The sequence below is a fragment of the Peromyscus maniculatus genome, chromosome 7, assembly GCF_049852395.1.
Source record: "Peromyscus maniculatus bairdii isolate BWxNUB_F1_BW_parent chromosome 7, HU_Pman_BW_mat_3.1, whole genome shotgun sequence".
NCBI classification, from domain to species: domain Eukaryota; kingdom Metazoa; phylum Chordata; class Mammalia; order Rodentia; family Cricetidae; genus Peromyscus; species Peromyscus maniculatus.
The window spans coordinates 113,177,393-113,754,108 of record NC_134858.1 but is presented as its reverse complement, the minus strand read 5'-3'; the positions used below and the strand labels follow the sequence as shown (position 1 = coordinate 113,754,108).

Below are 576,716 nucleotides of genomic sequence, written 5' to 3'. Positions count from 1 at the left end.
GGCTTGGTCATCAGACAACATCAAACAACACTTCAGCCCCCACCGCTCTGCATTCCCTCCCAGAATAGCCCTCTCTAGGGACCATGGCTCCCAGTGGAGCAGCGCTAAGCATTCTGGGTGTAACTTCCCAGGGCAAGCCTGACTGTTCACCACAGCCAGAAAGCAGACGCATCGCCCAGCCACACAAATACAAGTTCTATGTTATGCAACCAAGGGCTCTCCTCAAATAGTTCCAGAACATGTCTGCTATGAAACTATTGCCAGAGCAGGGGCTCTATCACTCAGCAGCAGGCCTACTTCATGAAAGCCGTATATCCTTCTGATACTTCTCAAAGGGTGTGTGTTGGGGGTGGGGGTATGGCCTCACCATATAACTCTGGCTTGCTTGGAACTCACTTGTATGACTTCTTAGCCTGTGTAATCTGTTGGGGTCCCAGCTCACCACATGCCTGCTCCATCCTCAATGCAGAATCCCAGGTATCTTAGTTACTTTTCTGTTGCTAGGATAGAACTCCATCACCAAAAGCGACTTGGTGATGAAAGGTTTTCTTTCATATGGGGGCTTCTAGTCCATCATCCAGGGAAGTCAGAGTGGGAAATCAAGGTGGGGATTGGAGGCAGGAACTGCAGCTGAAGCGTGGAGGATGCTGCTCACTGCCTTGCTCCCCAGGGTTCCTCAGACTGCTTTCTTATAGAACCCAGGACCACCAGCCCAGGCATGGCACCGCCCACATAGACTGAGCCCTCCCACGTCAATTTTCAGCCGAGAAAACGAACCACAAGCTTGTTCTCAGGCCAGTCTGGTGGGAGTATTTACTCAATTGAAATTCCCCATTTCTAGATGACTCTAGCTTGTATCAACTTGACATAAAATCAGCCAGCACATCGAGCAAAGCCTCAATTTTGAGTTCAAGTACAAAGCCAGTTAGCACATAGACGTAAAGGGCATTCTGATGGCATCTATGATCCTTCTCTGTCCTCACCTCCTTAGTCCTGTAACCCTTCCCTAGTTATTGCTATTGCCTTGGTCAGGGTTGTCTAGAGTAATAGAACTTATGGAATGATGCTCTCTCTCTCAAATTTTTCATGGCAGTGTCCTCCATTTCTGGACTGTGGTTCATTACAGTCAAGTTGACAACCAAAAATAGTCATCACAACTATTTTGCTTTCAAGTCTTTTTTTTTTTCTTTTGGTTTCCGTGTATAAGAGATGATATATACTTCTGACCTTTCTGACTCTGGTGTGCTTTGGGTCTCATCATTCAACTGCAAATAGCAAGATTCCATTCTTGTTCATGGTGAATAATAGTCTATTATGTACACCTCAAATTCCTCTTTCCATTCATCTGTGCATGTGCACTTAGACTGATCCCCATAGCTCGGTTATTGTGACTAATACAACAATATCACATACATTTCAGGTGCCTCTTCTGTGTGTGAACTTCACTTTCTGTGCATGCATTCCCGTGGTTGGGATGGTTGAATCATGTGGAAAGCATCCTCTGATGTTTGACAAAGAGCCCGTATACATTCTGCCTCTAGCAGGGCTGCAATGTGACCAACTCTGGGGGGCAGCAAGAATGATCCTGAGTGTTAGGGGAGAGCTTTCTCTCCCAGCACTTGTGCTAGCCGGGGTAAGAGTAAGATAGCCACAATAAACTTTAGTGAGAGTGGGTAAGTAAAATCATAAAAATATAGATTCCCATTATATAATACAGTACAAAAATAGTCTGTTGTTAAAAATAGCCATAGAAAATATCCCTAATTTCCCAGGACTTCTGGGAGGTCTACATCAGCTTTAGCTTCCTCCTTGGCCCACTTCCTTAGCATTTGATGAAATCATGCTTTTTTTAGCTTGAATTAGATTGATAGGCAGCATTATATAGGAATCTTTGTGTTGTTTTCAAAGTTCACATCATAATTAGAACATTAAAATGTCCATGCTGCTGGGTGGTGATGGCACGTACCTTTAATTCCAGCATTCGGGAGGCAGAAGCAGGCAAATCTTTGTGAGTTCGAGGCCAGCCTGGTCTACAGAGCCAGTTCCAGGACAGCCAGGACTGTTATATAGAGAAATCTTGTCTTGGAAAATAAAATATGTCTGTGCTATGGGAACCATGCTCACATTTACTCTGTACAATGGCAGGCAATGTCAGTCTGGTTGCTGACTTCTCGAATCAGAACTTTGTGTTACTCACCTGACAAAAGGCCCCTCCACTGAACTAGGTCAGAACCAGCAATCATTTAGAAGGGAATGTGCCCAGTGGCTGGTTGGAAGCCTGAGATGAGGCAGGATTTCCATGGGGTTGCAGGTTTTCCTGGAGCCAGAAAAATAAAAGTGGGGGAGTGAAGGAGACAAGAAGTGGGGAGATTTGGGGGAAAGGTGTAGCTTTCCACCCTAGAGGGTCCTGGCACTGGGTAGTTGAAGCTGTAGTCTGGGACTCAATAAGAGGACCTGTGGCTTCAGAGGGCATTGGAGTGAGCAGGTCCGTGCCAATGAACAGAGATCTCTCCAGTAGGCACTCTCCTGGCAGCCATGACCTGCAACAAGGGGTACAATTTAGCCTCAAGTGGAGGCTGAATTCCTGTGATTATTCTCCCTCCCCACTCAGCACACACCACAGAACACACACACACACACACACACACACACACACACACACACACCCTGATAAGCGCCATGCATGCAGAGGGAGGTGTACGAAGGCCAAAGTTAATCCTCCTATTGGGTGTGTTGGTCTCAGAGTGTGGACTCATGTGAGCAGGTGGGGGGTGCTGAGACCCTGACAGACAGACAGGAGTCCCATTGCATGTGTTGGTCTCTAAAATGGTCCTTTAATCCCACCAACAATCCTGAGACAAGAAACACTGGTTCTTCTTTTATTGAATTGGAAGACCTCCTTCCTCATGAGTGTAGTGCTTGACTTATGTGTGCCCGGTGTTCAGAACTCAGCGGTGTGTTCAGCCCTAGAAAAGGGACTATTGGGCCCTGAAGTGCCTGATTTACGTTTTCCAAACCCTTCATTGCTGAAGTGTGTAATTCTATTACTATAAGTATAGGTGATTAATATCATTGCTGTACATAAAACAACGCATGGCAGGAAGAATTCTTTGGTTTTCTGTCCTTTTTTTGTGGTACTGGGGATCAAACACAAGGTCTTGAACGTGCAAGACAAACGCTCTAATCACTGAGCCCCATTCATTTCCTGTATGGCAGTGTGTATGTGTATAGCTGTTGACATCAAATGTCTTCTTCGACCCTCAGTCCCTCTCTACTTTCGCTTTTTAAGACAGGGTCTCTCACTGAACCACTGGTTCAGCTGGGCTGGCTGAGCAGCAAGCTTCAGGGGGCTGCCTGCTTTTTGGGGCTCAGTTACTATGTGCTGCCATGCCTGGCTTTGATGTGGGTACTGGGGATCTGAACTCCGGTGCTCATGTTTGCATGGTAAACACTTTGTCCACTGAGCCATCCTTAGTCCCTACAGGGCAATGTCAATAGTTGTTACACTCATGGAGAAGACTTTCTGGTCAACCCAAACACAGGCAGAGTCCAAAGCTTGGGACTCTGAAGAAAGTCGAAGGCTGAGTCTGGGTCTCTAGAGGTCTACTTTGAATGAATTAATTAAGCCAAGCTGCTAAGCTTCCAAGCATTTATTATTATAAAAAGACAACAGCTGCATTTTATTAGATAATTTGCTGGCTCCCAGACATATTCTAGAGTGCTGAAACTGATGTGTGGGAAATGATACAGACATTTCCATGGGGCTAGGTCACAAGGTTCACCATGACATTGGGAAATAGATCTAGGATGTTCAGGGGCAGATGAGGTCAAGTGAACATTTCAGAGCCATAAGTTGGCAATCAGTATCATCTGGTCTTCTTATCACGACTCCAGCATGCTCTCCACCATTGTCTGTGTTAATGTCCTGCTCTCTGACCCTCCACCCAGAACTGATGCTTACTCATTCTTCCCATAGACTCGGGGTGTCCCCGGCCTGTGTCTTCACCTGTGTTTCTTCATCTCAGTTCCCAAGGCAACACAATGACAAACACACTCAGAAGGCTAAGACTCACTTACAATTGTAACTCCACCTTTAGTGGAGAGGAAGCCAGAATTTTGCCTGTATCCTAGCAAGGATGCTATTTTCTTTTCTTGCAGAGATATATGCTCCAATACTCACTACTTGCGGTTTCTCTCGATCTCTCAGTAAGGATTTTTTAAAATTATTTGTGTGTTCTTATTTATTCTATGTTATGTATGTGAATGTTTTGCCTGAATGTATGTATGTGCACCTTGTGTGACTGGTACTCAAGGAGGATAGAAGAGGTCATTGGATCCCTGGGAACTGGAGTTACAGAGGGTTGTGAGCTTCTGTGTGGGTGCTGAGAATGGAACCTGGGTCCTCTGCAAAAGCAGCCAGTGATCTTAGCCACTGAGTCATCTCTCCAGCCCATTTTAAAAATGTTTTGTTATACGTATATGTGTGTATCTTAGCATGGGTTTGTGCATATGAGTATAGTGTCCCCAGAGGCCAGAAGAGGACATCAGATCCCCTGGAGCTGGAGCTACAGGTAGTTGTGAGCCTCTTGATGTGGATGTAGGGAACTGAACTTAGATTCTCTGCAAGACAGTATGAGCTCCCAGACACTGAGCCATCACTGCAGGCCTCAGCCTTATGGATTTATAAACTTCTCACTGTTAGCCACTGTCCTACGCATGTGTTATCCTGGACACTAGAGACATGGTAGAAAACTGGTGCTGAACCGTGTTCCTCATAAACAATCCGAAACAGACCTCATACTCCGGAAGGCTGAGAAATGATTCTAGTTTCCCAGTGGGGACTTCTTTTTAAAACTTAGAATCACAGCCGGGCGTTGGTGGCGCACGCCTTTAATCCCAGCACTCGGGAGGCAGAGCCAGGCGGATCTCTGTGAGTTCAAGGCCAGCCTGGGCTACCAAGTGAGCTCCAGGAAAGGCGCAAAGCTACACAGAGAAACCCTGTCTCGAAAAACCAAAAAAAAAAAAAAACTTAGAATCACATTGTTAACTCCCTGTCCCATTACTCAGCTGATACTCAGGAACTATTTGGAGATGTCCTTCCATCCATGACTTCTTCAGTAAGGGGAGTATTTGTAGGGCAGTATCTCAAGTTCTAGTTCAATACTTAACCGTGACTGCTATTGTCTGTAGGATACATGGGAACATTATCTTTAATTCTGAAATGCAGTTTGTGGCTGGCTCAGCACTTGCTGCTCTCCCAGAGGACCCAGCTATGGTTTCTAGCAGCCATATATATTGGCTCACAACCACTTATAACTCTAGCTCCAGGAGATCCAGCACTGTCTTCTGACATGCACAGGTGCCCACACACACGTGTGGAGTATACACAGACACCTAAACATCATTTTCTTAAAGGAAGTTTTATATTACTTGTGAACATTAAATTTTAAAGGTTCATTTATATTATTTTATGTGTATTACTAAGATTTCTTGCATGTATGTATATGCACTATATGTATGCCTGGTACCAGCATAGGTCCGAAGAAGGTATCAAGTCCTTTGACACTGGAGTTACAGGATGTTGTGGGCCAACATGTGGATGCTGGGACATGGGTTCACGTCTTCTGTAAGAATAATAAGACTCTTAACCACTGAGCCATCTCTCTAGCAAACTTAACTCTTATATAGTAATAATAAGAGTTGAGAAATGGAACTGGAGAGATGGCTCATTGGTTAAAAGCTGTTACTGCTCTTGCAGAGGACCTGGGTTCAATTCCCTGTACCCATATGGTGGCTCACAACCATTATAATTCTAGCTCCAGACTATCTGATGCCCCCTCTGGCTTCTGTTGCCACTGTATGTACATGGTGCACATACATACTCTCAGAAACACACTTACACATAAAATAAAATATCAAAAAGAAAGTTGAGAAGTCTATTAGCAATTACAGGAACGTACAAAAATCTAAAAATAGAGTAACAAAAACATATTATTTAACTAGAATTTTCAAAATATTCTAAATATTTGTTACCATTGCTGCTGGTTTGTTTTTGATATGATTTTATGTAGCCCAAGGTGGTCTCAAACTTACTATGTAGCCAAGGATGATTATACAATTAATTTTCTGATATTTGAATTATATTTCATATCAATTGTTATAAAGTATTAATTATCACTATATTAATAGAAAATGAAAAAATAAGTATGTAATTACCTTACACATGAATAAGAAGTATTTAACAACATTTATCCCTGACTCAAAATCTCACCAAAAAGTACATTTGAAAGAATATTCAGTCATCCCAGCATTTGGGAGATGGAGCAGGAGGAGCAGGAGTTCAAGGCCATCGTCAGCTCTACAGGAAGGGGACCAAGCTGGGCTACATGAGAACTCGTCCATATGAAAATGAAAAGAAGAATGGAAAAAGAGCACCCAAGCAAGGAGGAAAAATCTAACACAGGAATTACAGATGGGGTCAGAGTGAAGGTAAAAGGTAAGAGCCTTTCTCCCGAAATCAAGAACAAAGAAAGGCTGGTCACTCAGCCATTTCCATTCATCATTGTTTTCAAGATAACAGATAAAGCAAGGAAGTAAATGAAAGGAAGAAATAATACTGCCTTTATTCACAGACAATATGATAGTCTTTGCAGAATGAACATACACACACACACACACACACACACACACACACACACACACACACACAGAGTGAGCACTGGAACTCGAAATTAAAAAATAAAATGATTCCTTTTACAATAGCAGTGATTTCCACTTTCCTCCAAGGTGGGGGCGACAGTGATTTGCCCTGTCTCAAACAACAGGGATAAGAACATGAAACAAAAGTTCTTCAGATATGAAGTGTAGGAACAAGAGGAAGGAATTCCCAAGACAGGAATGGAAAACAGATGACACCTTTGCATACGGCTAATCTTCCTTCCCTGAGGAAAATTCTGTCTGCGTTGGGGAAGGGAATCCAGCATTATTCTGCCTGAAGTTCACAGCGACACATTTCATTTTGCATAGTGATACCATGGCACTTTTTGTGTTTGTTTGTTTGCTTGCTTCTCTTTTTTCGTTTTTGAGGCAGGGTCTCGGTAGCTCAGACTGGCCTTGAACTTGAGAGGATGAACTTGAACCCCTGGTCCTCTTGCTTCTACTTCCCATAGGCTAGGATGACAAGCTTTTACCACCATGCCTGATCCACTTTAAAAAATCCCTGTGTCTTTATATAGAAAGAGGTTTCCTTGTATAAATATTCAGTTGACCCCAAGGTGTACATGATTTCCTACATCTTTAATTACATTACCATTTGAACAAATCATTTCCTAGACCAATTAAGAAAAGGATAAATACATGCTTTTATTTTCCTTTCACTTAGTATTTATTTTGGTATGTCTCCTTTCTCTAAATCACTGGGTACTTCTGACAGTTAGCATCCTCCTTCTCTCTAAAGAAACTGTCTTACTGAATCTAGAAAGACAACAGGTCAGTCACAAATTCTGTCCATGTCTTGGGGTAATTTGGCAGCATATAGAATTCTAGATTAGCATTTTTTTCTCCCTCAAAATTCTATTTTTCTGGCTTGCATGGTTTCTTCAGAAAAGCTAGATATCATTTCCCTCTATTGGTCTTCAGTTAAGAATTGTTTTATGTTTTTCTTTTAGTACACACACACACACACACACACACACACACACACACACACACACACACATACACACACACACATTGACCTTTGATTTGCCATCATTTTTAAGGATCAGATAACTGAGAAGGGTGATGTGGTTGAGACTGGGAATTTTAGCCAGTTAACCTTAGGGCTGGAATGGCAGAAGGAGGAAGGAATTGGAGGGTAGAACTTTGGGCGTGGCTGGGGTTTCCTGTGGAGAACTGGGACTCCTAGGAAAGGCTGTTCTAGAGCTAAGGGAACCAGCTCTAGACACTTATCTTCCACACCTCCTGCTTCAGTGGCCTCCTTAGCTACTGCTGTCTGATCATAATTATCAGGAGGTGACAGGGAAGCCAGCTACGGCAGAGAGAAGGATGTGCCAGGGTAGTTCTTGGTATAGCAGGAAATGTATCTGACAAAAAACAGGAAATGGCCACCTACTCCATGGCAGCCCTTTGCCTTCGGCTGTGGAGACTGCGGAGAAAAACTGACACTTGTGGAAGGTTGGAAGATCCAAACCTTTGCCTTAGTTTAACTTTCTTTGAGCAGGGCAAAAAGGAGTTAAATCACCTTATTTCAAAACATTTCCCTGAACATTTGCAAAAATTGAAAATATGCCAAGAACACGTCACAGAACCAGGGCCAGGTTGGCACCGTAGACATTCTTTGCTTCCGACCCTTCTGGAGGAGGGTCACTGAGTGTGGAAGAAACCATGAAGTGACTCACCAATGAGAGATGAAGAATCTTCACATCTGATTGTTCCTCTTTGGAAAGCTAAATAGAGCAGAAAAGCCAGCAGACATGCAGCCAAGGCGTTTATCTCTAAGTTATTGCTAAACAAATAATCAGCCAGAGAAAGCAAACATTCATTTTTCCGGCCATTCTGGGGTGTGATCCTAATTCCTCCCATTCAGCATATTTATGAAATGCCATGCCCTCTTTCTGAGTCCCCCTCCCCTCTCTTCTCCTTCCCGAGCTCCACCCTTCCTCACACGCTGTTCTTGCTTAATAAAGTAATAGCTGATGCACTCTCCCCTCTCCCTGGAATAATTACATCAGCCTGTTGTTATTGATTTTGTTGCTAAGGCCTATGAATCTGCTCACGTCCCGCCTCGGGAGTGGTGGGAAGAGCAAGCATGTCCTTAAGATTTTCTCATAAACCAGATGTTTTCTTCAACTCTTACATCTTCAAAACAGTTTCTCTGAAGAACGATTAGCAAGAATGCTGAAAGCTGGATCTTGTTTTCTTGGCATACCGTGAGTCCACACCCAAATGTCTGGCAGTTCCTGCTTGTGAGCAAGCATGTTTTCAAGACTCATTTTTTAAGAAACACATACAATGCTCCTGCAACTTGCTTCTTCAATAAGCAATGTTCGGCCATCTTCTCAGTGATTCCTTTGCAGTGACGGCCGGAAACGTGAAACAGCACCATGGAAGCCCTCTCCACTCAACACCCCCAACACCAGTGTGTAGTGGAATAAGACACATTTATTAATCTCTCAAATGCTACAGCTTTGCGAATTTGTCTAGGACTTCTCTGAAGCAGTCAGCTAGATCTGATCAGCTGGGATTTCTTCTCAGACTATGTACCATGGTCTACCCTGCCTGGCAACTCAGGAGAGCTCCATGCCTGTCCCAACTGGTATCTCCAGGGACCAGGCAGATGCTGAGTGGCGTGGTCATCAACTGCAGAAGTTATGGGACCTGATGGCAACCATTTGCTGTCACAGCCATTCTCAGCCAGGGCCAAGTTTATTCCCCATGCCCTGCCAGGGAACACTTGGCAAAGTCTCAATGTACTTTTGGTTTGTGCAACTACAAGCAGTGGGTACTGTTGACCTCCCAGGGCTGAGCCCAGGAATGCTTCTAAGTTTTTACATTGCACAGGAGACTCTCCATAACAAAGAATTCAGTGGCCCACAATGCCAATAGAACCTCCCCCAATGGCTGAGGCAGACTTGAGGGCAGTAACACAATCACAAACCTTCTGTAAATTCATTTATTTAATTATTCATGAAATCATCGTGTGTGTGTGTGTGTGTGTGTGTGTGTGTGTGTGTGTGTGTGTGTGTGTGTACCTGTGCATACACCCACGAGCACATGTGGAAATCAGAGGATGATAGAGGCCCTTGTTCCATCACTTTCAGCCTTCTTCTCCTCACAGGGTCTCTCACTGAGCCTGGAACTTGCCATTTGAGCTAGGCTATCTGGCCAGTGAGCTTCCAGGGTCTGCCTAAGCCTCTCCCCCAGAATGCTGGGGTTACAGGCACACGTGGTCATGCCTGGCTTTTATGTGGGTTCTGGGGATTTGAACTCAGGTCTTCCTGCTTATGCCAGTGATCTTACCCACTGAGTCATCTCCCCAGCCCTTGATCACAGTTCCTGACTGAACACCACACTCTGAAATGCTACGTCAAGGCCCAGTCACCCATAGTTAGCCTAGGCCATCGGTCCTGTTATCTGTAGTTTACATTATTTTTGGTCTTCTTCCTCATGTTTCTCCCTCTTTCCCACATTGCCCATCTCTAAAAAGATGTAATTTTTAGAAATCTGGTGAGACTATATTTAAAAATAATTTTCAAAAATGCTTACCTGAAGTCTAGAACACATTTTTAAAGTCTTGAAATTTGAAGGAATGGAAAACGGCATCATTGGAAGGATAGGGCAGTGACCTGTGCCTGGTGCTATGTCCTCAGCCTCAGTCAGCCACGGAGCTGAGGCTGTTGGAGTTGGATGTCCATCTCTTTCTCCCAAATAAAGCTCTTAGTAAGATGCAGGACCCAAGAAAGTGGGTCCTCATTGGAGTTATTAGAGGTGTGGAGCATCATTGAGGAAGCCGACTTCCATTCCAGTACAGCAAATAGAACTGTGAAACAGCTCGTTTCAGAAATACCTCTTTTCTGAGTTGTTTTTGTAAGTCTGTATTCCTATCCCTTTAGTTGTTCTAATGCTCTTTCCTACCATCTTCACATGTGGTGTCTGGCCTTACCCTCTGCCACTTCTCCAGGGGACCAGAGGGGGAGATGATTGGGTGAATGCAACAGGGTGGTAGTTTCTGCTTCTCTTCTACAGTTTCATTGTCTTTTGAAACAACTCTCTCATTTCATCTGTCTTAATTTTTCTTGATTTTTGGAGAAGCTTGATTTAGATGATTAAGTTACTACAAATAATAATGCTGTTGTTTGCCTCTCTGTACTATGACGTGCATTTGGCTATTTAATTGGATAGAGTCTCCAAACCCTCAAAGGATGCACAAGTTTCCCAATCAGACATTCCTGGAAAAGACTGAATTCTGAAGGGTGGAATGCTCAACCAGACAGTGCTGAGTCCCCAACAGACCTACAGGGTGACCTGCCCTCATAGATTCTAGTGGGAGGAAGCCCAACTGAACAGCTAGAAAGAGTATATGAGTTACAAATAAGAAAAGATATGACCTGGTCCTACAAAGCCAGGTCTTCACAGAGTCAGTGGCTGGATTGTTAATCAGCTTTCCATTACTGTAACAAATCCTTGAGCTAATCAACTAATCAACTTACAAAGCACAAAACTGTATGTTTTCCTATGGTCTCAGAGATCCCAGGCTGATCCAATGGCCTCATTGCTTTCAGACTTTGACTTGAGGCCATACAACATGAAGGGAGAATGTGTTAGAACAAAATTAGTCACCCCGTGATCCTAAAGCAATACAGAGAGAAAGAGAGTGGCTGGCTCCCATGATCCTTTTGGAAGTTACATCCCCAGTGACCTAATGAATGCCCACCAAACCCCACCTCTTAGAGACTCCATCACCTCCCTAAGTACCAAGTTAAAGATAATGCCATCAACACAGGGGCCTTGGAGGGACATTGAGGTCCCAATGACAGCAACATTGAAACTGAGGTGGGAATTAGATGAAAACAGCTGGTGTGTAGCAAAGGGGGAGGGCTTCCGAGCCGAGTGCTGTGTGGCTATTCTTTCCAGATGGAACATTCTTTCTGGAGGAAAACGCCTTTCAGCTAAGTACACACTTTATTTACACAAACCCAATCCCCCATCGATACTCCACAGGGGACCAACCAGTAAAAAACCCTATTTCAAAGAATAAGTAAAATAAACATTAAAAAGAACAAACATCTACACTCCCACTTTATGTCATAGCTTCAAAACTATAACTTCAGCCTAAATCCTTCTTTTCTACGTTCTCTAAATGTAATTCTCTCCTTCAATATTAGAGTTTTTTATCCTGATTTTGCCCCTTGGCAATTGCAAATCTTAATCTTTAGAAATTGTGTTTGCTTTCTTTTTCTTGATGACAGATACTCCTGATACAGTCTGTGCACTTATTTTCTTCCTTGAGATTTTCATGCCCAACAGTAGTGTCTCAACGTCAACCTGATGGTGTCCTTCATTGGGTACAACTCTAACCTGGGTGTAGACAAGTTGATTGCTTTTTGCCTGGTGAATTTTAATGATGTGGCAGGACTTGATTAAAACACTCCTCCCAGCCGGGCGGTGGTGGCGCACGCCTTTAATCCCAGCACTTGGGAGGCAGAGCCAGGCGGATCTCTGTGAGTTCGAGGCCAGCCTGGGCTACCAAGTTAGCTCCAGGAAAGGCGCAAAGCTACGCAGAGAAACCCTGTCTCGAAAAACCAAAAAAAAAAAAAAAAATAAAAAAAAAAAAAAAACACTCCTCCCATTATACTCTTATAAAGACCTTGGTCAGAAAACCTTCCTTCTATTCTCTTAATTTTCAAATTGAGTGTACCTTAACTCTCCCATATGAATTTTAAAATTGTCTTGTCATTTCCTTAAAGGTCTTTCTGTATTTTTTGATTTATAGACTAATTATTGAAAGTCAAGTCTTTGTACTATTAAGTCTTTGCAAATACATTTTAAAATATACAACTCCACATTTTTCCCACCCCTTGTCAGTACTCTGTGGCAGAACGTTAAGTCGTTTCTCCTGTCCTGCAGCAGGTAAATTTAATCCCAAACAGAATGTAGTTTTGTAAGTGCATGGCCCTGTTTTTGTGAGTAACATAATTTTTGTTTATAATTTCCCACTTACTATACTGAAAAGGAAGATTAATTTCTGTTTACCTCATCTCCTGCAAACTTATTTAATTCTGTCTCTTAAAAATTCTGGTATGACCTCTAATCATTTCATGACTTTCTTGAGTTGGGAGAACCTTGACGTGGGTGATGAAGTTGCTGCAAGTAATCCCACCTTTGCCATTCGCCTCCGTATGCTTCGGTGTATACTCCCTTCTTTAATTGGGTAGAGCCTCCAAGCCCATGTTGCACCATGTAGGGATGAAAGAACTCCCCATCACTTTTTGGATTCTAAGAGAAAATAGATCAGAAGTGTCTCATTGTGTTTGATGTTTGCCTGAGTTTCTGGAGAAAGCTTTTCTGAGGTGGAGCTATTCCTCTTCTGATCACAATTTTCTAAGAGTCTCTCAAATCAATAGGTGTTGAATTTTAAGGCATTTTTATAGCAGATGAGATGCACATGGAGATCCTTTCCCTTCAATCTATACTGTGATGACCAGGATCAGTACTAAAGCAAGCCAAGAGGGTATACAGGGCACCAAAACCAGGAAGGGCTTGTCATGAAGACACTGACCGCATAGATAGTTCCTTGAGGATACCACACACCTCACCCTAGTCCCTATCCAGGGATAATTAACACACATCATCTAATATTGAACATTAAACTTCCTCCCCATTCTCTGAAAAAGCTTTTATTGATTGTGGGATATTCTAATTTTCAGTATGACTCTGTTCCTTTTTTTTTTTTAACATTTAATGAAGGGGAACATGCATGCCACACTACACATGTGACAGGTAGAGAGCACCTTGGGTGGAGTTGGTTCTCTCCCTCCACTATAAGGCTTCCGGGAATTGAACTCAGGTCTTTATGCTTAGTGTCAAGTGCCTTCACTGGCTGAGCCCTCTTACCAGCCCCAATTCCCATTTTATTTAGACTATTTGTGGCACTTTTCATAAGTGAAGGGTACTGATAATTTTCTTTTCTCTGTGGTACTTATCAATTCTGGAATCCTAGCAATTAAAATAAGGAGAGAATTCCTGTTTCCTTTCTGACTTTTTGGAATTGTGTGCATTACAGGCATTAATCACTTCCTCTGTGACTTTCCAGGTCCAGGAAAAGGTGGCGGAGGATTGGTAAGTCTTTTCTGTCTCCCTAACCTCAGTTTCCCCCATTTTGAGCATATGTACTGACATGTATCACTTGTGTATTTGGTTTTTGTTTGCTCTACTTTATTTTTTATCAAGTCTCAAAAGAACACATTATTATCTCTTGAAGACACTGAGTCAGGCCAAAGAACTTTTTATTTAACAGTCATTTTTGTCCTGACCTAGTAAACATTGCAATCCTCCCCTAACTTCCAGACCTTTTTGGATTCTATATTTGACCTTCTATTGAGTTTTATTGCTAGTGGCTAAATGTTGCTTTATGATAAAGTTTACTCTTGAAAACTATGATAGAGGTTTTTGTCACCCTTGTTCAATGAAATGGGCCTAGTTTTTGTTGTTTATTTGTATGTTTGTTTGGGGAGTTAAAATATTTAAAAATTAGCCCAAACCTGACCCGAAGTTGATGCTTCATTGACAGAATCGCCTACAAAGCTTGGGTTTGGTTGGCTATCTGCCATTTTATTTTCCTCTCTCCTCAAATTCTCTAGGATTATATTATGCCATTGACCATAGTCTTGAGCCCACTTTCATTCCATCTGTGTTCTCATCTATGGCTTCTCTTAATTGAGAAATAAGTTCAATCCCTGCTCCTACTGGCTATATTAGGATGGGACAGGAAAAAAAAAGTAGTTATGTAAATAAATATAATCAATTTGGGAAAAATTTTTATCTTATGGTAATAAGAAGAATGCAATGTTTTCACAAAAATGCATAATTTCAATGAGATGAGAGTGAAAACTGAGGGTTCACAGTGGTAGGGGTAGGTATCATGATGGGGGTTTAGGTATGGGAAACTGGGATTCCTGCTGCACTAGAACCTGCCACTCTAAGAGCAACTTGACTACAAGACACACCAGAGAAACCTTAGGTCATGCAAATTTGAATGCAGGGGTATTACGGTTTGAATGTGAAATATCTGCCATAAGCCCATGTGTTTGAACAGTTGGTCTCAGCTGGTGTCACTGTTTTAGAAGCTCATAAAACCTTTAGGACAGTGGTTCTTAATCTGTGGGTCATGACACTTAGGGGGGCAAATTACCCTTTCACAGGAGTTGCATATCAGATCTCCTGCATGTCAGATATTTACATTATGATTCAAAACAGTAGCAAAATTACGGTTATGAAGTAACAATGAAAAAATTTAGTGGTTGGGGTTCACCACAACATGAGGAATTTGTATTAAAAGATCACAGCATTATGAAGGTTGAGAGCCACTGCTTTAGGCAGTAGCGCCTCACTGGAGGACCTCTGGGGGTGGGCCTTGAGGTTAAAGAGCCTGGCACTACTACCTGTTTATACTCCGTTTCTGAAGTGTGTATATCATGTGACCTGACACTACACACTTGCCACTGTGATGGACTGTATCCCCTCAAACTGTAAGCCAAAATAAAAATCTTTCTTCTTGAAGTCATTCTTGTCATAAATTTTATCCTAGCAACTGGAAAACAACTGTTGCGAGGCTAATCTCTGTTCTCCTTTTCAGCAATCATCCAGAGAACTAGAAAAGTACAGAATAGAAAGGACAGTGTCAGTCAGATGGTACTCAAATGCTTTCACAGTTTAGGATGATGGAACATCAGAAGTGAGCTCACATCAAGATGGGCAGAGAGATGTAAAGAGTCCAAGCTGACTCTCGTTCCTTTGCACAGTGTGGTCCAGTGGAACAAGTCTTTTTCCTGTCAGCCAGCTCCCAAATAACTACAGGGAGACTTATTAATTATGAAAGCTTGGCCTTAGCTTAGGCTTGTCCCATTAGCTCTTATAACTATAAACCCATTTATTTTAACCTATGTTTTACATCATGTTTTTTTTTTTTTACCTTTGTTTCATTTTGTATGTCTGACTTCCTCCATGTCTTGTTGGCATCTGATGCACACTTAGATTCATCCCCTACTTCCTTTCTCTCTGCCTAGAATTCCCTAGACCTCCTGCCTAACTATTGGCCATTCAGCTCTTTATTAAGCCAACCACAGGAATACATCTTCACAGAATGTACAAACATCCCCCAACAGTCCAGATTTGGAGAATGAGTAGGACTCTGGCTAAGTTGGGGACCTGTCACTGGTGACATATGAAGGACTTGTATCAGCTCCTAAAGAAAGGCAAGAATGAGAACAGGTCAATGGGTGTTAGCATGGATATCTAATGACCCATCCTATATGTTTCCCTTAGAGACTTCATGTTGCTGTGGAAACCTATCACAACTTAGAAACCACACTAAGCAACAGGAAGAGGGAGGAAGCAACTGAGCTGAGGTTTCTAGAGGCCAGATGGAGATAGCTCATAATGATCCTGTTTTGTATGGAAAACTGAAGTTGTATATTTTCTACACCTGAGTCTGTGAAATGAAAATTCTCATTTCCTACAATATTGCTGTCTCTCCTCATTGCTAACAGTGCCTGTCAGGGATTCAGCAATGTGTTCCAACATGACAAAACTTATGCCCATTCTTACCTCCGAACACTTAGACTCCCCTTTGCTTAGCAAGAATTCGGGTTTTCTTTGACTTGTTTAATAAGACCATGGGATATCATTTCACCATGCCTCGTATATAATTGGTCTTTGAATTTTACTGTGTAATTTCCCAACTCTGACGTCACAGAGAAAAAAGACAGAAATTAAAAGGAAAGCAAAGAGCTTGGAGAAGGTGTTTGCTGCAGGATGTGTAATGCTGTTCCTCATGGCTATGAGGCTTGGTGGTGCAGTTCTAAAGTGGGGCTATAATCAGAAGGATTTGAAGTTGATGATACCTATAATTTGCCAGATCAGGCCCATTGATTAGCCACAACTCCAAATTATTGTCAGTCTTTTTAATTTTCATCTTCACTCAGACCATCTCAGGCATTACTTGTGTAAAATGAGTATCACCACAACTTTTGAAAAGACATATACAGTGTTTGAAAAAAAAAATGTGGTTTTTATTTTATTTTGTTTTATCCTAGGGACAAGGGCCTTACGTTTAAGGTCGTTCCATGGCTAGCCACAAGAAGACAAGAACTGGTTTTGTGAAGTGTTCTTTCAGGCTAAGATTTTGAACAAAATTTCTTGGGAAATCAGGTTGAGTTTCTTTTCTTCATTTACCATGTGGAATTCATCATTCACTAATGTGCTTGTAGTTAAATGATGTGTACGTCCTCCTTACTTTGTACCTGGGTTTTTAGCATTAGAGGTGGAATTCCCTCTGACCTGTTGTCCAGTTCCCTCCCGCAATGGGGAAGAAAGCTTTATTCTTTTAATTTCCTAATACCGTGTAAGAATTGGTGAAGGCCAGTGTGGGGTCTACTCTAGAACTGCTTGAGGACTTTGGTTCATTTCATCCGCACAAGGAAGGGAGAAGCTAAGTCGCCTCTGGTTACATGGAATGTATTTAATGCTTTGCTGGGGACAGACTCAATTCCAAACATTCTCTATCTGCCTTTCCTCCAACCCTTTCTGGCCAGACATCTCAAAAAGCAGCTCAACACACTTCCAAGATCAGCTAAATTTCTCACTGTCTGACAGTTTCCTAATTTATATGATAAATTTTCATCTCCTCATTCCCTTCTCTCGCCCCCACTCTCTCCTCCCACCTATTTCCACATTTTCATTTCATGTGTGGCTCACTGATTTTAACAGATGTTTCTTTCCAAGCATAAGTGAGAAGAAACTTATTGGAGCAAGAGCAACTTATCAGGGCTACACCACCGAAGAAACTTACTCCCTTCCCCCAAACAACCATTAGTTGTCAATTATCACCGCTTAAAGTTTATATAAATTCCTTTTTAAATTGTTTTAAGTATATGAGTACTTTGTTTACATTTATGTATGTGTACCACATGCATGCATGATGCCTGCAGAGGTCAAAAGAGGTCATCAGATTCCCTATAAGTAGAGTTACAAATGTTTGCAAGCTGCCATGTAGGTGCTGGGCAATGAACCAGGGTCCTCTGAGAGAGCAGTTAGTGCTCTTAACTGCTGAGCGATCTCTCCAGCTCCTCTGGAATTCTTTTAGAGAGAAAATGGAGTATAAGTCTGTTAAAGATAAAGGAGGTATTAAGAAAATCGATTCATGAGGAAAGATGACTTCTGAGCAGCAACAGCGGTGCCACAACATCACTTAGACTTTCTGGTTACTCGGCACAGGCATGGGCACACAATCCTTTCTTCCTTCCCATTAATTATCTTTTTAAGTTAAATAGGAAATCTTTGTGCAGTGGTTAGGAGCACTCACTGCTTTTGCAGAGAAGCTGCTTTCAGTTTAGAGCTTCCTGTGACTCCAGTTCCAGGGGAGCAGACAAGCCCTCTGCCTTCCAGGGGCACCTGCATGCAAGTGGCATACATAAACTCTCTCTCTCACACACAAATTTATTATTTAAAAAGAAACAATGGTAAGTTTTAAGTATGGCAAGCAAAGTACACTATCCATCCATCCATCCATCCGTCTGTCCTGTCTGTCTGTCCAGCCATCTATCTATATATTCATCCATTCCAAGTATAAAATCCCCTGTCATATATTACATACTGGGCTGGTTCTGTTCCAGAGGATCTTGAAGTCTACAGGAAGAAAAAGTCACATGACTAAATAAAATAGGAATATAAGTAACAATAAAAGACATCTCAGAGAAGAACATCATGTGAAGGAGAAAAGATAGAAGTTTCTTGGGTAAAGGGGTAGCTAAGCTGAATTCTAAAGATGAATGAGAATCTACCAGAGCAAAGGAAAAGGTCTTGCAGAAGTATAAGTGTGTGTGTGTGTGTGTGTGTGTGTGTGTGTGTGTGTGTGTGTGTGCTTCTCTGTGTGTATGAGTACCTTTGTGTATGTGCATGTATGTATGTATATGTATGTGTCTGTCTGTGTGTATGTGTGTGTATGTCTATGTGTGTGCAGTTAAAACATAATGCAGAAGCTGTGTTTACCCCAATGAATCATGAGAGGGTTGGCTGTAGAAAGCGGGAGTCAGAAAAAAGATGCAGGTTAGATCATAATGTATAAGAATGTTCTGTAAATCATGTGTTTGCATTGCAATGCCCCTGAGCAGAAAGTGGACACATGAGGCAGTCTACACAATGTGAATAGCTTAGCTAACAGGTTCAAAATTGGACAGAAGGCTAAAATGAGGGATCCTTAGACTAGGGGAGATGATTTTAAGGTCATCAACAGTACAATGAAGAAGCAAAGTCTTGTCTAAGATGGTAGCAATGTAAATAAAAATACTGAAGCTTCTGAAAATTTCTTAGAGAATAACGAAATGAGTGAAAGAACAATTTTATAAGTTGTATGATCCAGGTATGGTAGTGTCAGTCTACATACAGACACCCTGTCATGAGAAGACTGAAAGAGAAAGAATTATACACCCAGTTTGTGTGAATTAATAAGATTAGCAGAAAATAAATGCATTTCATGGATTAAAGTCTGTTTTACCTCTTTGAAAAGACTCTTGAGTTGGTGACTTCTCATGGTTGTGACCAAACACCTCCCAAGCAACAGTTTAAAGGAGGATGGACTTGTTCTGGCTCACAGTCTGAAGAGAAACAGCCCACCGTGGTGGGGAAGGCTTACTGAGGAGTGTGTATGGCTGTGGGGATGTTAGGTGTTTATGCCTCTGAGAACCAAGAACCAGAGAGAGGTGAATACTGTCATTTACCTGGCTTTCTGCTCTTCAATTTTATTCCCTGCAAGATCCCAGCCCTTAAGATGGATGGCACAACCCACATTCAGGATGGGTTGTTCACCCTCACAGACACATCCAGGTTGTTTCTCACTGATTAGAGCCAGTCAAGTTGAGATTGAAGTTTACAGCTTGTCTGCTAAATAGAAAGTGTTCTCAGGTCAGCTAGAATAGAGAAGCCAGAAGACTTTAGGGGTGCAAATATTGCTTCTGAATTTCCTTCACTGTTCCCCATCCCCTCAGTCTCCTTTTGAACTTCATTCTTCCTGGGTTGAGGTGGGGAAAGAGCAACATTTAGGTTAGAATTGGAAAAGATTGAGGAAAGAAAAATTATCATACAAAATTAGTCTATATTTTCTTTGTCTTACCAAAGAAGAGGTAAGAAATCAACACAAGAAATGCAAAACATTTGGTCCACACAGGAAAACGGGTCTGTGTGTATACCTGCATATGTGTACACAAGAGGTCAACCTCCTTCGTCCATGTCATATCATAAATGCCATCTTTTTCTTTTGAGACAGGGTCTCTATAGGCCTGGAGTTCACCTACCAGTGAGCCCCAAGGATCTGCCTGTATCTGCCTCACCAACACTGGCATTACAAGTGTGGGCCACCACACTTTTTCGTGTAGATTCTGGGAATTTAACTTGGGTCCTCATAATTGTGAGGCAAGGACATCCCAACTAAACTGTCTCCATAGCCTAGTACCAGAAGTTTTCATTTCTTGACAAAGAGCAAAAAGAGGCCAACACTCCAAGCACATATGACAATAGGTAGTACAGAATGTTTTGTTTGCACTTGACTATCTGCCTTGAGAATATTTTTCTTCCTCAGGGTTTTATAGACTGGCAGCCTATTGAAAATCTCTCTGTAAATGAAATCAACATTCATTAAACTCACTGAGAGATTTAGTTAGCAAAATAGCCTAGGTATTTTATTGCATTTTACAACAGGGAGCACTCTGAGCATTTAAACATCAAGGCAGGAAGCAACTAACTACAGAAATTACTCTGCGGAGGGAAGGCACTTTGGGTGACTGTGCCTCTCTGGAGAGAAAACATAGTCAGCAGAAGACTAAAGGCAGACAGATGTTTTGTTTGCTTTGGATCCCAAAGCAATAACCCTAGTGAGCTCTCTTTCACCACGGCTCGATTATCTCTCTCCCTCTGGCACAAGTCCCCCGGCCTCCACCTGGCTCCCCTTTGATGCCATAGCTCTTCCAAGATGGCTTCTGGGACCTTCCATTCCCTGTGGGCCAAGGGTGATGATGAATACAGCACCATGCACTCAGAAGTAATGAGCAGTACAGAGCCGTCATTGAGCACAGGGCAGAAACAACTCCCTTCCTGAAGCAACACTTAAAACAGTCACTTGAAACTTGAATTTTGACTAGAAATTCACCTCAATGGCTTGTAAAATCCTTCCAGAAAAAAAGATAACATTCCTCCAAAGTAAATCTCAACTTCTTTTCAAGACATTAAACGTGCAAGCACATTCCAGGCCCCAGGAGTCACACCTGGTAAGTAGTGGGGAGGGCCTGGGCATGGCAGTGTGTGTTATAGTCCCAGTTCCCAGGAGGAGGAGAGCCACTTGAGGCTGAAGTCAACCTGAGTTATATAGTGAGTTTAAGGGCAGCATGCGCTACATATAGTAATACCCTGTCTCAAAGAGAACAGGAGGAGGAGGAGGGTGAGAAGGAGGAGATGAGGGAGAGGAAGAGGGAGAGGGAAGGGGAGGAGGGAAGAAGACCTCACCTCCCTAGTAATGGAGTTATAGACACATCACTATGTCCCAGTTTTTATTCTGTGCTGGCGATGGCACCCAGGACCCATGCCTGCTAGGCAAGCACTCGACCAACTGAGCTTTAATCCCCGGAGAGAGAGATTCTTTAATGAGCCCTCCCACCTCCATCCCATCCCCACTGTGTTCCTGATGGTTGCCTTGGTTTTCTGGGAGATGACAAGGGTGTCACAGATAATGTTGCTTCTGGGAAGGCAAGGGAGAGAGGTCAGTCAAAAGTTCCTCAAATTTTCCTGTGTGTGTGTGTGTGTGTGTGTGTGTGTGTGTAAGAGTGTATATGTGTGACAGACAGACAGAGAGAAACAGACTGACAGAGAGACCTGAGACCTACACAGCAGCTGAAGGCTTGAGTGAGGTTGCAAAGACTCAGGTGGATATTTACTAGAAATTCACCTTAATGGAATCAGGGAGGCAGGTTGGACTCTTGAAATAAGGACGATGCTTCTGTATGCAAAGACATGCCTACCTTTCCCAGAGGAAACTCACTGGCCAGACTTCAGCTCCGTGAGAGGAAACTCTCAAGTCCTGGAGGGACTAAAGCGCATTTTACCATCTTAACCAGTTACCTCCCCAAGCCTGGTATACTCCAGATGTTGCTCATGTCTGAGCAAAGCAGGAAAGTCAGCACGGGCAGGTGAACTTTAACTGGCAGGCAAGCATATTCTAGTTCCTCCAAACCAGAGGATACTGGAGTATCACCAGGCAAGTCACTGGTACTGTCTAGAATGTTCTCATTCAACCCTCAGTAAGAAGAAAGCTTATACAAAATTTAATGATGATTGATATATATATATATATATATATATATATATATATATATATATATATATATATTAAATTTTTCAATGAATTCCAGTACTGATCTAGCATGACATTTTTGGGAGCATAAACTGGGGGACTCAGTGTAGTGTAACTTAACCCTCCTGGTTAGGGGTACAGTAACCCACATAGAAACTCACAAGCAATGTGTCTTAGTCCTTGTTCGATTGCTGTGAAGACACATTATGACCACTGCAACTCCTTTTTTTGGTGTTTCAAGACAGGGTTTCTCTGTGTAGTTTTGATGGCTGTCCTGGATCTCGCTCTGTAGACCAGGCTTGCCTTCAACTCACAGAGATCCACCTAGCTGCCTCCCAAGTGCTGGGATTAAAGGTGTGTGCCACCACCGCCTGACTGACCACTGCAACTCTTATAAAAGAAAGCATTTAATTGGGACTTGCTTACATTCAGAGGTTTAGTCCATTATCATCATGGCAGGAAGCATGGGGGCATGGGGGCAGACCTGCTAGTTCTACATCTGGATAGACAGGCAGCAAGAAGAGACATTGGACCTGGCTTAAGCATTTGAAACCCCAAAGCCCACTCCCACTGACACACTTCATCCAACAAAGCCACACCTACTCCAACAAGATCACATCTCTTCATCCCTCTCAAGTAGTGCTACTCCCTGGTGATCAAGTGTTCAGATATTTGAGCCTATAGAGGCCATTCCTTTCAAAACCACCACACTGACTTGTAGTGGGTAGCTGTTCTGTCTATGATGCAGCAGGTAGCTGCTCCACCTGCCTATGACCTTGAAGAACATGCCCCTGGAGTGTGGCCTCTTGGAACCTTAAGACCTGTGATGCACATAGGCAGCTTCTCTCTCTCTCTCTCTCTCTCTCTCTCTCTCTCTCTCTCTCTCTCTCTCTCTCCCCTCTCTCTCTCTCTTTCTCTCTGTCTCTCATAGTTTTGGATGCTGAGATGGACCAGGCAGAAGAACAATGTGGACCATAGCTTGGTTTTCCAGGAGCCTACAATAAATCTCTCATGCTGTAGTGAGTTTTTATCCCCTAATAAATTCCTTGCCCATAAAACAGACTCTGTAGATTTCTCATTATACTGAGTATATTTGGCTGTTCCTAAAGACAAGCACATTATTTTGCATATTAGATATTTTCTCACTGCTGTGACTCCATAGTCAACAGGAAGCAAGTTGAGAAAGGAAGGATTTATTTTGTCTTCTGGTTTGAAGAGGTACAGTCCATCATGGTGAGGAAGGCATGGTAGCAGAAACAAGAAGTAGCTGGTTACATTGCATCCACAGTTAGGAAACAGAGCGAAGGATTTGGGTGCTCAGTTTATTTTCACCCTTTTATTCAGTCATGAAATCCCTTCCACAGAATGGAATCCTACAAATTTCAAATGGATGGTCCCACCTCAATTAACCCTGACCTTGGAACTCCTTCACAGACAAGCCCAGTAGTTTGTGACTCTGAATCCCATCAAGTTGGCCACCAAGATGAACCATCACATACTGTAACAAACAGCTTGAGGGCATCTGCTGAATGATTAATCTTTGCATTGTGGCAAAAAGGAAATGTTTTATATATGCTTTCATCCAGGAATCCATGGGAAACTTACAATATCTTTAAAAAACAAAACAAAACAAAAAAACCCACATGCTTTTGTTTGATACAGCTTCCCAGATAAAATAATGAGGACATGGGCAGGTCAAGAGAGTTCTACAGCTTGAAAATTGAGGACCATTTTAATTGTACCTAATCTTTATTGTTTCATATTTATAATGGGAAGTACTCTGGACAAACCATTCATCAGCAAGATGTCACAGCTCACTACTCAGCAGAATTAAATTCTCCAATGTGAGCTCCTTTTCTAGGCGGGTCACATGCTAATCAATCATGTCCTACAACTTGGTCCTTTTAAATCATTCAACTGTATTTTCAGGCCTCCTGTGCTGTGTGAGCAGAACAATGGGGTCTTTAATGAGAGAATTTCATGCCTGAGTGTTCATATCTTTAGAGGAAAGAAAGCCAGTGTTTTGGAGGGAATGATGAAAATATCAAAGTGTTCCCTAGGGTAAAAGGAAAGACCATACCCTCTGTGTTTTTCCTCATCTAGATTGAGCCCAGATTCTCTGAAAATCCATTAATATTTAACAAAATAAGTACCTTCCAATCCCTTTCCAAATCTCCTATACCATGAAACTGAATAAATTGGAAACGATAGTATAGCTCATTAAAGAATTGGGTCACAGATTTGGCCAATGAAAGAATGATAGGCCATCAGTAAACGCAGGTGTTAGAGTGAATTGTGCTGGGCTCCTGACACACATATGAAAGTCTACCCCCCAACAAAATTGTATTTGGACATAAGGGGTTGATGGCTACTAATTATTATCAATTTGACAAGATCTAGACTCACCAACCAGGCAACATCTGTGAGGAAATTTGTAGACTGGGTTAGTTGAAGTCGAAAGACTCACCTTAAATGTGGGTGTCAGGAGTCCTGGACAGAATGAAAAGAACAAAGCGAGCTTGGCACCAACATTCATCTCTCTTTGTTTCCCAACTGTGAATACAATGTAAGCAGCTGCCTCAAAACTCCTGCCCCATGCCTTCCCCACCACGGTGGACTACACCACCCAACCGTGAGCCAAAATAAATCGTGCCTTCCTTATGTCACTCATATGTTGTCACAGCACCGAGAAAAATAATTCACGATGTTGACGTCATATTTAAGGCTAAGTGAAGTGAGATCCAATGTGTCAGGGACTTTACCCGAATAGACAGAAGGAAGTTGTGCACACAGAGAAGACCACATGATGCCATTGGAAGATGGCAGCTGCTTGTAAGCCAAGAGGAAAGGATCTGGAAAACAGCCCTGTCCACCCCTCAGCCTTTGACTTCAAGGCTTCAGAACTTTGAACTTTGGTGAAAATGAATTTGTTGTTGTCTACAAGTGCTGCTGTGTGCACTGTGCTCCAACAGTCCCAGAGCTGAACAGAGCCACCCTTAAAACTGAGAACATCGTTCTGTTTGAATTTTGTCACCAGGATCACTTTATTCAATCCATTTGTTTTCTTTTTCTGATTAATCCACTCTTTCAGCCAATGCTAATGTAGTAGTTACTTTCCTTACTCCTTTAATAACAAAGGCAATTCAGGGAAGAAATTTGGCCCATAGTTCAAAAGCATAGTCCATCATTGTGGGCCAGGCATTACGGCAGAAACATGAGGTATCTGGTCACGCTGCATCCATGATCCAGAAGCAGAGAGAAATGAATGCTGGCACTCGGCTTGCTTTCTCCTCATTTATTCAGTCCAAGACATCATCTCATGGATTGGAGCCACCCACATTTCAGATGATTATTTCCACATTGACTAGCTTAGTCTAGAAAATCCTTATAGAAATCCACAGAAGTTTGTCCCCTAGATGGTTCTAGACGCTGTCAAACTGACTATCAGTGTTAACTATTACAGCCAGGACCAGCTTGGTGAGCTGAGATTCCTACTGATGAGAGTGAGCTGGGTTTACTTGGGACTCTGGGGGACAAAGTGCCATTATCACTACAGCATCATGAGCAAAGCGACAGTGATAGGGCTTATCTGACAAACTTCCAAACCCATGGGCCAAAACACATGCTTGCTCTTTGAAGACCTTTGCATCGGGTCTTTGTCATGGAGACAGGAGTCTCACCGATGTGGTGATGGACATTTAATTACCTGGTAGGTTGCTTTCTGTCTCCTCTCACCGTGCTTCAAGGTGCGTAAGAGGAAGGTACAGGTATAGCTTATCCACTGTGACCTTCACATCTGTGCTGAATGAATGGTGGAGCCATCAGTATTTATAGCTAACTCTTGTCCTTGAATGGGATTCCCAGGGAGGTTTTCCACAGTATATGTGTGACGGGAATAACAGGTGAAACAGATGACTCTTCTTTCTCTTGTACCTGATGAGGTCAATGGGATCCCTAGACAGACATTTACAGGTCCTAGAATCTTGTATTGATGCCTCCTGTTTTTCATGTGCTTCTGTTTTATAAGGAATGGCTTACTGAATCGTGCTAACATCAGTAGTCCTATTCTGACTGTTTTTAAGGAGTTCACAAACCAAATAAGAAGAGGCAAAGAAACAACAAATATGATTTCCAACATCAAGTAAGAGAAAATGGATGTGACAGCACAGAGGTTGGGATGTTTATCCTCTGTCAGAGTATGACAGCCAAGACAGCACAGAGAAGTGACATCTGGGCTGGGATCTGATGGATGACCTTGGCCATCAGAGTGGAGAATGAGACATCTGTAAGGCAGCAGCTGCTTAAGTCAGCCCGTGTCCATGTACATGACCTGTTCCGAGAACCGTGAGTCATCTTGGGGGTGAGAGGGAACAATCACTTTATACAGTCAACTAAGAGACATGCTGAGGCTGAGGCTCCAACTTTGTGACCCTGGGTTCGTAAGCAGACACCATCCAAGTTCATCACTGGGTCAGAGTTCACTGGCTGAGTCTAATCAGATGTCTGTGTTTAGTCTGTAGTGCCTAAGGGACTCAGTCTGCTCACAGTATTCAAACCCCAGGAAGTTTTGGGTCTACTTTACAGGAATACCGACTTGGCTCCTTTGCCCATTTTTAAACTGGGTTTTTCTCTCTGCTGAAAGGTAGGCGTTGCTCTTGTACCCAAAGTGACCTTTCTGACAAATGGCCTGCAAGTCCTTCCTTCCTCTTGGTTTTGTTGATGAGTTCCATGTCATGAATCGTCTGTTTAGTTTGACAGACCTGTGACTGCTTGGTTTTTCTTTTGTTGTCTGAACTTTTGATATTACACCCTAAACAAGACCAATGCCAGAGAATTTTCTCCACTTCCCTCTGTGGTGTCAGGTCTTATGTTCAAGTCTTCATTCCATTCTAAGTTGGTGCTTTTGTAAGGTATTGAAATCTTCAGTGTCATTCTGTCACGTGTGGCTGGACAGTTTCTGCAATTCATTATTTTTAATTATAGCCTTTGATGAGTAGAAGTTCTTGATTTTTACAAAGCACAAGTTCATTGGCCTCTTCCTTTCTTGGCAGCGGGCTTCTGGCCTCTTTTAGATTTTATGTCTGTGCTCTTCATTGCTAATATGTATTTACTCTCATGTCCACTTGAATATGAATTGTATTTGCACACTGACTTTTACCCAATCACTGTAATGAATATACCTATTAACTATGTATTTAGTAATGACTTGTCCTATCACACAGTCTAAGACCACTTTCAATATTTCAGGTAAGTAAACTCTTCATTCATAGTTTCTAGAAATTCATTTTTTGATTTAGATGTCTCTTCTACTAAAATAGATTAAAATGTTTTTTGACAATGAATAGTTTGACTTTATCAAATAGCTTATCTTCATTTATCAAAATAATCATAATTTCCTCCTGATTTTTACAATTATGAAAATTTGCATTGATTGATGTTCTTAACAATGAACAGCCTGACTTTTTTTGATGTGGACTCTACTTGCATGTGGTGATGTGGTGCTTTAAAATCAATGTGGGTTTTATTAGAAAGCATATTTATTGTCGAAGGCTTTTTCATCAATGAAGAAAAGAAATTGATCTGCAATGTCAGTCTCAAGATCTGTCAGTCTTTCTTTGGTGTCAGTGTTAGGAAATGAACGATGTGATTCAGCGGGTGTGATTCTGTTGTCTTTAGCGATTGCTTCCTTTCCTGGAGGGGGAGGAGATGAGGGGCAGACCACCTGATGCAACCAGAAACTGGCAAGATTTGAGCCAGTTTCTGTTCTTCTGAGGTCTGAGGTCTGCTAATTTTCTGAGTTTTGTTCTCCTCCTGAGATGCCGCCTTCCACACCTCTGAATGGCATATTGATAGAGCACTCTCCTTTGAAATGCCTTGATATTAAAACTCTCTCTCATCAGCATCCCTAGGCTGCTAAAAAGCTGTGCCTAACACTTCAGCTTCCAGGCTTCTCTCTGCTTCCTTAGACACCTTCACTGTGTGCACAGCTTACAAGTCTGCGCATGCTGCCCGGGGGGACTCAGAATCTGCACAGAATTCTAGCATGGTAGTTCCCTTTCCTCTGGGACTTTAGAGCCTCATATTCTGGCTCACTCAATAATCCTCATCTCCAGTGTTTGTCACCTCAGGCTAGGAAGGCTGGGGAATGCTTGGGCTGTCACCTTTCTGCTCGGTTCCTTGACCCCACATCACCTATCATGACTTAGTCAATGTTGCAGCATGGGACACATCTCAGAAGCCTGCTTGCACTCCAGAGCTGCTTTACCAGCTACTTGTTTGCTGTTTCACCTTCTCCAGCATGTGTGGGGTTAAGGCAGGTGGCTTGCCTGTGTGAGCTATTCCATCATTACAAAAAAATCAGAAGTTACGTTCTGGAGTTGCTGAGGGCAGATTTTTTGTGAGTCTCAGGTCATCATTATGGCAGCCCTATCCTTTTCCACCCCTCCCCGTGAAACTGGATCTTACTTGATTCTATCTATCTGTATAGGATTTGGGTTGTGAAGATGGTCCAGAAGGTAAAGTACCTGTCCACCTAGCATTGAGGACCCGAGTTCAGATCTGGAGCAGCCACATAAAAAGCCTGGCACACAAGTGCTAGTGCACACCTGTGATCCCAGTAGAGGAGATGCAGAGAGAAGGCTCCCTAAAAAAATGCTGCCCAGCCAGCCTAGTTGAACCAGCAGTAAGCCCTAGACCCCAGAGAGAGATCTTGTCTCCAAAAGTTAAGGTGAATTGGAGGCTGGAAGGATGTTTCATGGTTTAAAGTACTTAGTGCTCTTGCAGAGGATCTGGCTTTGGTTTCTAAGACCCACTCATGTGGTACACAGACATACAAGGAGGCTAAACATAAACATAAAATAAAAATCATAGTAAAGAGTGATTGAAGAAGGCACAGGCCTCTGACTCGCGTGCGCGTGCGCACACACTCATGCACGTGCGTGTGCACATGGGGGAAGGATGCATCACTAAAAAAATCTTCAGTGTGGATCCTTCTCTAATTACTCTTTGAAAATACTGGTCAATGTAGCAATGTTGAGACTCAAACCTAGAGAGCTTCTTCCAGGCTGGCCTGTGTTTCTCCACCAAGATGCCTCATAGATACCACCTACGATGCATCCCTAGAGCTTATATCCTATCCTTCCACACTTTCTTGGGGAAGGGATATTTTCTCATGCTGGCTGGAGCATGAATATATTCTTAAAGCTATGCATGGATACTCTACAAATATACCCAAATGTTTAGTCAAACCAGTTGCCCAGCAGAGAACCATCATTCCTTAATCCTCCATTTTTTATCCTTAAAAAAGCCGTTCCAAGATAAATGAATGGCAGCTCCTGCAGACAGACATGTACAAGGGAGATCCAGGCATTACTGATGTTTACAAGACTGGGAAAACATTCACATGCCTTGCTGGAAGCCTTGGGAATAATGGCAGAGGAGCCTCTCCATAAAATGAAGGCTAGCACCTCAGCCTGGTTTCCTCTGTGCAGCTCCCCTGGTGGAACATTCCCTGCTGGTGCTAACTCCTCTTCTAGAAAGTTCATGTTTCCCAGGAGGTCCCAGGCTGGGAGAGGTGCCTTTAATTTAAGAACGTAGGCTCAAAGTCTCCCATTCTCTCTAGCTCTCTCTCTCTCCTCTCCTGTCTGCTCTTCATTCTTATCCTTTTCTTCCCCATCTCTTCTCACACACTCTTTCTCTTCTACACCTCTGCTCCCTCATTCTTTGTTCTCTCCTTCTTTCTTACTCCTTTTCTCACACCACCAATCCATCTGGCAAGTGCTGCCACAGGATGATGGAGTGGCATCTCTAGGTGTTGTCCACACATCCCTGACATCCACAGACTGACTGTATTAAATTCTTGCCATTCTGTCAGCACCAACTCTGCCAGTGAGCTACATTTGAGAATCTCTCCACAAACTGCCACTGAATGACTTTCAGGATTGAGGTCATGTGACCAGTCTGCTCCAAGATGTTCATGAGATGTCTAGCTTGAAAACTTCTCCAGAGCCAGCTGTAGAAACACAGAATTCTGTCCACCTACTCATGTGAAACCATTGTTCACTGGTGCTTACTCTTCTGTACATTAAGTTCACACCTCTGAAAGCTATGAAGATTTGCTAATGCAGGAAGAGTTATTTCATGGCAAAATGGTAGCTGTGATGTTTTCTGTCCAGCTTGTCTCAGGGACAGCTCTGTTCTGTGTATAAGGATGCCATTGCCCCTGAAGAAAGCAAGCCTATGGTTTCTTACTGAGTTCCTGGGCATCCTGACCATGTCTTCTCATTTGCACAGCTTCATTAATACCATCAGTGATAATTACCATCCTGAAACTCGTTAAGGCAAAGACACTGGCTACACTTGGGTTTCACACACATGATACTCTTAGTGTCTGTTAAAGAAAGTTCCCAAGATGCCATGGGTGGGTAAGGGAAAAGAGGAGTTGGTTCCAACAAACAAAAGACAGCTTACTTTGTAGGAGGTATCAGACACAGGGACTTGGAGAGAAGGCTCCTGTATTCTGGTTAGTCACCACAGCACTTGGGAACAGTTCTGAGATACCACATGGGAGAACCTGTTTTAAGAAGTGCTAGCTAGGGTGCCTGGCTATAGTCAGACTTTCTTTGAACCACTGGTTCCTGAAAAATGACATGGAAAATTTTATTAATTATGAAATCTTGGTGTTGCTGGAGAGCTTCTCTCCAGGTGCCACCAATCCCCGCAGTCCCACAACCCATGTATAAAATAATCACTCAGATGCTTATATTACTTATAAACTGTATGGCCGTGGCAGGCTTCTTGCTAACTGTTCTTATAGCTTAAATTGATCAATTTCCATAAATCTATACCTTGCCACTTGGCTTGTGGCTTACTGGCATCTTTACATGCTGCTTCTCCTGGCGGAGGCTGGCAGTGTCTCTCCCTCCTTCTTCCTGTTTCCCCAATTCTTCTCTCTCCTTGTTCCACCTATACTTCCTGCCAGTGACTGATGGCTGGTCACTGGCCATCAGTGTTTTATTTATATAGAGTGATATTCACAGCATCTTGGCCTTAACTTAGGCTTGTTTCCAACTAGCTCTTAAAACTGAAATTAATTTATATTAATCTACATATTGCCACATGGCTAGTTACCTCTCCTCAGTAGCATAAGTCCAACTTCCTCCGAGTCTGTTTGTCATATCTCCTACCTCAGATTCTTTTCCAGAGTTCCTATCTCTGCCTTGAAATCCCCTAATCCTTTCCTGCCTAGCTATTGACTGTTCAGCTCTTTATTAAACCAATCAGAAGGTGCCTTAGACAGGAAAGGTAAAACAGAGACATCTGCACACAGAGCACAAAAAGATTATCACAACACAGTCCCCTACACAGGCTATGATTATCATTATGGTTTAAATGTGAGGTGTCCCCCATGGGTTCATGCCTTTGGACACTTGTTCCCTAGCTGGTGGCTATTTGGGAGGGTTGCAGAACCTTTAGGAGGAGGTGGAGACTTGCTAATGGAAGCATATTCCTAGGGGTGGGTCTTGAGGTTTCAGAGCCCAGCCCTACGCCCTGTTCACTCTCTCCTTCCTGACAATGGATGCAATGTGGCCAGCCAGCCTCCACTCCCGGCCACCATACCTTCCCCACCATGGTGGAATGCATCTCTTAGAACTGTAAGCCAGAATAAACCTTCCGTTTCCTTAAACTGCTTGTCAGGCATTTTGTCAGAGCTGTGATAAAAGTCAGCCACACACCTGCAATTCTTCATAAGGTGCCTAAGTGCATGCATGTCATTTGTGTGGGCCACCTCATGCTCTATCCGATGACAGGGAGGCTATAAGTTATTAACGTATGCCTACCCAACCAAAGCCCCCTGAGTTGGGCAGAAATGACTCCAACATCTTTCCATTACGGAGGTCACCCTCTGAAGAACAGGTAGTTCACCAGGATTTTAGCAATGAAGTTTGCTGTCACCAATCATTACCTCCTTCGCAACAGAGAGGAAGTTCCACTTCTGGAATGATCTTCCTGCTTCTTTCTTCCCAGGGCTCTCCCCCTGCTCTCTTTTCTTCACAATGGTGACAACAACTACTGCCACTAAGGGAACAATTAAGGAGAAAATGTCAGAGCAACAGAAATGCCACTGCGAAATAAAACCTTAGGTTTATAGTGTCATTGAGCAGTGGGCAGTATTTCAAAGCTCTGTCCCACTGTATCTCAAAGGAAACCAGTTTGCTCTGATTTCCTGCCATGGCTGTAGGAAAATGGTAATGAGCCAAGTATTAAAAACTACTCTGGAGTAATTAATAAACATGTCAAAACCTGCCTTTGTTGTTCCTACATGCAGACTGTATCTCACAATAAATAATTAATACACCCTTTTCCCCAATCCACATATTACCCAAGCTACCCTCTTTCAGAATGAAAGAAAAAAAAATACAAGATGGCAATTACTTCTACAGTCACCTGTGGGATCTTTCTTTATCTTGGCTTTGCAACACAAATATCATCGTTTTAAAACCAGAAATCTGGATGCCATTCTGTTGCACAGATTCTAGACACAAAAATATACAAGAGTGGGCATTAAGTTGACCTTCCTGGGCTGGGAAGATGACTCAGAAGATCCAATCTTGCCTCAAAAGTTCAACAACCTGAAAGTGGCCCCCAGAACCTATGTTAAAACAAACAAACAAACAAACAAAATACTAGTGGCATTCACTTGTAATCCTAGCACAGGGAGAGGCAGAAACAGGAGGATTCTCGGGCTTAATGACCACTCAGCCCAGTCTGTAGGATGAGTTGCAGGCTGGTAAGTGGCCCTGTCTTGAAAACAAAACAGACAGAAACCAAAAAACGATGTGGGTTGCACCTGAGGAAGGATACTCAGTGCTGACCTTTACCTCCATATGTACATGACACACATGAACACATGAACACACACACACACACACACACACACACACACACACACACACCATACCTGTACCCCCACATGCACCCAGAAACATATGAACATGCATACAAAAAACACTATAAACACATGCACATGAAAACAAACCACAAATATTATTTTCTGTGCAGAGGGTGATTGGTTGGTTGTTTTATTGTTTTTTGCTTTGGTGTATACATTACACAGAAGGCCAGGGAGGACTCATACCAAAAGTCACAAAGGTGAGCAGGGGCTGGAGATGATTCAGTAATTAGAAACATTTACTGCTCTTGCAGAAGACCAGAGTTTAATTCCCAGCACCCACACCAGGCAGATGACAACTGCCTGTAACTCCAGCTGCAGAGGGATCCGAAACCTTAGAGGGTTCTGACAGTCACATGTGTACACACACACACACACACACACACACACACACACACACACACACACACTCACACGCTCACATGTGCACACAATTTAAAATAAATATTTTTTAAAATGTTTCCAGGCCAACAAGATCCAAATATTAAAATCCTGTCTTAAAAATAAGTTGGACAGGCCTGCTAGACCCCGGCACACCACTGAATGTTCCCTGTCCATCTGCAAATGAGTTTATTCGCTCAACTGTGTTGACTCTCACATAAGTATTTACCAGCTGTGTACCTAGAAGGATCCAGAGAGAACTTACAGAATGTTCAAATCATAAACCTGAAACAGTAAACAGAACACATGGGCAAGAGCAGCTGCCTCTAGTTTTCTTCGGGTCCCTAAGACAGAACCAAGCAAACAAATAAGAATGATATGATTTCCCCTTGAAATGGAACTCAGTGCTCAGGGTGTGACATCCATTTGAATTGATTCTGGAGCCAGACTTGGTGGTGCTTGCCTGAAATCTTAGGACTGAGGAACCTGGAGGGGAAGTAAGGCTTTGTGTCCGGGGCTAGTCTGGGCTACACAGAGAGACCCTGTGTCAAAAACAAAAACAAAAGCACGCATAAAACACACACACACACACACACACACACACACACACACACACACACACACACACACACACACACACAAAGCAAGTAAGCAAACAAACAATTGCCCTCAAGCCAAAACAAACAAGAAATAGGGAAAGAAAAGGGGAGGGATGAAGAAAGGAAGGAAGGAAGAGGAAGAAGAAATCCTGATTAGGAGCACAAGATAAGCACAAGACCTTTAAAAGTCTGGGCCTATTAACATCTTTTTTGTTTGTTTTGTTTTGTAAGCCAAAATCTCACTATAGAGCCCTGACTGTCCTGGAACTCACTCTATAGACCAGGCTGGCCTCAAACTCACAGAGATCCACTGGGATTAAAGCTGTGCACCCCTGCTGCCAGGCAACATCTCCTTTTCAAAGGAGCAGAGCCATTGGATCTCACCTGGGATTCCACACACTCCTTCCTATAACTCCCCCCACCCCCAGTTACAGAGTCTTGTATGAGGTTTTAGAAAGTACTGGAGTATAGGAGATGTGGGAATTTGACTTGGTGGGGACTGTTAGAATTCTGCCCTCACTCCAGCTACATGACTGCACATGCACAGTCCAGGAGTTAAGCAAAGGGGCTTGTGTCTTATGTCATCAGTGTGCACTGGTGACTACATGTGCCAAGCGTGGTCACGCAATGAGTGCATGTGTTGTGTAGCTCCATACCAGGAGCCCTTAAAAAGCCAGGTGCAGACCCCACCCTCTCTTTCTCCAGCTCTGCTCTCTTCTCTCCCCCACAACACCATCTCTCTCTCTCTCTTTCCTCCCCAGGCCTGGTCCTTTTATCTCTCCTCCCCTTCCTCCTAATAAAGCTCTCCACTACTAAGCAACTGGATTCTGTCATGAAAGCTCTCCACTATTAAGCAACTGAATTCTGTTGCAACTGTGACCTTTCCACGGGTAACCAATGCTGCCACCATCTAATGCCACTACCAGTGCCATTTATCATTCATTTCAGGGACTCTTGTGCCCTAAGAGTCAACGAGGCCAAGTCTATGCTTCAGACTGAACTAATGAGATAAACTGGGTACTGGGCTGTGGTGCATGCCTCTAATCTCAGTACCAATCCCTCTTCCCTCTCCCTCACCACTCCCTTCTCTCTCACCCCTCCCTTCTCTCTCCCCCCTTTCCTCTCTCTCCCCCCTTTCCTCTCTCCCTCACCCCTCCCTTCTTCCTCACCCCTCCCCTCTCCCTCTCAGAAACACTTGAGGTTTGGTGACCATCACCAGACCTTTGCCAGAAGAGAAATCTGAGCACAGCTCATTAGAGGACTTCCCTCTGCCACAGTGACAGAGAACCCAGTAAGCCTCCAAAGAGCAGGTGTGTTTGTCATGCATGAGTGCCCAGAGAGAAAGTGGATGTGTGAAGAAATGCTTGGTCACCAGAAACAAGACCCTCCAAATTGGTATTGTCTGTGGCTTCATTTTGAAGAACAAACCACAGAAACAGGGAGTATCCAGTCCTTGATGGATGGCCACTGAACATTTCCAAATGTCACTGAAGCTACACGCATTTCAGACTGGCTGCTAAAGGATTAGTCTGGTACCCAGTCTGGTTGTCCTCAGGAAAACCACCATGGTAACAGATAACAGCCATGGGTTATCTCAGACTACAGCAGTAATATGGAACTAAGGTAACCATGCATAGTTCAAAGCCATTTCTTTCTCATGTCATTAGAATGTTCTACTAAGGACACAGACATTTTAGGGCTCTGCATTAACTACTGCTTTTGTTGCTATGGACAAAACACATGACAGCCACCATAGAAGATGGTGCCATGGGAAGTAGTGGTCGTCCCTGTTCAGATAAGCCTCTCTGGAAAGACCCCCTCTGACATGCCCACAAATCTGTCTCATCAGTGATTATAAATCCCACCATATGGACAATAAGAATTAATTATCATATCCCCACCCCCTCCATTGCATTAAAACTTACTTGTAAGGGGCAGGGGAGATGAGTCTGTAAGTTCAGAGCTCAGTACCCACATCAACAGCTCACAAGTGCCTGTAACTCCAGCTCCAAGGAATCCAGGGGCTGCTGATGGCCCTCATAGGCAAACATCCATACACACACAGACACACAAACACAGACACAGACACACACAGACACACAGACACACAGACACACAGACACACACACACACACACACACACACACACGAGAGGAGGTTAAAGAGGTGTGTGTGTGTGTGTGTGTGTGTGTGTGTGTGTGTGTGTGTGTGTGAAGTAAGATAAAGACAGTGAGTTTTCCTTGCTCCAACTTCCACTTGGAGTGCCCTATGTGACCTCTAGCCACGTATCTTGGGCTCCAGGACACACACACACACACACACACACACACACACACACACAGACCATCTGGCGGCCTTGCTAGGTATGGTGATTGCAGCTCAGCAGCTTGCTGATCTATTTCTAGCAAGCTATCCAGGGCTGATGATATTACTGGTGTTCAGATGACATTCTGAGAGCCAAGGCCCTGTAGTATAAACTCTAACTGCCATTTTCCAGAGTTTACTCCATGGGCTCAAACCTGCCCTTCCACCCCCACCATCTGCCCTTCTCTTGCTCACTGACTCCTGGAGTGTATGCCCTTAGCTGGCTTAAAAACATACCTCACATTGCAACATCTGCTCTACTTGCTTATATTGACTCTTCCTAGAATATTTGGAGTCACATCTGTTGTCTTACTTGCTTGAAAGTACCTCACTCACATTGAAGAGGTCTCAACTATTGCTTTGCTCACAGAGAAGATACACGCTGGGGTGATGCACACTGGGGTGATGCACACTGGGATGATGCACACTGGGGTGATGCACACTGGGGTGAAATGAAACACACTGGAGTGATGCATAAAGAGTTGATATGCACAGAGGCAATGCATGCAGGGTGATACACACAAGGGTTATGCACACAGGGATGGTGCATACAAAGGTGATGTGCATGGTGGTATTATACACAGAAGTGATGCGTATAGAGGAAGCTATGCTTTATCCCCTGCTATCTGGTCACATTGAGACTCCTGGCATGATACAAATTGCATCACACTACATTTTGTCATTTATTTAACAGGTTATTTTACCATATGCAAATATAGACTCCATGTTAAATACCATGTCTTGTTTGTATTTAATTTTTCATGTGTGTAGGTTTTTTGTCTGCATGCACATCTGTGCACCACATGCACACCTGGTGCCTTCAGATGCTGTATGAGGATGTCTGACCTCTTGGAACTGGAGTTACAGATGGTTGAGAGTTGCCATGTGGGTGTCGGAAATCGAGCCCAGGTCCTCTGGAAGAGCAGCTAGTGGTCTTAAATGCTGAGCCATCTCTCCAGCACCTTATTTGTATTTCATCTGCAATACATCATAGTACCTGCTATATAGCACTTTTAAAATAAATGATGTCTTAGTTGAGGTTTCTAATTAACTGAACAGGTTTTCTAAAAACACCATCACCAAAAGCAATTTAGGGAGGAAAGGGTTTGTTTAATTTTACAACATGTGGTCCATCATCCAGGAGAGTCAGGGCAGGACTCAAGGCATACACCTGGAGTCAGGAACTAATGCAGAGGCCATGGAAGAGTGCTGCTTACTGGCTTGCTCGACCTTCTTTTTTATAGCACTGAGGACCACCATCCCAGGGGTGCCACCACCCACAGTAAGCTGAAGCAATCAACCACCAATGAAGAAAATGCACTACAGACTTGTCCACAGGCCAGTCTGGAGCAGGGCATTTTCTAAATTGAAGTTCCTTCTTCCCAAATGTCTCTAGCTTGTCAAGTTGACATATAACTAACCAGCACAAATGTTAGTTAAAATAACATTAAGTAATACATCACAGCTGTCCAAAACAAGAGTGGATTGGATCTTAAGGAACATACAGTGAGGCATTATATAAACCGAACGTGGTGACTAGTGGCTGTACTCTGGCCACTCAAGATGCAGAGGCAGGAGAGTAACCCCAGGTCCCAGGCCATCCTGACATATAAGATCTCACAAAGGAAAAATAGAGATAAAACAAGGACTTAATAAGTCTAGGTCTTGATTTAAATACACTGGTTAGGTGGTAAAGCAGTGAGGGAAAATCTTCAAATGGGGTAGCAATGGAAAAAGGGAAATCCTCAGCATAAAGAGGACAGGATGTAAAAGGGACCCTGTCTTAGTGTTCTGTTGCTGTGAGTTGACACCAGTTCAGGTCCTCGTCTCACACAACAAGCACTTCACCCACTAAGTAGTCTCCCCAGCCACACTCTTGTTTATTTTTGCTTTAAGTGGGAATGTTTACTAAACTGATGGAAGACCAGCAAATTGGGAAAAAAATTCTGACCATCAACCCACCTGAAAAAAAAAAGTCTCCATGAATAAGGCAGCACTTATAATTCAGTGTGAGGAGTTCATTAACTAGCTCTATAGAGGAGAGAGATGTGGAGTGTTGGTCAGTGTTCTCAGCAGGAAGATGTTTGATAGGTGTCGGATGAAGATTGCCAGCTCTGAAAATAGAAAGCAATGCTTCATGACTCCTGATGATGTTCTCATTTTAATACAGACCAGCCAAGGGTTAATATTTCTTCCAAATTGTGCTTCCCTGTCCACTCTCCTCAGAATCCTAATCTATCCCACAAAAGAAAAATGAGGCAATTTCCAAAAATCTTTATTGCAGGGCTATATGAATGGATGGAGATAATTTAGAAGGCATTACCCTCACCCCTAGGTAGCACTGAAAATCGCCTTACGATTTAGCCAGCCCTAGGATGCCTGTATATTATTATGTGATCTTGTGGTTCATGTTGGTGATTAAGCAGCGTTGGAAAACCTCCAACCAGGGCACAGCTAGAAGGGTCCCTTAGACGTCTTGAAGACTGAGGGCTTCTCGTACAGGAGAAGTCCTTCCTGCTCGACAGCTGCCAGGCATATTTAGTTATAGCTCTCCAGATAGTTCGCATTCATCTCAGGGTTTAATTACTAAATGCTGGATTTTCCAATCAGCTGCGGCTTGGAGGCCTGAGGAATTTGCTCTCGGGTTCTCTGGTAAATGTTAAGTCTTTCTTGCTGAGTGACAACTAAGCATCACTTGGGAGCCTGAGGGGCCAAGGAGATCTGCAGGAAACAAAGATGCAATGTTGGGCCTCTGAAGAACGCAGATGTCGGTGAGAGAAAGAACTGATGAGGACATCTAAGGGAGCCAGCTGCCATTTTTGTGACCCCAGCAACATGCTCTTCAGAAAGCACGCTTGTTCTGGTGCTGAAATGGCTTCTTCTCACACGCACAAAGCTGCCCGTCCCGAGCCTCCTGAATGCATTCTTTGGACTTATATATAGCACTTGTTCTCAGAATGAAATTGTGGGGTGACAATAATATCATTGTTGTTCTTCTGTATCAAAGACCTCCTTCATGAGCAAAGCCATGTTCGCAGGCTTGCATGCCTCTCTGAAGTGCTCTTTCATCAGGGTTTAATGCTACCCAAGATCATTAGAGATGAGAGGAAAGCTCCAGGATGCCTTGAGTCAGGAGGCTTTGCTCTCAGCTTCTGAAGCAGAAAGGATATTAGAAAGCCTGCTGTGCTGGGCATGGTGCTGTGTGCCTGTAATTCCAAAACTTTGGAGGCAGAGGCATGAAGATCAGGAGTTCAAGACCAGCCTGGGGAACTGTCTCAATAAAAATCAATAATGGATTAAAATAAAAGCCAGGTATAAAGTTCAAAGCCATACGTACAGCATTGGGCAAACTTCAGGAACTAAGAAGGGTCATATCTTTCTTTTATTTATATTTATTTCTTGTTTGTTTGGTGTGATTGCGTGTGTGTACTCGTGCATGCGTACACAGTATGTATGTGTGTGAGGTGTGTGTGGTATGGTCACACATCTGTATGTGTTTGGCTTCGTACATCAGTGGGCACATGTGCTGAGGTCAAATAAGGACACTGAGTGTCCTGCTCTATCACTGTCCATCTTATTCCCTTGAGGCATGGTTTCTCACTACACACAGAGCTAAGTTGGCCAACAGCAAGCCCAATCAATCCTCCTGCCTCAGCCCTCACATCATGGGGGCTATAAGCACATATGGCCACACACTGTTTTATACATGGATTCTAGGGGACTTGAACTCAGGTTCTTTGGCTTGAATTCAACTGTTGAGCATCTTCCTAGCCCTAATTTGCAGCTGTTTTATGCTCAGTGCATTTTTTATGATGATCGCATGTACCTTTACACTTTCTGCTCCATCTCCAGTTCTCTTCTGTATTTATTAGAAAGGCCCGCATACTCCTTCTGCCTGCCTCCTTCCCCAGCCCATATTCTCTCTGCTTACCTACCTTCCTGGAAACAGGTACCACCAACCTCCGCTCTCCCCTCCCTGCACTCCAGACTCATCCACACTACTGCCGACTCTCATCTTTTCTTGGCTGGGATAAAAGCACCAAAACTTGTAGCATGAATAAAACCAAACCGTTGGCTTCTTCATTTAAATTGTAAATTTTACTTCGAGACACACTAAGTTCAAGCCTATGTAAGAAGAAAGACAAATTCAGACAGAAATGGGAGTGAGAGCAGCTCATGCTCTCAGGAGAAGAAGCTACATTCACGTTGATGATATTTGTCCCTTTCGTCGATTTAACGAAGTACTCGGCAAGAAGCATCTTGAAATCAGAAGGGTTTGCTCTGCTCACATTTGAGGAGATACAGATGACCATCACCATGGGGAAGAGAGAAGGCAAAGCAGGAAGCAGAGAGCAGACAGGAAAAGTAGGACTCAGCTAGGAAGCCTCAGGCCTGCTCAGTGACATATTATATATATATATATATATATATATATATATATATAACCCTTTATGTGTTTTACTGTTTTAAATGTGAGGGTAATTCAGGCTGTGAAGATGGATCAATGGTAAACACTTGCCATACAAGTGGAATAAAGATCCCTGAGAATGCACATAAATGCCGAGTGGATGTGACAATCCAGCTACAATTCTAATCTGGGTCGGTGGAGACAGGAGAGATCCAGATATGCTGCTACCAAGACTATCCATATTGTGGACTCTGGGTTTGATTGAAAAACCCTGCTATGGTGATATTTTATTTGTACTGAAATGTGAGTTTATTTGTATGTTAATAAATAAAGTTGCCTGGGGGTCAGAGCTAATAGTAAGCCATAGCTGAGCTGGGCGTTCATGGTGCACGCCTTTAATCCCAGCACTTGGTAGGCAGAGCTAGGTAGATCTCTGTGTGGTCAAGGATACAGCCAGCATTGGAGACACACGCCTTTAATCTCAATACCAACCATAGAAGACCTGGAGGTCTGTACAGACAGGCAGTGATGAGGCAGTCATGTGGTTGGGTTTACAACCAATGAGAAGGCAGAACAGAAAGTCTATATAAAGACAAACACACAGGAAGTAGGTCTCTCTCTTGGCTGAAGAGGATTGCTGAAGCAGGAAGGGTAAGGCTCTGACCTCTTGAGCTTTTATCATTACATTGGCTCTGTGTTTCTTATTTAATAAGACAGATACTTCTACACCCTGCCACATTGAATACGGTAGAAGAATGATGTCAGGAGGATTCCTGACACTGATCTCAGGGATCCACAGGCACACCTACCACAGGGTCACATTCACCCACACGTGTGACCATGCACATGTAAAACATGCATACATACCATGTACTCCACATCCCAAAAAATGAAAGAATAAAAGCAAAATAAGCATTATTTAAATTTGGTTGCAAAGAGCAGAAAGCCATAAGACAGCTAGCAGTTGGTAATACTGATCAAAGGAATATACTACAAATGAAGCATATCACCACACACTCCATCTGTGTGCTGTTCCATCCCTGCAGTAATTTCTTAGGTGTACACTATTAGTCCGCATGTTGTAATTAATGGTGGTCTATATAATACAAACTGTGCTCCTGAACCAAGTGATTATATTATGTATACTTTACATTAAGGAACACAGGCTGTAGAAATGATATTTGTAATCAGCTTCTACTCCAGTGCTCTTGCTCTCACTGACAGGGAGGTTAGCCGTTCCATAGAGCAGCTAAATTTTGTAAGATCATCCACTATGATGAACAACTTATTCATATAAATTCAAGTGCTACTCTCACCCAATACTTTCCATCTTTGATTCAGTTCTCTGGAGTCACAGGCAAGTCTTTTTTCAGCTACACACTTGTGGTGATTTGCATGAGAATGTCCCCCATAGGATCAGGCATTTGAACATGGTCCCCAGTTGGTGGCGCTGTTTGGGGAGGTTATGGAGAGGCGCAGCCTTGCTGGAGAAAGACCATAGCTAGTGGAAGGATGTGAGAGTACAAGGCATTACTGTGCTTCCAGGTTGCTTTCGCTACTTCATGATTGTGGTCCAGCTGTGTACACTCAGCTTCCTGTCCGGGCTGCCATGCCTGCTGCTTGCTGCTCTGATTCCTTGCCACAACGGACTTGTCATCTCGGGAATCATAGTCAAAATAAACTCCTCTTGCGTAAGTTGCTTTTGGTCATGGTACATTATCATAGCAACAGAAAATAACTAATACACATATGTACAGAAATATATTTATTTAACTATTTGGGGAGTACCCGAGATCAATAAATATGTTATTCAGTCATGGAATCTTGGAGGTCCATACACTTGGCAAGTCTTCTGCCATTGAACTGTACTTCCAGCCCTCTTTTTACTTTAAGACTGGGTTCACTAAATTACTTGTAATCAAGATGTATACTAGGCAAGTTTTGAATTTGCAAATCTACTGCATCAATACCCTGAGTGACTAAGATTACAGGCCTATATTAGCAGGTCCATGTAACTCTAGTCAGTAAATACTCTTATTAAAATAGAGAATGTTGTTGCTGCCAGTGGATAACCAGAGCAATGTAAGTGCCAGACCAAGCTGAAAACTGATCTTCCTGTCTTCAGGACCCTCCCTTGCATCCTAGTTTCATGGTGATAAATGCCAGTTCTGTGTTTGTGGCTCTACCTAACCCTGACTGACATTCCTGGGGTACCTACCTATAACCACAGGCTTATATGTCAATAGCAAAGTTAACTGGGTTAGCTCCAGGCTGTTCCTCCTTTTCATTGAGATTCCACAGCCACAGGGCTGGGAAGATAGATCATTCAGTAAAGTGCTTGTTTCAGAAGTAGGAGAACCCGAGTTTAATCCTTATAACACATATAAGATCAGCCAGGACATGGTGGTATGTGCCTTTGTAATCCCAGTGTGGGGAAGGTAGGGGTAGGAAGAGTCCTGGGGTTTACTGGCTCACCAGACTAGCCTACCTGGAAAGCTCCAGATTCAGGGAGAACCCTATCTCAAATATCAAGGTAGATCACTCCTGAGGAACTACCTCCAAAGCTGTTCTATGGCCTCCCTGTGTAAGTGCTTTTACACACACACACATACACAAACATACAGAGAGAGAGAGAGAGAGAGAGAGAGAGAGAGAGAGAGAGAGAGAGAGAGAGAACACATTCAATAGCTCTAACATCTTGGAAGAGATTGTGACTTTCCCACTATGATGACCTCATCTCCATGAGAAATATTCTGTCCCTCAGCCTGACAGGCAGTTTTCTTCCCCAGGAGCTCACAACATCAGATTCATTGTTCTAACCCAGACATGCATAGGATTTCTTGTTTGTCTAACAGATTACTGAGACATGATTGACACAAATGTTTTGAAGAACACAATTTGATGTATGAGATTCTCAATATGTTACATAATTCTGAAATTCTTGCCCTACACCAGACACCAAGTACATGCATCGCTGTACCCCCTTGAAATTTACCTTTCCCATCCTCCTTTTCCTCCTGCAGAGACAAGCATTTGGTTCAGCACTATGGACCTTACAGCATTTTTAGAGTTTTAAGTATATCAAGACATATCATACACAGTCTTTTCCTCTGCTTTCTGACACTCCCATGGTTATTTACATATTGCATGTATCCTGTGGATGGGTCTTTTGATATGAGTTACCAAACAGCACTGCTTTACATGAAAACATCGTAGTATGCATCTGTTTATCTAATGATAGACCGCTGTTCTACTGCAAGCCAAAGTAAGCCAAACTCTTTCAATCTCTTTCCAGTGAGTAGCCTTGTCATTGGTCACATGTCTCTTCAGTATTCCAAAAGCTGGCTGAGGCTTCCAATTTAAAAAAAAAAAATCCCTTTGAAAAACTGAGAACAAGGCCCCTCCAGAAGCCTGTGCTTATGATAAATGCCAGGTGTCACGTCAACACACAGTGGTGTGTCAGTAGCATGCCTTCAATATTTATGTATCTTATATGTATGGGTATCTTGCCACATATATGCCTGTACACAGCTTGTGTGCTCCTGGAGGCTGGAAGAAATATCAAGTCTCCTGGAACTGGAGGTACAGATGTTTGTGGGCTGGATGTAGATGCTGAACATTTAATCCAGGTCTTCTAAAACAGCATCAAATGTTTGCTGGGGATGTCTTTCTGTATGCTGTGAATGTGTTGCTCTGATTGATTGATAAATAAAATGCTGATTGGCCAGTAGCCAGACAGGAAGTATAGTATAGGCAGGATAAGGAAAGAGGAGAATTCTAGGGAGTGGAAGGCTGAGTCAGGAGATTCAGCCAGCCACTGCTGCTGCCATGAGAAGTAAGATGTAAAGATACTGGTAAGCCATGAGCCATGTGGCAAGGTATAGATTTATAGAAATGGATAAATTTAAGATATAAGAACTAGATAGCAAGAAGCCTGCCACAGTCACACAGTTTATAAGTAATATAAGTCTCTGTGTGTTTACTTGGGTCTGAGTGGCTGCAAGAGCCTGGTGGACACAGGAAAAGTCCAGCTACGAATGTTCTTAACCACTGAGCCCTCTCTCTATTCCCAAACTGCATATCCTTTAGATTTATTATAAAAGAATGGTCTTTCTGCACAAGGTCTCAGAGTGGATCCCAACACTCCAAGAAAATAAGACAAAAATGAAGCATAAGACCATTCTAGAGCAAAGACAGCAGGGGTGAAGATTTGACATTTAAAGAAGTGGGACAGGATGCATAATGATTTCACAAGGCTCTCAGAGCACGGGGAGAAGCCAGGCCACTCTGATTTCTCAGATCAGTTGGCCAAAAAGGAAACAGAGCCCAGAACAGGTTTGGGGGAAAATAAAGAGCTCACTCTACTCTATAGAACTAAGCATTTGTTTATTAAATGGTGTAGACAGGGATCTGTTTATTTATAAATATATCAAACATTTCCCCAGCTTCCCGCACATCAGAGAGGTAAATCATTTCTTAATGAATATTTTCTCTGTGCCTGTCACAGCACGAACAGGTGGTTTTAATGCAACCAGTCCCCAGCATAACTTTTTCCCCGTTTATAATTGTCTTTGTGGCTTTCTCATTTAGATGCCTATGTGGTCTACTAGATTTCTCAAGACAGCTGGCTAGCAGTAAGCACAAACACAGTGATGGACAAGGGCCAGACCCGCCAAGGCCTGAGACCATGCAAAGAACTAGGGTGGGAAGAGGAAAAAGGTTTTGTTTGTTTGTTGTCTTGTTGGTTGGTTGGTTTTTTGTTGTTGTTTTCTTTTGTTTGTGTGAATGTGTGGGGGGAGGGTTGTTTCTTTGGTAGGTGTGTGTGTATGTAAGAGGGGGGATTGTTTTTGTTTGTTTGTTTGTTTGGCTGGTTGGTTTGTGTGTGTGTGAGAGAGGGGTTTTTGTTTTTGTTTGGTTGTTCAGTTGGTTGGTTTTGATTTTCTCCCCCCTGCTGTTAAGATTTTCTCATCTGACCTGGCTCAGCTCAAATCCCTGACGAGGGACCAGGAAGGATCCTTGGCATTGCTTCCCATGAGTAATGACAACAGAGTGTTGATAGCCTTTGGCTCCCCCATCTCCACTGGTCTTAAAGACAATAACTGATGGGAGTCAAAGGCTGCCTTGGATCGGATACTTATCATTTACTGTCTGTGATAACATGAGTGAATTTTTGATCCTCTTGAATCTTTACCACTAAAATGAATAGCTGTTACCTAACTCATCATTGCTCTAAAATGCAAGTAATATTCAAAATGCCCTCAGCACAGTGCTAAGCCAAGAATAAACACAGCAAATGAGTGCTGATATGCCCACTAATACTGCAGTTGTGAGATGTGATCTGCTACTCTCTCAGCCTCCACCCTGTCATTACACATACCAGGAATTTATCGCCAAATCCATCATCTGCCCCACCCCTCACTCTGCTTCTGCCAGGAACTAGTGTGCAGTTTGGTACAGGGAAAGTGGACGAAGACTGCAGGCCCTGCAGACCACAGTTCAGATGTGTTTTCCACCCTGTTTCAGACATGCTTGTTTTCCACCCTGTTTTGGCACATCTCAAGTGAGTGATAATAATACTTTTTCTCATCAGAGTTGTAATTAGTATTCAATAAGAGAATTATAGGTGCAGTTAGCTCAGTGAGGTTGGGGCTTTGTTGACATAGCCCAAGAATTTCACCCACAATCTGCCTTGAGTAGGCCCTCAAACTGGCATGAATTAGGTGGTTTGTGTATTTACTTATTTACCCATTCATTTATTCTGGCTTTATTTTCATTTGTTTTTCCTGTTTTCTACTGGGTCTCATGCTGTAGCTCAGGCTCGCCTGGAACTCATTATGTAGCCTTGGCTGGCCTAGAACTCAGGGAAGCCTCCCTGCCTCAGGCTCCAATGTGTGGGATTACAGACATGAGCCACCAGACATGGGAACTACTGTATTTATTAATGAAGTTATCTGAACTCGTCCTGGACCTTAGTACGTCCAGTTGGTTCTCAGCCCTGGCCTCGGCTCCTACTTCCTTCAGTTCACTGACAACCTTGGAGCCTATAGCAAGAAGATTGACTTGCCAGAGATGCTGAGTTTCTACCTGTAGCTCCAAGTCCATGGGATGCAACACCTTCTGGCCTCTACACACACACTTTAAAAATAATGAAATCCATCTTTGACAAAAATAAATATATCTTGATCACTTAAAATAAATATTTATTTGTTTCCTCCAGAAAACGGAAGATCTCACACTCCATGGCTACCTTCTTGCCAGCAATGGACTTGTTCCCTTCAGCATGAGCCTGCCTGTGTGTTCCCATTTGCCACAGTCTCTGCAGCTCCCTATTGTGTCCTAGGCACAGCAGGTGGAATGTATCCACATTGCCTGTGCTGCAGAAGATCCCACAGCAGCGGCTCTCGCCTATGCTGCCTCCCTGCCTGCTGTAGGTGCTGGAGTCGGTCAGCCTTTCTCGGTAGCCTCCCAGAGAGCCCTGAAGAATGGGTGGAGCCGTGCTGCTCCAGGCCTGCATTGCAAGTCCAGGCTGAAAGGAAAGTGAAGCATGGATGGGGAGGGGTAGTCTGCTTCTTATTGCTTTGATGCTAACCCTAAATACGACCCACAACGAGACCGCAGTGGGCGCTCCCTGTCTCTTCGCTTATACCAATAACTTTGTAAACATCGCCATGGATGAGTGCTGTGGGTGGTAGCTAACCTTCACTGTGAATTCAGTTGGATTAGTGAAGACCAGGGTAATGTGGAGGTACACCTCTGGGTGTATATGGGAGGACATAGCCAGGGAGGAGGGGAGGAAGAAGGACCCACATTGGCTTGGGTTCCACCATGGATAAATAGAGGGAATGAGGAAACCAGTTGTGCACTAACAGCATTCATCTGTTGGCTTCCCATTCTGCCCTGATGTGAGCAAGCAACCACACACTCGCTTCTGCCCAGTTGAGACCTGTTCCTGCCACTGTGCCTCTCCTGCCTTGATAGGCACGAGCCAAAACAAACCGTTTCTCCTCTAAGTATGTGGTTACAGCAATGAGAAAACAAACACTTTACATAAAATCAAATGGATCTGAGGTCTCTCGTGAGTGAGTGTTTAATAAAAACATCTGGATGTTTTCTTGCTTCAGGACATGTTTATGAACGTTAACTGTGATGGTGGCATAGAACACAATTGTATGTGATCTCCATGACGATAAGATCTGAAGAGCAGTCAGTGGCAGCCAAGGGGACAGACACTATTTGCTGTCCTGTTGGCCCAACACTGCTTTGAACGTGCTTTGAAGTCCTGCTGTGCTTTTCCTAGCCTTTGTTTACATAAATCAGTGATTCCTTGTCTCCCTAGTTTTGAGATTTATTATCCTAGGGAATGGGTGGAAATAAGGAAACAACTTTTTGGAATTAACTTTAAACATCTGGGGTTATGGACATGTGGTACAGATGAAAGCAGCTAGAAATCCACAGAGAAAGCAGATAGTAAGAGAAGAGGAAAGAAAAAGAACAGCTTCCTCTGCCTCAAGACACATATATGATTATTCCTGCAAAGGGAAGGAGGCGGGAGCTCAGGGGATGGCCAGTTCCAGGCCAACAGAGGCTCCAAGAGATCCTGACTCAAATATGTAAGTAAGTAAACAAACAAACAAATAAATAAATAAATAAATAAACCAGGGATGAGGGGGGAGGAAGGGAGGGAGGGATGGATGGAGGGAGGGAGGGAGGGAGGGAGGGAGGGAGGGAGGGAGGGAGGAAGGAAAGAAATAGGAATAAAAAGGAGAAAATCCATTGACAGAATTGATGTGTTCTATCTTTTCCCTTCTTTTGAAAACTATATAAAAGTTAAAGCAGATTAAACCATTGAGAGTTTACCGCTGTGTGATATTTGATGGAATCTTTTGGTCTGTGTCATCCTAGGGAGCTCGGGGACTTTGACTCAGGGGGACTTATTCTTAGCTGTTGATTATTCCCTTACCAAAAGCTTGCAATTAATAGAAACTACCATTATTTCCTGACCACTCTTCTAGCACAGACAGCTTCTTTCCTCAGGACTCAGTACTTGCAAGTCCTGAATTGATCCCAAGAAGTTGTGGTGGATTTTATTAATGAACAAATAAAAAGGAACAGGGGATGTATCCGGAAATCTGATTAGGGCCATGGATCTGAGCCACCTGCTTTCTGCCATAAATAAGGTTACCATGTGGATGCCTGCCTGATGAATCCATTTATCTAGTCTTTACCTCTGTGCTAGGAAAGGCAAGGAGAAATGTTATTTATTGTTTCATAAAAACTCCCAATTAGTGAATCAGCTGGGAGCCTTGATCCATAGTTGTAAACACCAGCATTCTGCCTAGGATAGTCTGCAGAGTCCATGGAGACAAAGGGTATTGGTTCATCAGGGCAGGAAGACTAGACTCACGTCTTCACAGTTTCATGGACTCAGCATGCTCCGCTTTTCCATCATGCTGATTTGTTAGTGCTTCCATGGTTGTTAGATAATATTCTCTCTGTTTTATTTCACTGTTGTTTTTTTATAACAAGCATGAGCTATGGCGTGACTCTGCTAATGGCCCTCAACCATTTTGATAGCTACAGATTGGCTTTACTGGGTATTATATAAAAATTCATTCATGCAAATACACACATCTGTAATGAGCATCTAGGAAGTGCCAAGTAGTGCTCAGAGTCTACATATATCGATGCAAAATAAAATAAAATAAAGGTAAGGAAGACAGGAATTCATAAGGTTGGAGAAGAGTCTCCTGTATAAAATGATTTAGTCAGGCTAAGCTTCACTGAAAAATATCAGGCCAGATATTGTGGCTCACATCTGTAACCCCAGAATTTGAGGGACTGAGTCAAAGAATCAGGGGTTTTCTGTAACCCTGGCTACATAGTGAATTCAAGGACAGCCTGGAAGACAGGAGACCTTTTCTCAAAAAGCAAAAAAGAGAAGTTACTGGGGTGACGGAGTGACCAGGCAGCTGCAAGGAGAGTGGGTCAGAAGAATTGTCCTGTTCATGGAACAGCTGGCAGAGAAACGGCACTGCACGGGCTGGCGTGTAGCTCAGGTGACACCTGGGGTGGATTCCCAGCACTGCGTGACCCCAGTGTCCTTGTCACTTGTATCTGTCATTCTAGCATCCGGGAGATGAAAGCTGGGGGACCTGAAATTCGAGGTTGTCTTCAGCTATTTACCAAGTTCAAGCCACTCTGGGGCCAGGGTGGGGAACCTTCAATTGGAAGCAAGGAGTTGAGGCTGAGAAGTGTCTGGAAGGAGTGAGAATAGAAGGGGGCTGCAGAAGAGGTCAGAGAGTAAAGAGGGAGAGCAAGAGTTTATATCTCTAGCTTGTAGGATAATGGATGACATAGAGTAGATGGTAGAGTTTGGATTAATTAACTAAAGGATGTAGTCCAAGAATGAGAAATATAGAACATTTTCTTTCTGGATTATGCCTTCCCATTCTCCTTGCCTGCTCCACAACAGACATTCGGATATCAATGCTAGTCTCTCTCTCTCTCTCTCTCTCTCTCTCTCTCTCTCTCTCTCTCTCTCTCTCTCATTTGAAGGAGACACAGATGTGAACTGTCATTTTGGTAAGAGATTTATTCAGTGAGCTGTTATTACTATAGACAAACCCATAGAGCATGGTGGGGGGGTTGCAGAGAGTTCGGTCCTTCAATGCAGATTGGGGGCTCCCTTCTTATAGGTTTCTGGGGAAGGTCCAATTTCATGTGAGTGATTGATGAATAACCCATGGTACATGCTTGTAGCCAGGCTATCTCAGAATCAGCTATGAAAGTGAAGAGGGCAAGAAGCTGCAAAAACTAGTCACTTTGGTTCAGGAAATCAAATGACTGTCATTTCAGGAATTATCATATTTGAACAAAAATGGAGGAATTTTACAAAATGGCATGACCCTGGCTAACACATATGTATGGAATGTATATGTGTGTCTACATGTTCACATATGTAGGGGTACATGCACATATGAAGACATTTGAGCATGCATGTAGAAGGTTGACTCTGGGAATCTTTACAGATCACTCTGTACCTTATTCAATTGAGGCAGGTTCTCATAGATGATCCTGGAACTTGAAGACATAGGCTAGTCTGGCTAGCCAGCTTCCTCCAGACATTCTGTTTCCACTTTCAAGTACTGGAATATAGGCAGGCCACCATGACCATCTAGCATTTATGTGGGTCCTGATGATCCAAACCCTGGTCCTTACGCTTGACTGACAAGCACGTTATCCAATGAGCCATCTCCCCAGTCCCTTCTGTTTTCACTGTTCTAGACTTCAATGTAAACTTTCAAAAGGATTTAATCTTGGGTAGGGCTTAGATTTCACCTCATGGGTGGGGAGGTGTAGCTTGAGTTTTCCTGCCTTGCCCACAGTCAGGACAAATCTCTGTCACCCATCAGTCCCACAGCCGCTCAGACCCAACCAAGTAAACACAGAGCCTTATATTGCTTACAAACTGTATGGCCGTGGCAGGCTTCTTGCTAACTGTTCTTATATCTTAAATTAATCCATTTCTATAAATCTATACCTTGCCACGTGGCTTGTGGCTTACTGGCGTCTTCACATGCTGCTTGTCATGGCGGCAGCTGGCAGTGTCTCCTCCCACCTTCCTGTTCTCTCAATTCTTTTGTTAGTCCCGCCTATACTTCCTGCCTGGCCACTGGCTAATCAGTGTTTTATTTATCAAACAATCAGAGCAATTTGACATACAGACCATCTCACAGCAGGGAGGGGTTGGTTATAAGAAAGAGATCATCTTACTCAAATGAGGTCCATTCTCCTCTCTGTTTCTTCTCTCTTAATTTGTGATGGTTTTGTGTTGTCTTTAGGGGCTAACAACTTTTGAGCTGTGATAGATGGTGAGGCTGGGTGCGCTTAAACAGAAAAGTAGAGCAGGGACCAATACTTCAACTCTGAAGACAGCATGATTCCAAAGCTAACTTAATAAATGTCTCCTCCTAAAACATTCTAGAAGCTTCTCTCAGGTAAAAACTAAATTGCTCACCAGGAGGTGTAGCCTGATGATGGTGAGAACAAAATCACTTCACTAAATGTTCATGGCTGTTTGCTCAAGGAATAAAGAGATCAAAGTGTAGGTGTTAGGGAGAATTCCCTCTGCAGCTTCTGTATTCCCACAAAAGAAAATGCAGGCCCAAATCATCTCCCCCTCACCCATCTCTCCCTCCTCTTTGCTGTAATCAGGTCACAGCCTCTTTAGCTTCCCAGTGTGGACTGGAGACCGCTGGTCTTCAGGAATTTCCCAAGCCTTCAGCATCAGATTGGAGTTGTTGGGGGATCCAACCCTCATGGACTGAACAGCTACCAGATGTGACAGAGACTGTGAAACTCCACAGTCCCTACAGTGTGATCTAATCTAATCTATCTCTGTTTATGATACATATCCATTATCTGTTCTTCTCCTCAAGAGAACCTAACTGACAGAGAGTCTACACACCGACACTTTGGAACTCAAATGCCCATTCAGGGAACATAGATTAATCCACACAAGGAAACCCACTCTTGAGGGGACTGTTTCAAAGTGCATGTTTTAGAAAAACTCACTGTGGCTACAATGCAAGAGGTTTCCCAAATGCAGCCTCCGTGACTGACTTCCTGACTGATTCCTGTGTGTAGTCCCCAAACACCATGAACCTGGGAGAGATAGAGAGAAATGTATTAACTGGAAAGTGGGTGAGAGACCCTTGACTTGCAGACCATAAGGATTAGGAAAGTTTTGAGAACATCTATAAGAGTGTTTCAGAGAAAGTGTTATTGTTGCCCAGTGTCCCCCTTCAAATCTGTTCTAGGGAGAACAATTTACAGGTAGAACTTCTAAATTTCACTTGTGCCATAGGTACATAAGGACCAGAGTGTAATCCCATGCTTATCCTTTTCTTGTGAGTGAAGAGCTCATGAAGCTGGGTGGAATTTCATGACAGAGAGGCAGTGTTGCTCAGATGCTTTGACCCTGAGACATCACAACACTGCTGCTGTCTTTCAGAAGAAGCTTTGAGATGTATTTTTCAGTCTTTTGCGCAGTCTGCTTTATTCTTTACTCTCGACTGGAGAAAACTATTCCAAAGATGACTGGCATTTAATGTAGAAATAATCATAGCTGACAATGTGAATAAACAGGTTGTCTATGTGGCGTGTCATTTTAGTGACTATAAATGGGCATGGCCACACTTTTAGTGACTATGAATGGGCATGGCTGTACATGGCCACACTTTCATTTAAGACAGCACTTCTCAGTGCCAAGGGGTAGGAAAAACACTTGGAACACAAGTGTGAGGATGGGATTTTCAGATCCCTAGAATTCACTTGAAATATGGGCAGGCACAGAGGACTGCTGGGAATTCCATCACTCAGAAGGTGGAGACATGGGAATCCTTGGAGCAAGCTGGCTAGCTACACCAAACAAAAGGGTAAGCTCTGGGTTCAAGTGAGAGACTATGCCTTAATAAATAAAATAGAGAGTGATAGGAGGAGACACCTAACTTCATCTTGGGGCCTCCACATGCTCACACACAGACTTTCGTGCACACACCTGTATACATATGCACATACATACATACACAATCTCTAACACCTGTACACATATGCACATACACATACATACACAATCTCTAACACCTGTACACATATGCACATACACATACATACACAGTCTCTAACACCTGTACACATATGCACATACACATGCATACACAATCTCTAACACCTGTACACATATGCACATACACATACATACACAATCTCTAACACCTGTACACATATGCACATACACATGCATACACAATCTCTAATCTCTTCTGCCCCAACCCTTCTGCCCATGCCTGGGTTTCCCCGTAAAGGAGGACTCTAACACGAGCTCTCCTGGCTGCAAATCTCCCATCCTCACTTCTAGGAAAGAACGCTGCACCCTGGCTGGCATGTTATAGCTTTTGGCTTCCCATTTCCTCATTTTTAGGTGTCCTTGACCCTAAGTCAATGCATTATTGATTCTTATCCTCCACTTAAACTGTTTAAACTTCTTGTTAATACATGGAAATGTCTTATGCCATCATCTGTTCACTCTGCTAAAACACTTCATGAGAGAAAGGATGTCACAGGCTAACCCAGAGGATTACCTAGGGAGTATGTGGCTGAATGTCCTCATGCCTAGTGAAGGACATCTGTGTTCAGGTTTCCTTCTAACAGAGTTTCACTACATAGCTTTGGCCATCTTACAACCTACTATGTAGATCAGAATGGCCTCAAACTCACAGAGATCCACCCACCTGAGCAGAGTTTCCCTAACATGTCTCAAGCTAACCTGGGACTTACCACTGTATAGCCCAGGCTGCCCTCAAACTCGCAGAAATTCTCATATCTTAGCCTCTCTGTCTGGGCTGGCGGGCAGGCACCACCATGCCCTGATTCCTGCATTCTCCTTCCTTTTGAATAACTTTTCTAAATGGAGGGATCTTCTCAGGCCTTGAACATCACACCAGATACATAACCAGGTGCCCTGGAGTTTAAAGGTAAAATGATGTCTGTCTTCTCCCATGTCAGCATCACATGGCCTCCCCCTCAGCGGATACTGCTCTGGAGAGTATCCCTGCCCTCCATCTGGCCTTTGTATCTTCTTATGTTGTTTATGGATCTTTTTGGCTAATACCTTCTCTGGAGACTAAAAGCGTGTAACACCCATACACACTGGGGAAGTTCCTGCCTGCGGGGTGTAGTCCTGCCTGCAGGGTGAAGTCCTGCCTGCAGGGTGTAGTCCTGCTGGGTGTATCTTGTTCTCTGATCCACCCAGGTTTGGTAACAGCACAGCTGGCTGATTGCTCACAGACCTTGCTACAAGAGCTGGGGAAACCCACAGCTATCAGAGTCTGAGGCTTTTGTGGTCTGAGCCGAGCTGAGCTCACTGCCTCCTTTGAGTCTCTTAAGAAACATCTCACACACTTTTAAATTATGCTCCAGGGAGCCCCAACCCAGGCAAAAGATGCGAAAGCACCACTCAGATTTGGGAAGCCTAACCCTGAGTGACATTGAGGATGAGGCCCTTCCAGATAACCAGCAGCAACTAAAGCCAAGAACAGACTTTGAGTCTTTCCATTATTGGCCAGAAAATGGCTCTGGGTTCTATCTCTGGCCTTGATGGAGATCGTAAGATTCCTAACTAGATGAACTCTTTCAGTTAAAGAAGCAGACATACACATGTTCCCTCCCTTGAAGATGAACACAGATGGCCCTGTCAATCACCTGGGCAGGAAGAATCTCTCAGGAAGTTCTCTGGGAAGTTTTAAGAAATAATCTATTACCTACCTAGAAAATGCAGCTTTCGTCAATGGTGTCTTGGGCCAGTGGCCACTCCCACCCGTGAGTGCAGCCCTTCCTGACTGCTGGTGCACTCTGCCCTTCACTTTGGTCCATTTTACTTCTGCATTGGTCTCTTTGTGTCTCCTTCGAATTCTTTCTGTGGAAATCATGAAAAGGTGGGGTCTAAAGTGAGATTCCGGCAACACTGGCAATGTCAGATGTTGGGATTTAGTGGGGACCACCTATGAACAAAAGTTCCTAGAAAGAGTGGCGGCGGCATGTGCTGAGCCTTCTCTAGTCCTGACCAACTGATTAGAACTTCAGTGCCATGGAGAGGCTGGAATGTTGCAGGTCCAGAGCCGAATTACTATTTATCTTGGGTTGTCTTTAGCTTTATTGATAGCCATTCCTTGCCCATCTCTTTGCAACATTCTTGTAACTGAAACATAAAACCTTTTGGAATGTGTTGACAGACCACCAACTCCCACCAACCAAACGGCTAGGAGCATTATCAGACTCTGAGGCCTACAGCAGGGATCCCCCACACTGTTGTAACCCACTTGCCTGATGTCTCCACTGAGGTATTTGAAGAGTGTCCCAGATTTCTGATGAGTCTTTGTTCTGTGGCCATTAAAACTCCATAAAACCATTACTATGCTGCAACACAGCATTCAGGGTCTGTGTTCCCAAGCCTCAGTCGTTCATAAATATGTAAACTACCTTTTATTGCTTTTGAGGTGAGAGTTGTGGTTTTGTGTCAACATTCCCAAAGGGGATGTTCTAGAGTCTTTTTTCCTGGAACAAGGAATTGAACAGAGCACAAGAATGATCTTAGACAGTGCAAGAGAATTTACAAGGATTTGTGAGAGCACACTTCAGAAGGAGGAGGATGGCCAAAGTCAAGAGAAAGACTATACCTTCATTGGAAAACACTGGGTGGGCGTGGTGGTTTAATGTGAGCAGTAGGGAGGGAAAGGCAGGTGGATCTCTATGAGTTCAAGACCAGCTTGGTCTCCACAGAAAGTTCTAGGCCAGCCAGGGTTCTTAGTTTGAGCCTGTCTCTGGCAACTGCCTAACAAGGGCTGGGGACAAAGTCACATTGCTTTTTCAGTCATTTGATATCAGGAGCTTTTTTTGGCCATTTGCATATACATATCTGTTACATGTAGTTCTACATACAATATCTTGTATCACATCTCATTAGCATCTTAAATTTCCACCCAGAGCTGTGAATTTTAGTATCAAAATGAGCCACTGGTCACCTTAAGACATTCTGAAGTGCCTCTGGGCCTGCCCCAGTGGCCAGCTTGTTCAAGCCCAGTGGTTCTCAACCTTCCTAATGGTGTGACCCTTTCATACAGTTCCTCATGTTCTGGTGACCCCCCAACCATAAAATTACTTTATTGCTACGTGGTAACTGTAATTTACTACTGTTATGAATTGTAATGTAAATATCTGATATGCAACCCCTGTGAAAGGGTCATTTGACCCCCCCAAGTGGTCCTAACCCACAGGTTGAGAACCACTATCTCAAGTCCATGAGCTCTGTGTATATGTGCGGCACATGTGGAGCATGTGTGTTTGAGGGAAGGGGCAGGATTTTTCAATTTTCCTCCTTGTCAATAGGTTTTTATCTTTTGCTAATATTACAACCTTTGTTCTCAGTTCTTGTGGACCTCATTCTCTGTCCCCCTGCCTCAGTGGGGCAGTTCTGAGTAAGAACAACTGGGGACAAACTTAGTAGTTTTCCTTCCTCTTCATTATTAGCTGCTTGAACTGGGCGTTAGAAATGGAAGTCCGGGGTGTCTGTTGCCTTTTGAAGAAAGCTGTCAGTGGAGCAGTTACTGGGGGGTTGTGAGTTATTCCAGGAAGAAAGTGAACATGGGTGACTGAGTGGTATTTGGGGGTGAAGAAAAACTTAAGGAAGATTAATTAGAATAAAAGAAAGCAGACAAAAAAATCAGCCACACACAAAGGAAAACCAAGAAAGAAACAAAATCCCTGAATATCTGGACATCTGATTAATGGCAAAAGTCATGAAGCATGGCTTTTTCCTTTGAGGATAACATGGTCATCTCCTTGGAAAAAAACAAGAGACAGGAAGTAGTTCAGGGTAGGGACCCCAAAAGCAGCCATTTCAGGAATGTCTTTGATTTATCAATGAAAAATGAAATGAAAGGAGGTAGACATCACTAGTCCTAAAGTATGGGGAAGATTGTTGCTGTAGATATAACAGGAAAGCAGGCAGTGGGAGGAGTCCAGGCTGAACTTGGCTACCTGACAAAACCAGACCTTGAGAAAAGAGAGGGCAAGGGAGGAGCCGCCAACCAAGAGAGGCAGCCAGGCCAAGAGCAAGTAGGGATCTGGCTGGAGGATGGGGGCGGGGTGGGGTGGGGGGGTAGCGGAATCCCCACCCCTGGGAGGGAGGAGTTTAGGTGGGGGTGGAGTGAGAAGGGCTGGGGTGGGGGGAGCTGCAGGTACTGAGGGAGACTCCTCTAGGGTTTGAGACCTAACTGTTGCTGGCCAGGGATGCCAGAGTGAGCTCTGGTTTCTATTGTCTCCTAAATGAGCACCATGGCTGGAGGCTTGAGAGTCCTCAGAAAACTCTGGTCCCAATACTAATTCAGTCTGATAAGCAGCTTTAAAATTGTACCTCTAGATTTCTGTGGCAAACACAGATTATATCTATTCCTCAATTTCAGCCATCTCCTAAGTGGCCTTAGGGTTACCTCTTCAGAGCAGGTAAAGTTAACGTGGTCTTGGAGGACATCTAGGCTTTGTAGAGGCTCCTTAGGGCAAAGCTACTTCCTCCTGGTGAAAACCAAAGGAGAATCTAAGTTCTACCCCTCAGAGTGGAACACTAATATCCTAAGGTACTGAAGCCAGTCAGTCAGTCACCTGGCCAAGGGGTGATGCCTCAGGAAGGCTGATTCACCTAAAGCCATGCTAAAGAGATGGGCAGAATAAGTATCCCTTAATGAGAAGGTTTGCTTTGACTTCCTGGAAAGCCTACCCTCAGTGCAGTGATTCGCAAAATTGCTGCTATGCAGTTAAGTCTGCCTCCTTTTTTCTTTTTCTCTCAAGGTATGACCCATAAAAGCCTCTTTCCATTTTTCTTCTTGTCTTTCTCTTGCTCCCAGATCCAGGGAATTTCTTGGACTCTGCGCTTTCTCACAGTTCTCTGAAATTATTCCCTCCCCACTCTGTGCCACGAGGCTGCTCACAAACGGCATCGTTTTCTCTCTTCCTCTTCTCCCTCTTTCTCCATAGAGTTGCTGCCAAGGTTTACAACTTCCCTACCCACCCCCTTTTTTCTAATAAAATTGTCCTTGAGTCTTATTCTTAGTCCACTCTTAACTTCTGTTGTTAAGAAGACTAAGAATCCTACAGAGGATCCTTGGTAACCCCATCTCCATCTTGGGTTAGAGATCTGTTTGGTCACGTTGCTATGGCAACAAGGACATAAGCAGAGCAACACCGTGGTAGTAGTGGTAGTAGCTAGGTCTGTGGCAGTGATAATGGAGCTGTTAACACTTCTTAGGAGAGGCTAGGTTGAGAGTCACAGTACCCGCAACTGGAATTCCAGCCATTGCTCCTTCCTGGTTCCATCCTTGAGGCAAGTGATCTCAGTAAATGCCCCCATGCTTGGCAGAGATGCCAATTGAGAGTGGGAGTCTGTGAGATTGTCTGACAGGGTGGGACATCCTGTCAGTCTACACTGTAAGTAACACTCCTCACCAGTACTACCCTAAGTAAGCCCAACAAACTCCTCATTAGTTTTTCAAATTGGACTGGTCTTATATTGGTCTTACCCTTGGTGCCCTATCTGCAGTGAAGAGACATTTATTCACATCATCCCAGGGGAAGTCACTCCACGGACAGAATCCACACTCTGCCTTGTCCTTCTCATTCACTGACAGCGAAGTGTAGCATTGCATACATACAAAGAGGTGGGTGGCGTTCCGTGTGCTCGAGAGTTACCTGAAATAAGCCCCAGTTGGCCTTTAAGTTTGACTGTTGTAGGGCCTTGAAATGGAGAATAATCCATGCCTGTGGAATTATAAATTCACTAGCATTTTAAAGTGGACAGTAAATGCTGAAGATGAGGGAAAGAAACCTCTTTCCTACCCCACCACCGTCACCATCTGTCCTGTCCTGCAGGCAGAGTGGAAAATGCCTTGCTTGTGTTGGCAATAGGCTTTCATCACACGTTATTAAAAAGTCAAATCACAGTTGCTAGATCCTGTCATTACAAAGCTAACAAACAATTGGAAATATATATTCCCACCCCTCAGAGTGTTTGCTGTGACTTCCCAGTGACAGAAAGGGCAGGGGCACTCTGTTAGGGGGGCATTTTCCTACTCAGCCCCTCCATTGATTTCTTAGCACCATTATTCAAATAAGTGAATTCAGCTAATTAACTTCTCAGACAGTGCATGCATTATTCAGTAGACAGTTCATTAAAAGTGTCTCCCCACAGCCTGGGCTGCTGTCTCCTCTCTGGCTGGGAGGGAGGCAAAGGTCCTCATAGTAGGCTCTGCATCCAGTCGATACTCCAGAGAGGAGGTCACACAGGAAGAAGGGACACGGTGACCTATATTGCAAACATGTGTGAGTTAAGAAACAGTATGCACGGGTGTGTGTTATGAAGAAGTATAAAAAAAAATCAGAGTGAAATCATGATTTGAGAGAAAAAAAATGCAATGGTTGGTTTGTGGTCTCACAGGATTTCATGTTCTGAGGAAGTTCCCTTGCTACATCCCATCTGCTTCTTTGTGACCCACTAGCCATGACTCATGGCTTTGTGACAGTGGGTTGAACATTTGGCCAAGCTTGTACACATAGAAGAGATCTCTGATCATCTCTCAGATGCCAACTGTAGCTGGGGCAGCAAGGCTGATATGTTGGTTAGATTTTTGTCAACATGACACAACCCAGAGTCATCTGGGAACCTTGAGAAAATGGCTTGGTCAGATTGTCCTGTAGGCAAGTCTATGGGGCATTTCTTTTTGATTAGTGATTGATGTGGGAGGACTCAGTCCCCAGTGGACAGATGTTCCTGGGTAGGTATAACAAAGTGAGCTGAGCAAGCCCTGGAGAGTAAGACAGTAAGTGGCACTCCTCCACAGAGTCTACCCCGTTCCCTCTTCCTGGTTCTGGCCTCAGTGTCTTTCAATAATGGATTAGAACCTGCAAGACAAACAAACCTTTCCCTCCCCTAATTTGCTTTTGGTCATGGTATTTTATCACAATAGAAAAGTAAACTAAAATACGTGGTAACTTACTTTCCATTTCACCAAGATTCTAAGGACAGCAGCCATCTAACTCTGGGTTTGGGAGTCCATCCTGGCCAGGAAGGAATGGCAGTTGGAGCACCGGGTAACTGGTAGCATGAATCGTAACAGGTCTTATTAATAAAATCAAACCTGAGGCCAGTTATTGGGGTGAATGCTGGAAGATCAGAGAAGCAGAACAAGCCACAGCCACCTCACCTTGCCAATTCTTCAGCTGATCCTGTTTCCCCAGACTGGAAACCTGTCAGTCCTCATCCAGAATGAATCTCAGCTGAACTGCTTCTCAAAAGCCTGAAGCTTAACCAGCCTCTAGTTCCTCGTCCTTACGCCTTAAATACCGTTCTGCTTTCTACCATTACTTCTTGGGATTAAAGCCTCTTGTTACCATACCTGGCTGTTTCCAGTGTGGCCTTGAACTCAGAGATCCAGGTGGATTTCTGCCTCTGAAATGCTAGGATTAAAGGTGTGAGTGCCACTATTTTCTGGCTTCTATGTCTGTCTAGTGGCTGTTCTGTTCTCTGACCCCAGATAAATTTATTAGAGTGCACAATATTTTGGGGAACACAGTACCACCACAGATACCACTGTATCTACAGTCAGGAAGCAGAAAACAGACAGGAAGTGGGGCTTGACTATAGAACATCAAGGTGTGTCTCCAGTTATGAACTTTCTCCAATAATCTCCATCTGCCAAAGGTTCCTCAACCTGTCACATCCACTACCAGCTGGAGAGAATGTGTTCAGGCATGTAAGCTTGTGGGGGACATGCCACACCTAAACCACAGCACATCTGCTTCAAAAGCAATTGGATTAGCCTGCCCCAGATCACATCATGCACCATAGCTCCTGTGTGGCTGGCTTGAAGAATATATATTCTATCAGAAGCCCCCAATTTTTACTACATCTGCATGCTCTATCTTTGCTGAGTTTGATATGGATCCTGCCACCAGTTAGCTACATTGATACCATCTTCCTGTGGCTCAGCCAATGATGCTGGATGGAGATACTGATACTCTCCATCCATTGCATCCCAGTGTAGCCAGCAGTGAACACCCAGTGTACAGAGTGAAACAGAACATGGTCCATGGAGTGCATCTTGCACTAAAGGATGTCTTGTGAAACTAGGGAGTACCAGAGTCTCGTCACACAGAACCTTCTGTGATCTGAATCTTGCTTGAGAAAAGACTCCATTTTTGTTTTGTTTTTTGAAATAGGGACTCATGTATCCCAAGCTGGTTTTGAACTCAATATATAGCCACAGGTGGCTTTGAACTCCTGATCCTCCCAAGTACTGGGATAATACTTGTGCGTTAATGTGCACCACCATACCCGGCTCTTTTTTCACATCAGTTGCTTGCATGTCACACAGATGACCAGTCTAAATGCCACTTAAGAGCATCTCATTAGTAACCCTCCATCTGGAAACCAGAAGTCACCTAAGTGCCAAAGGACAAGAAGGGAGTTTGGGGCTGGAGGTATAGTTGGGCTGGTGGAGTGCTTGCCAACAGGCAGGCAGCCCTGGGGTTGATCTCTAGCACTATGAGATATGATCCTGGGTCTCAGGAAGCAAGAGGAGGTCCAGAGAGGCTCAAGGTCATCCTGAGCTCCAAAGCAAGTTAGAGGTCATGTTTGGCTACATGATATACTGTCTCAAGATGAATAAAGACAACAAGGAAGAGAGGGCCGGAGGGGAGGAAGGAGGAAGGCAGGAAGCAAGGAAGGGATGGAGAAAAGATAAGAGAAAGGTAGTTTGAGAATAACCTGTTGGAAGAGTTCACTATACTTTCCTGTACCCTTGATAAACCATTGTTTGTTCTCTGAAAGGAGGGCACTTAAACCTTAGTTATACATTTCAGAGTGAGCTTAGGAGTGAGATCTGGGAATCCATTAACTGCTGAATATAGTTAAAGTTATCTCAGGTCCCGCCCAGCCCCATGGTCTGCATTCCTCCCTTGTGCCTGGCCCTGTGGTCCCTCAGCCACTTATAAAATAATCACTTAGAGGCTTAATATTATTTATAACTGCCCAGCCATTAGCTCAGGCTTATTACTGACTAGCTCTTACACTTAAATTAACCAATAATTCTTATCTATATTTACTCACGTGGTTTGGTACATTTTCTCAGTTCTGCCTTTTCATGTTGCTTCCTCTGTGTCTGGCAGTCTCCTCTATGGAGCAGGAACCTGAAGGACCATTTCACCTCATTTTTGGCAAATTCAGTGGTCATTTTCCTATGGGTCCTGTATGTCCAGTTTATACAACATATTATCAGCAGTCCAGGCAAGAGCAGCCTCTTGCCCAAATGGCTATTTTTGTCAAGAAGATAAACTCCATATGGAGTATCTTCAATGCTCATTATCTTCCTTGAAGTAATTGATGCTGCCAGAAGCAGACATGTCTCGTTCAGAAAAGTCAAAGTTCTTAAAAAAATTTAAATGCCATATTCTGTAGCTCTTTGAAGTGTTTGAAGATTACCTACTTAATTGAAATATATCTATGTATACCTAGAAAACTTAACTAACATGACTATAAATTTGATTATCATAGATGACTAGTTATTAATCTATATTTCTTAATTATACATTACAATTTCAAATGAGCTGCACAAACATAATACCTTAAACAAGAGCAGAAATATACATACAGTATAACAAAATCATCTTTAAATTTGTATCAATAAAATAAAATCCATAGCAATGTAAAATATTTTAAACAAGCTGTTGCTTTTTAAAAGTAGATTCGGTAATCTACCCTTTCATCCTATCCTATCTATAGCTGAAAGCAAAGGAATCTTGTTTCTTGGTCAGTGATGAGAGGGAGTAAGGCCTACAGTCATTTCAGCATTCACAGTCAGGCATTTAGAGGCAAGAGACAGTCTGTAATGTTGTCAAAGTAAGACTTGGCACAACTGTCAAGAGAACATACTACTCTTGCAGAGGACTCAAGTTCAGATCTCAGTACCCATGTCGGGCAGCTCACAACTGCCCAGAACCCAAGCTCTGGGAAATAAGACGCCTTCTTCTGGCATCCCTGTGTTGTGAGGTATCTAGCAGAGAAGAATGCTTCGGCATGGTTTTAAGCCAATAGAAAGTCTTTATTAGCTGGCTGGTGACTAGAGTTTTCCTGCCTTGCCCACAGTCAGGACAAATCTTTGTCACCCGCAGTCCCACAATCCACTTATAAAATAATCACTCAGACGCTTATATCACTTATAAAGTGTATGGCTGTGGCAGACTTCTTGCTAACTGTGCTTATAGCTTAAATTAGTCCATTTCCATAAATCTATACCTTGCCACGTGGCTGGTGGCTTTACCGGCATCTTCACATGCTGCTGGTCATGGCGGCATCTGGCAGTCAGTCCTTCTGCCTTCCTGTCCTTTTATTTCTCCTCTCTGTTAGTCCCGCCTATCCTTCCTGCCTAGCCACAGCCGATCAGGTTTTATTTATTGATCAATCAGAACAACTTGACATACAGACCATCCCCCAGCACAGCCAAGTGCAGACCATCTCAGACACCTGCACTCAGGCCCATGGTCCTAATCATCCTCTATGCGGACCTGCTGGGTAACGCCACAAAGAACCCAAGAAGGGCTCCCACAGGACATACAGGACATCCCACAGCAGGTATAGCCCAAACCTTTCTCAGGGTGAGATTTTAAGCATAAAAACCATATCCTGGGTTGACATACTTCAGTTAACAATAACAGTTAGCCAGAAATGGAACTTTAGGAGCCAAATAGCAAGGTTAGTACATTTAGAGACTTTCCCAGGGCTTTAATGGATTAGGTCTGTTTTCAGTTTGGCAGGTGGTACTGTCTATGTGTTATGGCCTGAATGTTATTTCTATCGTGGAGTCATTTATGCTAAGGTCTGGGACCCTGTTATACCTGGACACTGCATACACATGGTGCATATGGCCACACACATTCCCACCCCACATACACAATTAAAAAGAACAAAACAAATCTGAAATAAAAACAAACTAAAGAATAAGAATTTCTACCCCCCTGAATGTCTACTCCGGGGTAACAGATAAAAGAGGAGCTCATTGCTGCACACTCCCTTCCAGAAGCTCATGAGGATGAGTAATGTTCACTAACCTTCAGCTTTACACCAGATGTATCTGTAGCACTACCTCCCTGTAGGCAGGATTTTCCACATTCCACAAATGGAAGGGCTGAGGCTCTGGAGTGACTCCCTTGAGACAATGGCTGTCTGGCAGCAAACCACCACTTTCCCACTGTTCTGGACACACAGGTCTGGTTACCTCTGAGTGGGGGCCGGGGGGGCTGCAAACTGGTGCAGCCAGTTACGGAGGATGAGAGTCTGGGCCCCACTTTCCATGGTAACGACTTCTCTAACCCATTCCCCAGGACTCCCTCATCTCAGAGCCTGCGAGGAGGAGGCTGCTTCACCACTTAGAACCTCTGAGAACACGTGAACACTCTCCAGATGTTTTCCAAATCAAGATGTGTGAAATCCTGCAGCTGTGCATGAGCCCCTCTTGGAGAGCCAGGTGCCAGGTTATTTGGGGAATGCAGACTGTTTGCCAGAGAGATGCAGCAGTCGATGCTCTCTGTTCTAATGCCATTTCTCCTCTGAGAATCGTCTCGTCTGGAGGAGGTTTGCATCTCTGAACTTCCTCAGAACTTCGTTTCTGTCTGCATAGAAATTGAACAGCTGCAGTGGCCTGTCCTCATCATCGAGATTATTACCAATATTGATGGATAGCTTCTCATTCAAAGTTGACTGGAGGGTCCTGTCTAGAGGGCCTCCCTGGGGGAGGCTCAGAAAAGGGGAAGGGGACTCATCACCCATTTCCTGCTCCACAGAAACAGCAGTTCCTATCACAAGAGCAATTGTAGTTCTACATGCTTTTTCTTAAAAGAATTATTTGTGTTTGTGTGTCTCTCTGTGAATATGCACACACGTGTGCAGGTGTCTGGGGAAACCAGAAGAGGACATCTGATTCCCTAGAGCTCAGTTTTAGGTAGATGTGGGTGGGTGCTGGGAGTTAACTCAGGTCCTCTGCTAGAACAGCAAGTGTTCTTAAACACTGACTCTATACTTTCCTGAAAACTCTTGTGCTAGAGATACATGTGCCTAGCAAGAGGCCTGTGTTTCATTTGTGCGTGAAATTCATGGTTAGCAGTCAAAGGTGCCACCATTCTGTGGCCTTTCAGATGAACATCCTTACCAGCAATGGCTTCCCCTTTTTAAGACGTAGTTTTTGCTTTGTACATGTATTCTTTTTCTGTTTGCTTTCTGTGTCTCAGACAGGGTCTCATGTGGCCTGTGCTAGCCTCCAATTCACTGTGTAGCCAAGACTGGAAGGTTGGAGAGACATAGGCAGACAGAGAAAGCAGACACAGGCTCCTTGTGATTTTAGGTACTTGCTTGTAGAAGCCTTTGCAAGGAGACAGACAGGGAAGGCATGGGCCACTAGGGGCCAGGGTAGGGCCCAGGGACTTTTCACCACCCAAACCAGCACCTATTAGCTGACTCCCAGCCTGAGAGCCCCTCCCCTCCAGAGGGATAAGGCTGTTATTTTCCTGTCCAGGGAAGGAACTGGCCAATCCCCTGGATCCATCAGCTTACCTCACCCTCACAAATGCGATGATTAGCGTCTTCTCTCCTCACACCACCCCTCTTCACAGCAGCCTTCACACTGGCTTTTTGGAAAGGAAAAATTTGAAAGTGAAGCGATTAGTCCAGGGCACAAAACAAACTTTAAAATGATGGTGTACAGACGAAATGAACTGACTTTCATACAGAGGCATTCACGTCATTTAACTGTATTTTCTTTTACTTTTTTCCTGCTGTCTGAGATAGAGATCATCTATAGCCCGGCATAACCTGGAGCTGGGTGCTGGCCTCCATTCCCACTCTCCCCCTCCTTCCTTCCTGCCTCTCTGCTTTCCCTCATCCTCTCTCTCCCCCTCTCCCTCTTCCTCTCCCCATCCAGTGTCTCACACAGCCCCGAGTAGCCTGGAAGTAAACTATCTACTCTTGGGCCCTGATCTTCTTTACTCTCCTTCCCAAGCCTCAGCTTGCTGGGCCAAACCACCACATCTTGCTTGCTCTCTTTTCATTCATGAGTTTTGTTTCATTCTGCTGTGGCCATCCTATTAGAAACAACATCCTTTCACATGTACATATATGTACACATATAGCCTCACATACCCATGCACCAGTACACAAATGAACATACACATGACAATTAGTATGGGTTATTCAGTAAAGTCTACAGAACACTTGTGTATACTCACCTGGACACTAAGGGTGACAGATAAAATACTGAAGCCAATGATTATCCAATTTTTGAGTGAAACAAACTCAAGTCTTTGATTAGAAAGGGCATTAGTAAATGCCTCCCATGTGTTCATTTAAAAGCACACTTGGAACAGGCATGGTGTCTATAATCCCGACACTTGGAAGGTAGAGGCAGAAGAACTAAGGAGTTCAAGTTCAGCCTCAACTACATAAAGAGTTTGAGACCAGCCTGGGCTACTTGAACCCCTGCTTTAAAAAAGTAGCAAGTTGGGTGTGGTGATGCATGTCTTTAGTCCCAGCACTTGGAAGGCAGAGCAGGAGTTCTGTGATTCAAGGCCAGCCTGGTCTTCAGATGAAGTTCCAGGCAGGACCCCTATAGTGAGATGGGAAAGCACCAGGGAGCTTGGAGGTCATCTATCCTGCAGTGTGCAAAATGGCAGAAACCTCAAGAGAGATCCTGTGTCCGCAAAGTGAAAGAGAAAACCAACGCCCGGAAGTTGTGCCCTGACCTCTACACTTGCACTGTGGCCACACGTATATGTATGCTGTGTGCACACTAACAGACTGGTCTACAGAGCCAGTTCTAGAACAGCCAAGGCCACACAAATAATCCTGTCTCAAAACAACAAAAAGTCAATTAAAAAAAAAAAGTTGTAAAGAAGCGGACTTAGCTAAAGCCCAGTACTGGTGAGGTTATCCTACATGTGAGGATAGATCATTTAATAGTTCCATTATACAGATGTTTCCTTTCTCATATGGATTAACTTAGCTTTAAGCCTAACCAGACAGACAGTAGAGTTTATCGCAGGGTAACAGGGACTTCTTTAATTCTCTCACACAAAAGCTTACAGTGAGTCAAGCTTTCAAAGCTGCCTGAAGATGAGTGTGCGCCATTAGCAGTCACGATGGGTCATTCTGAACCTTACACAGTAGCACACTGGGTAAATAACGCAGCCTGTAACCTGTGACATAGATGGCCCAAAGGGAAAAATGCTCGCTGGCAAGTCTGATGACCCAAGCTTGGTCCGCAGGACCCACACAGTGGAGGGAGAGAACGGACTCCCACAAACTGTCCTCTGATCTCCATACAACACACCATGGCATGAACTTGCACACACACGGGTGCACACACAAAATAAATAAATGTAAAATAGAATAAGTTATATAAGTCATATCTGTGTTATGTTTACATAATAGACCATAAGGAGCCAAAGGAGTTCCCATAGGAGCTTAGTTTATACATGATGTAAATACAGTGCAAGCTGAAATTAATCAGGGGAAGCAGCCCCTGAGGGAGACAGGCTTGTCAGAGGCCCCAGGGGGTAAGATAAATGAAATGCCTTTCATAAACATTTATGCAGGCTAAGATTCCTGGCATGCAGATAGCTAGAGCCAACTAATTCCCCTAGTGAAGCTAAAGGGAAAGGCTGGGGTGGAGGCACGGAGACACAACCCCATGATGGAGCATGCGTTGGGCAGGGCAGGTGGGAGGCCTCCTGTTGGAGAGTCAGCTCCGCAGGAAGTAAACTGAGATCTAAGCAGTGAGGAACCCAGGGTGAAACTTCCATAGAAGAGTGCTTGCCTGGCATGCGGAAGGAAGTCCGCTGAGGGACTACCTGAGATGCTGTCGCCAAGAAAGGAAAAAAAGAAAGAAGGGAGGGGAGGAGGAAAGGAAGGGAGAAGAAAAGGAAGGAAGGAAGGGAGAAGAAGCTGAGATAACAAAAATATGTGTGGAGAGGGTGGCAGCCAGGAAGTTACATCATCTTTTAAAATACTTATGACGGTGTTTTCCAAAACCAAAATGTACCTAGATTTAAAATAACTAGGTGAAGAGAAGGAATTTCACAAAAACCCAGGCCTTCCTCATTTCTCTTTTCCTTCCCCTCAAAAGTTCATTCTAATTCTCTTTTTTTAAGATGTGTGTGCTTTTTTTTTTTTTTTTGACATGAGATGAAGGCCTGAGTTCAAGTTCAGCCTCCCTAGAACCTATTAAAAAACAAAAAGCTCTGGAGAGGCAGAGACAAGAGGATCACTGGCATTTGCTGGACTTCCAATCTAGCCTATAGGGTTCTAGAATATTGAGAAACATGGTCTCAAACAAAATAAAACCCAAATAAACCAACAAAAACAAGGAATAAGGTGAGCAGTGCTCAAACCTGGTGCTCACACACAAATACACACACATACGTGTGTGCCCATAGATTACAAAGTGCACTTGAACACACAGGAGCACACACAGATCCTGTTCCAGTCGTTCATCTAGGTTAAGCAATGGAGCCAGAGCATCTGTTGAGTTGCTTCTGGTCTATGAACTATGATGGCACACCCTTAGTGGTCAGGTAAAGATGGATTCCATGAAAATGCCTGCATCCTCAGCATCACCAAGTCGCTCAGTACCATATCCTCCATATATTATTTCAATTTGATACTGTTTAGCCTTAATTGTCAACTCGACACAGCCTAGGGTCATCTGAGAAGAAAGCCTAGATTGAGGAATCGTCCAGATCACCTTGGCCTGTGGCTTGTCTCTGGAGGATTGTCTTGATTATTAATTGATACAGGAGGGCCTAGCCCACTGTGGATAGCACCATCCCTAGGCAGGGTGTCTGGGAATTATAAAAAGCTAAGTAGGTAGAGTTTTCCTGCCTGGCCCACAGTCAGAACAAACCTCTCTCACCTACCAGTCCCACTGGTGCTCAGACCCAACCAAGTAAACACACAGAGACTTATATTGCTTGCAAACTGTATGGCAGTGGCAGGATTCTTGTTAACTACTTCTTCTATCTTAAACTAACCCATTTCTATTAATCTATACTTTGCCAAGTGGCTCATGGCTTACCTGTACCTTACATCTCGCTTGTCATGGCGGCAGCTGGCAGTGTCTCTCTGCCTCAGCCTTCTACTTCCCAGAATTCTCTTCTCTGCTTGTCCCACCCATACTTCCTGTCTGGCTACTGGCCAGTGAGCATTTTATTTATACAGAGCAATATCCACAGCAAAGCTAGCTAAAGATAAGCCTGTGAGTGAGCAGGCCAGAAAGCCTCCTTCCTATATGGTCCAACCACACTTCCTTGACTGTGTATGAGTTCCCTGGTTAGAGGTAATACTGCATGAAATAGCAATCAGGCCTGCCTTGAGTTCATGTCTTGACTTCTTTTAGTAATTGACTGTGACCTGGAAGTGTAACTTTAAATAAACCCTTTCCTCCCCGAAGCTGCTTGTGTTCAGAATGTTTTATCACAGCCGTAGAGCTGAAACTAGAACAGATTTGTCACGGAAGTTTGTAACTTGAAACCCATCAGAAACATCAACTGTGTGACTGCCTCTAAAAGTACACACCTCCTCAAAACTAATACAGTTGTGAAGTTACAGAATTTGTTCACCATAATCTCACTACTATGCTGGCTAATTTTATGTCAACATGGCACAGGCTAGAGTGGTCTGAGAGGAGGGAACCTCAATTGAGGAAATGCCTCCATAAAATTGAACTATAGGCAGGTATAGTACTTTCTTAGTTAGTGATTAATGTTGGAGGGCCCAGCCCATTGTGGGTGGTACCACCCTGGGCTGGTGGTTCTGAGTTCTGTAAGAAAGCAGGGGGAGCAAGCCTTGGGAAGCAAGTTAGTAAGCAGCACCCCTCCATGGCCTCTGCATCAGCTCCTGCCTCAGGTTCCTGCCCTGTTTGAGTTCCTGTCCTGATTTCCTTCAGTGATGAACAATGATGTGGATAAATCCTAAATAAACTCTTTTCTTCCCCAAGTTGCTTTGGTCATGATGTTTCATCACATCAATAAAACCCTAACTATGCCAACTACCTTGTGACATATTTTCTAAATTCCTGTTTTGCCGAGTCAAATTCATCAATATTAAATCATGCTTCACCTTGGTGATGGAGCTGGGATACATCATTCAGGGTCAGGTAAAAAAAAAAAAAAAAAAAAAACACATGGGAACTTGGTGCATGCTCAGTTTTGGCTCTGGGTGACAATGGAGATGTCCTTTTGCCCCTGGCATTCCACAGGGTACCCAGGAGACTTTCCTGACACTGGTGGAAACGGTTGGAGTGCCATAGGATTTAACCCTTAGCTGACCCTCTCACCCCTGCCAGTGTCTTTAGCTCCCCAATTCCCTCCACCTGAGGAATCTCAGCTTCCTTGCTCTCATTTAAATATGATGAATATCTGCCTTTTGCTTTCTTTCCTCTCTTCCTCAAGCTCCTCCTCCCTAGAACTCATGAAAATAGCTGGTCTGACTCAGTGAATATAATCAAGCCTGGAATTTTGTAGTTGCTTCAAAATCTTTTGATAGATATTAAATAATCAGAATGTGTGGAACAATCACAAGTCATTAGAACCAGTTCTTAGATACCAATGCTAGTATTCTTCATGATGACAGAAATTGTTACACCCTGCCAAGGTTTATCTTTTTCAACATTAGCATTTATTCATTCATTTATTTATCATGTGTGGTAGGGGAGCAGGTGTGCCATGGAGTGCACGTGGAAGTCAGAGGACCACTTGTAGGAGTCACTTGGTTCTGTCCTTCCACCCTGTGGGTCCCTGGACTTGAACTCAGGTCATCAGCAATGGTAGCCAGCACTTTCACCTCCTGAGCTATATTGATAAAACCAAGACTTACCTTTCAAGGCTTCCTTATGACATTCTCTTTTTCCAAACTTATTCTCATTTTTAAATTACGTGTGTGTGTGTGTGTGTGTGTGTGTGTGTGTGTGTGTGTGTGTGTGTATGAAGATATATGCACATGAATGCGGGTGCCCATGGAGGCCAGAAGAAGGTATTAGCTCCCCTGGAACTGGAGTTTCAGGCAGGTGTGAGCTACCTGTTATGGATGCTAGAAACTGAGCCCAGGTCCTTTTCAGAAACAGTATGTACTTTCTTGGGACATTCTTGTCATTTTGTAGTGATAGAATGAGGTACTGGTTGTCCAGGTGTTTTGTCTGTCTGTGCCACTTTAATAACTCATCTGTTCTTAACAATGAAAAATAGTGATTCCAGCAACCTTTTATCATATTTCTACTGTGTGAAAGGGTTGGGAATGAGAGGTACATACAGAGCTTCTCTTGCTGGCATATGCTTCTCACCCCAGCACTACTGCTTAAATGGATGTCATAGGTTTTACATTGAATAAAATAAATTAAACTCACATTCTTCACGGAGTGAGTTGACAGGTTAAACTCAGAAGCTTAGCAATTGGAAAGTGAAGAAGCCTAAGGGAAGCTGGTAGGTGCAAGAAGCGCCCAATCTTTGTATCGTGTCCATCTACATAAAAACCTCAAGATGGACCGTTAAGACTCTTGTATTTGGCGGGCACGATGGTGCATGGCTATAATCCCAGCATCTGGAGACTGAGGCAAGAGAGTGACAAGTTCTGTGCCACATGGCAAGACCCTTTTCTAAAAAGAAACCAAACCTAATGTGGTAGCAATGCCTACACTCCAGCACTTGGGAGGTGAAGGAAGGGATTCATGGGCAGCCTCAGCTACATAGCAAGTTCAAAGTCAGCCTGGGCCATAAGAGATTTTGTCCTGAACACACACACACACACACACACACACACACACACACACACACAAAGTATATATTTTACTATGTATATGGTATTTTTTTTTAGTGGAGACTCAAACTAGCACAAAACTTGAAACCTAAAAAATCAAGTTGTTTTTTTCTGTGTCTGTGTGTGTGTGTGTGTGTGTGTGTGTGTGTGTGTGTGTGTAGACAATGAAATAGAACCACATTTAGCCTAACTTAAGCCCCTGAGGAAATGCAGAGTCTGTCGGTACAAGAGACCTCCACCCCTATCAGCCAGCTGTCTAGATGGGCCTCTGCCTTGTTTCCTGGGCAAAACAGCTGAGCCTGTCACCCTGCAAGGAGTACTTCACTTTTCCTGTTTTGCTTCAGACACATTCTCCTAATGCAATGAGGCCCTTCCTCCTCCAGTCAGCTTTTCTCCTCACGGTCCTGTCTTCCTTCCAAGAGCTCAGGAGAAGTCCTATGCTGTTCAGCCTTGAATCATGGTTGCCAGTGAACGTGTGTATTTTATTGCTACTTGTCATTAGAATGATCTGTTGCTTTGTTTTGTAATAAGATATCATTATGTAGCTCAGGCTGCCCTTGAATTCACAGCCATTCTCTGCCTCAGCCTTCAGAGTGCACTGCTGGGGTTGCAGGCATGTGCCACCATGCCCTGCCAGAATTATCTCCCACTGAAGAGATGACAGTATTTGTGTCCTAGGATGTCCCTCAGTTAATATGGTGCTTGAAGCATGGAAGCCCGGGATTCAGTCCCCAACACTGCATTAGACTAGGTGTTTAATTACACTCCTGTAATCCCAGCACTCTGAAGGTAGAGGCAGAGGAGTTGAAAGCCATTTATACCAAGTTCAAGGCCAGCTTCAGCATGAGACCTTGTCAAAAAAAAAATTATATTTAGACCAATGAGTTATTTTTTCTTTAAAAAAAGTAACTAGTCATCAAAAAGTCAAACCATTTTTGTAAAAAGATATCTCAGACACTGTGGGTTGGGATATAGCTCACCAGGCAGAGTGTTTACTTAACATGAGCAAAGTCTTGGGCTTGATTTCCATCATTCCAAATCGACATAGTGGTGCATGATTGTAATCAGGACGGGGAGGCAGGAGAATAAGAAGTTCAAGGTCATCCTCAGCTACATAGCAAGTTTGAAGCTAGCCTGTGCTCCATGAGACCCTACATCAAAAACAAAACTGAGAGACTTCGTGGCCTATCAGTCTTTACTTAAAAAGCATAAAGCAAAACCTTCAGTGTGTGAGAAGGAACTGGAAATGTGAATCCCCTGGGAAGAGTGTTTGGTCTGAGCAGTCACAGGCAGCTAATGGTTGCTGGCAAATGGGAGTCATATTCCTCCATGGTTCAAGAAATGGCCTCCACCCATGCTCATGCAAGCACCCCTAATTAAATGCAGTGGTGCACACGAAGGGGAATAAGAAAGAGTTGTATGGGGGGCGGGGGGAGACAGGAGATCATGGGGAGGGAAGAGGACCAAAGGGCATTATGTATGTAAATGAAATTATGAGTTGATAAATAAGAAAGGAAAAATAGAGCATGTGACTGGCAGGGTGAAAGTGGGAGGGGCGATAACCCCACATGACCTTAGGGTCGGAAGAGGAAAGCACCAGATAGGTGAGCTACTGGAAGGCTTTCGTGAGACCGTCAGCTGATACCCAGTCAGAGGGGAAGCTGTGGCTGAGCGGATGGCACATCTGGGTGCCCAGGCATGCTTCCCACATGACGTCATCACCAGTCTGCGAGGCGCTGTCTCCGTCTGCAGCTGCAGCCTGTTCATGGAAAAATGAGTTTTCGGGGCTTCTTGGGCTTAGGTACACAGTCTTCTAGGCTGAGGGAACGTGGGTTATTCTTTACAAAGTGGCTCTTGTCCTCCAAAGCAAGTGTCCTGCCTCAAGCCTGGGTCTGGAATTCAGAGGCCTGGCCTATCAGTTTTCTTCATTTCCTGTGGACCCGGCCACCGCCCTGTCTCAAGGGCAGCTTTGAAAGCTAAACCTTCAGCCGGGACTCAGGCACCTCATCAGAATGAGGAAGCCGAGACACACGGGCAAAGATTACCGACTGGGAGCATGAGAAAACGCTGCAAGAAACCAGCGATTACACTGCATAACTAGCCCCTCTGGTCGTCCTTTTCACATCCGCCGCAAAGACACAGGCTTTTCCCATGTGGTTCTCTATCAGGAAAAACCAATTACTTGTTTTTGTCTTTTGTGTCTCTCAGGAGCATTCAGTCAAACCAGGACACGATGATATAAAAATTGATAAAAGCCTTTAATTATGTTTCTTTGTCCCGGCTCTCTAAGGAAAGCACGTTATTTCTGGATTTTAAATTTGATGAGCTGCTCAGAGTATTTGAACTACTGTTGGTGTCTGAGACAATAAAATAAACGGTTGGAATGTTTGGGGCATCAGGAGAGGAGGTGCAGCAGGCAGGATTCAGAATTGGGCATCAAACATACGCTATGCCCAGAGTTCCAAGTGGGCTGGGTTTCACAGTGAGTCCAGGGGAGGCGAGGCTCAAGAAAACAAAACGAAGGGGCTGGAGAAGTGGCTCAGAAGTGCTTGTTGTGTGCACATGGAGAGTCAAGATCCCCGAACCCACATAGAAGGACAGGCCTGCCTGCAAACCCAGCGCTGAAGGGCAGAGACAGGAGGTCCCCAGGGCTCCCTGGCCAGCCAGTCTAGCCATCTTGGAGAGCTCCAGGTTCAAAGAGAGACCTTGTCTCAAAGAATAAGGTAGAGGGCAGAAAGATGGTGTGGTGTTTTGAATAAGAAAGGCCTTCATAGGCTCATATATTTGAATGCTTAGTTATCAGGGAGTGACATTATTTGAGAGGGGTTAGGAGGTGTGGCCATGTTAGAGTAGGTGTGGTCTCATTGGAGTAAATGTGTCATTGGGGGTGGGCTCAGAGGTTTCAAAAGCCATGGCAGGCTGTCACTCTCTCTCACACACACTCTCACTCCCACTCTATTTATCTGTCTGTCTGTCTGTCTGTCTGTCTACCTATCCCTCTACCGTTACCTTAACCTCTATCTCTATGGCCTGTAGATCAGGATGCAGCTCTTAGCTGCTTCTCCAGCACCCAGCCTGCGGGTCTCCATGTTCCCTTGCTACTGTGCTTCCTATCATGATGCTGATGGACTGAGTCTCTGAAGCTGTAAGCCAGCCTTCCAGTTAAAAGCTCTCTCTTATAAGAGTTGCCTGGTCATGGTGTCTCTTCACAGCAATAGAACAGTGACTAACGTGGATGGATTTAGTGAGTAAAGGAACATGCCACCAAGTCTAAAAACCTGAGTTTGTTCTCTGGGATCCACAGATGGAAGCAGAGAACAGATTCCCACATGTTGTTCTCTCCCCTCCGCCCCACCACACACACACACACACACACACACACACACACACACACACACACACAAACTGAAAAGAAATAAATACACCATAGCACTGTGTGATCTCTTCTCTCCTCGTCTTAGAATTTTTTCTCTTCCTCTTTTCTTCCTTCACAGTCCCGTGGTCTGAGTATTAAGGAAAGGTTTCCTGCCTGCCCTGAGCCGCTTTGATCCCTGCTGCTTCCTAAGCAACAGGAAAGATTGCTAGGGTGGGGAATGTGAACAGTGAGAATTTTCTTTGTAGCCACAGCGAGAATCAGTGCCTTTCCTCATGACACTCTTGGTTTCAAAACCCAAGAGGCGAGTCTTATGTAAACACCTTTTCAATACTTGTAGTGCTTTGGGGGTGCTAGAGTTTCTTTTCTTTTTTAGGCTTATTTTTAGGTGTGTGTGTGTGTGTGTGTGTGTGTGTGTGTGTGTGTGTGTGTGTGTGTGTTCCACCACGGTGCTCATGTAACAATCAGAGATTTGTGGGAGTCAGGTCTAGCCTTCAGCCATTTAGGTCCCCAGCACTGAACTGAGGCCACCAGCAGAGTGGCAATCGCTCTGACCGCCTGGACCTATGCCCACCTAGAAGCTGCTCAGCACATGCCCATATGCAACGAGCAATACCTTCCCCACTCCAGTGAGGTGCCCAAGTCCCAGGCAGCTGAAAGCATGGTTTTCAAAGCTGTCCTTTAGACAGGGCAGTGCCTGTCCCACAGGAAATGATGAAAGCAGATAATCCAGGCCTCTGTGTTCCAGATCGAGACCAGAGGCAGGACACTTCTTTTGGAGAACTCAGCATTGGGCTCATGCTTCAGGTTCAAATCTACAGACCTGCCATCAATGTTTAGCATGTGATACTTAAAACTTTGGGGAAGAAAAAAGTGTGGTCATATGGAAGTAATTCATAAACCTGTCCTGCACGTTGCAAGGTCCTCACTTCCCTAAGTCTTTCCTTGCTAGTAACACATAAGTGTTGTAACAAATAGGAATATTGGCCCATGTTTCCTACCCTGGAGAGGGACTAAGTGGGAAAAGAAAATTAAAACCTTAAGACAAGGAGAGGTTGTTCAGGTAGGATTGTTTTGTTCCATATGTGAGACAATGGGTCTAGAAAGAAAGCAGGGCCATCACAGCATGGCTCTGGAGACCACGTTTGTTCTTCTCTGTTCCATTATCTTCTCTGCTCTGTTCAGAGTCAGATTTTTTTTTTTTTTTTTTGAGTCTGGATCTCATGGATCCAAGGCCTGTATTAAATTAGCTGTGTAACCAGGATGGACTTATTAAACTTCTGATCCTACTGCTTCCTTCTTACACGCATGCACTGTCACACTGGTTTAGCAGTGCTGGTACTCAACCCGAGGCCTCCGAGCCTGCTAGGCAAGCACTCTATCAACTGAGCTTTATCCTCTCAGGCCAATCCACTGTTTTCTCACAGTAAGCACCACGCTAGACACGAGCTGTCCAAGAGACAATGTGTGGTGGGTCTGGTCTTCATGAAGGTTGTGTTCAGGAGGAGACATGCATACCTAGGTACAATGAAGCTACATGTCCCAAGACCACAAAGACATTTGAGAGGGAGGAAGGCGAGAATACTGAGTCTAAGAGATACTAGTTTCTATTTGAAGCTGATTCTTGTGTCAGATATATGTTCCTTAGTGAGCTCTTAGCCTCTGTGAGCCTGTTTCCTGGCCCATCTTACACTGGAGATGAAGACATCTAACATTAGTGAAAACAGCAATGATTTGACAACTGCAGATCCACACCAGTGTAAGTGACAGCCTCAAACAGGGGAAGCCACTCAGATGAAGAAAAAGAGAATGAGAAGACAGAGAGGCTGGCTTCTTTTGAAACAGGCAAATTCCTTGATTCCTAGGAGCTTCTGTCTTCCTAGGTTATCTGGCTTCTGGCAATGTCTGGGGGAAGCTGACGGGAGACTTTGAAATGGCATCCCTGGGGTCAGCCTCCATCATCTTCCGTGAGGGTTCCTGTCTGCGGCTGCTGCAATGGATCCCAAATCCATTTGTCTTTCATGGAACAGCAGGCAGCTAAGAGGAGCAGAAATGAAGTCCAGTGGCTCCCTGGAAAGACAGAGAGGAAGCCAGAAGCGGGGGCTGGCCTCAGCCCTGCGGACTCACCCAGAAGGTGCACCTTCTGGATTAGGTCATTTTCTTTCGTTTCCCTGAGACGAATCACTGACAAAAGCAACTTCAGGTGGAAAAGATTCCTTCTGGCTCACAGTTCAGGTTATAGTCCATCATGGCCGAGAAGGCCTGGAGGCAGAAGGCGAGGCAGCTGGTCACGTGACACCTGCGGAGAGATAAACGCTGGGGCTCAGTTAGCTTCTTCCTTTCACACAGTCCAAGAGCCCAGCCTATGGCGTGGTCCTGAAATGGTTGAGGGCTGTCTTCGAACCTCTTCTAGTCCAGTCTACAAATTACTTTACAGGCTTGTCCAGAGGGTTGTTTCCAAAGTGTCTCAGACTCCAGCTGTGTCAAGTTGCTTCGAATATTAATAAGGACCCGCCTTGATAATCTTCTTCCTAGGGACCCAGAAGAGAGGCTAAGAATGGCGAGAATTATTTTCAGGAAATAAATCTATGTATACTGAGCTCTTTGTCTATCTACTTTATTCCTCTGGGAATAAAATCCTATCTACACAACTTCAGTTCTGTTCTCATGCCTAGCTCCTTTCTTGCCTGATTTCTCTCTACATTTATCTGTTGTCCCCTCTAGGTTCTATCTTAATTCCTTCATCTAGTTCTGCCCCTTCTAGGTTCGCATCCATCTAGTTCTTTCTCATATCAGCTCCTCTCCCATCCCCTTCTCTCTCATCTTGTTCTTCCCCATCTGGCTCTTCCTCATCTTCCATCTCGTTCCTCTAGTCCTCTCTTCTAGCCCTTCATCTAGTTCTTCCCCATCTCAGTTCATTCCTCTCCAGTTCTTACCCATCTAGCTCTTCCATTCACTTTTCTCTTCTCAGTCTCATCCTTGCTGAAAATAAAGTCTCATCCAGTTGAAAATAAAACTGCCCTTTATCCCTTTGGCCCTTATCTCTCCAAGCTATCTCTGCTCTCACTGTTTCTGGCAGGGCAGGGGAAAGTGTGCTCAGTCACTAGGCACTTGGCTAGGCAACTTCCATCACAGCTAGATGTATCTGTAAGGAGGAACCCTTTACTTCTGAGTTCATGGTTAAGGGTGGATCTAAAACTAGAGATAAGACTTTGAAAAGGAGAAAGTTAAGCTTAATTAGTACATTCACCAGGCCTTCTCAAACAGGTAGTCTGGATGCTTAAGTCTGTTCTTAGAGAGTACAGAGAGGTATCTCTGATAAGATATTTTCATCCATCTAGGGATAGTGCTGACTGGATGCTGCTAATGACGATAATTACAGAAAGGCCTGAAATTAGGGATCCTGACTGCGTTACTGCACAGAAGGTTATCTAAATATTCCTTTAGTAGAGGGGAAATGGTACCCAATAAATGATGGGAAAGCTACAATAACACACCAGAAATTCATAGTAGGAAACAGCTAATAATCAAAAGCCAATATCACCAAGACTCCTTGAACCTCAGCTTGCCCTCTGGAAGGCCTTTGGCGTCTTCCAAGTATTAGCTTGTCATAATCAGCTGAAATCCTACTTCGTATATTTTTGTGGCTTGCAGCAAAGTTGACATAAACTAGCCATCAGCACACAAGGTGAAGCTGAAGCCTGTAGAGCTGACTACAATATTAACCACAGCCTTGGTCCTGCATGTGTGGGATGGCACAGTGGGATGGAGGAAGACCACACCCAGGACTGGTGGGATCGGGCCATGCCTATCCTCATGCTTGACAGGTGGCTTCTCATCTGCCACAAAGGCCTGGGGACAAGGGAAAGGCTTTCTGCATTGAGAAACTGGAGTAAAAAATAGAAGTGAGAACAGCCTAGATAATTTTATGCTCCTGATTTGGAGCCCTGAACTTTTGCCTTTCCAGACCTGGACACTGTGATTAGTCTCTCTAAGACCCCCTCTGACATTTCTTTCCTAGATTATGGGGTGTTCAGTCTCTGTTCCTTCTACTCATGAAGATATAGGATATCATGAATGTCTCATGAGTATGAAAACATGCTGTGTACCAGTAACTATCAGCGGCTTCAATAGTTCATTCAAACATTTCTTAAGATTTATCTTTAATTTCCTCTCCCCCTTTGTGTGTGTGTGTGTGTGTGTGTGTGAGAGAGAGAGAGAGAGAGAGAGAGAGAGAGAGAGAGAGAGAGAGAGAGAGAGAAGCAAATACTACCAAGCTCTATGTCTCCAGCCCCTCCATAACTTTTAAAAAATTAGATTGTACTTAAATTGTCCTAAGAGCAGTGAACCTGGGACCTGGGGTGGTGACTCATGGCAAGAAATTGAGGGGGTCTTAGAAGCTGAGGTATTTCTGTTCTCCATTGCAAACACAGTGGAGGAGAGCCATGAATGACGGAGGAACTGAGCTCGACCCCTTCTTAACTGTGTCACCTCCAAAAGCTCCTCAGCCTCTGCATCTATGTTCTTCATCTGTGACATAATAGGCATTTACATTTTTATTGTACTTATTTATATTGTGTTTTCCTGTGCGTGCGTGCGTGCGTGTGTGTGTGTGTGTGTGTGTGTGTGTGTGTGTGTGTGTGTGTGTACATAAACAAGGTCAGAGGGCAACTTTCAGTAATCAGTTCTCTCCTTCCACCACACGAATCCCAGGAATTGAACTCAAGCCATCAGATTTCATGAGTACCTTTTCCTGCTGAGCCATCTTGCAGGCCCCCTGAAGAGGAAGTTAGGTTGTACCTTGTTCTCCAGAAGAACTAATATATATTGTAACAGTTTGGCTTATAGGACAGGAGTTGGAGGGTCACATTGGCTGTCTGCATGTCTGGAAGGCTGAGAACCTGGTAGCTTCTAAGTCAGTGAGGCTGGATGCCTCAGGAATCCAGGTCTGGTGCTGAAGGCCTGGAGGATCCCTGCCTGGAGAGACACTGGTCTTCAGTTACATTGGGAGGTCCAAGAAGCCAGAATCCAATGTCAGGGAACAATGACTCTAGTAGCAAGTAGTGAGGACAGGTGGGCAGCCCCACTCTTCTCTCAGACCTCGGTATCTCCCATTGCCAGAAGGTGCTCCCTAAATTGGGAATGCCTTGTCCTTTGATGAGACCTTCCAGGAAATGCCTCCACAGACCCACCCAGCAATAAGTCTCTGAGCTCACTAGAGATCCAGTCATGTTGGCATAATTAACCAATCCCCTGCTGTGGAACAATCCTTTTCTGAACTATGAATATGTATTACTCTCGTGTGCTAATAAAAAGCTGACTGATCAATAATTGGGCAGGAAGAGACTGAGTGCCAGAGCCAGACTAGGGGAATTCTGGAAAGAGGAAGGGTGGAGTCAGAGAGTTGACAGCAAATGCAGAGAAACAAGATGCGAATGTCATACTGAATAAAGGTATCAAGCCATGTGGCTAGACATAGGTAAGAATTATGGGTAAATTTAAGTGTAAGAGCTGGTTAAGAATGAGCCTGAGCTACCAACCAAGCATTTATAATTAATACAAACCTGTATGTGATAATTTGGGAAGCAGCTGCCGGGTATTTAGGAACAGGTAGTCTGGACATGGAAACATCCATTTACAACCCACTTCTCATAGCCTGTTGGAGGCTTAAAAGAGAGACAATGCTTAGCAGGTGCATAGAAAACTGGAAACATTCAACAATTAACATCATCAACATCAAAACCATTTTATCTACCTCCAGCACCAGCACTGGAGAGTCTTGGTTAGTTCAGACTGTTCTAGAAGGTCTGGTGAGAGCTCAGGATTCTGTCAAAGCTCTTTTGTTTTCTTTTTAGTGGATATTCTCACATGAGCTCTGCACCAACAATGGTCTCTACCTCAGGCACTGCTCACACTTTTATATCAAACCCAAAATTTTCTCTTGGGGGAATGTCTTTCTGTATGCTACAAGTATATCTTGCTCTGATTGGTTTATAAGTAAAGCTGTTTGGCCTATAGCAAGGCAGCTTAGAGGTAGGCAGGAAATTCAAAGAGAGAGAGACAGGAAGAAGGCAGAGGGAGATGCCAGCGAGATGCCCAAGGAACAATGTGTAACGGGACACAGGTAAAGCCACAGAATATGTGGTGATACATAGATTAATAGTTATGGGCTACTTTAAGATATAAGAGCTAGCTAGCAAAATGCTTGAGCCATGGCCATGAAGTTATAATTAATATAAGCCTCTGTGTGTTTACTTGGGGGACGTGAGTGGGAGAGATTTGTCCCGACCGCCATCAGGCTGGGACACAAAAAATCTTCTGACTACACACCACACATATAATTTCCCTTTGGAATATCCCAGAAATCCCGAAAAATCGTGGTCTAACATTTGATGTATGTTTCTTCTGAAGTTAAACCTTTCTGTTGTTTCCATTCTGATGAAGGGTCTCACCATCCAGTTGAGAGCAGCCTCAGGGTCACTCTTGACTCCTCAGTGCCCCTCTCTTCTCTCCCTCTGTCCCATAAAGAAATCATCCAGGCCTGTTCAGCTAACCTTCTAGAAATCCCTTTATCTCAGCCAGGCATGGTACCTGTAACCCCAGCCCCCAGCAGGCAGAAGCAAAAGGATCTAAGAGAGCCAAGGTTCTTAGGGAGACCTTATTCTAAAGACCCCAGATTCCAAATCCCTTAATCTCTATGCCACCTCCAGTCTGGTCCAGGCACTAGCTTGCTCTGCCCTGCCCTCTCTCTCCACTCCCTCGTTGGTTGTCCTAAGAACCTCACAACTGACTTTTCTACCACTGGTCTTCTCTCCATGAAAAAGCGAGGTGGACCTTTCTAAAATGTACATACTGCTCAGGGTGAGAACTTACTAATGGCTGTCTACTGTTCAGAGGGTAAAACCCAAGTTCCCAAACTTGACTTTCAGGATTTTTTTACCTTTGTCTAGCCATCTCCTGCCTTGTCACTCAGCTAGCTCCCAACTTCCTTTGGGAGAAATCCCCAGCTGCTCTCTGGTGAGTCCCAGTCTTGCATAGGTATTATTCCTGGTACAAAAGGCACCCCCTTTCTCTGTCTCCTTCCTTCTCTTTACCCTTCTGCCCCCCGCTGTTCCTCTTACCCTCCTCAAATATCTTTAAGTCCTGGCTTCATTGTCAAGTTCTAGGGATGTTTCCCTGCTTCCATAATACCACCACCACCATAGTCTGGAAGACTCAGTTCCTGGAGAGGGTTGGTGACCTCCTAAACTCTGTCCCCTTGATCTCAGCTCAAAGGCTTTAGGCTAAGGCACGGCCATTGACTTCCTTGTCTTCTGTAATGGATCACCTGCTCCAGAGGGAAGAGTGAGTCTGTTTCTTCTGAGCTTAGGACAATGCAGGATACTGAGTAAATACCAAGAGGTTGAATAGAGATGCTCAAGCCTTGGCCAGTGAGATGGCTCAGCAGGTAAAGACACTTGCTACCTAGCCTAAGGACCTGATTTCAGTCCTTGACACTCCCATGGTAGAAGGAAAAAATGTCTTGTTTCAGGTTGGGCTCCCTCAATGGAGAGCTTGAGGTGCAGATCATTATGTACATGATGTCCTAGTCAGCTTTAATTGTCAATTTGATATGGCCTAGGGTCACCTGAATGGGAAGCTGAAATTAAGGAATTACCTGTGGGTATGTTGATATAGGAGAGCCCAGGCCACTGTGGTTGGTGAGCCTAGATATATAAGACAAAGCTTTGGAAAGGCAATTGTACCTCCAAGTCTAGCCTACAGTAGGGTGAAGAAGCAAGGCTTCTAGATTCCGAACCCTACCCTGGTCAGTCAGTCCTCGCTTCGAGGATGCTCCTGGTGGGGACAGGAGTGTCTTGGTTGGGTTCCTATTGCTGTGATAAACACAATAACTGAAGACGACGTAGAGAAGGAAAGCATTTCTTCTACCTTCATCCACAATCCATCAAGAAGGGAAGGCAGAGCAGGAACTCAAAAAAGACCATGGAGGAGTGCTGTTTACTGGTTTGTTCCTCATGGCTTGCTCATCCTGCTTTCTTATACCACCTAGGAACACCTGCCCAGAGTGGCCCCACTGACAGCGAGCCAGGCCCACCCACATTAATCATTAATAAAGAAAATTCCACCCCTTTTTCCTGTAGTCCAGTATGATGGAGGCAATTCCTTAAGTGAAGTTCCCTCCTCCCAGATATGTCTGGATTTGTGTCAAATTGACAAAAACGAACCAGTCAGGGAGTGAAGACATAAACTATGCACTTCTGGGTCAAGCTGACCCAGTTACCCAAACACCCCTGTGGAGAAGATCCAGGTTTGAGCTGTGAGCAGTGGTCCACAGGGCTACTGGGAAAAGGAACACACACAGACCTGGGCAAGGCTTCAGACCTTGGGTGTTTGTAAACGTCTTTCTCCCTCTGGCCTTATAAGCTACAAGGCATGTGTTCTTTCCAGGAAGGTTCTGGGACATCTAGCGGTCTTCCCACTCTTCCTCCATCTGACTTCCCATCATTTCCAGGGACCTTTGTGAAGTATTCAAATCAGGACCCATGACCAACAACATTCCCTGTCACAGGCAAAACAAGAGAAATGATACCAAGTGGCTATCCTTACCATTCCCACCAAGAGCCATATGCCAAAGCATTGCCAAGTAGTTGCTCTCAGGTTCATACGTGCCAGTCAAGCAGCATGATACACGTCCCTGGCACATATGAACCTGTAGTCTGTCACCCTGCACTGCATAAAACTGAGAACACACATGGAATTCGAGCACTTGGAAGATCACAGCAGGAAGATGAGAAGAAGTCTAATATCATCCTTGGCTACACAGTGAGTTTGAGGCCAGCCTGAGCTACAAGAGACTCTGTCTTTAAAAATTAAAATATCACCACTCCTCAGGAGCCAGACACTTGGCTGTGCCTTTCACAAGGGCCTTTCCAATAGGAAGGATCTCCAGTATGACATTTAGAACTGAGGGTGGTGACCTTGGAGCTACCACCTAGACCATAGGACCAGCTCCTCATGACCCAATAGATTCCGGAGAGGAACTGGAGTGGCCCTTTCTGCACACTGCTGATACAGCAATGTGGGTAGCAGGGGATGTTACTGGGCTTAAACCCCATCCTCACAGCTCACGACTGTGATCTGCTGGGCAAGCCATTCATTTCCTGAGCCTGTGTAACCAGGGAAAATCCCTGCATTGCAAGACTGTGGGGAAAACGAACCTGGCTTGCATCAGGGATTCCAAAAGTGAAAACCACCATTCTGAAGTCATGTCCTTCCACATAAACAACAGCCAAAGGGGATTGGGGGAGGGGCTTTGGAAGGGAAAGAAACACATAGAGAACCGTGTGTACTAACATTGTTGGTCTCATTGTTTGAATATATAATATATATTATCTAATGAAACACTACAATGAATTTTATTTTAAATAGAGTATGGAGAACATATCATTTCTTTTTTGGGAAGAATTTGTAATGAAATGAAGACCAATGATATGTGTGTGTGTGTGTGTGTGTGTGTGTGTGTGTGTGTGTGTGTGCGCGTGAGAGAGAGAGAGAGAGAGAGAGAGAGAGAGAGAGAGAGAGAGAGAGAGAGAGAGAAGGCAGACAGACAGAGACAGAGAAATAGTATGCACACACATGTGCATTTGGATGTTATTCTGGAAGTATCATCCATTTGGGGTTTTCTTTTCTCTAGATTCATTTATTTTATTTTCACCTGCATGAGTGTTTTGCCTGAATATATGTAAGTGTACTATATGCCTTTCTGGTACTTATAAAGGTCAGAAGAGGACATTGGATCCTCTGAACTGGAGGTATGAATGATTGTGAGTCAATGTGTAGTTGCTGGGCACCAAACATAGCTCCTCTGTGAGAGCAGCCCATGCTCTTAAACCCTGAGCCATCACTCCAGTCCCTTCCCTCCCTCCCTCCCTCCCTCCCTCCCTCCCTCCCTCCCTCCCTCCCTCCCTTCCTCCCTCCCTCCCTCCTTCCTTTTTTTTTTTTTTGAGGCATAGTCTCTTGCTGGCCTGGAACTGGCACAGTAGTCTAGGCTAGCTGTTCAGCAAACACCAGGGATCCGCTTGCCTCCAACTCCCTCATAAGGGGATTACAAGCACACACCATCACACCTGATAGTATGTTATAGCAGTTGCTGTTAGCTTGGGTTCTGAAGACCAAACTAGATTCTTTCCAGACAAGCACTTGACTGAGCAGAGCCATCTCCCAGCTAGGGTATTAATGACAGTCTTCACTCCCTCACCACTGCATCAAAGCTAAATGAAAACCCTTCGATCCAAATTCTAGGAAAAGCTGGTATCCAAGGTTCCAACCACCTAGATCTTTGCAGAAAAGGCTAAACCAGCATAGGGTGTGAATGTCAGCTTCCCATCAGAGCACAATCAGTGTGGCCTGCTCCAGATGTTGGAGGACTCAATCCTGAGGTCTGTGCCTCCAACCCTCAGAATGCCAGGCTATCTAGCTATCTGCCTCTCAGTTCTGATACATCATAAACCAGAACACTTAACCCCAGTGACTCTAAAAACTACCCATGCCTCCTCCTCTGCATTCCTTCCCTGGGGCAGATCCTGCCTCACTAGTGATGCTCCTGCAGTATCATCTAGAAGCTGATCCTTATGCCACTTGTCACATAAACCTTCTCTGCTTCTGGGCATCATTGCTTGCTGTTGGTACCCAAGAATGTTGCTTTATCCTTCTATTTCCTAAGCCACTGAGGTTCTGAATTTGTGAATCTGAGTGATGGTTCTGGAAATTTTTGTTGATGGTCAAGTCATGCCAGGTGGATGCCCATTCGATCCATGTGCTCTTTTGTGAAGGATTCCAATAGCACACACTTTTAGAAAACTTTTTTTTTTAAGTTTGAGTATTTACTATGAGCCAGGTCCCACTGACTATTCAACAGTCTTGAGTGGAGGAATGAGGATTAAGAAATAACAGATAGGAAGAAATAGAGACGTAGATGACATAAAAGAAAAAGACAGACACAGAATAGCATTGGGAGGGATCTGGATCATTATCACAGTTGCCCTGTGCTTATTTCTCACAGCTTTTTTTAATACCCAAAGCAAGGGGGGCAAAAGACCTCTCAAGGACATGATGGTTCAAAGCACAAACAAGTGTAAACACCTCCTTAATTTTCAAGACACCTGGTAACCACACTTTTGGCAAAACACCCTGTTACCAAGCCTTGATGAGTAGCCATGCCTTTGGCCAAATATCCTGTTATACAGCTTTAAGGGGTAAAGACAAGACTGAACTCTCTGACCTTGAGTCAGGATGGAAATTAAGCCACAAACTGGAGTCTTTTGTGGGTTCCTACAACTATGTGGTCTCAGGTTTTTCTCTGTATTTTCTGGGACCAAGGTAACTTTTCTTTTTCAATCTTTGATAGTTTCATACTTGTATAAAATGAATCTGCATCATTTTTCAGCTCCCATTACCTTCTCTTATCCTCTTATCTACCCGAACCTGAATCTCTTCTTCCCAGAAGCCCCCATCCTACTTTGATATCTCTCTCTCTCTCTCTCTCTCTCTCTCTCTCTCTCTCTCTCTCTCTCTCTCTCTCATAAGCTCCTGGGGGTAGGGACAGGGGGGATAAGGAAGCCCCTAGCCTTCTGCAGGGGATTAACACAATTTGGGTATCCCCTCTACCCCAAGGTCACAGTTCCCTTCGATAACAAAATCCCACAGGAGTGGTTCTCCTGGATCCCGCTTCCTCTCCCACATCTTACTCGTTCCCATTGCCATTGGTCCTTAGGGCTTCCTGACTCCACTGGTCTTGCCGTATGCCCTGCTGGCTTCCCTCAAACCAAAGTGATCCATTTTTAGTTCCCTTCATCATCCTTTCAGAGAATTGTCCTGAAATATTTTATTACAATGTACAATGTTCCACCTCTTCCTGCCAGAACTTTAGAGAATTAAGAATCTTCTTCCTTGAATAACAGCAACACTTTGTAATATGATGTAATACGATGCTGTTTACGTGTTACAGAGGCCAGTAGAGCTGGACAGAGAGACACTTGAATCTTACCCCAGAGTTAGTCACACAGCCCCAGTCACCAGCTTTTCACTTTTTCAGGACTGCCCTTCAAGCATGTCATGTGTAACAGCACAGCCTCAGTTATCCAGAGTGGACCAGAATGTTACCACGTTTGTGCTGTGTTCGCCTCCTAGTACATTCAACTCCTAAAAGTAAAAACAATGGCAACACACTGAACAAGTGTAAGAAAACCTAGACTTTTCTTGTTTCCTACCTGCTTATTTTATTTTTGCTTATTATTAATTTTGAAACAAGGTCTCACTCTGTAGCCCTGGCTTCCCTGAAACTTGCTCTGTAGATCCGACTGTCCTGGAATTTACAGATCCTCTTGTCTTTGCCTCCCCGGTGCTAAAATTAAAGGTGTGTGCCATCACACCTGCCTGGTTTTTTGTTTTGTTTTGTTTGTTTTCTAAATAACCACATTGGGTCTCAAAAGTATTTACATATTATTTCAAATTAAAGTCATTGTCTTTCTAACTCATTGGTATAAGTATGTGCTTGGTCTGCTCATTGGCAACTCGGATTGAAACATGAGGGTCAGGTGCTGGGGTGTGGAATCAAGGCTACAAAATGAGGCAGGAGAGCAGGGGAAGGGTCCAAAGTGTGGATAAAGAGGTGGGATGGGGGGCCCTGAAAGGTCATGTGATATGAAAGTACAGAGGGAGCCACAGGGGAGGAGGGGAGACAGAGAAGAAGATGGAGGAAGAAAGCAACACAAATTTTGCTTGAAATTTTTGTTAAATGAGACCTAATTATTTGTAAGCTATTAAAAATAATAGGAAGAAATAAAGCGCCTTGGTGGTGAGTCAGTCATGGAGGTTAACCCCACCACTTTAACCCTGGCACTTGGGAAGCAAAGGCAAGAAGATGGTAAGTTCAAACAAGGCTAGCCTGGGATAAGTAGCAGGTTCTGGTCTCAAAAATAAAAAAATGAGGTTGGGAGGTGGTGCTGAGTTTGGCCTTATTTACCAGCCTGGCCTCTCTGATTGTGCCTCTGTGGGCCTGTAGATTTGCATTGATCATTGAATTAAAAATTATATGAACAAGGAAGGCAAAGTAATAGCAATTCCATGTAGAAATGAAGCACTTGTATATTTAACCTACATTGTGTACCCTCTTAGTTCTATGCTCTAAACACATAGAACCTACCCCACCCCCAACCCTCCACACACCACAAGTGCAAACCATGATTCAGCTCTTGTTTTCATAGCGTACAGGAGGCTTCCCATTCCCATACCTTAGTCACACCCACCCCCTCTTCACCAGGCTGGATCCTGCTCTTCTGTGATTCTCACTCAGCAGCTCCCCAGGCTGCCTCTTCTGAGTGCCGAGCCCTTGGCTTAGAGCCTCTCTCAGAGCATCCCACACTCGTCCCCAGCATCTTCTGCCGTTTCCCTGCACTGACAGACTAAGAGGATGGAGGGCAAAGATCATTTCTGCTTCATCTTCCTTCTCTTTGGCTTGATGAACTCAATTATTTCAAGTTCTTTACAGCAGAGCCTTTCTGGAGGTTAGAACCTGAGCAGCAGGAGCCATGCTTCAAAAATATTTGAACCTGTCAGAAAGCTCTTTGCATTCCTTCATCAGCACAGATATTTCCTAGCCACGATCCAAGTATCCCTAAGGCTGCCTCAATAGAAACTATCTTAGGGTTTCTCCAAGCTTGGTATATCCCCCATCTCAGATCTTTCTCTGTGCTCACTAAAATTGCTTCTTTCTTTATAGTTTTTACAGCAAATGCTTCAACCCAGCTCTCTGGCAGTTACTTGATGAGATAGTTAATTTCTGAGTGTGTGTACAGAAATGACTTACAGCAGTGTAGACAAGCAATCCCAGTAGCTATAATTAATTTCATTTTTATAACGCACATAACACTTTGCATATCAAACCAGTAATTTCATGCCTATTATTACTTAGGAAGACAGCAAAATTAGAAAAGTGAGTTGGTTTAATTTAAAAGTTCCTCTGGAGAGCCTTGATTCATGCCTGCAGTCTCAGCACTTAGGAGGTTAAGGCAGGAGGATTACCATGAGTGCAAGGTAACCTTGTCTTAAAAAATAATAATGTTAAATAAGAACATAGGTGGTGTCTGAAGAGATGATTCATAGTGTAAAGATGCTTACTGATCTTGCAAAGGACCTGTGTTCAGTACCTAGCACCCATATGGCAGATCGCAATTGTCTGTGTCTCCAATTACAGGGGATCTGATGCCTTCTGGCCTACTGGGGAATCTGATGCTCTCTTCTGGCCTCTGTGGGTTATTGCAATTTGTAGTGCACACAAACTCTTGCAGTCATAAGTTTTTTTTTTGTTTTTTTTTTGTTATTTTATTTTATTTTTTATTTTAAGATTATAGGCAACAAATATAGCTTAAATGAATGCAAAACCTCAAATGCCATGATCAACCTTTGTCAGTTTGGCAAGGTTTTTGTTACATGTTAAGGTTTTCCAGATGAATAGAATGACAAGAATGGATATTACCAAGGCATTTATTCAGCTGGCTTACACAATAGGGGCTGGTGGTCCAACGATGGCTGTCTGCATGCTCAAGAAGCTGAGAACCTGGCAGCTGCTTGGTCAGCAAGTTTGGATGTCTGGGGAATCTCAATTTGGTGTCAAAGGCTGGAAGATTCCTGGACAGCTTCTGGGCTTTAGTTCACATTGGAAGGGTGAAGAATCTTGGTTCTAATCTCAGCAAAAGTTGGCAGCAATAGCGGGAGAGATGGCGCCACAGAGGAGTGAAGGCAGGTTGGCTGCTCGGCTTTGTCTTCATACAACTTTATACCTGACCACCAAAAAGTGCCGCCACCCACTCTGGAGGAGGGTCTCCTCTCAGATTATTCTTCCTGGAAATGCCTGAATGGACCCATCCAGAGGCACGCCTCTTATTTGACTCCAGAGGCAATCAGATTGGCTGGCAATCAAGATACCATCACAGCTCTTGTTCCCAGTAAAGCCATCAAACCACAGTCTAATAGCTACCGTAAAGGTGTTTTAAACTCCAATTAATACAATCTATTCATTTTAAGCAAAGGAGACATTCTTCTCCCATTTGGTTAGATCTGGGTTGGCCAACAGAAAGAGCTTAATAATAAAAATGACATTTCCTTGACAAGGGGGAAATTCTTCCTGCGGACTGCAGCAATAGCTTCTGTATGGTGCACGTGGCAGACTTGTCAAGCTAGCCTCCACAATACACAAGCCAGGTCTTATGTAGACAGACAGATAGAGCTATAGAGATAGATAGATGGATAAACAGATGACTGATCAACATGCAGATCAAAAAATAGGTGATATAGGTATATAAACAAATGATAAATGATATAGATAGATAGAAAGATAGATAGATAGATAGATAGATAGATAGATAGATAGATAGATAGATAGATAGATAGATGAAATAGATACCAGATTACATAAATAAATGATGTAGATAACAGATGTTAGATGAGATATACAGAAAATAGACTGATATGTAATAAATGATATAGACAATGAAATAGATGATATAGATAATAAATGATAGATAAAATATAAATGGATAGATAATAGATGATGAAGATAGGTAAGCATGACAGGTGATACAGATAAAAAAACAAGTAATAGATGATACAGTAGAGATAGATAGTGTGGTGATTTGAATGGGAATTTCCCCCATAGCATAATAATGTTAAATAAGAATATAGGTGGGGACTTCTATACTTGGGTACTTGATCCCTAGCTGTTGGAACTGTTTGGGAAGGACTAGGAGGTGTGGCCTTGGAGGAGAGTGGTCAATGGGAGTGAACTTTGATGTTTCAAAAATCCCACACCATTTCTAGTTATTTTTCTTTGCCTCCTACTTAGAGATAAAGATGTAAGCTCTCAGCTACTACTCCAACACCATGCCTGCCTACCTGCCATCATGCTTCGCGTCATGATAGTTATGGACTCACTTTCTGAAACTGTAAGAGCCTAATAAACTCTTTCTTCTGTAAGTTGCCTTGGTCATGGTGTTTTGTCATGGCAATAAAAAAAGACAGGCAGACAGTTGGATGATCTCACTGATAGTGTTTTTCTGATGTAACCTTGAATGATTATCAAATAACTGACACTTGTTTAAGGTTTTCATGGGCTGGGATAACTGCACATCAACCCTAATCTTCAGGAAGCAATGCTAACTCAGAACTAGACTTTATTGTTTGATATTCTTGAGGAAAAGAATTGAGTTAGTAGCATTCATCTTGATAAGACTATCTCCCCCCTTGCTTTTCCTGTGTGTCTCTGTCAGCATCAATTGATGGCTGTGTTCCCCTGCCAACAGTTGTCAGCTGTGATAGCAACAGCAATTTATTCCAGCTGACATAGGAAGTTTGACTCAGTAAAAAGCCTTCGTCCTACTGATATCTGTATATGTTGTCAAAATAGAGGCACTGTTTAGAATCCTGGGATTCTAGAACATTCCATCTCCTCAGAGCTTCAGAGTCACCTAGGGTTGGATTTCCTGGAATTTCCTAGACTACCCACTCCAGTTCTACTGCATCAGATTGTGTGTGTGTGTGTGTGTGTGTGTGTGTGTGTGTGTGTGTGTGTGTGTGTGTGTGTGTATCTGCAGTGACTGGTGCCAAGGAGCTGAAGTCAAACTTGAGATTCAACAGAACCAGAGTACTCAAGGTAATGCTTCACAAGGGTCCTTTACTGGCTTTTTGTCGCACTTTTATTTTGATAGCTCAGCATACAGAATTCAAAACAGGGACAGAGAAACCATGAGAAACCTATAGGGTATTTCACATCACTGTCACCAGATGTACTCAGGAGACCAAAGTGGACGAATGCGGGTTGTTTGCACAACGCCCTCAAACATGCTAAGCTGCATTGCTAAGGAAGGGAGAAGAAACATCTTGCCCACTGCATTCCTGGGACAGGCGGAGACATTCCTCCCATGGGGGTAAACACATTCTGTGAGAGCAGAGTTCGCACACCAGATTAGTGCAGAAAAGTCTATTATAAGCATGCTATATGGTTGTGCATATGGAGTTGTGGGACAGAATACATGAAATTTTATGTATTCTTTGCCTCATTCTTCAATGCATTCATCTCTTGTAGGATCTGACAGATGATTCTTGCTTTATTTCTTTTCAAGTTTGGGGTGCTCTAGCATGTTATATTTGTAAAATATCTAGTATAGCTATAAGAACCCCAAAGTTTAGCATTCACTGAACTAGTCAGGGCATATGGAGTGTGTGTGTGTGTGTGTGTGTGTGTGTGTGTGTGTGTGTGTGTGTGTGTGTACTTGTTCCAATGTATATGCATACACCAGTGTGCAGGTGAAGGGCAGAGGTCAACACTGGAGGTCTTCCTTTGTTACTCTCCACTGTATTTTTTGAGACAGAGTCTCTCACTGAACCTAGAGCTCACTGTTGACTAGACTGACTGACCAGTGAGACCCAAGGATTCTCCTCTGCCTCCCTAGCACTGAGATTATAATACAGACCACCATGCCCAGCTTTTTATTTGGGTGCTGCAATCCAAACTTGGGTTCTCAAGTTTATGTGACAAATGCTGTATAAAGTCTCTCTTCTCTCTCTCTCTCTCTCTCTCTCTCTCTCTCTCTCTCTCTCTCTCTCTCTCTGTGTGTGTGTGTGTACAGGCATACGTGTGCATGCTCATGGTTGTGCACATATCTAAAGGCCAGAGGACAAGCTTGAATATTGCTCCTCAGGGGCCATCCCCACTGTTTTTTTAATACAGAGTCTCAACAAATAGGTCAGAAGCTAGGCTGATTGGCCAGTGAGCCACAGAGATTTGTAGATGTAACCAATCGTCTTATTAAAATAAGAAACACAGAGCCAATGTAAAAGAGAAAGCCGAGAGGTCAGAGCTCAGAGATAAAATCTTACCTCCTGCAGTGCTCCTAACTTCCCCGAGAGAGAGCTACTTCCTGTTTGTCTGTGTTTAAATAGTCTTTCTGTTCTGCCTTCTCATTGGTTCTAAACCCAACCACATGACTGCCTCATCACTGCCTGTAAGTACCGCCCTCCCTCCAGGTCTTAAAGGCATATGTCTCCAATACTGGCTGTATCCCTGAACACACAGAAATCTACCTAGCTCTTCTAACCACCATGCTCTTGCTATGGCTCTAATAGCTCTGACCCCAGGGCAACTTTATTTATTAACATAAAATTAAAATCACATTTCAGTACAAATAAAATATCACCACAGAGATTCACCTGTTCCTACCTCAGAATTGCCATTACAAGCACATGACACTGTGCCCAGCTTTATATATAGGTTGTGGTGATTAAACCTACATCCTCATATTTGTTTCATGAACACCTCACCATGTCTCACCTATGTCCTAACTCGAATTTCATAGATGGGAAAACTGACAAACTAAGAATAAGAAACAAAGTGACTTCTTGGAGGAGCCTCAACCTGAAGGAGAAACTCAGAATGTCAGGACTCTCACAGCATGCCAGAAGAATGGGCTGATAAGCAGATCTCCAACTCGAATCCTTCCAAGCCCACTAAGCAGGCAGTACGTCCAGGTGGAGACACTTTCAGAACAATGTCATGGTTCCTGTCTAGAGAAATTCATCACCCCATACTCAGCCACAGAGCCCCAGCAAACTCAGTGTGAACACCTCATCCTCAGAGAGCAGGGAGGTGGCCAGCTCAGTGTGAACACCTCATCCTCAGCGAGCAGGGAGGTGGCCAGGTCAGTGTGAACCCCTCATCCTCAGCGAGCAGGGAGGTGGCCAGCTCAGTGTGAACACCTCATCCTCAGCGAGCAGGGAGGTGGCCAGCTCAGTGTGAACACCTCATCCTCAGTGAGCAGGGAGGTAGCCAGCTCAGTGTGAACACCTCATCCTCAGTGAGCAGGGAGGTGGCCAGCTCAGTGTGAACACCTCATCCTCAGCGAGCAGGGAGGTGGTCTTCTCCCACCACTTCACTGCCTTCAACCCAGTCACTTCAAATTGCTGCACATGAGCTATTGAGAGGCCAACAAGAGCCACCAAGTCTGCTGTCTGTGTCTGAAGCATGCATTTTTCATGCCAACCAGGGTGGTTTATATAGCCAAAGTCTGTATTTACTACTCCAAGAGAGCATCTCTCCTGCTGGACAATCGTCATGAGTTCTCTGTTCAGAGGGAGATGAGAAAAGAGTTACTAGACACACTGGATGCCGTATGTGGTTGGAGTTTTCTTTGGGATGCCAGGTCACAAACAAAGACATGGAGACTTAATTATGAAAGCTTGGCCTAAGCTTAGGCTTGTCCCACTAGCTCTTATAACTAAATTAATTTGCTTCTATTAATCTACATTTTATCACGTGGCCTTTTACCTTTTTTTCATTCTGTATGTCTAACTCTTTTCATGTCTTCTTGACATCTAGCTGGCATAATATGTGAGCCTAGATTCCTCCTCCCTCTCTTTCTCTTTCTCCCCAGAAATCTTACCTATCTCTCCTGCCTAGTGTAACTCAAATTGCTAACAGTCTTTTAATAAAAACCTGGAGCCAGATATTGGGATAAATGCTGAAAGATCAGAGAGACAAAGGAACAAGCTACTGCCATGTCTCACCTCGCCAACTCCTCAGCCTGAAAAGGCTGAAAAGGACGCTTCTGCCAAAAAGCCTTTAGTTCCTGTCTCCTCACTCCTTATATAACTTTCTCTGCCCAGCCATCACTTCCTGGGATTAAAGGTGTATGTGCTTCCCAGTACTGGGATTAAATAAAGATGCATGCCACCACTGCCTGGCTCTTGTTTTCTCTCCTAGACTGAGTCAATCTCATGTAGTCCAGGGTGGCTTTGAGTTCACAGAGATCCAGACAGATCTCTGCCTCGTGAGTGCATAGGCCACCACTGCCTGGCCTCTAGGTTTAATCTAGTGGCTTGTTCTGTTCTCTGATCTTCAGGCAAGCTTTATTAGGGTACACAATGTATCACCACAGGCTAGCTATTGGCCACTCAGCTCTTTATTAAGCCAATCACAGTGACACATCTTCACACAGTGAAAACGAATATTCCTCAACAAGCTACTTTGTGTATTCGTGTCTGATCAGCACTCAAACTTGGAATCAAACTGGAAAAACATGATCATGGGCCAAGTGGGATGCCTGATTCTCTTTTGTGCAACATACTTTAAGTAGACTCCACATGCTCCTGAAAGCTGAATGTAGTGGTTCTCAACCTCCTACTGCTGTGACCCTTTATACAGTTCCTCATGTTGTGCTGACCTCAACCATAAAATTATTTTCGTTGCTACTTCATAACTGTCATTTTTCTACTGTTATGAATCATAACGTGATTATCTGTATTTTCCAATGGTCTTAGGTGACCCCTGTGAAAGGGTTATTTGACCCCAAAGGGGTTGCAACCCACAGGTTGAGAACCATTGGCCTAAAGACTGCTTTTTAATACCTGTGCATGTGACAGAGCCTGGGGCTCTGGATTGTTGTGTTTCCTAGAAACCATACATGATGGTTAGTATTAATTGTCAGCTTGACAGAATCTGGAATCAACTGGAAGACAAGTCTCTGAACATGCCTGTAGAACATTAGCTTGAGTACGCTGATTGATGTAGAATCATCCATCTTGATTGTGGGAAGGACCATCTCCTAGACAAGGCAATCCTAGACTTATGAAATGGACACAGTGTGCTGAGCAGCAGCATGCATTTGTTGACCTCTGCTTCCTGAGTGCATATAAGATGTGGTCTGCCACTTCAAGCTCCTACCCCTTGACCCTCCCACAATGCTGGACTCCAGCCCTGAACTGAGCTAAAACCAACTGGTTCTCCCTTAAGCTTCTTACCCCAGAGTGCTTTATCACAGCAACTGGAGAAGAAACTAAGACACACAATTCTACCAAGTGTCATGAATTCAAAACCCAGACTTCTCCACAATCCAGCCACATGGAGGACCCAGGGAAATCAGCTCTCGTGCTTCTCGTTGTTGTTTGGGTTTTTCATTTTTCTTCATACTAGAGTCAGAAGACATTGTTTTTTAAAAAATAGAAAAGGAAAGATTAACACAATTCTAGGCCATTTGGTGCCTAGCCTCATCTCCACAGCCCTGATTCTGTTATCCACCAAGTAGATATTAAAATAATCCAAGTCATTCACTCCTACAAAACCAACAGTCCTGGAAAGTTGGCAGGCACACGTGTTTAAACAAGGCTCCCAAGCTTTCTACTGGCAGGTGTTTCCAGAGTTCTTGGAGCACAATTCTTTGGATAGGATCGTTGCCAATATACATAGCAACAGGGGTGGGGGGTGGGGAGTGTTTTCCTTTAACACAGCGCAGACACCAAAACGGCTTAAATGCAAAGTTGGACATTCGGTGCACTTACTTATTTTGGCTCTAGGTCAAGAAATCAACAATAATAAAGTCCCCCAAATCTCAGGACCCAGAGCCCTGATGGGCTGCAGTGTGAAACAGACTTGCTTATCTATCTGCAACCCAACATGGCCTCCTCAGCCTTCTCCGTGGTGTGACCCAACAAGTTTGGTTCTGCCTGCTTTGACAATTCCTCGGTCTCCTGAATGTCCCATTCTCTAACTAATTCTGCTTGAAATTGGGGCTGGAGTTGATAGGAAAGTTAATAGCATCGAGGCAGAGCAGGTAAAACTTCATTCTCCCTACTTGAGCCCCGGGCATTGATTTTAGTTATTCCTAAATCCAGCTTTCCGAAATTGAAACCTGGGATGGCTTTCAAAGTGCATGGCTAGCTTTCTAATCTGCTCCTTGGCAGCTGGACCCATTCATATTTTCTGCCATCAGATGCATTCCCTCAGCCTTTCAATTAAACTTGACATCAGTTCTGGAACCCCACGAAAGAGGAGTAATCCTGTGTCGTCTCCTGAACTAAATGAAAATAAATAGAAGCTTAAGAAACAGAAAGTGGAGTATGGGAAGGGGAGATACTAACAGTGGTAGGGAAAGGCTTCCAATCTCAAAGAAAGTAAAAACATTTCTGGCTTAGACAGTACTTAGTGGTCACTAGCTATAGCCCAGTGAAATGAAGAATTTTCAGTTCTGCCTACAAAATCTTAGAAGGGTAGTCAGCACTAAACAACATTTTAAATAATCTCTCTCATAATGCGTTCTGTTTTTCTCTGCATGTGTCTCCCTGTGTGACTCCGTCTCTGTCTCTGTGTCTGTCTGTCTTCATGTGTATCTCTGTCTCTCTATATATGTATGTATGTGTTTGTGTGTGTACATACATGTGTGTTGTGTACATCTTTGAATGTTAGTTTCCTCCTTTCACCTTTATGTGGGTCCCAGAAATGGAACTCAAGTGGTCAGGATTGTATATTGTGCAACAAGTGTTTTGTTTTACTTATCTGAAGTTTAAGGACAATTTTAGTAGAGTTTAAGAGAAAGAAAAAAAACCTGGGCAGGCAAGCTGTAAATATTGGCAGTTGCCAGGAGAAGGGAGACAGAGAAGAGGAGAGAAAGGCATGCCATTTGCAATATAGGGTAACAAGCAGCCACGAGGCAAAAGGAGAGACGAGACTTCAGAAAAAGAGAGAAAAGAAGAGCCCCGACCACCAGGAAAGCGTTCTTAGCCTTTGGCCAGCACTGGGAAAAGGGATAAAGGGGGAAAAGCATGGTAAGCTTTAAGTCACAACTCAGAAAAGAAGGCAGCCCACATGGTAGAGGCTTGCTGGGGCTGCCTGATCGAAGGCTGCTGGTGTCTGCCACAGCAAGCATGCTTTACCTGGGGAGCCACCTGCAAGCTCTTACATCATTTCCTCTCCAGTGGCTTGTTGATGAATGAGAAGAATAAGGTCTGACAGATAGTAGATTAACCTCTGTTCACTGAGTATTGATTGGCCTCACCCACCCTAGGTTCACTTGGTGTCTCTGTTGGACTGTTTTCTTGTTCTGTGGTCCCTCGTAGTTTCACGCCCCTTGGTCTCTTTGGAAGCTTCTGTATAGATTTACATAGCAACCCTTGTGGGTGTTCTGAGTTCAGAATGGCTACTTTCCAAAGGTGGGATAATGTATCATTTTTCAAAAAGGAAGAAAGAAATCAGTTACACACACACACACACACACACACACACACACACACACACACACACACACTGAGAAACAGGCCATTTAATCATCAGAGGAAAATCATGTATTTTTTTTTCCAAATGACACCAGTAATCAAGCTAGGACTTGCTTTAGGAAAACAACAGGGGGAAATGTGGTTAAAGTGTAGATTTTGGTCAGATAGATCTGACAGAACTGTGTTGTCTCCTACTCGGGTATGTAGAGCAGGGACTTTCAGTTCAACCATGACTAGATTGCATCACCTTTCTTGTAACACTGAAACCAACTGGTTAGAATCTCTGGTTTGTGTTTCCTTGATGGTAAAGTGGGAGAGGTATGGTGGCACATCCTGTAACCACAGCACTTGGGAGCCTGAGGCAGGAGCATGAGGTGAGCTCAAGGCTTGGGCTCCATGAACCTCTGACTTAAAAAAAGAAAATAAAGCAAATAAAATGGGGAATACAAGTAAAATATTGTTGGGATACATGCTGGTGTTGCTTGACAGCGAAACAGCCATGTGTTTGGAACAAAAAGAAAATTTGGCAAAATCTTGAAATCACTATATTTTTTAAAATTTTCACGTGTGAGTGTGTGTGTGTATGCCTCTGTGTGTGTGTGTGTGTGTGTGTGTGTGTGTGTGTGAGAGAGAGAGAGAGAGAGAGAGAGAGAGAGAGAGAGAGAGAGAGAGAGAGAGAGAGAGAGAGAGAGCACATTTGCCATGATGCACTGTGGAGGTCAGAGGACTCCTCTCAAGATTCAGTTATCTCCTGCCTCATTGTGAGACCCGAGGACTGAACTCGGGCCTTTAGGTTTACACACAAGCCCCTCTACTTACTGAGCCATCCCCTCTGTTCACAAAATCAGCATAAACTTCTGAGTGTTTGTTTTAATTTCCATGTGCTTCATTTCATGAATGTTAAGTAGCTGTTATGGAAAAGTAGAAAAGCAGAGCAAGGTGAGAAGGAGTGAGAGTGGGCAAATCACTTGTGGACGTACCCGGCTGAGGACAGCACTGTGGAGAGTTTAATTAAACCCTTTCCAACACACACAAAACACAAGGTGCTGGGAGCAAGCCTTTCGGGCTTCACCCTCATGATGCTGAGCACCCCTTCTGCTCACTCTCCCCCAAGTGAACAGAAAGCTGATGAGAAATTGATTTCTGTGAGATAAACCCAGAGAAAGGAGGCTGAGTTTGTTTTCACAAACAAAGAGATGCCGTGGATTCCAGGCAGTATATTGTTTTCTGCCAGATCATTTTTTGGAAGAAGCAATACTCCAAGCCAGCATTTCTTTCGGAAATATAACGGGTGGGAGAGGATTTCTTCTGGGTGGGTTTCAGCAAATATGATGAATCAATATTGTTTCTATTGTTGAGTCCCCAGTGACTGAATTGGAAAAGATGGATGAAGCAATAACTTCTTATGTTTGTCCCCTTTCTCCTCCCTCCACAGATAGCCTGGTAAATTTCTGTTTCTAAAGTTTATGTTAGCACCAAAAGATCAGAATAATGGTTTTCAAAAGATGTTCCTGAAATCTATTTGATAACACTGTTTTAATATAGTGTTAACATTTCTTTCATGGTACTTATATTTAATAAATGCAATGGCCAGCAAGAACTTGGGGTTCTGCCTGTGTCTATTCTCCAGCATTGGAGTTACAGATGGACACAGCTATGCTCATCCTCATATGGGCACTGGGGACCAGACATCAAGGTCCTGTGATTGTGCAGTAAACACATTATCCATTGAACCATCTCTCCAGCCCTACAGAGTTTCTTATGAGGATGAAAAAGTTCGAAACTGAAGCATCATTTGGGTCATTGTCAATCCAACGGTATCCAAGAAGATACCGTTTCAGAGCTGGTGTTGTCTACAAGATGACATCAGCTAAGTCAGAGGCCGAGGAACCTGAACTCATTACTTATTTAATTTCCAGAATTTCCTGATGCATTTGCTGTGTAAGAGCTTGGAGGAGGAAAGGTGAAGATTTGTTTTTCTGGTACGTGCGTACACGTGTTTCCTTGTCCCCATTGTTCACAAAGAGGACTTTTCCATTGACTGCTTTTACTGACTGTTTTCAAGGGAGATTTCAACACCTCTTCGGCAAACAATGCCACATAAACCTGGGATGAATAGCCAGAAAGGATGTGTTCTCTCAGCACCTCCATCTAAAAAACACAACGGAGGCACTTCCTGGATTAAATTAACAAATAATTTCATGTGAAGACATGAGGCCTTTGAACTGATGGTATCTAGAACAAAGCCGTTCACACATAGATTCAGAGAGGAACTGGAGAGGAGAGGGGATCTGAGATAGGAGAATTGGAAGAGCCTTAAGCTGCAGAATTAAATTTCAAAGAAATAAAGAAGAGAAAAGAAAGACAGAAAAAAAGAAAGGCTTGATTATATGCCAATCTCTATGATATAAACACACTCAAGATGGATGACTCTGATCTTTCGACCTGTCATTGGATTAGCTTTAGAAGACAATTGATTCTCACAGGCCACTGAGAACTCTGGACAGAAATTTACCATGGTTTGCCTACTGTTTGTGCTCTCTCTCTCTCTCTCTCTCTCTCTCTCTCTCTCTCTCTCTCTCTCTCTCTCTCTCCTCTCTCCCCTTTCCCTTTCCCTTTTTATTTTGAGGAACCAGAGCAGACTTTAAAATGCATTTCAAATATGAAAAACATATGCTTTGCATTTCTTGAACACATGAGATCAAATATAGAATATGGATTCAGATCTCACATGCTGTGTGTGTCTTCATGCAGACATGGGCATGCATGTGTAGAGGCCAGATGTCAATGCCAGGTGTCTTACTCAATCACTCTGCACTGTAGTTTTTGAGCCAAGCTCTCTCACGGAGTCTGGAGCTCATCAGTTTAGTTTGACTGACTGGCCAGCAAGCTCCAGGGATCCCGCAGCCCCTATTTCCCCAGAACTGGGATTATGGGAGCACACCGTGCCCCACTTGTTACATGGGTGCTGGGATCGAACTCAGTTCCTCATGCTAGTGTGGCAAGTTCTTTACAGACTGCGCCATCTTATCCGTCTCCACATGCCCTTGAATTAATCTGAATGTAGTCAGACTGAGCAGAGCAGCTAGGATTGTATCAAGCCCACCTAGAATCCGGGTCTCCTCCTCCTCCTCCAGTTCAATACTAGCAGCTGGGCTAGAAGGGGTTAAACTCTAGGGAAAAAAATGGGAAGAAGATCGACCATGACTCCTTTTTATTAATAGTTCCATGAACAACAGACCATTGTTTGTAGAATGTGGTTAGAAGAAATGTTTCCTATACCAAATTTTGATTAGTTGACTGGAAACATCACTCATTTATTAATGTCCCATGTAAATTGTAATATGGATTTTGTGAATAAACTGATTTGCATAACCCCTCCCTTCCTTCCCAGTGAATAATTATAGGAGTTCAGGCACAAAGCTCCTGACTTCTGGCTAGATGCTAGGGTGACAGTGATGAGGACAAGGATTATACAGCAAAAGAACTCAGGGCCAAGTAGAACACTCATATAAGCATCCAGTGCTATTTCAGAAGCTGAAACATGACTATTATCTCCACTGAAGCATGGATGAAGGAATGCTAATTCTTGCTTGATGAGAGATCAAGACCAGAAATTTGGAAAGGCAGAACTTGAAAAATCATACCATGAGAACTTCAAAGATCCTCAAGGAACCTATGGCCTCGGTTCTTTAGTGTAAGAATGTAGAAGTGGAGTCCATTGATCTGCTCTGGTATCTCAAGGAGTCTCACCTGCTTGGGGACTTGATTGTGAGAACTAGAAAGAAGCCTGTGCCTGAAGATGCCAGAAGAAGCTTGAATATGAACTCCCTTAAGACACGTGTCAAGGTTTCCTGCTGCTAGTACCAAATAACCTTTGGGACCTTTGAACCTGGGAATGGCATGATCATTTCGCTAAGGTTGTCTTATTTTGTTTCTGAGGACCACTCTAAGACAGCTGCTTGAAAGTGGACTGGCAGATGAAAAGCTATTGCCATGAGGGCAGCTGGAAAAATGGAAACTGGATTTTGACCTGGCTATTGACCTCGTATTATCAGTGTAATTAGGGTCAGTGCATGAGCCCTGGCAATTAAAATTGGCCACTCATTCTCAATAGCTCAATTAAACAGATGAGAAAGAATGAAAAGTAAAGAAAGGAGACTTATTAAATGAAGCTGCATTAGAAAGAGGATCAAAGAGGTCCTATGACCCTCAAGTCCTCCTCCTGGGTCCTGACATAAGCTTAGGTTTAAATAGAAGCCAAGAGGTATGCATAACTAAGCAACCCTGATCAAGTTCTCACCCATCACTGACTTATCACCGTCATGGCTCCAGTCTCTCCTGCAAGGTGGTCCAAGAAGCTGTTAGAGCTGTGCGGAATCTTTGCAAGAGACACACTTCTCTTCTGGCTGCATTGGACTCCAAACTTTTCTGTTTCCCAACATAAGATATCTGAGAAATTTTCTGTTTATTGGGACCCATTGTTTAGCAGTCTAGTGGGCAAGAAGAAAGGTACATGTGACCCTGGAGAATTCCTGCTCAGATAGTTACTCTAGGGCAGCATCAGAGGTGGACCACCAAGAGTCAGCAACCCACAAACCTCAAGAGAGTAGTCAGTTGGGTGTAGTGGCGCACACTTTACTCCCAGCACTTGGGAGGCAGAGGCAGGTGCATCTCTGTGAGTTCAAGGCCAGCCTGGTCTACAGAGAAAGTTCCAGGACAGCTAAGGCTGTTACACACAGAAACCCTGTCTTGGGGTTGGGGGAGAGAAAGTAGAGCCATCTGGAAATTCTCACCATTCTGAAGCAGCAGCTTAAGTTGGGAGTGCAGTGCAGAGAGGGGCCTGCTGAACAGGGATGAGACAGGGAACACAAGTGAAGGCGTCTCATAACATACTTGGAGCTAGGAGCTGGCAAGGCGGCTTGGTAGGTTAAGGGCTTTTCCCCAAGCCCGATGACTGAGTTCTATCCCTGGACCCCACATCTGGAAGGAGAGAACTGACTCTCATAGGCTGTCATTTGCTACCCACACATGCAATATGACAAAATTGTACATATATGTGGTTTAAAAGAATGACATGTACCCTGGTATATATATATATATATATATATATATATATATATATGTTCTCTTTGCTCTTTGATAGGCAGGATAAACCCAACATGCCAAAATGTATTTAATCTACCAGCCATGGTGATGCATGCCTGTCATCCCAGCATTTAGGAGGCTGAGGCAGAAGGATCTGGAGTTCAAGGCCAGTCTGGATATGATGGTAAGATCCCATCACAAATAATAGAAATGTAATAAAAAGAAATTCAGAGTTATTGAAGGGCACTGGCAGAAATCACACTTTGTAGGGTATGGTAGTAACATTCCTGGAGAATCAGGAATGTGAAGTCAGCCAGGGCTATGTGGTGAACTCCAGGCCAGTTTGGGCTGCATAGTGAGAGCCTGTCTCAAAAGATCACACAACTGAGCCATGGCATGGGGAAGAATTCAAGTGTATATTCTCAGTTCTCTTGAAATATGACAGGCGTGGATCACTGTGATACTCAATTTTCCTTTCCCTTAAGAATATGTCTGCCTCTGGCCCCGTGGAAGAACGCTCTGGCATCTGGAGTTGTTAGGAGTTTTGTCCGTGAAGCGACATTACTGAAGACCTGGCAGTCTTGTTTGAGATACCCCCAATAATGCCCACATTCTCATCTGTGGCACTAAGGGGTGCCAGCCCTGGTGCTTATCTAGGGACTGAAAAAGAAGAGGCTATAGCAAATGAAGTGTCATAATTTCCATCTATGGAAAATACACACACTCACATAGGCACACACATACATACACTCACACACTCACACAGGCACACATACATATACTCACACACACACACACTCACACAGGCACACACATACATACACTCACACACTCACACAGGCACACACACACATCTGTCACTTCCCTCAGATCAATAGCAGACACTGACCCTTGACCTCCTGTTCAGAAAGCTCCAAGACACGCAGTCACATAAGGCTGGAGAGATGAAGCCAGACCTGGACGGGGACTCCCACTCCCCTCTTGCCTAACAAAGGCAGATTTTCCTGCTAGCCTCGGGACACTAGAACAAAACAGAATGTTTAGAAGTTTGATATTAAGAGTGTAATCTATTCTGCAGCTTCTCAGATAGTCCCCAGAGTTGGAAGAGTCTGTTTATTGTTAATTTAGGTTTTGTAAACACTATCAAATAATCTGCAAGATTGGATCATTCTTTGGCCTGGAACTCACCAAGCAGGCTGACGAGATTAGCTGGCTGGTGAGTCCCAGAGATTTGCCTGTCTCTGCCTCACCAGCAGTGGGATTACAAACACGCCACCATGCTTGGCTTTTTATGTCTGAGTTCTGGGGATCAAACCCAAGCCCAGGCTTGCTCACAGACACTAGGTTCACTGAGTCATTTCCAAGTCCCGACCACATGCTTTGCTCATTTGTAGTAATGGATGGAAATGTCCCCTCACAAATTGTATTAGTTGGTAGACAAAAATAGAACATGCTCCTCATAGCAGAAGAGAGAAGCATCACTCAGATCTGTGTGTACCAACCCTGGTCCTGGGAATACTCATTGCTATTTAATAACATCTTCTACTTTAAACTAAAATTGAAAGTTTTGAAGATCATTAATATCATCGAATGCAACTCAGCCCACTCCTTCACAAGCTTTCTTCCCCTAGAGGTAGTGACATCTCTGTTGGCTGCCCCATCTCCCAGGATGCACTTTTCAAAATCCTTCCTCAGCTGCCCCTTCTCTTGATCTCTGAAGGAGCTCTTGCTTTTATTTTTGTTTTGAATTTGATTTTTCTCACTTTATTTACAGAAGGCCATTTTCGTACAAGTGTAGATTAAATGTTGAGTGTATACTCTCCATACCCCACAGGTACTGCTCTCCCTTCTCCTTCCTGCCTCCCACCAGTCCCCTGTCTCCCGCAGACTGCTTCACCTCTCCTTTCACATCATGTTTACATGGATGATTTGTGTACCCATGTAAAGTCCAGGAACCACAGAGGAGTTAAAACATGATCTGTCTGCCCAAGGCTGGCCCAATTCACTATGACAGTCTCCAGTTACATCCATTCTCCTGCAAATGCTCTTACCTTGTTCTTCATGATGGAAACAATCCCATCATGTACAAGCACCATATTCTCTTTGTCCAACTTGTTGGACACATGGGTTGGTTCTATGCTTGGCTACTGAGAACTTACTCTGCCTCTGCGTTCTTACTTGGACCCCAACTATTGATAAAATATGTTTTTAGCCTATCATGTGACTCCCAAAATTACATCACTGACCCTCACCTTTCCTATGGTCTCATTACACACAGCATCCTGAGGATAAAAGCTCACTCTTCATTGCTCCTGCCCCAGACTCTCTCCATCGCAAGACACAAGACTCCATCCATCTCAGCAAGAGGTTCACCACTCTGCGATGGTTCAGCTCACAATCCAAGGAATCATCCTGGACGCCTCCAATTCCCTAACCTTTTACTTTAGTCCACTTGTGAATTCTTCCCCCTCTTCATCCACAACACATTCCAAACAATTGCTTCTCATTAGCTTCCCAATTTCTCATGTGTATCGCTGCCAATTCCCAACTTGTCTCTAGGTGACAAGGCTAACGTTTGAAAATCTAAATCAGATCATGTGGAAGCTCTTAGTGGAAAATCCAAAGCCCGCACCATGGCCTGCAAACATCTGCGTCACCTCATGCTTGCCTCACTCTCAGGTTTCAGCTGCTAACAGTGCACCATTGGCTCTGCTCTGCACACACTCATGCCTGCTGCCCTGCACACACAAGTACGTTCTGCTTCGGAGTCTTCGCATGAGTCATTTTTCCTCCCCAAAAGTTCTCCCTGTAGCTGATTTCATAGCTATATTCTTGTCATTCCTTAAGTTTTGGGCTAAGGTTCACTTCCTCTAAGAAGATATTCAGTCACTAATCCTGCTTCTTTGCTCTCTATAATCTGGTACACTTTCTTTAAAATATTAAATTATTATTATTATTATTATTATTATTATTATTATTGTGTATGTTTGTGTAGGATGGAGGTTATGGTTGGGAATCTTCCTTAATTACTCCCTACATTATTCATTGAGGCAGATTCTCTCACTTGAACTCAAAGCTCACCCTTATGGCTGACCTAGCTAAGCAGCTTGCTCTGGGGATGCCCTACCCACCTGACACTGACATGGTTCTGGGGAGACAAACTCCAGACTTCATGCTCCCTACATGTGCAGCAAGTACTTTAACTGCTGAGCCAACTCCTCCCCCCACACCATTTTTTCCCTATAAGCAGCAAGTGCATGGTACATCTGCAGTATGCACATATTCTCCCTTTCCATGCTTTCCTACATGCTGAACTTGGGCCTCCTCCAAGCTTTCCCCTACAAGAAGGCACATTTCTCCATACTCACGGAATAACCATAATTGGGGACGTTTCACCAGGACACTGTCTCCTTGGGCCCACTTAGTGCTAACACTATCCAACAAGAGACTAGGCTGGAGCACTGCTGGGGTTGAAGAGAGTTTCTATTTCAGGCCCCAGCTCTTCCACTGAAAGGTCTGCAGTCCCAGTTGCTGGGAAAGTAGGTTTGTTCATGCTTGTAGCAGGGATTCTTATTTGTAGGGAATAGCTGTTGTCCAGGAATACTGGATGTCTAGCCATCAAGACCATGGGAATAGGGGGCACCACATTGCACCCAGGCAAAGGAAGAAGCAGTCCCGGGGCCCACAACATTATAACCATCCTTCTCTGTGACAAAGGGGAGTTAGATGTGCAGCCAAATCAATGCATAGCAACTTTCCATGTTCTGTGCATCTACCTGTTGCAATTGACATTGGGAAATACCAGTCTTGCCTTTATATATTACTCTACTTCTAGCTAAATTCTCCCCATCAGAAGAGTTGCTTCACGCTCAGCTGGGCCTTGTGTGACTCAGACTGTGTCACCAGAACAGAAGACTTAACAACTCCCTGTGCAAGCATGAGGACCCCAGTTCAGTCCCTAGCATCTATGTAAAAAGCTGGATGTGGCCATGCTGGTGGGAGTCTGTAAGCCCAGCACTGTGGAAGGAAGAGACATGAGGATCTGTGGGACTTGCTGGCTGCCAGCCTGGCAGAAAGAGTGAACTCAAGATTTAGTGAGGGAGTCTGTCTCGGGGTAATAAGACAAAGAATGATAGAGCAGGATGTCCAACACACCCCCCTACCACACACACACACACAAAGAGGGAAGGGCTTTATAATGTATAATACAGGGGCTCAGAATTCTTTCAAGCATTTGGAAGGCAAGGACCTACTTCAGTGCCACAAATGTTTAACTCAGAATGTCTCGGTTTGGGGAGCTGGGGGATTGCCCATCAGTGATTAGCACTCAATAGTCTTTCTTTCAGAAGACTGAGTTCAGTTCTTAGCACCTACATCAGGCAACTCACTACTGCCTGTAACTTCAGCTCCAGTGAACCTGACACCCTTCGCAGGCACATGGGAAACCCTCACATGTGCATGGAAATAACTCTTAAAAATAGGCCAGGTGTGGTGGCTCATGCCTTTAATCCCTCTGCACATAAGGATGTTGACTGTCTCACTGGTATAAGCTGGTTTTGGAAGACCCTTCCCCAATAGTCTCATCCATAAACGGCAAGAGGAATACACCAGATGATGAAGTATCCAGGTCCTGAAGTGGGAGTCAGCAGACCATATTACAAGTCCAATACTTTAGTTTCAGAGAAGTGACCAGAATCCCAAAGAGGTGACTGCAATAAAACCTGTTCATACCCTCAGACATCTAAAGAATGCTACATCTGGAAGTCCGTGACTCTGAGTGGTTTCCTAGTCCCATCCATTACCTGATGTAGCATCCATTCTGCTTGGGGAAGTCCTCCTCTGATGGGGCTTCCTCTCGTAGGCAGCTCAGTGAGCTTGCATTCACATTACTCCAGGGGATGCTGTCACAGATCATCGAGTCTCAGGATAAAATGGCCATGTCTCGCTGATAGACTCATGGTTCATTACTTTATATCAAATAAAGCTGCTTCATTTCAGAGGAGGGTGACTACAGAGAAAAAGATATCTGAAAACCAGGAGTTCCAAGGAAGCACAAGCTTGTCTCTTGTGTTCTGTGTGTGTATTAATGTTGGAGAAGGGCAATCACAAGCTCTCTTGGCCACCCTATGGGGCAGCTTGTAAAGTTTGCCCTGCAAGTGTGAGGATCTTGAGTTTGGTTCCTAAAACCTATGTTGTGGTTTGTGCTTGTCAGGGCTGGAGAAGTGGAGACAGGTGGACCCCTGAACCCCGAGAGTTTGTGAGGCTAGCAAACTCTAGGCCAGTGCGAGACCTGGTCTCAGAAAAACAAGCTGGAGGTTGCCTGAGGAACAACATCCAAGGCTACCCTCTGCCCTCTGGCCTCTGCACACACATGTACACCAGCAGCTCCTTTTATGTTATGGTTTTTACCGTAACTGCAGTTCAGCTGTGTGAATGCCTCTGTCCAATTTGTCCCTGGGTTTATTGTTGAGATGTTGAAGACAACAAAGGGAATCCTCAGAGAGGAAATTCTCATTTCCTAGCCACGGGGAATTGCTCCTCTGTGGAGTGATTAGACAATTTCAGCATTGGAAAAGATGTGAACCACTTACCTATCACCTCCTTCCCTCCAGAAGAAACAGAGCGGCTGGCTTCAGGCACACCTCTAACAAATATGCATGACCTCATTGCCCAGACTTTTGGGTTCTACACACCTCTGCGTTCCCTGAGCTTCCCTGACTCACTCTTCCTCATTTGCCTTTTCATCCACCTCTCACGAAGTTGCTTTAAACTCTTTCTGGAATGAGACTGAGGAGATGGTTAAGAGTATTTTAGTTAACAAGTGGCAGGCATTTGACAAATCCAGTGTCTAAGTGCCATACCTTAATAACAAAAACTTGCTACTTCCAGGGCATCCCAGGTGGCATTACACTCTGTGTGTGGTAACTATATAAACAATTAGTTGGATGATATGTCAAGTCTTTTGATTTTATTTTCTTTTTTTTTGAGATAGGTCTTACTGTGTTAGCCCAGGCTGGCCTGGTCTCAAATTCCACATCCCCCTGCTTCAACCTCCCCTAGGCTAAGATTGTAGTCATGTGCCCCCTACACCTGGCTTCTATAACCTCAGCTTTGGGCAGCAGGGTTAATGCTTGGCAGCCATCGGCTTCAGACTGAACTGACAGCCTACTGTGACCTCACATATCAGAGGACACAGGGATAAAAACATTAAAGGGCTTGTGTTTGTCCAAAAATCATGGGGGAAGGGGTTCAGAAAATGCCTTACAGAAGTAATTCTCTGTTCTTTGCCCTTCATCTTGCTTACTTATGCATGCTCAGCAGGAAAAATAATATAAAGGCTACAAAACTGCAGGGCTAGATGTCAGTCTCTCCGGTCCTTTAGACATTTACACAGAACAAGTTCCCTTTACTCAGTTGGCAGTTCCTGTGGCGCTTTTTGCTCTGGGACTAGGAAATTCCTAACAAATGTGGTCACGGTTTCATTCACCTGGGGAAGGTTAAACTGCAAAGCTTCAGAGGTTTGGAGTTACTGTGCTGTGCATGGATGTGCATTCTGGAGTGGGAGCGAACTTTGAGAATGGAGGGGAATCGGCCTTGGATATTTCCCAGTGCTATATATGGCATCTGAGTCAGTCATAATGAGCTCACACTTAGTGGCCTAGTGAATGAGCAAGTCGTGAAGCAGCCCCACCCTGCTCACTGAAGCACTCCTGCAAGGATGGTGGCTGCCTTTAACAACAGGAAAAATGGAACTGTTAGAGACCCTGACTCAAAAAACTGGATGGGGCTCAGGAGATGATGGTTCTTGTTGCTAAGAGTGACACTCTGACTTGGATACCCAGGAACCACATGATTGGTTCCAGCTCCAGAAGGTTGTCCTCTGACCTCCACTCCTGTGCTGGTGACATATACGTAAATACCACCCCAACACACAAACAAAGAAATGTAATAAAAACGTAAACCAAGGCAAATGGCTTCCACAGCAGCAGTGGGTGATGTGGAGCATAGACATTGAGGATGCTCTGATCTTGGGTGGATGGAGTCAAACCCTGGCCCTAACACTTACTAAGAGGCAGCAGGGCATACACATCACAGTGTTTCAGTCCCTCAGTCTCTCTTTTTATAGAAAAGTTATGAATTTCTTGAGAGATTCAAGGGGTAATCTTTAGAAAATTCTTGGAGCTAGAAAATAATGTAAGCTTCCTACATGCTGATATTGGTTTTGATTCCTCTCTAGGTTGTGCCTTTTACCTACATTGGTCAATAACATATTTGACAAGAAGAACAGCCAGAGAGAAGTCATTACTACTCTAACGTCCACTGCTGCCTTTGAGGATGGAGGATGTCATAACATGGGGCATAAGGGGGAAATGAGAAAGAGCCATGTGCCTTGCTAACACTGGAGATCATATGTCCAGTCAGGATGGCAGTGAATGTCAACCCTCATAAGGATCAATGCAGATCCAACTGTGAACCTGCCGGCCAAAGGGCCATACCCAGCTCTGTGTCTGTCATGGAAGCTTAGACTCCAGCATGTGTTCAGCCTTGTGTCTGGAAGCTTCCATATTGCAAGAGCCTTGGTGGCCTGTAAATCTAAGATACTCATAATCTGCACACACCCCCAGAGAAAAAATTTGCCAGCCCCTAGTTATGATAATACTTAAAAAATACGACAGACTCTAACACATGGTTTTGATTTTGCCTCTCCAGCCAGTCTTGGTCACTGATGTCTTTCTTCTTGGCAGTTTCATTTGGAGCATTTAGGACATAGTGATGGTCAATTTCCACTTTCAACTTGATTGGATTAAGGGAGACAACAAGGGGCTGGAGAAATGGTTCAGTGGTCGAGAGTCCTGGTTGCTCTTCCAGAGGACCCGAGTTCAATTCCCAGCACCCACAAGGCAGCTCACAACTGTCTGTAACTCCAGTTCCAGGTGACCTAACAGCCTCACACAGGCATATATACAGGTAAAACACCAATGCACATAAAAAAAAAAAGTTGACGAGGCAAGCATATTGTTGGATATTTGTGAGGACATGTCCAGAGAGGACTAACTGAGCAGGCTAGTGGCTTCAGAACATGAAAAGGGAGGAAAGAGAGTCAGTTGAGCACAGTCTTTCCCTTGCCATGCTTCTTGACCCAGCAAGATGCCTAGAAGCAGTCACATGCTTCCATGGAGCTGCAAGAAACTAAAAGAACCAACTCGCAAACCCTAAGTTGCACGTGAGATGTGCAGAAATTTCACGTCTCTCCCCACGTTACTTAAAGGCTTATGTGTGTTTTCAGCCAGATGGAGCTCTGTATGTGGAGACCATGCCTAGTTTAACCATGTGGAAATTATTTTAACTTAAATGTATTAAAAACTAACAGATGATTTCATTTCTTCTGCGTGCAAGGTCTTGCCTTTGGGTGCCAGGACACATGAATTAAGCAGGTTTTAAAATCGCTAACATTGAGCATAAAAGGGGAAGTAGAAGTGAGATTTAATTAAATGCAGTATTAATGGTTGTCACGTATGAAAATTAAGAATGTACTAGAATAGCAAAACGCAAACAAGGCTCTTGGATTCCATGCCCTGTTTTTCCATTCCTTTAAGTCACATGATTATGTTTCAGTTTTAAAACTAAAGTCCTATGATGTGTTAGTAGACTAAGTATTAACCTCACTGTACTCAGAGTTTGGAGAAAAGAGATTGGTCCTAGAATATATAGAAATAGAGTAACTTACCGTACTTTAATTAAATATCTGATACATAAATAAAATGGATTGAGCAAACATCTCAAGAGGAAGTATCAAAAAGTGGGGCTGCAGAGACGGTTCACTGGGTAAAGAGCTTGCTGTACAAGCATGAGTATGTTGAGTACAGATCCACGGCCTCGATCTAAAACCCAGGAGCAATGATGTCCATTTGTGAGCCCAGTTCCGGGGACAGAGACAGGTAGGTCCTGGGAGGATGGGTAGCCAGGTGCTATAGCTGAAGCAGGGGGCTTCCGGCTCAGTGAGAGACCCGTCTGGAAAAAATAAGATAGAGAGTGATTGAGGAAGACGTTCTGACACGAGCCTCTGGTTTACACTCGGGAACACGTGTGTGTGTGTGTGTGTGTGTGTGTGTGTGTGTGTGTGTGTACATGCGCGTGCACACACACACACACACACACACACACACACACAGAGGCAAACATACCCACATATACACACAAAAAAGAAATAACCAAACAGTGAGCTGTTAAGTAAAAGTGAGATCAGCACAAACCATTGAGCTGTTAGCTCTGGCATCCATGGGAAGGAAATGACTTCATCAGAGACTCTGAGTGCATTGTGCTCCATCCATCCTTGCCATTCTCTGGGGGCCACAGATGTTCATGCCTCATGAAGTCTTGGGTTTTTCACTCAGATCAGATCTGAAGCATTTACGGATTGTTTTCAAAGCCCAGCCAACTCCTTTCCCAGAATGTTTACCTTCCCACAAAGTTTTTCCCTTCCTGCCAAGGTCAGGTTTATGAGGATGCTGGTTCTATACCTGCAAGACCCACAGTGACAGCCCCCAGTCACAGGTGTTGGCAGAGCCTGGGAAATTTGGCTCACGCAACTGAGGAAGTGAATTTTAAATTGTTTGGTTTAGTTATTAAAATGGAATGCAAGCAGGGTGTGGGGGATCATGCCTACTGTCTCAGCACCTGTGAAACCGAGGCAAGCCTGGGACACAGTATGAGACTGTGATTCAAAAACAAACAAGCAAAACTTAAGTAGCCAGATAAGACAAGGATTTATCATATAGGACATACATCACAGGCTCCAACTGGGCTGCTTTTAGGATATCTGTATTATTTAATTATTTGATTATCATTAATGGTTTTGTGAGACAGGATCTAGCTATGCAGCGTCAGCTTGCCTTCAACTCACAATGTAGCTGAGTCTGGATTCCAACTTGGGATGCTCCTGCCTCTGCCTCCAGAGTGCCAGGATCCCAGATGAGCATCGCTGTGATGCTCTTAGGATTATCTTACAGCAAGAGAAAATATGAGAGTTTGTTTCCACAAATAACACTGTCTTTTAAAAAAATTGCTCTGTGTGTGTGTGTGTGTGTGTGTGTGTGTGTGTGTGTGTGAGAGAGAGAGAGAGAGAGAGAGAGAGAGAGAGAGCACACATGTGCAGTGTTCTTCACTGTTGAGTCATTTCCCCAGCCCTAACCCTGCCTCTTGGTTGAAGGGCTTCCCTCGATGCATAAGCACTGAAATTTGACCCAGGCCACCATACCTTCGGTTACTCTCTCAGACGGCACCTACTGTGTCTCATTTCTGAAGGTCTCTGTGCTCTTTCCAGCCAGTCACTCTACTATTCACTCAGTGAAGGAGCCACCAAGAGCATTAAATCTCAAGAGACTCTCTCCGTTTTGACTTTTTTTGTTACTTGGATCCATCTAAACTTGAAAGGAGGAGTGACTGTAGATGTATGGCTAGCCTCTGTAGATCCCTCCTAAGTTTACTACAGACTTGGACTTGTTGCAAAAACTCAGTGTCTAGTAAAGGCAAATTAGTACATCAGTCAGGATAAAGTTGAAAAAGAAAACTTGTTTAGAGGTTGTGAGAAACCCTCAAAATGCAGACATTTGTAAGGACAGCTGTATGCAGTAAAGTAATGTGGACCATTCAATATTTAGATTTATGTGCATGTATAATATTTGGAGGTCCACAATTTTCAATATGGTCAGTGTTAGAATTTTATAAAAGTACATAAAACTGACTCTGTAATAGAAGAACTTTCCAGGAAAAAAAATTAAGAATGGTAGGCAGACTTACAGCCTAGATCTATTGACCATTCAGTTTTTCTACATGGTGAAGCAATTAAAAAGTCCTGTCAATACCATACACGGCTGATGTAACCAGGTTTCTCAAATCTGCTGCTGTTAGTGTCTTTTCACCAAGTTTCCTGACAATTAGACTAGAAGGTTGTTTTCTTCTTCTGAGTTTTGGTTCCCCATTTCAAATAGGCAGACCAAACACCTGAGTGACTGATAGCCCCATGACTTAGGTAGACATGCTGTGGCCTTTACCAGGCAGCTGTGAGCAGGAAGGAAGTGTGCCTTTAAGAGGTGTTAAAGAAAGAAAGAAAAAAAAGAGGTGTTAAAGATTACAAGGTGTTTTGTACTACAGCACACTGATTCTTACCCAGCCATAACGTCTATATTTTAGAGAGATTGCCATGTTGAGTGAAGCCACTGATTAATGACTATGGCCCATCCTCCTCTGCTCATTCATTAACTGTATCCTGATTTTCTGTAGAGTTGCTCCTACATATATGTGTCTTAAATCAGGATAGAGAGATGAGAACCACGAAGGAGACACAGGAAGGGAAAGGAACATCTCACTCTAGCATCTGGTTGAAGCCTCTCACCAACTGAAAAGTAAGAACTCCATGGGGCCTGAGAGGTGGCTTGGGGGTTAATAACATTTGCTAATCTTGCTACCCTAGTTCAGTGCTTCCCAGCACACACGTGGGGCAGCTCACAACTGCCTATAATTCCACTTTTAAGGGATCAGACTCTCTTTTGACCTCCAACAATGCATGTGTGTGCACATGTACACACACACACACACACACACACACACACACCTAAAATAAATCTTTGAATAAAAAAGAATCCCAATACAGTTAACTTTGTAGGCTGCTGATAAAGAGACAATAGTTCTTTTATAAGGAGCATTATTTTCCAAAAAGAACATTAAAACAGCAATAGGTCAGCTTATCACCCAGGTGTATGTAATGTGGAGCACAAGTGAGAATCTTCCTATGATGCTTATCAGCTGCAGTCATACCCAGCACCTCTGAAAACACCCTATGATCTCCTTCAGCCCTTGGAAGATACAACTCCAGAATCCCCCAACACAGTCTACTGACTGCTGGAAAACAAAGGTAACAAGCATACCAATCTTGGGCGTATCTCATCCTTTCTCTGGTGCCTCTATCAACGGCCTTGCTTGAATCTGTGTTTAAAGGTCTTCCCAGTAAACTATCTCTGCTTCATTATGGGTCTTACTGAAGGTCTTTTCTGCAGAGATGTCAAGAGCCCAGGATTCACCAGAGTAGAGACCTCTGAAAAGAACATCCCGGGCTGTCGCAGACGATAGCATGGACATCTGTCTCTGGACCACACCTGACAGACCGAGGTTGGCAGTCTTCACAAAAGACTAGAAAGTGACTTGTGTGGCCACTAGGCCCAACCTTGGGAGAGAAAACTGCATGCTTTTGTAAGAGTAAGGAGGATCCTATTGCACTGACTTGAAAATCTAAGCCATGGGCTCTTTTACCCTTTTGTGGCTATTAATTCAGGTGTGTGTGTGTGTGTGTGTGTGTGTACATGTGTCACAGTGTGTGAGTCAGAGGACAACTCTCAGGAATTGGCTCTCCTCTTCTACTGTATAGGGCCAGGGGATTGAACTCAGGTCGCCAGACTTGCTGGTAATTGCCTTTACCACCCCCTGCCCCCAAGTTGTTTTATTAGTCTCGGATTTTTAAAAATGGAATTCATAGGAAAAATGAAAAATTAAATTGGCATTTGATACATATACGTGAAAGTGATGTTGTAGATCGTTTTCAGTACTCCAGGGACAATGGGGAGGTGAAGGGCTGAGGAGATGGCTCAGCGAGTACAGCACTTCCTGAGAAACTGGAAACCTGAGTCCAGTCCCCTGCACCAGGTGATGTCCAGGTGTGGAGTCGTGTTGGTAATCACACAGCTGGGGTGGAGTCAGGAGGACCCGGGAGACAGGGAAGCAGCAAGCCCCAGGCCCAGTGGGAGGCCCTGTTTCAAAAAGGTGGAGACAGTGACTGAAGAAGGATGCCACCCTCTGGCATCCACAAGTTCCTGGACAGGCGAGTGCTCAGGTTCGGAGAGGTGAAGCGAGGGTAAGCTGTTTTGGTTTGTTTTCTCTTCTTGAAATGTAATTTATTAAGAAAATGATTAACATAGATATGAGAGGCAGATGATAGATAGATAGATAGATAGATAGATAGATAGATAGATAGATAGATAGATGATAGATAGATAGATAGATAGATAGATAGATAGATAGATAGATAGATAGATAGATAGATAGATATTGGTAGATAGGTAGACAGACAGACAGACAGACAGATGGAAGATAGGCAGGCAGGCTTACCAAAGGGTCAGTCCACACCCAAGGCATCAATAGAGAGGTCTCAAGAGAGAAAGCCACTAAAAAGATTTGACACACTTGCTATAACAGAGAAATGTAATTTGGCAAAAACTGAGGCTTTCATAGTGATTCACACTCTCACAGATTCTTTGAGGAAACACAGAAAAGAGGAAGCACGATTCTGTCCAAGTGGCAACGGAAGACATGAAAGTTACCCAGAAAGGAGGAAGCTGAAAACAATGCCTCAAAACTACAGACACTGTAAACCACACCGGAGCATCTTCAGCTTCTGGCAGCATGTCTCTCCTCGGTGACCCCTGAAAAGGACCCCTCCTCGGCTCTCCACTGATCCCCCTTTAGAGACTGAGATTTACTTACTTTATTTTATATATGTAAATGTTTTGCCTGTATGTATGTCTGTGTTACCACATATATGCAGTGCCCAAGCTGGCCAGAAGAGAGTGCTGGGCCCCCTGAATGGAGGTAGAGATAGTTGTGGGCTGCCATGCGGGTTCTGAGAATCCAACACAGGTCCTCTGGAAGAGCAAGTGCTCTTAACCACCAAGCCATTTCTCCAGCCCTGCATCCTTTCTGAGGAAGCTAGGAAAAGACCTTACAGAAGAGCTGCTGAGGAAAGGCCACTGGGCCTTCCACACAGACCCAAACATCTCAGCACAGGAGCCAGAAAGAATTTAAGAGCTGGAGGATGGAGAGGACTGCTGTGAAAGACCACTGAAGCCTTAACTAATTATTTTTCATCAACAAAAAACTGGACGTCAGATATCGGGGTAAGAACCTGAAAGATCAGAGAGGCAGGGGAGCAGCCACCAGGTATCTCCTACCTCTTCCGTTCCTCTGTCCAAAAGGGCCAAGATCCTCTCTCAGCCCCACCTTACCACTTCCTGTCTCCTCTCTGTCTACAGTCCTCCAAACCTCTATGGTTAATTTTGGTCAGCTAATGGCTAGCTCTGCCCTTGGACTCCAAGCAAGCTTTATTTGTCAGAACACAATTGAAATGATACATAACAGGCCATCTTGTGGACATGACATGGCCAGTGCACACAGGACCTCACAGCAGCTGTGGCTACCTATACAGGATCAAACCAGTCAAAAATTCCAGCAAGGGAGAGAGGACTCCTGAGGTCCCACCCCTAGCTGAGAAGCTATGGCAGTTGACCTCTGCGGATGGGGATGGGGGAGTCACTATTCTTTGAGGTTGTGGCCACTGGTGGATTGCTTATGTCCCAATGGATGACCTCATACCTATGCACATATGGACAACGCTAATTGAACTCAGTAGATTAACAAATTAATTAATGAATAATTTTAAATGGAGAACATGAAGTTGAGAGGGAGATGTGACAGAAAGGAATGCAGGGGAGATTTGGAGCTAAGAGCGGGTGGGTATGGCAAAGATACCTCATGTGCATTTATGATATCTTCAAAGAATAAATAAAAATATAATTTTTAAAAAGATTTTTTTATATGCTGAGTGGGCAGAACTATTGATTAATAGCCTCTAGTGAAGGGTGGCCATGAAATGAACCAGAACCTGTCTCCTCGTGCCATGTCCTGGGCCTTCTTCCCAGCTGCTGCTGGCCAGAAGAGCCACTCTGCAGAGAGGCCACTGAAGAAGGCTTTGGAATGTGCCCTCTGAACCAGTCGCCCCCACCTCCCCGCGTCTGTGTCTTTGTCCAGTGACAGGAACAGCCGAGTGGCTGCTAAGGCAGCAGAACAATGGCCCATTTATTCCGATATCCTGTCCCCCTCGGAGGCTTTTGAGGAAGGGCTAAACACCACAAGAGCACCCTATTGTGTGCCACTTGCTGGACTATAGAGCTGGGGGGCCTTGGGGAGTGTGGGAAGGGTGGCTTTCTTCCTGAAACATATGGGATGTGTAAACAATAGCCAGCCTTTTGTCCCTTCAATTTGGACTTCTGGAGAGCCTTGTGAGCGGGACTTCTGAGCTGTGTAAAGTAGGCTATGAATAGAGAACACACACACACACACACACACACACACACACACACACACACACACTCATGCACAGGCACCATTATCTATTTTAGAAGGATATATGTATATATAGTGTGTGTGTGAGACGTATGTGTGGAGATGTGACCATACCGCAGCACATGTGTAGAGGTCAAATAACTACTTTCTGGAGAAGAGTTGCTCTTCTTCCACCTCTTTGAGGCGGGGTCTCCCCTGCTGTGCCTGCTGGGCTGTGTACTGAGTGGATAGCCCAGGGGCTTCTCCTGTCCTTGCCTCCCACCTACCACAGGACTACAGAAGCTCACAGCTGCATCACACATCAGGCCTGCACAGCAAGGGATTTTACCCACTAGATCTCACCCGCCCCTCCTAGATATCTGATTTGTTTGAGAACAATGTGGGTGCAGAGAACTGGAATGTTGCAAATCAAGAACCAAAATAATCTTGGTCTATCTTCAGTTTTCTCTGTAGCCATCTGTTGCCCACCTCTGGGTCAGATCTAATATTCTGTCAACTGGCAGGTATTAACACAGCAGACTCTAGTTTCCAGTAGCCCACAAGCTGTAAGTATCATCAGATGTCATCTGAGAGGTTCTCTGATTGAACTTTCCTCCCTGACCGCTTCTTCACTGCTGTGTTTGGTAAGTGCCTGCATTTGTGATTTGCTTTCACTCTGGGACCACAACAGTTCAAGTTGCTGCTTCTACTCATGTCTCCTTAGCTACACCCGAGAGTAGGATGCATGCTAGTGTAGAGTCTGAGATCAAAGATTCCCTCATCACAGAGGGTGAGTCCTTTCCTACTCAGGGGTGTGGAGACAACAGCTGACTGTTTCATACAGGAAGCAAGTTTTCCATTTGGCTTTTAGGCCAGACCTCATAGTGCACAGCTGTAATCCCAGCACACAGGCCACTGAGGCAGGAAGATTGAGAGTTCAAAACCAGCTTGGACTACACAATGAGAACTGTCTCAGAAGGAAAAAAGCAAACAATAAAATAATAGCCCTCCCTTAAAGCCCCCATCTTTCCTTCTCTTGGACCTTTTTCTAGTCTCCTGGCCTCTCCAAACCAGCTTTAACAAATAACATTTTGGACAAGCAGTCTAGAAACTCAGTTGGGCAGCCTGAGTCTGTCTGTGTTCCTGAGACATTGTCACTAGTTTCTCACTTTTGACTCAGAATTAGCCATTTCTTAGTCCCTTTGAGGTGAGAGAGACATTTTTGTCTTTACATTTTTATTTATTTTGTGTGCATTTGTGTGGGAGGGGAGCACAGGGGTATGCAGCATGTGCCAGGGCCAGAATGTGAAAGTCCAAGGACAACTTGTGGGAGTCAACTTTTTCCTTCTACCATGTGGGTCCTGGGTATTGAACTCAGGTCATTGGGCTTGGCAACAAGCACTTTTATATATTGAGCCATCCTGCTGACTCAGTTATGTTTTGCAATATCAGCAACCAACTAAAAGATTTCAAGTAGTTTTACTTGACAGCATCGTGTTATGAATGCTTCACACGACTCATGTGGGCACAGGGTAGAGAGGAGAACACATGCTGTGAAACCTGGAGATTTCATTTTATGATACACATAGAGGAGAGGAAGAATTAAACGTTGCACTTCAATTATTTTCTTACACTATCCTAACTATGAACAAACACTTCATGCTCCACAGGCTCCATGGTCTATTACAAACTCCCAGCTTAGCTCCGGAAACACCAAAAACAGCCAGACACAATAGGAGGTGCCTATGTGCCTGGATTCTAATAAAACTTTATTTAGAGAAGCAGGCAAGGGGCCATATTTGCCTAAAGGGCTGTATATCTGTTGACCCCAGATTTGGGAGATATATAAAATGAATGTGAATGTTTTAGTAGCTGATTGTCACCAGTCTGTATATAGATTGAGGTTTTTATAATTATGTTTCTTCTCTTTTATTTGTATTTCACTTTTAAGCACATTTTTTATTACTTACTATCTAATATAATATAAATGCGATGCAAATACAATTTTGAGGAAATAATGACAAGAAGGATGACTGAGCACTTGCAGCTGAGGCAAAGTCCCTTCCTACCTCCCACCCACATGTCTATGCTCCTCTGTTTCCACTCCCGTAATTCCCGTCCCCTTTATATCACATGTGAACTAATACTCTCTATCTTCATTAGGTTTCTAGTGCTGTGATAAAACACCGTGAGCAAAAGCAACTAGGGGTAGGAAAGAGCTGATTTTGTCTCCAACCCTCAGGTCACACTCCATCACTGAGGGAAGTTGGGAAGATTCGGGAGGCAGGAGCTGATGCAGAGGCCATGAAGGGGCGCCGCTTACTGGCTTGCTCAGCCTGTTTTCCTATAGCACCCAGGACTGCATTTCCAGGGGCAACCCCACCCACAGTTGCCTGAACCCTCACATATCAATCACTAATTGAAAAACTGCCTCACCAACTTGCCTACAGGCCAGTCCTGTGGAGGCATCCTCTCAACTGTGAGAACCTCTTCCCACATGCTCTAGCTTCTGCCAGTTGACAGGAAGCTAGCCAGGAGCCCTCTTCCCTCCCCCCACCCCTCACCCAAAAGCTGCTCTTTCTCCTCTTGAGCCTCTTTCCAGTTTCCTGGCTTCTCTACACACCTGCCCCCACCTCAAAACACGGACCAAATAATGTAGAAAATATCAGTTAGACGTGTAGAACACCGCAAAGGATGCTCCAGCACTGGGATTTTAAACATCACTTTATCTTCAATAAGCCATGCATATCTGTTCAAACCTTCTCATTGTCTTTCTAATCTCCCCAATTCAGTTTCTAGATTGCTTGCCAAAATGTTATTTGTTAAAGCTGGTTTGGAGAGGCCAGGAGACTAGAAAAAGGTCCAAGAGAAGGAGAGATGGGGCCTTTAAGGGAGGGCTATTATTTTATTGTTTGCCTTTTTCCTTCTGAGACAGTTCTCATTATGTAGTCCAAGCTGGTTTTGAACTCTCAATCTTCCTGCCTCAGTGGCCTGTGTGCTGGGATTACAGCTGTGCACTATGAGGTCTGGCCTAAAAGCCAAATGGAAAACTTGCTTCCTGTATAAAATAGTCAGTTGTTGTCTCCACACCCCTGAGTAGGAAAGGACTCACCCTCTGTGATGAGGGAATCTTTGATTTCAGATTCCACACTAACATTCATCCTACTGGCTCCAGTTATAATTAACTCTACATACGTTTTCTGCCCTCTCACAAACCATGTAGGCATCTTGCCTGTTTTACTCAAACAATAAAATAGATTGCATTCTTGATGGTCTTTAAACACACATTAAAATAAAATAAATTGATTTCTTTTGGGAACTCATTTTTTTCTGGGTTTTATGGGGTGCCACTTAAAAAAAATCTCACTCACACTAGTACATGCCAAGAAAGCAGTGCCCTAAAGCCATGTGAGAGGTGTGTGTGGCATACTTTTGGCTCAGGACCACAATCCTAGCCCACACTTTGTATTTTAACAAGCAGATATACCACCCACTGCTTAATAATTATACTCTAATTTTCTGATGCTATGTAACTCATAATAAGAAACTCTGAGACTCCAAGCACCCTGTCCTTTATGAGGAAAAGATTAATTGCAAACTATTTTTCTAAGTTATTTAACCTAATGGTATGTGGTGTGCACTTTTCTTCCTAATAACCCTGTGGGGGAGGGGAAGGAGGAGCAGAGGTGAAACTAAGGTGTCCGGGAGCTCATGACTCAAATCTTTCCAGAAAAAAAAAAATAACACAACACAACAAAACAAAACAAAAAAAACTAATAACAACAATTCAGACAAAAAGCATAACTGGTTTGGACTCTGCCTTTGCTCTCAGTAAGTATATTTTTTTCTTTAGAGGATGAATACATAAAGGAATAGAAAGAGAAAATAGAAGATAGATAAATGCCTAACTGCATACATACAGATAGATGATACATGGCAGAGAGGATATAGATAGATGATAGATAGATAGATAGATAGATAGATAGATAGATAGATAGATAGATAGATGATAAATGATTAATGGTAAATGATTGAGATAGTCAGATAGATAGATACATAATTGAGATTAATGATAGATAATTAGAAATGACAGATAGCTAATAGTTGGAATTCAGGCCCCTGGGTCTGGCCTTAGAGCTGTGACTTGTAAGTACTTGGCTGTATCCTATGAAAGAAAACCATTGACAGAATGGAGAATTGCTTAGAACAGACCCAAATCCCTACCCTTCGCTACCTGACACTATTTACCAACTTCTATCCATAATTCCCTCCTTGGATGATGAGTTTTACTCTTTTGCAATTTCTTTCATGAACTACTTCAAAACAGTAGGTGGTAGGTCTCTCTCTGTAACAGTCAGTTTTCCTGTAGCAACAACTCTTCTAAACTCACTGGCTACAGCAACAAAAGTCTAGTCTTTGCTCATGTTACATCAAAGCTTCACCACAGCCAGGCTGTGGGTCAACTCCACATGGAAGAGGGACTTCATGACACAAGAGAGGAACAAGAACCCTCGAGGAAATGTGTAATCTTTGAGAAACTCACACTCCATTGGCTAATACATATCATAAGGTCAAGTTCAAAGTCAGTATCAGTGAGATGTTTGCCTTTCTCCCAGGAAGCACAGAAAGAAACCTGGGGAAGGGGTGAAAGTCAACATTCTCTCCATGGGAAACAGGGTGAGTGATCCCAAAGTGATAAGTTACCACCACATTTTTAATATCCATCTGGACACGGACACACACACACACAAACACACACACACACACACACACACACACACACACACACACACACACACACACACACACACCTTACTCTAGCAACACTCTTGGCCATTGACTTAGCATGCCTCTGGATTCTATTGCTTCCTTGGCCACAGACTTTCCTTGAAGTGTACAAATTAAGAGCCTTGAGTTCTTTTTCATTGATTAATTTTGCTGTTTGAACATTTCATACAGATATGTAATTTATTTGGATTACTCTCCCACACCCCACTCTCTTTTCCCTCACTCCATCCCCTTAAATGCTCCCCCCAGTTTCTTTCCCAAATTTCTGATCTTTGTTTTTATTGTATGACCCATTTATTTGAACTAGCCATCTGTATGAGCAGTGGGTTGGAATTAGAACTCTTTTGGATCTTGATTGGGTCAGGAGTGGATCCACAGCTCAAGGGAATGATCCCCCCATTCCTGGATCTATCCGCAGCAGATAATTTAGCACTGAGGAGGTAGGACCCCCGAGTCCTCTCACCAGCCACACCTGACTGTTGCCTGCCAATTCCTGTGTAGAACTTCATGGTTTCACAGTCCATTTTCCAATAAGAGAAGACGAGACTTCTCAGCCATTCTTTTTACAAGAACCGAGGTATCCTAAGTGTCCTTTAGAGCATGGATCCCAGAAGAGGAAATGAAAGTCCATTGACTGCTAGACCATGTGCAACCAAGTTATGTCAGAGCAAAGGAAAATTATTTAGGATTTCATGAAAAGCAAAGTACTTCGAAGTCTCGCGGCAAAGCCTGAATCATGGGAGGGGCTCACTTTCTTCACATGGCACAAGAGAAGTGTGTTTAGCTGGGACACTGTAATAAAAAGCAAAGCCTGACCTTAGTGTGCTACATCATCCACCCAGGCAACTTCTACTCTAGACGTGTAACTTATCTCCATCCCAAAGCAGTGTGTATGTTCTATATAAGAATGAAGGTGAGGTTGGGGATTTAGCTCAGTGGTAGAGCACTTGCCTAGCAAGCACAAGGCCCTGGGTTCGGTCCTCAGCTCCAAAAAAAAAAAAAAAAAAAAAAAAAAGAATGAAGGTGATAGAAGACTGAAAAAAATGCACAAGCCTAATCCCTTAGATACGGTAAATGAACTCACCCTCTACCACCACCTGCGAAATTCTGCTCATTTCTTCTTGGCCAAAATTGGGTCACTGAATTTTTACTGCAAAGAAATCTGAGATTAAGTTCTTAGTTAAGTTTTAGGGTTTTTGTTGTTGCTGCTAATAATGAGGAGCTATAAAAAATTGCAAAGTTGTAAAAACCATACCAAAAGTCCCACATAGTATCTGTGTGATGTACTTCAATTACTGCATCTTGGACAACTACTGTAATTATTGAAATTAATAAACTTTTCTGGATTACAGTTGACTGGACTGAACCACTGAGAGTTCACCAGTTTAACCACTTATTTATTTTTATCTTCTAAGTGTGAGTGTTTTGCCTGAATGAATGTGTGTACAGCATGTGTATGCCTAAGTCAGTATCTGACCCCCTGGAACTAGAGTTAATGATAGTTGTTGAGTCCCTACGTAGGTGCTGGCAACCATATTCAGGTCCTCCCCAAGAGCAGCCAGTGCTCTTAACCACTGAGCCATCTCTCCAGTCCCTGAGTTCACCAGTTCTTGCACAGACTAATTTTCAGATGTTTATAGCTGCATGCCTAGGTCCTCTGGTATTTGATCCCAGGTCTGGAGTCATGAAATTCAGGTTGGAATTGTTCTGTTGCTCTTCTACCACAAAGTAATTCCAGAAGATTTTGTTACTGTTGTAGTTTTTTTTGTTGTTGTTGTTTGTTTTTACACATTGAAATTATGAACAAAATCAAGGATCCTGCTAGGAAGGAAGTGGGGATGGATTTAGGGAGCAGTACCTGCCACAAAGAACTCTTGTTTTCAAGAGAGTGAAGTTTCCATGATCCTAGAGGCAGGAATAGATTCAAGGCGCCCCCACCCTTTCTTCCACCATCCATATTCCTTTTGTTCTTCAGGAATCTCTCAAATGAATACTGTACAGTGTGTTTTATCTCATGTTGCAAGACTGTAATGGCCCCACTGAGATGTGGGATTTACGATCTCAAAAAATAGCAAATCTCTGTGTGAGTTCAATCCCACTGAAATCACCCAAGAGTCCTATGAAAGAACAAAGGGTTTTTGTTATTATTGTTCTAGTGAGAGTAACTCCCTGCCACAGAACTAAAAGGCAGCAACGTATAGGGGAAATGGAAAACCCAGAGGTCTCCAATTGTATGCTGTTTGGACAGGGCACTGGGGATTAGAATGACCTCTTAAGGAGAGATTCCAATCATCATTCCCTGAACAAAAGCCAGCAGTTTGCTTACTGTGGGACTTGAGGAACATCCCATCCCGTTGTTTAACGTGAAATTCTCAAAACCTGTAATGAGGAGAAACAGTGATGAAGATAGATGTATAGAGTATTAATAAAGATACACACACACACACACACACACACACACACACACACGTATCCAGAAAGTACAAATGCATCTTTAAAATAGCACCACTTATTAAGTGCATTTGTTCTATCAAAACAAGGGCAAGTTTGATGGGGCTGATTGATTGGTGAGTAATAAGGGCAATCTCATTATATTGTAATAGGCTATAGAAAATTGGTTCCCCCTATAATTATTATCAAATGATGAGTTTATGGCAAACAGAGCTATTACAATCAGCTGTTCAGACCCAGAGATAATGACTCCAGCCTGAGGGACAGATAAAATTACCTGCACACGTTTGCTGAATATCGTTATCCATCAGCACCATACAACCGTAGAAGGGTATCTTTGTGGTGATGTGGTGGCTGGTGTCTTGGCCATACTAGGCTGAAGATGACAGTGAACTCTTCATTTTCTTCCTATTGGGAGGTAGAGTCAAATTCCCTCCAGCTGAAACTGTGCAGAGTTCAAAGAAAAATATATTCCAGAACTTCTAAGGCTAGACCTTTGGGTACTTCACTGCTCCCACCCGAGTCCCTCGGGTCCAAGCCCCAGGAAATGGAAGTTTCTGTGTGAGAAGCTTGAGGCACACTGGCTTGGTGAACAACAGGCGCTTCACATTTTAGTCTTCCCTGAGCCTTGATCTACAGTCAGCCCTCCCAAGATATTAGACATGTAAATGAAGCTTTCTTGGTCTCCTCAGCCCAGACCGGCCCCTGGCTAAGTACCACCAGAGAACCCTTGTCATTGCTGTGTGGCAGAAATCATCCTGCCATGCACCCTGCCATGTTCTGACCCACACAGCTGGGCAGAGAAGAACCCATACTTTCCAAAGCCACCCAAGTCAGGCCAATTGGTTCCATATGGTATTGAAACCTAAATTACTTGTACTTAGTTCAAACCTCAGCCGGACGTGGCTGTATTCGGGAGAACAAGCACATTTGTAGCACTTTCTGTGAGCACAACACCATCTGAAGTAACAGGCATGCTTCTTGGGAAAGTCTTCAAGCAAGAGTCCCACTATGGTCATCTCTCTGAGGAGGTCACAGCAGGTCTGCGTTATTGGTTATGTTCGCCCAGGTAGAAGGCAACAGTCAAGGCTGGGTTCCAAAGCCAGGCCTGACCCAGAGCCTGTGCTCCAAAGCCCTGCATTCATAATCACAGCAGCTGTCGGTAAAGTCAGGTTTCAAAGTCTGGTGTGGTGGAGCGCGTCCATAAGCCTAGCATGTGGCAATGGGTAGAGAAGGATCGGAGCTCATCGCTAGGCTTGGCTACGGAGTGAATCTGAGGTCAGCCTGGCTTACATGAGATTCTGTCTCAAAAAGCTGAAATCAGGTCAGATTCTATGTACTCAGTCTTTTAAAGGTAGCTCCAGTGTGCTCCACATTCAGGTGACTGTTGCTGCTGACGTCTGCTCTCCCCTGCCCAGGGACTGTGTGCATGAGATTCTTACAGACCAGATGCCCTGCTATGAAGCTCCTGCAGGTGACTGAGGAAGGGAACTCAGATCACACCACAGGATGCTCTTTGTAAGGACACTCAGGGACAGACAACAAAAGCCAATTCTTTCCTGAGATCAGGGTCAGAATCAGTTACAATCCTTTAGAAGTGCCTGGCGGTGACTGTCACCACCCCTCAGTTTAAGGACAAATACTCAGCTCCAGTCATTGCCATCTCAGCTTCTACTTTCTGTTTTTCTTTGCCCAAACCCTTTTATGGTCCAAATTTTGCATTTTTGTTTGATTTTGTTCTAATTATTTCAATGTAATTTGTCTGTCATTTTGTGAAATCTTGTAACTTTAAAAATATACATTAGAAGGAAGCAAGGTATATAAGCAATTAATAAAATGTTTTGGCTTGTTGCCAAGCCTGATGACCTGAGCTTGACCCTTAGAACGCACATGGTAGAAGGAAAGAATGACTCCCCTGACTCCGACTTCCATCCTACATGCTTTGTGTGCTCCCCCTCTCTCTCACACACATAAATAAGTAAATAAATAAATAAATAAGTAAGTAAATAAATCGATTAATTAATAAATAATAATAATAAATAAATAAATAAAGACAGTTCTTAAAAAAGTAAAAGAAAGTGAAATGATGCCCAGCCTGTGAACTTATGTCATTGTTACAACTCTTGCTGAAGATCTGCAAAGGAAGCCCCGAGTTCATTCTGAAGCCTTGAAACAAACAGAACAAAAGCACACCTACTAACAAGACTATTTTAAGGGTGCTGTAAGCCAGTAAATAATCCTGGCAGTCAGGAGGCAGAGACAGAAGGATCATAAGGTCAGAGCCACCCAAGTTTAGAGAAAGATTAAGAAAAAAAAATCAGAGGCTGAGGATGTGCCTCAGTGGTAGAACACCTGCATACTATGTGCTAGGCTCTGGGTTTTATCCCACAGTATAGAAGAATAAGAGCTAGTTCTGAGTGCTTGTACAGACTACGCATAGCTTATCTTTTTAGGTATTATTATGTTGAATCTCTCTGTGTATGTGTCAAATTGTGTGTGTGTGTGTGTGTGTGTGTGTGTGTGTGTGTGTGTGTAGAAATTATATCATAGTTACAAAATCATGTCCACTTAAAAAAAAAGTCAAGTTTCAGAATTGTATGGTACTGTATAGTATTTTTAAAATTCGTAGCTATGTGTGGAAGTACACACCCATAATCTCAGCACTAGGCAGGTGGGGGCAGTGGGACCAGGAACTCTAGGTCACTCTAGGCTGCTCAGGGAGTCCTAAACCAGCTGGGGCTACATGACATGCTACCCCCAAACCAGAAGAACAGGAAAATTCCTGTGACATTATCGCATTAAGAAAGGGTGGTTTGACGAAGAAGAAAAATGGTTTTAAAAACAGAATCAGTTGGTGTTTTCTTAAGTGAACAAGGCAGAACACTGATGTAAGGAACCCTAAAATGCAAAGGCACAAATCATTCCTCAACTGCATCATGGCATAGCCAAGGGGTGAATGGCGCTCTCCTGTTCTTTGCCTGGATGGATGGCCAGGTGACTGTCACTCCCTCACGGGCTGCTGTCAGCTGCAGAAAGTAGGGGCAGAGCTCACGTGACGATAGCTCCCTCTCTCTCTCTCTCTCTCTCTTTTTTTTTTTTTTTTTTTTTTTTTTTTTTTTTTTTTTTTTTTTTTTTTTTTTGGTTTTTCGAGACAGGGTTTCTCTGTGTAGCTTTGCGCCTTTGCGCCTTTCCTGGGACTCACTTGGTAGTCCAGGCTGGCCTCGAACTCATAGAGATCCGCCTGGCTCTGCCTCCCAAGTGCTGGGATTAAAGACGTGTGCCACCACCGCCCGGCTGATAGCTCTCTTTTGACCCTTGTTGCTTCTACCATAGGGGAAAACTCCTTCCAATAGACTCTGAAAGGCTTCTCACATATCAGTCTCCCTGAGTGCCTGGATCTAGGGATGGCCACCATTTTCTTATAACCTACAATAGTCAGGGATATGAGCAAAGCTCAAGATAAAACAATGAGGAGCAGGGAGATGGCTCAGTGGCTAAAAGCACATGACTCCACACCTGATGACCAGAGTTCAATTCTTGAGTCCCATTTGGTGAAAGGGAAAAAGATGACTTCTGTCAAGACTTCCTCTTACCTCCACACACATGCACCAGGGTATGGGTGCCCCCATAAAGGAAATTAGCTCAATAAAAATTAAAATATTTATTATTTAAAATCATATGTGTGTGCCTGCATGTGGGTATGTGTATGTGAGTGCAGGTGTCTCCAAGCATTGGATGCTGTGGGATGGTCTGTATGTCAAATTGCTCTGATTGGTCAATAAATAAAACACTGATTGGCCAGGGGCCAGGCAGGAAGTAGTCAGGACAAGGAGAGGAGAATTCTGGGAAGTGGAAGGATGAGTGAAGGAGACACTGCCAGCCGCCGCCATGACAAGCAGCATGTGAAGATGCTGGTAAGCCACGAGCCACATGGCAAGGTATAGATTTATAGAAATGGATTAATTTAAGCTATAAGAACAGTTAGCAAGGAGCCTGCCACGGCCATACAGTTTGTAAGCAATATAAGTCTCTGTGTTTACTTGGTTGGGTCTGAGCGGCTGTAGGACTGGTGGGTGACAAAGATTTGTCCTGACTGTGGGCCAGGCAGGAAAACTCTAGCAACAATTGGATGCACTGGAGTTATAGTTACAGGAATTGTGAGCTGCTGTATGGGTGCTGGGAAAAGACTCAGCTCAGTTAAGAGAAGTAAGTGCTCATAACTGCTGAGCCAGCTCTCCAGCTCCTAATAAAAAAAAGGAGTATTTTGAATATAGAAAGATGAAGCTTTCCTGGTTCTCTAAAGCTATGCTTTTCTCCTTCCCTAAGCCTTTGGACTTCATAGTTGCCTCTGAAAGTTCCATTCTGTCTCTGAAGCAGTATTTCTGGTTTCTCTTGGCTCATGTCCATGTGTGTAAAGTAAAAGTCCAGATATGCACTGAAAGTGTTACATATAAATTACCTCGTGGTCCCTGCCAGGAAGATTTTCTTCCTTCCGTCAATGAGGCAATATTGTATAATTGTTCTAACTGCCTGATTCAGGCTCCCATCCAATGAGGAATTAAATAAAAACAGGCAAACAGAGAAGGCCAGGGCTTTGCACACAGTTGGAATTCAGGTTTACCTTCATCAGATTGTGACACTGTAAGACAGACTGACTTGCCAGGGTGGGAATTTTCAGCATAGTTCTTATGACTGCAAAGTGTCTGGGGACATTCTTTTGTGGTAATAATCTCCCTCTCAGGTAATGAGAGTGTTTCCAGAAATTAATCCTGGAAGTTCTTTTGAAAATTATAGCTCTTTTTCATTGATCATCATAATAGGAAGAAACCTGCAGACTAATTAAGCACACGTGCATTTGTCGATATACAGCATTGATTTCAGTTCATAATTCAAATGCACCTATCACAGAAGAAAGCTTGTGAGTCAGTTTGAGACCCTCTTCTGGAAGGGTTTAATTCATTACTAAGTCTCCCTTCAGCTTTAATTGTTCTTAACAAACAAAAGCAAATGTTTTGTCCTGATTGGCAGAGTGGAACTAGAGAACTCTCAGCCATGGACTTTCAGCATGTTTTTGTTTTTTGTTTTTCTTTTTGTAATTTCTCCTGAAACTTCACTATATGTGACTAAGTTCCCTCTCCACTATGATGTGAACACGGACCAAAGAATAAGACCCTTCATAGAGGGCATTCCCTAGGACCCAGCATGGGAATCAAGAAGGGTGTTGTATTAAAATTTTGATTACATTCTTTTATGTGTGTGAGTACACATGTGACCACAGCATGCATGAAGAAATCAGATTACAGCTTGCAGGAATTGTTCTCGCTATCCACCCTGAGGGTTCCGGATGCAGTTCAGGTCACCAGGCTTAGCAGCAAATGCCTTTACACTGACCCATCTTCCTGGCCCAAGAGGAACAGTTTCAATGATGAACAAGACTTCTCTTCCAGCTCCCAAGCTCTCAACTTCACCTTCTCTTAGTTTCTCACTTTCTTCTCCTTCTCCTTCTTAATGTAATTACTTTTAATTTCTTATTAATACTTAAAATTTCTTTGTAGAGTCCCCATCAGATACTGTTTCGAGTGTCTCAAAGGAATATCAAGGCAATAAGGGAGGACCTAAAGTGGGCTCAGAGGGGAGCAGTGTTCCATGCAAAAACGATGAAGTATTAACAAGTAACCAAACTAATTACACTGGAAGCCTTAGCATCAGAAACCGAAAACTTACACAGTAGTGACCATTTGCACATCAATTCCTCTTGGACTACAGAAATGAATAGACCGCTTTACTTGTAAACATTCTGTATTATTTTTGTTACTCTGCTTCTGTCCATTTGTTCTGTCCAGTTTGGGGATTTCCATGTGTTTCGTTTCCACTTGTAATTCCTGTTTATGTCTTAACAGAAAAAAATGGAGCTAATCCTAAGTGGGCCTCAAAGTCACAATGGGGAGTGGAGACAGTTGATAAAGATAATCCCCTTTTCCTCCCGGCCTGGTGGATGAATGCTGAGTGGATTAAGCAGATTTGAACCAAACCAACAATGGTTTATGAAAGGCCAAGCTGTGAGCTTGGCATCAGGGCAGAAAACACTCTGGAACCTCTGCTGCCTGCAGAAGACAGTCAGACTCCCTCTTTTTTTCTTTCTTTTTCCTTTTTTTTTTTTTTTTTTTACAAGGATCAAATCCCTTAGGACACCTAAAAGTTAGCCAGTCCTGATGCTGCACACCTGTCATCCCAGCTCGCAGGGGTGGAGGACTGAGGTCCAAGAGAACACTGGCCTGGAACTCACCAAGTTCAGGCTGGCTGGCTAGAGAGCCACACAGACCGGCCTTCTCCCCACCACCAGCTCTGGCATGACAACACCATGGGTGCCTCCAGGTCTGGCTTTTTCAACTTTGATTCTGGGCACGTGACTGTGGCCTTGCAGCCACTTTACCCACCGAGCTGACCCCCGGGCCTGAGCTGCCTTTCCCTTTTAAAAAGCAAATCTGATGACCAGATCCGTAGTAGCACTGACTTTCACACCATCTTCCAACCCTGAGCTCCTCTTGTGATTATATATACAGTTTCCGTGTGTGGGAGGAGAACCCAGTCAAACCACAGCAATGGATACACTGCAAATTAGAGTAACTTCTCTACTTAACTACATTTCATATTCTCTGTGCAAGTTAAGAAAATTCCCATGTAGACAACCTGACCCAAAACATCCGAACTTAGCTCCCTCTACTCATTTTTGAGAAGTCAGTGACCCATGGAAACTCAGGAAATCCCTGTCCCTAAGTCCTGCTGAATGTGCTTTCCTAGGTTCAAAATAAACCATGAGAATGCGTGACTGTGAAGAGAAGACGCAAAACTCCAAGGGCCTCAGTCTGCTAATCCCTAGTTGTTTTGTTTAATTTCATGTTGTGCATATGGGTGACTTGCCTGTGTTTGTATGTGTGCCACATGCATGGAGTGCCCTCAGAGGCCAGCAGAGGGCATCGAATTCCCCTAGGGCTGGCGTTACAGATGATTTTTGAGCCAACGTGTGGGTGCTGGAAATTGCACTCAGATCCGCTAGAAGAGCAGCCAGTGCTCTTAACTGCTGAGACATCCCATAGTGCTCTCATGTCTGTTTATACTTCTTCAGATGCAAGACCTTTAAAGGTCCCAGAAAGGACCATATCTTGGAGAAACAAAGCTATGAGTAGTTGCATTTTCTGAGTTATTAAAAGTATAATTTTTAAATCTTTGCTGAACGTTCTTATTTTTGAGATATTTCATAATTATTACTGTTGCTTCTAGTGAATGAAGCTTTCTATAATTACAATGAATAAAGTATATTCTTTAACTAAATACCAGTGCTTATATTCAGAATATGTGAATAAAGCCCTTTTTGAAGTCATTGGCTAGCAGATAAATTAAGTCTTGAAAATAAGCTAGAGTTGTAAGTGTTGGCAACTGACAGGTTCAAAGCATTGTTCTTCTAAGCTGTTTTGTTGCTGTCTGGTGGTGGTGGTGGTGGTGGTGGTGGTGGTGGTGTTTTTGAGACAAACTGATGTGTCCTAGGCTATCAAGATTAGATCATAAGAATGGGACCCAAGATACAGTTAATAAGACATGCACAGTGTTTACATCGTCAAGAATGACCCTGAACCTCTGACCCTTCTGCTTCCATCTCCCAAGTGCTAGGATTACAGGTGCTATGTCACTATGCCTGGGTCTAGTTCATATTTTCCTTCTAACCATTTTTACCATTAAGAGCTTCACTGTAAGTTCATACTAAACCACTTTATTCTTTAAAAAAGTATACATAGTTTTGCCCCATGGGGCTGGGAAGATGTCTCAGAGGCTAAAACACGTGCTGGGCAAGCATAAGGACATGAATTCTGATCCCAGGAACCCATGTAAATGCTGGGTGGCTATGGCAGCCTATCTGTATTTCTAACACTTGGAAGCTGAGACCTGGAGCAAGCTGGTCATCGAGACTAGCCTGAGAACCTGCCTCAGTGAATAAGATGGAGAGAAGTTGAGAAAGACTGCAGAGGTTAACCTCAGGTCTTCTCATGCATATTCACACATGTGCACCTATACACATGTGAATGTACATAGACACATGCACACATACACAAAGAGATGTTGCCATTGGCTCTGGATATCAACTTTGCTAGATCTTCTCTATTATAAAATATTACCTGAACCCCACATTAGATCCCATGATTTTGCAAATCTAGAAGCAAGTTTTCTTTCCACATTCTCTCATCCACAGGGCTGTGGGCCAAATACTGCACTTCACATGTATTAGGCCAAGGCTCTGTCATTGGGCCCCACTATACCCAACTCTGGGTATAGTAGGTTTTCAAGGATCCTGCATCTGACTGGATTTTGTACCCATTCAAGATAGGTAGGTAGGTGTCTGAGAGTTCAAGGTCAGCCTGCATTACAAAGTTGAATTCCAGGCTAGTCAAGGCTGCACAGCAAAACCCTGTCTCAAAAACAAACAGGTGACTAAAGAGATGACTCACTGGTTATGAGTGCTACTGCTCTTGCAGAGGACCTGGGTTCAGTTCCCAGCACCCACATTGTGGCTTCTAACCATCTGTAAGTCTAGTTCCATGGGATCCAGTGCTTTTTCTGACCTTTGCAGGCTCCTGCACATACATCCTGCACAGCATCTGCAGTCAGAAAACAGAAGACAGGAAGTGGGCTGGGCTATAAGACCTCTGAACTTACCTTGCTACTTCTCCAGAAGACCTGAGTTTGATTCCAAGCATTCACATTGGTAAGCTCACAACCACCAGTCACTCTAGCTCTGGGGGGATCTGACCCTACCCCATCTTCCAGTCTGCCTCCATCAGCCTCAGCACGTGTATGACATATGAACATGCAAATAAATAAAAAATAAAAATATATCATTAAAAGAGTTACATCCTTCTGTATCAGCTCCATCAGCTGGTTGCCAGGCCTTCAAACCCTGGACTATGAGGGACACTTCACATTTAACAACCTCTTCCTCTTCTTCTCTCCTAGTCCATCTGAGATAGGACTCAGAATGACAGGAGCTTGTGACATTGAGCAACCAGACTGACTTCTGGCAGGTGAAATTCTAAATTTATTTCATATGAGAGAAAATTTGTTTTGCCTTCCTATTTCCCTTAACTAATGAAGGAAAACAACCAAACTCTTGAAGATCCTGGATCTATTACAAGGGTGGAATTCCATGATTAGTGATGAGAGACGCTGAAACAAAGGGAACAGAACTGAAGGAGAGTGAGCTGGAGGTCAGGAAGAGCCATCTCTTCAACACCTGTCCCAACATCCACGGAGGAGCAAGCCGGCCTGACAACCACTGCTGTCCTGTTCAGAAGATCCTTCAGAGCCTGTATCAGTCAGTTTTCCATCCCTGTAACAAATACTAAGGGTAACTATGAAAAGAGAAATGGCTGCTTGGTTGGTTTGTTTTTCACGGTTTTGAAAGTTCATGGTCAGCTAAGCTCCTTGTTTGGGCCTGAGGCAGCACAGCACATCACAATGGAAGTATGTGGCCAGCGAACCTGCGCATCTCCTGGCCAGGATGCAAGGGAGAAGGAAGAGGCTGCAGCCCCTTCAAGGGCTCATATGCAATGACCTCACTCCTCACAGGTTCCTCCCAGTAGTCCTCCGGAGACCAACTGTGCTGGATCAAATTTCTTTTTTTTTTTTTTCTTTTTCTTTTTGTCAAAGTGACACAGCTAGAAGAGGGGACCCCACTGGAAAAGATTGGCCTGTAGACTGCAAGTCTGTGGGACATTGGCCTGATTAATCACTAATGTGGGAGGGTCCAGCTCACTGTAGGCGATGTCTCCCCTTGGCAGATGACCCTGCGTTATATAAGAAAACAAACTGAGCAAGCCATGAGGAGTAAGCCAGCAGTCAGCATTCCTTCTTGGCCTCTGCTTCAGCTCCAACCTCCAGGTTCCTGCCTTGAGTTCTTGCCCTGGCTTCCCTGAGTGATGGCGTATGATCAGGACATGAAAGCCAAAGAATTCCTTTCTTCCCCAGGTAGCTTTTAGTCATGTGTTTGTCACAGCAACACATCAACCCTTTATAACACATGACCTTCAGGTGACCTTCAGGATGTAAATGATAGCTGACACCCTGGAGATTCCAGAGGAGACAGACTTCCTTTATGAGCAGGCCTCCCATTCCACTCTCGTCATGTTTTCTCTCATGCTCCCTGCGTTCTCTTGCTCTGCCATTGCTTTGTGGGGCGTGTGTGTGTGTGTGTGTGTGTGTGTGTGTGTGTGTGTATGTGTGAGTGTGTATGTATATGTGATGTGTGTGTATGTGTGTGTGCGCGTGTGCATGTGTGTGTATGTATGTGTGTGTGTGCGCGCGAGCGTGCATGCGCGTGCGTGTGTATGTGTGTGATGTGTGTGAGTGTGTGTGTGTATGTGATGTGTGTGTATGTGTGTGTATGTGTGTGTGTGTTGTTTGTTTTGTTTTTGTGTTTTGAGACAGGGTCTCTCTGCCCTGGACTGCCCTGGAACTCACTGTGTAGTCCATTCTGGCCTGAAACTCACAGAGATCCTCCTGCCTCTGATTACCAAAAGCTGTGATTAAAGGGGTGTGCCACCATGCTCTGCCAAACCTACCATTGTTTTTGAAGACTTATGCAGTCACCCATTCTTTCTGATAAGGCCAAAAGAAAGTGAAAAAATCACAGATCAAAGTACATAAGTTGCAATGAAGTCATTTACCTACTTCATGTCAGTAAGACCAAGCCTAGGATGACTCTTTGATTCCAAAAGGCTGTTTAGCTACAGGAAGAGTCCAGTCAAGTTTTCATGAGGGGTGGAGAGGCCAGAGATGTCATTGCATAGAACATGTCTTCTATCGCAATCTCATGGCTATTGACTCACTTCTAACATCACAGAGTGTTTGCTTTTCACCCTTGTCTCTCTAGCCTCTGCCTTGAACACCATGTGAAACATGGATTCAAATTTCAGCCAGAATATAGCAGTTACATCTCCACCTTATCATCTCCAGAGAATCCTGTTCTTCAAGCCAGCAGCCACCTCTTAGACTGAGTTTAAGGTCTCCTTCATTCTTAAGATCTTTTCAGAACCGTGACAGAAAGCTTCCCTGGATTCATTCATTCATTAATCCACCCATTCATTTGACAAATATAGTACCAAGATCTTAAGAATTCAACCTTCCAGTCAGGTGTGGTGGCTTACATTTTTAATCCCAGCACACAGGAGGCAGAAGTAGGCATGCTTTTAATTATAATTGAATCTCAAAAGTTGTATGATTCAAGTTCCCTCATTGGGTTTGAGGGTCATGATGCCAAAATTCAGAACTTTGCTTATAAGAGATACTTGTCTCATTTGCTTGCAATCTGAGAGATTTGTATTTGTATTTGATTGATAATTAAGAGAGAACTAATCATATAGACACAATATTTCTGCATTCTGTTAATGCAAACTGGTGTTGAATTTACCATGGTAGAGGCGCAGTGTGAGCGTTCAGATGGAATGGACTTTATTGTGTCGTTAAATAGTCTAGCCACTGTGTGAGATGGAGAACCCAGCTGGGTTAATGTCATAAGAATAGACTGATTCATGCAGCTGAAGTGATCAGAAGCTGGGCAGTCCTTAGGTTTGATCCCAGAGTCCCTGCCATCCTCAGTTCTCATTTTCTTAGAGATCTCTCTTTTTCTCTCCTTTGCATGGTTCCTCCTCCCCATACAAGCCCTCCCCATGGCTTCCTTAATAAAGGTAGGCAAGGTTTCTGGGAGTCTGTACCTCCTTCTTAACTTCAAGGTAAGGGAGATTACTTTTAAACCAAATATCAATGAAAACCCCAAGTTCCATTCTGATTGTTAGCATTCATCATGTTAGCACTTCAAAATTCAGAAGAAAGATGGGGTATCCTAGTTATCATGAGCCAACTGCTATGCCTAGTGCCTGAGAAGTAGCTACATGTACTTAAACATTTTATCCCACATCCGTAGAGGAAGGGTAAAACAAATGATTGAGAGCATCCAGAATTTTGCTACCATAGAAGAGGGAGCAGTCTGTTTAAGTTGTATTGCCTACTTTCCCACCACCCAACTTCCAAATAACTGTATCATGTACAGTTATATGAAACTTTGAAAATAACATAGACTGTAGAAGGGAAGAACTCACAGGTTGAGTTGAATGAATTTACTTACAAGATAATTATAGTCTGGGACTGGAATTCAGTAAGACCAATAAAAGTAATATAGTGTGATAAATCAGTATCGTGAAAAACAGAAATGTGGGCTTGGAAGCACCTGGGCTTACATCCAAGTTCTGCTACACACTATTTGTGAGACCCGGGACATCGTTCCTTGGCAGTGAATGTATATAAAGGCACTTCATAATCATGGGCAGCTCAGCTACACATAAAACAAAACCAGACTGGAATTATTCTGACTATGAGATAGTCATTTCCTTCATGTTCAAGAAAATCAGAGTGCATAAGTAAAGGTATGAGTGACATCGTTAAAACCAAGACCGTTTTTGTTGCTGGTGTGTTTTTTCAGTGCTACTTCTTCGTGTTTGCTAGCTAGTTACAGCATCATAATCTCTATACACAGAGATGTATATATATATATATATATATATATATATATATATATATATATACATGCTCAGAACTCCCAAAAGGAAGCTGTTGTAGAATATTCTTTTAAGATGTGTTACATTTGTTTATGCTGAGGAACATTTGTTTAATGATGTAAAGATGTGTAGCATTCTTTTATGTTACATTTGTTCAACTCTGTGAAGCTGTGTTACTTTGCCTATCTGAAACACCTGATTGGTCTAATAAAGAGCTGAATGGCCAATAGCAAGGCAGGAGAAAGGATAGGTGGGGCTGCCAGGTCGAGAGAATACATAGAAGGAGAAAAAGAGAGAAAGAGGATGAAGGAGAAAGAAAGGAGGAAAGGAGGACATCAGGGACCACTCACCCAACAACATAGCCAGACACAGAATAAGAAGGAAAGATAATGTATACAGAAGTAGAGAAAGGTAAAATCCCAGAGGCAAAAGATAGATGGGATAATTTAAGAAAAGCTGGCAAGAAACAAGCCAAACCAAGGCTGGGCATTTATAAGTAAGAATAAGTCTCTGTGTGTGATTATTTTGTTACTAGGTGGTGAGCCCCTCAAAAGAGTAAAGAGTAATAAAACAACCAACAACAGGAAGCCACTAAGAGCAATGAGATTGCCACAAACTGCTTTTGTCCTATCTGCCTATCCACCTCCCAACACCAGCAAATTTCCTGTTTGGCTAGAACTGTACCACACGCCAACGTCTTGAACTCTAGATGGCAAACTAGTAAAACTACATGCTGGACACAGATGAATGAATGTTCGTTCTCTTGATTGTGCAGGGACAATGCTTTCCTTCCTGAGGATTATGTGGATCTCCAGAAAGGAAACCCTTAAACAGAATCTGCAAAGAAATCCGGGATGAATGTGTGATATGGTGTTGAAGGCTATGCATTGTTGTTTGTGACATAGTTCTATAAAGGCTCAAATATGAGAACAACCCAGGAGGCCCTTTATAGCTAAGTGAGGTGGTCTCCTTTCTGAGTGGCTCTTCCTGGTTCTTTCCTGGTGCTGTTTTAGAACAAATGTCTTCTGCATCCTCTAAGATGTTCATGTGTCCATCAAAAGCAATGATATCACTCTCACACAGCCATCTCCAAATCCTAGATCTATTGAGCAAGCATCTGAGGTAGAGATGGGTGGTGGAAACCATTTCCCTCTGGACAGGCCTCCCCATTGGGGAATCAGATAAGGATGGTGCTGATCAGGATCACCTCTCAGAAAGTGATTCCATAATTGGAGATAAATATCTGGTGTGTTCTGGTGTGTGTGTGTGTGTGTGTGTGTGTGTGTGTGTGTGTGTGTGTGTGTGTGTTGTATGTAAGTGCGGCGCGCTCCTCGGCCAGCGAGGAAGAACGACCACCATGCGAGGATTCTTCTCAGATCACACTTTATTGGAGCGCCTCTTGATTAAGGGAGAGCGGGAGGTGAGGGGCCCCGAGGACTAACTTGCAGCTGCTTATATAGGGAATCAGGCAAACGCCGTACTGTGATTGAGTCCCGCCAGAATGCTAGCACGGGGAGCCACGGAATGCTAGCACGGGATAGGCTGAGGACATAAGGCCAGTTACCATACTCGTGCATCATAGCCAAATATGGAGTTGTTTACAGCTAGGCTACCAGGAAGCCAGTGCCATCTTAGAATGGCGGCTCCATACATGTAAGAGGGGTAAGGAGGGATGAAGCATGATTCCATGCATGTGTAGAGGCCAGAGGAGGACATCAGATGTGCTGTTCTACAGTCTCCACATAATTTCCTGGAGACTTGGTCTCTCACTAGAGCTAAGCAGGAGTCCTAAAGAACCTCCTGCCACCATGCCTCACCCACTCCTCAGGAACCCCTGCACCCACATCCATCCTCCTACATGGTGCTAAGGATTCAAGCTCTGGTTCTCTTACTCATCTCCCCAGCTCCAAGAAAAATGTCTTGAAGCATATGAATGTTACCATGAAGAAATGAACACATTTCATTAGGGGCAGGTGGCAGAGATAAAAAAAAAAAAAAAAAAAAAAAGAATGGAATAGTAAAGGCCTTCATGAAACAAGTCACATCATACATTACATATTAAGTGCAAAGAATATAATATTGTAATTGTCTTTCAGGACATTGTTTGATGTGTGGAGGCAAAATGATAAGGAGAGTTATCTGAAAGCCCGTTAGATGAAGAAAAACTTAACTGGGAGAGGTTGCTTTGATTTTATTATAACTTGGAGATAAGTATTTACAGCGGCAATTCTAAGCACTAAGGAATGGGTTCATTGTCAGCTTCAGGAAAGAGGCAGCTTTGAAATGCCGAAGGCCTGAGTGTCACAAGCTTGCCAGTGAGTCGGCAGGTTAATCATTAGTGTCCTCTTGAGACTTGCACAAGTCCTGTAAGAAACAGGAGTCACACTGTGCATCCTTCACCTCTGACACACCAGTGCCCCAGTGTGTCATTACCAAAGAGTCTACCTTTGCGGTTGCTCAAGGCTTACAGAGAACTATGCTGCACGGAGCAAGGACAGCTTGTCACAAGGGGGTGATTGGGAGTGGTGGGTGGAGACACTAAAAATGAAAGATTGAAAGTCTCCTCAAATCCTGCTGCCAGGCAGCATGCAGAGGGGAAGGGCTCAGGGGGAATCTGGCCACACGTGCCAGTGTTTATTAACAAACCAACAGGGAAAGCCTGCTTTAAACAAAAATGAAGACCGGCTCTGGCCACTGTTGTACATGCTCTGGGTAGCAGTCTCGCTAGCAGCATAGAGCAGTTCATTTGAAATGAGTGTTAGATTCCAAAATCGACCAAACATAGGGTTGGGTGCTTGAAGTCTGGACTCCACTCCAGAGAACATGGTTTTTCATGCCCTGGTCATGCCACAGCAAGACTATTCTCTTACTGTGCCTTCAGCCAATCCCCATGTCTTGAGTAGTAATCGTTTCACCAATGGAGATTTATTTCAGACCTCCATCACACCAATTTGCAGATGCTTTTAAGCTGAGAATAAAAATGGCTGACACGTGACAGAAGCTGTCTCAGGGTGCAGCTTTCTGGTCTAAAGCCTAACGCTGTTCTCAAAACAGTTGTCCTTTACCAGGTTATAGCATTCTCCCCAGAAAACCTCAAAGATTTATTGTGATTTGATTTGTCCCAATAGCTAATGAGTAACACTTCTTATTTGAAGTACACATTATATATGATGCTTTAAATGATTACTATGCTAGCTTATATCAATTGTCAATCGGCAAGACCTAGAATCAGCCTGGAGACAGATCTCTGGGTGTGTCCATGAGGATTGTCTTGACTAGGTTAACTGAGATGTAGGTGGCAGCATTCTCTGTGCTGGGGCCCTGGACTGTGTAAAAGTGGAGATGGCTCACCGAGCAGCAGCCCTCATCACTGTCTACTTCCTGATCACAGCTGCAACGTGACCAGCCGCTTCAAGATCCCGCCATGTCCTCTGTGCCGCAACGAACTGTATCCTCAGACTGTTAAGCAAGCTAAACCCTTGCTTCCTTAAGTTGCTCATCAAGTCTTCCATCACAGCAAAGAAAACAGTAATTAACACAGCGACTATTACTATTTATCTGTCTTAATAAGGACATTAAATAAATGAACTTGGATTATCAAGTGGCTTTGTATTTTGTGAAATGAAAAGTTAAATTAGTTTGCTGTGTTAAATTGATAACTGATGTTTGATTACATATTTGACTTCTGATTTTATAATATAGTTTGGCTGATAAATGCTCTTAGTATTCAGAGGAGAATGGAATCCAATATTTCCCTGAGTTAGAAAATATGATTAAGTAGTTTTTCTTGTAATTTTTTTAAAGTTAAGACTAGGAGCTGAATGTATTGACAGGATGAAACTCATTCTCTACAAACAAATGAAATCAGTTTGTACCATCCTTGCTTTCAATCAGCATCTTAAGTTTCGATATTTTGATAGTAACTTCCTGATGCTCTGTAATTCCCAGGCCAAATATTGCTACCTTCATTGGTAGCCAGGCATTGTTGGCAAGACAGGTTTAATTTCCCAAATCCACAGTCTTCAGTGTTTCCACTTTTGACTCACATGGCATCACCCTCCACACGCATATATCACACATATATAAAAATAAATTTAAAAAAATCTGTTGGCTTCCATGTAGTGTTGTTAAATGTGGCCTTCTGGGGTTTCATTGTTGAAGGGAAAGATTGCAGCATCTCTAACTGTCTTCTCCTCCTCTGACTGTTTCAAGGTTGGTGACAGAAGGGCTACAAAGCTGATGACAAGTTTTGTTTTGTTTTGAGATGGTCTCACTGTGTGTCTCAGGCTAGCTTCAAGCTCATTATCTTTCTGCCTTTGTTTCCCAGGTGCTGGGATTACATCCTAAGGCCATGACATAGGCCAGATGGAGGGAAGGCAGAGGCATGGGTGCGAGGCAGCAACCGAAGTCAGGAGTATCTTCAACTCAGTCAGGGGTAAACCAAAGGGACTTACTTTGCGGTGGCCTTTCCTGAACTTTCTGACTAAAGTTTTACAGAACACAGCCTCCAGAGCCGGTATAGACCTGACTCTATCTCCTACTGGCTCTGTGACTTTGCCAAGTACTTAATCCCACTAATCCTCGAATTCTTCATCTATAAAGGGAAGAGTAGGCTAGTACTGCAATGGCCTGCCTGAAAACATCAGCCAGCCATGATTATCTGTGAGGTTAGGGTTAGGCTCCTCTTTCATTTTCCTGGAGGGCTTGTCTGCAGTTCCTATTTTCCTACAATTAACATACACTGTATTTGTAGACTGTTATGCTTTTCCAAAAGAATATGCTAATACTTTATGTAAACATGCAGAGTTGCAGCCTCTTAGCAACTGCATGAAGGGCAAACAAGAAGATGGATTGGGAAAATCGATGCAGTCATTTCCTCTCCTGTGAAAACTAGATGCACACACTGGGGACACAGAGTGGAGATCTAAGTGGAGGAAGAATATTTTGTGATTTCTAAAGAGTAAATGAAGACCTTAATATACACCTGTCAGGATGGAGTCAACAATGGAAAGCAGGTGCAATACAAGAGAGGGGGTTCAGAGCGGGGTGGGAGGTGGGGGGCGGCTTGTGCCAAGGTTGGTGACTTGAGTTCAATGCCTTGGGCAGCTGTCTCCTACACACACACACACACACACACACACACACACACACACACACACTAAATAAATAAATAAATAAATAAATAAATAAATAAATAAATAAATAAATTACACAATAAAAGCAGAGCCAAAACCGACTCTTCTTTTTTAAAACTCTAACTCACACTTCCATTCTCCCTCTTTCTTTCTTAAGCAGCCCACGCACCTGTCTCCTAGTGCACATGTGGGAATCAAAGGACAGCTTGCAGAGTCAGTGTCTCCCACCACCATGGGATTGAACTCAGGTCTTCAGGCTTAGCGTCAGGCCCCTCTACTCTCACCAGCCCCATTATCTACACGTGGTATTTTGGTTCCCTTTGTAAACGGTTCAATCTCTGAAGTCCTTAAATAAATACACAGAAAATTATGATAACCCAAGTTAAAAATGGTGTGTGAAAATAAAACAATGCTCCCCCATTTCCCTTTTTGGTATTTTGGGATAGGGGCTCATTCTGTAACCCAGGCTGGCCTGCAGCTCATTATGTAGATCAGGCTAGCCTCAGATGTGCCACAGTCCTGACATCTTAGTGTCTCCAGTTCTGGGACTACTGACACGAACCAGCTCAAATAAAATCCCTTAGCCGAGGCCACTGGACTTCTTTTGCAAGCATCCCCAGAGGAAGGGCAGAGTCTTTGAGAGTTTAAGTATTTTCCATATCGAAAGTTGTGTCAGATCATGTGCTTGCCACATGCGTGGGCTTATGGTGCTGTGATCTCGCCATGATTTCTAGAGGACGGGTTTGCACTCTGTGATGCCTGATGCAGCTCTCTTCTAGTCCACAGGTGGCTGACTGGGTTAGACCACAAGTGGAAAGGTCAACACAAGGGAAGTCAGTTTAGCAGTGTGTAATACAAAGACCAACCGCTCAGTGCTGCACCAACTAAATGCTGGAACTCACCCTCTAATAATGATGTAAAGCTGTGGTGTGTGTGTGTGTGTGTGTGTGTGTGTGTGTGTGTGTGTGTGTGTGTGTGTTGTGTGTATGCGCGCACATGCACGTACGTCTGTGTGGAGGGCAGAGAAGACCCTTGGCTGTTAGTCCTCAGGTGGCATCTGGATTCTCATTTTTGTTGCTGTTATTGTTTTATTTTTGAATTTTGGGAGAATTTTTTTTAGTTCATATTTTTTGCATTTAAAGGACTCTTTGATAACATCCCGGTTTCTTCTTCTTCTTCTTCTTTTTTTTTTTTTTTTTTTTTTTTTTTTTTTGCTATAGTTCTTAACTACTACACAACTGCAAACAGACGCTTTAATGAATTTCCTCTCTAAGTCAACTGTGTAGACACCTGCCCACCCCTGGACTCTTGTCTTCAACCTTAACAAGGTTGATGTGGTGGTACTCAGCAAAGACCTCTACCGACTTGACACACGGGCACGTGGAGATTGGGTGCAAGCACAGGAAGATGGCTTGTTGCCGTCTAAGGCTTTAGAGGCTTCCTGGACTCCACTAGCTAAGCCACTGTGGCCAGGAGCGGTCCTCTGGGAAAGCGGCGTTACATTCCCTTATGCCTCCAGTGGTGATGCTTTCCTTGGCCATGGTGGAGGGTCACAGGTGAGGCCAAGTCTTGAAGGAGTGGGAGCATTAGCCTCCTCTAGTTAAGGGAAAGGGATAGTTCTTTTTTTTCTTTTCTAGTTTTTCTGGTTAATAGTTTCATTTGTTTTGTTTGTAGTTTTGCTTTTGCATTCCTTCCTTCCTTCCTTCCTTCCTTCCTTCCTTCCTTCCTTCCTTCCTTCCTTCCTTCCTTCCTTCTTGTCTGTCTTTCTTTCTCTCTTTCTTTCTGTCTTTCTCTCTCTCTTTCTTTCTTTCTTTCTTTCTTTCTTTCTTTCTTTCTTTCTTTCTTTCTTTCTTTCTTTCTTTCTTTTTTGACACATTCTTCCATTGGCTGCCCTGAAGCTTACCAAGAGCACTATCTTGGAGAGCCAGCAAGCCCCAAGGATCCAGCTCTCTCCTCCTCCTAGAGCAGAGATTACAAGCCGGTGCCACCAGGCCTGGCTTCATTTACGTGGTTTCTGGGATCCAGCTCACGCTTTCCAGCTTGTAAGGTTAGGGTTTGGTCAACGGTGCCGTCTCCCCAGGCTCCTTGGGATAGTTCGACCTTTACTTGTTTTAGCACACGGAGGAGACAGTACATCTGTCACAAACAGGAGAACTTAGACAAACTTAGGGAAAATTAAGAAGACAGAAAGGAGCAGGTTCACTTCTCCTTTCTCAGGAAAGGGAAGTGGCATTGGCATGCCCCTGCTGAAAGCTCGTCTGTGTGGACCTCCAACTGTCTGGTTACATAACACTTTCCCCGGGGTCATGAAATAACCAGGTCCCTGAGGTCACTTGTCTCTTGAGTCCTTGTGACCTCATGTGTTCTTAGCCAATGCATGCCCGACTACACACCTATGGTGTGTTTCGTGTGGAAATACAGTAGTAAGGAAAGAAATGTATGTAGTGCCTGTCCTCAAGACATTTGGAGTTGAGGGAGGAATGTGATGGGGAATTAATAAATGAGAAATCATTATGGAATCCAGCCATGGTGAGTGCTATAAAATGTCTCAGGCATGGTGGATGCATGCCTGTAACCTCAGCATTTGGGAGGTGGAGCCAAGAGGATGGAGAGTTCAAAGTCAGCCTTAGCTACCTAGCAAGCTGAGGTCAGTGCGACCCCATCTCAAACAAACACACAAATAATGAAAACCATATACAAATTGAAATAAGTACTTGGGGACAGGCATGCGGAGCTACAGTCACATGTGCGCATGCACTACACATACAGGTACCATACTCATACATATATATACACACAAACTGAAAAAAAAAAAAAAGCTGGTGCAGATGCATCTGAAACCTCAGTACTGGGGAAGCAGAGACAGGAGGATATCTGGCTTTTGCTGGCCAGCCAGACCAGGCAATCTTCCATCTCCAGGACCAGAGGGAGACACAAAATCTACTCTACAGAGATCTATGCAGAAAGGAGAAGAAAGCTCGCCCACCTCGGGGTTGCGTCGACCAGGACAGAGAAGGCATCACTGGGAAGTCAGGGGTCTACAGAGGTAGGTTCCAGGGCTGCAGAACAGGCTTCGGGCAGAGCAGGAGATGTAGCCACTGCAGGGCTGTGTGGAGACTGGACTCTAGAGCAGGCATGTGGATTTTGTTTCTACCCTTTCAAGCTCACAGAGCTCTGTGACACTATTAAAGGAGTTAATGGCAGAGCTTGCACTTTAAAAACATCTGACCGGGCGTTGGTGGCGCACGCCTTTAATCCCAGCACTCGGGAGGCAGAGCCAGGTGGATCTCTGTGAGTTCGGGGCCAGCCTGGGCTACCAAGTGAGCTCCAGGAAAGGCACAAAGCTACACAGAGAAACCCTGACTCGAAAAACCAAAAAAAAAAAAAAAAAAAAAACATCTGTAGCTCAGATCTGAGACACTGTGGAAGGGCCCAGAGTGGCCCTGCCAGAGGGTGACTGGCCTGCAAGACAAATGCTTAAGGATGGCAGAGGCCTGGGAAGGTCTTCTAAGAGGGAAGGTGAGGAGTCAGATTCTGAATTCAGCCTGCCTCCCTCGCTAACATGGCATGGCAGTTCCAAGGTTGACATCAGGGTGACCAGCCCTCACCCTCCTAGTGTCTGTCCTGCATGGCCCTCACCAAATGTGTGAGAGACAGAAGTGCCCTCTTCCTAGAAGATACACCCAATAGTTTTGGGTGCTTAATCAAGACTTAGAATTCCAGTTTTAACAAATTCACCCTTAGCCTGCCCAAGTTACCCACAGGCATTGGGTTTGAGGAAGGGCTGTCCGAGTGAACCTGGAAGAGGGCCTGTCTCAGGAACAATTCACTGTATGAACAGATCGTGTCCCTAAAACCTCTGTCCTGGTCATTTGCTTGTTCTCAACTCAACACAAGCCAGAGTTATCTGAGAAGAGGGAACCACGGTTGAGAAAACGCCTCCATCAGATTGGCCAGTAGGTCAACTGGTGATTGATGTGGGAGGGCCCAGCTCACTGTGGGTGGGAGCGCCTCTGGGCAGGCGGTCCTGGGCTATATAAGAAAACAGGTTGAGTAAGTCATGGGAAACAAGCCTCCTGTAAGCTGCACTCCTCCATGGCCTCTGCTTCAGTTCCTGCCTCCAGTTCCTGCCCTGACTTCCATGGATGATGGACTACAAGCTATAAGATGAAATAAACCCTTGCCTTGCATGGCCTTTGGCCATGGTATTTTACCTCAGCAACAAAAACGCTAACCCAAACAATGAGTTCTTCCGAGTCCCTGTCTTTGAGAGCTGGAAGTAGGTTGATCGGGTACTTCATTATCCAGTCAGATATCTGACAGAGAACGGAGGTTCTATCAATAAACTGCAAAGGAGGGGCTGGGGAGAGGGTTCTGTCCGTAGAGTGATCACCAGACAAGCTGAGACCCACCTCCAGCACCTGCGTGGAAAGCTGGGTGCTGGGGCAGGAGAGAGCTCGCTATGTAAAGTGCTTGCTGCATAATCATGAGGACCTGAGTTCAGGTCCCAGCACCAACATGAAAAGCCTGGCATTGCCTTGCATGCGCTTGTCACCCCAGTTTTGTGGAGTGGAGACATGAGGGTCAGTGGGGCTAACTGGCCACCAGCCTAGCTTTAGGCTCAAAGAAATAAGGTGCAGAGTGACAGAGTGGACACCTGATACTCGCTGGCCTCCATGTATGTGCCTGTGTGCATGTAGCCACACTCACTTGTACACATACACGATATATATACATATATATGTATATATATACATATATATATATCACATTCACACACATATACACACAAATTTAAAGAGAGGGGGGAGAGGTATAAATGCAGCTGAAACCCTGGTGCTGGGGAAACAAGGACTGGAGGACGGATGTCTCAGCTTGCTGGCCAGTCAGCCTAGACAATCTTCCATCTCCAGCGTCAGTGGGAGACTCATATAAGGCAAAGGGCTGGAGAGAAAGCTCCGTGATTAAGAGCACTAGTTCTTAGAGAGACCTGGATTCAGGTCCCAGCTCTTACCTGGTCACCTCCTGGACATATTGCCTCACAGCCTTGGGCGACTCTAGTTCCTGGAGATCTGGTGTCGCTTTATAACCTCTTCTGCAACAGGCACGCACACCATGCACATAACAGAAGTGAAGGCAAAATGCTCACACATAAAATAAACCTTTAAAAATAAACCAGGTGACGTGATTGAAACAGACACCGGATGTGGGTGGACCTCTAGCCTCCACGTGCCCCACACACATATGCACACAGTGCACACGCAGAGCCCGGGTAAAGCAGGGATTGTCTCTGGAAAACGTGGTCACGAAGGAAGAAGGGAAACTTGAAGGATGTACTGTCTTCCCACAGCCTTTCTACCTTCAGTCGGATATTTTCTTCCCTTTCGCTCAAATTATCGAAGAGCAATCACTGGAAAGCAGGAAGCAGACTCCACCACCAAAGACACTTTTATTCCTACGGTTCTGGCCTTACAGGCTACGTCCTGAAAATATCCCCACCGCGATCACATGGGTGACTATTTGGCTTCACCCAGCAGACCACGCCCAGGAAATGGTCCTTCCAATGGGAGGCTCTACCCAGGTGCTCATTAAAAATGCAGACACTCCCGGCCCAGACCTACTGAACCAGAACCTGCATTTTAGCTGAATTCACAGTCCAAAGTGACTAATACGCACATAAAAGTCTGAGACAAACCCCTGGATTTTTGCCTCACAGTGAGAATACAGTCCTTTACAACGTGATCACGCCTGCTTGCACATAAAACTGAAACCAAGCTCTCGTGAAGCAGTGCTTACCGTTATTTTATTAGGGAAAACAATGTGTTTGGGGGTCTGGAGCTACATTTCCGAACCCCCTCCTTGTTCTCAACGAAATTATGAAGGCCCTGGGAGCAATGCCTAGAAGGTGTGGGGGGTGCTTGGTGGGGTATCAAGGAAAGTGGTATGTATAAGCACTTTCTAGCTGGCTTTGCGAAACGTGCGCTTAGTCACTTCTGAGTTTGAACTTGGAGCCGGGACTTCGGGGCGAGGGGGTGGGGGTGCGTGGGAGAGCTGCAAGGGGGCAGCTGAAAGTTTGCAGTGTCCTCTCAGGGGCCTTGATTGGCGGCAGGAGGAAGGCGAGGGCTGGAAGCTAGAGAGGGCTGGAGCTGGAAGGCTCTCGGGCGGCGGCGGCGAGAGGTCCTGCCCAGCTGTTGGCGAGGAGTTTCCTGTTTCCCTCCCGACGCCCGGGTAAAGTTGATGAGTGAGTCACTCGCGCGCACCGACCGACGACACCCCCCGCGCGCGCACACGCTCGCCTGGGGGACGGAGCCCCAGCCTTCTGCGCAGCTCTCCTCGGCCGCCGGGGGCCTCCTCCGGGCCTCCAAGCTCCCCGGATCGCCGGCCACATCTGGCCCGCACCTCTGCCCGGCGCGCTCAGGGCGGCCCAGGCACCCTGAGAAGACGAAGAGTAAAGGCGCAGCCCGGGGTCCCCGAGGCTCGGTTCGCGGAGCCCCAGGGGCCGGTCTATGACGAGCGACGGGGGCTACCATGGGTCGGGGGCTGCTCCGGGGCCTGTGGCCGCTGCACATCGTCCTGTGGACGCGCATCGCCAGCACGATCCCGCCGCAGGTTCCCAAGTCGGGTGAGTGAGTGACCGTGGCGCGACGCTGGGGGTCCACTAGGGCTCCCCTCTCCTCCTCCAACCCCCAAGGCAGGGATTGACAGTCGGCCGCGGGTCCCGGCGAGAAGGCGGAAACGGGAAGTTTGTAGCGGCCCGAGTCGTCCCAGCGGCGGGGATCCGGGGAAGATCTCTCACGAAAGACAGTTCACTTGCGGGAGACTTGGGGACGCTCTTGACTCCTTTGTGCGCGCACGAAAGACTAGGGCGGCCGCGAGGGGCCTGCACCCCCTCCCCCGGAAAGGGAAGTTTAAGAAGTTGGGGCTTGGAGGAGTCGCGGCAGGGGACTGGCCGCCCAGCTGTTGCACACCTGGGCCGCGTACTATCCTAGACACCCCGACTGAACCAGACTCTCGGTCCCCAATTCTACCACCTCCCGAGGGATTCTGGGCCCTGACACACTGGATACAAGTTTGGGAAAAGAACTGCTCTCCAAGGGCTGTCATCTATCCCGCTGGCCTGCCGGGATGGGGACCCAACGAGGGTGGTCAGCTTGATGGCTGAGAATAATTTACTGCGTGCCTACTTAGTGCTGGACTCCATCTCAGCAGTTGCCATTCAGTAGAAACACCTAACTTAGGATGCCCACCAGGTCCCATAGCAGGGCGGCAGTTACCGCAGAAAAGCAGGAACCAGGCAGGACTCCTTCCTAAGGACTTACCTGGGAAGTGCAGAATCGCTGACATTTTAACTCAAAAGTTAGAGTTGTTGCAGCTATTTGTGGTCAGTGCCACTAGTTGAGTAAATCACGTGACTCTGGGCCTCTGTACCTTTGTATATCTCTGTGGTTCAGTTTGTTTAAGTTTGCACTCTTTTCATCTTTGGCTTTCCATGTCCTTCTCTGGTGTTTTGGGTGACTAGGAGATGGCCAGGGTCACAGGTGAGGCGATTCTAAGAGTTAAGGGTCACAGCAGTGGAGCGGTTCAGACAAAGCGCAACAGCCAAGATCCTAACAGGGTTTTAACTCTACACTACAGTTTCTTCAACTCGGTTGGGTTTTGCTCAGTCTCCATTGAGCTGCAGCCTCTGATGTTACCCTAGACTCCTAAAAACTGACATGGGTGATTGGAGACTCCCTGTGCAAGCTTGAGGAGCTGGATTCAAATCCCCAGCATCCATGTACAAAGTTGGGCGTGGTTCCTTGCCAACCCGGTGGTAGTGGGAGAAGACTGGAGGCCCTTTGGAAATTGAGGGATGCCAATCTGGCTCTCGGTGGGGTGAGAAACCGTGACTTAAGGGAATCGTGTGGAGAGCGACAAAGAGGAACACCTCTTATCCTCCTCTGTCCCCCACCCACACATGCACATAGACCCTCCCCCAACACACATAAACACGAAAAATTTTAAAAAGAAATGAAAAGAAAACCCGCCGGATTTAGCTGATGACCATCAGACACGACAACCCTCTTTTTCTGTGTACGTAAAACATTTGCTTTAGACTGGGAAAGGACAAAACTCAAGAGGCCCCAATTTAAGTTTTGTTTACAAGATTAAGGTTTGTGATTTTCGAATTCCAGGCTCTGTAGCTCATGAGTCATTTACACACACAGTTTTAAACAATTAGCTGACGGGCCTGCTGGGTCTTTTTAATTTGGGCTTTAAGTAGTTTTATAAAACTGAGACTTTTCACATTTCTGTGGAATCGCCATCCCAGAATGTTTGGACAATTCATTTTGTGTTGTACCCATGTGGTCCAAGTTTTCAGAGATGGTTTCGAGTTGGAAGGCAGCTCCCAGAGAAAGGCTGCATGGGATTCCGCTTCCTTTTCATTGTCCACACAAGGGAAGGGTGTCAGGGTTTCTCTGACATAAGTAGTAAATTGTGAGAACCGTTTTCAAGATAACTTGATGCAAAATAATAGGTGAAGGAATGAGAAATTGTTTACAAAGTCTTAGCAAGTCCTTAAAAGAGAAAATTAAATAAAACCCATCTTATGCTTACCAGCCTGCCATGTGAGCAAGCGATTTCAGCGCAAGGTATATATAATCTTCTTTTTTTCTTCTTCTGTGTATCTGTGGGTGCTATACATGAGACCTGGAATTGACTGAGCATGCGCTTGGGTGCTCATGGGTGTGGGGGCCAAGGGTTGACATCAGGTGACTTCTTCAACGGCTACACTTCATTCACCGAGGCAGGTTTCTGTGATGTTGCAGGGCCTCTAGCTGAACCCAGAGTGCACTGTGTTGGTTTGTCTGGCTAACCAGCTTGCCTTGGGGACCCTCTGTTTCTGCCTCCTGGGTGCTGGCACTGCAGGTGACCATCCTCCTGGCATTTATGTAGGTGCTGGGGATCTGAACTAAGGTCCCCACACTTGCCTGACAAGGGCTTTATGAGCCAAGAAACAGACAAATTTCAATTTAAAAATATTTGTGTGTGTGTGTGTGTGTGTGTGTGTGTGTGTGAGAGAGAGAGAGAGAGAGAGAGAGACAGACAGACAGACAGACAGACAGACAGAGAGACAGAGAGACTGCCCTCGTGTCAGAGAAGTCAGAGGACAACTTCGGGAGTTGGTTCTCCGCTCTACCACGTGAAACCCAAAAACTCAGATCTTGGAGCTCGGCTGCAAACACCTTTACCGGCTGAGCCCTCCTGCAGGCCTCCAAAAACTTAAAATGTTTGTTTACATTCACACTTGTAAATACTCAAAAATCAGAAATGACTTTTAGAGGAAAACAAGCTCTGGACATGTCAGACCTGGGAAGCTTCAGACCTCAAAAAATATGGCTTTTATTTTTTAGGTGTCTACAGAAGGCTCCTCACAGAGGCCTAAACCTTGGTCCCAGTGTCCCAAGGATCACTGGTCCCTGCCGGCTCTTGTCCAGGCCAGGGACCAGAAATCTTTTAGTCCTGGAGTTTAATCTTTGGGCCTACTCTGCAGCCCCCCCCCCCCCCCAAATCCCCATGCCGCCCCCCACATCCCATAAGGTGCATTTTCACCTCCAGGGCACTTCCCCTAGTGACATCTTATTTTTACCAAGTGGCTTTAATGCGGCGCCTCTGTTTTGACTTAGTGCCCCACACTGAGGACTCCTCATTAAACGCCCACCCTCTGTAGGTCTCCGGGACACCCATATCCGTTTCTTCTCCTGCTGTCAACCTGCCTTCTTTACAGTTTTTTTTTTACATTTGTGAATTTTTATTTTAAAATTTGGTTTTGTTTATTTGATCATATGTGACTGTGAGGCAGCTGTGGGTATAGACATGAGGGTGCCCTTAAAACAGGTACCCACAGTGACCAGAAGGTGTTGGATCCCCTGGAGCTGGAGTTACAGGTGGTTGTGAGCCTTCCAATGTAGATGTTGGGAATGGAATTCAGATTCTCTGCAACACCAGTACGTGCTCTTAACAGCTGAACAAGCTCTCCAGCCCTTGGGAAAGGCTCTATTTCCTTAACGTTAATGGCACCTCATTACTGTTATCTTCTAAAGCGCCTTATTATTCTTCCTTCTCCGCCGTATTTATTGAATATCTCCTTCTAAGGCAGCAGTTTTCAAGCAGTGGGTTGTGACCAACCCTTTCACAGGGGTCGCCTAAGGCCATCAGAAAACACAGAGATTTACATTACTATTCATAACAGTAGCAAAATTACAGTTATGAAGCAGCAAGGAAATAATTTTTATGGTTGGGGGTCACCACAACATGCAGAACTGTATTAAGTGGTCGCAGCGTTAGGAAGGTTGAGAACCACTGTTCTAGAGGGATGTTAAGGCCCAGAGGACTCTGCCACAAATGAGTGAGACAGACCCATTCTTACTCACTTTCTTTCTTTGAGCTCATACCAGCATTATGTCACAGACAGCACGGGACACATCAAGGACTCAAAGCATTGTCATGTCCTGTTTGGCTTTCCGGTCCCCATACCCCAAATCCCCCAGGTTCTGCTGAATGCACCGGGAGGGTGAGCACACTGGATAGTTGCTTCTCGGAGCCTCTGCATGTGGTTTTCATTGCCGTGTTCTTACTTCACTGTCTGTCCGGGTACAGACCAACCCTAGAAGAACCGCAGTCCTCACTCATTCCACTTCCACAAGCTGGACCAAGTGGGTCTAGCCTGACTTTCTGTTGGAGGGCTGGAGGTAGGGTGAGGGCCTCACACCAGGTTGTCTTGAGTTCCAATCCTGCCTCTCCCTTACTGGCCATGCAGCCTGTGAGTCCCTGGCACTCACCTCGTAAAACTGGGATGGTAGACCTGAGGTAGGATGGAATAAAATAGTACTTTCAAGTGCTCAGCCCCATGTTCGTGCCCTACAGATGGCTCTGGTCATTATTAACTCTTCAGTCACACTTGGGCAAAGGCTTCACTGACCCCCTTCAATCTGACTTTGCATCCTACCACAGCCTAGAACATGCCAGTCCTCAATTTAGGCGGCTGTTCCTCCATTCACTCTCTGCTATGTCTCTCTACTGACCACTTTTTCTCATCGTTGAAGACCTAGCTTGGGCCTCATTAGGAAACTGGCTTTGAAGGTGCCAGTTGGTCGAGTTGCCCCTCCTCCACTCTCTCTCTGCTCCTAACAGTCATCTTTGTGTGATTTCCTAGTCCATTGAGCCTTGCAGCCCCTCAAAGACAAGCAAGGTCTGTCACTCAGAGACCTATCTCCAGCCCCCTCCCCCCCCGGTCCCCCAGGCTGACACATCACTGGCTGATTTCAGGAAGGGCTGAGCTGAGCCCTCCTTCATCCTGCTGGGGAAGTGTGACTGGGGCAAAGCCTTTACACCCAGGCAGTCCTCTGTGTTGGGTTTGATCTTCAATGGTGAGAGCATCTGATCAATGAGGCTTTGGGTCTGGCTTTGCAGCAGCTGCCATTGAACCCAGAGCTTTGTGCAGACCCCATCCCTCTCTAGAGTCTGTATCTTGTCTCAGGAAGTGGCCCCAATCAGCCCGAAGTCCCCTGGGGCAAAGCAGCCCTGGCCCTCACTGCTTTCCCCTCAGCCCTTAACCGCCAGGCCTAAGCCGGGCCTCAGGGCTCAGCCTGGCTGTTTCTTTGCTATATCATTGGTTCCTATATTCTGACCAAAGAGAGAAAAAGATGTTTGACTTCTGACATACTCTTAAACTGGTATAGAGGCTTCAAACCCATGACACTTTAGAAAAGTTTTCACCTATAAATTATCCTGTAAGCGCCAGATTCTCTCTCTCTCTCTCTTTCTCTAAAAGATTGTAGAAAGGAGACAGTAATTGCAAAATATAATGCTGGATTTAAATGCAGGTTTTGTCGTTTTGGGATGCTGTTCGTTTGTTTGTTTTTGAGACAAGGTTAAACTGTGGCCTAGGTTGGTTTGGAATTTGCTTTATAACCTAGGCTGGTCTCACACTCATAGCAATCCTCCTGTTTCAGCCTCTCACATGCTGCCATTACAGGAGTGAGCCCATCTTGAATTGAACATTTACATTTACTTTTCCACCCAATCTTCATGTTTTGGTGTCTGAGCACTGTATGTAAGGGAAGTATTTCACCCCAACACCAGCTGTCTATCACAGAGCATCCTCGGGATTATTTAGGTCAGATGTAAACCACTAAGGCACTTCAAAATAGGCTGCATGGAACGGTACTTCCTGGTCCCACCTCGGCACATTCAGCCAAGTGCTTCATAAATGTTTACCCTAACACCTGGCTGGGTTCCCTGCTCCAGCTCTTATGGATCTTTGGATGGCTGACTCATGGTTTTCAGAACCAGCCCAGCAGATAGATGAGCAGTAGTAGCACAGTGTCCATGGCCTCTTTTGTCCTTTCTCCTCCCTCCCACAGGCACTGGCGGCCTCTGACGGGGCAGAGGGTGACTGATCACTGTGTTTCTGTGTGGGGTGCTCTGAGGCGTTTAGAAAGCTACATAGACACCTGGGCTCACCTTGGAGAACAGTTAGAAAGATGGGTGACATTACTTATTTCGTTTAATCATAGGACGAGACCAAAGATAATTCTTATAATTCTCCATTTTATAAATGAAGACTATTCATATTCATTTAGTGTGTGTGTGTGTGTGTGTGTGTGTGTGTGTGTGTGTGTGTAAGTGGGTCTTGATAGAGAAGATGGAAGGGTCAAAGAGATGTCATATTTGAGAGCGGGGGAACCTTCCCACCTCAGATACCCTCAGTGTGTCGCTCCTGATTGGTTCACATGCTTTTGTGACCTGACATCTTTTTTTTTTTTTTAATTTCATTTTGTACTTCTCCTTATGCATATCCATTGTACATAGTACTGCTGGTAGAAGGACGTTTTTCATGGAAATATGCATTGTACCTCTTGATGATCTTTGAACTACAGAAAATCAAAACAGGAACAGTGTTTGACACATGGATACCTTACTGTTCCTGGCATGACAGTGGCATCATGGTAATGAGAACCAGGATAACCTGGGCTTTCATATCCATAGCAACTCAGCTGAATCATGTTCAATAAAGTTAATTGTAAAATTCAAGTTCCAAGCATATAGGACCATCAGATAGGCCCAGGGCTTAAACAGCTGCTGCTGATCAAAAGCAGAATAAATTTGACCTGCTTAATGAAGATGGAAACATTGACTTTGGAGGTCCAGCTCAATGAAAGCCTGTAGCTGGGTAAGATTCTCGTTTACATAGCAGCTTAATGTGACTTGTTTGACCTAGGTCCTCCTTCGCCTCCTTCTCCTCCTCCTTCTCTTGAGTCAGGGTCTCTTGAAGCCCAGACTGTCCTCCGATTCACTATGTAGCTAAGGTTGACCTTGAACTCCTGATTGTCCTGCCTCTAATAACTGAGACTAGTCATACTGTATATTATACTCCTGGTTTATGTGGTCTTGGGATAGAATCCAGGGCTCTGTGACGCTAAGCTAGCACTCTACCAAGTGAGATTCCAGATGCCCCCCATAGAGCAACTGTCCCCTTGGCTGCTGTTGACTCGGTCAGCCTCTGGCCTCCTGCCTAGGTTCTTGAGGGGGACCTGGTGTCTGTGTGTGCTGTTCCAAGTGCTGGAGCTGTAAACCATCAGAAGGAATTAGCTGCAAGGCAAGAACTTGTGATTGGTGAGATACTTACTACCTGGAAAAGGTCAGGCATGCAGGCTCGCCCTCTCTTATCTGATGGAGTATTTTCTTTCAAATTCTTTCAGCATTGCAATTAAAATATGAGCCTGGTATATGAGCAAAAGGAACCCATGTCCTCAGGCCATGCCTGGGAGAGGGACACTCTTCAGATTTCTGACCCTTGCTCTGCTCCCTTTAGGATCATGTTTTGGGTTATCTGGATTGCCAAACTTCTTTTCCCCAAACCTACACCTGCACCCTGCAAGGATGCTTGGGTCATTTTGTGAAGGCTTTCCTGGCCTCTGTTTGGACGTCTTATACTTTAGAGGGGTAAGAAATGAAGTGGGGGTGGAGGGGGGAGAAGGAGGAGGGAGAGAACTCATTAGACGACGTAATTGTTTATCTCAATGTCTTGCTTTTAAAATTTTATTTTTATTTATGTGTACATCTGCAAGTTAGTATGCACGTGTGCATGTGGGTGCCTACGAAGGCCCGAAGAGGGTCTCCGACGCCCTAGAGCTGGAGTCATGGGTGGTTGTGAGCTGCCTGATGTGGGTACTGAGAATCATATACTTGGATCCTGTGCAGGAGCAGCCCATGCTCTAACTGTTAAGCCATGTCTCCATCTCCTCATGATGGAGCAGGCAGGCCATGGAGAGGAAGACAAGATGTCAACCTGGGCTCCCATTTCCAGGGAAAGTCTTTGAGCAAGGAAGCACTTCTAAAGTTCACCCAGGCCCTCCAAACACTAGGAAGTTGAATTTGTCAGTCAAGGCACAAGGTGATGATTCATTTGGTTCAGCAGTGCATTGGTTTGGTTTGTGATTTTACCCATTTTGGTCCATGGCATTCTAATCCTGGGCCTTCCAGTGTCTGGGTGGGCTTGGCATGGGCAAGAAGAATTGGGCAAAAGTTACATCTGCTCGCTGCATCCTGTTTTCCTGGAGCGGAGAACATGCCTGTTAATGAAATCCAGGACCCTGGCCGTCTTCTAGGGTGAGGAAAACTGGGCTCGCACAGTCGCAGTGTTGTGGCAGGAATGAGGGCTGGTCCCCTGGGCTGTTCTGCTGCAGCTTCCAGAGTTTGCAGCATCTTGGTTTCGTCTCCCCCCATACAGAGGCGATTAGCACAGGGCAAATGTGTTTTTCTGTACTATGAGTATTTCATTTGAGCAATCCATTGCTTCTCAAGCATTCTTTAAAACTGGGGATCCTAGGACAGTCTAGAAAAATAAAACCCTTTCAGCTGCTCCCAGCCACAGGACTGATAAAAGCAGGCTGCTTGAAGAATTGCAGGTTTGGCTGAACACGCACATGTCTGGAGGAAAGCAAGGGGTGGTCCATATTTTCAACAGATGCCACAGTGACTCTTCATCAAGTAAAGATCTAAACTGTTTAGAAAGATGGACTCCTTCTGAGGAGGGTCACTCACTAATGCCCCCAAGCTCTGTAGCCTTCTTCCACACAGAGAGATGCAGTTGTTCTGTGCACCTGGTAATAGAAGGATCTGGAATCTTTGTGGACACAGTTACTAACCATGGCAGGAGCTCTCTGAGTTCATCCTATGGACTGGAACATGCTGAGATCTCCCTGTGTGTTAGGGAGTACTCAAAACACTTTGTAATTATAGTCTCCTAGTTAGGTTTCCATTGCTGTGATAAACACCGAGACCATAAGCAATGTGCAGAAAGGGTTTATTTTGCTAATAACTTCCTGTCACAGTTCATCACTGAGGGAAGTCAGGGCAGGAACTCAAGGCTCTTAGGAACCTGGGGGCAGGAGCTGATGCAGAGGCCAAGGAGGAGTGCTGCTCATTAGCTTGTTCCTCATAGCTGCTCAGCCTTCTTTCTTATAGAACCCAGGACTCCTTGCCCAGGGATGGCACCCCCACAGTGAACTGGACCCTCCCACATCAGTCCCCAATCAAGAAAATGCACCCCAGGCTTGGCGCAGGGCAGTCTGGTGGAGGCATTTTCTCAGTTGAGGCCACCTCTTTCCAAGTGACTTCAGCTTGTGTTTCATTGACATAAAAACTAGCCAGCACATGTAGTAAGTCTGTTAGAGAATTTGATTTGGGGATCTGAACCCACAGTTCTTATGGCATACTGACTCTAGATGGACTCAGTCCATACTAGCAGTTTTCTACCTGTTAGAATTAAGAGAAATAACTATGTCTTCAATATCTTTCTACTGCATCAGCATTTAAAATACAGTGTCTTGTTTCATTTCCTCAGTGAAATAAAATAATGCCTGATCCATGTACCATGTATGTCACGTCTGACAGATGGCCTTAAGGCGAACATGCACCCTGCACTGTAAATGCTGAGCTCTAGCTGGATCCTGGAGGAGTTACACACCAGGAACACTGGGTAGCTTTAATAAGACAGGTGCTGGATTGGGAAGGACTGGGGAAGGGCAAGGCTGTAGTGAGTAGTTGAGGGTACATGAGGTAAACCCAGCAGGATTTTCCATGAAGCATTTTAAAGTTAAATTCACGTCTCTTGCCTGGTAGAAGCCCAGCTCCTGGTCTGGCACTGTGGCTAACAAGTATCATCAATGCAAACAATAATTAAGACACCTTGCAAGGGTTTTGTTTTCCCAAGACTGGAGGCAAACCAAATTTTTATATGGTATTACCTATAATGAACTTTGAAATGGAAAGACAATTTTATATATTATTAAGGAATAAATAATCAAGGGGTTGGAGACATGGCTCCAGGACTGCTCTTCCAAAGGAAGAGTTCCTAGTACACACTTTTGACAGCTAACAAGTAACTCCAGCTCAGGGAAACCTGACGCCCTCTTCTGGACTCCACAGGTTCTTCATTCACATGAGCATACCCACACAGACACACATGCACACAAAGTAAAATTAATTTTGAAAAGATAATAAATGGTAAATTCTCATTTGGGTCTTAGAGGAAGGATGGAAGACTTATTTTTTCTTACAATAGAAGATATTTCAAGATCATCGGGTAAGATGATCAAAAAGCATGCACAAAATGTAGGAAAAATATTGAGAAGTTTGTTAAGTCATTAATGGACAAAAATATTTTTATGAAGATTTCTATTTGTGGCACTTGTAATTTGTATAACACCATGCTAATAATTGTAAATAAATATTCACTCTCACAGCCAAATTTCTATTCTTAATCATGTGTTAGTTTCTCAACAGAGTGTCTCTAAAATGTATAAACATCACCTTCCCCAAGACTTGAAGGCATGCCTGATGGTATTGCTCACTCACTGGTGCAAGAGATGTAGTTAAGAATGCCCCCCCCCCCACCCCGTCCCCCTGCTGCACACATTCTGAAGTCTGCACTATGGCGTCAGCAAACAAAAGCCTTCTCCTCACCTCCCACCTCGGGTTCAGCTAAAACCCTTCATCACTTGCCTCACTTTCCAGTCCCGTGCCAAGGAGAAACCGAGTTGGAAATGTGTAATTACCACAAAACCTTGATCTTAAATGAGAGGTAACCCAGAACTGATCCTTATTTTGAGATCAGAGGGACAGACAGCACTTGGGGACTGAGGCACCAGGCCCAGGAAGGTGTGCGGGCTTCACTGAGGCTTGTTTTTCATTATTTGTGATGAGAATTGGACTAGAAGAGGTTTTCTGCCTTTTTTTTCTTTTCTTTCCCTCTCTTTTCATGTGTGTGTGTGTGTGTGTGTGTGTGTGTGTGTGTGTGGTGTGCCTGTGCACACACATGCCAGGGAGTGGGGAACAGGGGCACGCCTATCACAGTGCGTCTGTGGCGGTCAGAGGCAAACCGAGGAGTCAGTGCTCTCCTTCCACCTGCGCTGTGGGGCGGTCTCTCTTGCTTTTACTGCTGCACCACAGAGGTTCCTGGAACTCAGGCCCCAGGCTTGCCAGGTAAATACTTTTCATCTGCTGAGCCACCACCCTTGCCCAACATTTTTTTTTTTTTTTTTTTTTTTTTTTTTTAGACAAACTCTTTAATCGACTTGGAAATTGCCAATTTGGCTTAGGTCCAGGGAGCCTCTCTCTACCTCCCCAGTACTGAAATTACAAGTCTTCACTATGCCTGGCTTTTTTTAAAAAAAGATTTATTTTTATTATTTTTAGTTACGTGTAGGTGTGTGGGTGTGTGCATGTGAGTGTGGGTACCCATGAGGCCAGGAGCACCAGATCCCCACGGAGTTGGTATTACAGACAACTGTGATCTGCCCAGCAACGGTGCTGAGAATCAAACTCAGGTCCTCTCCAGAAATGGTACATGCTCTCCATCCCCCATGCCTGCCTTTTTATGTTGTTTCTGGGGACCCAAACTCGGGTCCTTCTGCTTGGGTGCATTCCCACCAAGCTACCTCCCCAGCCTTCTGAAACATGTAATTCTTTGTGCTAATAGAGAAATTTAACGAAGCTGACTTGGAAAACATGTACTAAATCCCGAACTAATCCAAATATAAAACTACCCAAATCCTCACAGGTCGGACCCACCATTTCCCTGGAGTTTTAAATTTGCCATTATTAAGGGAAAACGTAAAAATGTAGTACTCGGGTTATTTTAGGAACCCCTGCTGCAGGTGTGTGAGTGACAGAATGTAGAAACCGTGGCTTTGCCTCAGCTGGAACTCCGGCCTCACTCAAGGCAGCCTCACTTGGTTGGTGGGAATGCCATTCTCTTTGGTGAACTACAGTGTTTGCTTCAGGTCTTCCCTTGAGTGGACAAAATGTCCAAGAAGGTTTTTCCCATGGTAGAAAAATCAAGAAGGACTTCACTTTATCCTGAAGAAGTAGACCCAAGGAGTGTCTATGTGCCTTGGGTAGGAAAGGGAATGTGTGTGGGTATAATTAGTGTTCTGTTGCCCTTCAGAGACTGGTCCATCACTTTCCTTAACATACTCTTAGAGAAGACAGACAGGGCCATGGCCTGGCAGCTTCTAGACTGCTGTTTTAGGCAGGGAGGAGCTGCTGAGACCTGTAATTGCGTTTCTGTTTAGTTTGCAGACACTTGTTAGGCAGAGGGTATGGATGTGTGTGTGTGTGTGTGTGTGTGTGTGTGTGTGTGTGTGTGTGTGTGTGTGTGTGAGAGAGAGAGAGAGAGAGGGGGGGGGGAGGAAAGAATCCGTGTGCAGGAGCACATGCACATGTCCGTGAAGGCAGGGGACCACCTTGGCTTTCATTGCAGGGACCGTCTGTCCACCTGGTGTTTTTGAGGCAGCGTGTCTCACTATCCTGGTTGGCCAGTGAGTGCCAGGCATCCACCAGTCTCTACTTCTGCACTGTTGTATTATAAATGTGTGCCATCCAGTGGCTTCTGGGGGTCGAGAGGGTCCATTTTCTTTAAGGGTGTGACTCCTGGTAGTTAGCCACACTCCAGTGGATGGTCCCATGCCCAGATGTATATGGACAACACCAGTTGGAGTTGATGGGTTATGAAAATAACTTTGTTAAAAAAAGAGCGTGAAGTTGGGGGGGAGGATAAGGAGGAGGGGTAGATATGGGAGGAGTTAAGGAGAAGAGTTGGGGTCAATGTGATCAGAATACATTGTCAACGAATTAATCAAAATATCTATTTGATAAAAGAAGGAAGCATTAAAAAATAAACAAATAACAAAAGAAACCAAAATGCATACCACCATGTCCAGTGTTTTATATGGAGCTGAGATACAACTCAGGTCCTCACATTTTTGAGGGAAGTACTTTATCCACATAGCCATCTTTCACCTCCAAATATAGGACTCTCAAGTGACCATATATCGTGTTCATATTTTATTCTCTAGAACCTATATAATGCTCGGAGGAAATGGTCATTTTGATATCATCTGCTTTGCAAAAATACATACAAAGGAAAAGTGAACCACAACCTTTGACTGGCAGTCAGGAATCTCTAAAGTTATGTGGTTCTAGATGGAGGGCCAATCTCTCAGCCCACGCTGGGCACTCTTCTTTTTATCAGGACCATTGTTAGAAAAACTTCTGTGGTCATCATTCACAGGGCCATTCTCACGACCTGCTTTTCCCTTCTGGAGGGCAGGGGCCAGTCTGTGTGCCGTCCTGTTTCCCTGTCCCCTCCAGCTGTGGCCTTGCTTGTTCTCCATCCTTCCGCAGCCTCCTCCCTCCCATGAGTTCATGGGTCAAGACCCCCAGCCCCGGGGCTTCGGCATTGAACATAGTAGGTGTCTGTTTCTTATTGCTGGTGGCAACTACAGATTTTTCTGATACTCATTGTTTCTTGCAGTCCAGCAGAGTGGCATCCCTGGGAACCTTGAGCCCTTCCCCACACCTACAACCTTGGAGTTTGCATTTGTCAGGATCCTCGAAAAGCATTTACCAAGAAGGGTCTACTTATCTGCTATGACTTCAGTGGGTCCCCACAGGCTGGATCCGCCACTCAGGAATGGGAGGATTCTCAGGGGGGCTGCCCCAATGTCACCAACATTCTTCACAAAGCTTGTACCCAGCACACTAAGCTTGGCAGGGGACTGTGCTCTGGCTAGCCGCCAGTCAACCGAGGCAGTTTCCGTCACTGCAACCCCCCTAAGCTTTTCAGCCACCAATGCCCATCTCACCCAAGGATCTGATTCTCCATGAGACACACACCATTCGTCATGTCTCCATCAAAGTCTGCCTTGACACATGCAGGCTTTAATCCCTGCTGGGCTCTTTGTACCACGGCATCCCTTAAAATGTGTGGCTTCGTACTTTATGCTCAGTGCCAAGTATGTGCATGCCCAACAAATTAACACATTCGTGACAGTTATTTGGGGAGTTCTCCTCAGTCTCTCAATGTTGTTACTTTTGAAATTATTTATTTACACAATTTATATAATAAATATCTTCTCTTTACATGTTTATTATTTGTTTATTTTGCTTGCACATGGGGGAGAGAAGAGGCCTGTCATGGAGAGCATGTGGAGGGGAGAGAACACTCATGAGAGTGAGTTCTCTCCTACTGTGTGGGCCCTGGGGACCAAACTCAGGTCTTCAGGCTTGGAGGCGGGCGGGCAAGCGAGCACCTTCACCCACTGAGCCCTTTCAGCAGCCCATCCCCCATCCTTGTCCAATCTTCCTCTTTTGTTTTGAGGAACTCAATTTGCTGAAGCTCAGAAAGAACCCACTAGACTTTTCCCAATGCTGGGCATTGACTTAAACTGCTCTGAGTGTGCCCCCGCGGACTGGCTTCTGGAGTTTACTCAATCCTAAGGCAGTTTTTAACCCCTGGCTACTTTCCTCTTCTGGAATTCTCAGTTCCTGTTAGTGATTCACACCCCTAAGTAATACTGTAACAACACACGGTTCTCAAGACTAAGTTTCTGACCTTTCCAATTGTTTTCTCACGTTTTTTTCAATCCCTTGCCATCTGAACTGTACTTGGTATAGAGGAAAAAAGAAGAAAACATTTCCACCGCCTTCTGTGTTTCATGCTGCTTCCTGTTGCGTCAAAACGTAACTTCTTCATCAGACCGACTTGCAATCCTTAGTGCCTGGACCCCTTTAGTGAGACGCTTGTTTACAGCAGAAACCTGGTGGTGTGAATGCAGGGCTGCTTGCTTTCAGTTTTACTCTCCAGCTGAGCGGCCACAGCACCAACTGTCTGTCATCGAAGACTCTCCTCACGGGCTTCTCCTTGGTCACCCTTGATTGTCTCTAATCAGTCTGCACATATTTCTGTCAGTTGAATTTCCCTTGGCCGAGCCTTCTGTGGGTTCTCTCCCTGAATCCTCACACATACTTGAGGCATGTGTGAGGGTACATATGTGTGAGGTGACCACAGGACTTCCCTTCCCCATTGAGGTCAGACACTTCTTCCGTGTGCCTGGTGCACACACTAGAGAGTGCCTTGCAGATCCATTTCATGAGAACATGCATGGATCGGACTGGGTCTCTCTCATAGTCCATTCTACTATTGCATACTTCATGTCCTGGCTCCTGTTTAACTAATTAATTATTTTTTGGTGTGTGTTTATGGTATCTAAGAGGATATACATTTGTGTGTATATTCACAGTATGTGTGAAGGTACATGTATGGGATTGAGGATATGTCTATGGTATATGTGAGGGTACACATGTATGTGTGTGTGCATGGGTTTTCCTGGTATGTGTGAGGGTGTATGTGTGCATTTTGTTTGGGCACACTAGAGAACAACTGGACAACTTTGGGTATCATTTCTTAGATGCCATCAACTCTTTTTTTTAAATAATTAAAACTATTGTAAAGAACTTTCAAATGAAAAGCATTACTCAGTGAGATTAGCCAGACCCAAAGTTGATGTATCTCACTGAACTTCTGTAGATCTCTTCTCTAGGGCCTTATTTTGCCAAGTAGACTGGCCTGCCTGGCCAGAGTCTCACATATCTGCCTGTCTCCAAATCGTCCACAGGGGGTTATCCATGGAGGTCACTAATGGTTGTGAGCCACCATGTGGGTGCTGGGAATCCAACCCAGGTCCTCTGCAGGAGCAACAAGTGCTCTTAACCATTGGCACCTCTCCAGCCCCTGGGCTACATCTTTAGCTCCTGTGAGCTCATTTAAATCCCCCATCTTCCTCTTGCTCACTGCCTCTCTTGGAAGCTCATTCATATGGCCACTCACCAACCTTGGGTGTATGCCTTCTCACGTCAGGATTAGATTAAACTGAAAACTCTCCAAGGGAACCGCTATCCGTGTCTGAGTCTCCCCACTCCATTGCAAGTGTTCTCAGTACACGTGCTCATTTGTGTGCTGTGTCACTTGCTACTTTCAATTCACTGATTACAAAGGCAAAGGGGCAGGCTTGTAAGCCTAGAATATGTGCCTTCTTGCTATCAAGCATTACTGCCAGGGCTTTGCTACCTATAGCTACAGGTGTGCTTCAGAGCATTCCGGGTTTGGAGCGAGTCTGGAGTGATCCACCCTGTTGCTGTCTACAGTGTAACCTCCAGTCTTTCATTCTGTGAGTCTGAGGTTGCTGCACTGGGTGGAGGGGGCGCTTGAGGCTTGCTATTCTTTCATACATTGCATTTGTCTTTGATATATTTATTCTTTTGTCCATTGCTTCAGACAATATGATTCTGGATGCTCACGGAACTCATAAAGTCAATAGCCATATTGTTTAGGACAAATACTGGCCCCTGCTACCTTCCTTTGTATGGACTGTGTGTTGTCTTCTGCCACTGGGATTGTTGAAGAAGGGATGGGAGACTGTTGAGGAAGAAGAGAGAGCTAGAAGACTTCATGTCTGAAAGTGTGCAAGTGTCCTTGTCACAAAGGCGACTCTTTCTGTGGAAAGCCCTGTTAGAATGACACATTCAGAACAACTGAGTATGAAGCCTCCTAGTCATATGCATGCTTAACAGGAACAAGCCAGGAGGGTGTTCTGGGAAGCCCTTAACCCTCTCCTCTACCACGGTGTTCTCAGCTCCATAAGGCAACACCAGTGCACATGCAGCCTGGGCACCAGGAGCTGTGTGTTTCCTGCTCTGCCTGCAGGCAGATCACCACCCAGTTCCATCTGGATCATCCCTGGGATGCTCCCTCTCTGAGGAAGTCCTGGAGTAGCCACTGACATCATTACATCCCTCAGGCTTTGTGTGAGTTAGTTTTTTTCACCACTGTGACAAAAGTGCTACACAGAAGCAACTTGATAGTAAACAGATCCTTTAGTTTGGGTCCATTGTAGTTAGGAAGGCATGGAAGAGAGGCCATGGCCACTCTGGCAGGGCGCCTGGAGCAGGACTTGTTCACATCTTGAAAAGATATGGACAAAAGGACAAGGGGGCAGACAGCTCAAGCCAGAGCCAAAAGCAGCTGCCACCTGCAAGGCTCTCCCCCTGCGACTTATTCTGCTAAGGTGGCTATCGATGGTCTGGAAGATTTCACGACCTCCCCAAACAGCACCACCATCTGGAGATACACTGTTCAAACATGAGCCTATGGGGGACAGTCCACATTCAGAGGAAACAGCAGGTGTGTAGGTGGAGGTTTCCCTGTCCAGCCAGCAACTCTTAAATACCCAGCAGCCACTTCCCAAATAATTGACTCAGAGACTTACTATTACTTATAGGTGTTTGGCCGATAGCTCAGGCTCATTACTAGCTAGCTCTTACATTTACATTAACCCATTTCTATTAATCCTTGTTTTGTCACATGGCCCATGCCTTACCTGTGCTTTCACATCTTGCTTCTTGGGCAATTCACAGTGTCTGCCCTGACTCTGCCCTTCTTCATCTACCTCTTCAGTTTGAATATACTGTCTAACCTTATTCTGCCTGACTACTGGCCAAAGCAGCTTTATTTATCAACCAATGAGAGCAACACATATTCATGGCACACAGAAAGACCATCTTACAGCAGCAGGTGTGCACCACCCAAGCTTTTACCCACTCTATGGAGTCAGAGGAAAGGAAAGAAAAGTTTGTATCCTTAGTCTTAACAGTCTGACACTTTTCAGAAATGGTTGAGAGACAAGACTCTTAATTTGACACTCCATTGGTTAGCTTTTTAAACTGCTGAAAACATTTGTCTTTCAGGATTTTAATGATGGTTTTGGCGAGGGTGCTTGTGGCCATCATATAATCACTTACACTGTTCCGGACATTACCAGGCATTTTCACAAACTTAGAATGTCACCTCTCACTCACTTACTAATGAGATGCCTGGAGAGTCCCCAGGGCACAAAAGGACACCCAGTTTCTTTTTAATAATGATTACTTTTGTTATTTTACAATTTCATAACGCATATAATGTGTTCTGACTACTTCCTCTTTCCGTGCTCTCTTATCTCCGACCCCCCCACACCCATCACCCTTCCCTATCCTACCAGTACGTGACTTGGTTTTGTGACCCATTTAGATAAGCAGGGCCACCCGTGTGACAGTTGAGTTGGTGGCATCCAGTTTCTTAACAGTTCAATGTTATCTTCTTGAATCATAGCTATAACTTTAGCTCCCATGAACCAAGTCCATTGGTTTTGTCTCTGCCAATGTTTAATAACAACTTCCCCTTCCACCTCCTCTGTTTCTTTTGGTGTACATATGTATGTGTTGCATGTATGTGTATGTAGTTCATCTGTGTGTGTGAGATTGAGTGTGTATATGAGTGTGTGTGTGTGTGAGAGAGAGAGAGACAGAGAGAGACAGAGAGAGACAGAGAGAGACAGAGAGAGAATGCACGAGGAGACCAGAAGTCAATGTTGAATGTCTCTTTCTATTGCTCACTTTCTCTCTATTATTATTATTATTATTATAGAAAGAGTGTCTCTGAACTTGGAGCTCATCAATTAGGTTAGACTTGCTGGTCAGCAAATCCAGGGATCCTCATGTCTCTACCCTCCCAGTGATGGGATTGTAAGGAAGCGCTGCCATGCCCAGCCTTTTTATTTGACTACTGTGAATCTGAACTCAGGTCCTCTTGCTGACATGCGGACAGTTTATTAACTGGGTCATCTTCCCATTCCTTGACACTCTTTGTATATAAAAAACAACTGGCCTAGGTATCCAGTATCTATGTGAGTCATGCTTTGCCAATCAAAACATCTCTGTTCTCTGAATATTTCTTCAGATGTTCATCTTTTACAAGTTCTGGGAAGGGAAATGAAAAACAATATGCAGCCTCTGATACAAGTTTAGTTGTTACGACCAGTGTAGTAGCAGGCTGCAGGAGAGGCTTTGCGGCTTGGGCGCCCATCATTGACAATGTCATTTCTAGTAAATCTTCACTATGATATCACCAGGGTGTCAACTACTTGGCTCTTGTGCTCTCTGTTGGCAGGGTTCTAAAGTCAGAAGAAAATGGAGAGATTAGAGGGTCAGGTGATATGCACTGGTTCCAAGCAGAACTGAGACCAAATTCCGGGAGGTCAGTGTGCACTCCATTGTAGTAACGGGGCCACTCTAGTGAACTTCACACCTCTGTTGGTTGTTCTTCTCGTTGCTGTGACAAATGTCGGAGACGGAAGGAAGGAAGGCTAGTTTCAACATACAGTTGGGTTTACCGTTGGTGGTGGTGGGGAAGACATGGCGGCCGGTGAGAGCATAGGGCGCTGGTCTCACTGACCCACAGTCAGGAAGCAGACACAGGCATGCTGGTCTTTGCTTGTCTTCTCCTTCAGTTCAAGGACCCAGTCTGTGAGATGGGTGGGTCTTCCCTCTTCAGTTAAATCTCTCTGCACACACCCTCACCACCCCCCCCCAGAGCTGTGTTTCCCTGACTAGTCTAAATCCAACCAAGCTGACTGTCAAGAAGAATCGTCTCAGTGCCCATGTTCCCCTTTGTTCCATATAATCTAGGAACACATCAATGTCTTTCACTGTAGAATGGGTAGAAATGAATATTAAAATGAACATTAAAATGAAATGATGAATATTAAAAACAAAACCCTTGTGAGGAGTGGGGATATAGCTCAGTAATGGAATGCTGGCCTAGTGTCTGTGAGGCCTGAGCTTTAATTCTCAACACCACACACACAAAAATGGCCAAAGTGGTTATTTACCCACCTCTCTAGTAGTGGGAAGCCAGTGCCAGGAAGGCAGGGTAGAGAACCAACTTGAATTTTTTTCTCAGTGAAATGGGCAAAGAACAGCAGCCAGGCTTGGGGACTATAGTCTGATAGGTTTGAAGACACCCTAATGATCATACCTGGCTGTGATATTCTATCTACACTTAATCTTCTGCATGAGTACAACACTTGGTTAATTAAAAAATGTGTTTGCTTGCATGCCATTTTAAATCTCAAAACTGCCCTCTGAGAGGGTGTAATTCTCCATCCCATTTTACAGATGTGGAAATGGAGGCCCAGAAAGATGCACCCATCCACCTAAGCTGTAATAGGACCATCCATCCACTGAACCGCTGTAACGTATTGCGAATTTATCTTCTCATCTTTCTAGTGTTTGTAGTTATTATGCTCTTTCACTGCTTACTTTATGCATAAGTCTAAGATAAAAATTTGTGATCTAGGGCTGGAGAGCTGGGAGCTGAGAGCACATGTTGCTCTTACAGAGGACCTGAGTTCAGTTCCCAGCATGCACATAGGGCAGCTCACAGTTGTGCATAATTCCAGCTCCAGAGGATTCAACACCCTCTTCTGGCCTCCTTGGGCACTGTACTCATGTGCACAAACCAATTCACAGACATACAGATGTGCACATAATTTAAAGATGTCTATGTCTATCATATTTTCACATACTAGTAGCTAAACTGTGGATGAGGTGGGGGAAAGCCTAGTCCTCACTTTGAAAGTTAGAACGCTGGAGAATTTCTTCTTTCACATCACACTTCTTAGAGGGTTTTGCCTCTCCACCCCAATCTCAATGGAATTCACTGTGCAACGTGTCCGTTTTTCCTCTGTTGCTAGTGGGAGCAGTCTCTCTTCTGGGCTTGTGGTCTTGTTAATCCCACTGCTGAGGATAAGACCACCACCACAATTTAAAGCCAAATGGAGGCAAGCTTTAATTAAATACTGGCCAGGTGGATGGGCTCTGGCCAGGTCCATACCCAGTTTCCCAGGAAAATGATCCTGAGTCACGGTTTGCAGGGGCTTCAGTGTTTCCCATCGGGGCAAGTGTACATCCTGATGTACTTCCTGCCTGGGAACCTCCCACCCACATGTAATTAAGCACAGCCAGTGCATATGGGTCAAACAAACTTGTTTAGGGGAGTGAAAACATGTGGCTTGTTATTGCCAATCAGCAAGAGCCTCCAGCATTTCAGGAACTATCTGTCCTTGGTAAGGGGGTTGCAGATCACAGGCATTTTTGTTTCATGGATCTCTAAGGCATAGTAATTAAAATTTAAAATGTAACTTAGGCTTCCACAGTCTGCCCTCTTCAGGCTGTATCACCATTCCTAGGAAACACATGTTGCCATTTACAAATGGCTGTGTGTGCCATGCTGGCAATGGTGGGACAGTCCTAGAATCCCAGCACTTGAGTCATGGAGAAAAGAAGGGTCAAGGGTTCAAGTTCAAATACCTGGGCAGCCTGAGTTACAGGAGCTCTGCCTCAAAATAAATGAATGCATGAATGAATGAAAGCATAACAGACAGCTAGTTGCTGTCATTCTGTGATTCCCCCTTTCCCGGAGCTTCAGGTGCCCACACATCAGAGGTGTGAACACGAGCATCTCTATATAAGAAGGGCAGGTCTTCACCCTGGGGACAATTATTAACTTTGTGTGCCCTTCCCATAGCTGCTTAATCATACGTCTCTGAATAAAGGTCTGAAGAAGAAGAAAGGTGCTTCAGATTCAGGACAGGAGTAAGACAGACACCCAATGTGTCATCAGATTGCTTGGATAGAAAACAAGATGGAGTTGGAGAGGTAGCACAGCTTCTGTACAGCTGTGGCATTTCCAAAGGACATGGGATAAAGAGTGACCCGAGAGACTGGGGAGATGGCTCAGTGATTAAGAGCACTTGCTGTTCTCAAGGACCTGAGTTCAGTTCCCGGCACCAAGTCCAGTGGCTCACAACCACCAGCTCTTGGGGATCTCATGGCATCTTCTGACCTCCCTGTGTGCTTGCACACACACACCCATAATAATAAAACAAGTCCTTTTTAAAAAAGAATGGCTTTGGCTAGCAGACAGCGCGTGGCCTGCCAGTTTGCCAAGCTAATTGGCACTCCCAATTTTCCACAGATTGCTTGGCTGAAGCGTTATTATAAAAAAGGAGAAGTTGAGTCATGACATCCTCTGTTTCATTTGGGTCAAAGCATGAATGATGGAGCTCTGGTGACAGTGGCTTCATTCTCCCCTGTCCCCCTGGTCCTCAGCAGGGGGAGTTTCCTGTGGTCAGAGTGAGCTGGTGGGGCCTCGTGATCCTCCTGCCTGCTGCAGACTTTCCATTAAGGTCAGGCTTCATTAAGTAATGACTGGATTAATGGATTTATGTTAGAACTGGCAAAGTTTTCATCAAATTCTTAGGGATTTTTCACTGTTATGTTTTATGTACTTCCTTCTTTAAAAAGATTGCATATTTTTAAGTCTTCTGAAATAACCCTTTTTATGTAATCCTTAAAAACTCTATTTTTACATACTGATTTTTGTATTAAGGAAGAAGCCACTGTAACAACAACAACAACAAAACCCTAAATTTGAACATTTCAGAATGACCCTTCTTCAGATTGGGATAAAGGTAGCACACAAAGGCTAAGGAAGTGAATGAAATTGCAGGGATATAGTGTCTTAAAATACATTGTGTTTGTGTTATATCTGTGTATACTTGCACTTTTTCTGAATGACGAGTTCATTCACAGCTGTCACCTCTGAACTGAAGGACCATTTTCTGTTGAAGAATAGGAAGGTAGTAGAGTCCATGGCCACCATGGCAGGTAGTGTGGCAACAGACAGGCAGATGTGATTCTGGAGTAGTAGCTGAGAGCTACTTATATCTTGAAACAACCATTAGGCAGAGTAGATCTAACCCACCCCCTGAAACCTCCTCCAACAAGGCCACACCTCTTATTCTTTCCCAAACAGTTCTACCAACTGGGAACCAAGCATTCAGACCCTATGGGCGCCATGCTCATTCAAATTACCATAGGGTCCCAAGAAGCCCAGGCAGGTCTTGAACTCCCCGTGTAGGTAAGAATGACCTTCAACAACTGTTCCTCCTGCCTCTGCCTACTGGGTGCTAGGGTTACAGTCTAGCCTCCACAACCAGTTTCTTGGATGCTGGGGATCAAGGTCAGACCTTTGTACAAGGTAGGCAAGAACTCTACCAGCTGAACCACATCCCCAGACCTCAAGACACATTTTCACTTTTAAAATTATTTGTATTTAATTTATTTATTTATGTATGTGGCTGGTACACATGTGTCCACATGCATGTGTAGGTCAGAAGACAAATGCAAAACTTTTGGAAGTTAGTTTTTTCTCTTCTTTTGCTATCCTTCCTGGTGCTTGAACTCAGGTCATCAGGCTTGGAGATAACCACCTTGACCCACAGAGCCATCTCACTGGCCTAAGAGACATTACAGAAGTTCATCTTTCTCGTGGATGGGAAGGGATTCACAGGGCTGCATATCTATGGAGAAGCTAGAGGCAGCTGATGACTGCTGGGGTGATGAAGTTGCTTTCTTCAGGGCTAAGACCCATGGTAGGTTTCCCAGGCTACAGTGCACAGCCCAACATCCACATGCCTTCAGATCCACTAACTGGCTCTCTATATCTATCTATCTATCTATCTATCTATCTATCTATCTATCTATCTATCTATCTATCTATCTATTTATCTACTATCTATCTATCTATCTATCTGAAAGCTGACATAAGGTAGAAAGATGGGGGGAGGACTTAAGAAGAGTTGGAGCATGAGAGGTGGATTTGACCAAAACAAGACACATGCATACATAGAAAAGGAAAAAACAAAGAAACAAACAAACAACAAAACAACTAAACAGAGAAGTTCAGCTTCATCAGGACATTCTCCAGGCCAGTCTTTTTTCAAATGAATCTGTTTGTGTCCTGCAGTCTTTGTGAGAACTGGCTAAGGAGTTCCACCCTTTCAAAAGATCACAACTAACAGAACTCATTCTAAAGAATTTGCCCAGAGTTATCTTCTTCAGAGAAGAAGAATGTTCACAGTGAAAACAAACAGCCCTGGAGTCATGTGCTTATATTACCTGCCTCATCCCCAAACAGGATTAGAGGCTGAGTCATGTAGGAAGACGCTTTGGGCTGGGCCAGACCACACCTGCATAGAACTCTGGAGGTGCAATCCAGACACTCAGAGAAGTGCTTGTAGGCAGCTGCTCACTGGAAGTCCAGCTCTGATGAACTTCTGTCTGTTAAATTCACCACTCTGTAGAGACTGTTTTTCTCTCCCTCTCATCTGTGTATTTATTTATTTATTTATATTTATTTATTTGTTTGTTTGTTTATTTATAATGTATACAGTATTCTGCCTGCATGTGTCCCTGCAAGCCAGAAGAGGGCACCAGATCTCATTACAAGTGGCTGTGAGCAACCATGTGGTTGCTGGGAATTGAACTCAGGACCTCTGGAAGAGCAGTCGGTGCTCTTAACCACTGAGCCATCTCTCCAGCCCCTCATCTGTGTTTTTAAATGTTATTGTTTTTAGATTCATCTATTTTGTTTTATGTGTGTGAGCGTTGTGTCTCCGTGCATGTATGTGTACCATGTACATGGCTGGTGCTCAGAGAGGTCAGAAGAGGGTGTTGGATCCCGTGGATCTGGAGTTACAGGTGGTTACTGCGGGGACTAGAACCTGGGTCCTCTGCAAGAACAGCAAGTGCTCTTAACTGCAGAGCTGTCTCTCCAGACCAACTTCCTAGTGTGTGTATGTGTGTGAACATTTGGATATACATGTGTGTGAGGGTGGGTGTGCCTGCACATGCATGTTCGTTCCACTGCAGGCCAGAGCACAGCTTCCAGTGGCTTCCTTAGAAATGCCTTCTTCCCTGTCTCGAAAAACCAAAAAAAAAAAAAAAAAAAAAAAAAAAAAAAGAAAGAAATGCCTTCTTCCTTCTTTTTGAGACAGGCGCTTTCATTGGCCTGGAGCTCACTGAGCAAGGTAGACTGACTAAGAAGTAAACCCGGGGGCCTTCTGTTCCCACCTCTGCAGCCCGGAGTACGGGCCCACCCCACCATGTGCAGCATCTCTACACAGGCTCTAAGGGTCCAACTCAGATCCTTGTGCTTGCAGAGCAAGAGTGTAACCAAACGAGCAATCTCCACCCCAGCCCCACGACTGTGTCCTTTGCTGAACTGTATTTAATTTCCAACCCTGGCTGCACATCTAAATCATCTGAGAAGTTTTAAAGTAATCGCACTGCCTGAGTCAACCCCTAAGTTCTGGCTCACTGGTCTGAGCAAGGCCTTGGCTGCATCTCAATCTTAAAAAAAAAAAAAAATCCCTAGATGCTTCTGATGTGCAAGCCAGGATTAAAAACACTGAATCAGCCAAACCCAGTGAGAGTACAAATAAGGATGTGTCCAGGAATGGCAAGGTATTTAGGCAGGGTCCCACAGTAGAGAAATGCCATTTCCTGGGATCAGTAACTCCCATTCATTGACATTCTAACCAAAAATGAGCAAGGCTTCAGAACAGAACTGTGCAAGAATAAAGATTCTTTTATTTTGGAGACATCTACAGAATGGCGGCTTCCGCGGAGATGGGGTGTAGCTCAGTAGACTAACATGTGTGAAGCCCTGGGTTCCGTCCCTAGTAAGGCATAAACTGGGTGGGAAAGCAAATGCGTGTAACCTCAGCTTTCTGGAGAGTGAGGATTCCAGGATGAGAGGTGATCTTTAGCTATATAGTGAATTGGAGGCCGCGATTTCCTGCTCTTGAAGCCTACCTGGGAGATCTGCAGCAGGTAGAAATGGGGGCAGAGTCTCTCACTGAGCCTGGAACCTGCTGGTTCCTTTAGGGAAGGCTGGCTGGCCTGCTCACCCCCAAGAGCTTCCTGTCTTTGGCCCCCAGTGCTGGGATTACAGGCATGTACTGCTGCTCTTATTTAAGTGGGTGGGTGCTGGGGATCGAACTCAGGATTGTCATGGTTGCAGGACAGGGGTTTTACTGACTGAGCTATCTCTCCAGCCCTTTAAACATTCTCTGAAAATGACAACATGTAGCCATTGGCTATTGAAATCTTTTCAAATCTCACTCTTCTTAGATCCTAAGAGGGCACGAGAGGGACAGATTAAATTCTTTGTTCCTCTCTCTTCCTGTGTCCTAGAATAATAGACAGCTTCTGTCTGGTCATCTAAGGCTGACAGTAGCATGGTTGAGTAATATACTCTAACTATCCTGCTTTGTTGGAGGAATGAATGTCCAGCCAGGACACGTAGGATTTTAGCTGTCAACTGTGAAGGGCTCTGAAAAGAGTATTGTGGGACAGGGAGATGGCTCAGTGACTCAGTGAGTTAAGAGTGCTTGCTGGTAGGCTTGAAGACTTGAGTTCAAATCTCTAGCACCCCTGTAAAAAGTCTGGGTGGTGGTGACTTCATGTGTTTGTAACCGCAGTGCTTAGCAGAAAATGGGGGATCACTGGGGCTTGTTAGTAGGCAACACACACACACCACACCATACCACACCACACACATGCACATACACCATACCATATACACATACACACACCATACCACATATACATGTACACACACACCGCAACACATACACACATACACCACACATACCACACACACATATACACCACACACTCACAATACACACATACACCATATACTCACGCACATGTACACACACACCACAACACATACACTCACATATACCACACATACCACACACACATATACATAACACACTCACACATACACATATACACCACACATTCACACATACACACATACACCACACATTCACACATACACATATATACCACACACACATACACACACTCACACACATATGCACACATACACACCACAAAACACACACACATGCACAACACCACAAACACACATTATACACATGCACACAAACACAGCCCACAACACACACACACACACACACACACACACACACACACACACACACACACACACGGAGGTGAAAAAACAGCATTGTTTCATGGGAGTAGAGTGTGTGTCCAGTCTCAGCGTCTGCCTATAGGGTAGTGGGGTTTATGGGATTATGAACAGCTCAGACTCATCCTGGACAGAAAAGCAAAAGTTTGGAAGAGTTTGGGATGAGAAGGAGCACAGGGAAGGCTGTGGGAGGGGATGGGTTAGAACAGGGCATGGATGGTGGCCGGATTGCATGAGAAAGCCATGACGAAACTCGAAGCTTTGTATATTAACTTTAAAAACCTGTCCTGGAGACACAGGGAAGGAGGGAAAAGGGTGTGGAGGGAAGGTGGGGACATCTTGGGCTGAAGAATGCCTGCTTCTAACTGGGCTTGATGTCTATCAACATGTCCTGCAGAGAATTGGCTTCCTTGGGGCCTTGGGGTTTCCCCTGTGAGCTGCTCACCTCTTTCTGTCCTGGGAGCTCAGCAGCATTGGTAAGCTGTGGCTGAAACCCTACAAAAAGCCTTGCATTAAAAAAAAAAAAAAAAAAAAGCCAGTGTTTTCTCTGAAATATTAATTTCCTTGCTCTAGGCTGCTGTGGACTTTGACTGGAAACTTAATCTCAGTGCCTCAGCTCTGCTTTATGTTTCTGTCATTGAAATGAGGCTTAACGAGAATTACTTGATACCTTGGCAAGCCTCCCTATTTTGAACAGTCTTTTATCTTGGGGCCAGGGATTTGCATTTGGAGAGGTTAGGCCAGCTGACTCCAGTCCTGGCAGGTTGCAACTTGTTGCATTGCAGACCTTGTTGGCCCATTTCTCTCACTATTAGAACCTTCTGGCCATGCCACTCAGGGCTTATGGGTTTAGCAAGGATTGCTAGTCCCTGTCCTTAATTGTCCTCTGCTTTTGCTCCACCAGGGACACCAGAGCCATCAAACCACCTAAACCACATTCCCCAAGGGGCAGCGCTTTATAGATGGCACCCAAGGCAGGAGCAGGTCTCTTCCCCCTTCTCCAGAATTCCGCTCCATTCCCAGCCCTGCCCTACATCTATGACCTCTCTTCTTGACATCTTTGTTTATCTTTTTTGTTTGTTTGTTTTGTTTTGTTCTTGCTGTTTTCATTTGCTTGCTTGTTTGCTTGTTTGTTTTACGACAGGGTCTCATTCCTTAGCCCAGGCTGGCCTGGAACTTCTTGCCTCCTGCTTCCCAGTGCTAGGATGACTACCAGGAGCCATTTTTAACCCCAGAGAGTCTTCCTTTTCAGGTCTCCCTGAAAACTGAGGCTGCTAAGTTAACAGACAGTTCTTTGACTGACTGAGAGATAGTGTAAGTGGTTGTGAATGTGTACACATGTAGATGCACACGTGTGCAGTTGTGTATATATGTGTATGCATGTGCATGAGCATATGGAAGTCAGAATTAAAACCCAGGAACCATTAAACCACCCTGGTCCCCTTTTGGAAGGCATGCCACATTGGGATAGATTGACTGGCTGTCAAGCCCCAGAGATCTGCCTGGATCCCTTCCCTAGCACAGAGATTACCATCAAACAGGAGTGCCTCCTCCTCCTCCTTCTTCCATGGATTGTGGAGATTGAACTTTGGGTCCACATTCATGCAAAGCGAACACTTGACCTTTGACCCAGTGAGCTGTCTCCCCAGCCGCTGGAAGATCTTTTCCTGATGAAAATCTCTCTATTATTGATCACATGTGACAAGTGGCTAGTGTGACACAGAACTGAATATGTGATTTTATTTACCTATTTATTTTTATTTTTTATTTTTTTAACGTTGGCAGTATTGGGTATTGAACCAAGGGCCTCAAGTGTGAGAGGTAATTGCTACCACCGGGCTACTGTGTCCAGCCTGATTTTATTTATCTTAATCTTAAATGTAGTTTGATTTTGGCTGCCTTGCAGCTTGGGATCCTGCCCTTGACCTCAGGACTTCAGGAAGGTGCCTCTTGCCAGAAGCCGTTCTGAGGGCTCTCTGCTGTCTGGCTCCAGGGCCTGACCACTTCACGGCCAGCTCCTGAAGGAAAGAAACTCTCCTTGACTTCTAACCCAATGTTCCCTCCACTGCTAATTTGGACTGCTTAAACCTTGAGCTTATCTTTTACAGATTATTTACACTCTTGTATCTGGATTTAACACCACCACCACCACCACCACACCATTGTCTCATTTCCCCTGTGAACATATTCCAGTTCCTTGGGCAACAACTATAAATACGATTTCATTTATTTTGAAGATCAGATGAATTTGGCAGAAGAGAAGGACTTTTTTTCCTGACACCTGAAGATGGGATATGGGAGGAGTTGGACGTGGGGGAACGATCAACAAGTGTGCACTAAGAGGCTGCCAGGGCAGGACGGCCAATGTTAGAGAAGGCCAGAACAGCTGGAAACCAAAGCAAGTCTGTTAAACTGAAGAACGGACTCAGGTCATAAGTCAGAAGCAAATTTAAGGAAAGGACCATTTAGAAGGGTTTATCAGGAATAGCCTGGGGCCATGACTCATCCTGTAAGTGCTCAGGCTTGGGAACCTGGGTTCTGCTTCCCAACACACAAAACTGGGCATGGCATCTGAGCCTGTAATCCCAGCCCTGGAAAGGCAGATGCAGGAGGATTCCTGGGGCTTGCTGGCCAGAGAGCCTAGCCAAATCAGTGAGCTTCAGGATGGGAGAGACTCTGACTCAAAAGTTAGGTGGAGGGTGATAGAGGAAGGGCCCCTGACACTGACACCCAGCCTGCGAGTGCATGCAGGAGAATATCTTACACATAGGAGAATATCTTACACACAGGAGAATATCTTACACACAGGAGAATATCTGTACACACAGGAGAATATCTGTACACCCAGGAGAAAATATCTGTACACACAGGAGAATATCTGTACACACAGGAGAATATCTGTACACACAGGAGAATATCTGTACACACAGGAGAATATCTGTACATACAAGAGAATATCTGTACATACAGGAGAATATCTGTACACACAGGAGAATATCTGTACACACAGGAGAATATCTGTATACACAGGAGAATATCTGTACATACAAGAGAATATTTGTACATACAGGGGAATATCTGTACACACAGGAGAATATCTGTACACACAGGAGAATATCTGTACATACAGGAGAATATCTTACACAGAGGAGAATATCTGTACACACAGGAGAATATCTGTACACACAGGAGAATATCTGTACATACAGGAGAATATCTTACAGAGAGGAGAATATCTGTACACACAGGAGAATATCTGTACACACATACAACACAGGTGCAAGAATTTAAAGTACAAGAAGTAAAAGCAGCCTATGTGGTAAGGTTATATTTGAGCAGAGGTTGGAATCAAGGTACAAAGAGGGGGGTCTTGGAAGTGAGAACACTACAGTGGAAGGGAAAACGGGATGTGCGCCCCAAAGCTGTGGCTTGTCACCTCCTGCTTTCAGCCCACTCTATGTCTTCTGATAGTCACTTCTTTTGCATGTATTGGTGTGTGTTTTTACAAAAGACTTCTCGAGACCTGGGATCCAGGTGGCCTGACTGAGAACACGATTAGGTTAGAGTTGATAGAACACTTCCTACCTACATACATTCCTTAGTCACCTCCAGCCCTGAAGGCCGCCCTCTCTCCAGCATGGAGGTAGGTTTCCTGAGCAAGTTGTCTGAATGAGGGTCAAAGTGAAGAGGTCAAAGTTAAGTTGATGGTAGAGCTTCCATAAAAAGGCTTCTTCAGAGGTCTGAAGCAGAGCTGAGGTTGTAGCTCAGTTGATGGATAAAGTGCTTGACATGCAAGCATGAGGTCCTGAGTTCAATCCTCAGAAACCATGTTAAAACAACAATAAAAAGCTGGGTGTGATGGAATCCTAGCATTGAGGCAGAAACAGGTGAATTTCCGGGGCCCATCATCTAGCCAGCCTAGCCAAATAGGTGAGCTTCAGGCCAGTGAGAAACCTTGTCACAAATAAGCGGGTGTGTGTGTGTGTGTGTGTGTGTGTGTGTGTGTGATCTGAGGAACAACCACCAGGATTGTCCTCTGTCCTTCATACATGTGGCTACACATGTGAACACACATTTATAAGCACACAGGCGCCTGCACAAACATTTGTGCTGGATCTCCCTCTGTAGACCAGGCTAGCTTCGAACTCTGCCTGGCTCTGTCTCCCGAGTGCTGGGATTAAAGGCGTGCGCTGCTGCTGCTGCTGCTGCCACTGCCGCCGCCGCCGCCGCCGCCGCCGCCGCCACCACCACCACCACCCGGCACCATTTCTATTCTTAATAAATGAGCCAGCCTCGGGTACTTTGCCACCACAGCTCACATGAGCTAAAACAGCAGCTTTAGTGGAATCCTCCTGGGCTGTTGCTGTTTTACTTTGTTTTGTTTGTGGCCGGTGGGGGAGAGTAGCTGATCAGTCCTGTTGGAGGGCAGCCTCCTGCAAGTCACACATACAGACCTTTATGCTGTATGCTGCATATCATCTTCCTGTCAGGACAATGAGTAATGCCCAAGGAAGGCAGCCATCAGCTCACACTTTCTCATCTAAGCACTCTGTGAGAAAACAAGAAAATCGCCCAGTTTAAGGGCAGATTCTCAGATTTCATTTCAAATTTCCTGCCCTTTGTTGTCTTTTCTTGACGTCTGAACAATGCTGGAGACTCAGTTCTTCTTCCTTTCACTTCCTCTGCCTAGAAACCACGCAGGGGAAGGTTCCAGAGGGCCGGGTGTTATCTCAGAAACCGAGGTGGATCTGAACTCACAGTCTGTCTTCTGAGGCCAGCCTGTCAAGCAGATTTGACTGCTGGAAACGACCATTGTCTTAAAACCACGCCAGGGCCGCACAAAGAACTGATTTTGCTTTCATTTCCTGAGAAAGGACTGCATCTCTGGCCTTTGATTTGCATTGAGAGGAGAGAGAGCAGCTTTACTACATGATATTCAAGAACAATTTTGAATTTTTTTTTCCACTGTAAGAGTTTATTAGGGGAAGGGCAACTGAAAGGATGTGTTTAGGCCGATGGGAACGATTGTGCAGAAAGAGCAAGAGTTTATGGAGTTTTTTTGTTTGGTTTGGTTTGGTTTTTGTTTGTTTTGTTTTTCAAGAAAAGTTTTCTTTGTGTAACCCTGGCTGTTCTGGAACTTGCTCTGTAGACCAGGCTGGCTTTGAACGCACAGAGATCAGCCAGCCTCTGCCTTCTGAGTGCTGGGGTTAAAGGCGCATGCCACCACCGCCTGCAGTTTTGACTTGTAAGTGCACTGGTATTTGTTGGACAGGCTGGGGATGTGGCCCAGGGGGTAGAAAGCATCCCTAGCACACACAAGGCTCTGAGAGTCCAGAACTGCTGGAAACTGGGTGTAAGTAGTGGCACACCAGCCAGGGACTCCAGCTCTCTGCGGGTGGAGGCAGGAGGATTAGAAGTTGAAGGTCATCCTTGCTCCATAGTGTGTTCAAGGCCAGCCTGAACTACATGAGACCCTGTGTCAAACAAAGCAAAACAAAACAACAATAACAACAAAGATGGGATGGCTGGGTAAGATGGCTCAGTGGGTAAAGCTGCTTGCTGCCTAGCCTGCTCCTGGAGTCAGCCTCCGTGATGGAAGCAGAAAACCAAATCTCACAGCTGCGTTAGCACTATGGCATGCACGTCCACACATGGACACACACAGTAAATAAATATTAAAAAAAACCCTAGAATTTAATACTAAAAATATATCGAGCCCATAGTAGATGGTAGAGCCAGGGCTGGAATAACCATCATTTCCCAGGAGTGGACAATCCTTCCTCAAGATGCTTACAACTGGTTGTCTGGGCCAACTTGAGCAAGTTGCTAAACCACACCCCCACCCCCACCCCCACCCCACCCCACCCACACCCCCACCTCTGAAAAACCAGAGAGCAGACATCAGAGTTCTGCAGCCGCTGATCACACACAATCAACTCATTGATTACGAACTAGATGTTTACATGCAATCGCCCCTGGGCTACATGTTTCCTTAACGTTCAAGCCGAGGCCAGGCGGCATCAAGTGGACGCTGGCACTTCTAAGACTGAAGGTGTTTGAAATTCTCACAGTAAATGACTGACTCTAAACTGGAGCGTCCTCCTTTGCCCTGGAAAAGCAAAAAGTAAACAACACACACACACACACACACACACACACACAAAAAAAAAAAAAAAAAAAAAAAACAGAGGAAATGCCTACAGCCTCTGTGTGGAAAGTGGTCTTTTGTCACTTGGAAGAATTTCCCTTCCTCTGAACTTGTGATACCCAAATGACATTGTGAGTTTAGTCTTGAGAGCATGCTCAGTTGCAGTGATTTAGTTTGTATGTGAGCTTTGGGTGGGGTTATGGACGTCGTAGAGAGGGAGTCTGTGCAACAAATAAAGGAAACACAACAACATACAAGGACTCATTGGGCTCCATGGCCTCCCTTCTTCTCGTCTATGTACGTGTGTGAGTTAGTGTGTGCATGTATGTGCTCCCCTGAGTAGAGGGCAGAGGACAGCTTTGGGAGTTGGCTCTCTCCTTATACCACATGGGTCTCAGCCACTGAACTCTAGAAGTCAGGCCTGGTAGCTAATGTCTTTATCTGTGGAACCATCTTGCCTGCTTCACGTCGTTTTGTAAGTCCCGGGCTTACTGCTTCAGTAGGCTGGCTGGCCTGCAAGCCCTGGGGCCCTGCTGTCTCTGCTTCCCCAGGACTGGGATTATAAGCCTGCACCACCACACTTGTCCTTTTTATGTGGGTTTTAGCGATCAAACGCAGGTCCTTATATTTGCATGGCACACTTTACCCACTGAGTCCTCTCCCCAGCTCCCTTTTCTTACAGGCTAATCCACAGCATCCTATTCTGTTTGGCTGGGGCTGAAACACGTTTGTTTCCTAGCTCTTGGGAGTTGAATTGAAAATGTTGTCCAAAACAAATAGACCTTAAAGATCCTCATAGACAACTGACCTGTTTGGTTCATGAAAAGACACAGAAAGTTGAGTGGCTAATTGCTCAAGCACCCAAAGCCCGGTTCGGAGCCTTTTCTACGTCAGCCAGCTTGCATTTCCAGCTTGCCCCTCTCTCCTCCAGAGCAAATCAGAAGGCAGTGTTACTCAGTTAGCCCTCATGCAAAGAAATGGCTGGAGGAGAGAGTACGGAGTTGTTTTCTGTCTCTCTGGATGAGCAGAACCCCTCTTACCTGGACGCCCGAAGATGCACTACTGCGTCTGTCACCCGCGTTTCTTTCCAAGTCTCTCGGTGGCTGTGAATCTACGTCTTTCTTTCAGAAAGCTGAACATAATATAACTTCACTTCAGTACTTCAGAACCCCACCGTTTAAAGGTGCATCGTTGCCTTGTCCTGTGTACACTATCAACGTTCTAATGAGCATGTTACCAAGCAGAACAGTTCTCACCTGACGAACGTTCGAGAAGTCAGCAGAGGACCTCACGATTGTGGCTCTTAAGTTGTCGGTTCCAAGCTGGTTGTGAACAATCTAAACAGACAGACAGACAAACGCATCTAGGGACTGTCCTCAGGACCTCACGTGTGTGAGAGGTGGGTGCTGTACTGCTGAGCTGTGTCACAGCCTGCGTGCGCACAGTTCAGAACCATTGCTTTAGTTGGAGAAGGGTTGTTTAAAAGTCCTTGCACACACTTATTATTAGAACACAGACGCTGCCCTTGTAGAAGGGCCACATGTGCCTTATGTTCTGTCTAGAACTTCCCTTGTCCTGCCAGACTCCTAGCGTGTAGCAGCCCCTAGACAGGGTGGGACCATGGGATTAGTTTCCTAAATTATGATCTTATAGTCTATCTAAAACTTTCATTAATCTGCTAACCTCAGAGACCCCTCCCCTCCAAGCTCAGTCACCCCCTCCCCTCTAAGCTCAGAGCCCCCTTCTCTCCAAGCCCAGACACTCTACCCTGCTGCAGTCTATAGCCAGGTTCACTGGGCTGTTGCCAGGTCTCTTGTCTCAGCGCCTCCTGTGGTGGATGGCCAATTTTACTGAAGGAGATTCATTTGAAACCCATCCGAGCACATCTCTCTGTTGAGCCTGGGAAGAATCTTTAATTTATGGTTTTATTTTACCTGTTGAATGTTTTGAAGTACAGTGGTAATAGAACATACTATGCCGCCATTGTCTGTCCACTCAAATTACCAGAAACATTTGTCAGGGTCCTTAAACTGCTGCCTTCCATTAGCATACAGTGACAGATTTACCATGTTCTTCATTATCTTGTCATTAGTTTTTAAATTATTTTTTGATTTATTTGTTTTCAATAGTATGAGTATTTTGCAGCATGTATGTAAGTGTAACATGTGCATGCCTGTGCCTGTGGAGGTAAGAGAAGGTCAGAAGAGGACATCAGATCCTCTCAGACTGGAGTTACAAATGATTGTGAACCACCTTGTAGATGCTAGGAATCGAACCTGGGTCTTCTTCAAGAACAAGTGATCTTAATCACAGAGCCATCTCTCCAGCCCCCTCTTGCCATTTTTTTCCTATAATTTTCCTCATGGAGGGACCATTGAATGGAGCATTACTTGTCCAAAGAGAGGGCTGAGGCATGCTTAGAGCCTTCTCACGCATTCTTGTGTGTTCTCCGTCTGAACCCTGAAAGGTGCCTTGTCATTGCTCAAGAAATAGAGGCTGCAGGAAATTGAGTGGAGGCTGTCCATGGCCCCACAGGAAGTCCAAGGCTGAGCATGAAATCACCCTTGGTCTAGTTAACTTTGTGGACTTGACACAGACTAGAGCCATCTGAGAGGAAAGCCTGGTTGAGTAACTACCTAGATCAGGTTGGTCTGTAGCCACGCTTCTGGGAGATTGTCTTGCTATTAATTAGTGCTGGAGGGCCCAGCCCACTGTGGATGACAACATCCCTAGGCATGAGCCTGTGTAAAACATCATGCAGCATCCTCCATGGTTTCTGGTGCGAGTGAGCTCTCCAGTCAGAGTCAATGCTGCACGGAATAGCAAACAGTCTGCCTTCCCACTCCTTCTTGGAGTTCTATCTCGACTTCCCTCAGTGATGACTGTGGCCTGGAAGTGTAAGATGAATAAACCTTTTCCTCCCCAAGGTGCTTTTAGTCAATGTTTTAGCACGGGAACTGAAGAAAATTAGAACGACTCTTTGTCAAGTGCCTGGGCTTCATTCACTGTGTTATAATCGTCTTCTAAAGAAAGTGAGATGATGACCAAGGGCCGATCTCTTGTCTAAGAATCCCACTGTTAGGCTTGGGATTTAGTCTAGTAGATAAGAGTGCCATGGGCAAGCATGAGGATGTGAGTTCAAATCCCTAGCACCTACGTAAGAAGCTACACTCCTAAGAGTCATTTTTTAAAACTTCTCTTTGTCTCTCTCTGCCTCTCTGTCTCTCTCTGTCTGTCTCTTTCACTGTGTGTGTGTGTGTGTGTGTGTGTGTGTGTGTGTGTGTGTGTGTACAGGCTAAAGGTCAGTATTGATTGTCGTACCTTAGGAACCATCCACCTTAAGAGTTGTTTTAAATGTTTGTTGTTTTCCCCATTATAGTGTCCTGATTTCGGAACCTGTGACACCAAAAGGAGAGAGGAGGAGGGGGAGGAGGGAGATGGGGGAGGGGGAGGAGGAGGAGGGAGATGGGGGAGGAGGGGGAGGAGGGAGAGAGATGGGGGAGGAGGAGGGAGAGAGAAAGATTCTCCTCAAATGCCCAGATAATCTAAATTCCTTCATTTCCCAAACCAAGGGAAAGCCAGGAAACTGTACTGCGGAGGTCTTGGAGTTGCTTGGGTTCTAAACAAGGAAGGTGAGAAATGGAACTCCAGTTCAGTTATTTGATGTTTGGGACTTAAAAGAAAATGTTCACTTTTCCATTCACCTAGTTTGTTTTATTTTATAAATGGCTTCTTTAAAATGTCCTTGTCAAATATATTTTTAAAAATCTTCAGGGACAGCCAGGGTTTCCCCTGGAGTGCCTATTGGATTAATCCGTCTGAAATACAGATAATTATTCCTTAATCCCCAAATTTACTTGCTTGGTGAATACAAATTTGTGTTTATGTGCTTTTCTTGAAAGAGCTGTAGAGACTATTAAACTCATGAGCTATTAATGGAAGCTCCTGAAACCCTCCCAGCCAAATTCTCCTGGTAGAAGCAGTCCCATAAGCCTGGGTGCCCATGCAGAAGCGCCTGCCCCTCTGCTGAGCCCCTTTCCCATAGCCTGTATCGTAGTGGGTTTTAGCTGGGGCCACAGGAAGGTGGTTTGCAAGTGGTGCACTCATCAGCCTTTAACTCAGACATTTTAAACCAGGCATAGAGTTTATACAAATCTCTCTACAGACAGCTAATGAACTGTGCTTTTGAGATGGATACGATCTGGGCATCTGCTTTTGTTAGTCCACTTTTATTGGGGCTTTCCCCTCTTCCTTTCCAGTCTTCTTACATTCTGTAACTCTGATTTTTGCCCACAGTCAATCCTGTGAGTAGTGGACAACCCTAAAGTATCAGCATGCCCTTCAGGTGAGAGACTCAGCCACCTGGGGACCATTGCCCAGGGATGGAGCTAGGCAAGGATGCTCCAAAAGAACTTGCCTTTGCCTCTGGGTAAAGTTACTGGGTCTCCCCATTGGCCAAACTTCCAGAAAGCTTGAGGATACCCAACAAGTGAGCATAGTCCAATGAAGAGCAGCCTCCTGCAGCAGAGAGGCAGGAAGTGGAGGTGGAGAGCACATCCCCAGGGCAGCAGAAGCTGTCCAGCCCAGGTGTCCACTCTGTACCCGTGTCTGCATCTTGCTTCTTTCCCCGAGTGATGTAGCTTGGGCAGTGCCACTTACAAAGACAGAGCTGCCTCCTGCTTTGGGTCCACTCTACTGTGTTGTTTGCGGGGGCCTTGAACATGCTGCTGTTGCATTGAAACTGTCAGTGGATGGAACACATGCCTAGAAGTGGAAGAGCCAGGTGAGAGGCTGTTTGCATTTGCTCTTCTCATAGATACTGTCAACTCTCCAGGAGTGCAGGCCTACACCACCCACTCTGTGAGGGTGTTTCTCCCCCACACCTTGGCCATCTCGCTGTGGGATTTGACTTGCTTATCTTTTCTTTCTTCATCTCACTTTCCCTCTTTCTTCTTGCTTATTCTCTCTCTCTCTCTCTCTCTCTCTCTCTCTCTCTCTCTCTCTCTCTCTCTCTTTCTCCCTCGCTTCCTTCAATGCCCACTTCCAATTTTCCTCCCCATCTTCCATTTTCTTCCCTCTGCTCCCCTCTCTCTTTCTCTCACTCTCCTTTTAAAAAAAATGAAATAAGGTCTCAACCTATAGCCCAGGCTAGCCTGGAAGTTACTATGTAGCTCAGGCTGTCTTCAAGTTCACAGCAACCCTCCTACCTCAACCTTGGGAACACAAGCATGAGCCATACCATGCCAGACTTGGATGATCTTTGCCAGGACAGGGCAAGTGAGGTCAGTGCCCACTGTAGCCTGAGTTTTTCTCTTAGTTATGTAGTTCAGAGGCTTTAAGTCCTTACTCTCTGATGACAGGAACATGAGCTGCTACTAAAACGTTTCCCTTTCACAACAACAGGAGAGAGGAGCAGCCCCAGTGGGCTGGGCCACTCATTTTTAATGACCCTCGATTCTTGCATTATTTGTTGAGATTGTTTTACTTACAACACTGGAAACATAAGGCACTAGCATTTCAAATAGATTTAAGAGCATTAACTGTCATCCTTGAAAGGGTTTAACAAAGTGTTAATAAAGTATTTTGCATGTGTATACATACATGTTCATGTGTGTATATTGGGAGCAGAAGATAACTCTGGGTCACATTCTGAAAGAATGCCGTCCACCTTTTTTCGAGACAGGGTCTCTCATTGGCCTGCAGATCACCCAGTAGGCTTTGATGGCTGCAGATCACCCAGCAGGCTTTGCTGGCTGCAGATCACCAGCAGGCTTTACTGACTGCAGATCCCAGTAGGCTTTGCTGGCTGCAGATCACCAGCAGGCTTTGCTGGCTGCAGATCACCAGTAGGCTTTGCTGGCTGCAGATCACCAGTAGGCTTTGCTGGCTGCAGATCCCAGTAGGCTTTGCTGGCTGCCAGCAAGTCCCAGGCATCTTCCTGTCTTTGCCTCCCAGCACTGGGATCAGAAGTGTGCCATTGTGCTCTGCCTTTTTACATGGGACTTAGGGTTGAACTCAGGTCCCCATGCTTTGCAAAATAAACACTTTACTGACTGGACTATTACTATCTCTCTGCCCCCCTTAATAAAGTACTATGACCACAAATCAGTTGTGCAAGAAGGTGAATGGATGCCTCTGGCCACTGGTACCTTCCTGCAGCCTCCATGGTTTCCCAGTAAGATAAGTAATAGCTGCCTAATAACAGTATCTAGGGACTCACAGGACACTGCCACCTGAAGAAACGTGCTCCACTCTCCCACATCAAACTACTTTAATTACACAGGGAAATGGAGTCAAACACCTTTTTTTAAACAAACTAAAACTCAATGAGGAGGCATTTTTGCATTTGTTGGATGGACTGCAGTAATTGGCCACCATAGTGGGTAGAAAAGGGAATTTCTGATTCCCACTGACTTGCTTCTTTGCTCTGGGTGGGAGGTCATGTGACTGGCCAGTGGACTGGTCCCACCTGGTCTCCTGAGCCGTGGGTGTTAGCTGCCTGCATTGAGAACCACATCGCTGTCTGCCGGATGGTGGCCTGGGTGTCTGACTCTGAAATGCCAGCTGCAATAAAATCCATTCAGAGAGTGAGTCTTTCAGTGTGGGGCCAGATGGTGAGCTGGCCTCTGGGCCTGGGATCGCTTAAAGAGGCCGAGCTCAAGAGAAAAGCAGATGGAAAGAACTGTGAGAGGAGACACGCCTGTGAAATGCAAGGAATCAGCCTTCCATTTTGTCAGCTCTAAAATCCACAGGGAAAGAGGAAAATGGCGAGTCTCCATGCTGCCTACAGTGATCTCCTACCCCAGAGGAGAAGAACATCAGGCTTGCTAGGTGGGTGGTTGTGTTGTGTGTATGTGGCTAGATGCTTCTAGTGTGTGTGTGTGTGTGTGTGTGTGTGTGTGTGTGTGTGTGTGTGTGTTTAAGCCAAAACACAACTTAAGGTGTCATTCTTCAGGTGACAGACCCACATAAAAAAATATTGTTTGAGATAGGGTACCTCACCCCTCACTAGTTTGGAGCTTGCCAAATAAGCCAGATTGACTGGCTAGTAGGCTCCATGAATATGCCTGCCTCTACCTCCCCAGTGCACTGCCCTGCCCACCTTTTCTTCCTTCCTTCCTTCCTTCCTTCCTTCCTTCCTTCCTTCCTTCCTTCCTTCCTTCCTTCCTTCCTCCCTCCCTCCCTCCCTCCCTCCCTCCCTCCCTCCCTCCCTCTCTCTCTCTCTCTCTCTCTTTGGTTTTTTGGGTTTTTTTTTTGTTATTTTGTTTAAATCATGGGGTCTGGGGACTAACTTTAAGTCCTATATGCTAGTCAAGCCCTTTAATGACTGAGCTATGGTCCCCATTTCCCGCTCAGCTTTAAACGAAACCTTAGTCCTGGTGCTGTCATGAGGCTGTTTTGCAGATGCGATTGGCAGCCGGAGTCAGTTGGTTTTAACTTCGGGAGCTTGCCCTCCATCATGTGAGTCAGTTACACACCAGAAGAGTGAACACTGTGGTTTCCTGGGGAAGAACTCTGCCCAGAAACTTGAGCACGAGCTCCTGCCTGGTTTCATCCCTCCAGTCTGCCCCACACATGTCTGATGCACCAGCCCGTACAGCTCTGTGAGCAGGTGCACTCCCTACACCTGCAGAGTCAATGTTTCCCTGGAGGGCTTCCTATGCATATTAATATTTGACAAGCACAGCTTCAAGGCATAGTGAGTTCTATTCGTGGCTTGGTGTGAGTTATTCTTTGAGATGTGTGGCCTGTCTTTAACTGCATCAATGGCAATGATATTCTGAAATATGCAGCACTGAGGCAGACATCACAGGTGTCTTTGGAGTAAATGAGCTGTCGGGTTCTCCCCAAACTGGGCCCATAGTAGGAGAGTGAATGAATTCAGAGTTATATGAATGAATAGGGCTGTTGAAATGGATCATCGGATATAAGTCCTTGTACAAACCCAAAGATCATAGCTGGATCCCAGAGACCCATGAAGAACTGGAAGGGAGAACTAAGTCTACAAAGTTATCCTGTGTCCATGCTAGGACATGCTGTGCCCCCACCTCACACACACAATTATGATAAGTAAGGAGAACCAAGTTCAGTTACATGAACACATGTCTGTAAAATGTTAAGCGGTCTTGGTGAAATCCTGATTTTCCCCCAGCCTTTCAGGTCACTGGTAGACACCATTTCAAAGACATGGAACAAGAAATCTTACTCCTAACTGAAAAATCTGACTCCTCCTTAGGCTGCTCACCATAGACTCTTAGACAACAGGACTATTCTAGAAGTCAATGCCGCCATTCAGGGTCAGAACCTAGTGCCTCTGGCTGCAGGCAGCAAGTGTGGGGAAAATATGAGAGAATGATGGTGTAACCTGGGGTGAAGGTTTTGCTATTACTCAAGGGCTTGTTGGAAGAGAAGTGAAATGTGGTGAGCCTTGTGAGTCTGTCACATGCTGTGACAGCTGTCCCTGTTTGCAGCCCAGAGTGAGGCTTTCTAGGTGAGAGAGCCTCTTACTGGAACTTCTTTTTCGAGAACATTTTGAATAATTAATTTGACTGCTAAGGGTAGAAAACTCCCTAAGGATGGCCAGCTGCTAATAAGAGGATCTGTAGCAATTAAAATGTGTTGCCTTAATATTAGACTGTTTAACTAAACACAGGAGAGTAATTCAGCTATCGGATTGGAAGGCATTTTGAATTTTGGTTAGAGGTTGTTGAAGAGTAAGTTAGGTTGTCTTGGTGGTGGTGGCTTTTTTTTTTTTTTAGTGTGTTCACATAGGAGGTATACAGGCATATGTAGGTAGACACATGCAGTGTGTGTGTGTGTGTGTGTGTGTGTGTGTGTGTGTGTGTGTGTGTGTAGGCCAGAGGATAACCCTGGGTATTGTTATTCAGGCCCAGTTCCATTTATTTTAGAAGTAAGGTCTCTCATCTTTCTGGATCTCACCAATTAGGCTAAGTTGGTTGACCAGTTAGCCCCAGGATTCCACCGGTCACTGCCTTCCAGCACCAGAATGACAGCTGTATGCCACCATGCCCAGTTTTTGTTGTTGTTGTTGCTGTTGTATTGTTTTGTGTTTTTACACAGGGTCTGAGGACTGAAGTTTGATCTCCTCAGGCCAGAAGTTTCTTGGGAGTTTTAGAATTATATCTTTGTTCTGAGCTGTTTCTCTAGGTGCATTTCCTTGCATTATAATCCATTTGGCCCCTGACACATCACAGATTAAATATAAGGAATTACTGCCTGATGCCGAAGGGTGTGGCTGGTGTGGTTTCTTCCTATGGACAGGGATGGGCAGTGTGACTGTCTCCACCCATCCTCATGAGCTTACCAGGTCTTTAGGGATACTTGAGGACACAGAGGGAGGCTTGGGATTCTTCCTCTTGTTGCTTACAGCCTGCCAGGCATTTGTGGACCTCTTGAAACACGAATAAAAGCTGATATTTCTCTGCTTCCTATCCCAGAGTGAGTTCATAAAGCTTTTTATCAGAACTTGAAACCCACAAGATGGTGAACAGTGTTGTAGTCTGAACATATCTGTCTTACTACACAGTTTCACGAAGGCCTCGAGGGCTGCTGTCACATAGAGGAAAGAGGATGTTGGCCTAAAGAAAAGTCTGAAGGTTTATGGGCTTCTGGGGGCTGATGTTGTTGTTAAAGTGGGCATGTCTTCTCTCCACTATAACAGGGTTACGGGGTGGGGGTGAGTTGTAGCAGACGTGCCTCAAGTTAAGTTTACAAAAAGGAAGCCAAGGAAGTAGTAAAGGAGAAGGAGGAGGAAAGAAAATACCCTGGGCAAACCTTGACAATGGTGGCTTTTGCTCTGTTGTAATGGTGGGAAAAAAATAAAAGAATAAAATGCATGTCCCCAGCCAGATATTGAGATGGTGTGCTGTAGCTCCAGCCTATTTCTTAATACACACAGTGCACTAAGCAAGCACACATTCCCCTTATCCACCACCCCCCTCCTCCAAATGCCCGTGCTTCCAAATGTGAGGTGTGGGCTGCTGTTTGCCTCCCCCCCAAATTCAATGAAGATATTGTCCCTCGGGCCTCCTTGGAGGGCAGCATGCATGCTGCATCTGTGCATGTCTAGGCCTTGTCAGCTCAGACTGCTGCAGAGAGAGGGATGCATCAAGAGTGGTGTGCATTGCTGTCCTAGGCTCCTCCCCTTCTCTGCCCTCCTCTCCCTCCCCTCCCCTGCCTTACTCTCCCCCCACTTCCCTGTCCTCCTCTCTCTCTCCTCCTTTCCCCTCCCCTTCCCATTTTCCTCCTCTCTCTCCCTTCCTTCTTCCTTCCTTTCCGTTCTTTTCTGTATTTTCATGGCCCCTTCTGTTTCCTCCCTGTTAGGTATGTTTTCCAGGCCCCAGACCCAGGCACTTCCCATCAACACAGCCGCGTGGCGGCTGCTGCTGTCATCAATCTCATCTGCTTTTCTTGCCACTGTGTCACTCCCAACTTTTGTCACTTCTCTCCCATGTCTAGGCTTTGCTAGCCAGGAACTGGCCAGCCTGGGAAAGGAGATGAGCATGAGCTAACCCTGTCTTTGTAGGCTGTTTTCCCAGGGAAACTCTTCCCGGCATTGTTGAGAGGCTTTTCTTCAGCACCACATACATTGTCTAACTGTTTGTAGGTTTTGCTTTTGGTTTGGTTTTGAGACAGGGTCTCACGGAGCCCATGCTGGTCTTGACCACCCTGTGTGACCAAGGATGATCCTGAACTTCTGACCCTCCTGCCTCCACCTCCAGGGTGCTGGGATGATAGGCATGCACCCATGGGTTCTGTTTATGTGGTGTTGGGGGAACCAGAACTTGAGCCTGCTACCAGCCGAGTCGAGTCACAGACTCATCTCTTGTTTGGTATTTGTTGTGCACTTCCCCCCTTCCATTAATTCTGTCTCGGTGATCTTAGTCTCCTCTGCACATCAGAATCATCTGGGTAGCTTCAAAATCTCCCAAGTCCTAGGGCTGGAGAGATGGTTAGTGGTTAGGAGTGCCTAGTTCAATTGCAAGGGCTGGAGTTCAGTTCCCAGAACGCATACCTGGGATCTCACAACCACCTGTAACTCCATCCCCAGAGGGGCTCCAACTCACTCCCCCAAAGGTAACCCACAGCCACATGAGCACAGAGACTTTTCTGTTGCTGTGACAAAACATGGCCATGGCAACTTATAAAAGAAAGAGTTTAATCTGGCTTATGGTTTTAGAGCATTGGAGTCCATGGCAGTGAGCAAAGACATGGTGCAGGAACAGCTGAGAGCTCACATCTTGATCCACAAGTAGGAGGCAGAGAAAGCACACTGGGAATGAGCTAGTTTTCAAACCTCCACTGGCCCCAGTTTCTCCAGACTGAACTGAACCTCCTAATCCAGTTTCTCCAGACTGAACTGAACCTCCTAACCGGTCCCAGTTTCACCAAGTAGAAAGCAAGAATTCCACTACACAAGCCTGTGGGGGCATTCTCATTCAGCACACCACACCTAACACAAAAATAAAATCAATCTTCAAGAAAAAAAAAAAAAACCTAAAAGTCCAAAACCCAATGGCCAGGCTAGCCTCCAGAACCATTCAATCAGGACACCCAAAGCCACCCAAGGCTTTGCTGTTTCTCCATCTGTGTTAACACTGCCCTGTCCACAAAAAGAAAGCTGATAACCACCCTAAGATCTTAAAATGCTAGGCTGGATTCCATCTCCTAAAGATTTGATTATCTCTTGAGGAGACCACCAGAGCCCCCTAACCAGCAAATAATGTGTTTTTAGAACAGAGCCAATGCCAAGAAAAGAAAAGAAAAAAACTGACTGTAGAAAATTCAGTCTTCTATTTCTTTATTTTATTATCTTATAGGAAAATCTAAGGGATCAAATGAATTGTTTCACAAGTGGATCCAAACATAACCATTGCTGAAAAAAGTATATCCATTGTTGTGTTGGTACCAAATTTAAACAAGGCTCCGGGCTCTTGATGCCTATATTTTTAGCTAAGCAGAACAGTCTGGGAGACATTGAGGATTTCAAAATAGCTGCTTACCTAAAAATACACTTCCTGAAATGAACTGGGGACCTGAGAGGGATGAATGGGCTCGCTTTTTCCCTTCTGTGTCTACTGTCACCACAAGAAAGCAGATCTTAACTACATACGCTTGTATTTTTAGAGACCCAGGAAGCAGGTGTTGTGCCCAAGCAACAAAAAAGGTCACCGGGTGAAACGTTGAGGACAGAAATCTAAAACTCACATAAGGGAGAGTGACTGGGGGGCACTGAACTGGTACCCTCTGGGCAGGACAAGCGAGCGCGGGGAGAGTACACGGCGCCCTTCTCAGGCCTCTCCCAGAGGACCTCTCGGAGAAGCCCCTCCCAGTTCCTCAGGCCAGCATCTGTCCTACAGCCACTTGCAACCCAAGTGTCTAATCTCAGTGCAACATAGAACACTAGTCCATTCTCCTCCGTTTGGTTGAATCCACAACAGCTTTGTCTTACTCCGTCAACTCTGAACCATGTTTCTAATAAGCTCCATTCCAGTCTGCATTACCGACTGCACACAAACCTGACCAGCCGCCTCCCATGCCTGCCGCCATGCTTCCTCACCGTGGTGGACTGTCCCCTCAAACTGTGAGCCCGAAGAAACCCCCCTTCCTTAAGTTGCTGCTTGCCAGGTGTTTGGCCAGCAGTGAGAAAAGGAACTGAAGTAGATGCTGTCTATAGGGCAGGTGCCTCGTCACGCACCAGAGACGCTGTGTTTAAACAAGGCAGACTGAGACTCCTGGAACTTCCGCGTTGGTGGACAGGTTAGAGGGAAGTGTGTGACCCAAGAGCTTGGCCAACAGTAAGACAGAATCCTGTGGTAGTCACTAGTGGTCATTTTGGGATGAAGGGTGTCATTTAATCAGAGACCAAAAAGGGTGACAAAGATGTAGAAATAGACACTAAAAGCTAAACTAATGTTCTCCTAAAGGCTGCCATAGCCTCCAATGTAAGGAGTCCTAAGGGGTGAGCAAGTGGCAGTGTGAGGGGATGTGGTCAGAGAGATGCTAGGCCACTAGGGGATCCTTAAGGTGCAATCAGTTTTCCACGTAGGGTAGGGGCAGTGGAGGAGGGGCAGAGGGCAATGGTGGAACATGAGAGGGAGCAGGCCAAGTCTGGGGAGTGCGAGTCTGGGAAGACACAAGACCGGCCATCTCGTTCCTGGCCTACACCTCGAAAACTGTCAGGGCCTTTGCACAAGGGACGGTTCCACCAGTGCCTTCCACTCCTGGTCCACTGCCTCTAGGTGGACAACTGACTCCACCTCAAGGACCTGCTAGTGGCCTGCCACCTCTGTGACCACAGGTCCCCACTGCACTCACCCCAGCTCGCTCACCCTTCTTTCCTCACCTTGGAGGATGTGGCAGGATGGAGCACATCAGTTTCTTCAGCTTCTACCACTTGGTGTTTCACTTTGGCGGTGACCTCTCCGCCCACTGGGGGGATGACCCTTTTCTGGTGCCTCTGTCCTATGCGCCCACCTCCACTTTGTTCCCCTCACCCTGGTCTGTTTTAGTTAGTTAGTTAGTTAGTTAGTTAGTTAGTTTAGACAGGGTCTCATGTAGCCTGGACTGGCTTCAACCTCACTATACAGCAGAGGATAACCTTGAACTCGTGACTTTCTGTCCTCTACTTCCTAAGTCCTTTGATCATGGGTGAGCACCTCCATGCCCAGCTTACACAGTGCTGAGGATGGAACTCTGAGTTTCTTGATAGTCAGGCAAATACTCTGGGAAACTGAGCAACATAACCAACCCCAGCAGAACAAACTTTCTTCAGAAGAACTTGGAACACCAGGGCACTGGGCCAATCTGTGTCTTCATTGATAAGGTTTTTGTAGAATTTGTGCTTTATGTCCATCATGGACAAAGCCTGAAGCCACTATGCATTTCTGTCACCATTCCCATGCAATGCACGTTACTCCTGGTATGAATCTTAGAATTCTAATCTGATAAGGGATTTCTTTTTTGTTACCTCCCCCCACATTCTTTCTTTTGCTTATTTATTATGGAGGGTGCATGCACATGCCATGTCCCTTGTGTGGAGGTCAGAGGGCGCAGTTCAGGAGTTGCTTTGCTCTTTCTCACATGGGACCTGGGACCTAGCTCGGGCCATCAGGTGTGTGTGGAGAGGGATAACCCTTTGCTCTTTCTTTCTCCATCCTCAGTTAACAGTGACATGATGACCAGTGACAACGGTGGTGCAGTCAAGCTTCCGCAACTGTGCAAGTTTTGTGACGTGAGATCATCCACTTGTGACAACCAGAAGTCCTGCATGAGCAACTGCAGCATCACGGCCATCTGTGAGAAGCCACACGAAGTCTGCGTGGCTGTGTGGTAAGAGGGCCTTCGGAGAAAGGGGGTCTTGCCTTTTGTATTGCCTTACATGACCCTGCGACCAAACACCTGGCCAAAGTGGCTTTGGGATGAAGGGTTCGTTCTGGCTAACAGTTCAAGGGGGAGCTAGTCCATCTTGGCAGAGAAGACATGGCTGACAGTCACGTGGTATCAGCATTTAGGGAGCAGAGAATGAACCAGCTGGAAATTGAGTGTTCAGACACCTGAGCCAGTTGGGCGCATTTCACATTCAAATCATAGACTTGGTTTTCCATCTTTGTAAGTCATGCATGCTCATGGCAAGAGTCAGTGTTTGTGTCCCTCAAACATGGATACCAATATTTATGCTCCCCCCCCCCCGTCAATTATTAAGTCTGATTTCTAGAATACTTATCTTCTTATTATGGTTTGAATGTGAAATGTTCCCCCACCCCACAGAGGCTGGTGCATTTGAACACTTAACCCCCAGGTGGTTCAGTTCACTTCTCAGCACCCACATGGCAGCTCATAATCTCCTGTAATTCCAGTTCTAAGGGTTCTGACACCCTCTTCTGGCCTCTGCAGTAAGCATACACATGATGCACATACAGACACCCACAGGTACACACAAAATTAAATCAATTCGTTTTTAAACAAATACAATGCACATATAGAGCCAGCCACCTGTGCATTTCTCAAAATGTACACCATGCCATTTATCCTTTGATCTCTAGGCCAGATTAGTCTCCAAACATGTAGATGGCAAAAAGATAATCTGTTTCCAACACCATAAATTGTTTCTACTTTTCTGTTCTGGAAAAGTCATTCTCTCTACTACTTTAATTATTTGTTTTTTCTCCCTGCCCCTTTCTCAAATTTCAGGAACTTACATTTCAATTAAGATCTTTCTTCCCATATTGTTTTTGGAACCAGCTATTAGCATGAAGTGCCCCTGTTTCTCTCCGCTCCACCACCCCCCCACCCCCCCACCCCCGCGTGTGTGTGTGCGCGCGCACACACACACACACACACAGAGTGACTAGTGGCCAGCAAGCAGGAAAGAGATCATTTCTAAAAATGGCTTAGTCAGTAAAGCGCCATCTATACAAGCATGAAGATCTAAGTTTGATTCCCTGAAACAGCCAGATGTGGTGACATGCACTTGTAACCCCAGTACTCTGGAGGCAGAGACAAGAACATGCCCAGGCTTGCTGGCCATCCAGCCTAGCTGAATTGGCAAGTCCCAGGCCAGAGAGAGATGCTGTCTTAATAATCAAGGTGGACATCTCCTGAAAAACAACACTTGAGGTTGACCTCTGGCCCCCATGTGCACATGTGCACAGATACACATATATGCGCGCGCGCGCGCACACACACACACACACACACACACACACATACACCAAAGATTAAAAAAAAAAAAAAAGATCTACCACCATGTTCCTAGGTAGCCTCTTTACGAACTCTCTGGTTAGACAGGACACCAACGCTGACACATATGCTAGAGGCAGAAGGCACAATGTGAGCCTGTAGTGCCCCAGGAGTAGGAGACTTAAATGAACCAGGTCCTCAGGAACCCGCTTTTCCACACCTTTTCTGTGTAAAGATTCCAGTAAGGCTAATGCTTGAGTTTTTAGGTGGAGATCCCCCAAGGAGAGTTGTCTTGTTTATAATCATAAGTAGGCTCTGAGATGAGCAAAAGGAAGGGAGATAAGCAAAGCTGATGCAGGAGAGTATGGGACAGCTTAAGAACACTGGAGAACAGGAAGTGACTGCTGTTAGAAGTAGAAGTAGAAGAAACTACTTCCTGGGGAATGGACAGACTTGACTGTTCTATCCAGAGATTCTCCATTCGTTCTCTCTTTCTGTCCCTCTCCCTCCCCTCAATGACCCTCTGTACCCCAGGAGGAAGAATGATGAAAACATTACACTGGAGACCGTTTGCCATGACCCCAAGCTCACCTACCATGGGTTTGTGGTGGAAGACTCTGCTTCTCCCAAGTGTATCATGAAGGAGAAGAAAAGGCCCGGTGAGACTTTCTTCATGTGTGCCTGCAATGTGGAGGAGTGCAATGATCACATCATCTTTTCAGAAGGTGAGCTCTCTTCTCAGGTTGAGTCCTCCAGGAGAGCCTGCTGCGCGGAGCTCTGGAGCATGCTGGGAGGCGTGTCTACTCCTCCAGAGACAGAGCTCTCAAATTTAATTCCCTGGGCTTCATCTCGATATCTGGCCTCGACCAGTAGTTTCTTTCTCCTAAAGCAATGACTCCCCAGGTCTGTTCTCAGGGCAGCAGCAACAGCAACTGAGGATTTGTTAGAAATGCAAATTATTATTATTATTTAAAATTTATTTTCTCTATGTGTGTGCATAGACATGTAAGTATCTGAACAGTGTGTGTGTGTGTGTGTGTGTGTGTGTGTGTGTGTGTGTGTGTGTGTGTGTGTGCCAGAAGCCAATTTTGGACATCATTCCTCAGTAGCCATCCACCTTGCTGTTTGAAGCAGGGTCTTTTACTTGGGACGTGATTAGGCTGGGCTGGCTGGACAAAGATATTGTTTTATATAATTATGGATAAATAATGAGTGTAGCCAAGTATGCTACTGAGATATTTTTAATTAATGAATTAATTAATCTGTATATTTATTCACTTTTATTCATTTTAGACAGTCACTATGCTGCTTAAGTCAGCCTGTAATTCACTATGTACAACCCAGGTTGACCTCAAATGTGAAATCCTCCTGCCTTAGCCTCCTGAGTGTCAAGACTACAGGAATGATTACTTGTAGCAGGAATCTTAGAGAGTCTTATTAATAAAATCAAACCTGTGAGCCAGGTATTTGGGGGAAGCTGGAAGATCAGAGATACAGAACAAGCCACAGCTACCTCACCTTACCATATCCTCAGCTGGTCTTGTTTCTTCAGAGTGGAGGCCTCTGAGTCCTCATCTAGAATGGGTCTCAGATGAACTGCTGCTGGAAAGCCTGAATGCTTAACCAGCCAAATGCTTAACCAGCCAAATGCCTCTAGTTCCTGGTCCTCACACCTTATATACCTTTCTGCTTTCTATCATCACTCCCTGGGATTAAAGGCTCACTTTCTGGGATTAAAAGTGTATGTCACCATGCCTGGCTGTTTCCAATGTGGCCTTGAACTCACAGAGATCGAGGGATTTCTGTCTCTGGAATGCTAGGATTAAAGGTATGAGTGCCACCATTTTCTAGCCTCTCTATCTAGTGGCTGTCTGTTCTCTGACCTCAGATAAATTTATTAGGGTGCACAATATTTTGGAGAACACAATACCACCACAATTACTCTTGACATCAAGATGTTTCAAAACATTCCTTTCATTCATTTATTATTTCTGTAAAATAAAACTCCCTTTAAAAAGCCCAGTTGCTGGAGCCTGATGACTGTGTACAATGGATTGGCAGCTCCACAGTCCAGAAAGTACCTTTCTGCAGCTCCCAGTAAGTTTCCTCATGCCCTTTGGCACTGAGTTCCTGCTGGGGCTCTTATTTTTGATTTTTATAATGTTTTTATTTTCCTCTTGTGTTTTCTGTCTTCTGGTTAAGATCAATAGCCATGGCCTTGACACAAATCCTTTAAAGAATGGGTATTGGGTGCCTTCAGTGTCTGAGGGCATGGTGTTATTGCATTATTCAACCTCCAGATGCCCCAATCTCTGGATGGATGGATGGATGGATGGATGGATGGATGGATGGATGGATGGATGGATGGATTGATGGATGGAGAGATGATGAATGGACAGACAGACAGAAAGATTGGCAGGTCTTTTTCACCTGTCTACCTGCTGCATGCTGGACCCTCCAGAAGAAGGGACAGATTACAGAGAGACTTTGTCATCTAGTCAGAAATCCATCCAGCTATGAATACAGACCAAAGCAATATCATAAACTTACATAATACTTTGTGCGATGTGTTTTTTGCAATTTGTTTAGTATTTTACTTTGTGTGTGGTTGATCATGTGGCTCTCCAGTGTGAGCTTTGTAGTGTAGATGACAGCATGTCAAAAGGCTAGGCATGCCTGGAATTGTTAAAAAAACTCATGTCTTTGTTTACGCTGCCATCAGCCATGAGGCCAGGCTTTGTGAGATGCCTGGGGGCTTCAGTGCATTCTACATTAACCAAGGAGGAGGAGGAAGAGAAAGTCTTTAAAGCATAGGGAGCAATACCCTGAAACTGCCCAGTTCTCACAGCTGCCCCTCAGCACATCTCCCTTCCCAGCTCGGAAGATCCTTTAACTGCAAGATGTGAGAACCTACCCAGTACTCATCTAAATTCAGAATGCAAATTAGAAGAGGGAGCGTTATGATGGCCAGGTGACAGCCATCCATCAGGCAAGATGTGGTGGGTGTCAGGACTGAAGTGCTGACTACGGTGTAGGAAAGGAAAATGTTTTCAAGAGCAGCTGCCTGGTACCTGGGAGATGGCATGCCAATTTTGCAAGACACTTATCTATTTAATTTTTCTTTGTTTTTTTTTTCTGTGTGTATGTGGTACATGTGTGTGTGTGTGTGTGTGTGTGTGTGTGTGTGTGTGTTTATGCATATCTACACATGTGTGTGCACTTATGTGTGCACCTGCATTCAGAGGCCCAAGGTTTACATTGGTTGTTTTCCTCTATCACGTTCTACTTTGTATGTTGAGGCAGACTCTCTCTGAACTCAGAAGTCACCTTTGGGCTCTTCTGGTTAGCCATCTCACTCTGAGGACTTCTATCTCTGCTTCTAGAGCACTAGGATTCCAAGAGGGTTGGCAGAGCCACAGCAGCTGACTTTGGTGTGGGTTCGGGGTTCCAAACTCTGGTCCTCATACTCTGAGTGCAGCAAGCACTTTGCCTGCTGAGGCATCTCTCCATGCCCCCTGCAAGACACCTGCTGATCGTCTCTTGGTTGAGTTCGTTAGTTCCTTTCTTATCCCATTCCTCTCCTCCTTCCTTCCTTCCTACCTAGATAAAATCTTGTGTATCCCAGGCTGGTTTTGAACTCACTATATAGTAGAAAATGACTTTGAACTCCTGGTCCCCTTCCTGCACCTCTCAAGTGCCAGGATTACAGGTGGGCACCAAGCCTACCCAGCTTTTATGAGTCTATTAGTGATCTGAACTCCAGTCCTTAAGTTTAAACACTTTATCTGCCAAGCCACCCCCCAGGCCAGCCTTGCTTTTTGAGACAAGGTCTCTTGATGGCCAAGACCTTGCCAAGGAGGTTAGGCTGCAGTGAGGCCCCAGGGATCCTTCTGTCTTTGCTTCCCTGATGCTAGAATTCTAAGAGTGTTGTCTGGCTTCAGGTCTATTCTGGCATCTGGGTCCACAGCTAAGTTCTGGCCAGGCCCTGCCAACAGAGCATCCAGATGTCTGGGTACCACACCACAGCACACTGGAAAGGCTTGCTTTGTTTTAATATGTGTTTCTCTCAGTCTTCTCTTTTCTCCCCACATACCTTCCCCAGTCAAAGGGAGCAAGCTGAGTCTAGGATTTCTGATCAAAGCTAGCCACAGCCCTTATGTTGCTGGATAATATTACAAATTAGGCATGCTGTTCCCCGGGTTGACTCAGGATCACAGCAGGAAACTGTTAAATAAGAATGGAAGGCGTGCAGGGCCTTTCAAATCAGTGACTGGAGCAATCATGCTCTGGACCAGGCCCTCCTGCTTCCTTATTGCCGCAAAAAGCTCGCTCAGGGCTCCGTGGCCTTCTCTCTGTGTGGACATGCCATGCTTTTGACTTAGTGTTGTGATGGCATCTCCAGAGTCCCCAGCAGCCGCCACAGAGCCCATCTGTGTGAAACATAGCTGTCCTAGTTAGGTTTCTGTTGCTGTGACAAAGACCATGACCAAAAGCAAATTAGGGAGGAAAGGGTTTATTTGGCTTACATTTCTCATCATTAATTCATCACTGAGGGAAGCCAGGGCAGGAACTCATGGCAGGAACCTCAAGGCAAGCACTGAAGCAGAAGCCATGAAGGAATGCTTCTGTTTGGCTTGCTCTACAAGTGTACTCAGCCTGCTTTTTATATACCCAGGACCACAAGGGGTTGCATTGCCCATGGTGGCGTGGTCTCTGCATATCAATAATTAATCAAGACATGTCCACAGGCCAGTCTGATGGAGGTAATTCCTCAGTTGAAGTCTCCTCTTCCCAGATGCCTCTTGCATGTGTTAAGTTGACAAGAAAAAACAAACAAACAAACAAAAAACTACACAACACAACATCTCTTGGTCCAAAGGGAATGAAACTGTTTGTTCTGAGGCAAGTAGGAGTGGGCATGGTCTGGAAACAGATTCAGGTCGGCCTGGAGAATATGCTCCACGGTGGAAATGGTTACATTAGCCTTTTATAGTGGTAGCACAAAAGGTGGCTAAATATCGAGACATTTAGTAAGTGCATTGTTGGGAGACACCAGGCAGGCTGGTTCTGACACAGCAGAGAAACCTCTCCAGGTGATTTCATGCTCTATGTGATGCCATTCTTACTTTCTGGCCTAGCGGAACCCAGGGGCCTGCTAGCTGCTGAGCTCATTCCAAAGGCTTCACCTGATCCTCAAAGGATACTGGGTCCGATCCTCAGGTGGGTGGCAAACAGTGATTAAAGGGGAGTAAAGATAGCCCGAGAGAATTGTCAGTCTGCACTTGTGGCATTTTAACTGCACCATGAGCAAGACCGGATGGACTACTCAGTGGCCCTTCTGATCTGCAGCACAGGGGTAGCTTTTCTAGAAAACTCCAGCTTAGCCAGGCAGTGGTGGTGCACATCTTTAATCCCAGCAGAGCCTGGCGGATCTCCATGAGTTCGAGGCCAGCCTGGGCTACAGAGTGAGTTCCAGGAAATGCACCAAAGCTACACAGAGAAACCCTGTCTTGAAAAACCAAAAAAGAAAAAAAAGAAAAAGAAAACTCCAGCTAACATGCGGCCTTACCCACGCTTGGTAAGAGCATGCTTCTAACTAGGACAGACAAGCTGTGTGCCTCCAGCATCTGCAGCATCACAGGGCCTCAGGGACACTGAAATGTCAGAAACACCTAGAGGTAGGGGTGAGGATGGTCACCGCAATGATGGCTCAGCAGTTACAAGTGCTTGCTGCGGATCCAGAGGACTGGAGTTCTGTTCCCAGTACCCAGGCCTGGTGGCTCACAACCATCTGTAATTGCAGTTCCGGGGGAGCGGCCACCTCTGGCCTCTGAAGTACCTACAACCATGTGCACATACACATACACACATAAATGAAAACAAGATCTTAAGATAAAAGAAGCAGCAGGGGGACTCACCCAGGAAGGTAGAACCAGAGAGGGCTTTGCTAACTTCATGCTCACCAAGGTAACAGGACCCAGAGCAATCATTCTGGCCAAAAACAGAACAAAAAATACCCATTTATTTGGTCCAGTTGGGTAATAGACTAGAGGGTGCATCCCGTGGATAAACTCTTCAACTGTAAACATGTAAAGAAAATGGGATGCCTTTGCAGTAAGCATTTCGACAGGCACTTCAATATTTCCTAGAAAATGTATGTGTTTGTGGCATGTATGATGTGTGTGATATATGCATGTGTGACCGTGTGTGTAGGGATAGGCATTGTGTGTGTACACATGGAACCTGGAGGTTAATGTTCGGTGTCTTCCTCTGTCACTTCCCTCCTTATTTTTGAGACAAGGTCTCTGATATTGAACCTGGGGCTCACTGTTTCAGTGAGGCTTGTCAGCCAGCAAGTTCAAGGAGTGCTCTGATCCCATGCCCCTGTGCTGGGGTCATAGATATACACCTCCACACCTAGGTTCAGTGTAGATCCACTCCCCCATGCTGGGGTCATAGATGCACACCTCCACACCTAGGTTCTGTGTAGATCCACTGCCCCCATGCTGGGGTCATAGATGCATACCTCCACACTCAGCTTCAACCTGTACCCCCACCCCAAAGCTGTGGTCATAGATGCACACCTCCACACCTAGGTTCTGTGTAGATCCACTCCCCCCATGCTGGGGTCATAGATGCACACCTCTACACTCAGCTTCAACCTGTACCCCTGCTCCAAAGCTGGGGTCATAGATGCACACTTCCATACCTACATCCTGCATAGATCCACTCCCTCCATGCTGGGGTCATAGATGCACACCTCCACACCTAGGTTCTCCGTAGATCTATACCCCCCATGCTGGGGTCATAGATGCACACCTCCACACCTAGGTTCTGTGTAGATCCAAACTCAGGTCCTCGTGATTGCATAGCAAGCAGTTCACCCACTCATCCATCTTCCCAACCCTACCTTAAAATATTTTAATAGACATAGGAATTATATATATTGGGGAGCAATGTGATGTTTTGTGTACGATGTGACATTTAGATTACAATGTATAACTTAAGTACATGTATAACCATCTTCAGTACAATTGGCATGTCCCTTACTACAAACATTTATCACTTCATTGTGTGAAAACTTCCAAAGCCCTCTTTAGTATCTATTTTGAAATATTCAATTAGTTTTTTTCAACCCAGTGCCTTTACTGTGTATAGAGCATTAGATACCATTCTTCCCACCCACTGCTCTCCTGTGCAATTGGCTGGCCTCTCACCACACCCTTCCCACGCTCCAGAATCTACTACTCCGTTCTCTACTGCTGAGAAGTTAACCTTTTAGTTTCCAGGTGGAAGAATGCACACATTTGTCCTTCTGTGTCTGCCTTATTTCACTTACCATATTTTAGCACCATTCACACTACTGAAAATGGGAGAATTTCATTTTTAATCACTGAATGATGTTCCACCCAGTGTGTGTGTGTGTGTGTGTGTGTGTGTGTGTGTGTGTGTGTGTGTGCACATTGTTGCATAACTTTTCCCCATAAGAGAAAAAGGCATCAACTACAGACCAAAGTATGATTCTACCAAAGTCCATCTTGGCAAAGCAATGAGTGTATCAGGCTTGCCTACAAAGCACTAGTGAGGGGGAACTTACAGGATCATGGGTGACCTCCAAAACAAAAGTGTAACCCCCAAATCTCTCCAGCATGGATGACAACTTCCCAAGATATGCAAAGATGGACATCCCCATGTAGCAGGAATCTTAAATGGTCTTATTAATAAAATCAAACCTGAGGCCAGTTATTGGGGTGAATGCTGGAAGATCAGAGAAGCAGAACAAGCCACAGCTACTTCGCCTTGCCAGTTCCTCAGCTGATTATGTTTCCTCAGACTGGAAGCCTCTGAGTCCTCATCTAAATGGATCTCAGCTGAACTGCTTCTTGAACGCCTGAATGTTTAACCAGCCTAGTTCCTGGTTTTCATGCCTTATATACTTTTCTGCTTTCTGCCATCACTCCCTGGGATTAAAAGCTCACTTTCTGGGATTAAAGGCATGAGTCACCATGCCTGGCTGTTTCCAATGTGGCCTTGAACTCACAGAGATCCGGATGGATTTCTGCCTCTGGAGTGCTAGGATTAAAGGAGTGTGTGCCACCATTTTCTGGCCTCTATATCTAGTGGCTGTTCTGTTCTCTGACCCCAGATAAGTTTATTAGGGTGCACAATATTTTGGGGAACACAATATCACCACACCCTCATCCACACTTTATATGTAGCATAGACTTCAGTGACTCCAAACACTGAGACCCTGTGCAACTGGAGTGGAAGAACATATAAAAAGAAGTGGCTGAGATCTCATTGTATGCCAGTTCTCCTTTCTCCCAGTTTAGCAGATACTAGTTTTGTCTCTTTTTAAATGGCAGTTATGTATCTGTGTGGGGGAGATGGTTACTCCCACTGTATGCATGTGGAAATCAGAGGACAGTTTTCAGGAGTAGCTTCTCTCCTTCTACCAGGCGAGCCCTGGGGACGGAACTCAGGCTGTTTGGCTTGGCAGCAAGTACAGGTCCCGGTGCTTGCCTTTTCTTTTTGTTTTTAACCATAGCCCTTCTCAATGGGATGAGATGGCATTTCATTGTGCTTTTGATTTTCATTTCCCTGATGATTAGTGATAATGAGCATTTTCAAAATCAGCAAAAGCAACTCTTGAGTCCTTGTTTGAGTTCCTTTACCTGTGAGAATGAGAATGCTTCTTCTATTTTCTAATAACAGAGGACATCTAGGCATGTCTTCAGGTTGCCTTTTACAAGCTGCTCTGCTGACTTGGGTCTGCAAGAGAGATGTTCATTGGCCCAGGAATCTCTGGGGATGACACTGTGGCACTGAAGAGAGTTTGTATGAATTGTGTGGCTTTCCAGTGGTTTGTGATGTATGCTGCTGGGGCTTGGAATGTGGAGAGCAAGAAAATGAACCACAAAGAAGTAAATGAGGTGGCTTCTAGAAGCTTCCAGATCCCAATGACTATTCCTGATCATCCTACATTTGCTTCCCACATGGAGAAAAAGAGCTCATTATTCTGAAACATTAGAGGCACTGTGGGCGTGTAGCAAAGGGAGTTAACATTGGAGGTGAATCCTAGACATCCAACGGACTGGGTATAAGGTGAGCTCCTCTGTTCAGACAAGACAGAACCATTCCCAAGGCCCAGACTAAGAATGTGCAGGACCATCATGGTGATGAGGGCTTTGCCAGGTTGGAGCCTCCCATTCAGGTGTTCATGGGGGCAGACCCTTTCAGACTTACCTTGTTTTCCAGTAGTGACTCTTCTTTTGGAGACAAGGTCTCCTTATATAGCCCTGGCTGGTCTGGAACTCACCATGTAGGCCAGGCTGGTCTGAAAAATCACAGAGATCCATTTGCCTCTGCTTCTAGAGTGCTGAAATTAAAAGCATGTTTTAAAAGCACCATTCCTGGAAAAATAATCTTTCTCTTTAATTTTCTAATGAATGAGCCATTTGAGACTAGCTATGTTGGCAAGCTCTGGATTAAATTGAGAGACCCTGCCGCATAAGGTAGATGAGTGATGGAGGATGGTTCCTGACATCCACCTTGGGCCTTCACATGTGCAGGCATTCACACATATGTACCCCTCCACATACTTGCAAACATCTACCTTGGACCTTCACATGCACAGACACCCACACACATACCCCACCTCACATGCAAACATGGATACATACATGCACACACATACACATGCATGCACACATACACACACAGAGAGAGAGACAAGAATGGTGATCTTGAACGGGGTGCTGTGAGGATAAATGAGCTGTGGACTTTGAGAATGTCCCACAGCAGAACAAGCATGCCTGGAGCTATGTACAGTTCCCATTGGGGCACTTGGGATGCTAGCAGGTGACTGCAGGCCATCACAGGTCATGTGTTCTCCCCTGCCCTGATGTTTTCCCATCTAAGCTGTGCTAAGGTGAAAAGCAGGGTGGGCATCACAGATAGTCCTAGCACCTACCAATGGTTTGATGTTCCAGAGAAGGCTATAGAGGATGCTGTTCCCTGCAAGACATTAACTTCTGTTAATGTCAGTTTTGGTTTGTTTTTTGTCTTTTTGTTTTTTATTTGTTTGTTTGTTTTGACATTGCAGAATGGCATTGTCATTTATAGAGTTCATGACTGAGAACATTGCTGTGGAGTTACAAAATTAAATTTCAAAAAATAAAATTTTGTGATGGGGGCTGGGAACATAACTCAATTTGGAGAGTACTTGTCCAGCATGAATGAGGCCCTGAGTTCAATCCCCAACATCCTTGATGTAAACTCAAGGATGCTGGCACTCACCTGTAATCCCAACACTCAGGAGGTAGAGGCAGGAGGATCAGAATCAGAGTTCAACACCAGCTTGGGCTACATGAGACCTTGTCTCAAAAAAAAAAAAAAAAAAACGTAAGTGTATAATTTAGTGTTGGGATGCTTGTAATGGCTCATCTTGGCTGCACGTGGTCATACCAAGCCCATGACTGAAGGTTGGATGCTTCTCCAGATGGAAGCCAGGAGAAGTTCCACATACTCTCTACCTAGGAATAATTGTTCCTCTTTTTAAATAATAATTTATTTTTTGAAATTACAATATAATCACCTCAGTTCTTCCTTTCTCTTTCCACTCTCCAAAATCTCTTGTGTACCCTCTTGCTCTCTCGCTCACATTTCAAATTGCTCTTCTTTAATTTAATTGTTGTTCTTACTAGAGCACGTGCACAGACAGGGGCCCATGGACACACAAAATAAATCATTGTTTTTAAAGAAAGAAACCAGGACTTTCCAAACCACTTCTGACTCCAGGTACAGCCCTTCACCATTGTGTAGGGAAGCAGACCATTTCGTGACCCAGCTGTGTGCACTGCTGACCTCAAGCTTCCTGCAGGCTTTAGTAGTTAGCGTGGAGACACACATGGGCTAACCTGAGATGCTGAGAAGAGGGTGGAGAGCAAGGACTCCTAACCACAATGCTTCATTCCTTCCTCTCTCGTGGTAGAATTTCTTTTTAAACTAAAACAGCCTTTTGGTTTGTGAGCCTTGCTCTAGCAGGAAAACAAATGATTTTTTTCTTTTCTTTCTTTTTTTTTTTTAAAACAGTATCAGACATGTGGTTTCCTGTCTATGTTTAACTTTGCTAGCAGTACATCTCAGCCAGCTGGTTCCCTCTGGGGCCTTTGCAACCTTAATGGTGGTGCCGCCCGCCATCCAGCCAGTCCGTTCTGAGTGCACCAGATGCCTTGCACACTTGACTGCGTTCCAGTGCCTTTCCAGTGAGAGAGGTTTAGAAGTCCTGCCCTCCTCACCCTCCGGAACACCAAGCTCATGCTGAGGCTCTCCAACCCCAGCACCGGGCAACTGGCTTCTTAGAAGAAATGCAGGGGTTTGTGTTTGAGTTTTGTTTTGTTTGTTTTCTTTTGAGACAGATTCTCATATAACCCTGGCTGGCATTGAGTCTTTTACATAGTTGAGGATGACCTTGAAGCCCTATCCTCTTGTCTCTGCTTCATGCATGCTTAGATTGCAGGCCTGCACCACCATGCCCAGTTTATGCTCAGGAGCCAGCCCAGAGCCTCACGAATGCTAGGCAAGTCCTCCCAGTCCCGACCGTGACCTTTCTGCTTCTGCCTCTGCTTCTCAAGTGCCGAGATGACTGATGTGCTCCACTAAGCCCAGTGTTTGGGGTGCTGGGGATCAACTCAGGGCTTCCTGCATGCTGGGCAAGCAAGCACCTGAGCTGCATCCTGGTCCTTCTAGATCTTGCATGCAAGCAATAAGAAGAATAAGTGGCCTCCCCCCCCCCCCCCCCCGTGGCAACCCTGAAGACCCTGCTCACATGTTGCCTTCGGATTGTGCACTCAGCCCTCAGAATAGCTGCTTTCCAGCTCTGCATATTTGTTTTGAGAGGAAACAAGGCAGACTTGCTTTCTAGACTAAATATAGAATTTTTTAAAAAAAGAAAAGAAATAGGTGTGGAAATATGGTTGAGAAAAATTGTTACAATAAGAAAATTATGGATTAAAATTGATGGAGCTGTCTCCCAGAAGACCACTCCGTCATTTGAGTGGTGACTCAGAGCTGAAGGAGCCTCTGGTTCTATACAAACTTGGACTTGAGAGCATATTCCAAATCCTTCAGCACAACCTGAGTCTGGACAAAGAAAAATCCGAACTGCATTTTGACTCAGTCAGGCCTAGCATAGGAAGTATTGAAGTTAAGGTAAAGCAGCTCTCTTTTGTAAATTATCTTTTTCCTTAGCAGGTGTTCCGAAGCTAGACATGGTGGGAGGTTGCTAGCGTGGACTTGTAGAACCCCATTCTCGATGAATAACTGCAGAGGGTGTCCAGTGCGTGCACCACCTGCCCTGGATTCATATGCTGGATATGAGTGGTTGCTGCAACAGCTGGACCCTGGGGCTGGGACAGCACTGGCTGCAGATTTATGTCCCACCCAACTTGCCCATATGTGTTTCACAAACTCCACACACACAGGCGATGGCAAATGGTTGGTGCAAGACTGTGTTTGCTACTTTTAGAGAGTCCCATTGTATAATAGGCTTAAAAAAATACTCCAAGAAGCTGGCGATCTTTGTGCGCTGATTTTTATTTCTAACCAGGCTAAATTCGGGAGACTGTACATCTGAACTTCTCTCCGTACAGCCACCTGGCTTTTGAAAGTCTTTTCTGAGAGTAAGCAGCCACTCAATCCTACTGTTCTGTAACCCCCCTTTTTTCTTTGTCATGTCGTTCATTCTATCTGTTATAAATGATGATAACAAGGCTGGGAAAGGTGGCTGGGGCGGTCAAGTGCTTGCCTTGCAAACGTAAGGACCTGAGTTGGTTGGGACCCTGGAATCCACCTTCAGAAGCCGAGTATGGCAGCATTTTCTTGCAATCGCAGCACTGGGGAGCAGAGACAGGAAGGTCCCTGGGCTCACTTACCAGCTAGCCCAGCTTACTTCCCGAGCTCAGGCCAGGGAGAGACACTTCCTCAAAAACAAGGTGGGCAGCTCCCGATGAACACCTGAGATGGGTTCTTACATCCACACACACACACACACATGCACATTTATGCATGTGCCCTGCTTCACACACAAATATGTACATACTGCCCACACACATACACATATTCCAGAAATGTTGACTTTTAATAAAACAGTTTGCATTTGTCCTTCTGATTTAAGGAAAGCTATATATGGGGCTGGAAGGATGGCTCAGTGGTTCTGAACACTTGCTGCTCTTGCAGAGGTCTCAGATTCAGTTCCCAGAATCCATATCAAGTGGCTCACACCTGCCTGTAACTCCAACTCCAGACAAATCTAACATATCATTTCATACACTGTGGATGTCAAATTAGGTGTTGAATTTCTCTGATTTTTCCAGGCCAGGCCGACATAACTGCCTTGGTGGGCAATGCACAACTCCCAGGTGCTCTGTAAGTTCTGCCTTAGCTGCGCTTCCCTCCTTCAGGGTCTGTCTTAACTGCTCTGGGACCAGGTCTCAGGAATGTTTTCTAATCCCCTGAGACAGCCCAGTGTGTAGCCAACACCAGGAACCACTGGATTCCAGAACAGTTGTTCTGCTGGACTCTGTGTCTCTCTTTGCGCTCCCTGCGTAGCCTGGATAGAGACATTAGTGGACCAAAGCATCCCCACAGCGGAGGCCAACATTCAGTTTAAGACTAAGGAGAAAGAAAACAAGCCTCACAATCTCGAGAGGAACAGGATGATGTTTTCAACTAACCGTAAAAAGTTAGTTCAGTGAGGCCCCTGATCTGTGGAAAACACGCATCTGTGGCGTTAGAACAAACCATAAGAGTGTGAGAGAGAGTTTAGGGTGACAAGAACCCAGGAGGCAGGGTGCACGGTTTATGGTGGCAGTTCTCAACCTTCCTAACACTGCCATCCTTTAATTCAGTTCCTCATGTTGTGTGACCCCCAACCATAAAATCATTTTCAATGCTACTTCATAACTGTAGTTTTGCTACTGTTATGAATCATAATGTAAATATCTGATATTGAGTATCTGATATGTGACCTCCGTGAAAGAGTCACTTGACCCCCATGTTGAGAACCACTGGTTTAGAGCATGATGTACCAAGCCAGTGCATCTCTGCTCTTAGGATTCCCGAGCACAGGCAAGAGACTGGCAACCAGGAAAATAACGGAAGGACCAGAGCTCAAGGCAGCTGGGTCACAGTACATCCTGTGTCAGGAAGCAGAGGGAGATGACCACCAGTTCTCAGCTCACTTTCTTTTTTCCATTAGCCCATAGAAGCGTGGCTCCTACAGTCAAGATGGCTCTGCCCACCTCAGTTAATCCAGTCCAGAAACCACCTCACAGACATGCGCAGTGGTTTGTCTTTTAGGTAGTGGTAAAGCCTGCCAAGTTGACAGCGCTAACCAGGCTCACATAGAGACAGGATGGTGCAGGCTTCTTGGCATAAATACCGTGGACTAGCCACTGAAGAAGTAGCCATACTCTATCACTGTTGGAATTAACTCTGTAATTAGTTAAAGGATTTTCTATGTGACTCCTAACCTGGGCATGTGTGCTGTAGGTGGTGGGGAATAGCTCTTGTTTTCAGGTAGCCTTTTAGCTTCAAGCCAGTGATCATCTGCCCTTCCATGGGGTCAGCTTTAACCTTATGGCTCTGGTCCTCAAGCTGTTCTTGCTCAGATTTTAACTTCACAGTGACAAGCTGTTTGAGGTTCTCTGGCCGAAAGGCTAACAGTTCAAAGTTTTAAGCTGTGCCCTGGAGAATCTGCCTCTTTTCTCAATTCCCTAACTTCTTGCTCCTCCAACACCAAAGATCATGCTGCAAAGCAGAGGCCATATTGAACTCAACATAAAGAATGGTGTATGAATGTGAGTGTGTGTGTGTGCACACACACGCACGTGCATATACATGCATTGCTGCATGTGTGCATGTATGAATGGAGGTCAAAGGACAATATCAGATGTCATTTTCATACACTGTCCATCTTTTCTTTCTGAACTCAGCTCTCTTACTGACCTGCAGCTCACCAAGTAAACTAGGCTGTCTCGTCAATGAACCCAAGGGTCCACATGCTGCTGTCTCCCTAGTACTAGGATTGGAAGCACACACCACCATTCCCAGCTTTGTAAACATGGGTTCTGAAGGTTAAAGTCAGGTCTTCTGGCTTATAAGGCGAGCACTTTTCAAGTAAGGTCCCTCCCCAGCACCCATAATGACTTTGAAATATCCCGTGTGGGGCATTTACTCACCAACCCCACAGCTGCCCAGAGTTTTCTTGAGTGTGAGCAGCAGGAAATATTAGATAGAAGGATTTATATGGTGGGGATAAGCAGATAGAAAATAAGGGATAGCCTTGAGAGGGCCTGGAACCTTTTCCAACAGGCCCTGACTGTCTCTGTCCCAGGGTATTTATAGAGACAGCAAGGGGGTGGAGCAAAAGACCTCCTCCCCAGCACAGCCAAGTGCAGACCATCTCAGACACCTGCACTCAGGCCCATGGTCCTAGTCATCCTCTCTATGAGGACCTGCTGGGTAAAGCCATGAGGAACCTGAAAATGGGCTCCCACAATCCCAGTATTTGAACTTTGTGCCAATTGTGGCTAAAATGGCGGACCTCTCTATTGTAGCTCTCAACTTGAGGTTTTACCCTCATCTCTCAGGAGTAAACTAGAAGAGGCGGTTGCATTGAACTGAACTTTATTCAAAGTAGAGTCACGAAGAAACCCATGCAAAGGAAACTATCGGGTAGTGAGGGGAGCTGGGGAGATGGCTTAGCTTTGAGAGATTTGCAGTAGGAATTAAAACAAAGCACACAGAGAAATAGCCTCTTCCCTCATTACAGGAAAAGAAATATTCTCAAAATCTTCCCAGAATGCTTAGCAGCACTGCCACCATGGTGCCAGTTAAAGTTGTCCTGTGTCCCCAGCCAGCTTACTCTCCTGTTGTTTAGTTAAAATCGTCTTTAATTGCTTGCTTGCATTTGTTTGCTTTTCATGGAGACGATGAATGGGGAATCCTATCTCACTCCGCACTCCTCTGCTGGTTAATTGACTGGAATGGGCTTGTGGATTGTTTCCTTGTTGGCCAGTCTGAACACAATCGCGCCAGCACTCTGCCAGTGATGCTACCGGGAGACTTAGTTTTAGGAATGCATCGTCTCTGGCAGAAGACCAGAAAACCTGCCCTAGCTTTGTGAGACGTACTTCTGAAACTTGAAGGTGTGAATGAGCCACCCAGGGAACATTCCAATGCACACTCTGATGTAATGAAAATTTAGAACTGGGGCAAAAACTCTGCTTCCCAGTGAGCTCTTAAGTGATGTGCGCTCATGCTGCTGGTCTGGGGACCTCACTTTGAATGGCAAGGTACCAAGAGATTTAGCACCATGGCAACAAGGTGCTTAAAGATCCAGGTGATGGCAGCAAGATATAGGAACTCTAGAACTGTCAAATATATACAGCACCATTGCTGAACTCGCTCTCTCTTTTCCTCTCCCTATCTCTCTCCTTGTCTGTCTGTCTGTCTATCTACCTACCTACCTGCCTACTTAGCTACCTACTTATACACACACCCTCACACAAATGTATACACATGGGCAAAACACATCTTTGAGTATGTGTGAGTATATATATATACATACATGGATATATATATATATATGTATATATATATCCATGTATGTATATATATACATATATATATATATATATATATACACACACACACACACACACACACACATAGAGATACTTAGACAGAGATACATTAGTAAATTGAGCAGAACTGTTCTGGTTTGATTTCTAATGTGTGATGAATACCATAGCTGAAGCAACTTGGAGAGGAAAGGCTTTATTTGGCTTATACTTCCAGGTCGTGGTTCACCACTAAGGGAAGTCAGTGCAGGAGCCCAAGCAGGAACTAAGCAGAGACCCCCATGGTCTCTGGTGTTGCTTACTTGCTAGTTCTCTGGGTCATGCTTATCTAGCTGTCTCATGTAGCCAGCCTCACCTGCCTAGGGACGGTGCCACCCACAGTGGGCTGGGCCCTCCCACATCTATCATCGATCAAGACAATGGCTTACAGACATTGCCCACAGGGCAAACTGATCTGGGAAGTTCCTCGATTGAGTTTCTTCTTCCCAGGTGATACTAGATTGTGTCAAATTGACAATAAAACTGACCAGGACAAGGCCAGAGCATTTCTTTTGTAAAGACACTTTCAGTCAGGCATGGTGGTGCACACCTCTAATCCCAGCACTCGGGAGGCAGAGACAAGTGGATCTCAGTGAGTTCGAGGCCAGCCTGGTCTACAGAGCTAGTTCCCGGACACTCAGGACTATACAGAGCAACCCTGTCTCAAAATAAATATATTAATAAGTAAAAATTTTAAAAAATAAAGATACTTTCAGAATTTATCTTATAGTTTCTTCTCAATTATATGTGATCAGATGCTCTGTGAGGCTTGGACAGGTTTTTTGCTAAAATTGTAGGAAGGTTTTTAGAATTCCTCAAGAATAGAAATTCTGCAATATTCACTCAGTCCTGTTAGCACTGTGAGAACTGTGCATGCACACTTTGATGGTGAAATCATAAAACAAAACAAAATAGCAAACAAGCAAACAAACAAACCAAAAACCTCAAACAAGTTCTAGCTCTAAGCATGAGGAAGAAGAGTTGCTTTTTGAGAGAAAAGGGAGGCAGCTGTCTGAAGGCAAGTTGGGGATCATGTGGGGTACCTGGAAAACATACTTTATTATCAGACTGGTGGTTTGAAGATGGTTTGCCTTACAGTAGTTCGCTCATCCTGACACCTGTTTGATGTGCTTTTCTGCATTTGTGTCTCATTGGACTGAAGGGGGGGTGGTGGCAGAGAACAATCAGAATAGTAATTTACAGAGGACAAGTCTTGTTCCTGGGCTAAGGGTGTTGTTTGGGTCACCCTTGTGTTCTAGTTTCATTTCTGTGGCAGTGATAAAATGCCTGACAAAAGGCAGTTTGTGGGAGAAACCTTTTATTTAACTCACAATTCTAGGTTACAGCCTATCATGGAGGGGAATCAGCTAAGGAGCTTGAGACAGCTGGCCGCATCATGTCTACAGTCAAGAGGGAGAGGAATGAATGCCTGTGTGCTCATTGCTCGGTTACTTGTGCTCAGCTCCCTCCCTCCACACTCATACAGTGCAGGACCACCTGCCTAGGGAATGATGCCACCCATAGAGGGCTGGGTCTTCCCACAACAGTTAGCTTAGTTAAGACAATCGGCTACAGGCATGCTTGCAGATCAAGCCTATGGGAAATCTCTTCCCAGGTGATTGTAGTTTCCGTCAAGTTGACAGTGAATGCTGACTGTCACACCTTGAGATGGAACATTTTAAATTCGGTTTGGTTTCCTTTTTTGGCCCCTATCACTTGCTAAGAAGTGTCCAATAGGAAATTTGACTTGACACTCTGAGCCCTCTTTTCACACTATTGTCCCATTTTAGGGATAAGAAACTAAGAGTATGGGTGATGTCCCTGGGACAAGTGACTCTGGGTCTGAATGGCTACACAGTCTTTGTTCCTCTCTTGCACCTCTCAACGTCCCTAGCACTGAACCGTTGAGATCATCTAAATCTTTTTGCTCTGTGTGTGTCCCACAAGAAAGGCCAGATCTAGCTGAACATGAGAAATAATTTGCAAATTTCAGAGTCCGAAAAATTAAATAATTTTGAAAGATATTTTTTCATTTTCTTTGATTTTACCTTAAAAGACAAAGATTAATATGCCATAAAATTACTCAAACTGACAGAAAAAGTCAGAAGAGAACGCATGGTGTGCTCTTATGTGCAATGATTGAAAAGTAAACAACTTGTTTTCCAAATAAAGCCTGTACGTACACACACACACACACACACACACACACACACACACACACACACAAGATAAAAACAAGTGACTCCCAGGCTCCTTATGTCCTCTGTCATGCCCACATCTGGTGTTAATGGCTAAAAGAACTTAAAACTGAAACTCTGATTGTTTTGAGTCAACGTGACTTAGTACAAACAAATAAGGAGGTCACCATGGAGACAAAAACACTCTAAATGGAAACCTGGGGGTGTTGCTCAGTTCGTACAGGAATGGTTTAGCATGTCCCGAGGCCCTAGGTTCCACCTCCAGCACCCCAAAAATTGGGTATAGTGATACACACCTGTAATGCACTCTGGAGGTGAGGCCAGAGGATCAGAAGTTCAAGGTCATCTCCAGCTATATATAGAATTTGACGCTAACCTGAGCTATGTGAGATTCTGTCTCAAAAACTAAAGCAAAAACTAAAACAAACAAAAATTCTAAATGGATCACGTCTTGATAAAAACCTGGTGAACATAGATGAATTTAAGAGATAGGCTCCTATGATAGTATTTAAAGTTGTTGAGCAATTCTAAGGAAGGCATTTGGAGTGTAAATTCATTGATGTAAATGTACACTAGGAAGGAATGTGGGTGGCAGTTTTCCACTCACCTTGGTGATCTGGTGTGTATGTTAATGAAAATTACATGACATCTAGAGAGATCCTTGAAGCGATGTCCCTGAGTCTCTAAGTGCAAAGATGTCCACATGTCACCATGATCATCTGGAGCCACAGGATATGTATGCAATTGTCCAGGAAGGAAGTGGAGCTAGAATGAGATACACTGTGGAAGGAAGGGCATCCTGTTCCAAGTCACTACCTTAATTAGGACTTTAAAATTGACAACGTTCATTTATTCACCAGCACCTACTGGAGGAAAGTGCTGTAGGGGTCTTTGCTAAGTAAGCATGTTATGAGCAGGCCAGTACCTACCTCCATATTGTAGGAATACAGAACCTGACTCAAGACTGCTATAAGTAAAGCATACAATGTTTGTGGATGAGTCATTTAGTACCTACCTGCCAAAGCTCACTGTATGCTGCCTGTGTTTCCTGAGAATCACAGAGGGCTTCCCACTGCAGCATGGAGCTCCTTCCCAGACTCAGAAAGCTATGAGCAGAAGCCCCAGTTGCTTATGTGGAAAACCATGCACCAACCCAGGCAGATCTACCAGTGGCATCTGCTACCCGCATGCCAGGGTGACGGATCAGTCTTAAACCTGCTGTCAGAACTCTGTCAGAGAGGCCAGCACTCGGATACCTTCCCTTTTCCAAGGGCACTTTGTTTTTTGTGCATGTGCACTCTGGAATAATTGAAGTCAGATGAAGCCTGTAGAATTGCTCAGAGAGACTTGTAAACATGTGTGAAATATTACCATTCTCAAATGCAATGATCTCATATTTTTATAGATGAATATGTATTTCTATAATAATACATGGGCAGGCTCTAACAGCACCTCTGAAAAGAAAGAAAAACCGAGATGTCCAAATGATCAGTAAAGCATACATTTGTCAAGGCGTCTCTTCCGGATATACTGTGATATGAACATGTCTATGATTTCTACTGGTGACATAATCTTGGGTACACCAAACACTTAGAAATGATTCAAAGTACTTTGGGGGGCAGGAGAGACGGCTCAGCAGCTAAGAGCACTGACTGCTCTTGCAGAGAACCTAGGTTCATTTCTCAGCACCCACACAGCAGCTCACAACCATTTGTAACTCCAGTTCCAGGGTATTCAGTGCTTTTTTTCTGACCTCTGAGGGCACTGTACACACATAGTGCACATATATTCATGCAGGCGCACACACATACACATGAAATAATAATTATCTTTAAAAATAATAAATGACACATTTTAGTTGAAGGTGAGGGAAGCTGAGGCCTTTGGCTCATTAAGTTCATAGAACCACTGGATTCCACTCATAAAACCTAGGCTAAGAACATTTGCTATTATAAACATAAAGCCTCATTTAAAAACAAAAGAACAAACAAAACAACAACAACAACAAAAAAAATGAATCTTGAAGAAATTCTACCCAGAGCTATCCCTAATTTTATGTTACATAAAAAACTTTGCATTGAAACTAGTCATACTAGTTTCACAAGTGTGACTTGGGTCCCTGTATGTATGAGGCCCTGTAGCAGGCTCCTGAGTTCCTCTCTTATGTTAGAGCTTTTTCTCCTAGCAGGAAAAAAATGCCTACTTAGGGGCAGTACCCCACTGTGGTTTGGAGTTGAGAATGAGAAATGGTCTCTGTGCCTGTGGCATGGCCCTTTAGTCACCCCACCTGAGAACTGACAGTATGGCTCAGCTGTTTAGAGCACTGGCTGCTCTTACAGAGGACCCGGGTTCCATTCCCAGCACCCACATGAGGGCTCACAACTATCTATAACTCCAGTTCCAGGGGATCCAACACCCTCTTCTGGCTTCCATGGGTACCAGGCATGCATGTAGTTACACATATATTCATGCAGACAAACACTCATACACATAAAGAGAAAAATAATTGATCGTATCACTTAGCAGTGATATCGTAGCAGATGGCCACCGAAATACTGGGTGTAGCTTCCAATAAAGACACGCACTGTATTCAATTGAAAGGTTACTTAAAGCCAGTCTTCATCAGCTCCCACCAGTGTCACCGGTGGGACATTCAGACATTATACCATGCAGCTAAGCTCTGTTCCAATAGAGCTTGTGGCAAACATTGCTTATCGCCTGAGTGAGTCTTGGGAAATTAAACAGTCTGAACTTCAGCTTTCCTCTCTGGGACATGGGTCTTAAAATACAACAGTCTCTACCCCGCGGAGTTTCCTCAGCAATTAAATACAAGAATTATGTAAGTTCTGTGAACCCAGCCAACATGTGGTATGTGCTCAGTTTGGGAGTCTCTCTTATTTGGGGGTTGGCAGGAAGAAACACTTTCTGTGACTTCTGGGCCCAGGAGACCCCTGTGTGGCCACATCTACAGCTCTGTGTCTGACAGAGAAGCCCAGGAGCCAACACGGGGCATGCCTGGGAGGCCCTTGTTTAGGTCCAGCCACATTGCAAGCTCCCTTCTGGCCTGAGTTGCTATTGTGACTCCCTTCGCCTCCTCTTTGAAGTTTCTAGATTGACAGATGCTACTCAGTCACTCCACGCACGTGCAGCTTTACATGTAGGTTTAAAAAGGAAAAGGAAAAGGTCACAGGAAACTGGAGGGGAAAGTGATGCTTGGTTTCTGACCTTAAACCAGGGGGTTTCTAGAACCTTCTGCAGTCAATGTCACATGTTAATTACAGGTTGGGTGCCTGCCTGTGACTTAGAAGAAATGGAAATGAGTGAGGAAACCTTTTCTGTAAGTAGCTAGGAATTAGACACTGATCAGTAGCAAATGAACAGTTGGTGCAGACGTTTTAATGCATTAGAGAGGCAGGTAGTAATTGAAAGTCTGAATTGTATTTCCTTATATGTGGAAAGGAATATTCACAATGGACCAAAAGTAAAGTCTCTCCAAATTCTTCCAGTGTGTTACAGGGTATTAAAAATAACATTTATGGGATAGGGGGGGTGCTGATTTTTTTCTATAAAAACAGTACCAGATAGTAAATCCTTTTGGCTTTATGGAGCAGAGCTGATCTTTATAGCAGGAAGGTCTCTATTAAGAGAATCCACAGACGGCCCCTCTCTCTCTCCCCCAGCCCCTCTGGTTAACAACTGTTCAAAGTGTGGGGGTGTCTTCATCCCAAGGCTGTATGAAAACTGACTAAATCTGCCTGCTTTAGAACATAAGGCAGTGTTCACCTGGCAGCACAAGCAGGAAATCATGGAAGTGACCCAGCCTGTGCCAGTGGCCAGTGCATCTCCGTGGTACCGGATGACCTGACCATTGCCCCTACAGAGCCCCATTGTCCTGAGAGAAATTTTCATTCAATCAACCAGCTGGAGTCACATGGGGAGCTGATCATTCCATGTCTCCACATTCTCCTCCTTTGGCTTCGTTCAGTGTCTCTGGAGTGACTGTGTCACATGCCAATTAGGAACCAAGTTCCCTCTAGACACCTTAGTCGTCTTCCTAGCCATCTGGCTTGAACACTCGCCGCTCCCCTAACCCAATAACTGAAGTAGCTGAGTATTATCAATTGAATAATTACAAATCCTATGTCTGACATCAAATCCATCTCAATACCCTCTACCAACTGCTTCCCGCCGTCCCCTTACAGAGACATTCTGGAAAGGGTCCTCAGATACGTCACATATTCTTTCTCCCTCCCATGACATTCTTTCTGTGCCTCATGGGTGGTTCTCATCTGTCAGAGAACAACTCAAATATAGTCTGTGCTCCTGTACCTCCCATGTTTCTCTGAGCTTTCTCATGCCCCATCAACCCACACATTGTACCATATACTTGGCTCCCTTCTGGAATGTCATATATTTTGCTCAGCATTTGTGTGCATGCACTAACTCCTCCGCTGGTAGTGTGAGGACAGTGGCATGCCAATAGTAGACAGTCAGGAATGCTGTGACTATAGAGTCAGAACCTAAGGCCTGCTCATTAAGGAGTACTTCAAGTCCAGGTGAACAACACATGCCTAGAATTCTGGCATTCATGTGGATGTCTTTAACTATCCTCTGCCCATTATAGTTACTAATCATGTTCTTTTCCCAAGAGAACTAATAACACATGATCAAAGCTGGCAGATAAACTAAAGTTGCATTGTTAGGTCTCGGGTGTGTTGTCTCCACCACAAGCAACCAAATGCATGGCAAAAAGAGGGACACTGAGTGGCCAGGAGACTTCCAGAGACCACTTCCAGGCCCATAGCTGGTGTTTCAGAGTAGTCTGAGAGGGAATCAGAGTGAGCAGAGTGAATTGGAGGTTAGGGTCAATAGGAACAACAGGACTGTGACAGTCTCGGCAGCAGTGGTTCCCAACCTCCCTAATGCTGTGACCTTTTAACACAGTTCCTCATGTTGTGGTGACCCCCAACCATAAAATTATTTTTGTTGCTACTCCATAACTGCAATTTTGCTACTGTTATGAACTGTAGTGTAAATACCTGTGTTTTCTGATGGTCTTGGGGAACCCCTGTGAAAGAGGTTCATTCAACCCTTAAGGCAGTCACGACCCACAGGTTGAGAACCACTGCTCTACAGTTTTATCAGGTTCTAGATGGCTAGGTTACTTTTGTATTGCTATGACCAAATGACTTGACCAGAATTAAGGAAGGAAGCAATTATTCCGTCTTGCAGTTTGAATGGATACAGTCAGTCACAGGGTGAAAGCGGGCTGGAAGACCTGACCACAGTGCATTCATAGGAAACAGGGAGCAAGCACACTGAAAACGAGGTTACACATCTCAAGACTCGCCCTAAAAGACCCACTTCCTCTAGGGAGTGAGGTTCCACTTGGTGAAGTTTCTATAAGCTTCCAGAGCATCACCAGCAGTTGAGAATCAAGTTTTCAAGCACGTGACCCTGGCAAAGCGTGGAAGGGGGCCATTTAACGCTAAATCACATGACTACGTAAGGAACCATTTAAAAGCAGGAGTCGTGTCACTTAATCTCTATCCCCAATTCTCAACCTTAGTTATTGTTCAGAACATTGTCGTTACTCAGCTCTGACTGTGCCGACAGGCACAAAAACACAGCCACACAGGAAGAGCATAGAAGCCGTGAGATTACATGACACAAGGCACTTTACTAAGTGTCCTCGGCTTTTCTTAGAGAGTTGCTTTTAAGCTAAACTTTGAAGAGTAGGAGGTGCTTGAGTGGATGATCTCAGGCCAGGATTACCTGCGCTCCTTCCCACGCTCCCACCTGCTCTGTTGCACACCCAGGCCATACATATGTGTTTGTGTCTGCAAGGTACACAAGTGTGCAAATGTATGCACGTGGATGCTAGTGGATTCCTTAGGAATGACCCTTTTTAGGACAGGGTCTCTCATTTGACCTGAGACTCACTGATTTGCCTGGACTGGCTGACAAGTGAGCCTCAGAGAGCCGCCTGCCTCCATTTCCCCAAGCCTGGAATTACAAGTGTGTGCCTTTTGACATGGGTTCTGGAGGTTTAGCACAGGTGCTCATGCTTGCAAGGCAGGGGCCTTACTAATGTATCCGTCTCCCAGTTCTCCCTTCATGTATGTACGTGATGGATGCTGAGGAAGAGACTCGGAACCAGTATCTACCAACATCCTATGTATCAAACTTTGGTTGATATGGTATCCTTGGTCGTATCTGATTTGGTTTTACCTTGGGAAGGACATGGATGGTGTGCTAGTGTTCAGCATCCCTGGAAAGAATCACCATCTAGTGTCCGTGGACACAGTTCAGATGCTACTGTGTGTAAATGCGTGATTGTAGACTTGCTTCCTGGTGACTCACACCTCCCAAACCTAATCCTTCTCTCCTGCTTTATCTCCACATCAGAGTACACCACCAGCAGTCCTGACCTGTTTCTGGTCATTATCCAAGTGACCGGTGTCAGCCTCCTGCCTCCGCTGGGGATTGCCATAGCTGTGATCATCATCTTCTACTGCTATCGTGTCCACCGGCAGCAGAAGCTGAGCCCATCCTGGGAAAGCAGCAAGCCCCGGAAACTCATGGAGTTCAGTGACAACTGTGCCATCATCCTGGAGGACGATCGTTCGGATATCAGCTCTACGTGCGCCAACAACATCAACCACAACACAGAACTGCTGCCCATTGAGCTGGACACCCTGGTAGGAAAGGGCCGATTTGCTGAGGTCTACAAGGCCAAGCTGAAGCAGAACACTTCAGAGCAGTTTGAGACTGTGGCCGTCAAGATCTTCCCCTATGAGGAGTACACGTCATGGAAAACGGAGAAGGACATCTTCTCAGACATCAACCTGAAACACGAGAATATCCTGCAGTTCCTCACTGCTGAGGAGCGGAAGACAGAGCTGGGCAAGCAGTACTGGCTGATCACAGCTTTCCATGCCAAGGGCAACCTGCAGGAATACCTCACCAGGCATGTCATCAGCTGGGAGGACCTGCGGAAGCTGGGCAGCTCCCTGGCCAGGGGCATCGCTCATCTCCACAGTGACCACACGCCTTGTGGAAGGCCCAAGATGCCCATTGTTCACAGGGACCTCAAGAGCTCTAACATCCTTGTGAAGAATGATTTGACCTGTTGCCTGTGTGACTTCGGGCTATCCTTGCGCCTGGACCCTACTCTGTCTGTGGATGACTTGGCCAACAGTGGACAGGTAAGTGAGAGCTGGTGCTCCTGACCCTGACCTCACACCTGGCCTCACCTCTACCCCTTTCTTTTATTTTCTTTCTGAAAATTTTCAATTAGAGACGTGTGTGTGTGTGTGTGTGTGTGTGTGTGTGTGTGTGTGTGTGTGTGTGTAGGTGCACGTATGTGTCAGTGCACACACAGGTATTTGTGTGGAGCCCAAATATATTCCTCCATTGCTACTCACCTTGTTTTGTGAGACAAGGCCACTTGCTGAAACCGGAGCTCACCAATTTAGCCAGGCTGGCTGGATAGATAGCTCCAGGGATCCTCCTGTCTCTGCCCCTCTGCACACAGCGGTGGAATTAGAAAGGTGTGCCACCACAACCGCCTTTAGCATAGATCCTGGGAACTGAAGTGCTATCTTCTTGCTTGTGAGGTAAGCTCTTTGCTGGCTGACCCATCTTCCCAGCCCAGCGATTCCATTTTTGAAGCATTGTCCAGGATCCACATGGAAACCCTTTGACTAAGGTGCACTGGAGGATTTCCTTCCCAGGTGACAGCTGATGACTGTCACCGTGGGCCCATCAGGAGCATTGCTACTTTCCACAGCTGGCAAACAGGGCACACTCTAAAAGTCTCCTTGGAATGAAGCAAACTTGTGAAGTTTGCCTTGTCAGCACTCTGTCCATAGCAGCACATGCAGTGTGGAGGTCATCTTGCTGAGACACAAACAAGTTAATATGTCAGGTCAATGACTCACAGAGTGCTCTGTTAAAAAGAAAAGTGTCTTCTAAGACACGCCAGTAAGAACTTTTCTTTGGAACAATGGCATCAAATTATTTGACTTCTGTATGACAGGACAGTGATTGACATTGGAGGAACTCATATATGCTGCAGTATCAGACATTTCCGTTTGAAAAACTTCCCTTAGAAATAGCTATCCCTTTTCCCTGCGGGCCCTGTGTTTGTTTAATGTCAATCATAAAATTGATCACAAGCCTAAATAACCAGAATACAGCCACACATCACATTCATGGAATCCATTGTATGATTTGGGCTTTTCATATGACTTTAATTTAGCAGAGATTTATGAAATTATGTCATATGGGTCACAGGATAAATTAAAATTAAATGGTCGTTAAGTGACCCAGATGGGTGGCAATTATTTTCATCATGAGTCTTAGAGTTTCCAGAATGAAGAAAAAAAATCTGATTTGCAAAACCAAAAATAAACAGGCGAGGGGATGGGGAGATGACTTAGCAGCTAAGGGCACTTGCTGCTCTTACAGAGTGCTAGACTAGGGATTTTGACCAGGTTCCTTTTCTCTGCCAGTTAAAGAATGAAAAGATAGGAAAAAGCCTGGAGGGTGAAGGATTGGAGTGGAGAAACTGAACAACAACAAACAGGAACGAGAAGAATCAGCAGTTGAAGAAAGGTGTTTATTGGACTGAAAAGACACAGACCTGTAGCAGACACACGGCAAAAAGGCCTGCAGAGCATAGAGGGGATGTGGAAACTGAAAATCCAGGCTCTTCTTGAGGGCTGGGGTTTGTCTTCTCTGAAGGGTCTTCCTCCCCTAATTTAGGGTTGGTCAGTTTGAAGAATGATAGAAGGGCTGGTAGACATGATAACATGTCCTGACTGGGCTTTGAACTTGGTGACCCTCTCCATCCAGAGGCCTACTGTTGGGAGAAGAAAAGTTATGAAGCCTTTGTTGTAAGCTGCCAGGATCTTGTATCACGTCTAGGGGTTGAGGAAGAAGGCAGCCATTTGGGGAGTTCACCATCTTTATTACTGAGCCATAGCTCCTCTCACTGTCTGTCTGCCTTTCATGGAGTCTGTCTGATTCTTAGTCTCTCCACAGGACCTGGGTTTTGTTCCCAGCACCCACATGGCAGCTCACGATTGTCTGTAACTCCAGTTCCAGGGGCTCTGATGCCCCCTTCTGGCCTCTGCAGGCACCAGTCACACATGTGGAGCATGCAAAATACTCATCACATGAAATAAAACTAAATAAATTACTTAAAAATATAAGCATCTAAAATATCATAGATGTGGCTCTTGAGGTTATCTATAAGAATATTGAATAATAGGATGGCATATGAAGCCAGATTAGTAGTTCTGGACTGGGACACTTGTTTGAGCGTGTTTTGTTTAGAGTCTTGAAGAGTTCTCAAAGAGAGAAAATAACAGTATGTGTTGTGTCTGCCTGTGTAATTCTCATCATTTAAAACAGCGCTATGAGTTTTTTGAGAGAGCATCTGCACAGGGCTGCGGATGTAGCTCAGTCAGCAGAGTGCTTGCCTAGTGTGCATGAAGCCCCGAGTTTGACTCCTAGCACCACATAAAGTGGCTGTGGTAGTGTACGCCTATAGTTTCAGCACTCTGGAAATGGAGGTGGGAGAATCAGCGGTTCGAGGTAATCACTATCTACAGAGATAGAAAATATCACACCTCAGGCTGAAGAGCTGTTGCCAGTTGATGGCTGCTGGGGGAGATGGGAGAAGAGTCATGTTCCTTCAGTGGTGTGGCCACTGTTAGTTACCCTGATCCTGGAACGCCTGCACCAACGCATTTCTGAGCAACACTAATCAAACGCAATGGACCATTTAAAAAAGACAAGGAAGTAGGTAGGGGACTTGTCAGCAAGAAAGGGTTCTAGAAGTAGGCAGGAAATAAGAGAGGAGAGTGAGGGTGAATGTGATCAAAATACATCATATACATGTATGGACTTACCTAGGAACAAAAGAAGAAACCTCTAGAAACAAAACATCATCTGTGTATGAGAAACCTCAAGCTTAAGTCCCTTTAACAAGTTCCCTCAGAATTAAATTATGCGCTTCATTCTGTGTTATGTTTTGTTTTGTTTTAAGGTGGGAACTGCAAGATACATGGCCCCAGAAGTTCTAGAATCCAGGATGAATTTGGAAAACGTGGAGTCCTTCAAGCAGACAGATGTCTATTCCATGGCTCTGGTACTCTGGGAAATGACATCCCGTTGCAATGCAGTGGGAGGTATGTACTTGGTGACAGTGCAGTCAGAAGTGGGTCCCCACTCCAGATGATGTAATGGTGTCTGTCTCAGGCATGGTTCCAGGGTTCGGCACAGAGCAGTGAACGCCACACTGGGAGGCAGTTGAGATCGTGTAGTGCATAGCTCTTCCAGGATTACTCTGAACAGCCAAGGTTTCTAAGTGAAAAAACCACATTGGGAACATATCTCCTTTCATACAGCTATTTAGAATTACTTTTCTCTCCCCAGATATCTTAATATCTTGCAGGAGGTGGTCACTAGCAACAGGAATAAGAACGATTTCTATTTACCTAAAAGATGAGCATCTGCCTTTGGTTTCTTCTCATTTGGATTTAAAGGACTGAAAAAATACTTGACTAAACATTTACTCTTGTAGACATGACTTATTTTCCTCAAAACTCAGCAGGGTGGTTTGATACGTCTATTTGGATTTTAAAACTCTGGGAACATTATTGAAGATGATGGCTAGCCCCTAAGACTCCTCTGCCTTTCCTCTGGGAACACCACCGTCAGCTATCACCTTTCCTTCTCTTTCTTTGAGCATTCTCCCCAGGCAGAGTACCACAGCTCTCCCAGGTTCCCTTGTTCTCATCTCTGCATGCTGTCCATCAAGTCCTTCCCACTGTGACAGGCTGCCTTGGGGTTTCCATCACTATGAAAAGGTACTGACCAGAAGCACGTTGGGGAGGAAAGGCTTTATTTCATCTGACAGTGGGTTCAGGTGAACAGTCCACTGTCCAGGGAAGTCAGGTAGCTCCTCAAACAGGGCAGGAACCTGAGGTGGGTGCTGATGTGAAGACGTGGAGCAATGCTGCTTTCTGGCTTGCTCTTCATGGCTCACTTAGTCTGCATTCTTAGAGCTCCAAGGACCACCTACCGAGGAGTGGCCACTGCCCCCCAGAGATCTGGACCCTCCCAGATGAATCATCAATCAAAAAGATGACCCCACAAATCAGTCTGCTGGGGGAATTTTCTCAAGTGAGGTCTCCTTTTCCAAAAGGACTTCAGACTGTGTCAAGTCGACATAAAACTAGCCAGCACAGAGGCTGCCATTGCCTTGATTATAGATAACAATGGACATCCCTTGAGTGTTCTACTCATACTTTGTTTTGGGGGTATTGTTCCCAGATGGCCAGAAAGAAAGACTGGTGGTTCTCTACATTCTGTCTCCATCACCCATGCTCCACTGAATACTTTCCATCAGGTCTCACCTGGAAAATGAGTGCATCCAGCCTTGTCCAGATGAAGTCAAGCTTGGCTTCATTCTCGCTGACTTTTTGTTTTATAATAATATTAAACTTACAAAACAGCATCAAGAAGAACACAGAGAGCTAAGGAGGTATCTTAATCACTCAAGTCTTACCACACAAGCTTGAGGACATGAGTTCAGATCCTTAGCACCCATGGAAAAGGAGGGTTTTGTGGAGGGTGCCTGTAGTTGTAGTGCTAGAGAGGCAGACTCAGGATGGCTAGGCAATTGACCCAAACCAGTTTGCTTCAGAATGAGTGAGAGGAACCCTGTCTAAAAACATGAAGAACAGTGTCAGCCTCTAGACCACACACACACATCCCCTCACAAACATGTCCACATAAATATACTCCCAACTAAACAATCAAACAAAAAAATTTAACAGAGATCTAGGTGTGTAATTCCAGCACTCGAGATGCTAAGGCAGGAGGACTGAAGCAAGTTGTGGGTCAGCCTAGGCCATATCGTAACTCACAGGCCAGCCTGGACTGCAGAGAAGACCCTGTCCTAAACACACAAACCAATAAACAACCGTAACAACAACAACAGCAATGCAGACTCCAGCCCACCCACCCACCTTTAGTCCAGTTTAAAACTTAGCCTACATTCAAAAGAGAAGTGACGGGTTAACTGTATTGAAGCCAGGACATTAACATTGGTGCAGTGCTCTGTGTTGACCCCTAGACCTCGATGACACTCCAGAATCACCAGGAATGTGCTTTCCCGGAAGAGGACTCAGGCTAGGATTCGCATGGATCTCACTGAGCTGTTTCTGGAGTCTTCTGTGACCTTAATACTTGTGAAATTGAAACCAGCACCTCAGAGCCTGCACCTACTTTGGGTTCTGCTAGTGTTTTCTCATTAGATGGAGATGACATGTCTGGAACAAGCACGCCACAGACACTGTGGTGACTTCTCTGCACATGGAACCCAGGCCAGGGATGCTGATGTCAGCTAAGAGGTCTGACTGCCACACAAGGGAAGAGACTCTGACTTGTCTCTGGCCTCACCTGTTAATTTGAGGGTCTACTGAGAATTCCCACTTTAAAGGATTATCACTGTGGCATTTGCCTCATGCAAATGTTTTTTTCTTACCCCTTGTTAATTAGTAGGTATTTTACTCTGAGGGAATCTCTACTCTTCCTCTCACTATCCCTTGGTATTTATCCATTATTTGTGCAATCCTATCAGCTGGGTCAATGGGTATTTCTTCCATTCTGTGGATGTCCAATAATGTTATTACTTATTTTGTTGCTCACATAGTGGCCTCTCTGGTTACTAACCCAAACTTGCCATTCCAACTGGACCCATTACTGGTTCTGAGTCCTCATCCCTTGCACATTATGTTTGGCTCCCCATAACCCCAAGGAGGATCTAGGTCACCTTTTCCTCATCCCTTATTGAACCACTGTCCTCTATATCTCTGGCTTCTATGGAGATGGTGATTCCTATCTGGCTGGCACAATTCTCTCCTGGTTTCCTGCCTAAGAGGTCTTCTTCTACACTCCTAAAAGTAGCTTTGTGTGTGTGTGTGTGTGTGTGTGTGTGTGTGTGTGTGTGTTTCATAGTTAAATTTGTTTAATCAACTACTAGCCATCGTAAATGATTTTCTGCTTGGAAGCTTTGACAGCTCCAAAATGACTCTGTAGACTGATAGGAATGGAGTCAAAGATACCGCTGTCCCCGACAGAATCAATTTACCTGGCTAGCGGTATCTTCTCCCGAGCTCTGGGAGCCGCCGTGATTCTGTAAACAGCCCCTGAGATCATGTCTGGTCTCCAGTTCTAACAAGGTAGTCAGCCCAAGGCTCTGGTGCATTCTGCATTCATTGTTGTCACTGACAAGAGCCCTTTCCTGTTGATATTTGCTGAGTGAGGAAGAATTGAGGCACGCATGAGGCAGAGCCAAGCTTGCCAACTTTTATGGTTTCTAAAAAAAGCTACAGGATAAACAAGTTTCCCCGTGGAAGGAACCAGGATCCATTTTCTTTAGTTCATCTCAGAAAAACCCTTTACAACCTTCTGTGGTAAAAACAGGCAGAAATTGAATGGAACCCCTCTTGGCATCCCTTTGTTTCGGCCGTCCTTGTTTGTTGGTAACTCCCCACCCCTGATTCTCTAGTCTCCACTCCCTCATGGACATCACTAGATTGAAGTGTGTGACATCATGTGGCACGTCCCTGAGAACACGTCAGCCTCTTCTAAAAGTATCAGATTTGTGTGTGTATGTGTGCATGTGTGTGTTAGTGTGTGCGCACCTGTGGAGGCAGGAAGCCAACCTCTAGTGTCTTCCATGGTACTTCTCCGCTTGGTTTTTTGAGAGAGAGTCTCGCTGAACTTGGGCCTGTCTGATTTGGCTAGGCTGGGTGGCCAGTGAGCTCCAGGGACCCACCTGCCCCTGCCTTCCCAGGACTGAGATTACAAGTGCATGCCACCACATCCAGCTTTTTTAACTTTAGTGCTGGGAATCCAAACTCAAGTGCTCATGGCAACTGAGGTATCTCCTCAGACCCTTACATCATTTTTTAAATGTCTTTTAAGACAATTTAAAGATCTTAAAGATAACTTGGTTAACCCAGGATTTATGTCAGAAACATTTATTTTCATGTGATTTTTATACATGGAAAGCACATGAAACATGAAATGTGTCCCCCGCAGGCACAGGCTTCTGCATCCTCATCTCTCCAGAATCACAGGTGGACAAGCCAGTCCAGTTGTCACCCCAGAAGCTTGGAGTCTGCTAGAAAGACTTGCACTTAAAAAAAAAGCACATGCTTTTTAAACATGTACACATACATATTATATTTATCACCTTTCTAATACAATAGATAACAAGTTACTCTACTTGCTAGGGGACTTTGATGTGTAAGTGTAAGAGGGGAACTGTAGCTGGTCCTTCTAAAGTGTGATCTTTACTCACATGATGATGTATGATTATTCTTTTCATCAGCTGTTGAATTCCAAAGAGGAAGGGTAATCATCATCATCATCATCATCATAATAATAATAAATGTAATTACAATAATAGTAAGCAGTAGTAGCAGTAGTAAACGCAGGCCCCTTGAGATGGCTCAGGGCAGAGGTGCTTACTGATGATCTGAGTTCAATCCTTGGAGCCTATGTACAGGTGGAAGGAGGGAACTGACGTTACAGAGTTCTGACCTCCACATCCATGCCGTGGCTCATGCACCCACACCCTCCCACAATAATAATTAATTAATTAATTTAAATAACAATGCAGAATATATCTCCTTAGTATGGCATTCAAAGATTTCTATTTTACCCCACAATTGGGTCAGCTAATAATCCCTTCTACATGAAGCAGGATATTTGGCATTATGTGACAGATGTCCCAGGAGAATTAAGTCCTTCCTGCCTTACTTTAGGATTCTGTGATGATGGTGAGTGTGACTTTCCTGTGGATGCCAAGCCTAGCCCCTTCATCACCTTAGGCCCCTCCTCCCTTCTCTGGCCCCGGCCCCATGTTTCGTCCTCACTGAGGATCTCCCCATCAACTCCTTTCAGGACTGGTCTTTCAACTCCATTTCAAGCAGTTTCCTGGGACTAACACTGTGGCATGAACTTCCCTGCAGTCGGGGGCTGTCAGTTATACAACAGCTGTTAAAGGACCCAGCAGAAGGAGACAGGGAGCTAGCGTCCAGGCCAGCCTAAATCAGTGGATGCCGAGGGAGGAGCAGTGTGGCTCGGGTGTCAGCCTGGACTCTGCAGAGCAGCCCCAGGGAGGGAAAAGCGCACAGCCCAGCCCTGGGGGTGTTCCCCTCCCCTCGGCATTACCAGGAAGACAGTGTAAACAGATGATAAATAGTTAAGTCTGAAGCTGAATCTAAGCTTCGTCTCGTGTGCAGTTCACCACAAAGCTGCACAGACGATCACAGAAAGGGGAGAGTGGAGTGAAGAGGAGGAAGGTTTGGTCCAGGTTAAGAAAGCCCCCGGGGAATCACAGACACCATCGCCAAGGCAGTCACTTCATCATCAGTGTGTTGAATCCACCAGAATCACATTTGGGGCACACTGCAGTCAGCCTCTCCACACAGATGAGAAAAACCAGTGTCCAGGGGTGGGACAACCACGGAGCCAGGAGCCCTGTAGCCACAGGCCTTCCCTTCCTGGGACAGGGTCGGCCTGATTGGTAGAGAACAGGGAAAATGAATACCCAGAGTAGTGTGTGCGGGTCAGAGCCCCTCTGTGCATCCTGCACTGGAGGCACAGCTCTTGAGAAGTACTGGATGAGGTGGTACTCCCTAGGGACCTCATTTCTGAAAATCTGCATCCCTGAATTTTCCTGTCTCCCTTGATGAATTCCAGAGTGTGCATGCATGCGTCTGGGTGTGTGAGAGAGCTTGTATGCATGTGTGTGTGTGTGTGTGTGTGTGTGTGTGTGTGTGTGTGTGTGTGTGTGTGTGTGTGTGAGAGAGAGAGAGAGAGAGAGAGAGAGAGAGAGAGAGAGAGAGAGAGAGAGAGAGAGAAAGAGAGAGAGAGAGAGTAGACCAGAGGTCAACCTCCGGTACTGTTCTCAGGCAATGTCCACTTTTTTTGAAACAAAATGTCTCATTTCCTTAGAACTTGCCAAGTAGGCCAGACTGACTGGTCAGCCAGTCCCAAGTATGCACCTGCCTCCACCTCCTCTGGAATGACAGGCATGTGCTGCCACACCTGGGATTTTTCATTTTGGTTTCTTCTGATAAAATCCAGGCCCCGGTATTTGCTAGGCAAGCATTTTTACTGACAGTCCTCTTCCCAGCCCCCAGATCCCAGTTACCAGAGCCAAGGCTCTGCCTCTGTACACGGATGCCTTAAAATCTGACTTCTTTCTCCTGCTTTCTCCAAGGATGTAGTCCTTCATACATTCCCCCACTTATCCATTCGTTCACTCACTCAGGTGACATCTAATGAATGACTCTGTGTCCAGGCACTCTGCTCCCTGCTGAGGAACAGGAGTCCGCTTTTGTTTTTGAGGCATGGTCTTGCTAGGAAGCTCACAGAGGCGTCACCCTCACAACTGCCTCAGCTCAGCCTCCTGGTACTGGAATGTTGGGAAGAGCACTACACCTGGCAAGAGCAGAGGTCCAAAGGGTCCCTCTCCCCCGGCCAGCAGGTCTAGTGAAGAGTGAAGCTGGGATAGGTCAGCAGCAGATCTGGTGGCCAGCAAGGGATGGGTGGGTGTGATCATTTTAGCAAGAAAATTCCAGCAGACTTCAGACGCTTTGAGCATCTCAAAAGATGCATTAAAAAAAATGAAGAGAGCCGGGCAGTGGTGGCGCACGCCTTTAATCCCAGCACTCGGGAGGCAGAGGCAGGCGGATCTCTGTGAGTTCGAGGCCAGCCTGGTCTCCAAAGCGAGTTCCAGGAAAGGCGCAAAGCTACACAGAGAAACCCTGTCTCGAAAAACCAAAAAAAAAAAAAAAAAAAAAAAAAAAAAAAAAAAATGAAGAGAGCAAACTGAGTTGTTCAAGGAGAACAGGATGGAAGGGTGGTTGGTGTGCCTCTGCTTTCTAATGGAGAGAAGACAGGAGATCTCCACTGGGCAAGGGTAGAACTGAGATTGGCTCTCTTTTACAAAGAACCTCTGTCCCAGGCCAGGCGGTTGGCCAGGGGTCTGGGCAAGCGTTTGCACAGTGCTGTGTGGGAGGCAGATGAGGGAGGTGTCTAAGGCCCCCTCTGGGGAATACAGCAGGCACCGCGTGTATTCATCCCCAGCCAGCACTGGCCCACATGCAGACTGACCCAAACCCTGGCCACCTGGACCGCAGCACAGAAGCTGACACCCAGCGGTCAGTGAGCAAGGCTTTGACACAGACAGCTCCTTCTTGAAGAAGTATCGAAAGAACAATGGGCCAGGCCGAACGGAAAAGGGAAGGAGGCTGGGAGAAACTTCAGGAAGACCAGGATGGAAACCCTTTGCTTTGACTGGACTCCAAGACAGCACCATTTGGAAAGAAAATATAAAATCAGAGGAGCGTTGCCTTAGGGGACACTGTCCAACGACAGCCACAACAGCTGTGAGGCAGATGCTGATGGCCAAAGCCGTACCCATGCTGTCCGGGGGCAGGTCTGTGGTGATGCAGAGAAGGGCAGGCTGTTTCCCTTCAGAGGAGCTGGGGGACGTCCTGAGAGCAAGGAAGAGCAGCAGCGGCTAGTCCTCAGCCTGGGCAGCAGGGGGAAGGGAAGGAAGAGAAAGTTCCAGGCAGCAGAAAAACAAAGATCTCTTAGAGAAGGTGTGTTTTGAACAGTTCGGGGACACAGGACATTCAGTCCGAGAACTCTCAGGATGGGCTGGCTTAGCTGTGGTGGAGACATCTGCTGTAGTCCGAGCACCCTGGATCCACAAAGAGGAACCTGAGTAAACAGTGCACTGGTGCCATGCCAACCCCATCCTCCCCTGCTGTCTGTGGTTAAAGAATGGGACTGTCTTGTTCTTTCTCCACCCCCAGGCCTACCACTGCCCCACCTTTCCCAAAGCCAGAATACACAAGTGTTTGGGTACACTGCAGGGAAATCATAACAGTTAAGGGGATTTCTTTTTAATTAGTAGTTCTTACATAGCTTGTTTAGAAATTACCAACTGTCTCCTCTAGCAGACCCTAAAGAGCCCTTCCTGAGGGCTTATGCCAGAGAGGACCTCACCAAGGTTGGCAGGAAGGGAGACATTTGTCAGGTTCTCAGTGGGTGGGGTATCCCCTAGCAGTGCATGCTGTGGGCAGGATTGGGGGAGCACTTTCTGAAATGCCAGGTGGAGAGAAGAAAGTATAATAACTTCTTAACAAGACAAGGCCAGTCTGCAGGGTCCCTGAGACCCCAGGAGCAGCTCAGAATCCTTTGTTTTCCAGACTCACTTTTCTTTTCTTCTCTCTCTGTCTGTCTGTCTGTCTCTTTCTCTGTTTTGTTTTTCAAGACAGGGTTTCTCTGTGTAACCCTGGCTGTCCTGAACTAGATCTGTAGACCAGGCTGGCCTTGAACTCACAAGTACTGCCCCTGTCTCACCCCCCCCCCACCTCCCATCCCCCCTACCCTCCCAACGCCCCACCTCCCACCTCCAGGAGAGCTGGGATTAAAGGCCTGCCCCATGGCAGCCCAACTGAGCCTCCGTTTTCTTAATGGTGAACTGCAGGTGTTGGATCACATCCCTCCAGACTGCTCCTCAGCATCCTCCCCACCTGGCTCTTTGACACTCTTAAAACATGCTGAGTCACCTCCACTCATTTTCCCTTACCATGACCCAGCTCCCACTGCCCTGGCACATTTAAAGCCAGTGTGCTTAAGGTGCTTGTTTCAGACCCGCTATAGGATAAGGAAGGACCCCAGAATGGGTCTAAGTGACTTTACATTTTCATGAAATTATTTGTCGAGGAGGCACACGTGTGCCATGGGGGTGCTTGTAGAGATCGGAGGACAAGTTGTAGGAGTTGGCTCTCGCCTTCCACCACGTGGCTCTCGAGATGAATCTCAGGTCTTCAGGCTTAGCAACAGAGGCCCCTACGCCCTGAGCCATCTCAGGACTGGACCAGGTGACCTCAATAGCAACGCGGTATAGCTAGAGATGCCCAGCTGGCCTCATTTTTCCTACAATTCATTTCTGCTGCGCTTTGCTGAAGCCTCTCTCCATTGAACTGAGGGCAACTCACCTGGTCTTTTATGAAAAGTAAATCGAGAAGTGCTCACTTATAACCAATAAGGTAATGGTTTAAACACCGTTTAATCTCACCAAAGCCACCCTTGTGGAAGTGATGAGAGGAGACTGGGTTTTTCTAGAAACTTTCCTTTAGTGATTTTATGGGTTTAAACATGTGCATTTTCTAAAATATTGTAAGCACCGATATGAAAGATAAGTAGATGGGCGGAGTCCATGTGGGTTTAGCTTTCACTGAACAGGTGGACTGCAGTCTTCCAGGCTCGAGATACCAGGAGCCAAAGCAGTTCAGGCCCCCAGTACGCTGTCAGTCCTTCATGCGGCTCCGTTCCTAGGACTATTTCATGTATCTATCATACAGAGTATGAGATTCCCCCAATGGCCGTCAGTGCCCACGCACCGAGCACAGGATCCCTGCCTGAAAAACTTCTCCCTCAGAGGTCTGACCTCTGACCTTGTTTCTCAGAGTTCAGGTTTTAACTCAGGGGTCTGCTTCCTTGTTCAGAGCTAAGGGTGGACCTCTGCCAAAATTTGAAGCAAATTTAGAACCAAGGAGCATTTAGAAAATCCAGGAGGGAATGGTTTTCCATGCATCGTTCATGTCCCCAGGTTCAGAGAACAGCAGATGGGATTGCCTGAATAGCCATGAAAGTAGTTAGCAGAAGCTCTTCTTTGTGCCCAGAGCAGATGCTAGGCACATCGGCTGGTGGCAGGTATCCACACAGCCAGATGTGAGTCATCTCGGCACACTTGTGGGACACGAGAGAAGAAAGCAAGGTCGGTAGTCGGGTGTTCAAAATGAGGGGAAAGACCCCAGAGAGAAGAATCAACAAAACCCATGAGAAGAAAAAAAGGGTAGCATGTGTTGTTATCTGCGTGGAAGCATATAGTGTGCAAAGGTGGCGTTTTCAGGGGTTAAAAAAAGGTCAGTTTGAAATGTGTGCACAGGGATACAAGATGGCTCAGACAGTGGGGCACCAGCCGCCACGCCTGGGCTCTTGAGTTCAAGTCCGAGGACTCAGGAGGTGGAAGGAGAGAGGGAACAACTCCCACAAGTTGTCCTCTGACCTCTGACCTCAAGAAGTGCTCCAGAGCTTGTGCGCAGATGAATAAATAAACAAATGTGATGTGCGCACTTCAAATCCTGCCCCACTCCTAACCTGAGCCATTGCTGAGTGATGATTGATTGACTAATTTTTGAAAGGGTCTCACTTGTAGCCCAGACTGTCTGCCTAGAGGTCTCTGTGTAGCCCTAGCTGGCTTCAGATTTACAATGTCCCTCGGCCTCAGCCTCCCCAGTGCTGAGATGACAGGCGTGCACCACTGTAGCCTCTGAAAGGTCACTTTCAAGGGACAGGCACCCACCAGTTTGGATCACATGCTCTTCTTTGACACCCCCCACCCCTCCATTTCTCCATTTTAAACTTAGAAGTAGCATCGCCTTCAGATCCTCCCAGTGTGGCACAGACGGTTGTCTCTGCCAGCGCCTTGCGGATGAATGACCCTTGACCTCCCTTCCCCATTTTAGCCGAAGAGAGGAAGTAGGACTTTAGAGCACAGGAAGTCTTACAGTTCCCAAGGTCTCAGGAAAAACAGGGGAAACTCGGTTAAGCTTCCCCTTGCTTTGGGAAAAAATGTATGCCTTATTTCCTTTTCCGCCTGAGCATCCATTACATCATCTCTGCAGCCACCTTCTCCCGCGCTCTACAGAAGCCTCCTTTGGCCCACACTGAACTTAAACATTAAAATAAGTGCTGTGATTGACAGCTGTGGCCAAAGCAACTTAAGAAGGAAAAGGTTTATGTAGACTCATAGTTTTAGGGGCCAGTCCATCATGGATACAGGAACATGAGGTGACTGGTGGTCACGTTGTGTGTCCATCGTCATGAAGCAGGGAGGGAATGTATGGATTCAACTGGATTTCTCCTTTGTGCCTTTTGATTTAGTTTAAGAATGGAGCCCATTGGATGGTGTTGCACACATAAGAACAGGGTCCTCTTACCCTGAACCTCAAGAACACACCCAGAGGTGATTCTCCCAGATGATTCCAAGTCTGTCAAGGTGACAATGAAGAGGAGCTATCACAAATGACTTTGAGGGTTAGAACTTGGAGTGCAATAAGCTAGCTTGAGTCAATGATTCAACCACGGAAGTGTTTGCTTTGCTCTTTGGGCCTGTCAGCCATGAGGTGGACAGTGGGCCAGAGTGCCATCTTGATATTTTCCTCTCGTTTGTTGCAATGTCCTGCCTGTCGTTTCTGAGCATGGGCATGGGATTGTGGCTTCTGGAACACTCTCTAAAGTGTTCCCTGGGAAGGAGAAAGCAAGGAAGCCTTCTGGACAGGCAAAGGCACTTCATCAGACCCCCATAATGCTGTATGGTTCTGAGCATCCTTTCTACTTCTCAAGGAAGGGCTTTGCAAGCTCCTTCATGGTGGAGTGGCAGTTATCTTCATATAGGAAGCTAAGCAGACAGAAACCAAAAAAGAAAGAAGGAAGCTCTTCATGGACAGCTGGCTTGGGCCAGCATTGCCAGAAGTAGGACCGAGTGAAGATTTGGGGGCCATTGTTTATTGAGGAGCAGGTCTCATGGGAAACAGGGACAGTCAGGGAGAAGGAGCTGAGCTGTGATTTCCACACCATTCAGAGAGCCTGGCCTCAGCCTTGTCTCACAGAAGCTCTTAGAGTGGCTTGTAGAGGCAAGAAGAAGATTGGACTAGTCACTAACACACATGTCACCTTGTGACATGGCTGCCACTGGCGGGTGGGTGTCATGTCCAGGCATCCCCAGGCTGGGGTATTTCCACCAGCCCAGTATAACTCTGCAGAGAAAGGGGAAAGATTGAGGACCGTTGTCAACACTTGAACTGCTCTGGAGGACGTGGCTGGTAAAGGGTGTCTAGTCAAGCAAGAAACACAGCTGCAACAGCAGCGAAAGAGTTAACAATAGGGGGTCTGTGGCCCAACGCAGCATAGAACGAGCAATTTATATGTCACACAAACCCCATGCCATCTTGACCTGTCTGTTGGGTTGGATTGGACCACGAGATAATCTGGAAGGGACGACGGTGGTCCGTCGGTCACTCCATTCACTCCAGAGGAAGGAGGTGATGAGCATGGTGTCTCCTCTGGAGCTGCCTCTGACCCTCCTGGCTTCAGCTCTTGCTTGAAATCATCCCAGTTTGTATTTACTGGGCGCTGTCTGCGTATAAAGCAAAGCTGGAAGCACCAAGCAGAGAAAGACACAAAATCCCACCTCAGTCTTCAGCCTCAGCATCAACAGTCTGATGGCGGATAGGGAACGGGAGAAAGAAGTGGTGTTTACGTACCCCACAAGTCAGATTTCAGAATTTACCCTAAGACCAGTGTAGATGAATTTCTTGGGATGTTTGAAATCAAAAGGGGACAAAGAGGGTTTGTGTTCATCTCAATGTCATAAATGCAATTGTATTCTAAAATATAATAAGAGAAAATTAAAAACCTATGAAAAATAAGCTACTAAAAATACCCTGTGGGTATTGATAACAAAGACGGAGAACATAAAGTTAGGAACAGGGGAGGGGTCACTGGGGAGAGTTAGAGAGGTGGTGGTAGATGGATATCATCAAAATATAATGTATAAATATATGAAAATCTCAAAGAATAAATAGGAATACTATTTTTAAAAATCAGCCAGCAAATAAAACAATAAAATAAGATCCTGACAGCTTTTCTACCGGGGTGAGGCTGAAAAAGGCAGACACAACTCCTGGGAAAAAGAAAGAGAAAAATAAAACAGGCTAGTCCTCTTTCAGTTCCATTTGACCGTGGAAGCATCTTCCATTCTTAGCACAGAAGGCAAAGTACTGACATTTTTGCTCATTAAGGAAAATTATCAAGTTAAAGGCCAAAGATCCTGCATACTTTTGGGAGAAAATGTGGAATATAGCCCAGCCTTCCCCTACTCTTTCTTCTCTCTCTCTCTCTCTCTCTCTCTCTCTCTCTCTCTCTCTCTCTCTCTCTCTCTCTCTCTCTCCCTCTCTCTCTCTCTCTCTCTCTCTCTCTCTCTCTCACACACACACACACACACACTTTCCTTCAATGGTGTTGGTGATTGATCTTGAACTCAGGACCTTGTGCATGCTAGGCAAGTACTCTACCACTGAGCTACATCCCAGCCCCAGAACTCTCTCATCTTCCCCCTCTGAAACTGTATACTGACTATAAGTGCTAACCCCACATTTCTATCCCTTCTCCCTGATATTCATCTCCTAACCCCTAGATAGACACCATTCTCTCTTCATCTCTGTGAATTTGTCTCTAAGGAGATTAACCCCTTCTTACTGCCATAATGCAATACTTGCGGCTGAGTCAGTATTGATAAAGGAAAAAGCTTTCTGTTGACTCGGGGTTCTGGAGACAAGGAAATCGAGCAGTGCAGCCTGGTGCCGCTCTTCTCCCCACCACAGGGTGAGGAGACTGGCTGGTTTTGTCTAGACAGGTTCTCCCTGTGTATCCCAGACTAGCCCTGAACTCATGACCCTCATGCCTCAGCATCCCAAATGCTGGATGAGACCTTGTACTGCCACAGCAGCTTTAAACTGGCTGTAATAAAAGATGCACTCTCCAAACAACCCATGGAGGCATTAGCCTGGTGATCCATGAGGATATTTATTAGGGAAGAACTTCCCTCAGCCAACTAAGAAGGTCCTACCTGGCCCTCCCTATTGGTGCCTCATGATGGTGCTGAATCTCCAGTGAGTTCTGGGGAGACATTATGTGGAACCACATAATATTTGCCCTTTAGTATCTGACTTACTTCCTTTAGCAATGTCTTCAGGAACCATACAGGTTACAGCCTCTTTCAGAATTTTGACTTTGTAAAGCTGATGTTCCCATAAAATTGAACACATTTTGTTGAATCTGTTTGTATACCATGGGCCTATGGAGGACCAGAAGATTTGTAATATATGTGGCTTTTAAAAAGATTTTATTTTTTATTTTTGTAATTTTGTGTAACTGTATATGAATGTGTGCCTATAAAGATGTGCACATGAATGCAGTGCCTATAAAGGCCAGAAGAGGGCATCAGATCTCCTGGAGCTGAAGCAAGTGAGACCCCCCCAACTTGGGTGCTGGGAGCCAAATTCTGGTCCCCTGGAGGTGCACATGCTTACTGCTGAGCTCTCTCTCTCTCTCTCTCTCTCTCTCTCTCTCTCTCTCTCTCTCTCTCTCTCTCTCTCTGTCTCTCTCCCTCCCTCCCTCCCTCCCTCCCTCCCTCCCTCTCTCTCTCTCTCTCTCTCTCTCTCTCTCTCTCTCTCTCTCTCTCTCTCCCTCTCTCTCTCTCTCCATCCCACGATATGTAAGGTTTTCCCACCACCAAAGAACCTGTTTCCTTCTTTAGAAACAGTATCCCCTCATTGAGCATGCCTGCATTGATGGGAAAGCTGGGTCCCTGTCTGCCTTATTCCCTAGGTATCAGCTATTAGCATGATGCCTAGAAGGATTGAACCATCACCAGTAGAATAGCATTCTTCCACCACCACCCCTTCCTTCTCATTTTATCGTTAAAAGTGTTCTAGCAATGACAGGTTCATCCTGCCATTATTTCCTCATATTATCCAGCCAGGCACTCACCAAGCACGTGTCTCTCAGCCTGTGCTGCCCTGTGCTCAACTGGCCCGTGTCTTCCTGTTTTCTTCACAGAAGTGAAAGATTATGAACCCCCGTTTGGTTCCAAGGTGAGGGAGCACCCCTGTGTGGAGAGCATGAAGGACAATGTCCTGAGAGACCGAGGGCGGCCTGAAATCCCCAGCTTCTGGCTCAACCACCAGGTAAGGAGTGCTGGCTTTGAAAGGTCAGAAGGTACATGCAGGGAAGTCTGCTTGTGGACCATAGAGAATTCTGGGAAATGGAGCTTAACTCTGAGTACAGGGCACCGGGTTCTCTGTAAACCTGTCAGGTTTGTGTCCCTAAGGAAAATTTCAATATAAGTGGATGACCCTGTTGTCGTAAGTTGCCATCACCAGGCTTATACAGCATACACAGAGAGTTTTCAGATGACTACTGTAAGACACTGGCCACTGTTCCCAAGCCCTCTGGATTCAGTGCTAAGATACTTTGCTAGCTGTGTCTGCCATCTACTCCTGCGCCTTCACATCAGGAGCCTCTATCTCATTCCCTCTGGGCTCCGACTTTATTCTGCTGGGGGTCTTCACCTTCACAAAGAAATACTTTGCAGTTGGAAACAAGCAGGGTTGTCCGGTAGCTTGTATCTTCTGGCTGTTCATGGAGCTGAGAGGGAAGCCTGTATGAGCATGCGTGGGAGGCCAGGAAAGCAATGAAGAAAAGGAGGCGGAGGCCAGCCTGTTGAGTGACACCCACACCACTCTCTGTCATTCCTTCCAAAGAACTGGAAGTTAAGGCTGCTCATAACAGAGGTTGGAAGAGAGGAAGAAAAACTAGGTTGTGAATGAGAGACAGTTGACCACATGTGTGATATACTCAAGGAAGAGCCTCAGTGAACAGAGCGTTTTTCTATCTCTCTGGAAGAATGATTCTTTTCCACCCAGCAAAGCCATTTATCGCTCTCTTGGATGAAGTCCTTCATCCTTGCTGGCCATGGGTGCATAGGTTTGCCTAAAGGCACAGGGAATTCAAGTGAGAACCAGAAACAGCAAGCCAGGCTCTATCAGGAAGACAAATAGGGCAGGAAGCCTGCTGGGAAGCCAGTCCTGGCCCAGAGCCAGCCCTGTGATCAAGGAGTAGGTAAGCCAGGCTTCCCAGGGTCAAGGTCTTCACCAGACTCTCAGACAAATTGTCTTTGGTTCTAAAAATGCAAGACTGTTTGAAAAAACTCAGGAATTAGAAGGTGCAGAAATGGTGTGTTCTGTTGAAACTCAGTCACCATCTCTTGAGGTCTCTCCTGTGAAGTTCTTATAATGAAGCCGTTATTCATTATGATAAAATTCTGAAAAGAATTTGCATAATACATTTTTTTCTCTTAATGAGATTTGTTGCCCTATTGATTTCAAGGTAATGCTTAATATTTAATTTAATTTACTGCCTGTAATTACTGTGTCAAAACAAAATAAATGTTTCTGGTATAGCAACAATAACACTCTACTCTTAACAGGGCCATCAATCAATACCATCAGTTAGGTGAATTATGCAATTAATTCCACATCAAGAACTGGGGGTGGGGGAACTCCCCAGATGTTGTAAAAGTTGCTGGTATTGGCAGGCAAGTGCCAACTCTCCACAAGAGTGTTAGATGTATCTGTCCTGCCTGTATGGAGATCACCAGGGGCAATGCTGGCCTCTACATGGAAGGAGCTGATCTTATTTCCACCTCTCAGACTATTTACTTACCTTCTGATTTTCTGAAAGGACTTAAAATAGTAAGAGAAATCTTTTTGATGCAAAATGGAATGCAGCCTGTGGAAGAGCACTTTGCTATCTGGACCACTTTTCCTACATAGGGGTGAGGCTCAGTGGGTGGAGCTGTCTCGGGGAGGACAGGCTATAAACCATCTTACAGTCAGGCATATTTGGCATACAAAGGCAGCCATGTCAAAGGGCCTAGCTTAATGTCAACTGGAGATGACTGGGACATCTTGGGGCCACCCTTGGCAGTCCTGGGAGCAACTTCTGAGTCTTTCTATGAGCTATGGACTTTACAAAGTGAACCCAGGCTAATGCCTGTCCCACTCTGGGCTTGGATGTTCAACCCTGCTCAAACAGAAGAGTACCTATGATCCAGCCATGTTACATTCTGAAAGTAAAACTCCAAAGGCCGAGAAAGGCAAGGGAAAGAGAGAATCCAGCCTAAGGTGGGAAATGGGGGTCTTTTAGAGCCTGTAATAGATATATTTCTTACAATCTATACAATGTGTGCCACCAAGGGTAGATCCTAGGTACTGGAGAGATGGCACAGTTAGTAAAGGCTTTGCAAATGAGCATGCAAACCTGAGTTTGGATCCCTGGTATCCATGTAAAGAGCTGGGTGCCGTGGTGTGCACCTGTAAGACAAGTGTGGAGGAAGACATGACAGAAGGATCCCAAGTCAGTGGGCTCTGGATTCAGTGAGAAACCCTGTGATCAGTGAGCTCTTGGTTCATTGAGAAACCCTGAGATCAGCTAGCTCTAGGTTCACTGAGAAACCCTGTCTCAAAAACTAAGGTGGAGAGTGATATCACCCTTTGACACACATCTTCAAACACATGACCACTTAGACTGAGTCCTACTCTGATAGGACATCATTTGATAATGATATATCGATGCTAAGTCCATGGAGACCACTCACTGATGACGCCCTTGGGACCCCTCCCTTCCTCTGCAGGGCATCCAGATCGTGTGTGAGACATTGACAGAGTGCTGGGACCACGATCCTGAGGCCCGCCTCACAGCCCAGTGTGTGGCAGAGCGCTTTAGTGAGCTGGAGCATCCGGATAGACTCTCTGGGAGGAGCTGCTCCCAGGAGAAGATTCCAGAAGATGGCTCGCTGAACACTACCAAATAGCTTTTTCTGGGCAGGCTGGGCCAACCCTCCAGAAGCTGCCCTCTCACCAAAGACCAGAGGCAGTGGGATGCTGTCCTGACTGATGCTTCTGGGAAACCAAGGACTTGCTCCCTTCTTCCTGATAGCTGCTCCATGTTCAGAAACAACCACAGCAGCAGCAGCAGCAGCGGCAGCAGCAGCAGCAGCAGCGGCAGCAGCAGCAGCAGCAGCAGCAGGGCTTAAGTGAAAGAGAGCATTCTATGCCTTGGACTTTGTCATGGCATAAGCTGTATTAGCACTTCCTCAGGAAATGAGATTGATTTTTACAACAGCCAATAACATTTGCACTTTATTAATGCCTGTATGTAAATATGAATAGCTATGTTTTATATCTATATATATCTATATATGTCTATATCTTTCTATCTATAGCCATACTCTGCATGGAGACAAAGAAAAAGATCAAATGTTCCCGGGAAATTAGTTTTTATTGGAGAGCTCCAGAATGGAGCAGAAGGGGCTCGGGACAGCATTAGCACTTGACAATCACACACGCAATGGTCCCCTGAATGTGGGGTTGGGGGGACAGTTGCATGAGAAGGATCCATGCCTCACAGACTGCTTTGGCCACAAAACACTTCATTTTGCAATAATTACCCTCTACATGAGGGTGCTTTCCTAGCCAGGGAGCTAAGTTCCAGTCCACCACTATGCCCCAGGGGCTCCCACGTGCCTTGCTTTTCATTTTACCATGGACATTCAAGCCTAATATCTGACTTGTGAATCTTCAGGCTTAGCCTAGGAACTTGGCCCCATCTTTCCACTTTCATAAACTGCCGGAATCAAAGAAGACAGTTTCCTCACCCATAAAATTGTCCCACCATCTACTCATAGATTGTGTCCTTTGATTTTCTTCTGTGCCTGAGTTACTATTATTCATTCCCAGCTGTTATCATTTTTTTTAATTGTGTCATATCCCATGTCCAGCTCTGCTGGCTCATTGTGTTTAATTTTTGTCATTCTCCTGCTGGCATTTCTAGCTTGCCATGATAGCACCAATGGGTTCTATCTTCCCAGGTTCCCAAATGGCAGACAGGATTTGAATGACACACTCCCCATGCTGTACAACTGTGTCCGGGGACACTTTGAGACCATATTTTGCTTGGTCAGCACAATGTCTGAAAAAGTTGAGCTTCATTTTAAGTATTTGAGATGTGACAGAAAAATCTTAATTCTAGATAAGGAGGGAAGGGATTCCTGGGTCCCTCTCAGAGGGCATCATTTACAGCAAGAAGGTATGACTCTGTGACACACAGCTGCTTCATTTCTCACTGGTAAGCAGTCAGTTTTTACATTACCCACACCCATCCCAGTGTGGAAATGAAAGCTGCTCCTAGTCAAGAGCCATTAAGAAATGAGCATTTGGAAGCTGGAAAGATAGGTCAGCAAATAAAAATGAGTGCTTTACATGCAAGAGAGCATGAGTTCAATCCCCCAGAACCCATGAAAACAGCCATGTTCATTGGAAGACACTTGTAATCTCAGCACTGGGGAGGTGAACATCCCTGGGAGCTTATTGGTCAGCTAATAAGATTCTGTCTCCAAAGCAAGGTGAACAAATAACATCTATCCTGACAAACAACATCTATCTTTGACCTCTGACCTCCAGACATACATGTACCACATGTGCATCCTCACATGCATACACATAGTAGAAATGTGCATTCATGCCACCTCGCTTTGGTAACATGTTAAACTGCACATACCTTGTCTGATGTTATGATTTGAAGCTGACCATGAATTGGACCTCAGAGGACCTCCTGTGCATGATTCCCATTAGGTCAAGTCTCTTTTGTATGCACATTAAGTTCCTTTTGTCTCTGCAAGGGAAGCTCTCTGCTCTTTCTTTATGGTTCTTGGTCTCTGCATGGTCCTAACCTTTGCAGAAACTATGAGCAAGGATTTGAATAGGGGACATACAAGAGTCCCGTGAAAAGTCTGGGAATATGTGTCCACTTGGATGAGCGCAAAGAATGTGCTTTAATAGGAAGCTTGTTAATCCACCAACAAATGTGGATATTGCAAGCAACAGCTTCTTTTTTTAAAGTGTGTTTTTGAAGCTACTTATTTTCAACCAAATAGGAACATGATTGAAAGACTACCAAGGAGCCTTTTGTTCTGTCTGGACCATGGAAAGCCTCAGATCACAGGGGTTTTAGGATACATGGTCAAGTTGGGGGTGGGACAAAAATCTACGGACTCCGCCCCATGGACATGTGCTGTGCAACACCTTGGAAATCCCCCAAACCCACTTGCACCTTAGGGCTTGCTGATGCCCTCCCAACAGCTGTTGTTCACCGCCCTCTAGCGGTGAATTTGTAGAATACCGGTCCACTAGTGGGATTTCTAGCGTTCAAAAGTGATCTCACTTCCGGGTCATCATCAGAAACTGGAACACAGTATCATGTTACTGTGGCTTGTTTTGTTTATGTCATTTTTTTTTATCTTATTCAAGAAAAAGACCAAGGAATAACATTGTTGTCATTCCTAAAAATGTTGACTTTTGTTCACTACTCTGCATAAAGGGAAGGTTTTATTCTTTTATTGAACACTTCAGCCATACTCATGTATTAAAATAGGAATGTGAATGCACAATATTCTTTTTATATCAAAATCTAAAGCACTTATTTTCATTCTATGCCATTTGTCTTTTATATAAATAAAAATGTCTAGTAGATCAAATAAATCAAAAGTTCATGGACGATTTTGGTTGGCTCTTGTTGCTATTCCCAGTAACTCAACCACTTCCCACACTGGATTATCCTGTAGCATGGCAGAAAATGTCATTGAGAAATCCTCCCTGACTTTTTCACACAGGTTGTCTTTTCACAGTGTGGCAAGTGCATTTTTCCTGTGCAAGAGCACACACCGTGTCCTGTCTGCTCACCTCAGATTACGGCGCCAGTGACAAACCAAAGTACTGGTCTCATCAAAGGCCCATTTGGCAAGCAAGTGAGTTAGCATGCTTACTTATGGAGTGTGGTACAGGGTGAGTTAGAGGGGTGTAAATGACCCACCGAAGAGTCTCACCCCCGCATGGATGATGGCTTCCCCAAAGCTGCTTAGGTTGAGCCCCCTTCAGTGAACCTTCCTCGAGCCGTACACTCCAGCACATCCTGAGACCAGGAAATCACTTGTAATTTGACCAGAATTACATACATCTGGGAGGGAGGTAAAGGAAGGAGTGGGCAGGGCTCTGAGGAAAGGATTTGATGACCCTCCCCACCACGCCTACTTCTGTGAGGGGAATGGCAGCAAGCCCAGTCTTGAAGGTCTCTTGAGGGTAGTCACAGCCACTCTGTTGAAGATGGCATTGGGGGGAGCGTTCTACAACAGACTCCTCCGGTCCCTTTAAAAACAATCCAGGAGAGACAGGGCAGTTTTACAAGCACAAGGAAATGAGCTTGGCCCTTAGATCCCAGGCAAAAAACAAACAAACAAACAAACAAAAAAACCTACAGGTGATGTCATGTGCTTATAATCCCAGCTGAGGAGGCAGAGACAGGCTCCTTGGGGCTTTCTGGTCAACCAGCCTTGCCTACCCGAGCCCCCAGTCTCCATGAAGAGACTATGTCAAGGTCTAAGGAACAGCACTGGAGCGTTACCTCTGGCCTCACCACCCACATCTGTACAACTAAAAAACAATCCCTGACAGAAGCTCACTAATAAGAGAGAAAGCAGTAGGGGTTGGCAGCCTGCTGTCCCTTGTCATCTCTGTGTCCAGGCGTGGTGGCCCTTGGTGTGGCAGCATGGCCTCTCTCCCCATCCCAGGAACTGCTTTGGCCCATATGGCTGTTAGTTCCAGGACTGTCACAGAGGGCTGCTTTAGAGAATGTGCATCTGCCGTGTGTGCTCCATTCTCTTACTAGTGTGCTGGTGACTGCCCGTGGTGGTCCACGCACAGCTTTGCATTTGTATTTTGAACTTGGAGAACCTTGCCTGCATCTTGGCAGATATTAAGTTGCTACTTAGCATAAAAGCAGGAGAAGTCTAGATACAGCATTAAAAACAGAGGGAAGGAGACATGTGGTACAGGCCAGAGGCTGGAAAGGATCTGCCTACCTGAGTGTTGGCAATATGAACAAAACGCTTTCTCAATGAGCATTAGCCCTGGTTCTCCATCAGGCCCAGGGGAAGATTTGCCCATGTACAATCAGGGGCAAAGCCCAGTCATCCAGGAACCAGAATTTTGAGTAACTGAAATGCTTGCTTTTCTGTATTTCATGTTGTCTCCTGATTAACACTGGCCAGACTAGTGGAACAGAGGCCACACTGTGGGGTGTGGTTGCCATCTACTCTTCCATCCTTGTATCTGCCTCCCCATGTGTCTGTTTGCTCCAGGAGAACCAGAACATTCTCTCCTCTCTGCTTAATCTGCCTAGCATTCTCCTAACAAGGTCTGAAGGAATTCTTGCTGAGAGAAGAAGGGGGGGGGGGGTGAGCGGCTGAGTGCACATAGCTATTCTTCAGGTGTAAGCTGAGTGCTGGAGCCTGAGATGATTTCACAGTCTGCCAGCCATCAAGAGCATGGTTTGTTTTATTGTTGTTGTTGTTTGTTTGTTTGTTTTTAGCAAATATGCCTTTATTTCAACAGGTATTAGAAAGAGTAGAACTTGAAGCCTGGACTTTCACAAATGTTCTATCTTGGATGATACATGAACAAAGAACGGGCTTCGTTTGTTAAAGTCTTGGGAGATAACAGTACTTATGTATGGCAACCACAGGAGATGAGTTTAGAGGGCTGTCAATTCTTGTCTAAAAATAGAGACAGCTTATTTAAATCAGGAATGGAAGTGCCCTAGTGGGCTGAGAAAAGAGCCCCCAAACCTCTGGCCGTCTGCTCTATGGTCCTTTATAGGATCCTCATGGTCCTTGCCTCTCCTACCTGAGGGGCCCCTCCCCACCCCCACCTTACTCCCTGAACATGCATATATGTGCATGCTCTGTTCCTTGGATGAAGCCCAGGTAAGGATGAGCTTCCGGTCTTCCTTTGCAAGCTGGTTTCCTTTGTATGTTCATCTGGATGTTTCCATTCAGTTCCCACTCCAGTTACAGGAGAAGTCTAACGACAGCAGCCAGGCTCGGGAATCAAACTGCCCTCCTCGAATGCCAGGGAGGCTAGAGGCAGCAAGACAGAGGCCTGGAGGGCACAATGGCCCGGCTCATGAGTTGAATTACTTTTCTGGTTGCTGGGATCAAATTCCTGACAAGCAGGGAGGATGGGTTTGGGTTTTCAGTTCAAGGTGACACAGTCTGTTATGGTTGGCAATGAAAGATATGTGAGAGCCAGAGTTATGTTTTAAGTTTTAATTACTGTGCCTAAGAGATCCACGGTTTCATGAATGACTCTAACCTGTAAGCCTCTTGCCCAAGGACAGATACTTTCTGAAATGATGGAGGCTGTTATTTATGGAAGATAACAAGCCATTTGTTTTTGATCTCCCTAACAAGCAGGGAGATCAACGGCACTGGATGTGTTTGATCACATGGAGGCAGGAGGTACATGGGCAGGAAATATGTCAGGATGTATGCTTGCCCCTGATTGGATGTAGACAGGAGGTGAACAGGCAGGAAGTATGTCAGAATATATACATTGCACCTGGTGGGAAATGCAGAGCATTATGGGTATGCCTTTTTAAGATTCTGCAAAATGTAACTCGTCACCATTTTCTGGGAACTCAGGAATGAACCTGGCCAGAGTCCATCATTCTGGTCAGTATTTAATTAAAGCTTGCTTCAAATTTGGCTCAAAACTGTTTTGAGATAGAGGTCTTGATCAAGTCAAGGGATTAACAGATACAGCGGCAGGAACAGGAGGCGGGTGGACACACTGTGTCCATGATCATGAAGCAAAATTCAGACATGGAACCTTGCTACAAAGCTACAAGTGGACCATTGATGACCCACTTCTCCAGTGAGCCTCCTCCCCCGCCCCCACTAAAGTTCCACAACTTTCTGAAATACCACCACCAGTTAGGGCTCAAGGGTAAGCCTCAACTCACACTCAAACCACAGCACCAGTCAAACAACAGAGGCAGGCACACAGGAAGAGAAAGTCTTGATTTTTTTTTTTTTTTCCTCCAAATGTACAAGGTCCCTGGGCTCAGACTCAAGAGCCTCAGCCTAAACAGAAGCCAAGGTCTTCTGACCCTCCTCCGGGCTGTTTACACCAGTCATTTCAGTTCTGGCTACCGGAGGTCAGGAGTATTAGCAGTTGGCAACAGCCCTCCAAACACCCTCTGCAGGGACCCCATCCCTCCTGCCATTCACTGTCTTTTAAATGCAGGGCTTGCTGGCTCCTAAGAGTTCCTGTTTTGTGGTGACCTTTTCCTTTTAAAAAAAAAAATCTGTGTGCAAATGACATGCTAATGGCCCCATCTTGAGGGAACCTGCTTCCCCAGGTGACACGTGGGGAACTTTGCATCTAAGCAAGCTTGTCTATCCTTTTCCACAGAGGTTATCCCAGTTGACATCTGCTCATTTTGTTCATTTTCCCCCTGAAGTAACTGCCTAATCATTGCTTATCACATTTCTAATTAGTTTCTGCTTGCTTCATTCTTTATGGGTTGGGGGCCATGCCTTTCAGGCCTGCTTTGCAAACACTGCTGATCAAGACAAGATTGTGAACTTCCCACATTGCAGGGCCTGCCAATCAGTCGCACATGGCATAATCTAATTCTAATATACCTCCTGATATTTGCCGCACTTAAAAATAACTTGTTAATCATCTTCCTATTCTAATGAAGCCGAAATCGCACCTTTATTTTATCGTCATTTTTGAGAATTTCATGCATGAGTACTGTTTACACTGTCTCTCCCCCACTCTCTTCTTCCAGCCCCCCACTCCTCCTCAAGTCCATAATCTCTTCTTTAATTATTATTGCTACATTTTCAAAATAGTCACCTCAAAATAGTCCAAATGCTAAAGAGATGTTTGTGGTGTAGCATATTCTGGACTCCCACAGTCATTTTTCGGGTGACATTCTGGTCACCTACACTATTCAGGCTACATAGTGGGACAGGATGACTTTAGGCTAAGGCTGTTAAACAGAAACCCAGGGAAATCCTTTGAAATTCCACACTGTGTGCTTCTGAATGTCCCCGGCAGTCTATGAGGGGCCCTGGGTCAGAAGACAGGAGGCAATGTCTGTCTTGAACACTAGTGAGCACCCAACTGTACACACATGATAACTAACAAAGTTCTCTTGTTGATTTTTTAGAAAAAGTAGGTGATGGGACTGGAGATGCATGTCAAAAATGAAGAGCACTTGCTGCTCTTTTAGAGGACCCAAGTTTGGTTCCCAGCACCCATGTTGGCCCCTTAGGAATCATTGTAATGCCAGTGACAGGAGACTTAGGCTCTCTACTGGCCTCTGCGGGCACCTGAACTCCTGGTCACAAAACTGTGACAGACATACGCACATACACACAAAATAAAAATAAAAGCAGGAAACACGGCACGAGCCCCTGAAGGGAAGCTTTTGGTGAAATGGTAGCTAATTATTTTCAGAGTACTGTTTGAGACTGGGGCAGCTCCCTACCAGGAATGTACGTTAAAGCTTTCCTCTACATAACAAACAGATATGATGAAGTATTTGGAGGTAAATAATGGGTCATAATAACTATAATTCATGTTCTGAGAAATGCTTTTTTTTTTCCCTCTCAAATTCCTACTCATGAGCACTTCAAGTTGATAAACACCTGGAATGCAGAGGTGGTGGTTTCTAGATGATATCCCCGAGATTTTCATCCTCCACACTTGAACTTGGTTGGGCTGATTGGAATCTTTGAACAATGTCTTCTAAAACCAAAGAAGCAATGGCTGTACCCTGGCTCTTCTTGGCTGGGGAACAGACCCTAGCCTGGGGACAGTACTGCATTTGTGGGAATGCCTCTTCAAAGCTGTGGACTATGCTGAGTCACGGACACTACCAACATGTGTCTGAGTTTACACAAATGCCCCAGAGAAACATGCTGATTGAGTTCTGCCTTGTGCTTTGGTTTCACAAGATAAGCATTGCTTTAAGAAATATAACCAGCACTGCCTGAAGGAATTAAATCATCATTGACATCATCCATCATCACTAATCCACACTAAACGTGGTTTTTCATAGTGATGGTGCTGTGTTTAAACAGTGAGTGTGCAAAATTGTAACAGAATCTTTTCCTCACTAAGCTGTCATTGTTAGAGTATTCTTTCTCAGCTATAGGGAAGGTAACAAAGACACTTCTCTGTAGGGACTTGGCAGGTTTTTCCTCCTTGTGGTCTGGCGTCCCAGGTTTTTGCCTTTTGCTTGCTCCCCCTTTCTTAACCTTCAAACATGGTCTGCATGATCTCACCCAATCCTGTGACTACATTGGTGGACCTGCAATTTAAGTCTTTCATCCCAACTTCCTCCCTGAAGCTAAGATTCATAATCACCAATAAATCCCCTGGGCTTGGCTGATTTATAGGCAGCTCAAATCTTGTACAGCCTACCATCAGGTGACATTATAAATCTATGTTCTCATTTCAAGAAGCCACAACTCCTTCCTAATAGTTGTCCAACCTAGAGAATATGGAAGTGTCCTGAATTCCTCCTTGTTCTATGGACACTCTCTTCCATTCGCCAATCCTAGTGTGCCTCGAATGTGAGCCACCCACTACGGGCTCTTACACTGGGAGGCCGGTTCCAACGACAGGCTTTGGAGCATGTTGGACATATGGAGTCTAACCTAATTGCTGTATTAACCCCTCATTGGATTCACAACATGAAGAGATTACTGGGGGGTAGAGGAAAATGAGAGCAGGCACCTGACAAGTGGCTTACTGTGGGTGTTACCTTTTGAAAAGGTTTACTTATTTATTTTTATGTGTATGAGTGTTTGGCCTACATGTGTATCTGTCTACCATGTCCTTGCCTGGTGTCTGCTGGTTAAGTTATGGATAGTGATGAGCTGCATGTAGATGTTAGGAATTCAACCCAGTCCTCTGGAAGAGTAACAAGTGCCCTTAACCACAGAGCCATCTCTCCTGCCAACTGTGAGTATATTCTTAAGAACTACAACTCGGCCTTTCTGTATTCTTTCCTTTTCCTCTGTTCCTTGAGATAAGCTGTCTTCTCCATCATGAATCCTTCTAGGATTGTTCCTCCTATGAGTCATTATCACAACAGTGAGAAAAGTCACTAATATGCCTATCAATCCACCTATAGAAAGAAACTTCTAGAATCAAACCCCCAATCACCACTTCCTCTGTTACAGCCCTAATATAAATGACCAAATTTGCTTGCTTGAACTGTTTTTTTTTGCCAAGAACTATAGCATGTCTAACTGCATTTAATAAAATCACTTCATAACAGGGAAAAAATTTGGGAGTGACCATTAGAAAATATATGAAACAAATGTCAAATTTTAAGAGAAAACTGTGTGGCTTAAGAACTCTAGATGTCCTGGAATATACTTGTCTTAGTTAGGGTTTCTATTGCTATAAAGAGACACCATGAAGATGGCAACTCTTATAAAGGAAAACATTTAATTGGGGTGGCTCACTTGCATTTCACAAGTTCAGTCCATTATCATCATGGTGAGACATGGCGGTATGCAGGCAGACATGAACTGGCGAAGTAGCTGAGAGTCCTACATCTTGCAGGCAGCAGGAAGTAGACTGAGACACTGGAAGTTATCTTCAGCATATATGAGACCTCAAAGCCCACCTCTACGGTGACATACTTCCTCCAACAAGACCACACCTATCTTAGTCAGGGTTTCTATTGCTGTGAAGAGACACCATGACCACAGCAACTCCTATAAAGGAAAACATTTATTTGAGATGGCTGCCCTCAGTTCAGAGGTTCAGTCCATTATCATCATGGCGGGGAGCATGGTGTCATGCAGGCAGACATGGTGCTGGCTACATCTTGATCAGAAGGCAACTGTGACACTGAGTGAAGCTCAAGCACAAGAGACCTCAAAGCCTGCCACCACGGTGACACACTTTCTTCAACAAGGCCACACCGACTTCAATGCCAAGTCTCCCAATACTACCACTCTCTATGAGCTTATGGGGGCCAATTACATTTAAATTATCTCAACACCTACTCCAACAAGGCCATACCTCCCTTTAGTGCCATTCTCTCTGGGAGTCATTTTCTTTCAAACCACCATATTCCACTCCCTGGCCCCCAAAGACTTGTAGCTATATCATAATGCAAAAATGCATTCAGTCCAACTTCGAAAGTCCGCATAGTCTATCACAGTCTCAACTTGTTTAAAAGTCTTAAGTTCAGAGTCTCTTCTGAGATTCATACAATCTCTTAACTGTAATCCCCTGTAAAATCAAGATTAAAAAGCAGATCACATACTTACAATAAATAATGGCACAGGATACACATTACCATTCCAAAGCATAGGGAAGGGAGCATAGTAAGGAAATACTGGACCAAAGCAAGACCGAAAACCAGCTGGGCAAACTCCTAACTCTGCATCTCCATATCTGATGTCAAAATGCTCTTCAGATCTCCAACTCTTTTCAGCTTTGTTGACTGCAACACATTTCTTTCTCTTGGGCTGGTTCCACTCCCTGTTAGCAGCTCTCCTTGGTAGGTATCCCCTGACTCTGGCATCTCCAGCCTCTTGGGGTCTCCAAGGTAATCCAGGCTTCACCTTCACAGCTTCATGTGAAATGGCCTCTCTACTGGCCTCCAGTCAGGGACGCCCCTGACACATGCCTGGCCTCAGTGGTTTTCCTTAGATGTGGAGGCAAATTCCACAGCTCCTTTTTTTTTTATCCTTAACTCCAGAACTATATGGCCAAAGCTGCCAAGTTCTATTGCTTGCTAGGGCTGGAACACAGCCCCCTCATTTAATTACATCTTCACTGGTTTCTTTTTTCCTTTACTGCCTAAGCTTGGTTGTCCTTGAATTTGCTCTATAGATCAGGCTGGCCTCAAACTCAGAGACCCACCAGCCTTTGCCTCTGGAGTCCTGGGATTAAAGACATGCACCACCATACCCAGTTCTAAGATTTTCTTAATACTTTTTCACAAGTTGGAAACTTAGCTGGATGGGGTCTTTCCATGAGGTCACCACTCCCTTTATTCAATTTCTTAATCTCCTTGAACACAGGATTTAACTCTATTCTACTTCCTGGTACCCTCTTTCTGCATCTGTATATTTTATATTTTTATTTGCTCAGCTTATTCCTTTTCATTACAAATCTTCATTAGAATTAATGATAATAACCATAAACAGTTTATACTAGGCTGTTTTGAGATTTCCTCTGCCAACAGAATTAATCCAAAACCTCTCTACTTTAGCCTCAGGCAGACTCTTCAGACAAGGGCAAAAAGCAGCCACATTCCACCAAAATATCACAAGAATGATCTCTAGGCAACAGACTAATATTCTTCTACTTTGAGACCTCTTGAACCAGCCCTCCATAGTTCATCAAATTACATTCAGCACCACTGTCTTCTATGCTCCTACTAGTACGGCCCATTAAGCAGCACTTGAAGTGTTATAACTGCTTTTCTAATCCACAGTCCTAAAGTCCATATTCCTTCAAACAAAAACATGGCCAGGCCTACCACAGTAATACCCCAGTCCCTAGTACCAACTTCTGTCTTTGTTAGGGTTTCTATTGTGAAGAGACAGCATGACCATGGCAACTCTTAAAAAGAAAAACATTTCATGGGGGTGGCTTGCTTATAGTTCAGAGGTTCAGTCAATTATCATCATGGTGGGACCTGGTGGTGTGCAGACAGACATGGTGCTGGAGAAGTAGCTGAGATTCCTACACCTTGCAGGCAGCAGGAAGTAGACTGAAACACTGGGTGGTATCTTGAGCATATATGAGACCTCAAAACCCACCTTCACAGTGACACTTGCTCCAACAAAACCTACTCCAATAAGGCCACACCTCCCTTTAGTTCCACTCTCTTTGAGGGTCATTTTCTTTCAAAATGCCCCAACATCCATGAGTATGTATACAGGGATATCAAGGCTTCCAATCTTCTGAGCTACAAGAACCCTGAGCAGGTGAACTTAGTATACTATGGACTTGCTTATGTGAACTGCCCAGTTTATAAAGAGTAAAGAGGAATCCCAAAGATGCTAGGATGGCACACTGGAGTTCACCAGCATTGATGCACATAATAGTGTGTTCCCATCATGATGTGGGGATTTAGAAATACTTGGTTATTGCATGATCCAGTGGCTCACGTTATCCTCATTTTCCTTGAAAGGATAACTTGAAAGATCCCGTGTTAGAGATTTCAAAATTAGATATAGAGACAAGGTTGCAGCTTTGGTAGAGAAATGCTCTCCTGGAAAACAAACAAACAAACAAACAAAACAAGCCAGGTGAAACTGCTAAGTGCTATGGATATCATTCTATATAAATAAAACACTGATGGCCAGTGACCAGACAGGAAGTATAGGCAGGACAAGGAGAGAGAAGAAATGGGGAAACAGGAAGAAGGGGGAGAGACACTGCAGCCACTGCCAGGATAAGCAGCATGTAAAGACTCCGGTAAGCCACCAGCCACGTGGCAAAGTATAGATTTATAGAAATGGGTTAATTTAAGATATAAGAACAGTTAGCAAGAAGCCTGCCATGGCCATACAGTTTATAAGTATTATAAGCATCTGAGTGATTATTTTATACATGGATTGTGGGACTGTGGGGCTTGGTGGAACCTGGAGAGAAGCCCTCCAGCAACAGCTAAGTATTCGGAAGCTGTGAAATTGCTGGGCCACACTGGAAAATATCTTAACAAAAATTTACATGGCATTCGTTTGCAAGTACTAAAAGCTATGGGAAATAGAGATGAGGGCAAACGATTTTAGTGTTGTGGAGACGGAGGTGTGAAGATAGATCCAGTTTCAAAGAAGCTGGGGAAAGAAGTAGAAGAAAGCATGATGTGTAGTGTGGAAGACAGAGTCACAGATACACGGTGGAAGACATCACCCAGACTCAAGAACCAGAAAGCAAGCCCAGAAGTAAATGAGGTACCAGGAACAGACTTTTTTTTTTATTGTTTCCCTTCCTTTTGTATTTTATGTTTTATTTTCATGTGTGTTTTGTGGAGTTGGAGTAATAACTAATCAGCCATATTTGTTTTTTTCAAACATTATTAGAATGTATATGAATTTGTTCTTTCTGTGTCTATTCCTCCCTGTTAACACCCCAGTGTCCAAAGATCAAGTTGTGTGCTTCTTCTTATACTCATGTCAAATATGCTAGTGTGCTTCCATGTCACTCTAGATCCCACCCACCCACCCAGGTCCGTGTGACTGCCTTCCAAGAACTTCTTTGACTTAATCACATGCTAGCTACTCCCAACATTTGCCCCTGTCAGTTAGCTCCATGCTGGTCCTTGGATACACTGTGGATGCAGTCACACTCTGACCTTACTACCTCCTCCATGTGGCTCATTCTTTCCTAAGAAACTCTCTCCCTTACTTGCTTAAACCCTCTGCCCAACAGTTCAAATATCAGAGGCTTGCCTGATCAACTGTTCTACAGTTGATTGTACACCTTACTCCCTCCACACTCTCTTTTATTCTCTGTTTCTCTTCATAATGCTCACTGCTGTTACCAGACCACTGGCTGGGGTCATTTGGTTCCACACAGATGGAAGTCATAAGTAGAAAAGGAGCACCTGGCTTTCCAATGCTGGCAGTCTTAGAACCTCAAGTTCAAACATTTTTGGAATGAGCTGGCAGGCACAGAGGCTCATAGATCCAAGCCCAGAGATGTAGAGGTTGTCAGCTTTAGAAGTTAAAGAGCTGAATTCTAGATGCTCATGTCTGAGGCTTCTTTCTCTGAGCTACACCAACTCTTGGCCTGGCCCTCAGCATTTAGTACAACCCTCCGCTCTTAGTAGAAACTAGCAATAGTAGTGCTTGGCACCAGTTCATGGCACAGCTCCAAAACCTTGGGCATTAGGATCCTTGACCCTCAACACAGCTTAAATTATAGCTCTTGAGCCTTGGAGATCTAGATATGTAGCCCTTAGGACTTGCTATTCCCTGGCATCTTCAAGTAGCCAGGGCCTACAGTATCCCATCTTTGTCTCATTGAGCTTTGTGCTTTCTGCTAACTTTGGTTTTTGCATTATGTCACTGTCTCTATATGCCTGCCATCCTTACACATCCCACCATTTCTCTTCCTCACTGTCTCTGTCCTCATTCCTCTCTCTGGAACTCTTCAGCTGCCTCCTCCCTATTGCTATGGCTGCTGCCACTGCCTCAACAGTGGCAGGTACTGCCACCTCTTCTGTCCCTGTGGTCGTCTCCTCTTTGCATGACCAACCCAGCCTACACTACCTGTGCTGGCTAGTTTTCTGTCAATTTGACACAAGCTAGAGTTATCTGAAAGTAGGGAACCTCAGCTGAGAAAATGCTTTCATAATTTCCAATTAGTGATTGATGGGAGATGGTCCAGTCCATTATGGGTGGTACCATACTTTGGCTGGTGGTGGTAGGTTAAAAAAACAATTAACAACAACAACAAAACAAGCTTATCAAGTCATGATGAGCAAACCAGTAAGCAGCACTTTTCCATTGCCTCTGCATCAGCTCCTGTTTCTAGGTTCCTGCTCTATTTGAATTCCTGTCCTGACTTCCTTCGATGATGAACTACAATGTGGAAGTATATGCCAAATAAACTGTTTTCTCTCCACTTTGCTTTTGGTCATGGGGCTTCATTGCAGCAAAAGTAACCCTAATGAAAGCATGATAAAGATCATTATCAGGCAAGTCAAACCATCCTGTGAGAAGCAGAGGGGGAAGCACAGGGGGTGTTTCCTAGCTGGCTGGAAAAATAAGCCAATCAGCCAAGCAGAGGGTGCGGCATGCAAATATAAGACTAATTTGCACCAATCACAGCTGCTTCCAGTTCCACCAATCTTAACACTTACGCAGAAGGACCTGTCACTGGCCTCAAATGACACCAATCTTGAGCTTTCTGTTGGGTCACTGGGGGAATATGCTATCCCCTAATCTGACTTTAGAGAGTTGAAAAGCTTCAGGGTTAACAAGGTCATCTCAAGTCACCCATACAAGTCACCTGCAGCCATCATGGCTGGAGCACAGTCTCTGGGGGGCAGTGGGTGCAGGTTGCTGTAGCTTCGGTAACAGTGGCCCTTGCACCTGGGGGGTAGTGTGTATGCTGCCTGGTGAAAGCAGCCCAATTGCTATGATGTCAGTCCAGCCTGTCCTAAAAGGGATTGCTCAGTTGACCTTTCTCTTTCCAGAGGCAACTTGACAACAGGAAGGGTCTGACCACTGTCAATTAGTCAAATTGGTAAAAGCCACAACAGCTTAGCTCATTTAATGCCAGAATTGAAAGGGTGCTTAAACAAAACCTCTTACTCCATTTTCAGCAGAGTTTGACTTTTGGGTAACTGCATTTGCCCCGCCACCACTTGACCTCCTTGGCAATTCTCTGGCTTTTCCAGAATGAAGATTTTAAAAGACAATTTCATCTATTCTATCCATAGCCTATGTTTTGGTTTAGTTTGATTCTATTTATTATGTATTTATGTATTTATTTATTTATCTGTTTATTTATTTATTGACATTGTTTGAGACAGAGTCTCTAGTAGATAGGGCTATCTGGCTCAGGGATCTGACTGTTTTCCCAGGGCTAGATTACAAGAGCAGGTCACCACACCCAGCCTTTTTTCTTTGTGAGTTCTGAGGGATCTGACTCAGGTCTTCATGCTTCTAAGGCAAATGTTTTACTGAGTGAGCTGTTACCCTACCCTCTCAAATGATTATTCTTATAAACATTGAGCCAAATGCCTGATTGATAGTGTTAGCAGAATATTTCAAGAAACAAACAAAAATAATGGGATTGTAAATGATCTGATCCCAGTGGTATTTGCCATGCATCAAAAACCTACCATGTCTCATCAAAGGCACAGTGGGATTTGAGCTGTGGCTATTGAGTTTCCCGTGATTGCATAGTAGAAAAAAATGACTAAACAACCAACCCATACTTCTCTGTACATTCTTTTCCAATTTTTTTTAGGTGTTAAATAAGCTAGACCATTTCTAGTTTCTTCCGTTGTTAAACTAAATTTCCAGTTGAACCCTGTTCACTTCTTAAAACTGTATTGATACCATCTATAGAAGAAGAACAAACAGAAAAAGAACTGCCAATCACACACAGTGCTGACACGGCTTTTATTTCAGGACATACAGCTTATTTCAAGCATCGGTTTTAGGAGCATTTTATGTAGACAATTTTTAAAAGGCAACAAGAATCAAATCATGCCCAGATAGCTCCCACCACCAGGGAGGTTGAAGCAATTCAGAAAATGAAGTGAAAATACCCTGATGAGTAGAGATAGTGAAAGACTGTGCACTCTACAATGAGTTCAGTGAGCACTATACAGGGCACATCTGTTTCTCAAGATGTAAATGTCACGAGTTAGTGATACAGTACAAGGTGGCGATCATAAGTCCCACACCTGGACAACTCTCAACACACAGTCTTCATTCTACACCCTCATCTCTGAATCCTGTCTGTTTCTTAGTCAAAGGAAATAAATCTAAGATGGTGGTCGGAGAGAGAGTTACAATCATCTACTTCCATTAACAATGGAGGGCCACCATGGAAAGGTCTCTGATTCTAGAGTCTCTGCCAAGAGAAAGCATCAAACAAGTCTCAGTGGCATTTCAGAGTTTGGGGGAGAGAATGCTATACAGCCTCAGAGTTCACCTCTGGTCACTTATTCTATTCCCTAGAAAGCCAAGAGTGAAAACAAGAAATGCATTCGAAAGTCTAAAAGCGGGATAGAGACCCACACAGATGTGCAGGGTTTGTTCCCACCCAGGGGCATATTTGAAGAAATGGATTAGTGCTTGTGTATCACTGATCAAAAGGGCACTCTACAAAGTGTTTGCTTTTCACCCCAGTCTCTAACTCAGATAAATTAGGGTAGATAACAATTCATTTTAACTCCTTGGGGGAAAAAAAACTTCAGCCCAACTTCAGCCCAACTTCAGCAAAAATAAAAATACATCTTTAGGCAGTAAGAATCTTGCATAATCTCTCTCTTTGTGTGTGTGTGTGTGTGTGTGTGTCTTTGACATGTTTCAGGCACCCTGAACATTTGTAGTACAAACACCACAGTTGTATTCTTCAAATCCTGGCTAAGGGGCTACTGAAATATTACATGTCCTTTTTCTGGTAGAACATGGGTAAAGGTTTTCCCTGAACCGCTGTTTCTCAGATTTTACTGTGCATAAGACTCACTGACTGGGTTCACTAAAACCTGGGATGCTAGAAGCAGAGTTTCTGGTTCCGATGGTATGGGGTAAGTGTGGAGAGTGTGAATTTTTAGTAAGTTCCTCGGTGACACTCTTGCTGGTGGCATAGGGGCTGTGCTGTGAGGTTCACTGCTGTAAGCTCCAAGCTGTGTGTTTCTATGCTCTTTAAAGAACAATGGGAGCCTTTACAATCCAATGTCCCTCCACAGGGCACTGACTAAAGTCTTCTCGGGGTTGTTCCCAGGGATAATATTTGAGGGAACTGTTTTTTATTACTTCTACTTTCTTCATTCTATAACCAGTAGCAGCAGGCAGCCAAAGAACCCTTAGGACTATTTTCTTAGCATTTTGGTTTTCTGGTGGGAGTGGAAATGTTTGCTAATCTCACCAGAAGGATTGTCATCTACCTAGTGTGTCTCTAGATGCACTGGATCTGTGTCCATCCCCAGGACAGGATTGGTGCCTCTTGGGGAATGAAAGCCATGGCTACATATCCCTCCCCAAGCTGTCTATCTCGTCTAGCAGGAAGTCCATGTCTTCCCGGCTCACTTGAGGGCTGATGACCACTTGACGGAAGAAGTTGACCTTCCCTCGGTGGGGCTGGTAGCCCAGCATGACACTGCCCTTCTTCATCATTTTCTCTTTAATGGCTGGAGCCACCTGTAAGGGGGAGAGGACACAGATAAAACCAACTTTCTTAGCACTTCAACTGACCTTCAGTCAAGCGGTATGGATCTCAGTTTTGTCTTCAAGCCTGACATAATAATAATTCATTGAGACCGTATAGCATATATCCACCAAATCAAGTGGTTGAGCTGTGTTAGTTCATCTTTACAACACCATAAGGAGCTGCTGGCAGCAGGTCCATTTACAGATGAGGAAGTCAGGCACACAAGAGTCTTTGAGTTCTGTCTGTTGCTGGGATTAAATACTCTGCTCAAAAGCAATTTAGGGTAGGAAGGAGTTCACTTCAGCTTACAGATTACAGTCCAGCATCAAGGGATGTCAGGGCAGGAACTCAAACAAGAACTTCAGGCAGAAACAATGGAGGGATGCTGCTTGCTGTCCCTTTCTTATACACCTCAGGACCATCTGCCCAGGGAGTGTTGCTGCCCACAATGGGCTGGGACCTCCCAATCAGTTAACCTCAGGACACTCTCCCACAGACATATTCAATATGATCTGGGAAATCTCTCAATTGAGACTCCCTTCTCAAGTGACTCTGGGCTGTGTCAAGGTGACAGTGAAAGCCACCTAGGGCATGGGGTCCCTTACTGAATCTGAAGCTTGCCATTTCAACTACACTGGCTGGCCAATGAGCTCTCAGGATCTGTCTGTCTCTGCCCCCTAGTGAACAGGTTACAGGTGCACGTGGCTGTACCTGGCTTGAATGTTGTAGATGATTCTTGGTGAGTATAGTTTCTAGAATGGTAATGGGCCCTTGAATCATATTTCCTCTGCTGAAGAGGAGCCTTAAGATTTTAAACATTTGAAAATCCTCAATCTATGGAAAATAAAACAAAAACCCTTTCCAGGAAAAATGAGGAAATAAATTGTATATAACTGCAAATATAATGGGAAAGTATTTAAATGCAAAATATAAGCATTATATATGAAAATGTTACATGATTATGTGTCAGGGTTTTATGCTTTAGCTTTTTAGCCCTCATGAACTTGAGTAGGGGACTTCTCTGCTTAGATGGATGTACATGGATGTGCATGCATCATATATGCATGTAGGTGCTCATACATGTAACATGAACTTCTTCACAGTCATATATCACTGCGTGCTCTTCAGATCTCCCCATTTGGTCACCAGATAATATGGAACTATGGTCTAACTTAGGCTTGTGACAAAGCCAAGTTTTATGTTTTTCTGTTTGAACAAATTGTCCCCAGCCTCCTGTATGTAAACTGGGGCTGTGAGGGAAATCCCACCATGGTGCCTGCAGTGATCAGTATTAGCAAGGCCTTGATCACATGTCTGTCAAGGAGAGCCACAAAGCATCAAGTTCAGAGCTTACAGTTCATGGTTCTGAGAACGGTTCTGGGATCGCTTCCATACCCGTTCCCATCCGCTTCCAGTTCCACAGCACAGCACCAGCTCCGGCTCCGCCCATTTTAAAGGTAAAGCAGGCATGCTCTGGGCTCCAGCCTCATTTGCATGTTTGTGCCTGCTCAATTTCAGCACCCCTATTTTTTTCTCTCAAAAAGGGTGTTTCCTGCTCCACGTGTGGAAGGCCTTTGGGACCTGACATCAGCTTCTGACATTCCCAAGGCTCAGTGAAGCTATTATCAAAATGAATCTGTCAGGCTGTTGTGGTTTATAAGCAAATCAGAAATAATTTTGCTTTAACCTTTTTCACATTTTATTTCTTTATTTGGGGGGAGGACAGGGTGCATGTCACTACCACATGTATGGAGGTCGGAGGACAATTTGTAAGAGTCAGTTTTCTGCATCCATCATCAACTTAGGTTGCCAGCCTGGGCAGCAAGCACCTTCACCAACTGAGGCAGCTCGCCAGCCCCAGAAATATTTTCAAATGCCACAAACTGCACACATAAGAGGCTATGTTTTAATAAAAAGATGTTTGGGAAGTTTAAATTTCTGCTCTTGTGTCTGGCACAAAAATAAACAAGCTTCCACAGGCAAAAGCTCCTCAAGTAAGAAACTTTCTAAATTCAAGTTTGTTACTGGTTCTCTGAGATTACCAAGAAGTAATCAAATGTCTCTGGTCTCAGAGAATGAGCGAGTGAGGGTTTGACAGTGTGCAGCAAGGAATTTATTAACCTTTCCGTGAACTCGAAGATTATTTCCTAGAAGTCACTACTATGCACATAGTAAAAGGCTTCCTCTCTCTAAAATATCAAGTAGGTAAGAAAGTCCTGAGGACCCGCAAAGCCAACAACTTATTGAATCTCTAGCACACACCATCCTCGTAACGGCAGCAATTATTATTGCTAATGCATATTTTGCCAGTTCTTTGTGCTCTGCAAGGTCATTTCAGACTATTTTGAAAGAGCCCATGTTAATAGTGTAAAGACCAGGGATATTTTCACTAACAGTCAGATTATCACCTTTGCTCTTAAAAATGCCAACCATTTTCTGTTTATAAGGCTGTGAGGGAAGATCTGTCACTGGGCAATTCGGACATTCTCTTTTTGCTGGCAAGAGCAGAGAAACAGGCCTAATCCGGCAGGATGGAATATTCACAAGGGAAAGAAAATATGCATAAACTAAATGTAAGTACACGCGTCTCATGCCTAAATGGAGCATGCATGGTGGAAAGCAATTTGGCAAGGCTGAGATTGCTTTCCGGCTCTCAATTATTTTACTGCGGCGTTTCCTTCAAATTGTAAATCAAATTCTTTCCTTGTGCCTCAGTGCGCTGGGTTCCTGAATCTTAAGTGGAGGAAAATCCTGACATCTCTATTTCATTGCACAGCTTCCTCTCCACGTTTCCACAAGACTTCTGTTTCCCCCGTTAAATTACATTCCAGTAATGACTTGGTCATTTCAACGTCTTTCTGTTGTCATCCCGCTACAACACATGGGAGCCCTGAGTCTTCCAAAGGTGCTTAAACAGAAGGGAACACCGTAAAATGGCTCTCTCTGACCAAGTGTAGCCGTTTGATAAGCAGCTGGCCGAGCAGCACCTAAACCTTTGAGAAAGAACAATGGTCATGTCCAGAAAATATCTATCTTTTGAAAATGTGTCCATAATTAATGCTAATGGAGATATATATATATATCCCTGGGTGGAATAGTGCACACCTGTAATCTCAACATTTAGGAGCTGGAGGGTAAAGGATCAAGAATTCAAAGCTTACCTAGGCTACATGAAATTCTGCCCCCCCCTCTACCCCCCAAAAAAAATCAAAATAAGAGGCCTGGAGAGGTGGCTCAGTAGTTAAGAACACTCAGTGCCTTTACAGAGGACCCAGGTTTGGTTCCCATATGGCTGCTCACAACCACCTGGACCTGCAGTTCCAGGAAGATCTGATGTCCCCTTCTGACGCCTCTGGACCCCTGGACATTAATTCATAGCAGACATATTCACATGGATTTAAAAAACAAATAGATCTTAAACCTTTGATTGATAATCTCTCATGAAGGAAATACTTGTTTTCTCCAATGGAGTCTCACTGGCTACACAAACCATACTTAATGCCAGGCCCCTTGGCCAGCAGTAGATGACCAACACAAAATGGACTCAATGGTATTTTTGGAATTTTTTTGTCTCATAATGCTTTGTCTGGGCATTTTAAATGAAACTTTACATATCATTTGCATATATGTGCAGATGATATACATATATAATATCATCTACATATACATATATGTGGTGTGTGTGTGTGTGTGTGTGTGTGTGTGTGTGTGTGTGTGTGTGTACATGTTTCTTTTCCACAGGAAAAGTCAGACATCTGGATATGGGGTGTTGCCATGACAGCCTCCCTATAATGTCTGATAAAACTGTTACTTTTGAGACAGACTATCCAAAAGACAGGTCATTGAGCTCAGAATCTGTTAATACTCCCATTAGCAACTACATCATTAATTTCTTAAAATTAACATGCTTTAAGTCAATTATAATTTGTACCTGGTCCCCTGTCCCCCATCCTTTTCCCCCTCTATGAGCATCTCTTGAGATCTGAATCTTCACAAGTGCTGTGAAAACCACAACTTGTGACTGATCCCGTCTCCCCAAGGCATCTGCTGCATCTCACTGTTCATAAGACAGCCTTTGCTGCTGCTTAGTGGTTTTAGACATGGAATCTCACACCTCATGCATGCAGTGACTGCATAGTCTTCCATTCAGGTTCCAACTGTCCTTCCAGCCTGAACAATGTTAACGTATTTGTTCCTTCAGGAAGTTGAACTGTCATTGGTTACCTTAACACCGACATTTATTATGGAGAGGAATGACTTTCTCTGGTTTTCTGGAAAGGTCTGTGTTTCTACGAGTTGCCAGAATAGTTGTGGGTGAACAAATTGATTTGTGGATTAAACCAGCTATTTGTGGGTTGAAGAAATTCATGAAGCCCAAGTCCAAGAACGTCTATGTCTAGGTTTCCCCAGTTACCCTGCAGTCTGCTGCTTCTCTCGCTATCACATAAAGCTTGAGGAGCAACTTTGGTGTGGCCTACAAGTATTTTAAGGCTACAGGTCACCTGGCTTCAGACCCTCATCAGAGCAGCTCGGTTTAGATTTGAGTAGATATGCCTGGTGGTCTGGAAATTTACAAAGGAGCTCAAACGTTCTCTCTACCAGTTTAAGAAGCACCGAACAAAAAAGTCTTCCTGCTGGGTGTCAGTGGAGGCAGCAGTGTGGAAGATGGGGGAGGGGGGAGGCCAGGAGGCGGGGGGGGGGGGGGGGGGTGCATTCTGGGCAGGAAATGCAATCTTAGGAGAGCAGGGGCGGAGATGAACCTTCCTTGGCTTGGATTGCTTATCTCAATTTTCCACAAGAAAAACTTTCCAAACCAATGACCTTTGGAGAAGTTAGGCAAGTTGTTTGTCAATGGTAAAACTTGATAAAGTATTCAAAACACTTAAACATGCCCCAGAAAACAATGAACATTTTCATTCTGAATGCTTGAAGAGTCAATTTTCTCCTTTCAGTATGGTTTCTGCCCACATTTTAGTATCTCGCGTGCTTTAATTTTTTACTTGTCTTCCTCCTTGGCACAGTGTACTTGCCCTGATACCCCTGCCCCGTAATTTAGAGTTGAAATATATCCGTGTAAATCTCTCAAGCTTCAGTGATATAAAATTGGTGATCTGTAGCCCATGAAATCATATGCATTTAAAAGATCGATTCAGCTTGGCAGAGCACAAAGAAATGGCAACATTTCCTCTAGACACGCCTTTTTCAACTATGAATATTTTTAGCCTAATTTCTGTTTAGAGTACATCTGAAAATCAGAATAAAGTGTGCCTCCATTTAGAAGAACTGCCCCATTCATGCTTTCTCTAACATAAGTGAACAGGTACCAAAATGAGGAGTTTAGCGTCTTGGTGAGTGAAGGAGGCAGTTAGCCTCACTGGTGGTGTTTACACCACAGAGACAGCTATGGCAGACGTTCCAATAAACCTAATGCCAGCCATATATTTGAGACCAGCTGAAATGAACAGTCATAAAAACAAACCAAACTGAACTGAAAGCTTTAGCTGAAGAATGGACACAATAAACATTTTACACCCTCTATAAAGCAAAGCTTAACACTCTGTTGTGTCCCAAGCAGCCAGTTGAGCTAATAGCAGCTGAAGAGTTGTTTGGAGTCAACACCCACATTTCAGCCCATGTTCAGAGATGTCCTTTGTGTGCCAAGAAGTGAGGTATATCTCAGTAAATTCCAACAGAGGCAGAAGTAGTGGCACAGGGGCTTGTGAAAGCATGTCACGGGGCTGGGGGAGAGGATGAAGTGCTTCCCACAAAACACCACGAGGACCCGAGTTCAGATCCTAGCACCCACGTAAAAGCCAACGGTGGTGGGTGTGCCTACAATTTCAGAAAATGGGAGGCAGATACAATTGGATCCCTGCAGCTTGGTAGCACGTTGGTATTGTAAATTTGGTGAGCTCTACATAGTGAGAGAATCTGCCTTAAAAAATAAAGTGTGGCAAGACATCCAATGTTGACCTCTGGATGCGTGCGCGCGCGCGCACACACACACACACACAGAGAGAGAGAGAGAGAGAGAGAGCAAGAGAGTATATCAAGTCATTTAACATTGCTGCGATGACCATGGAATGCTACTTGCATTGAGTGTCCCCAAGACCACAGATATTAAATAACTCAGAAGGCTTAAAGTAACCCCACCCACAGAGGAGTCTCCATGTTAAAGTGTTAAGTGTTCAATATTAAAGTGTCCTGTGTAGCACTACTTCTCAGTAGTCCTGTGAAGCCTTGTCTTTCACATGAGTCACTAACCTTGCTGTGGAACCAAGAAAACAATTAAATGTAAGGGTTAGCCACAGAAGTGGAAAGCTGAGAGTTGAAAAGGATTTTCATGTTTCTTGTGGATTCCTAAATGATCACTCAGAAAAGATCACCCCTCTGGAGAGTGAGCAAACAAGAACACACTCCCATTTCTCTCTGGATCCTGTGGGGAATGGCCCCTATCTCTGCATCCTTCACCAGGCTATCTTCGCAGAGGCAAGGGCTTTCTTCCCCAAACTGATGCCTGATACAATAAGTGGCTCATTGCAAGGACAGCATTCAAACCTCACCTGCAGAGCCAGGGATGCAGTGCAGTGGCTGGGTGCTTGCCTAAGATGCTTACAGCCCTGGGTTCAACCCCCAGGGAAGCAAGCAGACCTCAGGGACAGAAGGACCATTTGAGGAATGTGCTAAGGAGGATGAAGATGCTGAGTCTTCTCACAGATTATCTCAGGGCAACTTTCTCTGAGAATGATACCTGCCCCCATCGCTTGGCATGAAGCATCCATGTGCTGAGATTTCGGTGACTGATTTATATTCCATGCCAACAAGCTTCTGACAGCAACTGAGGCTCTTTGGGGGGTTAAATGCAGTGCATCTCTCTGCCTAGTAACTTAGGAACAAACCTGGGACCATTTTGACAATACCCTTAGACCATGAGCCAAAACAGACTCTTCCATCCTTAAGTTGCTTGTTTCCAAATTCCTGACCTGCACAGCACAGCGCAGAAAACAACCTTTAAAAATGACAACACTTATGGAAAGTGGCTCCCGGGAAAAGGTGCCTACCACCAAGCCTGGTGACCTGAGTTCCCTCCCAGGGACCAACAAGGTGCATCGGGCTAACAAACTGCTACAAGTTGTCCTCTGACCTCCATTCAGGCACTGTGGCAGCTGTGGACACACCTATGCACATGCACACAAACACATAAGTAAATGTGATAAAATAAATTAAAAATAATGGCTACAATTGATAACCTATGCAACAGAAATTGCACCAGGAACATTAAGTTCAGGTTCGAGTTATTTTTGGTATAAAAGTTTTACAATTTCCATCTTCAAGTACTATCTTTTCTTTAGCTCTTAGTTATATAATAATATATAGTTTTTATCATAATATGTAATATATATACATTTTAAATTATTATAATGAAGTCATTTGGACTTCTGGGTTGCCAATTTCTTGCCTCTGGTTCTTACTCTTTAGGTAAGGAAATGCTTTCAGTCATCAGCTTCGTATGTTGATGATGGCAGAATTCTAAATGGCATTTTCACTCACTGCCCTTCCATTTTACGCACACACACAATTACACAGTCTGTAGTAAACATGTTTAGTATTTTTGCTTTTGAGGTATTGTAAGGCCCGTGTCTCCCGCCATCGCTGTGTGGGCCAGAGCTACAGTGACTCCAGCAGACACTGCAGGCCCTCCTCATTTACCGTTGATTTAGTGCGGAGGGAAGCTTTCCATATTCCACATACATTAACCCAACACCTCACCCAGGCAAACCTCAGCACGTACTGCAGGTGACCCCTCTGCCTCCTGTCGGGTTTGAAGGTCACTGAATGTGTATGTTTTAAGTCAGATTTTCTAAGGATCTCGTTCTTTCTTCATCTACAGAAGTGGGAAACATAATTTCGGATTATATTTTTTTAACATGTTCAAAGACAGGTAGAAAAATGATGAAAATTGCATTTTAAGGCTGCTTTTGACTTGGCTTCTAAAATAATGGATTCTATTGAATGAAGCCCTAAAAATGGAACCTGAGTGGGACATTGTAGGCCTGTCGATCCATCTCTCCAGTGCCCAAAAAACACTGCATAAATTGCTTCAACCTGGGTGAGTGGATTATTGTAAAGATTTCTAAAATAATCCTCTCATCTTTTAACACATCTCTGACCCAGTTCGGGAGAGTACCTTTGATGTGTCCTCCTGCTTCACTGCCCTCCAGGACGACTGGTCAGGCACATCTGCATTTAACAGGCCACTTTCATTCTGGGCTCACAAAGGGGGCAGTTTTTCTTCAAAAGGAAATTGAAACTTATACTACTAGGCAGCATTTCAGGAGATTTTGCTGTCTATTTTATAACCACAGCAAATTGAAAGCAGAGGTATGAAACAACAGACGTGTCTTGGAACAGCACATTGATTGGAGTAAAATGGAAAAGCCATCGCTCGACCTGGGTTTACCTCTACATGGATATTCACAAGCCCTAGGTTCTCACTCTAGAAGGAAATACAGATGCGCGTGGCAGATGGCGTGAGACTGGGTTGCTGGAATGAAACACACAGGGACGGCCCAGGCAGAGAGGGGTGGGAAAGAGGAGACCTTACAGGGAGTGAGAACTCTGAGTGTGGGCCTTGGGAGACAGCTACGGGCAAAGAGCTTGCTGCTCAAGCAGGAGGCTCTGAGTTCAATCCCCAAGACCTACTTAAAGATGGGATGGAGGGAGCATGCTTGCAATCCCAGAGCTGGGGAGGCATAGGCAGGAGGATCCCTCCCAATGCAGGGGAGGCAGAGGCAGGAGGATCCCTCCCAATGCAGGGGAGGCAGAGGCAGGAGGATCCCTCCCAGAGCTGGGGAGGCAGAAGCAGGAGGATCCCTCCCAGAGCTGGGGAGGCAGAAGCAGGAGGATCCCTCCCAGAGCTGGGGAGGCAGAAGCAGAAGCAGGAGGATCCCTCCCAATGCAGGGGAGGCAGAGGAAGAGGCAGGAGGATCCCTGAGGCTTTCTGGCTAGCCAACCTAGCTAAATTAGAGATCTCCAGACTCCGTGAGAGACTTTATTTCAGAAAATAGTATGGAGGTGTGATTAAGGAAATGCTCTTCATATTTTGAATGATAGAAAATTGGTGGGTTCTGTACCAGTCTGTGAAATCTCTAAAACTGCATCACAGCTTTGTCCCATGTAGACAATGATTAGCAAATAAAACTCCACTGCTCCCTGTCCTACAAAGAGGCTCTTGGTTATATGCTCTTCAGTCTTGTGACTGATTTGACTGACAGGAGTTTTCTCCTTCTTTTCCCAAGCCATGAACTCATATGCTGCTCTGTGTTCTCTTGGAGGTCTTCTCTCTTGACTAAGCAGGCACAAAGGTGGTAGTCAGCTTTCCATTACCGTGACAAAGCACTTGAGGTAGTTCTCTTTCCAAAATGCTGAGATACCCTCCCTACATCTTGCCCTCTTGGGCAAAATAATGACCCAAGTCTTTAAGAACCACATTCTTTTCACAAATAACATGACCCGTTATCAATCACTCATATGATCTTAACATAGGTGTGAACACTTCTTTCAGTAATGATGTAAACAGAAATGGGGACATCGTCTTCAGCAGCATATGATGGTAGGATTGAAGAGACCCAGCTCCACCACACAGAGAAGGTGCTGTGGCTTGAATGGGAAATGTCCCCACTGGCTCGTGTGTTTGAGGCTGTCCCCAGTTGGTGGTGCTATTTGGGGGAGGTTATGGACCATTTAGAAAGTGGAGCCTTGCTAGAGGAACTATGTCACTGGAGGTAAGATTTGAGGTTTTACACCCTGGCCCCACTTCCTGCTCTGTCTCGGCTTCCTGTGTGTAGATGGAGATTCGATCTCTTCCTCCCTTCTCCCACCACACCTCCTTCAGAGCTGTTTGGACTCTCTTTGGAAGCATAGACCAAAGTCAACTCTGTCTTCTCTTAGTTGCTTCAGGTCATGGTGTTTGATTACAGCAACAGAACAGTCATTATGGCAGAAGGCATCATTTGTATGGTAGGTAGGGCTCCGCAGAGCTGACAGAGTTTTGCTTTTGGCTTTTTGTTTTTTGTTTTTTTTTCCAAGACAGGCTTTCTCTGTGTAGCCCTAGCTGTCCTGGAACTCACTCTGTAGACCAGGCTAGCCTCAAACTCACAGAGATCCACCTGCCTCTACCTCTTGAGTGCCAGGATTAAAGGTGTGCATCACCACTGCCCAGCTGATAGAGGTTTTTATGTACTTAAACACAAAGGGAAGAAATCAAGAAATGATAACACTCATTATCTTAATCCACTAACAATGGGGTTTGAAGATTGTGATTACAGCCAGGCCTCAGATCATCACGTGAACTATTTCTAGAGTGTTTACAGGTACTGTTGGCCTTACATGGAGGTGGTATGGAAGTCTTGACTTCAGAATCTAGTCATTGAAAGCCCAGTCCTATAATCACTAAGCCCTTGGGCCTGGAAGTTCTTTCCAGCAAATTGATCTAAGTTTGGGAGCCTCATTTAAAGGACTGTAAACAGCAAGTAGGCACAAGGTTTTCACTGTCAACTTCCGTGGGGGTGGAGCAGCATAGAAATAGACTGAGGCTCATCTTTGGACAGTGAAGAAACAGGAGAGCAAACACATTGTGTGGGAAGCAGCATCTCATTCTATTTCCCCTCTTCCCTCATCCGAGAGGGATTCTAATCCCTGCCCATCAGGCTTCCTATGGTCAGGAATGCCAACAAATAGAAACAGCACCTCAGGTGGGGTGCTGCATCGAAATGATTGGGAAAAGACTAGCTAGATTCATGATACTATGGGAAGCATTTTCTGTAAATGTGGTGCTGTGTTTTTCAGTGTTCTTAGTGGCCCTCAATGCAGGGGAGTGGAAATGTAATACTGAGATTTTAAAAAAGTTTTATTTTTTATGTGTATACGATGTGTGTATGCAAGTACCTGCAGAGGCCAGAGGAGGGTGTCGGGTCCCCTAGAGCTGGAGTGGCAGTTAGTTGTGAGCCAACCAATGTGGGTGCTGGGAACTGAACTTGGGTCCTCTGGCAGAGCAGTAAGCACAGCACTTAACCACTGAGCCATCTCTCCAGACCCCTGAAATAATATGAGTTTGAACACCAAAGGACAGAGGAGTCCTGAGACATTATGTGCAGAAAGAATGTTCCTTGGGTTAAAAAGTTTCCCCTCTCAATCCCCACAGGCATTTTTGGTAGCATACACATGACCTGTGCTTCAGAACAAGTGTGTGTCTACAGCAGATGCCTTTCAGATCCTCCGGAGTTTGTCTTGCACCTCAGATGGGCCTCATCACCACAGGACTGAATTAAGTCACATTACAAGCAGATCATGAGACAAATCAATCAGAACCAAGCTCTGTTCCGTTTATGATGACAGACAGACCACAGCCATAAGCAAGCCATGTTCACTCCTAGGATTTTAGCATCCAAACTCTCAGATGGTGTGAGACTTCTTTCCATAGACAAGCCTCTGGACATCAAGCACATCATACATGCATATGCACAGGCACACATAAACAGGACAGACAAACTCACACAGACATACACAGAGACACACACTCAATGCACATAGTCTGACACACACACACACACACACACACACACACACACACACACACGACACATACACACATGCACACATACACACAGGAACCGTCTCCTTGACTACTGACAGGCATGAATCAACTATGCATAGACCTGTCAAGATGATGATGTGTTTGGCTATCTGAATAAGAAAGAAAGAAGGGGAGGAGAGAAATGTGGAATTAAATTGAACTGGAAGCACACACTTTTATTCATACTGGCAAGTGATAAAGTCATATCAATTCATACATCTCTTTGGACATTTTTTTTGCAAAAATCTTCAAATCCAATTTCTCCTGAAAAGACAGCCTCTGTTATATTTTCTGAATCAAATGAATGTGTGGGTATTTAAAAAAAAAACCACACACACATTATATTATCAGTTGCTTCAAAAGAAAGGTTCTAGACATGAAATGTGGACAAATACTCAAAGTTCAGGGTTTAATCATTTCCACAAATTTATCTCTTTTTTAAAAAGATTTATGTGCATTTGTGTCCCTGTGTATATATGTATATATGCCACATGAGTGTAGGTAACCACAGAGCCAATAGAGGGCGTTAGCTCTCCCTGGAGCTCAAGTTCCAGGCAGTTGTGAGCCCCTGACACCGGTGCTGGTCCCTGGAAGATCAACAGTGAGCCATCTGTCCAGTCTCAGATTTACTCTGTTTTATATTTTCCTGTTTCACCTATTTGTCCTTTCAATCTAAAATCTGAATTTCACACTTGTCATGATCGCGGCATGCAATTGGGACTGACTGTCTCCATTACAGAGTCAGAGTGAATCTGCTCCTGATTCACAGTGCCAGTTAGGTTGCCGGGGTCACTAATGAGGGGTCTCTCCAAACTTCCTGCCAATCACACAGGACCATTCTATGATTTAAGAAAGCTTCCTGTCAAGAGCCACCTCAAAAATATTTACAAGGACGGCCCACCAAATGCTCAGCAACATGCAGACCTCATTACTCATGTGCAGGCAGAAAACAGAGCTAGTGGGAGGGAAATCAGTCAGGGAGGAACAGTTGTGTGTCTTCCTACCTTCCCGGTCCAAAACAATGGCACAGAGGCTATGGATTGCTTTGGAACGCCATCTAGTGAGCGATAAAGGGAAGTGCAGAGATGGAGAGAAAAATTCCAAACTCAGTCCTGATTCTATTGTTTCATGTTTCCCTTGGGACTATTTTAACTAGTTCTGAAAATAATGGCACATCTGACTTGATGGTATATACCCATTGCCACAACTACTCAGGGGGATGAGGCAGGAGGGTCACAAGGTCAAGGTTAGCCTGAGCTACTGAATGAGTTCAAGACCTGAGTGAGGGGCAACTTTGGGAGACCTTGCCTAAAATAAACAAATACACAATTAAGTAAGCAGTCAAATAATAAAATGTGTAGGGATGTGGCTCGATGCCAGAGAGCACTCTCTCATAGTATTTACAAGGTACCAGCTTCAATCCCTCGTACTTTTCCATCCACAGCAAAAATGATGGTGTGAGGCATGCGCGCGTGCGTGTGTACGTGCATGCGTGTCTGTGTAGTGCACATGGCACAGGTACAGTTCAGAAGTCACACCTTTTGTTTGAGACAGGGTCTCTCATTGGTCGGAATTCTCCACGTGAGCCAGGCTAAGGGGATGGGCAGCCTCTGTAGACTCACCTACACGGCCTCCTACACGGCCTCCCACTCCACAGCACTAGGATTCCAGGCGCAGGCAACTTACCCAGCTTTTTATCTGGTTCTAAACGCAGATCCTCATGCTTGTTCAACAAGAGCTTCACTGACAGAGCCATTTCCACCTCCCCAGCCCTGGGAGGTTTTTTAAGTTATAGATGAGTCAGTCACAAAGCACAATGACCAGCATAGATCCAGCGCATTATCCTACCTGCCTCTTGGGACAGGAAGACCAGCAAACTCCCTGACTTAGTGCTCTTGCACAGGCTTCTCTGACATTGGACATGTCATGGCCATAATTTCCTCCCACAGGAACGTCAGCCCCTGTGACATGAATGACACCCAAGGGCCTGAGAAGCTGGACAGCAGGGTGCAGGGATTTTGAGGCAAGCATCTGCCAGCCAGGGTGTTCTCTAGCTAAGTGGTTGGTGCGTAAGAGGTCCTACCTATCACAAAATTAAAAATTGTCTAGACCTCAGTAGTTTTTATCACAAGGAAATCAGTACCAACAGCAACTATTTTACAGCATTCTGCACTCAAAGGGCACTCAATAAAAACAACACTGTTCAATAACTCGAGGTGGCAGCTAAAATTTTTAACCTGGGAAGAGAGCTGAATATAATTCAACTATTACATTTTGTTTTTTTTTTCTATATAAAGCCGAGTCGCTCATTCCTTTTATTTTTGAACCTCTCACCTCACCTTTCAATGTCATCTCTCTGACTCCAGGTTTGTGCTCTCTCCAAACTGAATAAATGCTATGTGGTTTTCTCTCAGATTCTCACAGTGAAAGAAAAAGCAAAAGAATAAATCTTCAATCTCAATACTGTGGTGACTTTTAAAGAACTAACCCTCAATATTTCCTACCTAATTTGCCTTCAATCATTCTGTTTTTTAAACAAACACAACCTCCAACAGCAACCAACCCCATCTGACTTTCTGTTTCAAGTTTGCTTGCTTCTTTCCCCCATTGTTCTGAAGTCACTGGTAGCCTGGCACCCAGTCTCTCTGAGTAACTGATTCCAGTTAGCACACAAAGGCCATCCAAAGGTGTCAATCCTCAAGAGCCATATTTTTTGAGACAGGATCTCTCAACTGGAGCTAGGCAAGTGGGCCAGGCTGGCTGGTCATGGAGCTCCAGGGATCTTCTGGTAACTTACTAGAGTGCACAGTGTGCTTAGCTGTCTTGAAGTAGATGCTGGGAATCAATCAGGTTCTCATGCTTGCAAGTTGATCATTTTACTGACTGAACCCTCTCTCCAGCTCTCCCATCCCCAATCAGAGCTATTTAAATTGACTTCTTATGTTGCTACATCCCACTTTTTGTGTGAAGCAAGCAAGGGACCATGGTTCTTAGAGTCTCAACCAGAGCTTCCAGGAAGCACTGATTTCTTCCTATACTTCAATCTTTCTTTCTTTATTAAAAACTCTAAGAGAAAGCTGGTGTCTCTCACACTTTCTTCTTTCACCAGTGGCTAATTAGATATTATCTTAAATATGGCCACACATTTTCTACTGCATTATTACTTTCAGCAATAAGTACATCTTGGGGCATTTCTTCTGGAAGTCAACATTTCAGACCAACGGAAACACTCTGAACTCAGTGGTTGGAGAGTGTACAGACATGCCAATGGAAGGAAACACCTGGCAAGATGTTAGGGCTGGTGGAATGGCTTGTTCAGTGGCTCTGAACTCTATGGTCCACTCCCTTGGCTTCACCTAATCACCTGATGCAGAGTACCACAGTGAAGGGTGATGGAATCACGACACTGCTTAGGAGAAAGGATGAAGCCATGTGACAGCTGCTATGATATAAAAGAAATGGGTTAAACGTCATCACTGAAGAACACAGCTCAGTGGATGAGAATTGGGACAGTGCTTAGGCCATTTGATGACATACTTAATCTTCATTGTCAACCTGACTGGATTTAGAGTCACCTGGGAGGCACACCTCTGTGAGGGCATTCCCCAAAGCGATTTGCTGAGGGAAGACTCAGCATAATGTGGGTGGCAGCACCTCTTGGGCTGGGATCCTGGACTGAATGAATGGGCAAAAGGAGAAGACAGCTGTAAGCTTCATTCATGGTGCTCTCCTTCCACGCCTCCCCCAGACTGGGCCTGGCTACACATTCCTGTCGTCATGGCCTCTGTCAATCCTTTCCCTCCATGATAGACTCACAAATCCTTCCCCTGATGATAAGTTTCTGTTTGTCACATTTGGTCACAGCAATGAGAAAAACAATCAGCATTCCATGTGGGAGACTGCTGTGCTTTAGATAAGGATTTGACACAGTTTAACACAACTCTGTCTTATAGGAAACTTACTCTTTATCAGGTTCAAATCTAGGACTTGCAAGTAACTCCTACCCCTTCTTTTCCTTCAGCAAAAATTATCCCACAATACTCCCCTCACCCTGATCTGACATACTTTAGTGCATGGGATATTACGGTTTAAAATTGCAGTCAGAAGAATAAGTAATTAGGGCTGGCTTGCCCAAGGCAGTCCTGAATTATATGTGATTCTGCTCTCGGGGTTATAGCATCCACTTCACTCCTGAAAGTGTCCTGAGTTGGACCAGTAGCACACTGTTATTTAAAAAATTATTTTCATGTTTTCATTATGTGTGTGTGTGTGTGTGAGTATAGACTTGCACTCCTGAGTGCAGTGCCTGTGGAGGACAGAAGAGGGCGCTGGATCCCCAGAGCTGTAGGAGCTGTAGTTACGGACAGTTGTGTGTTGCCTGACATGGGCCCTGGAAACAACTCAGGTCCTCTGCAAGAGCAGTACTCACTCTTAACTGCTGTCTCCAGTCCCCGACCCCTCATCTTATGGATGCTTCAGTGATGGACAGAGTGAAAGAGTAGGCATGCTACACTGTGGGCTTCTGCTAGCCCCACCTCACTCTTGGCCTCCTTCTGTTCAGCTCTCCTAAATTCCAGTTCCACCTGTTGCACCAACATCACCCACAGATGAATCTGTGTGAAATTTCATCGAAGACATCGTGTGAATACCAACCGATGCGTCCAGCTGTTGAAAAGGTGAGTGTCCATTCCTCCCTCCTTTTCCTTTCTCCCACAGCCAATCTTTAAACACAACTGCTAAAACTAATTACAAATATCAGCACACCACATACATACACACAGGCCACGATCATCCCATTGGTTTCATGATGACTGAAATCCACATGAACTAGTTTATTTTAATCTGACTCAAAAGTTATTAATTCTGGGCTGGAAAGATGGGTACAAGATTAAGAGCATGTACTGCTCTTTCAGAGGACCTGAGTTCAATCCCCAGCACCTAGTCAGGTTGCTTACAACCTTCTCTAACTCTAGCTCTTGGGGATCTTATACCCTTCCAGCCTCCCAGGACACCTATGCGCGCGCGCACACACACACACACACACACACACACACACACACACAAATAGATAAATAAATCTTCAAAAATTACTGATCCATTTGCCCAGTTTAGCACATTCTCTTTTCCTTTACAGTGAACATTATGGCCCATGGGGCTGGTAATCAGTGGGGCATCATATTATTTTATACGTGACTGGGAATCATGGGAAAGTATTTGACCCACAGGGCAACCTTGGACATGCGTAATGTGCTGATATTAGTAATTAGCTGTAGCAAATTAAAAAAGAAGTGTGCATTGAAACAAAGAGGCAAGGGACCCCTCCATAAGCAACTGAGGGCATCAGACAGAATCCTCAAAGTCTCCTCCCCCGCCCCCCAAGATGAGGTCTTTGCAGAAGACAGTCTAAGACAGAGATTTAAAGAGAGACAATCTGAGAGAATGTCTGACATGTTTACTGGGTTACAACTCCCACCCCTATATGCTCTCTACTGAAACTGTGTCCCAGTGACACTGAGGAAAATCAGTGAGATTCCCATTGTGCTGGCACCTCCCAATGGCCTCACCATTTCCCTGAGCTTTGGAGAAAAGGCCTGGGAAAACCTTGGCCCAGATTTTCATCTGTGCTTTGACACAAATGTAAAAATCAATAAAGCAAAGTCTTTTTTCCTTCTTCCACCTCCCAAACACACACACACACACACACACACACACACACACACACACACACACACACACACACACACAAGTTCATTTTGTGCCCTCTGTTCCCAAGGAGTGACTGGAAAGGGGTAGCGTTAAAAAATAGATAAATAAAAGATCAGTGATGGTTGTTTGCATAAGGAGGGCAGGGATGCTGAGGGACAGGGCCTCTGTAAAGGCTGCCAGGCAGCCAAGCCCATCGCATTATAATACCGGCCAGGCTTCTCACTGCCTGCATGAAGAGGCACTGGAATGGTAAGCCTTGGGTTGTCTACTTGGGATTTAGAATCACCATGGAAACAGACCTTTAGGTGTGCACAGGCGGGCATTTCATGACTGAGTTAACTAAGAGAGGAAGATCATTTGGGCAGCACCATTCCACAGCCTGGGTCACCAGACTTCATGAAAAGGAGAAAACCCTCTGAGCACCAGCATGTACCACTCTGTGCTCCCTGACTGGGGGTGCAGTGTGACCAGGACTGCAAGCTCCTCCCACCATCTCTCCCCTGCCATGAGGGGCTGGACCCTCAAACCGTGAGCCAAAATACTCTCTGGTTTTCTTACATCGCTTTTGTCTCATTTTCTCACAGCAGAACAGCACCTGCTCACAGGCTTCACAGGAAGCAAGAGAACTGCTCATTAGGTTTCCACAGACAATTTCAGGACTGTCCCCAAGGGTTTCCTTCCTTCCAGTGTGACAAAACTGAAACCAAATACCAACCTGGGAAAGCCTGAGAGAAAGCCTCGCTTTTGTTTCAGATGCTACAGGGCCTGGAGACGAGAGTGGAAATGGCAGAAAGAATGTTCTAGAAAAACATCTCCTATCTCAGTTAAGTTGTGTGTAGTGCAAAGTACTGGAGTCCAAGGGGTTGTTTGCTAATATTGAGAGGTATCCATGACACACTAAAGCAATCTAAAACAATGAAAGTGCTTGCACTGGCAGGTTGCAATGGTGTACAGCATGCCTTTCATTTCAGCTCTCACTTGGCAGACAGAGGCAAGAGATCTCTATGAGTTCAAGTCCAGCTTGGTCAACATAGCAATTTCCATGCCCCATAGTGAGACCCTGTATTCAAAAGCAGTACTTCTTCTATTTAAGTCGATGGAACAATTAGTTCTGAAATTCTCAAATACATGACTACTAAGTTCTAAGTCCTACAGGTGTGCTGATAGGGCCTTAGAATCAGCCAGGAATTGGGACTGTTACTGTGACCAGCCCTAACCACTTCTGAGCACTCTGGTTTTGTGCATATAGAACCATTAAATGTTAGGTGGTTTCAGATGTGTAAAGGAGACATCTTAATAGTCACCTTCTCAAATCAACTTCCTTTTAAAAAATAGAAGATTGTCACAGTGTCTTCTCCCATGGGTCAGGAAGTAACTTACGGCCTGCTGACTTCAGTCTTCCCAGGTGAACTGCCCAGAGCCATGCTGTTTTGTCCTAGTTTTAGGAAACTCCACCTTGTGCTTCCCTCCACTGCTCCAGGCCTGCTGACAAGCTGATCACATCTCACTGAGCAGCTCATTCTCACACAGCAGCCCCTGCAGTTTTAGTTTTGGGGGGGTCCATTGTTTTACAACATAAAGCAAATTGTTTTCATCAACTGATTGCAGCTTTTGAATTCTTTGTAAACAGAACCTTCGGGGGGGCCCCTTGGCCTGACTCTAGTGTGATGCATTGTGTGTCGGGCCTTATAAGGCATAGCCTGCCTCTCCAGGTAGGTAGTCCCTTCTGGACTGAGCCTGCTCTCCATCAACAACCTTCACTGAGCACCATTCTCCTGTGTCTCTCATGGGTACACAGAGTGACCTTGTGAAGTGTTAAGCACACTCCAAAGACCCCATCTCTGGCTGCAAGCAAGTGGCCAGAAGTCATGTGAGGACTGAGCAAGCGAGTGAAGGCCGTTCCAATTTACATCACATGCCCTGGATATAATAACATTTTCTCCCTCTGTCTGGCATTTATTCCTTCAACTCAAACTTCCTTCCACAAAAGATGTGTTTGGATCCCTGGTTCCATCTTTTAACAGATCAGTTTCTGTACAATGTGCATTTAGCTTGTTACATTGCTTAATTTGGTTTCTGCTGATTGTTTATTTGAAATTTTCTACATTTTAACTTTTATAATTTAACATTTCTAAATGTGTAGAAAATTTCTACATCTAACTTTTATAAACTAATATAATGCTCTATATTCGTTGCTTTTCTGTTGCTGGAATAATCAGTGATAACCAGAGACTTAAAGAAGATAGGGTTTCTTTTGGCTTACAGCTCTAGAGGGATGAGAATCGTCCCTGTTCCCCCCCCCCCCGTCCGTCCCCCCCCTCCCCGCGCCCACCCCCCACCCCCACCCCCCACCCCCAGTGTGAGGAAAATGTCAGTAGGTGTGGCAGCAGGAGAGGGAAGCTGAGCAATCACATCCTCAACCATCAGAGGTGAGACTGTAAACCCTCCAAACCAGCCAGCAGTGACGTACTTCCTCCAGCAAGGCTCCACTTCCTGAAGGTTCCACAACCTCCCTAAACAGCACCAGCAACTGAGCATCAGGTGTTCCAATACCAGAGCCTATGGTGACCATTTCTCATTCACATCTGATGTAGTCTTCTGGACTCCACATTCATGTACATGTGTACACACACACACACACACACACACACACACACACACACACACACACACACGGTGCCTTCTCATAACAAGTTATCTAATAGTCTTCCACCACCAATTATTGCTGAGTTCTTCCACCCAAACCACTAGAGAGGCTCAGACCTTTCAAGGAAAGCCAGCGGGTCTCCTCAGAGTAAAAAAATCACCTTCTCAACCATGTGTTTATTTGGCTGGTGAGATTTACAGGGGGTCCCCACTGACATTTGGCCAATATGCAACCAGTGGCCCAAATATAAACCATGCTGAAAAGCTATTTCAACACCACCTGCATCTTAACTCTCAGACTCCACCAGGCAAGCATTCTCATGTAAGTTTTCTCTAAGTCATGAATTGCAAGGGGACCAGCAGGGCTTTCTCATCCTGTAACCCCGTCTGTGAAGCACCTCACTCAGTTCCCTCACTTTAGTGGTGCTGCAGATGAAATGGCTGGAAACTCGATTCTCTGAGATAAAGAAGGATGACTTGAAAAGACATCTGGAGGTCATATCTAGCTAGGGACTGAGAGCTACTTGCAAGTCCAATTGTATTCAGTATCTTCCTCCCTCAAGTGATAAACCCAGTTTGTGATGCACAGAGTTTTCTGAAAAGTTCCTGCTGGAAAATACGGCCTCCAGATGCATAAAGAGCCCTTACCTATTTTACTTGTTTTATGAGTATGTGTCTGTCTAAACGTATGCAACATGTATGCAAGGTGTGAGTGGAGGCCAGAAGAGGGCGTCAGAGTACCTGTAGCTGGAGTTACAGGCAGTTGTGTTTCATCAGACCCAGGCACTTGGATTCAAACTGAAGCTTATGGGCAAGCTGGAAGCTCCCCTAATTGCTGAGCCATCTCTCCAGCCCCAGTAAAGATCCTTCCAGTAAGAGACAGAGAAAGAAGTGTATCGATTCGTCCTTCAAGTGTGAGGTTCTCCTTTTACACTTTCTCCCTGGGTTACAAAGACCAGTGTGATACAGGGTAGGGAGTCTATTGTTCTATTTTCATCGATATGTAAAGAGAACCCCACAGGGAAGTGTTGTGGGAAGCAAACAGTAATTATGTCCGAACGATAAAATAAGACTTTTCATGTAATAATAGATCTCTCCAGGAGAGAAGAAGGGGCATTCTGTGGCTTCACTTTGAGAGTGATGCAGCCATAATGAGAAGCAGCACAAAGCCTCCATCCTAAATGGACGTGGGAAAGGGCAGTGCCATTCCAAGGCTGTGGAGGACCGCCTGGAGCATCAGGAGCATAGGGTCCAGATTCCGAAGCTAAACTGATGGACGATAAGGAGTGTGTCACCTCCATGGAGAAATACTTAAGCTTCATGGAGTAGAAGATATTTGAATGTAAATGAGCCAAGAATACCACCCCACCCCGCCCGTGCCAAATTCTAAGTGTCTATAAAATTTTACTGCCCAAGAGCTCTGGTTTTGTCAAAGTCAAGGCTTATGGAGCAAATTAAGCTTTGGCTTGTTTGCTGTGGTGAACAGACAGACACCAACCAGCAAGTAAAGAAGTTCAACTATTAAGTATTTTTACTAAAAATGAATCTTTGGGGATGAGGATTTAGCTCAGTGGTAGAGCACTTGCCTAGCAAGCACAAGGCCCTGGGTTCAGTCCTCAGCTATGGAGGGGAAAAAAAAGAAAGAAACAAAAACAAAAACAAAAATGAATCTTCACCTTGCTGAGGGGCAACAACCGTAGGGTAGTGGTGTGTTTGCTTCCTTCCTTTTTCCTTCTTCCTTCTTCCTTCCTTCCTTCTTCGTTTCTTCCTCCCTTCCTTCTTCCTTCTTCCTTCCTTCCTTCTTCGTTTCTTCCTCCCTTCATTTTTCCTTCTTTCTTCTTCCTTCTTCCTTCTTCCTTCCTTCCTTCCTTCCTTCCTTCCTTCCTTCCATCCTTCCTCCTTCTTCCTTCCTTCCTCCTTTCTTCCTTCTTTCCTTTCTTTTGAAATACTTTACTGAAAAATAGTCTTACATGTGCTTTGAGAGCATTTAAAATTGCTAACAAATGAAACATCAAATATGGACAATCTAAGAGGCTTCCGTGAGAAAGCACATCAGAGGAGAGCCATTCTAACATCACTGTAGAAGACACTAGAAAAAAATCTCTGCTCTAGCAAGAGTCTAGAGAGTTATCATTTGTACCAAGAGTGGACCCTCACCTCAGGGTAGAAAAAGATAGGTGTCTTTGTGGTAGGGTGACCACACTAATGCACTATCTAATACCACACAGTTGGAGTTTGAAGTGCCTACACCATCAAAAAGACACAGTCTATCCCTACAGTATACCCTAGCCATATTTGCCATGTAAACACCAAGAGATGATTATTTATTGGCTGGAAGATCCATACAGAGATGCTGGCCCAATGAAACCATCAGCCTGATTCATTAGAGGGGTTAGACTCTTATTATTAAAATGACAAGAGAGTCTTGGAAGAAGATGCTATTATAACAAATTCAGGGAGGCTGGTGAGATGGTTTCACGTGTACAAATGCCTCTTGTACATATGAGAGGACAAGAGTTCGAATCTCCAGCATGTAGGTAAATGCCAGGGGGCGATGGCAGCCTGTCTGGAATGCCAGCACCAGCAAAGCAGAGACAGGCGACCCTTGACCAAGCTGGCTAGCTAGATGAGCTGAGTCAGCCAGTTCTGGATTCAAGGGAGAGAGACTGCCTTGATATATAAGGTCAGGAGAGACAGGGGAGACACCAGATGTCAGCACCGTCCTCTACACCCACATACACCTGCATCCACACATACACATAAAGCACACACGTAAAATAAATGCGAATGCATTTAGGATTTGTTGCTTGCTTGTTTTCTTGAGCTCTCTTGATTTTTGTGGTGCTCAGGACTGAACCCAATTCCCACAGGCTAGATAAATGCTCTACTGTTGAGCTGTATCCCTGGCCCCCAAATTTAGAATTTCTATGTAGAAGAAAAATGTTAATAAGCCCAATTATTTTCTATGCCAGCATTAGGATAAATATAAAGATAACTCAGATATATAATTATATATTAATATCATTAAATGTATTAACCTGGGGGGTAGATGAAAGATACCTCCTTCCCTCTGGCAACTTCTTGGGCCTGTACCCTGAGAGATACCTCCTCCACAGTGCCGCCCTCTCTTTAAGAAATGGCAGTGGAAACTGAAGGCTGGGAAGGCCAGTAACATGGTGATGTATTCCTGTCTGTATTCTCCACTTGACCAGAAGGAAGAGAGCCCTACTCATCCACAGCCTGGCAGCCTGGATAATCTCAATACAGATTTGATCCATGTGTGAGTGAATGAAATGGAAGATACTGTTCAGAAATGTTATGTGGTGACAGAAAAAGTTTAGATGTTTTTAAGGTGCTCCCTATTGCCAGTAACAATGGAACTAAGTTTGAGTTCTGACTGTCTTCAGATTTGGAGTGGTCTCTGTTTCCTCAAATGTAAAATGTGAATAATAAAAACAAAAGTATGACCTTAAAGGACTCTTACATGTAGCCACTGAGATGGCGGACGTGGAAACATTTGTCAAGCTACAAAATGCTCCATATAACGTTATGAAGTGATGTCTTCACAGGACAATGATTGCAGTCACAGTACTGATTATCTAGTGATTTTAGTTGCTTTCATCATGCCTGTGACCAAAGGCCTGGCAAGGAGAAGCTTAGGGGGATGGGAGGATGGCTCAGCATCCAAAGGTACAGACTACTCTTCCAGGGGACCCAAGTTTGTTTTCCAGAACCTACGATGGGCAACTCACAACCATGTGACTTCAGCTCCAGGGAATCTAACATCCTCTTCTGGCCTCCATGGGTGCCTGTATTCACCTGAACATACCCACACATACACATCATTTTCAAACATTATTTTAAGAGGCAGCTTAGGGGAGGAAGGGATTATCTGGGCTCACAGCTTGAGAGGTACATCCCGTCATGGTGAGGAAGGCATTGAGGGATGTGAGGCAGCTGATCACATTGCCTGTACAGTCCTGGAACAAGATAAAGAACCACAACACAAACCCACCACGATTTTCAAATTCCTCCATAATGAGACATCACAGTCTCTTCCTCCACCTAACCCAGGTTGATCTGGCAGTACTCTTCAGCCCATAGAAAACAGCAGAAGCGCTGCTGTGTGGGTTCTGAGTGCAGACTTGAGGAATTCTTACAAATATCCCCTTGCTCGCTTGGGGCCCTTCCTGTCCCGAGACCACCAGCCTGGATTACCTGTCAGAGGGTAAGCGTTGCACAGCTGAGAACCAGCTGTCCCAGCTCAGACCCCAGCAGTCCAACAACAGCAAAGCTTCACATCTGACCCACAGGCGGCGACTGCAGGCATAAAAAACCGGGTCAGCCCAAACCAGAAGGACCACCCAGAAGACAGCTAGATGACAAAACCTCTAGCAAACGCTGAGTGCGGTGGCTTATTTGTTCTGTGAAATAATAGCTAATTTATGGTTCCCCCATGAGTGCACCTTGAAGTTGGTTTTGGAAGGCAGGGTGACACAAGCAGATGTGTGTGTGTGTGTGTGTGTGTGTGTGTGTGTGTGTGTGTGTGTATGTGCAAGTGTGTGTGTGTACGTGTGTGTGAGTGTGTATGTGTGTGTGTGTGTGAGTGTTTGTGTGTGTGTGTGAGAGAGTGTGTGTGTTTGTGTGTGTGTGTTTGTGTGTGTATGTGTGTGTGAGTGTGTGTGATATGAATTATTAAGAGTATGTTTCTGCTCTCCCCTTCAGCATCCTGCAGCTTTCCCAGAGCTGTCTGAGGCACAGCTGCGGGCTGACCTCAGTATGAGGGCTGAAAGCCGCCCCTCTCAGCAGAAAAGCCGCCTTCCTTCACAGAACGCTGGGCACGGCGCATTTCTGCTTCCAAGACACGTTTAAAAGGGAAGTAAGAAATGACTTCCCGGCCACTATCAAATCTCTCTTTATGTATGCCATTCCTTTCAAATATAGCTTCTGAAATCAACCTAACCTGTCCGACATTTAAAACTCGGCTGATGCAAGGAGTCAGGAAAGTATTAGTTAGCAAAAGTGGACAGGAGATAGATGAGACGCTAGCTCATCAGAAGCCCATAAAACTGTAAATGCACAGGGAAATTTGCATTGAAAGTGGAAAGGGGATTTGAAACGAGATGAAAGGGCAGAAGGTGTATGCAGATGGCTGAGTCAGTAAAGTGCTTGCCACACAAACATTAGGCCTGATTGCAGAGCCCTAGCACCCACATGAAAGGCTGAGTGTTAGCATGCACCTGTAATCCCCGCAATCCTAGCACTGCAAGGCAGAGAAATGGGAGATCCCTGGGGCTAGCTATCCAGTCAGCCTAGCCAATCAACAAGTTTTGTGTTTAATAAGTGGCATGGTCTTAGAAGAAAATAAGGTAGGGGTGACCAGGGAAGACACATCAACCTCTTGATTCTGTATGAACACACACACTACATGCATAGAACTAGAACACACATACACATCACATACACACCACATATACACACATACCATATACACACATACCCCTTTACACACACATACATAAACACCCACCACACACACATACACACATACACACATACACACACACACACACACACACACACACACACACACACACACACACACGATAGCAGCAAAGTTGTTCAGACAAATCATCAAAATTGAGACAAACACCTGAGCTTGAGGCGGCAGGGCTGGTATCAAGCCACAGAAAATGCAGGTGACTTTTACAGAGCAGGCTGTCTGTGTACTAAGATCCATGGTGTTCAATAATTTAAACTTTGTTCCCCAACAGTTCCAGGAACTAGGTATTATTAACGCCAAGTTACAGAGGAGGCTCGAACAGATAAAGTGATTTTACCATGAAGGTCTTATAAGGTGGTTTTCGTTGTTTGTTTCAGAGCCAAGGCTGAAATCAAATGTGAGAACGGCAGAGAACTTTTTCTTTACAATTGCTTGAGCTCTAGACCTCCGCGCACACAGCAGACTTTGCCTCTCTACCCAGTGTTTGTTGAACAGTTTTCCCAGGGCAGCATGGGTGAGGTAGTCTGGATTACACAGCCATCTCTATGGTGAACCCTTTCTTAGCGGGTTAGTGGGACACTCTGACCCCTGGCGGGCACCCTCCTTGCTGATCACTTTGCCTACCCTGGCTCTGCCTTCTTCCAGATCGTGGTATCTCATATGGCACTCCGTGTTGTCTGTTACCTTCTCTCCTCTCGTTCCCTTCATCTCACCCAAAGCCATAGACCCTGGACATGACAAGTTGAAGATAAAAATGGGTCTGTTACTTACCCACCAGCTAACAAGAAATTTGGGGATGTAACGCCCCCTTCTGGGAATAACAGTAGAATCTACCCCAGGGGTGTGTTGGAGATGGAAACTGTATGTGAATAACATTGTGCAAGGATAAGGACAAATGCTCAGAAAGTGTCACAAAGAACAACGGCAAGTTCTCCGTGAACATGCAATGGGAGGAGATTGCTTTTCCTGAGCGCATGCAGGCAGGTACACGTGTGTGTGTGTGTGTGTGTGTGTGTGTGTGTGTGTGTGTGTGTGTGTGTGTGTAGGTGAGAAGACAACCTGGGTGGCATCCCTCAGGACCTGCCCCCCTTATTTCTTTGAGACATGGTCTCTCATTGGTCTGGAGCTATGGATTAGCCTAGGTCCAGGGTCCCATGTGTCTCCACTTCCCAGCCCTGGGATTACAAATATGTGCCTCCATACCAGCTTTTTATAATGTGGGTGAACTCAGGTTTCCTAACCGAGCCACCTCCCCAGACTTTCCCTTGGGTTTTTCTTCCTGGTGACTCTGTTCAAGAGGATCCATCCTCTTTAATTTCCATCAGTTAATTCTTCTCCATATTTGCTCCCTGCTCTAGAGGTCATAAATCACTTTCACAGAGTACATTGCCATCCTTGTCAAAAGCAGCCCTTCCTAAGACCTGGTACCAATGCCAACCCTTTAGTGAAGTCTTTTTCTGAGCCTCTAGTGAAAGACATTAGGGTCTGGCTCAGCGTTTCTCTGGCTTCTCTCCAAAGAATCTTTCAGTCCAGTGTAGACATTGCTACAAATTTCTTTGTAGCTAAGAGATCTGACTTGATTGGCAGCTGCCTTGTTATCAATCCAAGTGTCATTTCAGAAATCTGTGGGAGAAGCGCATCAGGGAGGAATACACTTTATCCAGCGCAGATCATGGCAGAGGTTGGGATCTAGGACTGGCATGTCTTGGGGCACAGACAGAGTTCAGAGGTGACTACAGATTCAAGTGGGAGGAGCTTGCTGGTCAGCCCAGTGTGGGGTATGCTTTTGAGTCACTGACCCTGTTAGCTTTCTGAGTCTTTGTCTTTTTTAAAAACTGATTTATTTTTATTTTATGTGTATGTTTGCATTCCAGCTGGTCTGTATATACAGCATGTTAGTTCACTGCCCACAGCAATCAGAAGAGGGCATCAGTCCCCTAGAACTAGAGCTGCAGGTGACTGTGAGCTGTCACGTATGTGTTGGGGATTGAACTGAGTCATCTGCCAGAACAGCAAGATTTCTTAACCATTGAGCCATTCTCCAGCTTAAGCTCAGTCTTTTTACTGACACACACATGATGTCCCTGCTAGATAAGGATCCACATTTGTGATCAGAACATGTAATCTTACCACTCACAGCATTTTGCTAGTCCTTTTCCTATCAAACACCACGATCAAAAGGAATTTAAGGAAAACAAATTGATTTTGACTTATGATTCAGAGGGCTAGCATTCATAATTGTTGGGAAAGCTTGGCAACAGGCAGATATGATAGCAGCTGGTAGGAGCAGGAAGCTGAGTGAGCAGGAAGCTGAGCATCACATCTCAATCCCATACAGGAACCAGAAAGAACAGGAATTGGCATGAGACTACAAACCCTGAAAGTCTGCTCCTAATGGCACATTTCCTCTACAATGCCACACCTCTGAAGGGTCCATAACCTCTCCAGATAGCACCATAAACTGGAGACCAGGTGTTCAACTATGTGAGCCTGGGGTGGGGATGGGGCATAGCTCATTCAAACCACCACAGACAACTGTCTATAGGGGATTTTTTTTAATTCCATGTTGTAAAAACCTAATCCCAACAGCATCTTAGTGTGTGTTTGGTTCAGTTCCTTTCAGAACTATCATATCTTCACTTCCATGGCAGAAATGCTTTTCACTGTACCACTGACACTGGATTTCACCCCATGGCTGGTTCTGGCTCCCCTGAGCGGTAGGGCAGGATCTCTATAGGCTAGCTCTGGCTCCCATAGTGTGGGGTAGAGCATGATCTCCACAGGCTAGCTCTGGCTCCCGTAGGGTGGGGTAGGGCATGGTCTCTACAGGCTGGCTCTGGCTCCCGTGGGGTGGGGTGTACCCTCCACAATCTTTCAGTGTTGGGCTCAGTTAGCCAGCTTGCTTTGGTTAATTAAGTATTAGTAGCTATGAGATGACAGAGACTTGAAATGATCTTGTTCCTCTGCCATGTCCATCAAAGCCCCCTTCTCATGTCCACAGGTTCAAGGAAGAGGGTAAAACGTTCCCACAGGGCCATGCAAGGAAAGGCTGACACAAGGTAACCGCCCAGCACCATCCTCTTCCCTGAAGAGGAGTGATGCAAGCTTTCTGCTTTGTGATTGACAGTGCACAGTGTTACCATGACAATAAATCTTGCTTCTAGAAGACAAGAAAGGAAATTCTCTCCTCAAAAAAAAAAAAAAAAAAAGGTTTGCTGTGTTAGAAACAGAAGGCACAACTTGTATCAAGTTTAGACACTGCCCCAGCTCCTCCCTTCACACTTGGCTTCCTCTTTGAGAAGTCAAAGCCTTCTCCCCCACTCCATGCTACCTGTAGTTCCTTGAACTCATTCTGTAGGTGACAATGACCCCAGAACTCCTGATCTTCCTGAAGAGTGTGCACCTCCACCCAGCAGGACATGCCTCTTGCATTTCCACAGCAGCAGACATTACCAGCGCTCTATCTCTTTTCCAGTGTCTCCTTCAGCACTCCAGACTTTATCCATAGGTGCTCCTCTTCATCTAGCTTTGTCTCCTTTAGTGACAACTTGACTTAAATCTCTCTGTGTGCAATACTCCACTCCTAGCCCCCTCAAGTGCTAAACGTTTCCTTCAGCCCTAACCATTGTGTTCCAGCAGCAAACAGACAGCATAATCCTGACTTCTTCCTAGAATCCCTTACATGGATGGAATGCCCAGAACCACCCCCCTCAATGATATCTCCAGATTTGTTCCACTGCCTCTTTCTTCATACACACACATGCTCAGTGGTCAATATTTGTCCCTCACCAAGTCACACACACTTAATAACTACCGAACTTTTTGTGGCTGTAATGGTTGTGGCTTTGACAAACACTCTGTGAATTATTCAAGTTACTGGAGGTTTCATATTAAGGAATGCTAACTTGCATAATTTTGAGAAGCAAAGAGTAACCTTGATAATTAGACTTTGCACTGAATACATGCACTGCTTTCAGAATTCTACTATACTCATTGTGTTAAAAAATGAGAAGCAAGGGGCCTATGGGTAGATGCTAGAACCTCACCTCCACTAATAGAAAGGAGGACAGTCATCTGGTGGTGCAGAGAAGACACAGGGAAGCTTCAGCCACTCCTACTTCGGTTAGCAAGATTAGAGGCTGATTTCCCATGCTGCCCTACTCAAAAATCAATGGTTAGTAAAAATGTGAACATTAATAATTCAAACTGGCCAAACAAGGATTAAACTTTACCATGTGGAACACAGCCCATAAAAATATTTTGCAACTAGATTTCTTCTTCCAATTACCAAGGATACAACATCGTTTTTTTCCTGTAGGCATTGCAGGAAGAGCCTCTGAATGCAGCCGGGGTGTAAATCAGGTATCGTATGGGTGCTTTATTTACTCACTTTGTAGGGCTTAGCTTTCTAAACTGGCTGAGGGTCTACCTCTTTGTCCATCACTGAGAGATGCTGTATTATGGACTGCCACTAGAATTCTGAGCAAAGACTCCAGGGAGAAGGCAGCTAGAGTCCACCCAAGTTCCTTGCCGAGTTGTGGAGTTGACAGCTCAGCCAGGAGCTCAGTGGGTAGTTGCACAGCATGAAGACCTGAGCTGGACACCCCAGAACTCAGGTACCAGGAGCCATGTGTTGGCACATGCTTCTAACCCTAATGCTGGGCATGCAGAGACAGGTGAATCCCTGGCATTCAGAGAGAGAACCTATCTCAGCTAGCAAGAAGGATGGCATCTTGAAGAACAATGCACAAACACGTGTGTACCACCACAAGCATGTGCACATATCAGTGCGCGCGCGCGCACACACACACACACACACACACACACACACACACATACACACACACTGACTCTGCATAAATTCATTTGGTGGATTTTAGGTATGAAAAAGTTTACCAAATACAGATGATAGATACATGGGGGCTCATTAACAAGATGAGTGACTGGAATCTCCCTCTAGTGGGCACTTGTTGTTAGGGACACACACACACACACACACACACACACACACACACACACACACACACTTTCCCATTCCAGGAAATGAACTGTAGCGTATGGGCTGCTATGTGTTTATTTTACAGCATGGTGTGTTTTACACTAGTTGAGTCTGTGTGTACTCACATGTGTACAAATGAAACCTGGATAAACATCCTTCCCTGATGCTGTACCAGATTCTTGTTCCTTACTCCATAAGTTTTGATCCTAGACCAAATTTTATCCCACTGAAAACATCCAGATTGAGCAGACCATAGAGATCAAAAGGGCTGGGAGGAGCTTCACATGGGGTGTGGAGGAGTGGACCAAGAGATAACTTATTTCAGCTAAAAGATTACACAAGACACTATTCCATACTCACAGCCCTGCCTGGCACCCAGAACTACCACTCATGAGGGTGAAACTGTGATTAATGTCTTGCAAAACAATGCAGAAATGGTACTGTTCAAAAACATGTCATATGCTCCATACTGCACAACATGAAGCTTACATACGTGTGCGTATGTGTGACTTTATTTTCTACATATGTAGATACAGGGAAAATAAGATTGTAGGAGGAGTGAGGGCCTAAGAAAAGGAGGCTCCCAGCACTGAGCCCTAAGGAAACTACTCAGATCCTGTCCACACATCTGGGTGCCCCAGGGGAATCTCACAGGCAAAGACCATGAAAGCATGGCTTCCAGAGGTAGTAAAGGCCCTAAATGTCTCAACTGTCCTCCTCACTGGCCTGCACTCTACAGAAAGGCATGGCAGGTCTTTAGAAAAGTGGCTCCAGTCACGTGTCTAAAGACCTTCTGGTTGTGTAGAGAGAGGCACCTTTGGACACCAGTAGACCCGGGTGACATGGGCTGCAGCAGTAATCTAGGCAGGTAAAGGAGGTGTCATCAGTCACTGTCCTTCTGGCTGTGACTAAACAGCTGATGAGGGAAGATTTATCTGGGTTCACAGTTTGAGGGTGCTGTCCATCATTGTAGGGGAGGAGCATGGCGGCAGACAAGAGGGTGCTGTCCATTGTTGGGGGGAGCATGATGGCAGGACAAGAGGGTGGTCACACTGCGTTGACATGGAGAGAGATGCTTGCTGCTACTTGGCTCATTTTCCCCCTTTTACTCAGTTCAGACCCAGCTTCAAGGTAGTGCTGACAGCATTTAGGATGCACCTTCCCCCTTCATTAAAGACCCACACAGACAGATCTGCCCAGAGGTGTGTCTCCCAGGTGACTCCAGACCCAGTCAAATTAAGATGAACAGTCATAGAGAAGAGAACACACTCTGAATACAGATTCCTTTCCTAGTCCTTCAACATGTGTTCCAAGTTCTCAGGTGATTTTTCTGAAACTTTTATACTATATGAAAAAAAATTCAGATGAAACATACCTGAATTCTACAGTGTGAAAAGCTAACACTCCCTCCCCCTAAATCACACACTGGACATTTAAAAAGACTTTTGCAAGCCTATAAACACATTTTACTCAATAGACTTTCTATCTCCTCATAAAAAGGTATCTATGTCTATGAGTATGTGCACATATATTCAAATTTGTGTATAATTGTATATGATTACACATATACACAGGCATGTATAAATGTCCTGTAATTGTGAAAGTATTTATTTTTTAATCAATTTTCAATTATGATATTAAGAAGTCTAAAGGAATAAGAAAATACAAAAATAATAAAAATGTGGACAGGAGAAATCACCTTCTTGTTGATTTTTTTATCTTTGTAACCAAAAGAACAAACATTTCAAAGGCTATTCCTAGCTAAGCTTTAAACTTCTGAGTATGGATTACAGGATTTAAAGCATATTCACTAAACATTTTATGCTAAAGAGTGTAGAAAATTTTACTATAATAAATGTTTATAAATATGATACATCTTTCAATTTATATATTAAATGTAAATTAGTTTGCATTTAATTAGAAATATATTAATCTTTAATCAATCATTAAAGTAATTTGATGTTAGTCTTTGTACCAAAATTTGAATTAAAAATGAATTGCTTGGGGGCTAGAAATGTAGTAGAGTGCTGACCTGGTAAGGTTCTAAGTTCAATTCCCAGCACGAAAAGAAGACCTGCCTGAGAAATGTTCAGAGTTTATCTCTCTCAAATAATGACCAAGAATATGAAAGCAAACATCCTCTCAATAGAGTTACAGCATGTGATTACAAATCCAAGGCATTTTCTCTGCCCAGAACGTAAGGGGATAAACCACAGGAAGTCATTTCTAAGACATGATTTGATGGAGTCTAGTGTTTAGGCTAAAACAAATCAGAGCCCAGTTTTGCAACATTTCTGTGAGACTATACTTATACTATAACAGTGAAACCAAATGAAAACTGCAGGACAGCCACCACAGCCAGCTCTTTCCTAAGTCTGATGAAGAGCCATTCAATGTGGTCTTCATCTTTTACATTGTTCATAAAAGCACAGACCATAATGATAGTTTTCCTAAGCCTCCTGATGAGCTTTTATTAATGAAATTACATGATTAGGGCAAGGGTCCAAGTACATGGACAGTATTTGATGTTTAGTTTTTGAGATAGGGGTCTTATATGTAGCCCCAGCTGTCCTGAAACTGCCTATATAAACCAGGCTGGCATCAAACTCACAGAGGTCACCTGCCTCTGCCTCCCAAGTTCTGGGATTAAAGGTATGTATCACCATGCTTAGATAAATGTGTTTACTATTATTATTATTGTGTGTATGTATGGGGATGTGTATGCATGTGTCTATGCATGCATATAAAGCCCAGACGAATACCTTCATCGTCATTCATCAAGCCCTGTCAATCTTGATTTTTGTTTTTAAAATGTTCGTGTGTAGGCATGTTCATATGTGTACAGATGCATATGTCTGTACACAGGACGTGGCCAGAGGCTGGTGGCAGACAGCGTTCCTGATCACTCCTACCAGATTTACTGAGACAGAGTCTCTCAAACCCAAAGCTTACCAATTTGGCTGGTTTAGCTAGCCAGTGGATCCTCTACTTTTGCCCCTTGAGTTGGGGGGTTATAGTCAAGCTGCCACATCTGCCTGATTTTATTGGTTGGTGAGAAGACCAATTCTGTTTACATAGCAAGTGCTTTATCCACTGATAGAGATCTCTAACTCTAGCGTGTTTTTTGAGACAGTGTCTCTCGCTGGCCTGAAAGTCACTGGTTGGGGGAGGCTGTCAGGTTACTGAGCACCAAGATCTGCCTCTCTTCACTTTTCAATTTGTGAGCATATGCTGTCATGGTCATGTCTGGCTTCTTCTTTGTATGGCTTCTGGGAATCAACCTGAAGTTCCCAGGCCTGCATGCCAAGTACTTTACTGACTGAAGCATCCCCCAAGACCTTCCTTCACACTCTTGTTTGGTTGATTTTTGATACAGGAGTTGCATTCAGCCTAGGTTGACCTTGAAATCATATATATTCAAGGCTGGTCTCATAGTCCTCCAAATCTAGAGTACCGGGATTCCAGGAGTGTAATATCGTGACCAGCTTAATTTCCTCAAGTTTTTTTTTTTATAAGATATTACTTTTTGTTTTTATTATGTGTATATGTGAGTGGATTTGAGTTTGTGCATGTGAGTGCAGTTGCCTGCAGAGGCCAAAAGAGGGAACTGGAGCCTTTGCAGCTGAATTATAGGCAGTCATGCCACCTAACATGGGTGCAGGGAACTGGACTCTCGTCCTCAGAGAGGGCATCTAACTCTGTTACCGCTGAGCATCTCTCCAGCCACCACTTTTGCCATATTCTCGATGAAACCATGTGGATAAAGAAATGCTTAGTAACTGCCCAGGCCATGCAGGATCACAGCCAGTGAATGGCAGAGGTTCTGGGACATCCATTCATCTCTAGAGCCTGTAACTTAAACTCTGCTAAAATTCTTAACAAAGTTTCCTTTTAAAAAAGACAAGAAAACCTTTTAAAGTTCTAAAATACATATGCAAAAATTAAAAACACCTTTCATGGGGCTGGAGAGGTGACTCAGTGGTTAATAGCAAGTGTTGTTCTTGCAGTGGAGATGGGTTTGATTCCCAGCAGCCACAAGGTGATTCACAAACATCCACATCTCCAGTTCTAGATGATTCATTGCCCTCTTCTGACCTGCACCAGGCACACGCAGTGCACATAGATACTTTTGGGAAAAATACACACAAAATAAAATGAATAAAACTAATTTTAAAATATTAAAACATTGTATTTCAATAACCCACTTTACAACAACAAAAAGATAGTTTGGACTGGTTACAGATTATATGATAAAGCAACATCCTTCAAACACCAATGGTTCCTGACCCCAAAACCAGAAACACAAATCTCTAGAATGGACTGGGGTACCTAGAAATAGAATCAAGTATTTCTTAAAAACATAATACACAGAAAACACCAACTTGGCTAATGATATTTGTGGGAAGAATTATCTAATAAATTGAATTGGAATATCAGTGCACTAATTTGGGGGAAATAATTAGATTGAATTAATATTTTACTCTGTATACAAAAGTACCCTCCACATTGATGAAGGACTTAAACACAGAATATTGACTGATGGGAAGTCAGCAGGAGATGGATTAGAATATTTATCAGGTTCATGAAACAACAGTAACTTCAGCTTTGAAGCCTTGGAATAAATCATGAGGAAAAAGACTGACAGATTTGAATACATAAAAAATTCAAGACTTCTGTACAGGGAGAAAAATCCAACAAGACTAAAATAAAAAAGGCATTGTGATGAGGGCAATATTTGCATGCCAGGTGACAAGCAGTGTTCTCATACCCAAGCTATGTACACCCTCATTCAAATTTATCAGGAAATATCTGATTTCAAAATACAAATATGTAAAATATGAGAAAGCTAAATACATAGAAAGATACAATCCATCAAGAGGGGGGACAAGAAAACCATTTGGCTGCCAAGAATTAATACAATATGCAGTAGGGCAGACCCAAGACAGCACCACTTCCCCCTCTAAGTCCACCACTGTCCCTCCACTGTCCACCAGTGATATCCAGTGAGGCCTCAGCTATGCGGAAGGCTGTGTACTCTCTTTTGACTTTCAGAATTGCAAATGGGTCCAAACTTATGAAAGATTAATTGCACCGGGGCTATAGGTAAGGCTTAGTGGTCAAGAACACACATTGCTCTTGCAGAGGACCTGAGTTTGGTTCCCTATGTCTATGTCTGGCAGCTCACAACTCCCTTAACTTCAGCTCCAGAGGATTCAATTCTCGCTATTGCATATTCACCCACACAATTTAAAATTAAAAAAATCTTAGAATAATTCACAATGCATAGGCACAACCAGGCTCAAAAGCCAGTGGCACACGCCTTTAATCCCAGAACTCAGGAGGCAGAGCCAGACAGAGCTCTGTGAGTTCAAATCCAGCCTGGTCTACAGAGCGAGATCCAGGACAGGCATCAAAACTACATGGAGAAACCTTTTCTCAAAAAAAAAAAAAAAAAAGCCACACAAATTCCAGTCAGCAGCTGCATTGGGGGCAGCACTGTACTGTGGAAGTAGTAAAAAAATTAAAAGTGGATCTGAGTATTCCAGAACTCAAGGCTGGGATGCAGCTTATTCGGTAGAGTACTCTCATCACATGTACAAGGCCTTGGGTTTGATGCACAGTACTGCATAGGTTGGATATAGCCACAACTATAACTCTGGTACCTGGAAGATGGAGAAGCAGAAAGCTCAGAAGTCCATTGTCCATGAAGCCAACTGAGGCCCATGAGACCCAGACTCAAAGGAAAAAAGTGGTGGCTCACCCCTTTCATCTCAGCACTCAGGAGGCAGAGGCAGGTGGATCTCTGAGTCTGGGGCTAGCATGGACTACATAGAGATCTCCATGTGATTCCATCCACATAGTGATACCCTGACCCCAAAAAAGAAAAAAGAAAGAAAGGAAGGAAGGAAGGAACAAAAGTGGATGCCAACATGAAGATGTCCATCAATTGTTGTTTGCAGTGGCAAAATACTCAAGGCACCCAAGCACCACACTTATCACACCTATGGGGAGTTGTCAGCTCTATCTGTGGGTTTTATAGACTATAGCACACTGTTAAGAAGTGTGTGTGCCTTTTCATTCTACAGTTCCATCTGATAGGATGGAGAGATATAGATAGATGATAGACAGACAGACAGACAGATGGACTGGTAGTGAAGGCACTTGAGGGGGACTCATCAGGAAAAGAAAATCACGTCACCATCTACATTTTGTCCAAGTCTGGACATGTCTCTTAGTTTTGGTGAACAATGTATGAGACAGGGAAAGGAGAGGAATTGTGAAAGAGGAGAAGAGAGAGAAGATAGGAACTGGGGTTAGGACAGCAGCAGCAGAGAGCAGGCTGGAGAAGGGTCCTGCGTAGGGGTGCAGCCCTAAAAGCAAATGAGGAAGGGAGACAAGGGCATGGCTTTCTTTGAGTCCAGTGGATCACAGAGGCACAAATGTGCATTTAAAGGGAAGTGAAGGAGCAGGTGGATCCTTCGAGAATTCTATCCACTGCCTCGCTGGGTAGTCCTGATGGCTGCTACCCTCAAATGCTGTACATTCTTTCCACAGGGCTGCATTGACATCTGAGTGTCCATTCCCATCCAGGAAAAAAGCGATGATCAGAGCCGCCAGCAGGGGGCAGCTTTGGTACTGGCAAAAGAGCTTCAAAGATAATTGGGGAAACTTTTTTTTCTTTAGCCCAGGGTTCATTCTTTATTCTGCAACAATAAATTCCTCATCGTGTCCAGTGCAATTTCCTTAATGGCTGTGTTGTGGGTATGGATGTTGTCCTGTAAACTCAAGTGCTCAAGAAATGTCACAACACTTTATTTCCTCTAAATCAAGTCATGCCACCGTTTTAAAAGGCCAGGCAGAAAGTCCATCCTCACTAATGACTATGGTTCCCATGGAACCTAGGGGTCCTTCATAGGCCTCACAGGCTATAGTCCATTCTAGGACTTAAGATGACTTCTCCCTCTCCAGTGCTTGCCCCCTGCAGCCCTACCTCTTCTGGGGCTGCTTCCGGACTCCCTGCTCTAAGTAGCTTCACAAGTTTACCTTGGACTTGGAAATACCCAGGAAAAGAGAAAGTCTTCAGGGTATGAAAGCCTTAGGAGTAGCGAGGAGCCTGGAGTTCCCATGCCATCCAGGGGATGGGGAAATAAGGAAAATCAGTGACAAGATGCATCCAGGCATCCCAACTGCACGGTCAGTCTGGACCCAAGTCTGCAGCCCTGACACAGCCCACCTCTACAACTGGTTTGTAGGTCTAGTAGGGACATGGGGACGTTTTTTCTTCTTTGTGGATTTCATAGGCATCCCCAGAGCTGCATGGTGGGTTAGGACTGACCATCACATGAGCCTCCTTGAAGGAACAGAAAACAGAATCATTGTAGGAATAGTAAAGTAAAAGTGGATATGAGGATTCCAAGATTCAAGAACTGGGGATGTAGCTCATTGGTATTTGCTTAGCATACAAGGAATCCTGGGATTGATGTGCATACACACACACACACACACACACACACACACACACACACACACACACACACAAAACACACACGTACACCCCACATATACATACACCACACACGTAACACACACTTACACATCCTACACACAAAACACACACAGCAAACACTGATACCCTCTCACACACACACTGCACACATAACACACACAATTACATACCACACACACACCACACATAACACACGTTTACACACTCCACACATCACACACACACACACACACACACACACACACACACACACACACACACACTGGGAAGATAGTTCAGTGGGTAAAGTGTTTGTTATGCAAACATGAAGACCTGAGTTTGGTCCCCTAGGTCCCAAGTGAAAATATTGAGCGTGGTGGTGCATGATTATAACCCCTCCTGGTACCAGGGAGATGGAGTCAGACAATGTGGTGGTGCATGATTATAACCCATCCTGGTCCGAGGGAGATGGAGTCAGACAGGTGGATTCCTGAGACTTGTTGGCCAATCAGCTCAGTTTACTGGCAAGGCTCAGGTCAGTGAAGAGTCCCTGTCTTAACAAACCAAGGCGAGGCGCTACTAAGAAAGATAACAGTGGTTGATCTCTTGTCTCCACACATACACCATGTATATGTGCATCTAGCCCCTCCTCTGTGAACACACACAAACACAAAGATATACCCAAATAAAATAGTAAATAAAATCGGTGTCTACACACATTAAAGATTCTCCTTAAATGAAAAACATAAAGCAAGTTTAACCTTGGCACCTCCTAAAACTGAAATTTTTCAAGAATACACAATCAGTTGTGTACCACAAGATTTTCAAAAGGATCTAGTTTTTTAAATTATTAAAAGTAAATAGAACATGGGGCTGGAGAGATATCTTAGCAGTTAAGAGCACTGGCTGTTCTTGCAGAGGACCCAGGATTGGTTTGCAGCACCCATATATTGTCTCACAACTATCTGTAATTCTAGTTCCTGGGCATCCAATGCCCCCTCCTGGCTTCCATTGGGCACCATGCACTGTGGGCACTTGGTAATGCACAGAAATAAATGCAAACAAAGCACCAATACACGTAAAATAAATAAATAAGAAAGAAAGAAAGAAACAAACAAACAAAAATACCTGTTCTGTCTTTAGTTCACAATTCAAAACACAGTAGCTGGGTATTCCATTATTACAGAGCATTTCACAGGAAAATCAGAACCAGAATTCCCAAAACTAGGAGATGTGCAAGTTCTCTTGAATACATGTACACTTGCACATGTGTGCATGTGTGCACACAAGAATACATTAAAGCAACCAGAAGACGGTCAGTAAAATGCCACTGGCAGATTGGAGAATGGAGTCTCAATGCTTGAAGTGTGAAGGCACAGTGAGGACCTGAACAGGGCATGCCAAGGACCCTTGAAAACCTGCCTACAGCACTAAGAAGAAGCCTGTTTGAACATCTGTGGGGCTGCCCAGCTCATGCATCCTCCTCTTGAAGGGCTGCTTATTGAAAGTCTGTTGAGGCAACATGGATTCTTTCTAAGGACATCCAGAGTCATCTGTCAAATTATATCCACAACTAAGCAATAAAACAACAAATGTGTCAAGGAGAGCCTAGAAAAAACTAATTCTTCAATGACTGAAAAGAAGGGACATTGCCAGACATGGTCAGCAAATCAGAGCAGGTTGTTGTGACCACACAGGAGCGCAAAGGAAGGTGTGTTAAGTTCTTGCAAGATATTAGGATTTTGTTGATGGGACACAGACTTTGTAAATGACATGTCCACAGAAAAAGAAATTTTCATTAGAATGTCAAGGATGAGGCAAGGGGCCTGTTTCTCCTTTGTCTTTATAGCCTATTCCCAGTTGCCTGTCTTCAACTGGTCATTCTGGGGCAGCTCCTAATGAACACACAATTAATAAACTTACTGTAGGCAGAACTGGGCTTCTCCTACCTGTCCTTAATCAAGCACACACACATGATTTTATACACACTTAATATCCGTGATGGTCAATCTCCATTGTCAACTTGATGGGTTTAGAATTACCATGGAAAGAAATCTCTAGGCACCTCTATGAAGAATTTTTTAGATTAGATTAATTGAGGTGGAAAGGTGGTATCATCCCATGGTCTAGATAGGATTCTAGACTGCTCAAAAAGGAGAAGGAAAGTGACCACCTTGACTGTGGATACAGTATAACTAGCTGCCCTTGTTCCTGTGGATACAATGTGACCAGCTGCCCATGTTTCTATGGCTACAATGTGAACAGCTGCCCCTTGTCCTGTGGATACAAATGTGACCATCTGCCCTCCATTCCTGCGGCCATTGACCCCTTTACCATAATAGAATATATTCTCTTGAACTGTAAGCCCAAATCAAACCTTCCTCCCTTAAACTGCTTCCTGTCAGGTATTTTTTTCATAGCAAGGGGAGAATAAACCAGTCAAATCTCTGCCCCCTCTACATACATACATAAATACATATATATGTATACACAAATACATAAATATGTATATATATATAGAGAGAGATCACTATATATGAACATAATTTTTCAAAATTGGTATGCCATAGTTGATTTGTAAATTGTTTTTTCCTAATTAATGATATATTTTAATTGTCTGAACATTAAATTTACCTATAAGTTATATACTGAAATTTAACTAGTTCCTTAGAGTTGGCTATTTAGTTCCTTCTTAGTATGTTGTTATTTTGAATAGCTGTGAACCTTGAGTATATTTTCATTCCTCACAATTCTGTTACAATTTTAAGGGAACATTTTAAAGGTTGAAATTGATAAGATGTATGCAAAATTAAGGTTTTCATGTATCTTATGTCACTCCAGTAAAAGAGCAAATTAATGTGCCCACAAGAAGCTTAGAGAATGGACTGGGGACATGGCCCAGCCATTGACGTGCTGGCCTTGCAAGCATGAGGAGCTGAGTTTAGTATGCCAGAAACCACATGAAAAATCCAGTGTGATGACAGGTGCCTAGAATCCTAGCACTGGGGAGGTATAGGTAGGACGACATGGACTCAGAATATGCTGCCTATCCTAACTGGGTTTAGTGAGGAGTCCTGTATCAAAAAATTAGATGGAGAGTGACAGAGGAAGACATCTGATATACAAGTTCTGGCATGTACATGCACATGCACATACCCCCTACCCACCCACACACACAGAGTAAAAACAAGCAAACAAAAATCCCAGGGACTCAGCTGATGCTTAATCTCAAGCAGCAACATTCAAAATGGCATGTGGGTACACATAGGTATAACATGAAGTCCTAAATGGTCTTTTAACAAAAACTCAGAGTCAGAATATTGGGGTGAATGTTGAAAGATCAGAGAGACAAAGGAACAAGCCACCTCTTACCTCTAGGACTCCTCAGCCTGAAAAGCCTCAGCCAATAGGTCTCTAGCTAAATGAGCTTCCTCAGCTAAAAGGCTTCTAGTTCCTGTCTCCTCATGCCTTATAACCTTTCTCCGCCAACCATATCACTTCCTTTTTAGTGCTGGGATTAAAGACATGTGACTTCCCAAGCAAAAGTATGAGATCTCAAGTGCTAGGATTAAAGGCATATGACTCCTGAGTATTGGGATTAAATGTGTGTGCCACCACTGCCTGGCTCTGTTTCTCTCCTAGACTGCATCAATCTCATGTAGTCCAGGGTGGCTTTGAACTTACAGAGTTCCAGACTGATCTCTGCCTCCCGAGTGCTAGGATTAAAGGCGTGTGTCACCACTGCCTGGCTTCTGTGTTTAATCTAGTGGCTTGTTCTGTTCTCTATTCTTCAGGCAAATTTTATTAGGGTATACAATATATCACCACATTTTACTTTTTTGTCTAAAATAATAAAATAAGGTTATAACTTATATAAGAAAAACTATATACAATAACTACAGTAAGTATATACAATATATACAGTCAAGAATTACATTAACAATGGTTAGTTCATTAATACTTGACAAATTCAGAGGAAATATTACATTTTATCCTATTTTGGTGAGTCCAAAATGTTGTACCTAATTCACATTCTATCCTAACTTGTATTACCAACCCAAAACTGTCTTTTGATGTCTTCTCTTCCTAAGAAGGAAATAATATTTACTGAGTAAGCAGGAGGTGCAAATAAGTGACTTCCAAAAAAATGTGAGAAATGACAGAAACAGCTGGCTTCCTAGACAGTCCCCCAAGGTTCCTCTGCAATGTTGGGGCATCCATCTTTGGCCTACAGGCCTAGCACATCTGACAGACTCGTCTGTGAAGCAGGATTTTCATATATATGTGGATATAAGATAACCTGTCAGTATCTAAGATATATCTGTTTGACCTTGAAAATATACCTAATATGACCACAAGTTTGATTATAATAACTAATTACTAATTTTCATTTCTTTATATCCTAATTAGTTGGTAATAATAACTTTCAAGGACTAGCAATTTGCATTACATTGTTAAAGGATTTGTATAGGTACAATACCTTGAACAAGATTAGAAATGTATGTACAGTGTGTTTAAAAAAATTCTCAAATTTGTATCAATATACAAAATTTATATTCAATATACAAAAATCCAATCCAATGTAAAATATTTAAAATTAACAGTTGCTTTCTAAAAGAAGATTCAATAATCTACCTTTTTATCTTATCATATCCAAGTCCTCCCTTTTTTCTTTTCAGAGTAGATTCAATGATCTACCCTTTATCTTATCATTTTTATATCTTTTTTTCAGAGTGGATTCAATAATCTATCTTTTATCTTATCATATCTAAAGCCTCTTTTTTCTTTTCAGAGTATATTCAATAATATATCCTTGTATCCTATAATTTCTGCATTTTTAAAGTAGATTCAATAATCTACTTTTTTATCCTATCATATATATATATATATATATATATATATATATATATATAATTTTTGTATCACATATGTGTGCAGATGTATGTCAGAATATGTGTGGAGGGCAGAGGACAACCCCAGGTATCAAGTCCAACCTTTTTATTTTATTTTCTTTAAAAAAGGAAAAGGTCAGCCGGGCGGTGGTGGCGCACGCCTTTAATCCCAGCACTCGGGAGGCAGAGCCAGGCGGATCTCTGTGAGTTCGAGGCCAGCCTGGGCTACCAAGTGAGTTCCAGGAAAGGCGCAAAGCTACACAGAGAAACCCTGTCTCGAAAAACCAAAAAAAAAAAAAAAAAAAAAAAAAAAAGGAAAAGGTCATTGGCAAGGTCTCTTGATCTCCTGGAACCCTCTAGACTTCCTGGCTGTAAGCCCCAGGGGTTCCTCTGTCTCTGCTCCTCCAGTGCTGGGATGCCACATGCATGCCACCACCTTTGGCTTTGTTCTAACATGCATTTGGGGAAGCCAGTGCAGGTGCTCATGCTTGCACACAATCAGTTTACTGACAGAGCTTTCTCCTTAGCCCTCCATGACCATTAAAAATCTTGTATTACATTCATTCATGTATGTGTGTGTGTGTGTGTGTGCGCGCGCGCGCGCTGTGGTGTATATGTGTGTGGTGTGGTGTGGTGTAGTAAGTGTGTGTGTGGTATGTGTATGTGTATATGTGGTGTGTGTGTATGTGTGTGTGTGTACCATGATGTATGTGTGGCGGTCATAGGACAACTTTCAGGGATCAGTTCTATTTTTCTACCCTGTGGGTTCCACGGATAGAACCCACGTCATCAGTTTTGGCCAATAACCCTCACCCACTACGCCGTCTCACCAATTCGTGCATCCATTTTAAATTGATGGCATTTTTGACTTCATGTAAATCAAGAGAAGAAACATTTTCTTCTAAACAAACTTGTGTGCTGTTTTTTGAGAATGTTGCCACTAATACTATATCATCCTTATTATTTTCAAGACAGATATTACCTATTTGTAGTGTTCTACATAGCCTTTGTGTATGGATCACACTCACTGTACTTCTCAGAGCATAGATAGGAATTTTATGGAGTCCAGGTGTCTTCAGAAGCTGTCATTCACAAGTATTGGTGTGATATAATGAAACTTATATCTAATTATTAACAATTTTGTTCTTTTCATGGCAGATAAGACTCTGTTTAGCCCTTACAGCATCACGTGCACTTGAGAAAACAAAGGGAATACTAACAGTATTTGTTCTGAACAGTGGTCATTGGATCTGATGGAGATGATGGCTGCTGCTGCAGAGAATGGGCAGTAGCCCCCAGTCTTGCAGTAGGCCAGTGCTAATGCAGCAGGACTAGAGTTGAGAATGTGCTGGGAGGAATAGAAAGAGAAAGGTGGCCAGGCGGCGGTGGTGCACACCTTTAATCCCAGCATTCAGGAGGCAGAGCCAGGTGGATCTCTGTGAGTTCAAGTACATCCTGGTCTACAGAGTGAGATCCAGGACAGGCACCAAAACTACACTGAGAAACCTGGAGAGAGAGAGAGAGAGAGAGAGAGAGAGAGAGAGAGAGAGAGAGAGAGAGAGAGAGGGAGAGAGAGAAAGGTGATGCCAGAAGGCAAAAAGATAGACTCAATCTATGTAGGAAAGTAGTGAAGACCTGAGATACAGTCCTGCCCAAAGGGGTCAGAGGGAGACACATCTGTAGAGGACGTTTGAGAACAGAAGTCACCCTAGCCTGCTGACTGAACGTAGTGACACTGAATGGCTGCCATAGTCCTGTGTTCTCAGAAATAGCCTCTCTCCCTCCCTCTCTCCCCACCTCTCTCTGTGTCTGTATCTCTCTCTCCCTCCCTCTCTCCCCCACCCCATGTCTGTCTGTCTGTCTGTCTGTCTGTCTGTCTGTCTGTCTCTCTCTCTCTCTCTCTCTCTCTCTCTCTCTCTCTCTCTCTCTCTCTCTCTCTCTCACACACACACACACACACACACACACACACACACACTCATACCCTGTGATATGCCAGATTCATTTCTCAATAGCCCCTCTCCCTCCAGCTGCCGAATGAGCCCCATCACACCCGTAGTTCTGAGACTTGGCGGCTCACCCAGCTAGTGTGACCAGAGGAGCGAAAACAAAAACAAAAGCCCCTTTCGCCTTATTTATTTGTTTGTGGTTCTCCATCCAAGATAAGTGAGGAAATAAATTCCAAGTGTGCTTTAAGTGATCTCCAGATTATAAATCACGCACTTACACTCTCACACTACAGTAAGCACAAAATCAGAGGGATCAACAACAGATACATATGCCTCACCTCTCCCTTTCCAAATTCATCTGCAAACACGCATGCAGAGAGAGAGAATAGGATAGCTAAGAACGCGAGGCCCCATGACAACTGCCTGCAGCATACGCTTCACTAGCCAGAAACAATCACGACAAAAGGCATGATATTAAACCAGGCAGAGGCAAGGGTGACTTCAAAGGCAAAGAAGCATTTGTTCTTTGGTAAAAATTCATTTCTATTTCTATTTCTGTGTGTGTGTGTGTGTGTGTGTGTGTGTGTGTGTGTGTGTGTGTGTGTGTTTCTGTCAGTATATGCCATGTGTATGTGAATCCTTGCAGAGACTAGGTGACGACGTAAGAACTGGAGCTAGAGTTACAGTTATGAGTTGTCTGATAGAGATGAATGCAAGTCCTGTGGAAGAAAAGCCAGTGCTCTTAACCACTGAGCCATCTGTCCAGCTCCAGCAGCAAAGGACAGGCACTCATGGATATTAATTACCCCAGAACAAAGTTGGCCATTGTTGGGGATAAAAGAGAGTGTCTTAATGTGTGTTTGATTTCCTGTGAAGGTGAGAAGCACAGAGTATATGAATTCTCTGATTTTAACTTATGTATCTGTGAAGTCTGAAATGAGAAATATCCCTTTTAGGCTTATTCATTTGAACACCTGGCCCCTAGTTGGGGAAGTTATTGAACTTTTAGGAGGTAGAGCCTTACTGGGGGAAGCCTGCTAGGGGCAGGCTTTGAGACTCTGTACCCTCACTCCACGTCTAGTCTGCTCTCTCAGCTTTCTCTGTGTGGATGGAGACATGATCTCTCTCTCTCTCTCTCTCTCTCTCTCTCTCTCTCTCTCTCTCTCTCTCTCTCTCTCTCTCTCTCTCTCTCTGCCTACTGCGCGTAGACGGAGATGTGATCTCTCAGCTTCCTGCTCTGGCCCCTTGTTACTGCACCTCTTCACCTTGATGGACTTTTGTCTGTAAGATGCAGTTGGTCATAATGTTATCATTCAGGCATCTATACTAGTCAGCCCAGGATCCTACGGCCACACGTGAGTTCTCAGTATCAAGCAGATGCCTAAACAGCCCAGGGCCCTAAGGCTGTAAATCACTACATAATCTATTCACATCCGCTGCCTGGCTGCGTAGTCTCTATACTCTATATACTCTCTATACTCTCTATACTCTCTATACTCTATAGTCTCTATACTCTCTATAAAACCCTCTCTCTTCCCACAAGGCTGCGTCTTCATCCACTCCTCTTCCTCCTTTCCCTCTCTCTTCTCTCTTCCTCTCTTCTCCTCTTATCTCCAGAGGTGCATTCTGCATCCCTTCTTGCCTTCCCCCCCCCGCCCCCCCCCCCCCGATCAAATCCTCCGGTGAGTGCCACTGTGTGTGTGTGCATGTTGCGTGTGTCTCTCTCACCCTCTGTTGGGCCTCCTGCATGGTATCTTTTCATAGCAACAAACAGTAATCAGGACAAGATCCATGATTGATTTTGGGTTTTCTCGGAGTAGAAGCAAAGGGGAAACACGGCAAAAACTAACGCTACATTCCAGGAAACCACCTGGCTCTCTTCATCTCTGTCAGTGCTGTGGCACCAAGTCAGACACAAATGTCACATTCCATATCAATTCTCTTAGCAACCAATGGCCTTCAGGCCTGTGACCATCTTTCTCAACTTGAAGCAGTTTCTCTTCAGGCTGTGCCCAACAAGCTCAGTCTCCACCCATCAAAGTGAAAAACCCCTTTCTAGTCCTCACTCAGATTCCACCCTGTATGGTCCCGTTTCCCTTCAGCTTATTTACCATCTGCAATGTATTGCCACAGCCCTTTCCTATTTGCACTCTGTGACAGAATACAGACAGACCTCAATCCCGGGGACCCTACTATAATGAGAGGGGAGAGTGTGGCCAAGACAGGACATGGGTGCCACCCCGACTTCTATCCATCTACACTCCTGAATCACTCTCTTTCTTCTTGTGACTAAACCGAGGACGAAGAGCAACTTAAGAAAGGGAGGGTTTCTGTTGGCTCCCAGTTTGAGGGTACAGTCTACCGTGGTGAGGGAGCCATGGCAGCAGGCTCTTGAGGCAGCTGCTCACATTGCACCCACCGTCAGGAGTTGGAGAGAGATGAATGCTGGGGCTCTTTTCTTCAGTCTGCACCCCTTGCCCAGGGAACAGTGCTGTTCATATTTAGAATGGGTCTTCCCTGCTCAGGTAGATCTTTCTAGAAATGCCCTTACAGATATCCAAAGGTATACCTTGCCAGTGCCGAGGTGTTCTTTAATCCCTCGAGTTAAACATTAAAATTAACCATCACTCCATTCAAGTTAAAAATTTAAATTAATCACCACTCTTCCTGTGCTCAGGCTTGGCAGGAGATACCATATGTATATATTGGCTAACCAGTGTGCCACAGTACATGAGGCATCAATGTGTACTAAGTAAGAGAAATAGCCAGGCGGTGGTGGCACACGCCTTTAATCCCAGCACTCGGGAGGCAGAGGCAGGCGGGTCTCTGTGAGTTCGAGGCCAGCCTGGTCTCCAAAGCGAGTTCCAGGAAAGGTGCAAAGCTACAGAGAAACCCTGTTTCGAAAAACCAAAAATAATAAATAAATAAATAAATAAATAAATAAATAAATAAATAAATAAATAAATAAGAGAAATGACCTGAGCTGAGAGGTCATGCCATCAGGTAAGGCCACAGAGGGTCATAGTTCATAGGCAATGAAATGCTTTCTCCCTCTTAATTTGCTTATGGAAAATTAAGCTCCAGCTCTGTTCCCCATCCTCACATCCATCACTGCCCCTTCCTAACCTGGGGCACACCCCCTTCTCTTGACTCTTAGGATCTTCACACTCTGAACTTTCTTAAGATCTGTTTCTTTCTGGCTGTCTCCTCCCCGGGCATCTCTCTGCTGTTCAAGGCTGCACTCCAGTGTCACGCACTGAAGCAGGGGTGTGTCCCTCTGCTTTTGCCGCAAGCAGAGCTCATCCTCACCACTCCCGTCTGTCTCTTTCCTCGCTATCTCCCTGAACATGAACTTGTCAAGGGCATAGACCAAGTTCTTTTGATATTTGTCTCCCTAGTGCTTAATACATCCAGCCCTCAGTAAATGTTTACTGCCGCCTGCTTGGCAAGTCTTTCTCCTTTCTTTCAAAGGGCAAGTTGAAGGCCTATCATCTGTCAAGAGCTGTTTAAATAATTAGTATCTCCTCCAGTGAGAGGAGGAAAGGGATTGCAAGCCAGAGCTTTTATGAACTTGGGATGGAGTCTTCTCTGCTTGCCTTGGGAGGAAAGATACAGAGGGAAGAGGGGTGGCCTAGTTTTAAAGGTACCAATACATCATGAATTCTCACATGCCTGCCATATATCCGAAACACCCAAGTTAATTTTCAATTTTCAGCTGGGAGTAGGGAGAGGATGTTGGCTAATGAGACTTCATGGTCCTTGGAAAGCAGGATAAGAGGCAGGATTTTATGTGCAGGGCCAGGTCAAGAGAAGCATGGATGAAATAGAAGCAGCCCCTGGGGCTAGGGGCTTCTCCACATCAGCAGCTCTCTGCAGCTACAGGAGGCATCTATTTGTTTCCAGTGCTCAGTCTGTGACTCAGGGCTTTGAACCCACGAGGAAATGATAGGCACATGCTTTACCACTGAGCTGTCCCCCAAGCCCCATGAAGACACATTCAAGCACATTTTATTCAGTTGAAAAACCAGACTCAGGATCCTTTTTTTTTTTTTTTTTTTTTTTTTTTTTTTTTTTTTTTTTTTTTCCTGAAAGTCCCTTGGGTATGTGGTACAGGTTTTTCTGGTAAGGAGAACAGAATATTGCTCACTGGGTATTGAGCCAGGGTAAGTGAAGAATGAGATGTGAGGTAACAAAGGAACACAGGAGTTGGATATTAGCAATGGTGTCTCTAGATGGTCAGCACGCTCCTTTGTGCTTAAAAACCCTTGAAACTGCAGTTATCTTGTTCACTCTTCATCAGAACCTAAGGCCCCTGGCATTCTCCCACACATCATCATGTGCTTTGTGGCTCTGATATGACCTTATTTTGTAGACTTTTCTAGATAGTCTACAGGGGATAGATATCCAGTCCATCACAATGAGGGAGGGCAAAGAGTTCCCTCATCCCATGAATATACCACTAATCTCACAAACATTCATTAAAATTGTCTTTGGAATATGCAACACAGCATCACCTGGACCCCCCCTGACTACCTTGGGGTAGCCCAGTCTAATTTCTCTTTGGAGTGTTTGCTTAGCTAAATAAATTTCTTCTCAGATTCTCCCCCTACCTCAAGTTCTTTCTTTCAAAAACACAAGAAGCCAGAGACACCCTCCCCAAAGTAACAGTATCTGATTTAGGTTTTTCATGTTTTCAAGTGAGGCAATAGAATACTGAGCTGGTAATGTTATCAGCCATTTATCACACAGCTGTGAATGAATCCTGCAACCCAGCTCACAGTTTCTGAAGCTCATAGGGAGGCAGGGCTTCTAAGAGAGTCTACAAGTACATAACATGTGGGTGTATGGATCAGGTGTAAACACAGTTTACAACTGTTGGCATGTCAGTCGGTTCTCCTGAGAGAAGTGCCAGAAATTGAGGTACTTCTCTGGGTCTTCAAGAGGCAGTCACATACATAGTTATCCACAAACCAATAGACATGTGTACCAAATCCATCTCCTCAAAAGGAAAAACACAACCCACTCATTACTTACCAAGCTAAGCTTTTTCCAGAACTCTGGTCCCTCTTCCATCTCTCTGAGACTTGGTGGAAGGTACCAAAAGCAAACATTGGTGTATTCAGGCTGAGGATTATAAAAAAGTAGAATAAGAAGAATGCTGTTTTGTTACCTTAGGATTCATCTTAGAATGCAATTAAACAAAGACTTATAAACTCTATGCTAGTCTCTTAAGAATCATCAACTGTGTATAACTTACAAAACAGCCAAGCTCTTGCATAGTAGTTCTTCATGACTTCTGACAATACTTTATCAGAGTTTAGATCTAGAAGGTTCTCTTTCCTCTACATAAGGGTGGGCTCAAAACCCAGCACACACATGTGGGTGTGCACACACAAGTACACACATGCACACACACACACATACATGCACACATACACACACGTGCACACACATATGCACACACATACACACGTACACACACACACATGCACACACACACACACACACACACACACACACACACACACAGTGTAACATAGCCATTGTCACAGGATGAGTCTCTGTCTTCGTTGGAGCACAATGTAAGACAAAGCATGCCAAAGACCATCAAAAGACATGTACTCGACCAGCACTGAGTATATTATGGGGTGGATTCTCAAGTGAGACACAACTCCTTTTACTCAGAAGTCATTGCAGATGATAGCCACTTTCTTCCCTGGACACTCAGCACTAACAGTTACTGAGACATCTTTGATACTTTCTCACTACAAATGTAGTTTGTAGCCAGTAACCAATGCTCACAGTTCTTAATAGTTCCTGGGTTGTCAGCACTCCACTATGAAGTCTGCGGTACTTCAGAAAGAATAAACAGCCAGCTTCGCTATCTTAAGATCAAGACTAGTACCACATGGAGTTCTGCTGTCGGTGGATTTTTAAATCATCACTGAGAACCAAGGGATGTTTCCAGCTCACCACAATAACTTCCTGATCCACTCACCCTTTTATCTTTGAAATTTCTAACATTCTCATTGGATTTGACAAAGAAAAAGTGTTACAAATCTCTAAACTATACAGTAGTTTTTACAAAAGAACTGCTGTGCAGTTCGGATCAATTTCCACACCCCTTTATCACAAATCTACAAAATTTACATGTGGGCACCTGATTTATAATAGATTTAGTTCCTCTAGATAGACTGTGCTGAGCTTCTAAATTCTTTCATCATTTAAAAAGAATGCATTTTTTTTCAAACACTAATTAGAAAGAGGAAGAAAATAATAGTTTGCTGTATTTGCTTCTAGGAATTAATCTATAAATCAAAGGCACCCAACCCCAGTACCACTGGCATCAACTAGAAATGCATTAGCCTTCACCTCCAAGCCCACCCATTTTGGGTACTCTACAGTAATGGTGGTGGGCCCTGTAACTATTGTAAATGTTGCCAGATCTACTGTTATATGCTGTCATCAGTGGGTGCTGGAGGAATGCTAAAGGAAGAGGTGGCTCTTCCCAGTTCACTACATACACTTCATGAGTCCCATGAAGAGTCTGGATTGATTTCAACAGCCCTGAGAGTCCAGAAGCAAGTAGTTACTGCTTTAGGGACATCACAACAAAATGGCAGTTCTGCTTCCTGGCATACTGCCCAGGCACATTTGGAGGGTGGGAGTTGTCACCAGCCAGACACTTTGCCCCAGTGACTTGAATGATGCATCTCATGAGTAGTCTGCAGCTACTTCTAAGCTATCACCCCTGCAGGAGGATGGCTTCCTTCTGAAAGCATAACATAGATTTCTGGTGAGTCTTGCCAAGGCAACATTTCAGGGAACTTAGCTACACTCAATCTGCTTCTCAGCCTTGTGAGGGAGTGGCCTCTTTTTCCTATGTTCCATCTCAGATCTAGAAGGGCTGAGGTTAGCTTTATCTGTACAGTTCTAGGGAACTATTTCATTCCTACAAGATCACCTCTCATGCCCCAGGTTACTGCTAATCATTGTATGTATGTATGTATGTATGTATGTATGTATGTATATCCCATGTGTGTACAAATATAGATATATGTGTGTATATATAGGTGTGTATGCACTGCTATAGCTATGTGTCATATCTATCTGTCTACCCATCATCTGTGCATCTACCTTCCCCATCTGTTTATACATTTATCTACTTGCATTTTTCTCACTTCAAGTTACTGGACCACTTTGGCTTTTCCTTTTGAATGGACCCTACTACACCATCAATTTTTATGCATTGTTATTTATGTGAAAACACTATAAAACATGCCACAGCAGCTTTTCTGTGTGGCATGTCATCTATGTCTCCAGTCAGGCCCTAGGTTGGTCAAGTCTGTCCTTGTGCAACTTTCTTTCAGTTGTTGTGATAGTGACATTTTCTGTGGCCCCTTCTGGTCAACATTCTCTTTGAATGGCATGGCTCCCTCAAGTGACCATTGATAAAGTGTCAAGCCCTCTGACACTTCACTGGAGGACATTTGATACTCTGTTTGGAGGCATAAACTTACTTTAGTCATTTCCAAAATGAGTGAGTAGGAAAGAAGTCTTTGCATGTTCACAAAGAACAACCTTGAGTTTTCTCCTGTTTGTCCCTTCTGCAGCTTCTGTCACATGCAGTGACTTCCTGCAAGGGTGTCAAAGCACTAATGGCTGTTTTCAGAGCAGAATCATACAGATGCCACTTCCTTTTCATTTCCTTCATAGATGAAAGCATGACCTCTGACCTCTGACACTACAGGAGCACCCTCAGTCTAGAATGTCTATAAACCACAACATTTTGAAGGCACATAAAGGTGAAGAGTGTGTTGTCTGAACCTTAGATGGTCTTGTAATAATAATAATAATAATAATAATAATAATAATAATAATAATAACCCAGAGCTAGATATTGGGGTGGAAGCTGAAAGATCAGAGAAGCAGAACAAGGCACACCCAACCTCACCTCGCCAGCTCCTCAGCTGATCCTGTTTCCTCAGACTGGAAGCCTCTGAGTCCTCACCCAAATGGATCTCAGCTGAACTGCTCTAGATCCTGTCTCCTCATGCCTTATATACCTTTCTCCGCCCTGCTGTCACTTCCTGAGATTAAAGATCTGTGTGCTTCCCAGTACTGGGATTAAAGGTGTGTGCCACCACTGCCTGGCTCTGTTTCCAGTGTGGCCTTGAACTCACAGAGATCCAGATAGATCTCTACCTCCCTAGTGATAGGATTAAGGGTGTGTGCCACCACTGCCTGATCTCTGTATCTAATCTAGTGACTGGCTCTGTCCTCTGATCCTCATGCAAGTTTATTAGGGTACACAATATATCACCACAACTGTGGAAAAAAACGGCCCCACATGACATACATCTGCCCAGCATGTTTCCCTGCACACACGGGATATCCTTGGGGCCCTCCCATAATAAATCATAACAAATGGTAGCAACAAGGACATTATCAAAATCTCTTAAGGGCCACTTCCATTATAGTCTAGTTTTCAAAGAGAAAAACAAATACAGGTTTTGTTATTAATACTTTGAAGGGTTATTGATGAATTAGTGGTCACCAGTAGTTATTAAATTCAATTTCTGTAAAACAAAGTTATATCTGTTCTTTTACACTATCTTTCAATCAGAATAACAGTAACGTGATGTATTTTATTAAGTATAAATGCAAACTCTAGCACCCAGATTAAAATAATCAATTATGCAAATACAGAATGAAGGAGAAGCTGACAAGCAGATTTCAAAAGACTTCATATTCCTGCTTTAAAAACAAGATGTAGTACTGAAAACTGTTTTAAAGATGGCACCAGGGATAAAGCCCAGGTTTCAGAGTCACAAGATTGGAATTCCAAACTCACCAGGTCACATTCTCGTGTGTGTGTGTGTGTGTGTGTGTGTGTGTGTGTGTGTGTGTGTGTGTATACCAGAGGTCAACGTCAAGCATCATTCCATAGGTACCTTCCACTTCTTATTTGAGACAGGGTCTCTCACTGGTTTGGAATTTGCCAAGTAGGCCAGGCTGTCTGGTCAATAAGCTCCAGAGATCCATCTGCCTATACCTCCCTAGTGCTGACATAACCGGCATGCACCACACATCAAACATTTTACATGAGTACTGGAAATCAGACTCGGGTCCTTTGGCTTGCGCAGTAAGCATGTACCTGACAGCCATTTCCCCAGTCCCTAACCAGGTCTTGTCTTAGACAAACACCTCATGTTCCGGGCCTCTGCTTCCTACACTGTAATGTGGGGGTGACACTGTCTGCACCATGGGCTCATCTGGATGAGCAGAAAGAGAATTTATTTCCAGTGGTTGGTAGCATATCTGCCACACAGCAGGCACTCTGTAAGGTTAATGACTATTCCTTAGGGCCATCCCAGTAGAAGGAGATGTCCTTTTCAAGTGGATGGATGTACAGCCTCATTAAAATCTGCACTAGCTGAGACAAATCACTATGAACATTGCTGGATACCATATTTGAAAGGAAATCCTAAGATGTATAGAGTATCTAAAGAAGGCCAACCAAATTGCTCAGCATCAGAAGCAGGATTTCTATGTTGTAGAAACTGGAGGAGAAATTAGAATGAGAAGATGACTTCTATCATATGTCTGTGCCCAGAAACACAGAGACTCCTAAGGAGGTGGGGTGGAATAGCTAATCTGCAATGAATTAGTGTTAACAAAAGAGATTTCTCATATTGTAAGAAATGGATAGTGCATCAGTAGACACCAGAGTCTTCAGGTGACTGAAAAATATTAAGAGTGAGCAGAGGACAGAGTTTAATGGCAAGAAATTAAGCTAGAAATAGAGACTTTGCAATGGGCTTCTCCACATGCCATGCTTGTGGGTGCTCAGCTTGATTCTGGAGGCAGTGTGGAGTCATGATAGAGTGGCAGTCTAGCTATAACTTCCATTTTTGAAAAGCATTCAAGCTGTGGTGTCTGGAGATGGGCTAGGTGAAAGGGGAAGACACTGCCTATCTGAGAAGTGATTGGCCCTGAACCAAGACAGAGAGGAGAAGACCAAGTAGATAAGCAGAAGAAAAGGGGTGTGGTGAAAGGTGCCATTGAGAATTTTGCCTGGGCGGATCATACTTCTAATAACCCAAAGAAAATGTGAGCTTTTAGTAAGAAAAATGGTCACACACCAGCTTCTGGAAAGGTGACTTGGAGGTGGAGTTTCTATGGAATCTGGGGGGAACTACAAGAGAAGCATACGCAAAAGTCAAGAGTGGAGCCAAATACAACGATAATGGATGCCAAACACAGAGGAAAGAATCTTTCAGGAGACTCTGCTGATGGAATAAAGTATGAAGGACAAAAGAGTAGAAGAGAATATTCAAATGGTATTGGACAAAGAGGACCTCACACCAAGGCGGAGAAGAGAAAGTCATAGGAGAAGGTCAAAGAAACCATGGCAGTTGAGAACATCAGGATGGAGTGGGAAACTATGTAAAATATAGTAGAAGTCCAAGAAGTCTAAATGAGATGTGTTAGACTTCAGCAAGTAAAGAGGTCACCATGATCACATCAAGCTGTGTGAGATAAGTGATCTGAGGTAATTCACAAGGCGCTGGGTACACATGGGGGTGGTGAGCATCGATAGCTAGAACATGAGCATTCCAAGCTATCTGAAAGAGGAAGAACCAGTGAGCTCTCCATAGTAGGAAGCTGTTGGAGCACAGTTTGATGCCTGTTATACAGGCTCTAGGGTGAGACTTCCCGCCATGCACAGGAGGTTGACAAGATGTCCTTCATGCCTCTAAAAGTCTATGAATCCCAATAAGGTTTCCTAATGTAGAATTCAAGAAGACAAAAACAAAAAGGTGAATAATACAGACTCCCCCATGAGATTGAAATGAAAATGTGAACAGGAGTCTAAGAAGGAGTATACCTCCAGGAAAATAACTATCAGATCTTAGATCCAACACAGAAAAAAGACAGAGTTATGGTTTTCAGGGGACTATGAATAATGCAGAATTCATTTGAAATGATAACTTTCAATCATCTTCAAGAAGATAGACATTACTTTAGCTCTTTTCAGGAAAAGACATTCAAGTGCTGGATGCTCTATTTTCCTATGCTCATTTACAATTTCTAATGTACTTAGTGTCTCTCTCACTATCTTTGTCTCTGTCTTTCTCCCTCTCCTCTTCTTCTCCTCTCCACCTCTCTCTTCCTCTCCATTTTAAAATTAACTTCATATGTACATGTGAAATTCAAGGCCTAATTCTACTTGATTTCCTGAAACAAAAGTCAAGGGAGACAAATGAAAATCAAATACAGAAGTCCTTACAGCAGGGCTTGGCTGCAACCCAGTGGTCAGTCATGTGCTGTGCCTGTGGACTCCATTTCAATGCTCAGATCCAGTAATGAAGAAAACCCCAAACCCTGTAGCAGAAATTCTGGAAGGGTCATACAGGAAGCCTCCTATCCTATAGGAGCAAGCTAGCTTCCACAGAGAAAATAATAGTCATGGGTTTAAAGAGATGGCTCAGCAGTTAAGAGCATGTACTGTGGAGTGTCTGAGTTCCAGAATCTTTTTCGGGCAGCTCACAAACACCTATGACACCAGCTCCATGGAGTCTAACACCCTTTCCTGGCCTCTGCAGATACTACACTCATGTGCACATATCCACACATGGATGGACGGACGGGGACACACACACACACACACACACACACACACACACACACACACACACACACACATATAATTAAAAAATAAAAAAAACAGTAAATATTTATAAAAAAACACCCAGAGCCAAAGCCTACCTAACAAAGTTCACCTTACAACAATATAAATTTAATTCTCCAAAGATGGTGCTAAGTGCCCCTCCCTCCCTCCCTTTCCAGGACCTTTAGGAAAATGTTTCTGTGGCATTTGAACATGTCATCTTTTTCCCTCAGCACTTTTATCCTCAACCTTACAAAAACAAACAAACAAACAAAAACCCACCATGCAGTTCCAAAGTGCACAGTCTTTTTCCTGAGTACTGTGGAAATAAAGTAACCCAAATTTGGGAAAATAAAGAGGAAACTCAAAGTTGGGAAAATATAAAACGAGACTCTAACTTAAACCAACAACGTGACCACTGGTTCTCCTCTGTGTATGTATTCATAAGATATTCATAAGACAAAGAGTCAGCCAAGAGATTCACCAACATGAGAACAGCTAAAGAAGACAGGATGTATCCATTCACCTGTAATGAATGAAATGATATTTGCAGAGAAGAATGGGTGGAACCAGAGATCAGTATGTTAGGCAAACGAGGTGCTTAGTATTTTATTGTCCACCTGACAGTCTGTAACTCCAGCTCCATGGGGTCTGATACCATCTTCTGGCCTCCAGAGGCAACTAACTGCACTTGTGTTCACAAACCTTCCCACATGCCTGTTGGCATGTCTGTGGGGCACTGTTTTATTGACGATTGATGTGGGAGGGCCCATTTCACTGTGAGCAGTCCAGCCCCTAGGTGGATGGTCATGAGTTGAGTAAGAATGAAGTCACAGACATACACATAGTTTACAAAAATACAGTCCAAATAAAACAGGGTTCTTGGGCTGGGGAGATGTGCCAATGGGTAAAAGTACTTGCTCAGGAAATATGAGGATATGAGTTAGGATTCCATCACTCAGGTAAAAAGCTGGGCATGGCTGAACAATCCTGTATCCTCAGCATTGGGTGACAGAAACAGGCAGATTCCATGAGATCTAAGAACAGTCAGTCATTCTGGTTGAAAAGACAAGCTACTGGTCCAGTGAGAGACCTTACTGCAATAAGGTGGCACGATATAAAGGGGGACAACCAATGTCTTGCTCTGGCCTTCTGCATACATGTGCATACACTTTTGTGCATGAATCCCCCACCTCTCTCTCACACACACAAAGAGAGGTTTTTATATTTCTTTATATTTTAGCAAAAACATTCATCTTCAGAATTACCTGACTCCTTATACACAGCAAGAGATCCAGTATCTACAATGAAACATCCCATTTCCCATTGCTCTGAAGCTCATGCGTGTTCATTATTTCATCAAAAGAGAGCATGTGTGCATGCTTTATACTCCCTCAGTTGGTCTTGCATACACAAGCACAGTATTTGCAACACAATCACTGCGCCATTTCTGTATCAAGAAAGAGGTCATAATTTATTCAGTATTATCCCTGCTAATTATTATTGAGCATTTTAATTTTCAACACTTAAAGGCAAGTGCATTCTCTGTGAATCCAACCAAGGGAAAAAATGTTCACTAATACGGTAAATTAACATAATGGACTGTATGAATTAAGCTAATGACTTGTTTCTTAGCCACCAACACAATACAACAAATTAGACAATGACTGCCTTCATCACTGTTGCCTGGCAGGGCCAGGAGCACAATCCCACAAGCACTTACTTCCATTAGTAACTTGAATCCTTCTCTTTTCTTTATTTCATCTACCAGGTACCTAAAATTAAAACAATGTTGTTTTAAAATAGCAATATTGATACTCAACAATCCCCAAATACCGTGAATTGACTTCAATAATCTGAAGCATGTTTTCTGCTACAGAACCAGGGCTTGGGTCCAGAAGGCTCAGACAGATTTCTCTGAGGACATCTGTAGAACCACACTCCGGGTCTCCCTGGGAGGGCACATCTTGTTAAGAAGATATGGTCAGTCTCACATTCTAACATAAGCTTTAACTCTGGCGTGAAAGTCAAACAGAGTGAGCCACATCATATCCCATTTCTTTTTTAAAAAAAATTATTGGATGTATTTATTTTATTTTACGTGTATGAGTGCTTTGCCCACATGCATGTATATGTACCATGCAGTTCCTGTGGAGTCCTGAAGAGGGTATCAGACTTCCTAGAACTGAAGTTATGAATGGTTGTGAGCAGCCATGTGGGTGTTGAGAACTGAACCTGGGTTGTCTGCAAGTGCCCTTAGCCACTGCGTCATCACCAGCCTTAGTTATATCCATCTCCTTAATGGGATTCAACATAGATATCTGAACAACTTTGCTAGATCACAGGGAGCAGTTGTGATGTGTCACATTTGCTTGGACTTTAAATTTAAGGTCAAAGACTCTAAACTGATCATTTCTATGGCTAGAACAGAGGACAAGACGTGCAGTGATCAGAGTCACAAGCAAGGGGGTGTGGATAGAGCTGCAGTGTCTGTGATGGCCCATTGAATATGGAGAACATCATTTTATGATAAGCAAAGACTTGGGATATGATCAGAGCAGTAGTACATTGATACTGAACAAAGTGAATACTAATGCCTGATTCTTCTCCTGTGGCTTGTTTTTTATCTACATTTAAACAGGGACATTTCACAAGGTCCACTCCTAGGTAAAGAGCTACAGGCAAAAATGTCTACTCAGAGAGGGAAAAGCGGTTTTCTACAGGGAGAATCCCCTGATATGTTATCTAAGTCCAAGTGGTCAGCCCTAAACACATGCATATATAAGCAACAGTAAATGGACATGGTAGGACGTGTGTGTGTGTGTGTATGTGCGCGCGCGCACGCATGCACGAACGCACGTGTTTGTATGTAACACTAACTGAAGAAAGGGAGGTCATGTTTGAGAAGGGGTTCATAGGAGGAGTTGGGAGTAGAAATAATACAAATACCATGCTCATGTATGAAACTCTCTGAAAGAATAAAAATTATAAATATAAAATCTTAAAATATTTGATCCTGGAAACAACTGATTTGGTCATATACTTTAAAATCTCACAATGTTTGACCCAGCATTTCAAATTTAGGGTTCAAATGCATTTAAGAAAATATAGAAAACTTTGGAAAGAATAGTGTTTGCCAGAGAATTATTGTACTCTACTCTTAACAAAAAATGAGGGGAAAAAAGAAAGATAGAAAGAGAGAAGGAAGTAACACACTCATCAGCAAGAACTGACTTCACAACTTATGAACTCACCATATAGCCATGGCAACCTGAGCACAATATTCAATTATATATATTCAATTAACTCTTGGGAACCTCTCCTCCACAAGAACTTTATACTCAAGTCTCATTTGATTACTTCAGAAACCAAATTAATGCAATTTTTTTCTAGTATGGAATTGTCACATCAAGTCAGAAAAGCCTAGAGTCCACGCGAAGAGGTGGGGGTCTTGTTTGTTTGTTTGTTTTTTATCATTACATTACTTGCTATAGAGCATTCTAGAATGTGGATACTAAGTATTAGTTTATAAAATTTGGTCTTTAGTTCCTCTTAATTTTATTTACTGAAGATAAAATATTGATCCTTGCACATAGATATTATTTTTAAATGTATAAAATCTTACAAAATTCCATTATTAAGTAGTCATATTAATCTCTTGTTTTGGATAATTATGTTGCATGCACACAGAGAGACAGTCACAAGAGGATTGACATTCTACATGCATATTCCTATCCCTGAATATTGTTTTCAGGACATGGTGTAACGTAGCCGTAATGTCTTGGAACCTTTAGCACACAGCAAAAAGCAATTCCAGTCATCACTAAGTACCAGAAAGAGTGCTTGATCAGTGGCCATCAAAGAAATGCTAATGAAAACATCGACAGTGAACTGGGTTTCCCACATGGTGTTGGACACAAGAACAGTGGCATCAGGAGTAGTGAGCACATGGCAGAATGGTGGAAGCTGCCAGACGGCCACACTTTCTGACTGAAGGAACCACATGTGTGAGTCAGCTAGGAAAGAGTTAATCCTATGGACACATACACAGAGGTACATATTACATTTGGAAACATATATGTACATATGTATATGTGCACACATGTTATAACTACAGCTCTCTGTGTGTCTTCTCTACACAATTATTACAAACAAAGTTATAGTAAAGAAATCAGAGGCTAAAGGACTAGAGTACTCTGAGTGACCCAGAGTTGTATGATGTACCTGTTCCAGTAAGTGGGCTCCAGTTAGCCCCTGTGCTATAAATAACATATATGTGAAGCATAAGAAGCAAAGCGCTGAGAAACAGAGATGGTTTGATTCCATTCTCATCACTGTTTTATAAGAAAGCAAGCCTAAATAAGGGCCGGAGAGATGGTTCAGCAGTTAAGAGCGTTGGCTGAGTAATCATGAAGACCAGAATTCAGATCGCAGCACCCGTGTAAAAAGGCAGGTATGAACCTGCACATGCCTGCCACCCCATCTCCAACAAAGCCTGAGTCAGGAGGACTGCTGTGGCCTGCTAGCTGAGAAACTGAGAGCTCAGTGTTCAGGGAAAACTTTGCCTCAAAGTTTTGAGTGGAAGGTGGTAGAGGAGGGGCACCAGGTGCTTCTGATATACCTGAGCACTCAGAAATGTGCACTCCCCCAGCACGTGTGCCCACACACTACATACAAACACTTACAAATGAATAAACAAAATCTTTTAAAAGTAAGATAAAAGCAAGCTCTATCTACACGGTCTGCATGAAGATATGAGCGTGGAGTAAAATACTAAGGGAGGTATCGTATGCTGTTCAGGGTTGTATACTTGAATGTGGGGAAAAGGACACAGTAGGTTTGGGAGTTATTCTGTTCATTTTATGTCTTTGGGCAAAGTTTCATGAGTGTAGTTTAATGCCTAACTTCTGAAAGGGAACTTGAAAGAAAGCTGTAAGCACACCAGAGAACAGCTACAACCTATACCTATACCACAGAAGATTTGAGAATCATTCCTTATCTCAATCTCCCAAACATAAATGCATAGGCAACCTGCTACCTCAGAATGCTGGACTATGATCACCCCGAGTCCCTGTCAGAGCCTGTAAAGTGTCACGGTTTAGCAGAGCCTGGGGACTAAGGTACCACTGAGCCAACAGAAGTCTAACAGCAGTACTCTCACATGAATCCTGGTATACCTGGCTAACGAGGTTTCCGTAAGAAAGGCTTCCATTGTCGGACTGCTTCAAGTACTGCCGGGGGTAACATGCTGATGCATTGGTCCATAATGAGAAGCCCCTTACCAGCATTAACTTACTCTGTTACTTCAGTTATTGAGGTGGTGGGATGGCTGCATAATGTTAATTGATAACCAGGCACTGACTAATGTTCACTGGCTGTACTCAATGTGTAAGAAAAGAGTCCTCCTGTGCTCATAGGGCAGCCACTGTGGCAGCATGCATCCTATGCTTACACATCTATGTCCCCCAAAAGGGACAACCAGGACTAGATCAGACATTCCCTTCATGTGCAGGCCCCTCTCTGCGTACAAGACTACCTCCCCCAAGGCCTTATGGAAGTCTTCCTGTGTCTTATTGGGTCAGTCACAGACCCAGCTCTGCACTAACTGTTAGCAAAACAATGTTCTCAGCCAGAGCATTGCTCCCTCAATGACATCAAGCTCCTGTCATCAGTGTCCCTGACTGGTGGAAGCTGAGTGAGGAAGGTCTTTAGTTACAGACCTTCTAGAGCCTTCCACATCCTCATAGGCATATGATTCTCCAGGGGAAAAGCAGAGAAGTACATATTGCCCAAGCATGTCAGACTGTGTTGATGGCATTTTCTTCTGACAGATCAACTAGTCAAAGTCCTAGATGCCAACTATCTCACGGAGCATGTCTCAGAGACACTGATTTAGAAGCACTTCTGTGAGGAACCTGGATCTTCTTCATACATGAAATGGGGTATCAGAAGGGAATCCCAATAAGTTCTAGGTCATGTCTGTCTGCATCTATGAAGGTGATTTGTTATTTATAATTCTTAAATATATGAAATCAATCTGAAAATTAAAACATGTTGTTATTTTTTTAGAAAGCCTATTATTATATGGAAGAAGCCAGATAAGAGATACACATTCAGTTTGGGTCAGATGCCTTTCTACCAGGATCATACAAGCAACCCTACTTCAGAAGGAACCCCAATTTCAATAACTTCATCTTGTGCCTCACAGTAAGTTTGGCATAGAAGACAGAGGAGAAAAGATTTACACATCAAAATCATGGAGCAAAGCTTACTATAGTACTTTGGCTGGATGCTGCGATGTATAATAACCAGCATCATATTCAATATATTGCTCATGCCTTCCTAATACTACATGGCATGCCTTCCTAATACTACAGACCTTCCGCTCTCCAAGCTGTTACATTGAAATGTTTGGCTTTGGGGGCTGTAGAGATGGCTCAGTAGTTTAGAGCACTCACTGCTCTTCAGAGGACCCAGGTTCAGTTCCCAGCACCAATACAGTACCTCACAGCTACCTGTAACTGAAGCTCCAGGGAATCTACCAACCTCTTCTGGCCTCTAAGGGTTCATAACCATCAATAACTCCAGTTCCAAGGGACCCAATACCTTCCTCTGGCTTCTGTAGATATCAGGCATAAAAACAATGCACATACATGTAGGCAAAACACTCAGACATATAAGAATGAATAAATTTTACATGCTAGGATTTCATTTATCCTTCTGGCAAGCCATTATTTTTTTTCCTGGAAACAATTCCAGCCTTGTTCTCAATTCACCAGCCACTTGAGAGTTTCCCTGAAACACTCCAAGCTGAGTTTATCTCTGGGTGTCTCCTTAGAATTTCTTCTGATGGATACATGGAGGTTCCCAGAGCTCTGGGGATTTCTCCATCTGTTCTCTGTATGCTCTGGCTCTAACAGAATGTATACCCAGGCTTCTGTGGGGCATAGCAGCCTCATGTTTGATTGTATTGTCACTGTGTTCTCTTCCAAATTATCAAGCTTTATTTGTATGTGTATCTGTTTGTGTGCACATTCACACTTGTGTGTGTGTGTGTGTATGCCACATACATGTGGGTTCCTACAGAGGCAAGAAAAGGATGTCAGAGCACAAGCGCTAGAATCAGCCATCTAAAATGAGTGATAGGATTAGAACTCAGGTCCTCTGAAAGAGCAAGTGTTCTCAGCCACTGAGCCATCGCTCCAGCCCCTGAAATGATCAGTTTAGAGAAAATAAATATGAAAATGTTGGTCCCTCCAGTTCTGCCCTTCCTTCTGATAAGAGCCCCAAAGCACTAGGTAGCACTGCTGGCTTTCTCCAGACAGGAAATGGTTAATCCCCCAGCATCCACACAAGGCTATGAAATGGATTCTGCCTGAGAGACTACAGATTGTGTGTCAAGGGGATTAATGAACGGCACGCTGGAGACCCCATAAAGCAGCAGAACGGAAGCCTCTGATGCTTGTTGTTGTTGTTGAGACTCACATAAATGCTTCTTCTAGCATGCCTTAAAAATTGCCCCCCAGTGAACATCCATTTAACCAGAATGCCACAGCAAAGGCCTAGAGGAGCCCCAAGCAACAGGTAGCCCTGGGTGTAAAAGAGGGCTGGCTTCTCTAGGTAGGCATCAGAAACACACAGCCATCCACTCCTCACACTCCCTCCCTCTCCCTCCCTCCACATGAGTGTGTGCATGTGTGTATGCATGTGTATGCATGTGTGTGCATGTGTGTGGGTGCATTGTGTGCATGTGGAGGTAATAGGTCAACATTGTGTGTTTTCTTCAGTTGTTCTCCACCTTATTTTTTGTAAAAATTTTGTAATAATCAAGATCTCTTACTGAACCTGGAGTCATTGATTCACCTAGACTACCTGGCCAGTAGCAATTATAGAACCCACCTGTCCCAGAGTACTTAGCCCTGATTACAGTATAAACAGTGCACCTGGCTTCTTTTTCTGTTCTTTTAAAAAATAGTGTGTGTGTGTGTGGGGGGGGTGATATGTGCACGTCTATGTGTGCATTTGTGATATGTGCATGTGTTTGTTTGTGTGCATGTGCCTGAAGACCATAAGAGGGCACCAGATCCCCTGGAGCTGGAGTTATAGGCAGTTGCGAACTGGCTCACAAGAGTGTTGGGAACAGATTTCTGGTCCTCTGCCGGATCAGCAAGCACTCTTAATATTGATCCAGTTCTCCAGTCTTAAGTTGACATTTGATATGGGTAGCGGGTCCTCATGCTTTTATAGACAACACTTTTCCTACTTAGCCATCTCCCAGCCCTAGAAGAGGTGATGTTAAGCCCCACCCCCCACCCCCCCACCCACCCCCACCCACCCTCACTCAGGGTTTTAATAATGCTCACATCTGGCTTTGGGCTCATAAGGCCACTGATTCCTCAACAACCCAAAGAGAAGGAATTTGAAATCACTGCTTTCTGGAGAGAAATGCAGTGTTCCCAGTTGGAATGGGAGGGTCACACGGAGAGGAGAAGAATCCCTAGCAGTGGTCCCCTTCCCTTCTTTCTAGATTTCTGACAGCCCATGTGACCAGAGTCCTTCACCTTTTAAACATGTCTGCTCTTCACGTGTTGGAGAGGACCAGGATGAATCAGTGTGTTCTGAGCATCACGCGACCCTTGCCCCCATGAACTCCCAGCACCTGTGGTTGCCTGCACAAATCAAGCCAGCCACCATTCCAGCATGGATGAGGGAAGGCTTCATGACCACTCCTAGCTGAGGAGTTCCTGAGAGGTGAGGGCTGCTAGGGGAGGGTGAGTCAGTTTTCCTTAGGGGTGTGGCCTCTGGTTGGTAGACCACACTCCAGTGAATAGTTTTATACCTGTGCCTATATGGGCAGTAGTCAACAGACTCAGTGGGTTATTAGAAAAAGGAAACGAAACAAAACAAGAGGTTATGAAGTGGGGAGGGGGATGTGGCAGAGATGCAAGAGGAGTTGGAGGGAGTGTGAGATGAATAGAAGCAAATACTACATTGTACATATGTATGAAATTATCAAAGAATAAATAAAAATCTTGTTTTAAAATATATCATCCTTGCTTTGCCAGGGAAGGAGAGGTAATTATTTGGACACTGGTCTATTCAAATCTTGCCCTTCCATCTTAAGGCAAACATACCAATTTCAGAATGAGGCCCTGTTTAGATTCAGGAATGTGGAAGGGTGATTCTGGCTGGGCTAGGCAAGGAAAATCTGTACAGGTCTTCAGTATCTAAGACACCTGATCGATGGCCTGAGGAATAATATCTTAGTTACACCAGAATGTTAATGATGTATGTGTAACATAAATTGCTAAATGGTCTTATTAATAAAAACCTGGAGCCAGATATTGGGGTGAAAGCTGAATGATCAGAAGAATAGAACAAGCTAGCCACAAGTCCTTAGCACTAGGAAATCCTTAGCCCAAGGGAGCTATTGCCAGTATACTCACGCCTTATATACCTTTCTGTCCCTGCCATCTTATTTCCTCTCTCTGCCCAGATACATCACTTCCTCTTTCTGCTCAGCTCTATTACTTCCTGTCTGTCTGTACAGACCTCCAGACCACTATGGTTAACTAGTGCTGGGATTAAAGGCATGTGCCACCATGCCTGGCTCTGTTCCCAGTGTGGCCTTGAACTCTCAGAGATGCAGATGAATCTCTGCCTCCTGAATGCTAGCATTAAAGGTGTGTGCTACCACTGCCTGACCTCTGTGTTTAATATAGTGTCTGGCTTTGTCCTCTGATCCCCAGGCAAGCTTTATTTGTTAGAGCACAAATAAAATATCACCACATATATGTGCATCCTCAATTTGGTCCCCTCATCAGGCCCACCTTGCTGTAATCTACTGGGGGAAGTTAATTCCTCTTGGTGGTAAAATAGCTGACTTTACTCAGAGTAGAGTAGAAACAGTGAGAAAGAGAGCTTTCTGAACATGCATGATATCAGGTTACATGGGCTTACAGACAAACAATATCAGAATTTTAGTCATGTGATTAAAGCAGATAATCTGACTCTTGTCATCAGTGAGTTCTGGGACCAGTTTGGGGAGGCCGCTGAGAACCCACTGCTGAGTGTAAGGGATTCTGCAAACCCGACTCGTGGCAGTGTTCAGTTCCCACAGTAATGATATTTCCACCACTTTAAAAGGCTGTGGTGGTTTGAGGAAGAATGGCCCGCATAGACTCATGTAATTGAATGTCTGGTTTCCAGTTGGTGGAACTATTTCAGAAGGATTAGGAGGTGTGGCCTTGTTGTAGAAGGTATGTCACTGGGGGTGGGCTTAGAGGTTTCAAAAGCCCATGCCAGGCCATGTCATGTGCTCTTTCTGCCTCCAACTTTTGGGTCAGATTTGTGCTTTCAGCTACTACTTGAGCACCACGCCTGCCTGCCTGCCTGTCCTAGTCATGACGATCACGAACTAACTCCCGGAAACAGTAAGCAAGCCCCAATTAAATGCTTTTTTTTATACGCTGCCTTGGTCATGGTGTCTCTTCACAGCAATAATAAACCTAGGACAAAGGCAGATAGTGTTAATTGGGGTGTTTCTCCTGACAGCCAGTCTATCTGCCTTTAACCTCATGGTTCACACCAAAAGAACGCACACCAGAATTGAGATAATAGTCGACTTAAAAAAAATAAAATAAAAGGAAAACAAAACAAAGCAGGGCTACAAGTCAATCAGCAAGTTCAGAAAGAAATTAGACCAGGATTCTAAGATTCTTAATCCTAGAGAAACAGTCTCCAAGCTTGTCATTCACAGTCATTTGGAGGAAGGTGGGGAAAAGGACTCTGTCCCTTCTCTTGGCATTGGGCACAGGAGGATAATGTGACCCCAGGAATATATTGTCATCAGGAGCATGGAAAGATGAGAGGTACAAAAACCCATTCTGAATAACAGCATGAAAGCAGGGGGATGTTTTTCTCAAATATTTAAATATAGGTCACAAAGCCTGCAGCGCTATTCACTGAAATGTTAATTCCACTCAATTCAACTTGACAAACGTTTACAAACAATAAGGATTTGTTGAATTGAATTGAAATGTTAACATTTATCCTCCTGTGATACTGCGTCTGAAAGAATTAGAAAGTATCCTTCGACTCTAAACTCCAATCCACCCTGAGATGAATATTAACTTCAGAATAAATACTGTCATCAAATATTTATATCTTGCCTTATTTCAAGACACCTGTCATTGAGTCACTGGGAGGCTTTGGCAAAATAACACCGCATCCTGTCACATTTAAATAGTACAAGAAAATAGGAACCAGGGGCACAGCTTCCTGACTTTTATTTTAATTTAATGGGCAAGTATGAATATTTATTGTAAACAGTCCCCTGTTCTCATTGCTGGGTGACTGTCTCTGTACTTCTAGCAGGGGCACATTAACCCTATCTCTAGTTAAGGCATGTTCCTCCAAGGCTCAACTACTTTTTTAAAAGCATTTTTATTTATTTAATTTTTTTTTTTTTTTTTGTGTGTGTGTGTGTGTGTGTGTGTGTGTATGTATGTGCACCACATATGTGCAGGAACTCACAGAGGTCAGAAGAGGGTATCAGCGCCCCTGGAACTAGAATTACAGATGGCTGTGAGCTACTATGTAGGTGCTGGGAACAGAAGTTGGGTCCTTTGCAAAAGCAGTCAGCACTCTTAACCACTGAGCACTTCTTCAGACCACTCAACAGATCTTCTTATAAAACTAGATGGCTGACACTCTATGTGAGTCAAGGACACATGTCTCAGTATGACCATACCATGTTACATGTTGGCCTGGGAACAGCAACAGATTGGCATTTCCCTCGCTCAAGAATAACTAAACTGTCTTTGGGACTGTTGTATTGAACTTGGTCTTGAACCTAGTAAAGCACAGCTCTGCTTCCTGGTAGTTGCTGTGGGATAAACACAACATGCAGATAGCCCAACTGGAGAGCACAGAGAAACAGGTCTGGGGACATTCTGGGAGCTTTCGGTCAAGGTGTATCAGGAGTCATCAGTCAGCTTTACAAGTGATGGGCAGTATGCTACTTTTCTTCATTTATAATAGCATGGAATTTCTGTAATTTACAGCTGTCTATTTCCGTTCCGGGGGTTGGGGGCAGACCTAAGTCAAAGATTCTATGAGGTTAAATGATCCATGAAACTCAGTGACAGTGGAGAATTCAAATGCTGCAGATCTAGAATCAAATTATCTTGGGCTAGAGTTTAAAAAAATCTCCCTCCCCCCTCATTCTCTCTGTCTCTCCCCCTCTGTGTGTGTGCCTGTGTGTGTGTGTGTGTGTGTGTGTGTGTGTGTGTGTGTGTGTACATGTTTGAGTGCGGCCACTTGCATGTCAAGGTCAGAGGACCGCATGGGTGTCAGTCCTTGCCTTCCACATCATTTGAGGCAGGGCGTCTTTATTGTTCTCTACTATATGTGCCAGGGCTGCACTTCCATAACTCTCCTGTCTCTGCCCCATCTCTCCTGAGGAGCACTGGGATTATAGATGTTCACTAACCACCACACTTGGTTTTGAGGGTACCCAAGCCTGAGTCTTCATGCTTGTATAAGAACTGCTTACCCATGGAGCTGTTTCTCCAGCCTCCTTGGGCTATCTCTAATCTTAATAGCTATTGCCCGTGGGGTTCAAATGGCCTGCAGTTCCTTTCTGAGACACAAACCCTGCAGAGATGTGGATGTATGACTGCAGAAAGCTGTAGGCATGTGCAAACCTCTGATGAGGAGTGTCCTCACCAGCAAACAAAACCAAAGGGCAGGGAAGTATGGAAGAAGGAATTCAGACAAAAGGGTTCAAGAGACAATTTGCTCAAATTCTGCTTGCAGAGCTACCTTTAGTAACTAGTTAAACTCTGTATAAATAGAAACATAAAAATTGTTCATTCCTGAAATGAACCCAGAGTCCTGTGTTTCTGTTTACCTCTACCCTCCTTTCCAGGTCCTCGTGTTGACCACAGCTGTGCTGGCCACGACAATTGTTCACCTCTGACCTAACACCACTTTGGCTATTAGATAAAGTCTTTAAAATCTATTTTTAGCAGACTTTAATGTTTACCAATCCCAAAGCTAGATTCTCATCGCATGGCCTCTAAAACCTAGGAGGAGGTTTTCACTGCACTGCTATAATCTGCCTCCCTGTGATTCCCACCCATGTTTTTGGTAAATGTCTTGACTCACGGTTTCCTGTTTGATTGCACTTGTTCTGTAACTAAAGGTCTCATGGACTACTTCTATGCCGGAGTAATTCTTATGGGGCAAGCTTAATCTGTGTTCCAAAGTGATGGCCACTACTGTTGGGCTCAAAATCAACTGCTTCTTATTCTCTTTGTGCTAAGAATTGTGTTTTGCATTGAACCCATCCATAGTAATCCACATAATATTTACAGGCACTAAACTAATTCATTCTGTTCTTTGATTACTTAACGTGCGTGGTGTTTTGCCTGCATGCATATCTATTTATCACATCAGTGTCTGATTCCTTCAAAGACCAGAAGAAGGCATCAGACCCCTAGAACTGGAGTTGCTGACCTTGCGAGCTGCCACGTGGGTTCTAGTAATAGACGTGGGTCCTTCAGGAGAACAGCCAGTGCTCTTAACCACTGAGGCACCTCTCCAGCCCCCTAAAATCCTTCTTAAAGAACAATCACCTGAATTACTGATTTCTGTCTTCTCCAACTCTTTACTTATCCTGGTAGAGAGTACTTCCTGCCCCATTGAGGTAGACTCTGTGGGCACTGAACATACATGGTGTCTATGCATAATGTAGGCAAACACTCATACACATAAAATGAAAATAAATAAAATCTTTAAAAACTTATTTGAAATAATTTTCATTATTTTTACTTTGCTGGATTAGAACTGAGGTGCAGGGAGTCCACACACTTTTCCAAGCTACACAGCAGGTAAATAGTACTATGTTTTAAATTGGTTAATCCCGACACTCAGGAGGCCAAGGCAGGTAGATCTCTAAGTTCAAGGCCAGCCTGGTCTACTTATTGAGTTCTAGGACAACCAGAGCTACATAGTGAAACCATGTTTTGAATAAAAACAAAAAATTAAAATTGAATTGGTTTGTCCTTCTGTTCTTAGCAATAGGCCAGATTTTAAAGCGTACAGGAGGAGGTAGAAACCATGGTTCTCCAAACACTCAGCATCATCAGGTTCCCATGGCTGATAAAACAGGTGAAGAAGTTTTTATTTCTTTGAGAAAAAAAATCCAGATTCAGGAAGGCCAATTTTGAAAGTATATAATTAAATTTATTTATTCATTTTTGAGACAGAATATTTCTATACAGGCATGGCTGGTTTTGAACTCCCAGAAATCTGCTGACTCAGTCTCCTGAATGCTATGGTTACAGGTATATGCCACCATTCAGGCTTTCTAAGAACTTTTATTACATTTCATTTATCCTGCTCTCTCACCTGAATGTGTCCCTCAGTGGCTAGAAGGGAGGGTAGTGGACTTCTTTGCACACAATTCTAAGACATAGTAGGTACTAAAGAAATGCTTACTGTGTGCAAAAAGAAACTCAGAAGTAGAGAGTATGTATAGAATCTAGCAACGTTATTTTCATTTGGTCTTTCTAACACACACACACACACACACACACACACACACACACACACACATGCATGTATGCATGTACACACATACCTAGATAGAGCAAAGGCACGATTAACTCTCTCCTCCAATCCTAATGTGCCCAGGGCCTTCCAGGTCATCCAGAATTTGAATGCGTCAGGTCTCCTGCTACACTGGATGGATTTGTCTCCTGTGTCATAGCTGACGTCATAGAATTTATCCTGCTGGAATAGGTAGGTCGCTTTGGCAGAGTAGCACTTCTTAAGAAGATCCTTTGAAAAAGAAAGTAAAAGAGAGTCTTAGCCCATTAACTTGACAGTAAACTCAATGTCAACTACACACAGAAACAAACCCTGCTTGACATTCTGCTACTGGTGCCAGAAGCACACACCACTTGATGGTAATACCTTCCAAATGAAGATGAGTTTGTCCCACCAGGAACTCACCTACCTGCCCATATGGCATGGAGATGGGCTCCTTTACTGCTATACCTAGAGATCAATGCATCTCTTAATGCTCACCAGAGAAGCTTCTTTCTTCAGTAGATGATGACTGACACAGACTCACAATGGTTACACAGCAAATAAGGTGTCTATGTCACACCCTCCTCCCAAGGCTCGCAGACCATTTTGGAAGTAGAGTCAGAATGCTTGTATGAAGCCCTGGATTGTAGCATGAATCTTAGAGAGTTCTTATTAATAAAATCAAACCTGAGCCAGGTATTGGGGTGAATGCTGGAATGTCAGAGAAGCAGAACAAGCCACAGCTAACCTCACCTGGCCAACTTCTCAGTTGGTCTTGTTTCCTCAGACTGGAAGCTTCTGTGTTCTCATCCCAATGGCTCTCAGCTGAACTGCTGCTTGAAAGCCTGAATGCTTAACCAGCCAAATGCTTCTAGTTTCTGGTCTTCATGCCTTATATACCTTTCTGCTTTCTACCACCACTCCTTGGGATTAAAGGCTCACTTTCTGGGATTAAAGGCATGTGTCACCATGCCTGTCTGTTTCCAATGTGACCTTGAACTCACAGAGATCCAGAGGGATTTCTGTCTCTGGAATGCTAGGATTAAAGGTGTGAGTGCCACCATTTTCTAGCCTAAGTATCTAGTGGCTGTTCTGTTCTCTGACCCCAGATAAGTTTATTAGGGTGCACAATATTTTGGGGAACACAATACCACCACACTGGATGACTGCAAGGAAACTGCTTCCCACACCCAGTGTCTCTGAGATGGTGAAGTTGGAGTTCAAACCAAGGCTGCTTAGTTTTGGGGCTTGACCTCTTAGTTTATTACCTTCTGCTGATTAAGCAATGCATGCTCAAATAAATGTGGAAAGAGTGCTTGGATCTGGTGAGATTTTAGGATGTCATCCAAAGCACAGCTCAGCCAGCAGATTGCATCTTCTTGTACAGATCACCCAAGCCGCCTTTGACTTCCAGGGGACACATCCAACTTAGCTGTCTCTATCCCAGCAGTCAATGGCCATACAGACTACTTTGAGTCAACATTCTGCATTGTACACACACACACACACCTTCCTATTTCTTCAGCAATCATCATTTTTAGATTATCAAATAAAAGCTATGAACAATTCTTTCCTATTGCTTTTCCCATATTCTGTCCCAGGCCATCCTTATTGACATGCAAATTTTTTCTTAATCATTTAGCAAATGGGCATATCAATCATCTTTATAGTAATTAATTCACTCCAAAATTGTGTATCTTTTTATAGAATTTATACTATGATGCTAAGATCCTGGGTATACAAACCCCAGGTTGGTACTAGGTACTTAAGCCAATATTTGATGATGTAATATATGAAACAATGCTGTGGGATGTTCTGTATGTTAAATGTGTTGCCCTGATTGGTTAATAAATAAAACACTGATTGGCCAGTAGCCAGGCAGGAAGTATAGGCGAGACAAGCAGAGAGGAGAATTCAGGGAAATGGAAGGCTGAGGCAGAGAGACGCTGCCAGCTGCTGCCATGACAAGGGAGATGTAAGGTACCGGTAAGCCACGAGTCATGTGGCAACTTATAGACTAATAGAAATGGGTTGATTTAAGATACAAGAACAGTTAGCAAGAAGCCTGCCATGGCCATACAGTTTGTAAGCAACATAAGTCTCTGTGCGTTTACTTTATAAGTGGGCTACAGGACTGTGGGGCTTAGCAGGAGCTGGAGAGAAACTCTCTAGCTACAAAACAAAATTAAGCCTGCAGTAAAATAAGGGCTTGGCTTTAACCTAGAACATTATCCAGTAAAAGCCAGATGTGGAGAAGAGTGTGAAATGCAAACCTCTGGACTTGACATGGGCATCAAACCATGAACTCACTCCAGCTATAGTTACCTCCACAAGATCAATCCAGCCAAAATTCGGGCATGGATGGAGAAGTTCTCCAAGCTGTTATATGCTGAGTTGCTGGCCACTAAAAAGTATTGGGGTGGGGAAAATATTAATTCTTCTTCCTCTGTAGCCATTGGTAAGTTTCTCCACATTCCCCAGTAGATAGTCTCACCCTCATACACATCAGAGTAGCACTAGTTGGACTTAGTGGGTTACCAGAAAAAGTGGGGCATAGTGGAGAGATGGCTCAGTGGTTAAGAGCACTTCCTGCTCTTTCAGAGGACCCGGGTTCAGTTGCCAGCACCCATGGTATGTAGTTCACAACTGTACATAATTTCACTTCAAGGAAATCCAACGCCCTCTTCTGGCCTCTGTGGGCACCTGCATATATGTGCTACACACACACACACACATACACACACAAATAAAAAATTAAATTAAAAAGAGATGAAGTTGGGATGGGCCATGATGGAGGATTTTGGAGGAGTTGGAAGGAAAATTTGAATGGAGTAGACATGATCATGTTCCATTGTATACATGTATAAAATTGTAAAGAATAAAAGTAATTAATATTATACACAGAAAGCCATGCCAGGCTCTGGTGACGACATGGTGAATCAGAAAGTCACTGTCATTAAGAATTTTCTGGTGGGAACAGGAGACAGAGATGCAAACCACATAACAGGTACCGTCCGGGAAGAAGAACAAGGGGCACAGAGTTTGGTAGCAAGGTTCATCACTTAGAGATGTCACACAGGGCTCCTCAGAGGGAACACATCAGCCCAGGACTGAAAGAGGGACGTTTGGTAGGGTGGTGTTAGCTATTAATTCTGTGTAATTAACAAGGGGTGGTGTGGCTAGAGAGTGGGCTGAAAGGCAAAGAATGGCCAAGGAATCTTAAATGCCACACTGAGGAGGATTTATGAGGAAATCCTTGCAGGCAGGCTTCTGCAGATATTAAACTTTGTTTCTGATTGGGGAAAATAGAGAAAGAGGAAATATGGAGTCTGCTTTTGATGAACTGTAGATATCAACTCAGGCAGAGTCACTGAACAGCTGGGCTGGATTTTTCTGTGCCTAGTGGAGGTGAGGATGATTATTCTGGGTGCTAAACAGGCATCTTGGGGAAACTGTGATCTGATGCCCACTGGGAACCCCCCTCACTCTCTGAGCCAGGCCCTGTCCCACTCAGTCTGGTGCATGCCTCTGCTCTTGACTCCTCCCAGGAGTGGCCACTCACACTCTCTTGGGCTTTCTTATTCATGAAGAAAGCCACAGAGAAGGCTGTGGGCGCTCCGCCCCTCACTGTTTATCCAATGAACGCTACAGTCCATACTCACCTCTCCCCTGGAGTGACGTATTTGCCCATTGTTGAGTCAACATAGCATGAAACAGCAGAGGGAGCTGACAGAATATAACAAAGGTCTTACAGAGAATCTAAGCCCAGTAGATGGAGTCGCCCATGATCTTCGCCAATGAAGGTACCTGAACCTGACTGCTATCTATACTGCCTTTAACACATGGCCTTTTAAAAGTCTCAGCTCAGACAGAGGCAAATTCAGCCTTCTCCGGGGATGAACCCCCTAACAGGTTATCTAGTTTCAAGCAGTCAGTCCTAAACACATACAGATACAAGCAACACTAAGTGGACCCTCAGAAGGTTGTATCTGTGTGTGCGTGTGTAATAATAGTTGAAAAAGAGGTCCTAAATTTGAAAGGGAGCTGAGGAACACTGAAGGAACTGAAGAGGGTAGAGGGAAGAAGAAAATGACATAAATACAACACTCATGTCCGAAACGCTCAAAACAAAAGGTTTATCATTATCATCATTATTGTCGCTGTTAAGAAAGAAGCCTCAGCATGATTTAAGGAAGTCAAGGAAGGCATCTTGTGAAATGACAGTGGACCAGAGAAAGAAGGGAGGGGGAGGGGGGGAGACAAGGGAGCAAAGACATGAGAGAGAAAGGGAAAAAGTGGGCGAAAAAGGAATGACATGGGAATCGAGGCACAGTTTCAGTGCTAAATCATAGGTCACTCAGAGGCGTCAGGCCAGATCAAGATGGGCAGACAGATACCAGCTAGGTAAAGAAGATTGGTGATGTCTGGGGAGCTTGTACACATGTTTTGGAAGAGCTGGTGAACAGTGTGCCACTCCCCTGCACAAGTGGGTGAACTTGCCACCTTGCCTTTCCAACCTCTCATTTCGTATCTTCCAGTCAGCCACAGCCACTCGAGATGTACCTGTGCTGTCAGCCCTCCATGGCCTGTCAGCCCTCCGTGACCTGTCAGCCTTCCATGACCTGTCAGCCCTCCGTGGCCTGTCAGCCCTCCGTGACCTGTCAGCCTTCCATGACCTGTAAGCCTTCCATGGCCTGTCAGCCCTCTGTGGCCTGTCAGCCTTCCGTGGCCTGGCTCAAGATCTGCCAGTGTCCATGGTGACCGGCAGTGTAGGACTGCCTCCCACGTCAGTTAAAATGCCATTAATTCCACAGTGGCCAGAGAAGGAATGCTGCCTGAGAGTTTAATTCGCGATGCTATGGAAGAAAGATTTAACATACTCTCTGTGTCTTCCACCTTCAGCCTCTTGCTAACCTCCTGAGAACCGGAGCTGCTTTTTTGCAACTCAATCTGGTTGGTTTCTCTCTTTTCCAGGATGCTCTGAACATGATTTGGAAAACCCAGCACAGGGAAGGTGACTGTATGTTTTGTGAAGGTGGTGGGCACAGCTCTGCAGGTCCTTCTGATGGTCCCCTGGCTGGGTCCAGTTCTCTGCTGGATGCAGCCTCCATGAGCTGTCTCTTCCCTCTTTGATTCCCTGGATCCTTTCCTCTCAGCTCTCTACAGCAGTTCACAGAGGGCCTCCAGAAGCACCAGCCCTCAGGACAGGGGTTTCTTAGCCAGGAAAGAAGGAGGGGGGGAGAATGGAGAAGAGAGAGAGGGGAAAGAGAGAGGAGGAGGAAAAAAGTGAGGATGAGGAAAAGCAGAGAGGGAGGGAGGGAGGGAGGGAGGGAGGGAGGGAGGGAGGGAGGGAGGGAAGAGGAAGAGAAAGGAGAGAAGGGAGGAGGAACTGTGAGGGCCGGGGAGGAGAAGAGAGAGTGAAGAAAGGGAGTGGGATTGAAGGGAAGACGCAGCTTCCTGGCTTTCATGATAGGCATTTGTGTGCCGCCAGCAATGAGCGGACATCACAGGTGCTGAATCAGTCCTATGTCTGTGGGAACCATCAAGCATCATAGACTGTCGGGTCTTAGTGTCACGGGAAGCCCACCCCACCCCTTCTCCTTACAGGAGGCATTACTAAGTTTTCAGCCTTTGATCCCACAGGGATTTTCAGAGAGTTGCAAGAACACAGGCTGGAACACATTTTCTCCTGAAGTGTCCTCAATTCTCCCTTAAACCCCTCTATCTAAGGGTTGGCATGAGCGGACTTGAGAATGAAGAGGCTGAACTAAAAAGATATTTTTAAGAAATGCAATTTAATAATTGGAAACCATGACACTGCCTACAGGAGACAGGGAAGTTAGGCTCCGTTTCTTGGAGGCTTGTAAGCGCTTCTATAAATAGGGAGACATTTGACAGGGCAGGATCACTTGACCGCCCTGCTTCCACCCTACTGGCACTTAAAAAATAGCCCAGTTGTGCTTCTCTCAGAGCAGAGGGCCTCTCCATTTCCCCTGGGTGTCTATCAGCACACCTTCTCTGCTAATGGTAATCTAAAATGGTGGCTTTCAAATTCTGACGACAACCCACCGTAAGAAATTATTACAGACAGACACAGTGCCCGCCCTCATAGACACAAGCTGGGACACAGTTTCACGGAATGGTGCACTTTACCACTGCAGTGAATGCACCCTGGAGTTTTCTGTTCCATTCGGTTTTGTTCCATTCATGAAAGGAAAAATCAGACAAGCTGGTGCCTCCGATAATTGACTCTATAACTCAAGACCAATTGGAACAATGGGACTTAACCTCAAGTCACATTAAAGTTACTCATCCTGTTTTTACAGATACTAATACAAAGATCTTATTCCATACCAAAAATTTTCAAATTTTCCATATGTATTAAGGGTAATATTATTATTATTATTATTATTATTATTATTATTATTGCTGTTGCTATTATTATTATTACCGCTTCCAGATGATGCTGAGGACAAGTCACTCTTCTGATGGGCCTTAGCTTTACCTTGAAAAGTCCTGATCTGGAAAGGAGATAGCCAGTTGACACAGTAACCTCTTTGTAATTCTGACCTCAGGAGGGGATCCCTAGATCAAGATAACTAGTGAAATCAACCCTATCAGTGAGCTCTGGATTTGATTCTGAGAACCTGCCTCAATGAATAAGGTGAGAGAGTGGTTGAGGAAGATTCTTAATACAATTCTTGGGTTTTTATGTTCATATGTGTGCTTGCAAACCCACACAAATGTACACACACACACACACACACACACACACACACACACACACACACACGCATGTAAAAAACAATGGAAAAAGAAAATGAAAAGTTTCATTCTAAAACTTTCAATCAGCATGATGTCAGGTTTGTGCTGGGTCTAGACTCAGCTGGCATGCCGAGTCTTCACGAGAACATGAAACTGAGGTTATTGCATGGATCATTTCTGTGCTATCAGTGCCTACAATTTGGGTTTTTTGTGTGTGCACACAGGTGGAGCTCAACACTCTTCCCTTCACTCAGACAACAGAAGATGGATCTCTCCGCTGTCTTTCTCAGAAGGAAGATAAGCTCTGAGTTATGAAAAATGCAGGTTGCTAGGCTGTAGCTCAGAGATGACACACAGACAAAGCCAGCAATACACACCCATTCAGCATTCCGATTTGCTGTTCTTGTGATGTGCATGACAGTCACTTGTGTTGAGCAGCTAGAAGCACATCAGCACAGGTGGGTGTGGTTGTGTGCACTGGACTCTGCTGTCGGGAACTGCGATCTTGGTCATGCATGGCTTCTAACCCTGACGCTCTGTGATTCCCCCTGGCCCATGCTGGCTTACTGTATTAGTCACTCTCCTCACTGCTGTGACCAAATAACCCAACACAGGCAGCTGAAGGAAGGAAGAGGTATTCGGACTCTTGATTTCAAGAGATCCAGTCCATCATAACTGGGAAAGCCTGACAGTGGGAGCATTGGGAAGGACATTGTACCATTGCCAGGAAGAAGAGAGAGATAACTATTGGACTCAGTTAGCTTCTGCCTTTTTTTCCCATTTTTTTTTTAAAGATTTATTTATTATGTATATAGTGTCCTGCCTGCAAGCCACAAGAGGACACCAGATCCCATTATAGATGGCTGTGAGCCACCATGTAGTTGCTGGGAATTGAACTCAGGACCTCTGGAAGAGGAGTCAGTGCTCTTAACCTCTGAGCCATCCTTCCAGCCCTTTCCCATTTTTATATAGTCTGGGACTTCACCCATGGTGTGACTCAAACTAAAGCATGGGCTGGGAGGGACCTTCCTCCTCAGTTAAACCTCTGGAAATGTCCTCACAGATGCATGTAGAGGTTTATCTCCTTGGAGGTTCCAAATTCAGTCAAGTTGAGAATGATGTTTAACCATTATAGTTTGCCCTACTTTATTGCAAAAGACACAAAGCAGCCAGCTTACAATACGGTAGGATTAGGAGGGCAAAGAAGGAAAAGGGGAAGGAAGGCAAGATGGCGGGTGAGCTGAAGGAGGAGGAAGACAAAGAGGAGATGGAAAAACGTGATGGGAAAGCATGGCAGAGCTCTGATTGGTGGCTGCATGTGAAAGGCACTTAGCATGGGGGCTGAAAGTGGAGATGATGTGACAGTTTCTTCCTGCATGTGGGAACCCAGCTACCCAGGCACAGCAAAAGTGCCCAGCACTCATCTGGTGCTTTGGACCCTGAGTATTTATGGCGTAACTGTCAGCTATATCCTTTTGCCTCATCATATCACATTTCCACTCGTCTATAATTGAGGATAATGACACTGAACTGCAGCCCACCTCCTGAGAATATTTTGATTATTTGTGGCATGTTTAAATGAATGCCTGGAAACAAAAATTTATTAATACCAGACATCTTTCTTCAGTCCGGATGGATTAATTGCGTCTGCCTGAAATAGGTGGACAGGCGTGTGGGGAAATGCTCTCATTCAAATTGGACACAACTGACAGGAAACAAGTATGCTACTTGGCATTGATGTTAGAAGATTGCACATGGAGAGCACAGTATGAAATGAAATCAGTCCGTGTCTCCAGCTTACTCGAATGCCACTAACAAGGGCATGGCTCTTTCTCACAGAGAATTTCACACATTCTCCAGCAAGGCCTCTGGCCTATATTTCTTGGAGGCTGAGCATCCTCTGGAGGTCTGGCCTCTGAGGCCCAGAGTAGAGGCAGGAGATTGATTTTATAGAAGTGAAAAAATGCAAGGCAGGAAGGTAATTTCTGGGATGTGATTTTCTTGTTCTTCATTGGGAATTGTTGATGTTAGTATAGCCATGAGAATTCTTACTTAAAACTAGCCTGGGAGATCAGTTGAAAATGAATGACGGAGGCTGGAGATGTGGGTTTGAACCCCCCTGGACCACATTAACCACCAGGCATAGTGGTGCTCACCCATAAATCCAGCACTTGTGAGGTGGGGGCAGGAAGATCTCAAGTTCAGGATCTTCATCAACAAGGTGGGACATTCCAGGCCAGCCTGGGCTATACCAGACCCTGTCTCAAAATAAGTAAGTAAATAAATAAATAATCAAACAAACAAATAAAATGAACCAGACAGTTCATGGTAAAACCTTTGGCTAGAACCAAAACCATCAAGTTGAAAATAAAAGTGTTTCTTTCCCATAGACTTAGGATAAAATGCAGTCATTTGCTGAAGTGACCAAGAATTGTCTGCCCTATGAGCAGACATTTGTTCAGACAGAAAAACCCATGTGTTCATGTGTGACTTACTCCTAATCTGTGTAAAACAAATGGCATTCACCCTCCCTACATGCCCAGCAATGTGCTGCATACTCAGTCATTATCTCATTTGATAAGAGAACTGTTTTTCAAAACAGTGTCTCCATTCACAGTGGAAACATCCTGTGTTGGTTCAGAAAACTACAATGACTTGTCCAGATTTTGCAGGATAGGGCTGTCCCAAGCAGAGGCAGAATTTGAACAGAGGCTTTTCTGGCCTTCCAGGTATGCAGGCCGACTGACACACTGAGATATTTTTCAGCCCAGAACTTCCTGGTTCAAACTGAAATCCAAGTGAGCAGGCAAAGCTTTCTCCTCCAAAGAGTGGGACGGACATAAGCTCTCAGCGTCAGTCACTCAAAGGCCTCTGGCCTCTGTCACCAAGACGACAGTCTGCAACTGCATGAGGCAGGCCACCATGTGCCATGTTCAGATGAATGTTCCTGGCTACCCAACGGCCAAATTTAACTCAATGGCCACAATTTTTAGAGCTCTGTTCAAAAAAGCTAAACACATGAAATTAGAGACACTGTCTTTAATTAATAAAAAGAGGGTAGGGCTGTGACTCACTTGTAGAGCACTGGATGAGCCTGTTTGAAGCTCTGGATTGCAGTGCAGTACTGTAAAACAGGAGATGGGGGAGGGGAGGGGAGGGGAGGGGAGGGGAAGGGAGGGGAGGATTCACACAGGTGGCTCAGTGGCTTAAGTCCCTTCCCTCCAAGCCTGATAACCTGAGTTCAAGCCTTGGAACTCTCACGGTAGATGGAGAGAATTGACTTCTTGAAGCTATTCTTGACCTCTACAAACACGTATGCACGCGTGTGCACACACAGACACAAAGACACATACACACACACACACACACACACACACACACACACACACACACGCCACCCCCCATGCAAATAAATGTAATAAGAATGTTTTTTTAAAAGAAATTGTCCTTTATCTTCATTAAGGCAAGTTTTTGATCTTTTTCACCCAGTAGCTGCATGGCTTCTAAGAAAGGTACTCGAATTTGGAAGATAAAAGTTGCCAAGGTTTGGATTCTTCTTTGGTCTGAGGAATACCACAGAATTTCCTTAGGGAATGAATTTGACGGTGTAGAACCACACGGGACTATCTTTTCTAATTTCTGTTGACCTAGCTGCACTCCGAGAAGAAACACAATTATTCTGTAATGAAACTGGCTGAGTCTGGGTTCGTTTTCTGCTTCCTGCTGAAGTTGTATTGTGTCATTTGTAATGGTTGTGTGAAGAAGGAGCGTGGTTGGAAGGACTATGAATCTGAGACTGGAAGCTCATTACTGGCCAACAGCAGGGTTGGGGGGAGATGCAGAGGAGGGGGAAGAGGGGAGAAGAAGCAGGAGAAAGAAGAAAAGGGGGAGGTACACAGAATGGTTCTCATGGATGCCATGAGGTGGACCAGGTGCCTCCCAGCACCCTCTGGCCCAGTTGGTCTCTAGTTACCAGACTCATAGTTTCTAACCAAATAATAAATAATAAAGCTGCAAATATCCTAAAGGGGACAGGGACAGAATGGGTCTAGAACAACCATGACACCAGTCCTGGGAGACAGTGGCTGCCTGTAGACTTCCTGTACAGCCTGGGCTAGAAGAGGAAAAGCCTACAGAGATAAACCTACAGACAAAGGCCCGAGGAGCTGGCTGCATTCAGAGGAGCCTGAAAGTGACCTTGCACAGGCTGGGAGACTGGAAATGGCAGAATTAATAAAGCTATTAGCACTACGATTTCTCTGTGGCTTGCTTCTGAGGAGATGGAGCAGGCTCCATCTTCTAAACCAACATCTTCTGCACACTGTGTTGCTCTCAAATCCACAGTCTCAGGAGGAATGAGGTTAATCTATTATTTGGCATCTGTCTGTCATCTCGACTTCGGAACACATAAGCCTTGGGGATTCGATGGTGGGCTGAGGTGGGGGCCTGAGTATTCTGCTTTGCTTACACAGTTGCTTGCTTGTCTTAGACAGGGGCTGTGTCACCCCAACTGCCTTTGCACTCTACAGAATCAAGGATGACTCTAAACGTCTGATCCTTCTGCCCCAGCCTCCTGAGTCCTGGGATCACAGGGGGCACAATCATACCCAGTTTATGGGGTTTGGGGGATCAAACCCAGGGCTTCATCTCTGCTAGGCAAACATTCTACCAACTGAGTTACCTCCCAGCCTCACTTGACAGGTTTGGAATCCCAATTTCATTGTTCCCTCGAGCTGTCCTTTGTGAGAGAAAACATAAGACTCAGGCAAAGAAGACCATCTGTTTTCAACTTGCCCATGAGAAAGGAAGTGAACTTTTAACAGTGTGTTCAGAGCCCCCCACATGAGACTCATGCTGAGCTGGCTGTCAGCCCCATCTTCCAACAGAGCAGACTCACTCCCTGGTGCTAGACCCTGGGCCTGAGTCACTGACGGCCCCACTCTCCAAGAGATCCTATGCTGTCAATTTCTGAATCTTGTACTCTGAAATCAAGGAATAACTGTATCTCGTAGCACCACAGGGTGACACCTAGTACATTCCCGCCCCACCTCCATTTCTGATACCAACACAGTTCTCAAATCTGTCGATGTCCCAAAGCTCCTCTGGGAAGACACTGTGAACTGACAGTTAACACAGTAACCAGACTCAGGGACCCCAAATGAACCAGATACAACCCCCTCCCCCCGACAGCTTGTTAGCTTGCTGATGGAGAACATGTCTTATGACCTCATGTGCCCTGTCACCCATTTCTGGCAATTTTCACTCTAAATAATTATGACAAATGTTTTGAAAAATTAAGTGACAACGTTTCTGTACCTAAACCTATGACATGCCCATGTATGAAAACTCAACTTCAGGGACTTTACAGGAATTCAGTACTATAGTGTGCAGCCAACACCAAATGAGTATGCTGCTAAGATACTCTGCAAACTCAACCTCACCACCAACCACAGCTGTCTCATTCACTCAAGCGCCATCATTTTTACCCAAAAGAGATGTTTAAAGAATCCCATTCCTGAGGTTTTCATCTTGGATTTCAATTGAACCCTTAAGTGAGGGGAGCCCCGTGGCTTCCATAATTGGGGAACCAAGCCCATTAGAGCTTCAACCCCCTAGAAGCTGCTGTCTTACTGACAGAAGCAGTCTTTTCCTTATTACACACAGATTCCTGCTTCCCCTGGCTCTGAAAGCAGCAACTGACTTCGCGGGATCTTACACCACGTCTGGGAAGCTGGCTACAGTGACATGGAGGTGCTGACAGCATTTTAAATGAAAGCGTCCGAATTGCTGTAACAGGATGTTGACACACAATGTGCACATGGAGCTGTCCAAAACTGGTAATAAAGCAGAGAAATAACATGACAAGATACCATCCACACAGGACAGTGACATGTGCTGCCTCCCGATGTGGTGTAATGAAATGCTCTGGGAAGAGTCAGCCTGCAGAGAGATGCCCTGAGCTGACAACTGCTGTGGAAAGAGCAGTGGGGAAGACACATCCCATCTTCCTCCTTTTCTGTCCTGCTCTGGGCCAGGTTTAAAACCCCAATCCATCAGGGAGCCGTCACCATGTTTCTACAACCAAGGCTCTCTTTCCAGGTCCCATTCACCCATCATGTCCCTTCTCATCCGTAGAAACAGACAAGCGAGCTTCTTCCCTGGCTATTTCACTGCTCAAGAGGCCAGAGAAGATTGGGAATTTGGCACTAACCCTGAGACTCTCTAAGTTAGCTTCAGGTCATAGATCATAGCTTCTTAAAGTGTGGTTCTCAAGCCCAGTTGGAAAATGGGTAGCTGTGATAGATCTGTGAATATCCAATGACCAAAAATTAACTAAAAATCAAATGCATTATGGATTCAAGGTAAACAGGTGGTGCTCATCCATGCTGTATCTCAGGACATTACTTCAACCTTTGGGTTTTCTCGCTCACTCTCCCTCCCGTCTCCCCTCTCCATCACTGCCCCCCGCCCCGTGTGTGTGTGTGTGTGTGTGTGTGTGTGTGTGTGTGTGCGCGCGCGCGCGCGCGCGCGCCTGCACACAAGCCAAAGCATTTGTGTGGAGGTCATTACTTATGGGAGTCAGTACTCTCTCCTTCCACCATGTGGAAGGGTTGAACTTGTTAGGTCATCAGACTTGGCTTCAGGTGCTGTCACCTGCTGGGCCACCTCATCAGCTGAAAATATTTGGGTTTTCTACCGTCTGTGTACCTGTGTGCTGGGGCTGAGTGCAACTCCTTAGGTGGTGAGGGGCCAGTGGTGGGAAAGGTTTAAGGAGATGTAACTCTTACTGTGTGTTCACCCCGTATCTAATGTATAGTTTAACAGCAAACATCTATGTCACAGATTTCAGTTATGTCATGATGGGAATGCACAAAATGAGATTTTCTTTTTCTTTAAGTGAACTATTAGCATGATGAAGCCACATGACTTCTGACTCATAATATCAATTCCTATCATTTCCAGAAAAATTCAAATTCGTGATTCCCCAGGCCAAAATACATGGTTGACAAAACTTTTCTTTAGTGTTTTTCTTTCTTTTTTATTTTTGTCTATTTAGTACTGCTGAGAAATTTATAAATGCCACCGAGAAGCACCAGTTAAAAGCAATATTTTCACTAAATTTAAAGTTCATATAAACTTACATAATTATACTTTTATAATTGTGCTTATGTAATACTTGGGATCCACTTAGAGTAAAATTTTACATATTATTTAGTTGAATTCAAAGTTTTAAATAAAAAGTTTATATGTTTATTTTGGGGTATATGAGCCCATGAGTGCAGTATCCTCTGAGGCCAGAAGAAGGTGTCAGATCCCCTGGAACTGGAGTTACAGGTAGTTTTGAGCTACCTTATGTGTGCTGGGAACCGAACATGGGTCCTCTGCAAGAGCAGCTGGTGCTCTTAATCACTGAGCCATCTCCCAAGCCCCTTGAATTCAAACTTAACTGAGCATTTTACATTTTTTTTATTATTTGTTTGTTATACGCTGCAGAGCTGCAGTGACTTCTGCAGTGTGGTCACGGGTGCCCTGGGCTGACACCTGCTCCATCCACAGCTCCGGCCAGTTTGCTCTTTCTGCTTCTCCCGCCTCTGCCTGTCAGATCCCCAGTTGTTGATCCCCACCTCTATTTCCAGACTCACTTGGCTGGTCCACCTCCCAGTGCTCTGGAGTCTGCTGGAGAAGTCGGCTACCCCAGGCACTCTTGTGCACTGACGTCTGGCTGCCATCCTTGCCACATGCAGACGGACATGACAAATGGAAACAGAGACTCCCCTCCACTCTAAATGTCACAGCGAACTGGATTTACTGTGTATTGACACACACTGGAAGGCGCTACCTCCATCCCTGCCTCTGAGCTGACACAATTTAATCTGGCAGCTGTTTCCTCCGCCCACCCCTTCCCACCCCTCAGGTCCAGGCATCTACTTGGGAAAGAGGGAAGAGATACAAGTGTGTTCTCCATGATGAGATCTTTTCCAGGAGTGACTGCAGAGTTGAAAAAGGAGGTCTGTCCCTCAATCTCCACTTTCATGCTGCTCATAGCTTTACCGGAGCAACACAAGGCAGCATCTCATGGCATGGCTTGTAAACTCTTGAGGAAGTCACTTGTATAAATCAGTCTTGGGTAGAAGACCAAGCCAACACTGTTATTATAGATTAATTGGAAAAGAATTGACATGAAACACTTCACACCAAAACCTAAGAGAACCCAAAATACCCTCAAATATGAATTAGCATTCTTACATAACAAAAGCATGTAAGGAAGTGATGATAATTGAGTAAGTTTAATAAGGATATCTGTAAAAAGGAAGATGTAGGGAAAAGCCACTAGGAGATGGTAAGATAAGCCAATTATTTCTGGAAGGAAATGAAAAATATATTTTTAAAATTAAGCTGCAAGGTAAGAACACAAGAATGACATAAAACATACGAAAACAATTATTTTGCCTACATGCACAAAGATATTAACAAAGTAGATTAAATATTTAAGAAAATATTACTGAAAGTGACTTAGGTAGAACCAGAAATTCTTCATTGGATGTTTTCGAAAAACTAATTCTCTGAGAATTCCATATGATGTGCTTTGATCATACTCACTCTCTTGCTCTTCCCCTAATCTCCTTCCAGATGCACCCCCAACCCCACAGCCCCAAACTTCATTTCTTCTTACTGATATTTTTCAAAACTATTAAGTCCAACTTGTGCTGTTTACGTTTTCCTGGGTGTGAGGCCTTCCACTAGAGTGTGGCTGACCTTCTGGGGCCACACCCTTAAAGATGGCTGACTCGTCCTCCCCAGAAGCTAGAGGTAGGACTACGTGACTCCATCCTCCTCCACTTTGGACTTCATGTGAGTCAGAAGTTGTCAGTATGTCAGTTCAAATGTAGGTGATAAACACATTTCTCTCTGAAAAATTCTCAAGAAGAGAGTTTCAGGATTCATTTTTCTGTGCATTTCTAAAGGGTGGTCATTCCTTTACCATAGTGATTACCTCAGAATGAATAAGTATTTTAAGACTGAAAATCAAAACACAATCCAGCTTCCCTTGGGACTCAACAGATCCCATTCCACTCCCCACCATGGACTTTTCCATCCAACCCACATGGGCTGGACACCCAGATTAGCCTGTCTGTCAACCCTCCTCAGAGACTCTTCTCATTGCAGTGGGCAGAGACTCCCACAGAGAGCCACAAATGGTCAAAATGCAAAGAACAGGAGATTGTGGAATGCTCAGCTCAGACTGGGGTATCTGCACTACAACCCATTCCCCCAAGGCTCAGGGATCCCTGTGAAGAGAAGGGAGGAAGACTGTAAGAGCCAGAGGTAGTACTACAGGAGATGGTGTCTTCTGGACACAACAGAGCAGTTGCACATACTGAACTCACAGTGGTTATGAGGTAGTTCGAACATCATTGGCCCCCATAAGCTCATGAGGAGTGGCACTATTAGGAGATGTGGCTTTGTTGGAGTAGGTGTGGCCTTGTTGGAGGAAGTGTGTCACTGTGGGGCATGGGCTTTGAGGTCTCTTTTGCTTAAACTTCACTCAGTGTCACAGACCATTTTTCTGTTGCCTACAAGGTGTAGGACACTCAGCTACTTCTCCAGCACCATGTCTGCCCGCATGCTGCCATGCTCCGTCATGATGATAATGGGCTGGACCTCTGAAACTGTAAGCAAGCCACCCCAGTTAAGTGTTTTCCTTATACGAGTTGTCCTGGTCCTGGTGTCCCAAACGAAGACAGACTGTGACAGTGTACATAGGACCTATGCAAGTGTGAACTAGACAAAATTCCAGCATGGAGCAGAGAGATGAACATGAAGTCCCACCCAAACTGATGAGCTATGGGCAACTCAAAGTTGCTGGGAAAGGGAAAATCAATTTTCTTTAAGGGTGTGGCCTCTCATAGGTCAACCACGCCCCAGTAGAAGCCTGTGTACCTAGAGTATATGGACAGCATAAACTGTCCTTAAAAAATGAGGATACAAAGTTGGGTGGACAGAGAAGGAAGATGGACCAGGAAGAATTGAAGGAAGTAAATATGATCAACATACACTGTATGAAATTCTCAAAAAATTAATGAAAAACATAATCCAACTAAGGAAACACACACACACACACACACACACACACACACACACACACACACACACACACACACACACACACACTGGAGAGGAAGGGCTCAATCAAAATAGACAGAGGCAAAGTTCTAAATATATAAATCCATTGATATATTAAAATAATAGCTTCTGCTTGCCTCGGCAGCACAAATACTAAAATAATAGCTCATTGCAACAAAATGGGGTTAATCTGTAACAAGGAAAATCTATGAGCATGTGTTTAACTGCTTAAGAAATAAAATGATGGAATCTGCTTATAAGCTGTCATAAAAAAGGAATGTGATAAAATCCAATATTTATTCCCAGATTGTTTCTCAAGAGGTCTGATGAAAAATATATATCCCAGGGCAGCTCAAGATATACAGACGAGCATGCTTTCCACTTAGGATGGCTGAAAACGGCCTCCCGTGGTGCCTTACGGCTGTAACTGATGCCATCCTTGGAGGTTAGAATCAGAACAAAATTGTAAGTTACACTGATGTGACTTACTTCTCAGGAAGGACAGGGCATTGACTTTATACCTCCAGGAACTAGTAAGAGATCTGGTCAAGTATTTAAACACAAACAAATCCATCAGAAGTTTCTTGCATCACAAATTAGAAGGTTTGCCAAAACACCAAGATGCTGTACCTGGTGCAGCAATCTATTAGTCAGCTTAGCAGATGCATTACAATTTCCAGAAAAGAAAATATGGAAACTCTTCAGCATTGAAATGCTTATGAGTAAAATCATATAGCATCTATAACCACTTTACTTTTAAATTCATTTTTTACTTTGATCTTTAATTATATGTGTTTGTTTTTTAATTATATATGTCTGTTGGGGTATGAGTATATGAATGCAGTTTCTCATTGAGGCCAGAAGAGGGTGCCAGACACCCTGAAACTGGTGTCACATGTAGGTGCTGGAAACAAGAGCAGGAAGCACTCTTAGCTGCTGAGCCATTTCTCAACCTGATCTTTATCTTGTTTAATAATACAAAAATGTGGAGGAAGGGGCAGAAGGGTTGGACACACGTATTACTCATTGAAGGGATGGGATAGGCTCCAGAGACTTCATTTCTATCTTGTTTATGCTTGAAAATTTCCATAAATTCAGATAAATTTTCATAGTGGTAAAAAAAAGAAAAAGAAAACCACTTATCATTCAAGACTAATGTTCTATCCCAGAACCCATGTAGAAAGCTGTAGTGATTATAGATGCTCACCATGGAGTGAGCATCTTCAATGTCAGGACACCTACAAGGGGATAGAGAGATGGGAGATGGAGACAAGAGAATCTTCTGGAAGCTCCCAGACCAGCTAGCCAAGAATATGCAATACAGCAGAATCAACAGTAAGATTGTGCCCCAACAAGGTAGAAGGTGAGAACCAACTCCCAAAAAGTTGTCCTCTGATGTCTACACGTGCTATGGCACATGCATGTCTTCCCCACCTCATGAGCACACTCTCTGTCTTTCTTTTTCCCATGCACGTGAACACACACACACACACACACACACACACACACACAAGCACACACACATGCACACACATGTACATTTTAAAACTTCTAATACAAAGTTTGTGAACTTAAATATTTTTGCAAAACTAATCAGAAACATATACTGACAACAGATGGGGACAATAACTTAGTAGAAAATGGCACCAATATTTACCAGGATAAATTCTGGGGCCATACTAGTCACAGCAACATGGACTTTGGGAAATAATCAATAGCATTTAATCCCTTGGAAAGACCATGGGACTCAGTGTATCAGGTTAGGTCCTTGTCTCACCCCGGCTTTTGCTCCCAGACCCTTAGTCAGTATTTTTCTACTTTTATCCTCTGATTTATGCACGGTTACATTCTGAAGCTCTTGATGTGAGCAAAGGTCGGTTTTCATCGTGGGCTGGGTCTCAGATCCTTAAGCTGGGATGAGGGTGGTACACTACACCAGCTCTCCGCTGGCATCTCTAAGGGGAAGCTTGTACTGTGTAGGCCTGATTACACTTGAAAATTTCCTCTACTGATGCGAAGTTCAGATGCCAGGAAAGGTGTCAAAAACTCACAGGAATAAGACAGGAAGATGGGATGAGATTTTCCAAAGGCTTTACCCGCTGTCAGCAGGCTCAGCTTTCTGCTCTTTCCAGTGTAGCCACTGATAGCTCTAGCAGTCATAGCTTGAGAAGCGCTTGGATGAAGATGGGAACAGAAGGGGGATGTGGTCACCTTGCAACTATACACAGACTTCTGAAAACACACGTGGATTTCCATATAGGAAACGGTTGCAGAGGTGCATTCCGGGACTTGTTGAACTAGCTGCTTCTTTGATAGGGATAGAAACTGGGGAGAGAGGGTGGGGTGGGGGAGATATTCTGGAGCTGGAGAGAGGGCTCTGGGTAAAGTGCTTCCCATGCAAATGTGAGAACCCGAGTTCAGATCCCCAGCACCCATGGTGGGGTGCACCTGTAACCCAGGGCTGGCTGGAGGTGGAGATGGGTGGGTCTCAGGGGATCACTGGCCAGCAAGTCTAGTTGAAATGGTGAGCTTCAGGTACAGTGAGAAATAACTCAGAAAATGAGGCAGAGTAATAGAGGAAAGCACCTTCAGTTAACCTCTGGCCTCTACAGGAGCACAGTGTACACACACACACACACACACACACACACACACACACACACACACACAATCTGTTTTAAAAAGGAAATTCTCATAAGTGTATTTAGTCTCTGTTTAAGTAGTATAGAAAACAAAACACTGGTTATGGAAGAAAAGTACAGCAATCTATACATGTGCACTATACTAACATGTATATATTTAATATGTGTACTAATATGCATGCACTATCATGTGTGTACCAATAGACATGTACTAACACAGATGTACTAAGATACATATATATGTATATATACTAACATGCATGTACTAAGATATGTGTACTAACTCATTCATACAACATGTGTACCAGCAAGCATGTACTAACAACACACATGGACTAACATGTGTACTAACACATGTATACTAATACAGTAACACACATCCATTAGGAAAACTATGTTTTGCTTTTTGAGGTAAAAGCTCATGTAACACAAACTGGCCTTGAACTCCTAACTCTAACCCTCTGGCTCCAGAGAGCTAGGGCGACAAACCTGTACTCTCATACTTGGTTGATCTAACGTTGGCCAGTGGCCACACGTGAATTTTATGACCTTTGTTGTGCTTGGCTCTCTGTACTATCATGACTGTATGATGCTTTTGATCTATAGAAAGAAAATATCAAGAATTGGCCATCTCAAGGTCAGTTTTGGGTGGGAGGAATGGATCAGTGGGTAAGAGCACCTGCTCTCTGTAAGCTTGTGGTCCTGAGTTTGAATGTTCAGTGCCCATGTCAAAAGTCTCCCATAGCTATACATGCCTGCAACTCCAAGGGCACAGAGCGAGACAGATCCAGAGAGCCTGGAGACTGGCCAGTCTAGTCCAAATGGCGAGCTTTTGCCTCATGAGATACCCTGTTACAAAGCATTAAGGTGGAGAATTATAGAAGACAAACACTCAGTTCCCTCTCTGGACTCCACATGGTTGTATCTGTCTATACACTCACATGCACACACACACACACACACACACACACACACACACACACACACACACACAAACCATCTTTTCTGATCAACCCCTAGTGACATTCACTTTCCTGATCCACACTTCCCTAGCACCTACCCCCATTACATTACTAAAAGCAATCATAGCTCAGCTGTTCATTAAAGTCTCTCCTGTTAGCATTTGAGTTTACTTAGGGACTAGATCCAGCCTCATTTGAACATGCAGTAGGCACCATAGTTACACAGGTTGAACAAAAGGTGATTGGAGCACTGCACTTGATCACCCCCGATGGCCATATTGAGCCAAGGCTGAATATTACAAATCAAAGCTTGCTGCACATCAACCAGTTCATCAGAGGTCCTCCTACAGAACACAAGCAGGAAAGTTAGAGCAAAGCAAGAAATCTGCATCTCCTGAGAGGCATCTCAGACCTGTCTGGAGCAGGGATCCATGGATGGAAGGTAAAAAGAAGAGGTGGAGGTCTTGGGGTATTTCTCTCCTGAGACCTGGTCAGACTAGGAGAGGTTCTCTAAGGAGAGGTCAGGGGATGAGGAGCTCCGTGGCCACTCTGAGGACAGCCTGTTGTGACTGTCACTTCTCACCAGTAGATGCTAGTAGGCTGAAGAAAATAGTTCAGGGGGTTCAATGTCACCATGGCCAGAAAGGAAGTTCCCTTTCTTATGCAGTTTCCCAAGGTCCCTACCCTAAGGTGGAGGAACAGGCCAAGTCCTAGAAAGTCTCTGAGCTCCTACCTTTGAGTGCTAATTTCCCCTGAGGCCAAGAAAAAAGAAAATAAAATCCCCCATGATGTAAATTGTTTTTATCTCAGGTCTCAAATTATTCCATAAGGTAAAATTCCAAATACAATATCCTGTGACCATTGTGAAGAATGAGGTAATCTTCAAGTGATGTGGTAACCAGGGCACACCAGAGACACACAGAGAAGAAGCAACGGGAAGAACTCGGAGATTGAATTTAGCAAAGGCAGGCTAGAAGTCTGGCTATAGCAGTGGTCTTCAACCCTCCTAATGCTGAGACTCTTTAATACACTTCCTTTTGTTGTAGTGACTCCAACCATAAAATTATTTCATTGTGACTTCATAACTGTAATTTTGCCACTGCTAATGTTAATATCTGTGTTTTCCAATGGTCTTACATGACCCCTGTGAAAGGGCCATTCAACCTTCAAGGGAGTTGCGACCCACAGGTTGAGAACCAATAGTCTACAGTGTTCAGGGAGGTCAAAGCTCACCTTTAAAATGTCAACAAGGACCTAGAGACATCATATAGGTAAAAAAGTATCAATAAGAAATCCAAAAACACGAGGGACATAAAATAAGGATGCCGAGGAAAACTTTGACATAATTAATTGGCTAGAAGAGCACATTGGTGAACTTCAAGAGAGGTTAGAAGTGCCCCACAGTGAAGCATGGAAGGACAAAATTAGGCTGCAGAGATCACTCAGTCAGCAAAGCGCTCCCCCAGATAAAAAATGTTTGACACAGTGGTACAATTTGTACCAGCTCTGGGTAGGTAGAGACTGGCAGATCCTGTGATCTCCTGGACAACCAGCCTAACCTAACAGGTTGAGTTCCAGGGCAGTGAGAAACCATGTCTCAATAAACAATGTGGACAATATCTGAGCGGATATATTTGAGGTTGTCCTCTGACACCACATCCATGTTCCCACATGTGCATGTGTACCCCCCCCACATTCCCCACACAAATGTGCATATATATGGATATACAAAACTCTTTTTAAAAGTCACACTTGGGGCTGGCTGGGCAGCTTGTCTGGTAAAGGCACTTGTCATCAAGCCTGAAGACACTAGCTCGATTTAGAACCAAGGTGCTAGAAGGAGAGAATTGATGCCTGCAAGTTGTCCTCTGACTTCTACATATGCACTGTGGCACATGCGTACCAACTCATATACTAAATAAAGACAAAAATATAAAAAGGACAAAATTATGAAACATACATAGTAGATCATAGGAAAAAACAATACATGAAGAATCCAATAGGCATTTAATTGGGGTGCCAGAGAAAGAGACAAGGAGACAGAGGCCATAGCTAAGCACATGCTTTCTGAACTTATACAAAATATCACTCTATAAACTCAAAAGGCCAAGTTATGGTACATTCAACAAAACTCATATTTAGAACACTGTAGTTAAGTAGCAGACTTAAAAAAAAAATAGCTTGAAAATGTTAACAGAAACCAAAGGGAAAAGTCATTTCATCATGAAAAAATGACACTTAAATTGGTAACATTTAAACATATACCAAAAAGCTGGGGGAAAAGTCTGTGGAAGGCGATGCATCATCAAAGTACTGAAAGGAAATCACTCACTGGAGCTCTGTATGTGGGGAAAATAAATATTTTTTAAAAGTCACAATATGCTATCAAGTGAGCCAATAAGACATTCCTAAGTACAGTCTTCAAGAAGGAAAATGATTCCAGATGGATTTTCCAAGATTCAGCGAGCAAAAAAGATATGTACACAAAAATGTTGACAGTAAATTTATGTAAAAAACTCAAACTGGAATAACCCAAATGCTCACAAACAATAGAATGGACAAACAAATTGAGTGTGTGTTCATATGCTCTTGAGTGAAAATATGCAGCATGTTATTCCATGATATGGGGGTTTTTAAGGACATCACTGGAATGATAACTTGTGCTCAAATCCTCAACAACTCCAGAGGCTGAGGCAGAAGAATCATTTGAAGTTTACCAGTTTGAAGCCAGCCTGGGCAAGATAGTGAGATTTGGACTTAGTTCTGAACACAAACAAATGGCTAGAATAAACTGGACTGAAAACAAAAACTGGAACTCAAGAAATACATGTTACAGCTTCTACTTAAAGAAAAACCAAAGGATGGAAAGGAAATGATGCTCTTCAGGGACATCTGACTACAGAGGGAAACTGAGAAGAAAATCAGTCAATGGAGGGAAGGAAGGCAGGGAGGGTGTCTAGGTTTCTGACCATGCTCTTCGCTTTAATGTACGTACTCACTTTACAATGTTGTAAGTTTACATTTGAGGCATCCCATTGTCTCTCACTCTTCGTGGACAGTTGTTCTAAGAACACCCCATACGTAAATCTGCAGATCCTTAAGATCCTTATATAAAATGGGTGATCCTTATGGCAAACACTCAAACCAAAGATCAGCCAATAAATATTCTAGCAGCCAGGCCTGGTGATCTGAGTTCCATCCTACAACCCACACAGTGGGAGGAGAGAACTGATGCTCACAAGTTATCTTTTGACTTTCACAGGTGCACCGTGGTACTAACACACACACACACACACACACACACACACACACACACACACACACACACACACTATCCTCTTCTGATCCTCCAAACAGCTTTCTATTTGAATGAACTACCAAACAACACAGTGAGTTCCTTTCACACTTTGCAAGTCTCCCTAAATTGTGATTTTCTTCTGTGTCTCTCACTTTTCAAGACAGAACTTCACACTGTAGCCTAGGCTATCCTTGAACTCACTATGTAGCCCAGGCTGACTTCAGATTCACAACAATCCTCCTGACTTGCAGTCATCAGTGTCAAGGGTGTGCACCACCACACACAGTTTCCATTAACACTCTACCAACTGCCTCACAGGCAGGCATGCTTGCTGTGTGCAGTACTTGTGGTTTTGCATGCATTGGCCATTTGCATCCTCACAGCTTGGAAGCAGGAACTTCATGACCAGGGTACCACATCTGTGGGCATTCCTTCTGTTGGTATTAGGATCCCTCCATAAAAGATAAGAGTCTGTTTTACAGTTTCTGTCTTTCTACACAGGCCACAAATGAGTTATGAATTCATCTTTATTATATACCATTAGCATTTTCTGTACAAACCACAGCTTAAGTACAATTACTAAATGTCTTTATAAGGACACTATACGGATGGTCATAGAGACATTCACCAACTTCCTATTTGAAGTTCATGTGAGTAACACTTTGAGTAACCATAGAAGAAAATACACAGAAAATCATTGATTGACTTCTTGAACTAGTCAATCTTTGGCATCACAAAGCTACAAAGACCCCATTCCAGCTTCTGGTACTTTTTCAGAGGTCTGCTTTGGAAAGTAACAAACCTGACAACTAGACGCACACAGAGGAGAAACAAGTGGAGTGATTTATTCCAAGGAGTCGTGCCAGAGGGTGGAAATAAGATTAAGACTTTGTTGTCATGTGGCAACAGGGAACTAAGAGCCAACTACAGGCAGGCATTTGGCATCCTTGAAACATGCTAAAACTGAGTTTTAGCCTACCCACAGAGACAGGTGTGCCATGCTAATTATGGACTGCATCTTTTCATTACCTACATCCCAGCCTTTCTTTCATGGCCCCCTTATGTTTCTCTTTTGCTTGGATTTTAACTTATATAATCTTCCCTGTTACAGGATCGTCACCCTCTTTCTTTCTGGGACAGTTTTCATCTGCTGGTTTTTGTCAGATCAGCAATACAAAAAGGGCACAAAGTTGAATTATTTCGTGGTTATTTCTTAGTAAAAAGAAAGTCACTTGTGATGATTATCATTGAAATGAAGGTTAGAGTTTCATACTGACTGGAACTGGCTTCTAAGTTGAGTGAATTCTCCACCTGGAAGGGCATCAGAGAGATCCCCATACCCTCGAGGTTCTCCAGAAATAGACAGGCAGAAGAGCTGGGATTCAATAGAGGGCATTGAATGTCCCAGCTCATCTATGCCAAGCTCATGAAATACATGTAGCTCCAATTCCTAGGACCAGGTGGCTCTCACCCAAGAGCTCATGGGAATTCAAGGGTGAAATTAGGGAGCTCTAGGCCAAGATGCTAGATGCAACATTCCTAACAGCCACAGCCAGCAAACAGGCAGATGGTGGATGTCATTCTGCTTATTCGAAGGGGTCAAAAGGGATCAAACAAACTTTAGAAGAGCAAGCCTCTCTTCTGCTTGTCCAGCCTCATTAGACTCTAAAGCAAAAATAACTTCCTGGGGGAAACACACTCTGGTGTCTGGGAGGGAGGAGAGCATGAATCATGGGTTTATTATTGGGCTATGGAGCATCTGAATCAAACGCCCGGTGCTGGGATGGAGCCAAGACTGTAAGTGCTAACCTGAGCTGGGATGTGGGGAAGTGCTGTAGATACCACCATGTGGATGAGACAGACATCAGTTAGCATACACAATCAGGAAAAGGGATGGCTATTGCAAGTCATCTTCGAGAAGCCCACATGCATATTTTGGGGTGTGCCTTCTTTTCTCTCAAGTCACCTCTCTTTCTCTTAACTCTTGTGCTTAGATACTATGTTAAAATGTTTTTGATATTCCTCATCTTGCCCTCAAAAGAAGAAGCTGTTCATGAGCTATAAAGTATCAGGCTGCCTGAGAAAAGTCAGTGGTTTACACTGAGGGTAGCAAGCCTGGCCTGCATTAGTACTAGGTAATGTTGGAGAGATATTCGAATTCAGACACTTCTGGAAGCTTGTTATATTAGTCCATGCATTTTGCATGCATATGTGTGTGTGTGTCCATGAGCCTGTGGGTACATGGATGTTAGCGGATAGCCTCATCTGTCATTCCCCAGCATTCTGGCTGCCTTGTTTACTGAGTTCTGGAACTCACTAACTCAGCTAAAGTTATGGGGTTGAATCCATATCCTCATGCCTGCAAAGCATGTATTTTTCCAACTGAGCCATCTCCTCAGCCTAAAAAGCATCTTTACTGAATTTTAAATGAGTGACAGTGGTTGTACAATGGAGAGGGACTACAAGGTGAATAAAACCAATTCTGTTCATAATGAGCTCATGTTACAGTCTACATGACCTGACTCCAGGGATCACTGACAGGCTCTGACAGAGGCTCATTCATGGTTTGCATTAGGACCTGAGTTCGTCTATGCCTAGCATGATGGTTTGAAAGAAAATGGCCCCCATAGGAAGTGGCACTATTAGGAGATATGGCTTTGTTGAAGTCGGTGTGGCTTTGTTGGAAGAAGTGTGTCACTGTGGGAGTGGGCTTTGAGGTCTCCTATGCTCAAGCTACACCCAGTGTGGAACACAGTTTACTTCCTGTTGTCTGTGGATCAAGATGTAAAACCTTCAGTTCCTTTTCCAACATCATGTCTGCCAGCATGGCACCATGTCCTGCCATGATGATAATGCACTAAACCTCTGAAACTGTAAGCTATCCTGAATTAAATGTTTTCCTTTATAAGAGTTGCTGTGGTCATGGTATCTCTTCACAGCAATTGAAACCCTAAGACAGAAGTTGGTACCAAGGACTTGGGTATTGCTGGGATAGACCTGACCTTGCTTTAGACCATGCTTTTGTTTGTAGAAATATGAACTTTGGGAGTTGGGTTAGGAAAGCAGTGGAATTCTTTAAGAACCATTTAATGGGCCATCCTAGTAGAAACATGAAGCACAGTGATACTTATGGTTATTTGAACTGTGGGGACTCACTCAAGAGGTTTCAGAAAAGAAGAATTTTATTATGTTGCCTAGAAATCATTCTTGTGATATTTTGGTGAAGAATGTGACTAATTTTTGTCCTTGTCCAAAAAGTCTGCCTGAGGCTAAAGTGGAGAGATTTGGATTAATTCCACTGGCAAAGGAAATCCCAAAACAGCTTACTATTGACTCTGTCATATGGTTATTAGTGTTAAGTCTAATGAAGAATTATAATAAAAAAGAGCAAACTGAGAAATTACAAAATGTACAATTTGAGGAGAAGAGGAGCATCAGGAAGTAGAATGGAGCTAAGTTCTGTGTTCAAGGATATAAACATATTAAGAAAAAGAATAAAGGGAGTAGTGACAAGATCCCACCCAGCTAAGTTTCCAATTTGTGAAAAGGAATTAAAGAAAAGCTTAGAGCCAGGTATGGTAGAACACACCTTTAATCCCTGCACTCCAGAGGCAAAGGCTGGTGGATCTCTGAGTTTGAGGCCAGTCTATCTACAGATCAAGTTCCAGAACAACCAAGTTTAGGCAGTGAAGGAAACATCAAAAACAGAACGCTGGTGAAGACATAATTGAACGAAGGGGGTGGGGGTTTCTAGTCCCAGGAAGCAACAGAACTTGGCAGTTTCAGTCATGTGATTCTGGATTTAGAGTCAGGGATACAAGAAAGGAGTTATGGAACTTTCCTCCACAACTAAGAAAAGCCACTGATGTTAAGGTTCATGTCAGGGGTGTCCCTGAATGGAGGCCTAGAGAGGCCATTTAGTGAAGCTGTGAAGGAGAAGCCTGGATTGTCTTGGAGACCCCAAGATGTTGTAGATGCCAGAGTCATGGGTTATCTGCCATGGAGAGCTGCTAACAGGGAGTGGAACCAGCCAAAGAAAGAGAAGTGTGCTGCAGTCAACAAAGCTGAAAGGAGTTGGAGATCTGAAGAGTGTTTTGACATCAGACATGGAGATGCAAAGTTTGGAGTTTGTCTAGCTGGGTTTTTGTCTTGTTTTGGTCCAGTATTTCTTCACTATGCTCCCTTCCCTACATTTTGGAATGGTAATGTATGCCCTATGCCATTATATATTGGAAGTATGCGATCTGCTTTTTTATTTTGATTTTGCAGGGGATTACAGTTAAGAGATTTTATGAATCTCAGATAAGACTTTGAACTTAAGACTTTTAAATAAGTTTGAGACTGTGATAGACTATGGGAGCTTTTGAAGTTGGACTGAATGCATTTTTGCACTGTAGTATGGCTATAAGCCTTTGGAGGCCTGGGTGTGAAATGTGGTAGTTTGAAACAAAATGGCCCCCATAGGGAGTGGCACTATTAGGAGGTGTGGCTTTGTTGGAGGAAGTGTGTCACTGTTTTGGGCTTTGAGGGCTCTGCTCAAACTACTCCCAGTATGGAACACAGTTCTCTTCCTGTTGCCTGTGAATCAAGATGTAGAATCCTCAGCTCTTCTCCAGCACCATGTCTGCCTGCATGCCACCATGTCTCACCATGATGATAATGGACTAAACCTCTGAATCAGCCCAAATTAAATACTTTCCTTTATAAGAGTTGTGTGGAAATGGAGTCTCTTCATAGCAATAGAAATCCTAACTAAGACACCTACACAGTAAGTAGTGATTGATATTGGAGCGTGTGATCTTGGGTATGTAATAACATACCCTAGAGACACTGTGAGCAACAGAATTAATGTGCCACCCTCAATGAGCCTGGATCTGAAGTAAGTACAGACTGTCTTATTAAATTTGATGACAGAAGCAATACCAACAACTAAGTACCAAACCCCAATTGTACTGATTTGCTGGTTGGAGATGACTATAGTGGATTTTGAAGAAAGACAGATGTTATACAACCCTTTTCTTAAATAAAAGCAAAACATGGTGGTCACTTATTGCTGACTGACAGCTTTTTTACTATGATGCAAGTATACACATCAGTTGACAGTTGTATGAAAAGAATGTGACTAGTCCCCTCCCCTCTCCTCCCTCCCCTCTTCTCCTTCTTCCTTTTCTTCCTCCTTCCCTTCCTTTTTTTGTTTTCTCCTTCTCTCTCTCTCTTTCCTGATCCTCTCCCTTCCCTGTCTTTCCTCCCCCTCCCCTCTTTTTTTCTTTTTAGCATTGCCCTGCATGACTCATAGCACATCCTCAATGGATACGTGCTGGATAAATTTCCTTCTTTCTTCCTCCACCACTTCCCTTAAAGAAAACTAGATCTACAGCTGAGCCTCCTCCAGAAGGAATACAAATGGAATGGAATTGAGCCCTGGTCTCTCGGGCTACACATTTGAAACCTTGGGAGCCGAGGATTGCATGTGGATGTCTTGAACCAAGGATGATGCCTAAGAAGTCAGTATAAAATGTCACCAGATAAAATTTGAAGGAAGATGTTTGCATCCATGTCTACAAGTGAACAGACATCTTGCCTAGCACAGTGTCATCCCTAAATACCCCTTGATGTCAAAGGTTACACACATATATTCTCATATTCTCCTAGTGAGAATGTAACAAAACAAGTACAGAAAATCGTCATGAACACGGATCATGATTATTCAGCTTCTAGGAATTTTATACAGAGTGAGTCTTGAAGATGGCAACTAAATTTGTGATTACAAAAAGTTAACACAGAGGCTGGAGAGATGGCTCAGTTGTTAAGAGTGTATACTTCCTTTGCAGAGGGCCTGAGTGCTGTTCCCATCACCCACAGACAGCTCATAACTTCCTGTAGCCCCCGTTCCAGGGGTTTCCAATGCTTCAGGCCTCCTTAGTGCCTGCACTCACATACAGACAAATACCTGTGCATTTAATTTCTTTTAAACTAGAAGATTGAAAATTAAAATTATCCAATAAGTCAGTCTTAAGGGGTTGGTCATGCAAATTATAGAATTATCAAATGATAGGATGCTTTTCAACTATTCAAAAATTCACAGAAAAGTATAGAACAATATTCATAATTGCATTTGAAGGGTTTTTGTCAAAAACAAAATGTGCTGCATATTTTATGGATTGACGATTAGGGGAGTACGCCTCCTCTTAAAGGTGTGGGTGCTGTAGAAAACAGGCAAAGGGCATCTTCGGGTAAGCAATGTTCTTTTCTTCATTTTTCCTTCCTTTAGCACTTTGGAAATAGAAATATTAAGATGGGCATGAGTTTTTAAATCCACTGTGTTTATGGCTGGAGGGCTAGCTTGATGAGTAAAACATCTCGCTGGGTAAATAGAAGGGCCAGAGCTACCACAAATGTAGGAGCCTCCTAGAGTCCCAGTGCTCAGGAGTTGGAGACAGAGACTCGTTGAGCAAGGTGGCTGTCTAGATTAGCCAAATCAGCAATTTCTAGCTTCACATGAGAGACCCTGCCTCGGGGTTTAATGTGAACAGTGATCAAGGAAGACATTCACACCCAACATCAACATATGCCCCCCTACACACATTTGCACATGAATTCACCAATACACATGCTCACATACACTACACACAGAACAACAACAGCAAAGGACCAATCCATAGTCCAGCATTATCTTGGAAAATAAAAGGAAAGGAAGCCACAACCTGAATTCCCTGGTTGCTGAGTCTAACAAAGGGCTTGGCGGGCGAAGTCAGATGATGAAGTGGGCAGAAATGAAAAGGAGTTAGTGCGCCAAAGGCCTTCTGATGAGCCGTTCCCTGTTAACGTTCACTTGTGAGTCTTTAACAAACTGAAGTCCTTCCAATAAACACTCAGGAATTAGAAAGTGGATGTTGAGATCCTCCGCGTCTGTGCCAACCGTAGAATTCATGCCTTTTATTTGCCATCAAAGGGCGAGAACACGCTCTTTGTTCCTCTGCAGCCACACAGGCAACACCTTTTACATTTGCAGTCAACCTATTTATAATCACAGGTCTCTGGGGACAGCTCACCTTCTTTTCATCCTTGTGGAACAAAGGGGGTTCCTGAGAGTACTGTTTTAAGAGTGGCAAAGTGTGCTGTTCCTGCAGAGGCCCCTGACCAATGCAGGAAATTAGTCAGTGTGCCCACAATGAACCCCTCAGAACAGCCCCATGAACATTCTAGGGAGTATAAAATTAGGGAGCTCATTTTCTTACCACTATATTCACCAATTTGCTGTCTTTCAACTAGAGTTATCCCCAACATCAGCTGCAGAAGGGAGTCTAAATTAAATTGCTATTCATGGGGCACCACTTGAGGTACACTCAGGCCTGAGCAGGCCTTAGCAATAAGCTCAGTATCTATAGAATGTGAATGTTTGCATTTCCAAATTCCCAAAAGGAGAATCTGGGGTGGAAGAGACTGAGATGCCTGATTCTCCCCACCGAGGTGCCTCCCTGCTGTGTGAGGCTGTGAGGGTGGAGGCCAAGTTGTAATGGAGACCTCGGGATGAGGGTGGGCTTGGAGGTCTCACATGCCCAATGTGGTACACAGTTCACTTCCTGCTGCCTGTGGATCAAGATGTAGAATTCTCAGCTCCTTCTCCAGCATCATGTCCACCTGCATGACACCCGCCATGATGATAATGGACTAAACCTCTGAACTGTAAGTCAGCCCCAGTTAAATGTTTTCCTTTATAAGAGTTGCTATGGTCATGGTGTCTCTTCACAGCAATTGAAACCCTAAGACAAAGTCTTTTATCCCAATGCCAAGTTGAACTCAAGAATTCACAATGTTAGGTAAGCCCTCTACCACTATGAGATATTCCTCAGCCCCAAATTCCTCATTTTGAAGGGCTCCTGTGTCACATACAACTTTGCCTAAATAGATTTGTTTGGCTCTTTTCTTGTTAGTCTGTCTTTTGCTATAGAGCTGTGGTTCTCAATCTTCCTAAACGCTATAACCCTTTAATACAGTTCCTCATGCTGTGGTTGTTACTTCATAACTAATTTTGCTACTGTCATGAATAGTAATGTAAATATCTAATATGTGGGATATCTGATATGCAACCCCCGTGAAAGGGTCATTTGACTCCTCCAGGGGTTGTGACCCACAGATTGAGACCCACTGCTGTGGAGACTTCAATGAATATATATATATATATATATATATATATATATATATATATATATATCCATACATGTTCATTCTTCAAGTTCATTACACCACTCCCATTCCAACTATCTTCCTAGCCATTCTGACGCGGCCTTCACAGGGAGTTCTGATTCTTCTATTCAATCCCCAACATTCTTCAAGATTGTGAAGGAAGTTTTATGTCAACTTTACAGGCTAGAGTCATCAAATAGAAGGGAGCCTCAACTGAGAAAAAGGGCTTCATAAAGTATGGTATAGGCAAACCAATGGCACATTTTCTTAATTAGTGACTGAGGTGGGAAGGCCTAGCCCATTGTGGGTAGTACCACCCTGGATTGGTGGTCCTGGGTTCTATAAGAAAGCAAGGTGAGCGAACCCATGGGGAGCAAGCCAGTAAGCAGCTCCCTTCCATGACCCCTGTGTCATCTCCTGCCTCCAGGTTCCTGCTCTATTTGAATTCCAGCTCTGGCTTTCCTCAGTGGACTGTTGATTCAGGATATGTAAGCCAAATAAATCCTTTCCTCCTCAAGCTGTTTTTGGTCACGGTGTTTCATCACATCAATAGTGATCCTACCTAAAACAAAGACAGAGGTTTAAGTCTCTTTTTTCTAATCCAAAGTTCCCCTGAAAGCTTCCAATCACCCCTAAGACAGCAGGTGTCATCTACGTTGACTTTTCTAGCCAAAACCTCTTATATATCAGCTGTCTTACTTAAACGGATGGTATTCTCACATTTTAGGTAGCCAACACTATGAGATTCATATATTTATATATTATGTTACATATTGTTATATTACATATATTATTATTATGTTATAAATTACATATTTATATACTTATATCTAATACTAAAGAGATTTCATGTTCAAATTTTCCCTTACTTTACCTCAATAAAGAGCATAAGCCACTCAATTGCCATGTCAACACTAAGAGAGTCAACCATGACACTGTCTTCTCCTTTATCTCTCATAGGCAAGTGATCCTTCAGCCCTGCAGAGTTGATGTAATATAGATCAGGATATCATAACATTTTACCTAGCTTCCTTACTGTGACATTGGTTGTCAACTTGACAGGATATAGAATCATCCGGAGGACAAGCAGATTCTGGGCATGCTCTGAGGGATTATCTAGGTTAGCTGAAATAGCAAGCCCCACCTTGACTGTGAGGGACACCATATCATGGGCTGGGCTTCGGGACTGAACATAAAGGAGAAAGTGAGCTGAGTAAGAGCCTCCATTGCTCTTGATTTCTCAGCTAGGAACACAATTAGATCAGCTGCCGTGTATGCCTGCCACCACGACTCCTCTACCATGATGGACTGTAGACTCAACTGTGAGTCCAGGAAATCTTTCCTCCCTTAATGTTGGTTTGGCCAGGGTATTTTTTACAGTATGAAACAAATAACTGGTGCATTTACCATCAACTTGTGCTTAGATGTGGTATTCCTTCCTTCCTTCTTACATCCATTCTTGCTCCCTTTTAATTCATTGCCCTAAATAAAAGTTATTCAGAATGTTTTCCATTTTTAAAAAGATTTTTATAGGTGTTTTGCTTGCATGTATGCATGTGCACCACATGCATGCCTGGTACCCAGAGAGGCAAAAAGAGGATGTAGGATCCCCTGGAACTGGAGTTGCAGTTAGGAGCCACCATGTGGTTGCGGAGAACTATACCCAGGTCCTTTGCAGAAGTGCTCTTAACCACTGAGTTGTCTCTCGGTCCCAATACTGTCTAATTTTAAAGCTCTCTCCCTTTCTAAAGATCAATTCTGAAACCATTAGAATGATCTCTAAGTCATGGTGTGGTCTGCCCACAGCTTCAACTTTTCATCTCATTTCCTGTTCATCTTCACGTTTTCATCCTGCTCAGTCAGCCTCAGTGAACTGCTTTCAGCTTTTGAAATTGAACAAGGACTTTCTTTTCTTAGAAAATCTGCACATATTGTTCTTTGCACCTGGGAGAAGCGTGTGTCTCTCTGCTGTGAATTCTCAAAGTCTTACATCCTTTTCTGTATCAGATGGAAGTGCATTCGGCTGTGCACACAGCTTGCCCAACAGAGATGGTTCCAAGGACACTTCATGTCACTTGCATCCTGTCACAGAGTCTGAAAACGGGTATTTTCAGAATTGTCACAACATTTCAAAGTTATTACCCAAGCGCAAGACTTTCTCCTTTCTTTTTTGACACTACGGACATGTTGGTGTTTCAATCTAAGGTCATTGCCTTATGTTCACAAGGTGGCTGCCAGAGATCTGTGTCTCTGGTTCTATTAGCACTGCACTCAAATGAGAAAGGAAGGGAGAATTTTCATCTCATGTTTATCATCTTTACAGAGACTCAAAGCCTTCATTGAATTGCCCTACATAGAATTGGCCAGATAGCTGACATAGAGACTAAAAAGGAAGCTATTTGGTGGTACTAGGGATGACAGGAATAGAACAAGAATGTAATAGCTCTTGCTCTTACAACCAACAAGCATCTTGATGTTCTTCTGTGTACTCAGTATAATAGTAACCACAGAGTCAAATAGGTAAGGCTGGAAAGATGGCTCAGTGGTTAAAGTGCTCGCCACATAAGTATGAGGACCTAAGTTCAAATCTCCAGCATCCACATAAAATCCAGGTACAGTGGTGAATACCAATAATTCCAGCATTACAGGGGGTGAGGGGTGGGGTAGGGGTAGGGGGCTGGTGGAGCTCAGAGGCTCACTGGCCAGCTAGTGTAGCAGAAACAGTGAACTCTGGGTTCAATGACAGACACTATCTCAAACAATGACATGTAGAAGCAATTAAAGAGGACATCCCATTGCCAGTCTCTGTCCTATTCTTGCTATTGCATGGTGAGTACACATGCATACATGTATGTACATGAGCACACATCACACAGAGGTAAATATACCTATTCTGTGGTTGTCTTGTCTGCACATTTATAAACCCTCTGGCTGTGGGAAATATTTCACTGCTCATCTCCTAGAACAAGCACAGCGAAGAGCCTATCTGGGTCAGTCAAGTCAACTGACTGAGAGACTGACTGAACGAATATGAAGCAGAACAAAGAGAAAGCGAGTGTAAATGCAACAGAAACCTCAGAAACAAAACTGGAAGTGATCGCCATTTCTCTTATCTCAGGGCTGAGCTTTCTATTCCATGTAAATGAAAAATGAGTTTTTCCTCAATGCTCAATTCCTTGCATGGTGCATGCAACTGTGTTAATTTCTCAGTCACTCTGGGCGAGCAGGCATGTTGTTATTATTGAAATTTAGGAAAGAATTCATTTTTAAAAACATAAAGATATGACCCTTGTTAATGAAGTGCATGGTTCAGAAGTGTATTGTCTACTTACATAAATGTGAGCCAATTCTTTGGGAGGTCATTCAAATATGATTGGAGAAAAGGAAAGGAGAGAACAGCTAGGAAGTTATATAAAGAATACTCAGAACTTTCTGTCTAAATTTTCCATTGCTGAGCACATCACTCCAACAGATAGTTTGTCATTCAGGTCGGATGAGGAGGGAGAAAGAAAATGCCAAATGCCTGGTACACAGTGTGCATCTGGGCTGTTCTGTCCCTGAATCTAGTCCAAGAGGAAGTTGAGTTTACACCTATTTCTATCATGTCCTAAATATGCATCTGTGAGTAACTCGAGTGTTCTTTGACTCAAAATGGCACAATAGTCTTAAACTACCTCCAGTTATACATACAGTCAATGCGCAGTTTTAAAACTTAAACCAGAGGTCGAATAGTATTGAATACAGTCACCTCTAACCAACTTGTGAATACAGTCAACTATAACCACCTGTGAATACAACCAACCACAATCAACATATGAAGACAGCCAACTATAACCAACCTGTGAATACAGTCAACTACAATCAACCTGTGAATACAATCAACAGCCAACCTATGAATAGTCAACTATAACCAACCTAACAAAACATCTGGAGACAGATCAGATCTCTGAAAGTAGCTACTCCTGTAGATACAAAATCTTTTCTTAGTTTTGGATGGACACTCTACTTGGCCATGTCGAAACACACAGGGTGCTAGCATACAAATATCACTCTTATTTGTTATTTTTTTAAACCATTTAAATATCTCCATAGGCAAGAGTAAAACTTCAAGTTTTAAATATGTTTTCATTTGCAATAAAACTCCTTAAAAAAACAGAAATGATTTTCAGATTGGCAAAGGGAGTCCCCTCTGATGTAAACAGATGGCTGAGAAAGATCACCCACATGCTGAACACAGATCTTGAAGAGGCATTTCTAAGAATGAAGTAGCACTTCTCAGCCTGGGCCACTTCCCACAGGATCCTTATTTAACCCACAAAAAGCATGTGGCTTATGCCTCTGGCCAAGAGAAGCTCAGCAGCCCCTGTCCCACTTGCCTAACAGCCATACAGTCATCCTGACTACCATCCAACTCTTCCCTCATGCTCCAAAAGAACGTGAGCAAGCCATTCCCAATAAGCCAGTGTTTGCGATCAGTCCTTAACTAATATCCTCCCATAGAAACGGTCTGCTAAGCCCCAGCTGAGCATATTAAGCATTTGAGTTAATGTGTGACACACATCTGTTCCACTTTCCCAAAAGCAGAAACTTTGAGATGACTTAAATCCCAGACGTAATCAATGGGGCGGGGGGGGGGGGGGGAAGCAACATTTAAAACTAAGCTTTAAAATATAATCCAAATGAGGGTGTAAGAGACCATTTTGCTCTGACTAATAAGATTGTATACTGCTTCATTCAAATCCACAAAGCTACTAGGGAAGAAATACGAGCTCTTTATCTGACTCTATTTTTCATTTCAAGGTCACGGCCATTTCCTGGGGATCATCTTAGCCCAAGACAGCAAGGAATGAGCAACAATGTAGCTTCCAAAAACTTGGGTTTAAATGCACTGGATTGCTGAAGAACACAGAGAGAAACTTACAGATTTGTCCTTGATGAGTAGAGCACAGCACTGGATTCCAGCCATCAGCATCTTGTGTGGGTTCCAGGCCACGGAGTCAGCCCTATTGTGTTAAATAGAGAGAGGGAGAGAGCTTGGAGGGGGGCTCGGTTAGTTACTGTAGGGAGAAGGAAGACACTAAGGAGGCCTCATGTACAAGTTACCAATCCACCAGTTCCTCATTCGAGGGAGGGGAACAACTTGGGAGCTGTTTTGTTTCAGGTTTCAGAAAAGTAATTTTTGTAGTGTGTGTGTGTGTGTGTGTGTGTGTGTGTGTGTGTGTGTGTGTGTGTGTGTGTAGAAAGAGAGAGAGAGAGGCTAGAGGTTGAACTTGGGCATCATTCCTCAGGATGCCACCCAGCCTTTTGGATTTTTGAAACAGTCTTGTTGGGGTGGAGCTTGCTGATTAGCCTAGGATACACAGCAGGGGGTCCTTGGGCTCGGCCTCTGCCTGCTTCTCTAGCACTGGGAGTATATGTGTGTGCTACCACACATGGCAATTTTTCCTGTGGGTCCCAGGGGATGAACTCAGGTCCTTTTGTAAGTGTATCACTGAGTTATCTTTCGGAGCAGCCCTCATGCTCTGTTTTCTAAAGGCCACTCAGATGGAGATGTGCCAACAATTGTTTATTTTTCCTAAATAAAAGTCAACTGCAAAACAGGAAGCTCAATTTACCTGTGGATTCCATGAAGGAGTTGGCGGTGCTTTCTTGACACCAAAGCTGAGCCACCCCAAGAGGCCTGTTGAGATATTTAGATACCCAAAGTTACTTCAGTGTCATTTGCTTACCCATGAACTACCATGGCAACCCTACACATGTGCTGTTTGGTACTTCATTTGATACCATGTTCACTGATTTGCACTCTGGGGAGTTTGATCAGGCATTCTAACTAGTCAATCAGAACCCCAGTGTAGTAGATGGGTCCCCAGTGACTCAGATGTGAAGCCACACAAAAGAAATGGGTATATTAATAGCCAATTGAGCTTTGTGTAGACCAAAAAAGGTTAAAAAGATACAGCCCATGCCCTCTTGATGCCTTGGATCTAGAACAGATGACATCTTCACAGTGTTACTATACATACTGTACTGTGAGTCATGAACAAAAGGCTAGAATTCCAACTGATGAATGAGGACATTGCTGGCAAAGTGGCGAGAAGGTCAACAGGGGTAAGGAAGGAGGAGATATTCTCTAAGGAAGATGAGATCTTTTTGGCCTACTGGTTCTCAGAAATATTTGCCAACTTAATATAGGAGGAGGATAAGAAAGAGGGGGCTCGGACCTTAAGGAAGTTGCCTATTGGAGAGATGACTTCCTGAGCACCAGAAGATGGAGCAGAGGAAAAGAACAGGAATGGAAAGGCTTGTGGGAAGGGGTCAGGAAGGAAGGGAGGAAGAATCCAAATAGGGGCACTCAAGAGTTCATCTGGCTCTTGAAAATTGTTCAGAAAAATGATGGGGGGCTGCATAGGGAGACTCTGGGGGCACTGGACCCTGAGCCCTGCTGAGTGCTCTGAGATCCCCCATGAAATCCCACAGCATCCTGTGAAGGATGGAGATATGACCATCTCCACTTCTACAGGAAAACTAAGTTTCAGATGTGCTAGGTAGATTGTCTGGGGGTGTCATGGGTAATCAAAATCAGATTGAGGATCCCAAACCTGTTCTCTTTACCTAATAGCAGCATAGTTTAGTTGAAGTGATCATTTGGCCAAATTAGAGAGTATATCATGGGAGTTTGAGGGGGATGGGAATGCTTCAGGCAGCAGTGGAGCTCAAGAGCTGCCTAGCAGGTAAACACCATTTTCTTTCAATAATAAGTTTACAGGAGGACAGATGCCATGGTTAAAAAGCAGCAGGATGTGTGCAGTCTGGAGGCAGAAGAAGTAAATGAGACACTCTTACAGCTCTCAGAGTACTGCTAACGCTGCCCATTGGTAGCCAAGACAGTACAGCACCAGCCACGCCATGGCCTTAAATTCCTGCAAGCATAACTCTTCCATTCAGGGAGGACCAAGGCTGAGGCTACTGGGTCATGCAGTATAAGCTTGAGGATGAACTTACTCCAGCATCAGGCTTCTGCTAAGAGTGAACAGATTACCAAGGTTCAGACCCTGGACCCAGTGGAATCCTGATTCAAGGAAATCCCCAAAGACTCCATGACCTCTTTCTTGTGTTTTCCTGAATTTTTGTGAATGCCCAATTCCCAGGTAAAGGGTTAATAAACTGGGGTTGTCACTTAGTGTCCTTACCACCTTCTCCATGCTGCCACATCCCACAGGCTCCACAAAGACCAGATTTGACTAAGGCTGGAAGCAAGCAGGACATGTTGGTCACAGCCCTTTCCGGTCCCACGCAGTTAACCAGCCTCATACCTTGCCCCTCATACAATCCCTGACTCTTCTTCACCCCCAAATACATATCTCCCAACCCTACTGAGCCACATTTACATTTACAATAATGAGAATTGAGAATTCTTCTATTGGTTCACAAAGTCATTGGGCAGGATAGGGAGCGTCCATGAACAATTTTATTTTTCAATAGATTTAAAAGGAGAAACAAAAAGAAACAACTTTTTTGAAGTATGGCAGGGCCCTACTTCTCCTTAGTTCCCTTTCTTGGTTCTTAACTCTAGAATCTGCAACATCAAACCACTTCTATGGTGATGGAGCTTGACTTTCTACCCTAGTAAAGACTGAGTTCTTAGTACATGTTAAGCATCACAAGTTATTTCTTTCTTATTGACAGACTGATAAATAAATAGAGCTAACCTTGAAATACAGGCAGAGGCAGGAGTAGAACAGAGATTTCACAGCCTCCAAAGCCCATGAATTTAAAGACAATACAGGCTGGAGACATCGCTTGTCTGCCCTTCACAGGGCTCTGAGTACAATCCTCTGTGCTACACAAACAGGGAGTAATAGCATCTGCCTGTGACCCCAGCAGCTGGGGGATGGGGACAGGAGGGTGAAGGGTTTTTAAGGTCATCTTTGCCTATCTAGCAAGTTCATGAGACCTTATTTAAACATAGAGAAAGATAGAATGCTTACATGCTCTGTGTGAATTGTGGCAACCGGGGGGGAGGGAAGAGGAAACTGCTGAGGGCTAGCAGGTGCCAGAGGTGACCAACCCTTGAGGAGTCTCACATTCATTCTTACAGAGGAAAAATGAGAAGAGACATCAACAGAACTGGAATGAATTAAATTCCCTTAAAAATGTATAAGAAGTCAAAACAATGATTGTAACTTTGAACATTAATAGACTGTATATGTGTGTGAAGTTCCCTGAAGATAAGTTACTTTCTATTGTAATCAAACTGTCCAACGGATGAGACACCTGCCACAACTAAAGATTAATGAACACTGTCTTGAGGTTAGGATGTGTTTGTTTCTTTTATTCAGATATGTTTCATCTGTTCAGAGAAGCTGTGGTCAAATTTAATCTAATATGACACACATTGCCAGATGCCTACTGTGTGCAAACAGAATAAGCTGGTGCAGCTTAAAGTGTTCTTACTTATCTTCTTCAAAATTTAACCCTTAATTCAAAAAATAGATCTTTCTGTTTATGCTTACAAATTGAAATTCTGACTAAGCCACATAAATCTCTCTAGATCATTTCTAATTTCAAAGTTACCGTAGCTGCTATGTTCTGCATAAACTTGTAACCCCATTGATGTTTCTCTTAAGAGAGTGAAGTATTTAAGGAGAATGTTGATGTATTCAATTGTTTCTTCTTATTCACATAGTTAACAAAAGTGCTCACTTCACACTATCTTTTAGGACATTAAATATTACCACATTTCTACGGTGATAAAAATCAATAAAGTGTAAGTTTAAAAGTGAGCAGCTATGAATACTCAAGCTCCATTAAGCGAAGTAAAAAATAATCTACCTGAAGCATAGCCATTGGCGTGTTAATCATGCCTGTGACTCCTGTGTCTGGTTCACCCAACATTACTATCAACTTAGTGAAAACCTGAAGGACTCAAGTGCTCTCTCTCTCGATCATTCTATACCCAATTGACTTCCAAAGAATAAAATGCTGTGAACTATAAAATTATATGCAGAGATGTCCCCTTAATGATTGGTCATCTTCTGCTCAGCAAGTTATTACATATTTCTTCTGATCAGGATCATCTTGACTGCTCTCCTGCCCAGGAAGTTGCACTGAAGCCTCATGAGCATGTTCAACCATCCCTTTTCTAGGCTACATTCAAATCCTGGAATGTCTGACTTCATATAAAACAAAAGAAGAGAGGAGGGAGAAGGGGGAGGGGAGGCAGGGAGAGGAAAATAGAAAGGAGGGAAAAGAGAGAAGGAATAAAAGGAGGAGAGGAGGGGAGGGGGAGGGAGGGGAGGAGAGTGCAAGAAAAAAGAAGAGAAGGGAAGGGAGGGGAGGGGAGAAAGAGGAAAACAAAGAAGGGGAGAGAAGAAGGGGAGGATGAGGGGAGGGTGGACAGGGAATGAAAGAGCAGAAAGAGAAGGGAGATGGAAGAAAGGGGAATGGGGAGAGGGAGAAGAAAGAAAAGGAAGGAGAGAGATGAGGAATGGGAGGGAAGGGAGGGAATGGAAAAGCCATGTCAAACACACTCAGCTGGCTGGATTCAACTTTCTAACCCTGAGTAAGTAGACCTTTAATAAAAAGTACCTTTAACTTAGAGGAAAATGTGTTCTGAGCAACCTCAGGACTTAAGAAATGAATTAGAAAAAAATCCAACCCTTTAAGCTGGAAAATTATGAAGAATATAAATTATATCAATTTCCCTCAAACAATTATCTGTTATGGATCCAGCTAAAACCTGCTTTAATTAAGACATGCAATTATATAATGCAGGATAGTTTTTTTTTTTTTTGCATTTTCTTACTGATTGGAATCATATCATTTTATAGCTGGAAGATACTTTCTCCAGATTTTATCAGCCTTCTCCCCCTGCAACCGAGGCAACTGCAGACACAGAGCTGAGCACAAGGAAGATGATGCAGATTAGAACTCAACTCACGACCTCCTGCTTCCACTGTCACTGTTCCCAAACACTGCCTTGGTGATTCAGGGACCAAAAAGATGGCTCATGGGAAAGTCCCATGGAATCCGGAGAACAAAATCAAAACAGATCTGAGGTCTTGGGATTTTGGGGAAGCCTTAAAGGAATGACATGCTCATTTCCCAAGTGAGAAGCACAACTGAAAGTAGGAAGCTTCTAGATCCTGAGCGTAGGAGAAGCTGGGAAGGCAGGAGAAGCTGGGAAGGCAGGAGAAGCTGGGAAGGCAAGAGAAGCTGGGAAGGCAGGAGAAGCTGTGAAGGCAGGAGAAGCTGTGAAGGCAGGAGAAGTCGAGAAGGACTTGGAAGTTAGACAGACACGGACACACAGATGAACTTACATCCACGTGGAGCCAGAGGGCATGCCTCTCACAGATCTCAGCGATCTCATCCAGGGGGTCAAACGCACCCAGCACAGTGGTGCCAGATGTGGCACAGACAAGAAATGGCACTGCCCCCTGCGGAAAGAAGCCAATCACAGAATCTTCACCATCTTTGTGAAATCCACCCTGCTGGAAGCTGGTGAACACAGGGGTTATGGATCTGAAGCCAAATAGGGCCTCTTTGGAGGTCATGGTTGATTCAGTGAGTGTTTGGATACTTCCATACTATAATGGCCTTGGGTCATTATAAGGAGGTTGAACACAGTGAAAAAATGCTATAATGTGTTCCTCCATTGATTCAGATCAATGGTTAGAGTCAAGATTATTGCTGTCAGTTTCTGTCGGTTCCATTCTGTCTGGTGATGGCCCAGGTCCAAAGTTGATAACCCCACCAGTAATGACAAAATGTCATTCTGGAGGCTTCCTGCGTGCTCTTGAGGAAAGATCTTGGGCTTCTATCAAGCCTACATTGCCCCCTCTCACCTAAATAAATAGAGGCAGGACTGGTGGGCAAAATTCTGGCCCCAGGCGTGAACCACACAGGCCTGCCTGCCTATCTAAGTAAATACAGCTGCCAGGCAAAGAAAAAACTCAAGTGTAGACACAGAACAAGCTGTGAACAGAGTGAAGGAGGCAATGTCACAGGGGAGGGTTGTCCATATGGGGACAGCCCTGGATAAATTCACGGCATGTGATGGGAAGAGGACCTGCCTCATCCTTGTCTCCGTACGCTCCTCACACAGCTGATGCCTGCATCTTGTAAACTCAGAAGATGTTAGTGGACCATGGGCAAGAAAAAGAGATCATGGGTATAACACAGACATGAAAAACAATTGCAAGTTAGCCAGGCATGGTGAACACACCAGCAGGCTTCATGCCAATCAGGTAAGGAAAGGGAGAAAGGGATGTTTCCAGACTTATTAATGCCAGCATGGTGGCAGAGGTGTGTTACTTACTGTGACAGAGACAGCTTACAGACAACTGTGGGACTGTGGGTAGCTATGACTCTAGGGTTTCAAAACATTTGAGGAATAAGACACTACTAACATTTTATTTCCTCTGAAAATTGTTTTACTCTAATTTAGCTTAGAGCTGATTTCCCTCAGTTTTATGGTGAAGTTCATTGTTATCACAATAGAATCTTATCTTCTCACAAGCTGTAGGCACTCGTGTTTGAACCAAACTTATTACAATTTAACTGACCTTTTGATAGAAAGATGTTATTTCTCAATGGAAAGTGGGGCAGAGCAAGGCCACTGGGTCCCACATCCCCCAACTGAGATTCCCAGGAGTCAGAGTGACAGCACAGAATGAATCCAGTTGCCATCTGGGGAGACAGCTGTGACACACAGGGTTGGGTCTACCCCAGCCCTTTCAGAGCCAGGCCAGGAGGTGAGAGAGCCCCCACTGGGGGACCATGAGCTTGGGGGATTCTTCCCTGTACTCAACCACAATTGATTAAGTCTTTATCATGTCAGTGACCTAAATGGAATGAGAACAGAGTCACATCAATCATGCAAAGCAACACACAAACGTTATTTGCTAAAGACTGTTTTTGGCAGCTTGAATAGTGGGCTCTTCCCCATAAACTGTATGATGCTCTTACAAACTGGAGAAAAATACCTGCAGAAGCCAGTAGAAGAGTCTAATAGGTTCCGTTTACCTATCAAATCATGTACTTTTAATAGGCCCAGAAATCACATGTTTCCGTGTGGATTTAACCTTCCCTATGTTGTTCCTTCCTCACTTCTTGCCATGAACTACAAAGTTCAGGAAACAGTATCGATCGCACACTGCCTGGGAGCTGTATTCCATAAGAAAATTTGTCACTTCAAACACTCGTGCTCAAAACTACCTGGAAATGTTCAGTGGTCCTGCTCGCTGGGCTGGTCAATAACTACTTTGTTGGTGCCCTGCAGTCTGCACTGTCTTCATAATGGTATCAAGCAAAGGTCACTCCCTAAAAGATGTTTCAATGGGTTGTGGTGGCTCAGAGAGTTCTTCCCCAGCCCAAAAACCCATGCTGATGCTCAGCTCCCTGTGTCTGAAGGAATAAGAAGGAAACACTAAAACATGGACAAACAGGTCTGAACCACTGATGTCCACAAAGCCTCCCATCATGGGGCATTGTCTCCAAATGGATGTGAGGCTGGCTGCTGGTGAATCCATGCCCATGTAGGCACTGACTTCAAAGGAAACTGGGCAGAAACACCAGTGTGTCCCTGCTGCCCTCCTTTTCAATGTGCCTGAAGCAATTTTCACTTTTTGTGAACTTCTGTTCTCAGGTTCTCAACTTCAGAATTATGTCAGTTTCCTACACCTGGGGTGTCAGGACAAACCACCAACTGAAGAAGAGAAGTAATGACTACAGTGGAATCAAAGCAACTATGTTAGAAATATGAATTGTTAATGGCACCAACACAGGAGGCTGTGTTTAAGGGAGAGTGGAAAATGATCTCAGAACATTGAGAATTGGTAAATCAGACAAAACAAGGAAGTGTGTATCCTTCTAGGCTGGGGAAACCATCTCCTTGGGGAAATTAAGTAGTGATGAGGAAGCAGTTTTGTGTGTAATGGAAAGCCTGCCAATGAGTGAGGGAGGAGAGGAGAATGAGTTCCAAAGTCACCTAAAGAAGAAATGCTCCAGCCAATGATCACTAGGGTAGCCAGATCTGAGAGATGGGGGTAAGTGGGGCTTAACAGTGGATGGGTGGATCCCATTGACCAATGTCATCATAGAGTGAGGCAGGGGTGTCTCTAGAAGGAAGGACAAAATGTAAAACATGGAAAGAAATCCTGCTTGAATCCCACAGAGGTAAGCACCACAGTACAGGAGACTCAAGGATAGACAGTGAAGAGGAGACATCAGAATCTCTCAGCCTCATTGTGAGCTATAAACTCAGGGACATGCATGCTTCTCCATATCAATTCAAGGCATCAACGTAGAGGTAGAAGAAGCTGTGGATTAGCAAAAAGGTATCTGACCTACCAACCACACATAACATAGCAGCCTTATGTAGAGTCTTCCTTAAGTAAGCCAGCTGTTGTTTTTTAAAAGTAAAGGGAAATTTTATATTTATATTTATATTTATATATATTATAATATAATTTGATTATATTGATTGCCTTTAAATATAATCATAATACTAGTAAATAAGAGTGCGTCTACTTTACAGATATACTCAGATATTTATGGATCAATGGAATGATGCCAGGGGTTTGTGTCAGACAGATCTTGGAGTGGCAGAAGGGGCTGGGGTGGAGGTGGAAGAGAAAGTAAGCAGTCTCAGTGAGTGCTGAGTGAACACAATGAGTGCTAAGAGACATGCTACATCTGTAATATCCGAGACCATCTGCAATGAAAAATGTAAAAGAAGAGAGATTAACCGATGGGTGGATAGATATATGGTAGATAGATAGATAATAGATACACTGATAGATGATAGATAGATATAGATAGATAGATAGACAGACAGACAGATAGATGATAGATAGATGACAGACAGACAGACGGACGGAGAGGGAGAGGAAAGGAAGAGAAAATGGAAGGGATGGGAAGGGAAAGGAAGGGAAGGGAAGGGAAGGGAAGGGAAGGGAAGGGAAGGGAAGGGAAGGGAAGGGAAGGGAAGGGAAGGGAAGGGAAGGGAAGGGAAGAGCACTGGGTGGCTTGAGAAATGGAGGGAAGGAAGAAAGAACATGACCCGTGCAAGCAGGATACTCAGCATTCACAACCGTTGACCATGCCTAGCATCATACAAGTTCTTTTCAATAGGAAATTGGGCAGGAAAAGATGAAAGCAAACCTAGAAGGAAGCATCTGAGACTCACTGTAAAAAAGACAAAACTAAACAAAACACCTGACGGTATTTTGGAGAATTTTACCTAAAGTGAGAGTGTGACAATGTGAACCCCACAGACAATGTCGTGTCTACACAGTATTAAGATGTTAATTAAAAAGATAGGTGTAGGTTTGAGGGCGCACATCTGAAGGCAATGCACCTACAATAATCACAGACTTTAAGTATAGACTCCAAAGCCAGCAAGATGGCTCAGAGAACAAAGACACCTGCTGCCAAGCCTGAAAAATCTAAGTTCGATTCTCAGAACCCACATGGTGGAAGGAGAGATCCAGCTCTCAAAAGCTGTCCTCTAACCTCCCTGTGTGAGCCATGACATGTGTCCCCACCCCTCCAAATAAATAAAATGTAATATTTTAAAAGTTTAGCATAGACTGTGGACCAACTATTGTAATTTAGAATATCCCAAGGTGAAGTAATGTTATGAAATCTGAAAAGATGAATATAACAGCAGAAATGTTATATTAAGGCTTAAAGTAATGAACGCATCCATCTTCAAGTGCAAACGCCTGTGAGAATAGACCATTTGCCTAAGCCACCTGTTTAAAGCATATCTGTAGCTCCATAGCAGTGCGGGAAGGGGAGGGCAGAGTGAGAGGAACCGGTAGAAAGACAGCATAGGTGTAACAAAGCGTTTGGGCCCAAGAGGTAATCAGGTGAACAGAGCAGCCAGGAGCATTTTCAGAACCCCGTGTCAAGGCCAGCCTTGCTGGGTCACAGCAGAAAAGCTTGGTCAGACTTCCTCTATTCAAGTAGCTCAGGAAGGTAGAACATTCTGGCACAGAAGCACTACAGCAAGCAATCCCCCAAATGAGGACAGGGAGAGATGGAGACCCACCCTAAAAGCTTTGCAGATATGTGTGTTTGAGCCTCCAGGAGGAAGAGCTACATAGGAAACTGGATACCGGAATTCTTCAGGAGGACTCGATACAACTTTAGGGACAATCGAGCCAAGAATTCTAAATATCATGACACCAGTATTGACAGACTCCAGCCACCCAGGAATGAGAATGACTGAGAATGTGGAGAGCCAGGCACCAGGAATAGGACGGATGTAAAACAGCTGCCGAGGTTTCCTATTTTAACTGCAGCACACTCTCCTCTCACCCCTATAGAATGCTGCTGGTGGTCTGCATTCTCTCCACTATTCTCTGCCTGGTAGGCAGATGCCCTCCCCACCCACTTCTCATCTCTCTCTCTCATTCTCACCTCTTTTTTCGCTTGCCAGATTCGTTTCTCCAGCTCCTTGGGTATCATTTTACCTCTGGGGGATAGAGTTAAGACATTGAGTTATGCCCAGTCTTTAACAGGCAACAGAAGTGCTTTTAGATGGCTAGGTTTCTTCCTTCTACCCACAACCTCTACCCATGAGGCTTCTGCCCCTGCCCCTACCCCCCCTGCCCCTGCCCCTGCCCCAGTACCTTCCATCTGTTTCCACAAAGTACACGTTCTGGGTGCCAATCCCAAGGAAGGAGGCCGCTTTCTTCATGGAGTAATGACACTGAATTAGAGGATGAGGGGGAGACAGAGATGAATGCAGATCATGGAACATGTATTATTTATTATCTATACCACAGTGCATCTTTATAGGGCAGCACAATCTTTGGAACATGATTGCATAGAAGAAAACAGAAAATCATAATTGAACTGAGCTGTTTAATGAGTGGCAGAGACTGTTGACTTTAGGGTCAGAGAAAGTGGCAGTTTGGGAACCTTGAATAAATAATGAACTCTTGAAGACTAGGTTTTCCAGTCCAGAAAGTGCTGTGTCAATAAAGCCTATGCCATCAGCTTGTCACAGAAAGACATGGGTTAACATGTGAACCCAGCTTAATTCGTGGCACAAACGTGGTCACTGGAGGCTCTTGGCATCTGTAAGAGTAAAGAAAGTTTCTATTGACACTGCTATTATGGGTGAGCTCATGGAAGATTAAAATCTAGTCTACTCCAACTGGAAACCCTCTGAGGAGAGACAAGATGCTACCTCAAAGGTGATAAGATAAGGTTTAAATATTTCCTGGGGAAAAATGATGGATTTTAACATTGGTCAGATGATTGACCAATTTTATGATGTGGAGAGCAAGGCTGAAATTAGACCTATGGGAATATGGCTAACATCCCACGAACCAAAGTGACCCCGATAGGTAATAACCGTACTCCAGCACGGTGTGAATGAGGTCAATAGTTGATTCTGCAGGTGTAGCCTATTTCTTGTTGACAAACACTGGCAAGATGGAGACAGTGAGCTTCCACCCTTACCATGCAAAGCCTACAACATAATTACATTCAAACATTGAAGATGCTGTTCTTTGTATGAAGGGGGACAGGTGGCCAATTCATTTCTTTTTCATGCCAGAAAAACAAAGGTGATAAGGAACATTATTGTGAAAAAAATAGCTTTAATTTGTAAGGATGAAGGCATTAGAAGAATAGTTGTGCCTTCATACTTAACTTGATATATTCCCTCAAATGTGGTAATTTTTTTCTCCTTTTGTCAAATGGGAAGTTCTTTCTCTAAAACCCTATAAAAATAAAATGCAGAAGGAGTCATACCATCAGGAAAAATGAGACCATCCTAAATAATGAATTTCCAAATATCAAGCAGGACACATCCCAAGTGCCCACAGGATGCATTTATTTCAGGGTGTCACAGAACATATGCATATCAGACGGCAATAATTGTACACAAAAAATGTAATTAATGTCTACTGGCTACAGCTGCTGTGCTGGCTGGAGGCAGCATGCCTGCCATAACGAAGGTGACATAGCCAAGGTGAATTATTTCTCACCAGAGATGTGGGCTCTGCCAGCCGAACAGCTATTGATTTCCTAATGATAAATGCTAGCCTGCCTCCAGTGACGTCTGACTGTAAGAAAAAGCACAGCCCTCTCCCCACAAGCAGCAGCATGCTGTCTCCAACCAATGCTCTGCTGAGCAAAAATCTACACTCAGAATCAGAACAAAGGTCATGCAGTTAACGTCCAGGACATCAGGGCCAGAAACAACCCGGTATCACCCTCAAACGCAGAGCAACAGTTGTTTTGTTTTGTTTGTTTGTTTATTTGTTTAATGTCTACCAACTAAAAGCCAGAAATCTGAGAGTTTTGGAGAAGGGCCCTGGAAGTGGAAAGAGAACAGTGATGCTTCACATATGTTGACTAGTTAATGGGAAGACAAAACCTAGATGGCTTGACCTGAGAAGTAATAACTGCATTCTGAAGTAAACAGTGGTTATTTCTATGACTGGCCAAAAAGATAAATCAGACATCCTAAAACCCAGACTCCTCATAGGCTTTGTAAATCTGCAGACGGCATACCCACCCCAGTGGGTACCAGTTTCCACAAAGATGAAACAATAAACAAGCTCCAACATGAAAGTCAGCCCCAAGCTGAAGTTTCACTTTCTGGATCTTGTGAGGATGCTGTTCTGTGACCTGGGATATTTTCTCTGTGATCTTGACTCTCAGGACGAATTGCTGATTTCACCTTGGTGTGTGCTGTGTCCAAAATACAGTGGGTTTAGTGCTGACTAACTGAATGCTCAAATTTTCAGCAGGGAGAGCAGAGTTTATCAGTGTTATCCTTCAGGGAGGGAGAGCAGAAGCACTCCGATGATTTCTCCAAGATCATAAAATTTGTCCCATTCCTAATGATGCCAGGGTCAACCAAGATGGATGGCCTTCACCTTCATGCTCTACACTACATCTTAAAGGCACTTGTTTTCCTGTTGGGAAGGCCTGGGATCCATCCCATTCCAGCTCAGGGCCTGTTAAGCAGCTATTTCCTCTAAATGAAAACTTTCCTGGAAGGCTCAGGAAGTAAGGAAAACCATCCATCAAGACTCAGGGAGCCCCTGAAACTTAGGAGACTCGTGAGGCCCCTCTTCATCAACTGTTGCCAGGAAAAGAAATTCTTCAGGCACCTGGATCACCTGATAGTCAACCCTAGGGCTTCTACTTTCATGAGTCCTACCATGAGTCCCACCATGCTGGACTGGCTTTTCAAATGCTGCTGACTTTGGGGTACCCATGCTTCTGGATGTAACACCCTATCCATCACCACACTCCTTTAAGTAACCCCAGTAAGTTCACTGGTTTACCAGCGAGACTATGTGGCATTGTTTCTTCGCTGTGTCACACATGCCCTATCTGGGGTGGGTAGATGTTTGGTCACTGTTCCTCAGGGGAAGTAGCTCACTGGGGAAGCACTAAGGCACAGGGCTGAAGGAGGACCAGCTCTGAGTCAAGCATCCTACATCTCTCACTTTCTCCCCCAGTGCCAGCCATGCTTAGGAGGAACTGGTTGGGTCACTGCCTAGAAGGTAACAGTTTCTTTTTTACCCTCCTCATCTTGTAGTGCCAGACAATGATCTCTGTTTTGTGTTGGTTCTAAAAATAATCTGCTCTGCTCATAAACCTCAAAAACCCATGATCACTATGTACTGAAGACACTCACAGCAAAGTACTCATCCAGTCACAAAAATAAAACTTTATTACTTCTCTCCAAGTGTCTCCTTTTCTTTGATCTCCTTTAAGCACTGGAAAGGATATTGTGGATTTAGTGACAGCTCAGAAGTCTACCGTGATGATCTTGTTGGTAGATAGCAAGAGGCAAATTACAGACAAAGAGGGGGAGTATGCAAAAAATACCTTCTGTGCTAGACATATGCATTCTATAACCCAAGGTGCAAGTCAGGGATGCAGGGCTGTGAGACAAGGTGAAAACAGAAAAGAAACTGATCGAGCCATGGAGGGACTGTGGGCCGCTGAATGCCTACTAACTAAACTCCTAAAAGCAAACAATGATGTACAACCAATGACTACCCTAGGTCTTGAGAACTTCACTAAACACAACATTGAGTAATTCTGTTTTCTAACTAAATAGTGGGTCAATTTGTTATAATAAGCAATGAAGGGGTGGTCATTAAAATAGAAATAAAAGTAATGCATATGCTCTGACCCCAGCAGGGAAAGGAAGAAACTGTAGGTAGTATGCGGATGAAAAGGTTGACTCTATGAATGAATACTCAAGCCAAAGTGAGCTCACAGAGATGGGATTCACACTTGCTTGGTTTTCTGGACCCAATTTCTGCTGGCATGTCAGCCACCCATGCCTCCTGGGAGATTACTTAGTTCTGGCTTGATAATAACATGAGAATCCAGTGTCTTTTCACCCCCTTCATCTGGACTACTGGTCAACCCCATCACCATCTTCCTTCTCATCCTCCATCGAACTTATTCCCTTTTCTGGGGCATCTCTTCCAGAAAAAGACTCTAGTAAAGAAGTATTAAACCAAGTGAAGATGGAAAATGCAAAAAGACATGGAATAGAAGACAGAAACAGGATTTCACCAGCCTGCCAAGGGGATGAAGCAGGACCATATCTCCAATGACTTGGGTCCCTAAGTCTGAAATAGATGGAGCTGCCTCAGAGAGAGGGGAACCCTATCCCATAATAATCCTATGAATAAGTATTTTCACAGTTCCAGACATCCTCCTCTGCCTACAGAAGACACAGCTTGTGAAGACCACAGTGCCCATGGTAAGATGCTGATAGCGAGGTACCACTCAGGTGAGAGTCTTCAAAGGGGCCTGCCACCCTCCCTCCTGCTCTCCTGTCAGTGCAGAGCTAGCCAGAGCCAAAGGCAGAAGGAAAACACAGCACTTGGCTAGGGTCCTTTCTGCAGAGGACCCCTCAAGGCACAAACTCTTGCAAAAATAAACTAACGTTTTTCTCTTAGAAAAAAAAAAAAAATGAATGGCCAGGAAAGCCCAAGTGGAAGTCACAGACAATGTTCAGATCTTCATTTTTGTTGTTGTTGTTGTTGTTGGTGGTGGTGGTGGTGGTGATTTTGTCTTGTTTTTGGGTCTTTGGTTTGTTTGTTTGTTTTTCTATTTTAAGTAGAATAAAAAGTAACAAGTCTCTTGACATTTTCGTACATGCTCTGTTTTGGCAGGTCTTACTCCTCAACTCAGCTCCTCCTCACCCGTATAACTTCCATCCCACTCTTACCTTTCCAGGCCTAGTATTACACGTCCCACTTTCAAGTCACATGTGCTTGTGCCCTGTCTTGTCTGACCTTGGAAACTAAATAAAACCAGGCCTGGTTAGTACTTGGACGGGAGGCCACCACAAGCTTTTGATGGGATAGCTAGTGCTCCTGACCTGGGAATGAACAGAGGTTTCCACTGGAAATACACGAAAGTGTAACACAGCTGGTAGGACTCTTTCTGATACGACTGCTCTTAATCAGGACCATCCATTTATACCCATCTCTCTAGGGTTGGCTCTTTCTCTTTCCATTGACAATGGCTACTTCCTCTTCTAACATGGGCCAGATTCCACTTTACAGGCAATAACCCATTCAGTCTTTGCAATCATCTACTCTTTGGTGAGCACTGTGCGGCTGTTGGATTATGGGTCCATGTGCTCAGGAATCCTTGACTCCAGACCCTTTGCAAGGAGACCTTGCATAAGTTCACTCAGCTCAGATTCCACTTTCTCGACATTTGGATCTGGGTCTGAGCGCTGTCTTGCTTTTCTACAAAAATGAGTCTGGAATGACAGTGTACCAGTCGGACTCTAGAACTCAGTGGGTGGTGTGTCCCCAGCTTTCTCAAGGAGTGCTTGAACTGCCTGTTGGAGTGCACTGTGCACAGGACACACAGGGTGGAGAGAGGTCCCTAGGACCACTCAGCTGGGCCACTCCTGTACCAGCCATGGGGAAGAGCCCAGCCAAAAATGTCACAACTTTCCAGGTGCTGGGAGGCTTAAAATTGGTTACACAGCTGTAGTTCTAGGCTGCTGGATTTGGGGGATAATTTGAGACAAAAGCCAACTGATAGACTGTTTCACAAACTAGGAAAGCAAAGCACAGAGGTGGCAATCACCTTTGCTAAGGTCACTCAAATAATACGTGCTAGAGACTGGACTCAAATCTGGCCTAGTTCAATGTCCATGCACTCATCCTCACCCTCACCTTATACTTCAGGGGACAGAAAAATAAGACGCAAGAATTTGGGTGTCACTGGATTATATGTGTGTGTGTATCCCTTTGTGTTTGCCTCTGTGTGTGTGTGTGTGTGTGTGTGTGTGTGTGACATCAGTGGCTACTGAATCCCCCTGCCTTCCTCTATATCTTGAAAAGAAAGATAAAAATCCCTTATGCTACTACTTTTGCAAGGAATTGGGAGCAGAGAATACATCTGGTACCAGTCCTGATCAGAGTTCTGATAAAGCAAGACACAAGGAAAGATTCGCAGAGAAAGCTAGCACTTAAAATAAAATCTACTGCACACACACACACACACACACACACACACCTTGCTGAGTTCACATATTGTTGTGCATATGTATGTGTGTTTAGTGATGACCACTGAGAACCAGCTAACCCATCAGGAACCTTGTCCCTAAAGAGGACTGATTCCTCCTCTCTCAGCAGCTATTAACTACCCATAGCTCTTCGTCCGGGTGTGGGGTCTTGGTAGATTTCCCCCATCCACATTAGCATGTCATAATGTTGTCATGGTGAAGGTCTTGTTTAGGCAACTATTCTGTTAAGATTTCATGGGTGCAGCTCCCTATTTTATGTAGGAGATCATGATCTATGGCAGACATCCTGATCCTCTGGCTGTTACAGTCTTTCCACCCCTCTCCCATGATGCTCCCTGAGCCTCAGGTATAAGGGTTATGGTAGGTAGAAGTGCATTCACTGGGTATGGTACCCTGTGGTCAGACTACAAATTTAAATGAAGTTGCTATACCAAAACTGAGTGGCCAGGGGGCATGAAACCAGAATAAACTCTGGTTTCCCTATGAAATAAAATGATACATCATATGTAGGTATATCAATCACACATAGATAGGATAAAAATCACAACAGGAATCCTCAGGCAAATGAATCCTCTTAACTAACACATTCTCAAGAAGAAAAATGTATCTAACATAAAAAATAATGCTTTACCTCTGCCGATGTGAAAAGGATTAATCGTGGCAAACCAGACAGGCCCTTCTCCTTAACATCAGGGTAATATTTATATCTAGCTAAATTCATTGCACACATATTGGACACTGAGCCACCTGCAAAGACAAAATTTAAATGTCAAACTTACAGCATGAAGTCTTAACACCCAAAGAAACAAATAAACTGGGAAGCATTGGACAGCTAGGACTACCCTGTCTAACAAAAACTCACTGTGAGAGTCACCCCAACACCCCAAATGTCCCATTTATACTCTCATGGATTGTCTATAATTTCTAAACTTTTTATCTCAGAAAATAAGGAAATTTAGGCCTATCCTTTTGGCTTAGGACTTTTTTTTCCAAACTAAAATTTTCAGCCTTTGAGCCTGAACTTAGGAGGAGCATCCAAAGTTGTGCTGTTTATAACACCCTGTCTGTCACCCTGTCTGTCACCTCTTTGGTGAAGCTGAAATGGAAATGCATGCTCATCTCCAGCCCTAGAAAAACACTGTAGAATAAGCCAAGATGGTTTGGAAATCTTCTGAAGAAACATTGCCTGAAAAACATAGAGGACGTAGAAGTATCTTTGTAAGCTCCCAGCAGCTGAGGAATTCCTTTGTGCTAGTTAAAAATCTTAAGTGTAGATATGCAAATTCTAAATTGTAGACATCTCATTTGTTAAGTATGCATATCATGACCTAGCATTTATGCAAATTTCAATCACATTATGAAAAGGTGTTGGCTCCATGGTAAACCAACTTTTGGGTCATGTGCATGTTTGCAAGGGGAGGTTCCTCAACTGAATAGATGTTTAGGTGCTCCAAGTGGAAGGGTGATGGAGGTCACCAGTGGTACTCACCTGGGTTAAATATTCCATCCCCTTCTTTCCAGCCAACAAATTCAATCATTTTCTTCAGAACCGCCTCTTCCACTAACAGAAACACTGGGGACACCTCATACGTATAACTAGACAGATATAAAAAACACTTCACTTCTATGACTAGAGTCAAAACATCCCTTTGGGGTCCCGAGAGAAATGCACAGAGAGAGTTCCATGAAGCCCAATGGTTGCCAAGGAACCTTCAATTCCATAAGGGCAGAAGAGGGAAGATTATCATCTGTGTGTCAGCCATGGGAATTGGCCATTCCTTTGCTTGGATGCTTAGTAAGTTGGCTGCTGATACTAACTAAAGAGAAGCTATTGTCTTGGTAGCCATGTTTTTCTAGGTCATTACCACAACTATGCTGTCTCTACATGGGGGCTCTGCATCCTGAAAATGGCTTCTTGTGCCACATTAGCTATATCTGCAGATGTAGGAAGTGTTCTATGAGTATCTCTCATTGTGTGATGGTTTCACTGTCCTGATTTCCTGCTCTAGGCTGGGGTGCCATCATCAGAGAGCCTTGCTATGGTGATCTTAGCTGAAGGCGCTACCTTATAGCCACACTTCCTGTGGTATCTACCCTTGATATCTGGTCCTTGTAGAGATTTCTCTGGGGTCACTGAGCTTTATGACAGTTTGACTTGCAGCCTTGCCCCTCCTTGCATGCTTTTCCCTCACTCTCCAATCCCTCATGTTGATTCAGCTCTAGTACCTCAAACTCCATCAGCTATAGTGCCTGGTTGTGTAACATGTAAGTATCTTCTCTCTCTAGATAACTGAGTGGCTCAATATTCCCAACCTCTTTTATAATTGGTGATTACAATAAATCATATCTGAATAAATGTGTACTTCAATATGTAGGTTAAGCAGATATGTTTAAATTTCTAGTTGTGGAAAAATTTTTTGATATGAGTATTTTAACATCTGAAGGGGACAGCTTTGCAATAAAGGCAAAAGAACCAAATACCCACTATGTAGTGTCTGCCTGTGTGCCAAGCACTCTACAGGTGTTGGATTCTCTTAAACATAAGACAGGCTAAATTTCCAACCATGGTGTGAAACCAATTTACACACACAGAAAATGTTAAAGGCTGTATATGTTTATAGGGAGCTGAAATAAAGATAAAATAATGACTCAGTTTGTTGTAAACCTATTACTAATAATTAGATCAACTCTACACTGGTAATGGATATGCAGATGGAGGAGGAAGGTATAGAATGCACAAGGGGTGGGCACAGTATGAGTGGATGGTCCAGTAGGGCAGCAATTTAACACATCATAGACCTCTAAATGTGCCAGGTTAAATAACTCAAGCAAGGAGTTGTAAAACTCTGCGAGGAGAGATCTGAAGAGTGAAACTTGGCTGTCCTTTCTGACGATCTGCTACTGATTCTTCCACCCCAGAATCCAGTTCCTGTGTCTGCGCTGTGTGGAGGCACTGTCATGCCCATGACTTCACCCCTGACATCTATATCAGTAATCCAGGAACTGCCAATCTTTACCTTGGGTATCTACTCAATAACACACTGTCCTCGACACATCCTCTTCCATGGCTTCCATACCTATACTCTTGACTCCCCGCTCCTCCCTCCCTCCATCTTGGCTGATTCTCACCCTCCTAACCATTAAAGGTTAGGTATCTTCAAGTCTTGCTCCCAAGGTCCTGAGTCCTGTTCTCTCTTCACTCTGTCTTTTGTCCTTATGATGTGGTTTTCCACACTGGCTGCTCATTGAATCTATTAAGCCTGCACAGCATGTGCATGCCATTAGTCTGCTTGAACCCCAGGGGTCCTCGGGTTAATTCCAAGTGTGAATCACTAGCTTGGGGAATCTCATCCATTTCCACTATTTAACCATTCTTCCCCTACTCTCTTTCACATGTACACATTTTTAAATTCATATCAGAATTCCAGGCCCAGAGATCTCTCAGTGTGGTTGACTGTCTCAAAGTCATTGCAACTTTTAAGGTCCACAACTGAAGTGGAGAGTTTGACATTGCCTCATCCACTACCTGGTGTTCTCTTCCAGTGTTTTGTACTATCCTATAGGACAGCCATGAACTCAGCCACAAAGGCTAGAAGCTTAGGCAGCAGCTAAGAAATCTCTCTCTGAGCCTCATTTCCAAGATCCAACACTTAACCACCCCTTTGCACATCAGCTTCTAAGTGTGTGTACAGATGCATATGAATGTCACTGTGTGTGGAGAGATACACATACACACATGTGCACATGGTCAGGGAGGCCAAAGGTGCTTTGGGGGACAGGGTCTCTCACAGGACCTGGGCTTGGAATGTGACTGTACTGCCTGCTCACCAAGTGCCAGGGATTCAGCCCCCTCCACCTTCTCAGTGCTGGGATTACAAGTGGGTGCTGAGGCTCAAACTCAGGTCCTCGTGTGTCTATGAAGCACTGTAATGATGAGCCTGGCTTCCATGCTTTGTCTTCTAAACATGCTTTTCCCCAAGTCTTTCCACTTCCTCTTCACTCAGAATCCAAACTGCTACCATCTCTCATTTGGCAAAGGAAATATACTCTACATTCATCCCATCTAGTCTACTCCGATACTTCAGTGTGTTCGTGTGTTTGTGTTTGTGTGTGTGTGTGTGTGTGTGTGTGTGTGTGTGTGTGTGTGTGTGTCTGGCGCGCACACACTATAACGGGCACATGGAGATCAGAGGATAATCTTTCTGTATTCATCCCCTCCTTCCACTTTGAGACAACGCAGCTTAAGCCAGGCTCATTGGCCCAGGAGTTTCTGGAGATTTTCTTGTCTGCCTTCCATTTCCCATGGATGTGCTGGGTTCTAGACATTTGTGTTACCACATCTGCTTTTATGTGAGTTCATAGATTCTGAACTCAGGTTGTCAAGCTTACCCACTGAGCCATCTCCCTATTCCTCAGCAAAATTTCTTCTGACAACAAATGTCACCAAATAACATTGACTTTCAAGGGCTTCTTTCCTATGTGTGTGGAATGATTCATAAGCATGTTTCATAGGCTCAACATATTTCTTCTCTCAGTCTCTTTGGTCTTGTTTTCCACTATAATCCCTGTCACTCTGTCAGCTACACCCACACTGACCTTTCAACATAGAGTGGCATGCTGCTGCCTCCCACCACAGGACCTTTGTATATGCTGTTCTCACTGTGGCTTGCTGCCTCCTACCACAGGGCCTTCATACATGCTGATCCCACCACTTGGAATGCGTCCCTCTCAATTTCACAAGCTTAACTCGTACCTATCCTTCTCGTAGCTGTCACTTTTCCCCAGAGACTTCCCTGGGACTAACTAGGAAACATTCCTCCATTTATGTTTATAGTACAACACACCTGTCTCTCAAGTATGAATTTGGATTTTATATTCATTCACATTAAAGCCATTTAGTATGTGTCTTTCTTTTGCCAGACTTTATCATTTCTAAGGTAGGTGTGTGTGTGTGTGTGTGTGTGTGTGTGTGTGTGTGTGTGTGTGTGTTTGCATAGATCAAAGGACAACCTTGGGCATGGTTCCTTAGGAGCCATCCACTTGTCTTTTCAGGCAGGGTCTCTCACTGGCCTAGGGTTCACCAAGAAGGCTAGTCTGGCTAGCTGTGAGCCTCAGGGATCCTCCTGTGCCTGCCTCCCAGAGCTGGGATTACAAGAGTGTATAGCATCAGACTTGAGTTCTGAGGTCTTCCTGCTTGCCAGGCAAGCACTCTCCCAACTGAGCCATCTCCTTGGCCCAAGGCTTGTTTTCATTCTGCCTCTAATATGTAGCATAGACATGGCTTCTTGTGCAGGAGTTAGTGGGGGATTGCTTAACCAGCTTTCTCCTCTGATTGATGGGTATGCCTGGCATTATCTCACAACTCTACCTGTCAAAAGCACCTCCTCCAATATGGCTTGGAGTGTTAGGACTATAACATTTCTAATGGTTAGACTTTGCAAAACAAATCATTACAGTGAAATTCACAAAACAAATCTTCACAGAGTTAATGTCTATCTCTAACCTCCAGTCACACGGTACTTACACGCTTGGATTGAGTGCTTCTGTTATAATCCGGGCTGCCAAGGAGTAGTAATCAAGGCCAGCATACAACTGGTTGAAAAACCTTGGATGGTCTGTAAATAGAAAACAAAGTACTCACTTACACAGCAATGGAGCACCAATAGCTCTTTCAGATTAGGAGAGCAGCTGGCCACAAGGTCAGCACAGTGTGATTCCACTTACAGGACCTTCAGAATCAGCATAGACACCTGCAGAATAGAGGGAAGGATTTGCTGCATCAAGAAGCTATTCAGCTGGGCAAGGGCACAAGGGGCCTCTGGGTTCTAGAAATGGGCTGAGCCTCTTCTGGTCCATAAGCTGAGAGAGTCATATTTGTGTACCTTATTATAGATAATTACATTTCAAGTATTTAAAAAAACTTAGCATATATACAAGGAAAAGTGTTGAGGCCCCTTTTCTGTGTGTGCATTTGTACATATATTCAAGCATGTGTGTGTGTTCATATACATGTGTGTGTTCACATAGGTCAGAGGTTGGCAGCATCTGTCTTTCTTAGTTTTTCTCCACCTTAGTCTTAAGAGGGAGTCTCTCATTCAACCTCAAGCTTGCCCACCCAGCTAGACTGGATGGCCAGTGGGGCCATGCGAGCCACCCGTCTGTCTCCCCAGAGCTCGAACTACCTGTGTGTGAAGCCCCACCTGTCTTTTTAACATGGGATCTAGGGGGGCTGAATTCTTGTTCCTATGCTTCTGCAGCGAGCACGTTATTAGAGGCACCGTATCCCCACCTATGAAGTGCTTTGGCCTAACTTTTCCTCCAAGACAAGCTTTCTCTGTAAAACTGGAGAGATTGAGAGCTTTGCTTTAATTTCTGGTCTCTTCTGCCGTCTGCCTCCACCCAAGCCCTTGAGAAACGGCTCTTAGCACCATCCCTCCAGTGTCACAGCCTCCAAGTGTCTGCCTGCAGTGACAGTCCAGGAGTGGCCTTTCTGTTCCTCCTGCTGCACAGCTTGTCTGGCATGAAGCAGATGGGCCCCAGCTGTGACTCATCACTCAGTTCAGACACTTCGGGATTCAACCTACTTCAAACGCCATTGCCATCTCCTATATAACTCCATCGTGGAGTAAGAACTTCCTGTCTGGTCTTTCTCTCCCTCCCTCCCTCCCTCTCTCCCCATCTTTCTCCTCATTTAAAAGGTCTCATTTTTTTTTAAAGTCTCATAAAAGTCCCCAGACTTCCAAGTGTGAATATTCACACCGAACACCAGGCTAACTGGCTTGACATTCTTAGGCATAAGAAAAACAGTGTGACAAAGAGCACAAAGGCAGAGGCCTTTCTAACTCGGAATGTGTGGGAAACTGGTTTGGATGGAGAATTAAATATGGGTTTTTCCCCCTCTCTCTTTCAACCATCGGTTCAATAAAGAAAACCCAAATCGAAGCAAATGCCTTTTCAATTAAAGCATGGAAAACTCCCTCTGATCTGGCAGAGACAACCAGGCATCGCTACAAGTAATTTTAATAGGATTTTTTAAAGTTCTGTGTTAATTTATGATTGATTTCCATGGTAACATTATGGAAAATACACAGTAAACTGAAAACAATCTACTGCATTAAATGTCACTCCAGACTTCTGACAGCCATGATAATAATGAAGTAGGCATCCCTATTAGGAAATTCTAACTGAGTTTTAGATATATGCACCAGGCTTTCCCAAGGGAACTTAATCCAATTATTTTTAGCCAGGATTTTATGGCGTTCTTTCCACTAAATTTAGTCCAGTGTCAGAATTCACAGAGCATAATGGCTGTGTAGATTAAGACCCCGGATTACCTTCTCAGCACAGGAAGATGTGCATATTTTAGAAAATCAGACACACACACACACCCGGCCACCAGCTTTGACACATCTTCATTGGTTATTTGTCCCATGGTAACAATCAAGCCAGTGACACAGTGCCACTGCTTACTGAAAGCCACAAGAGTGATGGCATTCATGCGAAAGTCACAATCAAACCTAACATTTACTGGGGTCTCTTTTCTGTTACTGTTTTTAGTTTTTAAGACTGAGTCTCCAGTAGCCCAGGCTAGCCTTGAACTCACTATGTAGCTGAGGATGACCTTGACCTCCTGATCTTCCTGTCTCCATCTGAGTGCTGGGATTACAGGTGTGCACCCCCATGCCTGACTCATGCAACATTGGGAAGAATCCAAGGCTTTGTGCATGCCTGCATGCTGGGCAAGCACTCTGCTAGGAGCTATACTCACAACCATCATATTTCTCTTATATTTACCTAAATGTTTTTATTTTTATTTTGATTCTGCCAGATTTGATCAAATGAGTTGGTAATTAGCAGTTGCCAAGAGTACCAGCGTCTAACCTAGTTTTGAACTTTTCCTTTTCTTTCTTTTCTCCTCTTCCTCTTCCTTTTTGCATGCTCTGGGCCACAGAAAAAATTTAAAGTCCCATAACATAGTCATATCATCTCAATAACTTGCCAGTTTACTAACTATTCATAGGAATTTCTGTACATAACTTGGTTACAAATGGTGGATGGAGATTGACAAGGAAGAGTCCGTGTTTATAGGTCTCTCACATTAACAGATCCCCATCAATTCTTTGGCCTTGAAAGCAAACCCGCATTAGAGACTAAAGGGACCCACACAGTTAGTAGTCTACATCAGAGCCCTGATTGGTCTGACCCAGGTTTCTTGTTCCTTAGACACTGGCATCATTATTTTCACAATGAGGCGAACATCAGGGATAGGTCAGGGACATGACAAGGACTTACTGGTTTTGACGCTGAAGTGGATGACATCTTGGCAGAGTTTCAGCAGCTTGTCCTGTGGCTCTCCTGTGTCCCTCATCTCCAGATCAAGGAGTTGCCTCAGCTGCTCAGGGGGCTGCCACTCACACACCTGGAGATTGAGTGACAGCTCATGGTTAACTAAGTTCCCAGGAGAGCCCAGGATGGGGGTATCGGATGAGCCAGAACTCTGGCCCCAGGTAGCTCCAAAGGAGCAGAAGACATGGGAATTACAACCTGCTGAAGCTGCAGGCCACCATAAAAGGAGCTGTGAGAACAGTATGGAGCCAGCTGGGACCAGAGAGGTCCATTCAGATCTCCTAGGAGAGCTGACATCAGACTGGTGACATATGTAAGAATAGAGTGAGTCAGCCGAGGTTAGGGATGAGTCCCAGAGTGCTCTGGGTGGAAATGACATGGGATGGAAGGTCAGGCAGCCTACAGTGTCTCTAAGATGTCATGGAAGCATGTTTGACTGCAGCATAAATCAGAAGGAAGAGGAAAGGCAGCCATGAGTTAAGCTAGACACTGACTGTTCCCTGAGATGACTCTTCCTTCCCATAGTCTGTCAGCCCAGCTGCCAGGGTGGGCCTCTCTCCCTCAAGCCATTTCCATATATTCCTGTGCAAATACCCTCACTACGTACCATTTTCACAAGGTCAAAGCAGAAGTAATTATGCAGTCTATGTTCTACCAATGAGCTCTGCCCCCTCTTAGTAGAAGTAAAGATGAAGACTCAAAACCACCCTGCTTCTCGGCCTGCATTTCTTCTCTGGTACTCCTACCTCCTGCTTTTCTCGCCTCCTTCTTCCTTGGACATACCAAGTGTGCACACACTGCTGGGGTCTTCACACACATCATCCTCTGCCTAGGATGAGTCTCTCTCACCTCCTTCTTTTCATGGTGAACTCCCTCAGTTTTTGTATGTCATTGCTGAAACGCTTCAATTATTTCTCAGTGACCGTTTTGTATCCTAACGTTCCCACCTGCCCATGACCCAGTCACAATCACTCTCTCCAACTTCTTCCATTTTCCACAACAGGTAATCACTAATATATTCCCTCATCTGTTATGTCCTACACAATCTCTGCAGGGGCAGAGCTGTTGGCTTGTTCATCCATGAAGCTTGTTCAACACTGCTCCACAGCTCCTCAGTAAAGATGGATCAGGACGCAAGGTTAATGATGGTGCTGGGTTACAGGGGTGTTGGGGAGAAGATGGGGCTTTACTTTAAAGTACTCAATGGAGGTGTGTGGAGCAAATGAATGAGTAAATGGAGAGAGAGAGAGAGAGCTAAATCAAGGTGGGCTTTATAAAACTCTGGGAAGAGTCAGGGACAAAATTCTAGGCTTCCTGTGATGATATACCAGGGGGACAGGTGCCCCCGGCTCAGAAAGAAGCTGCAGGGATCCATAGAGAACACTGGCACTTAAGGAACCACACGGATGACCTCTGACAGGGAGAATGCTGATAAGAGAGAACGCAGACCTTCCTTCTAGGATGGTGTAGTGGGGCCGTACATTAAAAGAAGGGTCTGGTGCCAAATGATGCTGAGAAGCCAAATTAACGACCAACCAGCCCCCAGGGAATTCATCACCACAGAGGTGTTCTTGGCACTAGCAATGTGACCAGAGAGGTGGGGTGGAGGAGAGATCCTGGAGGAGTGGAGAGGTAGGAGGTGAAGAAGCAGAGGGAAGGACCGAAGACATTTTATAAAGCTTGGTGGTAGAGAGGAGGAGAGGCTGAGGCGAGAGACCAGGGAGTAGAAGTGGGTGAGAAGCCATGGAGGCGGGAAGGGGAGGGGGGAGCAGGAGGAACTAACAAGTTGTGTGACAGGTGTGAAATTCAACTCCCATGGTGGCTCCCTGACAGACAGAGGTGAGTCCGGCACGCCTGAGACCACCCACAGGAATGTGTGTGTGTGTGTGGTGTGTGTGTGTGTGTGTGTGTGTGTGTGTGTGTGTGTGTGTGTGTGGTGTGTGTGTGTGTGGTGTGTATGTGTGGTGTGTGTGTGGTGTGTGTGTGTGGTGTGTGTGTGTGTGGTGTGTGTGGTGTGTGTGTGTGTGGTGTGTATGTGTGTGGTGTGTGTGTGGTGTGTGTGTGGTGTGTGGGGTGTGTGTGGTGTGTGGGGTGTGTGTGTGTGTGGTGTGTGGGGTGTGTGTGTGTGTGTGTGTGTGGTGTGTGTGGTGTGTGTGTAGTGTGTGTGTGGTGTGTGTGGTGTGTGTGGGGGGGTGTGGGGTGTGTGTGTGTGTGTGTGTGTGGTGTGGTGTGTATGGGGTGTGTATGTGTGTGGTTTGTGTGGTGTGTGTGTGTGTGTGTGTGGTGTGTGTGTGTGGTGTGTGTGTGTGTGGTGTGTGTGTGTGTGTGTGGTGTGTGTGTGGGGTGTGTGTGTGTGTGTGTGTGTGTGTGTGTGTGTGTGTGTGTTGGGGAGAGTATATGTGTACACATGTAAATTCAGAAGTCAGAGGACAACCTTGGGCCGTCCCTTAGGAGCTTGCTGATTAGGCTAGATTGTCTAGGAAAGCGCTCCAGAAAGCTTCTCATCTCGGCCTCCCCAGTGCTGTGATTACAAGCATGCACCTCCATATCGTATCTTAAATTACGGATCCTGGGATGGAGCTCCAGTTCCTCAGGCTTGCACAGCAAGTACTTTACTGACATCACTGGCTCCCGGGATCTCCTCGCCAACCCTCTCCCTGCCACCTTGTCACCTGTTGGAGATAGAATCTCTTATAGTTCAGGCTGTCCTTGAACTTGCTATGTGGATGAGGATGACCTTGAACCCCTGATCCTCCAGCTCTCACGTACTGAGATGATATATTCTATATTGTCATGATGGACACCAGACTCCATGGAAGCAAAGGCAAAGGAGTAAGCTTTATTGAATATAAGCTTCGATACCCATTTATAAAAAAGTGGCTGAGGATGAACATCTACCTGTGAGGTCACCAAGAGTGTGGCATGCCACTGCAGGTCATCTTAGAATGGTGTCCTGATGGTTCTCAGGGAGTATAGACAAGTTAGTGTCAGAAAAGCTTCACTTGCTGGCCCCAACCCCAGCTGGCTTGCGCCCTCACTTCAAATGGACAGACAGCTTTCGTATCTACAACATCGGTCACTTTGGTACTCTTTAGCTGGACCCCAGAGTCCCTTCATTGGGGGTCCTATGTTCCTTTTTCATCTAATCCCCCATGGGTCTCCTCTGTCAGCGCTCCTTTCCAGTCTCTTCCACAAGAGGAATGCCCTTGCTCTGAGCACACCTTGCCCCTCGGTGGTGTGTTTTCCAGCTTTCTCTCCTGTCCCTAGTGATGAGAACATCCCTGCAACTCCTCTCTGCCTTCCTGAAACTAATTTAACCATTACTCCTGCCCCAGTGTGTCAGCTCCTCTGTGAACTCTGGAAAGGTCTGCCCCAAACGCCCAGCACTCACTGCCCCCTCACCGGGACCCCCATTCTCTTTACAAATGAAAATGTACCTGTCTAGTTGGATCATAAATTCAGTTTGAAACTGGGCCTTCATCTTCTGTTTCTTTATTTCCTCAAGGGCTCAATTTAATGCCTTTCAAGTAGCTAGCATTCAGTTAAAATTTAATTACTGAACAAAGCCTAGATTAAAAAAATACAGCCTTAGCCAGACATGGCTGGTGCCTTACACCTATGATTCCAGCACTCAAGAGGCGGAGGGAAAGGAGATCAAATCGGGGCCAGCCTGGGCTACATAGATCTTATCTCAAAAAACAAATCAAATCAGTCAGCATTCCAGTATGGGTCGGGGAGAGGCTCATGAGACTCTCACCTAGCTGAGGAAATATAGGCAGCTGATAGATAAGAGGGGCGGCCAGTTCTCTTCAAGGGTGTGGATCCTGCTAGGCTGCCTGTAGAGCATGGCCAGCTCCACACAGAGAAACATAGGGGGAGCAAAAACTAGAGTAATCAGGTTCTGAACAGAAATGAAGAGGGGGGAAGAGATTAGGAGGAAGAGAAAAGATAATGACATGATATTGAGAGGCGGTGTGCTGGGGCAATCTGGGAGGAGCTGGAGGGAACCGTGAGGGTGGATATGATCAGAATATGTTGCTGAGGGTCTGGAGAAATGCCTCATGCTTTGGAGCACTAGCTACTCCTCCAGAGGACCTGGATGTGATTCCCAGCACCCACATGGCAGTTCACAGCAGTCTGTAACTTCAGTTCCAGGGATCTAACACACCCTTCTGGCCTCTGTAGGTGTACATGTACACGAACATGGTACACATTTGTATATGTAGGCAAACACTTATACACATGCACATACACTAAAAAAAAGATTAAATTTTTTTTAAAAAAAACATTGTATACATGTATGAAATTCATGAAGAATAAATATATTTTAAAAGCATAAAAATAATAAAAACAAAACTTTCTGGCAGAGAAGTGTGTTCCTTAGCAAACATGATTCAAAGTATTTCAGAGAAATGCAGAGAAGTCTGACGTTAAATTATAAATACATGAACGGATAAAAGCTGCCACAATCAATTTTGTCCTGAGCATGACTATTCTGACTATGTTCAGAGATCATGACAATCTAGTCTATTAGCTTTCTAATTAGTGACCAACATTTCAGAATAAATACCATCACCTCCAAACTCAGTTATAAGTGGCATTTGTTTGCTACTAATATAATTGGGGAAGTCTTGCCTATGTGTGCACTTGTTAGTAATTCGACAGGAGAAGTGATTGGGATGATAAATGGCAATTTAGCAGTTGTTAGAGGTTCCCGGGGTGTGTGGAGAAGTTAGGAACACGAACAGTGAAGCCATACCACTTGGATTTAACCCCAGCTGACATGTACTAGCATGTGATGTGGTTGAGATACATGACCCCATGTGCCTCTCTTTATCCCTCCTTTCCAAAATAGGAACAATACCATGTATACTGTTTAGAGCTCATGTCATGACTCTGTGTGTGTGTGTGTGTGTGTGTGTGTGTGTGTGTGTGTGTAGGTCCGTGTGTGTAGGTCCGTGTGTGTCTGTGTGTCTATGTATCTATGTTTGTTTATGTCTATGTGTCTATGTGTGTCTGTCTGTCTCTGTGTGTCTGTATATGTCTATCTGTGTGTTTGTGTGTCTCTCTGTGTGTCTGTGTGTGTGTACATTTGAGTGTCTGTGTATGTCTGTGTGTGTATATGTCTGTGTGTCTGTGTGTCTATGTATCTGTGCATGTCTATTTGTCTGTGTGTGTTTCTTGTGACAACATATGTGTGTAGCTGCATTCACATGTTTGCCTGTGTGACTGAAGGTCAGAGGACAATGTTCTGTCATTCCCTAGAAAATCTCATCCATTTTTTTGTCATTTATTTTTTGAGACAGTTTATCATTGCCCTAGAGTTTTCCCAAGTAAGCTTGGGTGGTTGGCCAGTGAGTCCCAGGGATTTAACTGTTTCAACCTCCACTGGCTGATAGTTCAAGATCATGTACCACACCCAGCTTTTGTATGTGGATCAAATTCAGATCCTGATACATGGTAAGAGCTTTGTGAAATGAGTTAACTCCCAATGCTATGGTGAAGGGATCAAACATGCTGTACACATGGCCTAGACCTGAGGGTGAGACTTAGCACACAGCACCCACTCCATAGAGCACTTGGCCTGGGCCTGAGGGTGAGACTTAGCACACAGCACCCACTCCCTAGAGCACATGGCCTGGGCCTGAGTGACACTGGTGGCAAGTCTAAGCTTTACTTGAGGCTGAACCTGAGCCTGTGTTTTAATCCTAGACCACAACGGGCGCCACACAGCAGTCAGACTAACAAGCCATGATTTCCTGTGTGAGACGCTTGGGAAAGCGTCTACGAGATTGTTAGGTAAACACTCTTCAGTGTTTGGCATCCCGGTTGATTTCCACCAGTGAAACAAAGATAACGTACGAGACAGGGGAAGTACATTCTGTGAGGGCAGAGTCCATATCATCCAGGCAATCAAACAGGGCGGGGCTTCCTCCCTGTGTTTCCCGACCTCGCTAGGCAAGCCCTGGGACAGCCTTCTCAAGAGCCCACAGGGAGAGACAATCTGTCCACAAGCTGATGGGACATGGAGGCCAGGGAGGGAAGTGGCCACATCTGTGGCATCTGACTCTCCCTTTAGAGAGATGAAAGTGTGGACACCCCATTATATTCAGTCATACCGATACGGGAAACATACCTGGGATATTAACACCCGCGGCCCCCCCCCCTACCGTGTGTGTGTGTGTGTGTGTGTGTGTGTGTGTGTGTGTGTGTGTGTGTGTGTGTGTAAATGAGGACATGTGCATGCCATATGGGGAGGTCAAAGAAGAACTTCAAATGTCTGCCCTCATGGTTCTCCTTGCTTGAGATGGGGGCATCTCAGCATACCCCAGGCTAGACGGCCTGTGGCTTCCACATATCTTGTCTCTACCTCACCTTCCTTAGGAACACTAGGACTTCAGATGTATGCCACAGTGCCCAGCTTCACATGGGCTCTGGGCTCCCGAACTCAGCTCCTCACCTCTGCACAGCAAACTCCTCCCCTACTGAGCCATCTCCCAGGCCCTGTTCCTGGGACTTCCTGTGTGTTTTCTTTTTACCTTTTCATTGATGTCCGTAGCTTTCAAAACCACCTCTTCCATTACGAGCCTACAGGCTTCTTCAACAAATTTTTCTCCTGCTTTCACATCAGTTTGAGGTCCATTAAGTACAACCCCATCCACAAGGACAGGGCTCTTCTTACTAGGGGTCATCTCCTTCTGGATGGTGTCTCCTAGGAGGGCACAAACAGAATGGGTTTGAGAGCTCACACCACAAAACACAAACAAAGAAACACAGGAAACAGACTCCACAAATGGCATACGTTCGTGTGTGTGTGTGTGTGTGTGTGTGTGTGTGTGTGTGTGTGTGTAAGTTCTCCGATATGCCTATATTGTATGTGGAGCTTATTTCCCCTCAGACCCCTGCCCTTCCTCGCTTGCCCCTCACCATTCCTGTCAGTCTTCTTTGTCACGTGTATGTCTTCTTTTCACAGATGAGGGTACCATGTGGGGTATTGATGCTCACAGTTGCTCACACAAGGAAGTTCCCCAAAGTTCATGATTTACAAGACAGGTGGAGCCATCTTACTGTGTGTGCTCCTTCATATTGAGCTGTGTTGGTCCATGGAGTCGAGAGCTGATCCATCAGTACTATGTCAAGTCTGGCTCCAAAAGATTGCCACTATGTACAGTGCCTATGCTGAATGGAGAAGTTCAAATACAAGGCTGTCTGTAGCAGATGGACATCTCACAGAACACTACCTCTCAAAGATGGTGAGACACTTAGTAACATCCCCATGGGGTACAAATGATTGGCACAAGATCCTTTCCTTAGACATGCCCCTGCTCCCACCACAGCAGAATAAGAGAGAAAGGGAGTTGAATATTTAGAGAAGGGGAAATGGTACTTCAAACACCACCTATAATTAACTCTGTGCTGTAAGCATCTTTATTTTGTTTTGCTTGCTTGATTGTCTTGAGGCAGAGCTCATGTAGCCCAGGTTGGCCTCAAACTTGTTATGTAGCTGAAGGAAACTGAACTATTGATCTTCTTGCCTCCACCTTCCAGGACTGAGAGTGGAGCAACCACCACAACTGGTTGATGCTGGTGGGAGCTGGAACCCAGGGCTCTGTGCATGCTATGACAACCACTCAGCCAACTGAGCTGTGTACCCAGCCCCCAGCCCTTAACATGTAAAGCATGTATTTGTTCAACCTGTCAGAACCTGCTTCAGCAAGCAGGGAACCGTGTAACGGGCACAAGCCTCCGCCTCCCTTCCTCATGTGAGCTCAGCACCCCTTGGCCCTAGGCAGCAGTGCCATGCAGAGGCTTTACAGAAAAGGGCACGAAGCCACATGCATTGTTTTCCCAAGAAAGCAAGAATGCACTGTGAAACTGGAATACCAAATAGAATTTCATAAAAACCCATCTCAGATTTGATGTCTCTGAACAAGAGAAGAGGCCTGAAGGGTCATCCAGGCATCTTCAAAAAAGTAAACACTGAAATCTTCAAAGGCAGAGAGCCAGCCGGGCTAGCTGAGCTAGCCACCACCTCCATCAAGGCAGGCTCCATCAGCACACCTCTCTAAATGGAAGTGCCTGCATCCTTCCAGGGCATGCGGTTCCTGGGCTGCTTTCCCAGGAGCTGAATTTCAAAGTCTTTGGGGGAAGAAAGTTCCTTTGCTTTCCAAGAAGTGTTTCACTCACCAGATGGGAGTGCCATGGGGCCTAGGTAATAATGAATGTCCCGTGATTCATCTGACTCACCCCCACCCTACCCCCCCAACCCAAAACGCATTATTAAACACATATGTAAAAAGGCCCGTGTAAATGAGGCATGGTGGTTCATGTACTTGGGAAACTGAGACAAAGAGATTTCCAGGAATTTGAATCCAGCCTAGACTAATTCATGAGTTACTAATCAGCCAGTGCTACAGAATGAGACTGTGTGTAAAATGAAAAAAAAGGAAGGAGTTTTAGGGTTACCATTGCCATGATGAAACACCATAACAAAAGTAACTCGGGGAGGAAAGGGTTTATTTGGCTTACTCTTCCACGTTACTGTTCATCACTGAAGGAAGTCAGGAAAGGAATCTGGAGGCAGGAGTGCTGTGGGATGGTCTGTATGTCAAATTACTCTGATTGGTCAATAAATAAAACACTGATTGGCCAGTGGCTAGGCAGGAAGTATAGGCGGGACTAACAGAGAGGAGAAAAGAAAGAACAGGAAGGCAGAAGGAGACACTGCCAGCCGCTGCCATGACAAGCAGCATGTGAAGATGCCGGTAAACCACAAGCCACATGGCAAGGTATAGATTTATAGAAATGGATTAATTTAAGCTATAAGAACAGTTAGCAAGAAGCCTGCCATGGCCATACAGTTTGTAAGCAATATAAGTCTCTGTGTTTACTTGGTTGGGTCTGAGTGGCTGTGGGACTGGCAGGTGAGAGAGATTTGTCCTGACTGTGGGCCAGGCAGGAAAACTCTAGCCACACAGGAGCTAGTGCAGAGGCCATGGAGGGGTGCTGCTTACTGGCTTGCTCCTCAAGGCCTACTCATCCTGCTTTCTTACAGAACCCAGGGCCACTAACCCAGGGATGGCACCACCCACAATGGACTAGACCCTCCCCCATAGATCACTAATTAAGAAAACGCCTTACAGTCTTGCCTACAGCCTGATCTTATGGAGGCATTTCCTCAGTTGAGGCTCCCTCTTCTTCAATGACTCTTGACACTGCATGAGTACTCCTCATCATACAGTTTGTTAAATGTAACCATATTTTCCCTGCCAATTACTGTTTAAGACAGGGTTTCTCTGTATAACCCTGGCTGTCCTGGAACTCGTTCTTTAGACCAGGCTGGCCTTGTCACAGAGATCCTGCCTGCCTCTGCCTCCCAAGTGCTGGGATTAAGGTTAAAGAGGTGCACTGTCACTTAAGATTTATTTGTTTTTATTTTATGCATATGGGTATGTTGTCTGCATATATGCCTGTGCATGCAGTGCCCAAGGAAGCCAGAGGAGGGTGTCAGGTCCCCTGGAACTGGAGTTACAAACAGGCGTGAGTCACCTTGTGGTACTAAGTGAACCCAGGTCCTCTGCAAGCGCAGCAATTGCTCTGACGCACAGAGCCATCTGTCCAGCCCCCATCCTTATTAAGGAAAGAAGAATAACCCAAACATGTCTTCATTCATCTTCATTTTACATCTGAAGACTTAATTTAGACAACCTTACATCAGAAGCATCATGCTGTCCCCAAGAACCCCTTCCTACCCTCACAGCCCCACCTCCCAGGAAGGATGTTGATAAAGTGCCCGGTGGAAAGGCTTGCACCACCCTGTCTCCTGTGCCTTCAACCTTTCACAAGTGCTGGTCAAGCCCAGCCTGAAGGCAGGGCCTGAACTGGCTCAGACCATACAGCTGGACTCGTGACTGGTGGCTCAGTCAGCCTGGATATCCGTGTCTCGGGGGGCTGGCTGCTTACCCAATATAGCCTTCCAGAGAAATCACTCTGCGCACCCAACCCAGATATCAAAGCATATTTACTACAAGCTTGGATTTGATTGCATTCTCTTTCCCTAGACATACACCCTCTCTCCTGTTGATAATCCCTGGGTTCAGTTAACTGTGGAAATTTACAGAAACAATTTCTAAAAGGCAGTTTCAGCCCTGGGCCTCTCTGAGTAGCTCACATTCTAAATCCACCTAAATATGCTCACACGGTCTATTTTCAAAATTCCCTAGAATGTATGTGTTTTTGAATATTTTCTATGCTTCCTTCTTGGATGCTCAAACAATATCCTCATTTATTTATTTAGTATGCCTCAGATGGTTTTCTCCCAAAAATTCAATGTTCTGGTAAAATTCTGTGGCCAGATAAACCTTTTAGTGCCATTACTGACAGAGGTAACAGATGACTTAGTCTTGGACAGATATCTGGAGTGGTGGTGTGGGGGGGGGGGGGGTCCGCAGTTCCCAGCTCCACCCCCATTACCCATGGAAGTGGCTGGTTCCTGATCCTTCCAAGCCCTCCATTTACCCTCCACTTGAAAGTGTGTGGTGAATACTGGTGAGGGAACACTGAGGAAACCCCAGTGGGGAAATGTTTTACATGGAAATGCCTTGCAAGGGAAGGAACTTTCCCCTCAGGGGAAAAAAAAGTTTTCTAGGTTTTAAAAATAAAGTGGGAAAGAGGGCAATTATTCCGGGAACTGTGGATGTGTCAGAAGGTAGTGCTATTATTAAACACATAGAAAAGTGAGCTTTTTTTCAACCTCATTAGTGGGATTTCTGGCCTTTATTGCCCAGGGATAAAGAGTAGTTCGTTCTCTCTCTCTCTCTCTCTCTCTCTCTCTCTCTCTCTCTCTCTCTCTCTCTCTCATAAAAAAATGTCAAACACCCACTCACAAGCAGAATAACAGTGCAGTTCAAATCATGGCTGCCTTCACACCGATCTGTTCAAAAGTCCTTGTCCTTTACAGAATTGATTAGGAACCTTATCAAGAACAGGCTGGAGAGCATGGATACTCTGTGACTGCATCTTAACTCTGCTGATGGTTGGGGCAATGTGCTTCTCCTGCATGGGTTCAGGACAGAAACACCCCTGGCATCTCTGATAGGCTAAGCTGGATCTGAGGCAAATGACCATTTGGGACCATCTTCCTCTCTGTCATGGTTAATCCGATTAATAAAGAACTTCAAGTCAGAGAGATGGTCACAAAGAACACACCCAGGAACACAGGGTGCTCAGCATCCCAGTCCTTCCACCTGAGTCCTGACTGTCATCGAGGGCTTGGATCTCCGCAGGTGCCCGCCAGCCTAGCCCAGCTCTAAGGCTGTTCTCCATACAGCAGCACCAGCATCCCTGTGAGGAGACAGGTGACAGCATGGGCTAAGTGATTCATGACTCCTCACTGGATCAAAGCCAGTGAGAGTGCTCATTATGTCCTCCTTGGCCCCGCATGACTCTTGTCTCTGTTACCTCATTGGCTTCAGACTTCACATCCCACTATTGTTTTCCAAGCTCACCCTGTTCCATTAAACCCTTCAGTGTCCTTAACATCTTCCCTTGAATGGCAGTTTTTCAGGGAGGTGTTCCTTGACCCCAGAATCCATAGCAACCACCTGTCCCTGGCTGCCCTTTTCTTCCTTGACTCAAAAGTAGTGATGGCTGTGTTACTTCCTAAAGCTGTGGGTCGAGGCTGTTGAGTGGCACTCTTCTCTTCCCTTCTTTCCCCTTCAGTGCTTGAACTGCTCCAAACCATCCTCAGTCAAGGACTGACATCCACATCCCTCTCACATCTGCATGTCTACCAGCCCCTCAACTGCGTGTCTTCCAGTGCCCCCACAAAAGCTCAACGTTTGCTTTGCTCAGAGCTCTCCTTGCTCAAAGAAAAAAAACCCGATAAATCCAACTTAAGTCCTGCTTCAGATAGAGATGGCCTGTCCTTTCACAGAGGATCAAATGCACCAATACATCTAAAGCCTTAAAACAGCCACAGGTACACATTGGGCACTCTACAAACATTGGTGGATACCAGCTGTCACAATAAATATGAGCCAATAGAAGGGTGTCACAGGGGTATTTAAATGTACAAACACACAAGAGAAATTTTCCAGTGTTATTAGGTTGTGACAGGGGCAGGAAGGTTCTCTCAAAGGGTAAGAAAGTGGTTGGTGAGGTGCCCAAAGGCAGAGGATGCCCATGTGAAGGAGGCAGAATTTCTGCACAAGGCTTGGGATCCAAGATGGCAGAGGAGTTTTTCCACCCACTTAGGATAGACATCTGTGCAAGAGCGTCATCTTGTCACTTCATGTGGTTGTCAGTGGAGAGGCTCTACTTCCTGTTCTAGATCACAAACTCCCACGGGGAAAGAGCCATGTGTGATTCTTCTGAGTATTCCAGGAACAGAGTTCAGACACTGGCTTCCAACAATGCTCAGGGACTAAATTATCTTCGAGATAACTGTTGAACTGAATCATCAGCTTGGGCTGACTACATTCTCTTGGAGGCCATCTTATCTATTTCAGACAAGCCCCAAATCCCCTCCACAACCCAATAGCCTACATAGTGAGAGAGTTGAGTCCCCATTTCACTCAGTCATTCCAAGCTCTCTGATCCTGGTACAATTATAATACAGCCTCTCTATGCCTCAGTTTCCCCATTTATAAAATGGGAGAGCCTCTGATAAAAGGGATGGCACTGCCAATAGAAACCATCTGGAACCGTTGGTGAAGGCTCACTTGGGTACCTGAATTCCTGCCTGTGTGTGTGGGAAGCACAGAAAATCGGGGCTTTTCGCAAGCACTCCAAACTTGTATCTAATTTTAAGAATATACACATTGCTTTGGAAATCACAATTCTGGGTGACCTTGAACTCCTTTCAAACCCTTGGTTGTCCAGTTTCTATCATCTTTTGGTGGTTATGCACTATTCCAGCAGATGTCTGTCAGTATCAGTCTTCTGTCCACGACACTTGCCAGGTTAGTCTACAAAGGCATCAGCTGGACCTTCCTCTTAAACACCCCAAAGTCTCAGCAGGGAGGGGAGTGCAGAAAAACTCTAATATGCAATGGGTATAGTGAATCTCACATGCTGGGTCTTCATCTGAGGGTCTCATAGGTTATGCAGACTTAACCGCAATAGAAACTCTGGTCAGTTACTTAGTCAGAAACTCGGATCAGTTACAGATGAGGGAACTAAGACACAGAAGGTTTCACGGGGCTTAATTGATTTACTCAATGTTATAGAATTTGTAATAGGGAAACTGAGATAAATGCTACCGTGGAGTTCAATTAAAGGGCAGTATGATTCTGTTCTGCCCTCAGTCTGCAAGGCAGTGTGAAGGAGTTAAGAAAGACAACAAGAGGGATTAGACTTAAGACTTGTCCCCAGTGTTCCCAGTTATTGAGAGCCTCTGAGGGCTGAACGACTACTGTAGACAGTTGCCCAGTGCCACATGCCAAGAGAAAGATTCCAATACAATATTCTGCATGTAAATAGCATAGGCATTTGGGAGTCAGGGTCAGAGTTACAGAGGTTGTTGTATGTGGAAAGAATTTTAAATGAGAATATTTGTCTTGTTTTTAAATACCTGCTGTAATAAATAATACTTTTAAAGCCTCAGTACATCTTAAGTTATTGACTCTGCAGACAATTACAATAACGGAGCCATTTAAGAGTGGCTTCAGATGCAGGCTTGTGTCATTTCCATAGGACTGTGCAGTGAATACCGAGATGAAGCAAGTCTGAATCCCCTTCCACTGGACATTGATCCATCAGTTCTCAAGGAGAGTTCTTATTTTGCCAGTTATAACACTCCCTTTCCCACTAGTTCCTGACAGTATGTTATCTTCGATGGGACCAGTTTGGTTTGACTTTGTACAATAAGCCATGGTGCAACACTCCAAGCATGGCGGTGCCCCCACTGCCAATCAGTGGATGTCCATTTTCATCCTCTGCTGCATGAACTTGTTGAAAAGGTTTCCATTCATATCCAATGTATGCCAAAGCTAGAGCTATGAAAGTAGATAGACCCTAGCCCAAGTTCTAATGCTATTCCTGGGCATATCTAACCTCCAGGGGACTCGTATTTCTTACTGGGAAATGGGGGAGGCAGCTGGCCAAGCGCCTGGAGCATCTAAAGGAGAGGAACGCATGCAAGGTGTTGAGGGAGAGTCAGGAAACAGTAAGGAGCTCAGCAAATGGTAAGCACCAACATAGAAAAGTCTAGATTCTCGGTCTCTTCAGTATGTGTCTCTTTGTCTGTGTCTCCCTCCCCCCACCCCCACCCCCCATCTCTCTGCATTCACCAATGGCTCAGATGGAGGTTATTATTATCAGCCATCGGTTTTTTGTTGTTGTTGTTGTTGTTTTGGCTCTTTGTGTGTATGTAAAAGCTGTCAATGGGAAGGTCTCCCATCTAAGAATCTTATTTGTTAAGTTACTGTTTACATCCAAAGATCAGAAAGACAGAGGAACAATGGATGAAGCAGGGATTCATGTTCCTTGGTTCAGGACTAAAACGCTCTCCAGAAAACTCACACAAAGACACTGGGGACGGAGAAGAGCCAGAGGGGTCAGGGTCTCCAGAGTATGATAAACCCATCCAAAAAAGGCTGAGGACCAAGGTAGGGGTTGAGGTAGTAATAATTAATAAATTAAGGAGAGCCTGCTGTGCACCAAGAACTCAACCCAGTGCCTAGGGACATAGAAGCAAGCCATACATGGTCTCTCTCCTCAGTACTGCTAAGCCTCCAAAGAGAATATTTGGGTAGCAAGGCAAAGGAAAATTGAGATTAAAAAAAAATAATAAAAAACCGAACATGTACTTCTAGAATGTTTTCTATCAGGAACCTCTGCTGATCATGACTGGATGCCTAATTTCACCAATGTTCTTGGTGCTGTTTGCACACCTTTTAAATTTCACTATTTCTGCTGTTGATGAGAGGGTCACTGTAGACAGACTGTAGGAAGAAGCCTGAAAGATAACAGTACAACTAGGCTGCTGCCCCATAACCTTTGAGCCTTGGGGACCCGTGTCTGGTGCAATGTCTGGAGAGGGCTGGAGTGGAGAGGGAATGCTTTTACAGTGTCATTGCTGATACAAATAGATTCATAAATGACAAAACTATGTGCCCCACTTTAATCAGGAGGAAGTGGGCCAAGCAAGGGAGAAGAAAAGACCAAGACAACTTGAGTCAAATTGTACTGATTGGTTAATTACAGTGATACTTATAGGTATGGTTAAATTTCCCTTAGCTGAAATCCATAATGAATAGATACTTTTCAAATGTGATAAAGTGGTTATAGAATGTTCCCTGACCTTCTATGATGTGCACTATCTTGGGGCAGGCAGCATGGGAAACTTGGGTATCAGTGAGACACACTGGCAGAGACCTGAAACCCCAGGGAAGGTGTGTTTATGAATACTTAAAATCTCACCCAGAAAAACTAGTGTGGTGTCTGAGGTCAGTCAATCTAGAAAAGAGCACTGTGACCACCCTTGAAAAGTAGAGGGTTCTAGGTAAGGTGGCATTCAGGACTATTTAGATATCTAGTTGCCTCCTTCATGAACAAGCCAGGTTCATCAAGACCACCCAACTTCAGGAGGACAAGGCCTGGGTCAGCCATGGAAAGAGCCACTGTTGATTGATAATGGTCAGGGAGGTACACTGCCCCACCTTTTGGTTAAGACAGGATCTAATGTGTCCCAAGGACTCATCAGGACATGTTAGGTATTCAACGCTGTATGTCATAGTCAAAGCTGAGCAATGAACGAGAGGACAGAGGAGGCAATGTGGGTGGATCAACAGGTGAAGACCTGAGTTCAGTCCCCAGGACTCACAGAATGAAAACACCAGGCAGCACACTGCATGTTTGTAACCCCAGCAATGGGGGTTGGAGCGTGGAGGGGGTGGAGACAAGTGGAGCCCTGGAATTAGCTGGCCAGACTCCCTAACCTACTACGTGAGCTCTGGACCAGTGAAAGACCAGATCTCAAAAACACAAGATGGATGGTACCTAATGAATTGTACACATACACACACATAACACACACACACACACACACACACACACACACACACACACACACACACACATTAAAAAAGACTGACAAATTTGCATTTACTTGACAAAAAAGCCAACAGAGAAACAATTAAGATCATCACGGACTCTTAGAGATGTGTTAGAGGAAATTCCTTGACTTGTCAAAACAAGGATGAGGAGGTATTTTAGATACAGTTAGGGAAACACATTCCTGAAGAGTTGTCTGAATTAAGATAAGAAAGAGAAAAAGGCTCCAGACATGAAAGGCCACAGAAAGAAAAAATAACACAAACCATCGACATATTGGCCTCTGCAAGAAACAGAAAGAGAGGGTCAGGGCCCCAGTGTAATGACCAGCAGCAGTGGGAAGAAAGTGAGACTTGGCAGCCTGGAGTCAGAGTAGAGAGGCTGCCTTGTGTTCTAAAGTCAAGCAGGAAGCCACTTAGAACTTCCGGCAGGTTCAGAGGAGTGCTGAAGAAAGATGTAGGTGCGAGGGAGGGTTCGGATAAGGGAATAAAGGTCTAATGTAAGGATCCAAGCTAGCGCTGATCCCAGCCAGGAAGATGGGATCACAGCCAAAGAGCAGACTGGCTGGCAAGTCTGTGCTCACGTGCACTTTTTCCTGCAGTCACGTTAGTAGAATGAACCCCACAGGTTCTTGGGGAGGACTGTTTTTCTATCTCCCACTGAACATAAGCTCTTACAGTGAACTTTAGGTGAAATGCTGACAGAGTAAGTCAGAACAAAGATCCATGCACACATGAGTACTTCGCCTTATAGCAGAGGACTGGTGGCTAGAAAATATTTCTGGGTGGTGACATGCTCCCCTCACCCACGGTTTTATTTAATGGAATCCCATTGTTAGCATCCGAGATGCTAGTTCAATGACTCAGACTCAAATAACACTCAAATATCAAGTCATCTCCTTCAACAACTAAGCTAGGCCCCAGCTTCAAGAGGACAAACACATGAAAGTAGCTAGCTGTCCCTTGCCAATGGTCAAGGATGCATGCTGACCATCACACATTTCTTTCTTTCTTTCTTTTTTAAACACAGGCCTGTACCTAAGGCTGCTCCCAAACTTGCTATCATATAGTGAGCTCCACAAGACTGGTCTTCACATCCCATTACATTCACCTCTTTATCATCCATCAGGCTGGTTCCATGCTCTAACTGGGCACAGCAGCAGCAGGGCATGATGGTACATTTCTGGGACCTCACTCTGACTTTCCTCTGATGTTCATTAGCACTGTCTCCCCAGGAGTACAGAGCTTTCTGGCACTGTCCTTCCCTGTCCCCTTGCTGTATGATGCTCTGACTCTTTGCCTTCCCATCCACATATATTCTGGGGGCTCTATATTTCCTTTTATCCTATAATTTTCTGAGATTTAAGCCTGAGTGGAATGAATGCTATTTTAGTTAGAGTTATGGTTGCTGTGATAAAACACCATGACCAGAAGCTACTTGGGGAAGGAAAGGTTTATTTCACTCACCGTTGCATGTACCTGTTCATCAACAGCAGGGAGAGCAGAATCCTGGAGGCAGGAGTTGTTGCAGAGGCCATGGAAGAGTGCTGCTTACTGGCTTGTTCCCATGGCTTGTTCAGCCTGGTTTCTTATAGAACCCAGGACCACCTGCCCAGGGATGGATTCACCCACAATGGGCTGGGCCCTCCCCCATCAATCACTAATTAAGAAAATGCCCTACAGCTGGATATTATAGAAGCATTCTCTCAATTGAGGTTTCCTCCTTTTAGATAATTCTAGTTTGTGTCAAGTAGACATGCAACTAGCCAGGTGTACTGGGTGGTTTTGTGTAACAACTTAACACAAGCTAGAGTCACCAGAGGAAGGAGCCTCAGCTGAGGAAATGCCTCCTTGAGATGCAATTGTAAGGCATTTTTTTCTCTTAGTGATCCATGGAGGATGGCCCAACCATGGGTTCTGTAAGAAAGCAGGCTGAACAAGCCAGGAGAAGCAAGCCAGAAAGCAGCTCCCCTCCATGGCCTCTGCATCAGCTTCTGCGTCTGGGATCCTGCCCTGTTTTGAGTTCCTGTCCTGACTTCCTTCAGTGATGAACAGCAATGCTGAAGCATAAGTAAACCCTTTCCTCCCGAGACTGCTTTTGTGTTGTGGTGTTTCATCGCAGAAATAGAAACCTTAACTAAGCAACCAGGACAAATGCTTATTTGGTTTCTGACTTACTTTTTCTATCACTGTGATAAGACACCATGACCAAGATAACTTATAGAAGAGTTTATTTGGAAATTACAGTTTGAGTCCATGACCATTGTGGGGCTGTGGAGCATGGTCCCAGGCAGGCAGACATGATGCTGCACCATTATTGAGAGCTCACATCTTGATCCACAAGCACAAGGGAGAGAGAGAGAGAGAGAGAGAGAGAGAGAGAGAGAGAGAGAGAGAGAGAGAGAGAGAGAGAGAGAGAGAGAGAGAGAGAGAACTGGGAGTAGCATGGGCTTTTGAAACCTCCAAGCCCCCGGTGGCACACCTCCTCCAACAAGGACACACCTCATAATCTTTCCCAAACAGTTCTATCAACTGGAGACCAAGCATTCACATAGACGAGCCTGTGGGGCCATACTCATTCAAACCACCACAGTTCTTGGCAGCATTTTAGAAAGGTTCTATCTATTTATAACTGTGGGGTGGGCATGTATGATATGTGTGCATGAGCCATGGTGTGTATGTAGAGATCACAGGATGACTTTGTAGAGTTGGGTCTTTCGTTCCACCTTCCCATGGGTTCCTAGGCTCCAGCTCAGGTCACCAGGTTACTCCTGAAGCCGTCTTGGCACCCAGAACTTCTGCCTCACCTGGCTTTGGCAGCAATCTGACAAACCAAGGCTCCTCCGCTTGGGACATCCGAGTCCCAACAGTCATGCTCCCCTTGGCTCCTCTATAACCACATTATTTACATCTCTCCATGTCTGTGAGCTTTCCTGGGTCTAGCCTCCACAACTCCCCCTTTGAGTAAGCAAGAGCCAAGTTCGTGTTCTGTGGAACTAGAGAGCTGTGACTAATATCCTGAGAAACTTGGGATCTGCGGCCAGTTCCAACTAAGGAAAGTTAAAGTCAAATCGTTACACCCTACCCCGTGGACTCTTGGGATAATCAGCATTTCTCTCTATTTTTATTGTTCTCTGAAAGGAGGAGGCTGCCCGGTTACCGCCAAACAGTCTCTGCACTACGATTTCAGTTTGTTGCTCTTTGTTTTGTTTGGATCAGTTTGGGTTTGCTTATTTCTCTTTTTAACATCCCACTTACATACAATTCCATATACTGAATATCAGTGAGAACTGTAAAATCATAGTAAAAAGCCCAGAAAAACATAGCCAGACAGAAATGTAATGCAAGCCATGGTTTCAAGCCATCTGGGTAACTTTATCCATTGAGTATGTGTAATAGTTCTAGTTACACATAAAACAGACAAAATTGTTCCTGCATTTAAAAAACAAAAACAGTTAATACCGAGTGATTATTTACAATAAGCTGGATACGAAGCAGTGTTCGCATGGCTTGCATTGAATCTTTATTATGGGGACTCCTTGTTACCTCCATTTCCCAGCCAAGAAAACTGCAGTCAGAGAAATGAAAGGAACTGACCAAATCATGTAGCTAGTAAGTGGTGAGGCCAGAATGGCAAGTCAGGCAGCCTAACACCATGTACCTTGATTCTGGGGACTTCGAGGATGGCTCACCAGGTAAAAGCCCTTGCTACCCAGACCTGATGAGCTGAGTTCATTGCCAGAAGCATATAAAAATCCAGATGGGCATCTGTAACACCAGCACTCCTACAGTGAGATGGGAGAAGGAAACGAGAATTAGCTGGAGGTCCGTGAGCCAGCCAGCTAAGCCATGCTGGAGCAGAAAGGAGAGAGACCCAGCCTCAATGTGGAAGGAGAGAAAGGACTCCTGAAAGCTGTCCTCTAACTGCCACATGTTGGCTGTGTACATTGCATGGCCTTACACACAGGCATGCACACATACAAACTAAATAAATGAATTTAAAAGGACCACATTCTACTGCCCTGCTCACAAAAGATACTCAAAAAGATACTTCCTGTGTCTCATCAACCACACTAAACTATTTGGACACGTATTTTGTACTCTTAAAGCCATAAGCAATTACCTTGGAAGTATGTATTAAGTTGCAACGTGCTGCAATTTAATATCTAGTTTTAAAACCAATTTGCTCAAGTGTTGACTTCAGGATTTAAAATGTATTCCATTTAACCAGCAATTTAAATGAAAATTTAAATAAATGCTATAAATGGGTGCCTCATTTGCATGATCTGTTGATTAACTCTGATGTGATATCATCTGTGCCCAGGACTATGCTTCCTGTTGACGGCTCTGATGTGTCATCTTGGAGGTGAGACTTACTCTTAGCTTTTTCCATACCTCAGTACACATGTTGGAGTAGCCACACGTGGCCACCCTCTCATGTGGGAAGTGGGACTTGTTAAAACGCTTTTATGGCATTCTTGAGTACGGCTTTTTTAAAAACACATCGAAAAGCTGTTTGGAACGTCGATGTGACCTCTCCTTTAACAACAGCCTACATCGTCAAAACTGCCTTTTACGGAGGGGGACTCTGCTAAGACATTCCTGAACAAGAGGTTCTGATGTGAGGCTGAAGATGAATTCCTGAGAACTGAGGAGAGTCTGCCCAAGGTCTGCCTCACCTCTGCAGAAATTTCAAGCACTGAAAAAATGTTCAGGTGTCACCACACTGGTGTAGATGATGCTAATGATGGTACTCCTGTCTGGCACATGGTACCCACATGCCTTTGAGTTCCCTGATGTTGAGAAATTAAGTATTCCTAAAATACTCCATAGCGGGTCGCCATGACACTGTCCTGGGTTATATCCATCAATGCAGACCCACTTCTTCTTTTTTTTTTTTTTTTTTTTCTTCTTTTTTCTTTTTTTTTTTTTTTTTTTTTTTAATTTATTTATTCATTGTGTATACAGTGTTCTGTCTGCATATACACCTGCATGTCAGAAGAGGGCACCAGATCTCATTATGGATGGTTGTGAGCCACCATGTGGTTGCTGGGAATTGAACTCATGACCTCTGGAAGAACAACCAGTGCTCTTAACCTCTGAGCCATCTCTCCAGCCCGCAGACCCACTTCTATATAAGTTTGGATCCATCTAGAATATACCTCAACGATTTCTTTGGTTATATGTGGGAACCTGGGACCTTTGAAATTTACAGGCACTAGTGAATCATTTAGTGAATGTCCCCATTTTTTATTTGATACTAAAAGTTTAATAGCACAGATTGTTAAGTGAATCCATTGAAGACTATCCATGCTTTGCTCTTCTTAAGTATCTTTCCCTTAAACACAGAATCTTACTCTGTAGCCCAGGCTGTTCTAAAATTCACTGTTTAGCTCAAGCTAGTCTCAAACTCACAGCAGCATACCCACCTTAGCCTCCCTGTTGCTGGGATGGTAAGCATGAGCCACCACAACTGGGATAGCCTAACTATTTTGAATGTATCACATCATTGTATGTATCTCACTGAATATATTGCATCACTCAGGTAGAGCTATGTCAGGACTGTGGCACATCCTGTATAAAGCCATCCATTTCCACAGCACAATACTGTGAAAAACAAACAAAATTCATGTTGGACAAGCTAAGTAGAGAATAGTCTTAAATATATATATATATATATATATACAGTATAATATAATATACTTATTATACCTATACAGTATACCTTAGTTACCTATAGTTTCATGAATAATGATCCCAATTGCAGTAGCTTAAATCAACAAAAGTGTTTTTCCTTGAGGTTTAGCGGGCTCATATGGCATCTTCTGAGCTCACTGGCACACCATATCCAACCGACACACTGTCTCAGAGCCAAGTTCAGCAGAGGTGACTGAGCTTGCTATGGCTCTTCTCATTATTCAAGAGGTTGACCAGGCTTGCTCACAGATTGATGGCAGGGTTAAAGACAGAAAAGGGAAAAGCCACCCAGCCACTCACAGCCTCAGATTAGATGTCACACAGTATCACTTTGTTCTATTCTGCTCTGACAACAAGCCACAAGCTCAACCAGATTGGAGGAAAAAGCTCACCTCTCCACAGAGAGCAATGTTATATCACAAGGTGGTATGCATTCAAGGAAGGGAGAAAGTCACGTTTGCAGTCTATCAACATTCTCATACCTACCTGCTCATTCCCACATCAACATCTCCCAAATCCTAGCCCATGCCACATTCAAGCCTGAAGTCAAGAACTTTGTGACCTAAATCTGGTCTGCAGTTAGATAAGCCTACTCCACCAAGCCTGATCTTGGCCCAAGTTCCCATAGACAAAACCATAAGCTGTCAGATGCTATAAGCAACATTCATTAGTGATCTGAGACAGAAAGACACAGGACCCGCTTGCAGGTAAAAACAGGAGGCCCAGGACAATTGAAGGCCTGTGGCAGTTCTGAGATCTAGCAGGGCTTGTGTGTGTTACTCCCATTGAATGCAATCTCACTTGGCTATCCTAGGTGGTTCCTGGCCCATTGCTCTCCGGTGCTCTGGCAGAAATCAAGGCAGTACCCTGGCTTCTCTCACCACCTTAGAGCCCAGATGCAGAGATGGGTAGGCACAGGCACACCAGCAAGTGGGCCTGGCCTCTCTCCCTTCTGTATAGATGGTTGGCTGTGAACCCCAGACTTCCTTTGATGAGTGAAGCAAACTTGTCCCCCCCCCCAAAAAAAAAAAAACTGTGATACAAAATAAGCCTGTCATTCCTGAAAGCGCTTCTTTCCAGGCGTTTGACCACGGCAATGGGGAGAGTAACCAATGCCAGCTCCGGATAGGCTAATTCTGGCTGATACCAAAAGGGCTGGGTTAGCCAGGATTCAGTTCCCTGTGTTCACAACGAAACCCAGCTTCATGGAGTGTCTGCTGTGCACTCATTCACACGTACACCCTTGCTGCACGGCTTGCTTCCGGAAAAGCCACTTCTGGCCAAGAGTTCTTGTGTTTTGAATGCCAATTGTTTTAGTTTGATTTCTGTTGCTGGGTAGGGAAGAGAGAGTTGGTTTAAGCTCACAATTTCAGGTTGTGGCCTTTGGTTGTGGGGAAGTCAAGGCAGGCACAGTGGAGAGCACAGATAAATGGATGCATGCATACTTGGTACCCAGCTTTCTCTGCTCTTATACAGTCCAGAGCCCTAAGCAGGGAAGGATAAGGCCTATTTTCAAGCCTGGTTTTCCCACATCAATGAAGGCGGTTAAGACAATACCCTGAGTCTCATGCCACAAGAGTGAGCTCACCCCTGACACTGCCTGGAGCACTGAGGCCTAAAGGGCCAGAGACCTAGCATAGAGCCAAACGCCACTGGAAGGGGAAAAAAGTCAATGTCATGATGCCCAACTATATTCTACTATACTCTTTGGTGCCTAGCCCGATAGTCATCGGAGAGGCTTCATCCAGCAACTGATGGAAACAGATGCTGAGCACCACAGGCAAACATTAGGCTGAGCTTGGGGAATCCTACTGAAGGGGGGGGGGAGGATTGCAGGAGCCAGAGGGGTCAAGGACCACAAGAAAACCCACAGAAACAACTATTCTGGGCTCATAGGGCTCACAGAGTCTGAACCAACAACCCAGGGAGCCTGCATGGGACTGACCTAGGCCTTCTGCATATGTGACAGTTGTGTAGCTTAGTCTATTTGTGGAGTTCCTAACAGGGGGAGAAGGGGCTGTCTCCAATTCTTTTGCCGGCTTCTGGGACCCTACTCCTACTGGGTTGCCTTGCCAGCCTTAATACAAGGGAGGTGCTTAGTCTTACTATAACATGATATGCCTTGTTTTGTGGGTATCCATGGGAAGCCTGCCCTTTTGTGAATAGACACAGAGGAGAAGTGGATGGGGATGAGGAGGCAGAGGAGAAATGGGAGAGGGACTGGGAGGAGAGGAGGGAGAAAAACTGCAGTCAGGATGTAAGATAGATAGATAGATAGATAGATAGATAGATAGATAGATAGATAGATAGATAGATAGATAGATAAAAAGACACTTCCCCACCAACGGTATCACAGGCCAGTCTGCTGTAGGTGATTTCTCACTTTGACTTTCTTCCCAGGTCATTCTAGATTATGAAAGTGAACAGTTAAAACTCATCGTCACACCATGAACCACACAGACACTGTTACACAATTTCGGACACCTTAGGAAGTTGGGTAACATATCAATTCTGCAAATCCAGAAACGAGGATCAGAGAGGTTGATTAACCTGCCTAGAGAGCACACAGCTCAGGTAACGGATTCAGGACCACTGTTCAGACTATGACTCATTACAGTGCAGCTTCCCTTCCCACTAAGCCCGGTGGCCTCTCTCCACAGGGAGGGGAGACTCACCCACAGGACGCCAGAAGAACAATTAGGTGGGAACTGACGTGCTGTATTGAACACTTCTGGGCAAGGCCGTCATCATCTTTCCGCTGGACAATTACTTTCTGAAATTCTCTTTTGTTGTGCCATCAACTTGAAAAATAAGGACACTAGCTAGCATTACAAAACTCAATTTTTCATAGATTTTCTTTCTCCTCCATCACTACTTCATACAAATTAGGCACTGAAATAAAACCGGGTAATGGTGTAATAGAGCATTCCATGGTGAAAATGCACACGAAGGAGGTATGCTGCCTGCATGGTTGGTTTTTTTTTTTTTTTTTTTTTTTTTTTGGTTCAAGTCACATCTGAAAGAACAGCTATAGTATAAAAAACCAATTAAGTCTGAGCTGATTCTAAAAGTCAATACACAATATGCGGCGATAACAAAGCACAACACCCACAGTGCTGAGCTGGAAAGACCTCGCTTGTTGAGAACTATGAACAGAGTCCTTCAAGTTACATTTCACAGACAAAAATAACAATGCGGAAATCCGAGATTTCCCAATACTATGGTTAAGTTACCAATATGTTCTAGTGTTTTTTTGGAGACAGAGTCTCATGTAGCTCAGGCTGTAACTGAAGTTGACCTTTGAACTCTTCTGATGGTTCTGCCTCTACTTCCTGAGTGCTTGGGACCACAAGCATGATTTCTGGGGGTGCTGGGATTGAGTCTAGTGCTAGGTAAGCATCCCACCAACTGAGCTACATCCCCAGTCCACAGAATGCATTTCAATACCTAACAATGGCTTTGCTAACCCCAGGTGACTTAGAGAGTTGCCATACTTAGCATTGAGAAGCTTCCAAATGCTGAACTGCTTAGCCTTGCCCCTAGAAACTAAAGCACTAACAGATGCAAATATAAAGGTCTGGGGCCAGCAAGATAACCCAGCATGTACAGGTGCTTGCTGCCAACACTGAGGACTGAGCTCCATCCCGAGGACCCAGAGAACAGCAGCAGAGAACTGGCTCTCCTAACCTGTCTTTTTTCCCTGTACACATGCACCACGGCATGTGCACATGAAAGAAAGAAGAAAGAGAATACATGTGATTTTAGCAGCATTTTTAGGCATGTTTCTTATGTTTGTTTAATCACGTGTCCTAACAATATGCACATAAAGAATATTATGGCATGAGGGTGTTGAGAATGCTTGAATTTCCCTGGTAAAGATATTTCTAACTAAACACTTCTCTGCGTTATGTATCACTGGTCAAACAATGGCCTTATGGGTAAAGCTCAAGTAAAATTTTAGTTGTGTAACAAAATTATAGCATTTTAGGGTTTTGTGTTTTAAGATAGGGTCTTGGGGTTGGGGATTTAGCTCAGTGGTAGAGTGCTTGCCTAGCAAGGCTCTGGGTTTGGTCCTCAGCTCTGAAAAAAAAAAAAGAGAGACAAAAATAACAAAGATGGAGTCTTACGATGTAGACCACACTGGTTTCATACTCAGGACAGTCTTTCTGCCTCAGCCTCCTGAGCACTGGGGTTATAGGTGTGAGGCACCACATGTGGCTGTGAAGAACACCGTCATCCAAGCATTATGTTCATTGCCATCTCAATCATAGCAACTGTGACCACTAAGAGGAGACCTTCAACAAAGTTGAGTTCGTTGGCCTTCCCTCATAGAAGGTGGGGCTATGGAGGGTCATTGGAACCTCAGATGATTCAGTCATATGTAGCTCTGCCCTAGATGTAAGGTCAGGGGTGCCAGAGTGTGTAGACGGTGGAAGGTTAACCAGAGGGGTTAACTGTGTCAGCTTGTGTGAGCCCTCCAGCATAACAGCTGTTACCATCTTAACCAGAGCGCTGATGGAGACAGCTCCACAAAATGCTGGAAGTCTGCCCTGTGTTGGGTTAACTTTTCCTGGGATACCTGGGCAAACATCAATAACAGACCAGTACAACGATCCCATTCAAGTCTAGCCTGTTGATTCAGTGGGCTTATTGGCTTGATTTATATGTAAAACAAAAGTGAGGGGTTGCTCTAGGAATGTGAATGAGGGGTCACTGATGAGAGCACTGATGAACCCCAAACAGCTGTGTCACTGAAAAAGCCCACCAGGCAGAGATGATGACTTCCCCACAGCTGCACAGGCAGAGTTCTCCCCTTCGGTTTCATTTTCTGATTCTCTGTCACCTCTTGGGACTGTCATTCTGATGACACCACATGTAGCTTGGACAAAATTGCACAGAGCTGAGAGGGAAGAGAAGGAGAGGTGAAGTAGCAGGAATCTCAGGTTTCTCTCTAATGACAATTTACCCTCCCTTCTTCAATGGGGAAGGTCCACCGGCTGCCTGATCTTTAAAAACCTTGGTGGGCTTATGTGACAAGCCCCTGACTCCCCAGTAGAGTGGACCACCATTTATCCTTGCCTCCATCCTCCTCAGAGAGGGCCTTGGAAGGTTCAAGGGTATGTGACTCATCTGAGTCACCTTGAGAACTTCAAGGTGACCCTCCCTCTCCATCCAGCCTCAGAGGCCATCACCTCAGCATTGACAGGGCTATCAGGTGACCTCCTCCATGAGGAGGTGGTCCACAACTCTGTATTAGCTACTTTTCTTAGTACTGTGACAAAATAGCTAACCACAGCAACTTAAGAAAGGAAGGAAGGAAGGAAGGAAGGGAGGGAGGGAGGGAGGGAGAGAGAGAGGGAGGGAGGGAGGGAGGAAGGAAGGAAGGAAGGGCGGGCATATTTGGGCACACAGTTTGACGTTATCCCCCATGGTGGAGAAGGCACGGCATCAGGAGTGTGGGGCAGCTGGTCACACTGCATCCAGGCAGGAAACAGAAATGAATGCCAATGCTCAGCTTTTTCTCCTTCTTGTACAGTCCCAAACTGTATAGCCCAGGGAATGGTGCCACTACATCCAAGGTGGGTCTTCCCACCTCAATTAACCCAATCTAGAAACCCCTTCAATTAACCCAATCTAGAAACCCCTTCACAAATACACCCAGATTTCCATGCTGATTCTAAATCTCATCAATTTGACAGTGAAGATGAATGCTGTGTGTCCGTAGGACACCATACCATAGAAACCAAATGAGAGTGACTTGATCTCAGGTAATGGGATATAGAATGGAGGCTCTCTCTCTCTCTCTCTCTCTCTCTCTCTCTCTCTCTCTCTCTCTCTCTCTCTCTCCCTCTCTCTCTCTCCCCCCCCTCCTTTCCCTGCTTTGTCACTTTATTCTACAAGTGAAGGTGTTCTGTTGACTTATTGACACTTCTTCCCCCCCTCTTGTCCTTGGCCTCACAGATAACCTTTCAAGACACAGTAGACTCTCTTTGCACTCTTGACCAATTGTGGTTTTGCCCTTTAGGCCTGGTGTGTTGTGGTGAAGGGAAAATAGAATTATTTAGAAAGCTCTGCCTCAAGGCAGCCGCCTGCCTTATGAAGCTATCATCTTGCTTGAAAGGGCCCATTTTGACTGCCGCAGTCTACAGTACTCGCCTTTCTCTTTGTTTTCTACCTACAAAAGACCATAATCTCTCAGAGGCCAAGCGGTGAGTTGCATGCAGAGAGCTGCAGGGACCCAGAGAGGGTGCAGAAGAAGCATGTCATAAGTCTGAACGTGTCCTATGCATGGAAATGCTATCAAATTGGATCATAGTGGGATTCAACCACTCTGCAAATAAACTAAGAACTGAATTATAGTCTCCAGTAAGTGAAGTTCATAGGTGTAAGCTGTGTCTCCACAGAGCCTTTCAACTCACTCACAGTGGGCAGAGGACATGCATCATAGTGAGCCACCCCATTCCTGCCTCTCGGTGGTACTGCTGATGGATAGAGGGGAAGTGAAGACTGCCAAGGAGAGGCTGGAGAGATGGCTCAGAGGTTGAGAATACTTACTGTTCTAGAAGACCCCAGTCTGGCTCCTATAACCTCATAGGGCTGCTCACAACTACCTGTTATCTCAGCTCCAGAGGACTAGACATCTACACTAATGTGCACACACCTACGCACAGACACATATGGACACCTACACTCCTGTGCACACACTTACACACAGACAAAATGGACACCTACACTCATGTGCACACACCTTCACACAGACACATACATACATAAAAACAAATCCTTAAAAATGAAAAAACTGTATGATAGAAAATCTTGGTACCATCCTTCCCCCAAGGCAGAAATTGGGTGCACGTCCAGTGCCATGTTACAAGAAGAATGCTGGCATTTCCCCTCAACCTGGTCATAGAATGTTATCAGTTACTTCAAATCAAGGGCTGTAATTATATATGCAAACATTTACATAAAATGTTGCTTCATTTTAATGTGCCTTCTATGGACCTCTCTTATCTGAAAAAAATATAAATTAACTGTCTAGGATATAGGAAAGAATGGAGAAGAACACAAGGAAATGGCAGAGTGATGTCAGAGCAGCAGATGTGGATCACCATTAATTCTTCCTCAGCTGGACTTGTGAGCAACAGCCTGACACTGTGTCCAATCCCAGCCTTCCGGGGGCTGAACCACCAGAACAAGAAATGGTAATTCACGTTTGAACAACACACAGCCAAGGAGTGTGCCAAGTAGTGTCATCTTGTTCATAAAAAAGAGCATCACGCTGAACTCCTAGGAGAGGGCTCCTTGATTTCTTTCCCAGGGAAATCTGCTTTAGCAACCGTGGGAGGCAGGGCCTGAAAACAGGTGGCATCAGAGGCAGGATGATCCTGGGTTCCTTCAAGTCACCAGAGGTGAAAGACCTTCCCAGCTACTCCTGGAGAGGTGCCACCTCCGCCATCCTAACTGTCAGGAAAAAAATATTCTCCTTGGTTTTTGTTTCTTTGTTTATTTGTTTGTTTTTCTGCTGTGTTCTTTCTGGGTATGGCCTCAGTTCTGAGCAGGAAGAATCCTCCAAGTTAGCCTTTTTTCTCTATCAAGGTAAGGCACATGCCCTTAATCCCAGTACTCCTCTTGGGAGGTAGAATCAGGCAGCGTCGGATCTCTGTGAGTTCAAGGCTAGCCTGGTCAACAGAGAAAGTTCCAGGACAGCCAGGGCTGCTATAGTAGAGAAACCCTGTCTCAGGGGGAAAAAAAAATGTCAAAACTCAAAAGTCTCCTACGTCATAGAGTGCATTTGTTATTTGCTTGATTGAGAGGATGTAGTCCAATGAAGCCATGTTTAAAACCTGCTCCCCAAAGAGATGCATACTTAGTTATTTATCCAACTCAATACTGTAAACATTTGCACAATGAACAGAGGGGGAAGCACTTGTCTGAGGTGGTGAAGACTTGGGGATGGGTAGCTAGGAACTTTGGAGTAAGCCCCAAAGGCGTAAACACAGCTGCTCCAAGAGTTCCTAAGTGTCTTAATTAAGTTTTTATTGCCGTGAAGAGACACCATGACCATGGCAATTCTTATTAATGAAAACATTTCATTGAGGGGGCTCGCTTACAGTTTTAAAGGTTCAGTCTATTATCATCATGATGGAGAACATGGTGATGTGAAGGAAGATGTGGTGCTAGAGCTGAGAGCACTACATCTTGACTTAGAAGCAACAGGAAGTTGAATGACATCACACTGAGGAAAGCTTAAGCAAAAGAGTCTTCAAAGCCCGACCCCACAGTGACACACTTCCTCCAACAAGGCCACACCTCCTAATAGTGCCACTCCCTTTGGGGGCCATTTTCTTTCAAAGCATCACATTCTATTCCCTGGCCCCCAAAGGCTTATAGCCATATCATAATGCAAAAATACATTCAGTCCAACTTCAAAAGTCCCCATAGTTAATTATAGTCTCAAACTTATTTCAAAATCCCAAGATGCTTCTGAGATGCATGGCAATCTCTGAACTGTAACCACCTGTAAAAATCAAAATCAGAAAGCAGATCACATACTTCCAAAATATTATCCAGGCGGTGGTGGTGCATGCCTTTAATCCCAGCACTCGGGAGGCAGAGGCAGGCGGATCTCTGCGAGTTCGAGGCCAGCCTGGTCTCCAAAGCGAGTTCCAGGAAAGACACAAATCTATACAGAGAAACCCTGTCTTGCAAAACCTATATATATATATATTATGGCATAGGATATACATTACCATTCCTAAACTCAGGGAGCATAGTGAAGGGAGCATAGTGAAGAAATACTGGACCAAAACCCAGCCAGGCAAACTCTAAACTCTGCACCTGCATGTCTGATATCAAAACACTCTTCCAATCCCCAACTCCTTTCATTTTTGTTGACTGTAACACACTTCTTTCTCCAGGGCTGGTTCTATTCACTGTTTGCATCTCTCCTTGGCAGGTATCCCACAACTCTAGCATCTCTAGTATTTTGGGTTCTCCAAGGAAATTCAGGCTTTAGCTTCAAAGATTTAAAAAAAAAAATGACCCCTCTAGGCCTCCATTCAGGCACACCCTGACACATGCCTGGCCTCAGCAGCTGTCCTTAGTCATCAAGGAAGGTTCTATAACCCCTTTCTTCTGTCCTTAACTCTAAAGCCAGAATCACAGGGCCAAAACTACCAAATTCTGCTGCTTGCTGAGGCTGAAACATGGTCCTCTCATTCAGTTACATCTCCACCAATTTTCTGTCTTTCACTGACTAAACTCAGTTTTCCTGAAACTTGCTCTTTAGATCAGGCTGGCCTCAAACTCAGAGATCTGCCAGCCTCTGCTTTCCCATTTCTGGGATTAAAGATGTGCCCCACCACACACAGCTCTAAGCTTTTCTTTAGTTCCCTTTCACAAGCTGGAAACTTAGCTGGGTGGGATCTTTCCCTGAGGCCATCACTCTATTAATTCCATTTCTTAATCTTTTTATCTGCTTGAACACAGGATTTAGTTCCATTTCATTACCTGGTCCTCTTTTTCCCCTCAAAATTTACATTTTGTAATTTACTCTGCTCAGCTTGCTCCTCTTCATTGTAAATCTTCATTAGAGTTACCACTAATATCCACATGACAGAGTCTATACTAGGCTTTTTTGAAATTTCTTATGCCAATGGAATTAATCCAAAACCCTTCACTTTAACCTCAGGCAGACTCTTTGGGCAAGGGCAATGGGCAGCCACTCTCTTTATCAAAAATATCACAAGAATGATTTCTAGGCAACATACTAAAATTCTTCTCTGAAACCTCTTGAGCCAGCTCCTGACATTTCAAATCATTATCAGCACCATTGTCTAACATGCTCCTTCTAGTATGCCCCATTAAACAGTGCGTAAAGCATTCCACTGCTTTCCTAACCCAAAGTACCAAAGTCCATACTACTCCAAACAAAAACATGGTCAGTCCTATCACAGCAACACCTTAGTCCCTGGAGTCAACTTCTATCTTAGTTAAGGTTTACTGTTGCTGTGAAAAGACACTGTGATCATGGAGTCACCTTCATGCATTCATTCAATCTACAGCCTCTGAGCTCCCTGGAGCTACACTGTGTGGAAAAGCCATTCTTTATATGGTTTCCTTAATCACCTTCCACATCCATGAGGTAGGCATGTTGTCCCTGGAGCCTCCCACTGTACTGGTGAAGTTCAGCCAGAAACCTTGCCTCATTCTCTGCTCATAGCACCAGTACTGCCCTACCAGCCCCTTACTGTTTTCCTAAGAGCAATATGACCAGTGAAAAGTGACCAGGGGCCAGTCAGTGAGATGGTTCAGCAGATAATGGCACTTACAACCAAGTCTGATGGTCTGAGTTTTATATCCAGGATGCACATGGTGGAAGGAGAGAACTGACCCCTGAAAGTCATTCTCGGACCTCCATCTGTGCCCCCACATTTCATGTGCACATACTCACATGCTTATGGATGCATGCACACACACAAATAAATAAATAAATAAATAAATAAATAAATAAATAAATAAATAAATAAATGTGTGGAAAGAAAGAATGAAAAGTGGCCAAGGTGACCACTTGTCAAAAAGCTAAATACTTGCAGTCACTGGATTTCTAGGAATTGGTCACTCTAGGCAGCCTTTCAACTCTATCTTATAACTTAAAACATTGTTAATCTTTCTCCAGAATGGCAGGGCTTCCTTCCCAGATTGCTGTCTAAGTTTTTAATTAATTTTCACCCAGTTGTTTCCCTCTGTCTTGTTTATAATAACGGATGCTGAAAGGGCATCAATGTTTAGTCCTGAGAATTAATTAGAACACATTTCAGAATGCAATGGAAGGCCATTGTTTTGAACAATAGAAATGACATTTATGTCTATGAGAGAAGGTATAACCAGGGCAGATGAATACAGCTGGTGAGGCTGACTTGAAATGAAAGAGAAAAACATCCCACACAGAATAAAACCCTCAGCCCCAAACCTTCCCCTCCAAACATTTCTAATTTTTTTTGGCACCAATGGTAGGAACTCACTTCAGGAAATACAAATTAGTAGAAAGAACTAAGAGACATCCACACTCCACCTAATCATAGCCATGATTCTGAGTCTCCAGGCAGATCTCCTTTTCAACTGCAGTTGCACGTATGTAAGTGGGTTATTCCTTCTCAACAGACTGCACTTATTAAACCTACTATTTTGCAATCTACTAAAATTTATATATCTCAACATTTGCATTTTTCAACAGAGTCCCTAGTGCTAAATATTTAATGCCTGCCAACATTTTACTATTACTATTGAGTGGAAGAAAAGATAATCACTTTAAATTTTAATGAAAAAGTTCAAAAACAAACTATAAGAAATATTTGAGAACTTTTGAGCAAGATCCACAAAAGCCTAAAATATCAAAACTCTGCAAAATTACCCCATAATATATCCCATTAGTACTATTTAAAATAATCAGCAAATGGAAGCATGCATTTTAACTATCTTGTTCTAAAGCTTAATGAAATTAATGGAAAAAATGAGGAGCTGAATATGAGACATTTAATAAGATGCTTGATTGTCTCATAATAAGCCTGATGGAGGGGATGATTTTTGTGCCAGTTTCTTCTAGAACTTCAGGATAAGTTTTAGGAGTGTGTTACGGGGGGTGGGCAGGGAAGTCGGGGAGAGGGCAAGCGGATCCACATGCAGAGAAATCAGGGCAATGAACACATTTCTATACGCAGAAAGGTGAGCTGATGGCTGATGTTTTCTTACTGTGAATGCCAGGATCCAGGGGTCTGCAGAAGACAGACAGGACATCTCCCATGAACAGCTACAAGGGGTACAGGAGTTAAAATTCTATGATAGAAGGGCTTCTCAGAGAGGTGAGGGGGAAGGGAGAGGGAGACAGACAGACAGAACACTGAAGCCCCCAGATGCAGCTGTTCAGAGAGCCAGCTGAAGTTGCTGATGTAGCCTGCTGCAGACTTCTGCCATGAGAGATGCTTACTTGCTATAATTCAAGAAGCAACCACCCTGGAGGCCCCGGCCCTTGTAGCTATGCTCTATAGAGAAGAGATGAGGGAAAAGAAGCTGGGGAGATGCTTCAGTGGGGAAACATGCTCACTGTGCAAGCCTAAAGACGGGAATTCAAATCTCCAGCACTGTATGAAATGCTGCCCAGCATTTCACCAAGCATTAGGGACAGGGTGAAGAGGTGTGGATGGGTAGAGACAGGGTCACTGCAGATTAGTGGCTGTGGATCTAGCTCCAGATTCAGTAAGAAACCCTATCTCAAGGGAATAAGGGGGAGAGTGATAGATGTCTGTAGTATTCCTGATCCAAGGTCAAAGCCAAGAGCTCCCAGCAGGCAGTAGAAGTCAGGTACTGGTTATCATGAATGGTAGCATTGCTATGGTCCATTGCAGCTCCCCTGATAAACAGAGCCCACCAAGCCTCTGTATATAATCATGAGAATCTTAGCAAAAGCAGTTAGAGAGAGTGAGTGTGTGCGGAGAACAGGCCACTGGTAGGTGTCTGTATTTCTCTTAATCTTCCCCAGAAGTCTGAGGCCAGACTCGTTACATCCAGGATGCTGGACCCCAGGGTCTAGCTGCTCTGCCCAAGGAGAACTGAAGAGAACTGGTCCTCAGCTGTGGCTGCCTTGAAACTCTCAGGCGCATGTCCCAAACAGACAGGGAACAGTTACAAATCCCTGCATTCCTGAACTGTCATAAAATGTCCACATCACAAAGGAGAGACTGTGAAGGGCAGTGGGAGGACAAGGGCCCCCTTAACTGTGATGCCAGCAAAGCCGTGTGTTCAAGACAACAAGAGGTTGGAAAATTAGTGTTCTTAGTCACTGGCTTTGACTGTTTGTCTTATTTACTTCTTTTTCAATTACTCATCTGTTTTAAAATCAGGTACCCTAGTTTTTGTTTGTTTGTTTTGCGTTGTTTTGTGTTTTTTTTCTTTTAACTTTGTGTTTGTTTGACAGGGGGTCTTATATAGCCCATGTTGGCCTTGAACTCCTTACATGGCTGAAAATGACCTTGAATCCTGGATTCTCTTGCTTCCATCTCCTAAGTGCTGGGATTACGGGCTGGAGCCAACACATCAGCCTGCTGTGCTATTTTGTGTCACTGGGAAGTCGGAAATGAAATGTTCAAAAATAATTAGAGGGTCAAGTTCAGCAAAGTCAGCTGAGAGGATCTCCTGAGTGCTCGGTGGCTGGTGCTGTGATTCACCCGTCACAGTGTGTGCAGATTGCACCCAGCTGCTTCCTTATAAGAGAAGAGCACAGCCAGCTCCTAAGACTCCGCAAGACAAAGGATCTTGAGGCATTCCCACTGGAAGATTAACTCTCTTGGTCCTTTGCCACAGATCTTCTTAAGTCTTCATGATTTGTAATCATTCCCCCCAAATTAGATGCATTCCAATAGTTTATACTCTACCATAGCTTGGTTAAGTCACTGTATGTGAACTTGGGTTTTCAAAATCACGTCTATTGTTTGATGTGTAAAGACTTAGACTTTTTTCCTGTTGTGAATAACTTCAAGCAGAAAAAAAAGGAAATACATGTTCAAATCTTAAATGTAACAACAAATGAGGATAAATAATGCCCAAGGAACTATGCATATTACCTGAAGCCATCTACTGCTGCCTCTCTGTTGTTGGAGGGCTTCTCTCCAGGTTCCCCAAGCCCCGCAGTCCCACAATCCACTTATAAAAAAATCACTCAGACGCTTATATCACTTATAAACTGTATGGCCGTGGCAGGCTTCTTGCTAACTGTTCTTTTATCTTAAATTAACCCATTTTTATAAATCTATACCTTGCCTCGTAGCTGGTGGCTTACCAGAGTCTTTACATGCTGCTTGTCCTGGCAGTGGCTGCAGTGTCTCCCTCCTCAGCCTTCTGCTTCCCAGAATTCTCCTCTCTCCTTGTCCCACCTACTTCCTGCCTGGCAACCTACTTCCTGCCTGGTCACTGGCCATAAGTGTTTTATTTATATAGAGCAATATCCACAGCACCTCTCCTTTTCCTCATGAAATAGGGTCTCACATAACTCAGGCCAACCTTAAACTCACACTGCAGCTTAAGATAACCTTGAACTTCTGATCTCCCCACTCTAGCTAGAATTATAGTTATGAGCCACCACACCTTGTTTTTTGTGGTGCTGGGGATCAAACCCAGGGCTTCACATGTGCCAGGCAAGTGCTCTACCAGCTGAGCTGCAGCCTCAGACCCCATCGCTATCCCACTCACTCATTTCACCAAGCAAGTGTTCTTTGAATGTACATTCCTTCTATGCACCTGCATTTTGCTAGGTGCTGGGAATGCAATCCATATAACTGATCCATATCCTCAGGCTTCAGGAAGGATCACAGAGGAAAGAAAAGGGGAGAAACAGTTAGAAACACTTTGAAGAGATCTATATATGACCAGGGTGATGCAGCACTTACTTAATTACTCACATCCGCTCTGAGCAGCGGTAAAACTCTGGAGGCTAGCATCAGCAATAACTCCCCTATGCAGAGTTACACAGATCAAGTTGTTCTTGGAAAATCACCTTCCCAACAGTCGTTCTTTGAGTTCATTCTTCTGCTGTGCTCCAATGTATGAAGAAACTTCTCAGCCCCACTGAAAACCCAGACAACAAAGACCTCTAGTGGTTTCCAAGTGTGTACTGACATCGACAGCACTCACTAGAGTGTCCAGAAGCATGGGGGAGCATTGCAGAGTCCCCAGGAGCATAGTGGGGAGCACTGCAGAGTGACCAGGAGCATGGAGGAGCACTGCAGAGTGCCCAGGAGAATGAGTGAGCACTGAAAAGTGCCCAGGAGCACAGGGGAGCACTACAGAGTGTCCAGGAGAATGAGTGAGCACTGAAAAGTGCCCAGGAGCACAGGGGAGCACTGAAGAGTGCCCAGGAGCACAGGGGAGCACTACAGAGTGTCCAGGAGCATGGGGGAGCACTACAGAGTGCCCTGGAGCAGGGCTGGGGGCGGGGGGGGCATGACTGAGCAATTACCAACCTGAGTTGGTTCTCCTAACTCTCAGCAGTTACTCCCTTGGCTTCACCTGCAGCTTCTGAACATTAGATGTCTCCATGTGCAAAGCCTACTACTGCCACACCCTCTCCGTGTTTTTCCTGATTGTCACAAGAATCTTCAGCAGTAGCTAATTTTATTCCTCTTTGCCAATTAAGAAACTGAGTTTAAGCTAGGAGATGGCTCAGTCAGCAAGGTGCTGGCAATACAAGTGGGAATTTGATCCCCAGAACCTACGTAAAATAGTATCAGAAATGGGGAGGTGGAGACAGGAAAATCCCTGGGACTTTCTGGCCAGTCTAGCCAATTGGCGAGTTCCAGGCCAATATCCAACTCTGGGTCAAAATAAGGTAGAGAGCCGCAAAGAGAAAAGGCATCCAAAGTTGACCTCTGACCTCCACATGCCTGCATCCACACAGGCACACACATGCACAGAGAAACTGAGGCTCACAGGTCTTAAGCCGTATATCCAGAGACATGGAATCAGAACAGACTGTGGGCCAGAGAATTCTCTATGTCTTCTTCTCTTCCCTCTATTCCTTCAGTTACCCTGGAGAGGAGTTATGGCCTTCCGGAGCCTGCCTCCTCCCAGAGCACTTCCCTAAACTTGAACCCATCTACCATGATCAAGAGAAGTAATATCTGTGAGCCACCCTGAGAGGACTACTACAGAGATGTCCTGCCCCTCAGCACCAACTTGTCTGCCTTGCTCAGCAACCAGAAGTTTCTCCCACAGGAGCAACATCCACTGCCTACCCTGTCTCCACACATTGCCTCCCGCTCCAAAACTGCTACTCCCAATGAAATGAGAGTCTCATCCCAGGGTCCTCTCTGGTGCCCTTCCTGTGGTCCTTGAGAGGCAGGCAAGGGATGCCTCTCCAGGTGATCTGCTCACTTTAGTGCCCTGAAGAGTCAGAAGTTAGCTGCTAGGATATGAATGTTGAACTAGAACCCTGGGGTGGACACGCAGAGTAACCATGTGCACTCATAATAGCTTCCTTCCTACCAACTTACTAATAGACTTAGAAAAGATGATCCTGACATCTTGGCAGAGCAAGGGCAGAATCATTTGCCACATGGTGGCTTTTGCCCAGGTTGGGTTTCATTCAAAGGAGGTCTAACCCATACCCCACAGGACACATGCACACCAGGATAGCTATGAATGCACCCCAAAACAAAATGGATTGCAAAGTTACTTAAAATATTGATAGTGCTTTTGGCAAAAATTAGAAACTGGACTTAACAGTGCTCCCAGCAACGTTGCTATGAATGTGGCCCAGCATCACCAAAATGTGGACTACCCCTGAGCCAAGGCTGGAGAGGTGGCTCAGTAGTTAAGAGCACTGGCTGCTCCTCCAGAAACATGGGATGATTCCCAGGACCACATGGCACTTTAAAACCAACCACCTGAAATCTCAAGACGGGATCTGACTCTCTTCTGTCCTCTGGAGGCACCAGGCATACATGTAAGTAAAACACTCGAACACAGCAATTAAAATAAAATTTAAAGGGGAAGACACACAAAGTGAAGGAATCTCTCTCTCTCTCTCTCTCTCTCTCTCTCTCTCTCTCCTCTCTCTCTCTCTCTCTCTCTCTCTCTCTCTCTCTCTCACACACACACACACACACACACACACACACACACACACACGGGGGCGGGGGGGGGGGGAACTATACTGAAGTATTGTTATCAAGGTTTAAATTTCATTCCAATATCTCTGTCTACAGGCCTTAGCCCAGCACAGGCAAGTGGCATTTCGCAAAATAGAAAACATTGCCACCCGTCACTCTCAGACAGGAGTCAGATTTCCATTGCAAACATATTTTCAACAATAATCAAATGTAATCACACAGCACTCTATGGGTGGTGTTGTTACTATTTCAATAGGAAGAACTATAATTTGAGTAAAAACCATCTTTTATTGCTAATAAAAATGCAATGGAGTTGAATATAATTAATACCCCAACTTTTCCTGGATGTGAGACATCTAGACCATAGTATCTATCAAAATGTGAAGAAGAGGTAAGAAATCTTTATCTGCACTAGGATTCCTTACGGCCTTTTGCCATGATGGACAGATCTGTAACATACCGTGAGCAAGAGAGTTGAAGACGACATGAACACCATTCAGTGTATTTATCAAATGTCACTCTGCACTATTGCCTCATAAATACTTAAGGATGTGAGAAGTCTGACAGGCAGATCTTATACCTGTTAAAGATGCCGTAACAAGCTTATTGTGCAACCCAGGGCCATTAACCACATTTCATCATTTTATCAGCTGCTCTGGGACAGTCAGACAGACTGAGAGTTAAGCCTGCTGGTCTCTCGGGAATTCAGATTTAAAATTAAAGGGGCTAAGGATGTGGTGATAGAGTGCTTGCCTAGCATGCACAAAGTCCCGAGTTTGATCTCCAGCATCACATGAAATTATGGTGGCACTGCAGATTCATAATCTGAGGACCCGGGAAGCAGAAGGTGAAGAATAAGAATTTCAAGGTCATCCTTAGCTACCTAAGAATTTGTGGTCAGCCTGAGCTACCCAAAAAAATGAAGATGGAGAGTTACCTCTTAGTTGGCAAAATGCTTGCCTTGCAAGAGTGAGGAGGACCTACGTTCACTCCCCAGAACCTATATAAAATATAGTATATAGACAGACATATGTAAAACACTATATACATGGGTGTGATGGCACATGCTGTGATCCCAGAGCTCGGGAGCTGGAAACTAGAGAGTCTCTTGGGCTTGCAGGCCAGCTGAGTCTATTTAGAGTATTGTAAGATAATGTGAAAGAGGATGTCTCAGAAAACAAGGTGGATAGCTCCACAGGAGCAAACGACACCCTCAAGACCAATTTCTGGCCTCCCCATCCACACTCATGTATATGTCCATCTGGATATAAGTGCACCTGCATGTGCACACACCTGTTAATATGTTTGAGTACTCGAGAGATTGCACATGCGCATGTGCACACACACACACACACACACACACACACACACACACACACACCCCAAGTCATTTGTAAAGTGTATGGAGGTAGTTGTGTTAGGCACTCACCTTGGAGCAGCAAACGGCAGTGGATGAATTAAACAAGGTTTCTCTCTGCATCAGAGTCCTTGCCTGGCTAACTACTGAACAAAATACCCAACTCTGAAAGTGGCTGGTCCTCCGGGTCCCCTGGCACGGTTACCTGACTACACAAAGAACAGAAGCCCAAGGGGCGTTTTTCAACTCCAATGAGGCCTCATTAAGCCCTGCTCAGTGCCTTCCCAAAGGGTCTCATACAAAGAGGAGTTACTCCTGCAGGAGGACTCCTAAAAGGTCAACAACTAACCAGTGAGTGAGAATCTGAACAACAGTGACCTTTCAAAGGGGAGACAGATGCCTGGGGAGGCACAACATTAGGGGGTCTAGCCTGAAGTCTTGCACGAATTAGAACATGCTTATATCTCTGTAGGTCAGTGTTGACAGGCTAGGGGCATTTTATCACATTTGCAAAGTAGTCTCAGATCCTCCCCTGGAAAAAGTTAGGAAATACTCTTGTGAAGATATAGAACCAGGTGATACTGAGTTACAGACTTCTCTACGGCTCATCTTTAAACAACTAAGACTGCAGTTTTATGGTCCCAAGCACATGGGGTTGTGTGTGGGCTGCTGGTCTGTTTTTAGAGTGGAGGATGGAGGTAGCACACTGGGGCTGAGCACTTCTTGTCCCAAAGCAGAAGCTGCACTGTCAGACTTTCTGGGAAAGTGCTGGCACCCTGTCGGGGTTCACTCAGCACGGTGAGCGCCAAGCGGATGCCTTCAGTAGCTCAGTATTCCATGCCCCACCCCCAAAAGTGTCCCTCTGAGTTCCCTGAACTTTAAAAAGTTAACTCTAGAATCAACAGAAAAGATCTAGAAAAACGCAAAAAAAAAAAAAAAAAAAAATCGACGAAGGTCTGGACTTCTAACAGGCTGCTTAAGGAGGAGGAAATCGCCTGTTTGCTGTCTTCTGGGTCAACCAGCTAGCAGCAACGGGGACCCTGAAGCCCAGAGAGATGCATGCGGTAGTTACCTTGGCTGGCGCCCTGGCAGTCGCAGGCGTGGCTCATCGCTGCTCCTGGCTTCTCTGCTGGGGCTGCAGTGGGGACTTGCTCTGGATCGCGCAGGTGGAGACAGAAACAGCTAGGGACCAGGACAAGCCTGCCACTGCTCTGCCCTGCCACCCAGGCTGCAGTGCCCGCCTCCTGGGACAGCCTGAGGCTCTCTAAGAAGACATAGCTTGAGCCAGGGCCAGCGTCCCTCCGCCCCTTCTGGAAGGTGGGGACTAGGGGCCAGGGACCTGTCACTGGGGCAGGCAGAGAAACCCATCAGCCTCAGGGGAAGGGAGAGGCAGCAAGGCAGTGGGCCAGGTCCTGGTGGCCCCTCCCACCGTCCACCCCGTCTTCTTTCCCTTCCTCCCACCCCATTCCCCTGTTTTTGTTTGTTAGTTTGTTTGCTTGCTTGCTTGCTTGCTTTGAGTCAGAGTCTGACTTGGCCTGGCCCTGGAACTCACTATGCAGCTCAGGCTGGCCTTAAACTCGCAGCAATCCTCCTGCCGCCGCCTCCCACTGACTGCAGGAGTACAATAGCAACAGCTCTCTGGTGTAACTGCCTTGCAGTGTCTGATCTGGACACCCAAGTCCCAAGGTAAATATGATACTGCTTGTTCTTGGTGCATTCTGGGAACCTATTTTAAGGCAGCTGCAGAGCCCATTCTTTCCGGACCGTCCTGACATTTAGGAGTTGTACAAGTGAACCGTTTTTTCCTTCCCTGACTTCAACCTTTTGCTGCTACAATGTCCCGAGTTTGGGACAGGCACAGTGGCCAGCAGTGTGTTCCAGATAGGGACTGTCTTCGCTGCCTCTCTCCTTGCTGGACAACAGACTGACAGAAGCAACAGAGGGGAGGCAGGGTTTACTTAGGCTCACGGTTCCAGGAGGGTACAGGTCTGTCCTGGAGGGGGAGGGAGAGGACAGCAGGAGCGTGAGGCAGCTGGTCACACTGTGTGCAGAGTCAGGAAGAGAAAAGGAACGGAACGAAGGCTGCTGCTCAACTAGCTTTCTCCTTCTTATTCAGTCCAAGACCACAGCCCCCGGGATGGCGCTGCCCACATTCAGGGTGGGTCTTTCCTCCTGGGTTAAACGTCTCTGGAAACACCCTCAGACACACCTGGAAATATGTCTCCTAGTTAATACTACATCTAGTTAGGCAGACATGGAGATGAGCCACCACAGAAGTGAAGGGACAAAGTGACAGTGTCTTCCTTAGGGTTCCTATTGCTATGAAGAGACTGTGACCACAGCAACTCTGATAAAGGAAAACATTTCATTGGGGTGGCTTATAGTTCAGAGGTTTAAGTCCATTATCATCATGGCGGGAAGCAAGGCAGCGTGTAGGCAGACGTGGTACTAGAGAAGGAGCTGAGAGTTCTACATCTTGACTCACAAGCAACAAGAAGTGGACTGTCACACTGGTGTGGCTTGAGCATAGAGGAGACCTCAAAGCCCACCCCACAGTGACACACTTCCTCCAACAAGGCCACACCTCCCAATAGTGCCACTCCCTTTGGGGGCCATTTTCTTTCAAACCACTAGACAGATTACAAAGATGTAATATTCACCCGGTCTTTAGATGAAATTTTGCTCTACAGAGTCTGCCTCTAAGCTCTTGAAGTTTCATCCTTGCCTTGTTCTGTCTGTGGATTTAATTTTAATCAGTGGTTACTTTTATTTTCATTTCTTAGTCATTCCTCCAACAAGCATTTTGTTTAAAGTTGAATTCTCCTTGAAGCTTTTTAACTCAGACTGTGGGTGTGATAGGAAGCATCAGCTAATGTCACTTCAAGGCCTTCTGTGGCAGCTACATGTGGAGCTACACTGGTAAGTCAGTCTCAAATGGGCGAAGACAAAAGTCTGCTTCGACTGGGAGCCCAGTGTCGTTCCCTGTGAAATGTCACATCCTCCATCCTTCAGCAAGTGCTGCTACTGTCGGGGAGTGCAGTCTTGTACACCCAGGAAGGCTGACGGCATCTAATACACCACATCCACATGGTGTGGGAAATGTTAAAGTAAGGTTTTAGGGAGATTCTGTGTGTTTCTCGGATCGTCGCCCCTCTATGGTTATATTGAGTTTCACTATAAAGAAAGGATTCAGTTTGCTAATAGAGGCATGCATAAGAATTTCTGGAGTTAAAATTGATAACTCCATTGAAAAAACTACTGAGGAGGGCCTGAGGTGTAGCTCAGGTTGCTAGGTTATTAGCTAATGTGCAAGAAACCTTGGGTTTGATCTAGCAGCCAACACAGCTTAAATTTGGGGATGAGAGGCAGGTGGATCAGAAGTTCAAGGTTGTCCTAGATTATACAGAGAGTTGGGGAACCAGTCTGGACAACATGAGACCCTGTCTGCATATGACATCACATGGAAAAAAACAAATGCCACTCACTAGTCAGGGCATTTGAGAGAAGATATTGATATATTAAAAGGGATTGGCACTAAACATGATTCCTGGAGCCAGCAGGCAATAGAGACAATTGTTTATTCAAATAATGTTTAGGCATTCAATTTGCTTAAAAAAAGAAAGAAAATAAAAACACTTAAAAACTGTTTAATATTTATTTTTCTTAATTATGTGTGTGCATGTGTGGGAGGGCTTATGAGCATGTGAGTTCAGGTGCCTGTGGAGGATGGGATGTCAGATCTCCTGGAGTTGGAGTTACAGGTAGTTGTAAACCACTTGACAGGTAGTTGTAAACCACTTGCTGAGACTATAACTGAGCTTCTCTTGAAGAGAATGCATGCTTTTAACCTCTGAGCCATGTTTCCAGCCCCTAAAAACAAAACAAAATCCACTTTTATTATGATATGTATGGAGCTCCAGAATAAGACCTCCCACCCCCACCCATTGAGTGTCTTTTCCTGGGATATGAGCAAATGTTCGTTCACCCCAGGAAGGTCACTGGTGACAGAGTAAAGAAATGATTCCCAACAAGTCTAGATCAGTAGCCAATTAATTTATTGTGTTTTACAGGAATATGAATGTGAGGTTACTTTCAGGAGCCTGGGGGTTGAAAAATGGTCACATCACTGAAAAGTTCACCCCAGCATGAATAACTCACAAAAGCTGCACCCCTGAGACTTCCTGCAGACTTGCAGGTAGCACAGCTCTCGTGGGAGTGTCTCCACTCCCCAGCAGATGCAGTGCCTCTATAACCTTGAGGAGGGGCCTTGTGAACTGTATAAGTTTCAGGATCTTCCTGAGTCTTTGTAAGTTGGCTTATTTCATGACCCTTAACAGAATGTTTCAATCTAGAGCAAATAACAACACAGTACCACCATTGGCCATGACCTGTAAGAGTGGATCTTTCAGCAGGGAAGCCCATGAGTTAAGTAACAAGATGGCGTCTTAGATACTATGGTAGAATCATGTGCAGTTCAGCAAAGTCAGATTGACTGAGCTGGCAGCTACCAGTCATCAGAATGATTTAGGAATAAACTCTCAAACTAACCAAGAGTTCTTTGTTCAGTATCATTATTCCCATCTAATGAATTCCATTGCTCAGCCAAGAGGCTCTCTGAATCAAAAAGTGATCACTAAAGAGAGGGAAAATGTCCTAGCAGAACACTGTCCTGGACAAGTTCAGATATGTCTGTTTCTAGTTTACTGAGTAAAGCAGGTCATGCAGTCAAACATGACAGGCACAATTGGAAGATAATGATATTTTTCCCTCAGAGAAAATTTTATAATCACCTAGGAGACACACCTCTTAGAGTTTTCTGAAGGGGTTTCCAGAGAAACAACCTACCCTGAATGTACATGTTTGTGAATAAGAATGTAGTCTACCCTCCAGGCCATCTGGGAGAGGAAAGAATGGGAAAACTCTGAAGGAAGAAATGAGAAGAGTATATTAATTATAGTTCTGCCTGCTGAGACAAAATACTCAACACAGAGCAACCTCAAGAAGGAGTTTATTTGGCTCACAGTTTGAGGTGGCACAGCCTGTAACAGTGAGGAAGACATGGTAGTAGAGTGTGAGGAGGCGCTCACATTGCATCTGCAGGCAGGAAGCAGACAGAGATGAATGCTGGTGCTCGGCTCACTCATCCTTGTCACTCAGTCCATGACTCCAGCCCATGAGATGGTGTTGCTGGAATTCAGAGTGGTCCTTCTCTAACTGGTTAAGTCTCTCTGGAAAGCCTCAGACCCACCCAGAAGCATGTTTCCTTCATGGTTGAAATCCAGTTGATGAAGATTAACAATCACAAAAAGGTTCAGTGAAAGCCAAGCCCTAATTTATCCTGGGAATAAATGCTATCTTTGAAACTTATTGGAAAATTATCAAATTTAGCGAAGCCTCCATGGACAGAGAAAATAGTGTCTACCTCCTAGGGCTACAGTAGCAGAGTTTCATATTTTGATTTTCAGAATGTGGCTTACAGAACAGTTCTGTGATCACAAGTAATTCAGTAAAGCTAACTGAAAAGATTGGAAACATCATTTTAGAACCATGCTGGGAGTACCTTAACGCTATTGAGGCCTTAGTCCTAACTACTGATAGGGATACCCTGCACACCACAGATTCTAAACAGTACCACTGCCTTCTACTCATTAGGAGCCAGAAGTAGCCTTGTTGACAACCACAGCCCTCTAGATGGGCAACCCTGCCATGGGAAAGTCTTTCTGTATGCTGTGAATATGTGTTGCTCTTAACTGCCAGTCATTCTACAAGACACAGAAAAGCAACTGATGAATTTTGCCCAAATAGAACAGTCTGTGGTGGTATTTTATCTGTGTACCCCACTATAGCTTATCTGAGGATCAGAGGAAAAAGTCAGCCACTATATTAAATATAGAAGTCAGGCAATGGTAGCACAAATTCTTAATCCTAGCATTTGGGAGGCAGAAATCCATTCAGATCTCTGTGAGTTCAAGGCCACACTGGGGAACAGAGCCAGGCATGGTGACAAAAACATGCCTTTAATTCCAACAGTAGTTAACCACAGAGCTCTGGAGGTCTATACAACAGACAGGAAGTAACAGAGCTGGGCCGGAAGAGGGAGTGATGCAGCTGGGAGGAGAGCGGAAGTGAGATGACAGAACAGAAAGGCATATAGGTATGGGTATACAGGAAGTAGGTCTCTTTGGAGACTGAGGCATCTGTGAGGTGAGGCTGGCTGTGTTTCTTCCTATTCCTCTGATCTCTCAGGTTTTTACACCAATATCTGGCCCATTTTTTTTATTAATAAGACCATTTAGCAATTCATGTTACAACAGTTTTTAACATTTCCTGCTTCAATGAAAAGTCTGCCAGATACTCTAGGCCTATAGGTTGAAGATGGATGCCCCACTATTACAAAAGAATTTTGGAAGACTGTTCAGGCGGCCAGATGTCTCTGTCATTTCTAGAATTTTGGAAGTTGCTTACAATGAACTTCTTGTTTACTTAGGTAATTATATCCTTCTGGAGCCGGGCGGTGGTGGCGCACGCCTTTAATCCCAGCACTCGGGAGGCAGAGCCAGGTGGATCTCTGTGAGTTCGAGGCCAGCCTGGGCTACCAAGTGAGTTCCAGGAAAGGCGCAAAGCTACACAGAGAAACCCTGTCTCGAAAAACCAAAAAAAAAAAAAAAAAAAAAAAAAAAAAAAAAAAAAAAAATTATATCCTTCTGGTGTCTTTGATGGAGTTGAAGTCTAGATGGTTATAATTATGGTTTCCTTAGTTATAATAAAAGGTAAATTAGATATAAAACTTTAGATTCACAAAAATAGGATAAACGATAAAGTATTTTCTTTAATTTTGCCAAATACAAATAGACTAGATATTATAACTATAATTCTTTTTTGATAACTGTTTTGTTATATGTAACTTTACTATGTTAAAGTTAAAACCTTCCTTTTTGGTTAGACAGAATAGGGGAAGTGCTGTGGGATGGTCTTTCTGTATGCTGTTAATATGTGTTGCTACTATTGGTTAATAAAGAAGCTGTTTTGACCTATGGTAAGGCAGGATAAGAGCCAGGCAGGAAATCCAAGAGAGATACAGGGAGAAGAGGGAGGAGTCATGGCAGATACCATCCAGGTGCCCAAGAAACAAGATGCTAGCAGACCAGTAATGCCATGACCTTGTGGCAAAATATAGACTAGTAGAAATGGCACACACAGAGATGGTGCTATCTAGAAGGCAGAGTGTGGGGGATAAGGAGGGAACTTAGCAAGTGGGAAAGTGGAGGTGGCAAGGCTGGTCTGTCCATTCAGAAGTGGCTGCAAGAGTTAAGGCAAGAGTCAGGTGAGGACCTTAAGTAAGGGAGCTACGGTGTTTCATTTTCATCACAGCTTTGGAACTCAAAGCATCTTAAGCACATATGTAGAAAGAAGGAAGAGCCTACTGAAAAGAGAGGTTGAAAATTCAGAAAAGAGAATTCTCTGTGTCTTGCCCAAGTAAAGCAGTTCAATCTCAGTGGAGCTATGAGAGAGATATTAGCTTTAAAGGATAGCTCAGAGAAGCCTCTTATTTCTCTGGATTGGTCTCTCTGAGCAAGATGCATGCATCCCCATACTCCTTATTTCCCAGTGGAATCTAGAAGCCCCCCTAGAACCAGTCAAGCCAGCATCTTTGAGCAATGTAATCCAGCACTCTAGGGCTACCATGTGACAGAGATGTGAAGTAACATGAAAAAAAAAAACTGACTTCTGGGCCAAATGTCCTGGGCTTAACTTCCATATATGCCACTAACAAGGTGGCTGGGGTAAAAAAGGCTTAGGAAACCCATGCACTGTCTTTCTGCCCCAGTTTTTCTCTGAAAAAAAAAAATGGAGATGAAAGTATATGCCTCCATGGTATATTGGTGAGAGATAACTTTTGAGACACTGATCCATCATCTGGGGTCTATTTATGGCATTGCTGGTACTTCCTTTATTAGCTTCAAAACTAACATTACAAAAACTGAAAACACAGACTGTAAAAATGGCTCAGCATAGCCAGGCGGTGGTGGCCCACGCCTTTAATCCCAGCACTTGGGAGGCGGAGCCAGGCGGATCTCTGTGAGTTCGAGGCTAGCCTGGTCTACCAAGTGAGTTCCAGGAAAGGCGCAAAGCTACACAAAGAAACCCTGTCTCAAAAAAACCAAAAAAAAAAATGGCTCAGCAGTTAAGAGTGCATATTGCTCTTCCGAAGTTCCCAGCGTCCACATCGGGTACCTCAAACCACCTGTATCTCCAGCTCCAGGGAACCCATCTCTTGCTTCCATGAATACCTATACTCATACACACAAACCCAAACACACACACACACACACACACACACACACACACACACACACACACACACCTAAATTTTTAAGTATAATTTTTAAATGAAAGAAATAAAACCTTAGATGGGGTCAGCAGACTAAATATTTTCTTCCAATGGCTCAGTGGTTTTACAGTTTCACTTTCAGCACATAGCACAGAGGATGGTTAAAAATTAATTGGTAAAATTAGACAATCCTAAGCATCTGTATTGGGTATCACATATATGAGTCTCATGTACTGATCTGTGATTTTTCTGTGCAATTTTTTATTAACTTGCAATGAGCATTGGCATCCAATTGTATTTGTATTTTTGTTTCATGAAGTTTCCAAAGCATTATGTTGTCAACACCATGACCAGAATCAACTAAGGGGAGAAAAGGGTTTATTTCAGCTTAGAGGTTACAGTTCATTATCGAAAAATGCCAGGGAAATGATGGAAGGCAGGCCATAAAACTCAATTTAAGGGCTAAAATGAAATTTTTAATCTTGGACTGAAGAGATGACTCAATTAGTAAAGTGCTTGCTATGTGGTCATGAGGAATGAGTTTGAATTCCTGTCACCCTTGTCAAAAGCCAGGTGTGACAGCACACACTTGTAATCTCAAGGCTGTGAAGGTGGAGACAAATGCCCTGCTGGAGCTTGCTGGCCAGTCCGGTTAGATGAGTCAGTGAGCTTCAGGTCAAGTGGAACACCCTTTCTCAGGAAATAAGGTAACAAGTGATTGAAGGAGTTCTCCAACATCACGCGCGCACACACACGCACAATGCTCACACATGCTCACACAAGTGGCCTTCCTGTCAGGACCCTGACTGGTCAGCTTGTCAACTTTATAGCCTCCATAACCATATATGTACTGAAGAAGAGGCCCATCAAAACTCTCCCGACCATGTCTTTATTGGTGATTTCATCCCATAGCTGTTTGTTAAGCAAAGCCTAGTCAGTTGTAACTGGCAGATTGAGTGATGTACTACTCATCAAGTCATGTAATGTTGCTGAGTGGTGAAAACCTGAAAAGTAATATTATTAATTGATAAGAACTTTTATTTGACATTACCTTGAAGTCATACCTTGAGGTAATAGGAAACCAAGGCCCCCTACACTATGGCAGATAGGGAAGCACCCGGTGACCTCCTCTTTACCCCAATCTTGGGGCTCACATATTTGGTGTTCCATCCAAAGAACAGTTTCTGTACGTTAAAAGTGAAGGAAGTGTCTATCTAAATGATGGAGATGGGTGACATAGTCTTAAGTGGCCAGTACGGCAGTGAAGCTATTCATCCACTGCTTAGCCGTAGCCTCATGTAACAACTACACACTTGAGATGTGCCTGCAATGCTAGGTGCCAGCAAGGCACTATGAGAATATGCAAAATATGTCACTAATGTTTTAAATACACTTGTTGAAGTAATAGGCTTTTTTAACATACTGGATTAAGTGCAATGTGACTGGTTTTTTTTTTTTTTTTTTTTTTTTTGAAAATCAATAGTAAATTACAGAAGACTGTGTTGTGCCCTCTGGGCCTTTTGAATGAGAAGCTAAACTTCTTGTCACATGTACATGTCATCTTCCTCCCTGGAAATGGGATTTTATGTCAGAGGCATGCCTCATCTGCTCTGCTTGCCCCCTAAGAGTCCTTCTCCATCTTTCTGTAGTTTGCTCACTGCTCCAAACACTACTGAATGTGGATGCTGTCTCTAGTTCTCAGTTTATCTCTGTTAACATTTGAGTGAGGGTCTGTCTGGGATGGAGGATCGATGGTCTCCAGAGGTTCTCCTTGGGGTCACCCTGAACTTTCTTGGCTCTATGACAAGAAGTGGAGGCTCCTAAAAACATGGGAGACTCTCCTGGGATCTTTTGACCTTGTAGGCTGTCCTTCACCTGATGCCATTGGTCCAGGGACATTGGCAGCCTATACTTTTGTGACTATCTCTTGTGGCCGCTTAGGTCCCCTGACTATATTTCTATAATGAGTCCCTTTGTAAATCCTTAAATAGTCCTCATTTAAATGCTCTGTCTGTTTGCTTTCTGATACTCAAAGGAGAAGATTGCAAAAGGATCACCACCATCCCACACAGGGCAGAACCAGTATAAGTGGTTAATTCCAATTGCTCTAAACCATCCTTGTAATCTCAATATTTATAGGTAATCACTAGGTTGCCCTAGAACTTAGAAACTGATAAATATGAGAGGAAATCTGGTGAAGGATTTCCCACTTTTGCTGCTGATGTTTGGTTGGTCTAGAGGTAAAAGTAAGAGGATCAGAAATTCAACTTCATTCTCGGTTTCATAGTGAGTTCAAGGCCAGCCAGGGCTACATGAGACCCTGTCTGTAAAGCAAATCAAAACAAAAGAACTACATATATTAGCTGAATATAGCGGTTTATGCCTGTAATCCTACGAGTGGGGAGGCCAAGGCTGAAAGGTAGTGCCATGAGTCTGAAGCTAGCCTGGGCTACATAGTGGGACCTGACCCAAAAAAAAAGGAAAAAGAAAGAATGAAAGAGAAAGAATGAACAAAAGGAAGTTAGCAAGAAGAGAAAAGAAAAAGGATATATATATATATATATATATATATATATATATATATATATATATGGAAATTTATATAATTTCATATATACAAGTGAGTCTAGAATTTTCCCTAGGAAAGAAGCAATAACTAATTGGCATTTTAGATGTTTTGAGTTATAAAAATATTGGCTCTTATCATAACATGAAATTGAGAAACCCAAGATGATACTGGGACATATTATTCCTGCGGGGAAATTAAACAATAAGAATCTACTCCCTTTGGAAGTGAGGGATGCAGTCAACAAAGGGACAAAATAGATTGCATTCAAAACTGTCACTGGTGGGGCTGGAGAGATGGCTCAGAGGTTAAGAGCACTGGCTGCTTTTCCAGAGGACCTGGGTTCAATTCCCAGCACCCACATGGCAGCTCACAACTGTCTGTAGCTCCAGTTCTAGGGAATCTGACACTCTCACACCAATGCACATAAAATAAAGTTAAATAAATTTTTAAAAATGTCAATGGGATTTTTAGAGACACCGGCAGAAACTCTGAGCAGCAACTGGATCCAGGCGAATTATAGAAAAGAAACCATGAGTGATAATTTAGAAGATTCAATGCCATCCAAGAAGTCTTTTTGGTGATGTCCAAGGATCCTGTAGCTTTGTTTTCTTATGATATGGGGACACACATAAAAAGCCTTGATGTTTTGGTGATACTATCTCACTGTCTCACTCCATTATTTATCAAAATCATGGTTTTATTCTATTTTCAAAGCTTAAGTCCCATAGGTTTTGTTAAATGTGGTGAGCATACATCCCAAAGTCAGGGTAAACTTCCTAGAACTGACATGGAGCAGAATGTTGCAAGTATGGCAGTGCAGTGGATACCCTGCTGTGGAATAATGTTCTTGTACACTGTAAAGATTTGTCACTGGAATTTCCTCGATAGTCCCCTCACAGGGTCTGGGAAGAATCTACAACTAGCTGATAATTAATCTTTGATGAAAGAAATGAATCTCTGTACATGAAACTCCTTAGCCCATACACTTTATTCTTCTGTGTCAGTTCTCTCTCTTCAAGCTTCTATTCTGCTCTCCTTTTTAGCCTTTTCTTGCCTGATTTCTCTCTACATTTATCTGCTGTCCCCTGTAGGTTCTATCTTAATTTCTTCATCTTAGTTCTGCCCCTTCTGGGTTCTCATCCATCTAGTTTTTTCCCATATCTGTTCCTCTCCCATCTCCTTTTCTCTCATCTGGCTCTTCCTCATCTTGTTCTTCCCCATCTGGCTCTTCGTCATCTACCATCTCATTCCTCTAGTACTTTCTTCTAACCTTCAATCTAGTTCTTCCCCATCTCAGTTTGTTCCTCTGCAGTTCTTACCCATCTAGTTCTTCCATTCTCTTTTCTCTTCTCCATCCTCCTGTGCCCTGGGAGTTCCGGTATAGATACACTTACAAGTAGTAATCCCTTGGCAGTGCAAAGCCAGGCTTCCAGGGTCAAATGGAGGGGTGATAAGAATCACATAGAGGCAGTAATTGTTAATTATCATTTACAACCCAAAAGGGAAGTGACTAATGGGGAAATGAACTAACTAAAGGCTAAATTCGGGTAATATCTAAGAAGAGGGATCTTATGTGTTCAACTATAATCTTAAACGTGATAGGTAGAAAATGTTAAGAAGCTGTAAGTTGCTAGGTCAATGGCAGAAATTAATTGCCTTCTATTTTCCTGTGGCTCCTATCTGTCCAAGCTATCTGCTGTTTTTTCTGCAGGGTGGGGGAAGGTTTGTTCGGTCGCTAAGCAACCTGTGTACAGCTAAATGCCTCTGGTGATAGTTAAAGGGAGATCTGGAACTAGAGGTAAGATTTGGGAAAGGAGGTAGTTACACTTAATTGGCACATCCACCAAGGGTTCTCAAATGGGTAGTCTGGATGTTTAAGTCTGTTCTTAGAGAGTACAGAGGTATCTCTGATATGGTACTTTCCTCCATCTGGGGATGGTTCTGGTCGGATGCTGCCAATGATGATAATTACAGGGAGGTTTGAACTGGGGTTCTGGCTGTGCATAGCTGTCAGTGCAGGTTATATAAATATTCCTTTAGTAGAGGGGATATGGTGCCCAATAAATGATGGAAAATCTACAATAGTACACAAGAAACCCATAGCAGAAAATGGCTGATAATCAAAAGCCAAATATCACCAAGGCTCCTTGAGCCTCAGCTTGACCTCTGGAAGGCCCTTGGCTTCTTCCAGGTATTAGCTTTGTCATAATTAACTGAAATCCTACTTTGCATATCTTTGTGGCTTGTAGCAGAATTGGTTTAATAAAACACTGATTGGCCAGCAGCCAGGCAGGAAGTATAGGTGGGGCAACCAGACTAGGAGAATTCTGAGAGGAGGAGGGCAGAGTCAAGAGTCGCCACCAGATGCAGAGGAAGCAAGATGAGAATGTTGTGCTGAGAAAGGCTCTGTTTGCTGGCAGCAAGCAGAGGCTCAGCTCCTTTAAGAGGCGACTTCCTGACTCAGCATTAGTGGCAAAAACCACGTGGCTCTTTTAAGAGGCCCTGCTACCAACACTCAAATGGAGTTTATGAGCAGCAGCTGGCATACTACTCAGTGGCAGCATGGACCCAAGAACTTCTCAGAGTTGGAGTTATAAACATGTTTTTCAGAGCTGGTAGTAAACGTGCCTCTAACATGAGACTAGCTTCTCAAGGAACCAAAGATTGGGGCAGAGCCAGCTGCCAAAGCCACAGCTTTAGTTCTAGCCACACCTGCTTAGCAGCTTAAATGCTCATGTGATCAAAAAAAGACAGAGATATGCAGTAAAGACAGATTAAAAAAAAAACTCTAAGCAGGTTATAATGTGTTTAAAAATATACATGGGCTTGGGAGAGAAAAAAGAATATGTATAGACAGTCATAAAAAAGAAATATATAGTTTTTAAAATAATAGTAAAGTCCTTAAAAAGGGAGTAAAGTAATATTTTTAAAAAGCCATGTAAAGATGGAAAATACACAGAGAACCTGGATACTGTATGTTATTGTGTTGTCTTTGAATTATTTGACAGCTGAGGAAGGAGCAACAGCTGCTAAGAGACATTTGATTATAAATGTTGCTGGATTCATCTAACCTATTTATTTTGAAAATGCCTTGACTTCAAAATTTAAGTCAAAAGATATGTTACTTTGGAGAAGAGGTTATGCTTTTATTTCCACAGGAAATGAGAGGCTTTGGATTCATTGTGTTAAGAAAAATCAGATTTGATCAAGGAAGAGCCCCTCAAAAATCTTCAAAAGGAACAAATGATCCAGATGATCCAATGTTTCAGAACACCTCTGTTGTAGTTTCTTCTGAGTTCTGCATCTAGAAAGGCTTTAAGGCTGCTGGGTGAGATGATCCAGCCTCACAGACTACTCCAGTCAAGACTTAACCATTATCCTAAATTTTCTTAGGATCCCCATAAGATTAACAGCATCCCTAGTCAACAAGAAGTAGCCTAGAAAACTATGCCCATATTCCCCCCCCAAATGGATTATGGATGCTTGTATTTGTTTAGGGGGTCTGGTTACAAATTTTTATTGGTGATAGTCAATTTCTTTCTAAAAGAAGAAAGGGGGATATGATATAGAAATGATGGGGGAAATAAAAATAGATTATTAAATCTTCTTTAATCCAATAAACAACTGTTAATCTTACATATTTTACATCAGTATGGATTTTATATTATTGATACAAATTTAAAGTTAATATGTTATACTGTATGTATATTTCTACTCTTGTTTAGGGTATTATGTTTATGCAGCTCATTTAAAAATGTAGTATATAATTAAGAAATATGGATTAATAGTCATCTATAATATCAAACTTACAGTCATGTTAGGTATGTTTTCAAAGTCATACAGATATGTATTTCAGGTAGATAAGCAATCTTCAAACACTTCAAAGACCTACAGAATATGACATTGAAAATGTTTTAAAAACTTACTTTTTTCAACAGTGAAACATGTCTGTTCCTGGCAGTACCAGATACTTCAAAGAGGATGATGGGCATTGAAGAAACTCAATATGGAGTGTGTTTTCTTTATGGCAAAAGCTAGCCATGTGGACAAAAAAAGTGCCCTTGCCTCAGCTGCTGACAGTATGCTGTACAAATTAGACAAGCAGGACACAAAAGGGACTGCAGAACTTTGCCAAGACAAAGTGGGACAGTCCTTTAAAAATCCTGCTTCACACTTAAGTCTGTCAGATATGCTAGGCCTGTAGGCCAAAGATGGATGCCCCAACATTGCAGAGGAACTTTGGGTGACTGTCCAGGAAGCCTGATGTCCCTGACATTAGGTACCATTATGTCCTTCTGGAGTCTTTGTTGGAGTTGAAGACTAAATAGTTATAATTCTAGTTTTCTTTAGTTATTATAGAAAGTAAATTAGATATAAAACTTTAGACTCACCAAGATAAGATAGATAATTAAGTATTTTCCCTAATTTTGTCAAATGCAAAAGGGATGGATATTGTTATTGTAATTCTTACTTAATAACTGTTTTTGTTTTACTATATTAAGGTTAAAACCTTTCTTTTTAATTAGACAACAAAAGGAGAGATGCTGTGGGATAATGAATGCTCTTATACACTGTAAAGATTTGACACTCAAGTTGGTTTAATAAAATGTTGATTTGTCAGTAGCCAGGAAGGAAGTATAGGTAGGACAACCAGACTAGGAGAATTCTGGGAAGAGGAAGACAGAGTCAGGAGTTGCCAGCCAGATGTAGAGGAAGCAAAATGAGAATGCTGCACTAAGAAAAGTTACCAAGCCACATGGCTAAACATAGATAAGAATTATGGGTTAATTTAAATTAAGAGCTAGTTAGTAATAAGCCTGAGCTACTAGTGAGCATTTATAAATAATATTAAGTCTCCAAGTCAATTATCTGGAAAGCAGCTGCTGGGTATTTGGGAACAGGCAGGTAGGAGAGAAACTTCTGCCTACAATACCCAGCAACCACTGATGAATAATCATTTGTGAAACATTTTTAAATCCTACTTGGAGTTCTAAACACCATGTTTTCTGGTTCATCTATTCCATAAACAATGCCACAAAGTAAGATTGTAGCTTTTCCTTTATTTATGATGTCACGAAGACAAATAAAACTTATTAGCAAAACTTAAAACCATGCTCAAGATCCATAGATGGTTAGACACATGTAGATTCTAAACCCTAGTCTTCCTGATTCCACAGTCCACCCAGAAACAACCTGTTTGCAAGAAAAGACATGCTAGGTTATCTAAGTGATGTTTCTGCCAGATTTCAGATGTAGACTCAAACCAAAAAGATACTAGTGCAGCATCTTTGTGCCATAGGGACCTTGGAGGAGGTGGGAACCTTGTTTCACAATGAATTTTTTCCTCTAATTAAATTACAGATGATTTATGTTTGTGTCAAATTCTTGATGAATCTAGATTTTCAAGAAGTCATGCCATGACTTATAATTAAATGTAACCCAAGTGTATGTGGGAGTGGTGGTGTTATTATTCTTTTATTTGTTATAAATAAATGCTGTGGTTTCCTTCCCAAACTTTAAGAGAAAATCAGAATGTAGTGCTTTTCAGATCTAGAAGTTCTAAGCAATTAGAAGTATCCCCTTGGGAATAGAACCTTGGGAAAAAGGTAAGTATGCTTGTTACTACTGTACAGAGGCAAAGCCTAGCAGCTTTGGACAGAGTTGAGGTGCCTGAAATCTGAAGCCCGTCTTTAAAGTTTTTAAAGGAATGCATACATATATTAGTTATTTTTGACTAGGGATCTAGATGGTAGAGTGCTCATTGGGATAAACGAAGCCCTGGTTCTCTCTCCAGCACCCCATAAACAGGATGCAGTGGTCCATGCCTATCATCTCAGCACTATGGAAGTGGAAGCAAAAGGATTAGAAATTCAAGATCATCAGACTACATGATGAATTGGAGTTCAGCTGGAGCCACAAAGGACCCTGTCTCAAAAGAGGAGGCACAGGTGAGGTGAAGGAAAGAACCAAACTAGGGGGTGTGGTAGAGAAGGGAAGGAAGGGACCAAACCAGGAGGCGTGAAGATGAGAGGAAGGAAGGGACCAAACTAGGGGGCTGGGGAGGCCTTCAAATAATAGATGAATGTCTCAAACATAGTTCTGTGAGCTGGCATTTCAGGTTGGATCGGCTGACTGTTTCTTCTGGCCTGTTCAAGTCTCACTATGAGTCTATCAATCGGCTGATGAATTTACTTGGATTGGATGGCTTGATGATAGATGGGCTAACTGGCACAGTCTTTAGAGTCCAGCTTTTAGAAAATTGAGACATGACATTGTCATCTACAAAATTCCTGTTGAATTTTAAAAAAGAAAAGAAATACTATATTTCAAATAGGTTTCCAGTTTCTATGTTGGGCCACATTCATAACTACCCTGGGTCGCATAGACAGAACTTTCAGGCATCCTTTTAGATTCCTTCCTGTTTTTTCTTCAATGAATAACCTGGATAAATTTATATGTTTTCTTATATTTAAGTCATTGTGGGCAGTAGCTACTGCTCTGGACAATGGAAAGTAGGCTCAAAGGAACTTAGTTACACTAAATAATAAGTTAAGATATGCTAACAGTCCTGTATTTAGTTAAAGGGTATAATGTATTACTTAAAAGAATCTTCTTTGGATCCTGATTTTAAAAAAAACAGCTGGAAAAGAAATATTTGAGATGTTTTCAGAAAATTGAATATAGGCAGAGCATTAGATAACATTAATAAAACATCAATTATTTGGATTATTTGTGTATAATAACATCTTATTCATTTTGAGACAGTCTCACTATATAGCCCCAGGGGCCTGAAACTTACAGAGATCCACTTGCCTCTGTCCCTGCCTCTGCCTCCACAGTGCTGGGATTAAAGGCATGTGCCACTATGCTTGGCTTTTTTTAAAGTTACTTTTTAAAATGGTTTTTACATTTTGTAATACATGAATTGTTACTTATTGTCGTGACCAATACCTGGCAGAAAGCATGTTAAGGAAGCAAGGATTAATTTTGGCTAATGGTTTGAGGGTAAAATCCATCACTACTGAGAGAAAGCATGGCAAGGTAGCAGGATTATGAAGCAGCTGCTCACAGTCCATCTGCTGTGGGATGCAGAGAGATGGATGCTGGTGCTCAGTGGAGTCTTCCTTTCTTTTCACTTTAGTTTCAGCACCCCATCCATGAGATTGTTCCATCTGCATTCAAGATGGGTCTTCCATTCTCAGCTAAGGCTCTCTGCAACCACCCTCAAAGACACACCCAGAGATATGTTTCCATGGTGATTCCAAAGCCAATCAAGTAGACAATGAAGAGTAACTGTGTTATGAATAGTCTATGAAATTTGCCTTAAAACAGTACAAAAATGAAAGGTAGACAGATGGAATACACATACTCAAAGTGACAACTATCTGTGTCATGGGGACTTGGGGGAGACTGAGATCCTGTCATGAGACTTTGCTATGGCCAGCGTATGTGAGTCCTCTTAAAGCTTCTATATTGAAACCCAAGTCTCAAGGTGATGATATTAAAAGGTGGTGCCAAAGGGAGGTGACTGGGTCACAGACACAATCCTCGTGTGAATGAGAAGCTCCTTTGGAAGAGGACTGGCAGAGCCTTTTCCCTTCCTCCACGTGAGGGTACAACAAAACAGTATCACGTTTACAGCAGAGAGCAAGTTCTCTTAGACACCAAGTCTTCTGGAATGTTGGTCTTGGATTTCCCAATCCTTACGATAGGGGTAATCCATTTTTATTGAATGTAAATTGACCAGTGTAAGATATTTTGCAATGGAGGTTTTGAATGGATCAAGCTCTGTAGGTTGTCCTCAGGTTGTCATAAATAAAGCCTTGCTTTCTCCTAAGTGTGCAAGGAACACTGCATCTAGGTGGCATCTACCAGCAGAAGTGGTTGAGCTATGACATTTTGCGCTCCACTGAGCTCTTCTCCAGAGGCACCGACTACTTCTGTCTTGTCGGCTTTGCTCTCATGGAAGGCCAAGGTTGGGAAACACATCTGGCCAGGATGGACACGCTCTCTGACAGATGGCTACCTGCTTTCACTTCCCACAGGGAATACACACACTGTGAGGACATCAGAGAAGAGGAGTATTTGTACAGTTCCCTCAACTAGAATGCAGACGTCAAGTGACAGCAGGTACAGTGTGGCACTGCAGTGTATAACAGACTTTAGGAAACCAATACAACAGCTGACACTGTTTTCTTTTTTATGACAGCATTTTTCTCGAAGAACTGTGATAGTTACTCTTCCTTCTTTCCCCAACATCTGCATGCAAATCCTTGTATACACACACACACACACACACACACACACACACACACACACACACATACACACACACATACACACGAAAACTTTCTTAAGGACAAGAACTGCGGCTGTATGAAATGAACAAACCAAAGGCAGGTGAGAATAATGAGCTAAGAAAGTTAATATATCAAGAGTAGAGAAACCTAAAGGAAGGTGATGAATTTCCTGAAAATTAAGGCTGAGAAATACTCAGTAGTTGAGTCAACACTTAGTCTACATACCTAATAACCGAGACTTATAGAAGGGACCCGGAAACTCAGAACTTAGCAAATAAGGGGTGGGCTTCATACATGGGTCTAAAAGTTAATGGGTAGGGGCTGGAGATGTGACCCAATGGTTAAGAGAGGCCTGGCTTCTCTCCTAGAGACCTGCAATCAGTTCCCTGCACCTACATGGAGCCTAACTACCATCTAGAGCTCCAGCTCCAGGAGATCTGACTCCCTCTGGCTTCCTCAGGTGACAGGCACACATATGATGCACAGACACACACACAGGCAAAACACTGATAAGGAAAAAAAAGAACAAAGAAACAAATAGATAAAATTAAATCATTAGTAGGCTAGCAGGTATGGTCAACAGAGCAGAAAGTTCATCCCATCCAGTGAAGGGGAGGCTGAGGTCATGGAAGACACAGTGACAAAGTCCCAGCTAATTAATTAGGGCACAGATGTGGATGCTGACCTCTGACTGATGATCACTAGCCTCCTCCACACTCACGCACACTTTATTTCTTATCAGACAAAGAAAGGCTGAGAGTCTGGAGAAGAAGTACCTGCAGAATCTTCACAGTTCTGGAAAGCTGGCTGGCTTTAGCTCTTAGCTGGTTTGGTATTCCATGTGAATTTTTGATGGTATCTATAAGAACTTTATAAATGTAAATTGGATTCCTAGAACCAGATCGTTATGGGGTAACAAGCTGTCTCTACAATCATTATAAATGTGGAGATGAGGGCAGGTTCTCTAGGGCACATGGGAAAGACAGCAAGCTGGATCATTACCTAGTGGGTAAGACACATCTCACCTCCCAGTCTTGAGTAACAGTGACTGTCCAGATGTGGCTCCAGCCTTGTGAACACTGATGCCAGGAGGATTCTCTCATGCTCTCTGAGAAACATGTTCCTCCCAGCCCAGGTTCCTAAGCGGGGTCTTCTGCATTAGCCTTATACTTGACACTGTGCTTCTCAGGGGCTACCAAGTCTTTCTAGGGAAGAGTCATAGAAGCAAGAAGATCCAGTGATGGGCTTTCAAGGCAATGCTGATGTGTTTTCATGGATAGTGTCATTGGACGAGGCCTGGCTCCCCTTAAGACTCTAAGTTTCTCATGGCCCAGGTCCATGCTGGTGTCTGTCTGCTCACTCCTACTCACAAGACCTGGCAGCAACAAGACATGAAGTGTCTTCAAACCCAAGGGCTACTCTTAAGTATTTAACCTACTTCATCTTTCAATGATATTTGAAAGTGTACATGTAACCAACCTGTCAGGAGTGAAGGGATTCTAAAGAGACACTGCTTCCCTCCGGTTCACTACCAGCTTCCTGATACGATGGTATCTATGCTGGCCAGAGTGGAAGCTCATCTTTTGGGAAGAGTTCACCTTATCAGATCACCTTGCTGGAGACTGGGGCACAGGCGATGATGGTGGCTGGGACCAAATCTCGGCAAATCAGGTTGTGCATGTGCTCTTACCCGCCATTTACACCTGAACTTCACATCTGAATGCTGAGGACAGACTCAAGGTGGGAGTTGTCACTGGACCTCTTTGTTCCTCTTCTGCATGTGACTGGATGAATAAATCACTCTTTTTTTTTTCACTATTACTTTTGTCTGATTAGTCTTGAGGGTGAGAAGCCAATCTTGTGAGGCCTGCCAGTGTCCAGGCTCCGACCCTCAGTGCTCATTATTATCCACTTACTGAAAGTCACTTCCTTTACTCTGAAAGATAGCGCGTTCTCATATTCTCTCCCTACATGTTTGATTCTACCATAGTCTCTATCTTAGGTTGTTATTTAACAATCATTGATCTATTATCTAATACATACCATGCCATTATCTTAGGTGCTGAGGACAGAGGAGTAAACGAGACCTCACAAAGCTTACGTTCTAGCAAGGAAGCAATGAATATGAAGCTAAGTTATTAAGTGGCATGATAGTGGGAAGCAAAATGAGTCACAGGCAGATAAACCCTTAGCATCTTCCTAGTTCAGCTCCTGAGACATGTTAAGCTGTCATTCCCAAACTCCACCCAAGATGGCTGACTGTCATAAGCAGCAAGAAGGGGGAAAAACAGTCAGAGATTGGTGTTAAGGGTAAGGACATACATGAAGGGAGGCTAAGCCGAGTTAAACCTTCTACATCAGGGAAATTCCATAGAGAGCCTGTCTGTTCTCAGGCAGTAGTTCATGAGGAATTTACATTATTGTCTGGAACCAGAGTCATATAAGAAAAGATGCTTTGGTCTCTTCAAAATCTGTTGACAAATACAGCTTGCCTGGAGAACAGAGGGCAGAGCTAGCCACCATAGAGGCCAAGTGGTGGTGGCTCACACCTTCAATCCCAGCACTTGGGAGCCTCACCACTTTGATTCTAAAAATTGGGAGGTTCATGCCTTTAATCCAGCATGCTTGAGAGGTGGAAACAGGAATATAAGGGGGATAGAGACAGGATCTCAGCCCCCTTTTGGTCTGCGGATTCAGAGAGGTAAGAAATGACTATGGCTGCTCCTCTGCTTCTCTGATCTTTCAGCTTTATTGTTAGAACACAAACAAAATATCACACAACAGAAATCCATCTCCACCTGCAAGGTTTTCATGGGTGGTTCTTTTTGCACTGTAAGGTGACTACTACAAAGACTCATAACTGGTTAAACTACTGAGAATAATCAACTAGTGAATGCTCAGCCCTAAATGAGACATCTATATGACTCTCTCCAGGGCTCAGGGACCAGCCAGGAAGAAGGTGTTGAAAGAATCTAAGAGTTGGGAAAAGAAGGAGCATTGGGAAACAGGGTGGCATGGCCATTGCAGTTATGAGTTTATACCAGCAGTGATTACTTGCACAAGGTCTTCTAAAATTGGCTCCGCCAACATTCTGTCATGGATGAGGGAGGGGCTCACAAAGGCCCAACCTATCTTGAGTAGCTATTAGCAGTTAATAATTGACTGAGGAGAGAAAGGGAGATTTTCTTCAGTGGTTATAGCCATTAATAAGTTATCCATGTTTCTGTCATGTGCCCCTCACTCAAGTTCATGTAAGCAATCCCTAATTAAATTCCTTGGGTCAACACACACACACACACACACACACACACACACACACACACACACACACGTGAAAAATACATAAAAGTGGAACACAGATTGCTTGAGAAGGGGAGGGAATCAACAGAAGTTGGAAAATAGGAAAGGGAAATAGGGAATGAATGTGATCAAAATATCAAAATGTATTATATATATGCTGTGAGAATATCAGAATGAAACCCATGATTTTATAAAAATTATATATGCTAATAAAAAACAAAAATAAAGTGTTATCATAGACAGAAATCACAGGTTACCCACAGAACAACTGGAGCTATGCAAATATCATCTCCCAGCCTGACAGTGATCCATCACACGTGTTAGGATGACTTGAACCATATGTCATTCTCCTGTTCACTCCCAGACCCCTTGTCCATCATCTCCTGTTTTGTTTTGAACCACAGAAGAGTGACTCCTGCAAACTGCACTCCCTGGGGTCTTTCCCATCATTCTCCTTGCCCGGTTTGCTTGGTGGGAGGCCCTGGCAGCAGAGCAGTATGGGTGAAAGGCAAAGCATTTGCCCCTCTTCCCTGCCTTAGGCCGTGTCTCGTGATAGCTGAGCGGCTCAGCCTTTGTTCACCAGATCCACTCATGGTTCGGCTCCCCACCAGGCTCCCTGGCTCCTCCACACTGCCTCCCCTCTCCTCCCACCTCTCCAAAGGCTGACACTGTTGGCTCCCCCTCCAGCTGTTTCTCCAGTTCTGTGGGTACTTTATCAGGTGTGCCTCCTCAATTTCTATTAAATTACTCCGAATAGATTCCATTTTCTGGATGAACCCTGACTGGCACTCATTCCTTGAGCAAATCCCCAAATGTGATGGAACTGATTTACTTCACAATCCACCCCAACAGTCACCCACAAAACAAAGATGAATCCAATTCAAAAACCTAAAATTACAATGTTTGTATCTTGATTAAAGTCTCAAAGAGGCTGTGAACAGATGAGAACACTCTGGTTAACATGTGACAACTCACCCTGAAGCCATCACAAACGGTACTGAGCCCTGCTCCTTCAAACTCGTGTTGAGTCTCCTAACTCCTCTGAATGTAGCTAACACAAGAAAGCATCCAGGGCCAGCCCGATGGCTCAGAGGATAAAGGTGCTCGCCGCCATGCCTGATGATTTGAGTTTGATCCACAGGACCCACGTGGTAGAAAGAGAGAACTTATTTCTCCAAACTGTCTTCCAACTTCCATGCATGCATTTTGGTGGACACACACAAACACACTTATTTTAAAAAGTGAGAAGACACTTTTAAGGTTAAGTTCAGTGACACAGCAATAAAATCTACTGTTTTTATTGAGATGCATCAGTGTTAAAGACTAACACCATATTTCCTATTGGATATTGAAATCCTCAGTGGATCAATTTAATCAATTAATCTAACAACAAGCAACAAACTACCAAATAATTTAATTTATTCTTTCATATAAGAAAGGGAAAGAAAGAATAGAAAATGCTGGAACAGAGTAATAATAACTAAAGAAGGTAGATTTGGATTCCAAGTTATCAATAACTACATTAAATGTAAGTAGGCTAAATATTCTAGATAATTGTTTGGATTTTTGGACTGTATAAACAAGTGAAGTCTTACTATGTGCTACTTATAAAAACACACAACCATGGGGACAGAGTGAATCTCACAAAACATGTCTAAGAACTTGTCCAACATCTGTAAAACTTTATTGAGCTCAGTTGCTGATGACCTAAGTTAACAGACTGACATATCCTACCCAAGGACTGGTGGACCACTTGGAAGCCACCCTCAAGTCATGTTTGATTTGATAGACGGAGTGCGTACTATGGAGATGTGTCAATGCTAAATCCACAGACTGGAAGACTGGAAAGTCTTTACAAAGCACACTGTGGAGGAAAAGCAGACCTCTTTGAATGGGAAAGTGATGCTTCGGAGAAGGAAGGGAACACGTGGAGAAAACAACAGTGAGAACGACTACCTATTCACACAGACCAACATGCAGGTCACTGCCATGTTCACACAGGCCAACTTGCAGGTCACTGTCCTGTTCACACAGACCAACATGCAGGTCACTGTTCTGTTCACACAGACCAACATGCAGGTCACTGCCCTGACAGTAGAGGGCGCCTTCAGCTGAGAAACCCAGGTGGGAATGCTTCTCTGCTTGCTCCCTGCTGATCCCATTAAAGCCACTTTAAAAACAGAACCCAGACAGCATCTGTATTAAGCCATTGTGACAAGAATAAGGAAAGAGAAATGAAGGAACTGAACTATTCCCAATACAGTGAAAATACTAATGAAAAGGGAAGTGGAAGGGGAAGGGAGAGGAACAGGAAAAGTGCAATGCGTTTCAATATGAATGTATGTTATTAATGAATGTTTGAAATGTGCATAAAAACCTCAAATAAGAAATACAGAATCAAACAGACAGAAAGCAGGAAGAGGTGAAGCTGATTATCAACATCAGAAAATAGTCTTGAATCATTTAAAAAAAATGTCAAATTAAATCTCTAAGTCCCCAAGTAAAAATCAACTTGATTAAAAATAAATAAAGGGACACTGAAGAGATGAAGAAAGTCTGCTATGAGAAAGAAAGAAACAAAGGAGCCTAGACTCCTTAGAATAGGCAGAATTAGAAGAAAAAGGAAACAGGAAGAAAAAGGAAATGGCGAGAGAGTCAGCGTGTTAAGATGGGATCCACGGAAACAGACAAAAGGGAAAATACTCTATACCACATGCACTGGGAAGGGGCTACACACCAGAATTGTCAGTGCCAACCTCAAACTGTAACACGGGAATTGTCGTTCCCAACCTCTAATCTACTGGACTCACAGGAACAAAAACCACTGGACTCCAAATACTATAAGAAATAATCACGTGCCTCTCAGTGAAAGACCCAGTCAAATTTAGAAATGACAGAATATCAGGCTTGCAGCAGAAATTTCTAGAAAACTAATGGAGACAATCCCTCTTAGGAGCAACATATTCTTGAAACCTAAGAAAGTGTCAACCAAAGGTCATTTTTAAAAATCCAGTCAAAATTATTGAACCAAATTGATTGAAAAACATTGAAACAGACAATAACAGAAAGAGTATGTATCTGTAAGTCTTCAACAATTTACCAGAGGAGGACCAAGACATTGCTGAGAAAATATTCTGTCTGTCATTCAGTCCTTCAGTCCATCTGTCCATCTGTCTGCCCATCCATCTGTCTGTCTGCCTGTCTCTCTGTGTGACTATCCATCTACCCATTTCTCTCTATATGTGGTGTTTCTATCCACATGGTGAAAAGAGAGAACTGATTTTTGCAAGTTGTCCTCTGACCTCACACAAATGCCATGGTATGCCTGCCTGCACTATCCCCCCACCAGAGAGAGAGAGAGAGAGAGAGAGAGAGAGAGAGAGAGAGAGATGGTACGTTTTACAAAGAAAGAAATAGAATGTTCAGTGGCCCACATACTTCCTAAATTTTGTTCCCTAACCATTGAAAACACGCCTTCTCAAGCACATGTGGTAAAAACTGATATTAGCTTATCAATTCAGCTCAACACATTCCACAAAGTAAAAATAAGGAGAGGAGCATTCTCTGGTGGCACTACAATAAAACTAGAATCCACAACAATAATAACAAAAACAAGCAGTGATTTCAAACAGGAAATGAAAAATTCCTATAAACTGCTCTTACAATGTAAATAAAAATTAAGACATTCTAAATAAAATAATAATGAAAATGCTAGCAGGATAGTCCAGGCAAATTGAGAGGGACAGTAAAAGTGACAGTGATGAGGGCTGGTATCTGGGTAGTACATGACAATGTCTAAGTATTTGTTTTCACTACATGCATACGTGCTGTAAAGATATTGACATATAAATATACAGGTGTGATCCAGTACTCATGATGACACTTTCCATAAAAAACAGCCACAGACTGATTGCTTAAAACAACAGAAATCTGTTTCCCTACAGTTCTGGAGGCTGGAACAGGTTCATTCTCAGGGCTATACATATTCCATGACAACATGGGCAGTGGGGCCAATGTTGCAGAAACACCAATGCACCTGCATTACTGCATTACTGGGTCTACTGTGGGTCAGACCCAGAGGGGTTCTGTATTCAAAGGACATGCAGACTTTAGATTCCAATGGATGCCATCAGGATGATTTTCAAACAGTAGCAACACGCCATACCCCACCAGGTAGGAATATCCCCTGCCAAGAATATTGCCCTTTAAAAAATACCTTCCCAGTAAGTTGGGGTCAGGGGAGACAAAAAGCACATGCTTCTGCTTAGCAGGGGTGGAGCGAGGTCCAAAACCCACCTGCCCTAGCTCCAGGCCAGTCTTCATTCTACTTAGCCATTTAGGACCAAAAGTGAGTTTTGTGCAGACCCAACTGTCCAGACCCACTGGGTTGGCTAGAGCCTCGTGTGTCCTGCTGGGACCCAGCTGCTGGGCTTGCACTATTTACAGCATATAATAGGCCACTGATAAAAGGCTAATGATGCACAGTTTGCAAGAATAACGACCCTCCAGGAGCACAGTGGAGTCTAGAGCCAGCGCCTCTAAATTTATCTGAAGGATCATGAGAGATTGCTAGAACAGAGAGGAATGCCAGGCTGCTTCTACCTCATTAAACCCATTACCCAAGAAAAGACATTTCCAACAGAGGAAAGGGGACAAGAGGCAGGGAATGTGGGCAGTTATATCACCACAGCTGTTCTCTGTAGTACCAACAAATGTGGGCAAGTTCTGAGTATGTTTAGTTAGTATGTTTTGGAGAATAAGAAGGGGGAAGTGAGATAAGTGATAGGGCATGAAATTAGCAATTATTTTAAAAATTAAAACGCTTGGGGCTGAAGAGATGGCTCTATGGTTAAGAGCACTGGCTAGCTACTCTTGCAGAGAACCAGGGATACTATTCCAGGTACCCACATAGTGGCTCACAAACCCCTGTAATGCCACTTCCAGGAGATCTGATGTCCTCTTCTGGCTCCCTTGGGTACTGCACATGGTACACATACATACATTCAGGCAAACACTCATTCACATAAAATAAAAATCAATCTTTTTAATAAAAAGAATTAAGTTGAGGCACTTCTTCATGGGTTTTATCAAAGGAGTTCATTCTGAGAATCCAATTATGCCTCTGAACATGTACACAGGAAAAGTTTAGCTAGCATAATTAAAACAGCATCATCAGTCAACATCCTTTCCAGACGAATTTGTGAGAAAGCAAGCAGGTTTCTGTTTGGACCACAGTGGAGAACCATCAGCATGGCAGGACATAGCATCTGAATCCTCGCACAGCTTACAGGAAAGATATTCTGCCCACTTTCAAGTCCTGGCAGGAGAGACATGAATAATAACATTTCATTTCTCCTTGGAAAAATATAATTGATTGTTGCTGTGGGATGGTCTTTCTGTACACTGTGAATATGTGGTGCTACTATTGGTTAATAAAGAAACTGCTTTTGCCTATGGAAGGGCAGGATAAGAGCCAGATGGGAAATCCAAGAGAGATACAGGGAGAAGAAGGCAGAGTCAGAGAGACATGATCCAGCTGCCCAAAGAGGAACAGCAGACTGGTAACACCACAGCCATGCAACAAAATATAGATTAATAGAAATGGGTTAATTTAAGATGGAAGAGCTAGCTAGCAAGAAGCCTGAGCCATATACCAAACAATTCATAATTAATATTAAGCCTCTGGGTGATTATTTATAAACTGCTGCAGGCCGGGCAGGACACAAGAAAACTTCTGGCTACAGATTGTGGTTAGGTCAGCATGAGAAAAGTCAGACTGAAATTCAACAGGTCTCATTCACTCTTGACCATAAGTGCATGAGCAATGGACTAGTATTATCTGGGTCTCTGACAGGGGACTGGGGTCAGGGCTTGCAGGAAAAATAGTTGTTCCAGTCCTGCTTGATGAGATAATGCTATGGAATCCCTTTGAACTTTTGCCTTCCTTAAGACAGTTCTTTAAATACCTACCTCTGCCTTCATTGCTCCTACTACTGTGTGTGTGTGTGTGTGTGTGTGTGTGTGTGTGTGTGTGTGTGTGTGTGTGCACATGCACAGGCGCACACACATGGGTGCTGGAAATCAATGTCAGGTGTCTTTCTCTTTATCTCCTTACTTATTTTTTAAGATGTGGTCTCTCACTGAGCCTAGATGGAGCTCACTAATGGACTACATTAGGTTTACCTGTGGGCCTGTCTTTGAGCTGGGGCAGGAGTTCTTTTAACTAAGTTAATTGATATGGCAAGACTGAACCAGTGTGGGTGGCACCATTCCCTAGGCAAGGAGTCCTGTACTAGCTAAGAGTGAAGAAAGAAGCTGAGAAAAAGGAAGTGGGCAAGTGGGCATGCATGCATGGACTTCTCTTTGTTCCTAGCTGTGGATGTGATGTGACTAGGTGTTCTAAGTTCTTATCTTGACTTCCCCACAACGATGGCCTACTACCTGGAATTGTGAACTAAATAAGCCTTTCTTCTCCTAAGTCAGTTTGTCAGGATATTTTATCATAGCAACAGAAATTAAATTGGGACAGTGTAGCTAGAGTTTTCCTTCCTTGCCCACAGTCAGGACAAATCTTTGTCACCCGCCAGTCCCACAGCCGCTCAGACCCAACCAAGTAAACACAGAGACTTATATTGTTTACAAGCTGTATGGCCGTGGCAGGTTTCTTGCTAACTGTTCTTACAGCTTAAATTAATCCATTTCTATAAATCTATACCTTGCCACGTGGCTCATGGCTTACTAGCATCTTCACATGCTGCTTGTCATGGCGGCGGCTGGCAGTGACTCCTGCCTTCCTGTTCTCTCAATCCTCCTCTCTGTTAGTCCCACCTATACTTCCTGCCTGGCCACTGGCCAATCAGTGTTTTATTTATTGACCAATCAGAGCAACACATTTGCCATACAGAACATCCCACAGCAGGACAGCAACTTAAGAAGAAATGATAGCAGTGAGGTCAGGGCCATCACTCTGCCTATATCCCTCTAAGTCTTTTCACACGCTTGCTAGTTATTTTTCCATATGTGCTCTTTCTACCGAGGACAATGGTGCATTTTCACTTCTATATCTCATTTTCTGAGAACCATTCTTACCTATTAGAGTTCCCATTGTCTGAGCAGAGAGCTGTGGAGGTTCTGGAAGGACAAGCCATCCCGGGGTGGTTTCAGCTCCCTTGTGCAAGCAATGCTTTCAAGCACAGAACAACCATGAGCCAGTCTCCTCCACCACCACCACATTCTTTCAACTCAGCCTCTGCCTGGCTTCTTCCCCTCCCTGCTTGATTTCCAAACACTCATCTGTCTCTATAGATAGAACTTTCTAAGGGAGTCATTTGTACATTTCTCGGAAATGAATTTTAAGAATATGAGGTATTAAACATTTGTTGGGTTCATGGGACTGAATTGAACCTAGCAAGTCATTTAAGATGTGTTGATACATAAAGGCTGCACTCGATTTGAATATTTCCCATCTAGACTCTAGAATGGTGATTCTGGAAAGTGGTATTTTCCTGCAGCTCATGAACTCTGCGAAACTCGATGGTAATCCCTTGCTTGAATGCATAATTTCTCTAGCACTCATTCATAAACTGTAGATGAAATTCCATATTCTTAATGTGATGGTATTGTTCAAACAGTGAGGAATTGTGTTGGTATTCTTAATTTTATCCTTTCATAAGAATTAGTTGTTACAGTTTTAGAAGCACTAAACCACTACTGAAACACTAAAGTATAGGTTGCCTTTCTACAAGACATGCATGTAGAGACAGAGGTCAGCTTCTAGTGTTCACAGGATATCACACACCATTGTTTGGTTTGTTGTTGTTGATATTGCTGTTATTTTGCTGTTGAGGCTGGCTTGGAACTTGTCATAGAGGCTAATTTGCTGGCCAGACATCCCGTGTTTGGATTACAAGTGTGTGCCGTCACACCTGGTGTTTTTTGTGGGGGTTGGGTCATGCTGACAAAGCAAGCACTTTACTGACTTGAGTTCTAATCTCCCCAGCTCCTCCTTGCTTTCCTGAGGAAGAATAAACAGTGAATGCTGAGTGTTCAGTGTCTCTACCCTCCCTGTGACAACGGCTGTTACCAACACGGTGGCCCCCTGCGCAATGTTCCCTTTCAGCCTGCTCTGTGACAAGTAGGGTAGACCTTCTAGAGGTTTCTTTGACTGCCAGCACCTTGTCATACCTTGTCAGCAGGGGGCACTGGAGGGACACCGGATCAGGGGAAGGGATCATTGTTGCCAGTTCTGCTCAGCTCTCCTGATACTCCTGTGTCCTGTACTGTGGCTGGCCTTCTACAGTAGCATCCCTGCTATGTTCTCAGGGTTGAGCGCCCTTCTCAAACTCATGTGGGAATGTAGTGGGCACTGTGACAGTATCAGGAAGTGTTTAGGTTGGGGGTCTGCACCCTCACGTTCATACTGTTGTTTGGGGATTAGCTTCCTCATACTGTCCTTCTACCTTCCACGACAGTCACATTGTGCTGCAGAGACTTCCTGTCCATCTGCACAGGGGTCCAGGGCAGAGAGCAGCTCCTTATAAATGAGGAACGTGCATCCCCAGGATTAAGTGTCGGGAGCCACCCCATATGCACTGAAGAACAACAGGACAATGTCATCACTGAGCCAGCTCCCACCTCTTCCTCTGGTTTCCAGCAGCCACATACGTGTATCTTCCCAGAATTCCCTTCTCTCCTCCTGTCCGTTGCCTCCCCTGCTGCACCTTAAGGCCCACGCTTCACTCCGGTGACAGGGCTGAGTAAACTCAACCTTCCACGTTCAGTTTCAGCACCGACTCTTCTTGACGAGGCTCCTCTGAGTTCTTCCCCTGTAGCCCCAGACTGTAGTGGCCGATGCCGTGCATCTCCCCTCAGGGACTGAAGCCATCTGAGGTCCAGGGCCTCTGCACCCCAGGGCCAAGGGCTGCACCCCACAGTGGTCCTTGATAAATACCTCAGAGATAAACAGGAAGACAAGGGAAAGATGAGAGGAAAGAGGACAGGATGAGGGAAGGATCAAGGAAAAAGAAGGAAATGTCTTTTCTGTCCCTTCTGCCATCTTATGGCATTTGGTCATTTAATTAAACCTCAGAGCCATTGTCCTAGACAGTGACCTCTCGGAACCTACAGCCAGAGGGACCTTCTCCCCTAGAGCCACCACACAGTAGAAAAGGTATCAAGCAATGGCTGAGTGTATCGAGCTCCTGTCACAGGCTGGGCCCTACTGGATCATCCTCTGAGTATTTCATCACTAATCACCAGAGTTACCCAAGGCATGGACTCTGCTCCTGTTTCTGCCTAAAGAACCAGAAGCTGAGAGATGCCAAGGACCTGCCTAGGTAGAAGCAGTATTAGGATTCTGAGTTGGTGTTTTCACACTCAAGCCAAACATAAATCCCTGCATATTAACTTGTTGCTTCTCTAATGACATTATGCAATTTTTTCTTTAACATCCAAAAGGACAGGCACCATAGAAAGTGAATTCTGAAGAGAAAAATCTAAACCTCTCATTAATAAAAGGCACATAAAACTTTACCTAGGAGGGTGGGTTCTGTGGATATTGCTCTGTATAAATAAACACTGATTGGCCAATAGCCTAACAGGAAATATAGGCAGGACTAACAGAGAGGAGAATTGAGGAAACAAGAAGGGAAGGGAGAGATTGCCTGGAACTACCACCAGGACAAGGAAGATGTAAGGTACTGATAAAAGGTACTGATAAGCCACCAGCCACGTGGCAAAGTATAGATTAATAGAAATGGGCTAAATATAAGAGTTAGAACTAGACAATAATAGGCCTGAGCTAATGGCCAAGCAGTTTAAATAGTGTAAGAGTCTGTGTTTGTTTTATAAGTGGGCTCCGGGACTGGCAGAACTTGGTGGGAGCTGGAGAGAAATTCTCCAGTTACAGGTGGGGTTCAGTCAGTAAGATACCTGGAACTGAAACACAAGGACCAGCATTCAACCCCTCAGGTCCCACCTAAAAAGCCAGCAGCAATGTGGATCTGCAAGCCCAGCACTTAGAGGACAGGGCAGGAGGACCCTGGAGCTTACTGGCCAACCAGCTGTCTTAGTTAGGGATCTATTGCTGTGAAGAGACACCATGACCATGGCAACTCTTATAAAGGAAAACATTTAATTGGGGCTAGCTTACAGCTTTAGAGGTTTAGTCCATTATCATCATGGCAAGAAGCAAGACAGTGTGCAGACAGACATGGTGCTGGAGAGGCAGCTGAAAGTGCTCCATCTTGATCCACAGGCAGCAGATGGAGACTGTGTCACACTCGGTGTAACTTGAGCATATGAGACCTCAAAGCCTGCCCCCACAGTGACACACCTCCTCCAACAAGGCCACATCTCCCAACAGTGCCAGTCTCTGTGGGCCAAGCATTTAAACACATGAGTCCATGGGGGGCCATACCTACTCATCCACCACACCAGACCAACCAAATTAGTTAGCTTCAAGCTCAGTGAGTGACCCTGTTCAACTCACTTCCTATGCTCTTGTCTGAGGATACATTCCTTCCTTGTTTCTTCCACACATTCACCCATATGGTGGGGAGGAAGTGTGCCTGATATCTAACATCACCACTCAGGAGGCATCAGAGGGTGTGTGTGATGGCTCATCTTCATTGTCAGCTTGGCGGATTTAGAGTCACCACACACACACACACACACACACACACACACACACACACACACACACACGTCTGACATCTGGCCGTGTCTATGGAGGAGTTTTCAGAAAGAAGACCTCCCCTGACTGTGGCAGCACCATTTCAGAGGAGACTAAGGCGGAACCGAGTAAAGAGGAAGGGAGCTGAACCACAGGGTCCATCTCTCATCCCCTGCCTACAGATGCAATGTGGCAGCCACCTCAAGCTCCTGCTGCCTTGCCTCCTCCACCATGATGGGCTGTGCCCTCGAAATTCGAGCATAAATAAACCCTTCCTTATTTCCATAAGTTACCTTTGACACAGCAGCAGCAAAGGTGACTAATATGGGTGGACAACAGGAAAACAGAAGCGACCAATAGAGTAACTCTCACGGTTTTTTCATTAAATTGAAACAAAATTGAATTCTATTAGAAGGCATCAAATGACTGTGACAGGGAAAATATTGAAAGAAAGGAAATATGAAATTAAGGGTATTGGGTAGAACCAGTTCTTTAAGAACCTGGAGAGGTTTTGTCTGGGTGACTGTGTGTGCCTTCCACTAACCAAGCCCCCCACATACAAAGCAAGACAAGCACCAGGTAGAAAATCTCAACTAAATTTGGGATAGCAGTGGGTGAGCCCCACCAGAGCCAGTTTCAAAATTAAGTGGTCTGCGTGACGGTCACTTCAGCTCTCAGAATGCTACTTGACATGCATTTCCTCGGCCCATTTCTGTGATACCTCACTGCTTTGACAGGCATGGAACGTCAGAGGAAACAACATGCCAGGGGAGGTAGGCTTTCTGGAGACTCCAAACCAGCAGCTCCGTGACTGCCGAAATGAAGATGGCCCCATCTCAATGCAAAAAGGATCATGTGTCTTTACCTCACCCCTGAATCTTGACTGGATTCTATTGAGAGAGAAGATAAGAACTTGTAGGTTTGACTCCTCAGCTTTGTGTGTTCTTCACTTTGTTTCTGTACATGTGACATTTCAGATGTCTACCCTTCAGGGATTCATTCTCGGTGATTGGTCATCTACTAGCAGACAGATCACTTCCTTAGATATGACAGGAGGCAGGACATTACAAGAAGAATCTGCTTCTAGCCCTAGTCCTCAGCCATGACTGCACAGACAAAGCATGGTTTGCAAAAATGACGGCCAAACTTTAGCCTCCCAGTGCGCGTGCTCTCAGCCTCCCCAGTGCGCATGCTCTGTGCACTGCAGTTCCGCTTCTCTCCTTTAGGAGATAACAGTTTATGTCACCCTTTTCTGTGCATAGACTGACCACGGGCCTTCTTCTTCTTCTTTTTTTAAATATTTCTTTAAATTTTATAATTTAATTTAATTTTACATATCAGCCACGGATTCCCTTGTCTCACCCCCCCCCCAGTGCCTTCCCCCCAACCCATCCCCCATTCCCATCTCCTCCAGGGCAAAGACTCCCCTGGGGATTGAGTTCAACCTGGTAGATTCAGTCCAGGCAGGACCGGCCTTCTTCTACTCATCTTTTGCCCCTTAGTCTGTCACATGGCTGAGCCCAAACCAGCGTCCTGAAGAATGGGTGACCAGACCATGTGAGTCGGACCAAGTCAGGGCACTTGTCCTTGTGACCAAGTAAGTAACTGAAAAGACAAGCCAGAATCAGAAAAACCATCTTATCTTGACCTGTGCCTGATGGAGTCCAGGCAAGACCGGAACCACCGAGCTACCTCACCTCACCTAAATTATCCACCCACACCCTGGAATTGTGAGTTAAGCAAATGATTGTTGTTTCGAGTCACTAAGTGGGGGCGGGGGGCACAGTAGCTAACTGATACAACATTTCCAAATTAATTCTGTTATAGAAGGCAGTTCTGAAAACCCTCTCTTTCTTTTTGACACTGAGAGCTACAAGAGGCCAGGCAGTGTGCCAGATGAGTAATCAGAGGCTCAAGTTCCCCGGCTTTGGAGCTAAAATTGGATCCTCTGAAGAGAAAGGTCAGAACTCTCTAAAAACTAGGCCATGTTCAGACGCAAAGCATGAGGCATAAATGCGGCATCTAAATTGATACCAATGAGTGTGCCAGATGGTACGTGGGGATCACAGGTGACAGACAGACACAGGTAGACGATGCGAGAAGAACTCAGCAGCTCCCTCCCTCCAAAACAGGCTGTGTGCACACGAGAACAGACACTGTGCTGGGCCTGCTCACCATGACCTGGCACACAGAGGAGCTGGAAGTCTTTGTTGATGGCATATATGACCTAATGACTCATGAACATGCATAATGCTGCTTGTCCCCCAGCTGCTGAATGGACAGGTGCCTTGCTTCATAGGGAGGAGATTTCTAGGTAATCCCAGAAGATTTACAAATCAGCAAACGTAATATATTTTGTAAGTATTAAAAAATAAGAGCACTTTATAAAGTATAGATGCAAATATATATAGTTGTTAACTTTTAAAAATGTGAATAATATTTTTTAAGTATATTAAAACATGCTCTCCCTGGAGCTAGACGATGGCTCAGTAGTTAAAGTACTTGCTGTACAAACATAAGCATTTACATGTGGATCACCAGAACCCACACAAAGCCTGATACAGTGGCATGTGTCTGTAATCTTCCAACTGCTACAGCAAGATGGGAGACAGAGACAAGAATCCTGGGAAGCTGTCCGGCCAGCTGGCCTGGCATACACAGTAGTGAAGACCAAAGAGATCTTGTCTCAAACAAGAGAAAAAGTGAGGACTAACACGTGACGTTGTCCTCTGACCTCCACATATACATCATAGCATGTGTGTGCCTGCATACACACACACACACACACACACACACACACACACACACACATACAAACAAATTATAAAGTATATGTGCTAAAAACAACTATGTATTTATTTTAAAACATTTAAATAAGGTGCATTAAAATACAACATCTGTTAAAGTTTTGTATATACTATTAAAATGAAAAAGTATCCATAAGTATGTTTTCAATTGTATATTGTATGTTACTATAGGCTTTTTATATATTTCTAGTGCATACTGTTTTAAGTATGAGAAGTATATACATGAATAATGTTTGTATTTTTATATACTGTGTTTTCTTTAAATCGTCACTTTTTGATCATTTGACAAAAATAAATACATTTAATTGTCATAACCACCCCAAGATATAGACATTCATAGAAATTTATTTATTTTCTCTATAAAACACTGTGTGAGGCATAAAGGATTATATATTCTACTCAGAACTTGTAGTAAAGAACCTATAGTTCATGTTTTCAAAGAGGACAAACTGTTCTTAAACATTGCTACCATTGGGGGCAAGAGAGATGGTTGAACAGTTAAGAGCACATGCTGCTGCAGCAGAGGACCCAGGTTCCATTTTCAACATCCATTTTGGCTCCCAACCATCTGTGATTTCAGCTCCAAGAGGATCCAGCGCCCTCTCCTGGCCCACATGGGGACCTGCACACACACACACACACACACACACACTTAAAAAAAAAGTAAATCTTTTTTTTAACAGTGGTATCATTACATAAAGACGGACAACCAAGCACGGTGTGTTCTGTGAAGGGAGACATGAGGACATGTGCAGAACTGTGTGTACAACATTCTTGCCACAAAATTACCCTTGAATGAGAGCAGGCCCGTAGACAGACCTGTCAGTTTAGAGAAAGTCAGGAACAGAGGTGCTTGCTAAACATACCCACAAGGTGTGGAGAAATTCAGAGTGCAAATATTCATGACCTGGTTTCTTCAAGAAAAAGGAAAAAGAGGGAAGAAGAGGAAGCCTCTTGAGAGGCTCATGTGACACACTGGCCAAATGTGGCTTGAGGAGCTCGTTAGAGATGGACCAGAACAAAGAAAGATGTTCTTGAAGAGCTCGTTAGAGATGGACCAGAACAAAGGAAGATGTTCTTGAGGAGCTTGTTAGAGATGGACCAGAACAAAGAAAGATGTTCTTGAAGAGCTTATTAGAGATGGACCAGAACAAAGAAAGATGTTCTTGAGGAGCTCGTTAGAGATAGACCAGAACAAAGAAAGATGTTCTTGAGAAGCTTGTTAGAGATGGACCAGAATGAACAAAGATGTTCTTGAGGAGCTTGTTAGAGATGCACCAGAACAAAGGAAGATGTTCTTGAGGAGCTTGTTAGAGATGGACTGGAACAAAGGAAAATGTTCTTGAGGAGCTTGTTAGAGATGGACCAGAACAAAGAAAGATACTTGTGAGGCAACCAAAACCATCACTACTGTTTGATGATGTTAAGGGATTATTAATTTTGATTATAAAATGATACTGGGGTGTGTTTTAAAGATGTTTTTGGAGATCCATACTGAATGTTTACAATAAATAATCTGATATCACTCAAAGTACAGATAAAGCTGGTTAGCCAGAGAGAAAAGGCTTCATGCTGGGTGGAAGGAGTGTGGAGTGATAATTCTAACTTTTCTGTGTTCTATGTACTAGAAAATTTACACATTTAAAGTTGTAAATAAACAGATGAGCAAAGCAAGGGGAAGAAAGGAAAGGAAGGAAGGAAGTAGAGAAGGCAGGGACTCGGGAAGGGCAGCCTCTTGTCCAAGTCCTCTCCAAAACTGGAACTTCAGAGGATGAGCTTGGGGACAGTGAAGACACTAAGCAGGGATGAGTACTGCTCTTTCCTGGGACCTGAGTTCGGTGCCTGGCACCCACACTGATGGCTTACAACAGCCTGTAACTCTGATTTCAGGAAATCCAACACCTCCAGCCTCCACAGGCACCTGAGCTCATGTTCATAGACATCACACACACACACACACACACACACACACACACACACACACACACACACAGGCACGCACACGCACACACAGGCACACACACATATTCATACATTCAAGTGCATATATGCGCACCTATATATCATTAAAAGTAATAAAAATAAATCTTAAAAGATGAATTTGCATTTTAATTTCAGTACCAGATGAGTTATAGAGCATATTGAGATAGTGGAAATTAAACTTGAATGAGGAGTAAGAGGGAGAGAATAAAGAAGAGGAGGAGGGAGAGAAGGAGAAGGCAGGCCCATCAGCCTTTTCTGAGGATAGATCCCTCCCATCCTTCCCTGCTTCTTGTGTCTGTCTGACAGGAATGGCGGAGACACTCTAGAGGTGAGGCCTCTGGAGTCCTCAGAGCATTTGTCAAAGTCTCCTGTGACGTTTATAAAGAGGTGGACACTGTGGCTGGGAGACAGCAGAGCAAGACAGATTCGGGGATGACTGAACACCTGTCCTGGGGGGTGCTGTGGGGGGATAGGTACCAGCATCTGTCTGCAGTCTGCTCCCACTGGAAGGCTGAAGGGCCCTGTCAAACTCAGTGTGAGTTTTATCAATGACAATATATAGGATGTGCCAGGCAAACTGACAGGGGATGTGAGGTGCTAGGGTCTGTGACTGAGAGCTCCTGGAAAGAGGCCGTGTCTGCAGAGGCTGTTTAGAACTGCAGTGCTGAGGAGAAACCGGAACGTTGCAGGTCCCGAGGCGAATTACCTTCTCTCAGGCAACTTCTAGCCCTCCAGAATAGCCATTCCTTGCCCACTTCTGTGTCTGAACCAGCATCGTGTGACTAATATATTCAAAAAACCTTTTGCAATCCATGAACTTAGCAGGCCACGGGCTTCCACAACCCCAAAGCTAAGAATGTCACCAGACAGCATCTGAGGCTATGGAAAGCTTCACCCATCTTGCCAAAACCACCTGTCTGATATACCCAACAATGTATTTTAAACTTTCCTAAATTTATGACTTTCTTTTTTCTGTAAAACTATAGAACTTCATGAAACTGCTTCCTCATTGGAACATGGAATTTGGGGTAACTTAAATCTGGGTTCCTGGGCTGTGGTCACTCAAAATGACTCCAGAATAAACCACCTCTTACTCCTTTAAAGATGGGAACTGCACTTTTTATGTCAACAGAATACCTCCCAGGGCAGAAGTACCACCTACAAAGCTACCAGATGCCACAGCCATGAGTCGTGGTCAGCAGGCTGAAACCTACTGGCGGTTACCCTCAAACACTCAGAGAAAGCCAAAATGAGGAAATGGTCTGGACATTTCCAAAGCATGGGCTGCTTCCCCAAGGGTACTTGTCAGCTCTGAAAACACAAATGCCATCAGAATTAGAGGCCCAAGAAGTAGGGAAAACCAGATCCCTTGATGCTAGATGTAATAAAGAAGTCGGAGAGCAGTGTGGTTGGAGAAAGAGGGAATATTTACTGAGCAGAGATCTGCAAGGCCACTTTGTCCAGCTTCTTCTGTGGGACTCACGTGACCTCAGAGGGAAGGCTTCTTCTCCTCCGTGGATGGGTTTATCTCTGGGTGACATCCAATGGAAACAAGGGAAGGTGAGAGACCTTCCTGCCTCCACTGCTTCCTCAGACACCAAGTGCCACCCACTGAAGTCTTCTCGAAGCTCCTTGTCCATACAGCTGGTCTCTGATGGGAGAAGGACACACAGCCCTGGCTCCTCCGAGCTTGTGAGTCAGAGCTGGGAATCAGGCTGGAGTTGCAGCGCCAGGCAGATCCTGATCAGTGAAGAATCCAGGCCCTGGACTTCCAGATGCCTAATGATGCTGGCTGGCTGCTGCGGTGGGCCACAGAGCCTGATGAGCCATTGACTTCAGATAGGAGTGAGAAACCAAAGAATTAAGTTCAAGTGGGGAAAAGTGGCCACAGCTTCAGAAGGGGGTGTGATTGAGAGCAAAAGGCTCCTATCTGGTTTGAATTACAGAATTTGAGGCTGAGAAATGTGATTCTGTAGAGGACAGTGTTTCACACCTCCTGGTCACTTTTCCTTGTAAAAGCATTTCTCTGCTCTCCACATTCAAAAAGAATGGAGAAAACAGAATTCAGGCTTACAGAATTGTATTTTTCAAACTAACACCCTGATTGCTCTTGGTGGGTGTTAAGAAGCGCTGTGGAATGGAGGGTCTTCTTGTCTGGTTGTGGCTCCACTCTAACAAGCTCTGGAACATTCTCTGTGTCTCTTTTTTATTTTCTCTCTGTATCCCACAACCAAGCAGTGAACAGAGCTTGGAGTTGGTATTAAAGTAGTGTTTGATGAATGAATAAATGCACTTAGGCTGGTAACATCTCGAGCTTCTCAACATAGTAATAAGGAAAAAAATAGAAAAGCGTTTTGACTAGGAAGCTGCTTCATCTATCAGAATATGGATATGTCCAAATTCCTGGATTTGCATTAAGATAAATGCACAGTACTTTTGCTTGAAATACTTACAGAAAAGCAATTAACTTAAGGGTGCCGTGATGCCCTGGGGATGTAACTCATGCCATCCCTTTCTGGAAGATGAGCTCTTCATTTTAATTCAGTGGAGAGCTGAAACCCTGAGGACAGCTTTATAAAGTGATCTCCCTTGAAGCTTTTTAGATCCTTGCTTCCCCAAGTAGGGGCCCAGGGGTCAGCAGCACTGGGATTGGTGACACTGGGAGCACATTAGAATCGCAGCTCAGACCCCATGCCGCAGCTGAGTCTGAGTCTACATTCTACCGAGAGCTGTGGGAGCGTAGTATTCATGAGATCCTTATTCATGAGTAACCAACATTTGCAAAATGTGTTAGCATGGCTCAGCAGCTTGAGTGTGTGTGTGTGTGTGTATGTGTGTGTGTGTGTGTGTGTGTGTGTGTGTTCATCTGCTTGCATATGTGTATATAAGGAGGCCAGATGTCATGGGATGTCTTCTTTAATTGGTCCCCACCATATCTTTTGAGAGGCAGGGTGGCTCGCTGAACATGGGGCTCCAGCTAGGCTAGTCAGCCGATGAACTCCAAAGATCTGCCTGTCTCCATCCTCTTTACAGTCCTAGGATCATAGATGCCCACCACTGTGCCCAGCTTTTGTGTGGGTGGTAGGAATCCAAACTCAGGGCCTGATGCACGTGTGGAAAGCGTTTTACCCACGAAGCCATCCCTGGTTCTACCTGAGGTTTTCAGTGAAAAGTGCTGTTGCTTGCTATGGTCTATGGTCCCTTTCCTCTCCATCTAAGCTTGCCATGATCATGGCCTGTTCGAACACCTTTGGACAGTCACACCATAAATGAACCTCCAGACACCCAGAGACTGTTTCTTTGATTATTAGGTTGATCCCCAGGAGATGCCCACTGCCTGGGAATTCAAATACAGACCTAGCTGTTTCCTTCACTTCAGCAGACTGCAATCTCCACCCTTTTGCCGCTGTTTAGTCTGCATCGGGCAGTAAGTGCTGTATCAAGGTTAATGCCAATCCACAAAACATATTAAGTGCATAGTAAGAGGCCCATCTTTAAGTGGAGGATGTTAAGGACTAGAAAGGGAATTAATTCCTCAAGGCCACTCAGCTGTCATGCAGAAGTTCAGATCCACAGCCAGCCTCAGCCTCAAGGTCGGTGTTCCTCAGAGCATCCTGTTGGAATCACACGGGACCTTTGTTAAAATCCACATTTCTATGCCCCACCCCCAGATGTATGGAGTCTAAATCTTTGCTACTAGAGCCTGGGAACCTGCATCTTAATACTGATATCAGAGCTGTTAGGTCAGAGCCTAGGTCCTGGTTCCAGTAGCAATCAGGGTTTAGACACTCACCAACAGATAATTAAAGATAATGCATAGTGAAAAGAGAGAGAGAAGTATTCAGTGTGGTCATACTAGAAAGAGGTCCAGGCCTGTCTTCTGGGTCCTGACGGGAGGTTTGGGTTTAAATAGCAGGCAGGATGTGGGCATAGCTGAGCAGCCCTGGTGAAGTGGGGTACCACCCATCCTTGTCTCTGTCAAGTTGCCAGAACTGTGTGAAACCTCCTCTTAAGAGACAAGTTCCCCCTCGGGCAAGCATCAGGTTTTAGCTTTTTCTTTTCCACAGTACAAGGTATCTCTGGGGACATTCAAATTCCCTGGGGCCCATTGTTTCAATAGTCTCTTAGTAAAAGGGAGGAACGCAGGTGTCTCTTTAGAATGTCTTCACTCTTGCCAGGACAGGCACAGCACCCTGGAGAATTGGGTACGCCCTGCTTGAGAACAATTAAGTCCCCCTGTTTGAGTATACAGCTTCAATTCTAAGTGGACGGTGGGAGAGTGGCCACACGTGTGTCCCATTGTCGTCCCCCCCCCCCCAACAGTGCTGCTTTACAAACAGCGCTGCGGTATAATCGCTCCGTTTGCTCCCTTGATTCTCATCCTCTAGCTTGTGTGGTAAACGTGGCAATCCATGTTCATGTTGTACATGGACTGATTTTCTCCCAAGATATGTCATCACCTATATGTTCTGGGACAGCTCTCTTGAGTTCTCTGTGAGCAGAGCCCATCTGAGTCACTTTCTTCCTGTCCAGCCTCCCGCAGTCTTCAGGGCCAGAAGGGGCATCCAGGATGAAGGGACTCCAGCCCACTCGAGCATGTGGCAGGCCTCTGGAAGGTCTTACCCTCCTCCCCAATTCCCTCTGCCTTGCTAAACCATTAGATTACATTCCTAAAGCTAGTCCCCAAGGTCTCTTCTCCTATTTGGCCACTTCCTCTGCCTGAGGCTGACTACCAAGGTCCAGCTATCACAGTACTAAAACCTAGCAATCCAAAGCCCCCTTTGGCTCACCTAATTAACCTGCCCAATTAAAATTAAACGTCTCATCCTAACACGGGGTTTCCCCCTCTACCTTTATAAACTGCGGTTTTCCTACATGCCACTTCCATCTCCTCTCTATCCAGAGACAGTCCTTTGTCCCTCCTCCAGGACAAATACCCCTGGCCCTCTCCCTTGTCCCCTTCCCCTCCTCCCTCATTCTCTGTCTCCTAGTTTTGTCTCTTATTCCCTGCCCTCTCTCCCTCTGGGACAAATAGATCTCCTTTGTGCTAAGAACTTGGTCTTGGGGGTCTTGAGCCATCTTCAAAGTTAACTATACAGGAAGCCAGTGTGCACAAGTTATTAATTCCTACAGGGTACCAGGCTGGTGTATCCTGGAAGGTCATGCCTGAGAATCCTCTTACTCTCCTGAATTCTGACTTGGCTCTGTGTTTACCCTCCAGGCCACTGGGGGGGCAGTGTTTGTTCATCTGCATGGCCACAGGTTCCCAAGACTCCTGCAGCCAGAAGACAGTATGTGTCAGTGTAGGACAGAGGACCAAGTATTTAGTGATGAATGTCTTAATGCATGCTCTTGGATGGCCTAAGTGGGGAAATTAATGCAGACATCAGACTGCTGCTAACGGAGCAGGTTTTGATAAGTTGGGAGAAGAGATAAGAAAACTGATGTGTGGGTAATTTGTGCTTCCAAGAGAAACTGAACATGAAGTTCTTCTCCAATGGTTTTGAGTACTGTGGAACATTCCCTTACAATTCTTTCTTATTCTTGCAAGACTGGTGAGTCAAGAAACATCCCAAGAGACAGACATTGACACCCGGCCAACTCACAGTGTCTTCCTCTGACCACAGTCACCAGTGACAGGTAGAACTTCTGAGCGACTCCTGGCTACACTGGGGCCTCAGAGGCTCCTTCCAGCCAGTTCCAGAGCTCTTGCACTCCTCTGTTGACTTTACATGCTCTGTCATGAAACAAGATTTGTCTCTATCTATGGGCTCTGCTTCCACTGGGGCTAAAGGCCAATCAGTGTAGAGCATAGTGGCTGTGGTTAGCCAGGCTTGACTCTCGACTCTGATGTCTCCCAACTCTATGACCTTGCCAAGTCACCAGTCTCCCTGTGTCTTGATGCCCCTTCTGTGAGCTGGAGACAATGCCAGTGCTTGTGAGCACTGGAGGAGCTGACACACGTGAAATCTCCACGTTGAGTTGAGCTCTCCAACAAGCTGAGATAAGGTTCAGCGTTTCAGTTTCACTAGCCATAGTTTGAGGGCTTCATAGCCCTTGGTGTGGCCAGGGGCCACCATGTTGCTCAGCATGGATACAGATGTTTACATTGCCATGGAGCTACACAGCCCAGGCAATTAGGTAGAGCCTGGAAAGGACCAGGTTTTATGCTCTGAGGCACAAATGACTTCATATTCAATTATGAGGCTTGTAACTCTTCAGTCAGATCTCCTTCTAGGGGATAAATAAACATAGTAACATCTCAGTCAATGGTTGACTGACTGAATGACTGACTGCCTCCCTCCCTCGTTCACATCTCTCTTTTTTCCCCCTTTCCATGATAAAAGTTCCTGGAAAGAACAGCACCTCACCCTGAGCCTTCTGCGAGGCTTATTAGAGCGCCAATGATTGTAGAGTGAAATGTCTCAAGTTCAATGTCAAAATATCTAGGGGTGTATTTACCCTTCAATAGCCATTTGTTGCTATGCTACATATGTGACCTAGCATCTTTGTGTCTATTAGGCAGATCATTGGGGTGCACAAACAAAACTCTCTCCTCAGACTGTGCTCAGACAGCATCAGCTGTACAGCCAAGACCCCCTGCTCTTCTGGGGACCAACTAGCAGATCTCTTAACTGATGTGTTTGAAAAACATCCTGGGTTGTTTTTTTATTGTCATTGTTCTCTTTGTTCTGTTAAAAAAAAAAAAACTTTATGAAACTATTACCATGCTGGAACATGGAAATTTGGATCAACCTAAAGCTGTGTTTCTAGGCTATGGTCACTCAGATTTGGCTCCAGAATAAACTCTCTCATCCCTTGGAGGAGAGAGATGTGTTTTTGTTGATACTTCTTCCCTCCTTCCTTCCCCCTCCCCCCACATGTCCCTCCCTCTTACTGTCACTCAGGATGGCCATAAAGTCCCCTGGTTCCTCAACTGCTGCTGTTTTCCCAGTGATATGTCCTAAGTCTGGAGGCTCGTGTTCCAGGGCCTCTGGTTCATATTGACACAAACACAGCCCCTGGGAAAGGCCTGGGTTTTGTGAGGCAGACCTAGGAGCCTCACTTCCCACTGACTTCATCCTTTCCCTCTGTCAGAGTGAAAGATTCTGACATAGACAAATGGGATCCTAGTAAATTATTTGTAGTAGCAAATGTCACTGAATGAGAGCAGCCGAGCCCTGTTGCCATGGGCCACTGCCTGAGCCCCGGAGACACGGGCTTCAGAGAACTTTCTGCTGATAACTCTCTGTAACAAGAAGGGACCACTGCTCCTTTCTGAAGGGGCCGTAATGGATATTGATTCTTATTTGGGGGAGTTTGGCTCATTAAAATACCAAACAGAATCCTGTGAGGGAATGAGTTGTATTGATTGGTTCATTTGGGGTTATGGGTTTCTTTCCTATGTAACATGTAATTGTATTTTATAGTCTCTCTAATATGCAAGGATTAAAGATGTAATTTGGCTACACACGAATTGGCTTATAAATTATGAAGCATTCTCTCCCATCAAACTCTTGGATAATTATGTTAAAAACTTAGCGAATGTTATCTTTTAGACTTTATTCTGGGGAGGGAAATGACAGGATGGGAATAAACCCCTCCCCCTCATCACTTCTTACTCGCTTAGCTCTTAAGCTCAGGGTAACAAGTGTAGGAATTCCAGGAGAAGCTGTGCCGTTTGCTGAGGTCTAGAAAAGACCTAAAAAGAAACTGACTTTTCTTCCACATTCCTTTGCTTCTAACATCTCAAAATGAGGTGCCATCAGGGGTGTGGTGCAAAGCACCCTTCTGAAAAGATTCAGGCTGAACTGAAACCCTGAAAGAAGGCATGCCAGTGAATGAGATATATTTGAGATTTTAACAAATGTATTATTTTCCCCACACAAACAGACTAAAATCTAATAACCCCTTCCTCCCTTCTTCATATAGGAGGTAGATGTTACCTACGTGGGAGACTGTTTAGCCATAGAATATGCTTTGGCTGATGGTGGATCAGCAGGTATGATCCCAGCAGCAGATTGGGAGATGTTTGTGTGGTAGAACTGCTGGGTTGTTTCACTTCCTTCAGGAAGGACATGCCTGGAGTAGATGTTCTGTCTCAGGAGAGCAGAGTGAACTTGAAGTAGCACCATTATGGACCAAGTGCAGCTGACCTGTGGCTACTCATCCATCCATGAAGGCATAAGGGGTTCTAGCTCTGTGGTGCTGGGGAGTGTGCCACAGGAAACCAGTCCAGCTTCCCCAGCTTCCTTGACCCATGACCTTTACCCATGACCTTCCCTCACACATACTACAGAATTGTAGGTCTGATCCTCCACCTGGAGCCCCAATCACTTTCTCCTGAAAGAGACGATGCATCAACTCTCCATTCCCAGGTGGACCACTGTTTACTATTACAGTTAACACGAGCATGCTTTCTAGTTTAAAGACTTTGGAAAACTAGCTTCTACAATATTTCTAGATCAGAATGCTTCAACTAGTCTCTGTAGATAAGGTCATTAACAGCTGCTGAAAGCCTACTATGCTCCGGCTGTCTTGTGTCTATCTTCATCATATTTAATAATGAGAATAATATTAAGATAGAAAATTAAGGCTCCTAGAGGTGAAATAGGCGTTGAGTTCTTGCCTTGACTTCCCTTAGTGATGGATTGTGGAATGAAAGTGTAAGCCAAATAAATCCTTTCCTCCCCTCAGCTGATTTTAATCAGAGTTTTATCACAGTGATAGAATAAAATGAGAACAGCCCTTATTGTTGTTAGCAAACACTGCATAACCTGAGATAAAGTATCTAAAACCGTGCAAGTCATAGAGAGTTAGGAAGTGTGGGCTGTTGTGGATGCTGGTCCCTCTCCACAGGGTGGTAGCAGAAGTTGCTATGAGTGGGTCAGATTCAGCTGTATTTTGAAGGTAGACACCATTACAATGTTCTGACAAATTGAAATAAGTTGCAAGAATACTGGGACATGGCAGATGTTTTAGTCGCTGTTCCATTGCACCATGACCAAGCCAACTCTTATAAAAGAAAACATTTAATTGGGGATTTCCTTACAATTTCAGAGGGTTAGTCCATTATCATCATTAAGGGGAGTTTGGCAGCGGGCTGGCAGGTGCTGGGGCATTAGCTGAGAACTTTACATCCTGGTTTGCAGGCAGGTGGGAGGGGAACTGGCGTGGGGCTTTTGAAATCTCAAAGCCCACCCCCCACTCCCACCCCCCATGACACATCTCCTCCAACAAGGCCACGCTTCCTAATCCTCCCAAATAGTTCATAAACTAGGGACTAAGCGTTGCAAATATGGAAGCCCATGCAGGAATTCTCATTCAGACCACCACAGTGAATGACCACGTAGGTTCTTCCACTTGACTTTGAGCAAACAGTGTTAATACCAAATAGTATTAATAAAACAAGAATAACTTAGTCATATATTTTTAGATGGAGAAGCCAGAGCTCATATATGGCTGCCTGACATTACCCGAAGTCTTCCATCTTTGTGTTAAACTGTGTCTCCTTAAGCCTGTATATCTTCTTCCATGTTGGAGAAGTGAGCATGCCACTCACTTTTACTAATTAAAACATACAGGTTGCCTTTTCCAGAAATCCAAAATAATACTGGCTGTATTAGTTACTTTCATTTTTTGCTGTGACCAAATATTTGACGAGAAGACACTTAACGGAAGGAAATTCATCTGGGTGCACAGTCTGAGGGATACAGACCGTCGTGGAGGGAAAGACATGATGGCAGGCTGTAGCACGAATCTTAAAGGGTCTTATTAATAAAAACAAACCCAGAGCCAGTTAATGGGGTGTGCCACCATTTTCTGGCCTCTATATATAGTGCCTGTTCTGTTCTCTAACCCCAGATAAGTTTATTAGGGTGCACAATATTTTGGGGAACACAATATCACCACAGCAGGGAGTTCCATGGACATGAGAATGTGTGTCTGGGACTCCTCACCTCTTCCTGTCTTAGTGGAACAGGAAGTAGAGAGCAGGCAGGAAGTAGGACCAAGCTATCAAACTTCAAGGACCACTCTCAGTACCCACTTTCTCCAGCAAGGTTCCACCTCCCAAAGGTTCCAGAACCTTCTAAAACAGCTCTGCCAGTGGAGGGGCAAGCTGAGGCATTTCTTTCAAACCACAGCAGTAGCCAGAATTGAAAGCATTGCAGAGGTGTCTCTTTTACACAACAGGTTGGAGATCTTTAAGCACACAGAACTGGATCGCGGGACATCATCTTGGGGTTCTGCTGATATCTTCTTGCTCCTCCATCTCTATGATGTTTTCCTATTCTGAATGGGTCGGAGCAGCCAGCTCCCATACCAGGAACCAAGGCTTAGACTAGCTAGGAGAAGGAAGATGAGTCAGTCTCAAAACTGTGTACCTCTCTTCCATTCTCCTCCTGTTGGCCAAAGTCTGAGTCATTCACCACCCCTAGCTTCTAGGCAGGCTGGGATGTATCTCCACTGAGCCTCCAAATGTGGAGGTAAAGATCAGTGTTACTAAAGGCTCTGCCAGGAAGGAGCAGACTGGGGATCAGTGTACAGCAAGTATTGTCGATTCTATTCTTCACAACTTGCCTTAAACCTTTCCAATGATTGCCTTCAGCAAATTCAATTTGAAAATCTGAGTACAATCTCAAGTAATGTGTGCTTGAGAAACAAGTGCCAATTACTCCCTGGAAAAAGCAAGAAAAGGCAGTGCTTCAGGGGTGTGGACAGGGGGAGCTGTAGGCCTTATCTATGCTATTGTGGTCGGAGCTTCCACCTTAGCTGATGAACAGAAACACCTGTCATCCTTGGCTAGGACGAGTCCTGAGCCACCAGAGTTTTGAATTATCATAGGCTTTCAGAAGCACACCTGTCACCTACACTGTAGCTACCGGTAATTCTAATTTCCCTTTCTATGATCCCACATCCAGACAGTTCTTTCAGAGCAAAACAGGTCTTGTCAAAACAGCTGGTACATCTCCAATCAAACTGCCAGTTTCAGGAAGATGGGGTCAAAGAAAATGAGAGCCTTTCCTCCACTACTTCCCACTTCTATTATTAAGTAAAGTAACAATGGGAGCGTGGACAGGAGGGACAAAAGAAAAATTTAAATGTAAATTTCAAATTTACATTTTCAGTTCAGATGACTAGCCCCAAACGGAACTGCAAATGCATGTATATAATTGTCTCCACTTGGAAACCTGATAGATACTACAATGCAAAATGTCCCAGACTGAAGGTATTCAATGTTTGCTCTGAGTAGAGACCACACAGCTCAGCTGATGGACAAATATGATAGGCTTTTCAAGCCGTTCAGTCTTTGCCACATCTGCCTGACTTCTGCTGGAGTGGAATCACCCATAGAGCAGATAGAAGATGATAGATAGATAGATAGATAGATAGATAGATAGATAGATAGATAGATAGATAGACAGACAGATAAATAGATAGATAATAGATAGATTATATCTAGGATAGTAGGTAGATAAATACATAGATAGGTGATAGATAACCAGATGATGATAGCTAAATGATAGATAGATAGATAGATAGATAGATAGATAGATAGATAGATAGATAGATAGATAGATGATAGATAGATAGATAGATAGATAGGATGATAGATAATAGACAATAGGTAAGTGATAAACTCATAATGGATAACAGAGAGAAGATGAACAGATGATAATTGATCATAAGTAACTGCTGGCTAGCTGCTGTGGATATCGCTCTATATAAATAAAACACTGATGGCCAGTGACCAGACAGGAAGTATAGCCAGGACAAGGAGAGAGGAGAATTGGGGAAACAGGAAGAAGGAGAGAGAGACACTACAGCCACAGCCAGGATAAGCAGCATATAAAGACACTGGTAAGCCACCAGCCACGTGGCAAGGTATAGATTTATAGAAATGGGTTAATTTAAGATATAAGAACAGTTAGCAAGAAGCCTGCCATGGCCATACAGTTTATAAGTAATATAAGCATCTGAGTGATTATTTTATACATGGATTGTGGGACTGTGGGGCTTGGTGGAACCTGGAGAGAAGCCCTCCAGCACCATGAACAGAAAACACAAATGGCACCCCACGTTGGGCACCAGATATAGGTGAAATTATTTTGGCCACTCCACGTAGTTAAAAGGATATTTATTTAATGGCATAACTCACAAATTAAGTGATAGGTCGCAGGGTCTGGGAAAGGTGTATCGCAGTCCAGCGGTGTTCTCTGGAGCTCTGCTCAGTCCACCTCCAACGTTCAGCGTCCTGGCACAGAGAGAGCGCACCGAGAGAGCACGGGCCCATCCAGCTCTCGGGTCTCCAGGCGCCTCCCCTGGCCCCGCCTCGTAGGTGTGACAGTTGCCAGAGTCTCAATGGGGATTGGAACTTCCAGATCCAAGCTGGAATGGCTACCCACTACAGCTAGCTGATCAACAGATAGATTACAGGCAGATGATAACTAGATAGTAGATTGTTAGATGATAGCAAATAGATACACTTTAAAGCCTTCTAAAAACTTATTTTTATTTGTGTGTGTGTGTGTGTGTGTGTGTGTGTGTGTGTGTGTGTGTGTGTGTGTGTTTCTATATGTGTGTCACTGGAGGTGGCACATGAAGGTGCCTCTAAAAAGGGTGTCAGATCTCCTGGAGCTGGAGTTACAGGCAGTTGAGAATCACCTGGTGTGGGTGGTGAGACCAAACTTGGATCCTCTCCAAGAGCAGCAAGTGCTTTAAATCACGAAGTACCTCTCCAGCCCCATTAACATACATATTAATAGACAACAGAAAGATAACAGATGATATATAGATGGTAGAGTGATAGATGGATAGACAGATGAATGGAGAGGTAGAAGCTATTGAAGTTGTCAAGCACATTTTGCTAAATCAGTTCGTGCTTCTGTGTGGAAAATTCTTAAGAGCAGTGCTTCCTAGCCTGGAACATTCCTACAGGGCACCTGGGTGTTTGGGCAAATACAGAAGCAGCAGGAGTGAGAGGCCTCTGATCTGCTGGCCCAGCAAGCTCCCCAGTGCCGCAGGGACCGATGGCCCAAGAACTACATTCTGAGATGCGTACTGGACTGTGGAGGTAAAAATCATCTGAAATACTCAGCATCACCAAATTGTTCTTCAAAGTAGCCAAGCCCATTCCCCACCCCAGCAGCATGCACCACTTTGAAGCTCTAAAGTCCTGTTTGCCAATAGCTATGATTTTCCATTTTCCCTATGCTGGTCATTTGAAAGGTGTGAAATCACACCTTGTTTAAATTGGTTCTTTTTCTCTGATAACGGAAAATTGACCATCATTTCATATGCTTATTATGAACTTGGTATTAGTCTACTCTATGGCTCTTATCTGCCTTCTGGGCATTTTTTGTTATTGATTTGTATGATTGTTTTTTAAAGGGAAGGGTGGGCTGGATATGTAGCTACATTAGTACACCACTTGGCTAACATGCATGCAGCTCCTGGTTCAATCCCCAGTACCTATAAACCAGGCATGGTGACATGTCTATAATCTCAATGCCTGTGAGGTGGAGGTGGAAGAATCAGGAGTTCAAGGTCATCCTCGGCTACGTGCTAAGTTCAAGGACAGCCTGGGCTACAAGAGACTCCGTCTCAAAAAGAAAATATCAGTAACAGTTTTCCTTCAGAAAAGCCTTGAAAACTTGGCAGGCATTCTGTTTGCAAGCTGAAGATATTCTCAGGGGTTCATTTCATTAACGGTACCTGGTATTAATGATGTACTGCTGAGGAGTTTGAACATGCAGAGTCCATACATTATGCAAACATCACCCTGGCCAACAGCACATGGAGGATTTCCCTACCACCTGCTCTCAAGAAACAAAGCTGTGATTAATTCAAAGCCAAGGACAAGACTAATATGAGCAGTAAATAAAGTCTTGCCCTGCAGGTCAGCGGGTCCAGAATGATGGAAGTGTTCAAGGACACGGCTACCCCATATCTATTTGCTCTGCTTCAGCATGTAGGTCAAGGCCCAGCACATGAGGACTGTCAGTGTTTGTTGAATGAATGAGTGAGTGTGGCCACTGGGAAGGATGAACTCCTCTGTGGAAACTTCTTAGCATTGTTCTCACGGCACTAACTTTATCTATCTCATTAAAACAACTGAAAATAAGGAAGAAGAAAATCTCATCAGATAAAGCTTTGAATAATGACTGAGTCCTACGCAAAGGGAGTGGGAGGCCATAGATACAATTATTAGGGCCAACCCCGTATGTCTTCTGCTAAAAAAATCTATTAATATATACAACTTGTGAATACCTTTCTACATTTTGTAGTGTCTTTCCAAGAAAAACAAAACAAAACTAATTATTGTACAAATTTATTCCTGCAACAGCCTGACAATTTTACCCTGCCTTAAAAACTAAACTGGCAAGAGCTGGTTTTGTAACATGCATGCTTTCTTAGGGAAGAGAGGAGAGAGTTCATGGAGATGCACCCCACAAACAACTCAGAGAATTTCCTGGGGTGCAGGGCCTTCTACCCCTTGGGGAAGCTTAACCTGCCAATGAAAACACTAAAAGCTGAGAGGAGGAAAGGAGGGGCTCTGGTCCTTTCCCTGGGATACCCTTTCCCTGGGATACCCTTTCCCTGGGATACCCTTTCCCTGGGATACCCTTTCCCTGGGATACCCTTTCCCTGGGATACCCTTTCACTGGGATACCCTTTCCCTGGGATACCCTTTCCCTGGGATACCCTTTCCCTGGGATACCCTTTCCCTGGGATACCCTTTCCCTGGGATACCCTTTCCCTGGGATACCCTTTCCCTGGGATACCCTTTCCCTGGGATACCCTTTCCCTGGGATACCCTTTCCCTGGGATACCCTTTCCCTGGGATACCCTTTCCCTGGGATACCCTTTCCCTGGGATACCCTTTCCCTGGGATACCCTTTCCCTGGGATACCCTTTCCCTGGGATACCCTTTCCCTGGGATACCCTTTCCCTGGGATGCCTTCTTCACATCTTTTTTAAATAAAGGATCCTGGTTCTGTTGTTTCGTTTCTCTGTTTGCTTTCTTGAGATAAGCTCTCACATTATAGCCCAGGGTGGCCTGAAACTCACTGTGTAACCCAGAGCGGCCTCAGTGTCACAGCAACCTGTGGTGATCTATTGTGTACCCTAATAAACTTGGCCTGAAGATCAGAGAACAGAACACCCACTAGATATAGAACATAAATGCCAGGCAGTGGTGGCACACACCTCTAATCCTGGCACTAGGGAGGCAGAGATCTGTCTGGTCAAATGAGGGTGTCGGATCTCTCAGAAAAGGACTTGCAGGTGTTTGTGAGCTGCTCAGTGTGGGTGCTGGGAACTGAACTCAGTCCTCTGTAAGAGCAGCACAAGCAAGTTCTTAACTATTGAGTCATCTCAGTGCTCAGACCTACCAGTGCTGAGATTTGAGGTGTGAGTCCCATGACCACCTAGAACCACAGGTTTGTTTTTAGTTTTGTGTGTGTGTGTGTGTGTGTGTGTGTGTGTGTGTGTGTGTGTGTGTGTTCACAAGCATGAAACACAAATACCCCTGGAAGTGAAAAATAATAACAAATTCTCACTGTGGTGTAAAATATTTCCCAATTTTTTTCGGAGTGTTGGTCCTGCATGCTATAGGAAGAAAAGGACACTAGAGAAATGTAAAACAAAGTCACCTAGGTCCCACTCAGAGCCTAAAGGCCTTCCTGCTTCTGACTTCTGTTAAGTCTCCCCAGGTCTGCCCCAAAGATCAGCCCTGAAGATGCCCCCCAGCCTCCCCGAACCACCTTCTACCAGGGCTTGTACTCCCTTCTGTTGCTAAGTCACAGCACCAAATCCTACGGTCATTTTTGTCCCAGGATGCTTCAGGACACACTCTGGATGTAAAAGACTCAACGAGACTCCTTTTAGCTAACGGCGACCTCTCCCAGGCGCTGCTCAGCCTCTCCCATAGAGCGTTCTCAGAAGGCAAGTCTATTGGTGACCACCTTCAGAATAAACCCTTGGATGGACTAGGAAGCAACACTGGGCTGCGGAGAGGCTGAGCTGCAGCAAGCAGTGAGATGGCGTGGAGGCGACCCTTCCACGTGGTCCTGAATTAAGAAGAATCTGCATAAGCCAATCACTGCGTGGAGCCTGTGCCTGGTAAGTGGTGTGATGTCAATGTAGGCATGTTCCTTAGCCAAGACAAATCCCAAAGAAGGGGACAGAAAGGTGTTGGGGGCAGATGTTTCAAGAGAGACACCAAACCAGATTAATGGGGAGTAAGGAGTTTATTTAGAAGTTATTGAAGCCATGGACAGACACAGTGAGAGGCAGCAGCATGGAAGAATCCAGTTCCAGAGACAGGAAGCATGAGAGGAATCAGAGGCCACTTGACAGAGGTGATATCACATCCTCTACCGTACTGGGGAGGGGACAGGTGTCATAGCCCAACCTTGGGCCAGGCTCTGATTCTGCAGCAGGAGGCAGGGAAATGGTGAAAAGCAGCATGTGTGACAAGCACCTGCTCTGATGTAAACTCACTTCCCCAGAGAGGGGTCCTGGTAGCTGGAAGTCTGTGAACTAGGGATTCACAGATAATGGGGTACCTGCTGGTGCCTGTGAGAGGAGTCTGCTAGGGGTTAATTTGTGGGAAAAGAAAGTATTACCGGGAGCTTGCCCTGGGGTGACCATCAGCCCTGGGATGTTCATGTCATAAAACAAGCTGGGGTCCAGGCCAGACCCCAGACCCATTCAATCAGAACCCCTTGGGTACAGCCATTATTTTTGGACCTTTCTGAGGAGGTCCTGATAGCTCAGCTGTCCCTCATAGTCACCAGGAGGTGTGGCTGGACCCTCAGCCCCAGAGTTCTGGCTCAGCAGCTCTAGGACAGCCTGGGAATTTATTCATTGCATCAGCTCCTGGGTGACATTGGTCCTACTGGGGACCCTTACTTTGAGAAGCAGGTATTGTGGAAAATCTTTCATTTTTAAACCAACCTTTGAGAGGTACCTCTCCCTTCTCTGCAGCGATTCGTGAAGGTTGCATCTTCCCCATCCTCTTGAGCAGTGACTAGCAGCCATCAGAGACCACTTCTAACTTCTGTGGTGTCTTGTCTTTGTTGTTGTTGTTTTAAAATGTCTACTGGTTTTGGACTTCTTTGCACTATCGGCCAGATTCTACAGCTGACAGACAGAATTACAAATACTTCTGAAATGAAAATCTAGTAGCTTTTATTATTCAGCCTGAGCCCCAATTTTCTGTCTCTTCACTCCTGCTCTCTTCATTTTGAGACCGGGCAGATGCGGTTGCTCAGGACTCTGGTTTATTTCATCATCATCGTCACCATCACCATCATCACCACCACCATCACAACAACAAAACATCTTCATCATTCTGTGTGTGTGTGTGTGTGATTTCTGGTGTCCTTTCTCAGGTGCTATCCACCTTGATCTTTTTTTTTTTCAGATCGGGTCTCCCACTGGCCTGGAGCTTGCTAATTAGGCTAGGCTGGCTGGCCAGTGAGCCCCAGGAATCTTTCTGTGTCTCCCCAGCACAGCAATTACAAGTGTGTGCCCCACACCTAACTTTTCATATGGGTTCCAGCAATCAAACTCAGGTACCTACCCCACAAACAAACACTGTGCAGACTGAGTAATCTTCCCTGCCCCTTTTTTGTTTGTTTGTTTGTTTGTTTTAAGTGGAGTCATGCAAAGTCACTAAATAATAGAAAGATATGCCGCAGAAATTTGTCCACAGGCCCCTCTTGGGTCTTTCTAAAATCAGGGTCTTACACAGGGCTGTTAAACAACATTGCCCAACCACCCTCACCCCCACCCTGTCAATGTGACAGTTTCTAGATTTCACATGAAGACTCAGACCCTGAGTCTCACAGGGAAGCTGGTGTTCCAAGTGAAAATTAGCCTTCCCTTTTTAGAAAGCTGAAAGAAGGGGAAAAAATGAAACTCTTTTTCTACTAGTGAAAGAAAAATATTCAGACACTTTTTTAGCTTGGCCAAGATTAATAACTCATAATCGGAAGATATTGGCTTCTGTTGGAGTGAATATCAAGATTTATTGACCTGTGGAGTAAATATTAACGGAGGTGAAACGAAGGTTAATAACAAACCTCGAGGGATAATGCATCTTCATATTGGCTGAAGTAAAGAGCCGGCTCCTATATTGCTCATACATACATTCAAAAGCCTCTTTAACCAAAAAGCCTGGAAGACACTCCGCTGTGACAGTGTTTAAATGTATGGCCAGGCCTCCATTTGCATTAACAGTCTCCTGGTAAGGGGGCCATGGGAAAAACAAACTTTAATCTCGTCTCCTGGGCGGCACCAGCAGCCAATCAAATGCCAGTTACTTATTTACAGAATGAGAGCTGATTGGAAGAGACTGATCCCGCTCCACAGCCCTCTCTTCAGTCTCCTCACACAGACCCCGCCCACATGTGACATACTAATATCTCCCTACCTCATAAGTCCACCTTTCACCATATACAAAACTAAAATATCCTCAGCCAGTAACTTCATACAGACTCAGATAAATCTGTTCACTGTCAACAAACGTTATAAACTAATGTCTAGTAAGGAAATTGGTTTTAAAAATAAAGACATGTAGAGGATGAGGAGATGACTCAGTGGGCATAGTTTCTGCCCAGGCTTAAAGGACCTGAGTTCTGACCCTGAACATGAATGACGGAGGTCATGTGAAGCAGGAGTAGTATTATTTTTAAAGGAACTCTCTGGACCTTTAAGATTACGTGGACAGGTTGCTGGAGAGATGGCTGAATGGTTAAGAGTGTTTGCTTAGGTCAGAGTTTGGTTCTCAGTACGCATGTGGTGCCTCACAACTGACTATAACTCCAACTCCAGAGGCCCCAGTATCCTGGTCTGGCACCGTCAGGTACCCGCCTACCCCACCCCACCCCCACACAAACACGTACAAAAAACTTTTTTAAAAAATAAGAAATCTTTAAAGTAAAAGATTACATGGCTAATGCCTTCAAATTTTGTATCTGATGTATGCATATCATGGGTAATCTGAATCATGATCTTGTTGAGACTACTAATGTTTATTTATATTTAAATTTAGTCACTAACATTGTGTGTGTGTGTGTACATGTGTACTCACATGCATGTAACTGCATGTATGTGTGTAGGTACATATGCATGTAGGTACATATGCATGTGTGTGCCCATGCCTGTAGAGGCCAGAAGATGAAGACCTTGGCTGTCATTCTCTGGATACACACATCTCTCTCTTGCTTTTGTTGCTGTTGTTTTTGAGTCTCTCACTGGCCTGAGGTTTACCAGGCAACCTAGGCTGGCCAGCCAGGAATCCCCCTCCCTCCTCCTTCCCAATGCATCATCGCTACTAACCTGGATTCTAGAGGGTCAAACTCAGGTCTTCATGTGTGCAAGGCCCAGGGACTTTACCCGCCCAGCTCTCTCCCCAGCCTAGTCACCAGATTGTAGCATTCAGGAGAGCTCTGTGTAAAATATTAGGATATACGGCTTTAAGTCAAGAAATCTCTGGGTGACACAGCCATATTGAACCCATATCCTCGGATGTCCAAATTCAGGTCATGCTAAGTGCCAACTAGCTGCTGGATGCAGGAAGGACTGATTTTTTTTTTTTCTATATAAGGGCTCACCGTATGCCACATTCCTACCACCTTCTGTAGGTCCACACCGGGACTGTCACATCCAGAGTGTGGCTTTTCCTGTGGTATAATAGGAAAGAAAGAAGCATTAACCCCCATGCCCACGTGTTTTTCAGAAGTGGAAAAATTCCCAAAGACTGAGCCAGCCGCACGTTTTGAAAGGAACGTGTATGCTAGACAGACTTTTTAAAGAACACCGTGAGAATCTGCAGTTTAATATACAAACAAGGTGCGTTTGAAGTTGAAGAAAAGACGCCATGTCTACACCTCTGTGAGGAAAACAAACCCTGGGAAAAATCCTGGCTGGAATGCAGCACAGATGCCCAGGGCAAGCCTCAATGGTCTGTCAAAGAAACAATACCACAGTCAAGTCGTCCCCACAGACATGGAGTGTCTGTCAGAAGCAGTGATGCTGGCGTTCCCACGGAGGCACTCTTCTTACAGCCACCTGCCCAGGTCAAAAGCCACATTTCTGAACTTGACCTAAGTGTGTGCACAATGGTGTAGATGGAGAGACTGAAGCCAGAGCAAAACAGTCAACAGACTGTTCTTTCTGCATGCATGACTTTGTCCCTAGAGAGCAGGGACACTAAAGAATAGAATTAAAGCTGGGCGGTGGTGGCGCACGCCTTTAATCCCAGCACTCGGGAGGCAGAGACAGGCGGATCTCTGTGAGTTCGAGGCCAGCCTGGGCTACCAAGTGAGTTCCAGGAAAGGTGCAAAGCTATACAGAGAAACCCTGTCTCGAAAAAACAAAAAAAAAACAAAAAAAAAACAAAACAAAACAAAACAAAAAAAAGAATAGAATTAAACTCTGAGGTTATTTAGACATGAAAATAAGCCAAACAATCTTCCTTTATTATTTGGTAATGAACCTAACCCCTTTTCAATAATTCCAAAGTCCCCTCCTGAAGAAACCTGTTTCCACATCAGTGACCTGGCTATCACAATCAATACTGGAGCTCTGACCATGCCTCCTCCATCTCTTCCACACAGTAACACTGTGGTGATACTGCATTCCCCAAAATAGTGTGCACCCTGACAAACTTATCTGGGGTCAGAGAACGCCTCTAGATACAGAGGCCAGAAAATGGTGGCAAACACGCCTTTAATCCTAGCATTCCAGAGGCAGAGATCGTCCGGATCTCTGTGAGTTCAAAGCCACACTGGAAACAGCCAGGCATGGTGACACACGCCTTTAATCACAGGAAGTGATGGCAGGAAGCAGAAAGGCATTTAAGGTGTGAGGACTGGGAACTAGAGCCTGGTTAAGCTTTTGGGCTTTTGAGAAGCAGTTCCGCTGAGACCTATTTGGATGAGGACTCAGAGGCTTCCAGCCTGAGGAAACAGGATCAGCTGAGGAATTGGCAAGGTGAGGTGGCTGTGGCTTGTTCTGCTTCTCTGATCTACCAGCGCTCACCCCAACACCTGGCTCCGGGTTTGATTTTATTTATAAGACCTGTGAAGATCCGTGCTACATGACACCACCTGCTTTCTCTCCCCGTCTTCCTATCTGCAGGAGTCCTGTGATTGCACCACCTTCTGCTGCTCTGTGTGCCCTTGAGTCTGTCTCTCTCATCCTAAGGGCTCTTAGGAAGGTCCTGCCCCCTGCCCTGCCCTTAAGTCACCCTTCTGCCAGCTTAAGGAAGCAAGGGTTTATTTTGCCTCATGGTCCAAAGATAGAGTGAATCATGGCAAGGGGCAGACTCAACGGTAGCAGGTGGGTGGAGCTGGCAGTCCACATCTCCAGCAGAGCCGGTGGGAGAGAAAGGCAAACACTGGAGCTTAGCTGCCCCTTTTTTTTTTCTTTTTCCTTTTTATTCAGCCCAGAGCCCCAGCCCACGGGATGGCACTGCCCACACACAGGTGGGGTGTTCCCTATGCAGTTAAATGTCTCTGGAAACACCCTCACAAATGTGTCAAGAGGTGTGTCTTCTGATTGTTTCCAAATACAGTCAAATGGACAATGAAGACAAACATCGCACCTACCCCAGTCTTGCCTCCTCATATCTAGTCTCCAGAGGCCCCAAGAAACACAGGGATCCATCCTGGGCATGCCATTCAGCTTCCAGGCCAATTCAGTAGCTCCTCATGGAAGTTTTGTGCTTTGAATCCCTTCCAGTCTCCCTCTGCCTTCACTTGTCTCTAGCCCGTATCATTATGCTACCACTGGGCTCTTTCTCAGCATCGCGCTTCTGTGATATCAGCTCAAAATAACTAACCACCAGATCTGGTCCTCTGCCCTCTCCCCTAGGACAATCTCTGGCCTGTGCTAGAAGCTGAACAATGGAAGGCTCCAGAAGCCCTGCTTCCTTGCCAGTATTTGACCAGCTGCACCAACAGATGGCCAGGCTACCCCTCCTGAGCTTCCTTTAACACGCTTCACACTTGTTGTCTTGTTGCCTCCTAAGCACCCCTGCCTGCGTCTGTCCCCCACACAGAATGCAGGAGTCGGCCAGGGCAGGGACTGAACACAATTCCTTGCTTTGTCCCTGGAACTCAGTGCAGTTTCACTTTATGGCAGGTCTTGGTGAATTCGGGTTGAAGTCATGGCAGAAGAAACACACATGCGTCCATTCTCCCTCCTCCCCCTCCTGCTGCCTGCTTCCCAAGGGATTTTATTGGAAGCTGAACTGATACTCATTCCTTCCCCGAAAAGAGCAAGAACTGAGGATTTAAACAGCTAGAGTAAGGGATGAGAAGCTTTGAAGAGCAAAAAGAAACTGGGATGTAACATAGTTATTCGGAGAACCCCAAAGGCACAGTCAGGAAGTCTGTGGACAGTGACACAAAGAGAGAGAAGTGGATGTATGTGGACCTTTTAGAGCACACAGCCACATGCTAACCTGCTTTAAGCATGTCAACTTATTTTAATATTGAGGAAGTTTTCTGAGGTAGAATTGTGTCCAAAAATAAACAGGAAGAAAGAGAAGAAACAAGCTGAACAGGAGTGTGTACTATATACTATATACACTTCCATAGAACAACTAATAGAGATGATGTCCAAAGGGAAGTCTGTGGTACAACATTAGATACCCCATCAATCACATCATGTGACTTGCAAAGAAGTGTTGGTTCTTTCTCATTTCTTTCTGGGATCCAAAAGAAGGAAATAGAAGAGCAGAGTCATTACCACCCAGAGTGTGTGATCACCACAACGACTAATGTATACAGCACTTGGTGCTTTTCGTGCTGTTGTTAGCATTGTAGGCACCCATCTCACTGAATCCACTTCACAATCCCATGAGCAAGATGCTGGCATAAGCTTCCTTCTCCTATAGGTACATAAACTGAAGAATAAAAAGAACATAAACCTACCCAAAGCCACACACACTAAGTGGCAGATAAAGACATCAGGTTCTGTAGTGGCATAGAGGATGATCTTTGTTAGCCCATTAATTTGTTTCTTACATTAATGGTTTTTTTTTTTTTTTTTTTTGTGTGTGTGTGTGTGTGTATGTGTTGGGGGTATGCCTGACCATGACAAGTGTTTGGAGATCAAAGAAAAATATGTGGGATCTGGTTTCCTCTTTCCAACATGGTAAGGTGACATCCTTTATGTCAAGCCTGACAACCTGAGTTGCTTCCTGTGACCCACATTGTAGGAGAGAACCAACTCCTGTAAGTTGTCCCCTGACCTACACACACACACACACACACACACACACACACACACACACACACACCATGACATACATACAAAGTAAATCAGAGAGAGAGAGTATGATTTCACTTAACATGGTGACCTAGAATTCAACATATGTTCCTGAGAAAGACACTTCATCTTTATGGCTAACTACAGTTCAGTTGTCTAGAGACCACATTTTCTTTATCCACTCAGCAGTTGACAGGTACCTAGTCAGATTCTGTAACTTGGCAATTGTGACCAATGATGTGATAAACACATGTAAGAAGGCTGAGGTATGCTAGTTTAGAGTCTTTCAGTCACTGCCCCAGGAGTAGCTTAGTTAGGTCATCTGGTAGTTCTATGTCTAGGGTTTTTGTTTTATTCTGTTCTGTTTTGTTTTGTTCTGTTTTGTTTTGTTTTGAGGAACATTAATACTGATCTCTACATAGCTAGACTAATTTACATTTATAGTATTCTTTTTACTCCACATCTTTACCAACCTTTGTCATTATTTGTTATTTGTATATTGTTTATTGTATATTGTTTTCTTAATAACTCATTCAGGAGAATGGGCTGGAATCAAATTAAATAATTAATTGAAATAAACAAGACTCAAAGATAAACAATGCTGTGGATGATTGATTGATAGATAAAACGCTGATTGGCCGGTAGCCAGGCAGGAAGTATAGGTGGGACAAAGAGAGAGCAGAAGTCTGGGGAGTGGAAGGCTGAAGAGAGGAGACACCAGCCTGCCGTCCAGGGAGCAGCATGTAAAGATAGCAGGTAAAGCCACAGAACACGTGTCCACATGTAGATTAACAGAAATGGGCTGAGTTTAAGTGTAAGAGCTAGTCAGTGGTAGGCCTGAGCTAATGGCCGAGCAGTTTAATTAATATGAGCTTCTGGGTGATTATTTTATAAGAGGTTGGGGGGTCTGTGGGGCTGGGCAAGACTGGAGAAAACTCCAGCTACACAACAATGTATGTTTTCCCTCATTTGTGGATCCAAGATTGGACATAAATACATAAAATGTTATGTATATAGGACATGGAAGTAGAAGTGAGAATGTCTGGAGCAATGAATGGGAAGAAAGAGGGGAGGGGAGGTCACTGAGGGTGACCATGATCAAAATACGATATATGCTTATATAATGTGAAGTCTTTGTAGTGTAGTGAAGCCCGTCACTACACACAATGAATATGTGTCAATAACATTTTTGTTCTAAATGGGAAACTTGTCTTAAAATTGTTTATTCAAATTCAGGATGAATTAATGTAAAGGTTTAGCAAAATAAATGCAGGAAAGTTCCTATGGTATTACATTTATCGTTGATCTCTTTGTTTTTCATTCCTTTTTTGTTCTATTATTTTTTCAAACGGTTACTAAGTTGTTCAGATGTAAAATTTCACACCTGAGTTACTCAGTACTTAATCTTAAAAACAAGTATTTCTTTTGGCAATGGCCTCTACCTGATTTGGGGTGCTGGTGATCATTAGAGTTGTGATAACCACCTTCTTGTTTTACAAGTGGAGGTTCCAGTATTTGCCAGGGAAAACCGTCACGTAGTTACTGACTGGACATCACTGCTTTAGACTCTAAAACAGTCAGAAAATTATTTACATGTTGATTGCACATGTAGAAAGTTCTCCACTGTCTTCAGTTATTGTATACAATGAAGTTTTGCTGTTTATAAAGCATTTCTGTTAAATTCCAGAGTCCTCAAGAGAAGGAAGAACATGAGGAGAAAGCTTCACCCATAAGAATGATCCTCACATAACTCAAAAGCTTTCGGCACAAGGTGCATAAAAATCCAACACTTGACATGGGTGTGGTAACGTTCTACAGCATCCAGAAGGGACACGAGGGAAAGCCAAGGCCACACATGGATTTGTAATGACCTCTTCCAGATTAAAAAAAATTCCCTGTTCCCCTGCCTCTCATTCTCAGCAGACAAAAGTAATTATACAATTATTGTGTTTCTTCTTTCTCATATTCCCACAAGAGAACAGATTCGTCTCGGAAGCCAGAAATGTCTACACAACAATGTACCCCAATTATTGTATTAATAGAGCAATGCACACATCATTGCTTTTATTTTCAGATTTTTTATGAGAAAATTGTATTTTGAAAAATGACTAATAAGTCTTTCTTCTTTCTTATGTAAGATGTTGCTGTCAACAATTGATTTTATTATAATTTATTGTTAATGTGTACTTAAACAACACATAGTTTTGTAGTCATTTTATAATGAATTTATATTTTATGCCTTAAATGGATTTATACTTTAGTTCATTTGAAAAATTATTCTGGGAATCTTGATAATGCTCTATAAAAAAGCAGCAATGGAGCCAATAGTGCCCCAATTAATCACTGTAACTTTAGGCTTAGTTGTCTGTCAATAATAGACAAAAATGATTAATATGAGTTTTCACCCTGGTGTGATGGCACATGGCTTTAACCCCAGCACTCAGGAGGCAGGGGCAGGTGGATCTACACAAGGCCAGCCTGGGTTACAGAGTTCCAGGTCAAGCAGGGCTAGAGAGATCCTGTCTCAAAAAATAAGTTAATAAATATAATTTTTCTTCTTTTATTTAAAATAAGGAAGGTAATAAACATGAGACTGTGTTCACAGATAAAACTCCTATAGGACATGCATGTGCCATTTAGAAAGAAACTTGCTGTCTTTTGAGAATGATTTCTCACGTTTTAACACGAATGAACATCTCCTGAGAACACAGTTGAAGTTGTAGCTCTAACTTAATATGTCTGGATTGGGCTCTGGCATTTTACAAGTAATGTTGGTGCTACTGGTTCATAGACCATGTTATAGAATATGCCATATCTCAATCTGCTTCCCAGGTATTGTTGTCTTAATCAGACAATTTCAGAGATTGGAGGGGGCGTTTTGGAAACCACAAAGGGAGATCAGATAGTGGAGTGGGAAAAGGCAGAGGGGATGAAGAGATGGCTCATCAGTAAAGTGCTTGCTGCCTAACATGAGGGCCCAAGTCTGAACCCCAGCACCCACATAAAAAGCCAAGCATGCTGGTACAAGCTTGTGGTCCCAGACCTGCAGAAGTGGAGACAGATGGGTCTCTGGGGCTGCCTGGGTAGTCAGCCTAGCCAAATAGGGGAGACCTGGGTCTTAATGACAGAACTTCTCTCAAAAAAAACAAATAAACAAAGTAGGTAGGCCCTGAGAACACAGAAACACACACATTAAAATTTTTTTTAAATGTCAGAGGATTGGACTTCTAAGGAAAAACTGGAATTCTTTGTAAGTAAGAGTCTTACAGGACACTCGGCAGTGGCGTAACAGTGAATCCAAGGGAAGACACTGGCTGGGAATGCTTGTGGTGATCTCTTCTTTCAATTACTGCAACTAAAGGATGGGAGGGTGAGTCTGAGCCTTCTCCTGGGACTCCTTCTGCTCTTCCACCCACAGTATGCCACAGTCCCTGGGACAAATGCAGCCATAAAATAGGACGCCGACATCCACTGCTAGCTTTGCCTGCCATCCGAAGGAGACTCCCCCAGACCGTTCATTGCAGGTCAGATAGACAACCCTGTAGGTGTAACCAACCATCTTATTAAATAAGAAACACAGAACCAATGTAAAAGAGAAAGCTGAGAGGTCAGAGCTCAGAGCTAAAATCTCACCCTTACTCCTGCGGTGTCCCAGCTTCCCGAAAGAGAGCTATTTCCCTGTGTGTAAGTCGTTTCATAGTCATTCTGCCTTCTCATTGGTTGTAAACCCAAACACATGACTGCCTCATCACTGTCTGTATATACAGCCCTCCCCCCCGCAGGTCTTAAAGGCATATGTCTCTAATGCTGGCTGTATCCCTGAACACACAGAGATCTATGGGATTAAAGACGTGTGCCACCATCGCCACACTCTGTCTATGGCTCTAATAGGTCTGACCCCCGGGCAACTTTATTTATTAACATACAATCAAAATCACATTTCAGTACAATTAGAATACCACCACACAACCCTGCTGCATGTCTGAATGCAACCATGCCTCTCCTTTCCCAGCACCACTCAGACTACTTCATAACCATCTAGCTGCTCCCCTGTGCTCCTGTAAGGCCAGATCTCCCCAAGAGTAAGGATCACTCTGATTCCATTTTTGTCTGAAACCTTAGCACAGCTCCCAGCGTATGGTGAACATTGACCCTAAGAAAGTCAATGCTGTGGAAACTAATGAGACCTTGAGCTCTATCCCTAGTGCTGGAGCCTATCTTTCCAGTGTGAAATGAGCACAAGAGGATGGCTGGGAAGAAGAAGGGAGCAACTGCACTGATTTTACTCTTTCGCTGTGTTATGTCTGTTGAAACCCTGGGTTTCATTTCCTGTCCTCTGCCCTCAGACTCAATGGCTTCTCTGTCTCTACACAGCTCCTGTTCCTGGATTAAGGACAGATATCACTCAAGCATTGGCAGTAGATCACCCTACCTATTCTGTCTGCCCCAAGATCTTTTCAGCGGTGGAGAAAATGAATTTTCAGACCTCATAGAACGATTTTAATTGAGTGGGAGAGGTGAGAAAGGATTTCCCGGAGTGGCACAATCCTGTGGCCCCTGAGCTGTAACAGATGGAGTATCCTATAGCCAACACAGAATGCTCACGGTCACTCAAGGTCGTCAGACTCCAATGTCTTATCAGGCTTGCCTGATTCTCCTAAGCAGAAGCCCAGGGCTCCTCACTGTTATGTTCTGTCAGTGACAAAGGTAGATGATTCACAGGACACAAGTGGCAGCCTCTGCATGCAGAACTGCCAGGTAATCAGAGATACTATTGTTAAATTAAATCATAAATGGTCTAGGCAAGTAATTTAGTAGTAGAAGGCATGCCTAGAATAGGCAAGAGCTTGGTTTGGATCTTGTGGCACCAAAGTGTGGTGATATATTGTGTACTCTAATAAAGTTTGCCTGAGGATCAGAGGACAAAGCCAGCCACTAGATTAGACATAGAGGCCAGACAGTGATGGCACACACCCTTAATCCTATCACTTGGGAGGCAGAGATCCCTCTGGATCTCTGTGAGTTCAAGGCCACACTAGAAACAGAGCCAGGCAGTGGTGGCACACACCTTAAATCCCAGTACTGGGAAAGACACACACCTTTAATCCCAGGAAGTTGTCTGGGCAGAGAAAGGTATATAAGGCATGAGGAAACAGGAACTCACTCTCTTTAGACTGAGGATTTCCTAGAGGTAAGAACTAGTGGTTGGCTGTTCTGCTTCTCCGATCTTTCAGCTTTCACCCTGATATCTGGCTCTGGGTCTTTTATTATAAGACCATTTAAGATTTAAACAACACCCAAGTAAATAAATAAAATACACAACGAGACATAAAAGAAGGAGCCTTCTCAAGGCATTCATGGGTCATTCTCTGGTTTGCCGGCCATCCTCATGCTGTCCCCTTGTCCCCAGCAGCAAGAGTTAGAATGGGAAGAAGCCATGCCAAGTTTCTTCACATCGATATACAATCCATTTTATGGAAAAGTCTCACAGCTTTCCATTAAAGCATTTTGCAGACATGGTCTCTGAGGTCCAAGTTCTTCTGATAATTGCTTGAGTGCCACATGTTTATGTTTATAAAGCTATATAGGTATGTTATGAACTCTCTGAGATTTGCTACAGGCAGCCCACATTGCACTTTAATTAATGATCACAAAGGGGCACAGATATACACCTATGATAATGGTAGCCAGTGACAAGAAGGAAGTTGATGACATGGAAATGCTAGATAATTCCTTCTTGTACACAAACATCGGAAAAATCTCATGATTGATACAAATCAGGGCTACCCAAGTCTTATTACAGAAGAATGGTGAAATGTTAGCCATTCCCATGACATCACGTGGCACAGACCCCATGGGTCATGTGTGACCATATGTCTGATTCCATGGTTACCTCTTAATCCTGAGGTCAGTAATTTAGCTCAGTAGAACAGCCAGGGAAGTCCCTGCTCTATCAAGTTGGATTGAGGTAGTCAACTTGATTACTCATGGTCTCAGACCTCTAAACTTTTAACTTGCAACTAGTTTGGGTTTCATGCCATTCTGTGAAGCAGAACCATAGGTCATTTGTTATTACATATGCAAAGTTACAATAACAATCAACTTGAGGCAAGGCTTGAAGCTCAGAAGGATGCTTTCCTCTCAGAGCATCCCCTAATCAAGACTGAAGAACAAGAGGCACCCTGGAGATGTGGTGGTTTGATGAGAATGGCCCCATATGCTCATGTATTTGAATACTTGGTCCCTAGTGGGGGGTTCTGTTTGGGTTGATGAGAATTTTGGTCTTGGTGGAGGAAGTACATCCCTGGGGTTGGCTTTCAGAGTTGAAAGACTCATGTCTTTTCCAGTTGTTCTCTCTGCTTCAGGTTTGTGACTGAGATGTAAGCTTCCTGTTTTTGCTGCTACTCTACCCCTCTCCAAGGGACTCTTATCTCTCTAGAACCAAATAAACTCTTTCTTCTGGAAGATGCCTTGTTAATGACGTTTGATCACAGTAACAGAAATGTCGCTAATAGAGCCATGCTGGCTGACTCGTGAGCCCCAAGGATTCACTCACACTCTAGTTCTGGTATTACAAGTCTGCACCACCATACCGAACTTCTTATTTAATGTGAGTTCTAGGGATTGAACTCAGATCCCATGCCTATAAGGCAAACACTGCCAACTGAGCCATTTCTCCAGGTCCTCTGTTTCCTTTGTTTGTCCAGTGTCTATCTCCAGCTGCTGTGAGTAATGTCTATTTCTGGTTCATAGCCATCTCCTTCTCTGGAGAATTGACCAAAGGATAAAGGAGCCCACCTGGGAATGACTCCTTCCATACCCAAGTGGAGGTACTCCACTGGCAGGTCAGTGGCTGGCTAGTAAGAGAGAATAAGAGGCCAGGCCACAGGTCTCTGGGTGACTCAAAGTTGGGTGTCATTTAGGGTTCACAGAGAAGCCAGACATCCTTTCTGGGCATTATTTCCTTCTTTCTTCCTCTCCCTTTGATCTTGTTCCTCTGTGATCATAGGCCAACGCCCACCCAGACTCCTAAAACCACCACCTCCTCCTCCTCCTCCTCCTCCTCCTCCTCCTCCTCCTCCTCCTCCTCCTCCTCCTCCTCCTCCACAGGAAACCTGTAAGCTAGGACTTACTAACTGGCACAAATAAAATCTCCAGGTGAATGGTCCCTTGTTCCCTCTCTATTACCCTGAATGAGAGTTACACCTATCCCATTCTCCTGAATATTCTGGGGGAAAAAAACAATCCCTAAATGAGATTTAGTTGTCAAAGCTCTGATCACTTGAATATGAAAATTCTTGTCTTTTAGGTTGTGGGGAGAAAATAATTACCCAACTAGAAGAGATTGCTTTCAGATATTTTCAGTCTCCAAAACCAAATGGCTCCTTGTCTGGACACAGTGATGGGTAAGTTTCATAGATCTGTGAGATCTACATCTCCCAGGCACTCACTCACACAGCAGAGATCCGAGGAACAAATTCACCCCATTGTCTGCAAAGAATGAAACAATTGTGTTTTGGTTGCCAGTACTCATATTTAATGTGGTACTTCATGAAGCCTGTACAGACTGGTATTTGCCATGTCTTACTCCTCCATAACCTTCTTCCATCATCCCTTGTTGTAGCAGAGAGGTAAAGAAATAGGCATGAGTTGGATTGGTTAGGATAGCAGCCTGGGCTGAGGTTCAGTGGATCAAGCGCTGCGTGACAAGCAAGCATGAGGACCTGAGTTCGGATCCCCAGCACCCAGCTGGATGGGAAGACTGCAATCTACAATCCCATCACTGAGGAAGTGGAGAGAAGTGGATCCCGGAAGTTCACTGGCCAAGCAATATAGCTGAACTGGTGATCTCCAGGTTCAGTGAAAAACCTGCCTCAGAAAGTGTAGTGGAGAGGAACAGAGGAGGAGAATGTCTGGCATCAACTCTGGCCTTGACATGCACTTGCACTTGCACACACAGACATACACACACACACACACACACACACACACACACACACACACACACACCAAGAGAGAGAGAGAGGGTTCAGCAGGTAAAAGCAGTTGCCTACACGTCAGACAACCTGAGTTCAATTTCTAGAACTCACGTGAAGTCAGATGTGGTGGCACACATCTATGATCTAAAAACTCCTATGTTGAGATGGAATGTGGAGACAGAAGAATCACCTGAAAGTTTGTGGGCCAGCTATCTTGGAGTATCCATAGGAGCAGGAGCTGAAGAGATCCTTACTAAAATAAGGCAGAAGGGGAGAAACAACACCTCAAGTTATCCTCAGACCTCCACATGAACGCCATGGCAAGTGCCCATCCCACTCATACACACACCATAGACACTCACAGGGCAGTGAATCAGTAAATACATAAATAAAGCAAATAAATGGGTCTGGAGAAACGGCTCAGTGATTAGGAGTGCCTGCTCCTTCCTCCAGAGTACCCAGAGCACCCATGTTGGAAGGCTCATACCCTCCTCTGTTCTAGATCAAGGAAATGTGATGATCTCTTCTGGCCTCCATGGGCACCTGCACATATGGCATACACTCACATAAACGTGCATACATACACACTAAATTTAAAACAAATAAATACATTTTTAAACAAAAATAACTAAAAAAGTATAGCAGTCATGGTGACCAGCCTTGGAGTACTTACTGTCAATCTCCATATAAGCAATTTTATCTCCATTATCTCATTTCTCTCACAAACAGCCTGTGAGCTAGGAATTATATCTCTTCCAAGTTAGAGTCAATTTTGTTCAAGTTCTAGACACCTGAGGTAAGCAGACCATGTTGTGGAGCATCCCTGTGAGGGCCTCAGTACCCCTATGTCCTCATCCTTCCCTTCACCTGCCTGGACATTTGGCTTTCATCCTAGTGACTAGAAAATGACTGATGCATCTCAGGACGTCCTGTCTGCAGTAGGAAGGGGGCAGAAGCCATGGCTGTCCTTTAGCGTTGATTTATTTAGGACGGCAAGTCCTTTTCAAGGATTTCTGCTCCCAGCTTACAAACCAAATCTATGAAACTTAGTTACCCTAACCTCAGGGAAGTGGAGTCTTGTCAACTGACTTTTCATGCATTATGACCGCATTCCCAACTGAAATTTTACTTATTAGACTAAATCAGGGCTAGGGAGATAGCTCAACTGGTAAAATGTTTGCTGACCAAGCCGGAGAACCTGTTTGACCCCCTACATGCATAAGACACATACCTCTGACGGAATAGCATCCCGGTGGCTCACTGCCCAGACAACCTGGCTTATTTTAAAGATTCCATGTCAAAGAAAGGCCCTGTCTCAAAAAAACTGAAGTGGAGAGGTTCTATAGAACAACACCCAAGGCTGATTTCTGGCCTCCAGACATGTGCACAAATGAGCATGTACACCCATAAAATAATCCATGAAATGTAGAATAAATCATGTGTTAGCTGCCTGGGACAGTCCTGGGTTACGGTGTTACTACCTACATAATCATTAATGGGGTTTCCCTTCAGCCTCATGTCGCTGTCTGGATGACAAATTACACTGTTAACCTCTCTAACACTCTAGAGCAGAAAACAGCAGAAGAAATGTTGAACAAAACCAAACCCGTATCTGTCATATCCCACCAGGCAAAATAATTGAAAATCAATATAAATGTTAATTTATAGTCCTTCAGGAAGACACCGAAGAGTGTATATTTATAACACAAAACTAATCTGCTTTTCAGTTTTTGTTCTCCTTTCTCTCACTGTCAACAGCTTCCGCATGCATGGCTGATGCCCTAAAGAGCCCCTCACCCCACATTCTAGAGTCCAGCAAGCCCTTCCTTGCTCTGACTCGGCCTGTGCTTCCTCCCTTCTCCTCCCCAGCCCAGGCCTGTCTTACGTCGGTCTGCTTAGCACCTCTTGTGTGTTGCTTTTGTCCTTGGCCCACTCTACAGCCAGGCAGAATGTGTTGTAACTTCTCCACGGTCCATTCCTCTACGGAAAGTCATTCTGCACAGTTGCCATTGACAACCATCTTACAGGAGATGAGAGTGGATCTAAAACAATGCCCGGGCGACCCTGAAGAACAAAGCTGGAGTCCTCACGGTCCTGCACACAGAGCCCATCTCACACGGAAGTTTAGGAAACTGTAACTAGCAAATCTATGAGTTCCCACACTATTTAGGAAATCCAGAACAGACTCTTCTATCCTCTGATGCAGGGGAGGGTAGAAGATGAATTTAAAATTATGTGCTAATTGATGCTATTCCTGTTCTTGTAACTTCATATATGTTTTCATTTTCTTCTGTAACAGGGGTAGCGATGAAGCACAGCTGGCAGAGTGTGCTTAGCATACCTGAGGCCTTGGGTTCCATGCCCAGCATTACTTAAACCGGGTATTGTAGGATGGGTCATAACCCCAACTCGGGAGACAGAAGCAAGAGAGCCAGAGTTCAGGATCATCCTCAACCACAATAGTGAGCTCAAGGATATGTGAGACTCTGGGCTTTTTGTTTTCGTTTTTGTCTGTTTTTGTTTTTGTTTTGTTTTGTTTTGTTTTGTTTTTTTTAAAGAAACACACACACACATAGCGTAACAGAAAACCACAATTTAACTTTCTTTCCTTAATTTTTTTTTAATAATTGAGGCTAGGGGAATAAGAGATTTAATAAAGGTTCTAACAGTCTTAGTTGGTTTCTATTGCTGTAATAAAATGCCATAACCAAAACATCTTGGGGAGGAAAGGGTTTATTTCAGCTTACACTTCCATATCACAGTCTAGGGAAGTCCGGGTAGGAACTCAAGCCAGAAAACTGGAGTCAGGAGCCGAAGCAGAGACCATGGAAGAATATTGCTGACAGGCTTGCTCCCTGTGGCTTCCTCAGCCTGATTTCTTATACAATTCAGAACCTGCCCAGCGGTGGCAGCTCCCCCAGTGTGCTGGGCCCTTCCACATCAGTCATTATTCAACAAAATGTCCTGCAGACTTGCCTATAGGCAACCTGGCGGGGATATTTTTTTCATTTGGGTTTCCTTCTGCCCAGTCAACTATAATTTGTTTCAAGCGGACAAAAAGAAAACAAACAAACAAAACAATCTATCAGGACAACTGTCTATCAGAATGGATCGGCAATCACTTTGCTTCCTGGTCTTCTGAGATGTGAACGAGCAGCCGCCTGCCCGCACTGCCGAGTGCTGAGTTCCTGACGCCTTGCCTTCTTCATCCTGCTGGACTGTGCTATGAAACTTAGATAGCCCAGGAAAGCAGTGGTGCCTACAACATGAGGCCAGCATTTTCCTCTTTCGCACAAATGTCAATGACCTTGACCGGTTAAAAGGATGTCTCCATGCGTGGACAGCCCAGGGTCTCCCTCACATTAGGAGGCTTCCGCCACTTCTCCTACCGCTGCCCTGCCCCTTGCAGTCCTTCGACACCGCTGCTCTCCAGAATGCCCCAAAGCCTCGGGGCTCTCTACTACAGCTGCCACATACCAAATACGCCTTTCCATTCTCTTTCTTCAGATGGATAAAGACCTGGCGAGACAGTTCAGTCAGAGCACTGCTTGCCTGAGAACCTGAGTTGGTTCCACAGAATCCTCATGTAAAAGCTTTGGGGAGTGGTGTGCTGCACATGTAACCCTCAAACCGGTCAGGCAGACGGCAAGACCCGGGGAGCTGCCTGTCTCAGCCTCCTCAGTGCTGGTACTGCAAGCACACTCTGTCATGCTCAGCTTACCACGCACTTTACCAACTGAGTCATTTCCCCAGGCCCCTCCTCCTCCTTTTTCCACAAGTTCATAAATCTCATCCCGAGGCCACTTTGTACCAACCTAGCCCAGCCCTATTTACCTCTGAATGACCTTCACCTCCAAATACTATCCCACTTGCAGTTGGAGTTTCAACTTACACATTTTGGAACCGTCACAGACAGTCAGTCTGTAGAGAGAAAGGGAAGTCATTGTGAGCTTCTGGAAAGATCCTGTCTACCTGTGTCTATATACTGTGCTCCTTTAGTCTTGCTTTAGCATAATGATCTTTGAAACTAAAGATAAATGTAATAATATATGCCAGGATTTCTTTCTTCCTTTCTTCCTTTCTTTTTTTGGGGGGTGGACAAGATTCCCCTGTGTAACCCTAGCTGTCCTGAAACTTGCTTTGTATACCAGGCTGGCCCGGAACTCACAGAGATCACCTGCCTCTGCCTCCCAAGTGTTGGAATTAATGGCATGTACCACCACCGCCTGGTTTCTAAGCCAGATTTTAAGCTATCTTTTTATAAAGTATTATTGATGAAAGCTTCCTCCCTATTAGACATGCATATCATTTATTTGTTGCAATGGGCAGCTTAGCTATGAAAACTGCACATTGTAAACCAATGCCCATTTTTCCAGCAGCTCTCAGCTGAGTTGTCAGTGGGTGGATAGGACTTGGCTAGGAAATCCAAAAAGACGAAGGGACACAGGAAGGAAAGGAAAGGTGTGTAGAGGAACGCAAGAGGCCAGCTGTGGGAGGTGTAGCTGTCGGGGAGTGATGAGTGAGAGGAAAAACAGACAAGGAAGGGAAGAAGCGGCCACTTAGAATGGGGAAGGACTTCCTGTTTAACCCAAGGCTGTTGGGTATGACCCACCTTTGACTTCCTGCTCAGTGTATAGTTCTGTCAATAATTCAGCAATCTTCCACTATCCAAATGAAACTACATTTGAACTCTTATATAACTACCATGAATATAGATTTGAAAAACAGTGTTGTATTAAATCTCTGACATTTGTTAACAAGGCAGGTGGAGTACTGACTCCAATTACTTGGATTCTAATGAACCAACTGATCACACTGAGTGGGACACTATCTCACCAACAATGAGCCTGGTGTTGGATACAGACTCAGATAGCATTCGTAACCACCTGCCTTGTGAGCTAACCAGAAACACTTGTCAGGGGAGAAAGGCAGCCGGCAAGCAGCAAACATCAGCAGTGTATTGTCTACTTTCCATGGGGTTGCGTATGTCACACGTAGAGAGTACAAAAAGGACCCAGAAAATCACAGACCTTCAGGCAATCAACCCCCATTGCCAGTCTGGATCATGCCTCCCAGGTCACTAAATTGGAAGAGAATAAACCCCCTATTTCTATGAAACCATGGTAAATCTGTAGGCAGCCACTAGGAATATTGGCTCGGTGATATATATAATCAAGTCTTCTGCCCAGCGTGAAGGCCACCCCTGTGACATTTTTTCCCCTTGTGTCACAGCTGACTTTAATCATTGATTTCATTGGACTCTGAAATGTCTAGAAGATCGGTGGAGCACACTCTTCTGGATGATTCTGGGTGGGTATTTCCAGTGGCAATTAGACTATAATGATGCTGACATCATCAATGGACTAATCTGTAGACAGATTTAGAACAAGGTAGCAGTAAAGGATAGGAGGTATGGCCTAATAGAAAGGGGTGGTCACTGGAGGTGTGTTCTTGGGGCTGTATTAGCCTGCCTTCTTCCTTCCTGTATCTTCTCCGTCTGTTCTCATCTGCCCTGATGAAGCACCACTGCCACAAATCCAGCTGCCATGATGTTCTACTCAAGTACATGGAACCAAGTCACCGTGGACTAAACCCACTCAGATTGTGAGCCCAAACAAATACCTCCCCCATTGTGTTGTTTGTGTCAGCCTTGTTGGTGAGATAAGAAAAGTAAACAATACATCTTGTAACTCCGCTTTCCACTTTGAGAAGCCTCAGAAGGAAACTGTAGCAGAGAGACCTCCTGGCAAGTCTGTATTTGTTACTTTTCCGGTTGCTGTTACCAAACACCTGTCAAGAAGGAAATGAGAGGGAGAGTTTAGCTTAGATTACAGACGGAGTTGATGCGGTCTGTTGTGGTGGAGCCGGGACTGGGGCGCCAGTGTGAGCTGCCTGGTCGCATGGCCTCCATAGTCAGGAGGCAGTGGGATGGGGAGAAGAATGCCACTACTCAGCCTTCTTCCCCCTTTTTCTTCAGGATCCTAGCCTACAGGATGGTGCTGCTGACACTGCGTGACTCCCCCCGCCCCTTAGAAAACCTTTCTAGAAACACCCATCTAGCTATAGCCAGAGGTGTGCTTCCATGGTGATTCTAAGATCCTATCATGTTGGTGATCAATATTTACACCAATCAGTCACTTCCGATCAGATGGTGTTTTATTTGGTAGTGTCTGTGTCTGAGCATGTCTGGTGTCTACCTGTCTGAATATTTTAACTGCAAGGGACCAGGTATGGTGTTCTATCTAGCAAACTCAGAATTCTGAGATCAGCAGAGGAGGGTCAAGCACCCAGGCAGTCATGGAGCTCTGGGTTCAGTAACGACTCTAGTAGCCTTTATGTACCCTGCCAGCAAGGGGTCACATAGAGTCCCCAAACAACTGCTCTCTTGAAAATCGAGCAACGTATCACCTTTGCTGAAGGTGAAAACAGAAAGGAAATTAGGGTATGTAGTAAGTGTTTAAAATATTTTGGTGCCATATCAGTCGAATTTTGTAAAAATGCCATGAGGCATGTGCTAACTTTCTTATAATACAGATGGTAAAACCCAAGTTGCTCAGGAAAATTGAGTGTCCAAGATCACCTGATGGTAACCACTGGAGCCCTGATCTTCTTACCTCCTCCATTTGAAAGAATCCAAGGAAGGGAGAGGAGGAGGAAGAAGAGAAGGAAGAAGAAGAGAGAGAGCCGAGAGAGATAAGGAAGAACGAGACCCTATGTCTCTGAGCCCCAAGTTAATCTCCCCAGCAATCATTCTCTTCCTTTCCAATATTCCCATGACCTTCCCATGCTTGTTTCTTGAACAGACCTAAGCTGCATCTAGACACAGAGCAAAAGAAAACAGCACCATATTTGTCAGTCATGAGAAAGGTGAGGATGTTACCAGCTGCTGCATTCCAGGCATGGTATGGGACCCATCAATCAGAACAGGCAGACAACAGCCATAAACAACTGCCGTAAAAACACCAGTGGGTCCCGTATTAGTTACCTTTCCGTCAGAGTGACAAAATACCCTGACTGAAAGCAGCCCGGGGAAGAAGGGTTCATTTGGGCTTATGGTTCCAACTGGATAGAATCCATGGCAGGGAAGGCTTGGTAGCAGGAGCGAAAAGAGAGCTGATCCCATTTATCCACACACAGGAAGCAGGCAGCAAGAACAGGAAATGGAGCCTGTAAACCTCAAAGCCCCCACCCCCAATGACATACTTCCTGTAGTAGGAACACTTCCTGAAGGCCTCACAATCTTCCCAGCCAACAGTGCCACCAACAGTGACAAGTGTTCAGATACATGAGCCTAGGGGGCCCGGGGCATTTCTTATTCTTACTCAAAACACCAGAGGTTCCATCTGGATATCACACTGTCCTCTCACAGAGCCCACAGGGAAACACTTTCCTTTGAATCCAACATGCAGAGGTTAGGGCTAGGAACCTCTTCTGAGTCCATTTGTTCAAGTGAAAATAAAATGCAATTTTCTCTGCTGGCAAAAATAATGTTCAAGGTACTCTGAAAGTTCTCGTTGGAAGTTAAATCACTTCAGCTGAGGCAAAACGATGAGTCAATAGAAACTAAATCATGATCAGATGGATTAAATTTCCCTCAATAAAATGGTTTTCTAAAGAAAGGCCAGAGTATTTTGAAGAGTTAGTTTCCAGTGGGTTTTATATTAACAGTCATCACTTTTCAGTACTTAAGACTTATCCAGCCTATTGTTATGGAAATTGGGGATGTGCTTCCAGCTGCCTCCATGTCATTTTACTGTGAGATTAGCCAGAAGGGCAGTAGAAACCAGAGTTAAAATCGAGCACCTTGGCATTCTCTTAAGTACAGGGCAGAAAGCAATACACAGGGGCGCACCTGCACTGCCGACTTACATTTCCAAGCTTGGTCCCAGTGCGGAGTTTAAACAGTGTTCGGCTGCTTCTGTCTTCTGGGTGAGTGTTTAAAGGAACGTACAGACCTCAATACTGCCAAGATTCAAATGTCGAGGCTGGTAATGTTTTGAGAAGTAGAAACGAAGCTTGATGCTAGGGAAATGAGGCAGTCGACCGGAAGGACAAGGCTCTGGGAAACACAAAAGGGCTGGTACCGCAGCCTCTGACTGGCTCCTCCAAGCCTGTCTCTGAGAGGAGAAGACAGAAAGTACAGTTGCCTTTTAGCCCAATAAACTTCACAACATTTTGGGTAGTTATGCCTCTATATCTGTTCTGCATCGAAGGCACCTGACAGACTGAATTGTGATTAAGAGTAGTGATCTACTTTTCTGTGTAACATTTCAGTTACAGTGTTAAAATACCCAAACAAACAGCATCTTGGGAAAGAAAGGGTTTATTTGACCTACAACTCCAGATTACCATTCATTATTGCAGAGAAGTCAAGGCAGAAGCTCAAAGCATCGTGTGCACAGTTAGGAGTAGACAGAGAATAAACAAGGATAGTTGACTGCTTGCTAACTTTTTTCACTCATACACAGTTCAGGGCCCAGCATAAGGAATGGTGATACCCATGGTGGGCTGGGTCTTTCCACATTAATTAACAATTAAGATAATCCTACATAGAATGCTCAGAGGTCAACCTACTCTAAAAATTTCCTCTGTGTGACTCTCTTCTCAAATGACTCTAAGCTGTATCAAGTTAACAGTTAAAGTGGCTTCTGATGAAGTCTGTCTATTCCAGGGAAAGACCCCTATATACCACCCCGGGAAGTGGGTGAAGCAAGGGAAATCAGTTGGCTAAGATACATAAGCCTGAACACCAGAGGGAGGGGCAGCATTGATGTCTGCCAGCTTGCATCCTGGAACCCTGAGGATAGATCGTTTGCTCAGCTACTCCCCCACTCATTCACAAATTCAGCTAGTCTAGTCACCCCCTGACCCAAACTAAAAGATGCAGCCCAATGTCTTGTTCTCTATTACATTTTACTAAATCTCCCCTTCATAATCTTCCAGTGTTTCACATCCTTACCTTTGTCTTTTCCCTCTAAGACAAAATTAGTTTTGCATCTATCCCTTGGGTGTGTTTATAATGTTCGTGATGTGACTCACCACAGCCCCTTATCATTCTATTGCCACACCAATGCACAATGCCCCACTACCGTAAGGTTTGTCCTTGGTGGGTGGGCAGGACTTGGGAACTGAGGCAACATTTCCTGGTCACTCACCCACATACCTACAGGATCCATGAAAAGCACATATGTAAAAAGAAGGAGTATCACAAACAGGAACTGAGGATGCTGAGGTGTGGCCTTATGATGGGGTAGCCACTAAGCTATAAGCTCCTCCCTCAAAGCCAGGTGCTTCATCTGGTATGCTTGGAAGAGCAAAGAAGTTTTCTTAATTATTATCATTTTTAGTATCGTTATTGTTGCCATTTATCATGGTTGAGATGCTAGAGTTGAATGTACTATGTAACCACGGATGACCTTGAACTTCTGATCCTTCAACCTCCCAACTTATTGTGTCTTATTAAAAGAGAGTTTTTTAAGTCACTGTAAATCCATTCTCAAGTCTATCCCCAGGTCATTGCAAGACTATAATTAGTACTGAGCCTCTCTGAGATCCACTGTCCCCTTCTATAAAGAGAACTAGCTGCATGCTCCTCCCCTACATCCTCTTGGCTCTAGGCACACAGAAGAAATCTATTTCCATCTTCTCTTGCAGAGAATCAAGACCTCGTTCCCATGGTCACCCCTGTGGCTATAAGAATGAGAGGAGAGAGAAGACACATTCTTCTAGAACTAGCCCATAAAGTGCTCCTTGGTTTCAGCCTACACAGATACAGATACGCGGTCGGAATGAGAGCACAGGCATGTGAGATGTGACCTTGGCAAATCCCAAGGCAGGAGTGAAGGGCGGGGCAGAGGAGGGAGGGAGCAAGTAAATGACACATGATCATAGGTTCACACCCCAGGCAAACAGAGCTCACTGCTATTAGAAACTATCGGAAATTCCCCGCTCCTTCCCCATGAGTCGCCCTGGCTAAGGGTCATTGTGCAGCAACCCTCCCGTGTCATTGTTAAAGGTTATAATTAGTTCCCTTGTGCTGCATATGTGTGCACAACAGGCCTCGGCAGCCAGAAAAGGCCTTGGGAAGAGATGCAGGCATTGCTGCTAGGATTGAAAGTTGGTCCAGCACAAAAAGATGGACAGGGTCAGGGTGGGGTCCTAAGGATGTATGACTGTATGATACATCATAAACAACATTGCCTCTCCTTCCTGCTCAGTCTGTCAAAATGAGGACACCCAAAGCCACAGAGGTAGATGGATCCCCAGCACTGAAGAGGCATGAATCTTTTAATGGCCACTTAGAAAAAGGCTGCTCCTTGGCTGGGACACCCACTTGGGCTTTGCCTTAGTGGAAGATAAACAACCCAGCCAAGCCACAAAATCTCAGAGGTTGTTACAGCAGTTAGTCTACTTTGACCAGGGCGTAGGGAGAACGTGGTAGCTATACAGAGAGCCACATCCACTCCTGATCCAGGACTCAGTGGGAAGCAGATGATGATCCTGTGCCACCACTTGGTTTATGAAAATCAGTGGACAGCCCGCTGAAAGCGCCAGAGGCTGCGAAGACTGGCACCCAGTGGGGTGTGGGAGAGTCTCTGCGGCATCAAGCAAAGACCTGGCTCAGGGCACAAAGGGTTCTTCATCTCTGCCCTTTTGCTGTTTTGTTTTTGGTTTTTCCCAGTGGAGGATCAGACCCAGTTAGATTATTAGAGAAGCTTCACCTATTATGTGCTACAGGCCTACCTCAGGTTGCAGAGTGAAATGCCCCAGCTGACAGAGACCGACCCCAAATTTATACCTGAGCTCTCACTGGGACAAGGCAAAGATGCGCTCTTGACTCATGCTCAAAAAGGAAGCTGGCTTCGAAGTCGGCTACACTGCCTCCAGCGATATAAGAAACGGAGAGCTGTTAAACAGAGAAGAACCAAAGGCCACCAACTATGGTGGTGTGGTTTGAATGTGAAATGACCCACACAGGCTCATGTGTTGGAACACTTAGTCCCCAGCTGGTGGTGCCATTTCAGGTGGCCGTGGAAACTTTAGAAGAAGAATCCTTGTGGTGGGAGGAAGTGAGTCACCGGGGGCGGGCCTTGAGATTGATAGCCTGACCCTACTTCCTATCTACTCTGCTTCCAGACAGCAGTTGCAATTGGAAGGGCCACTGGAAGCTCCTGCCTCACCATACCTTCCTTACTGTGACAGACCATGTCCCCTTGAACGACAAGCCAAAATAAGCCATTCTTCCATTAGGGTGTTTTTCATTAGGTGTTTAGCCACAGCAACAAGAAAACTAGCTAATACATATGGGCAGGAGGTTGCCTCAAATCAACACAAGCCACTGGGTCTCACAACAGAGCACATCAAACATCTGTGTGTCACTTGCCAAACGGAATATGTCATCTTGTTTAATCTCCTGACAGTCCCAAGAGGTAGCATCATCCAGATGGAAAATTGGGGTCTAGGGAAGAGAAATGCTTTGTATAAAGTCAAGAGTCAGAGAATGAGCCAGCTGTCAGTCCATGAAAGCACCACATACACATGCTGTATCCTCTTCCCTAGCCTCTCCACCACACAGTATACAAATGTAAGCAGCAAGAGCACTGGGCATTTCTGAAGGTAGCAAACAAAATCATGTATTTATCTTAATTTCCTAAGTAGTCACCTAAATACTTGCTAAAGTGCTAAATTAGTCCCTATAGACAGGGATCCAAGTACTTTCTTCCAATAGCATGTCTGTGATGCACACAGTAGGCATTTAAAAACATTTTGCTGATGGTATAAATAAACGTGCTTCCATGTTTTCCCATGTATTTGTTGGTCCAACCCAATACACAATTGAGAATTTGAGCTTCGTTCTGTTCATCCCCTTCCCTCTGGCTCCTCATTCTACCCATCTCCCTCTCCCATGAGCCAGTAACAAAACATCAATATTCCCAGCAGTTGTCGTCTTTAGGGATCAATTTCTCCCTGTTTCAACTCATGTTATCCCTTCTTCTATGGCAGTCTCTCCCAAAGGGAATCCACCCCACTGATCAACCCTGATAAAAATAAAGTAAGCAATGTTACATAAAACTTTACAATTATAAAGTAGTTTCCCATGGCTAAGCCACTTGATTATCACAGTAACCTAGAGAGGAGGCAAGACGGGTATCATTAACTCCTGATTCCTATGAGGAGAACACCAAGGCTGGTGGGGGGAGTGATTTGCTCAAGATAATGCAGGTAGCTGATGAACAAAAGATGAAAGCATGGCTCTGTCTCTCTGAACACCAGAGAGACATGCTGTCTCCTGTTGTTTCTGAGACATCTGGAGACCCCAGCTCACCAGCTCCAGCCACTAGGTCTGTCACTCTTAGCTGCTGACAGTCACAGCACTGAGAAACACTCGGGATCATGGTGGGGAGCCTTCTCGACCTCACTCTCCTAGGCAACAGGACTGTGCAAGGGATGAGACAAAGCTGATGGGCAGAGCAGGGCCATATGCACAGAGCTCTGAGAAAGGTGCTGGCCTTGATACTTCAGACAGAAGGGTTGACACCCAGCTGTAGCTCCCACGAAAAATGAATTAAGCATTAATCTCCCTGAACCTCCCAAACAGCAAAACCATATTAACATCATGGAGTATTTTTAAATATCAGCTGACATGGGAAATAAAAGTGCTAAGGATGGAACTTCAGCAATATTTATAATTTATGTAACAGCATATGACCATAATATTAGTACATACTTATATAAGTATAAGGAGATAATATGCTAAAAAAAAACATGGACAGTACAAGGAAACAAAAAACCTATTTTTGTTTTGCAGGTAGCTGTCTTTTTCGTGTGTGTGTGTGTGTGTGTGTGTGTGTGTGTGTGTGTGTGTGTGTGTCTGTGTGTCTGTGTGTCTGTGTGTGTGTGTGGCTGTGTGTGTGTATGACTATGCGTGACTGTGTTTGTGTGTGTGAGACTATGTTTGTGTATGTGAGACTATGTTTGTGTGTGTGACTGTGTGTGTTTGTGTGTGTGTGTGTGTGTGTAACAGTGGCTATCTTCCTCAATCCGTTTCTATCTCCTATATCAAGGCAGGGCCACTCATTTGAATCCAGAGCTTGCTGATTCAGGCAGTCTCCTGCCCTAGGGAACCCACAGCCTTCCCCCCCCACACACACACTTGCTTACAGATGGGGCACCACACATGTCTAACATGTTTTTGAGTATTGGGGACCCAAACTCTGGTCCTATTGCCAATGTAGCAAGCACATTTTCCTGCTGAGCCATTTCCCTTCCAAATTGGTTTGGAGATACGGCATAGGGTTCTCACTGAACCAGAGGTCACTTCTTTGTCTATACTAGATGGGCAGAAGCCTTGGGGATCCCATTGTCCTGCCTCCCCAGCTCTGGCATTATAGGCACGTGCCACTGTGACCAGCTTTTTCCTGCAAGTCCTGGGGATCATACTCAGGTCTTCATGCTTATGTGGCAATCACTACCAATAAAGCCATCTCCCCAGTCCCTGATTAACAATTTTTTTTATCGCCCAGTTTTTCAGTATCAGTGCTGTTCCATCCTGCCTGAAGATTTCCTGTTTAATGAGGTGGGAACTTCACCTAGTATCACTGTTGCCATGCAGCAGGAGCTGAATGACTCGCACACGCCACCACAGCACTGCCTGGCTTCCTCAGGCTCATTGTGGTGCTGAGCTGTGTCTAGGGAAATTGTGGATTAGTTCTCTCATGAAGCAGCTTTAGCAAATCCTTCGCATGCGATAGCAGCTAAAGGATTATTCAGAGAGAATACGAGGCTTCCTGGTGCAACTTTCTTTCGGGAAGGTGTAGAGTCACTGTGGTCCTGGAGAAAGACTCCAAGCTACAAACCTGAAGAGTATCCAGACCCACATGGCTCTGGGAAGCAAGCTTCTACTGAGTCCCAGCTCTCTGGAGAGCCCTGACAGCCAGCTCCTCAGAGTGAGATCCTGAAAGGACCACATAGAAAAACAGTCTGTGCCTATCCGAGTGGAAGCACAGAGTTAAAATTGACTCGTATCATGTGATGATTAACTTTATGTTTATCTTATTTAACTTGATGGGGATAAAGGATGCCCAGACTTCAAGTAACACACTGCTCTCAGGAGTCTGTGAGGGTGTGTCCCGCAGAGGCTGGCACTTGAATCCAGAGTGAGACTGGACTGAGGCATGAAACTTCATCAGAGGCTGAAGAGAACAAAAGGGCAAGTTAGGCAGACTCCTCTTCTAGATCCTTCCCTGGGACACCGCAGATCTCAAGTTGAAAACTGAGACTCTATCGTTGTCTCTTCTAGGCCTGAATTGCAGTGAGCTGTGCTTGATCTCCAACCTGCAGACAGCAGATATGAGACTTCTCAGCCTCCAAAAAAACCTGAGCCAGTTGCCAGAATGGATCTTTATACACATACACACACTTAAACACACAGACACATGTATACTTACACACAAACATACACACTCACACATGCTGACACACATACACTCTCAACACACACATATGAACATACCCACACAAATGCATTCTTTCACACACATATACTCCCCCACACACTTAAACACATATACTCTCAACACACACATATGGACACACACTCACATATATACACACTTCCCCCCCTTTCTCTCTCTCTCTCTCTCTCACACACACACACATACACACACACACACACACACACACACACACACACCTTGGCTCAGTTTGGCTTCTCTAGAAAATTCTGACTAAATACATAAAACTAGGGAAGGAACAACCAATCTTATTCCAAAATTAGAAAATGTTCTACTTAAAGGAGTTGAAATAACCTTGCAAGCACATGCGTTATCTTAATTAAAACAATTAGAAACAACTTCTAATTATAGACTAAGGGTCCTCTTGTATCTTTACATTCGGACTAAATGCCTTTTCTCCTTAGGTGCTAGTCTGCAGAAAAGGTGATGAAGTCAATCTGGTTCGTATCTTCCGCAAGCTGATGGTTAAGATACAGGCATGGATGTGCAGCCAACAGTGACCAGAGGTACATGACACTGTGGCGGGCTGTGTCTTCCAATGACAGCTATGTCAACCCTTTGATCCATGTGTTCTCTCAGAGCCTTGCAACCAACTCTCATCATGAGGCTGAGCCTAACCCCCCGCCCCCCGCCCCCGGCCCAGTCGGCGGGACACAGAAAAGCTTCAGCTGCAGGTGACATTGAGCGCATAGCCAGCACTCCGCGAGGTGACTCAAGTCTGCACACACTCTGCAGAAGCTGGCCTCGCCCTTACGTGGGAGGCGCAGTGCTCGGCTAGAAACGAAACCCAGGTCCCGTTGGCCCCAGGTGTTCCAAGAGTTCCTCAAGCTCCTAAAGAAATGCCCACCTGCCACAGACACAGAGGGGACAAGGAATCTGACAGGTGTCACATGTATGATACCTGCTCCCCTAACAGCTATCCAAAAGGTTTGTTTCTAAGTCCAAAGAACTCAATTAAGTTTGATGAAATGTGGCTCAGTTCTCTCACAGATCTTTTTTCTTGTGTATGTGGTGTGTGTGTGTGTGTGTGTGTGTGTGTGTGTGTGTGTGTGTGTGTGTACGTGTACGTGTACGTGTACATGAATGCATGCTGGTACATGTGAATGGAGGATATGTGTATGGGTATGTGGTAACTTAAGTGACAGAAATGTATATTTTAGATAATTCTGAAGACTGGAAAGTCCCAGATCAAAATGAATGTATATGATCAACTCCTGGTAAGTCCCTGCCCCCCACCCACTTTCCTTTCTGTTGCTGTGATAAAACCCTCTGATCAAAAGCAATGGAGGAAGGAAAGGGTGTGTTTGGCTCATGCTTGCAGGTCAGAACCTATCACTGAGGGAGGGCAGGGCAGGAACTCAAGGCAGGAACTCAAGGCAGGAACCACAGAGGAGTGCCACTTGCTGGCTCACTCTCCAACTCACTCTTGCTTAGCTGTGGACACCATGCCCCTCTGCTGGGGACCACGATAGCCTGCTCAAGGGACAGGCTCCCCACTTTGGAAAGAATTCTAAGGTATGCGGTCCTCCAAAAGGAAGATGGGCATTTGCCTTTTCTTTCGGTCAGAGGACGAACAAAATAGTAGGAAGAGAGTAATGTCATCTCAAAATAAATTCAGACATGGCTGACAAAAGTTTGCATGGTGGTACATGCCTGCTGTAGTAGGACTTGGAAGGTGGAAGCAAGAGAATCAGAAGCTAAAGGTCATTGTCAGCTACATAGTGAGAGCAATTCAAGACTAGCCTAGGATAAATAAAGCCTGTCTCAATACAGAGGATAGAAGGGGAGGAGGGAGATATTACTTATAAAGATCTGATTTTTCTTTTGAGAAAGAAAATAAGCAAGTGACAGTTTTGCAAAGATGAATACATCCATCTCCTATGGCTAGAAAATGTGATAGCAGAAATAAAAGGATGGACTGCCTATCCGTCTTCTCACAAGATGTTAGAGAGCCCAGGCTTCACTCTCCTGAGGCTCAACAACGTGGCTGAAGAGAGAAGCGGGGTCCTTGAAATTCACAGGTGAGAACCCTGCTCTCCGGTCTCATACCACTCCCGGTTTCCATGAACATTTTCCTCTAAGAGCCGATGTTAACAGCAGTGAGGATAAGCTTTGCCAGGGTTTCTAGAAGATTGAATGTAGATGTTTCTAATTCTCTGATAATTATTTCCAATACTGATGGCTTCTGTGCACAGAGTTTTTACTCAGGATGGCACACTGGGAAAGAATAGGCGTTGGAATCAGGCAGCTCCTTGGACAAATCATTAGCATTGGTTTCCTGCTTGGCAGGATCCAGACACTGTGGTATTTTAAATCTCAATGGATAATTTCCAAATAGATAAAACACATTGGAAAATAATGAGTTATCATGACATTTTGTTTTCTTCTTTATGCCTGTTCTTCAGGGCAGACCTGAATCTTCCTTGTGTCAAAGACAGCTGTGTGGCAAATCTCTATGTCCTCTGTATTATAATCCCTGGCTAATCCCAGGCAGAATCATCTGGAAAAGAATTCAACAATGTGGAATGTTCTCCATCTTTTGACCCTGCCATCTCCATACACAGTGTTCATAGTCAGCCAAAGGAGGTGAGGGCTGGAGCCAAGGGGGGGTGGGGAAGAGGGATCACATGTGGCCCATGGGTTGGGATGGGACTAGTGAGAGGAGCCACAGCCCTGCAATGAGCCTGGGAAACAAATGGACAGCTACCTAACAGCAAATGTCTCTTAAAGCAAGAAAACCAAAGCAGCCTCTTTCGTGACTGACCTTGCTAAGGCATCCATTTCTCTGGGTAAGTTGAGCAGACAGACACACTCCAGTGCCCTCAAACTCTGTGTCAGATCAACAACAGTAAAAATGATATTTCAAGTTCAAGAGAAAATACAGCAAGTATGGCCGAGATTATAAATCTTGCAAAACAGAGTCAGTAGGAGCCAGAGAGGAAAACAACCTCAGAGAATGTGAAACCCAGTGATAAAGCCCTTTTCAAGCAAGATTCTCAGTCAGGCAACTTCAAAGACAGGGTTAGGCCAGCATGATCCTTTTGGAAAAATATTTAGTGCTGTATCAAGGGCTTCCCAAATGTCTGTATAAATAGGTCTTGTGATTTTTAGCCTCAAGATTGCCTCCTTGGAGGAACGGTGCTCTACACTGTTAGTGGGCTCTCACGCAGACCTAAATTAATTTATTGATGAGTAAATGATCACAAAAATACCAACTGAGTGTCATTTTACCAAATGATAGCCCTGTTCTATGTAGAGTGTTAATCCATGCAAGTCAAAATAAGAGTGAGGGACACTATATAACTAAAGGAGATGAACGAAGCATGCTAGATTCATTGTTCTGACCCTGGCCTACTCCAGCTTGGAAAGATGTTATCATAAAATACAGTGTTTGAAACAGCTGGCAAATTTTGAGAAAGAACTTTTATGTTATACCAATTCTAAGTATTTTGAATTTAATTGTTGTGATGTTACTTTTATGTCAACCTGACACAAGCTAGAGTCATTGGAGAGGAGGGAATCTCAACTGAGAAAATGCCTCCATAGGATCAGGCTGTATTCAAGCCTGTAGGACGTTTTCTCATTGGTGATCGATGGGGGAGGGTACAGGCCATGGTGGGTGATGGCTTTTTAGCAGAGCTCTTACCCTCAAGGAAAAGTCACAAAACATGACAGAATCCACTAACAAGAGTTTTATCAAGACAAGGAGAAAGGGGTAGATGTGATCAGGCCTGTGGAAGGACACGTGTGAGACAGAGGATGGGGGAACATGGGGCCTGCCTTTTAAAGGCCAGGTCGCACCTGCGCACATAGGCCCACGTGTCTATTCCACACATGCACATAGATCACGTGGCCACATCCGCACGATTATATGACCACACAGCCATGGGGCATAGGTTACGCAGGATGTATGACCCAGAAATGACTAGCGGAGATGACTAAGTGTCCCACGGGGCATGAACGACCATGGGGGTGTGGTTGGAATTCCTATCAGTGGGTGGTGCCATCGCTGAGCTAGTGGTCCTGGATTCTATAAGAAAACAAGCTGAACAAGTCAGTAAGCAGCATCCCTCCATGGTTTCTGTCTGCATCAGTTCCTGCCTCCAAGTTCCTGCCCTGAGTGAGTTCTTGTTCTGATTTCCTTCACCGATGGACTATAATGTAGAAGTGTAAGCCAAATAAACCCTTTCCTAAAACAATTGAATTGTTTTTTTTACTAGACGCTGCAATTTCTGGGGTGTTAAAATTTTTGAAAGTAGAAGAAATGTCTTTTTTTGCCGGGTGGTGGTGGCGCACACCTGTAATCCCAACACTGGGAAGCAGAGCCAGATGGATCTCTGTGAGTTTGAGGCCAGCCTGGTCTACAGAGTGGGATCCAGAACAGGCACCAAAACTAGACAGAGAAACCCTGTCTCAAAAAAACAAAAAGAAAAAAAAAAAAAAAGAAAGAAATGTCTTTTTTTTTTTTTTTTTTTAGTCAGGGTCTCACTTTTAGCTCTGCCTGTCCTGGAATTCAATATGCAGACTAACCTTACCTTGAACTGACAGATATCCACCTGCCTCTGCCTCTGCCTCTGCCTCTGCCTCTGCCTCTGCCTCTGCCTCTGCCTCTGCCTCTGCCTCTGCCTCTGCCTCTCCCTCTGCCTCTGCCTCTGCCTCTGCCTTCCAAGTGCTGGGACTACAGTCATGTGCCACTACGCCCAGCTGAAAGGAGAAATGTCTTAACAAGCACTCACCTGGAAAATGTTTATGACATAAGGTTAAGTTAAAAGTTCAGGCCTGGAAAGATGGCTCAGCAGGTAAAGGTGCTTGCAAAAACACACACACACACACACACACACACACACACACACACACACACACACACACATCATGCACACACATACAATGCACACTAATCCCTCACATATAATGAATAAAATTTTTAAAACTTCAAGCTGCACATTATGTATCTAGTGAGACCTTAAGTTCAAAAATGTCTCCACACACAGAAAATGTGAGCAGAAGGAAAACACAGTACTGGCGTGAACACTTTCTTGGCTTGGTGGGTTGGTTGAAAAAGGAATGCTGTTCTTTTCCCATAGTTTTTAGCCGTCTGTCACCAAGTTAACCACAGGTACCACCAAGCACCATTGGAAGAGCCAGAGCCAGGGTCCCCATCTCCCTGCCTTTGAGCCTGCATCCGAAGTTGACATAACAGAGGAGGTGGGTTTAAGCTGTCTGCTGCTGAGGTGAGAGAGAAGCTGTGCCAGGGTTTGACCTTTAATGAACACCTGTCTAAGACAGAAAAAACACAGTATTCCAGGCTGAAGACTCAGGGTATAATTCAGTTTCAGTGTCACTCTGGGATTGCTGGATAAAGCCCAGCATTAAGATTTACGGCCAGGTTGAGAGATAGTTTTGAATTGGGCTGATGCTTTCCAGACTGAGGTTTCAAGTTCAGATGGTACAAAATAGTTGAATTTGGCTTTTGATCTCAAGGCAATGGGGCCAGCCTGAGTCTGTAGTGTGTGAGCGTGTATCATAACAAGTTAGATGCAGGAGAGAGGCTGGCCTCAGACGGTCCAGGAGCAGTTTCGGCTGGTTTTCAGTGGGATTACACACCTCTTCATTTGTTAGCTCTTGTTATCTGAGCTGGTTCACTTATATTCCTCTCATCAAAAAACATTCTGCCTCTTGTCTGTAGCTGCTCAGCATCCCTCTCTGTACCTGAGATCCTGTCTGTGAGCATCCGGGAAAGGGCTCCCTATCTGCTGGGATGGTGACACATGTCTTGATCTCAGCACCCGGGAGCTTCTGTTTCAAGACCCACAAGGCCTATGGAGAAAGGCTGTCTCCAGGTAATAAAAACCAAACTAAAACGTCTGCCTTCCATCTATCCCCTCAGCTCATGGAGTTTTGCTGGCTCCCACTACTTTCCTCTCTCTCTGTGAAATCCACTGCTCTTTCCTTCTAGAACCTCACTTCTCCGCAGAATCTGAGCCAGCCTCTCCAAATAGCCTCGCTGACATTTCTGACCAGGGTCACAGCCACCTTGGCAGACCAAGAGCTTCCATTCATACCCTGAGAGAGCTCAAGTTCTAGCTCACTTCGGCCTCAGTAACAACTACCAACATCGTCATGACTAACCAGGGGACACCTTCCTGTGTCCTGCCTGGGGCCTCTCCTGGTGGCTGCAGCCATTCTTAGCTGACTTGAGACAGAGGAGACAATCTCCATACAGCCTGCAGGTTTGGAACCTGGTAAGCAGGCAGGAGTCCCCATCCCGGTTATGTCCTGCAGCCCACTGTTCCACCTCTGCTCTGAGCACCAGGACCAGGTGTCAGGCTTACACAGGCACACAGACACCAATGTCTCAGTGTGGAAGAAGACGTCTGAAACCGAAGGCAGTCAAGCAGCATGCCTCCCCCCGCCCCGCCCCATTGACAGTTCTCATATATCCCAGGACGACCTAGAACTACAACATAGCTGAGTTCCTGGGTCCTTTTGCCTCTACCCCCAAGGGCTGGGCACTGGGGATGGAACTCGGGGCTTCATGCATGCTAAGCAAGCACTCCGCCAATTGAACTAGACCCCTCAGTGGTCTTAATGCAGCTGCCACCACCTGAGCTCCAGCTGCAGGGGCCTCCTGGCTATACAGTTATGATATTGTCTACCCCATTCACCCACTTCAATCTTCCCACACAATCCTCCCTCCACACACACACAGAGCAACCACTTCAGAGCATTAAGCATGCAATGTCACCTACTTGTTCGACTTCTAGTGGTCTGTTAAAAGGATATCCAAATACCATGCTGTGCCCTCTAAGAATCCATGTGGCCTGCCAATCTCTCCAGTCCCACTTCCCTCCACCCCTTTGCTAGGCGTTGTCTAGCAAACCCAACCCTATCTCTACTCTTCAGAGACACCAAGTGCTTCCTTGTCTTTGCTCTGAGTGTGTCTCCTGTTTGGGCACTTTGGAGAACCAAAGGCTGGAACACAATGAGTTGGCTACTTTGGAGGGCTGAGAGGAGCAGGAAGCTGCTTTAGTATTTTGTGTCCTGTGTTCCTATAAGGCATCATGTCTAGCCAGTAGGGGATGACATTCTTATTCTCTGGCCCAACTAAAGAAAAACTTAAAACCTAGACAAGATTTTTTTTTTCATAGCTAAAGCCTACAAAGATGTTCGGTAGCCCAAACAATCACCCATTCAATGAACAGTTCTAAGAGCAGGAGAGCTCCCCAGAGGGACACAGTCCATGCAGAACAATGGGGCTTAGCCTGCCTGCTAGTAATATGTGGGTGCCTTTGAAAAACCTTGAATATTCAAACATCAACTGATTTTTGGGTCTGGGGGATCCTGGCTTTTTATTTCATAATTTCATTATATATTATCTATCTATTATCTATCTATCTATCTATCTATCTATCTATCTATCTGTCTGTCTGTCTGTCTATCTATCTATCTATCATCTATCCATCATCTATCATCTATTTATCTAACATTTGTCTATCTATCTACCTATCTATCTATCTATCTATCTATCTATCTGACAGAATCTCTAGTCTAGGCCAGTCTTGACCTCTTTATGTAGCTGAGGATGACCTTGAACTTCTGATCCTCCTGCCTCCATCTTACAAGCATGCACCGTTGTGGAATATCACTTTAACTATGTAAAGATGTGTTACATTTATTTCACCTTTCCTGCCTAAAACTCCTGATTGGTTTATTAAAAAGCTGAACGACCAATAGCTAGGCAGGAGAGGGATAGGCAGGGCTGGTGAGCAAAGAGAATAAGTAGGAGGAGAAATCTAGGAAAAGGGAAAGAGAGAAGAGAACAAGGGAGAAAGAGAGGGGCATGCCTGGGGACAGAAACCAGGCAGCTGCCAGACAGACAGATGTGGAAACAGCAGGAAGATGAGCTATATGGAAAGAAAGAGAGGTGGGGGAGAGAGGGAGGGAACAAAGGAAGGAAGGAAGGAAGGAAGGAAGGAAGGAAGGAAGGAAGGAAGGAAGGAAGGAAGGAAGGAAGGAAGGAAGATTTAAAAAAAAAAACCGGAGGCAAAACAGATAAAGAGTAACAGATTAAAATAAGTAAATAAGAGCTAAGATAACTAATATTAAGTCTTCATGTCATAATTTGGGAGCTGGTTGGTGGCCCAAAAGAAAGCCAGCAACATACCACCACATTTGGTTTATGCCATGCTGAGGATGGAAACCAGGCAGGGTCTTATTCATGCCAGGCAAGTACTCAACCAAGTGAACTGCATCGCTAGCCCCTAATTCTTTATCCTTTATTTGCCAAGATTAATCCACAGAGTAACCAGGTTTGCAGCCTCTTGTTTAAGCAGGATTTATTTTGCCTTTGCAGACAGATATGATTTCAACACCCACATCATTTCTGATGGTAAATCTCCTCTGCTAGTTTCCTAATAGTTTTAGATGGTGGTAGTCACTGCTATCTTTGACAAGGATATATATTCCTCCGTGGAATATAGTTGATATGCCCCACCTTCACCCTCATCAGTGTCACCCAGATAGCTTTAAATACAATGGCATGTGGACCCCAGGAATTCAGCCTTAGATGGTGAGAGCTAAACCTGGGCATCTGGGGTTTTATAAGCTCTACTAAGGTTTCAATAAAGCTCGAGATCCTGGGACAAGGTTAAGGAATTCAGACCAACTGGAGACGGTCATACAAAGCAAATAAGAGCAGATAGGGTGGGTCAGACTCCACGGCCTCTGGCCTGTGACACTGCTCTGTGTGTGCAGAGGCATGGCTTTCTTTCTTCCAAAGGTCATTCTCTGGTCCCTTGCCGTCCATTGCAGACTACTTTCCATCTGCCTGCCAGCTTCTCATAGACCACACATGTAACGCCTGCTCTTTGTCGTCCAGCTTCAAAACAGAGACTCCATGACACAGAGGTCACACGGCTGTAGGAAAGCACGAGGCTGCACTGCCCCAGTGTGCCAGAGGCATCCAGGGTGGGCCTTTGGAGAACTGTGCATTCCTGTGCCTTGAGATGGGGCTGACAGGCTCCTGGGCAGCTGTCACCTATCACAATGGGAAGAAAAGCAGCATCACTCTGGCTGAGCCGAGCTGGCCAGCTTTATACCCTGTCATGGCTGATGGGAGGGTGTGCTCCACCATAAATCCTCAGTCTCCGGCGTGAATATTGCCCCCACAAGCAGTCCATCACTCAGTCACAGGGACCTAATTTCTGAGCAAGCCAATGACAAATTCCACTGCTCCCTATAAATCCAGTTTCTGTTCTGATATTTATGCTTCTGGTACTTATGATACATACTAGGTATTGTCTGCTTTTTTTTTAACTCCATTTTGTGCCTGTCTGGCTAGTCTTAATTACCTACTTGGCACAGCCTAGTGTCTTCTGAGAGAAGAAGCCTCAGTTGAGGAATTGCCTAGATCACATTGGCCTGAGGGTTTTTCTGTGAGGATTTCTTTTGTTTATTAATTGATATAAGAGAGCCCAGCCCACTTGGGTAGCACTATCCGTAGACAAGTGGTCCTGGGCTTTATTGGAAAGCTAGCTGAGTATAGCTAGAGGACCAGAAAGCAGCATCCCCCATGGTTTCTACTTCAAGTTCCTGCCTGAGCTCTTGCCCTGACTTCCCTCAGTGATAGACTGTGACCTGGAAGTTGATATATGCCTGTTCCTCCCCTAAGTTGCTTTTGATGTTTTATCACAACAGACGGGAGACAGGAGCATCTTGTCCCAAGTCATACATTTGTGTCACCTGCAGGCTTGTGGGAGTCTCAGTTCTTCAAGCCTGCTATACCCTGTCCCAAATCATACCCAAGGTGGGAGGGAGCATTCTTTTGAGCTCTTCGTGGGTATGCCAGGTCATAGGAAAGGTTCAGAACCACTGATCTGAGTCAAGATCACCAGACTTGGGAAGCCATGGCTCAGGTTCTACCCCCCACTCTGCAGTTCCCTGGGTGAAAGACCTCAGAAAAGTTCTCTGTGGGCCTCAGGTTCTCCCTGCTAAAATGGAACCTGGCATGGGCTGTCCTTACTCTCACATGGTGTGTCCATCCAAATACTGGTCTGAGAGCCAGCCCAGTGCCTGGTATAGAGGCAGAAGCTTTACATGGCCTTTTTAGAAGCTTTAGGATGGCACAAAGTTTAATTCTACAATGTGTAACCAGAGTTTCTCTGTCCTGCCCTGGTCCGCAGCTGCTTCCAAATAATCACTCAGAGGCTTATATTAATTACAAATTCTCAGCTGGTAGCTCAGGCTTATTACTAACTAGTCCTTACTCTTAAATTAACCCATAATTTTTATTTATGTTTAGCCAGGTGACTTGGTACCTTTTTTCAGTGTGGCATCCTCATCTTGCTTCCTCTGCATCTGGCTGGTGACTCCCCCAGTTCCACCGTTCTTCATCTCTGTCTTCAGTTTGATTGTACTGCCTAACCTTATCTTGCTTTGCCATTAGCCAAAAAGCTTTATCCACCAATGAGAGCAACACATATTCACAGCATACAGAAGGACCATCCCACAGCAACAATGCATACCTCACTGTGGTGATATTTTGTTTGTGCTGAAATGTGGTGATATGTATGTTAATAAATACATTTTGTCTGGAGATCAGAGAAAATAGCAAGACATTAACACAAAAGTCAGGAAGTAGTAGCAAATGTCCTTAATCCGATCACTTGTCAGGCAGGGTCTCTGTTCATTCAAGTCACACTAGGGAACAGAGCCAAGCATGGTGACATATGCCTTTAATCCCAGTACCAAACATAGAGACCTGGAGGTACAGACAGGCAGTGAGGTAGCTGGGCTAAGAGCCAATGAGAAGGCAGAACAGCAAGGCAATAAAAGCCTGGGTAGACAGGAAGTTGTGGCATTTTGGAAGCCACAGAGCTGGTAAAGTAAGGTGGTTGGTGGTTCTCACTATTTCCCTGATCTCTAAGGCTTTCACCCCTATATTTGGCATGTTTTTACTTAATAAAACCACTTAGAAATGTGTCCACACATCACTCCATGTTGCTTCTAGTAACCCCACATCTTTAGTCACATGCTACATGATATACCATTAGATTTGCAGATTCTCCACCTCCATCACTTCCTGATCTTGGATGTGGCCAGGTAACTGGCCTTGGTGTGACTCCAGCCTAGTGGACTTTCTCCTCTGGCAGCCTTACCACACTCACACACTGAACACATGCTACTTAGTTCCTACTGCCAGGAAGAGGTAATATTCATGTAGAAGGTGGTATCCCAGCCACTGTGTTTATAAGCTAAACTATGCCAGCCAACCTTAGACTCCCAATTCAAAGTCCAACCCAGTCAGGATCAGTGAACCCCAGACCACAAACATACAGTGATGATAAATCTCCATGTCCTGAAAAAGCTTTCTGGTGCTTTGTTACACAGCGGCAACTAGCCAGCACAGCACTATGGTACTTTCAACTCAAACACCACCACTGATGCCATACTTCTCTGTCTTTCAACAGTGATATATTTTTTGTGTTTATCCTTGTTTCCTTAAAAAAAAAAAAAAAAAAAAAAAAAAAAAAAAAAAAAAACTCTCATCTCATTAAATAATCCCTTGCTGTGGTTTTAATGTTAAATGTTCTCCACAGGCATGTGTGGGAACACTTGTCTGCAGTGGGCCTAGGAGACACATCACAGGTAGATGCAGACACTGATCTGAGAGATTCCCTTCACTCTTGCCCCTTCCAGCTGCTCCCCAAAAATCTAAGTCACTCTGAAGGACAACATTTCTCCCAGTAAAGGGAGAAGGCAGAGTGGCCTGCAGGAGGCTCACTCTGTGACTCCCCGGGCTTTGCAGGAGGTGACACAGCCTCCTCCTCCTTTGTCTTTGCAGGAAAGACTACACCTCACCATTTCTGAGGACCTGGGTGTCCTGTCCATCTTATTCTCCATCATCACTACGTTGCTTTGAGCCTTTCGGCTGTCAAATAGGATAATTATGGTATTTACATTCTAATTTGTATCTCCTTCTGTGCCATGTTTTTTTCTTTTGAATGTGTAATCTGAAATAACAACCTCATTCTCCTTTCATTGTTCTTCCTGAAAGGAACCTCATTAATCTTATAATTTGTAAAAACAAGATGAATTATTTGTGTTCTGACCTCATTTCAGTCTAATATCAGCAAACGCTGAGAACCTGTCTGGAGTCGTCTTGAGCGTGGGATATAAATTCACTAACAAACATAACAGCTCTGTGAAGTAGGATTTTGTGAGTATTCCTGTTGTGTGGATGAGAAAGTGCAGTCACCTCCCCAGGACCCCACAATCCACAGCAGGGACAGCAGTCACATGACTCCAAGTCTTAAGACTTTGGAATCAATTTGTCCTCTCCAACCCTCTTGCAGAAGGCAGACCCTGGGCACAGTCTTGTGGGTGTTTTCCCAGATGTTTGCAAATGGAGGGGGGGGATCCTAAGGCCGAACCTCTCCCCAAAGTCCTGTCCTACTCTGTACCCATGCTCCTCAGATTAGCCCTTTACCCATGTTCCTGTGAGCAACCCTAACTAAACTCATTGAAAGCTGGAGGAGACAGGGCAGGCAAGAGAGGGTGATAAGGTTCAATATGACCAAAATACATTATCTATGGTAAGAAAAATGTCGTAAGGAGACCTGGTATTATGTGTCATTAAGATGTGCTATTTTAAAGAAGGACTCTTACAAAGTAAAAATAAAACATAATTCCTCTCATCTCCAGTATCCTAAGCCTTGAGCAATGTTCACTGCCATCTTTAGGTATAATTTCCACTTAGTGAGTATCTCTATTTATTGACAGTTTCATTAAATTGATCATCTCTTGGGCCTGACAGAAATAATTGTTACATTCAGGAAATCGGAGAAAAATGAGTTACTCCTTTGGAGGGATTTAGACAGGAAAAGAAAAGGAACACAGGAAAGGCGGAGGGGGAGAGTTGTTGCTGTCCGAGCTCAGGAAGTTTCCCGGTTTTTGCCCTCCCTTCCCGATGGCAGACAGTTACCGGAAGGCTTGAAAGTGATGGCTCCGAAGCTGAGTCCCAAGGCACCTGGACTTCTCCCCCATGGCCACCGTATCAAGGCAGTAGCAGCTGGGGAGAGAGGGGAAACGAAGCGTGTGTCTTGAATCTTTTAACTGGAGGCTCCTGGAAACTTTCTCGCTGTTCATTCCTGGGAGTATGACAGAAAGTGCAAGTGGAATGCTTCCTTCAGACAGGCCTGAGAAGGAAGCTGAGTGGAAAGGTTCAAAGCCCTGACTCATCATCCCCAGGTCCCTGTGGGCAGGGGCGGTCTGTGAAGCAGAGCATCCTTCATCATGTGGTGACATTCGGAGCTCTGCTGACACAGTTCCTTCAGCTGGGAAGTCTGCTCCCCTTGCTCAGGCCCCCCGAGGCCCGCCTCACTTCCTTTTTGCCTGTGGAAACAATCCCTGTCATCTCTTCCCTGACTTGTCTGTTCCCTCCCCTGTGCGCACAGCACCCAGATGCTACAGGTGATGCCTCCAGGCTCAGCAGCAGAGAGGCGGTGTGAGCATGCGTGAAGTGCGGGGCTCGGGAACCGATCTCCCTATGTTGTCGTCTCCCCACGTCTCTCCTGGCGGCTGTTATTGGCCCAATGGCCGAAGTTCCCTGCTTAAAAACACTAATAAAAGTACAATTCCCAAGGCTCTTGCTTGAAAACCCTTTCAAGCTCTAGGGAAAATAATGTACACCGCTGATGAGATGTTTGCACAGACCCCGCCCTCCTGTTTCTCTGCTCTGTTTCTTGCAGACACCCCACCTCCACCACCATAGGCTAGTGCCTACAGCTTTCTCTCTTTCCTTCTTAGCTGGAGAATACTGGAAACTCCCCCTGCTTTGCTAATTCCCAGGGAGTCAAACAGAAAGAACAAAAGTGTCTGTTGGATGTGCCCAGGGAGAAGCCACTTTCATGTATCCTTTGGATCTCTAGCTAGATAACCTCCATCTCTTCATCTCCCTTCATGGCCCCACTCTCTTCAATAGGTAACTCATCTACATGGGCTTCATTAATGGTCTCCCTTGCTTTTTAGCTTTGTAGAGACATTGAAAGGAGAGAACAATTGATACAGATCATTTATTTTCTGCATTATTCCCATGTGCATATGTGGTGTGTGTGTGTGTGTGTGTGTGTGTGTGTGTGTGTGTGTGTGCGCGCTTATGAATGTGTGGATATTCATATGTGTGTGTGTAATCATGAGTGTGGCATGTGTTTGTGTGTGTGTGTGTGTGTGTGCTTACAAATGTGTGAGCATTCATAGGTGTCTGTGTGCATTCATGAGTGTGGCATGTGTTTGTGTGTGTGTGTATGTGTGTGTGCTTACGAATGTGTGGGCATTCATAGGTGTCTGTGTGCATTCATGAGTGTGACATGTGTGTGTGTGTGTGTGTGTGTGTGTGTGTGTGTGTGTGTGCTTACGAATGTGTGGGCATTCATAGGTGTCTGTGTGCATTCATGAGTGTGGTATGTGCATGTGTATGTGCCTATGGAGGCCAGTAGTTAACCATAGGGACCATTCCTTAGGAGCCAGTCATTTTGTTTGGTGGAGACTGCACCTCTTGCTGAGACATGGGGCTCTGCATTTGGCAGGGCTGGCTACCCGGCAAGTTCTCAGGGTCTGTCTGCCTCCTTCTCACCCTGGCTGGAATTCTCAGGGCATATCACCTGTGCCTCTTCTAGAGACTGACCTTGGATCCTCATGATGGTGTGGCAAGCATTTGTTTAACTGAGTCTTCTCTCTAGCTCTCAACATTATCCTTTGTGAAGATCAATTCTCTTTAAGGTGTCAGAGATGCTGTATTGCTCAACCCTTGCCAGGTAACAGTCACAAAATCTCCATGGCAATCAGTAAGCTCCATTTCTTGCACTTTTTCAGTCACTTGTGGTTGGGGGAGTGAGACTGTCCATCTTTCTACTAAATTATTACTTCCCTATTTATTTGTTTGTCTCTAGATTCTTGTCAGATGCATGACATTGTAAATTCTCAGCAAATACTGAATGAATGAACCAAGCAGGAATAATGCCACCTGAGGCACTGAAGTGTAAGACAGAGGGGAGGCTGGAGGGCTGGCTCTGCAGATAGGAGCTCTTGCAGAGGACCTGAGTTCAGTTTCCCCAACCTATGTTGAAGGGTCACATCCATCTTTAATTCCAGCGTCAGAGGATCTGCTGCCCTCTTCTGGCTCCCATAGGCACGCACGCACGCACATACACACACACACACACACACACACACACACACATTACATACATACATACATACATACATACATACATACATACATACATAAAATGCTAAGAGCAAGAGGAGAAGGATGGTGTTGTGTGTGCAGGGCCAGCTAGGTGTCACTGAGAGTGTGTCTGAAATGAGTGAAACGTGCTCAGAAGGGAAGCATAAGCTATAGCAGGTAGTAGCAGATCCAGTTTAAATGTTTATGTTGTTCATGCCTAACACCCATGATTACAAATTTAAAAAGACAATGCCTAAGAGACAAGAAATGATTTGATTTGTTTCTGATCCTCAGACTATTTTCTTCAATGGACTTGGCAATCAGAAAAGTTCAGGCTGCTTTTAAACTTCGATGATATAGCCAAAAAGTAAGTGAGAACAGACAGAAGTGTGGGGAAATGAATTCTATACCTGAATATGGCAGCCAACCCCTGCCCTGTCTCCTACAGTGTGCTGCTTTTGTTTGGGGTTCTGTTTGGTTCGGTTTGTTTCCTGTGGGAATGATAGGGACCAGGATAAAAGAGCATTAGGGGATGTGCACATCTGGAGGCCAAGGCTGATGTCGGGCGTCTTCCTCGATCTCCAGAGTCTCTCACTGAGCCTAGAGCTCACCAATTCAGTGAGGCTGGGTGGCCAGTGGGGTCCTAGGATCCCCCCAACCCCACACCCCACCACTAAGTGCTAGGTTACAGGTGATCACCCCTGTGCCTCACTGTTTACACACTCATGTTCTAATGCGTCCACAGCAGACGCTTTAACAAATGAGCCATCTGCAAACCCCTCCTCATTCAATCTTTCATATGGACTTTGAAATCAACTTCTCTAAAAAGACAAATACCTAGAGTATATACAGAACTTTTAAACCTCATCAACAGTCAGTGATAGGAATATTTTACCAAACAGATACACCAACGACACACACAGGAAGAGAGGCCAAGATGTATGTTTCCACGTGGTAATTCAGTGTTGGTGTTTGGTAGGTCTTGGCATCAAGCTTGTGCTCTGAGAAACACTCCCCATGTCCCTTTAATTTTGGTTTCCAGTTGCTCTTCACCAGAGTAGGGAGATCTATTTAAGACTCATGTGTTGACCTTTCGCCTTGTCCATTTGTTCACTTGGTAGCATGACCGCCTCGCTGAAGATTTCTTTGAGTTTTCTACATAGCATAGACTATCATGCCAACTGTGAGAGTGATGATTCTGTCATACCCCATTCAACCACAGCCACATGGACACTTATAGGTAGTTTTTTTTTTTTTTTTTTGAGTTCTTCCGACTTGGAGCAAACTGGCCATCTTGATCATGCAATTTTGTGCCTCTTCAAATTCAGGAGGTTTCCAAGACAGCGTTCTCAAATACTTTCCAGTAAAAGGAATGGTAGGCCCTTAGTGCCGCCCTGGGAATCTGTGAGGCTATAGTCAGTTTTTAGAATCTTCTATTTCTATGGGCTAAACTCATTTCTTCTTGTTAATATAACTCATTTACTTACCTCTTATCTCTGCTTTTGGTGAATGAATAACTTATTTCATTTTTTTTCTGCATTTGGTTGTACAAGTCTGCAATTCCAGATACTCAGGAGGCTGAGGCAGGAGGATTGCAAGTTCAAGGTCCATCTGAACCAGAGGGCAAGCTCTAGGCCAGCCTGAACAATCTACAGAGACCTACCTCAAGATAAAAAAGTTCAAACAGAAAGAGAATAGAGACCATGGTAAAGAAGTTGCCTGGCATGTGTGAGCCTCTAAAAAAAATTTTTTTTAATTAAAAAGCACATTTTCTTTCTTACATTTCTATTTAGGCTTTTCTTGTAGCCAGTTCTTTTGTTTTAAGGGTTTTGTTTTGTTTTGTTTTACTTTTCCATTCATTCAAAGGCTAGTCTCCCTTCCTCACTGAGTCAGTCACAGGAGTACTCTAAGATCTTTGGCATTGCTAACTTCTCTGCCAATTTGTCTGTCTGTCATCTGGAACTTGGGCAAGAATTCATGTTGTCAGTCTTTGCTGAGCCTCTGGATTTTCTCCACCAGTGTGTCTCCTGGGGATGACTCCAAGACTCAGCTCAGCTCAGAGGAGAAGCAGCACAGGGCCTCCTGGAGGATTCTCCTTACAGGATTCTTCTACACTATCCTCCAGGGATCTCTTCTGGGCCTGGGAAACGCATTTCACCTCCCTACAGCCTGCAGTGAGTAAATGATGGCACACCCGATACGGCTCTCACTTCCCTGACTCCGTGTGTCCTCCATCTTCATGATGCCACCTGTACCAGTGAGGAATAGCACAGGGAAGCTGAGTGTAAGAACAAACCACAATTTCTGGATTCAGGGAAATGCTGTATTACCTTGGTCAGTGTCAGAGCGTCTTCTCACTGTAAGGTACAGCGCTTGCACATGGGGATTGGCTCTGGATGCTATGGCCTAATGAAAATCCCACTGGGAGCAATTCTTTAAGCTTTGGGGAAATACTTCAGTGACCACTGAGAATGTCTTTCTGTGGCCAACTGATGCCAGGAACATGAGCAATCTGAGCATTACTTTTAGCCCCTGGCTTGTTTAATTTTGAAAAGCAAATGCTAGTCATGTAATTGGTAAGGAACATGCACTAGAATAAATTCATTTGCTACAAACAAAATGAACAAGTTTTGGAAATTTCATAGAATGGAATCCATCTGTAACCGAATAGCATCGCCAACTTTCCCCATGTGTGGAATTTTCCTATTACCCAGTTCTCCATTCTCTTGTACCACAGCCTGAACTGAAGCCCTCTGGGCAGCACTGAGACTCGTGACCTGGAATATTACCTTGACATTGATGAGTTCTTGATGGCAGAGGGATTGCTCAGAAAGCGGGGAGCTAAAGGAATTTGTAACATTAAATCTAACATCACTGAAGGCCAGCAGTCCCCCCAGACTTCCTACATATCAGAAAGCTTCCAGAAATGAATATTTATACCAGTGACCCCAATCTCTTCGCTGGAGAAGGTTGGAAAGAGAATTCAAAGTCATGGTGTGCTTTTTTTGCTTAAATCGATCGACAATAGTTAAGATAAAGAAAGTAATACAGAAAAATATATTTACTTACATATGTTCTTCAGAGTGTTTTTAACCTAAGAAAATTAGGAGAAACAACCCAAAAGTATAATTTTAGGGGAACAATTAAGTTAATTATGGCATACCCAGTCAAAATATTAGCCTACATCAAATGAAGTAAATAATGCTTAGGAAATTTTACAATACTTTTATTTTTAATTATGTGTTTGCATCTGTGGGGCATGTATATATGAATACAGTGTTCACGGAAGCTCAAAGAGGGTATTCGATTCTCCTGGAGCTGAGAGCCAACTGATATAGGTATTTGTTGTGGAATAATCTTTTTGTACACCATGAAGATTTGTCATTCTGATTTGTTTAATAAAAAGCTAAATGACCAATAGCTAGGCAGGATTTCTGGGAAGAGACACCATGGATGTCATGGTGGAGACACCATGAGATACAGAGAGAGCAGGGTGGGCAGTACGTAGATGAGGTAAACGAGCCTTTGTGCAGCACATAGATGAATAGAAATGGGTTAATTTAAGTTATAAGAGCTAGCTAAAAACAAGCCTAAGCTATTGGCCAATTTTTATAATTATTAGGAAGTTTACATGTGGTTATTTGGGACCTGGAAGGTGGGACAGAAAAATCTGCCTACATGTATTGGGAATAAAGCTCAGGTCCTCTACATGAGCTGTTTGTGCTCTGAACCACTGAGGCATCTGTCTTAGTTTGCTTTCTATTGCTATGGATAAACACCATGGTCAAAGCAATGTGGAGAGAAAAAGGGTTATTTCAGCTTGCAATTCTTGGATCACAGCCCATTAGTGAAAGAAGTCAGAGCAGGAACTGAAGAAGAGGCCATGAAGGAATGCTTCTAACTTGCTTTTCAGGCTCACATTGAGCTACCATTCAAATATCTGTCAGCCCCACTTGCATAGGGGTGGCACTGCTCACAGTGGGCCAAGCCCTCCCTTGTCAATCATTCATCAAGAGAATGAATGATGGACTTGCCTATAGGCTAATCTGGTAGACACATTCTTAATTAAGGTTTTCTCCTTCCCAATGACTGTAGTTTCTGTCAAGATGACAAATAATAGTGATAATAATAATAACCAGCACACCATCTCTCCAGCCCCCTAAAAGAAGATTGTATGGCTTTAGGATGTCTACATTCCAAAGATCATCTACATATAAGGTTATACGGATGTGTGTGTGTCTGTGTGTCAGTCCAGGAACCTTTCCTTACAGGTAACACAGTCTGCATGTAACCTAGTCTCTTACTATCAATGGCATGACATTTGCATGTAACCTGTGCACACTGTCATGTGATTTTTATCTCTAGATTACTTATAATTCCCAATATAAGGTCAATGCCAAGTTAATAGTTATGCTCTTACATTATTTAGAGAAAAAATAATAGGAACATCTCCACAATTCAGTACAGAGCATCCTTTTCTGAGCACTTTTGACCAGCAGTTGGCTGAATCATATAACCTATGAATAGGGGCTACTCACTACAGTGCATTTACATATATACATGTATGTGTTTTGATATATTTCCCATAGCATGCACTTATGTGTAGATATCACAAGCCTACTCTTCAAAACTACCTCTAGGAAGTAGTTAGTACTGTTTGACTGTTTACAGGTTTATGAATCAGTTGCCAAAGTGAAATTCTGATACTATTTTGCACACAATTGAAGCGCCGAAAACCAAACAGTGATCATAAAATCAATCACTGAAACTCTTCCTGGATGTCTGAGCTTGGCTATACCAAAGTGGACAGTGGCCTAGATCCAATGACCCAGCCCTGGGCAGGCACCATCTGAGACTTTGACTAAGTCAGTATCATTGAGGGCTGAGGGAGATTGATGGCGTAGCTGAATGGTCACTTTATGTCAGAGAGATCAATTAAACAACGTGCCCAGTTTCCACTTGCTATGTGGCTTGAACTCCACTCAGGAATTCATAGAAAAAAAAAGTGAGCTCTACTGGGACCCTCAAAAAGCTGTCAAGAGGAAATGTCAGGAAAGAAATAAAACTTCAACTGATGTTAGGGCTAGAGAGATGGTTCAGTAGTGAAAGCACTTCCTGCCCAAGCAAGAGGACCAGAGTTCAGATCCTAGTAACCCAGGTAAAGGCCAGGAGGGCGTGGCTGCTCACATGTAATGCCAGCCTCAGAAAATGGAGGTGAAATCTGAGGAGCAAGCTGCCTAGTGAAAAGTCATATCATCTACTTCTGGGTTTGATTGAGAGACCCTGCCTTAAAGAATAAGGTATGAAAGTGACAGAGGAAGATTCCAAACATTAACCTGGTCCTCTATGCACACACAAATGCAGACATTTATATACACACTCATATGTATACACACCTTCACACACGCATTCACATACATGTGAACACTCATGTATATAAGACTGGTCAATGTCCACCAAAAGGTGAATAAACAAACACTACCTCAGTTCACAGTCCACATTACAAGTTAGCAGTAAATGGAGTGACTTTCAGTCCATTTAAGAGCATGGATGAGTCTAGAAAACATCATACAGAGCACAAGAAGCAGGCACTGCGAGGTGCATGCGATGCTCTCCTGTTCCTGTGAATTCTGCTGTACGGGAGGGAGACCAGAGTGACAGAAAGTAGTGTGGAAATGGGTGGAGGCAGGGCTGACAGCCAAGGCTACAAAGAATATCCAGAATTTTCAAAAAACTTCATAGCTTCCTTATAGTGGTAGTTACATGCATACATGTATTTGTCAAAATTCACTGAACTATATGCTTCAAGAGTGTTTCTGGGGAAACAAAATTGCTCTTAAGGGTAGGCTCCATGCCCAGAAGTAGAGAGCCGAAAGAAATGAACTCAACAGCATCCAAAGAGGTTCCTTTTCTCATAATGTCATGTCAGCACTTTTTCCTTTTTAAAAAAAAAAATTATCTTTTTTTATTTTATTTATATATTTGTATCTTTTGTGTACATATTATGGCTTCCAGTTTAGTGTTTTTATGGAATTCCTGAGTGAGTGAATGAGAATGAGCAGGTCTGTGTTTCTTGTGCCTTCTCTTGGATTCTTTTCCTTCTGTCTGCCTGTTATGTCTGATTCTGATATCTTAGTTTTTGTTTTATATTTTATATTATATCAATTATTATTCCTTAGAGCCTGCTTGTTTTCTAATTAAAGACAAAAAGGGTGTAGGTCCAGATGTGAGGGGGTGTGGGGAGGAGCTGGGAGGAGGAGAAGGAGGGGAAACCATGATCAGGACATATAATGTGAGAACAAAATCTATTTTCAAGAGAAAAAAAAGTAGAAAGAAAGTACCTCCCAGGAGTGCCCATTGATAGGCATTTTAGAAAATAAGAGTGTTTTACTTTATACAAACTAAAACCCCAGTAAGATTTAGTAGAACCCTAAAATTAGGTCAGTAACTCACAAAGTGAGTGTAGCTATCTGGAGTCCAGTAGATACAATTACGGAGTTCAGTCAAAGTGCATTGGTTTGATTGGCATTTCCCTGCTGTGTGAACATCTGGTGCCTAAGATTGTTCTTCTTGCTGTTAACTGTGTAGTGAAACCACACAAAGTCAATTTTCACGGTACTGAAATGTAGTCCAGGCCTGGAGATTTTTCAGAACTTACTCATCAATTCCAGGATGTGATCTGATGGAGGATGTCACTACTCTCCTCCCTACATCTCCCCACTCGGTCTCCACCAGCAGAGAATCTGACATCAGAGACCAGCTGCTTCCCAAGGTCAGTCTGTGTGAGGCCAAGAGCAGCACTGACCTAGATACCACCATGACTGAAGGAGGTTCTAAAAGGGAGACAGGACCTTGCTCACAGGTCCCCTGGGTCAAATGATGCCTACTAAGTAGATTGGCCAAACTTATCATGTCCTACAAGCTAAGACTAACTACCTCCACTCCATCACTTGATGCTACTGATATGTCACAGGTTTTGCTCAAGTTTTAGGTGGGAAAAATCAAGAATCTTATTTCCTCAAAATGAGGAAGGACAAGAATGTGAGCTGTCAAGACAAATAGAATAGACCGACTGTGTTAGCGACTTGTCTCACTGCTGCAAGGATATCCGACAAGAAGCAACTTAAGGACGCAGTCCAGCACCGTTGCAAAGGTCTGGCAGCAAGAGTTTGAAGTGGCCAGTCACATGGCATCCACAGTCAGGAAGCAGAGAGAGGTGAATGCTGGTACTCAGCTCACTGTCTCTGGTTTTTGAAGTGGCACCCCAGACCTTGGAATGGTGCCACCCACATTTAGGATAGGTCTTTCACCTCAGCTAACCCAATTTAGAAACACCCTAACAGATGGTGTCTTAGTTACTTTGTTTTTGCTGTAATAAAATGCATGACCAAAGAGACTTCTAAAAGAAACCATTAATTTAGCCTGAGGTTTTAGAGGGTTAGAGTCCATAGTGGTGGAGCACATCTTGATCTATAGATCAAGAGACAGAGAGAGAGGAAGAGAAAGAGAATGGGAGGGGGGAAACTGGGAATCACAAGCATCTTTGAAACACCAAAGCCCACCCCCAATGGTACACCTCCTCCAGCAAGGCCACGCCTAATCCTTTCCAAACAGTTCCACTAACTGGGGAAATATGTAAACATATAAGTATTCAAATCTATAAGTCTATGGGGGGCCATTAGCATTCAAACTACCACATTCGGCCCAGAGGTCTACCTCGAAGGTGATTTAGATTCTATCAAGTTGACAGTGTTAACCACCACACCAGCCCTCTGAAATGGAAGAGGACAATAGCACAGGGATGCCAGATCAGCCCATCCCCCTTTCTATGGAATATTCTAAACCAGGATTGGCCCCTTAGGTCTTCGGGTCACTCAGATTTTGAGAAATCATTTCTCTTACCCAAGGTCACAGAGTGAGTCACAAACCATGATAGGATAATTAACTTTTTCTAAAACTTATATATAGTAAGATAAGACCTATGAGGTCCAGAGATGAGCCAACTTGGAGTCTGCCTGAGGGCCTAGCAACAGGTGCTGTCAGAGGTCCTGATCATGCCTAGCCAATGAGGGGCAATCACACAATGTCACCGGATCAAGACACAGTCTGGGTGCTGTGAGGAGAGTATATAATGCTCTCCCCATTGCTGAATAAACGAGTCTGCTATTTGCCTTTTACCTGACTCCTAGTGTCTGTGCTGTTGATGCCACACCTTCTCGCCTCCTCCCCTGAGGGAGCTGTTAGGACCCAGCAACACTTGTGTGTACTCCTCCTGGGCTACATATGATCTCAGAAACTGATCACAATAATAACAATAATGACAACATCTGTTATGAGTTTTCTAGGGGCTGGGGAGATGGCTCAGTGGTTAAGAGCATGTGCTGTTCTTGCAGAGGATCTGTGTTCAGTTCCCAGCCTCTGTGGATAGCTTTCAACTATTGTGATATTTTATTTGTGCTGAAATGTGATTTTATTTGTATGTTAATAAAGTTGCCTGGGGGTTAGAGCTAATAACAAGCCATAGCAGAAGTCTGGCAGTGGTAGCACATGGCCTTAATCAGATCACATGGCAGGCAGAGTCCTTGTGTTCAAGGACACAGTGGGTTTACAACCAATGAGAAGGCAGAACAGAAAGTCAATAAAAAGACAGACAAAAGGGAAGTAGGTCTCTTGCTGAGGGGAAGGACGGCAGCAGCAGCGTGTGGTAAGAAGACGGTCTGGGTCTCAGCTCTCAGCTACTGCTCTCTGACCTCTGGGGCCTTTAACTCTGCATTTGGCTCTGTGTTTCTTATCTAATAAAACCGTTCAGAATTACAACTACATTCAACCACTGTTAACTCCAGCTCCAGGGGATCTGACACTGTCTTAAGACCTCCACAGGCATCTGCACACACATGGCATACACACACATACACACAGCAGTTCTTAAAAATTAAGGAAAGGAGACAGAACTTATGTCCATACGTGTAAATAGGCCCAGATCTAGACAGAGAGGCATAAAAGGCCCTTGGCTTCATGCTGATTGGAAGGTAGATGCTGTTCTTATCCTCATTAAATATGACATCAAGAAGGTGCAAGGAGGTTAGAGGATTTTCTCAAGGTCACAAAGCTACTGAAGATAAAAGTCATTTAACTATAATCCTCTCTTAAGATACCCACCTAATGATGTCAGCCAAGAATAGGAGAATAAGCCAAGAATAAGCCTTGCTTCCACCTCAACCCCTAATAAGACCCAACGTAATTATGATTTTTAAAATACAGCCTCTGGACTTCACTCTTTGCAATCTTACAATTGTCCATTTTAATGGCAGCGACCCTGGTAGATGAGAAAGAGTCGGCTACAGCAGAGTCTGATTGGAAGAGGCATGTGATTACCTTAGAAAAGTCATGGGTTAGAGAGCTGACAGGTGACTGTAGCAAGCAAAGCCACATGCTAGGTTGGACAGGGGTGGGGGTGGGGGAAGGATGCAGAGAGAAAGGCTCAGAGCAAAGAGTGTCTGCTGTATTGAGGAGGGGAAATAGGAGCCTGCTTTCTCCCTCAGATCTGTTCCCAGGCAGTCCCTGTGGGCAGATCTTCACATGCCACTGACATTGGCAAGTTCTCGCTGCACTAAGACTCACAGGGTCAATGCAGGCATGGAAATGTGAGTCTGGTCCATCCCTACCTCATACATCATCAGTGCAACTGTCAGCTGAGGTTCTGCAGAGGAGCTTTACCTGGTGAAAATGCAGTGTGACCTGGAAGAACGCCATGGACTCCATCTCACAACATCATTCTTGCTGGAACGTATCTGTGCATAGGTGTGCCCACATCCGGGTAATATATAAGCAAGAATTGCCCCAATGTCAAACTTAGTTAAATGATAATGACTTAAACATTCATTGGTGTGTGTGTGTGTGTGTGTGTGTGTGTGTGTGTGTGTGTGTGTGTAACCATGCTAGTGCATGTCAACCTCAGCTGCCCTTTCTCAGGTACTATCTGCCTTGTTTTCTGAGACAGGATCACTTATTTATTGGTCTGGGTCTAACCTATTCAGCTTGGCCAGCCTGCCAGTGGGCCCCAATACTCTCCCAGTCTCTGCCTCCCCAGTGCGTTGATTACAAGCACATGCCAGCATGCTGGGCTTAATTTTACACTAGCTCTCAGGGACTGAACTCATGTCCAGATGCTTCTAAAGTGAGCAATTTATAGACTAAGATATTCCTCACCCCTACTCTGAGACAGGCTATACAGTCCCTCACTGACTCATTTTATAGCTCTTGATAACCTTGAACTCCTAATAATCCCCCTGCCTCAGCCTCTTGAGTCCTAGAATTACAAGCATGTGCCTACACAACCATCTTCTCCATTTGGACTCAGGCTCAGCTGCACAGTTTTACACTCTCCACGCTGCCTTTGCAGACCCGTGTGTCCATCCAGATGCATCCTCTCTGTGAGCAACCAGCCAGGCACCCAGTTCAATACATGCTTTCTCAGATTCAATTCACTACGTAGAACTACTTTATTGAGCAGTTTTCCTCATCAAAGAATAGACATAAAAGTTCTACTTTTCCCCCATCTCAACTTCTATCCCTACTTTGTCAAGCCCATATCATCTGTCTCTTATCAGAAGAACCTTAACAGTTTCCTCAATTTGCCTTATTGAAATTGGTCTTGTGTGGGTTTTCAATTTTAATTTTATGTCCTCTCTAGAACTTTCCTACCTACCTACCAGATTTGGTGCTGAATCCACACTCATGGGTGGCAGGGGAAGTGACTGCTTTATTTATTTATGAATTACCCATTTATTTATGAATTACCCAGTTGTAAACAGAGGCTTTCCCCTATCCTGCCCTGTCCCAAGGCTGCTTATAAATAATCACTCAGTCTATGGTATTGAAATCACTCAGAGGCTTGATATTAATTACAAACCATTTGACCTATTGCTCAGGCTTATTACTAACTAGCTCTTACAACTTAAATTAACCCATTTTTATGGCACTCTGTTACTGTAGCCAGGGTGGACAAAGCCAGGTACTTAGTGATGTGTTCATCTAATTATTCTTTATCAATAAAAAAAGGGAGTCAGATACGGAGTAAGAGCCTGAATGATCAGAAAAGCATCAGTGAAGCGACCAGTGACCTCCTATCTCCTCCCTTCTTCCATCCAAAAAGGCTAAGAGCCTCTCTAAGTCCCACCTTACTACTTCCCGTCTCTCTGTCCTCTGTCCTCTAAAACCTCTATGATTAATTCTGGTCAGCTAGTGGCTATTTCTGCTCTCTAATTCAAAGCAAACTTTATTGTCAGAATACAGTATCACACAACAGTTTAGTGACTACCATCTCCTCGGGGGGTGCCCTTGTGTACAGCTTGGTGTAAAGCAACATGACTCAAAGGGAAAATGCCTTCTGGTACCCTCTGACATGCGGTTTTAAGATTTTTATTTTTAATTATATGTAGGTATGTGTTTCTGTGTGTGGGCTTATGCATCTGAGTACAGTGGCCTCAGAGGCCAGAAAGGGGCATTGCATTCCCTGAAGAAGAGTTCCAGGTAGGTGTGCCCTGTGTGGGGAACTAAATTCAGGTCCTCTGCAAGAGCAGTATGTGTTCTTAATCATCAAACTGTCTCTCCATCCCCTACATACAGTTTATTTCCAATTCACCCCCTTTGACTGCCAAGACCATTCCCTGTGCCCACCTGCTTGGTAACCTAGCCAGATTTACTGGGTGTCTTTCCTCTGCCAGTCAAGCCCTGGCTCACTGTACTCTTCAGGGCACTTCTGCCTGCTGATTACAGCTTCACTATTAATCCCCAAGCTCTTCCAGGAGATGCTGATCTGCAGGTTTTTCTGCCTGTACCCAGAGCCTCAGGCTCCCTAGCATCTCAGAATTCACACCTGCAATGATGAACATTTGTCCCCACAATAAATTTAATTTGTTCAACTCCAACTGACAATACTGAAACTGGATTCTCCTGAGAGCTGCCTGACAATAGACTCCAATGGAAGCCTTAAAGGGCTAGGCACTGCCTCCATAGAAAGCAGGACTCAGCATCACCTCCATAGAATTAGGGGAGCTGCTGGGGGACCCATGAAGCAAGATGATATTGCAGCCTGAGTCACATTCTTTGATCTGAAAGCCTCACATTGAAATGGGTTTGGAGCAAGCAACCTGCCTTCTTCACATTTTTCTCCCATTGTCTCTGGCAGAGGACTGTGAGAGCTCCAGATCCCTTGGGTCCCTTTTCACTATCCTGTTTACCCATCTCCTAGCTTCTGTTGAGTTGGACTTTGAGCAAGCTATGCCTGTGACCACTGATGAATGACGTCATCTCTGGACCATTGAAGTTACCTCACCCACTCCAAAAAAGGCAGACAGCCAGCTCCTCCCTCCTTGTTGTGAGACTATTGACCTCTGACTGGTAGATGACGGAGGATGATGAACTGTGGGACCAGCTCCCGGCTCTGACAGTGAGACACAAGGTCACTTGTTCATAACTTTGTAGTCTCTTCCCCCCAAAGGGGATGTCTGTGGGATCTCACTTATACACCGGTCCTCCTTCATGGTAGACCAAAGCCACCCTCTCTGGGTCTTTCCCTGTGGCTACTCCCTTGTTTTCTTTCCTCCCTCTGTCCCATTCCCTCACTTGCTTCCCACGCTCCTTCATGGAGGCCTTACACAGGTGACCTTACCTCAGGATGGAGTTCTGCAGAACCTAGTGATGTTACGTGAGTTGTTAGGGCCAGCCTGGACCCTGACAGCTCAAGCAAGCAATGCTCTGCCATCCCTCCTCAGCTGACCAACTAAAGACATAATAGTAAAATCAGGAAAAGGAGAGTCTTTTAATGTAGCCACATCGTAGTGGGTAGGCATTCCAGCTTTGATCTAGAAATTCTAACCCCCATTGAGGCTTCGGCAACTGTCACGCCTACAAGGCGGGGACAAGGGAGGTGCTGAGAGACCAGAGATCTGGATGGGCAAGCGCTGTCTCTGTTCCTGGACACTGGACGGTGGAGGCTGACCGAGCAGAGCTCCAGAGAACACTGCTGGACTTCAATACACCTTCCCTAGACCCCACAACCTACCTTTCCCTTTTTTGTAAGTTACCCACTAAATAAATCTTCCTTTTAACTACGTGGAATGGCCTTAATAATTTCACCAATACCACATTGGGAGGAGGAACATAGAGGTCAACTGAGCCTCATATGTCCATCTTCAGGGTCCTGACATGAGACTAGGACCAAAATGGAAGGCAAGAAGCATAAGCAATCCTGTTTGTTCAGGGTGTGGTCCCACTCGGCACTGAGCTGTCATTGTTTGGACTCCAAACTGTCCTCCATATTGTCTGACATATTGTCAGAAGTGTGTAAAATCTATTCCTCAGAGACAAGCTCCCCCTCTCTTCCCACAGACAGACTCCTGGTCAAATTCCAATTTCTTGGGGTCCATTGCTTTAATAGACTGATAGCCAAAGGGGAAGGACACAAGGACCTCTTTAGAATAACTCCATTGCTGCCAGGACAGTTACAGTCAGAAACAGAATGAAACACAGGAGAGATAACAGTGGAGAAAGCCTCATTTCTCACAACCACCCATTCATGCGTTCCCTCTCCCTCCCACTGGGCTTCAATTAATCCACTCAGAATGAAAGCCTGAGAAACAGAAATCTTTCTCTTTTTGGAATGTTTGTTAGAATTTTTTTCGGAAGGGAAAAGGGCATTTTAATATGCCTACAGCTAATTAGTTCTAAGAGGAAACTCAAGCATTTCAAAGTCATGATTTTGGCAAAAAGAATTGAAACACATAGAATGAAAATCTAAATTATAATTTTCTTCAGTATTCAGATAATTGTGAAAGTTATTTGGAGAAGAAAGTCACTTTCCAATTAGTGGGAAATGTCTAAGATTCCCAGGTTACACTGAAGAGCTTCATAAAAACTTTAATAGAACTCAGGAGTGATTGTGTGTGTGCGTGTGCGTGTGCGTGTGCGTGTGCGTGTGCGTGTGCGTGTGCGTGTGCGTGTGCGTGTGTGTGTGTGTGTGTGTGTGTGTGTAGGTGGCATGGCATGTGTGAACAGGAGAGGGGAGAGGGGGAGAAGAAGAGAGGGAGAGGAAGAGAGAGAAAAAGCAGTGCCCAGATGTAGCAGGAATCTTAAAAGTTCTTATTAATAAAATAAAACCTGAGACGAGTTGTTGGGGTCCATGCTGGTAGATCAGAGAGACAGAACAAGCCACAGCTATCTCACCTCACCAGTTCCTCAGCTGGTCTTGTCTCCTCAGACTGGAGGCCTCTGAGTCCTCATCCGGAATGGGTCCCAGCCGAACTACTGCTCCAAAGCCTGAAGCTTAACCAGGCCAAATGCTTAACCAGCCAAAATGCCCCTAGTTTCTGGTCCTCACGCCTTATATATCTTCCTACTTTCTACCACCACTCCCTGGGATTAAAGGCTGGCTTTCTGGGATTAAAGGTATGTGTCACCATGCTTGGCTATTTCCAATGTGGCCTTGAACTCACAGAGATCCAGAGGGATTTCTATCTCTGGAATGCCAGGATTAAAGGCGTGTGCTATCACTGACTAACTAGTGGCTTGTCTGTTCTCTGACCCCAGGTAAGTTTATTAAGGTACACAATATTTTGGGGAACACAATACCACCACAAAGGCCAGAAGAAGGAAGGGGTCATCAGATCCCCTAGAGCTGGATGTATAGGAGTTTGTGAGCAACCTGAAGTGGGAGCTGGGACCACATTCTGATCCTCTGCAAGAGAAGCTTGAACTCTTAACAGCTAAGACATCTCTCGAGCCCCAAGATGTTTTGTTTTGTTTCTTTAACTTAGGTGGTTTATGCATAGACAACTAAAACGTCACATCCTGTAAGGAGATTCTCCATACCTACAAGTAAGCCTAAACTTACCTGAGGAGAAAGGCAGGTGGGTCCAGGTACTGGCTCCAGGAGAAGCCAGCCTGCTCTCCCATTGCTTCTTCTGTTGGCCAGATCTGTGACAGCCTCAAGCAGGGATTCTTACACATGTGTTAGTGAGGAGGGTGTGCCCTGCCTGCCGGGAGGGAAATACTCTTAAGGGACACGTGTGTCCCTCACTTTGGCTATCAGATTATTGCAACAATGGGTCCCATGAAACTGGAATTCTCCCTGGACTCTGGTGCTGGGAGAAGGAAAGCCCAAAGTGTGGGCAATCGAGAGGGGAAATTTTCCCCAAAAGGAGATTTGAAACCGAGCAGACCACCTTTCAAGAGAACAGGGCCAAAACAAGGATGAGTTGGGGATGGATACCTTGACCAAGAGTGCTTAGATATGCTTAATTCTGGTGTCCACATAAATTTCAACCTCATTCTAAATACGGACTTGGGTCGGTCAGGGTGTCACGAGATCTCTTTGTTCTTTCCCCAATGTGGATGCAATGGACAGATTGCCCTTTCCTGACTTCACTCTCAATTTGGTTGTTTTAATTGGCTTATCAAGAAAGGGTGGCTGAACCTGGCTTCCTGGGGCATGGGCTGCCACCTCCGAAGTTTGGTGGTAATCAAGGCCTGTTACTATCAATTTTAAGACAAAACTTCCAGCTCCTGGAGCCCCAGATGATTAGGTTTGGCCATTCTTCCTGATATGATACACCAATTAAAAAGGGTTGGGACAGTAAAATGAAGGGAGAGGAGAGCCGATCGACGAGGCCACTTTGGGAAGAAGGAGCGAAAGGGTCCAGTGACGCTGAGCCCTCTTCTCCTTACCAATGTAAACACCAGGTTTAAGTAGGGGAAGAATCAGGGTGGGGGCAAGCCCCTGATCTGTTCTGAGTCCGCAAAGTGGAACAACAAAGAGTGATTAGTGTTTGATCCCTTGAGAGGAGCAACCTAGTTCCTATAGGTGACCCACAGTACCACCCAGCTTGATGAGAGTTGCCTTTATCTGGGGTGTTGTCTATCCTGGACCCTTGCTGTTGCTTGGGAATATTTTCAGTTCCCTGTGATAAAGATGTTTATTGACATATCCTTTTTTTTTTCCACCCTGGAAGGCAAGGTAACTAAAGGAGAGACCTAAGGAAAAAGATTATTTGAAAAGAAAATAGTAATAAAAGCTAGAGAGGAACAGGATGGAGTAAGTTGATCAGGTGCCCAGCGACATCCTCTGGCCACCAGATGACGCCTATAAGAGGATGAACAAAGCAGGAGACAGACAGATACAATGGTAATTAGATGAAGCCTTAGATGAAGTCTAGCCTTACTTTGATCCCACAGAGCCCTTCAGAGACATCCAGCCTATAAGCTTCCTGGGTGGGATGAAGACTTTCTAAAGATACATTCTTCCCCTCCACTTGATGATCAGACTATTGAAACAATTCCTAAGGAATTAGAATTTCCCCCAGGAATTTCCTGCTGGGAGAAGGAAAAAGATAGAGCCCCAGTAGCAGCTACAGGGGGAGCTGGTCTCCCAGAAGATAAGATTGGAGTTGCCTGACCACTTTGCAACGAGCTGAGACAGTGATAGGTCATTGATGGATGGGACCAGACCTTGACAAGGACTGCTGGGTTATGCACATCTCTTACTTCCTATTTCAACCTAAGCCTCAAGATATGCCACTGTGCCATAGTGATGAAGACTATGGGAGCAACCAACTGCTTACTTTCTGGATCTGAGGTCTGCTTCAGAGGAGGGAACTTATGCCAGTACTGTAAACTGGATGGAAAGCCCATCCTGTGGGAGATCACAGACCCTGTGGGAGAACCTACTGCTGTTGCTATGCTAAATGGACATGCTGTCAAACTGCCACCGGTTGGTGGTGCTTTCAACCTCGGTCAGAGAAGCCTCTTTCTGCAGAGACTCAGAACCAGTCAGTGCTGAAAGCGGCCGTGAACGCTCAGCTCTGACTGGGACATCTGTTTCCACCGCCCATCCCCCAAGGTGGTCATCACAGAAGAGGGGCAGCAAGACTGTAAGCCGCAAACACACACGGGGAGGAGGGCTACCAAGTGCTGTCTTCTGGGCGTGCCGTGGACAGCACACTCAGGAACGCACGGCAGCTGTGGGTACCTGCACACCGGCAACCCAACAGATCCACCAGCACTCCAGCAGGAAGCACTGGCTGGACTTGGTGGGTTGCAAAAGAAAAGAAGAGGACGTGCTGGTGGGAAGGGAGCACGTTGGGGATGTCTGAGAGGAATAGGAAGGACTGGGGAGATGGTCAGAGATATTGCACGCATGTATTAAGTTGTCAAAAATAAATAAAAGATATTTTAAAATTAATTGATTGAATAAATAAACCTAAACTTCATGTCTGGACCTTGAATGTGGATGAAAAGTTTAAGATGCGATAGAGGACATTGAGACAGAGACTGTTCCTGAACCCACAGCGTTTATTAATAGACAGATAGCTAACAGTATGGCAGGGTATCTAAGAAGATTCAGATCCCAGCACCAGAGACAGACAGCATAGTAGGAGCTCCAAGGAGCCCCTTGCATCTCATCTTAGACCTTCTGAAAATGGGGGTGGGGGTGGGGGTAGGACCTCACAGTACAAACCTATAGCCAGGCTCTCTGATTGGAGGTAGGAGGCATGGAAGCAGGCATTGAACGTGAGTAACTGAAACTTCCATGTAAATGCACTTTCCAGGTGAGAGATGCTGGGCTGGGGACACACAGCAGTTCAGTAGGTGCCTGTTGGTAACTGTGAAAGAGGAAATGCTTCTGCAAGGTGTTGTGTTCTGAACCACAGCTGCATTCTCACGTTGCGTTCCTACAATAGGCGTAGGGCTCCTCAGACCTTCCTATAGGACCACACTGAATAAATCTCCTTTTTCTCATTTTCACTATTACTTGTCTGTCTAATTGTCCTGTTCACCAAAACTGTTTGGACCACCAGGGCCAAAGTTCTAACCCTAACAACTCCGGGAATATGCCCAGAAAAAAAGAGTGCTGGGTTCCCTTCCCCTCAGTAAATCATGAAGCAGCCACAGGCTGCCTGGTGGAGGTGAGGTGGCCAGGAGATGCTGCCACCATCTCTGGGCAAGAGGCCTCAGTGAGGACAGAGCCTCTCAGGAGAATTGGCGGCACTCAGCAAAGGTATCTGTGGCATATGAGGGTGGGCACCCAGCTTGGTGAGGGGATGGAGTCACCACTAACATCTGCTGTACCAGATCACCTCGAATTCTCCCTGTCCCAGAAGACTCTGCTTCAGGGGCCTCCCATTCAGTAATTTTCCAGAAACTTCTGAAAGGAAGGGAGGAACACTCACCACGACCAGTGTGTCACGAGCCAAGTAGTGCCTTAGGGAACAGACTTTCCAATCTCCATCGAGTTAGTGCTCTGGTCTCTGTTTCTAAAGTAATCTCTGGCTGGCGATGTAGCCTGGTGGTAGCACTTGCCCAACACACGAGATCGGGTTCAAAAAAGAAATATAAAGATGTGTGCCTTAGCTCCTGCCTCACAGGTTCTGCTGGAGCACACACAGAGACCTCTCTACTCACTGGTAAGTGCTTCCTTTTCAGAACATAGTAGCCTGTTCTAGAATACCACACAAGGGCATCAGTACACCCTGTTGTGGTCCCATCTCTGGGGCTGGGGTGGGGCTCAAAGCCTTGAACAGACCCAGCAGCCACCCCACCCCCTATCCCCCCAGCCCCCACCCCACCTCCCACACCCCCACCCACACCCCAATTTCCACCCCCACCCTGCACCCCGTGGCAGGGACATTCTAATGAAGAAGAGATTAGGCAAGGCAATTCTGGCTCCAGCATGGCATCACAAGGAATATGCAAAGAAGCCATTTACAGAGAGACTGAAGCCAGTCTTCACATGGTCGGTCCTCTTTAAAGTCACAGGGCACGTTCAAGAAAAGCACCTGCTTCCCAAGCTTGGGAGAGATGGGAACTATGGAAATGATTTATAAAAAGCCATACAACTCATGGCCCAGTGCTTTAGGGGATGTTTCCCTCAGCTCAGGAGCCCTCTGCCACTCTGAGGAGTCTTTTTACTTTTCTCAATAAACAGTCTGCTTTCCTGTCTCTAACCTTGTGTTCCTGGTGTGGCCCTTGGTCCTGGCACATGAGAGCCTATCATGGGGTGCTCCTCCCCCGCCCCACTTCCCTTCATAATGTTTCTTGTTTTCTATAGCTGCTTGCTGGGTCAGACCCAACTAAAAAGACACAGCATTCTCTCTTCCTCTTCTTCATCTCCCTCCTCCTGGCAGCTGCTGAGAGGACAGCTTGCCTGCCCTGTTTTTCCCTCAAACGTTAATACAACTATCCTTGAGCTTCTTTCTGAGTCTGTCTTTAAATTCTTTTATTAATGAGACTTACAACTCAATAGGGAACCCCAGATTCCCTGCTAACAGCAGCCTTTGCAGATTTCAGTTAAGCATCAGAAACTTCAGTCTTAGTCCTAAGAGGTCAAATGCATCTTAGCCGCAGTGGTGTCTGGGCTGAGCCTGAAGAACCAGAAGTCATGCATACCTCTTCCAGATGGAAGTCTGGGAGGGCTGGGCAGGCTAGTAGGGCACTACAATCCTTCACATGCACATTCACACTGTTCAGGAATGGTCCGCTTGGAGACAGCCCAGCCAATTCTGAGCTAAATCAGTGCTCTGAAATGCTGCTCTGTGTGTGGGCCGTGTGTAAGCTTAGAAGCAGCACTGACCTCAGCAAAGGATGAAAAGGGATATGGGTGTGCCTTCCCCTTCCCGACTCTGCTGCTGCACAGGGGCCTGTGGAGCCCAAGTCTGTCTGTGGATTCCACCTCATCGTTCTCCCCACCAAGACCCCGAGCTCTGCATTCCCAGAACCTATTATCTGTGGTAAGGAGCATGAAAGAGAGATGGTGGGTGGTAGGTGACTTTTGTATGAAATGCATTGTATTTGGGAGTCCTTTGAAGAGCAGAAAATAGACCTATTTGTTGACCTAAAGCCATCCATGGAATGAGGTATGGATATCTATAATAAAGAATAAAATAGAAACTTAAGCAATGTCTAGTGATGAAAAAAAAAAAAAAACAGTCTGGAACTCACTTCTCCATCCTTAGTCCTGATCCTTGCTTTCTACAGAATCCAGAACAAATGTGTTCTGAGTCTCAGAAAAACAAAAAGATTGGCGGTGAAGGTGAAGATGGAATGGAGAAGGGACGGAAGTGGAGACAGGATAGGGCTAGAGATGGGGGTGGGATGGGATGAGGACAGAGATGGAGAGAGGAATGAGGATGGGATGGGGTAGGGTGGGGTGGGATGGGATGGGGTGGGGTGGAGTGGGATGGGATGGGATGGGGTGGGGTGGGGTGGGGTGGGATGGGGTGAGATGGGATGGGATGGGATGGGGTGGGCTGGGGTGGGGTGGGATGGGATGGGATGAGATGGGATGGGATGGGGTGGGGTGGGGTGGGGTGGGATGGGATGAGATGGGATGGGATGGGCTGGGGTGGGCTGGGGTGGGATGGGGTGGGATGGGGTGGGATGGGATGAGGTGGGGTGGGGTGGTATGGGATGAGATGGGATAAGGTGGGGTGGGGTGGGATGGGATGAGATGGGATGGGGTGGGGATAGAGATGAAGATAGAGATGTAGATGGGATGGGGATGCTATGGGAAAGCTATGGGGATGGAAGTAGAGATTGAGATGAGTGACATAAGGATGGAGCTGGGTATGGAAATAAGGCAGAGATTGGTATGGATATGGGGATGAGATAGACATAGAGATGGTATAGAGATGGGGATGGGATGGGGTAGATATAGGTCTGGGCATTGGGATGGGAAGGCAAATGAAGACAGACATAGAAAGATACTTAGCAAGATACATCTTTCTGTGCACATGGCTAGCATTTGGTTTTTCACTTTACTAACCCCTTCTCCTAACCCTCCTCCCATTCCCGGTGAGTCAGTTCACTATGCCTTGTTAGGAACACAGGGCATCATTTCCAAAGCACTTACAGGGGTGTCACATGCTGTGAATACATTGGCATGCATCACCTCAGGAAAACCTCCCATCTTTAAATTCAGGAGACACAGTGAACTTTACGTGTACTAAAGATGAGGGAAAAATTCAACTTGCTCAAGACCACACAGCCCACGGGATCTGAACCAGGCTTAATCAGGCCCAGCACCTGCATTCTTACCCATATCTCCTTGGGAGTGAGAATAAACATGGTCTAGACAGCATCTGTCGTTCAGCAATGCACTGCATTTCAGATGGAGAACAGAGAACAAGATGGACAGTGCACCACAACACTTGAGGAAATGAGCATCCCTTATAGATACCAGCCTGTCACCTGGGCTGCTCAGGGCAGCAGCTGGGAGTAGCATGTGCTTAATGGGGGCAATCTCTGTTATTTCATCTCTGTCCTGGGCAGCCAGTCACCCACTAAACAGAATCCGTTCTCCCCCTTTGAGGTGACTCTGAAGCAGCCTCCTAGTTTAGCTTTCCCTCCATTGGCGTCTCTGATGCAGCTCTTTTTCTTTCCCCATCCCTGTTGCCTGTCCACAGGAAGAGAAATTGGTACGGTGCTGATCCATCTGCGAGCCAGGGGATGCAGACAGCTCTCAGAAGCAGGCACAGGCACAGGACAGATTTACCTAGAGTCCTCAGAAGTGTACAGCCTTCCCAACACCTTGATATCACCTGAGGAAAGCCATTTGGGTGTTTCAGTTCTACAAAACAGAGAATAAACCCAAGACATCTGTCCCTGTATATCAATACATCACCAGAGGAGCAAGGGACCGGAAGCCGGCTACCTTGCTGACCACTGCTGAGCAGCCATACAGGTATCTCGGCTTCAGGAGAAGCAAGCTCAGAGAAGAACCAGGCATTGGGCATTGGGTGCTCTGCTTTGCATTCAAACTGGGTTCACTCGGGGACAGTGGCTGTGAAGACTGTAACTTTCATTTTGCAAGAGCTGGGATATTTTGAGAGAGAAGCAGGGGGCTCCCTGGTTCCAAAGATCTAAAAGCTTGTAATGTCCGAAGATCAGAGGGAAGAGAACAAAAATGCATGCTAAGAGTTCAGGCACCAGATGGGGAGAGGGTAATATCCTGAGGGATGGCCTAGGGGAATGGACGAGAAGATGAAAGGACAGATGTGGTCCTCCCAGACCACAGGAAAAACAGACAGAAAGAGGTATGTGGGCCGGCAGGAAACCCAGATAGCCTGAATTGAGGACATGCAGAGGGCCAGGGGACTTCCCAACAGTGCCAGTGTCTTTTCTCGCTGTGGAAAAGAAAATACCTGACAAGAGAAACTTGAGGAAAGAAGGGCTTGTTTTGGCTCACAGTTCGAAGACAGAGTCGAGTGTGGAAGGGAAGGACCGGTGGCGGGAGCTTGAGGTGACAGGAGCATGAGGTGGCAGGTCACGTTCGCATCCCCCGCCAAGAAGCTGCTGCTCACATCAATCACCCATCAAGAAGCAGAAAGAAAGAAATTCTGGTGCTCAGCTGACTCTTTTTATTTAGCCCATGGAATGGCACCATCCATAATTGGGGGACGGTGGATTTCCATCCCAAATAAACTCAGTCTAAAATCCTCCTCATGGACATACCTTGTCATCTCATTCATAAGACCCCATATGCTTCCCTTTGTATCCAGACCTTTTCCTAGAGCAGAAAAGAAAAAGGCCAGGAGGGCCTGGGAAGGGAGGTCAGCCTTGACAGAGAGTTGTGGCTGTGAATTAATTCAGTTTAAAGCCTGAATTGATTATTGATTCAAAAAGAAATGGAGTTTTAAGCAGAAGATTCTAGATTATCTTGATAAATAACTTACCAACAAAAAGCAAATGTAATTTGATTGCAGAGAAATGAATTGAATTGTACTGTTGGTTGTAATTCTAAATTAACCCTGGAGCTTAAAACACCTGGCACACAGTAGGTGCTCAGTATTACCTACCGTGAGTGAAAGGAAATGTTAAGGAGAAGGACATACTTTCCGGAAGGAACTAAAGCCAAGTCTCAAGCTTCTGGTGGCTGCCCTCACTGGCAGTTTGGTAGCTGGCTTTCCTGTCTTCCTGCACTGCCCATGGGTAAGCTGCCCCGGCCCCAGCTCTGAGGCTGGGTCCCTTACTTGGGTCTGGTCACTGCCAACATTTGCTTCTGCGTTTGCTGGAATTACAACAAGGAACGAGCAGAAGCTACAGGTCAGACTAACAAGGAATTCCCAGGGCTGTGGTTTGTGGTTTGCACCGTTGAGAATGAGATTCTCTTCCTCTTGGAGTCACTAAGTTGAAACAGCCACAAAGCCAGGACTGTTGGTCCTTCCCCGGCAGGATGAGGCTCATGCCTGAACCTGTGGGTCACAACCCAATACGGAGTCCCGCAACTGAATGTGAGGGAATGGCAACAAACTGAGCAGCACTAAAAAGCCTCTGTGCCTTTAATCCCAGCCCTCGGGAGGCAGAGCCAGGCGGATCTCTGTGAGTTCGAGGCCAGCCTGGTCTACAGAGCGAGATTCAGGACAGGCAATAAAACTACAGAGAAACCCTGTCTTGAAAAACAAACAAAGACTTCTGAATGTTCAAAGATTAAGTAAAGATGAGATGGGTCCACCATGTTGCTGGCAGAGCTCACCGACCCATCTTTGTATGTCCTCACTGCCGCCTGCAGCCTTGCTTCTGAATGCACAGCACAGGCACTTTGCACTGTGCATGCCTTAGCATTGTGCAGCACTAACAAACCCTGCCAGAGACACCTCAGCTTGGATTGTATGTGATAAGAACATGGTGTTTTTATGTATATACAAGAATTGTTCGGCACTCATGAAACATTCTGGTTTAATTACAGAAAATAACAACTTTTCTATTTGCCTACTGTCGTTCCTCAGCATGTAAGCATCAAAATGGTATGTTTTTTGTATCGGATTGTGTTAGAATGTTTGATTTTTAAAATTGTTAGGGCTAGAGTGATGGGTCAGCAGTTAAGAGTACCGGTTGCTCTTCCAGAGGATCTGGGTTCAGATCGCAGCACCCACATGGCAGCTCACAACTGTCTATAACTCCAGTTCCAGGGGACCCAATGCCTTCTTCTGACCTCCATGGGCACCAGGCATGCATATGCTGGACAGACATGCACACAGACAAAACACACATAAACTAGTGAAAATAAATATACCTTTTTAAATTGTTATTTGAGTTGCTGACTTGCCTTTCATTTAAAAAAATCATTCAAACTTTGGCTTGGGATTAGGATAGAATTCCAATAATTTCTGAAATGGCCTTAGTCACATTCCTGCCATTTTTTACTAAGCATTTAGGCAAAGTGGCATTCTCAGCAGCATCAAGGATTATAAAATCAAAATATTGATCAACTCTGAAAAATATTGAAGATGATCTATGTCCTGCAGTACCAAATTTCAGCCAAGGTTTAATTTTTTATGGAAAACACACACAAGCACATCCATCTCATTAGTATGTAAATTCGCTTTCATTTTTAATAAATGGTAAAATTATGTGTATACTGAGAGCTACTTTAAAATAAGTCTCAGTATGATTTAACACTAGTAAATGTTCTACATGTACCTATTTTACGTTCTTATAAACCCAGAGTTATGTAAAATTTCTCTGGGGAAAGGAGATGGAGTGGAAAAATATCTAGAAAATTCTAGAATAAAGAAGACCCTGTCTGAAGTCAATGCTAACGCAGGAAAAAGAGATGAGAAGTGTAGGAAGACACTGCAAAACGTTGTTTGCTCTCCTGGATCACTCGTGTTGAATCCGTTTTTGCTTCAGCAAATCAATTTTCTCTCACTAGCAAACGCTGTGTGTGCCCCACACAGGACCTGCAGGTAGGTGGTACTTGCTGTGATCTGACAACAAGGGGCACAGACAATCAAATCCAAGGGAAGGCTGGTCCCACAGGTCTAGAGGGGCAGAGATGAGAACAAAAGACAATTCTCAGATAGGCCAGGGACTCTGAACCAGCAGCTGCCAGGACATCCTTGCTGGAGGACGGGATGCCAGAAGAGAATTCTGATTCCTGCTTCTTAGTCTTCTCCTAAATAAGCACCTCTGCTTAGGTTCTACATGACCATGTCATTGCAACCAAGAGGAGGCACCTGGAGACCTGAATACCTGGGTACCTCAGAACCCAAGAACCTGGGCAGCTGGGCACCTCAGAACCTGGGAACCTGGGCACCTCAGAACCTGGGAACCTAAACAATGGGGACACCTCAGAACCTGGGCAACTAAACACCTGAGCACCTCAGAACCTAGTTACCTTGGTTGTGTTAACTGGACTGAGCAGCCATCCCTTTTCCCCATACCTTACCTCATCTTCAAGCATGGGTCTTTTAAAAAGACTGACAGCTCAATGGAGCCCTATTTCCTACCCACCCCACCCCCTCATACACTACACCGCCACTCTACTGGAGCTTCCCCTCTCCCCAGTTCAAACCAACGGACCTATAGTAAATTCCTCTCTAAAACTCATCCTCTAAGGTCTGTGAATTTGATTCTTTGAATTCCTGAAACAAAAATCCAAAAGCCACTGGCTTGGAGCAGCCTTAGTGGCCATTGAGTTCCCAAGATTCTACCTCCATCATGCTCAAAGACACTCCAGTGTTTCAATATCAGTAGGAAGAAGTCAAGCCCAGGGATATGATTTTTTTCAATGATCAGTAAATAATCAGAGAAGGTAGAAAAAGTAACATAATGAAATGATGTTTAAGGGGCGAATTGGCTGGGCAGTTTCACTAGGCCCAATTAAGGCAAGGGTTGTCAACCCAGGGCCTATGTCTTTGGGTAGGAAAATAATATTTTTACACTAATTTCAATCAGAATGTGACATTTCCTTCTCTTTTGAGTATTTGTTATGGTTTAGAAGAGTCTCAATAACACATTCCCATTTGTCAGTTAGAGATATCTGCATGTCCACTGCAGTTGTAGATACATCAAACTGTCACTCACTGTTGCTTTTAAATAATGGCTGCTCAAGAACCTACCACCAGATCTTGTTGTGTCTGGCACTGTGAAAGATTATAAGACATAAGATTATAGAAAACAAGGGCTGGAGAGATGGCTCAGCTATTAGAACACTGGCTTCTCTTCCAGAAACTCTGATTCCAATGCCAGCACTCACATAGTGGTGCCCAAGCATCACTAAGTCCAGTTCCAGGGATTCAGTGCCCTCTTCCATTACCAGGCATACCAGGGTATGAGCCACCATGTGGGTACCGGGAATCTCGCCTGGATATTCTGGAAGAGCAGCTAGTGCTCTTAACCTCTGAGACATCTCTCCAGTCTCATAGTTTACGTTTATTTGAGAAAGGGCCTCACTGTATAGCCCTAGAGGACCACATATGGAAACTCACAAATCTCTGTAGCTCCAGCTGCAGGGACAAGATGTCCTTTTCTGGATTCCTTGGGCATCTTCACTCATGTACATAAACCCCCACACAGACTGATGCCCACATACATGGTTAATAAATCTTTTTTTTTAAGATTCTACACATACATACATACACACACACACACACACACACACACACATACATACATACACACACACACAGGTGTGCAGGGGGGAGCAGGGGGAAGCAACCTCATGAGCACCATTGCCTAGAAGCTCTGTATGATCAAGTACTTCATTGGCTTTGAAGATGTTCACTAAAACTCCAGGCTCAGACAATATGATAGAGAGAGGCATATGAACATGTCATTTAGGCCTGTGGTTGGGTCAGTTATACAAATTGGCCCACCTCCCCTCCCTCATTTCAGTGCTGTAATTGGATGTTTCTCTCCCATCCACCTATTCTCAAACACCTGGCAGCTGTTTCCCAAATAATTCACTCGAAGGCTTAATATTACATATAAATGGTCAGCCAATAGCTCAGGCTTGTTACTAGCTAACTCGTACACTTATATTAACCCATATTTCTATGTATGCTTTGCCACATGGCTCATGGCTTGTCACTTCATTTTCTACACATCCTGCTTGCCCAGCAGCTGGCTTGGGTCTCCCCAAACTCCCCTGACTCCATCCTTCTTCCTCCCATCATTCTCTGTGTCAGGCTGTCTTGCCCAATCTCTTCTTGCCCTGCTATTGGCCAATCAGTTTTTTATTAACAATGAGCATAATCCATATCACAGTGCAGTAAAGCCTTTTGAACCCTTAGACGAAGATCCTTAGTGACAACCTCCTAGGGACCCCTCCCATGGGTGCTCTGCTTGTTTGTGTCCTGCCATAAGAATCTACCTTAAGCTTACCTCTGTGATGAGATCACTTTCTAAAACTTTCCTTCTGTTGTCTATGAAATAAAATCAAGTCCATGAGACTAACAACCTGGAAGCCACTGGCCAGGGGTGGCTTTGGTGGCCCATGATGGCCTAGCACCCTTAGCATCTTGAATTACTCTCACCTAAGATCAGAAAGTATTCACAGTACTCAAGGACCCCCAGCTTTTCCACAGTTCAATAGATAGTAGCCCCTTAAACATCAGAGTCTTCATGAGCTCTAGGCTGCATGTTGCTGTTTATGTCAATATTGGCCATCACTCTAATATCTGTTTATTTAGAATTTCTCCTCAAGTATTTGATTTACATAGATTTACATAGTACATGGAGATCCAGGTACACACACGCTCTGATTTGTCACAAATCCATGAATGGCATTTTTTCACCCCAGCATATGAATACTACTTTGGCTGCATATAAAATATTCCAGGCACATACTTCCTCTTGGAGTTTCATAGTGACATGACTCTGGCATCTTCTAGTTTATCCTGCTGTCCGAATAAAGCCCACATAACAATGGAACCCTTTGTTGTTGTTGTTGTTGTTGTTGTTGTTGTTGTTTTAACATCAATATTTTTTTATATCTTGAAGTTTATAGGATTTTTCTCTTCACCCTTTAAGTGCAGTGATTTTATCAGGGCATATAAAGTTATATTGCTTTCTCTTCAATAAGGCTGCCTGGGACCCAAACAGTTTTCACAGCTCTGCAGACTAAGAGGTTTCTTTAGCTCCTGTTTCCTCATCAACTTAGATGTACTTCTTTGTTTGTTTATTTATTTATAAATAAGCTTGTCTATGTCTGTTCATTGCCCAATTCTGGAGCTGCTATTGTTTACATAGTAGTTCTCGTGGATCTCTGTACTGACTCACTCAATCTCCATGACTTTTTCCCTTAGCTGTTTAATCTCTGAGTTGTAAACAGGCTGTGTTCAGGTCATAGCATCCTTTGCAGGCTGTGTGCAAACTTTTATCTAAGGATATAAGGATGACAGTTTGCTTACCAGAGGACTCTCTCTTTTTATGCTATCCTCTCCCAAGTATAGTCAAATTTCTAAACAGTCTTATTAAATAAGAAACACAGAGCCAGCTGGGCGGTGGTGGCGCACGCCTTTAATCCCAGCACTCAGGAGGCAGAGGCAGGCAGATCTCTGTGAGTTCGAGGCCAGCATGGGCTACCAAGTGAGTTCCAGGAAAGGTGCAAAGCTACACAGAGAAACCCTGTCTCGAAAAACCAAAAAAAAAAAAAAGAAAAGAAAAGAAAAAAGAAGAAGAAGAAGAAGAAAGAAAAGAAAGAAAGAAAGAAAGAAAGAAAGAAAGAAAGAAAGAAAGAAAGAAAGAAAGAAAGAAAGAAAGAGCCAAATACAGAGGTAATAGCCAAAGAGATCAGAGCAATAGCCATGACTAGCTTTAGCTTACCACCAACAGTAGCTTCCCCAGAGAGAGCTTCTTCCTGTCTGACTTGTGTTTTTGTTGCCTTTCTGTTCTGCCTTCTCATTGGCTCTAAGCCCAGCCACATGACTTCCTCATCACTGCCTGTCTATACAGACCTCTAGGTCTCTATGGTTGGTCCTGGGATTAAAGGCTCGTGTCACCACGCTTGGCTGTGTTCTTGACTACACAGAGATTCTGCCTGCTGTGTGATCAGATTAAGGGCATGGGCTACCACTGCCTGACTCTGCTTATGGCTCGATATGTGACCTCACTATGTGACCTCTGATCTCCAATCAAACTTTATTTATTAACATACAAATAAAATCATATTTCAGCACAATTAAAATATCACCACACTTGAGGATTGTCATTACCGTCTTACCTGAGATCTTGCCTGTGTTTTCAAAACCCATTTTCTTATAGATGAAGCTCCCAGTTTCCTCTTTCTTATTCTTGACTCTTGATTTTTGTAATGGTTAATATTGTCAACTTGACAAGACCTGTTACCTAGGAGACAAACTTCTGAATATGTCTGAAGGGATTTCCAGATTGGGTTAGTTGAGGTAGGAAGAAACACCCTAAACATGGGCAGCACCATTCCATGGGCTGGGGTCAGGGATTAAATAATAATTAGGAAGCAAACTGAGCGCCAGCATTCCTCAGTCTCACCTTCCTGGCTTCAAATATGATGTGATGAGCAATCTCATGCCCTAGCTGCCCCAGACTTCTCCACCTCTCAGATCTTCAGTCTCATAGACTGCACACTCATAGATTGCACACTCACACTGTGAGCCATGGCAAACACTTCCTCCATTTTGTCGGGCATTTTGTCACAACAACAAGAAATCTAAGGAAAACCATCTTTTATCTTGGGCTCAAAGCCAGCACTGGTATTCTAAGAGAGGGCTGTGGGTTTTTCTGTATGCTGTGCCAGACAATCTATACCAAAATGGCAGTGTGTGTAAAGAAATTAATAATAGTAGAATAGTCGAGAAAGCAATATATGCCCTTTATTTTCACCATGTACAGTGGGACACTCAAGTGATAAAATACATGTCTACCAAAGACTTTCTGTTTTGTATAATTGCTGTTGTCACTGCCAAGGGTTAAGTCTACACACGTAAGGTTCAATTAGGATGTTTTCATGACTAGCCTTTACTAAACATCTTATCCTTCATAGCAGATGCTCTAGTTTGGATGTTGGATGCACCCCAAAGGTCCACGTATTAAAGGCTGCATAATAGGCAGGATTCTCTATGAGGACAGAACCAATTGAATGTGTGTGTGTGTGTGTGTGTGTGTGTGTGTGTGTGTGTGTGTGTGTGTGTGTGTTGAAGGGGGAGTCATTAGATTGGCTGACATGTGTGAGGCTGTGTAGTCCAACAGTAACCCTGTGAATGCTGGAGAGGTTTTGAACCTGATACTACTCACTCCAGGACACTGGATGTCACTGAAGTCATCTCTGTCCAGCTTTAAAATCCTACACGCTCCCTGGAGAGTCACTGGTACTGAGTAAAGTTTGGAAAGCCAAAAAAGTCGAAGCTTGATGCTACCTCACATTCAGGGTAGGTCTTCCCCTGAGTCTCCTCTGAAACATCCTTACAAACAAGCTCAGAAATGTGTCTCTTAGGTAATTCTGAATCCTGACAAGTTGACAAGACTAATCATCATAAACTTGGTCCCCAAAATGGTGGTACTGAGAAGTGTTATGGATCTTTAAGAGGTGGAGTATGGGGTGAGGTCCTTAGGTTATTGAGGGTCAGTCCCTGAAAGAGATTGTGCAACTCTGTTCTCATCCTGTCCTTGGGCTCCCTGCCTCTGAGGTGTGAGTGTTTGCTCTGCTACCCACTCCCGCTGTCATCTTCCTCCCTCTCCAGAGCCTCAGTTCATGGGGCCAACCACTCTTGCACTTAACCCTCTAGATTCATGAGTCACACCAACCCTGTCCTGACTTTACAAGCATTCCCTATCGGATGCTCTGTTGCCATGACACAAGAAGACTAACACAGAAGTCATAGAAGTCTCAATTATAGTCCGGTGCTCAACACACCTAAATTTGAATGTGAGCTCCTGTGAAGAGAAAGTTCTTCACAGTTGTACATTGTTCCTGCCTGTCTCTGATGCCATTCACATCTCCAGTCCCAGGGGTACTATGCATTTCTATGTTTGAACCATAGATTTTCAGTGAACAATAATAGTGCAATAACCATAAATGTGAAGAAACAGAATCTTGGTCATTTGAGTTCTATGTGAACACTTGGAGTTTTCATTTGTGCTCAAATGTTTTCAAATAAAAACGAGCATGCACTGTAAGCCATAATATTTTTACTTGGATAATGAAAAGTTCAGTTCATACATGAAATGTTTTACTGAGTTTGAATAACATTTACAAAATTGAAAGTTATTTGTTCTTTGTTAACTGCTGCTTGTTTAAAGACAAATGAATTAAATGATGATGATTACAGAATAATGTGTGGTTAATTCTCACCAAAAGATTTGCATGGTCAAGAAAGGAAGAGCTATTAAAGCACGACCCATTCTAAGACTCAAATAAGTAGGCACTGAGCACAAAACCAAGGCATCCTCAGACAGTAATGGTACAGTCTGTCCCAGACCACTGATGACACAGCTAGCAAGATGTCACTGAAATAAAATATCAGGCTCCCTGGCTACATCAGCAAACATTATCCCTAGAAGTGGGGAGGCTATCCCACTGTGTTCAGATCTATCCCACTGCGTTCAGATCTATCCCACTGTGTTCGGATCTATCCCACTGTATTCAGATCTATCCCACTGTGTTCAGATCTATCCCACTGTGTTCAGATCTATCCCACTGCATTCAGATCTATCCCACTGTATTCAGATCTATCCCACTGTGTTCAGATCTATCCCACTGTGTTCAGATCTATCCCACTGTGTTCAGATCTATCCCACTGTGTTCAGATCTATCCCACTGCGTTCAGATCTATCCCACTGTATTCAGATCTATCCCACTGTGTTCAGATCTATCCCACTGTGTTCGGATCTATCCCACTGTGTTCGGATCTATCCCACTGCGTTCAGATCTATCCCACTGCGTTCAGATCTATCCCACTGCGTTCAGATCTATCCCACTGTGCTCAGATCTATCCCACTGTGCTCAGATCTATCCCACTGTGTTCAGATCTATCCCACTGTGTTCAGATCTATCCCACTGTGTTCAGATCTATCCCACTGCGTTCAGATCTATCCCACTGTATTCATATCTATCCCACTGTGTTCAGATCTATCCCACTGTGTTCAGATCTATCCCACTGTGTTCGGATCTATCCCACTGCGTTCAGATCTATCCCACTGCGTTCAGATCTATCCCACTGCGTTCAGATCTATCCTACTGCGTTCAGATCTATCCCACTGTGTTCAGATCTATCCCACTGTGCTCAGATCTATCCCACTGTGTTCAGATCTATCCCACTGTGTTCGGATCTATCCCACTGTGTTCGGATCTATCCCACTGTGCTCATATCTATCCCACTGTGCTCATATCTATCCCACTGTGTTCAGATCTATCCCACTGTGTTCAGATCTATCCCACTGTGCTCAGATCTATCCCACTGTGTTCAACAAGAAGTTGCATAGTCCTTACAGGACTATTTCTGACCCATAAAGCAAGGATCATTACATTATGCCCATTGTGCAGATGGAGAAACCAAAACACCAGCAGTGAGAATTTATAGGTCTTGATCAGGTTCATTCTCTCTATCAGCTGAAGAATAAGGTATGAAGAATCCTGAGTGCATCATGTAGCAACAGAGAAAATCTCATACACAGCAGACAGAACCAACTGGTGGAGACTTCTCTTAAGAGTGAGGAAACACACATGAAGGAACAAAGAAAGAAAGACCCTCTGAGAGGCTGCAGGAGGGGACTAGAGAAGCCAAAGTCTGCTCTCTCCTTGAGGCATGGGTGTTTTATGGGCCTTTATGGGGAGGGGATCTTCATCCCCCAAAGTAAGAGTTGGTCAGTTTGAAGAAAGACACAAAGGTTGATAGGCCCACAGCTTTGGGGTCAACATACCCTGATCCAGGCTGAACTTGTCCAACCAGTCCATCTGTGGGGATGGGAGTGGGTACTGGGGGAGGGGAGAGCCCCAACTACCTGACCATGTTTGCAAGCTGCCAGCTTCTGTCTCAGGTCGGAAAGGTAAGAAAGGAGGCTGAAGTCTGTCATCTGGGAAGTTTGCCATCTTTTGATGCAGCTGTGGCCCCTCTCTCTATCTGTCTGCCTATGGGGTCTGTCTAACTCATTGTCCCTCAAGCAGTGTCTCCAGGGTTGATGTAGATGGAGGGGTTAGAGCTGAAGTCTCAACATTAGGGGTCTATTTATAAACACCAACTGATCCCACCTCCTGTGATACAGCAATCATATATAATATTAAGCTTAGGAAATAGTGATCAATCTAGATGGGTTGGAATGGGGTAGACAAGGAAAGATTTGTGTGTGTGCATGCGTGTGCATGTGTGCTTGTGTTTGTGTATGTCTCTCTGTATGTGTGTATGTGTGTGTATAGGGACAGAGGTCAACCTTGGGTGTTGTTCCTCAGGTGTTGACCTTGCTTTTTGAGACTCTACCACATGGTTTTTCACATGTACTGGGACTTGAACTCAGGCCTTATGCTCACATAGCAAGCAGTTAATTGATCGCTCATCTCAGCCTGTCAACATGGTTTCCTGTTAGGGTTCTTATAAAGGGTGATGCTTGAGCAGGACCTTGAAAGATGAGCGATGTTCATTCTTCCAGGTAAACTGGTTCAGAGGGAGGGTGGCAAAGGCCTTAGGGCACCCGGCGGTGTGGTGTACGCAAGGACCACAGAGAAGTAGAGAAGGAAGGGAGGCTCTGTGCGAACCAAGGGCACCAACTTGGCAAGTCCAGAGCATAAAAAGACTGTGGCCAGGAGGTGGGGGCGCACACCTTTAATCCCAGCACTTGAGAGGCAGTGCAGATGGGTCTCTATATGTTTGAGGCCAGTCTGGTTTACAGAGTGAGTTCCAGGACAGCTGAAGACCTGTCAAAAAAAAAAGGAAGGAAGGAAGGAAGGAAGGAAGGAAGGAAGGAAGGAAGGAAGGAAGGAAGGAAGGAAGGAAGGAAGGGAAAGAGAAAGAAAGAAAGAAAGAAAGAAAGAAAGAAAGAAAGAAAGAAAGAAAGAAGGAAGGAAGGAAGGAAGGAAGGAAGGAAGGAAGGAAGGAAGGAAGGAAGGAAGGAAAGAAAGAAAGAAAGAAAGAAAGAAAGAAAGAAAGAAAGAAAGAAAGAAAGAAAGAAAGAAAGAAAGAAAGAAAGAAAGAAAGAAAGAAAGAAAGAAAGGAGAATAAAAAGGATTGTGGATAGGGTCCAGAATACAAATCCTTGGACATAGCTACAGTGTGTCTCTCCTCTCTCTCTCTGTCTCTCCCTCTGTCTCTGTGTGTGTGTGTCTCCCTCTCTCTCTGTCTCTCTCTCTCTGTTTCTGTCTGTCTCTGTTTCTCTGTGTGTGTGTCTCTCTGTCTCTCTCTGTCTCTCTCTCTGTCTCTCTCTCTGTGTCTCTGTCTCTGTCTCTCTCTCTGTCTCTCTCTCTCCCAGAACACTACAGTATGGAAGACACTGAGCACACAGGGAGAACTTCACCGTGAGCTCCTTCACTGAAACAAGACCTTCATGCCGCAATCCCATAACGGCACATCACGCTGGCGCCATTGCTGGCGGTGGCAAACCAAGTTTCCGGTTTTGTTGTTCTCCATGCGTCTCCCGGGGCCTGACACCGACAGAGACCGCGGCAGAAGGAAGGAGTACACATGGCTGCCAGGCCCCGTTCTCTGGGTGCTGTCCTCACGCGGTGAGTGTATACAAGACCCCGGGCTCAAGAAGAGAAGACACGGCAGAAAAGAAGGGCAGCCGAGGCGCTCATGGGTTCTCACCCAGGACGGAGGGCGTCGTGAGCGGAAGGCCAGAAGCAGCATTGCCAAGGCCTCGTGAACGCTGCCTCGAGTCCAAATGAAGCCGAGACAGAAGCACTCAGGACTCCCTGCCGTGCAGGAACGGACCCGGCTTAAGTGAGAGGAGAATGCAGTGTCTGTGCTTCCGTTCCAACCACTAAAGCATGCTTCCCTTTGAAAAGAGCCAAAGGCCTTAGCTTAAAATATTCCATAGCTCTTCAGCATTCTGTTGTGTGACAGTGAGAAAGCATGTGTGCATGTATGTATGTATGTGTGTATGAGTGTGTATACATATATATGTGCATGCATGTGTATATATGTACACATTTGTGCATATATGTGTCTATACAAGTGTGTCTATATTTTGTGTGCATGTGTATGTATGTGCATGTATGTGCATATGTTTGTATATTACGCATGTGTGTGCACATGTGGATGTATGTGGATGTGTGTGCTGCATTTCTTTTCCATCATGCTCCAAATAGTGGCTTTGATACTTCTGCAGTTGATTTAATTAGTTCAGTTAATTTATTCATCGTGTTAGGGGTGTATGGAGCACATAAAAATGAATGCTAATTTATGAATTAATATTTTAAGCTAAGGCCTTTGGCTCTGTAAAATACAGTCATGAAACAATGATAACTAAGCTTAGAGTTGAGGGGAGGGGGACAAAGAAAGATAAAAAGGGGGAGAAACGAGAAAAAGAGAGAGAGAGAGAGAGAGAGAGAGAGAGAGAGAGAGAGAGAGAGAGAGAGAGAGAGAGAGTCTATTCAGTACAGATGACAACCCCGGAAGAGATGAAGTTGAGTCAATTCTCCAGAATAAGCTCTAGGAACACATTCAACTTTTTATCAAGTAACTGAATTCCGTCCCCACTGGACAGGAGTGAGTGAGATCACACTGGAACTGACTGTTTGAGAGACTGTTGCCCATGTGTGCTGGACGGCAAGCATGCATCCCAGCATCAGAAATCAGGGCACCTTCCCTTCCCTTCCAAGGTCCTGAGAGGGCTGTGCTTGGTCTCAGTTGGAGACTAACCCTCCTGACTTCTTTCACAACACTCCTAGAAGGGGAAACTCACATGGGTGAGTTAGTGGAAGAGCACACCCTGGAGACAGAACTCTGTCAGTGTTGGCGTGGGTGTGAAACGTCCCCCATCAGTGCTTGTGTTTGAACACTTGGTCATAGCTGATGGGGCGTTTGGGAAGGTTATGCACCTCAGGAGGTGGGTCTATCTGGAGGAAATGGGTTACTGGAGGACATGTGCTGAGGTTCTTAACTCAGATCTGCTTCCTGGCTTTTCTGTTTCCTGTCCTCCTAAGATGTGCAGAGACCCAGCTTCATGCCCTGTTCCCATATACCGGCTATCACTATGTCTTCCCTACCAAGAGCGACTATCATCTCTCTTCAAATTATGAACCAAAGTAAGTCTTTCCTTAAGTGGCTCTGTCAGGTACTATTCAATGATATCAGGAGAGAAATGGCTGATATAGTTACCTGCCTTCGTGTCTCCAGATCCTGGCACAGAGCCCCACACTACATGGCATGGCAACATGGTTGGTCTGGATAAATATCCATTCAACTGAGACTTCTTCGGAGAACTAGCTTGTTTTCTTTAAAGCATTTATTTTCAATTCTCTTCTTTTATCTCCACCAATCCTTGGGCCCTCTCTCTGTGTTCCCCAGGTCCCTAACCTCAGGGTCTGTGAAGCACAGATGTTAAGAATCATTTCCAGAGCCATCTGGCAGGAAACAAGTTTGCCCTTCACCCCTGATTTCCAGGGAGTGCAGAAGGAGGGAACAGGGACAAGGAAGAGAAGCCAATTTGGAATGTGCTTTTGAAGTAATTAAAGAACAGAAGGAAGAAAAAATGGAAGAAAGAAAAAATGTCGGCCCCTAGTGAGCCAGAAGACACACTAGCCCCGTGCATAAATAAAATACAGGCTGGTTAGAGAGGAGATCACTCTCCCTTGGAAATAGAGAACTCTGAAGAGGGTGGACAGAAAGGCAGAACCCTTTGTGGAGAGTCATTCAACCCAAAGGAGCCTCGGCCTTCCTGCTTGTTTGCTTATTGAGGAAGGGTCCTATAGCCCAAGAGGCTGACTTCAAACTCACTGGAGCTGAGGATGACTTTGAATTTCTGTCCTTCTGTCTCTAACTTCTCACTGTTAGAACTGCAGGCCTCTGTTACCACACCAGATTTTATGCTGTGCTGGGACATTGAACCCAGAACTTCATGCATGCCAAACAAGAACTCTACCAACTGAGCCATGAGCCACACCCTCCACCCAACATGAACTCTTTTTTAAGGTGTGTGTCTGTGTGCGTCTGTGTGTTTGTGCATGTGAATGTATGCCACATGTGTACAGAGGACAGAAAAGGTGCTGGATCCCTTGAAGCAGGAGTTGCAATGAGAATTTGGAACTGAACTTGGGTCCTCTAGAAGAGCAGCAAGTGTTCTTAAGCACTGAGCCATCTCTCCAGTCCTGCTCTGCCTTTTAAACTGGATTATGAAGGTTTCTGTGGATTCTTTGTCTCTAGGCTCTGAAACAACACATAAATACTTTGCAAATCTCCTGTGGAACCTGATTGCTTTGACACAGTGGACAGCAGCACTTTACCAAGGTGGATTGCTCTTTCATTTAGGTTTATTTCACCATGAAATGACTCCGTTCAGGAACAGATGGTCAGATGCCATGTGAAGACACCGCAGTCTCCATTGATTGCCGGGAAAGGCGGATGAGAACAAAGGAGGCTGGGAATGCAGCACAAACTATTTAAAACATCTTGTGGAAAACAGTTGATTGCAAAGGCCCTGAGCCAGGACAGCTGGGTGCAACCTCAGATCCCCCTTTAAGGCAGGGCTCCTTGTTTCTGTCAGCAGACCACACATTTCTTAGCATCTCTGAAGAAATGGTAAATCAATAAGCTACCTAAAGGCTGCTGACAAATCAGATGTGGCTCTATAAGACTGAACCCTGTTGCCAGGGTAAAATGGAAAACTTGGACGATTTCTAGAAGACTCCACTTTTCACCAACACCCCCCTAAGGCACCACAGGTACAGCTTGGCCCATCTCCTGACTGATCCTACAGAGTTAGCTTCTTAATTTTTATTAACTTTTTACCCATGTGTATATAAGTGTGCTGGCATGTCAGTATGTGTGCCAAGTGTGTGTAGTATGTGTGGAGATCAAAAGGAGGTGTCAGATCCCCCAGAACTGGAGTGCCAGGTGGTTTTTTCCAGGAGATGTGAGCATGCAGAACTAATCCTGGGTCATCTGTATGAGCAGAATTCACTCTTAACTGTTGAGTCATCTCCAGTCCCAGGTAAACACATTTCAAGACCCCTTAGGAGAGCACAAACAGACCATAGATTGGACCAGCCTGACTGATGCTCGATAATAATTTTGAAAGTGATTTCCGACTACAAACCATCCCTTTATCTGCACTGCCCTGTGCAGCTTGAAGATGAGGCACACCATCACATCAGTTGTGTACCACAAAACCCCTCTGAGTTTGGCCAAGCTAGTGTTCTTATTCTTGCCCACCACTGAGGCAAGAAAGCCAAGCAAGCACCGAGCACCTTCACCTGGAGGACACCCTGGAATGTGTGAAAGCCAATCCACAGGGATCTGGCTTCCAGTTCATGGTCCCTTTTCCTTTCTCACCCAGGAACTTCCTACCTTTATCACATCCACCCACAGTTTCCTGCTATCTCCACCACCACCTGGTAATACTTCACACATCCTGCTCCAAAGTGAAAAAAAAAAAAAAGCTTAACTTCTCACACTGACAATAAAGATATTTCTGACAATATCAGATTCCCATATGGAAAAGAGCATTGGGTTTTTGTCTTCCCAGGTGTATTGAATCCTTTTACAAATATTTATTAGACTCTTTCAAGTATAAGGTGTTGATGTTGGGGATACAAAAATAAGCAAGTCAGGTCCCTGCTTTTATAGCTCCCTCAGTCCAGTGGGGGACATCAACAAGGTTTTGCTGTATTTCAAGTTTGGAGACTAGACTCTCTGTCAGGACTGGTCAACTCTACCATTGCAGGGAGAAAGTGACATAAATACTATGTAAATGAATGAGTGTGGCTGAGTGGTAATAAAGCTCTATTTGTAAAAATAGTCAACACAACAACAACAAGACAGAAATTCTTTCAGAAATGGTAGTTCACATCTTTAATCGCAGCACTTGGAATGCAAAAAAGCAGGTGGATCTCTGAGTTCGAGGCCAGCTTGGTCTACAGAGTGAGTTTCAGGATAGCCAAGACTACACAGAGATACCCTGTCTCGGAAAAAAAAAAAAAAAGGAAAAAAATAAAATAAAACCAACTCAACATGACTTGACCAGACTTCAAGTAATGAGTCTATTAGTCTAGAAGCAGAAAAAGCGGAAAAAGAATTCAACATTTGGGCAACTTGCTAAATGCTCTGGTGCTTGCCAGGCACCGTGGTAGCATGGCACCTTCATGCTTCTCTGTGGCTCAAAAGAGGATACACACACACACACACACACACACACACACACACACACACACACGATAAAGAAAGAAACAGATCCTGAGCCTCAGACCTGAGGGTAGGATATTGGCAGGGGAAGGATGTGGAGTAAGGAGTTACAAACTGAAGGAGGGTAACTGAGTCAGGCTGTGGCTTCAACTAGTACCGTCACCAGTCCTGCAAAGACTCTGGAACTGGGATGGACCCTGGGAGAGATTTTAGACTGTCCAAAAAGATGGGGACATTTTTCCACACTAGCCAGTCCAGGTCTTAAGGAGAGGTACTGTGAGTGCCATTGTCAACAGTGCAGGTAGTGTGGTTCGGCAGTCCATTCTGTCTCGGTGACAAATCACAGCATCCTCTACAGTGAGCCTTCAAGAGTGCTATGAAGGATAAATACAAATTATCTGCCGAGTAAAGAAAGGTAAGATGAAGTACTCAAAGTCATTTTGATATGGAACAACCTGAGGTGCCAAGGGCTTGTTGGCAAGCAAGTGGCTTGGGATAAGGTGTCCCCAGGCCTTCCTCCTGGCCAGCTCTAAGTTGCTTGCTTCCCTTACCTTGTTTGGTCTTAGGTTCTGAGCAAAGATAAGGTTTGGAAGTGATGCGTGGGAGTAGAGATGAGCAGGGAAGGAAAGGGTGGATGAGTGCAAGGGTTGATGGGTGGTTAGTGAGTGGGTGGAGATGGATGGATGTGTGGTTAAGTCAGTGGAGGCACCGGAGGTTAATGCATGGGTTTGTGTATGGTAGATGCATGAGTGGATGGACTGTGAACACGCTGTCATTCATTTAGTCCATCACACTCCAAAGCCCCCTATGAAACAAGATCTAACTTTTCTCAGAAATAATACCTAGTAATCCAGGGTCTTTAGACTGAGTTTCCTGAGTGCTGGGCACATTGGATTAGCGGTGGATAAAGCTCACAGTAGAGGCGCAGGCTTGCGACTCTCATACTCTGATGGTTAATCTCCATTGCCAACTTGACTAGAGGAGAATCACTTGAGAGACACATCTCTGGGGGTGTCTGTGAAGATATTTCTGGAAAAATTTAGCCAAGAAGAAAAGACCTACCTGAATGTGGATTGCACCATCCCACAAACTGGCATCCTAGAGTGAATGAGGAGAAGGTAGACAGAGCACCAGCATCTGTCTCTCTGCTTCCTGACTGTGGACACAACGTGAGCAGCTGTTGCAAGCTCCTGTAGGCATGGCTTTCCCATCATGATGGACCACACCTTCAAATTGTGAGCCAAGACCAACCTTGTCTTCCTTCAGCTGCTTCTGACAGGTATTTTGTCATGTCTTCAGAAAGGTCATTAGTACGCACACGTACTGCTCAGCAATTCAGTCTGATATATTTCTTCCAAAACAGCTGAGAAGGCAGGGATCATGCCTCCAAAGATGCCTTAAAGACAAGCTTTCTAACAAAAAATAAATAAATGTAGAATGTTAAGAAAGGGGTCCCAGGGGGCTGGAGAGATGTCTCAGCAGTTAAGAGCACCGACTGCTCTTCCAGAGGTCCTGAGTTCAATTCCCAGCAACCACATGGTGGCTCACAACCATCTGTAATAAGATCTGGCACCCTCTTCTGTATACATAATAAATAAATAAATCTTAAAAAAAAAAAAAAGAAAAGAAAAAAAGAAAAGAAAGGGGTCCCAGATAGCTCCAGGAGGATAACGTGTGAGGGAAAAGGAGACAAGAAGTGGAAATGGCTTTATGAAACTGTTGCACTCAGGGTAACCAGAAGGGGTAACTCTGGGAAGTCCTGCAAAAGGTGAGCTTCAGAGTTAGCCCAGCTGTGTGAAGAGGGAGTGCGCGGTCATGCACGAACTCCGGCCAATCATCCTCTAACGTGCTGTGATGGGAAGAGATCTTCTGCTGCCTTGGAGAATACTTCCAGCAACAAGATGCAAGAGCTGAAACTGGCAGCTGGGACCTCAGGAGGCCTCTAACCATCCAGGTGGCAAGGGCAGGAAACAAACAGCGCTGTCTCTGTTTGTTTGTTTGTTTCAGGTTGCTCACTGTGAAGGGACACCTGACAGAAATGGCACTAAGGGAAGGGAAGATGGGTTCAACTCACTGCTTCAGAGAGGGCAGCCCATCATGATGGGAAGGATGGGAAGGAGCCGAATAGGTCACAGCATGGTGGCTAGGAAGTAGAGAAAGAGGACTATGGGAAGTGGAAATGGCGAGGTACAATGTTACACTGAGCACCCACCCTGTGAGGAAACACCCTACTTCCTCAAATTAAGCCCCATCTAACCAAACTTCCCAAAATGGTCCCACTAGTTGAGCACCCAGAGTTCAGCACATGAGCCTGTGAGGAGATTTCATATTCAAACTGTAACAATGCAACAAATGAACATGAGCCGGTGAATCATTGATCAGGAATGAGGTAGAAATGGTGGATCTCAGGCAGGAAATGAGTTGAGCTAAGAATACCTCTGCATCTATAAGGCAGGCCTTCACAGCTGCCCATCTGTATGTAGCCCTCCTTCCTGGCTGCTGCTGTAGTGAGGACCCTAGGGATTAGGATTC

General features: G+C 44.5%; 2 protein-coding genes across 4 annotated transcripts; one reads left to right on the top strand and one right to left on the bottom strand.

Annotated features, from left to right (window-relative positions):
* Positions 1 to 149,997: 149,997 nt before the first annotated feature.
* On the top strand, positions 149,998 to 248,167 carry Tgfbr2 (transforming growth factor beta receptor 2). Of its 2 annotated transcripts, XM_006970248.4 has the most exons (8): positions 150,085 to 150,585; positions 170,346 to 170,420; positions 197,413 to 197,581; positions 199,466 to 199,656; positions 224,223 to 225,022; positions 227,872 to 228,013; positions 242,613 to 242,740; positions 245,248 to 248,167. In XM_006970248.4, exons 1-8 carry the CDS (start codon positions 150,492 to 150,494, stop codon positions 245,425 to 245,427), a joined length of 1,779 nt encoding a protein of 592 aa, XP_006970310.1. In that variant the 5' UTR covers positions 150,085 to 150,491; the 3' UTR covers positions 245,428 to 248,167. The 2 variants fall into 2 exon arrangements, with proteins under 2 accessions (XP_015845746.1, XP_006970310.1); XM_015990260.3 differs by lacking the exon at positions 170,346 to 170,420 and having other exon boundaries at positions 149,998 to 150,585.
* Positions 248,168 to 261,625: 13,458 nt separating this feature from the next.
* On the bottom strand, positions 261,626 to 437,418 carry Gadl1 (glutamate decarboxylase like 1). Of its 2 annotated transcripts, none has more exons than XM_042281898.2 (15): positions 437,204 to 437,418; positions 402,901 to 403,073; positions 396,308 to 396,434; positions 393,540 to 393,630; positions 389,505 to 389,611; positions 388,647 to 388,762; positions 382,104 to 382,183; positions 381,892 to 381,946; positions 376,785 to 376,901; positions 372,081 to 372,145; positions 371,387 to 371,468; positions 334,536 to 334,735; positions 321,612 to 321,663; positions 313,249 to 313,338; positions 261,626 to 263,388 (listed from the first exon to the last, which is right to left on the bottom strand). In XM_042281898.2, exons 1-15 carry the CDS (start codon positions 437,238 to 437,240, stop codon positions 263,215 to 263,217), a joined length of 1,566 nt encoding a protein of 521 aa, XP_042137832.1. In that variant the 5' UTR covers positions 437,241 to 437,418; the 3' UTR covers positions 261,626 to 263,214. The 2 variants fall into 2 exon arrangements, with proteins under 2 accessions (XP_042137832.1, XP_006970315.1); XM_006970253.4 differs by lacking the exon at positions 437,204 to 437,418 and adding an exon at positions 436,204 to 436,279.
* Positions 437,419 to 576,716: the final 139,298 nt, after the last annotated feature.

Bases quoted from the DNA above. Each gene is read 5' to 3' on its own strand.
- Tgfbr2 (XM_006970248.4), top strand. From the start codon at position 150,492: ATGGGTCGGGGGCTGCTCCGGGGCCTGTGGCCGCTGCACATCGTCCTG. The intron at 170,421-197,412 runs GTAACGTATTGC...CTCCATCCTCAG, and splicing joins CATCCATCCACTGAACCGCT to TTAACAGTGACATGATGACC. The intron at 199,657-224,222 runs GTGAGCTCTCTT...TCTCCACATCAG, and splicing joins TCACATCATCTTTTCAGAAG to AGTACACCACCAGCAGTCCT.
- Gadl1 (XM_042281898.2), bottom strand. From the start codon at position 437,240: ATGAGCCACGCCTGCGACTGCCAGGGCGCCAGCCAAG. The intron at 382,184-388,646 runs GTAAAGCATTAT...CCTCTAATTCAG, and splicing joins TCCTTTTCACATCGGCAGAG to TGTCATTACTCCATGAAGAA. The intron at 372,146-376,784 runs GTAAGTTCATCT...ATATCTCAACAG, and splicing joins CCCTCTGGCTCCACGTGGAT to GCCTCTTGGGGTGGCTCAGC.